This window comes from Oncorhynchus mykiss, chromosome 21, assembly GCF_057628025.1.
Source record: "Oncorhynchus mykiss isolate SJ-2025 chromosome 21, ASM5762802v1, whole genome shotgun sequence".
Lineage (NCBI taxonomy): Eukaryota > Metazoa > Chordata > Actinopteri > Salmoniformes > Salmonidae > Oncorhynchus > Oncorhynchus mykiss.
In genome coordinates this window covers 40683908-41260623 of record NC_143042.1, presented here as the reverse complement: position 1 = coordinate 41260623, position 576716 = coordinate 40683908, and the positions used below count along the sequence as shown (strand labels likewise).

At 41.8% G+C, this 576716-nt stretch overlaps 2 protein-coding genes across 18 annotated transcripts in view; both read left to right on the top strand.

The window, feature by feature from the left end:
• Positions 1–163270, top strand: part of LOC110500600 (adhesion G protein-coupled receptor L3) — a 490597-nt gene extending 327327 nt beyond the window's left edge. For 2 of the 17 annotated variants that reach the window (XM_090213301.1, XM_090213300.1), the window contains 21 exons: positions 4423–5223; positions 52639–52989; positions 56660–56763; positions 63589–63774; positions 66307–66345; positions 89070–89253; positions 101907–102029; positions 104288–104493; positions 106667–106843; positions 122143–122352; positions 124722–124942; positions 135986–136052; positions 137169–137260; positions 142480–142521; positions 145566–145592; positions 147013–147181; positions 147514–147639; positions 149116–149212; positions 155636–155764; positions 158936–158953; positions 160791–163270. In XM_090213301.1, coding sequence (XP_090069427.1) covers positions 4423–5223; positions 52639–52989; positions 56660–56763; positions 63589–63774; positions 66307–66345; positions 89070–89253; positions 101907–102029; positions 104288–104493; positions 106667–106843; positions 122143–122352; positions 124722–124942; positions 135986–136052; positions 137169–137260; positions 142480–142521; positions 145566–145592; positions 147013–147181; positions 147514–147639; positions 149116–149212; positions 155636–155764; positions 158936–158953; positions 160791–161779 — 4358 coding nt within the window. In that variant the 3' untranslated portion in view covers positions 161780–163270. Of the gene's footprint in view, positions 1–4422; positions 5224–52638; positions 52990–56659; positions 56764–63588; positions 63775–66306; positions 66346–89069; positions 89254–101906; positions 102030–104287; positions 104494–106666; positions 106844–122142; positions 122353–124721; positions 124943–135985; positions 136053–137168; positions 137261–142479; positions 142522–145565; positions 145593–147012; positions 147182–147513; positions 147640–149115; positions 149213–155635; positions 155765–158935; positions 158988–160790 lie in introns of all 17 variants that reach the window. The other 15 variants (XM_090213311.1, XM_090213303.1, XM_090213307.1 and 12 more) reach the window with 15 other exon arrangements.
• Positions 163271–249478: 86208 nt separating this feature from the next.
• Positions 249479–529224, top strand: LOC110500599 (phospholipid-transporting ATPase ABCA1). Its single transcript, XM_090214665.1, has 49 exons — positions 249479–249671; positions 273005–273098; positions 276984–277125; positions 277398–277525; positions 280616–280743; positions 281655–281852; positions 288831–288911; positions 289161–289362; positions 298550–298689; positions 301197–301313; positions 307589–307786; positions 317301–317506; positions 318492–318668; positions 330974–331196; positions 339077–339298; positions 351515–351716; positions 352385–352501; positions 354284–354455; positions 360529–360660; positions 365062–365201; positions 366608–366745; positions 380418–380632; positions 382257–382335; positions 393066–393268; positions 398513–398561; positions 406069–406182; positions 406324–406359; positions 408260–408399; positions 418420–418547; positions 423795–423896; positions 425593–425782; positions 438952–439046; positions 439340–439445; positions 449698–449772; positions 451073–451242; positions 458901–459078; positions 461115–461230; positions 461844–461988; positions 473476–473599; positions 479707–479836; positions 480237–480357; positions 490028–490090; positions 492302–492408; positions 494532–494673; positions 495586–495720; positions 501683–501786; positions 503095–503187; positions 521352–521595; positions 528000–529224. Exons 1-49 carry the CDS (start codon positions 249606–249608, stop codon positions 528123–528125), a joined length of 6753 nt encoding a protein of 2250 aa, XP_090070791.1. The 5' UTR covers positions 249479–249605; the 3' UTR covers positions 528126–529224.
• Positions 529225–576716: the final 47492 nt, after the last annotated feature.

Below are 576716 nucleotides of genomic sequence, written 5' to 3'. Positions count from 1 at the left end.
TGTTATTTCATAGTTTTGATGTCTTCACTATTATTCTACAATGTAGAAAATAGTAAAAATAAAGAAAAAGATTAGAATGTTTTAACATTTTGGACCGGTAGAGTACGTAAATCCGAGACACTCAATTTAGTATGATATGTTATATTTGGTATGGTTACATAAAACCAATGGTTACTTAAGGCAAAAACTATTGAAAGTAGGCTGGTTGCGAGTTCAAATCTCATCACAGACAACTTTAGCATTTTAGCTAATTAGCAACTGTTAAACTGCTTACTACTTTATATCTGTTTTAAAACAATTTAGCATGTTAGCTAACCCTTCCCCTAACCATAACCCTTTTAACAAACTCTTCCCCTAACCCTAAACGTAACCCTTTAACCGAACTCCTAAACGTAACCCTAACCCCTAGCTTAGCTAACGTTAGCGAGCTAGCTCGATTTCGTAATATATCACACGTTTAGCAAATTCATAACATATTGTGCGTTTTGCAAAAACATCTAAGACTTGTAATTCATAACATATCATATGAAATGGGTTATGGACATTCACAAATTAATACATACCATACGTAACATATCATAGTAAATTGAGTGCCTCGGATTTCCATACAGAATAAAATGAAATGCTCTGAGACCAGGTTATGTTTTAACCATAGACTGAAATAAAATATCCCAGAAGTGTTCCAAACGCACAAAAAGCTTATTTTTCACAAATGTGTTTACATTCCTGTTTGTGAGCATTTCTCTTTTGCCAAGATATTCCATCCACCTAACAAGTGTGGCATACCAAGAAGCTGATTAAACAGCATGGTCATTACAGAGGTGCACCTTGTGCTGGGGACAATTAAACAGCCACTCTAAAATGTGCTGTTTTGTCACACAACACAATGCCACAGATGTCTTAAGTTTTTAGGGAGCGTGCAATTGGCATGCTGACTGCAGGAATGTCCACCAGAGCTGTTGCGAGAAAATGTCATGTTAATTTCTCTACCATATGTTGCCTCCATCATTGATTTAGAGAATTTGGCAGTACGTCCAACCGGACTCACAAACGCAGACCACATGTAACCACGCCAGCCTAGGACCTCCACATCTGTCTCTCAAGTGGTTGGGCCTATGCCCTCCCAAGCCCACCCATGTCTGCACCACTGCCCAGTCATGTGAAATCCATATACAAGGCCCTAATGAATTTATCTCAATTGACGGGTTTCATTATATGAACTGTAACTCAGTAAAATCGTAGAAATTGATGCATGTTGCGTTTATATTTTTGTTCAGTATACATATAGGATCATATAGGCTTCATAAGATCTCTGTGGTTTCAACTGCTGTCTACCAGCTATGCTATGTAGTACCCTAGTTTAACCACTGAATCAGTCATTTGCAGTTGTTCACAGTAGAGTTCCCGCTAAATAGCTAGATGATGCAAATGTCGGTAATTGAAGCAAAGAGGAGCATATCTGACCAATGAACGCTTGTAATTATCACCAATTATTATTGTTAAGTCGTGTTTTCTCTCGCCGCCACTTGTTAATTCCTTGTTTCCTTTCTAATAACCTTCACTGTCACTTACCTCCTTGTCTGGGGTGTTGGGATCCATTTCTAACGGCCTCCTCAAAAGCTCTACGTACGTCCCAAATGACATCCTCCTCCCTATATAGTGCATTACTTTCAACCAGAGCTTACATTTGGATCAGTGTGTGATATGGGATGCAACCAGCCCAGTTTCTGTCCTGTCAGTAGAGGAATACCGACCGGGCACATTAGATTTCGAAAGCCTTCTTAAACCGTAGAGACCCTCTTAGCGTTTTTGTGCTTGTCTAGATGCGTGCCAAGGGAGGCGTGCTGTCGACAGCTGGAACCACCATATATTATTCACATGCAAGTAGATAACATGTTTAATCTTAAGAGGTTACAGAGGAGTAAGGCTTGTTTTTCTTCTCCGAGCCCACTGCTTTCACCTCCGCCCAAATCCCCGGGAAGAACCTGTCACCGACTGTGTCCGCTTCCTCGCCCGTCAGAATCATAGAAGCTTTCGCACACGTTCTGTTTTTGTTATTGTTCGTGTACCGCACCCTGAATCTTAGGCTAACCACTTCCACCCGAGTTGGTTATCTTAATGCTTTGTTGCTTTCGTCTAGCGCTTGACACCAGCGCTGCTCTTTAGAATCAGTATCACATACTATGGTCAAATCCCTCTTTTTAAAAGTATAGACCTATTTCAAACCTTATCTCTACTTTTAACAGTATCTGTGTTTTTGTTGCATGTTAAATGGAATACGATTATATATGTTATCATATAAATGGTATTAGAGGGTTTTAGAGAGAATAAGTAAATCTTCAACACTCTAAAAAATATAAATTCAAGAGACACTGTCATTGCTCCCCTTTAGATAAACCTGTGTTTTGTTGTAGTCCGAATAAATTACGTGCTCCGTGTATTACATTCGTATGAGTAGGATTTAAATCTAAATGTAATCTTTTTATCAAGATGGCCAAGATGGCGGTCCAGGATTAATCGATCTTGAAACAGAATCACCTTCGGCAAGGGATGCACACTATCGACTCATACGCTGCATCGCTTCATAAGATTTGAGTACAAACCAGTTAGGGTATAATTAGTTTAGAACGCAGATGCATTTTAAATCATAATGTCACAGATCGAAGATATCTCCAGCGTCCGAAGTAATGAAAAAAATATTCTCATGTATTAATATTGATAGTCATGGTTGTGTTCCCGGGCCCCAGCTGCCAATAATTATGCTTGCACTATTTATCAAAATCTTTTACTGTTTTGTTGTTGTATTAGACGTCCATATTAATGTTATTCCTTAACCACTGATAGCTCGGAGGAGATGGGATGGATGCAATAAGTGGATGGAATGTATTGCTTTTTTGTACTACATTGATTTTGGCACTAATTACATGCCTTTTGTAATTATGTGGATAGCTGGTGTAATGAGAAATCATTGTGTGTGTATGTACATGTACATGTGTCTGTGTATGTTGCAAAATTATATTAGCCTCAAACTTAGTTTTTTATGTATTTAATCAACATTGACAGCTACAGTGAGCTCCATGTATTGGGATAGTGCCAAAATGATGTTGTTTTGGCTCTGGACTTTGGCTGTGATTTTAAATGATAAAATGACTGAGGTTAAAGTGAAGCTTTAATTTGAGGATTTTACAGCACTTTTTTTTACATAATCACCCCAATTTTAGGGGACTAAAGGCATTGGGAAACATTAACTTGTGTATTAAAGTTGTAAAACTGAAGTAATTGGTCCCATATTCATAGCATGCATGACTACATCAAGCTTGTGACTTCACAATCTTGTTGGATGGATTTTCTGTTTTGGTTGTGTTTCAGATCATTTTGTGCCCAATAGAAATGAATGGTAAATAATGTAGTGTGAATAAGAATAGAATGTGTTTCTACTTATGTCTACATTAATGTGGATGCTACCATGAGTGCGGATAATCCTGAATGAATCGTGAATTTGAATCAGTGGCATAAGTATCATTCACCATTCATTCATATCCGTAACCATGGTAGCATCCACATTAATGTAGTAGTGTTTAGAAAACAGTCTTATTTACAAGACAAGTGACTCCAAAATGACACAATACATTATTTAGCATTTGCTTCTAATGGGCACAAAATGATATGAAACGCAACCAAAACAAACAGCAAATGCATCCAACAAGTTTGTAGAGTCACAAGCTTGATGTAATTATTGCGTACTAGGAACATAGAACCAAATACTAAACTTTTGACTAATAAATAAATACATTTGTCCCAAGACTTTTGGTCCCCTAAAATGAAGGGACTATGTACAAGAGTTGCTGTAATGGTTCACCCGATATGGATGAATCCCTCAAATGTTATTTTATTAAGAAAATATATATATTTAACCTTAATTTAACTAGGCAAGTCAGTTAAGAACAAATTCTTATTTACAATGACGGCCTAGGAACAGTGGGTTAACTGCCTTGTTCAGGCGCTGAACGACAGATTCTTACCTTGTTAGCTCAGGGATTCGATTTAGCAAACTTTCGATTACTCGCCCAAAGCTCTAACCACTAGGCTACCTGCCGATGACAGTCTGCACTTTAACCTCATAGTCATTGTATCATTTCAAATCCAAAGTGCTGAAGTACATAGTCAAAACCAACAACAAATGTGTCACTGCCCCAATACTTTTGGAGCTCACTGTATTTTGTCTGTTCTATTTGTTATTGAACATTCATAAAGCAATACAAGGTATTGAAGCTAACGCATTGTAAACTTTGTTAATGTCTTGATCATTTAAGTCGAGGTGATTTCCTTCTTTGTCCTTCTAGTTGCAGTAGTCCAATACTGATGTCCCATTCATGCCAAAGTAACTCTCTGCATTGTCTTTCCTCCATTTTGGCTCCTCAGTATTCCTGTGCCCCGGCTTGCTGCGAGGGGTGTACCAGAGCGAACACCTCTTTGAGTCGGACCACCAATCCGGTGCCTGGTGTAAAGACCCCCTCCAGGCCTCCGACAAGATCTACTACATGCCCTGGACGCCATACCGCACAGACACGCTGACCGAGTACTCCTCCAAAGAGGACTTCATCGCCGGGCGACCCACGACCACATACAAACTACCGCACCGTGTCGACGGCACAGGCTTTGTAGTATACGACGGCGCTCTGTTCTTCAACAAGGAGCGCACGCGCAACATCGTCAAGTTTGACCTGCGCACGCGCATCAAGAGCGGCGAGGCCATCATCGCCAACGCCAACTACCACGACACCTCGCCGTACCGCTGGGGCGGCAAGTCGGACATCGATCTCGCTGTAGACGAGAACGGCCTGTGGGTCATCTACGCCACGGAGCAAAACAACGGGCGCATCGTCATCAGCCAGCTCAACCCCTATACCCTCCGCGTGGAAGGAACCTGGGACACCGCCTATGACAAGCGCTCAGCCTCCAACTCCTTCATGATCTGCGGGATTCTCTACGTGGTGAAGTCGGTATATGAAGACGACGACAACGAGGCAACAGGGAACAAGATTGACTATATCTACAACACGGAGCTGAGTAAAGATGGCTTCCTGGACATCCCCTTCCCCAACTCATACCAGTACATTGCCGCCGTGGATTACAACCCGCGGGACAACCTCCTGTATGTGTGGAACAATTACCACGTGGTCAAGTACTCGCTGGACTTTGGTGCCTTGGACGGTAGACCAGGTAGGCCCACATATTCTTATTTTTTCGCTTTTCTGTTTCATGTCTTTCACTAGCTTGTTGGTAATTCAGAGAGATGTTGGTATCTTTGGTAGACGTTATTAGTGCTTGCAGTCATTTTGATGTCAGGAGAAGAGAAAAGGAGGTTGTTGAGGCTACACTGTTCAGAATGTGTCCATTTTAGCACATTTCAGTGTTGCGATAAGTGTAATTGAATACAAATGGCTTCACTTTCATACTCATGGCATATGAGTGTCAGTTGTCATGTTCCTAGCTTGTTTGACATTATGATTGGTGGGCTTTATTCATTGGAGAGTAAAGAGCAGAGTAAATGAAGTGGAAGTATGTGTATTGTTACACGTTAGCACTATTGCAAGTTTATGGGTTGGTGATAATTAGCTATGGAATATGACACCTCAATGTGTCGTCCTCCTTTTGCCATTTAATTAAACCCCTCGAATGAGAGAAAAAAACGAGCAAAACACATACCAGCTGTGGGAAAATGTAATAACTGCAGTCACATTGTTGTTTTACAAGACATTTGAACTGTCTGAGAAAAATAGGATTTGCAAAATAATTTGTTCGCGGTCACGTGATTGGTTAGTTATTTTTTTCTCACAGGGATTGTATTTCTGGGTAGTTGTTATCCCTAGTTTCTGCTGTTTATTAGATATGACATTACTTTCTATATAATTCTGACAGAAGGTTAATAGAACTACAAGAGTTGTTTGTTTACCTTTTTAGTCTGTTCTCAATGTTTGTCTGTCTCTCTCTCTTACGGTACCTGTCACCTTTGTAAAGACAGATGACTGCTCTCATTAAACTTGCCATAACTCTTTTTAAGAAAAAGTCTAAATTCTTCTCTCCGATGCTCCTTCTTTAAAAGTAGTCATCAAGCCTACCCAAAATTGTTTTGACATGCCAAGGTAATTCTTTGCGCTGGCTCATTAACAGCCTGGTCTGAAGTGTCACATGTTATTTGGCTGTGATGTCTTTACCATCCTCACTGGTGGAAATCAAATCAAATAACATTTTATTTGTCACGTGTCGAATACAACAGGTGTAGTAGACCTTACAGTGAAATGCTGAATACAACAGGTGTAGTAGACCTTACAGTGAAATGCTGAATACAACAGGTGTAGTAGACCTTACAGTGAAATGCTGAATACAACAGGTGTAGTAGACCTTACAGTGAAATGCTGAATACAACAGGTGTAGTAGACTTTACAGTGAAATGCTTACTTACAAGCCCTTAACCAACAATGCAGTTTTAAGAAAAATAAGTGTTTCAAGTTAAAAAAAATCTATATATACATAATAATTAAAGAGCAGCAGTAAAATAGCATTTAGTCTATATACAGGGGGTACCGGTGCGGGGGCACAGGTTAATTGAGGTAATATGTACATGTAGGTCACCTGCACTTTTTAAATTAAATTACTTTTTTTCCCAGAATCTCAGCTGAAATGCATATCGGCAATTCCACAGTCTGTTGCTGAGACTCAGATGTTTCACTTTAAAATATATGTCAAACAAAAACCAATGATTGACGTGTTTGCATGCACAACATTGTCAAGTTTGACCTGCACGTCAAGAGTGGGGAGACCACGTACAAACTACCTCACCGCGTTGTAGTATACGATGACGCACTGTTCTTCAACAAGGAGCGCAAGCGCAACGTCGTCAAGTTCGACCTGCGCACGTGCATCAAGAGCGGACGAGGCCATCAACGCCAACTACCACAACACCTCTCCGCACCGCTGGGGCGGCAAGTCGGACATCGATCTCAGATCTCAACGTAGACGAGCACGGCCTGTGGGTCAACTACGCAACGGAGCCAAACAATGGGCGCATCGTCAGCCAGCTCCACCCCTACACCCTCCGCGTAGAAGGAACCTGGGACACCACTTATGACAAGCCCTCGGCGTCCAACTCCTTCATGATCTGCGGGGAAACTCAAACACGCAACATTTGCACGAATGTGAAACTATTAAAACATTTTTTATTTTTATTTTTACAAAACGTTTCCAAGATGTGAGATATTCAACTTGCTATCTAATATCGTATAGCTTTGGAATCGTGACGTTACATACTTACAAGGAAAATGGGCACGTTTCTTAACATATACACTGAACTGCATTGTTGGTTAAGGGCTTGTAAGTAAGTATTTCACGGCAAGGCGTTGTATTCGGCGCATGTGACACATACAATTTGATTTGAACGATTTGACTTTGAGAAGGGATTGCGTGACGATTAGCTTAGCAACCGCGTGACGTAGCATGACAACGCGATTGGTCTACAGTCTCCTGGGTGGGGCATTATATGTTACTTCATTCATTGGATTGTGTAACAGTATAACTTTAAACCGTCCCCTCGCCCATAACCGGGCTCGAACCAGGGACCCTCTGCACACATCAACAAGTCACCCACGAAGCATCGTTACCCATCGCTCCACAAAAGCCGCGGCCCTTGCAGAGCAAGGGGAACTACTACTTCAAGGGCAAGTGACGTCACCGATTGAAACGCTATTTCGCGCGCACCGCTAACTAAGCTAGCCGTTTCACATCCGTTACAATTGCTTAATGCTACTTCATTCATTGGATTGCTATCTCCTTTCTATAATATATCTTGCAACGGCACCATGCGATGCACCCTGGACTAAAGAGGCAGACAAATAAGAAAAATGTGCTAGACCCTCCGTTAAATTACACATTTCTCGAGGTAGGAATATTGCAAAAATATGATTAATGGCTCATTCGAGAGGAGACAACCTCCCGAGTTATGACATTAGCCAGTATTGAAATCTGATATGTATGATAAACGTTTTTGCCACCTAGAAGACGTATTTCTATTAACTTCCAGTGTAGTGAGAACGACTTTATCACTGTACTATGTCATACTGCCCGGATTTCTGCCTGCGTGAACGTCAATAACTCCGATACACATGAAAACAAGTAATGACCCAGGGAATCGATAGAACATCACTCAGAGTTGCACAAAAATGAAATACAATTCAAAATGGGGGAACCTTTCCTTTTAAGCAAAAACAACACTTGTTAGCCGCTTGCCTTATTAAATGACAGTGTATCAAGCAATGCTTTTACATGCATTTGGGAGGCAAGCTGCATAACATTACCTAGTGACGCTCTGCCAACTTTGGTTTCACTCCTCCCCACACATACACAAACACCCCCCCTCCCCCCCCTCTCTCTCACATAGAGTAATGAACCTTTCAGTCTCCAGGGAGTATCAGTTCAGTATCCCAAGGTGCGGAATGGGCTGACCTCCAAACGAGCGAGCAAGGAGGCTGCTGACAGAGGATAGGAAGGTAGAGGGGGGGGAAAGAGAGCGACGGACACAGTTGATAAATCCAGTTAACTGATAGATAAAGTAGATGGATGAAGTGTCCGAGACAAACGGCGCCAGATAAACAGACTGATCTGGAGTGAGTGACGCGCGATAGATGGGTCAATATGTAAATTGACGTGCATTATTTGGTTCCGGGATGGGATTTTTGATGTATTTGGTGCAAGGAGTGTGGTCATCATCAAATTGATCCGTATGGATTCATGTTATGAGTTGATATTATGCGTTAGCCATCATCACACTTCAGGTACTGCATCTCAAATGGATTCAGTTAATTTGCGGTAAAAACTACAGGACTGGGACTTTCCATGAAATGCCTTACTACAGCTGTTGCGCAACACAATTGACCAGTCAACCTCACCTGTACCTTACTGCAGTGAATACATACACATGAGGGTGACATACATACGCACAGGATATGCTCTCTCCCTGACCAGAACACTGATGACGTAATCACAGGGAGCTAACACCACAGGCGAGGTGATGTTGCGTAAGATTCCCACCACACAGGCTCTGTACCACCTCTACCCCGCCTCCCAAACCCCCATAGGCACGCGACGCATGAGCTGCTGTGGCGATGGAGCATGGGAAATGGAGCAGGGGAGTCATGTCAATGCCCACAGCTGGGTCTTAGCTCAGCACGCCATGCCACGCGGCAATGGGCACAGGTGTTTTGCATGGGATTCTGGGAATACATTTTTGGAATGCTCTTTGGTTTTCCCTTTTGTAGTGGATTTGATTTGCGGAGGTGGTTGGGTGCATAGTCTTATATGATGAATTGTGATGCATGCAGTAGGTGTGCATTGTTTCTGATTGGTTGGTGGATGAAACTAAATAAGATGGGGCGGCAGGTAGCCTAGTGGTTAGAGCGTTGGACTAGTAACCGAAAGGTTGCAAGATTGAATCCCTGAGCTGACGAGGTGAAAATCTGTCGTTCTGCCCTAGGACAAGGCAGTTAATCCACTGTCCCTAGGCCATCATTGAAAATAAGAATGTGTACTTAACTGACTTGCCTAGTTAATTAAAGGTAAAAAAACAACAACGAAATAAGATGACGAGAACAGCTCTGGCTACTGTATATATGCTGTATGACTGATGTTTATTCCATCAAATGTTGTGGAAATAGTACAAATATATTGCAGAAATGTTGCTGCTAGACATCTCATCGTATTCCATGTTACATACTTAAGAATGAAACTTTGGCTCAGCTTTCTAAGTGTGTGGCTAGAGATTCTGGGTTCGAGTCCAGGCTGTGTCGCGACCGGGAGACCCATGGGGCGGCGCACAATTGGCCCAGCGTTGTCTGGGGTTAGGGGAGGGTTTGGCCGGCAGGAATGTCCATGCCCCATCGCGCTCTAGCAACTCCTGTGGCGGGCCACGCACACTGACGTGGTCGCCAGGTGTACAGTGTTTCCTCTGACACATTGGTGCGGCTGGCTTCCGGGTTAAGTGGGCATTGTGTCAAGAAGCAGTGCGGCTTGGTTGGGTTGTGTTTCGGAGAACACACGGCTCTCGACCTTCGCCTCTCCCGAGTCCGTACAGGATTTACAGTCTTATCCCATCACTGCAACTACCAATTGGATAACACAAAATTGGGGAGAAGGGGTTAAAAAAAGAAGAAGAATAAAATTGTACAAATTGAAAATAATCCAAATGCTTAGGGGACATAATTTGTATGTCTGTATTGCAAGGCAGTGGTATGATGATCAACAATTAGTTATAAGAGCATCATTTAGCAATAAGGCACGAGGGGGTGTGGTATATGGCCAATATACAACGGCTATGAGCTGTTCTTATGCGCAACGCGGAGTGCCTGGATTCAGCCTTTAGGTGTGGTATATTGGCCATATTCCACAAACCCCTGAGGTGCCTTATTGCTATAATAAACTGGTTACCAATGTAATTAGAACAGTAAAAATGTTTTGTCATACCTGTGGTATATGGTCTGATATACCATGGCTTTCAGCCAATCAGCATTCAGGGTTCGAACCACCCAGTTTATAATTGCTCTTGGAGAACCAATACCTCAATCTATCCAGAGAACAGATCGAGGATAGATGACACATCCAAAACTACTCCATTCAAACCATGTGTTTTACTGAATTTGATTGAAAAATGAAATGCAAACCCTCCCAACATTAAAAGCCCACATCTCCTTGCCCTCACCTGGCATTGTCTTTCAATAAAATTTGAGAACGAGCGAGCGCAAATAAAATGAATCAAAACAGTCTTCTTTACAAAGGGGCATGCCATTTTTGGGGGGGAAAATTGCCAATAAATAAGGAAATATGAAAGTGGAAGAAAGAGGAAAGCCTGTTTTTATTTCTCTGACAATTTTATTTTATAAGCCCACTCCTCCAAGCAAAATACAAATCTGAGGGAGAAGAGTTGGGGGGGGGGGGGCAGACAAGAATGACCAATATACTGTAATATGGGAACACTTAAATGTTCATGTGAATCTATTTCTCATGGATACGTGTAGGTTTGAAATAGCAGACTTGCCATTAATAGTAAACATACAGATTGAACGATCTAAAGATAATGAAAGAGGAAAACAAGAGTCCGTATGAATTCAGCTGGACGTTCAGGCTGTCTCACCAATACTAATCTGCCACAGTGAGCAGAGGAGGAGAAAGTCCACAAGCCTACTTAGTGCAGGCAGTCACTTGAGATAATTTACCCTGCCTTAGGCTCAGACACCTGCTACTGATGCCTGCTTGGTGTGTGTGGGTGTGTGTGGGTGGGTGGCATGGGGAGGTGTATGTGTGTGCGAGCGAGCGAGCGAGAGCACATACAGTGCCTTCAGAAAGTACTCACACTCCTTTACTTTTTCCTCATTTTGTTGTTTTACAGCCTGAATTTAAAATAGATTAAATTGATGTTTTTGTGTCACTGGCTCACACACAACGCCCCATATAATGTCAAAGTGGAATTATGTTTTTAGAAATGTTTACTAATTAATAAAGCATGAAAAGCTGAAATGTCTTGAGTCAATAAGTATTCAACCCCTTTGTAATGGCAAGCCTAAATATGTTTAGGTGTAAAAGTGTGCTCAACAGTTGCATGGACTCACTCTGTGTAAAATAATAGTATTGTCTGTAAGGTCGAGCAGTGAATTTCAAACACAGATTCAACCACAAAGACCAGGTAGGTTTTTCAATGCCTCGCAAAGAATGGCAGCTATTGGTAGATGGGTAAATATAAAAAACAGACATTGAGTAATATCCCTTTAAGCATGGTGAAGTTATTAATTACACTTTGGATGGTGTATCAATACACCCAGTCACTACAAAGATACAGTTGTCCTTCCTAACTCAGTTGCCGGAGAGGAAGGAAACTGCTCATGGATTTCACCATGAGGCCAATGGTAACTTTAAAACAGTTACTGCAGCACAGCTGGCATGGTGCCGCAGAATTCTATGGCACGTTATTTAAGTGTCAACCACTTGTACCGTTAGTGCTAGTTTGACCACCAGAGGGCATCTTTGAGAAGCATTTGATAGCCTTCAATTGTGGCTGTACTAGATAAATTATAACCCTTTTTTGTAAGAACAGTATATGGGACTGATTTCAAGAAATGTTGCTTAATTAATTTGATTAATATCATTGTGTTTCTATTCCAAGAAAAACGAAAAACCCTCGTCCCGTTAGGATGGAACGGAAAATATGTCTCTGTACAATGTGACGGTCGGGAGTAAGCTACAGTACTGGGCTATTTAGCTAAATAATCCCTGTGTCGTGCGGGCACGCAGGAGACCGGGGTTCAATTCCCCAACTGGAAGGAAGGAGTAGGCTGTCCTTGTAAATGTGTTCTTAACTGACTTGCCAAGTTAAATAAAGGTTACACTAACAGCATAAAATTTCTACATCCTAATTGTATAACTGTAGTATAACCGATACCCAAACGGAGATTCAGTGAAAATAAAAATCTAATGGGCCAGTCCCCATGCTTGTATCAGAGCAGTGCGAAACGGTGCTAAAATAGTTGTAGGCTATTGCTTCAAATCCTATTGCTTCTAACTTCAATACACTCTTTAAATAAATAAGACCTACACCATCATGCCGCCTATGGTAGGCCTACAGTATATAGAAAAATATTACGTGACTTTCCGCCAATAATTACATATAGAGGATTGGAGGATTCTGGTCCCTGTGGCGGCCAGAACGGGTATCGAACCTGAATCTGTAGCAACGCATTTTGCACTGCGGGAGCCCCCATCCACAAAGTGTCAAAACACAGAGAGGTGTTGGTAAAGGTATATTGTCCTGCTAATATCCCATAGTGTCCAGGTCAGGATAACCAACATATTTCTTTATTAAATACTATCAGAAAGAATGTTGGTACTTATTTATTTTGATCCAAAGCCATGAATGAGTCACTCAACTTTATGTACAGTTGAAGTCGGAAGTTTACATACACCTTAGCCAAATACATTTAAACTCAGTTTTTCACAATTCCTGATATTTAATCCTAGTAAACATTCCCTGTCTTAGGTCGGTTAGGATCACCACTTTATTTTAAGAATGTGAAATGTCAGAATTATAGTAGTAGATTTATAGTAGATTTATTTCAGCTTTTATTTATTTCATCACATTCCCAGTGGGTCAGAAGTTTACATACACTCAATTAGTATTTGGTAGTATTGCCTTTAAATTGTTTAACTTGGGTCATATGTTTCGGGTAGCCTTTCATAAGCTTTCCACAATAAGTTGGGTGAATTTTGGCCCATTCCTCCTGACAGAGCTGGTGTAACTGATTCAGGTTTGTAGGCCTCCTTGCTTGCTCACGCTTTTTCAATTCAGTCCACCAATTTTCTATAGAATTGAGATCAAGGCTTTGTGATGGCCACTCCAATACTTTGACTTTGTTGTCCTTAAGCCATTTTGCCACAACTTTGGAAGTATGCTTGGGTTTTTTGTCCATTTGGAAGACCATTTGTGACCAAGCTTTAACTTCCAGACTGATGTCTTGAGATGTTGCTTCAATATATCCACATAATTGTCCTCCCTCATGATGTCATCTATTTTGTGAAGTGAACCAGTCCCTCCTGCAGCAAGGCACCCCCACAACATGATGCTGTCACCCCCGTGCTTCACGGTTGGGATGGTGTTCTTCGTCTTGCAAGCATCCCCCTTTTTCCTCCAAACATAACAATGGCCATTATGGCCTAACAGTTCTATTTATTTTTCATCAGACCAGAGGACATTTCTCCAAAAGTACGATCTTTGTCCCCATGTGCAGTTGCAAACCGTAGTCTGGTTTTTTTATGGCGGTTTTGGAGTAGTGGCTTCTTCCTTGCTAAGCGGCCTTTCAGGTTATGTTGATATTGGACTCGTTTTACTGTGGATATACAGTGCCTTGCGAAAATATTCGGCCCCCTTGAACTTTGCGACCTTTTGCCACATTTCAGGCTTCAAACATAAAGATATAAAACTGTATTTTTTTGTGAAGAATCAACAACAAGTGGGACACAATCATGAAGTGGAACGACATTTATTGGATATTTCAAACTTTTTTAACAAATCAAAAACTGAAAAATTGGGCGTGCAAAATTATTCAGCCCCTTTACTTTCAGTGCAGCAAACTCTCTCCAGAAGTTCAGTGAGGATCTCTGAATGATCCAATGTTGACCTAAATGACTAATGATGATAAATACAATCCACCTGTTTGTAATCAAGTCTCCGTATAAATGCACCTGCACTGTGATAGTCTCAGAGGTCCGTCAAAAGTGCAGAGAGCATCATGAAGAACAAGGAACACACCAGGCAGGTCCGAGATACTGTTGTGAAGAAGTTTAAAGCCGGATTTGGATACAAAAAGATTTCCCAAGCTTTAAACATCCCAAGGAGCACTGTGCAAGCGATAATATTGAAAGGGAAGGAGTATCAGACCACTGCAAATCTACCAAGACCTGGCCGTCCCTCTAAACTTTCAGCTCATACAAGGAGAAGACTGATCAGAGATGCAGCCAAGAGGCCCATGATCACTCTGGATGAACTGCAGAGATCTACAGCTGAGGTGGGAGACTCTGTCCATAGGACAACAATCAGTTGTATATTGCACAAATCTGTACTTTATGGAAGAGTGGCAAGAAGAAAGCCATTTCTTAAAGATATCCATAAAAAGTGTTGTTTAAAGTTTGCCACAAGCCACCTGGGAGACACACCAAACATGTGGAAGAAGGTGCTCTGGTCAGATGAAACCAAAATTGAACTTTTTGGCAACAATGCAAAACGTTATGTTTGGCGTAAAAGCAACACAGCTGAACACACCATCCCCACTGTCAAACATGGGGGTGGCAGCATCATGTTTTGGGCCTGCTTTTCTTCAGCAGGGACAGGGAAGATGGTTAAAATTGATGGGAAGATGGATGGAGCCAAATACAGGACCATTCTGGAAGAAAACCTGATGGAGTCTGCAAAAGACCTGAGACTGGGACGGAGATTTGTCTTCCAACAAGACAATGATCCAAAACATAAAGCAAAATCTACAATGGAATGGTTAAAAAATAAACATATCCAGGTGTTAGAATGGCCAAGTCAAAGTCCAGACCTGAATCCAATCCAAAAAATTTCAGTCTCTCGATGTGCAAAACTGATATAGACATACCCCAAGCGACTTACAGCTGTAATCGCAGCAAAAGGTGGCGCTACAAAGTATTAACTTAAGGGGGCTGAATAATTTTGCACGCCCAATTTTTCAGTTTTTGATTAGTTAAAAAAGTTTGAAATATCCAATAAAAGTCGTTCCACTTTATGATTGTGTCCCACTTGTTGTTGATTCTTCACAAAAAAATACAGTTTTATATCTTTATGTTTGAAGCCTGAAATGTGGCAAAAGGTCGCAAAGTTCAAGGGGGGCGAATACTTTCGCAAGGCACTGTAGATACTTTTGTACCTGTTTCCTCCAGCATCTTCACAAGGTCCTTTGCTGTTGTTGTGGGATTGATTTGCACTTTTCGCACCAAAGTACGTTCATCTCTAAAAGACAGAATGCGTCTCCTTCCTGAGCGTTATGACGGCTGCCTGGCCTCATGGTGTTTATACTTGCGTACTATTGTTTGTACAGATGAGCGTGGTACCTTCAGGTGTTTGGAAATTGCTCCCAAGGATGAACAAGAATTGTGGAGGTTCACAGGTTTTTTTGTATTTTTTTTTACTGAGGCCTTGAAATACATCCACAGGTACAACTCCAATTGACTCAAATGATGTCAATTAGCCTATCAGAAGCTTCGAAAGCCATGACATCATTTTCTGGAATTTTACAATCTGTTTAAATGCACAGTCAACTTAGTATATGTAAACTTCTGACCCACTGGAATTGTGATACAGTGAATTATAAGTGAAATAATCTGTCACAAAATTTCTTGTCATGCACAAAGTAGATTTTCCAACATGCTTAAACTATGGTTTGTTAACAAGATATTTGTGGAGTGTTTGGAAAACGAGTTTTTATGACTCCAACCTAAGTTTACATAAACTTCCGACTTCAACTGTAGGTGCCGGGCTATATGACTGCCATCAACTTGATAATATATGACGATATTTTGGAGGTATTTAGTTAAATAGAAAATGAAAGTGAGTGACTGTAATCTGAATATAGGCCAAAATAATACTTGTAAAGGACAAAACATTTATTTCTGTTTTTAGAGGGAGAGAAATGCTGGGCCAGTTGTGTTCCGCCCATAAGGCCAAAATAAAGCCCAGCCAATAGCCATAATGGCGCTGTACAACGTGTCCGTGTGTGTTTGAAAGAGTATTTTCTAGTAAGCAACCATTTGTTTACCTTCATTACACAACTTTTTTACAATATTTCTGTAATTCAGTGATATTTATTCCCATAGTAATTTGTTATGGAGCAATAACTAAATAAACATCGGCATTTGAAAGAGTATTTTTATCATTATTTTATTAACGAAAGCATAAAGAGGCTTATGAAGAAATACAGTACTGTACAGTAAATGCTTTCACATTTGGATAATAAAGAATGTAAAGCATTTTGAAGACATAAGCCACCTGCATTTGTTTTTTAAGCTATAGCAGAGCAGCATAAAGGTCCGGATGGCCCTTGCTGTGCCTGGTGAGCAGTTGGTCAAGTGCTGTTGTCAGAAGACGAATGGAAATGTCGGGGTGAACCGACAACCTGATGAACCCGCCAAGTATGTTGACACTGCCTGTCGGAGGTGGAGTTCCACAGCTCACAGGTGTGCCTGGCATGGATTGTGACACCGTCTCGTTCCTCGCCCTTTTCAATTCGTCATTCTCCGCCTGTCTCTCCGCCAATGCCGTCTATCTCTGGACCAATGCGTCAGCTGTCGCCCGTATCTCTGCCCTCTGATAATGTTTCTCTTTCTGCTGGTCTGCCTTCAATGACTCAATCTCGGTCTTCAAAGTTTGAATCTGATCAATGTGCACCTTCATCAGATGAGCAGAATGGTACAGCCCTGAGCATCGATTACAGTGGCCTATGATAGAAACGGTAGATCAATGAATACTTAAAAGTGACTCCAACACACACATACTGCGTACACATTTTAAGAATCTAGCAAAACTAACCACTTTCTTGGCAACCATAGGTGTGTAAGGTGCGACCTGTTGTCCAGCCCTTTGTCCACTAATCTCCACGGATGGTTGTTGGCATAGTTGTATGCTCTGCAAAAACACATTCACGTTTTTAGTACACAGTCATTTTAATTTAATTTGTATTTAACCTTTATTTAATTATCAATGTTATTACACAGTATGCCTACACATTGATAGGCTTTATAATTATTTCTTTAATTTAAATTAGATCTAGAAATCCAAAATGGCGTAGCAGTCTTTTGTCTTCGTCTTGTCGTGTCCCGTGTATACGTCTTTTTATATATTTTTTTCTAAGCACATATTTTTTTATATTTTTCTTAACCCCAACTCCAACATACTCTCCTGCAACCCGCCTCACCCAGTGTGGTATGGATCTGCTGTTTTCTTTACTTTAGAACCGGAAGCCCCAACAGAGGCTAGCCAGCTAACTAGCTACTGCTAGCGGTCATCAGCTAACCTTTAGCCCAGACAACTCCTGCCATACTTTTTTTTCTCCATATCTCTGGATTCCTACCTCAAGCTCTGAACCTCTTCACCTGGATCATCGCAGCTAGCTAGCTGCTATCCGATTGGCTTCTCCTGGCTAACGCCTCTGTCCCAAAGCAAGCATCAATTAGCCTGGAGTTAGGCTATGCTAGGCCCATGTCTCGGCTAGCTGAAGAGGTCCATCAGCCACTCCTTAGGCTACAATACCTATTTTGCCAATTGGCCTGGACCCCTTTTATTGCCGATACGGAGCCCCGCCGATCCATGATTGGACTACCAATGTTATCCCCCCAAGGTTTTTTTTCTACAGGCTCCTCTGTCGCGACGTCCCCTGAATGCCCATCTGCTAGCCTGCTATCCGCGGCCCGCTATCTGTCTAGAGCATACCGAACTGATAGCTGAAGAGGTACATCAGACAATTTCTTGGGCTACTATACCTATTTTGCCAATTGGCCAGGACCCTTTTACTACACGGGCCCCTGCTGAGCCATCACAATGGGTCTGCCAACGTAACTGCACGAGGGGGCTACAACAGACTTCTTCCGTCGCAACGTCCCTCTAAGGCCCTTCTGCCTGCCTACTAGCCCCGGCCCGCTAGCTGTCTAAATCGCTGTGTTTCCAGCCCGCCCAGCTACTCACTGTACCCAATGATCACTCGGCTACGCATGCCTCTCCCTAATGTCAATATGCCTTGTCCATTGTTGTTTTGGTTAGTGATTATTGTCTTATTTCACCGTAGAGCCTCCAGCCCTGCTCAGTATGCCTCAGCCAACCCTCTTGTCCCACCTCGCACACATGTGGTGACTTCACCTGGTTTAATAGATGTCTCTAGAAACAATACCTCTCTCATCACTCAATGCCTAGGTTTAGCTCCACTGTATTCACATCCTACCATACCTTTGTCTGTACATTATGCATTGAATCTATTCTACCGCGCCCAGAAACCTGCTCCTTTTACTCTCTGTTCCGAACGTACTAGACAACCAGTTCTTATAGCCTTTAGCCATACCCTTATCCTACTCTTCCTCTGGTGATGAAGAGGTTAATCCAGGCCCTGCAGTGCCTAGCTCCACTCCCATTCCCCAGGTGCTCTCATTTGTTGACTTCTGTAACCATAAAAGCCTTGGTTTCATGCATTTTAACATTAGAAGCCTCCTCTCTCAGTTTGTTTTATTCACTGCTTTAGCACACTCTGCCAACCCGGATGTCCTAGCCGTGTCGGAATCCTGGCTTAGGAAGGCCACCAAAAACCCTGAAATGTAATTCCCTAACTATAACATTTTCTGACGAGATAGAACTGCCAAAGGGGGCGGAGTTGCTATCTACTACGGAGATAGCCTGCAGAGTTCTGTCTTACTATCCAGGTCTGTGCCCAAACAATTTGAGCTTCTACTTTTAAAAATCCACCTTTCCAGAAACAAGTCTCTCACCATTGTCGCTTGCTATAGACCACCTTCTGCCCCCAGCTGTGCCCTGGACACCATATGTGAATTAATTGCCCCCATCTATCTTCAGTGCTCATGCTGTTCGGTGACCTAAACTGGGACATGCTTAACACCCCGGCCTTCCTACAATCTAAGCTTGATGCCCTCAATCTCACACAAATAATCAATGAACCTACCAGGTACAACCCCAAATCCGTAAACACAGGCACCCTCATAGATATCATTCTAACCAACCTGCCCCCCAAATTCACCTCTGCTGTCTTCAACCAGGATCTCAGCGATCATTGCCTCATTGCTTGGAACTGTAATTGGTCTATGGTCAAACGACCACCCCTGATCACTGTCAAACTCTCCCTAAAACACTTCAGCAAGCAGGCCTTTCTAATCAACCTGGCCCGGGTATCCTGGAAGGATATTGACCTCCTTCCGTCAGTCGAAGTTGCCTGGTTATTATTTTACCTTTCTAGCGCAGGCGTTCCGCTAGCGACCCACCTCGACAACATCCGGTGAAATTGCAGAGCGCGAAATTCAAACTACAGAAATATAAATATTTAACTTTCATGAAAATACATGGGTAATGCATCAAAATAAAACTTAACTTCTTGTTAATTCAGCCGCTGTGTCAGATTTTAAAAAGTCTTTACGGCAAAAGCACAACATATTATCTGAGGACAGCGCCCCGCATACAAAACCATGAAAAACATTTTTCAACCAGGCAGGTGCGACACAAAAGTCAGAAATAGTGATATAATAAATGCCTTACCTTTGAAGATCTTCTTCTGTTGGCACAAATGGTCCTTTTGTTCGATAAAGTGCTTCTTTATATCCATAAAAACTCAGTTACCTGGCTCGCTTCAGTCAATAATCCACCTGTTTCCCTCCTTCAAAATGAATCCCAAACGTACCAATAAACTTATCTAAACAAGTCAAACAACGTTTATAATCAAACCTTAGGTACCCTAATACGTAAATAAATGATCAAATTTAAGACGGAGAATAGTATGTTCATTACCGGAGATAAATAACAAAGAACGCGCTTTCCTCCACGCGCATGGAAACACTACAGCCAAAATGGTAGTCACTTAGAAAAACTTCAACTTCTAGCTATTTTTCCAAAAACCAGCCTGAAACTCTTTCTAAAGACTCTTGACATCTAGTGGAAGCCCTAGGAACTGCATTCTGGGAGGTTTTCACATTATAATAAAAGTGACAGCCATTGAAAACAGTGGTAGGTAGATAGTTTTTTTGGGGGGGGGGGTTGTACTCTGGGTTTCGTCTGCCATATCAGTTCTGTTATACTCACAGATATAATTTTAACAGTTAGAAACTTTTGTGTTTTCTATCCAAGTCTACCAATTATATACATATCTTAGCTTCTGGGCCTGAGTAACAGGCAGTTTACTTTGGGGACGCTTTTCATCCGGACGTCAAAATGCTGCCCCCTAGCCCAAAGAGGTTAAAAGTGCTTTCCTCACAATATTAAATAAGCATGCCCCATTCAAAAAATGTAGGACCAGGAACAGATATAGGCCCTGGTTCACTCCAGACCTGACTGCCCTTGATCAGCACAAAAACATCCTGTGGCGTACTGCATTAGCATCGAATAGCCCCCACAAACTTTTTAGGGAAATTAAGAACCAATATACACAGGCAGTTAGGAAAACAAAGGCTAGCTTTTTCAAACAAAAATTTGCATCATGCAGCACAAACTCCAAAAAGTTCTGGGTCACTGTAAAGTCCATGGAGAATAAGAGCACCTCCTCCCAGCTGCCCATTGCACTGAGGCTAGGAAACACTGTCACTACCGATAAATCCACGATAATTGAGAATTTCAATAAGCATTTTTCTTCCACCTGGCTAGCCCTACCCTGGTCAACAGCCCTGCACCCACAGCAACTTGCCCAAGGCTCCCCCATTTCTCCTTCACCCAAATCCAGATAGCTAATGTACTGAAAGAGCTGCAAAAGCTGGACACCTGCAAATTGGCTGGGCTAGACAATCTGGACCCTCTCTTTCTAAAATTATCACCCAAAATTGTTGCAACCCCTATTACTAGCCTGTTCAACATCTTTTGTATCGTCTGAGATCCCCAAAGATTAGAAAGCTGCCGCGGTCATCCCCTCTTCAAAGGGGAGACACTCTAGACCCAAACTGCTACAGACCTATATCTATCCTACCCTGCTTTTCCAAGGTCTTCGAAAGCCAAGTCAACAAACAGATCACCGACCATTTCGAATCCCACCACACCTTCTCCACTATGCAATCTGGTTTTCAAGCTGGTCATGGGTGCACCTCAGCCACACTCAAGGTCCTAAACGATATCATAACCTCCATCAATAAGAGACAATACTGTGCAGCTGTATTCATAGACCTGGCCAAGGCTTTCGACTCTGTCAATCACCACATTCTTATCGGCAGACTCAACAGCCTTGGTTTCTCAAATGACTGGTTCACCAACTACTTCTCAGAGTTCAGTGTCTCAATTTGGAGGGCCTGTTGTTCAGACCTCTGGCAGTCTCTCTGGGGGTACCACATGGTGTAATTCTTGGGCCGACTCTTTTCTCTATGTACATCAATTATGTCACTCTTGCTGCTGGTGATTCTCTGATCCACCTCTACGCAGACGATACCATTCTGTATACTTCTGGCCCTTCTTTGGACACTGTGTTAACAAACCTCCAGAGAAGCTTCAACGCCATACAACTCTCCTTCCGTGGCCTCCAACTGCTCTTAAATGCAAGTAAAACTAAATGCATGCTCTTCAACAGAGCGCTACCAGCACCTGCCTGCCTGTCCAGCATCACTACTCTGGACGGTTCTGACTTAGACTATGTGGACATCTACAAATACCTTGGTGTCTGGCTAGACTGTAAACTCTCCTTCCAGACTCACATTAACCTTTCTAGCGCAGGCGGAACCCCTCGACAACATTCCGCTGAAAAGGCAGAGCGCAAAATTAAAAAATATTATTTTGAAATATGTAACTTTCACACATTAACAAGTCCAATACAGCAAATGAAAGATAAACATCTTGTTAATCTACCCATATGTTAGATCACCGCCAAGTCGGAAAAAACGCAGGTATTTTTCCAGCCAAAGATAGGAGTCACAAAAAGCAGAAATATAGATAAAATTAATCACTGACCTTTGATGATCTTCATCAGATGACACTCATAGGACATCATGTTACACAATACATGTATGTTTTGTTCGATAATGTGCATATTTCTATCCAAAAATCTCAGTTTACATTGGCGCTTTACGTGCAGTATTGTTTTGATTCTCAAACATCTGGTGATTTTGCAGAAATACTCATAGTAAACATTGATAAAAGATACTAGTGTTATTCACAGAATTAAAGATAGACTTCTCCTTAATGCAACCGCTGTGTCAGATTTTTAAAAAACTTTATGAAAAAAACATAATCTGAGAACGGCGCTCAGAACCCAAAACTGCCAGAGGAATATCCGCCATTTTGGAATCAACAAAGTTAGAAACAGCACCATAAATATTAACTTACCTTTGATAATCTTCATCAGAAGGAACTCTCAGGAATCCCAGTTCGACAATAAATGACAGATTATTTCCATAAAGTTCCATCATTTATGTCCAAATAACCACTTGTTGTTAGCGTGTTCAGCCCAGTAATCCATCTTCATGAGGCGCAGGCACTTCATCCAGACAAAAACTCGAAAATTTCCATTACAGTCCTTTAGAAACAAGTCAAACGATGTATGGAATCAATCATGTTTTTAACATAAAACATAAAAAATGTTCCAACCTGAGAATTCCTTTGTCATCAGAAAAGCACTGGAACGCAAAGTAACTCTAACCAAGAGCTCTCATGAGCCCCTCCTTTATAGTAGAATCCTTATTCAAGTTTCAAAAGACGGTTGACATCTAGTGGAAGCCCTAGGAAGTGCAACCTCATCCATATCTCAATTTGTAATCGGTAGGCCAAGCTTTGAAAAACTACAAACCTCAGATGTCTCAGTTTTAGAAACGTCATAGTGTTTTCTATCCAATACTAATAATAATATGTATATATTAGCATCTGGGACAGAGTAGGAGGCAGTTCACTCTGGGCACGCTATTCATCCAAAAGTGAAAATGCTGCCCCCTATCCCAAAAAGGTTAAGCATCTCCAATCGAATGTTAAATCCTATTTCACAACAAAACATTCTTCACTCAAGCTGCCAAACATACCCTCGTTAAACTGACTATCCTACCGATCCTTGACTTCAGGCGATGTAATTTACAAATAGCCTGACTCAGCAAATTGGATGCCGTCTATCACAGTGCCATCCATTTTGTGTCACCAACGTCCCATATACTAGCCACCACTGCGACCTGTATGCTCTCATTGTCTGGCCCTCGCTTTATATTCGTCACCAAAACCACTGGCTCCAAGTCATCTGTAAGTCTTTGCTAGGTAAAGCCACGCCTTATCTCAGCTCACTGGTCACCATAGCAGCACCCACCTGTAGCACGCGCTCCAGCAGGTATATTTCACCCCCAAAGCCAATTCCTACTTTGGCCGCCTTTCCTTCCAGTTCTCTGCTGCCAATGACTGGAACGAATTGCAAAAATCACTTAAGCTGGAGACTCATATCTCCCTTACTAACTTTAAGCACCAGCTGTCAGAGCAGCTCACAGATCACAGCACCTGTACATAGCCCATCTGTAATTATCCCATCCAACTACCTCATCCCCATACTGTTCTTTTTTTCTCCTTTGCACCCCAGTATCTCTACCTGCACATTCATCTTCCACCACTATGGCCTGCTTATTGCCTTACCTCCCTTATCTTACCTCATTTGCATACACTGTATATAGACTTTTTTGTTTATTCCATGTATAACTCTGTGTTTGTGTCGCGCTGCTTTGCTTTATCTTGAACAGGTCGCAGTTGTAAATGAGAACTTGTTCTCAACTAGCCTACCTGGTTAAAAAAAAAGAAGTAAAATAAAGATGGTCACACCTATAGTAGCCGGGCTATAAGGAGTCTATTGTCCTGCTAATCTGCTACAAGTATTTGAAAACCTATTTTCAAAATTCCACCAGCTGTCCATTCCTCCTCCTCCTCCCTCCCCCATGGGCTAGGTCGGTCTTCTGTGCGCTGCAGATCCCATCCCGTACCCCCTTCTCTGATGCCTTGAAACTCCCGCACCCAGGGCTGTTTCAGCAGATACAGCTGGAGAACTGCAAGGCAATCCCATTGTGCGCCACTTGGAAGCCATAACAGGTTAATAATATATCTGAGAATATCCAAGGGGCTTTTATATAATTCTAAATTAATAATGAAAGTAATAATAATTGTAATCATGGCTTTATTTAAAAAATAACAATATTTTGGAGATTTTGTTTTCAAATAATGTAAAATGTGCATGGAAAAAGGCCATTCTTGAACATGGGGTGAGACATTGTTACTAATTTGTAAATAAAGCCAGTTTGTTATTTAGAATTATTTATTTCTGTTTTTAGAGGGAGAGAAACCAAAAACCTACAGTCATCTCATGGGTCTCCCAATCGAGGCCGGCACAGGTATTGAACCAGCATCTGTAGCAACGCAGTTTGCACTGCTATGCAGTGTCTTAGACAGTTGCGCCACTCAGGCACTGTACAACGTGACTGGTCGGGAGTGGGCTACAGTACTACAGTAAGAGCAAAATAATTCTAATTAAAGCCTTAGTGTAATGACAGTTTTAGTAAGTAATACTGAATTCGTGTACAATTATCAGTTTCTATTTAGGTGTATGTCGCCCATTCATTGTCAATCAGAGACACAGTAGGACCCAAAAGCATAATCAGTGCTCTAACTCCTCCTTGCGCTGGTCTGGAGCAATGAAGTAGTGACGCAAGGTACTGTACTAAACCACAAATTACCTCTAAGTCCCGCAGCATAATCACAAAAATTTGTGGCGCCACCGCTGTAATACTGCATAAAAAATGTGGCAATGCAATTAACTTTTTGTCCTGAATACAAAGTGTTATGTTTGGGGCATACCCAATACAACACATTACTGAGTACCACACTCCATATACTGTAATGTGCAAATATTGTAAAATCCAGGTGTGCAATGCTCCTAGAGACTTACCCAGAAAGACTCACAGCTTTAATCTCTGCCAAAGATGATTATAACATGTAAGGGCTAAGGGCTGTGAATACTTATGTGAATTAGATATTTCTATATTTCATTTTTAATAAATGTACAATCATTTCTAAAAACATGTTTTCACTTTGTCATTACGGGGTATTGTGTGTGTGTGTGTGTATATGGCTAAGAAAAAAGGCTGTAACACAACAAAATGTGGAATAAGTCAAGGGGTTATGAATTCTTTCTTATAGCCGTGTGCTAACGTTTCCCATTTTTGCATGTGCATGTGCAGATATGGGTAACGTAATGCAACAACGCATAATAATTGTCCTTGTGCCTCTTGAAGATTTTGACAGCCCATCATCACATTTATTATCCCTGTGACCCATTTTGCAGCGTAGATGGAAATTGGTGCAGAGATGAAAATATGCCAGCATTCATTCCCAGGGGGATCCACATTATGCTATACCATGTTATAGGGTTATAACAGGTCTACTGTAGATGTAACGTATTCATTAACACAGACCACTAACTTACTGGATTCTACAAAATAATTACATTAGCTACAGTAAGACACATTAGTTCTGAATGTATAAAATGCCCATTTCAAATGACTTACAGATCAGACATTTATCAAGGTGTTTTAAAAAGGACATGTTTAGTTAGGACATTGACATTTTTGGTAATTTAGCAGACGCTTTTAGTTGATGGTTGGCTGGAATTATATCTCTAAATTAATATGTATCTCTATAGTCGGTGACAATCAGTCGCATTTGACTGGTTTGTTGGTACACTGCAACAACATTTGATCTCTGGATATGTCCGTGTTGCCAACCTCAGTCATTCGTCTGTCAACTCAGGCCATCTGCGGAGGATGGGCACGGGAGGCGGCACAGAAGGCGTTGTCCCTCCACTGTCTGGCGTGCCTGCTGTAATCTTGCCACCTGTTGCCATCTGGCCAGGGCAGAGAAGCAGCGTGTGCCAGAGGGTGCCTAAGACATGGGCATCGACCTTCATACTGAGGCTGGCATGTTTTGGGCAAGGCCTGCCAGTCTTGGCCTTGTCAATAGTAACAGAGAGCTTCTTAATTGAATAAGAATGGCTAACTGGTAGATGCAGACTGACAGAGCTGCTGTTACTGGGGTTTGGAAGCTGCTGTTACTAGACTATAGCACTCCTGATGAAGTATGCTAATGTTTTCCCTATGCCTGATTTATTGGAATGCATTCATGGATGCATTGCCTTATCTACTTCCAATGCTCAGCTGCTGTTTCAGAAGCATTTTATTGGAAACATTTGCGTGCTGTATAATACCCCTCTGATGTTGGCGGCTTGGCAACATTTCTTACCTGCTTATTACAGCCTACATGCTTATTACAGCCTGCATGCTTATTACAGCCTACATGCATATTACAGCCTAGATGCTTATTACAGCCTACATGCTTATTACAGCCTACATGCTTATTACAGCCTACATGCTTATTACAGCCTACATGCATATTACAGCCTACATGCATATTACAGCCTACATAAATATTACAGCCTACATGCATATTACAGCCTACATGCATATTACAGCCTACATAAATATTACAGCCTACATGCATATTACAGCCTACATGCATATTACAGCCTACATAAATATTACAGCCTACATGCATTTTACAGCCTACATAAATATTACAGCCTACATGCATATTACAGCCTACATGCATTTTACAGCCTACATGCATATTACAGCCTACATGCATATTACAGCCTACATGCTTATTACAGCCTAGATGCTTATTACAGCCTAGATGCTTATTACAGCCTAGGTGCTTATTACAGCCTAGGTGCTTATTACAGCCTACATGCTTATTACAGCCTACATGCATATTACAGCCCACATGCATATTACAGCCTACATGCTTATTACAGCCTACATGCTTATTACAGCCTACATGCATATTACAGCCTACATGCATATTACAGCCTACATGCATATTACAGCCTACATGCTTATTACAGCCTACATGCTTATTACAGCCTACATGCTTATTACAGCCTACATGCATATTACAGCCTACATGCATATTACAGCCTACATGCATATTACAGCCTACATGCATATTACAGCCTACATGCATATTACAGCCTAGATGCTTATTACAGCCTACATGCATATTACAGCCTACATGCATATTACAGCCTACATGCTTATTACAGCCTACATGCTTATTACAGCCTACATGCATATTACAGCCTACATGCATATTACAGCCTACATGCATATTACAGCCTACATGCTTATTACAGCCTACATGCTTATTACAGCCTGCATGCTTATTACAGCCTACATGCATATTACAGCCTAGATGCTTATTACAGCCTACATGCTTATTACAGCCTACATGCTTATTACAGCCTACATGCATATTGCAGCCTACATGCATATTACAGCCTACATGCATATTACAGCCTACATAAATATTACAGCCTACATGCATATTACAGCCTACATGCATATTACAGCCTACATAAATATTACAGCCTACATGCATATTACAGCCTACATGCATATTACAGCCTACATAAATATTACAGCCTACATGCATTTTACAGCCTACATAAATATTACAGCCTACATGCATATTACAGCCTACATGCATTTTACAGCCTACATGCATATTACAGCCTACATGCATATTACAGCCTACATGCTTATTACAGCCTAGATGCTTATTACAGCCTAGATGCTTATTACAGCCTAGGTGCTTATTACAGCCTACATGCTTATTACAGCCTACATGCTTATTACAGCCTACATGCTTATTACAGCCTACATGCATATTACAGCCTACATGCTTATTACAGCCTACATGCTTATTACAGCCTACATGCATATTACAGCCTACATGCATATTACAGCCTACATGCATATTACAGCCTACATGCTTATTACAGCCTACATGCTTATTACAGCCTACATGCTTATTACAGCCTACATGCATATTACAGCCTACATGCATATTACAGCCTACATGCATATTACAGCCTACATGCATATTACAGCCTACATGCATATTACAGCCTACATGCATATTACAGCCTACATGCATATTACAGCCTACATGCATATTACAGCCTACATGCTTATTACAGCCTAGATGCTTATTACAGCCTACATGCATATTACAGCCTACATGCATATTACAGCCTACATGCTTATTACAACCTAGATGTTTATTACAGCCTACATGCTTATTACTGCCTACATGCTTATTACAGCCTACATGCTTATTACAGCCTACATGCTTATTACAGCCTACATGCTTATTTGAGCCTACATGCATATTACAGCCTACATGCTTATTACAGCCTACATGCATATTACAGCCTACATGCATATTACAGCCTACATGCATATTACAGCCTACATGCATATTACAGCCTACATGCTTATTACAGCCTACATGCTTATTACAGCCTAGATGCCTGTTACACATCTGATGGACTCCCTACAAAGGGCAATCATTTCCATGGTGAGGCACCGACAAGACTGTGTCTAGGGTTTAGGATTACAATAGTAATGTATTTTTCCTATGGACAAAGGCTTGCTCTGAACCAAGGGAGGGGAAACAATGAAAGCCTGTAAGGAATATAGCTTGAGATTTGCCGCATGCCAGTATCGCTCGTTTTCTAGACTGGGCTTTGAATGCTGGGCTTTGAATGGTGTATTGTGCATGCTGTGCTGTTGTCTTTGTCACATTCAAATACAGTGTGCAACCAACTTCAGATGATCTGGTAGTTCCTTGTTGTTCCCTATCCATTTTGTGTCCTGCACAACTTTCAAATGTAGCCTGAGCTTTGCCTCACGGCTAGTAAACATGGTGTTTACATCTATTTGAAGGGCAAACCTGCTTAGTTCTCACAGCGGCCAGCGGGCTGACTTGATATATCAGCCGTTCCAAACGTGACATATAGACATTCAATTCATGTGGTGGAATTTATGAATCACGCGGCGTATGTTTTCTGTTCTCAACCAGAGGAGCCATTCATCATCTACATCAGTCTGTATCATGATCCAGAAATCATACACAGCTCACCTGTGTGGTTCCAGAGAATGACAGGTGATTCTTCACTTAAGCCTAACACCACCCCATCCATCACCCCTGATACACGCACAAAAAAACGTCCAAATATTCTGCCTAGAAAAGACGCAGAGACCGACCATCTCAGCTCTCCCTTTGTTGTTTTAGCATTTTCTTCCCCCGATGTCGTGCTTGCAACTTAAGCTAACTCTTCGTCTGGCACCGAGAATTGCCCTGAATGAACTATAACAGTCCCGACCCGAAACTGAGTTATCAGTAGAGTTGATCTGGGCCACTGTGGTTTCCTTTGAAGAGTCTGAATCAGCCTGTTATCAGCAGTGTTGGAGTTCTAGCTGAGAGGCTTTTTATTTTCCAATCGGCCCCAGCTCTGTCGGTTGACAATGTTCAAATCCAAACCTTAGGCTTTTTGCCCGGGAGCGAGACAATGTGTCCTTCTTGTGAATCTCTTCTTCCTCCTTCACTCCCCTCCTTCTCTCCCTCCTTTCAACCGCTCAATGGTCATTTTGACAGTGCAGTGCAACAGAAGCCTGACTGTCTCTGGCCCTGAGAAGGAGCTGTTAGGCTCTCAGCACCCCTCATTTCAGGCTTGACAGGAAACTGTTGTTTGTTGTACCACTGTGTGTGTGTGTGTGCATGTGCACACTAGGTGTGTGCACCCAGGTGTGCTTGAGAATACCATTGTAGCTTAATTTGTATGTATGGAAGAAGCTGAGTGGGCGAGCAGGGATGTGTGTGCAAGCGTGTGCAACCACGTACCAGTGCACATGGCCTTCTCCCAGTGACATGTGACCTCTACAGCTGACCTCTCTAGTCTCGGGGAGCCGGGATGAGGAATTAATTACCCAACAATACCCAGCCTCGATCCATTATGACCTCATCATGTCGGATGATATCAGGGTTTTACCGAATGTGTCGATGCAAAATATACCACGGAGACCCACTGACCGATTTGTGGGCCTGCCACAAAAGGCTCATTAAACAACATCATTTACCTTCCCGCTCCACTACATGCACAGCATTCTGGGTAGGGATCGTGTGACCAAAACACATCGGAGGGTGTGTATGGCACAGCGCTGCAAGAACTGTGTCATTATAGAGAGAGGATAAATTGAGACAGCAAAAATAGTTTGGTGTATCGTTGAGCGCCGTTCGATTGGTATGGACGGGTGTTGTGATGCATATACCTGGCTTAGTTTGCTTATAAGTATGTCGTAGGCTTTGCTTTTGACCTGATGTTTTGAGGATCTAACGTTTACTTAGGTACTGTGATATTCATGTATAACAATATGTAATATGCCGTTAATGACAAACGAATTCAACAAATCCTATAACGATAAACGCTTCAACATACTGTACGTCAATCAATGAATCACCACGTGGAGCCATTCTCAGTCAAAGTGCCTGTTATGTAAGTGGTAGCTTCAGTGAAGCTTCAGTACTTTAAAGGGCATCTGTACTTTACTATTTAGATTTTTTCCAACTTTTACTTTTACTCCACTACATTCCTGAAGAAAATAATGTTATTTTTACTCACATACATTTTCCCTGATACCCAAAAGTACTCGCTATTTCGATTGCGCAGGCAGGACAGCGATATGGTCCAATTTATACACCGACAGTACCAGTCAAAAGTTTGGACACACCTATTCCTTGAAGTGTTTTTCTTAATTTTTACTATTTTCTACATTGTACAATAATAGTGAAGACATCAAAACGATGAAATAACAGATATGGAATCATGTAGTAACCAAAAAATTGTTAAACAAATCAAAATATATTTTTATACTGTTGGAAAATCATTCCTCATCAAGCTGGTTGACAGAATGACAGCTTTGCACGGTCTTGGAATCAAAGCAAAGGGTGGCTACTTTGAAGCATCTCAAATATAAAATGTATTTGATTTGTTTAACACTTTTTTTTAGTTGCAACATGATTCCATGATTCCTATATGATATCTGTTATTTCATAGTTGTGATGTCTTCACTATTATTATACAATGTAGACAATAGTCAAAATAAAGAAAAACCCTTGAATGAGTAGGTTTGTCCAAATTTTTGACTGGTTGTTTGCTGCTATAACAGCCTCCACTTTTCTGGGAAGGTTTTCCACTAGCAGGCCAGTCAAGTTCTTCCACACCGATCTCGACAAACCAGTTCTCTATGGACCTCGTTATGTGCACAGGGGCGTTGCCATGCTGGAACAGGAAGGGCTTTCCCCAAACTGTTGCCACAAAGTTGGAAGCACAGAATTGTCTGGAATGTCATTGTTTGCTGTAGCATTAAGATTTATCTTTACTGGAATTAAGCTCCTCCTCCACCAAACTTTACAGTTGGCACTATGCATTTGGCAGGTAGCATTCTCCTGGCACCCGCCAAACCCAGATTTGTACGCTGCATTGTCAGATGGTGAAGCGTGATTCTTTTGTCATCTATGCATAGTCACTTTAATAACTCTACCTACATGTACATATTACCTCAACTGACCTGTGCCCCCGCACATTGACTCTGTATCGGTATATAGTCTCGCTATTGTTATTTCACTGCTGCTCTTTAATTACTTGTGACTACTAAAATTTGATTTGGTTTGATCACTCGAGAGAACACGTTTCCACTGCTCCAGAGTCCAATGGCGGCGAGCTTTACACCACTCCAGCCAACACTTGGCATTGCGCTTGGTGATCTTAGGCTTGTGTGTGGCTGCTCGGCCATGGAAACCCATTTCATGAAGCTCCCGACGAACAGTTATTTTGCTGACGTTGCATCCAGAGGCAGTTTGGAACTCGGTAGTGAGTGTTGCAACTGAGGACAGACAATTTTTATTTGCTTCAGCACTCGGCGGTCCCGTTTTGTGAGCTTGTGTGGCCTACCACTTTTCCTCCCAGACGTTTCCACGTCACAATAACAGCACTTGCAGTTGACCGGGGCAGGGCAGATATTTGACGAATTGACATAGAAAGGTGACATCCTATGAAGGTGCCATGCTGAGGTCTTCAATAAGGCCATTCTACTGCCAATGTTAGTCTTTGGAGATTACATGACTGATTTTATACACCTGTCAGCAATGGGTGTGGCTGAAATAGCTAAATCCACTATTTTGAAGGTGTGTCCACATACTTTTGTATGAATAGTGTGTATACTTATAAAAAAAAACTAATTTCTTTAGGATTTCTTGATTCTGATGTACAGTACCTTGTCTATTGATTGAAGTGAACCCCGGTGGAAGTTTGAACTTCACGACCTCTAGACCACGTAGCCAAGCAGAAAGGTGTGAACACAGTTTAAATATTAACAATGAAGGATTATTGAGTTTAGCCGTTCACTGACCAAGTCCCTATCTAGTAATGCTCACTCTCCTTCCAACCCCAAAGCCTACATCTCTTCTTTTGATCTCACCGATATGTAAAGTCTTCTAGGCGGCTAGACCGCTGTTATTCAAATGGAAAGGATCGGTCATAAAAAGTGGATTCATTTCAAAATAATGGGTCCATTCCTGAAACCGAGTGTCTAGCTTATCTAATTGTAACTGCCGTAAAGCCCCGAGAAACAAAGGAAAATACTAATTAGCCAGGAAGGACTGGTTTGAAATGAAGCACATAACTCTGTCTGAGGTGGAAACATCTGCAGGCGTCATGGCGTGTTGCAAGGGAATGGTGTTTTCTAAGACGTCTGCAGCATGTAAAGAAGTCTGCAGGATGAGGAAGGTATTGGGGTTAGTTTTTATATGAATTAAATCATTTGGGGGGGGGGGTCTTCAAGTTCTGAGAGAGTGTGTGGCTGAAGTTAACAATTGATCTCTGACATTTGAAACAATCACTTTTTCTTGGTCTGGATGGAGAGGGTTTCCATTTTTAACTGCATTTCTTAAATTGGACTAAAGATGGTGGTTTAGCGATGGTCATAGGTGCATCTTTAATAAGAAAAGGAAGAACAGCTGCACTCCATTTGATGACTGCTGAAGAATGTTGGCAAAAATGATGCCATTAAACACCAACATGTCAGAAAGTATTTGGAATTGTTCTTATTTTCGTGTTTTCTCCTTCCTCTGACATAATTTGTACTCTGCACCTTTGGAAGTTTGCTGGTTGTTCTTTGTACCATATTTTACAATTTAGTCATTTAGCAGAGGCTCTTAATCCAGTGAGACTTACGTTCTTTTACATTTTTTAAAATTTAACTAGGCAAGTCAGTTAAGAACAAATTCTTATTTATAATGACGGCCTACCCCGGCCAAACTCCAATCCGGACGATGCTGGGCCAATTGTGCTCTGCCCTATGGGACTCCCAATCACGGCCGGTTGTGAAACTGCCTGGAATCTAACCAGTGTCTGTAGTGGCGCCTCTAGCACTGAGATGCAGTGCCTTAGACCGCTGCGCCACTCAGGGGCAAGATGGGTCAACCACACATCACAGGCATAGACTTTTCCTCAAAATGATTATCAGCAAAGTGAGAGCTAAAAAAAGAAACGTCTGTCACGTTCTGACCTTAGTTCCTTTGTGATGTCTTTGTTTTAGGATGGTCAGGGTGTGAGTTGGGTGGGCAGTCTATGTTATTTTTTCTATGAGTTGGTGTTTCAGTGTTTGGCCTGGTATGGTTCTCAATCAGAGGCAGCTGTCAATCGTTGTCCCTGATTGAGAACCATACTTAGGCAGCCTGTTTTCACCCTTGAGTTGTGGGTGATTATACTTTCTGTTTAGTGTGGTTTGCACATAACAGAGCTGTTTCGGTTGTGCTTTTTGTTTCTTTGTTTGATGTTATTCTGTTTAAATTAATAACATGAACAAGTACAACGCTGCGCTTTGGTCCTCACCTTCTTCCATCGACGACCGTTACAACGTCCCCTTTTCAGGACCCTGTCTTTCAAAGATAATTAGTCAAAATCCAAGTAACTTCACAGATCTTCATTGCAAATGGTTTAAACACTGTTTCCCATGATTGTTCAATGAACCATAAACAATTAATGAACATGCACCTGTGGAACGGACGTTAAGACACTAACAGCTTGCAGACGGTAGGCAATTCAGGTCACAGTTATGAAAACTTAGGACACTGAAGAGGCTTTTCTACTGACTCTGAAAAACACCAAAAGAAAGATGCCCAGGATCCCTTCTCATCTGCGTGAATGTGCCTTAGGCATGCTGCAAGGAGGCGTGAGGACTGCAGATGTGGCCAGGGCAATAAATTGCAATGTCCGTACTGTGAGATGCCTAAGACAGAGCTACAGGGAGACAGGATGGACAGCTGATCGTCCTCGCAGTGCCAGACCACATGTAACACCTGCACAGGATCAGTACATCCGAACATCACACCTGCGGGACAGGTACAGGATGGCATCAACAAAAGCCCGAGTTACACCAGGAACGCACAATCGCTCCATCTGTGCTCAGACTGTCCGCAATATGCTGAGAGAGACTGGACTGGGGGCTTGTAGACCTGTTGTAAGGCAGGTCCTCAACAGACATCACTGGCAACGTCATCTATGGGCATAAACCCACCGTCGCTGGACCAGACAGGACTGGCAAAAAGTGGTCTTCACTGTCGAGTCGCGGTTTTGTCTCACCAGGGGTGATGGTCGGATTTGTGTTTATCGTATAAGGAATGAGCGTTACACTGAGGCCTGTACTCTGGAGCGGGATTGATTGGGAGGTGGAGGGTCCGTCATGGTCTGGGGCGGTGTGTCCCACCATCATCGGACTGAGCTTGTTGTCATTGCAGGCAATCTCAACGCTTTGCATTACAGGGGAGACATCCTCCTCCCACATGTGGTACCTTTCATGCAGGCTCATCCTGACATGACCATCCAGCATGACAATGCCACCAGCCATGCTGCACGTTTTGTGCATGATTTCCTTCAAGACCGCAATGTCAGTGTTCTGCCATGGCCAGCGAAGAGCCCAGATCTCAATCCTATTGAGCACGTCTGGGAGCTGTTGGATCGGAGGGCGAGGGCTAGGGCCATTCCCCTCAGCAATGTCTGTGAACTTCCAAGGTGCCTTGGTGGAAGAGTGGGGTAACATCTCACATCAAGAAGTGGCAAATCTGGTGTCGTCCTTGAGGATGAGATGCACTGCAATACTTAGTATCTGGTGTGGCCACCAGCTTTATTAACTGTTACTTTTGATCCCCCCTTTGGGGTGTCCTTTTCAGGGACACATTATTCCATTTCTGTTTGTCACATGTCTGTGGAACTTGTTCAGGTTATGTCTCGGTTGTTGAATCTTATGTTCATACAAATATTTACACATATACACATTTGACAGTGTGAGGACATTTCTTTTTTCTGAGTTTAGAAGGGGGTGAGGGGGAGTCAAGTACAAGTGTTGATTCATGAAAGTTTGAGAAGGGTGATTATTTAAGATAATATTTGAAGTATCCTATTTATTGTAGGGTTTCAATAGATGGGCAGGGACTCTGCTGTCCTAGCATTAGGGGGAAGCTGGTTTCACCATTGGGGTGCCAGGACAGAGAAGATCTTGGACACGGCTGAGCTGGAGCTGCCCTCCTGTAGGGGTGGGAGGGTCAAGAGCCCGGAGGTGGCAGAATGTACTGCACAGGTTGGGGTGTAGGGTTTAGCATAACCTGAAGGCAGGGAGGGGCAGTGCCTCTTGCTGCTCCATTTGTCCATGGTCTTGTAGTGGATGCGAACTTCGTCGAAGCCAGTGGAATGTCCAGAGGAGTGGGGTGACATGGGAGATCTTGGGAAGGTTGAAAACCAGGTGGGCTGCACCATTCTGGATAAGTTGCAGGGGATTGATGGCACAAGCGGGAGCCCAGCCAACAGCCAGTTGTATTAGTCCAGACGGGATATGACACGTGCCTGGATTAGGACCTGCTTCACTTCCTGTGTTAGGTAGGGTCGTACTCTATGGATGTTGTAGAGCTTAAACCTGCAGGAGCGAGTCACTGATTTGATGTTTGCAGAGAACGACAGGGTGTTGTCCAGGGTCACGCCAAAGTTCTTTGCACTCTGGGAGGGCAACACTGTGGAGTTATCAACCATGATTGAGATTTCTTTGAGTGGGCAGGCCTTCCCCGGGAGGAAGAACAGCTCCGTCTTGTTGAGCTTGAGGTGGTGGGTCGACATCCAAGTTGATATATCAGCCTGGCACGTAGAAATACTTGGGTGTCAGAAGGGGGGAAGGAGTGTATTGGAGTGTTGTCCTCATAGCAATGATAGGAGAGACCATGTGAGGATATAACAGAGTTGAGTGACTTGGTGTATAGAGAGAAGAGGAAAGGGCCTAGGACTGAGCCCAGGGGGACACCAGTAGTGAGAGTATGTAGTGCAGACACAGATCCTTTCCACTTGGGGACGTGGTGATGATCAAACCTACTTTTTATCCTACATTACTTTTGAAACAAAAATCTCTCAAAATATTTTTCTCCTCTCCAACTTGTCTTTTGGCCAATTGAATCATAACATTCTGAGGTTTTACTGACCTAGTGAAGCTTGAAATAGGAACACTAAACCGACATAGCAAAAGTAAATAGGTCACTGAAGCCCTGCACCACACTCATATCTCCCAGGCCATTCTTTGGTTTCTTTGTTCTGAGCAGAACGTTTTAGACATTCAAGGCAACCATGTATAAGGTTAAGGATGACTCCCTCTAAGAATAAAAAGTGAAGACAACAGTTCTATTCACATAGCCGCTGAACTTGAACCCTGATCTTAATTTTTTTGCTCCTAGATAAAATGAGCAACCAACAGAGCACAACAAAATGTCCTTGTAAAGGTGGTGAGACGAGACTTTTCCCAAAACATGAGTGTCTACTGACCCGTTTGTCCTTCTGTAATTGCTTCATGCAAAATACACAACTTTGCTCAAGGACATAGTCGAGCTTTCTTTATTTCTCTGCCCTCCTCTGCCTCTTATAGCGGACTGTGGGAACAGGTTTTAGAATAAGCGTATCCCTAACAACATTACTTAGAATAGCCAAGCAGTTTATTAGCCAATAGCCAAGCAGTTTGTTAGCCAATAGCCAAGCAGTTTGCTGGTCATCATGTAACCATTATTTTATTTCATGACTCACTAGGTGTTGTGCTGGCTTTTATAAATGTGTGTATATATATATATATAAATAAATAAAATATGTTTTATTGTCACAGTGAAATGTTGTTTTACGGGTTCAGCCATAGTAGTACGGTGCACCTTGAGCAAATGTAGGGTTAACTGCCTTGTTCAGGGGCAGAACGACAGATTTTTACATTGGCAGCTCGGGTCTGGCTCAACGCTCTAACTACTAGGCTACCTGCCGCCTGTGATGTCAGTATTGCCCTATTACTAGGGGAAAGAGCACAACTAAATCTTTCATAATTTTGTGAATAGCTGATAGATTTTCAGCCATTTCATTTCATCCTTTTCCCGTAAAGGGGTTTTATAATTCAACGCTCTTATACAAGAATCGGCAACTTGGAGCATTGCATGACATTAAAAGAGCATTAGGCCTACTTCTTATTCGAAATGTAGATGTAGATCTGCTATTGGAGCCTTGTTAGTATGCTATGTGGTGAACTCATCTTTGTATGGTCATGGTAGCAATAGTCTCATTGTGCAATTTGAAAACGCTAATATTTGAGGGTCTGTTCATTAGTCAACATTAACCTGGGTTGGGGTCATGGTTTTAGGTCATGGTTGGTATGTGCTGCCTGCTTCCTCTTTGAAAATATCTCTGAAATATTAAAGGTGCAATCTGTAGTTGCTACATCCATTTTTGGACTTATAAATTAATGATTTGCCCATGGATTCTTGAATAATATAACTTAATTCCTCATGAGCTAACTGTGACACCCTGTCAGAACCCAGAAGATAAGCTTGTTTTACTCCAATGTTTGTAAACATTGTACATATAAAGAAACACTAAACATGGTTAAAACGATAATTTTGATATCATGGATGGTCAGTCATTGCATCCATAGCTCTGTCTATGAAATTGAGGTGATACATTTCTCCAGGCCCACCCCTCCGCTTTTTTTTACCAAAACCAAGATGGGGTGTCTACTTTCTTTCCACTGCAGATTGGCCCTTTAAGTATTTGACCTGTAAATAAAAAATGGGAAAGGGAAAGTGTAATACGGTATCACAAATACTGACTTTTTTATTTTTTATATATTTTTTATTTTACCCCTTTTTCTCCCCAATTTCGTGGTATCCAATTGTTAGTAGCTACTATCTTGTCTCATCTCTACATCTCCCGTACGGGCTCAGGAGAGACGAAGGTTGAAAGTCATGCGTCCTCCGATACAAAACCCAACAAAGCTGCACTCCTTCTTAACACAGCGCGCATCCAACCAGGAAGCCAGCCCCACCAATGTGTCGGAGGAAACACCGTGCACCTGGCAACCTTGGTTAGCGTGCACTGCGCCCGGTCCGCCACAGGAGTCGCTGGTGCGCGATGAGACAAGGATATCCCTACCGGCCAAACCCTCCCTAACCCGGACGACGCTAGGCCAATTGTGCGTCGCCCCATGGACCTCCCGGTCGCGGCCAGTTACGACAGAGCATGGGCGCGAACCCAGAGTCTCTGGTGGAACAGCTGGCGCTGCAGTACAGCACCACTGCGCCACCCGGGAGGCCCACAAATACTGACTTAACAAGGTCCCAGGGAATTTAAAATGGCCGTCCTGAATGCTGCCAATCATTTAAATGTTTACATTTTAGTCATTTATAAGACATTCTTAACCCTAATTGCTCTTTGTAAGTCGCTCTGGAAAAGTGCCTTGCTCAAGGGCACATCGTGTGCCTATTTTTCTCCAGACATAGTGCTTTGCATTCAGGCCAAAGAGTTCCATTTTTGTCTCATGAAACCACATAATCTATTGCCTAATGCTCTCAAGTCTTTCACGTTCCTTTTTGCAAACTCCAGGCATGCTGTCATGTGCCTTTTTTCTCAGGAGTGGCTTCCATCTGTCCACTACCCCATAAAGCCAAGATTGGTAAACTGCTGAGACTGTTGTCCTTCTGGCAGGTTCTCCCATCTCAGCCAAGGAACTCTGTAGTTCTGTCAAAGTGGTCATTGGGTTCTTGGTCACATCCCTGACCAATGTAATTTTGTTATTGTTTATTGGGGGGTAGATCAGCTTTAATATTGCAGATAGATTGTACTGTAGCCTCCATCAATATAATTGCCTGCATCATTTCCAATCCCCTATATCGCTTTGTTGCTCTCTCTCTTTTATATATATATATATATATATATATATCTCTCTGCTCAAAAAAATTAAGGGAACACTCAGATAACACATCCTAGATCTGAATGAATGAAATATTCTTATTAAATACTTTTTTCTTTACATAGTTGAATGTGCTGACAACCAAATCACACAAAAATGATCAATGGAAATCAAATGTATTAACCCATGGAGGTCTGTATTTGGAGTCACACTCAAAATTAAAGTGGAAAACCACACTACAGGCTGATCCAACTTTGATGTAATGTCCTTCAAACAAGTCAAAATGAGGCTCAGAAGTGTGTGTGGCCTCCACGTGCCTGTGTGACCTCCCTACAACGCCTGGGCATGCTCCTGGTGAGGTGGCGGATGGTCTCCTGAGGGATCTCCTCCCATACCTGGACTAAAGCATACGCCAACTCCTGGACAGTCTGTGGTGCAACGTGGCGTTGGTGGATGGAGCGAGACATGATGTCCCAGATGTGCTCAATTGGATTCAGGTCTGGGAAACGGGCCGGCCAGTCCATAGCATCAATGCCTTCCTCTTGCAGGAACTGCTGACACACTCCAGCCACATGAGGTCTAGCATTGTCTTGCATTAGGAGGAACCCAGGGCCAACCGCACCAGCATATGGTATCACAAGGGGTCTGAGGATCTCATCTCGGTACCTAATGGCAGTCGGCTACCTCTGGCGAGCACATGGAGGGCTGTGTGGCCCCCCAAAGAAATGCCACCCCACACCATGACTGACCCCCCGCCAAACCGGTCTTGCTGGAGGATGTTGCAGGCAGCAGAACGTTCTCCACGGCGTCTCCAGACTCTGTCACATGTGCTCAGTGTGAACCTGCTTTCATCTGTGAAGAGCACAGTGGTGAATTTGCCAATCTTGGTGTTCTCTGGCAAATGCCAAACGTCCTGCACGGTGTTGGGCTGTAAGCTCAACCCCCACCTGTGAAGGTTGGGCCCTCATACCACCCTCATGTAGTCTGTTTCTGACCGTTTGAGCAGACACATGCACATTTGTGGCCTGCTGGAGGTCATTTTGCAGGGCTCTGGCACTGCTCCTCCTGCTCCTCCTTGCACAAAGGCGGAGGTAGCGGTCCTGCTGCTGGGCTGTTGCCCTCCTACGGCCTCCTTCACGTCTCCTGATGTACTGGCCTGTCTCCTGGTAGCGCCTCCATGCTCTGGACACTACGCTGACAGACACAGCAAACCTTCTTGCCACAGCTCGCATTGATGTGCCATCCTGGATGAGCTGTACTACCTGAGCCACTTGTGTGGGTTGTAGACTCATGCTACCACTAGAGTGAAAGCACTGCCAGCATTCAAAAGTGACCAAAACATCAGCCAGGAAGCATAGGAACTGAGAAGTGGTCTGTGGTCACCACCACCTGCAGAACCACTCAATTATTGGGGGTGTCTTGCTAATTGCCTATAATTTCCACCTGTTGTCTATTCCATTTGCACAACAGCATGTGAAATGTATTGTCAATCAGTGTTGCTTCCTAAGTGGACAGTTTTCACAGAAGTGTGATTGACTTGGAGTTACATTGTGTTGTTTAAGTGTTCCCTTTATTTTTTTGAGCAGTGTGTATATATATCTCAGCAAAAAAAGAAACTTCCGGACCCTGTCTTTCAAAGATAATTCGTAAAAATCCAAATAACTTCACAGATCTAAATTGTAAAGGGTTTAACCTCTCTGGTGTCCCACCTCGACAACAGCCAGTGAAATTGCAGGGCGCCACATTAAAAACAACAGAAATCCCATAATTAAAATTCCTCAAACGTATTATACACCATTTTTAAGATAAACATCTTGTAAATCCAGCCACAGTGTCCGATTTCAAATAGGCTTTACGGCAAAAGCACACCAAACGATTATGTTAGGTCAGCGCCTAAACACAGAAAATCATACAGCCATTTTCCAGCCAAGGAGAGGGCTCACAAAAGTCAGAAATAGCTATTTAAATGAATCACTAACCTTTGATGATCTTCATCAGAGGGCACTCACGGGACTTCATGTGACACAATAAATGTGTGTTTTGTTCAATAAAGTTCATCTTTATGTCCAAAAACCTCATTTGAAATTGGTGTGTTATGGTCAGAAATTCATTGTCTCAAACAAACATCCTGTGAAAGTGCAGAGAGCCACATGAAATTACAGAAATACTCACTCATAAACTTCTCCTTAATGCAACCGCTGTGTCAGATTTCAAAAAGGCTTTACGTCGAAAGCACACTGCGATTATGTTAGATCAGCGCCAAGCCACAGATAAACATACAGCCATTTTCCAATCAAGAAGAGGTGTCACAAAAGTCAGAAATACCATTAAAATGAATCACTTACCTTTGATGATCTTCATCTGGTGGCACTCCCAGGTCTCCATGTTAGACAATAAATGTTAGTTTTGTTCGATAATGTCCCTCTTTATGACCAAAAACCTCCTTTTTGTTTGCGCGTTTAGTCCAGTAATCCGAATGCGCAAGGTGCGGGCACTAAGTCCAGACGAAAAGTTTAAAAAATAGTACTATTTAAACATGTCAAACGATGTTTAAAATCAATCCTCAGGTTGTTTTTGTCATAAATAATCAATAATATTTCAACCGGACAAAAGCTTTGTCAATAGAAAAGGAGAAACAAGAAAGGCTCGCTCCCGATCACACGCTTGTCTCATGTCTGGAAATGTCCACTGTCCACTCATTGAAAGTAGCGTATCTCCCTCATTTTTCAGAGTAAAAGCCTGAAACAATGCCTAAAGACTGGCCTAAAGACTGGGTCCTAAGTCTTTGTATGGTGGATAGGCTTTCAATGGAAAAACAGCCTTTCAAAATAATTGTACTTCCTGATTGGATTTTCCTCGGGTTTTCACCTGCCATATCAGTTCTGTTATACTCAGACATTATTTTAACGGTTTTGGAATCTTTAGAGTGTTTTCTATCCAAATCTACTAATTATATGCATATCCTAGCTTATGGGCCTGAGTAGCAGGCAGTTTAATTAGGCCACACTTTTCATCCGGAGGTGAAAATACTGCCCCCTGCCCAAGACAGGTTAAACACTGTTTCCCATGCTTGTTCAGTGAACCATAAACAATTAATGAACATGCACCTGTGGAACGGTCGTTAAGACACTAACAGCTTACAGACGGTAGGCAATTAAGGTCACAGTTATGAAAACTTAGGACACTAAAGAGGCCTTTCTACTGACTCTGAAAAACACCAAAAGAAAGATGCCCAGGGTCCCTGCTCATCTGCGTGAATGTGACTTAGGCATGCTGCAAGGAGGCGTGAGGACTGCAGATGTGGCTAGGGCAATAAATTGCAATGTCCGTACTGTGAGATGCCTAAGACAGAGCTACAGGGAGACAGGACGGACAGCTGATCGTCCTCGCAGTGCCAGACCACATGTAACACCTGCACAGGATCAGTACATCCGAACATCACACCTGCGGGACTGGTACAGGATGGCATCAACAACAGCCCGAGTTACACCAGGAACGCACAATCCCTCCATCAGTGCTCAGACTATCCACAATAGGCTGAGAGGGGCTGGCCTGAGAGCTTGTAGGCCTGTTGTAAGGCAGGTCCTCACCAGAGGCAACAATATCGTCTGTGGGCACAAACCCACCGTCGCTGGACCAGACAGGACTGGCAAAAAGTGTTCTTCACTGACGAGTCGCGGTTTTGTCTCGCCAGGGGTGATGGTCGGATTCGTGTTTATCGTCTAAGGAATGAGCGTTACACTGAGGCCTGTACTCTTGTGCGGGATTGATTGGGAGGTGGAGGGTCCGTCATGGTCTGGGGCGGTGTGTCCCACCATCATCAGACTGAGCTTATTGTCATTGCAGGCCATCTCAACGCTTTGCGTTACAGGGGAGACATCCTCCTCATGTGGTACCCTTTATGCAGGCTCATCCTGACATGACCCTCCAGCATGACAATGCCACCAGCCATACTGCTATTTTTGTGTGTGATTTCCTGCAAGACAGGAATGTCAGTGTCCTGCCATGGCCAGCGAAGAGCCCGGACCACAATCCTATTGAGCACGTCTGGGACCTGTTGGATCAGAGGGTGAGGGCTTGGGCCATTCCCCTCAGAAATGTCTGTGAACTTGCAGGTGCCTTGGTGGAAGAGTAGGGTAACATCTCACAACAAGAACTGGCAAATCTGGTGCAGTCTATGAGAAGGAGATGCACTGCAGTACTTAATGCAGCTGATGGCCACAACAGATACTGACGGTTACTTTTGATTTTGACCCCGCCTTTGTTCAGGGACACATTATTCCATTTCTGTTTGTCACATGTCTGTTGAATTTGTTCAGTTTATGTCTCAATTTTTGAATCGTGTTCACACAAATATTTACACATGTTAAGTTTGCTGAAAATAAACACAGTTGAAAATGAGAGGACGTTTCTTTTTTTGCTGAGTTTATTTATACACACACACACACAGTACCAGTCCAAAGTTTGGACACATCTACTCATTCAAGGGTTTTTCTTTATTTTTTACGATTTTCTACATTGTAGAATAATAGTGAAGACGTCAAAACTATGGAATGACACATATGGAAACATGTACTAACCAAAAAAGTGTTAAACAAATCAAAATACATTTTATATTTGAGATTCTTCAAAATAGCCACCCTTTGCCTTGATGACAGCTTTGCACACTCTTGGCCTTCACTCAACCAGCTTCATAAGGTAGTTCCTGGAATACATTTCAATTCACAGGTGTGCCTTCTTAAAGGTACATTTGTGCAATTTCTTTCCTTCTTAATGCGTTTGAGCCAATCGGTTGTGTTGTGACAAGGTAGTGGTGGTATACAGAAGATAGCCCTATTTGGAAAAAGACCAAGTTCATATTATGTCAAGTACAACTCAAATTAGTAAAAATAAATGACAGTCCATTACTTTAAGATATGAAGGTCAGTCAATAAGGAACATTTCAAGAATTTTGAACGTTTCTTCAAGTGTAGTCGCAAAAACATCTAGCGCTATGATGAAACTAGCTCTCATGAGGACCGCCACAGGAATGGAAGACCCAGAGTTACCTCCGCTCCAGAGGATAAGTTCATTAGTTACCATCCTCAGAAATTACAGCCCAAATAAATGCTTCACAGAGTTCAAGTAACAGACACATCTCAACATCAACTGTTCAGAGGAGACTGAATCGGGCCTTCATGGTCGAATTGAAGACGAGACATGCTTGGGCCAAGAAACATTAGCAATGGACATTAGACCGATGGAATTTTTGGTTCCAACTGCCATGTCTTTGTGAGATGCAGAATAGGTGAATGGATGATCTCTGCATGTGTGGTTCCCTCCGTGAGTCATGGAGGAGGAGGAGTGATGGTGTTGGGATGCTTCGCTGGTGACACTGTCTGTGATTTATTTAGAATTCAAGGCATACTTAACCAGCATGGCTACCACAGAATTCTGCAGCGATACGCCTTCCCATCTGGTTTGCGCTTAATGGGACTATCATTTGTTTTTCAACACGACAATAACCCAAACACTTCCAGGCTGTGTATGGGCTGTTTGATCAAGAAGGAGAGTGATGTAGTCCTGCATCAGATGACCTGGCCTCCACAATCCCCCAATCTCAACCCAATCAAGAAGGTCTGAGAAGAGTTGGACGGCAGATTGAAGGAAAAGCAGCCAACAAGCGCTCAGTATATGTAGGAACTCCTTCAAAACTGTTGGAAAATCATTCCACATTAAGTTTTTTAACACATTTTTGGTTACTACGTGAGTCCATATATGTAGTTTTTATGAATCCACTGTTAATGTATAATGTAGAAAATAGTAAAAATTAAGAAAAGACCTTGACTGAGTATGTGTGTCCAAACCTTCGACTGGTACTGTACATATATTTTTATAATATATTTTCCTTTATTATTTTTCATTAACCCTACCACTCCTCCCCTAATTGGAGTAAACTAATGAACAACAACACGTAGGCTTCTTCTTCCAGCTGTTACATGATATATACATTGTTTTTAGTGCTGCCCTTCCTCTACCTTCAACCTCTCCCATCTATTTCTGATGTTCATCCAGTTCTATTTGCCATATATTTTTAACTGTGCTGTTTCACAAATGTTCTGAACCTATATACATTTTACAGACTCAGTATATTTTACTTTTGTTCTCTTGTTGTTATTAGTCCCAACCTTCAGCTCCATTCAATCCCTCCCATCTCCCTTAACACCATCCATATTGGATTTCTGTTTGCCATTTTTTTTTCAACTGTGCTGTGATGCTTCATAAAATTTCAGAACCTTTCTATTCTCATAGTTTCTTCAGATTGTAAATTAAATACATTTTTTGGCTATAACTATTATATTATTGAGGGATTTGACTACGACTTTTCAAATCACCAAGTTATTGCTAATTCTTCAGCCATTCCTGGACATGTGACCAATACAAGATCCACAGACAGTTCCTTAGACTTCATGGTATAGTTTCTGCTCTGACATGCACTGTCGACTGTATACCTTAACATGTCCAAACTATTGAATTGGCCGGAAGTGCACTCCAGTCAAGTTGTAGTGACATCTCAAGGATGATCAAAGGAAATTGGATGCACCTGAGCTCAATTTGGAGTTTCATAGCAAAGGTGTGTAAATACTTATGTAAATGAGCTGTTTCGGAATTTCACTCTCAAAGAATTTGCTAACATATTGTCAAATTGGGCTATTGTGTGTAGATGGGTGATTTTAATATTTGAATTACATTTTCTAATGTAGAATAAGTCAAGGGGTATGGATGCTTTCTGAAGTCACTGTAGGCCTATAGGGCTCTGGTTAAAAGTTGTGCACTATATAGGGAATAGAATGCAATTTGGGACATAACCATAGAGAGATGCTCATCGCTATCCCTTTATAAATGGATGAATAAATAGAAAGCATCATGAACAAGTGAGGTAGATGTAACGTTGTGCTCTGGGATATGTTCCCCTCCATCACTCCATGTGATGATTTCTGCGGAAGGAGGCAAGGAGCCGTTGTGCATTGTAGCACAGATTAACGTTCATGCGTTACTGTCATTGCTGATGGCGATGCTAAAGTCTTTGACGAACGGAGACACGTTAGACCTATTTCTGCGTTCGTTCTCTTTTGATTGGCGGGTAGAAGAAGAGCGTTATATGACACATTAGGGTGGGTGTGTGGGCGGGTGCACATGTACACAATGTGTGTTATTAACAGTGGCTGTATACGTTTAAGTAGGATGTGCACGTATGTTTTGTGAGCAGGCAAAAGTGCTATAGGGCGTCATTAAATGTTCATTACGATTAGGGAAAACGATGCCTCTGTGCCTCCTGTTAGTTTGATTAAATAGGATGCTTGTCAAGATAGTCTTTATTGATGGAGTAGCCCCACAGCAGTCGACGGATACCTAGGGATGTTAAAAACACTCCAACACACTGTTTGTTGGAGAGAATAAAGCCTTGAAACAGTTTTTTTTTTACCACTAGAAAGAAAAAAAAGATATTTTCTCAGATAGCGGGATACTTTTGTTTGTTGTTGAATGCCACTGAATGTGTTTCACTGCTGATGTGTAATTCTTACCCTTTAATCAAGGACTTATTTAGACCCGGGACACCAGGTGGGTGTTAATTATCAGGTAGAACAGAAAAGCAGCAGTAGTCCAGACCTCTGGACCTCCAGGCTGGATAAAAATACCCCTACCATAGGCTTACACATTGTCAAAGTAACATGCTTCACACTTACACAAAAGCCCCTGTACTACTTCATTTACTTTTTAAGGTATTTTCTAACTTTATGGAACAGCTAGAGAGAGAGAGAGGATGGCAGTGGGAAACGATGCAGAGAGATTGTGTCAAATGGTAGTAGGTTGTCACTGTAGACAGTTGTGCCAGAGGCTGCAGCATTACCGCTAGACCAGCCAGGCCACACAAAGGACCCTGTTTTCATCCTGTATTATCCCCCTTTATTGTAGGATGGTATCAGCATCGTCGATCATGCTTGTCACTTTTGCTGCACTTAACTATTTGTAGAAGAGCAAACGCCTGCTTCATGATTGCATTTGGAATGGATTGCCGCATCAGAGTGGATATGGGAACTAACCTCTATTCTCCAGAGAGCTAGGTTTCCCTAGGGTTCTACCTCCTATATCCTGGGGCCCACTAAGACACAAGATAATGGCCACAGAGGTGAGAGTTAAAGGGACAGCTCCCTTTATAAGAGGAAGTGTGTGTTATTGTTGTCTTCCTTGTGTGTGTGTGTGTGTGTGTGTGTGTGGGGGGGGGGGGGGGGGGGGGGGGGTGGTGTCATTGATTTGCCTGCCCGCTCCCACTGTTTGCTGGAGTGTTATGAGGCCTAACCTTTCCATCCTGGCCCTAACCATTTACAGCTAAGCTTAGACCACACAGTCATAAGATGCTTGTTTATAAATGCAATCAGGGAGAGCAGGGGAGGGAGGAGAGTGGAGGTAGAGGTGGGCTTTAGCTGAAATGATTGATGAGCATATCATGGGGGATTGTAATGATGCAGGGGGGTGTGTTTGTTTGTGTGTGTGTGGTGGGGGTAGGGGTGTGTGTTTGTAGATCTGCCTACGGTGTGTTTGCCTTTGTGATAGCTAAGGTGTAAGTGGGGGGGAGGGGGCTGTGTGTAGAATCAAACCCTTAACCCAAGACCTCAGGGAAACAAGATCATAAAAGAATCCTTAATGTGTATCTGCGCTTGTGGTGTACAGGTCAGCTGTTTGGTCACCCACCCCTGCAATTGCTAATAACCCATCCATAACTGCCCGACTTTGTGATGATTTGTTGTCGGGGTGCAGGATTTTCTTTTGCCTAAATGTTTCTGCTTATAATTTCCGCCATTTTGGTAGACTATTTGTTAGTCAACTTGTCTATAATTAGATACATGCAGCATATCTTCTGTGATTATGTTGCCCTAGAAGATTAAATAAAGCCTTGCTCACCAGAATGTCATAAATCGACAATATTCAACAAAATCGACAAAAGCTTTGACAAAGGCCTTGAGGACAATACGTAAAGCTTAATAAAGAACAGTAAAACTGGTAAGAGCAGTGTGGGTTTGTCTTTCCTAAATCGATAGAATGAAATTAATGCTTCAATCTTCACAGAACAAAAATATAAACGCAACATGTAAAGTGTTGGTCCCATGTTTCTTGAACTGAAATAAAAGATCCCAGAAACTTTCCAGACGCACAAATATTTCTTTCAAATGTTGTGTACAAATGTGTTTTTATCCCTGACAGGTGTGGCATATCAAGCTAATTAAACAACATGATAATTACACAGGTGCACCTTGTGCTGGAGACAGTAAAATGTCAATCTAAAATGTGCAGTTTTGTCCCTCAACACATTTCCACAGATGTCTCAAGTTTTGAGGGAGTGCACAATTGGCATGCTGACTGCCGGGAATGTCCACCAGAGCTGTTGCCAGAATGTTCATTTTTCTACCATAAGCCAAGCATCGTTTTAGAAAATGTGGCAGGACAACCAACCGGTCTCAAATGCAGACCATGTGTATTGGGTCGTGTTGGCAACGGGTTGGCTGATGTCAACGTTGTGAACAGAGTGCCCCATGGTGGCAGTGTGGTTATGGTATCGGCAGGCAAAAGCTACGGACAACAAACACAATTGCATTTTATCGATGGCGATTTGAATGCACAGAAATACCGTGAGGAGATCCTGAGGCCCATTGTAAGGCCTTTTTTTTAAAGTCTCTGTGACCAACAAATGCATATCTGCTTTCCCAGTCATGTGACATTTTTATGTATTTTTTATTTATCTGTTATTTTACTAGGTAAGTTGACTGAGAACACATTCTCTTTTACAGCAATGACCTGGGGAATAGTTACAGGGGAGAGGAGGGGGATGATTGAGCCAATTGTAAACTGGGGATTAATTAGGTGACCGTGATGGTTTGAGGGCCAGATTGGGAATTTAGCCAGGTCACTGGGGTTAACACCCCTACTCTTATGATAAGTGCCATGGGATCTTTAATGACCTCAGAGAGTCAGGACACCCGTTTAATATCCCATCCGAAAGACGGCACCCTACACAGGGCAGTGTCCCCAATCACTGCCCTGGGGCATTGGGATATTTTTTAGACCAGAGGAAAGAGTGCCTCCTACTGGCCCTCCAACACCACTTCCAGCAGCATCTGGTCTCCTATCCAGGGACTGACTACGACCAACCAAATCCATAGATTAGGGTTTTTTTTGTTTGGACAGATTTCGTCATATGAACTGTAACTCAGTCAAATCTTTGATATTTTAGCATGTTGCGTTTTATATTTTTGTTCAGTATAGTTCAGTAAAGTTTTCTGTCATCTCTGCTTCTTTTGCGGAGCAAACATTACTGGCCCTCCCTTATCTTTATTTTAGTCTCTCCATTTCGCAGCTTTTCTTTTATTGAAAAACACCGACATTGTCCTTTTTTCCTCTGTAGATTGACATGTACTTTTTCTGCCCATTCCCAAAAGCATCTGGCGATTAGCGTGTAGGCTGTTTGGCACGCGTACACTTAGGCCCTAAAGCTTATAGGCTTACACACTAATGCCAGATAGCCTAAAAATAATTGAAAAAACATAAATGTAGCCTATAAATAAATAAGTTGTACACGAACTATACATTTATACATTTTTTTATGTATTGTTTTCTCTTTATTCAACCCACCTGGCACCCATCTGACCTTCATCCACACAATATTTCATGACTCTAAAACCGCCCGCACCACAGCTATAACCACGGGGACTGCGGGTTGAACCCACACATCACTAATCCGCTTCGCGGGGAGACAAAGAAAAACAATGTCATATTTACGACACCATTGTCTTCCTCCTCCCCCCTCTGGAATCACACAGCTACAATTATGTTATTGACTTGTTATGCAGAAATGCTTGGTATGTACACAAACACATTTTAAATACTTTTTTTGAATCCACAAATCACAATACATCATAAATGATTTTTAAAGGTTGTTGATGCAAGGACACTTAATGAAACAAAAAGCACCTTCTCTACCACACAGCTAGGCTTCCCCATAACGGCTGAAACACAGCAGTACCTTCTCCTCCACACAGCTAGGCGCCCCCATAACGGCTGAAACAAAGCAGTACCTTCTCCTCCACACAGCTAGTCTCCTCCATAACGGCTGAAACACCTTCTCCTCCACACAGCTAGCCTCCTGCATTAGGCTACCTAGTCAGTTGTTATGCACCACTCTTAGGCTGGCATGCAATCTGAAGGCCATGTACCCTAGGTCTTTGTATGAACTGCAACCATTAACAACATGTCAAACAGACTCCATTACATTTAACTCAGGGTGTAAAATACAGAAGGGATCATGGTTTTCAGGGTACCAGAGTATAAGGTTGTATTTTGTTGGTAGAACTTGCAGCCTCACCTTAACAGTAAAGGTGAGCATGTCCTCACCAGTGGCAACATTCTGGTACATGGAATGGGAGACAAAGTGGTCAGCCCAGTGCAGAGCACCAAGTTTCCTCTGCAGCCTCAGGCCAGTCCAATGCTGCTCTAGCTACATCCATCTGATACCGAGGAGTGTAGTCCTCGATTTAGGATGAGATGGTCCATCATGGATGACAGAAGCCTCCACAACAACACAAGGGGTCTGCAACAACTGCATCAGAGGCAGTCGCGCACATACAGTCACACACACAGCTAGAAATGGATGCCTGTGTACTTAGCTGTGGGAGTTCCTAGCTGTGGGAGTTCCTAGCTGTGGGAGTCTGCCAGCTCCTCAGTAGAAACTGAGCCTGCACAACCAAGCCACACCTGCCACCTTCATCCACACAATATTTCATGACTCTAAAACCGCCCGCACCACAGCTATAACCACGGGGACTGCGGGTTGAACCCACACATCACTAATCCGCTTCGCGGGGAGACAAAGAAAAACAATGTCATATTTACGACACCATTGTCTTCCTCCTCCCCCCTCTGGAATCACACAGCTACAATTATGTTATTGACTTGTTATGCAGAAATGCTTGGTATGTACACAAACACATTTTAAATACTTTTTTTGAATCCACAAATCACAATACATCATAAATGATTTTTAAAGGTTGTTGATGCAAGGACACTTAATGAAACAAAAAGCACCTTCTCTACCACACAGCTAGGCTTCCCCATAACGGCTGAAACACAGCAGTACCTTCTCCTCCACACAGCTAGGCTCCCCCATAACGGCTGAAACAAAGCAGTACCTTCTCCTCCACACAGCTAGTCTCCTCCATAACGGCTGAAACACCTTCTCCTCCACACAGCTAGCCTCCTGCATTAGGCTACCTAGTCAGTTGTTATGCACCACTCTTAGGCTGGCATGCAATCTGAAGGCCATGTACCCTAGGTCTTTGTATGAACTGCAACCATTAACAACATGTCAAACAGACTCCATTACATTTAACTCAGGGTGTAAAATACAGAAGGGATCATGGTTTTCAGGGTACCAGAGTATAAGGTTGTATTTTGTTGGTAGAACTTGCAGCCTCACCTTAACAGTAAAGGTGAGCATGTCCTCACCAGTGGCAACATTCTGGTACATGGAATGGGAGACAAAGTGGTCAGCCCAGTGCAGAGCACCAAGTTTCCTCTGCAGCCTCAGGCCAGTCCAATGCTGCTCTAGCTACATCCATCTGATACCGAGGAGTGTAGTCCTCGATTTAGGATGAGATGGTCCATCATGGATGACAGAAGCCTCCACAACAACACAAGGGGTCTGCAACAACTGCATCAGAGGCAGTCGCGCACATACAGTCACACACACAGCTAGAAATGGATGCCTGTGTACTTAGCTGTGGGAGTTCCTAGCTGTGGGAGTTCCTAGCTGTGGGAGTCTGCCAGCTCCTCAGTAGAAACTGAGCCTGCACAACCAAGCCACACCTGCCAGATCCAATTGATCCAGTTTGAACTATCTCCTCCTAAACTGACACTGGAGATAGGAACGATTGAACCCCTCTGAGTGTTTTTTTGCTGACCCTGAAATAAATTAGCCTCTCAGACATAAATGTAGTGTGACTGAATAAACAAAGAAAATACATTGCTCAGAATCTATTTTTTCTCTCTTTCTCTATCCCTATTCCAATTTGAAGGTTGTTATTTCTCCCGCAACACTTTTTTTTTCTTGATTTACTGATTCTCTTTCTTTCATCTCTCTTGCTATAGAATCGTCATCGTCTGTGATCGTTTTTATGGATACCACGACAACGCGGACTACAACGCGCCCGGCGACGGTTTCCATGACGACCACGCCAACAACCAGCTCCACCACAACCACCAGGGCCTCTGCGACGACCCCCGTTGCCCAGCGACCGCGCACCATCTCGACTACTCTGCCGCCACCATTGCCGCCAGCAGAGGGCAATATCCCAGAGGGCAACACAAGGTCATCCCCGTCCTCCAAGCTCCCCAACGTCGGCATTGAGTACTGTAACCCCATGATCATGTCAGACGTGTCCTGGCCCAAGACCAGACAGGGACTGGTGACCAGGCAACCATGCCCAACTGGAACAATAGGTAATGGGTTTGTTCTACTTAATACTGTGGTTAGCCTGCAGCAGGATGGCATTTATTGTCATGAATCTTGACCTGGAGGCGTCTCTGCAGAATGGTGACTAGCTAGCACACCACAAAGTTATACAATCAATCTAACCTTAACCAGACTGCAAGCCCTAATGCTTAACTCTAACCTTAAGTTAAGACCAAAATGTCATTTTTTGTTTTCATTCATTTTTATGATATAGCCAATTTTGACTTTGCAGCTTGCCCATCTAGCGGAAATCGCTCAGTTCTGCCTCCAGGACAAGATTCATGACAATAAACGTCAACCTGCTACTGCATCGCTGTGCCATCAGAGTCCCTGGGTTCGCGCCCAGGCTCTGTCGTAACCGGCCGTGACCGGGAGGTCCGTGGGGCGACGCTCAATTGGCCTAGCGTCGTCCGGGTTAGGGAGGGATTGGTCGGTAGGGATCTCCTTGTCTCATCACGCACCAGCGACTCCTGTGGCTGGCCGGGCGCGCGCTAGCCAAGGTTGCCAGGTGCACGGTGTAGCCTCCGACACATTAGTGCGGCTGGCTTCCCGGGTTGGATGCGCTCTGTGTTAAGAAGCAGTGCGGCTGGTTGGGTTGTGTATCGGAGGATGCATGACATTCAGCCTTCGTCTCTCCCGAGCCCGTACGGGAGTTGTAGCAATGAGACAAGATAGTAGCTACTACAACAATTGGATACCACAAAATTGGGGAGAAAAAGGGGTAAAATTCAACAACAAGGGGTAAAATTCAACAACAAAAAAAGTACATAGACCACTATGTACAGTTGGTAGTTGTCAAATATAGCAACTCACTATCCGGGGTTGAATTATCTGACCGTGCAACATTGTCTGTGTTGCATATGTTTACGTGAATTATGGCATCAAACAACTGGCATAAAGCACTGTGTAGTACAGGCAACGTAGGGAATGTCTGAAGTATCGCCAAAATTGATTAGTGATCCCTGCGGGAATCAAACCCACAACCTTTCTATCGCCATGCTTTTACCAACTAAACCCACTGTATTGAACATTGAACATTATGCAATGGCCACGAGTCTGGCCCTCAGAGACAAACAAGAATCCTCTGCGAGCTCCTGAATTGGCCCCCCAGGAATGAAGCTGATGATAAAAGACCGAGCTTTCCCCTTAAATCTGATCTTTCTCACTGGGGGTGAATTTCTAAACGTAGTCATGCAGTTAACTGCATGCCCCCCCCCCCCCCCCCTTCCCTTCAGTTTCCCCATAATTTGTCGTCAAACACATTCTGCCGTTGATTTTCTCAACTCTGTACGGCTACCAATATTCAACTCATTATGAAAGCATATTGAAGTGTGACGTTTGGCTCGCCTGAATGTTTCCCTGAATGTTTTCCTGAAGGTTATTTGCAGAAATGTTCTGTTGTTTGCATGTATCCTCCCATGCCTTATGTTCGACTCGCTGAGAGTAGAGAAGCTAAAGATGGCAACGGTACAGGACGTATGGAACCAAGACGTGGAATCCTCCCCTACGCTTCTGCAATCCCAGGAAACAATTAGCCAAATTAATTAACACTAAAGTGTTGTTGTGTGTGTGCTCTTTAACGAGGACCAGGCGCTTACTGTAGTTCGTAAGGCGCCACGTCACTCGTTTCTTCGTCTCCTCCAGTTGGCTCAGGTCAAAATGAATGGATACCAACATATTAAGATCCAAGAAGGTCAAGCGCCTCTGATATTAAGTGAAATACTATTGACTTCAAAACTAAGCATTGATCTACATGGAGAGAGTGATATCAAAGAGAGATGGAAGAAATGCATTGCCATTAGAATCCGTATCAATGTATTAGAAGATTTGTGTTGTAACATGGCGCCCACGTTGGCAAGGGTGTCAGTGGTTGTGTCCCAGTGCTGCTCAGGGCCCGTATTCACAAAGTATCAACATTGAATTGCTGAAATAGGGTCAGTTTTGCTGTTTAGATCATAATGAATAAGATTACATGGAAAGGAGTGGGTCCTGATCCTAGATCAGCGCTACTATTTTTAAGATACGTTTTGATCACAAGCCCAGAAGTATTGCAACCAGGTTTGGGGACGGTCTTGTCTCTCGCCGCCTTTTCATCATTACCTGGCGACACCAGTCCCCGCGGCGTGGCCTCTCGAACGCCTCTGGCGTACGGCACAACAAGAAGGACCCAAAACCACCGAAGTAGAGGATGGCTTTGAGTTTCCTCACAGGCTGTCTTTGAAAGTTCCTTGAATCCCTACCATATCTCTTTCTCTCCAACATTCTCTCCCTCTCTCCATCTTTTCTGTCTTTCTCTCCCTCTGTTTTTCTCTATCATTCTCTATCCATCTTTTTCTCCCTCTGTCTCTCTCACTCTATTGTTGTCTCTCCATCTTTATCTCTCACTCTGTCAGGTTGAGGCCTATCTGATAAACCCATCAAACGTTAGGAAGTCCAAGGAGGACTGGGAAGGAAATTGTGTGTCAGTCAAAGTTGATATCAGTTAATGTTAGCAGTCTGTCTCCCCCTCCTCTCTATATCCCATGGACATGTACCAATTGGAGACTAGTGTTTTTCTTCCCCAGTCATGGAGTTGATAGTTTAAAAAAAATACCCAATTGCAGTTTATACACAGATTGAATATAAACACTATCAATGGCATAGCCCACATGGACTTGTCCTGTTTTCCTCTATCTGTACCCCTTTAAAATGCAGTGCATCCCAAATGGCACCCTATTCCCTTCATAGTGCACTACTTTTGACTAGGGCCCATAGGGGAGTGTGAGTTTATATAGACGCAATCACTGCTTATACGCAGAGTTAGTAAAAGCACTGATAGGGGCGTAGTCCCATTTTTAACGGACCCTTTTTCAGAAGCCCTGTGTGACCCAAAGGCCACACACACACGTCGCTCCACATCCTCGTCAGTACCAGTCGTCTCCCTCAGGCAGCATTAATTGACCTTTCGTAACGAACTCCAGGATTTCCGACTTAATTGGAACACAGTTTGGTGTATTTTTGCCAGGGGTTCAACTGTCGCACCCGTTTAACACATGCGGAGGTGCGCTGACTCTTAATTACTAGATTCACACACTATCCAATATACCTCTGTAGGCCCTGAAGTGCTACCACAAAAAGAAATGACTTAATTTAACACGTAGATGACTTAATTTAACATGTAGATGATTTAATTGAACGTGTTGATGATAAAACCAGTCGATTACATTCATTTGTAACATCCCCAAATATATTTATTTTAACATTAAGTTGAATTGGGTTTTAAGGACATGGTAGTTTGACTGGGAAATTGATATTTCGGGGGCAAAGTCGTGGCATGCACATTCATACAGACAAACACCAACAGATTGTATGAGGATGAACAATGAAAATACAGACAAAGCAGTTGTGAGAAACAGTCGTTTCGAAGCACGTGTCTCACAGTGGAATAGTTTTTTTTACCCTGGGGGACTGTTGGGTAACTGAAGCATGGTCTTCAGATTAGTGTTGAACCCCAATTCTGCCCTCCACTCTCCCCCTCCAGACATACGTTCAGGGGACCAACCTTTTTGTTTTCTTACCAACATGGTAATTGTCATTGGTAGCATAGCGTTAATCTCCAGGGATAGCTTTGATATATTCTCTATTGCTTCTAACTCTGAGTGTTGTTTTCTTCCACAGGCGTGGCCATGTATCTGTGTATGGGGCCCGAAGGATACTGGGACCCCCAAGGGCCCGACCTCAGCAACTGTACGTCCCCGTGGGTCAATGTCATCACCCAGAAGGTAATGAGTCCCTACTTACAGACGCACGCACACTCGCGCATGGACACACACTTCGCGCTTGGCAATTCACACTTGTTCACTTGGCAACAATGGAAACTTCTTCGACCAAGGGGATACAACGCCCATCCTCCCATCCTCTAGGACAGGGCCACTGTGTTCCACTGGTTTTCTTTGTCACTGCTGAGAAGAACATAGTCAATTAATGTCCACTCACTATAGACCCAGTTGAAAGCAGCTGTCTTAAAACGCTTTCCTCCCTACTGCATTGAGTTCACAATGTTGGCCAATACACCCACTACCCAATTGTGCCATTTTCTTTAGGCCCAGAGGGTTCTATCTCATTCCCCGGACAAGAGTTACTCGAAGATCTCCACGCATTCTGTGTTTAAATCTATAATGGAATGGCACTCACAGAATATGTGGTTATTGCGGCTACAGCAGTAGCACTAGTAGTACTAGTAGCATCACTATCCCTGTTTATGAAATGCATCGGATCTCAAAAAACTCGCAGGAGCCCGAGGCATGCGGGCAATAACACTTATAATCCACTCCAGAGCGGCAAATCGCAGCCCCTTAACCAAACAGTGCTTTGTGGATATGGATTCACAGGTGGCTGAGGTAAAGAGAGAGAGGGAGGTAAAGAGAGAGAGGGAGGTAAAGAGAGAGAGGGAGGTAAAGAGAGAGAGGGAGGTAAAGAGAGAGAGGGAGGTAAAGAGAGAGAGGTAAAGAGAAAGAGAGGGAGGTAAAGAGAGTGAGGGAGAGAGGGAGGTAAAGAGGGAGCGAGAGAGAGTTAGGTATAAAGAGGGAGAGAGAGAGAGAGAGGTAAAGCGAGAGAGAGAGAGAGATAAAGCGAGAGAGAGAGGTAAAGAGGTAGAGAGAGAGAGGGAGGTAAAGAGAGAGAGAGAGGGTAAAGAGAGAGAGAGGGAGGTAAAGAGAGAGAGAGGGTAAAGAGAGAGCGAGGGAGGTAAAGAGAGAGAGGTAGAGAGAGGTAAAGAGAAAGATAGGGAGGTAAAGAGAGTGAGGGAGAGAGGGAGGTAAAGAGGGAGCGAGAGAGAGTTAGGTATAAAGAGGGAGAGAGAGAGAGGGGGGTAAAGAGGGAGTGAGAGAGGGGGAGGGAGAGAGAGGGAGGTAAAGAGGGAGAGAGCAAGGTTGGTAAAGAGAGAGAGCGAGAGGTAAGGAGAGAGAGCGAGAGGTAGAGAGGTAGAGCGAGAGGTAGAGAGGGAGGTAGGTAAAGAGAGGGAGAGAGGTAAATAGAGAGGGAGGTAAAGAGAGGGAGAGAGGGAGGTAAATAGAGAGGGAGGTAGGTAAAGAGAGAGGGAGGGAGGGAGGTAAAAGAGAGAGGGAGGTAAAGCTAGAGAGAGGGAGGTAGAGAGTGAGGTAAAGAGAGATTGAGGAAAAGAGGTGGATAAAGAGAGTAGGAGGGAGGTTGAGAGAGAGGGAGGAAAAGAGAGAGAGGGAGGTAGGGAGGTAAAAAGAGACAGAGAGGGAGGTAAAGAGAGGGAGAGAGGGAGGTAAAGAGAGGTAGGTAAAGAGAGAGAAATAAAGAGGGAGAGAGAGAGGGAGGAAAAGTGGGAGCGAGAGAGGGAGGTAGAGGGAGCGAGAGAGAAGTAAAGAGGGAGGGAGCGAGAGAGAGGGAGGTAAAGAGGGAGAGGGAGAGAGGGAGGTAAAGATAAGGAGAGGGAGGTAGAGCGAGAGAGGTAGGGAGAGGGAGGTAGAGAGGTAAAGAGAGAGAGAGGTAAAGAGAGAGGGTGGTAGAGAGGGGGAGAGGTAAAGAGAGGGAGGTATAGAAAGAGGGAGATGGAGGTAAAGAGAGGGAGAGGGATGTAGAGAGAGAGAGAGAGATGTAAAGAGAGAGAGAGGTAGGGAGGTAAAGGGAGAGAGAGGGAGGTAGAGAGAGGGAGGGAGAGAGAGAGGGGGAGAGGCAGGGAGAGAGAGCGAGAGGGAGGGAGGTAAGACAGAGGGATGTAAAATAGAGAGAGAGGTAAAGCGAGATTGAGAGGGGGGTAGAGAGTGCGAGAGGGGGTAGAGAGAGCGAGGTAAAGAGAGAGAGCGAGGTAAAGAGAGAGAGCGAGGTAAAGAGAGAGAGCGAGGTAAAGAGAGAGTGAGAGGTAAAGAGAGAGTGAGAGGTAGGGAGAGAGCGAGAGGGAGGTAGGGAGAGAGCGAGAGGGAGGTAGAGAGAGAGCGAGTGAGAGAGATGGGGGTAGAGAGAGGGGGAGGTAGAGAGAGAGGGGGGGAGGTATAGAGAGTTAGAGGGGGGTAGAGGGGGAGGGAGGGGGAGGGAGGGGGAGGTAGAACGAGAGGGGTAGAGAGAGGGAGAAGTAGAGAGAGGGGTAGGGAGAGAGGGAGAGAGGGCGAGGTAAAGAGCGAGAGAGAGGGGGAGGTAAAGAGTGAGAGAGGGGGAGGTAAAGAGCAAGAGAGGGGGAGGTAAAGAGAGGGAGGGAGAGGTAAAAAGAGAGAGGGAGGTAAGGGGGAGAGGGAGGTGATGAGAGAGAGAGGGGGAGGTAAAGAGAGAGAGGGAGGGAGGTAAAGAGGGAATGTTGATATCGATATGGAGATGATTCCACTCTTCTGTTCTATCCTCTACCATAATGTTGCTCTCTGTTTCCTGACTCAAATTCTTAGTCTATTATAGAATGCATCTCGCACGCAAAGCAGCACAAAACTTGACACCTATACACCTTTCCCCTATGTACATACTTGGTGGGAGTGACTATCGGAATATGGATACATTTTTAACAAAAGTGTTATTAATCTTTATTACGCAAATTAGGCATGAGCGATGTGCCTGTCATCCCTCGTTGTCGCTGTGGCGACAGGGAATTTAAATGAAGATCAACCTGTCAGGCGTCCCAGAATTCCGTCTGGCGCTTATTTTCACACCACTGTCCCTGGTTCTTCTCATTAACAGAAAGACGCAGAGAGATGAACTCGGAGAGAAAGAGACTGGAATGGAGGGAGAGAGGCTGAGAGAGAAGGAGTGATTGGGATAGAGATGGGGAGGCTGAGATAGCGGTGACAGACCTCACTTTTTCTTACTTTGGCCATAGCTGTTCTTATTAAGATGGAGAGAGAAACGGAGAGGAAGAGAAGGGGGAGAGAAGAAGAAGAGTGCTTCTCTACACTCCACACACTGTCCACACAGGGTCGGGGTTCTCGAAGAAAGGCAAATTAAGCCGGTGTAATTGGATCTGCAAATAAACACAGAGGCAATGATTGCAAGGGATGGCCAAGTAAATCATGTGAGACCCTTTGCCTTGTACACCGCAGTCTCTCCATAATGCTTCTATTAATTCCTTTTATAGTACACTACTTTTAACCAGAGCCCTACGAAATCTGTTCAAAAGTTGTACACTACATAGGGAATAGGGTGTAATTTGGGACATAGTCCCAGACTTTGACTCCTACAGTGCATTTGGAAAGTATTCAGACACTCAGCCTTATTCTGAAATTGATTTAAATGTATTTTTATGTCATCAATACACACACAATACCCCATAATGAGAAAGAAAAAACAGGTTTAAGAAATGTTAGAAAATGTATATAAAAAAAAAAAACTGAAATATCACATTTACATAAGTATTCAGACCCTTTACTCAGTACTTTGTTGAATCACCTTTGGCAGCGATTATGGTCTTGAGTCTTCTTGGGTATGATGCTACAAGCTTGGTACACGTGTATTTTGGGAGTTTCTCCCATTGTTCTCTGCAGATCCTCTCAAGCTCTGTCAGGTTGGATGGGGAGCGTTGCTGCACAGTTATTTTCAGGTCTCTCCAGAGATGTTTGATTGGGTTCAAGTCCGGGCCCTGGCTGGGCCACTCAAGGACATTCAGAGACTTGTCCCGAAGCCACTTCTGCGTTGTCTTGGCTGTGTGCTTAGGGTTGTTGCCTTGTTAGAAGGTGAACTTTTGCCCCAGTCTGAGGTCATGAGTGCTCTGGAGCAGGTTTTCATCAAGAATTCTGTACTTTGCTCCGTTCATATTTCCCTCGATCCTGACTAGTCTCCCAGTCCCTGCCACTGAAAAACATCCCCACAGCATAATACCTCCATCACTGTGCATCACCCTAGAGATGGTCTAAGTTTCCTCCATACGTGACACTTGGCATTCAGGCCAAAGAGTTCAATCTTGGTTTCATCAGACCTGAAAATCTTGTTTCTCATGGTCTGAGAGTCTTCAGGTGCCTTTTGGCAAACTCCAAGTGGGATGTCATGTGCCTTTTACTGAGGAGTGGCTTCCGTCTGGCTTCTACCATAAAGGCATGATTGGTGGAGTGCTGCAGAGATGGTTGTCCTTCTGGAAGGTTCTCCCGTCTCCACAGAGGAACTCTGGAGATCTGTAAGTGTGACTCGGGTTCTTGTTCACCTCCCTGACCAAGGCCCTTCTCCCCTGATTGCTCAGTTTGGTCGGGAGGCCAGCTCTAGGAAGAGTCTTGGTGGTTCCAAACTTCTTTCATTTAAGAATGATGGATGCCACTGTGTTCTTGGACTTTCAATGCTGCAGACATTTTTTGGTACCCTTCCCCAGATCTGTGCCTCGACACAATCCTGTCTCGGAACTCTACGGACAATTCCTTTGACCTCATGGCTTGATTTTTGCTCTGACATGCACTGTCAACTGTGGGAAGTTATATAGAAAGGTGTGTGCCTTTTTCAAAATAATGTCCAATCAATTGAGTTTACAACAGGTGTAGTCCAATAAAGTTGTAGAAACAGCTCAAGGATGATCAATGGAAACAGGATGCACCTGAGCTGAATTTAGTCTCATAGCAATGTGTGTGAATACTTATGTAAATAAGGTATTTATTTTAAAATTTATACATTTGCAAAAAAAATAATTGCTTTGTCATTATGGGGTATTGTTTGTAGATTGAGGTTTAAAAAAAATTGAATCCATTTTAGAATAAGGCTGTAACACAACAAAATGGCGAAAAAGCCAATGGGTGTGAATACTTTCCGAATGCACTGTACTGTATGTATGAAATATCAGAGGAAAGAAGTGCATCATCCGTGAACACAGCCGACTAAACACAGATGTCTGACTTGGTTAGACTCCTAAACATGGCCCAAAATATATGTAGCCCAAATGCTCTCTCTTGGTCTTCACTAAACCCGAGGCTAATCGAATGCAGGAAGCTATAAGCGTTCTAAAAATAGAGGGACCTTAGGAAAAATAGCAGACCTTCGGAACCGTGCTCCAAATCAGATCCAACCTCACCTCTTCAATGTCCCTGTTGAATTTACTGTATATCCAGATTTTAAATGTCTTCAAACTGTGTTTAGCACTCTAATTTTGACCAGATTAAATGTTCATTCTGAACGGTAGTCAAATCTCCTGCAAATGAAAACATTTCCCATTTGAATGGAACAGGTGTTATTCAATTAAATGTCTGGGTAGTAGAAACAAAAAAAGCGAAACACAAAGTTATTTTTTTCGTAATCTAATTCAAGATAAATTAAAAGCACAGAAACACATTGCACTATGAAATGAGACTCCTCTAGACATCATTAGGCCTCTCTGCTTGGTAGATTTATATGTTGTAATTTAAAAACCAAGAGACACGACGACTACAAAGCGGTTGCTAGTTTGTGGGCAAATGGAGACTCTTCGGAGACAGTCTCATCCATGGCTTGAGGAGATGTTTTATTAAATTGTTTCCCTCAGAAAATGTAAATAGGTACTCTCTCCAACCAAGTGGCGTACATAGGGAATGATTCGTGGTTGTGCTTTGAAAACATTTGTTTCTCTTCCTCCGGAGTCTAAATAAAGAGCTGCGACATGCAATACAACAATAGACTGAGAGAGAAAGAGAAGGGGGGGGTAAGTTGATTGGTATAAGCAATATGGTGTAACTTCCACCTAGTGAGGCAAGGTCGAGCTATTATCAGATTGATTACAAATGTCAAATCATCTCTGATCTCCACAGGTGCATAAGGGCGTGGGGTTTAGGGGATGATTTGGGATTGGGCCAGACAATCGGAGCTCGAGAGGGGGGATTATTGAGGATAGATGGAAAGCAGAAAAAAAAACGTATTTCATACCTAAAGACCGCCAAAGTGAAAGACTGGAATGATCAATGTTGTTTTTTTTTTTGCCAAGACTTTTAGGGGAGACTTGTCTCGATAGTTGACTTCACAATTGTTTCCTGATAGTCTATTAGCCCCTGTGTGCATTCAATTAAACATTTCCTCATTTCCTCACTATTCAATTGGAGGCGATAGTGATATAATCAGGAAATCTGTACATGCTAAACATTATTTTCTAACTTCAAACATTTTGTATAATGCCGTTTGTCATGTTTGAAATGTGTATATTGAAAATAATAAGTTGAATGCAGAGTATGTGTTTAGATACAGGGAGACGGATGACTGTAGGATTGTATTTATTTATGATGTAATAGTGTTTGACTTTGTCACAAATTTGAGACTGGAATGGATTTGGTTTCAAGCCACTTTAAATCAAATCAAATAGCATAAAATAGTATATGGTCATTGGTGGTCATTCAGCAACATTGAATGAAATATTGAATCCTCATATTATAGATTTGAACCAATCATATTATACACCGGCCTATTTTCTTCCCCTCGAGGACCCCGTTATTAAGCCAAATAGTGATAATTCTGCGCCAAACCTCCAATTTAGACCGGGACAACTGGGTTCATGTTTGGGCAGCCCATCTGCATTTGCCCAAACTGCCCTATGGCCAGTCCGTTGGTACTATAGCTACATAGCATGATAGTCAGTGGTTAATTGCATACTGTGTATGTGTTCAATGTGAATATGTGTCTGCCATCATGATTGGTTAAATATGTGTATGTTGTTTTTCCAGCTCAAAGCAGGAGAGACTGCAGCCATCATTGCCAGGGAGCTGTCGGAGCAAACTAAGAGTAACCTTCAGGCAGGGGACATCACCTACACAGTCAAGGCCATGGGTCAGCTTGTGGACCTACTTGACGTGCAGCTGAGGAACCTTACCCCTGGAGGCAAAGATAGTGCAGCCCGCAGCCTCAACAAGGTAGGTTTCTACCTCCAGTCTGGGAAAAGCAATGGCTGTGTCATTTCCTTTCCTCGTCTCCTTCCCTTCGGGACTCGTTGATTTGACAGATTGTGACAGGCGGGAGCAACATAAACAGTAGGGTTTCCAACCTTTCGCTTCGCCTATCCAGATTGTTCAGCTCAATGGTCCACCAAGGACACAGGATGAAGAAAGGAGGAGATATATGAGAATTGATTCATAGCCGAAGGAAGAACTGACTTTATTCACCTTTCTTTGTTTCCTTCAATCTCTGAAACTTTCTTTTTCACCGGTGGAGGCCAGACAAGGATTTCAAGCCAGTCAAACCTGAACAGTGGGCATTGTTTTAATGATCTGTACTCCGGCCACAGCACTGTCATACCAAATTATCTCCTGCATTATTTCTCGCATCTAGCGATCTTCCCGGGCCTCAAAAAAATAAATAATCTACAAGCAGCCAAACGCAGGGGGATATCTTAAAGCCTCACCGCATAGGCTGTTCTGCTTTATATTACCAAAAGTCAGTTGGGGTTATAACTAATTATAACAGCAAACGCGTGGGTAGGATTATTCCAAAGTAGGTAGACTTTTTAAAGAGGTCATACGGATATTCCAGGCACGTCTGAAGCGGTTCTCATGCCATGCTCGTTTCTTTCTAATGACAGAGGAAATGTATTAAACATAGCTGTTTTCTAAACCCAAGAGTGCCTGAGTTTTTTTGTAGCTCCAACCTAATGCAATTATTCCCAAATTCACAGTTGGGTACACATAGGGGCACTCAGGCAATGTGACGCAACCAATGGAAAAGCAAACATCAGTGAAATTCAAAATGTCAGCCGTTAATTTGTTTTAGCGGCTTCACTTGTAGTGGAACAATAACACCTGTTTCCCAATAGCTTTTTTTCACAGACTTTATTTAATTGCCGCATGCAGCCAGATGCCTCCATTGAGATTTAAGTGTCATTCCCTCCTTGGAGAGCGAGGCGATGGTGATAGCCAACGGGCTGAGGAGAAATCTGACGGCTTGCACTTCTGATCTCTTTATCTATGGCTTTTACGAGGTAGCCATCTTGAAAATTAAAAGTTAAGAACAGTTACAATTCAAACTACGTTTTATGGGAGAGGATCCTTGATTTTTATTGTTATAATCTTGTCGTAAAACTGGAGCCAATGTTCTATGAATATACAGTATGTAAAAAATAAACATTAGCCTAGACTACAGGGGCAGCCTAGTGGTTAAGATCGTTGGGCAGGTAACCGAAAGGTTGTTGGTTTGAATCTCTGAGCCGACTAGGTAAAAACAAAATGCCAATGTGCCCTTGAGCATGGCACTTAACCCTAATTTCCTCTGTAAATTGCTCTGGATAAGAGTGTCTGCTAAATGACAAAACATTTTCATGTATTTTTTTTTATGATGATGCCAAAAAAGATAATGTCTAGAACAAGGAAAGCTACTACTGGGAGAATATTATTATATCATTATCTCTTAGATAAATACACTAACTACCTAGTACACCAAGGATTTATGACAAATCTCCCCTAACACTCTCTCTCTATACTATTCAAGGTTATCCTCTCCGCTCTGTCCTACATCCTTTCCCCTTTAATCCCGGCTGGCATAGCAGACCCTAGCACTGGTGCTCCACCTCTCTCTCTCTCGCACGTGTGTTTACCTCTGAGTTCAATCATTTTGACACAATCTGCTAAGAGCTAACAGAATTAAAGATCCCTTTGATAGTGAGCACAATGCTTCTCCGCCGGCAGACAAGGAGCCGATTGAGTTGGCAAACACCAAGATCTGTGGCACTTTTATGATCAAAGTGTCATGCGAAAGGCACTAACGGGACCATTTCCAGGAAAATGGGCTGACTGATGTGACGGAGTGAGAGCTTTCCTTTATGAGGAGGACGCCACCCATCACAGAAAACCAGGAGCGCATCAGCATTCCCTCTATGCTACGCGCTACAGCTAGGCTAGGCTAACAAAGTAGGCTTCTGTTTATTTAGTCTGTTCCCAGCCCAATGCTACGTGCTAGTCTAGCTAGCTGTCAGTACTCCAGTGCTAATTCGAAATCTCTACATTCTGTATTGACCTGCTAACATCAGTCCCAGGTATGCGAAACTCCTTCAGGTTTAGCTTTACTCCTGCTGGGACAAGGTTTCCAAGTTAAATAGTTCTTCTTTAGTTCCTTTTTTCCCCTCCACTTACCCACAGGTACAAGCGGTAACCTTGAAACTCCAACTTGAAAGCTGAACAATGTCTCAGCCACAATCCCCACTTGGGCTGTGTGGCTTGTTTCTGCTCTAATTGACTAAGATTCTTTGTGATGTTTTCTATGAGAGGGAATAATTAATGTGCATGCCGTTTTTCACACAGTTTATGTAAAATGAGAAAGTCTTAATTAGCCAAAGTCAAGAGGTGACTTTTTGTTATATATTTATTTTCTCTCTTTTCACACTTTATTTCATACTAATGGAACTTGTATGTCGTGTCAACCCTTTGCTAATGGTTATTTTTTCTGGTGGTTTGCAGCTGCAGAAAAGAGAGCGCTCTTGCCGGTTTTACGTGCAGGTATTTTGACTCTTATCTTTCACCCAGCTGCCTACCCTTCCCATTCGCCATGGTGCTGTGTTTTGGTGTAACCATGATTTGTGACTTGTTGCCCCGCCATAATGTCATGCTTTGTGCTAATGATAGTCCTGGCTGTGAAGGCATTTGTTGCTCAATGTTGGGCCTGCCAAGTAAACTTTGATCTTGTAAAATTGTGTCTGAAAACTTGGATCTAAACATACCACTCGGGGCAGCAGGTAGCCTAGTGGTTAAAGCGTTGGGCCAGTAACCGAAAGGTTGTGAGATCGAATCCCCGAGCTGACAAGGTAAAAATATGTCGTTCTGCCCCTGAACAAGGCAGTTAACCGACTGTTCCTAGACCGGCATTGTAAATAAGAATGTGTTCTTAACTTGCCTTGATAAATAATAAAAAAGAAAAAAATGTATTGGTGTAGATGCAACTATTGCTAGTTGCCATTTTTTTTATCCAAGTTGTTGCTCATCTCACTTTGTCTTAACCACATCCCAATGTCCTAATTCTCCCGCCAACCCCCACCCCTGCAACCGATTCACATAGCCACCGTTTCCCAGCATGTTTTGCTTGTTAATGCTGTCTTCATGCCTCTGTGTTTGTGTCGTGATAGTTTTTGATGGTAAAACAACACTCCAAAGAAGAAACTGTATAAATACTGTATGTAATGCATACTATATTATAAGATCCTCGGTTGGTCATGGTTGAATAGGTAATGGTCTACATATAAATGTCAAACAAGATATCAGGTTTTTTGCTTGAAGGAAATGTCACGTATGTTTTCACTACTGGAGACGCCAACAAGACGACCGACTATACAATACGTTTAAGTTGTTTTCTTAGATGAAATAAAGGGAGCCATATATAATCATCTATAGCAATATACTTGTTCACAACACCACAATAACCTGATTATGTCATTCTAGCATATACTCACAGCTTTCGCGGTGTTATAACTGTCAGTGGCTATGCACTCGCTCAAAGCCACCATCAAGTAATTTCCTCTCAATGCCCCAAAGATTTTTTTTCCCCCCAGAAATGTAAATCCGACTTCCACATTTTTGTGTAATAAGTAGATATGGTTAAGAGCCAAAAGTGATCTCATTTTAACCAAAGCAAGTCAAAACCCGCCGTCCACCAGTACTCCCCTGACAGGCAAGACTCACAGGGGGGGGGGGTGTTATGACTCTTCATGATGCATAAAGCATGTGTGTCCCAATTTGTAGGGCCTCCACAACTATTTCTTGAGCTCCAGTGTGGATTTGATGTCCCGGCTCGTCGGTAAAATGTCATCAGAATCTGTTCTACCTTAAGAGCTACCGGATGAGTTGACATGCGTGCTTCCCACCGCAGAAGGTTCCTACAGCTTACAGATGCTGTCCTACATTGTCTGTGGTAGTATCACATCTGTCAGGCAACATGAATTTGATTGTTTCAAATATTTTGCGGCATGTCTGAACTCACTTCAATACATATGGGTTGTTTGATTGAGCATTTTCCAGTGGATGAAAGTGACTATGGAGCATGTATAAGTGTGCACAGCATTTGAATATCAGTTGGCGTTTAGCAAATTCTATATTTGAGTCATTTAGAGGATGCGCTTATCAAATCAAAAATCAAATCAAATGTATTTATATAGCCCTTCGTAGATCAGCTGATATCTCAAAGTGCTGTACAGAAACCCAGCCTAAAACCCCAAACAGAGCGACTTACAGTAGTGAGTGCATACATTTTTGTACTGGTCACCCCCCCCGTGGGAATCAAACCCACAACCCTGACGTTGCAAGCGCCATGCTCTACCTACAGAGCCACATGGGCCACTTATTGTTTTATATGCACTGACTAAGAAATCAATGAATTATAGATGCCTGTGGGTTTGTGTGTGTATGCACACTGTGCACACATGTTTATATGCACACAAGTGTCTACATGATTGTATGTGTGTGCAGTACCAGTCAAAAGTTTGGACACACCTACAACATTGTACATTGTACAATACTGGTGAATACATCAAAACTATGAAATAACACATATGTAATCATGTCTTCACTATTATTCTACAATGTATGGAATGAGTAGGTGTGTCCAAACTTTTGACTGGTAATTTACATGGGCAACTGTTGAACCGTGCACTGGCGTCGACTCGATACCTTCCCTGAGCCTGACAGTGTCAAACAAACGGGGATGGAATCTCATTCGACGAACCAGAATAATGGAACAACATCTGCTGGTCTTCTGTAAACGCAGACATCGATTGTGCTGTGTCATGGCTTTGAGGGACTTTCATTGATTAGGGAAATTGAGCAGTGTTTTCTCCAACTAGGCCCCTGGTGGTTCACGTAAGTGAGATTAGTGGAAGCATACAAAACAAACCAGGGCAGATGGTTTTCTGCCGCACCTGCCTGCACAGACCTAGATGCACGCACTTGAATGCATGCACACAAATAGACAGTCACACACACATCCTCTGTTTTGGTACCGGGCTGAGCACGCCATGCACAATCATTGCTGGCAATGAGGTAGAGGCATTATGTTAAACACAGTCTTCTCAGGGTCAAAAATACCTTGAAAAATCAAACAGATTATAGCAGTGCGAGGATGGGCTTGGGTGAATTAACTGCCAGTGCACGTCGGAGGGCGTGGATGTTATTAAGATTGGTGATCAGGTATGCAGTCCCAACCGCTCGTTAGCCCCCTAATTGCTGGTTAGGAGGATGGAGCAGGTGTTTGCTCTCTAATGGAGATGAGAGGAGCCTGGTTCACCATCTTGATTTAGGGAATCCATCTTGTTTTATGTGGGGTGCTTGACAAAGCCATTTGCATGCCACCGGATCTACCCGAGACCATTATGGAATAACATCTTAGGAAGAGATTTGAGGTTGTCAGTAGTAGGCCAATATTTATAGATAATTCAACATGTCATGTTCTAGAGACACCTTAGTTGAAAGTGTTGAGAATATTGGGTCCCACATTAAGCTAAACATGTATTTTTAAAGCTTAATGAAGCCCTCCATAAGGTCTATGTGGATGCGTGAGGAATTGTAGTATTCAGTGACTATATATACTGTAAATAGCCTAGAGCATCATGGGAATTGTCGGTAGCTTTTCTTTGCTCCCTTTTTTTAAAATAATATCTAACCTTCATTTACTACTGTAACGGTTTTCTTTATGAGAAGGAGAGTCGGACCAAAATGCGGCGTGTAGATTACGATCCATGTTTATTGTGACTATAGCAACACGAATCTAAATACAAACAGTGCAAAATAATAAATGTAATGAAAACCGAAACAGCCTAAACTGGTGCAAACTAACACTAAGGACAGGAACAATCACCCACAAACACACAGTGAAACCCAGGCTACCTAAATATGGTTCCCAATCAGAGACAATGACGAACACCTGCCTCTGATTGAGAACCATATCAGGCCGAACATAGAACTAGACAAACTAGACATGTAACATAGAATGCCCACTCAGATCACACCCTGACCAATCAAAACATAGAAAATACAAAGTAAACTATGGTCAGGGCGTGACAGTACCCCCCCCCCCAAGGTGCGGACTCCGGCCGCAAAACCTGAACCTATAGGGGAGGGTCTGGGTGGGCATCTGTCCGCGGTGGCGGCTCTGGCGCTGGACGTGGACCCCACTCCATGACAGTTTTAATCCCCCTCCTAAACGTCCCTAAATAGGTTACCCACCACAATGATAACATGGGACAGAGGGACAGCTCGGGACAGAGGTAACTCGGGACAGATGGGTAGCTCAGCACTGAGAGGAAGCTCAGCACTGAGAAGAAGCTCAGCACTGAGAAGAAGCCCAGGCAGGTAGTAGAAACTACCAGAACCTGGCTGGCTGGCGGTTTCAGCAGATCCTGGTCGACTAGCAGATCTGGAAGAATCTGGTCGACTGGCGGATCTGGGAGAATCTGGTCGACTGGCGGATCTGGGAGAATCTGGTCGACTGGCGGATCTGGGAGAATCTGGTCGACTGGCAGATCTGGGAGAATCTGGTCGACTGGCAGATCTGGGAGAATCTGGTCGACTGGCGGATCTGGGAGAATCTGGTCGACTGGCGGATCTGGGAGAATCTGGACGACTGGCGGATCTGGGAGAATCTGGACGACTGGCAGATCTGGAAGAGTCTGGTCGACTGGCAGATCTGGAAGAGTCTGGTCGACTGGCAGATCTGGAAGAGTCTGGTCGACTGGCAGATCTGGAAGAGTCTGGTCGACTGGCAGATCTGGAAGAGTCTGGTCGACTGGCAGATCTGGAAGAGTCTGGTCGACTGGCAGATCTGGAAGAGTCTGGTCGACTGGCAGATCTGGAAGAGTCTGGTCGACTGGCAGATCTGGAAGAGTCTGGACGACTGGCAGATCTGGAAGAGTCTGGTCAACTGGCAGATCTGGAAGAGTCTGGTCAACTGGCAGATCTGGAAGAGTCTGGTCAACTGGCAGATCTGGAAGAGTCTGGTCGACTGGCAGATCTGGGAGAGTCTGGTCGACTGGCAGCTCTGGCTGCTCCATGCTGACTGGCTGCTCCATGATGACTGGCAGCTCTGGCTGCTCCATGCTGACTGGCTGCTCCATGCTGACTGGCAGCTCTGGCTGCTCCATGCTGACTGGCTGCTCCATGCTGACTGGCAGCTCTGGCTGCTCCATGCTGACTGGCTGCTCTGGCTGCTCCATGCTGACTGGCTGCTCCATGCTGACTGGCTGCTCCATGCTGACTGGCTGCTCCATGCTGACTGGCGGCCCTGGCTGCTCCATGCTGACTGGCGGCCCTGGCTGCTCCATGCTGACTGGCGGCCCTGGCTGCTCCATGCTGACTGGCTGCTCCATGCTGACTGGCAGCTCTGGCTGCTCCATGCTGACTGGCTGCTCCATGCTGACTGGCTGCTCCATGCTGACTGGCGGCCCTGGCTGCTCCATGCTGACTGGCGGCCCTGGCTGCTCCATACTGACTGGCGGCTCTGGCGGCTCCTTGCAGACTGGCAGCTCCTTGCAGACTGGCAGCTCTGGCGGCTCCTTGCAGACTGGCAGCTCCTTGCAGACTGGCAGCTCTATGCAGACTGGCAGCTCCTTGCAGACTGGCAGCTCCTTGCAGACTGGCAGCTCTATGCTAACTGGCAGCTCTATGCTAACTGGCAGCTCTATGCTAACTGGCAGCTCTATGCTAACTGGCAGCTCTATGCTAACTGGCAGCTCTTTGCAAACTGGCAGTTCTGAACAGGCGGGAGACTCCGGCAGCGCTGTAGAGAAGGAAGGCTCTAACAGCGCTAGACTCCGACAACGCTGGAGAGGAGGAGGGCTCCGACAGCGCTGGACAGGCGAGGCGCACTGTAGGCCTGATGCGTGGTGCTGGCACTGGTGGTACTGGGCCGAGGACACGCACAGGAAGCCTAGTGCGGGGAGCTGCTACCGGAGGGCTGGGGTGTGGAGGTGGTACTGGAAAAACCGGACCGTGCAGGCGCACTGGAGCTCTTGAGCACCGAGCCTGCCCAACCTTACCTGGTTGAATGCTCACGGTCGCCCTGCCAGTGCGGCGAGGTGGAATAGCCCGCACTGGACTATGCAGGCGAACCGGAGAAACCGAGCGCAAGGCTGGTGCCATGTAAACCGGCCCAAGGAGACGCACTGGGGACCAGCTGCGTAGAGCCGGCTTCATGGCATTAGGCTCGACGCTCAATCTAGCCCGGCCGACACGCGGAGCTGGAATATACCGCACCGGGCTATGCACCCGCACTGGAGACACCGTGCGCACCACTGCATAACACGGTGCCTGTCCGGTCTCTCTAGCCCCCCGGTAAGCACAGGGAGTCTGCCCAGGTCTCCTACCTGGCGTAGCCATACTCCCTGTTAGCCCCCCCCCAATAAATTTTTGGGGCTGCCTCTCGGGCTTCCTTGCCAGCCGTGTTCCCTCATATCGCCGGCTCCTCTCTCCGGCTGCCTCTGCTCTCCTAAGTACCTCCACCTGTTCCCATGGGAGGCGATCTCTTCCAGCCAGTATCTCCTCCCAAGTGTAACAGCCCTTGCCATCTAAAACGTCCTCCCATGTCCATTCCTCTTTAAGCTGCTGTTGCTGCCTGTTGACACGCTGCTTGGTCCGTTGGTGGTGGGTGATTCTGTAACGGTTTTCTTTATGAGAAGGAGAGTCGGACCAAAATGCGGCGTGTAGATTACGATCCATGTTTATTGTGACTATAGCAACACGAATCTAAATACAAACAGTGCAAAATAATAAATGTAATGAAAACCAAAACAGCCTAAACTGGTGCAAACTAACACTAAGGACAGGAACAATCACCCACAAACACACAGTGAAACCCAGGCTACCTAAATATGGTTCCCAATCAGAGACAATGACGAACACCTGCCTCTGATTGAGAACCATATCAGGCCGAACATAGAACTAGACAAACTAGACATGTAACATAGAATGCCCACTCAGATCACACCCTGACCAATCAAAACATAGAAAATACAAAGTAAACTATGGTCAGGGCGTGACAACTACAAACATTCAGTACAAACCAGCCTCTCTATGTTCACCCTAAAGGATTATGTCCCTATCAGATACATAAAAGGCCTGTGGTCTGTGATTTCGAACAAACATAATCAAAATGGCACCCAGCTTTCTATCCTCTTTGGTGTATTAACTACTATCTTGTTTAGGTGCTTTGACACCATGGTTGGCCAATTACAGTGATTACATCCCCTTTGCGTCAAACTAAGGTCAAACGCCCTTGTTTAAAATGGCTGCGACACACAATATTTCCAAAGGGATACGATTTTCAGCCAAGTGTATGTGGAGTTAAGGGATTTATCACATGGTATGACTTTCCTAGCTCCAGTAACTCCGAGTTGAGTATTAAAAATGGGAATTGTATCTCCTGGCGCGAGTGAAGGTCGTAAACCAATAAAATCTGGGATATAGAGAGGATATTGGGTACTGATCCCTTGTTCACCGCAACTCCCTCTCCCCTTCTTCCTCGTATATTGTGGTAACTAGTGATTGTGTCACAGTAGAAGGCGACCTCAGAAAGGCCGGAATGGAAGGGGGGGGGGGGGCCTTGTCCAAGAGCGTAATGAGATTATAACATTTTATCGGCGGCCAATTTGTTAAAAGATGAGGTTTGTTAAAATGACCACATACTCATAAAGACTTCCCCGTCTAGCTACCCCCGACAACCATTCTGTCCTGCGGTTTACTGTCTACAGACTCCACCCTCGCTATGTTATATGGACCGTGTCTGTTCACGGTCAGAGTTCGACAGCAGTAAAATAAGGTAATTCAATGAAAAAGTAACTCCGCCTCAGAACTGTACATTATTTTGTAATCTACTAATAGACACCATTGAACTTCTCATGAAGTGTCTTCCTATTGAGTTCATTTCTTGGAATTTGCATGGTGAATAGACTTGATTTTGGGTTGTAGTTGACTTTGCGACAAGGTGGTGTCTGTTTTTACTCTCCCTTGTTAAATAATGAGCAATGTTCATATTGACACACCTTTGCATTAGCTTTCTTGAGTGTACCTGCTTCTTTTTATGTTGTATGCCCCGCACATTCCTCAACAGAACTATCGATGGCGGATATATTAGTAGTAATTGCGTTTATTGGTAGTGTGCAGCCGTAGATTGAATTGGTCACCAATTTACAATTGGATCATGTAACGTAGCTGTGGAAATTTCTGGAGCATTTTTTAAACGTCACAGTCCACTTTATTGATAACCAGGAAGCATTGGAGTGACTTGTTGAGATTGGTCATGCATATGCTGGCAGTCGCGTATTGAGGACCATTGAGTGAGCAGGGTTGAAGGGTCAAGCACACTGAGAATACTCTACTGATATTGTGGCATGACCACATTATATTGCAGAGTATATTGTAGAGAGTGAGAGCAAAAGAGGGGGAATAGAAAGGAAGATGGTAAAAGACCCATAGGCACCAGCAGTGTGAGGCAGAATTGGAGTGAAGGAGCAGATAATATTTTCCAAACGAACATGTTCCAGAAAAATGAGTGGGGATGAGTGGAAAAGGGAAGTGGAAAGTGAGGAAGTGCGAGTCGGACTTGCGCTCCATCCCTCTTCCGTTCCGCTAAGCCGTTGACGGGAGTTCAGGCTCAGCCAGAATCAATTTCCCCGACCTGGAGTTCATTTCATCAATCAGCGCGCACACACACACACACACACACACACACACACCACACAGGCTGACTTGGACCAGTTCCAGGCACCAGTCTAATATCCCACCCCTTCCATCCCCTTCATTGGTGTATAGCAATCAGAGCGTGCAACAGAACCGTGTACTGTCTACATTCGGTTTGTTGTTTTTCTGAAATTGTTTTCATTAAATAGTTTTTAATCATAGCTAAAGTTTGTATTGCTATGGATTCCTCGATGCGGTCAGCCTTTACGGCTGTGACCGTAAGTTTGTCCCAGATTCCTGTTAAGTAGCAGTTAGCTGCTAGCCATCATGAAAATAGAGCAAGCTAACGCTAGCAGTGCTAGCCCACCAGTGTTTCTATCAACAGCTGGGCACAAATGCTTCAGGTGTGGGATTATTTTCACACAATCACAAGATGAAGATAAGGTCTAACTGCAAAATGGACGAGGATTTGTCTGCCCTAAATTCACCACCATCAAGCATTTAAGGGAAGAGATCCTCCTGCTGTTAGCTCGGCTGCGAGAAAAGGAAAATCTGTTTTCTAAGTACACCGACCTTGCTGTAACCCAGGCAAACCAAATCTGTTTTAAATGCCTCCTATAGCAAAGCTGTCGATGACTCGGGCGGTCTGATCTGTCCCAATCCAACTGACAGATGTTCAGCTCAACTCCGCGACCTGTGGGAGACTGGGCACTCGCAAGGCGCAGGAGATCGTGAGGCAGTGTGGCCACCCATCTAGCCAAGAAAATCCGATCCAGCTATCAAACAGCTTTGCCCCGCATGAGACGGACCTACCATCCCCGGGAGTCAACACGGATCCTTGGTGTATACCAACAGCTGGCGGCCGCCCAGTGGCACCCTCCCCCACGGCCACCACAGTTCACCAGGTCGATTCCATCACTATCAGTGTGGGCAGCTAGATGGTGAGAGATTTTGACCTGCCTACGGTCTGTGGACTGACCACAGTATTGACACCATCACTCACGTAGGTTATAACAACCCTGGTTTTAGGCGATCTGAGGGAGGACTAAAATCAATTTTATTAAAGACCCTCACTAGCACAGGGAAGAATAATGAATTATCTCCCATGCTACAAAAGGGGTTCGGAACATTTCAGCTGACATTTTGCCCTAAATGAGTACCTATAGAAACTTTGCAACAACAGGGATGTCTCTTTTTGTGACAACTTTGATTTGCTGTGGGAGCAACCAACACTTTTTTTTAAAAGAGACTGGATTCACACTAACCGCAGGGGTTCCAGGATTATTTCCAGCAACATCGCAAACTGTTTTAGAGACTGACGGACAGGGTCTGGTAGTGCTCCAGGTGATTTTAATCTTTTGAGTTCTATGGACTTTATACAACATGTTATTGGGCCCACCCTAACCTGCAGGTATACTCTGGACCTGGTTATTACCAAGGGGCTTTCTATTGACATATCCTCAATTGTTGATGTTGCTTTGTCTGATCACCACTGTGTATTTTTTGCTGCCTTGTTGCCCATACCACAGGGTAATACTGAATGAATTATTAAGAAACGCTAAATTACCTCTGAAGTTGCTGCAGATTTTATTGAGCGTATGAACAATACTCCACCACCTATTCTGCCTTTCTCTTGTGATGATTTAGTTGATAACTTAAGTAGCAAATTAAGGGAAACCATTGATGCCATAGCTCCAATAGAGTTGAGAAAGGCCACATCCAAACTGAGAGCCCCTTGGATGAGTGAGGAAACTAATAAATGGACGAGAAATTGCAGGTCCATTATGATTTTCCGAGAAAGCAACTTGGCATATATAAGAATTAGAAATGCCAGACGGGCTCATTTTCCTAAGTTGATCACTAATAATCAGAATAATTTGAGAGTGCTCTTCTCGACCATTGATGGTGTGATAAATCCTACCCCCGCAAACCTATGTGCACTTTCCCCCACATCTAAAAGTGATGAGTTTATGGTGTATTTCAGAGATAAGATAACAAACATTAGGCTGGGTATCAGTCAAGCAAGACCTGATGAGAAGTTTGATACTGTATGTACGCTAGCCCAGTGTTTCCCAACCAGGGGTGCTAAGATTGGGGGTACTTGGCCTATCCACAGGGGGTACTTCAGAAAACTCATGAGACCATAGGCTCACTGGTAAAATGCATATGAAGGGGTACTTCAAGGGTAATCTGGGCAGAGCAAAATGTACTTAGCGGTACAGTAACCGAAAATGGTTGGGAACCACTGCCCTAGACTACTACGCAAAGGCACTATGGATTTATTTTCCCTGGTTGACATACATGCTCAGATAAGTGATATCACAACTTAAGCCTCCTACCTGCCTTCTCGATCCTATGCCCACCGCCTTCTTCAAAAAAAGAAAAGAAAATCTGAATAAGTGCAAGCTATTGTTAATCACTCTCTGTTCACAGACACTTTCTCCACTGCACTAAAAACTGCTATGGTAAAACCCCTTCTGAAGAAATGTAATTTAGATTCTTCAATTATTAGCAATTTTCGGCCAATCTCCAACCTGCCATTCTTCAGCAAAATTCTGGAGAAATTGGTGTTCAAACAGCTAAATAACAAATGTGCCAACTGTATTTTTGAAAAATTCCAATCTGGTTTTCGTGGCCAGCCTTAGGCCACATCCAAAGTGCTAAATTATCTTAGAGCCACCACAGATGCCAAACAGCTCTCTGTCCTTGTACTCTTGGATTTAAGTTCTGCGTTCAACACTGTTGACCATTATGTCCTTCTGGACAGGCTGGAGATGTGGGTTGGCCTCTATGGCCCAGTTCAAATTGGTTTAGGACGTATTCAAGTTTTTTGTCATCATTTGTGAACATAACTCTGAGAAAATTCAAATCTCATGTGGTGTTCCAGAAGGTTTGATTTTTGGGCCTAGTACTAATCAGTTTATATACTGTATGTTACCCCTTGGCAGCGTTATCAGAAAGCACAGCATTAATTTTCACTACGACGCAGACAATACACAACTTAACATAGGATTTTAGAGCCACGGATAAATTATTAGACTTAATTAGTGATTTAAATACTTGGATGGCTCACAACTTCCTCCAGCTAAATCAAGAAAAGACAGAGGTAATTATTGTTGGAGCCAAAGCACAGCTAGAGAATATGGCCACACATTTTAATTTACAGGCAATAAGGATAAAACAGCAGGTAAGAATCCTAGGTGTTATTTTAGATTCTAAACTCAATTTCGAATCACTCATTAGGATTGTGACCAAAATAGCTTTTTACCACCAGATGAACGTTGCCAAGGTGTGGTCGTTTTGCTCTAAGGCTGATACAGAGAGACTCATCCATGCTTTTATTACAAGCAGGCTTGACTACTGTAATGCTCTCCTGTCTGATCTACCCAAGAAAGCCGTTGGTCAACTGCAAAACATACAGAATGCTGCAACATGGGTACTGACCAAGACCAGACGGAGAGCACACATCACACTAGTTGTAAGGTCTCTGCACTGGTTGCCTGTGAGTTTTAGAATACATTTTAAGATTATTCTATTGGTTTTTAAATCAATCCATGATTGTGCACCCCAATACATGTCAGACATGCTTTTACGTTATGAACCCAGTAGGTCCCTCAGGTCCTCTGGCACTGGCCTTTTAACTATCCCAAAGCCAAGGACCAAGAGGCATGGAGAGGCAGCCATTAGTTACTGTGCCCCCTTCCTCTCGAATAGTCTGCCAGAGAACCTGAGGGGAACCGAAACTGTGGACATTTTTAAAAGAGATCGTAAAACACACCTTTTTAGCTTTGCTTTTCCTTGGGGTGCTTTTTAGTCGTTCAGTTTTTATTGTTATTCTTTTGTTTTTTTTTATCCTCTTGTTGTGTAGTAAATGTTTCAGTTGTTATTTTCATAGTTTTTATTTGTTTTTTTTTCCTGTGAATCACATTGTGTTGCATTCCATGTCTGAAATGTGCTGTATAAATAAAGCTTGATTTCATTTGAAATGACTGCAGCAAGATAAGTTGGCCCTGTTCGGATTCTTCTAGATTGCATCCTTTCTTTACCCCTTATTTGGAATGATCACTGATCTGATATCAATCTGGATTGATTAAACCAAAGTATTGGAACCTGTGCTTTAACCAGGTAAAAATCAAATCAGTAAGTACTCAAAGAAGGGAGAGAGTACAGAAGGATGTAATTCACAAATATTAGAACAGCGTATTTTTCTTGCCCAGTCATCAGCTTGTTACAACCATAGCATTCGGGGGTGTAGGCTAGCTAGTTGATGATTAACATTTCCAGACCAGCCAAGAACCAAGAAGTGCTGGTTTCCCTGGGTGTCTTGGATCTTTCAAGAGAGCAGAGGAAACTAAGTGGGGGGGGGGGGGGGGACAGAAACATAACAGTGGTTGAAAGTTTGGAGCTCTCTGAGCCGAACCACTGCTTCTGACAGATGGAGAAGCAGTCTGTCTGCAGTAAGGCATCCACACTCCTCTACTCCGCTACACTGAGTGTGTTGTGCTGCTTGAGTACATCCCTCTCGGCTCTCTCTATCCCTCTCTCGCTCCCTCGCTCTCTCTCCCCCTTTGGAAATAAGAGGCTCTTGTGAAAAGAGTTTGTTGTCCCCAGGGGTAAACCGTGGATCTCATTTGTCTGTGAAGGTTGCCTGCTAGACTTGTAGACTCGGTGCTAAGCTTAATTACTCCGACTTATATATTTCTTGCCCAGAATCCTTAAACGTGCTTGCCACAGTCTTCAGAAAGTACACAGGGGCCTCCCAGGTGGCGCAGTGGTCTAGGGCACTGCATCGCAGTGCTAGCTGTGCCACCAGAGACCCTGTGTTTGCGCCCAGGCTCTGTCGCAGCCAGCCGTGACTGGGTGGTCTGTGGGGCGACACACAATTGGCCTAGCGTCGTCCAGGTTAGGGAGGGCTTGGCCAGTAGGAATATCCTTGTCTCATCATGCACCAGCGACTCCTGTTCCGGGCCGGGCGCAGTGCGCGCTAACCAAGGTCGCCAGGTGCACGGTGTTTCCTCCGACACATTAGATCTGGAATAGATAATACAAAGTAAAAAACATGTGTTTTTTTGTACCATCTCTGAAACACAAGAGAAAGCCCATAATGTATTATTCCAGCCCAGGTGTAATTTAGATTTTGGACACCAGATGGCAGCAGTGTATGTGCAAAGTGTTAGACTGTTCCAATGAACCATTGCATTTCTGTTCAAAATTGTGTATCAAGACTGCCCAAATGTGCCTAATTGGTTTATTAATACATTTTCAAGTTCATAACTGTGCACTCTCCTCAAACAATAGCATGGTATTATTTCACTGTAATAGCTACTGTAAATTGGAGAGTGCAGTTAGATTAACAAGAATGTAAGCTTTCTGCCAATTTCAGAAATGTCTATGTCCTGGGAAATGTTCTTGTTACATAAACCTCATGCTAATCGCATTAGCCTACGTTAGCTCAACCGTCCCGCTGGGGTCCCACCGATCCTGTGAAGGTTAACTAATTAAGGAGCAACAAAGAAATAACAGTAGCGAGCTATATACAGCAGGGGTACTGGTACAGAGTCAATGTGCGGGGGCACCGGTTAGTCGAGGTAACTGAGGTAATATGTACATGTATGTAGAGGTAAAGTGACTATGCATGGTTCATAAACAGAGAATAGCATAAAAATGGGAGTGGGGGGCAATACAAATAGTCTGGGTAGCCATTTGATTAGCTGTTCAGGAGTCTTATGGCTTGGGGGTAGAAGCTGTTAAGATGCCTTTTGGACCTACACTTTGCGCTCCGGTACCGCTTGCCTTGCGGTAGCAGAGAGAACAGTCTATGACTTGGGTGACTAGAGTCCTTGGCAATTGTTTGGGCCTTCCTCTGTCACCACCTGGTTTAAAGGTCTTGGATGGCAGGAAGCTTGGCCCCAGTGATGTACTGGGTTGTACGCACTACCCTTTGTAGTGCCTTGTAGTTGGAGGCCGAGCAGTTGCCATACCAGGCAGTGATGCAACCAGTCAGGATTCCCCTCAATGGTGCAGCTGTAGAACTTTTGGGGATCTGAAAACCCATGCCAAATCTTTTCAGTCTCCTGAGGGGGAATAGGTGTTGTCGTGCCCTCTTCATGACTGTCTTGGTGTGTTTGTACCATAATAGTTTGTTGACGATGTAGACATCAAGGAACTTGAAGCTCTCAACCTGCTCCACTAGAACCCTGTCGATGAGAATGAGGTCATGCTCGGCTGGCCTTTTCCTGTAGTCCGTAATCATCTCCTATGTCTTGATCACATTGAGGGAGAGGTTGTCATCCTGGCACCATACTGCCAGGTGACAGCCTACAGGGAGGAGGTCAGTCTCGTCGTTGTCGGTGATCATGCCTACCACTGTAGTGTTGTCGGCAAACTTAATGATGGTGTTGGAGTCATGCTTGGCCATGCAGTCATGGGTGAACAGGGAGTACAGGAGGGGACTGAGCACGCACCCCTGAGGGGCCCCTGTGCTGAAGTCCAGGATCCAGTTACAAAGGGAGGTGTTTAGTTCCAGATTTGATAGCTTAGCGATGAGCTTTGATGGCACTATGGTGTTGAACGCTGATAGCATCCTCACATAGGTGTTCCTTTTGTCCAGGTGGGAAAGGGCAGTGTGGAGTGCAATAGAGATTGCATAATCTGTGGATCTGTTTGGGCGGTATGCAAATTGGAAGGTCAACATTCACAAGGCCTGCTTCAGTGTTGTTTGACTCGAGGTGAGCATACAGTTATTTAGCTCGTCTGGTGGGCTCGTGTCACTGGGCAGCTCGCAGCTGTGCTTCCCTTTCTTGTCTGTAATAGTTTGCAAGCCCTGCCATATCCGACATGTCTCAGAGACTGGTTTGTACTATGTATTGACGCTTTGCCTGTTTGATGGTTCATCGGAGGGAATAGCGGGATTTCTTATAAGCGACCTGGTTAGAGTCCCGCTCCTTGAAAGTGGCAGAGCGGGTCACTCTGGAGATGACATCATCAATGTACTTATTGATGAAGCCTGTGACTGATGTGGTGTGCTCTTCGATGCCATTGGAAGAATCCCGGAACATATTCCAATCTGTGCTAGCAAAACGGTCCTTTAGCTTAGCATCTACGTCACCTGACCACTTCCTTATTGAGCGAGTCACTGGTACTTCCTGATTTAGTTTTTGATTGTAAGCAGGAAGTAGGAGGATAGAGTTATGGTCAGATTTACCAAATGGAGGGTGAGGGAGGGCTTTGTACGCATCTCTGTGTGTGGAGTAAAGGTGGTCTACAGTTTTATGTAAAACAAATGGTTTTCTCTCTGATTGCACATTTAACATGCTGGTAGAAATGAGGTAAAAGAGATTAACGTTTCCCTGCATTAAAGTCACCGGCCACTAGGAGAGCCGCCCCTGGATGAGAATTTTCTTGTTTGCTTAGGCCTTGAAATACATCCACATATCTTCAAACTCAGTGCCTCTTTGCTTGACATCATGGGGAAATCAAAATAAACCAGTCAAGACCTCAGGAAAAACAATTGTAGACCTCCACAAGTCTGGTTCACCTTGGGAGCAATTTCCAAACGCCTGAAGGTACACCATGTACACCAGGTACAAACAATAGTGCGCAAGTATAAACACCATGGGACCACACAGCCATCATACCGCTCAGGAAGGAGACGCGTTCTGTCTCCTAGAGATGAACGCACTTTGGTGCGAAAAGTCCAAATCAATCCCAGAAAAACAGCAAAGCACCTTGTGAAGATGCTGGAGGAAACAGGTACAAAAGTATCTATATCCACAGTGAAACGAGCCCTATATCGACATAACCTGAAAGGCAACTCAGCCAATGCTCCAAAACCGCCATAAAAAAGCCAGACTATGGTTTGCCTATGGGGACAAAGATCGTACTTTTTGGAGAAATGTCCTCTGGTCTGATGAAACAGAAATATTACTGTTTGGCCATATTGACCATCTTTATGTTTGGAGGAAAAAGGGGGAGGCTTGCAAGCCTAAGAACACCATCCCAACCGTGAAGCACAGGGGTGGAAGCATCATGTTGTGGTGGTGCTTTGCTGCAGGAGAGACTGGTGCACTTCACAAAATAGATGGCATCATGAGGCGGGGAAATTATGTGGAAATATTGAAGCAACATCTCAAGACATCAGTCAGAAATGGGTCTTCCAAGTGGACAATGACCCCAAGCATCCTTCCAAAGTTGTGGCAAAATGGCTTAAGGACAACAAAGTCAAGGTATTGCCCTGACCTCAATCCTATAGCACATTTGTGGGCAGAACTGAAAAAGTATGTGCGTGCAAGGAGGCCTACAAACCTGACTCAGTTACACCATGTCTGTCAGGAGGAATGAGGCAAAATTCACCCACCTTATTGTGGTAATCTTGTGGAAGGCTACCCGAAACGTTTGACCCAAGTTAAACAATTTAAAGGCAATGCTACCAAATACTAATTGAGTGTACAGTGCCTGCGAAAGTATTCGGCCCCCTTGAACTTTGCGACCTTTTGCCACATTTCAGGCTTCAAACATAACGATATAAAACTGTATTTTTTTGTGAAGAATCAACAACAAGTGGGACACAATCATGAAGTGAAACGACATTTATTGGATATTTCAAACTTTTTTAACAAATCAAAAACTGAAAATTTGGGCGTGCAAAATTATTTAGCCCCCTTAAGTCAATACTTTGTAGCGCCACCTTTTGCTGCGATTACAGCTGTAAGTCGCTTAGGGTATGTCTATCAGTTTTGCACATCGAGAGACTGAAATTTTTTCCCATTCCTCCTTGCAAAACAGCTCGAGCTCAGTGAGGTTGGATGGAGAGCATTTGTGAACAGCAGTTTTCAGTTCTTTCCACAGATTCTCGATTGGATTCAGGTCTGGACTTTGACTTGGCTATTCTAACACCTGGATATGTTTATTTTTGAACCATTCCATTGTAGATTTTGCTTTATGTTTTGGATCATTGTCTTGTTGGAAGACAAATCTCCGTCCCAGTCTCAGGTCTTTTGCAGACTCCATCAGGTTTTCTTCCAGAATGGTCCTGTATTTGGCTCCATCCATCTTCCCATCAATTTTAACCATCTTCCCTGACCCTGCTGAAGAAAAGCAGGCCCAAACCATGATGCTGCCACCACCATGTTTGACAGTGGGTATGGTGTGTTCAGCTGTGTTGCTTTTACGCCAAACATAACGTTTTACATTGTTGCCAAAAAGTTCAATTTTGGTTTCATCTGACCAGAGCACCTTCTTCCACATGTTTGGTGTGTCTCCCAGGTGGCTTGTGGCAAACTTTAAACAACACTTTTTATGGATATCTTTAAGAAATGGTTTTCTTCTTGCCACTCTTCCATAAAGGCCAGATTTGTGCAATATACGACTGATTGTTGTCCTATGGACAGCGTCTCCCACCTCAGCTGTAGATCTCTGCAGTTCATCCAGAGTCGTCATGGGCCTCTTGGCTGCATCTCTGATCAGTCTTCTCCTTGTATGAGATGAAAGTTTAGAGGGACGGCCAGGTCTTGGTAGATTTGCAGTGGTCTGATACTCCTTCCATTTCAATATTATCGCTTGCACAGTGCTCCTTGGGATGTTTAAAGCTTGGGAAATCATTTTGTATCCAAATCCGGCTTTAAACTTCTTCACAACAGTATCTCGGACCTGCCTGGTGTGTTCCTTGTTCTTCATGATGCTCTCTGCGCTTTTAACGGACCTCTGAGACTATCACAGTGAAGGTGCATTTATACGGAGACTTGATTACACACAGGTGGATTGTATTTATCATCATTAGTCATTTAGGTCAACATTGGATCATTCAGAGATCCTCACTGAACTTCTGGAGAGAGTTTGCTGCACTGAAAGTAAAGGGGCTGAATAATTTTGCACGCCCAATTTTTCAGTTTTTGATTAGTTAAAAAATGTTTGAAATATCCAATAAATGTCGTTACACTTCATGATTGTGTCCCACTTGTTGTTGATTCTTCACAAAAAAATACAGTTTTATATCTTTATGTTTGAAGCCTGAAATGTGGCAAAAGGTCGCAAAGTTCAAGGGGGCCGAATACTTTCGCAAGGCACTGTAATTAATTGAATTTGGCCTTACTCCGTTTACCCCATAGAAACGCATTGCATAATACATTTATACATGGCAGAAGAGATGGGTTTATACAGCTTTCTCATATTGTTTTCCCATTTGCTTGATTATGCTGGCAATTGACATTCAACAAACCATACAACAATATAGCTCTTTCCTGTATACACATTTTAATGTCCATTTATATCCTTATTTACGCCCTTTATACATTTGCTGTAAGTCCATGAAGATGATTGACACAGATGTCATGTCACTCAATAATGCTTCCGGTAATGGTTCTGTTTTATTTCCATGGTTTGTAGCTCGGTCAAAGCACATGTAACAGAGATGATCCATATCCTCAAACCAGCATTTTGAAGCCAAAAATACATCCAGATTTATATTCATAATTGATTTGTTCTCTGTTAGGTCCACAGATAAGCATCATAACCCCATATTAAGCAGCTAAACCCATCATCATTTGACTTCCTGATTCAAAATGAGGGGCTTTATACTTGAATCCGCACACTAATCAATGCCCTATCATTTCCGAGCACCGCTATCCAAAATACGGCTTTATGTCGCATTGATTTGCAAATTTAACCCTAATAGGTACCATACCCAAAGACTGCACTTTACTCAAAATTGAGTTTATCACATTTTTGATGGCTCCAGCATGTACTCTCTGGAAGGACAGATTGCTTAGTAGATTGCAGTTTCAGACTTCATCATATTTAAACTGGCGAAGGGGAAAATATTCCAGTGCTGCAGAGAAACAGCTCCTTAATTGAGAGCCAATCAACCTCGGCATCGCTGTTAATGTCAAAAGGTACGATTTGAGTTTGGCTGAAGATAATGAATAATTGCATCAAAGTTGGGCGCTTGCCTGGCTTAAAGACAGTGTTTGTGCGCCGGGAAGTGTGGAATAGCCAGCTGGTGCTATTTAATGTTCCCTTCATCTCATCGCACTAGTGAGTTGAATACAACCACCTCTTTTCCTCATGCTCTTGTCTATTCTGTACCAGATATAGTCTAGATTAGCTGCCGCTGTGTCCACAACAAAGACACTCGTCTTAAGGATCTACATAATTAATTGGAAGCTGATAACCCATACACACAAGAGTTATGTCGTTTATAATGTTTTTAGTATCAGGCTTATTTTTTTTATATATATCTCAATCAGTTTGATTCATGTAGGGCAGCTCCAATGGGCTGTTTTGTCATTGCATTGCCTGAGGTTTCGTACCCCCGCGGTTTTGGATCCCGCTGTTCTGGAATCAACTCTGAAACTCCTATTCTCTTTCATAGTCTATTGATCAAAACGGAACCAACTGTAGCCATCGGGATAACACCAAGGTATTGCCCTGTGCAATGTTGGAGGAGCTTTCTTCCCCCCTCTTAAAAAGCTTGATGTTTCTCCCTTAGATTCTCGCCAATGAGCATTTACGATCAAGCGCAGCGTCCGTCTTTGCAAACGCAGAGGCGTAAATTGGCCTTTGAAGCTGTGGGATATCAGAGAGGCTGTGATGATTTCTTTCAAATGATTCATTATTATTTTTCTCAGTCTGTTTTGTGAAACCCTTTGTTCAATGGTACTCATGTTTGATTATTCGATTTTAAAAACGAAAAAGCACCTGTGAATTCTGTGCGAACACCTATTCATGTACAGAATTTTCAGATTTGATAATGCATTTTCTTCTGTTGCATCAGAGGGATGGAATAGTTTAGATTGACCAATTAGTTTTTTATTCAAATGTCTTGCCCTCAGTTGCTCACAATTTCTCCTCTTGTCTGGAGATTGCTCCCTTTTCCTATTTCCCTGGTTTATTGGTTTCAGACTATTGTGTTAAATTATTGTGGGATTAGGGAAAATATAATTGAGGTTAAACAATATTAATAGACAGTGTTCCTCAACGAGTGGTCGTTCTGAGTAGCCGACAACAAAAATTGTGTACCACCATTCGCTTCTGTACTAAATTATATTATATTATGATTAATAAATGGTATTCTGTTTCAGTGTGTTTACATGCATGTGTTAATGTAGCATGGAGTATAGGGATTTTTGGGGGTGCATGAGCATGGCCTACATGCATCAGCTTGGCCTACACCTGTTCTGTGATGTACAGTGCATTCAGAAGTTATTCAGATCCCTTGTCTTTTTCCACATTTTGTTACGTTATAGTTTTGTTCTAAAATATATATATATTTAAATCCTTATCAATCGACACACAATACCCCATAATGACAAAGCGAAAAGAAATGTTTGTTTTTTTGCTAATTTATTCAAAATAAAACAGAAATGCCCTTATTTACATAAGTATTCAGACCCTTTGCAATGAGACACGAAATTGAGCTCAGGTGCATCCTGCTTCCATTGATTATCCTTGAGATGTTCCTACTACTTGATTGGTGTTCACCTGTGGTAAATTCAATTGATTGGACATGATTTGGAAAGGCACACACCTGTCTATATAAGTTCCCACAGTTGATAGTGCATGTCAAAGCTAAAGTTATTGTCTGTAGAGCGCCGAGACAGGATTGTGTCGAGGCACAGATCTGGAGAAGGGTAGCAAAACATTTCTGTAGCATTGAAGGTCCCCAAGAACACAGTGGCCTCCATCATTCTTAAATGGAAGAAGTTTGGAACCAGCAAGACTCTTCCTAGAGCTGGCCAGGGGAGAAGGGCCTTTGTCAGGGAGGTGACCAAGAACCCAATGGTCACTCTGACAGAGCTCCAGAGTTCCTCTGTGGAGATGGTTGTCCTTCTGGAAGGTTCTCCCATCTCTGCTGCAGTCCACAAACCAGGCCTTTATGGTAGAGAGGGCAGGCGGAAGCCACTCCTCAGTAAAAGGCATATGACAGCCTACTTGGAGTTGCCAAAAGGCACCTAAAGGACTGACCATGAGAAACAAGATTCTCTGGTCTGTTGAAGCCAAGATTGAACTCTTTGGCCTGAATACCAAGTGTCGCGTCTGGAGGAAACCTGCCACCATCCCCAGCAGTATCATGTTGTGGGGATGTTTTTCTGCGGCAGGGACTGGGAGACTAGTCAGGATCGAGGGAAAGATGAACGTAGCAAAGTACAGAGAGATCCTTGATGATAATCAGGACAATGACCCTAAGCACACAGCCAAGACAACGCAGGAGTGGCTTCGGTCAAGTCTCAATATCATTTCGCTTCACTCACAATAACATCTGCTAACCATGTTGTATGTGACCAATACAATTGGATTTGATGTCCTTGAGTTGCCCAGCCAGAGCCCGGACTTTAATCTATCGACCATTTCTAGAGACCTGAAAATAGCTATGCAGCGTCTCTCCCCATCCAACCTGGCCGAGCTTGAGACGATCTGCAGAAAATAATGGGAGAACCTCCCCAAATAGGTTCAAGCATCATACCCAAGAAAACTCGAGGCTACAATCGCTGCCAAAGGTGCTTCAACAAAGTACTGAGTAAAGGGTCTGAATACTTATGTAAATGTGATATTTCTGTTTTTGCTTTGTCATTATGGGGTATTGTCTGTAGATGGAGGGGGAAAAACAATTTAATCAATTTTAGAATAAGGCTGTGATGAACAAAATGTGGAAAAAGTAAAGGGGTCTAAATACTTTCCGAATGCACTGTATATAATGTCATTGTTTCTCTTGGTACGATTTACCATTGACTGTTTGACATGAATAATGGGTATTTTAAAAGGGCTAGTTAATAATGTTATGCCATGGCTTTTCAGAGGGAGAAGTCACAAATGTATGCATGTTGTAACGTGGGCGACATTCGATGTGAGCAGACCCCTTCAAGAAAAACATCTGGCATAATTCATAGCAACATTGAGCCGTGGTGAATGTGTGGAGACAGTCAGTGGTAAATCGTACCAATATATACATCACAGGACAGGTGTAGGCCAGGCATTTCCATGAATGTTCCATGAATGTATTCACCCCCAATAATCCTCCATGCTACATTAACACACTGAAACAGAATACCATTAATTAATCATAATATAACATTATTTAGTTCAGAAGCCAGTGGTGGAACACAATTTTTGTTGTCGGCTATTCAGGACAACCACTCGTTGAGGAACACTGTATGTTAACATAGTTTAACCTCAATTATGTTTCCCCTAATCCCACAAATGAACAATCCGAAACCAATAAACCAGGGAGAAAGAAAAGAGAGCAATCTCCAGACGAGGAGAAATTGTGCAAGGGGTCATGCTCTACCAACTGAGCTACACAGGACCAAGCTTGTATATTCCAGAAGTATAAATATACATTTGACTAACCTTACTTGATATTTCTCCCTCTGGAAAGTCCTGGCATAACCTTGTTAACGAACCCTTTCAAATGATACATTATTCAAGTCAATTGGTGATTTTAAAGTCTAAAGTCCTTCCTTAACCCATACTGATGCCATTGTTATCTTCCCTTTGCTAACTCCCTACTGATGCTCTGTTTGGTTATCCCCATCCACTATCATGTCGCTAACTCTCCTTGTTGTCTGGTGCAGGCCATGGTGGAGACTGTGAACAACCTGCTTCAGCCCCAGGCCCAGTCGGCGTGGAGGGACCTGAGCACCGGGGAGCAGCTGAGAGCAGCCACCATGCTACTGGACACGGTGGAGCAAGGAGCCTTCGTCCTGGCCGACAACCTGCTCAAGACGGACATCGTGCAGGAGAACACCGACAACATTCGTGAGTACAGACCGAGACCCATGTACACACACAGAGGCATAAGACCCACTCACAAGCACAAACATTAAATGAGATCTGATCACACACATGCATGAAGGCAGGCGGTCGTGTACACACGCGCACACACACACACACACACACACACACACAGTGTTAGAACTTATTGATGTGGCAAAAATAACTCTTCAGACACTGTTTTGTACACTGGTGAACACAAGAGGAGCTGTCAACCTGCCAGCACATGATTTCTGAAATGTGTAAGAGACACGATTGACTGAATGTTTTACAAACCTTTTCATAGTCGTCATAGGACAGTGTGATCGCAAACACTGTCATCTCTTGACGTACTGTATATTTATACTTCTGGAATATACAAGCTTCGTCCTGTGTGGCTCAGTTGGTAGAGCATGACCCCCATTTTACCTGGCGAAACGAGCAGGGAAAGTGTCTCGTCTGAAAGAGCAGTGGCTGTTGTCCAATCACGTCTGATTAAACAGATTACTACGTTTGCCAGTAATATGAGCGTTAAGCCATCCTAATGTGATTTGTTTTGGTCGTCGAAGGAAATCAATTTGGACAAACTAAGTTCCTGCACAGTCGTGCAGCCTCTGCGTTCCACATGGAACCTTATTACCGATATAGTGCACTACTTGTGACCCGAGCCCTATGGGCACCACATAAGGAATAGGATGCCATTTGAGACGCATTCAGAGTCTTAGTCATTGTTTGAGTTTAGTTTCAAGTTTCACGTTTTATTAGTTGCATGGACACCATCAAACGAAACTTGCATAATAAATATTTTGAATACCAACATAAAGTGAATGGCTCAGTAGAATAGAATAAACATTTTAGCATAAGTAAGGCACAATTTATAGTCCAGTGTTTATACATGTATTGGGGATGAGGGGCAGTTTTCAACTGAGCAGTATAATAAGAGTCTGGGAGCAGCAGTTGTGATATGTGTGTGTGTAGCATTAATGTATATATGTGTGTGTGTGTGTGTGTCTGTGTGGTTGGGTGCATGAGTGAGTGCATGTGTGCTAATTTGTGGAGAATCAGAGCAGGTGGTCAGTCCAGTTCCAGTGTTCAGCAGTCTGATGGCTTGTAGATGGAATCTGTCTCTGAGCCTGTTAGTATCAGACCTCATGCTCTGATACCGTCTGCCCGACAGTAAGGGAGAGAACAGCTCGTGGCTGGGGTGTTTGAGTTTAGGCCAAATCTAAGCTAGTGTATTCAAGTTTTTTCAGAACCTGAATGTGATAATTTAGATATTGGGATATATTATAAAACGAGTTATCCAATGATTGTTCCATGGAGGCAAGATGGTTTTCACTTGGGAGCCAGGCCCAGCCAATCAGAATGAGTTTTTCCCCACCAAAGGGCTTTATTCCAAAGAAAGACTCCTCCATTTCATCAGCTGTCCAGGTGGCTGGTCTCAGAGGATCCCGTAGGTAAAGAAGCCGGATGTGGAGGTATTGGGCTGGCTTGGTTACATGTGGTTTGCGGCTGTGAGGTCAGTTGGACATACTGCCAAATTCTCAAAAATAACTTTAGGAGGCGGCTTATTGTAGAGAAATGAACATTACATTTCCTGGTAACAGTTCTGGTAGGCATTCCTGCAGTCAGGATACCAATTGCATGCTCCCACAAAACTTGAAACATCTGTGGCATTGTGTTGTGACAAAACTGCACTTTTAAGTGGCCCAGCACAAAGTGCACGTGTGTAATAATCATGTTGTTTAATCATCTTATTTATATGCCACACCTGTCAAGTGGATGGATTATCTTGGCAGAGGATAAATACTCACTAAGTGATGTAAACAAATTTGTGTACAAAATTTGAGAGAAATAAGCTTTTTCTGCATATGGAACATTTCTGGGATCTTTTATTTCAGCTCATGAAACATGGGACCAACACTTTACATGTTACATTTATATTTTTGTTCAGTCTACATTGCATAGCTATTTAGATTACCAAAATGGTATGATGCATCATGTTTGGACCAGAACCCTATGGGCCCTGGTCATTTTTATTGCACTATATTTGGAATAGGATGCAATTTGTGACACATCCATAGTTCAGATTACACAGAGAACCTTCTGGCTATTGATCCTGTGTGCTCTAATATTCACCAATGGGCTCTTGAAGATTCCAAATGAGAGGTCAAAGGTGAACCAGTAAACATGGAGATCAAGTTCAGCCCGGTTAGGAATGGGAGACCTTTCCGTCGGTGGTCACCTATAAATTGACCTAATTATCTTAAATCACTGTCTTTATATCCATATGAATACCGTAACTTGATTTAAGCCCCAGTTCTGTGCATAATGAATCAATGGTCAAGGCCTGAGGGTCTTCTGGGGATATGTATTGATATATATATATTAAAAGCAGTGGGGTGATAGTGGATTTGTTGACACTCTCCCCTGATTGCCCTTAGCTGTCAGTTTTTGCAGAAAACGTCCATGTACACAGAAATTAAATGCTTAAAACATATCAATGTTCTGGCCTATGCCCCTGCGGGATGAAACGGGAAGATACAGTGAGGCTTTGAACAACTGTTGTTGAATTGTGGACTTAACAAATCAACAGTTTACATTTCAAACGGTTGTTGAACACAGTTGTAAGGAAGAGGGAAAGACGAGGGGAAGGAGGCGAGTGAATGAAACGTGTTTGTGAGCGGAAGAAACGACCAGCGTGTATCGAGCATTAGGGAAAGATAATGTTATTATATAGCGCCCTTAGCATAAAGGGGATTTCTTTAGGCTCCAGCTGCCATGGCAACCTTAACATGTAGGTCTGACAAGTCGAATGAAGCAGCCTACGTTGGGGAATAAATAAAATGGGAATTTATTGTCTATGGTACTCAATTTATCTGGGTATTAAGGGATCCTAGCCCTGTTTGGAAGGAAACTAAACAATCCCCTCATGGCGAACTACCAGTGTTTTTTTTTCCTTCATGGAGGTAGTCTGGTTAATCGTGCACAGTGACATGTTTACTAGGCCTTCACTTTCAGTTTGCTCTGTTGAGTTTGCCAGCCAATGAGGTTTGTTTGTCCCCCGCGGTCCCAAGTGCCCACACCGTCATGTACATACATAAGTATTTAGACACCACAAAATAACCATGTCAAATCAAATTGTATTTGTTACATGCGCCGAATACAGCAGGTGTAGACTTTACCTTAAAATGCTTACTTACAAGCCCTTTCTCAACAATGCATATTTACATTTGCTCAATAAAAAAAGGAAATATTAACAATAATGATGCTATATGCAAGGAGTACCGGTACCGAGGCAATGTGCAGAGGTACGAGGTAGGTGAGGTAATATGTACATGTAGGTAGGGGTAAAAGTGACTAGGCAATCAGGATAGATAATTAACAAGAGTAGTAGCGGTGTGAGTGTGTCTGGCATCAATTTGCATGTGTGTATGAGTGTGTATATATACAGTTGAAGTCGGAAGTTTACATACACCTTAGCCAAATACATTTAAACTCAGTTTTTCAAAATTCCAGACATTTAATCCTAGTAAAGATTCCCTCCCTGTCTTAGGTCAGTTAGGATCATCACTTTATTTTAAGAATGTGAAATGTCAGAATAATGGCAGAGGGAGTGATTTATTTCAGCATTTTTTTACCTACACTCAGTTAGTATTTGGGAGCATTGCCTAACTTGGGTCAAACATTTTGTGGAGCCTTCCACTAGCTTCCCACAATAATTTGGGTGAATTTTGGCCCATTCCTTCTGACAGAGCTGGTGTAACTGAGTCAGGTTTGTAGGCCTCCTTGCTCTCACACGCTTTTCCATTTCTGCGAACAAATTGTCTATGGGATTGAGGTCAGGGCTTTGTAATGGCCACTCCAATACCTTGACTTTGTTTTACTTAAGCCATTTTGCCACAACTTTGAAAGTATGCTTGGGGTAATTGTCCATTTGGAAGACCCATTTGCGACGAAGCTTTAACTTCCTGACTGATGTCTTGAGATGTTGCTTCAAAATATCCACACAATTTTCCCGCCTCATGATGCCATCTATTTTGTGAAGTGCACCAGTCCATCCTGCAGCTAACCACCCGCACAACATGATGTTGTGTTACATGAATTAAATTCCTACATGTTTTAATACCAAATTAAATTAAACACTCTGTCCACTTCTAAGAACTTGTAAGACTCTTATTTGCATAAAATGGACAGAGACCAGTCTCAAAATCAATCAGCAGCGTTTATTCTCGAGAGTACCGAACATGATACAGTTTACCACAGGTTATAAACTGAAAATGACGTCATGAGTTTTTGAACTGTCCCGTCTCTTCTTCAACCTGGTACAAAGGCAATATCGCAAGCCTTCCCACATCGTCCCACACCAATTTAATATAATTTATGACTGAGCCAAGGTCTTCCTGTGTAGATAAGCATTCTAGCCAGTCTGACGATATGTTCATTCATTTCTACCAAGGAACAGACAGTCATTGTTCTAATTTTTTATTATATTTACACACATTATATTTAGTACTAGGATTAAAAGAAAATTCATACATCTATACAGTAACATAATAGTATTCTGATTAGTCAGTCCTGATTGAAATGTATACATAAGTAGTCATTATTGATAAAAAAAATCCCTTAACATGTTGCCACCCCCGTGCTTCACGGTTCGGCTTGCAAGCCTCCCGCTTTTTCCTCCAAACATAACGATGGTCATTGTGGCCAAACAGTTCTTATTTTGTTTCATCAGACCAGAAGACATTTCTCCAAAAGGTACGATCTTTGTCCCCATGTGCAGTTGCAAACCGTAGTCTGGCTTTTTTTTATGGCGGTTCTGGAGCAGTGACTTCTTTCTTCACAAGGTCCTTTGCTGTTGTTCTGGGATTGATTTTCACTTTACGCGCCAAAGTGCGTTCATCTCTAGGAGACAGAACGCGTCTCCATCCTGAGCGGTATGACGGCTGCCTGGTCCCATGGTATTTATACTAGCGTACTATTGTTTGTACAGATGAACATGGTACCTTCAGGCATTTGGAAAGTGCTCCCAAGGATGAACCAGACTTGTGGAGGTCTACAATTTATTTTCTGAGGTCTTGGCTTATTTTCCCATGATGTCAAGCAAAGAGGCACTGAGTTTGAAGGTAGGCCTTGAAATACATCCACATGTACACCTCCAATTGACTCAAATTATGTCAATTAATACATTACATAATTTTCTGGAATTTTCCAAGCTGTTTAAAGGCACTGAGTGTATGTAAAATTCTGACCCACTGGAATTGTGATACAGTGACTTATAAGTGAAATAATCTGTCTGTAAACAATTGTGAAATAATTACTTGTGTCATGCACAAAGTAGATGTCCTAACCGACTTGCCAAAACTATAGTTTGTTAACAAGAAATTTGTGGAGTGGTTGAAAAATGAGTTTTAATGACTCCAACCTAAGTATGTAAACTTCCGACTTCAACTGTATACACATACACACACACACACACACACACACACACTACGGTTCAAACGTTTGGTGTCACTTAGAAATGTCCTTGTTTTCCATGAAAACATACATGAAAGGAGTTGCATAATTAATTGGAAATATAGTCAAGATGTTGACAAGGTTATATATAATGATTTTTAATTGAAATAATAATTGTGTCCTTCAAACTTTGCTTTCATCAAAGAATCCTCAATTTGCAGCAATTACAGCCTCGCAGACCTTTGGCGTTCTAGTTGTCAATTTGTTGAGGTAATCTGAAGAGATTTCACCCCATGCTTCCTGGTGCACCACAAGTTGGATTGGCTCGATGGGCAATTCTTACGTACGATACGGTCAAGCTGCTCCCACAACAGCTCAATAGGGTTGGGATCCGGTGAGAGTGCTGGCCACTCCATTATAGAGCTGACTGCTTCTTCCCTCAATAGTTGCATAGTTTAAGAGCTGTGCTTTGGGTCATTGTCCTGTTGTAGGAGGCAATTAAGTGCCGTCCACAGGGTATTGCATCTCATTTACCCTGTACTTTTTTCCCTTTTTTCCAATCTTCCTCTGTCTGTGTCTGTGCTCTTTTTATTGGCCAGTCTGAGAGATGGCTTTTTTTTTAAACTCTGCCTAGAAGGCCAGCATCCCGGAATCCCCTCTTCTAGTTGAGACTGTTGTTTTGCGGGTACTATTTAATGAAGCTGCCAGTTGAGGGGTCTGTATTTCAAACTAGACACTAATGTACTTGTCCTCTGTCTCAATTGTGCACTGGGGCCTCCCACTCCTCTTTCTATTCTGGTTAGAGCCAGTTTGCGCTGTTCTGTGAAAGTAGTAGTACACAGCATTGTATGAGATCTTCAGTTTCTTGGCAGCCTTCATTTCTCAGAACAAGAATAGAAGAAAGTGTCTGTGTGTGTTTATTTTACCTTTATTTAACTAGGCAAGTCAGTTAAGAACAAATTCTTATTTTCAATGACGGCCTAGGAACAGTGGGTTAACTGTCTTGTTCAGGGGCAGAACAACAGATTTTTACCTGGTCAGCTCTGGGATTCGATCTTGCAACCTTTCGGTTACAAGTCCAACGTTCTAACCACTAGGCTACCTGCCACCCCTGTCGTATGTAGAGTCCAGTGAGTGCGCATAGAGCCAGTGCGACAAACAAAAGGGGGTCAATGCATGTGGTCCAAGTAGCCATTTGGTTAAATGTTCAGTAGTCTTATGGTTTGGAGTAGTAGCTGTTCAGGAGCCTTTGCTGTGCTGCACCGCTTGCCAGTCTATGACTTGTGTGGCTGGAGTCTTTGACAGTTTATAGGGCCTTCCTCTGACACCGCCTCGTATAGACGTCCTAGGTGTAGAGAGCTCGGCCCCAGTGATGTACTGGGCCTACCCTCTGTAGCGCCTTATGGTCAGATGCCAAGCAGTTGCCATACCAAGCAGTGATGCAGCCAGTCAAGATGCTCTCAATGGTGTAGCTTTGTAACTTTTTTAGGATCTGAGGTCCCATGCCAAATCTTTCTAGCCTCCTGAAGGGGAAGAGGCATTGTCATGCCCTTTTCACGACTGTCTTGGTGTGTTTGTACCATGCTGGGGTCCACATCACTAAGGGTCTGAGGAACTTTTAAGCTCTGGATGTGCTCGGCCCTTCCTTTCCTGTAGTCCACAATCAGCTCCTTTGTCTTGCTGACGTTAAGGGAGAGGTTGTTGTCCTTGCACTACGCTGCCAAGTTTCTGACGACCACTCTCTCATCATTGTTGGTGATCAGTTCTACCACCATTGTGTCGTCAGCAAACTTGATGATGATGATGATGATGATGATGTTGGAGTCATGCACAGTCGAGGGAGAACAGGTAGAAAAGGAGGGGACTAAGCATGCAGCCCTGAGGGGCTCCCATGTTGAGGGTCACCTTGGCAGATTTGTTGCTTACCCATGTCGCCATGTCTGGAAGTCCCTTATCTAGTTGCAGAGTGTTCAGTCTTTAGTGATGAGCTTTGAGGGCATTATGGTATTGAACGCCCAGCTGTAGTCAATGAACAGTATTCTCACATACAGTAGACTTTTATTTTGTCCAGGTAGGAAAGGGCAGTCTGGAGTGCAATAGAGATTGCATCATCTGCGGATCTGTTGGGGAGGTATGCAAATTAGTGTGTGTCCACAGTGTCTGAAATTATGCTGATGATGTGAGCCATTACCAGCCTTTCAAAGGATTCTTTGGCTACAGATGTTCTACAGGGCGATAGTCATTTAGACAGGTTACCTTGGCGTTCTTGGGCACAGGGATTATGGGGGTCTGCTTGAAACATGTTGGTGTTACAGCCTGGGTTAGGGAGAGTGAAGAGGGAGATTGAATACACTTTCTAGTTGGTCAGCGCATGCACCGAGTACGCATCCTGGTAATCCGTCTGGCCCTGCGACCTTCTTAATGTTAACCTGTTTAAAGGACTTACTTACATTTGGCTACAAAGAGCAGGACCATATAGTTGTCCAGAACAGCTGGTGCTCTCATGTCCACTGCTCCAATGATTGCTCTCTCCTAGGCAATGGCTGAATAAAGAATGCACCTGTAGTCTTTGTTTGTGAAACATTTACATTTTTACGTGCAGTACTCACAAGCACTACAAAAGCTTACCCAGGATATATTATTCCTGTTTTCATGCTCTTGTTGCCAGAAATACATGGCCAGTTTATTAGGTGTACCGGGTAAGACCCTCTTTTGCCTCCAGAACTGCCGGAATTATTTTGGGCATGGACACGTTGCTCAATTGGTTTCAAGGGCCCTAACGTGTGCCAGGAAAACATTCCCCACACCATTACACCACTGCCACCAGCTTGTACCGTTGACAACCGGCAGGATGGGACCATGGACTCATGCTGCTTTATCAAATCCTGACTCTGCCATCAGCATGATGCCACAGGAACTGGGATTCGTTGGACCAGGCAATGTTTTTTTGCACCTCAATTGTCCAGTGTGGTGATCATGTACCCACTGGAGTCACTTTTTCTTGTTTTTAGCTGATAGGAGTGGAACCCGGTGTGGTCGTCTGCTGCAATAGCCTATCCAGACAAGGACCGACAAGTTGTGCATTCCGAGATGTCGTTCTGCACACCTCTGTTGTACTGCACCATTATTTTTCTGTATGTGGTCTGCCTGTTAGCTTTCACGATTCTTGCCATTCTCCTTCGACCTTTTCTCGAAGAGCTGTTTTTGCCCACAAGACTGCCGCTGACTGAATGTTTTCAGTAAACCCTAGACACTGTCGTGCGTGAAAACCCCAGGATGCCAGATGTTTCTGAGATACTGGAACCGGCGCTCCTAGCACAGATGATACCACGCTTAAAGTAGCTTAGGTCACTCATGTTGCCCATTCTAACGTTCAATCGAACAGTAACTGAAGGTCTTGATGCCTGTCTGCCTGCTTTATTTAGCAAGCCATGGCCACGTGACTCACTGTCTGTAGGAGTGAACCGTTTTCTTGAAAGGGGTGGTGTGCCTAATAAACTGACTGAGTGTATGGACTCTTCACTAAACAATATCCTAATAACATTAGTTAGTCTGTGTGTGTGTGTGTGTACCTACAGATGTATTATCTTCATTTGATCACCCTGTTGCTGGATAACTTTCTTTATTGAGTGAGGAGTAGTTCAGGTGTAACAGGGGGAGCCTTGATGTACATTTTCTCGCTTTGTGCGGTTAAAGAATGGTTGAAGCTGACGAACAATTTTGCCCTCTGAGATTGGCCCTCGCTTTAAGGAAGTGATCATTTTTGGGTGTGAGCTAAGAGGAAAGCGATGGGTAGACGAGATTGAGATGAATGGTGAACACAGCCACGTTTTGGAGTGCCGGCACAACAGCTGTTGTGTCTGAGGGGAGATCATCATTTGTGGTTCAAAGACTGCGGCATCGGAAAATGAGGCATTGAAATAAGATCATTTCATAAGGTACAGATTTGATCACTCTGTTGCAGGAAAACGTTCCTACAATGCACAAAATATACAAGTTGTAGTGTATCTGAGGATAAAAAGTCATTTTCACTTTGAAATTTCATACTTGATTTTCCATTATGAAAAATGTATCAACCCCTACAAAATTATAAATTCCTTATAATCCACATAATTTTCTGTGCTGCAGGATTATTTTTCTGCTGTTGCAAACTGGCTCAAATTAAGATCCTAAATATGCATGCCAGCATATGCTCGTGCGTGTGTATACAGTACTTTCGGAAAGTATTCAGACCCCTTGACTTTTTCCACATTTTGTTACGTTACAGCCTTATTATAAAATGTATTAAATCATTTGTTTCCTCATCAATCTACACACAATACCCCATAATGACAAAGCAAAAAAAAAATGTTAAAAAACTAAAAGACTGAAATAGGACATTTACATAGGTATTCAGACCTTTTACGTAGTACTTTGTTGAAGCACCTTTAGCAGCGATTACAGCCTCACGTCTTCTTGGGTAGGACACTACAAGCTTGGCACACCTGTATTTGGGGAGTATCTCCCGTTCTTCTCTGCAGATCCTCTCAAGCTCTGTCAGGATGGATGGGGAGCATCGCTGCACAGGTATTTTCAGGTCTCTCCAGAGATGTTCGAACGGGTTCAAGTCCAGTCTCTTGCTGGGCCACTCAAGAATATTGAGACTTATCCTGAAGCCACTCCTGCGTTGTCTTGGCTATATGCTTAGGGTCCTTGTCCTGTTGGAAGATTAACCTTCGCCTGTCTGAGGTCCTAACCTGCTCCTGAGAGCTTTTCATCAAGAATCTCTATGTACTTTGCTATGTTTATCTTTCCCTCGATCCTGACTAGTCTTCCAGTCCCTGCCACTGATAAGAGTTCAATCTTGGTTTCATTAGACCAGGGAATCTTGTTTCTCATGGGCTGAGAGTCCTTTAAGTGCCTTTTGGCAACTCCAAGCGGGCTGTCATGTGCCATTTACTGAGGTGTGGCTTCCGTCTGGCCACTCCACTATAAAGGCCTGATTGGTGGATTGCTGAAGTGATGGTTGTCCTTCTGGAAGGTTCTCCCATCTCCACAGAGGAACTCTGGAGCTCTGTCAGAGTGACCATCTGGTTCTTGGTCACCTCCCTGACCAAAGCCCTCTTCCCACGATGGCTCAGTTTAGCCATGTGGCCAGCTCTAGGAAGTGCCCTGGTGGTTCCGAACTCCTTCCATATAAGAATGATGGAGGCCACTGTGTTCTTGGTTACCTTCAATGCTGCAATAATTGTTTTGGAACCCTTCCCCAGATCTGTGTCTCAACAGGTGTGTGCCTTTCCAAATCATGCCCAATAAATTGAATTTACCACAGGTGGACTCCAATCAAGTTGTAGAAACATCACAGGGACAATCAATGGAAACAGGATGCACCGGAGCTCAATTTCGAGTCTCATAGCAAAGTGTCTGAATACTTATGTAAATATGGTATTGTTATTTTATTTTAGAAAATTGCAAGAATGTAAGAAAATAACTCATCTGTTTTGTCATTATGGGGTATTGTGTGGGAATTGATGAGGAAAATGCGGAAAAAGTCAAGGGGTTGAAATACTTTCCGAATGCACTGTATGTGTTAATCTCCTCTCCACCTTTTGTTTCTTTGCATGCGTGTCTGTGTACCACTCCCGCTCATCGCTGATCTTATGAACAGATTTCTGCCGTCTTATTTCAACCGGCATACACATCAACGCCTATTGTGGGTGTGTGTGATGCCTAAAGCCAGTCTTAAGCCTTTTTTTTCATGGCTCATCCAGCGGGATGAAAAACATTGCAACTGACTCAGTTAGCTCTGATCTGGGATTGTTCCGCATATCGGCCATTGTCGCTTTCCAGTTGAATAGGAATAGATCTCGCCATCTCCAAAAGAATCCCTTGCACCATTGTGTAGCAGTTGCGAGGGTGCCTCGGAATGTTAATACCAAGGTTCTCTTTCTTAAAGTGAGAGCATGGCATGGCATGAAAACAACTTTTTTTTTCAAGGGTAGCCACAATAAGATGTTGCCTTCCCTCTGTGGGTGTTTTGTGCGAGCATTCGAGAGGTGGCCTTGAAGCCAGAAGTTGAAAGAAGTTTGAAATCGTTGATGCCATCTCTCCCAATTAACAGAGTACTGTCCAGGCCTGTGTTCAAATAGTATTGGTTTTCCTTAAAATACTTATCATGTTTGATTGGGCCTGTCTGGAGTGACAGGTGGGCAGGGTTTGCACTTTGGGGACTATTCCATTAGTTCCATTGCACTAGACAAGCTCAAATGAAGAATTTAAAAGACAACATACTCTTTTAAGATGGGTCTTGTTCTGTATTCTCAAACTAAATTCAAGCACATGAAAAGTACACTATCTCTTAGAAACTGATTTTTTCTGGCAATCTCCTATTGACTCCTCATTTTCCTCTGCTGTACAATGCAGCAGTCTTTAAACCACAAATGATGATCTCCCCTAAGATACAACAGCTGTTGTGCCAGTTCTCCAAAACCTGGCTGTCTTCACCATTTGTCTCTATCTCATCTACCCATCGCTTTCCTCTCAGCTCACCCCCAACATTGATAGCTTCCTTGAAGTGAGGGCCAATTTTCTCAGTTGGCAAAAGTTAGTGGACTTCAACACGAATCAAGGTAGTATGCAACCAGGCTCCCTCAGTTACTCCTAACTCGGCGAAGAAAGTGTTGTGAGACGTGTATAGCCCAGTGTTGATCGGAAGGCTTCAGTGGGACTCTACTCTTCAAAGCCTGCCGAATTCAGAGGATGATGTACTTCATTCAACACACCCTGAAACCACTGATGAATGGAATCAATTATATCAGAGTAAAAGGCTTCTGAGAAAAAAATCTGACAAGGTATCTCCTTGAAAATCCATTTGAAGTTTGTGAAATGCATCAAGTAATGCATAATAGCTGATGTTGGGGAAGGGAGCATCTTTTGATCAAGTGTTTCTTAAACTTTGTTGTTACCCCTTTGTCTGCTTTGTCTCTGATCTGAAACAAACTCCAGTGCTGTGATGCATACAGTCAGAGCAGAACTGAGTTTCGTATTACAATGTAAAGCTATCGTTCAATGCTAACACGTTTCGACAGGGGCATGGGTTTCCTTTCATATACTGCAAATGTTATCCCAGATGGAATTCTCTTGCATCACTGTCGACACTTTCACCCCTCATAATAATGTTCTTGAAATGGTCCTTTTTCTTCTCATTTGCTTCTGTCCAGAGCTGGAGGTGGCCCGGATGAGTACGGAAGGAAATCTGCCCGACCTGAAATTCCCACAAAGTGGCGGCCATGGTAACTCCATCTCCCTGTCATCAAGCACCTTGAAACAACATGGGAGAAACGGTAAATGGCTTTGCCTTTTAATTAAAAAAAATATATATATCAGGGCTCTCCAACTCCAGTACTGAACAGCTATTAGTTGTGCAGGCTTTTGTTCCATTCCATCAGTTAGTGCCTGCATACCCAGTAGCTCTTCTGGACTGAACATCCCTGTCTGAGATAAGTCTGCCATTGATAATTCCATGCATAGTTAGTTTTTTTTTTCTGATGCCATAAGATTATAAGAAATGTAAAGGAGAGAAAGGCTCTAATATCTTAAAAGGGCAAACCGTGTCTCAAACAACAAAAAAGGTGGCACCCTGTTTTTGCTCACCGTTAGCTAATATTTTGAAAAAGTAGGTCAATTCAATAGGAACAAAAGTGTAAGCTGCTTTGAAATGCGATGACGGTTACGAGGAGGGGCTTGGGAGTTTAAAACGTGTCCCTTTGCAGGGCTTGGTGCGAATGAGAAATATAACTTCCCTGCAGCTAATTATACTTGCTTACCACCTGCTTCGAACAGGCTGTTAAGAGCATGGGTTGCTTACCAGTAACATGTTTTTTTGTGTGTGCAGAGTTAGGGTGCCTTCAAACCAAAACGCAGGTTCGACGCGGCAAATTATTCTGTAAAAAAGCTACGTTTTCAATTGGTTGACAGATACGTTGTTGTACCACTTGTACTTACAGACCCGTTACACAGTAATTTAATAGTTTCCCTGGAATAACATCAATATAATTCCAAGTGTGCCAAAATGTTAGACTTACACTTGGTTTCAGGCAGAGGTGACCAACCCTCTTCCAGGAAAGAGATACTGGATCTACCAGGGTTTTCTTACAACCTTGTTATAACACAGTTGATTCTGCATAGTATCAAGGTCATGGAAAACAGCTAATTAGTAGAATGAGGTGTGCTAGATAAGAGCTGGAGAGAAAGCCTAGCAGAAGGGAAGTTGTCCAGGAGGAGGGTTGGCCACCCCTGATACAACCTCTGATTAAGTAAAGCGCCTTTTTTACTCGACTTCAATGGACAAAAGAGGCTCCCTGGTTGCGGAATTAGTTGTGTTCAAGAGCTGCTTCAAACTTTAATGAGGCTATTATACACAATGCGGGGCTACCTACGGGAGCTCCGCCGCCCGTTTTTGGACTTGATTACTTGTTCATGCAAATGAGTTAGGCTGTTAGCACGTGCTCACCGCTCTTGGCTCTCGATGAATGTCCAGCGGTGCCCGATGCTTTATTATATCTTCATTTGCTTTTATTTCCCGTTCCTTGAGAGGTAACACGCAAGAGTGATCCAAGTCGCTGAGGGAGGGGTGTGCTTTCACATCCACCGTCCAAAGAAAGACGCCGGGAGAGGGATACGGTAGTGCGATGGGAGTGGGGAAAGAAACTAGGAGGAGTATCTGTTGCCTTTGTCAGTGCAATAAAGCAATAATGACATTTCATTGAAGTTGAATTAAATGGACCTATCATACCTACAGAGGTATTTTTTTCCAGCCTCGACACAGTTGTTGCTCTTGATAACATGCTCGGAGCAGCGAAAGTGTTTGAAGAATTTTCCCTATATTTTGTCCAAAATAGTTTCAACTCTAATCCTTGGGAATCTAAAAAGAATGAATGCAGTTTTTACCGTACCCCAGAATGCATCCTTATTTTTAAGTCTTGTGAATTTTAATAGGTTAGGTTATTGTGTGCTCCAAGACTTTGTGGAACTGTAACGTTTGACATCTGTAGATTGAGCTGTGGTGGTCCAACGCCGTTATGCCCTGGAGCAGGCACTTAGCCCCAAAAATGGTTCCAAAGGCCAGCTGCACTCCGGCTGACTCTGTGCTCTTCAATGTGTGTGTGGTTTTCTCGTAGGCATATAAAACCTTGGCACACCTAGTCTAGGTTTACAAACCTTTTTAATTTATGGACAGAAACATATGTTGACCAGATAGTAATTTTTCACTTTTGGATTTTGTTTGGTTTTCTGGCGCTAATGTCTCTGCTACTTTAACATTTATTTGCGCTGTTAATAACATTATACTGTTTGGTAAAGCATTTTAACCACACACTTTCAATTCGTCAGTGGTGGCTCTGTCTCAAGTCTCAATTGCCTTTCCTTCATTCTACTTTCCTTCATCACTCTGATCTGAAAGAACTGACCTGGTGAAAGCCAGCCTAATGATGAGCTTCCGCCATATTATTTTCACCTGTCACTACAGACAAAGGGGAGGAGATGAGCAGAGGATGGATTTTCAAGAAATTGAGACTAAGCCATGATGTGTTATTTTTCCTAGGAGAGATCCGGATGGCCTTCGTCCTGTACAAACACATCGGAGCCTATCTGTCTACAGAGAATGCCAGCATGAAGCTCGGCAGGGAAGCCATGGCCACCAACTACTCTGTCATTGTCAACTCTCCCGTCATCACCGCAGCCATCAACAAAGAGAACAACAAAGTCTACCTGTCTGAACCGGTCATATTTACCTTGAAACACCTGCAGGTAGAACGTGTACACACACACGCACGCGCGCGCACACACACACACACACACACACACACACATTGGGACTATCATGAAATTCACTGAGTTTCTTCAAGGGGCAATTTGGGATTGGTACATCCATTTTGGACTTTTTAAATGAATGGAGTCACCCCATAGCCCCCCATTTTAAAGTTTTACCCCAATCTAGCATAACATATTGACGATGCAAAACGTTGTTTTCATTCATTTTATCCCTATTATTTTTTAGAACAGAACAGTCTAACCTGGAAGGCTGAGCTAATATGAGGGTTCTATTGTTCATCCTTGAAGGCTGGTTACTCAAAGGCAGAGCATTATCTTCCTCCCCGACTGCATTATCTTCCTCCCCGGCTGCATTATCTTCCCCTCGCACGACTCCATCGAAACAGCCCCGGTTTGTCTCCCAACGGCGCCCAAAGCTGTTATTCAGCAGGGAGAGAGAGGGGGGGGGAGTGTAACACTTGGGGCCAATGCAGTTATTATGGGGACCAACTGGAGTCCGCCGCCGCTTCCCTACGTTTTTCTTGCCCCACTGGTCTAATCTCAATAAAACAGTGCTCTTCTATAAAGTACGTTTGTGCTTCCCTCCACCGCACTTCTGTCAGTGAGGACATGCCTTTTTTTCTGAACGGCTGTTTGCTCTGTCTTCTGAAAAGTTGGTTATTTTAAAGAGTATTCTAAGATTCGTCTAGAGACTATTCAAAAAAGATGAACTGAGTCTGTATGGATGGTTATATAACTGCAGGTACACTAGAGTATGAATGGATAGGAGGATGTACTTCTCATAGCCTGGTTCCAGATCTGTTTCTGCTGTCTTGCCAACTACTATGGTCATTGTCATGCCAATCGTGGCAAAAACTGAATTATCCTAGGATAAGGATAGCCTGGTTCAGATCTATTTGTGTCATCTTGGCAACTACTATGTTAATTGTCATCAGTAATGTAGTGGTAAAGAAACTAGGTGGTTAAACTTGGTTGCAGTGAATAAAGTAGCGCTCCTTATACGTAACGCTCCTTATACTTTCAATGCGTTCTTCCGCAAAAGGTGGGTATACTGCGTTTACTTGTGTTTACCCTCCACTACACCACTGACTGTCATACCAAACACCACCATAGTACTTGGCTATACACCATAAACAGATCTAGGATCAGGATCATTTGTTCCATTGCTCTACAATGAAAAGCCTTTAGATCAGATGGTGTTGGACTACTGGTCCCAGGGGACTGTGGTCGTCCTCTAGTTATTGTTTCACTTCCTTGCCTCAGCACTTAATGGATTAATTAAAGTTGTGAATGGGACAGAAGGTCACCTGGCCTGGTTATTCCACGGCCGTGCTGCACTGTATCCAACTAGCCATTGATTGGCTGTGTGGAGGATAACTCAATAAGGTGGGACGTTTATCTCTGAGAGGATCTGCTGATTATGAATGTGTCACAAATGGAATCCTATTCCCTATACAGTGCACTACTTTTGACCAGAGCCGCTTATGGTGCAGTTTGGGACGCAGCCCCATGTTCCACAGTCACAGTTTTGATTGCATTGTCAGTAGCAGCCAGATTGTCTTCTGCTGTGGGCAATTCCTTTAAGGTGCAGTTGAAGTGGCCCGGCAATATCTAGCTGCAAGAGATGGCGGTTCCCCACATCAAGGAAACTTTACCTGTTGAAAACTATTTGAGGCATTCCTATGCATTGTCACGTCTCTCCTCTCGCACTTTATCTGCATTAAGCTCTTAAGTGACTGTTTTGAAACGGGCCAGCGAGATGGCAGGCGACGCTAGCCGTTAAGGCCCGCCACCTTGCAGAGAGCAGCGGGGCAGTCTATTGTCGCACAGTGAAGGTTAAAGTGAAAGGTTGAAAAGCACAATGAAAGGCTGCTCGCCGCCGCCATTAAACTAAACCTGCACTGCCACCGGAAAAGGGAATTAAGGTTTTTTTTTCTGAAATATTTTGTCCGGATCTGGAGTTATGGCATTGTGTCGAGGTTATGGGAGCTTACCTGGAATTAGCCCCATGCGTTTCCATTTAACCCAGCCAGAGCCGTTTAGAAAAGAAACATGACTCAACCTGCAATCAATGTGTGTGTTTTTCCTCCCATTAGCTCCATTGTGCAGGGGCCCATAGGCTAATTGTTATGTGGTTTGTCCCCCACAGCAATCCAAGGAAAGCTTTAACCCCAACTGTTCTTTCTGGAGTTATTCCAAGAGGACCATGACGGGGTACTGGTCGACGCAGGATTGCCGGTTGCTAGGCACCAACAGGACTCACACCACGTGCTCTTGTACCCACCTGACTAACTTTGCCGTCCTCATGGCTCACGTGGAGGTCAAGGTAAGGCCTGTTCCACCGGCTCCTCATTCCGTTTGCTTTCAGCTCAGATCCCGTAGAAGCAATACACATTCCACAAGTAGTAGACGATGGAGAGCTCTGTTTTGCAACCTTCATAGCACATTCTACAAAATGGCAGTTAAGATAGAAATCTAAGAGCATTTTTTTTTTTTTTTTTTTGCCGAAAGCATCTTTAGTGTTGTGTGTATTAATTGTCCCCTTGCCTTGTGTAAATAGTTGGAGAGAGTGGCCGGAAAATGGAGGGAAAAAAAGGAAAATGCATTTGGACCTTCAAGAGTTCTAGCTAAGAGGCTGTCGTTCAGTCGTCTGGATACATACTATGTTTGAAAGCATTTAGAACACCTGAACGCACGATTCAAAGTTTCGAACGTTCCGATAGTCGCGTGTTGATGAATTGAAGGAGAATCAGCATCTGTTTAAGTTGTGTTGGAGCCTGGTACTGGGAAAGCATAAATTAACACATTTACATTTTCTGTGTATAATAGACCAATAACGATAAAGATTGTATTTATGCGCCTCCTAAAATATTTGGGGTTGCTGGTGTTTGTTATTGTGCTTTTAAGTGTCTCATTGCGATGCTTAAATCCAAGATTACTTTTCAATTGATGTTATTTCGTTACATTGAAGCAAATATATTGCAACTCTATTTTTTTTGTTTTACCTTGACTTTTATTTGTTGCTGTCTGATACAAAGATTCATATGAAAGAGATTTAGCGAAAGGGTGCATTTTATTTTAAAAGCATGAATTGATATGTTGTGTGTGTGTGCTCTTTTACCTGGGAGAAAAGATCTGTGTGTTCTTTCTTTGCACTGTTGGATGCTTCATTGTCCGCTTTCGTCTTCTGGGAAAACAACAGAAAGTGAAGAGAAATACAGAGCTGTTTGACAGACACAGGAAAAGCGAGGAGGGAGAGGAGGGATAAAGAGAGGAAACATATAATAGGAGAGATCTCCTCTTTTTTCTCTCTCCCTCTTTCTCCCTCCTCTCGCTCTCTCCCTCTCTCTCGCGCTCTCTCTCCCCTCTTTCTCTCTCTCTCTCCCTCCGCCCTCTCACTCTCTCTCCCCTCTTTCTCTGTCTCACTCCCTCCCTCTCACTCTCTCTCTCCCATCTTTCTTGCACGTTCTCTTTCTCTCTCTCCCCCAAGGCAGTGAACCTTAATCAGCAGGGAAGGATGACTCTATAATGTCTCTCCCAGTTTGCCCAAGGCCATGTAACCACAGACCTCCCCTCTACCCCAGCTCCCACCCCGCTCCAGCCAACCAGCCCCTTTGGTCCAAAGGGGGTCACCCCCAGTGAGGAGGAGTTACTGTTTGTCACTAAGCCGCTTGGCTTGGGGGAGCCAGTGTGCTCAAGCCTTGGTGTCAAACCGGGCCATGAATGCAGAGGGAAGCTGTGAATAATCTAGGGGCCTTAACAGAATAAAAGAAAACTGGTGAAAAATAGGGCAAAATGGGAGTGAAAGAAGCACTTTGTCATGTGATTCACTCACCTTTTGGAAACTCCAGGATGCTGGTGTTCATTCAGGGGGAAAGTGGAAAGTCGTTACACCCCAATTCCAAAATTGCAGCATTTTTCTACTCGAAAGACATTTTGGTTCTGAGGAAACGCAGGCATCCATTGACACACTGCCAAGGCATTCCAATCCGGAAGCACGAATGAATGGTGAAGAAAGAGCACAAAAATGCCGTAAATTGGAGTGACCATATTTTGTCTCCATGGTAACTAAACATATCGCTGTTCTGTCTAGGCATTGTTATTACACATTACCCTCTGAGTGAGAGATTGCAGATTGGCATGCCGCAATTACCATCTTCACTTTGAGCGGGCAGAGGCCCGCTGTCACTGTCATCTTTCGTTTTGCTGTATTCCGGCAGATAGACAGGGTGTTCCAGTTGTAAATGACAATAATACTACTCTACTTTAAAGTTCGGGAAGTGTTTGGGCTTTCATGATAAGACGTTGTTTGATACGTTCAGTTCATGAACAGCTTATTATTGTAGATATTACTTAGTCCTAGATAGAGATATTACTAAGTTGAGGTATCGTTAAAAGGCTGTAGTAGTTGGTTGAAGTGATGTCTCTACAACCCGTTTTCAACCAGAATGGATGGACGTTTTAGAAAGCCGACCAAATGCGTGTACATAACCTGTATTAGAAGCATGAACTTGGTTATTTAATGATGTGAGCTTTTTCTTAATTCTATTAAGACAACATAGAACAGCTAATGTGGTGCCTTTCATCAATAACGGCCCTCATCTCGTTCTTGAATGCACCACGCTGCCCAGTCTTAACTTTCATGTTTGTATTTTACCTTTGAACTTAAAGCAGATGGGTGATTATTGCGCTAGCTCAGTATTGTAGATATGTGTATCTTGAATCCACGGACTCTGACTCTCTGAGGAATTAATTATGTAACTTTGATCTCTGCCAAAGGAGGTGAAAAAAGATCCATCTTTGTCTATTGAAAATGGTTATGTACTTTTTTGATTATCTTTGGACTTGCACTTATTATTTGAGCTTCTACTTCTAAAAATTCACCTTTCCAGAAACAAGTCTCTCACTGTTGCCGCTTGCTATAGACCTCCCTCTGCCCCCAGCTGTGCCCTCGATACCATATGTGAATGATTGCCCCCCATCTATCTTCTTAGCTCGTGCTACTAGGTGACCTAAACTGGGACATGCTTAACACCCCGGCCATCCTACAATCCAAGCTTGATGCCCTCAATCTCACACAAATGATCAATGAACCTACCAGGTACAACTCCAAATCCGTAAACATGGGCACCCTCATAGATGTCATCCTAACTAACTCGCCCTCCAAATACACCTCTGCTGTTTTCAATCAAGATCTCAGCGATCACTGCCTCATTGCCTGCATCCGTAATGGGTCTGCGACCAAACGACCACCCCTCATCACTGTCAAACGCTCCCTAAAACACTTCTGCGAGCAGGCTTTTCTAATTGACATGGCTGGGGTATAATGACATTGACCTCATCCCGTCAGTAGATGATGCCTGGCTATTCTTTAAAAGTGCCTTCCTCACCATCTTAAATAAGCATGCCCCATTCAAAAAATGTAGAACTAGGAATAGATTTAGTCCTTGGTTCACTCCAGACCTGTCTGCCCTTGACCAGCACAAAAACACCCTGTGGCGTTCTGCATTAACATCGAATAGCCCCCGTGATATGCAACTTTTCAGGGAAGTTATCAACAAATATACACAGGCAGTTAGGAAAGCTAAGGCTAGGTTTTTCAAACAGAAATTTACATCCTGTAGTACGAACTCAAAAAAGTTCTGGGACACTGTAAAGTCCATGGAGAATAAGAGCACCTGCTCCCAGTTGCCCACTGCTCTGAGGCTGGGAAACACTGTCACCACCGATAAATCCACTATAATTGAGAATTCCAATAAGCATTTCTCTACGGCTGGCCATGCTTTCCACCTGGCTACCCCTACCCCGGTCAACTGCCCGGCACCTTCCACAGCAACCCGCCATTGCCCCCACTATTTCTCCTTTACCCAAATCCAGATAGCTGATGCAAAATCTGGACCCATACAAATCAGCCAGGCTAGACAATCTGGACCCTCTCTTTCTAAAAATTATCTGCAAGAATTGTTGCAACCCCTATTACTAGCCTGTTCAAACTCTCTTTCGTATCGTCTGAGATTCCCAAAGAAAGGAAAGCTGCCGCGGTCATCCCCCTCTTCAAAGACCCAAACTGCTACAGACCTATATCTATCCTACCCTGTCTTTCTAAGGTCTTCGAAAGCCAAGTTAACAAACAGAATACCCACCGTTTAGAATCCCACCGTACCTTTTCCGCTATACAATCTGGTTTCAGAGCTGGTCATCGGTGCACCTTAGCCACGCTCAAGGTCCTAAACGACGACATAACCGCCATCGATAAGAGACATTACTGTGCAGCCGTATTCATCGACCTGGCCAAGGCTTTCGACTCTGTCAATCACCACATTCTTGTTGGCAAACTCGACAGCCTTGGTTTCTCAAATGATTGCCTTGCCTGGTTTACCAACTACTTCTCTGATAGAGTTCAGTTTGTCAAATCGGAGGGCCTGTTGTCTGGACCTCTGGCAGTCTCTATGGGGGTGCCACAGGGTTCAATCCTCGGGCCGACTCTCTTCTCTGTATACATCAATGATGTTGCTCTTGCTGCTGGTGACTCTGGTACACCTCTACGCAGACGACACCATTCTGTATACTTCTGGCCCCTCTTTGGACACTGTGTTAACTAACCTCCAGACGAGCTTCAATGCCATACAACTCTCCTTCCGGTGCCTCCAACTGCTCTTAAGCGCAAGTAAAACTAAACGCATGCTATTCAACCGATCACTGCCCGCACCTGCTCGCCCGTCCAGCATCACTACTCTGACTTATAATACGTGGACAACTACAAATACCTAGGTGTCTGGTTAGACTGTAAACTCTCCTCCCAGACTCACATTAAACATCTCCAATCCAAAATTAAATCTAGAATTGGCTTCCTATATCGCAACAAAGCATCCTTCACTCATGCTGCCAAACATGCCCTCGTAAAACTGACCATTCTACTGTTTCTCGACTTCGGTGATGTCATCTATAAAATAGCCTCCAACACTCTACTCAACAAACTGGATGCAGTCTATCTCAGTGCCATCCGTATTGTCACCAAAGCCCCATACACTACCCACCATTGCGACCTGTACGCTCTCATTGGTTGGCCCTCGCTTCATACTCGTAGCCAAACGCACTAGATACAGGTTATCTACAAGTCTCTGCTAGGTAAAGCCCCGCCTTATCTCAGCTCACTGGCCACCATAGCAGCACCCACTCGTAGCACGCGCTCCAGCAGGTATATCTCACTGGTCACCCCCAAAATCAATTTGTCCTTTGGTCGTCTTTCCTTCCAGTTCTCTGCTGCCAATGACTAGAACAAACTGCAAAAATCTCTGATGCTGGAGACTCATATCTCCCTCACTAGCTTTAAGCACCAGCTGTCAGAGCAGCTCACAGATCACTGTGCCTGTACATAGCCCATCTGTAAACAGCCCATCTATCTACCTACCTCATCCCCATACAGTATTTATTTATTTATCCTGCTCCTTTGCACCCCAGTATCTCTACTTTCACATTCCTCTTCTAATTACTTTGCCACCATGGCCTATTTATTGCCTTAACTCCCTTATCTTACCTCATTTGCACTCACTGTATATAGACTTTTTGTTTTCTTTTGTTTTACTGTATTATTGACTATGTTTTGTTTATTCTATGTGTAACTCTGTGTTGTTGTATGTGTCGAATTGCTATACTTTATCTTGGCCAGGTTGCAGTTTCAAATGAGAACTTGTTCTCAACTAGCCTACCTGGTTTAATAAAGGTGAAATAAAAAATAAATGCAAATTGAAGTGTTGTACTGACTGAAGCATTGTCAACTTTAAAAAGTCAACACAGTCCTGAAGGCCATCGACAGTTTGACTCATTATCATATCCCAATAGGCAAAGGCACATATACTCACACCGTGTCTGTCAACGACAGGGAATGAGGTAGCTGCCATCCAAAACAATCGGGAAGGGATTAAGTGACGTCACTTTCGTCTGTCTCACCTCTCAGGCCTTTTGTGCACCAACATGAGCTGTTCCTGCTGACGCAAACGACAGGGAATGAGGTAGCTGCCATCCAAAACAATCGGGAAGGGATTAAGTGACGTCACTTTCGTCTGTCTCACCTCTCAGGCCTTTTGTGCACCAACATGAGCTGTTCCTGCTGACGCAAACGACAGGGAATGAGGTAGCTGCCATCCAAAACAATCGGGAAGGGATTAAGTGACGTCACTTTCGTCTGTCTCACCTCTCAGGCCTTTTGTGCACCAACATGAGCTGTTCCTGCTGACGCAAACGACAGGGAATGAGGTAGCTGCCATCCAAACAATCGGGAAGGGATTAAGTGCCGTCACTTTCGTCTGTCTCACCTCTCAGGCCTTTTGTGCACCAACATGAGCTGTTCCTGCCGACGCAAACGACAGGGAATGTGGTAGCTGTCATCCAAACAATCGGGAAGGGATTAAGTGCCGTCAATTTCGTCTGTCTCACCTCTCAGGCCTTTTGTGCACCAACATGAGCTGTTCCTGCCGACGCACTGAAGTACACCCGTCGGGCGCGTAAACAAATGAAACTAAATGGCCCATCACCAGCTGTGTGTTAGTCAGAGATTATGTCGCTTTTGTGTCTCCAGGAAGGGAAGTGATTGCGAGGGAGTTTCGAGTGAGGAGGAGAGGGTTTGCTTAAGCGGTCTGTCAAAGTACAGTATGATATCTCCTCTAATCAGTCAACTCCAATTGCTCTCTCATCAAACATAGAAATAGTATGATAATAATAACGAATATTTTAAAGGGTTGTTTAAGTCTATTGATAAGCTCCTCTATCCAGCTGGAAGTTACACAAAGATAAAAAATGGTTGTTGTTTGAATTAAGGTTTCCAACGGCTGTTGGGAATTGCTTCAACTTGTCCCAGCAGGTCGTCATTCCTGTCAATATCCAACATGATCTCTTTTAACCCTAAAAGTGCCAACGGGTCAATTTTGGCCTCAAGGGGTGATACAGTACATGTCATTATTTCGATATCCTGTTTTTGATCCTGAAATCTTGGACTTTTTCAAGCAACTACTTACTGACAATACCCCCCAACATTTACCATGTTTTTTGTGTTTATATGGAAGAATAAAAAATCATCTCTTTTGTATACTAGTGGTGTGCGGCAAACATGACGACCTAACCGGCCTCTCAATGCCATCATGCACATGTTGAGTTTGTCTATCCCCACCAGACGGACACGCAGGTTGAAATATCAAAACTAACTCTAAGCCAACTGTCACGTTCTGACCTTAGGTCCTTTGTTATGTCTTTGTTTTAGTTTGGTCAGGGCGTGAGTTGGGGTGGGTAGTCTATGTTCGTTTTTCTATGTTGCGTTTATGTGTTTGGCCTGGTATGGTTCTCAATCAGAGGCAGGTGTTGTTCGTTGTCTCTGATTGAGTATCATACTTAGGTAGCCTTTTCCCACCTGTGTTTTGTGGGTGATTATTTTCTGTTCAGTGTTTTTCCATTCACCGTACAGGACTGTTCGTTTGTTGTATTTTTGTTCAGTGTTCAGTTATTTTATTAAAAACATGGACACTTACCACGCCGCGCATTGTTCCTCCTCTTCTTCCACCTACGACGATCGTTAGACCAACTATATTCATTTGGGGAAAGGTTGAATCATTCATGGACATTTAGCTAACTAGCTTGCTGTTGCTAACTAATTTGTCCTGGGATATAAACATTGGGTTCTTATTTTACCTGAAGTGCACAAGGTCAATGTTTTATGCTGGATCTTTGTAGAATTTTGACCCACCAAATTTTTTACACACTCCACAGATAAAAGGGGAAACCTAATTAGTTTCTTGTAATCTCTCCGTGTTCTTCTTCCTCCTTCTTCCTCCTCTTCTTCTTCTTTGTCTCCTCCTCCTTTTCCCTTCTACTCCATAGCGGTTGGCAACCAAGTGTGGACCTCATTCATCTTTCAATCACCCACGTGGGTATGTGCTCGTAAAAACCAATGAGGAGATGGGAGAGGTGTGACTTGCAGCGCATCATGCTTCACAAATAGAACCAAGGTCTATTTTAGCGCCTGGCTACCCCAGATTCAAAGGCCCCTTTGATTTCTACAGAGTGATGTCATATTCATTCCAGTAATGCCATTTAAGCAGTTGATCAAACATAACACCAGTGTTACTAAAGGACCAACATTTGGAAAAGCCTGCTTTAGACTTACTGGTTCAGTACCTTAATAGTCCAGACCCACCACCCAGCCAGCTACTCAATCCATCAACAGTCTACTCTTCATCGAACCACCCTCCTTTTGAATTTAAGCTTCTATTTCCAAGACAGCCCCGGGGTTGTGGAGGCACTGTTTAAATAGCAGCTACAACCCCCCCCAGCCGAGACTTAGAAAGATAGACCTGTTGTCCCTCCACATACAGGCCATTACTTAGGTAGTGAGTGTGTATGCCGGGATTGGGCTGGAGGTAATATCGAGCCACCTGTAAGTAGCACCATTCCCTAGGGACCACCGGGGTATAAATCAATGGTTCCTCTCAATAGGATGATGGTGGTGGTGGTGGTAAACCCATATATCAGTGTCCTGGTGGGGTGTCTGAATTGGAAATGATGAAGATACCGTGATACATTCTAGGCTTTGGACAGTATAGATGGCACAGTCAATGTGTGCACGGTTCCCACGATGTTAACTTAGAACCTATTATAACTTGTAACTTCCATCCACCTATGTAGAGTAGCTTTCGAACCATCTAAATCTTAATGTGGCATGATAACCTGTTGTGGTCTCAGTGTCTTGATTTTCATAAAAAGAGGTCATCCATGTGCTTTTCTGTCTGTTTATTTAGTATAGGATGAACTTTAATGTTCCATGGGGGAAGTTGTCTCAGACACGTACCCTGGTTCAATCCTGGGCTGTATCCCAACCGGCGCACAATTGGCCCAGCGTCATCCGGTTTAGGGTTTGGCTGGGGTAGGCCTACATTGTAAATAAGAATTTATTCTTAACTGACTTCCCTGGTTAACTAAAGGTTAAATACTGCTGTATACAAAATTGAGACTGTACGTTACACTCTCAACTTAATACATACATTACCCATATCACCATACACTTCTCATACAGCCACATACATAATCCTTAGCATATTCCCTCAGCTTTACTTGTTGCTGTTCAGGTATTTGATGGCCATGGGAGTAAAGGAGTGCTTATACCTGTTCAGCTTACATCTGGGGACCCTATAGAGTCTGCCTGAGTCAGAGGAGGGACCCTATAGCGTCTGCCTGAGTCGGAGGAGGAGGGACCCTATAGCGTCTGTCTGAGTCGGAGGAGGGACCCTATAGCGTCTGCCTGAGTCAGAGGAGGGACATGGGAGGGGTCTGAAATAATAATCTGATAAAGATCTGTTAACTATATCTCAGGATACTCTCTATGACCGCATAGTAGAACAGGAGCTTTCGTTTCTGGTCAACTCCAATTACCCTCAACTCCAATTACCCTGAGTCTACGTAGGAAATAGAGGCGTTGTAGTCTGCAGCAGACACTCTCCACTTCGATCTTCCAGCTCACCACATTGTCCATATTTACACCCAGGTAATTATACGAACTAAACTGTGCTATGTTGGGATTGTGGACAAGCACATGGTCACCGGCAGATTTGGGGTCAAACGCCATCTCATCCTATAAGGAAAAAATGACGTTGGATAGATCGTTGAATGCTATCTGAACGCATTCCACTTTAGGAGGCCGCATACATAGTCTACTGCCGGCATTATATCACGGTTATTGTCGCTGAGGACATTGTACGTTTCTATTAGGCACATGCACTGAATGGAAACGTCAAGGTCTCCTCCTGGCCCTTTAAACCTGATGAATGGTTTGAGATCCCTGATTCATGTGCCCTCTTTGCTACCCTCTCTTCGTCCCATACAGATCGTAAATCCTTGCCCATACGCGAAAGCGTCGCTCGACACCCCTCAGTAGGACTACTGATACCCTTACTACAACATTTGCCCTGCCCCACCATATTTTATGACTGAAGCATGCTCTCTCTCTCTCTCTCTGTGTCATCCAGGTAGATTTATGCATTTTAATTGGATTGGCATCATGCTGTGAGCTGTTCTTTGAGGAATATCAAGGAAGGAAGCTTATCTTCTCTCTCCCATTGGCCCACATGATCTTGACACGTCCAGAGCCCAGTGGAGGCACCCCTTTTAGGATGAAGGGTCTCAACGGCAATTCATTTGCTATAGTTTGATATCTGATTGGATGGACTTGATTGGAGGTGTCAGGGCATAGGGCAACAGGGAATGCAGTTGACATGTACACTGAGTGTACACCTGCTCTTTCCATGACATTATTGATGTCACTTGTCAAATCCACTTAAAATCTGTGTAGATTAGGGGAGGAGACGGGTTAAAGAAGGATTTGTTTTATCCTTGAGACGTTTGGGTATGTGTGCCATTCCTGGTTTGAGTGTGTCAAGAACTGCAACGCTGCTTGGTTTTGCATGCTCAACAGTTTCCCATGTGTATCAAGAATGGTCCACCACCCAAAGGACATCCAGCTAATTTGACAACAACTGTGGGAAGCATTGGAGTCAACATGTGCCAACATCCCTGTGGAACGCTTTCGACAACTTGTAGAGTCCACGCCCCGCCGAATTGAGGCTGTTCTGAGGGCAAAAAGGGGGTACAACTCAATAATAAGGAAGGTGTTCTTAGTGTTTTGTCCACTGTCTGATTTCCTGGTAACAGCAGGCCATATGTTGTGCCTCGCGGTAGCAGATCAGGGACAAACCCAATCTCCCCAGGCATCTGTCTGGAATGAAAAATATGTGTGTTCAAGAAATAAAAAAATGTGATTGGAAGAGAAATCGAATGTGCACAAGGCCCTAGTAAGTAACATATCCACTGGTATGACTCGGTGGCCACCCACGACACAGAGTGAATTTTGGAGCGAGTTAGTCCGCTGCTTTGGGGATCCCGTGCCCCTTCCCGCCACGGGCGCCTGTTAAAGGAGAGGAGCGTTGAGGTTGAGCCACCGTGGCTCTGTGGCGGTAGTGTGCGACAGCCAGCTGCCATCCCGGGCGAGACCCCAGAAAAGGGCCTTCATCGTAGGGATACATTTGTGGCCGCTGTCGCCTTAGCGATCATCCACCCTTCCAGAACAAAGAGATGTCACTGCAGTAGATCCATCATATAGGTGTGGATGCATCCTAGACCTCCCTCTCCTTTTTACCCAGCACCCCCTCTCCATATCGAGGAAGAGATTGTGATGGATAGAGACTGAAGCCATGGCACAACTCGCTAGCTCAACCTACCCTAGGCCCCCTTTTCCAAACAATCTGCATCTGCCACCACCCAGCGCATGAGATGCCTTTGTAGCAAAGGGGGACCAGAGACCGACAGAGACACACACACACACACACACACACACATACACCGCTCACCCCCCCCTGATGTATACACTACGGCTCATCAGGCATGAGAATCAAGAGGCTCAGGGTAGCGGGTCGACTGTTATTGTACAGCAGCCCCTTAATGATCAGCATCTGTTCTCTTCTCTCTCCCCGCTAGCGTTAGCCCGTCCTCCGTGCACCCGTTAAACAGGCCTTTTGTGTGTCGTTTCCTACCAAGATCCCCTTGCTGCAAAAAAATCCCCCCTGGTTGCTCTAGCCTTTCACCCCGCCCCCTGTGGAGAATCATACTGCTGACTCGGGTGGAAGTTTGATTTAAAGGCTGTGCTCGTTTGGGTGAAAATATATACTGTGTGTTTTCTGTAAGGAAACAGTGATGAGCGCATCCTCTATTTGCGACTCACTGATATTGTCCTTGAGGAATATTGTGTAAGCCTTTAGAATTGCACATACACACACACACACACACAAACACACACGTTTCTAGTGATTGAATACCTGCTCTGCAAAACGTACATCCTCAGGAAACACTGCAAGTAAATCAAATGTGCAATCATGTTCATCACAGCTAAAGGCTATGGAGAAGAAAAGCTTTTTCTATTCCTATTGTGTTACCTCTGTGATCCTCATTACTACTCATGCGTAGTCGAGTCCGGAAACGTCGAGCCCAGCAGGGACAGCAGTCAGTTGGACGGCGGATACCACGGATACCAGTTTTCTTTGGAGTATTTTTGAACAAAGCCTTGAAGTGAATGCTTACTGGTGGGAGAATGAAGATAATTATGTGGGGGAATGAGGAGTGTCTGAAGCTGACCAGTGTTTGGTTGGCAGTAAATATGTTATGTTAATAAATGACGATGTCTCGGATGTTTAATTGCCTGGTTTTCTAGACATAAGAGACTTAGTTTCTTGGGAAGGCATCACGTTTTCACATTTATCTTGAATATATTTTAGGTGTGTGTCCTGGAGAGTTATGATGACTTTAGTGACAAATGATGATGTTAGAGCCAAATGGTGAAGGGTGAAGTTTCCCCTAGATGCTGATCTTGGGTGAGTTTTGCATTTCCACCAACTAATGGTTAGGATTGAGGGAGAGGAAGTTGATCCTAGATCAGTTTTCACCCCCCCCCCCCCCCCCAGAGCAGGTGGTTTTCAAGATCTATGTGTGTATTTGGTTGGTACTTGAGTTGCCAACTATCCACAGCATTCCTTAAAAACTAATAACCAATATAATTTGGATGAGGTCCTCATCTAAACGTGCTGACTAAGCAGAACGTGGGCATTGCATCTTAATGAAACTATGGTCTGCGTGGTATTGATTAGGCCATAATTGATTGATGAGGGCAAAAACGGTGCCAGAAGGGAATTTCATGGTAATCAAGAAGCACTGCATGCTTTTGGACAGTGTGTTTAAATCAATTGGTGTGTCTTCTGTGTGTGGATGTTATCCTTATGAGGTTGTAAGCACAAATCTCTACGCACATGATTTTTTTTTTTTTTTTGTCTCTTTCTGGAAATGTGTCTTGCATATCATCTCAAATAGCACAGCATCACTATATACAGTATACAGTGCATTCTGAAAGTATTCAGACCCCTTGACTTTTTCCTCATTTTGTGTTACGTTACAGCCTTATTCGAAAATGTCTGAAATCTTTTTTTTTTCCCCTCATCAATCTACACACAATACCCCATAATGACATTGTTTTTCAAATGTATAAAAATAAATAAATAAAAAACAGAAATATGACATTTACATAGGTATTCAGACCTTTTACTCAGTACTTTGTTGAAGCACCTTTGGCAACGAATACATCCTCAAGTCTTGAGTGACGCTACAAGCTTGGCACACCTGTATTTGGGGAGTTTCCCCCATTCTTCTCTGCAGATCCTCTCAAGCTCTGTCAGGTTGGATGGGGAGTATCACTGCACAGCTATTTTCAGGTCTCTCCAGAGATGTTCGATCGGGATCAGGTCTGGGCTCTTCAGAGACTTGTCCCGAAGCCAAGACAAGGCAGGAGTGGCTATGTGCTTAGGATTGTTGTCCTGTTGGAAGGTGAACCTTCGCCACAGGCTGAGGTCCTGAGTGCTCTGGAGCAAGTTTCTATCAAGGATCTCTCTGTACTTTGCTCCGATCATCTTTCCCTCAATCCTGAATGGTCTCCCAGTTCCTGCCACTGAAAAACATCCCCACAGCATGATGCTGCCACCACCATCGTAGGGATGGTGCAAGTTTTCCTCCAGATCTGACGCTTGGCATTCAGGCCAAAGAGTTCAATCTTGGTTTCGTCAAACCAGAGAATCTTGTTTCTGATGGTGTGAGTTCTTTAAATGGCTTTTGGCAAACTCCAAGTGGGCTGTTATGTGCCTTTTACTGAGGAGTGGCTTCCATCTGGCCACTCTACCATAAAGGCCTGATTGGTGGAGTGCTGCAGAGATGGGAGAACCTTCCATAAGGACAACCATCTCCACAGAGGAACTCTGGAGCTCTGGCAGAGTGACCATCGGGTTCTTGGTCACCTCGCTGACCAAGGCCCTTCTCCCCCAATTGCTCAGTTTGGCAGGACGGACAGCTCTAGGAAGAGTTTTTGTTGTTCCAAACATCTTCCATTTAAGAATGATGGAGGCCACTGTGTTCTTGGGGACCTTCAATGCTGCAGACATGTTTTGGTACCCTTCCCCAGATCTGTGCCTCGACAGAATCCTGTCTCTGAGCTCTACGGACAATAACTTCGAATTGACTTGGTTTTTGCTCAGTCATGCACTGCGGGACCTTATATAGACAGGTGTGTGCCTTTCCAAATCATGTCCAATCAATTGAATTTACCACAGGTGGACTCCAATCAAGTTGTAGAAACATCTCCAGGATGATCAATGGAAACAGGATACACCTGAGCTCAAATTCGAGTCTCATAGTAAAGTGTGAATAGATGTAAATAAGGTATTTCTGTTTTTTTTTTTTTTTGTAATACATCTGCAAAAATGTCTAAACCTGTTTTCTCTTTGCAATTTTGGGGTATTGTGTGTCGATTGATGCGAAAAACAATGTAATCTGTAACGGAACAAAATGTGGAAAATGTCAAGGGGTCTGAATACTTTCCGAATGCACTATATGTAGTACAATATACATAGTCAGATCACATATGGTCTAGGCAGGTGTACAGTTGTGATCGTGCACCAATATGAATGTATTTGAGAGGGCATGATACATGGAAAATGGAACATGTCACACTGAAAGAATTGCCATTGAAAGAATTGTCACACTGAAAGAATTGCCATTTCAGAATGTGTTACTTTTTTTGGTGGTTCATTTAAGTAGTCCTTTAGTGCACTGACTTATGGTTTACTGTAAATTCCCTTTGATTGTTGCTGTTGCCGCATAGTGCCTGCTTATTTCCTGTACCTGTATTTATACAGGTATCTGCCATCAGAAGGGTGCTTTTTTTATTGCTAGGGAATTTATCCTTTAAAAAAACCATTGACTAAAAGCAGTGATGACATTGATTGACTGTAGTGTGGTTGAATAAATTACCTATAGTGCCTTTCACAGCCACCTGTGACCCTTTCTATGACGTGGCTCATTTAGTTACCTTGCCAAAAAACCTTGGTGACACATTTTCATGCCATTTCCACATCACCATCTGTGGTCCTGTCTGTGACAGCTAGGTCATTTCCTGAAGAGGTTGAGGGGTGGCCCTACCGAACGGCAGTTTCATCTAGTTTTGAGTGTATTACTGAATATAACATATCAACTCAAATGTTATTTGTCACATGCACCCAATACAACACGTGTTTACCTTACTGTGAAATGCTTACTTACAAGCCCTTAACCAATAATGCAGTTCAAGAAATAGAGTTAGTCAAATGTTTTCTAAATATACTAAAGTAATGAACAAATTAAAGTTATACAATAAAAAAAACTAAAAAAACGAGGCTATAGCCAGTACTAACTAAAACAGATTGGAATCATATTGTCATCTGAACAGTCATTTTGGCCAGGGATATCTTGATTCAATACAGTGTCGTTAGAATGTTGCAACACAAATACCCTAAAGAATTGTGAGAAATTACAGTAATCTCATCTAATGCATTTCCTCGATAATAACGAGTACCACAATGGAAATAAATCTGTGGATTTGATTGTGCCTTGGTCATTTTAATGCATCTATTGTGGTACTTAAGTGGTTGAGGCAACTCCTATATGTATTTTACATATGTCTAATAAAATACTTAAAATCTTTCTTTCTTCTTTTTTTTTTTTACACTTTCCCAGAATACTGACCCGGTCCATGACCTGCTGTTGGATGTGATCACATGGGTTGGCATTCTGCTCTCCCTGGTCTGCCTGCTCATCAGCCTGTTCACCTTCTGCTTCTTCCGGGGCCTCCAGAGCGACCGCAACACCATCCACAAGAATCTCTGCATCAGCCTCTTCATTGCAGAGTCCCTCTTCCTGGTGGGGATCAACCGAGCTGACCAACCGGTAAGAACACTCCTAAGCCGGACAGATGATGCTCAACAAACACAGCCGACTCAATCTGTTTTCAATGGCAGCTGTGTGTTAGTGGCGGGTCTAGGGTGGTGTTGCTCTGTTTGTCTGACCATTTGGGGAGGTTTCTACTTGTGATAGACTCCACCACACACCTGCATCAAGCATGTCTCATGCATTTTGGTATTTAAGCCCCCGGAGGTCCCAGTGGTTGACAGAGGGAGGCGTGTCAGGGGGCTTCATCTCAGTAGTCTAAAGTTTCTCCCTTTTCTTGCCATCTTTATATGCTCTATTCTGAACATGCAGGATAGGTGAAGGCAACAAAGTCTATTTGGGATCTGTCACCTGTCTCCCAAATCAGTTCTGATCCGGGAAAGGAGGCGAGGAGAGGGAGCCACGTTAGACTATTGAAATGCATCCAGGGTGTCAGCTCTCTAGTGCTTGAATGGCCAAAGTGCCCACATGTTTTCATTTCAACCTGGCGTTTGATTCATTAGTGTTACTGATTGGCCAGAAAGCTTGCACACCTGGTTCCTCAGGTCTAAATTAGACATGGTTCTGTGCCCAATTGCCTATTATACAACGAGTGAGTCCCACTATGGTAACCAGGGCTTCAATAGAGTTGGCCCACTGGTAATGGCTAGATAGTTAACCATATAACCAGTTTCATTCCTTATGTTTAACTTTTGCTTCCAAGTTATTCTGTTCACCCAACAACCCTAGTAAGACGCTAGAAATTATAGTAGAAAACCAGCATAAGCTGAGACAGGAATTTAGGAAATCCATCAGCTTTTGACCTTAACCCTTATGAACTGTTTTGCTCACATCTTCCTATTGCAGTTAAATATTTCAAAAGCATGTCGGATACTTAAGCATTCAGCGTGCGCTTCACCGTGGCTCTCTCGTCTCTTGAGGGCCAGCTCCACTCGAGAAAGCAATTCAGTAGTCTGAGCAGAACATTAAGGTTTGAGTGTACCTCGATGCACTTCCTAGGGCATCTGTGTATTTGAAGGGTGAACCGCTCAAGTACAATGGATCTGTAGATGCTATATCATATTTGTGCTAGTCAACATTAGCAAGGATTCCAGGTTCATGGGAAAATGGTCTGCTATCATAATTTAAAGAAGTGAAGGTTGCAGGTAGTTGAATGTATCTGTTTCCTCTACAGTTTAAAACCAATATAATTACCCCGATTCGAATGCCTCATCTGAACATGAGAACATGAGTGCATTGAAGCTTTAAGTATCCACGGTTATGTGTGTGTGCCACTCATAACAATGTTGTTCATCAATTTATTGGAATGTAATGTATAGAATGTATTGATGGTATAGGTCAATCACGTGTATAAAGGAGAGAAATATAAAATGTGCTCAGCGAACAAACATCTTTCATGTATCCTTTCAACTAGCAATGATAATCAACACCATGGGATACCTTTGCTAGTCAACCCTGACCTTTGCCCTCATCTAGCCTCTCACCTCAGTCCCCCTGGTTCTCCCCCTGATTCTCTCGGTCCCCCTGGTTCTCTCAGTTCTCCCCCTGGTTCTCTTGGTTCTCCCCAGTCCCCCTGGTTCTCCCCAGTTCTACCCTGTTACTTCACCTGACACAGCTCAAGCTCCAATGTTTCTATTAAAGAACCACATACACCCTCACCCCAGCCTCCCCTTTCCACCCCCCACTGCAATAGCCCTCCCGTCGTGGAGCAGTAGACTGATCTCTAAATGCTGTGGGTAATCTGGATTAGGCGATCAATATGTCAACCCCCAACAGGGTGCAGGAGGGGGGGTGAGAGAAGTAGTTTGAGGTTCTCACTTTGTGTTAATGAATGAAAGTGTGTGTGTGTGTGTGTGTGTGTGTGAGAGAGAGAGAGAGCTGTAGTTTCCAAGGTAAGGAATTTTGCACAATTAGAACAGTGGCAGACACACACACACACTTGTTGTCATAAATGTGAACCCTAGAGTATGGATGACTAAGCAACATGTATATTATCTTAGAGTTTTCACACTGCTTTTGCCCTCTACTCATTAGATGTGATGGTTTTGATTCAGTGGGCAGTTTTAAAGATCACTCTCTCCTGAATTGCATTGATGGCCACTGGTCCTGACAGTCGTTTAATTGAACCAATTTCAATGACCGCTGAACAAAGTACCCTGGGTATGACCAATTGCTTCAATAATCTGATCAATTACAGTCGTTACAAGTATGAATGAAAGTGTGTGTGTGTGTGTGTGTGTGTGTGTGTGTGTGTGTGTGTGTGTGTGTGTGTGTTCTGCATATGGTTTTTGCCCCACTGTGTCTAAGCCAAACCCATTCAAGTTTTGAACTTGACCTTTGACCTTGTACCGTGTCACCTTTCCCCTCAGATTGCCTGTGCTGTGTTCGCTGCCCTGCTCCACTTCTTCTTCCTGGCGGCCTTCACCTGGATGTTCTTGGAGGGCGTGCAGCTCTACATTATGCTGGTGGAGGTGTTCGAGAGCGAGCACTCGCGCAAACGCTACTTTTACCTGGTGGGTTACGGTGTGCCAGCGCTCATCGTGGCCGTGTCTGCCGCCGTGGACTACCGCAGCTATGGCACGGACCGAGTGTGAGTATTTACCGGAAATGGAACCACGGCTTTAGAACCATACCATTATAACGTTGACCGTAAGAACCCCGTTATTTAAACCATGCCCACCATTAACCCATTCCTAAGGTGTACATTCTAAAGCAGTGTTGCTCAAATCTCTCCTCAAGCACTGCGTGTTCCTTTATTTGATATTTTCCAGTACTGGCACACCGGATTCAAATGAGGTTGCAATTGAACAAATGTGTGAAACGTCAGGGTGGTCCTAAGGACGAATTTGGGAAGCAATTCTCGAGAATCGGTAACTGGGGAACTTATTGTAGTCAACGTTTTGAAATAATGGCTCGTTCAAACATGTTGTCGTCCATACGACCAGCACCTTCTGATGGCACACAATACCAGGCTGACGGCCATATCTGAACTATTCCAATATGGTTGTGATATGTTCACTATGGCTGTTGTGTAGGCAGGGTGGTCCACTGCTGTTAGTGTTTATTTGTTTACCGGCTGTCTAGACGTAGTGACGTTCTGCTGTGCCGTTCTGTTTGGTTTTTGAGAGCCTGGTGGAAGTTCTTCAGCCGTTCTTCTGCCGTTCTGCTGTGCCGTTCTAAATCAGGGTCTGTATTCATCTCAGCATCTCAGATTAGGAGTTCTGATCTAGGATCAGGTGCCCTCCCTCTCCATGCAAAACTGATCCTAGATCAGCACTCTGGCCCAGATGACCCCATGATAGAGGGGTTTCCTGAACACCTGACCTGAACGAGAAACATCTGGTAGACTAAAACAAGGGCACGTAGGAGTTTTTCTTCTGACCAGGAACAACTATCTTGACACTAAATTTGGTTTATTTCCAAATGTATTTGTTCAGGTTAATTCACACAACCGCACTGAATCAGCTGACTAATTTCATTGAATAAAAACAGTGTGCGGTGGTCGTTATAATTGCAATAACTGCTGCAACAACTAATGCTCCTCGTCACTCCCGAACGGTTATTCTAACGCAGAACTTCTGCTGATCTGAACAAAATGTCTAACGGTGGCAAATGCAAGCCATAGCTGTGTGAATGTCAAGCCATTGTGGTTAGCGTCTTCAGCATTTACGTAACTCCTGTACAACTGAGCATGAGAGCAATAGATGGAGAGATGAGGCACTAGACGGAGCCGGAGCGAGAAAGGGAGCCGTCGGGAATGTAATTGTCATAGGTTCTTATGTTTCCCCGCTGAAGACACTGGAGAAATGATTTGATTTGCTCTCGCACTTCTCTCTGAAATATAAACCAGCGGTCCTAACAATGACACAGAGCAGAAGTAGAGAGAAACGGTTCCTCTCTCACTAAATATGTAGCCAATCTGGAGGGAAAAAAAATACAAAAAAAAACAGCATCAGAGGTTTTCACAAAATGTTTATCGTACATGTCACTGTAGGAACTTTAGTGGTCTAATAATTGGTGATAATTGGTGACTTCATTAAATCATTAATTTGCCTACTGTTTCAAATTAATAATGTGGGATACGGGTGCCATTAATCGTTTTAATTCAAAGGGAACAATTAACTTGAAACTCTGATTAGTAGTTTAGCCTTCGTTCATCAAGTCTCATATCAACAATCTTAAAGGATACATAAGGTCTTTAATTGTATTAGAGCCAGCATTTGGCAAAGCAAGAGAGAACCACATTTAATAAATATTGGATTTATTGTTACACCAGAGAAACAAACACACAGTGACAAGAAACAAAGACCATGATTCATCTATTAAGATTATAATTTTGCAATGACGAATATTCAAGAAGGAAACACAGAGAATGTAATTTACTGAGTCAATGGTCAGATTCCTCTCTCTGTCTTTCTCATCGACCTGCGTCGGTACCGTCTGTTGGTGCAGTCAGCTTTGTGTTGCACACAAGCTATGAAGATGTCCAAGAACCCACTCTTGTGGGCCATTCGTTCTTCAGCAAAGTCTGTCCATTGTTCTTAATTCCTGGAAAGTGTTCCTTCTCCGATTCTTCGTGAGGAAGACGTGCCTCTGAGTTCAGAGGCCGTTTCCTAGAGTTCTGTATCAGTCCAAGACTGACTATTCTTTGTCATGCCTACTTTCCTCTCTCCCTCCTGCAAGACAAGTCTCTTTCTCCTCCAAATCGATTAAATTCTCCTTTCGTCTTTTGGCTGAGTTTTCCACTGAATTTCCAACTGCCAGAGAGCGGTTTTTATTAGGGTGGGTGTGACTCTTTATCCGATGGCCTCAGACATCAAGGGAGATGGGGAGTTCCCCATCCCGCTTTGTGTCAGAGTGACTTGTAAATAAGACATAAAAAAAAGTCTATTAGGCCCTTATTGTACATATAAAATTGTTTCCAAAGTGTTTGTCTTACATTCTAGAACGCAATGATACCAGATATGTAATATGTACTAATGTGTATTTAGAAAAGTAGATATATAAAAGTACACATTTTACAGAGTAGATATATAAAAGTACCCATTTATTAACAATACCTTCACGTAATATGTTGTCATTTCAAATGTATTTAAGAGTAGGGATGAAAGTCTATACTTTATCGTTTGCCTGTGTTACAGAAGAGTTGGGCGTTTTCCCGCCCAACATCATGGGGAAACTTTTGATAGACACACCACATGACCTTGGTTGTGTCTCCTGAGAGGTCAGAGTTCAACCTTTTCCTTTGAGCTGTTGTGACTGGTCAGCTATCTCCTTAGAGCAGGAAGAAATACTATAAGTCAGTTCCTAAAGGTTTTACCTGTTGGGCGAAGATTGTCCATTTAAAATAACATAAAATTGATCAGAAATACAGTGTAGACATTGTTAATGTTGTAAATGACTATTGTAGGTGGAAATAGGGAATATCTACATAGGTGTTCAGAGGCCCATTATCAGCAACCATCACTCCTGTGTTCCAATGGCACTTTGTTTTAGCTAATCCAAGGTTATAATTTTAAAAGGCTAATTGGTCATTAGAAAACCATTTTGCAATTAAGTTAGCACAGCTGAAAACAGTTCTGATTAAAGAAGCAATAAAACTGGCATTCTTTAAACTAGTTGAGTATCTGGAGCATCAGCGTTTGTGGGTTCGATTACAGGCTCAAAATGGCCAGAAGCAATGGACTTTCTTCTGAAACTCGTCAGTCTATTCTGAGAAATGAAGGCTATTGCATGCAAGAAATTGCAAAGAAACTGAAGATCTCACAACGCTGTGTACTACTCCCTTCACAGAACAGCGCAAACTGTCCCTAACCAGAATAGAAAGAGGAGTGGGAGGCCCTGGTGAACAACTGAGCAAGAGCACATTAGTGTGTCTAGTTTGAGAAACAGACGCCTCACAAGTCCTCAACCGACAGCTTCATTAAATAGTACCCGCAAAACATCAGTCTCAATGTCAACAATGAAGAGTCGACACCAGGATGCTAGAGCGTTGGACTAGTAACCGAAAGGTTGCAAGATCGAATCCCTGAGCTGACAAGGTAAAAAAAAATCTGTCGTTCTGCACCTGAACAAGGCAGTTAACCCACTGTTCCTAGGCCGTCATTGAAAAGAAGAATTTGTTCTTAACTGACTTGCCTAGTTAAATAAAGGTCAAATTAAAACATTAAAGCCAATCCAACTTGCTTCAGGAAGCACGGGGTGAAATCTCAAAAAGTTACCTCAACAAATTGACAAACTAGAATGCCAATGTTCTGCAAGGCTGTAATTTCTTCAAATGGAGGATTTGTAGACACAATTATTATTTCAATTAAGAATCATTATTTCTAACTTTGTCAACATCTTGACTATATTTCCTATTCATTTTGCAACTCATTTCATGTATGTTTTCATGGAAAACAATGACATTTCTAAGTGACCCCAAACTTTTGGATGGTAGTGTATACTTACATACACACACTAGACATTTGTGTGTAGCAGGAGCCACATTTCTTGGTGATGGATTGAGACGATAGCTGCCACTGCCTGTCGCCACAGCACCATGTGAATAATAAAATTCTAGCCACCGGTGGAACAATTATACGCAACTGTGAGAGATGGGGGGGACGGACAGGGCGTGACATGCTCAGCTAGAGATGGAGGGGTTTGGGCATCACACAGCTCAATATTCCACCTAGAATCGGAATAGAATCATTTGAGCAATAAAAACATGACCATGTTAACTGAGGAGAAAGTGTCACACTTTACAAATTCAAAATGGCCACTGAGATTTTGCTTAGTCACATCTCTAAGTGAGTCCAGTGACAGAGAACATAATGAAAAGCATTGTTTTGTGTTACATGCCCTCGCGTAGTTCCATTTAGGCTGTTATGGGGCTAATTCGCTCAGGAGTTAAACAGTAAGTGTGTTATAAGTGTTTCTGTTCCTTGTATAGCAGCATGTTCCAATTGATTCCACAATATGTTATTTTCAACGGTTTACCGAAATTAGTCTAGTCTACGTTGCCAGAGTATTCTTAGACTAATGTTAGATTGTGTTAGCTGTTGGGGACAATATCTCTGTATGAACAGTGAATTTATTCATTTTTTTAAAAGCCCTAGGTTTGGGGTATATACTATTCTACTGTAAATTATATACCATGAGGTGAACTCATATAATGCCTTACCAAAAAGCCACATATCTCACATTTCACCCTAAATAATTCACTTGATCATTTAGCTGACATTTAATAATGTTTTTATTTTGCAACAGATAAACTGCGTTTAGACACCTTGGCATACGTGGAGCCCCTCATGTCCTCACACGTGACTTTAAGTCTCTTTAGGTTCTCTTGTCTCGAGAGAACCTAAACGTCTCTCCCCCTCTCTCCAAAGTGTCTCTGAGCTAAACTAATGTGCCAAGTTGCAGTGTATCAGTGTCACCGATGCGGGTATGCAACACTAGACGTTGGGAGACAAAACGCTACCTGGGTTTCTATTCTCTTTGCGTCGTAACCAAGAAGATCAGAGGAGGCTGCCGCCAACTCAGTGTCGGGCCGGCACATGGGAAAATTGGATACGCTCAAAAATCAAAACAGAACCCTGACATGACTGGAGAGGAGAACATGCAGATAGTTGGAGGATTGCTGGCTTGAGTATTCTCCAGAAATGACAGCCCTTTCCCTTTTAAAAAAAATCAGCTTTCAGCATATTTTATAATGACTACTTAGGAAGATTTTGGTATGCGCATGCGTTTACATCGTCTCCTCTTATCCCTTGATAAGAGCCACGGGGAGAATTTTCAAGTCTCAGTAACACCAAAGTAACACTCACTGGTTGTTTCCCAAATGGCACTCTATTCCCTATATGGTGCACTTCTTTTGACCAAAGCCTATAGAGCGGTGCCATTTGTAGGGCTCTATAAAATCGGGATTATTTTGTTGCCTTATTCAGTCATTTTATTCTCCCAAATTACGTAATTTTTGTGAGCTTTCCATTTTTTTCCTACCATTTTTTTTCTTTTTTTTCCCAGTCTTAAAAATCACACTTTTTTTAATAGAAAAATAACACAATTGGATGGTTTAACTCCACACCAATGCTTAAACCAGGAGACCACTTTTGAGGTCTGAACAAAAATGCTTATGTTGATTTTATTTGTCAAACGTCAGTCAAGCATCGATCATCATGTCACCAGAATTACACCCTCCAATTTTTTGGGAAAGGAGCATCAAGCTCACACCGTGCACTTTCACCACCCTGTGAAGTTCTTCATAACTTATCATTTGTAGCCATTAATAGCTAGAAGGGATCAAGCTTTTGTCAAATTAACATCAGATTTTACGTTTCATAGCAGGTTAGGAGAATTAGGTTAATGTTAGGAAAAGGGTTAGGTTTAGCTCAAATGCAAAATTGGACCAAACCATCCTGTTTCCATCACAATAGTCTGGATTTTCTTCAACTATACAGTATGACTTTACTCGCATAAAAACTGTGAATGGAAAGTAGTGTTGTTAGCTATCTGGCCATCCAGAATCAAAACAACTCATGGACTTCTGCATCGTTTCCGTGACAACGTCAGCTAACCCATCTGTATTTATTTTCTTTCAAAGCCTCTTTTGGCACCATAACTGTGCTAGAGCGTGTTGGTGTGTGATGTAATTGCACATACTCGGCCAAGGCATTTGAGCTTGTAGCTGCGACTGTAGTCTAATAACGCTACTGACACCTAATATGGTTGAAACACGAGCGAATATTGCACTAGGGCCATTTCATGTAAGAAAATAAATATATTTTTTCAGGACTCAGTATGTATTTCTGAACACTCACTATTGTAGTCCGTGTTCGAGGTGACACAGAATGTTCGGCACTGAGCAGATTTCAAGTCTTGTGAGTGGAAACGTACATTTTGCAAGCATTTTGTGCAACATCTGGCGTGCGTTACCTGTGAATGCTGAGCTGTACCCACTTTAACATGAGAACCGCAATAGGCCAACGGCCACTGACATAGTCATTTTGTCAATTTAAAAAATCGCCCACCCCCCAAGAAAAGCAACTTCCTGTCTCTTCCCTGACTTTTCCTAAATGTTTGTATTTTACATTGCTCATTTGTCAGACTTGTAAAATCACAAACAGACAGGTATTTAGAGCCTTTTTACCAGTTTTATTTTCTCACACCTATTCCCAACTTAACCAGCCAAGACAATGTGCTGTAGGACGTTGGTACCCGGCCAGGTGCTAATGCGTCTCTCTCCCCTCTCTCGCTGAATGAATGATAAATAGTTGAATAGGAAATAATTGTGCACTTAACTTCACAATTGAAATTAAATTAGGCCTTACTGAATGGCAAAGAGAGTGAAGAGGTTGATTTTTAATTTAGAACAACAATAGTGTAATGATGAGTGTGTGTTAAGCCTATTTATCAGAGTTGGCGCCCATGTTTCTAGCAAATCATTTCACCGTGCACTTTGTGGGTTGATATTTCCTTTTACGTTTTACTTTGTAAATAGATGCTGTTAAGGGACTGTTTTATTTACTATAACTCTATTACTTATCATATTTATTGTAAGGCAAACGAAAATTGCAAAACATGTATTTTACTCTATCCATGTTGATGAGCTAGCGGAAGCAAACGATGCCAGTCAGCCTGCACAGCCGGCCCATCGAAACTACTCCTAAACAACACAGAAACGAAACAACACCAAAACTAATTTCACACATAATAACAGTTAGCCTAGAGACCCAATTAGATTTTACTGATGAGTCTGATGAGTGAAAATATTATGTTGTCAAATTGTACGTGAAGAAATGGCCACAGCTTGGAATTGACATATGCAGGGGAAGGAGCATCACTTGATCAAATCCTCCTTCAGTCACATGCAGGTAAAAATGTACTATATAGTACCAGAAAGAGCATATTCTGCATTCTATGACACTTAATAACTCAAATTCAAAAGGTGCGGCCCTACTTTTAAATATCACTTTTTCGAAGAATATCTGCGCTTACCATTCAGCACTTGCACGACAGCATTGCTCTGGCTACTAAGCAAACATTGGTAACATAATATGCTATCCGGATTTTTCAAATACATTTTCTTATTTCCACAATGTTTCTTTAGACCTTCCAAAACAAAATTATAAGGATTTCTTTGTGGTTTGATTTTCGTTTTTTACTTATAGGCTAGAGCAGGTATATTCCGCTCTTACCAGCAGTCCGGAGCCTGCAGGTGTTCTACCTGATCATTCATTTCACCCACCTGGTATCCCAGATTTAAATCATCCTTGATTAGAAGGGTACAAGGGAAAAAATGCAGTGAGACTGACTTCAATGTCCCGAGTTGAGTTTGAGGGGCCTAGAGTAACCTAAACTAATGAAAATGCAATGATGTTCTTTTAAATAATATTTTTTTAGTATTCTAATGTTACCCAAGACATTCTTAAACACAACCTAATGATTATTGTTCCAATAGCATATATCAAATGTGTTGATTAAACTGTTAGAATGTTAATGCGTCATAGTCTGGAAGTGGTGTCGAAAATAGGCTATAGACTTTTTCAGTAGGACTTTCTCAACCTTCTCTATAAGGTACTTATAGGCTGTAGGGCCAGGTGGTTCTAGTGTTAAGTTACAGTTTCAGACAGTGGCCATAGGCTATTGCGGCTATTTGAGAATAATGTAGACCTATCATAGTGGCCTATCAACAAAACATTTCCACCTATAGCTGTTGTCTTCTATGATATCGTCTACAATAGCCAATATGTGGTGTTCAATGTAGGCCTACATTTCATGAGGCTTTTTAAAAACATTATGCATGGCTTGACATTAACCATTTTAGGGCTGATGTTTTAGTCTAAAAGCTCAAATCACTTCATAACATTTAAGAAATGATCTGTAACACAATTGGCCAAGTAGGTGACTGAAAATTATATTGTATTGTGTTATATGATGCAAGAAACCACTTTACCAAATTAAATTCATACTCCCTTGCTTTTGGCTTATTTGCATATTCAAGCCTGTCTCAAAACAGGACACTGCCCCTTTTAAGACACAAAAAAAAGCGCTTTATCTGACTCGCTTGTTAAAGACTGTTATATATCTACACGTTCCGTGCTCTTGCAGGAAGCAATCACTCCCTCATTGCTGACCCAAATGAGCTATAACCGGGCTAGAAACTCAGTAACTAATGTGCACACGCAGCTACACACGGCTCTGCTCTGTGATCTCAAATGTGCATCTAGGCTAGCTACACTGACAGAGGGTGATGGAAAAACCGCTTATGCCCATGAAATAGATCAAGGGTATGCCACTGGGCTCCTCAGCAGGCTCAGCCTAAATCAAAACCACCAACTTAGTCTTGAAGTTAGATTTGGTTTGTTGCATTAAAAGGGAGCGTTATTAAGTTGATTCAATCCCAGTTTCCACAGTAGATGTGAAAATGTATCTGTTTAAAACCAGGAAAGATGGTGTACATTTTAGTAAAGTTCAATCTCGTGCCGGCTGGCAGTTATTGAGCAGCTTAGAGGGAACACTGGTGACACATTACAGTATTATTAAACCTCCAGTTGCATTGCTGCGTTTCCTTCCAGTGTTCGAGTATGGCCCGCACTGTCCGAAGCCAAGTGCTGTCCTCTCAAACTGCCTTGAAATGCTGTTGAATTACAGAAAGTGTTGCCCCTTCCATTTTGCCTATTTGTCAGTCTGAATGACGACAGAGTAAGAAGCTGTCATTTCAGATGGCCAAAAATGGAGGTCTACCTAGCAGCGACGGAGATGAAACGATTAATAATTTAGCTAGCAGGTCATGTATCAGCTTCATTTTCGTCGTCCCAGTATTGCCTTCATCCGGCATCCAGCCCTGTGTGATCATATCTGGGCCCATTCAAGTTCATCCAGCCCTGTGTGATCATATCTGGGCCCATTCAAGTTCAATCAGCCAAATAGTGTACTGTAACTGCCATGTCTTGTATTGGTGTGATGGGAAAGGGGATACATAGTCAGTTGCACAAATGAATGCATTCAACCAAAATGTGTCTTCCCCATTTAACCCAATACCCTCTTCACCTTTTGCAAGCTCAGGGATTTGAACCAGCAACCTTTCAGTTACTGGCCCAACGCTCTTAACCTCTAGACTACCTGTCGGAGAAGTGAAGCAAGCGCATGTGTTGATGTGGTAATGGACTGTAAGAGGGGTTCATTGGTTAAAGGTGGACTCCGCGATATGACGTAGATCCATAAAGTAAACCGCATAGTGGGTAAATATCCTCAACAACTAAGAGCATTGAAGCGCGAGGCTCAACTTCTCTGCTGTTTTGGGGCCCTGGCTACCATGCTCTGAACAGCATGAAGTGAACACGTGCACACGCGCCGATACGGTGTGTGACTGTTTGGGCGAAGTGCTGCATCTCGCTCATCTCAATATCTCCAGTGCTGCTCGTTGCAACGTCATTTCGCTGAGTCTAGCTTTAGCATGATGAGGTTGAACAGTTCTTCTAGGTCTCTATAGGCCTTTTCACACTAGTTGAGCTGAGCCATACTGCACTGGCCTGCTGACACATCCCCTATAGTTGCTGGAAAGGACAACGTGAAAGGAAATGCACCCGAAAGCCAGCATAGTATGGTTTGGGTCGGCACAATAGTGTAAAAAAGGTCAAAGTGTGAATATGGTTAATGGTTTCGATAGTTGAATTTCATTTTACTTAATGAGTTAATGAGTGGGAAATTGAATTCAATTAAGGGAATGGAATTCAGTTGAGGGCATGGAATTTATTCCATTGTTTTCTGTGCAAACTTTTCCAAGCATGAACTGTATTTCTGTGTTCCTATTCAACTCCTGATATGGAATGGACCTCAAGCCTAATAAGCATGTTAACATACCAGCCTGGAGGTGCTGCAGACAGGATCATATCAGAGACGTAGAGTGAAGGACTGACCATCCATGGTATCAAATGTATAGTTTGAACCATGTTTTGAGGCTGTACAGTGTTTGTTTACATTTACGCTGTTTACAAACAAAAAAAGTAAAAAAGTGAAATAAAAGTAAATAGTGTATATTTTGGTTTGAGCTAAGCTCAAGTTTATTAGGTCAAAAATGGATGTAGCAATTTAAGGATTCTAGCTTTAAATTTAGGATTGGGGAGGGGACCTGTACCTAGGGGAAACGTCACCCCCCCGAGCCACCTTTACAGTTTTGTTACTCTGTCCTTTGATAACTCTGTTGTGACCATCACACCCTTTAAGCAGTTATGGCACTGAAACTCCAAAATCCCACCCTCCAAACCCTCATGCAATGGCCATAACTCTCCTACCCCCTTGCGGCACTGTGTTTTTGAAGTGCTCATTTCTCTTTGTCATTCCAGCCTCCATGTTGATGTATGTCCTGTGTGCTGGCCTCACCTTATACCGCTCGCTCTCTCTCTCTCGCCCTCTCTCTACCCCGCCCCACCCCCTTCTCTCTCTCTCTTTCCCTCCCTCTTCCCCACCCCCTTCTCTCTCTCTCCATTTCTCCCTCCCTCCCCCTCCCCCCTCTTTCTCCACTGTACTATCCTCTCACACATTCTCCGTATTCATGTAGCAGAGATGGTCAAACAAGACAAGGAGATGATGATGATGATAATATTCCATAAATGATGTACTCTCTCTCTTTTCTCCTCCCCTCCAGGTGCTGGCTTCGTCTGGACACTTACTTCATTTGGAGTTTCATAGGACCGGCAACCTTGATAATAATGGTAAGCGTCCCTACTTCCCCACTCCCGTACAATCTCATTAACCCTATTTAGCCCCCCAGGTCACTGCTTCAATGGTCCAGAGAGAACATCCACTTTCCTCTGTAACACCGTTGGGTATGAGCCACTGCTGGTCATGTGTCATGGTGGGAAATGGATGAGGAGGTGAACTGTGAAGTATTGCGGTTAGTCGCTTTGCCGCACAACTGACAGAGATGTCTTTGCTGAGGGAGAGAGGACCTCCACTTAGAATTCAGTCACCAAGTGATGCCTCTCTACGATTTATGATTGATTTTCACCCAGAACATCCACCTAGAATCGTACACTAGGTTTACTATTACTTTGTACCTTGAGGCACAGAGAGAGGACACACAATCCGACACAGGCACACAAGCAGGCACTCCGAAGCCACATAGGCTGAGGTAAAATACACACACACACACACACACTCACGGGTTAATTCCTAACTTAGATATTTTCAAAACCCGAAATGCATGTCTAATGCTCTTTCTACACGCTCCAATGTTCTGAAATCACAAAACACTATTATTTCCACTTCATGACTCATGCTTTTTCTCTGTAACAGCCAGAATACTTCCACTAAGAAAGGCTGACTCCTTCTGGAATCGTAGTCCCTCTAGGACGGGGGGGACGGGGGATGGGGAATAAGTAGAAGAGATGTAGAAAAGGGCTAGTCACTTCCCCAGCACAGTGTGTTATGAGTTACAATTCAATTGGTGTCATTTCGAGGGGGCCATACTATTTTGAGATGGCGCTACCGCTGGTCTATTACTATTTAATCTAAACTGATTTAAGTGGATTTAACAAGTGACATCAGTAAGGGATCATATATTTCACCTGGATTCACCTGGCCAGTCTCTCATGGAAAGAGCTCAGTGCACCACTCAGTGCATACGTGGTAGCGATACTGTATACAACGTTCATATAATGTTGTGCTCTATTTGGCAAAGTGGGAAAACCGCATCTTGTTCCTACACTACATACTCAACTAGCTCTAACAATGTCTCCCCGGCTTAAAAATAAATGAAAACATCATCTACGACACACAAACTCCATCTCAAGCTATGCTCTCTCCTTTCTTTCACTCCATTTTCCCAGCTCAACGTGATTTTCCTAGGCATCGCGCTGTACAAGATGTTCCACCACACCGCCATCCTCAAACCCGACTCGGGTTGCCTCGACAACATCAAGTAAGTCACGCGTCCTTCCAGGCATTGGGACCTTCCACACACGACGCTTGGACTGTACATGCCAGTGGTAACCTAATATGGCAAACCAGGTTCCGATGGCTCAGTGGTGCTTGTGGGTTCAATTCCCACCCGGGCCACATATACTGAACATATGTTAACTGTAAGTCACATTTGCATTTAAGTTAACAAAAACAAAGATATTATAAGGAACGATTGATCTCATGTACATCACAATAAGCCGAGACTTTGAGATGGAAGCTGTATAGTTATGAGAAAAACTGCTTAGAAAAACTCCTGTGTTATTTGTGAACTTCTCAAAACACATAAAGATGGGTGAGAATGGCCATGCAGGATGCGCAGCACTCCAGGTTCATAACTCTCAGTTTCACTAAAGGCTGTGTCGTGGTTGGGGAGGCAAGGGTTCAAATGAGACAAGTCTTACGGCAGGCGTCCTTCATTATCTGAAGTGCACGCTTGACGGGGGCAGAAGAGGCCAAGAGACAATCGGGTGGAATTAACCTGACCTGTCGTCATCGGTTACCACGCAGATGAATATTCATAAAAGGAAGTGTTTGTTTGTGTGCACGCCTGCATGCGTGCTGTACATGTGCGCTCACGTGAACGCTCGCACCCTGCCACTCAGGATATGAAAATATGAATGACATTAGAAATCCCACTGGTAGCCCTTCCCTGCAGTCAATTGACCAAATTCACCCTCTCTTGGCCTCAAGGGTGGAATGTTTTTCATATTTTTTTCATAATTAATCCTTTTTTTCAAACCCTGAAAATGTGGTGTTTCTATGTCAAAATATTTTGTTATATTTCAGTCTGTGATGCATAGAAAGTGTAATATTGGGATGCAAACTCAATGTAATAGATTTCAACTCTATATCTGACATGATACAGGTGTCTCCTTATTAAGCCCATAACCATGTGTGTGAGGTGTATACTTTTGTTTCAAAGTAGATTTGTGTAAGAACACCAAGAAACACTCTGTGTGACCCTGATTGAGCGCACCGCAGTAAAAGTTTAACTGGCGTTGCAATTTATGAGTGACAATTAATAAGTATAAATAAATGTGTTTTAATATCAAATGTTATTTGTAACATAACAGGTAGACCTTACAGTGAAATGCTTACTTACAAGCCCTTAAACAACAATGCAGTTCAATAAATAGTTAAGAAAATATTTACTAAATTAACTAAAGTAACACAATACAATAACGAGGCTATATACAGGGGGTACCAATAGAGTCAATGTGCGGGGGCACAGGTTAATCAAGGTAATTTGTACATGTAGGTAGGGCTAAAGTGACTACGTCTAGATAATAAACAGTGAGTAGCAGCAGTGTAAAAACAAGGGGGATGTCAATGCAAATAGTCCAGGTGGCCATTTGATTAATTGTTCAGCAGGCTTATGGCTTGGGGGTAGAAGCTGTTAGGGAGCTTTTTGGACCTAGACTTGGCGCTCCGGTACCGCTTACCATGCAGTAGCAGAGAGAACAGCCTATGACTTGTGACTCACTGTGCTTTGGCAAACAAAATAAGCATCTATTGTGATATCACCACAATAACAATTGGATAGCATGTTGAAGGTTAGGTCATTCCTAGACTTAGTTCATTTAAATTTGAATCATATCTGTGTTTTATGCCCATCTTTGCTGGTGTTATGTGTTCATTATGTGGTGTAATTCAAGGTAATTTGTTGGTCGTGTCTTTTAACATTAGTGCATAATGACAGTGGGGCCTTTTCTCCTCTAGGAGCCGTGTCAATACAATGACACAGCATTTTTGTGGTGTTGACTTGGTGTAATTACAACCAGCTGTCAGGGTAGACTTATTTTGTGGCTAGGCTAAAGTCATTTCTCTGCCTCTACCAGTCCTAAATCCTCCAGTTGTTTTCTATGTTTTACCTGTCCTCCTGTTTGAAGACACTGGTGGCATCGGTGTGTTTTAAGGCGGTGATACTAGTGGCACCATCTCGAGCGTCTTGTCACTGCTTTTGTCAGAGTGGAGTGAGCCTCTGCTGGCCTTGTACTCTCAGAAAGTGTGCACATACACACCCACACACACATACTTTACACAACCCACCTCACACTCTTTCTCGCTTTATTCCTATGCGCACACACACACACACACACACATTATATAGTTCGCATTCTAGCAGGTGTTGAGGTCAGTTTTCCAGAGGATGCCTGCTCTGTGAACTCCAAGTGACATCCCTGTCTAAATTGTAATCCCGAGCTGATGGGAGAGCTGGGTAAACACTCGACTGGACAGGACCGTCTGTATCAGAATCAATAGTAATCTGTTGGATACCATTGATAGCAGTCTGAGACATGTTGGTGTGACAGAGTTTAAAGCCCAGAGCTGTGCATACATCCGCGACTCAATAACAACCAGTTAAAACCAGGTTAGTAAATATGATTATATGTAATAATGGGCCATGAATACTGTCGTGCCTCTGCGACTATGGACTCTTATTACAGCAAGAATGACCATCAGTTTAGCTTGCTTTTGTTTCATTCTAGGATCTTAATGTGAGCGCCCTGTTGCAGGAGAACTTTCCTTTTTACACTTATAGTGTGTTTGAGATTTAAAAAGGCTTCTGAAGTTTGTAATTTCCACTTCCACTGATTTTTCCTTGCAAAAAAAGTAGCACCCCTACAAAAATCCAATATTATAATCTGCATAATAATTCACATTTCCTCTTGTTGCAGGATTATTGAGAGCCTATGTTACAGCCGGATTATAAAATTAATTGTTTTTTTTACCTCATCAATTTACACACAATACCCCATAATGACAAAGCAAAAACGGGTTTCTAGAAAAACGGAAATATCACATTTACATAAGTATTCAGACCCTTTACTTAGACACAATCCTGTCTCGGAGCTCTACGGACAATTCCTTCGACCTCATGGGTTGGTTTTTTTCTCTGACATGCACTGTCAACTGTGGAAACTTATATAGAAAGGTGTGTGTCTTTCCAAATCATGTCCAATCAATTAAATTTACCACTGGTTGACTCCAATCAAGTTGTAGGAACATCTCAAGGATGATCAATGGAAACAGGATTCAACTGAGTCTCATAGCAAAGGGTCTGAATACTTATGTAAGAAACTGAATTAAAATATTTGCAAAAACTTTAATAAACAACTGTTTTCGCTTTGACAATATGGCGTATTATGTGTAGATTGATACAAAAATGTAAATATTTAATCAATTATAGAATAAGGCTGTAACAAAATGTGGAAAAAGGCAAGAGGTTTGAATACTTTCTGAATGCACTGTTTTCCTGTACAGTAGGTCAACCATCTTAGTGCTAACACGTTTGACAACAGCTGTTGATACTGTGACCTGATTTTGAACCTAACGGGTTATTGAGTAGATAATCATCACCAACTGAGTGTTTTTAAAGGCGACTGGAGAAATTTAAGCAAACCATTTTTTTTTTTATGTTTACATTTTAAAGTTTAGTAAAGACAAGATTTTTGAACTCCCCCTAGCCGTTTATCAAGCAAGTGTTACGATTTCGTCTAAGAATACTGTGAATGAGTTATAGATGGTTCCTTTTAGATGCATTGCCTTGTTTGTCTGTGGAGAGAATATTGACTTGCGTTCGTTCTCTGCATCATAGGATTTATCACACTAGTCTACCTTGGCCAATCAGAAACCTCACCTGCGGACTGTCTCTCAGACCACACCATAAATGTCACGACCCCTTCTCTCCCAGCTCTGGCGTCTGATAGACCTACCTCTAGATTTATGTATCTCATTCACCAGGACTACGTCCCAAATAGCACCCTATTATTGTGCAGAGCCTTATGAGCCCTGGGCAAAAGTAGTGCACTATAAAGGGAATTTGGGATGCAGACATGGTCAGTGTGTCCAATGCTTCCCCTCTGCCCTGACAGTTTGTCAAAATATGGCTACACTCTTCGTTACTTTTGAATGGACTGTAGCACATCAGTTCCAAATCATCAGGTTCGATACGATTTAGGCTGCTACTAACAACGTGGGCTGCTACTAACAATGTGGGCTGCTACTAACAACGTGAGCTGCTACTAACAACGTGGGCTGCTACTAACAACGTGAGCTGCTACTAACAATATGGGCTGCTACTAACAACGTGGGCTGCTACTAACAACGTGGGCTGCTACTAACAACGTGAGCTACTACTAACAACATGGGCTGCTACTAACAACGTGGGCTGCTACTAACAACGTGAGCTGCTACTAACAACGTGGGCTGCTACTAACAACGTGGGCTGCTACTAACAACGTGAGCTGCTACTAACAACGTGGGCTGCTACTAACAACGTGAGCTGCTACTAACAACGTGGGCTGCTACTAACAACGTGAGCTGCTACTAACAACGTGGGCTGCTACTAACAACGTGAGCTGCTACTAACAACGTGGGCTGCTACTAACAACGTGAGCTGCTACTAACAACGTGGGCTGCTACTAACAACGTGGGCTGCTACTAACAACGTGAGCTGCTACTAACAACGTGGGCTGCTACTAACAACGTGGGCTGCTACTAACAATGTGGGCTGCTACTAACAATGTGGGCTGCTACTAACAATGTGGGCTGCTACTAACAATGTGGGCTGCTACTAACAATGTGGGCTGCTACTAACAATGTGGGCTGCTACTAACAATGTGGGCTGCTACTAACAATGTGGGCTGCTACTAACAATGTGGGCTGCTACTAACAACGTGAGCTACTACTAACAACGTGGGCTGCTACTAACAACGTGAGCTGCTACTAACAACATGGGCTGCTACTAACAATGTGGGCTGCTACTAACAACGTGAGCTGCTACTAACAACGTGGGCTGCTACTAACAATGTGGGCTGCTACTAACAACGTGGGCTGCTACTAACAACGTGGGCTGCTACTAACAATGTAAAATTGATAGAGATATTTTAGTATTTTTAAGTCTCGACTCCTGCTAGTTGGTAATTAAGTAGGATCTTTCTCTTATATTTTGTGCTCTTTATATTTTGACGTCAAACTTCATTCATTTCATCACGTTGCTTTGTTTTGTAATGAATGTTCCATGCTCACTCACTCACTCACTCACACTCTCTCACTCTCTCACTTTCTTTTCTTTAGATTACTACTGCATGGTACCCTTTCTGTCTTTTTGAATCATTTTTGTTTTTGTTTTTAACCCCTTATTCTTTTTCTTTCATATTTTCTTCCTCGTGGTAGCTATCGTTATTATGATGGAATCATTATTGTGGAATGGCACTGGTAAGATGTAACGTATTTCTACAGAGGACTGCACTATTATGTCTTCACATATACTGTATTGCGTGTGGACCCCATTACCCTTCCCTTTAAACATAGTACTCTTTCCCATGTGGCAGTAGTTTAGCAATTCCTCATCTGTTTGTGGTGTGCTGTGTTGGCGTAACCCGTTGTATTTTCGCCCCCACTGGTATTGGTACTCTAAGATTTAGCTTCGTTGTTCCTTTTGGCACAAATTGGATGCCGTTCTTCTCTCTGACTCAAACTTTTACTAAACTTTGTCGAGCCCTATGTCTGGGAAATGGCTGAGCGTTCATGACTGCAGTCCACAAGATGCTGAGAAATGTGCGCTTTTTCATGACACGACTCTTTCGTGACTGTTTAAAGCACATGCAGTAGATGTACTGTATATGCCTCATGGCAAATAAATTGAGGAGTTCGTTACATGTTGAGGAATCCCCTTACAATAGACCCTGAAAGAATATGCAAATTAAGATGGTTTCGTTGCTTTTAAAACGATCCTGTTCCTGCATCAAATGCTCTAAATTTATATCTGAAGTAAACAATTTCAGGTAATTAACATTTTTCAGATGCATGGCTTTAGTTAAACAATTAGCATCCCGCTGAGTAGATCACAGCATTTCTTCTTTCCTTTCAACTCGCCAATGAGACTCTTTTATGCCGAGGTGAAAGGCGACTCAATTGACCAATTGCGATCAGCTTTGAAATGCATATCACCTCTCAGAATTGTCTCTTTTGTCTCTTTTCTAAAAAGGAAATTGGTGCCAATTTAATGTGGTTGTTGTATTAGAACACTTTACTCCTCAGCTTCTTTTCATTTTTGATATTTATACCAGACTATTAACACAATGAACGCTTTTCCCTCGTTTTCCGGTGAATGCGCACAAGTGCTCTTTTTGCGGCGGTGGAACCATTGAGCGTGTCACTCGAGTGGCATCATTGCGAGGGTATTCACTGGCTCAGCGGGAGCTACTTAAGCTATTTTGGCAATGGGCCCAGGTCTGTAGGACTGAAAGTGGTACGGGATTAATTAGGAGAGTTTCTCAACTTAAATAAATAAATAATCAAATGCAGGAATAAATGATGCACTTTTGAAATACGTTTTTAAATAACAATGCAGAAAGGCTTCATATAAAGTACATATTTTGAACTTTTCCAGATTGAAAGCAGGAGGACATTGTTGGGGATATCTACTTCCTTGAACCATGTTCTTCCAAGATAGCCCTCACGGGAAAATTACAATCATCATCAATTCTTAGTTGCAGATGTGAAAAGCAACGGTGTCCAGATCCAGTACTCATTACGTTGAAATATACAAACCAGGAAAGATATGATAAATATTCTATTTATGTCCTGTTCATGTCCTCCCTACTACTTTTATTATGTCCTCTGGCATCTCTATCCAATTTCCACAGTTCGAGTCGTCCATCCCTTTTCAAAATGTCCATAGTTCCAGGTCAATATTTCCCTCTTTTTTTTCTCTTTTTTTTCTGCACCCTCGTCTCTCTGACCGTCTAGGGGGAAACCAGCTTGATGAAGTGCCTCCCCCAACAGGTCATTAAGATAGAACTGGGAAAATGATGTTTAATGGTTGGCCCCAGTAATTTCATACATTTATTTTTGCCATCGCACCTGGACCATTTATTACGATTGAGGCCGACACCCACCTGTATTTATTGAGGATTGGAAACGCCCGAGATAATTAGGTTTAGCACTTGCAACTCACTCACAAAATACGAGTGAAAGCAAGAGGATTCTGGCTGGAGATACGTCGGATGTAATCAGTATAGTGTTTTATTTGATCAGCCATTTTTTAAATATTTCCTGTTTGTCTTTGTTTGTGTCTGTGGTAGTCCCCCTGAGCTCTCTCCTTTAACTACACTATATATGCAAAAGTATGTGGACACCCCTTCAAATTAGTGGATTTGGCTATTTCAGCCACACCTGTTGCTGACAGGTGTATAAAATTGAGCACACAGCCATGCGTTCTCCATAGACAAGAGCTAGAGCTGGTGGGCCACTCAAGCTCACAGAATGGGACCGCTGAAGCTCGTAGCGCGTAAAAATCGTCTGTCCTCGGTTGCAACACTCACTACCGAGTTCCAAACTGCCTCTGGAAGCGACGTCAGCGCTATAACTGTTCGCTGGGAATTTCATGAAATATCACACAATATCAATTTCACACAATATCACCATGCGCAATGCCAAGCATCGGCTGAAGTGGTGTAAAGCTCGCTGCCATTGGACTCTGGAGCAGTGGAAATGCATGCTCTGGAGTGAAGAATCACTCTTCACTATCTGGCAGTCCGACGGACCTATCTGGGTTTGGCGGATGCCAGGAAGAATGCTACCTGCCTGAATGCACAGTGCCAACTGTAAAGTTTGATGGAGGGGGAATAATGGTCTGGGGTTGTTTTTCATGGTTCGGGCTAGAACCCTTAGTTTCAGTGAAGGGAAATGTTAACGCTACAGCATACAACAAGATTCTAGACGATTATGTGCTTCCAACTTTGTGGCAACAGTTTGGGGATGGCCCTTTCCTGTTTCAGGATGACAATGCTCCCGTGCACAAAGCGAGGTCCATACAGAATTGGTTGTTGAGATCGGTGTGGAAGAACTTGACTGGCCTGCGCAGAGCCTTGACCTCAACCCCACCTAACACCTTTGGGATGAATTGGAACGCCGACTGCGAGCCAGGCCTAATCGCCCAACATCAGTGCCTGACCGCACTAATGCTCTTGTGGCTGAATGGAAGCAAGTCCCCGCAGCAATGTTCCAACATCTAGTGGAATGCCTTACCAGAAGAGTGGAGGTTGTTATAGCAGCAAAGGGGGAACAACTCCATATTAATGTCCATAATTTTGAATAAGATGTTCGACAACCAGGTGTCCACATACTTTTGGCAACGTGTGTAAATGTAAGCATGTAGCTTTCAAAATCATTTTTCTTTTAATGTTTGCTTTGGTGTTTTGTTTGATTATTGATTTAATTGGATGTTTTTCATTTATTTTGATTATTCCGGTCAGCTATGAGGATTACGAACCTGAGATCAAGTAAGTAAAATGGACCATCATATTTATGACACACCGTTCATTAGCCATTCATTTTCTCACAACAAAGTAATGAGTAATGTTGATATCGCCTCCTGCCTTTACTAAATGTTAAGTGACGCTCTCGGTCAAGTCGTAGGGAATGCATACAGACATAGTACCACACATCAATATTCTCTACAGTAGGTGCCCTTCTCTTGGAAGTCATCTCCGAACCCAGAACCAAATCTCCCGGTTTGTCACGAGGGACGCAGTCATGTACTGTGCAATTTAAGCTTTGAAGAAAGTAATTATGTTTTCATAAATTCCTTGATTTTGAATGCACAGGTATTTCTGATTATACTAACACAAGTATTCAGAGCTTAATTATCTGTCAAGGCCTTTGGCACAACCCTCGGGCACCACATTCAAAATACTGTGTTCACATGCAATTTGCCTTCCAGTGATTATGCCTTATATGCTAGCCCTGAGGTCATACAGGCTGTATCGCCTATTATTTACACATTCATTATACACCAAGTACTCATTTGATATTGGAGAGTTACCTTGACTTTTCACTAGTTTTCTACTGCTACTACTCCTGAGATGATAATAATAGTGTGTCTCCCATTTTCAAGTTTTTTAAAGACTATTTCTATGGTCTATTGGTCTGTTACTTTTCAAACACGTAATGGATGCAACACATGAAAGAAGGCGAGCGAGAGAAAAATCCTAGGTGTCCCCTAGGAGCAGACGATAACAAAAGACAAAAACAAGATTAAATTCAATTTCACTCCTTTTTTATTTTATCTCGAGTCGATTTGTTTCCTCTGTCGATTTTCCACTTCATTTCTCTCCTCCCTCCCGCCTTCCCTTCGTCCAGAACTTTTGTCTGTCTGGTGGGCATTTTATTTCCACCTGTGTTTGTCTTTATTATTCATCACTATGTTCACAGACCAAGGTTGCAAATAGATTGGGGGAGGTCTGTAAACTAATTCTTGCAATATGTACTTTTTCAACCTGAAAGTTTGCTTTGAAATCTTTCTTTGCGTTGTGCTTCAGTGAACACCTAGTCACGATGTTCCTTCTGAGTTGTGTACTACTGACAGAATGCTAAGTGGGAAGTCTAAGAACAGTCACCACTTCCTGCATCTGGTCTCGAAATGTAGAACCAGACGAAGACCTTCATTACACTTTGTGCATTTCCACCTTTAGCTTCATGGGACAATGACATATTTACGTCGTTTCAGACTGTACTGTCAATTCATAGTTTAACCAGCTGTAAGTATGGTGATGAGCATAATTCATGTTCATTTCTTTAGGAAATGACAGCCACCAAAAGGTGAGGGCACGCAACTTAAAAGTAATTGAGTTCATTTGGTACTCCTGTGTCAGTTCTGAGGACGTCCAGAATGTTGACATTGTCTCGACGTTGTGTTTCCAGGTCGTGGGTGATTGGGGCCATCGCTTTGCTCTGTCTGCTGGGCTTGACCTGGGCCTTCGGCCTGATGTACGTCAACGAGAGCACGGTCATCATGGCCTACCTCTTCACCATCTTTAACTCCCTGCAGGGCATGTTCATCTTCATCTTCCATTGTGTCCTCCAGAAGAAGGTACGCTTTTCCTTCTAACCTTGTGGTCCAGTGCCCGTATTCAGAAAGTATCTCAGAGAAGGAGTGCTGATCTGATTATTTGGGATCTCAAGGCAAAAACCGATCCTAAATCAGCACTCTTACTCTGAGAAGCTTGATACAAGTTAGCTCCTCTTACTAAGAAGAGTTGGTCAAAGCACTTTCAGATGGGGAGCAGGCTAATTTCACTGCCCGTACCATCATAAAAAAGTGAAGTTGTTAACTCACAATCAAAAGTATTGTAGTTATTTAACTACATCTGAATTGGAATGTGTGTGTTTGTGTGCATGCGTGTATGTGTGTGTGGTTCACAGGTGCGTAAGGAGTACGGAAAGTGTCTGCGTACCCACTGCTGCAGTGGCAAGAGTGTAGAGAGTTCCATTGGCTCTGGGAAGAGCTCAGCCTCCCGCCCACCAGGGCGCTATTCCACAGGGTCACAGGTAGGAGGCGCCTTTCTTCTCAACTCTTTCAGCTGTCAGTGTATTCTGTTGATTACAAGCATATCTGATATTTATTTGTTTCTTGATTCTACCTCCTGGTGTAGAACAGAGAATTTATTTTATAATGTTTATTGTATTTACTTGATCAAATAGTACATTGTTAATTAATAGTTAACAGTACACAGTACAAATAGTCAACAGTATACCATCAGCCCCTGTCACGATGAAAACTGATTTCAGCATCCATAACCCTTGAATTACATACAGCAGCACATTGACAACCTACCACTACCCCTATTTTTTTCCCCGTGAACCGCATGTGAACGGAAGCGCTCGTAAACACGCTGTAATTTATCGGCAACTCTGAGACTTTTAAATTAACGTGTAATTAGCAAAGTACATCGTAAACAGGTGTGCTCTGGGTGGTTACAATGGTAGGGTTCTCTCACTCTCTAAATAAAAGTTGGAAGGCGTGAAAGTGAGATTTGGATAGAGTGTCGTGTGTGTTTATATGGCCAGTGAACAATGCTTCGCCCACCCGAAACAGTGCCTATAGAAAGTGTACACGTTCAACTTCTTTCACATTTTGTTCCGTTTTTAAAGTTGAAATAGATATCGTTGTAGCTTTTTGTCATTGATCTACACAAAATACTCCATAATGTCAGTATTTTTTTGTTGTTGTACAAATGAATAATAATTGAATAACTACAATTTAGTTGTTGCATAAGTATTCACCCCCTTGGTTTAGGCAAGCCTAAATTAGTTCAGAAGTAACATCTGGCTTAGCAAATCACATAATAAGTTACATGGACTCACTGAAATAATAGGGGTTGAAATATTTTTTTTCCTCTGTCCCCCATCAGTCAATAATTGAATTTCAAGCACAGATTCAACTACAAAGACCAGGGAGCTTTTCGTAAGCCTCACAAATAAGGGCAGTGATTGGTAGATGGGTAACAATAACACATCTGACATCGACTATATCTTTAAGCATGGTCTAGTTAATAATTATGCTATGGATGATGTATTAAACCACCCAGACACATCAAATATGGAGTCATCCTTCTGAACTGAGCAGGAAGGAAACTGTTCAGGGATTTTACCATGAGACCATTGGGGATTTTAAAACAGCTATAGAGTTCAATGGCTGTGATGGGAAAAAACTGAGGATGGATCAACAACATTGTATTGACTCTACAATAATGACCTAAATGACACATTGCAAAGAAGAATAATGTTTTATTTTTCATTCATCTTTTTTTTTATAAAGAGAGCATTTTTCTTCCACTTGGCCGTTACTTTGAGTATGTTGTGTAGACCGTTGACATAAAATGACAATGAAATCCACGACACAAAATGTGACTTTCTAAAGGCGCTGTACTTTCTAACTGGAGGCCACCTAGTCTTTGAGCGCTGATTCACATTACCGTTACAAAACCCCACTGATGTGTTAGTTGTAATGTTCCCCCTCTGCAGAGCCGGATCCGTCGGATGTGGAACGACACAGTCAGGAAACAGTCGGAGTCATCTTTCATAACCGGCGACATCAACAGCTCAGCGTCGTTGAACCGAGGTAATAATAATTAGTCAGTTAGTCACCACGCATGCTTGAAGGCCCTGCAACCCACCAGCCTCACTTTTAGGTTTTCAGGGTTGTGTGATGTCAAGGAAGAAGGGAGGAATTGCATGTGCCGGCTTTTGTTCCGCCAAAGCACAAAGACACCGTTTTATTTTGTCTGGATTGAAGAATAATGGTCTTCTGTCTGGACCTTGATTGTCTGAATCAGGTGTGTTAGTGCTGGGACAAAAATGCTCATCCAGTGTCCTGACAGTGAAATATGCTATCCATCAAGTCAGCATAGTGTGGGTGGTTTTCACACTTGATCGTGACATGGTTGCTGGACGACGAAAGGTGGTCCACTTTGTGTTTTGTGCACAGAACAAAAGTATTTGTCTCCAACTCACCTTCTCATATTTATATGTACAGTACCAGTCAAAAGTTTGGACACACCTACCCATTCCAGGGTTTTTCTTTATTTTGACTCTTTTCTACATTGTAAAATAATACTGAAGACATCAAAACTATGAAATAACATATGGAAGCATGTAGTAACCAAAAAAGTGTTAAACAAATCAAAATATATTTTAGATTTTGGATTCTTCAAATAGCCATCCTTTGCCTTGATGACAGCTTTGTGCACTCTTGGTGTTCTCTCAACCAGCTTTATGAGGTAATCACCTGGATAGTCCCACTAAGCACAAACCAGTTGGTGTGTCCAAACCTTTGACCTGTACTATATATATAAGGGGTGCTGTTGTTTCTAAAATAATTATGAATCACTTTATTAAATTAGTAGCTGGGTCATTCCACCAATTAGGTACCTTTTTGAGGAGTGTAACTACACACATTTTTTACATTATGTCATAGACATGTTCAACTTAATAAAATACACCATCTCAAGAAGTTAAATAAAAAAAGGACTATAGTAAGTGCCTATTCAATTCCAAATAAAGTAACAGGATTGACCGTAACAGGACTGACCGTGTTGACGATTTCATTTTAAATCAGTCATAAATCCCCTTGTGACATGGGCAATGGACGCTGCTTGTGTGCAACAGGTAGGGACAATTGTGTGCAAGCTTCATCCCCCCAAAAAATATTTCTGAAAACATTTCTAGCCTGTCTACCTATGGATAACAGGGTTAACGTGTTATGCTCGACCCGCTCAGTTTTCCTTCACAAAACACCAGAAAATGTCAGAAAAGAGTCAAACCAACTCACCTGGTTTTACGCTGATTTGACTGGTTTTTGTGTGTGTTTTTTTAAGAGTAGTCTCACCATATTAAAATAAGTTCAATTCACGTAACCTTCAAATGAGGGACAGGTTGTTGTTGTTTTTTTTTCCTTAAAATGAATAAATAATAACATTAAATAAATGATACTCTTCAGAAATGACTTTACAATGATGGTGAAAACTTGGAGACATTTTGAGGTTAAGTTGGTTAAAATCTTTCTAGAAGTCACAGAAGATGCTGCATTTTGGCTCTTTAGTATGTTTTCATTCATTATTTTTATTTATTTATTTGATTTATAGAATAGTCCATGTGGTCTACAGTGCCTTACAGAAGTATTCACACCCTTTGGTGTTTTTCCTGTAATTTAAAATAATTTTTATTTGGATTTCATGTTATGGACATACACAATTATGGACATACACAATTCCAAATTGCTGAAGTGAAATGGAAAAAGATTTTAAAAATGATAAAAAACTGAAAAGTGGTGCGTGCATATGTATTCACCCCCTTTGCTATGAAGCCCCTAAATAAAATCTGGTGCCACCAATTACCTTCAGAAGTCACATAATTACTTTACATAAATAAGGTCCTCCTGTGTGCAATCTAAGTGTCACATGATCTGCCACATGATCTCAGTATATGTTCTGAAAGGCCCCAGAGTCTGCCACACCACTAAGCAAGGGGCACCACCAAGCAAGCGGCACAATGAAGACCAAGGAACTCTCCAAACAGGTCAGGGACAAAGTTTTGGAGAAGTACAAATCAGGGCTGGGTTATAAAACAATATCCAAAACTTTGAACATCCCACAGAGCACCATTAAATCCATTATTAAAAAATATAAAGAATATGGTACCACAAGAAACCTGCCAAGAGAGGGCCGCCCACCAAAACTCACAGACCAGGTAAGGAGGGCATTAATCAGAAAGGCAACAAAGAGACCAAAGATAACCCTGAAGGAGCTGTAAAGCTCCACAGCGGTGATTGGAGTATCTGCCCATAGGACCACTTTAAGCTGTACACTCCACAGAGCTGGGCTTTACGGAAAAGTGGCCAGAAAAAAAACAGTGCTTAAAGAAAAAATAAGCAAACACGTTTGGTGTTCGCCAAAAGGCGAACATTTGGAAGAAGGTACTCACTCTGGTCAGACTAAAATTGAGCTTTTATGCCATCAAGGAAAATGCTATGTCTGGCACAAACCCAACACCTCTCATCACCCCGAGAACATCTTCACCACAGTGAAGCATGGTGGTGGCAGCATCATGCTGTGGGAATGTTTTTTTATCGGCAGGGACTGGGAAACTGGTCTGAATTGAAGGGATCCTGGATGGTGCTTAATACAGGGAAATTCTTGAGGGAAACCTGTTTGTCTTCCAGAGATTTGAGCCTGGGACGGAGGTTCACCTGTTTTTTTGTCTTTTATCTTGTTTGTTTCACAATAAAACATATTTTCCATCTTCAAAGTGGTAGTCATGTTGTGTAAATCAAAAGATACAAACCCCCCAAAAATCTATTTGAATTCCAGGTTGTAAGGCAACAAAATAGGAAAAATGCCAAGGGGGGTGAATACTTTCGCAAGCCACTGTATATTAAAGGGCTTTTAAAGTCCAATATTTTTGCACAATTTCTACTTGAAATATAAAAGGGCCTCAAAAGACACTCAACACCTTCCTAAATTACCTTGACTTTTGTAAAACAGCTAAGCTTTTAAATATGACAATGCAGTCAACGTTTTTGTTAATTAAAAGTGTTGTCTTAATTTAATAAATTAATTTGAAAAGGGTCACCTGATGGAACCAAGAACCAAAGTACATGTCAATATGAAATACTTAAAGCATAATGTAATTTGAGAAGCATCTATCATAGGTTCCTAGATCATATCTGCACTAGATGATGATGCCACCACCCTGACATTTCTCAGGGATAACTCCTCTCCAGTCCCTTGATGGAGGGGTTGAGTCCATGGCGCTACCTCACTCTCTAAATCTGCTCGTCGCTCCCTTGCCCTCAGACACTAATGCCCAGTTATGATGACGGATTGATGTTAGACGGCGAAAGGAAGTGTGGCCGTCTCAATAATTAGGCACTCCGCAACGAGCGCCATCCCAAGACATTCGCTTTTAGCAGAGGGAGGGAGGGGTAGAGAGCGAGAGAGAGAGAGAGAGAGAGAGAGAGAGAAAGAAAGGGTTGGGGCGCGGTAGGGTGGACAGGCCCAGAAGACACTGCCATAGATCTATCATGAAGACCAGGAAGAGAGGAGTAAATTAATTAACACGTTTTCGCTCGAGGCGTTGAAACGCATCGGGTCTGATGTATGAAGTGTTCGAATAAACACAAAGTCTGCCCGGATGCATTTTCCGTCTGGCACAGGATAACGCATCATGTTCTGAAGCGTCAAAAGCATCACAAACAGATGGGAATAGAATCCCACCTCCCCCTTGCTCTTCTCAGCAATGTTATTATGGAATGATGTGTATGAGCATGCCTCTCTCCCTGCTAGTCCTTTTTGAATCGGTATTCAGTACCCCGCCTCATAGTCTCTACATAACTGCAGCTGACTCCATACTTCTCTCCTCTCGAGAGGGAAGCGTGCAATCATCTTGATAGCCTCACATGTTTAATTTATCCCCACATTCACGATTATTGCTACACAATCGGTACGGTTTGGAAATGGTCCAATTTATCAAACACAGACACAAGTGGGCGAGCAGCCTGGGGGTGGGGAGGAGCTGTTTATCATATCAAAAGAGGCTGGTATTTTTGGAAGGCTTCGTAATTAGAGAACCAACAGCAACAAGAAAGGAGCACATAGTCATTATATCAAACAGAAGCAATAACCTAATGGAAACGTCCATGTTAATTGACACATCAAACAACATATGTAAATTATGTCTTAAAAAGGAATTTGCTTGAGTAAATCATGATTTTGCTCCGGTGCATCAACATGGTCGCCAACCTTTTCTCTGCCGAGATCACAGTCAAAATGCAGGCCAAGCTCTACCACTCAGAATAAAAATCAAAATTGTGAAATTGTGAAAATGATGATCATGCCCTTTTTTGTCTAAGACCGTCTGAAATTTTAGCCTGATTTGGTGGGATGCACCAGGCGGTAAATTAGTTACAGATCAATAAGAAAGACAGCTCCAAACCGCCAATAACAGCTAGTTTTTAGTGTTCCCCTCCCTACTCAGACCACTCCCAGACAGGCCAGGAAAAATTCTTGCTTGAGAAATTGCTCTTTGCTAAGAAGATTTTTGTTTGTTTCATGTTTACCATTTTAATTGAAATGACCACTGGGATAGATAGTGTTGGAGTTGAAGATACTCTGGCAATGATGCATTCATAGAAAGATTGCCTGTTGAAACTATCTTCGTGACGTTATTCAACTGGATAACTGATATTCAACTGGACTTAAAGATGTGTTTTAAGCTTAAGGTTGTCTTTCAGGCAATTATGATGTCGGCTCTTTTGTTCCCTGTACGCTCAGAGGAGTAGAAAAACCCAGCAGGAACCTGATGTAGATTATAGTTCTAGTCATTAATAAATGTGGTAAGACAATAGCACCGATATATCTCCTCCGTATCATTCCCATCATGCCCTTGCTGGCCAATTAGCATACAACACATAACACATACTGTAAGTGTTAGCCCATTCCCAACATGTCATCATTAGCGCAGTGCGTGATGCACTTAGTACAGGATGCGTAACAGAGCTGTGCTCAATCCTCAACGTTAGCTATCATAATTAGTCATACATCATCCCAATTCCTGCCATTTCCTTAAGTCCTACGTATACCTCTCCATTCAGAGTTGGTTGCGGTTCGTTTTCAGATGTGTAATTGAGACAGTCATTCCTCGAAACTGTTTGTCAAAGAACGAGAGTCATATGTCGTTAGAGAAGTGGTTTATCTCCCCCTGCTTTCTTTCTTTCCCTCTCTCTCTCTTCCTCACTCTGACAGATTCAGAGCACTGCAAGAGAACAGTGTAGGATACTGCGTCGGCAGAACTAATTGGCGTGCATTTCCACCTCAGATGAAAGATGTTTTTCCGAAGATATTTACGCACTCTGGTATTGGTACACTGCACAGTCGAATCGGGCATGTCATAGAGCACATGTTAGGATCTTGATATGTGCTCTGAATCTGAAGAGAGAAATCTCTTAGGCGTTTGCGAACATAACATATAAACAGTAGCTTATTGCAGATATGTTCGCAACTGGATACCGTAACTCTCAATATTTCACAAAATGAAGCAATTCCCCCCCCCCCCCAAAAAGTCAGTCAGTTGTTCCTCACTAACGGCTGTGCAGAATCCAACCTACATCCAAACTACAGTACCTCCTGCTCCTTCATATCAATATTCTTATTGTCTAGCTACAGTTAGTCACATTGCTCAAAGTCAAAAAGTTTATTTAGAATTGATCTGGGAGCAGATTAGTCACACAGACCAAGACATCAGTCACTGCCACATAGTCCAGGGGTGACATTTGGACAAATAGAATCAGAAACCTCTGCTTATGTTCAAAGGCAGTCAAGCATAAAGAGCCGGTATAGTGCGAAGGGACTACAATGAGCGCTGTAACTGGGCCTACCATCCATGAGGATGTTTCATTTAAGGGTGTTTCTTTGCGGGAAAGTTGAATGCAAAGAATTTCACGATCTAGAACATTTACACAACGTAATACAGTAACCTTGAAATGGTACCTGCCAAAAGCTTATTCAAATCAAATTAGAGTAAAGCAGAAAAACCTGGTCTACTTTGGTATTAACATGTCTTAATCTGTCAACAGTGGGGATTTGATCATGTTGTGTTCAGGTCCGTTACTGAAGTGTCATGTCTTTGAATGGGTCTATGCTTAAACGTACTGTACTGTTGCACACTCAGCTGATCCTGTCTTGAATGTGAGCACACCAAAGCTAACAATGCTAAATGTCCATTTATCCCATTGAGAAAAAAGAAAAAAAAAACATTAATGACCTACCTCACTGCTGCCGTCTTGATAAACCATGGTCATGTCAGCCTGTTTCAAGCTTTGCTACGTCTGTAGCCCAACTGTTTATCAACTCGCCCTAATGATCGTGTGAATGTTTATTGCTGCCATTGCCTCGGCTGCATCTGCCTGACTGACATGTCTCTCTTTTTTCTTTCTCCCTCTATGTCTCATCTCTCTCTCCCTCCCTCTGTCTCTATCTGGCTGCTCCAGGGGCTATGGCTAACCATCTTATAACTAACGCTCTCCTCCGTCCCCATGGCACTAACAATCCCTATAACACATTGCTCGGGGATTCGGCCGTCTATAACAACCCGTCAGTGGGCATGTACAACACGCAAGGTGTGCTAGCCTTCTTTTCATTCCTTCAAAAAATGTCGCTAGAATGTCGCTAGAGCTTACTTGTTTGCTACAACAACAAAAATGCTTTATCACCTTTTCTTGTTTTTTTTCCCCCGCTGGATGCTTTTGGTGGGAGGGGGTGTATGGTGGCTTCCCATTTGGGGATCATTTTGTCACACTCCAAACTTATTCATGTGCCTGCATGCATAATTCAGTGTGGGGAAATGGTGCGACAAACACAAAACAATTGGGAAGGGACGCTGGTGCGCCTATTGGGAGCCGAACACACCACCAGTCACTTGTTAAGGTTTTGCTGCACTGTTGTCCTGTGCATCTACATTCCTATGTCTGTTAACTTCTAAGTGTTGCTGGTAGTTGGTTAAATGAGCATCTTTCTGTTGGTCCTCCCAATCTATGATTCTAATATGAAAAATACAAAGTTGAGCTACTGATGAACTAGTATAAACAACATAACTGTTCTGCCTCTGGGCCCCGTTCCAATAAGACAACATGATGTTATAATGTTGGAATGTTTATGACTCTATATAATCCGACTGTACATTCTCAATGATGTAAATGGCCAGTATTGCATTGGTACTTATGTGCCTCAAACTCTGTAAAGAAGTCTGTTTGTACAACCAACAAAAAAACAACATCAGGGCGCTACGACACGACAATGCATTCTTCTACCAAAGCTGCCCATTATATTAAAAGTACTTGTGTCGGGCAAAATGTGTCACATCTGAAAATGGGACTCAATTTTAATTTAATCAGATCGGTAACTCCAGCAGAGACTATACTGTATGAATGAGTTTAACCAATCCAAAATAGTACTCAATAGTACTACATACAGTAGTACTCAATAGTACTACGTACCGTGGTACTCACATAGTACTCACTGGATTATTATGACAATATCAATAAAGTGATGCATGTGAACTAATCCATTTTTTAAAATCTTGCTCATATCTTACACATTCTACAAGTCTATCGTGACTTGGTGCATGTCAGTTGAATATAACGGTTTTACCCAAATGTTACCACAGGAAATACATGTAGGTTTCTGTAGGTGTGATTTTTTTTTTTAACACCTGAGCTGTAAAGTTAAAGGGGACGTTTAGGATTTTACAACTTGTGGTCAGGTGGTTGCTCACCTGGGAAGTAGTCTATGGGCCACGAGAACAGAAACTGTAACCCATGGTTTGGTTTGATCTTAACAGCCAGTACAATGTCTATGCAAACGTCTATGCAAAACACATCTACGAGTGATAGGGGCATGTGCTCAAGTGTTTGTTGGCAATGGAGATCACTAACATGTTTTAGCAAGATTAATACAGTGCCTTGCGAAAGTATTCGGCCCCCTTGAACTTTGCGACCTTTTGCCACATTTCAGGCTTAAAACATAAAGATATAAAACTGTATTTTTTTGTGAAGAATCAACAACAAGTGGGACACAATCATGAAGTGGAACGACATTTATTGGATATTTCAAACTTTTTTAACGAATCAAAAACTGAAAAATTGGGCGTGCAAAATTATTCAGCCCCCTTAAGTTAATACTTTGTAGCGCCACCTTTTGCTGCGATTACAGCTGTAATTCGCTTGGGGTATGTCTCTATCAGTTTTGCACATCGAGAGACTGAATTTTTTTACCATTCCTCCTTGCAAAACAGCTCGAGCTCAGTGAGGTTGGATGGAGAGCATTTGTGAACTGCAGTTTTCAGTTCTTTCCACAGATTCTCGATTGGATTCAGGTCTGGACTTTGACTTGGCCATTCTAACACCTGGATATGTTTATTTTTGAACCATTCCATTGTAGATTTTGCTTTATGTTTTGGATCATTGTCTTGTTGGAAGACAAATCTCCGTCCCAGTCTCAGGTCTTTTGCAGACTCCATCAGGTTTTCTTCCAGAATGGTCCTTGTATTTGGCTCCATCCATCTTCCCATCAATTTTAACCATCTTCCCTGTCCCTGCTGAAGAAAAGCAGGCCCAAACCATGATGCTGCCACCACCATGTTTGACAGTGGGGATGGTGTGTTCAGCTGTGTTGCTTTTACGCCAAACACAACATTTTGCATTGTTGCCAAAAAGTTCAATTTTGGTTTCATCTGACCAGAGCACCTTCTTCCACATGTTTGGTGTGTCTCCCAGGTGGCTTGTGGCAAACTTTAAACAACACTTTTTACGGATATCTTTAAGAAATGGCTTTCTTCTTGCCACTCTTCCATAAAGGCCAGATTTGTGCAATATACGACTGATTGTTGTCCTATGGACAGAGTCTCCCACCTCAGCTGTAGATCTCTGCAGTTCATCCAGAGTGATCATGGGCCTCTTGGCTGCATCTCTGATCAGTCTTCTCCTTGTATGAGCTGAAAGTTTAGAGGGACGGCCAGGTCTTGGTAGATTTGCAGTGGTCTGATACTCCTTCCATTTCAATATTATCGCTTGCACAGTGCTCCTTGGGATGTTTAAAGCTTGGGAAATCTTTTTGTATCCAAATCCGGCTTTAAACTTCTTCACAACAGTATCTCGGACCTGCCTGGTGTGTTCCTTGTTCTTCATGATGCTCTCTGCGCTTTTAACGGACCTCTGAGACTATCACAGTGCAGGTGCATTTATACGGAGACTTGATTACACACAGGTGGATTGTATTTATCATCATTAGTCATTTAGGTCAACATTGGATCATTCAGAGATCCTCACTGAACTTCTGGAGAGAGTTTGCTGCACTGAAAGTAAAGGGGCTGAATAATTTTGCACGCCCAATTTTTCAGTTTTTGATTTGTTAAAAAGGTTTGAAATATCCAATAAATGTCGTTCCACTTCATGATTGTGTCCCACTTGTTGTTGATTCTTCACAAAAAAATACAGTTTTATATCTTTATGTTTGAAGCCTGAAATGTGGCAAAAGGTCGCAAAGTTCAAGGGGGCCGAATACTTTCGCAAGGCACTGTACATCATATATGTAAACTCATTTCCCCCCCTTTGAATATACTGTGATCATAGTTTCTTAGAAAGGTTTACCAAGTATCCATGGTGACATGACGCACGGGAGGTCATTTCTGGAAGCATCATCAACCCTGTGTGCACGTCTCTTCTACCTGTCACTGTTATGCTTACTTGTGTTTTTTTCTTTGTCTTTCCTTTTCCTCATGCTGTCCCTAAAAGTGCCCTACAGAGAGACAAGTATGGGAGTCAAACTAAACATTGCTTACCAAATGTAATTGACCTTAGCTTTACTTTCTTTTCACTCTATGCTGACGAAGGGGAATGAGAATACAGTCATCTTATTTGGAAGTAGAAATCCAATTTCAAAAACACAGGTCTTCCTCTGACAAAATAGGAATGTGAGAGTCAATCTAAATTCATGTGTGAATACTATTGTTCATTGAACAATGTTCAATGAACTGTTGAAAATGTCAGACGTTCCTCCGAAATGATTAACCTCTTCTGGAGAATATCCGTCAACTATATTCACAAAGGAGATGCTTTGAAAGATCTTAATATGTTCTTCAAAATGACCAGCCCGAGGTGCATCCATTTGATATCATAAGATGTCATTGTCACTTATGGTTGACATAATTGTAATCCCATAATTTAAGATTAAATTGGCCAAAGTAGCCGACGTGCTCATGGTCGTCAGATATCGGATTCATCTCAGATGTCGGCCAATCTTGGAACTCGGTCATCACCAGCATAGTTTTACGTTGTACATGAATATTTTAACTGCAAAAACAAAAAGGTAGAGGAAGAGGCTTCACTTCAGACACGTTTAAACTAGCCTGATGACCTTGTGTGAGGCTGGCTGAATGTTGACATCTCCGTAAACATTTTTACAATCGGGAATCCATAACTTTCTCTGCATGAGAGAACAGAAAGTCCTTTCCTAATGTATAATTGTCAAGTTTACCCTCATCGCCGTACCCTCTATGGCAGCGTTTCCCAAACGCGGTCCTGGGGACGCCTGAGGGGAGCACGTTTAGTTTTTTTTGCCCTAGCACTCCACAGCTGGTTGAAACAATCAAAGCTTGGTGATGAGTTGTTATTTGCTGTGTAGTGCTAGGGGGCAAAAAGCTCAAATGTACACCCATTTGGGTCCCCAGGACCGCGTTTGGGAAACCCTGCTCTATGGTCTACAGTATATTTATCATTGCAAAGTCTGTAAGTTTACCATGAACTTTCTTTCTGTGTCTTTCTATGTTATTCCATAGCCAACTCAATTTAAGATGACGCTTTCTGAAAGGTAGACTCAGCAGTATGACATCATGCTTACAGATCTCAACAACCGCATTCAAATCGATCAAGACTGCTACTATTGGCTCTTCCCAATTTGCACCATCTCCATTGCCCACATTGTGGCGGATGTAAATGACGTTTTTGTTGATTTGCTGTAGGCAGGAAGTTGCCCCGCACTAGATGATTATGGCATATTGCTGAGTGAACCTTTTAAATCGGGGCCTATATGACTGGGGTCCAGAGATGTAGGTTGTGTATCTCGCTCTTAAAATGAAATGCATGGCTGTGGTTTGTTGTCGTTGAGTGGATGTGCATAAAGCTTTACATGTTGTCGATTGTCACACATGTATAAGTGTTCTCATCTTTGGACAAAGTTATTCCCAACTACAACACAAGCCGAACATATAGAATTATGACAGAAATATAATTGCATTACAAGTACGATTTGAATATATCATTTTACTCTGAATTTGTGTTTTGTGTGTGTGTAAAAAGGTAAGTATATCTAGAATCAACTGACTATGATAAATCATTTAGAGATCCTGCCATTTGAAGACATACCATATATACCCAACACAAAATTATAGTGAAAAGGTTCAACTAAGTAGCACAATCTGTGTGCCACCCTGAAGGTTGCGCCTCACATTTAAAAGAAAGCAGAGTTTTGCCGGGCTTAATGTGTGCGTGAACACGTCCAAGCGGATGACATTTAGCCATTCTAATGAGCGACCGCTACTTCCATCCCTCTCATATGAGCTTCTCCCCTCTATCCCTCTCTTCTCTCCAGAGGGAATCCTGAACAATGCCCGGGATACAAGTGTCATGGATACTCTACCACTGAATGGTAACCACGGCTACAGCATTGCCAGCGCCGACTACATGAGCGACTGCGTCCAGATCATCGACCGGGGCTACAACCACAAGGAGACTACGCTGGAGAAGAAGATCCTGAAAGAGCTGACGTCTAACTACATCCCCTCCTACCTGAACAACCACGACCGTTCTGCCGAGCAAAACCGCAACCTCATGAACAAGCTGGTGAACAACATGAGCAACGGAGGCAAGGATGTTGGCCTGGGGGGGATGGGGATGAATGTGGCGTTGGACTTGGATGAGCATTCTTCCTTCCCTCCGCACCTCCATGATGAGGGTCTGGGCCTGGAGTTGATTCGGGAAGAGTCCAACGCCCCCCTTCTGCCCCAGAGACCCCCATTGCTGCCACCCGTAGACAACCTCCACCATAACCACCTCCACAACCAGGGCCCGCCGCATCAGCCTCCGCTCCCCCACCACCACCACCCAGCCTTCTCCTCGGCCACCACCACCTCATCCTCGTCCCGCCGGCGGATCCCGCAGGAGAACAGCGAGAGTTTCTTCCCCCTGCTCACCAACGAGCATACCCTGGATGTGGAGCCCACTTCCCCCAGCCACCACCCCCACCACCTGCACCATCCCAGGGACTCCCTCTACACCAGCATGCCCGTGCTGGCAGGTCTACCGGATACCACAGACACCGGTACCACCACCACCACTACCGCCATCCTCGCCGATAAAGATGCCGGAGAGGGCCACCCGGAAGGTGGCAAGAGCCCCGAGGCCAGCCAGGACGATGTCTACTACAAGAGCATGCCTAACCTGGGCTCACGCAACCAGCTGCACTCCTACTACCAACTAGGGAGGGGCAGCAGTGATGGGTTCATCGTGCCCCCCAATAAGGAGGATCTGTCCCCTGAAGAGTCCCCCCAGGAGCCCTCGCACCTGGTCACCAGCCTATAGGCCTACAAAACCAACTCCCCTGACCCATCCGCCCCAATCCCTTCTCGCCGTGGTTCCCCTTCTTTTCTGACCCACCCCCCACTTTGCCCTACGCGTTCCCTTTGTGCTGATCAATTGTCGGCAGTGGTAGCCTTTTTTTTTTACTCTGTGTCCCGAAGACTGTAATTGAAACTGATGCCAGTCCCAGTACTGACCACAGATAGAATATTGAAACTGTTATGTTTTGTGGATAATACATCTAGTCAGGGTTGGATGTTGGAGAAGTCTATTGATGTGCATTTCACTTTTTTTTTTTTGGTTGAGATGCCCGAACCCTGTGTGGATTGATGTTTTCCCCTTAGTGTGAGGGGAGATGAGCACTCGGGACGGTGGGATCTCGTGCTCTGAAATGCGATTTGACAGTCCAAAGGAACTACAAACAGCCACAAAAAACATTCTGCTACTAGTAGATGTGTAGAGTTCAAATCAGAACAAATCAAGAAAGACTATTTTATTATACTTCTGTATCCATAATGGCTTTTTAAGGGGTTTTCTTCCTCTCTAGTGATATTGCAGCACACTTTTTGCTGGAGTGTTCCTGCAAGTTCGACTAAACTGATTTTGAACAGTATCATGAAGGACCTCTTTAAATCCCATGTGCTTTACAGCATTTTTTTTCTTTACTTGTTTTCCCTTCTTTTGCTGTAACAATAACAATTGTCGAGAAAGAGGGAGAGAAAAAAAAACAAATAACAGAATTATGAGATATTTCTATGTAAATGTACAGATACTAGCGTTGCACATAGTAGTATGATTTTTGTTCCACCCAACCCTTTGTCTCTGTAAATGTAGTTGGTTAGGAGCATTTCCTTTCTGTTGTGCTGGTCTTGACACCAGTATGAGCCTTTTTTTTTTCAAGAAACGACAAAACAAAGCAACAAAACGAAATAACACCCCCCCCCAAAAAAATCACAGAACAAAACACTTACCATACATGATTTTTCTCTCTCCAGCAATGTAACCACCAATGTTTTCCAAGCCATGTTTAGTTCACAGTTTGATTATTTCTTCACTGTGTAGATACAAAGAGAGTGATGGTTCACACACCATAGAAGGAACACAATTACAAGTGTCTGAAAAGTTAGCCATGAGTTGGCCTGCATCAGTTATAAGAGACTGGAGAGAAAGAGCACGTTGAATATCAATAAGCACTCGGCAAATTTACTTTTTTGAAGAGTGAACGTTTCTAGTGAGAAAAACAACTGGAAATGTATTTTCTTTTCTTCCTCAAGGGAAAAAGATTATTTATTTATTAGTTCAAACTACAAAATAAAGTGAAAAATGGAGGTAAAGAATTCAGTAGCACAGATTCATTTTTATTGTGAGTATGGTTATGGCTTTTTTTTATTTATTCATTTTTGTATTGGTTTCCAAGTTGAATGACCTCATAACTAATATTTGTTGTAAAAGTGAAACTTGTTTGCCAACAAATAAATGACTGATTAAGATTTACCACATAGTTATCACAAAGGTTGTGTTTTTCTCTGGGTTTTACATTGCTATCACTCCAAAAGGCAAAGCAAGGCCTTGCATATAAAGGTGTTGTATGAGCTCTGTTTCAATAGCTATTTTGTGAACACAATACATGGAAATGTGTCACTGCTGGTATAATATTTACTCTGAACATGGAGGATAACAAGTGGGTGAACAAGAGAGTGCACATCCATCAGTTTACCCTGACATGAGCTATGAAGACAGGTGGGTAAGCAATCATTCATTTTGTATTAATTTGTATTAATATTTGCTTTGATTATTACTTGAGTATCTGTCATGACCATGTTTTTTTTTTTTTTCAAATGATTGACTTTCTCAACTGAGTGGGTATGGAGACTGCTGCAGTTATAGTGGCCATGGAAAAATAATAATAATATCAGCATAGATGTCTTACCTTGTCCATAGACTTCTTATAGGCTAAGGAAACCAATGTCATTTTCAAATTTGGGTGAACTGTCCCTTGAACATTTTGCCCTTTCCAGATGTTTTAACTTTTCCCATGCTTGATGACAGGACCAAGGTCAGCTATGTGATGGTGGTAATGACCCAATATGACATGACATGCGTCATATAATGTTGTGCAAGCTTTAGCTACATGTACTGTGTGTCAAGATGCTTATAGTGAAGAGCCATTGGATTGGACAGTGAATGTCATGCCAGTGTTGTACTGTACATAAAATATGGTCCATGCTGTGTAGGCTGTTGCATTTGACAGTTCATATGAAGCAGTAACATATCCCCCAATCAAATATATTGTTTCTGAAACTCGGCACTTCTCTCCTTATTACTTTGCTTTATTGGGTTTTGCATGTTATGCATTCAAAGCAGTAGGACAAAAAAGAAAATGTCCGCCTCCAATCCTGTATTCATGGAGTCGCAGATGTGATTGATGGCCGAGTCCTAGTGAAAAATGACAAGGGGGTGTGAGGCTCGTCTCATCACCGCTCGCAGCCCGCCGCCACTAAAGGGACACTTCCTTCCTCCCCATGGATATGCATGAGGCTGGATCCCCTCTTAGATCTCTCTCGGGTAGCAGTGAAGAGCTATGGCCCTCGCCGCGTGTCAGTTTGACTGGCGTTTTACAAAGTGGGGGAGTTAATGAAACGTGCTGAAAAAAGGGACTCTGGCCTCCATTCACTTTATTAATGAGTCATTACACTGGCTCATAAGTGGGCCCCGGGCCCTCGCCGCCTCTGCCAGGCTGCACAAAACGACCCCGTCATGAGTAAACAGGTCTGGAATCGACACAACTACTCAACCGCTGAGCCTTGTGTGTGTTGATGGCTATGATCTAATGCTGATGCATGTTAGCTCGTGTGGAGGATGCTTTAATTAACTTTTTTGGGGTCGGCAGATCAATCACATTCACTGGAAATGTGAGAAAATGTCAAATTAGTCTTCATCTGTAGATGAGCGTTAGTTCTGTGAGGGGGAAGGCTCTAAATATTTTGAGACTGCAGTGAGTGTGTGGCATCTCACTAAGGGCCTTAAATAATTGAATCAGTATTCATACTGTTGGTCCCAGGGGAAAAGACAAAATAACTTTCCTTTTATTCGTTTCAAGAAAGAGCATTCGAATGAATAGTCCCTTTTAGGTAGTGTAACTTGGTGGAAACAAAACACTTTTTATTTCACAATTTTTACATTCTGTCATGAAGAGCACGTTCAACATAATAAAAATATATGTTTTCCCATGTCAAGAGTTTAAATAAAATGACTAGAGTAATGCTATTGAGTGCCAAATAAAGTAACAGGGTTGACTGTGTTGACAATTTACATTTTAAATCAGCCATAAATCCCTTTGTGACGGGGAATGGAAGCACGTGTGCAAATGGGGCAATTGAATGCAAGTTTCACTAAAAATGAAAATTGTTAAAACATTTCTGGCCTCTCTATCTATGGGTAACAGGGTTGACGTGTTATGCCTGACCCACTCGGTTTTCCGCCACAAAAAAAATCTGAAAATGTCGCAAAAGTATAGAACCTGCTTTCACACTATGATCTGATTATTAGATGTTCAGTTGTTTCTTTTTTTAAAAAACAACTTAAAATCGAGTAGTCTCACCATATTAAAACGAGAGTTCAGTTCACGTAACAGGGTGACCTTAAAATGAGGGACAGGTTGTTGTTTTTTTCTCCCTAAAATGAATCACTAATCACATGAAATAGATAATAATCTTCAGAAATGACTTTGTCAAAGCAACAAAATAACGAGGGCTTTACAACGATGGTATAACTTGAGGTTAAGTGGGTTAAATCCTCCTGGAATTTAGAGTGTGCACAGAGGGATGTGTCAAAATACAGAATTTTGGCACTTTAGTAGTGAGTCTTTATTCATATTAAATGGCATATGTATTGAATGTTCCATGTGGTCTATATTAAAGGGGACTTCATTTAATATGACAGGATTTTAAAATTCAATATTGGTGCACAATTTCTAATTAAAATATTAAAGAAATGCAAAGGAACTGCTTCACTTATTATGCAATCAATAAATCATACATTCACTTGTTTTAAATGGTTTCCTAGTATAAAACCAACTTCATACAGGCAACACAACTCTCCTTATGTATTCAATTAAAGCTTTTTTTTTGTCCCCCACTGGTAGAGGGCAAAAGTACACAATTATTCATTTCAAACTTTAAAATCCCCCTTGGAAAATCCTTTCAGACAACACATCCCCAAGACAGTCCATGTAACTGTAGATATCCTTGGTCCTGACAAGGAAGGACGTTGTCTATCCCCTCATCCCTCCTTCCTCTCCATCGCCTGTCCATGCCACCCATCCTGTCGGCCATTAGAAAAAAACAACCTCGCTCTCCTTTAAAATTAAGAACAAGAACTCAAAATCCTTCCATATCGAAACAAACAAGATTTGACTTTCTAATTTTGTAATGTCATATTGCATGTTTGGTTGTGAATGTTCACAAAGCATCCCGCGACTAAATGAACAACAAGGTTGTCTGTAGAAAAAGAAAAAAAAGTGATCAATGCTCGGTCTGACAGCTAAATTACATATCTGTCAGTAATTGAGACACATTCTATAGGGAGTGGGACCACTCTTTGTTATTGTGCATGTTATTACAATATGCAGCTTGAAAGGATGCCCACTGTCCTATGTTGGTTTGAGGGAACATATACAGAAAATCAAGAAAAAGGCACGTAAGAGTATCACTGTTTGGAACCGAATTTTATTTGCATTATCTTCTAAGTACAGTAAGACAGTGGTGGTGTTATGATGGTCACATAAGTATGTTTTTGCCAAATACCATTTGAACTTTCTGGTTGGTCTTGTCGTTAATATATGGCTGATATGATATAAAGTTGTTTATAGTGAATAGTGAGAAACAGATATGACATTGGTTAAGTACTTAAGGAGGACAATAACTGGCGGCACATGGACCAACTTCAGCCCGCGGGTGATTTTATTTGAGCAAAATGTTTTTATTTTTTTTATTTTTTTTACATAAGACTGTAAAAACACCAGCAAATCAGTTCCAAGGGATTTTAATTTTGGAAATCTGTTTCAAACTATTCCCACGCATAATGGAGAGCGATATGTGATCGTATACAAATATAAGCAAGGATTGAAATGATTGTTTTAGTCAAATATTATATCTGTTTGGGCTTCTTGCGATCAATTTGCAGTCTACAAATGATTGTTAATTATGTTCCTGACCATCCATTCAAGAAAAACTTGGCCTGCGGCCCAATCTAGTTGATGATCCCTGGCTTATAGGGCTGGGCGGCTTCAATGTAGATGTGTTGAAGTGTTCAACTTGAACAGATTGTTTTGGGAAAACCATTGTGTGCGTGTGTGTTCGGGAACACTTGTATGTCGTGTATGAATACGAGTGAATGAGTAGGTCAGCTGTGACATATATATCAAATGGCACATTTTCGTATCTGACCCTCCCTGTAAAATCAATGGGCGAATGCTCTGCAGAATTCCAAATGAAAGGTGAATCAATGTCATCTCTTGGTTTTGTGTATTGGTACGACCTGACAGTCCTTGCAAATAAAAGAAACTGCCTCCCTACCCTTTTCTGTTGAGATAACATTGATTTAAGGGGATTTTGTCAATGTTTGCTACCCTCTGGTCCATCTTGTAAAAGGAGACATGACCAAGGCTACAGTTTATCTTGGAGAGCTTTTAAAAAGTTGGGGTAAACAACTGCAGGTCAACAATGTTGTGAGGTTGATTTAGGAGAACACATTTCTAAATTGACGATGAAACATCACTTCACTTGGCTACACCAAGTGATCAGTGGTCCTCTCACTGAAAGTTCATTTCTGTTTTAGAGGCCGAGGGCTTACTTGTAAATGTCTTCAGTTCAGTGCAAGGAGTTATGTTACACTAAACTGTTTTTGACTTATGCAAGTCATTCAAACAGCTACTATGTAGTTTTACATCAATCATCCAGAATATATCTTGTGGATTTCATTCGCAAAGTCTCTCTACTCCTGGCATCATCCTGTATCTTTAACTGGACTTGCCTAGGTAAATTTTTAAAAAAATGTGTTTTTAACTGTACACCAAGGCACCTCTATCAACATATTTCACCCATAAATATGCCTTAGGATACCATTGCGTCGCCCCTGTTTATGACTGTTGAGGGTGGCGAACACAGTCCTGTTGCGACCCTTAAATGTTTGCCGTGTTGAAGAACGACGTCATCTGGGAGTTGGCTTGATTCCGATGCCATGGGCAAACAGGTCGTCTGATGTTCCCTTGAAGCCCACAACCAGTTAATTTGGAAGATCATTCTTACTGTGTACAGGCCACAATAGATGCAGACCAGCAGGCCAGCAGCCCGGTAATGACTGTTCAGGGACCTGCAGAATGTACTGTAGTTTACAACATGGGGGTGAACAGCATATAACAGGATCCCACTTGTGCAATGACAAACTTGCTGCCCTGTATATGAAATCAGACCGGACATTGATTCGAGGCACTTACAAATCTGTGCTATTTGGTAAAATCTTGTTTGTAGCAGCGTGTATTAGCTCTTTTGGTAGAAAGTGACTGGTTAACTTCCAGAGAAAATATAGCATGAATTAATCATCAAAGATATTAATGGTGGTGATTATGGTGTTCATTGCAGACGTCACATCTGTTGGCAATATCAATATGGTTACAATAAGCAGTGTTTCCCAATGCCAGTCCTCCAGTACCCCCAACAGCACACATGTTTGTTGTAGCCCCAGACAAACTCACCTGATTCAACTCATTAAGGGATTGATGATTAGTTGATAAGTTGAATCAGGTGTGCTTGTCCATGGCTACAACAAAAATGTTTGTGGTTGGGGGTACTGGTGGACTGGAATAGAGTGTATATAATGAGCACCACTTTACAATAAGGGAAACTTACCCATTTGTTATATTGTCTAGTCCAGTTAAATGAAAAGAAGAATAGAGGTATATGGCCAGACATTTTTAGCTGGAAGCCTAATGGTATTCACCCGGTGTCTGGCCTTAAGTCAAGGTAATAGGAAGAAATCTGACCCGAAACACCTGAGCTTTGACAAGTGGATGGATTCTTGACATTGTCACTGGCCCATTTTTTTTGTGTGGGGGGGGGGGGGTATTCCACCTCTGTTTCAAGTGCCAATCAACACTGATAATCTTTGAATTAAAGATGACGAGATAACTAGCCTTTATTGGGGCTGGGGCCGGGCAATTGTATTTTTATTAAATATGTGAACACAAGGCCCTGCCCTAGATGCTGAAGTCTAAACAAAGATAGCATCATCTAATCAAAAGACGGCCCTGAGTGTTTCAAGGGCAGAATTATTTTCTGTTAAAGCCCCCCCCCCCCCCCCCCAAGGATTTAGACAATTTTCTTCAGCATATTGTAGATTGAATCGGTAGATAGTGTCACAGTGGGCTAGGTGCGATGGGTCCAGAAACCCCGCCAGCACTCTAAAACCTTGAAACCTGGAGCAGCAGTCTCTCATCTGTGTCCTCTAAGTCTTCCTAATGTCCAGCCTGCAGACATTGGCCACATTTTCTTGATGATCTGCCAGATATTTGGAAAAGGTTGTGTTCTTTCTGTGTTCTTTAAGAAAGCACAAACAATAGCCTATGCAATGGAAGTGCACACAGTTTAATAAGAACATTGTAAAAAAGACTATATTAACTGATAAATGAATCAGCTGATAATGATCAGTGTTCCTGTAAATTAAAGTAAAGTTTAGGGTTAGGATTAGCTGACTGAATTAACCACAAATTGCAGGGTAGCTAGCATTTTAATACTGTTGAACTGAACTTTATTCCACAGCTGAATTGTGTTGAACGCCACTTCTGTCAAAAAATCTCTGTCTCTGTCCACTCAAACAACAGGTTGTAAATTAGGAAGAACCAGAGAGGTCACCGAAGAGACAGTCCCTATTTTACATGCTTACAAATCCACCATATTGTCTTTGACATGCCATAGAGTTGCTTTTAACCTTCAAGATCTCTTTCCTCTTCCAGTCCAATCAAGGTGTCTGGTAAGTAATTCTTGAATCAACTGTGCTAAGCTTGCCAAGTAAGCTACCACCTACCCCAACAGCAACCAATTACCCCTGTCATAAACAAAATGGATGCCATGCATGTTTCACCACACATTTCAACTAATGTGAATATTCACTCCAAGCAGACCATCTTAATCTATAAAGAAATATATTGCACCCAAACAGCACACACAAACAGACCGATAACAAAATTGGTACATCTCATGGAACTCTCCAAGGAGCTCTGTTGATTGGTTACCACTGCGAAGGGATCATCATTGCTATCGCTAATGTGTGTACATCTGGCTTTGTGACGGGGACTGGAGATGTACGGATGCCAATGTTAGCATGCTGCAGAGTCCATTGCAGAGGATGAAGTCATACTGTGCCATGTTTGTAATTGGATCACTCGGCAGCCTGCTTAAATCTGGATTTGATTTTCCTCTCGGAGAGTTGCAATGGGAAATCTGAGGAGGAAGTTGCATAATATCACCCAGGACCGCAACCTCTCATTTCCTCCTGTCAAAATATTTGACATCTCAATGCCTTCTCATTAATGTTTGATCATTTCCTTTAATAAACAGGGCAGACTGTTGTGGACAGTGCTAGGAAGTTGGCTGTCAGAAGTAAAACAATGTAAACTAACTTTTAGTCCATCCGTCTGCATATTTCAAGACATGGCATATGGGGGTGTAGTTAGATACCCAATAGGCTGGACGATTCTCTTCTCATCACTCATCTTGACAAAAATATTTACTAAAAACCCGCAAAACAATCAATCTGCCATCATTAACACAATGGAATAACCCAATTATTAATTTAAATATTGAAATAGCGTAGGCGATTACAATTGATACAATTTAAGACCAAGTGGCAAACAAGAATGCAGACACTAGGAATGGGGGTGTGAGCATGCGTGTCTGGGCAGATGAGATGTCATTGTTTGTGTGTGTCTAAGATGCTGTTCATATTTACAAGGATGTATATGGAGTAAAAAAAAAAACATAATATGCGATCGTATGATTATGATTGGTCTGCCATTTTGTTCTTTTTCATATTCATCTAATCATCAATAAGTCAGTGGGGGATTTGTTTCTGAATCCACAATGTCTGGCAAACAATGTGGCATTTTGATCAAAGGTTCAATGCCATTCAAAGTTCAACGAAGGGCATTCAAATGAGATGTGCGTGTTAGAATATGAATTGTACCATATCTTTCAGTTCAGAGCTTTTCTGGAATGATTCATCTGCACGTAGGCTGAATATCAACGTTTGAACAATGCCGTTAAATTATTAATTGGTTGCATGTCCTTGTGTAATTTTCACTTTGATTGTGTTAATTTCAATTGGAAATCCTTTGCAGTGTAGTAGAAACTGTTGCAAATGTAGCCACGAATAGACAGACCTATATTGGACTAGTGTGAATTATTAATTAATGAATGTGTAAATTATATTAGATTGTGTAAAATATGAGACAGTAGGTTTGCTTAGAAAGAAAGAAAGAAAGAAAGAAAGCGAGAGAGTGAGAAAGAAAGGGAAAGCCTACTCTTTCTAGTCGTTCTTAGCCTCTCTACCTTACACTCTGGGTTAGGTTTAGGTTAATTACTTTTCTGTAAGATTATATAGCCTCGTACTATTTAAATTGTTTTAGGCAGGTTGTGTTATTTGGACCCGTGACATATTGAAGACAATTCATCAGAACAAAAAAATCTCTTTCTGTCTCTTTAATTTCATCAAATTACTGCCTCGCCTATCTTGGAATACAAAATGAAAAACATGCAGAATGCCAACGTGACAAAGCTAGACAAAGCTCTGTTACTTTGCATGATACATTAAGTCATCACACATTTAACTCCATACGGTGCTGTCCTTCAAGCCAACAGGACTTGTTGGCTTGAAGTCAATGATCTGAGTGCATCCTTGAAGATATTCAGATGTTGACAATGTAGGTAGTTTGTGTTTTTTGTGGTTTTTTGGAGCAGAAAAATTCACGAGGTCAAAACTGTGCAAAACGCTGTGTGTGGAGTGTATAGTGTTAACGGGATATCCAGTTATTGAAGGATTCCCATTCAGTAGCTCTTTAGTCATTTGATCTTTTTTTAACATTTATTATGCAACTACTTATGCTTGGCATCTGTGACTAGATGTGATAATGTGGTGAAATCCATCATATATATTAACCTTACAGGTTAACCATAAACTGAGGCAAGAACTGGTGTAACAAGACAGTTTGTCCATTCTCTGACTTATATGCATGCATTATGCAACATGTCAACGTGCATATGCCTAATTAACAAATGCGCACACACACCAGCCACCTGTTTGAACTTCAAAGGAATTCTTAAGGGAACACTGCAACGTTCATGGATGGTCTGGAAACCATACTTTGTAGCGTTTTTCCATTTATCTAAAAGCTAAGCTTACTGTGACACAGTCTTGCCCCTTGCATACTGAAAATAAAAGGGGAATTTAACATAATGGCATAGGCTGGAAAAGCAAGCGGTTTCTTTTGCATTCTTGTCGAATGAAAAGCCTCTGGGTTTGCACTCGACAACCAGTTGAAGCGCCACACATTCCGGCACAAAGGAGACACACTTCCTGCACCTAATCAGTAGTCACCTCACAGAGTCAGTGAGCTGGTGCACAGAAGAGGGCTTTGGCCCTCCCTGACAACCGGGATCTGTTCAATAACAAGAGCTCTCTGTGTGAAAGAGGCAGGCCATGTCGCCAATAAGTAAGAAGCCATTATTCTCTCCTCAACTCTGGAGAAAGTAGAACTAAAGCTAAAACACACAGACAGAGAAATGAACTGATGCTCCTCATGCTTGTGTGCTGCCACTGCCACACATTTCTGTGCGGTGGTATTGCACCTTGAGGTAATGCATTGTGGGTAGTCTAAAATGAAAGGCTATGCAAAATGTGTTTATTTCATTTAAGGTATACTATGGAAGTTTAGTTGTTAATTGTTTAAATCAAATGTTGGCTTGAATGTTGGCTCTATGGTTCCCACATTATATAATATGAATGAATTTCTTAACCCTCAAGCTACCCTCATTTTGACCCTAGAGACATATTTTTGATCATTATTAAATGATTCTAATGTTTTCATTACTTTGTCAATCAACTTGTTCTTAATAAATCTAAATAATTGTTTAGTGGTTCTGTACCGATATGGACTTAAAAAATGTGTGTAAGTAACTTGGGGTCATTTTGACCGCAACCAAAAACACCCAATTCCGCCTATAGTCATTTGATAAATAGGACCTTTATTTGACCTTTATTTCTTTGGATACATAATAACAAGTTATCCATACCACCAGAGGGTGGAAGGGAATCTGTATCAGTGATTTTGACCAGACCAACAAATCTGCATAAATACAGCTCCCCATGTACTCACCTAAGACTGTGCTTTTCTACACCACGTATTGTATGGCTGTGTACCAAACCAAAATGACCTTATTTTTGTGCATATAAAAATCTGCCAATGGAATACAAGAAGTAGAAATACTTGATAGAACTGCAAAACAGAACTCCGATACACTCTGAATCTACACAGAACACTGCATTGGTGTGTATTATCCAAAAGTAGTTATTCTAGGGCAAATGTAAAAAATCTAAAAAGTATCTTTTGAATCCATGTTTTTCTGCAGACATATTACGTTATACATACAGTATCATCAGAGGGTGGAAGGGTACCTGTTGCAGTGATCTTGGCCTGATAAACAGATTACCTGCAGAGATGGACCACCTTATGTCAGGGATGGTCAAACGTTTAGGCTCAAGTACCACATCAGGATAAAAAATTCTACAGATTTGGATTTGTTCAGAAAAATTTATTTGCGGGCCATAAAAATGGCAGTTTGAAAATATAAGTCCATGATCATTTCTGCATAGTTTTAGACATTCAAGTATGGCCTGGACGTTTTTATCATTTATAATAAAAAATTATCATTATCTCTCCCGGGACGAATTTAACCGTAGTTGGCCCACCTCTGCCTTATGTACTCGCATATGGGTATAACTGACTATAACTAGGAATGACTGTGTACAAAATCTAAATGATTTTAAATAGATGCTTAGTTGCAGTCCTAAAAGTATGTCAGTGGTATAAATACTTGGTAGAAGTGTAATACAGAAACCAGCTACCCTCTGAATGTACACAGTGCTGTACTTGTGTCTATTCCCCCCCCCCCCCCACCAAAAAAAAAATGATGGATGTTGAACCACCAGAGAGAGAGATTTGAAAATAAAACATCAGACAACAGATTGTCTTCAAGCTAGACATTTGTTATGGAAAAGGACAACAGATAGATAATGTTTATCTGTAACTGCCCTAGTTCTCCTCCTTGTGCATCAAAATGTCATCTGGGAGTCATTCATTCAAGCCGAAAGCAGTCAATCTCTACTTCAACAGCAACAAAAACAGTTTATTCAGGAAGATGAACTGCCCTCTGGCATTTATGATCACTTGATCATTGCTGACTATTTGATCAATGGACAACATTGAGGTAATTTAGTCTCCCAATTGCTAAGCATCCATTTTCCTTTTGATGTCGATATTTTTCACCTTTTATATAACACTCCACAAACAATGTCTGTGAGACGCTTTTTTGGGAACACACCACTGACCAAGATGTCTAGGCATCTGAACACTGACAAAGAGCTTTATCATAGCAACACAAAATAACAATTCCGAAAAGCACCCTGTAATAGTCCGCCCCTATTGTCAATGTCCTCTCTGCAGATCCATGCAGTAGCAGCAGCTGTCAACAAAATACCAGTTATGGCAGTTTAAACAACAATACTGCTGTTGAAGGGGTGTAGCAAGCAGGCTTCGGCCTTGACTGCTTCAGTGAAATAGTTGTAGTGTACACAGTCTTTGTGTGTGTTTACCTGTGCTACTCTCCAGGCATCCAGTCAATACCAGCTGCTCAATGGGCTCTTTAAGAAAATACAGACAATAGTAAGACTGCTAACGTGCGTTGGTCTAGTGCCTCGTAACAGGTCTGCGGAGGTAAAAGAATCAAATAAGACTTACATTGCAGATTAATATCTAGCAGGGTGGCCCTTTCTTCCGTGCACCGCCAGTGACTTTGCAAGATCTAAATGCTTGATATAGTGAAAGGTCCAAATTACAGATTCAGGAAAATGAATGGTCCAATGACTGGAGAAGAGGGGAGGCCAGTTTGTAGTATAGTTGATTTTATTCAAATCATTGTTGTGATCAACTCTCTACGTCAGGCTTTAAAACTGATTGATTACAATATATCCTTTGGTTTGTCAAAGACAAACTACAATACGCTCTGAAGTAGGCCTACACACAGTGATTGGCCCAATGATTCAGTATTATGTATTTCAAACAGGAAATCCCTCAACGAGTTCCCCCAGAAATTAAACCTGGCAGCAATACAGTCTGAAGAAGTTGCACTGTGCATTCGGAAAGTATTCAGACCCCCGTTGTCACGCCCTGATCTGTTTCACCTTTTTTTGTTTTTGTCTCCATCCACCTCCAGGTGTCACCTGTTTTCCACATTAGTCCCTGGGTATTTATTCCTGTCTTCCCTGTTTGTCTGTTGCCAGTTCGTCTTGTCAACCAGCGTGTTTTTCCCTTTTCTCTGTTTTTGCTAGTCCTCCCGGTTTTGACCCCTGCCTGCCTCTACTCTGAACCCGCCTGACTGACCATACTGCCTGTCCTGACCTCGAGCCTGCCTGCCATCCTGTACCTCCTGGACTCTGACCTTGTTATGATCATTTGCCTGTCCACGACCATTCTCTTGCCTGCCCCTTGGATTATAATAAATATCAGAGACTCGAACCATCTACCTCCCGTGTCTGCATCTGAGTCTCGCCCTGTGCCCTTATACCCGGAAAGTATTCAGAACCCATTTTGTTACATTACAGACATATTCTAAAATTGATTGAATTAAAAACAATTCCTCAACAACCTACACACAGCACCCCATAATGACAAAGCGAAAACAGTTATTTATTTGACTTATTTATTAAAAATAACTGAAATACCTTATTTACAGAAGTATTCAGACCCTTTGCTTTGACACTCAATTGAGCTCAGGTGCATCCTGTTTCCGTTGATCTTCCTTGAAATATTTCTACAACTTGATTGGAGTCCACCTGTGGTAAATTCAAATGATTTGGAAAGGCAAACACCTGTCCATATATGGTCCTACAGTTTATAGTGCATGTCATAGCAAAAACGAAGTCATGATGTCGAAGCATTTGTCCGTAGAGCTCCGAGACAGGATTGTGTCGATGTACAGATCCGGGGAAGGGTACTTAAAAATGTCTGCAGCATTGAAAGTCACCAAGAACACAGTGGCCTCCATCATTCTTAAATGGAAGAAGTTTGGAGACTGCCCGGCCAAACAGAGTAAATGGGGGAGAAGGGCCTTGATCACGGAGGTGACCAAGAACCCGATGGTCACTCTGACAGAACTTCAGAGTTTCTCTGTGAAGATGGGAGCACCTTCCAGTAGGAAAACCATCTCTACAGCACCAATCAGGCCTTTACGGTAGAGACGGAAGCACATGACAGCCCACTTGGAGTTTCCCAAAATGCCCCTAAAGGACTCTCAGACCATGAAAAACAAGATTATCTGGTCTGAGGAAACCGAGATTGAACTCTTGGCCTGAATGCCAAGTGTCAGGTCTGGAGGAAACCTGGCCCAATCCCTACAGTGAAGCATGATGGTGGCAGCATCATGCTGAGGGGATGTTTTTCAGCAGCAGGGACTGAGAGACTAGTCAGGATTGAGGGAAATATGAACAGAGCAGAGTACAGAGAGATCCTTGATGAAAACCTGCTCCAGAGCGCTCAGGAACTCAGACTGGGTGGAAGGTGCCCTTGTTGATTACGGGTCTCGTTCTGTGTGTTAATCATTGTGAGCGTGTGTACTTATTTGAGGTACTCCTCACTCTTTTGTTTGGGTTTCTAACCTGTGTATTGTATACGTGTTTGTTTGGTCTTCATCCACGTGTCTTTACATGGCACGCTGTAATTTGGGGTAATAACAAACCCTATTACGCATTCCTGCGCCTGTCTCCCGAATCATTCATACCGACGTGACATTGTCTGGTAATGTGTGTGTCTTTCAAATCTTGGAATGTTCTCGAACCATTACTGTCCATGATATCGTCAAGGGTAGGGCTTCCAGATTTGGACCATTGGGGGAATGCAAAAGGCTGCCCTCCAGATCGCAAGGCATTACTGTGAAATATTGGAGTGTGGGCATGCCATTTTGAGTACCAGTTACTTTGTTTTTCAATTGTATGCCAAATAGAAATTGTGAGCAAGAATAGGACCAAAGCATAGTTCCCCTTGTTTAAGAGTTATATCAGTAAAGACCACCTCTTTCAGGGCAATAGGAGACACCATATTTATCTCTATACTCAGTTAGGGGGTGGAAGAATCATGGGATGAGATGCTAGTGACTGGAATTACAATTTAAAGTTTGGTGTGGATAGTCCTCCTACATATTTCCCTTTTTGCAAGTTTGTTAATTTTATCTGGGCTTGCTTACCTTGCCATATACATTTTGAAACCGCACTATGGATTTTATCCCAATAACTACAAGGGAAGTATTGAAGTACAGAAATTCAGCAGTGGAAAAATATAAATTTAGACAATAGTTATTCTGCCGGTTAAAGCAACTGGGATATTAATCCATCTACTAAGGTCGGATTGAATTGATCTGAGCGTTCTGTTAAAGTTTCTGCAAATGGTTTTATCTATGGAAGGAAATACATCTATTCCCAAATAGTTTTTGTGGGAAACGATTGAGATTACATGTTATTTTATCATTTGAGATGGAGCTGAATTTGTGTATGATCTTCAAAGCTTTTTGGAGGTATTGAGATACATTGTCAAGATAAAGTAAGACATGGTATAATGAGATTACGTAATCCATAGAATTGAGAGATATTGGTGAATTTCTTTCGATTGTCAAATTGCCTGGGCCAGGGGCTCCATAGACAATAAACATAGCAGTGATGAGATGGGATCACCTTGCCTACTACTTATAGTTATTCTGAATGGAACATAACAGGTATTGACTGTTATTACTATGGCTGAGGTATTGGAACATAGTCGAGGAGGAGCTTTGTTTTCTGATGCATGTAAGATATGTAATAGATGACAGAGGTTGTCTGTGGATAATTGTTTTTTAACAACCCTGCTTTGTTCCAACATTTTTAATAGACCTCAGGAGGAATGTCACAACCAGGTGATTTGCCTTTATTCATGTTATCCAATCCGTTTTGAGTTCATGGAGAGAGATTTGGGCTCCTAGCATGCCCGCTTCTTCAGTTGAGAGAAGAGGAGTTCTTATGTATTTATAAAATGACTCGATCTGGCTTGGTGTGGATTTACAATCAGAGGTGTACAATTCTTTATAGAGACTGGAGACTCGTTGGGTGATTAATTTGTGTTCTGATAGTAATTCACCTGATTCAGATTCAATAATTTCAATATCCTCTACTTGATCATTACTGTGAAGCTTGTTAGCCAGTAGATGACTGGGTTGATTAACTTGGAATTAATTGTTGAGTCTAACTTGATGGATGGCAAATTCTGCTCTATGTCTTATCAATAGATTTAGTTCTGTCTTGACTTTGAAGAGAGTTGTCACTACCTGGTCTGAAAAAATAGTTTGTTGAGAACTTTTCCAATTCTAAAATCTTCTTTAAATGTGATTTATTCAGCCTAGATGCAAATGCAGTTGCATTGTTTTTTATAAAACCTTTGATGGTGACCCATAAAATCTGAGGATCACAGACTGAATTTTTCTTTATCATTATGAATTAATTCAATTAAATTTCAAATTGTTTACAGAAAGTAGGGTTTTGTAGTAAGGAAACATTAAAGCACCATCTTATGGCTCTTTTAAGAAATTCCGAAATGTGAGTCTGGCCGTTAAAAACATTATGATCAGATAGGCTCATATATCGATATTTCTATTTTCTATTTAAGGAAAATGGAGGATTAGATAATAGTTTGAAATCAATTTCAGGAGAATGTTTTGTGTCTTTTTGTGTCACACCCTGACCTGTTTCACCTGTCTTTGTGATTTTCTCCACCCCCCTCCAGGTGTCGCCCGTCTTCCCCATTATCCCCGGGGTATTTATACCTGTGTTCTCTGTTTGTCTGTTGCCAGCTCATCTTGCTTGTCAAGTCAACCAGCGTTTTTGTATCTCAGCTCCTGCTTTTCCCAGTCTTTCTATTTCTCACCTTCTTGTTTTGACCCTTGCCTGTCCTGACTCTGAGCCCGCCTACTTGACCACCCTGCCCGTCTCTGACCCTGCCGACCTGTACCTTTGCCCCACCTCTGGATTATCGACCTCTGCCTACCCTGAGCCAGCCTGCCGTCTGGTACCGTTGCCCCTCCTCTGGTTCACTGACCCCTGCCTGCCTTGACCTGTCTATTGCCTGCCCCTGTTGGATTATTTAACCGTTGTTAATTCGACGTTGTCTGAATCTGGGTCTTACCTTCAGACCTGATAGTTTGAATAGAAAGTGTACTCTTTTGCATTAGGGTTATGAGCTCACCAGACATCAAGTATGTTGGAGAGCCTTGGTAGCCTGTGGATTGTAGTTGGTCTTATTAGATTTGTATCGCATGTCCAGAATGACATTCATGTCTGTCCCAATAACCAGTTAATTCTAACAATATACCATTCAGAATAAAAAACATAAGGATTATATCAATTCGGAGCACACGTTAATAAAGGCAATTTTCTTTCCATTAAGGATAGTGATTCTGCCTTCTTGGACTTCGCCTTTACCAAGGATGGTGATTGAGTTTCATAATTTTGTTTCGGACTGATGAAAAGGCCGCCAGTTTGGACAAATGGTTCTCTATTCTATCTGTGTCCTTTTGAAGCTGGTGTGTTTCTTGGAACATTGCTATATCAATATGGTTTCTTGCTAGAACATCAAGACAGCTGTAACTCTTGATAGAAATATTAAGGCCTTTCAAATTCCATGAGAGCATTTCTCGTGTTGCCATTGTTTTTCTAAAATGTAATTGTCATCTTTAGTGTTGTAAGCCCATGGATGAAAAATAAAAAGTAGGACCCACAGGGAAACCCACCCGTTGGTCGCTCTCCACCCAGAGGACCCTCTCTCTCCCTGCCTCCCACCTCCCTAGCCCCCAGCCCCCTTCCCGGTTCCCTCTACCCTGCACTATAATTACAGGGTTGTAGCATAAAGGCCAGTGGCAGCCTTACATTTGAAATCTCTTGAGCATCATATCTTTGGTACTAATAAAAATCAATAAATAATAATAAAATATAACAAAATGAGTAACCAATTCAGACCTTTAAAATTAAGTTAGCAGACTTGATGAGTAAGGGTGGATAACATCTTCCATTTTGCTTTCATTTTAGTTATATTTTTCTAGTACCAAGTTATCTACGAAGTTTTCTGTGAACCTGTTCAGTTTGTTTCAAACTATAAACGTGTCTTGTTGAGTATGTGGATCCAAACATGCGTTTGTGCAGTGCAGGAAGATAGATGTTTTGGTTTATCATCGACACTGTGTTTCTGAATTTGATTTTATAGGTATCTAGGGTGTATTAGTACACAGGCTATCAAAACCACACTGACCCTCTGTCATTGAGTGCAATACCTTTTGCTCTTCTCAACATTATTGGTGTCGTAATTCCGTCAGTGTTGTCTGAAAGTGTTCACATGAGGTAGGGTTCCCAGTCAAAGTCTTTCTCTTCTCTAACCTGAAGTAATGGCAGTGAAGCTCACAGGGAGCCATTTCTTCAATTCAAATGCCTTGTATTCATTTATAATCGATTTCCTGGATGGACATGCTCTTCTCTTTCCAGACGATACTAACCGAGACAAGTTTTTGAGCCTTTGACAACATCCCACTTCTGTGAGTTCATACGTGGCTTAACCAAAATGGCCTGTCATGGTACTAATTCAATGCAACAAATTGTCCAACAGGCGGGAAGTCAATGTCTCTCGGAGAGGTAACCTTGCAAAACATAGACAGAGCACAGACATCAGAGGAAATGTTAGACTTAATCCGATGACCTTCGAGTTTAGGAGACTCATTTAGAAAATATCTTCACATCAAGAACATTACTTATGCCCTCCGTCCATTTTGAAGGAAATTGAATCTGATGTTTTCGACCTAAAGCAGCCTTTTGAACCACTTCCGCAGTCAGATTCTGTGATGCAGGGCCTTTAATCTGTCTGATGGCAGAAATTAGTCTCCATAAACCCTACATGTACTGTACAAACCCCAGAGGAGGGACGATCTGTGACTGTGCTAAATCAACTGAGTCCTCTGCTGCCATCATATCATCTACAGCATCTGTCTAATTTTGTTTTAATGGCAATTTATGCCACTACTTATTTAGTATTCATACTCTAATATCTTCAATTAAATGGCGCTCCCCATAGGCCAACTAGAAGGTAATTAAATCATTGTGGACATGCTTTAATGTGGGATTTCTTTCATAAACTGCCAACTAAAAATATAACCTAGTTTTGTGCTTTGGCATCCAGCTCTGTTGCATATTAGTGCAGTCGATGCAGACTGAGGAAGCTGAGAAAAGTATAACTCCAGAATATTAGTTTGTTTACTTATTAATTTAGACTTTCAAATGCTGTGGAGCGAGTTTGTCAATATTGTGATAATTTAGGATCTTAATTTGGTCACTCTTTTGTTGCTGAGAATTTTCCTGCATAGCAACTTACTGTGTACTTGAGGTTTAGAAAGGTTTCTAAAGTTTTTAATTTCCACTTTGATATTTCAGACTTGACGTGCACTAACGAAAAATGTATCAACTCCACATACTAGTTCACATTTCCTGTAGCTGCAGGATTATCTTCCTGCTGTCGCAAACTGGCTCAAATTAAAATCCTACATATGTACTTAGTGGTTAGAATTATGAAAATACACTTAATTGACTTTGCAGGGACAGAGACCCACTACCACCATGATTTCAAATTGAAATTAGTAATTTTGTCCATTTGGGGGATCCAAAAGAATATACTTCGCCTTTAGTGCCCATTGGAAAAATATTTGGTGCATCACTGCTTCCGCTTCACTAGACAAATAACGGCAAAATATACAAAATAACCAAAAGTATGTGGACACCTGCTCGTCTAATTCCAATATCCTGGGCATTAATATGGAGTTGGTCCCCCCTTTGCTGCTATAAAAGCCTCCACTCTTTTGGGAAGGCTACTAGATGTTGGAACATTGCTGCGGGGACTTGCTTCCATTTAGCCACAAGAATATTAGTGAGGTCGGGCACTGATGTTGGGTGATAAGGCCTGGCTCGCAGTTGGCATTCTAATTCATCCCAAATATGTTCAATGGGGTTGAGGTCAGGGCTCTGTGCAGGCCTCTCAAGTACTTCCATATCAATCTTGACAAGTTGGAAGCACAGAATAGCCTACAATGTATGCTGTAGTGTTAAGATTTCCATTCACTGGAACTAAGGGGCCTAGCCTGAACCATGAAAAATAGCCCCAGACGATTATACATCCTGCACCAAACTTTACAGTTGGCACTATGCATTGGGACAGGTAGTGTTCTCCTGGCATGTGCCAAACCCAGATTTGTCTGTCAGACTGACAGATGGTGAAGTGTGGTCCATCACTCCAGGGAACGCATTACCACTGCTCCAGAGTCCAATGGCGGCAAGCTTTACACCACTCCAGCTGACACTTGGCATTGAGCTTGGTGATCTTAGGCTTGTGTGTGGCTGCTCGGCCATGGAAACCCATTTCATGAACCTCCCAAGGAAGAGTTATTGTGCTGACGTTGCTTCCAGAGGCAGTTTGGAACTTGGTAGTGAGTGTTGCAACAGAGGACAGATGATTTTTGCTTGCATCTGTTTCAGCACTCAGCGGTTCTGTGAGTTTGTGTGGCCTAACACTTTGCGGCAGAGTCATGGTAGACATTTCCATGTCACAATAACAGCACTTAGAGTTGACCGGGGCTGCTTTAGCAGGGCAGCCATTTTACTAACTGACTTGATGGAAAGGTGGCATCCTATGAGAGTGCCATGTTGAAAGTCACTGAGCTCTTCAGTAATGCCATTCTACTGCCAATGTTTGTCTATGGAGATTGCATGGTTGTGTGCTTGATTTTATACACCTGTCAGCAAAGGGTGTGGATGAAATAGCAGAATCCACTACTTTGAAGGGGTACACCTACTTTTGTGTATTTAGTGTAGCTTTGACCTTGATTCACCTGGACAGTTTGTGTCATGGAAAGAGCAGGTGTTCTTAATGTTTTGTATACTCAGTAAATACACATTTAAAAAATACACAAAAAAGATTCACACTACCGTTCAATAGTTTGGGGTCACTTAGAAATGTCCTTTTTGTCCATTAAAATAACATATAATTGATCAGAAAACAGTGTGACTAGCTGGAAACGGCATATTTTTTATGGAATATCTACATAGGCGTACAGAGGCCCCTTATCAGCAACCATTACTCCTGTGTTACAATGGCACGTTGTGTTAGCTAATCCAAGTTTATCATTTTAAAAGGCAAATTGCAATTCTGTTAGCACAGCTGAAAACTGTTGTTCTGATTAAAGAAGCAAGAAAACTGGCCTTCTTTAGACTAGTTGAGTATCTGGAGCATCACCATTTGTGGGTTCGATCACAGACTGAGTCATTGTAGACAAAAAAAATACACAAAATGGCCAGAAACAAAGCACTTTCTTCTGAAACCTTACAGTCTATTCTTGTTCTGAGAAATGGAGGCCATTCCATGCAAGAAACAGACACATCTCAAAATCAATTGTTCAGAGGAGACTGTGTGAATCAGGCCTTCGTGGTAGAATTGCTGCACAGAAACTACTACTAAAGGACACCAATAAGAAGAAGAGACTTGCTTGGGCCAAGAAACACGAGCAATGGGCATTAGACTGGTGGAAATCTGTACATTGGTCTGATGAATCCAAGTTTAAGATTTTTAGTTCCAACCGCCGTGTCTTTGTGAGATGCAGAGTAGGTGATTGGAGGATCTCCGCATGTGTGGTTCCCACCGTGAAGCATGGAGGAGGTGGTGTGATGGTGTAGGGGTGCTTTGCTGGTGACACTGTTGGTGATTTATTTAGAATTCAATGCACACTTAACCAGCATGACTGCAGCGATACGCCATCCCATTTGGTTTGCGCTTAGTGGGACTTTCATATGTTTTCAAAAGGAAAATGACCCAATACACCTCCAGCCTGTGTAAGGGCTATTTGACCAAGACGGAGAGTGACGGAGAGCAGCATCAGATGACCTAGCCTCCACAGTCACCCGACCTCAACCTAATTGAGTTGGTTTGGAATGAATTGACCGCAGAGTGAAGGAAAAGCAGCCAACAAGTGCTCAGCATATGTGGCAACTCCTTCAAGACTTTTGGAAAAGCATTCCAGGTGAAGCTGGTTGAGAGAATGCCAAACGTGTGCAAAGCTGTCATCAAGGCAAAGGGTGGCTACTTTAAAGATTCTAAAATATAAAATATATTTTGATTTGTTTAACACTTTTTTGGTTACTACATGATTCCATATGTGTTATTTCATAGTTTTGATGTAGAAAATAGTAAAATTAAAGAAAAATCATTGAATGAGTAGGTGTGTCCAAGCTTTTGACTGATACTGTATATATATATATCAAAGCTGGTTAATGCAGAGTTGAGGCGTGAGGAAAATAATGAATCCTTCGGGCATTAGATGGAAATGATTCCTTTTTTAATGAATTGTTTTGCTCGTGGGCAGCTTGAAGTGAGTGCTATGATAGCAATATGTGTACTTAAACTGCAATGTTTTGAAATTGATATATAATTGTCCATATACTTGTTTTGCCATAATGGATCTATGCTAATAGTGGTTTTATGCAAATAGGCTAACACTGAATTAAAGGCAGGCATACTTGACCTTCATTAGTAGCTGGTGATCATGCTCAAAGGTAGCTTTCCACACCTCCATGACCAATTGTTATTTAGACAGTTTCACATGTGATGCGTTTTTGCTCTCCCTTTTTTTGGGACGTTGGCAAAAACACGAATCCTTTCTTACTTATGTAATTTAACAGGGTCTCATTTATATCAATTTCAGTTTCACACTCCATTGAAACACACATTAGAAACAGGAAACACATTAGGGAGGAATACTTACATCTTACAGCTGTCTAGTTTAGATGCTGTAACAAGAACTATTACAAACTCTCTCTGTGACACTGGGCTGAGCCAGACATCAGAGTGATGTTCATTAGGCACCAAACGGAAGAAACGTGAGTGAAACAAGGAGTGACTACCTGGACTTGTCCAATAAGAAACTCTCATGTTGTGTTGCAAAATATTTTCAACTTGTTTTTGTTGTGTGTCCTAATGAAGACCACCCAGTTCAAGACACTCATAGATTAATTTCAGAGATTTATATTTCTGAAATGCTGGTTGAGAGAAGATAGCGGAACCATGATGGGGAATAATGTGAGAGATAGGATGGGGATTAGCACTGATTTAAATCTTGGATATGATTTTCTCTCCTTAAAGATTCTGGCAACATAATTATGCAATGGTATACCCATACACGTGACTACTATGGACATAATAGTTGGTTTTTAATACAACGTGACAGTACATGGTTGTTATAATTTCCAAGCAGATTAATCTAATCCCTTTCCTCTGAATTGCCAGATAGCACCTATCCACGTGATCCCTTACCATCCTCACAGTACAGTTGTTTGTCCAGCCAGCTTCAGAATAAGGTTAAAGGTGGCAGGTAGCCTATAGAAGTCAGGTGCTCCAACCTCTGTCTGTGTGTTTTTTTGCGTGTGTGTGTCTGTGTCCTGGTGGTACAGAAAAATACAAATCTATGTCGATAGTATCCCAGTACAAAAAAAATCTAACTAGTAATACAATTTTGTCTAACATTACCACATATAGTTTCAATCTCTGCATGTATATTATATAATTAGTAAATACGATTAGAAAAACTGTGTCCAAAATAGAAATAGAGCTAAAATAGCATCGCTGTGGTGCAAAACAAAAACCACTGACAACCAATTTGGCGAAACAACAGCCACTGTGCCCGTCGCAATACGATATTTCACAAGGGAGGACAACTTTACATGAAATGTCATAACCAAACATTGACCGTGACAGGTTGTTGAGGTGATCCACTACTGGCTCAGATAATGGTCCCATATTGGGCTTTCCTTCCTGAGGCATTGCTCTCTGTCCATTTCTGAAACCCCTGGGAAGACTCAGAGTGATAAGGGAAGATGAATGGCTGGTAGTCTAGCCAAGTCTCAGCCGCCACAGCTGCCTTGCTCAGAGACTAATACTGAATGTTCAAATATGTCTCGCACCTACCCCTCTCATGTACATCCACTAATATGCCAAGAAGGCTCAGTATTATTGCAAATCCTTGAAGCCGAAATCTGTGTTGTGCTTATTACTGTGTTGTGCATGTGTAATCATTGTGGTATCAAATATAATTCACATGCTTCGTAAACAACAGGTGCAGACTAGCTTACTCATGGCTAATGTTACAACAAGACAGTGTTAAAGATGAAGATAAAAAAATGTAATAAATGAAATATAAATTATCAGGTTTCAGGTATGATCCAGATGTAGACAGGGGCGAAGAAACAAACATTTATTTATAGTCCAGGGCCAGGCAAACGACAGGTCAAAGGCAGGCAGAGGTCAGTAATCCAGAGAGGGTGCAATAGGTCCTGGACGGCACGCAGTCTCAGGGTCAGGGCAGGAAGGGGTCAATAAACCAGTGAGGTGGGGCAAGGGATAGAACAGCAGGAAGGTTCAGGGTCAGGGCAGGCAGAATGGTCAAAACCGGGAAGGACTAGAAAACAGGAGCAAGAACAGACAGGAGCAGGGGAACAACGGGCAGGTTTCACGAAACAAAACGAACTAGCAACAGACAAACAGAGAACACAGGTATAAATACACAGGGGATAATGGGGAAGATGGGTGACACCTGGAGGGGGGTGGAGATGAGCACAAAGGCAGGTGAAACAGACCAGGGTATGACAATAAATAGTGACATGAGAACTAAATACACAGTGAATAACGAATGGTATGAAGAACCAGTGAGATTCAATGTGAAGAGGAGTATGGATGAAAACCCCACTTAGATAGTAAACTCATACTGTGTTTCACTTAAAAATCCTCAAATTTCAGAACTGAAAATAGAAAGAACTTGATCCATCCAGACAGTATTGATATGGCTGACATCTCACTGGGAGCAAGCTACTGTACATGCTCACTTTCCCAGCCTCATCTGTCGTCATTGATTTTAGTGGATGACCAACGTGGACATGTGTAAAATACAGTGGGGTCCCAAAATGTTTCACGCCCTTGATAAAGATGAGCAACAATGACTGTATAAAATAAATAATGAATTATACCCTTTCACCATGACCGATAGCAGGGCAGGTTAGCATGTCTTGGGGGTATGAACCTCTGTAACTTTCTCACTCGTCATTATTCGTGATTCATTCAGGATTTTCCGTAATCATGGTAGCATCCACATGAATGTAGAATTGTTTCGAAACACATTATATTCTTATTTACAACAAAAGTGACTCCAAAATGACACAATACATTATTTACCATTCATTACTATTGTGCACAAAACAATCTAATACAAAAGCAAAAGAATCTGCAAATGCATCCAACAAGTTTGTAGAGTCAGAAGCTTGATGTAGTTATTGCGTGCTATGAGTATGGGACCAAATACTACACTTTTGACTACTTTACTTAAAACTATTTTTAGGGGTGTCAATCATTTTGATCCCTACCTTAAAAAAATATATATACTACTTGTTAAACAACATCTCTTTATTATAAAATAAAATAATTTCCCTTTTTTTGGCATACAATATAGCACAGTGTTTGAATTCTTTATTTTATACAGTCATTATTGCTCTTTATCAAGGGCGTCAATAATTTCGGATCCCGCTGTGTGTATGGGTTGGGAGTCCAACTGCCTTCAACACTAGCGAATTGCTGTACATACTGACAGTTGAGAACGTCACTGAAAGATGGAAGATGTCTCCATAGCCTCTTGCTGAAAACAATGTTGACAACAATTCTACATCGTAAGGGTGGGCACTCATATGTTTCAGTGTAGCCATGTTTCAGGATAAGGAAAGGATCCATTGCGTTGAAAAGGAAAGCTAGCAAGTTAAGTGTTCGAACCATGTATGGCTTTGTATATTATAGCATCAAAGAAAGGCAAACTTGAAAAACCTGAGCAGTCCTATCACAATGAAGAACTTAATATGCATTCTCCTTTGAATTTATTCAAGGGCTAATTGGTAAAACCTCCATGATTCCATGCCTTTCATAGGATGAAAAATCCACACATTTCCCTCATTCATTCCACCGACCCACAGTGCAGAAACACAGACGACCATATGTCAGGCAGAGACAATCACTGCGGTGAAACAGCGAAGGATTCTTAAAGGTCAAGAGACCACGGTGTACAATTTATGGTTGAGATGCCACTCGTAGAGTATAATGACAATTATACCCACAGGTATCTCCATTAGCAACGGGGAGGGATATACCGGCATCAATGATTTATCTGGGACTGAAGGTTTTATCTAAAGTAGCAGGCAATTTTTATATTTTCACCAAGATTGGCCAAGCTTCTGGCAGTAAAAGCAGAGGTGGAAATGCTAAGTTTTTACTCTGTAGTGTGTACTGTAAACCAGGGTATGAATCTGGGAAAAGGTTTGAAGGTTTACGTGAGAGTAATACGTGGGTAACACCCAGCTAGAAACAAAAGAATAAAACATACAGTACATTCAAAGTGATACTTGAAACACTGACTGCATGACATTGCAAGTGCAACAGTGTGGTCAAAGCGTAGGTTGATGTAGCATCTGCTTAGATTCCACCTCTGAAATATACGTAGTTTGCCCTCAGCAAAGCTGTGGGATCAGGGTGTTAAAAACAAACTAAGTATCATGATAGTAACACATTTCATCAGGAAACTATCCAAATGCGACCCACAGTTAAGTGAAATTTGTGAGCAATTGCCTTACAATTAAAAAAAAATTGGTATCCATTTGAGTTAATTCATTTTAATTGACTTTTCGGATTAAAAATATATTTCAAGGATCACATTGAACTGATTTTATTTCTACTGGTTTTATGCATCTTTTTGTGTGTTTTCCGAGCAGAAAGATAGTATGCTATTTTGCTCCGAGGCCAAGTGAAGTCAACTCCTCATTTGATATAGATGATCATTAAAATTGTATGAATTCTAGTAGAATGAGCACATCATGAGCAGTCAACATCAAGAATACCCGATTGAGGTTTGTTTGCAGCAAAACAAAATACATAATTGCTGATTAGCTGTAAGCAAACCGCCAGACGTCCTGTGCCTCAGGCAACTGAAAGACAACAGTGTTACTCAACAACAGCCCGTTATCTTCCAGCGAAGTAACAACTTATGAATATCTCTTCTTAGTCACCGAGGTGCTAATGGTCTCGATCTGGCGATGATAACAATAAAGGTTGTCATGGGCAACCATAGATTGCAGGGGTTGGCAGTGATGGCCTTCAGGAGAACTTAGGAAATGGGGAGTTGTGCTCGAAGCACTCTCTGGAGGTGCCTACAGTAGGGCTGCGCCATGACAGGTGAAGGGACTGGAGTTCAAGTCCTTTTGTTTAACCAATTGCTCATGAGAAAAGGGCCTTGAGGGGGGGGGGGGTGAAAGAGAGAGAGATAGGTGGGAAAGAAATAGAGCGTAGGTGTGTGTGTGTGTGTGTGTGTGAGAGAGAGAGAGAGAGAGAGAGAGAGAGAGAGATGTAGAGTTGCCCACTGCTGTAGCTCCTATGCACTGTCTTCATTGTCACTCCTAGATATTTATTTAATTCTCACTTCCATTCAAAAGAGCTGAGCTTTTCATACAGTATCTAGCCATGTGATGGAATGCGCCATTGTCCCCTAGGAGATTAAAGTCTATGAAATGTCAATTTGAAATAAACTGTGAATAAAGTAACAGGTTCAGGCTATAGGAAATAGTTGCATTGAGGTGTTGTATAAAAGAGAGGGGATAGGTATGAGAGGACGAGGGGATGGGGGGAGGAGAGAAAGAAGAGGGTGTTCACACATGTCTGCAGATGTGCTCGTTGGGCAGCCTGGGCAGGGGCAGAGGCAAAGGCAAGCTAAAGTATTTAGGGATTCCAAGACTTTAGCTGGTAAAGCAGTCATTCCACTTCTTTTGTCTTTTTTTGTGGGGGGGAGGGGGGGGGGGTTAAACTATTCCCCCTGGCGAAGCAATCATCTCAAAGGAAACCATTTCACTCCTGTGCATATTCTGCGGTTGAGGGGCCATCTACCATTACACCGTAAAGTGCCCTGAAAGCCTGGGCTAGAGGGTTAATGAACCTACCTATTCCATCACGCCGGATAACGGTTTTTATGTATAAAAATTCATTACTTGTGACAAATACAATGGAGCTTGGACGGGAAGCCATTTCTGCAGTATGGCCTATGAACAAAAACATTTTTCTAATGTGGGTGTGTTACCCATGACCTCACCTGATCAACACTCTAGATGTACACACACCACACAAAGGGAATAAACACATGCTCAAACACACAATAAACATGCATAGGCCTTGACCCCAACTCTGTGTTGAATCTACGGTATAACATAAAATCATTCTGTCCATTTCCCATCTAATCTCTCCTGAACACACCTCTGTGATGACGGATATTATGTTATTCGAGCTCTCTCTCTCTGGGGTTTTGTCTCTCTCTCTCTCCTTTTCATTCCCTTTTTCTTTCTCTCTCTCTCTTTCTCTGTCTCTCTCCCACTGGGCAAAAATGGGTTGAATCAACATTGTTTCCACGTCATTTCAACCCCCAAAATGTTTGTGATGACGTTGAATCAATGTGGAAAACTGAATGGATTTGAAAAAAGTAAATCAACGAAAGGGATTTTATATATTTTTCACACCATTTTTTTAACCAAAATCCAATGACATGGTGAATTATTTTGTTGAATTAGCGTATAATTCATGTTAGCTGACAACTCAGCCAAATGTAAACCAAAAGTAGACAGTGTTCCCAGTGTGCTCTCCCTCAACACATTCTCTCCTTTGTCTGTGGCATCTATGCACTGGGATGTCTGTCTGCATAGCATAGCTGTATGGCTCAAGGGGTTTTACGCAGTGTGGCTAGATTGTTCGAATGGTAATGAAATCATTTCCACCATCTCTCCCACAAGCGGTTGCCATGATTAAAATGACATGTTTTAGCACCCCCCGTTAGCACCATATCGACCCCATTAATCAAGCCAGTAAATGCCATTTTCTTGTCCAGATTGGGCCGCATGATGAACTGCTCATTGGTTCCATGTGTTGGGGAGAGAACCACCCTGTGAGGGTGTATAGCGGCGAGAATAATTGGGGCTAATAAAGAATGTGTGCCTTTTAATAATTAAGAGCATGCTGGTTCGTCATGATTGCATTCACAGCTCCACAAAGACATGATATCTACATGGTAGAGCATATCAATGAGATATTACTGTATATTCAATACAACGTTTAATGGATAGAACATTACAATATTTGCTCAAAGGCAAAGTGATGCATAGATTACATGTTTGACAGGCCTCGCCTGAAGATCATTACCTTTACAAACTTCAAATGAATACAGAAATGGCAAAAAAAATGTATGTCTCAAGCAGTTTGATTCAAAATTCTGACGTTAGGATACTTCAGTGTCCTTATAGTTTTGTTCTTACAACATCACACATGAGACTTGTGCGATAGCCATTCACTCAGTCATTGTCTGTTTTTATTCATGCAATTTACATGAATAAAATATGTAAATAGATGGGTAAAGTGCACATTATCCGACATGCCAATTTACACGACACAATTGTGAGGTAGCTATTTACATCTGTGGTCCCTGGGCGGGTTAAAACCGCCGAGATGCCGTAGCATCGTCAATACATGATTATACATGACATACTTCTCTGCGTTCCCCATTTGAATATTTGATTGGCAGTTGGAGTCCTTAATAAAGAAATAGGGACCTTTAAACATGTCCATGAAAGAGAAGAAAAACAAACTGGTTAAAGTACTGTACCTTTTAGATGGCCAGAGAGACAGGTGTCAGGCTACACTATTATGCTACTCACATGATTCATAGCTTTCTAAATATAATCCAAAGTGAGAGACAGAGTTTGGAAAACCTGAGGAATTACATTTAGTGTCAAACCAAAATAACCTAGAGAGGAGACAATCCAACAAGGCTTCAGCTGATACTGACACTCCTGTCAGCTGGCTCAGTGAAGAATAGCCACAGCCAGACAATTAAATAGCTATCCATTTCTTCTAATGGTCACATTAGCGGAGAAATGACAAATTAGGGTTCAATATGGCTTCGCTTTTAATGGCTGGATGCTTGCCTTTCAGTCCCTCTCTTTCGTCAGAACTCCCTGACGAACTTACTGACAAATTATCCAGAACACAGCACCAGTGAATTAATTATATTTAGATACTAGATGACAGGGACCTCGGATTGGAACTTCTACCTTAAAGACCTAAAAATGTATAAGTATATTGGTTATATCGCAATAGGGGGTTCTCACCAGTTTTCACCAGGTTTGTAAATCAATAGGTGCCCGAAACAAAAAGTGAGTGCTAGAGGGAGATGACCTGGGGAGCTCTGCGGATGAAAAGAAATCACCTTCATAATAAAGCATTGCATGCATATAATCACATTTGTGTAGTGGCAAAGGGCAGTAGAGTAGAGACACTTACAGAAGTTGCACACATGGGAATCAAAGAATGTGTTGTCTAGGGTCAGCAATTATTTAATTTACATTGTTAATAGTTATTAATTAAAATGATTTATTTTTATACCCCATTTTTCTCCCCAATTGGTAGTTACAGTCTTGTCCCATCGCTGCAACTCCTGTATGGACTCAGGAGAGGTGAAGGGTTGAGAGCCGTGTGTCCAACGAAACACAACCCAGCCAAGCTACACGGCTTCTTGACACAATGCCCGCTTAACCCGGAAGCCAGCCACACCAACAGTGTAGGAGGAAACATCGTACACCGTGTCAACGTGCATTGAGCCCGGCCCGCCACAGGGGTAGAGCGTGATGGGACAAGAGCATGATGGGACAAGAACATCCCTGCCGTCAAACTGGATGACGCTGGGCCAATTGTGCGTCGCCCCATGGGTGTCCTGTTCGAGGCCAGCTGCAACAGAGCCTGGACTCAAACCAGGATCTCTAGTGGCACAACTAGCACTGTGGTGCAGTGCCTTAGACCATTGCGCCACTCGGGAGGCCCCTCCAATAATATTTTGGCCTTTTATAAATGCATTTCATGCAATTATTCATCATTTTACATATTGACATAATTTGTTTTAATCTTGCGTTCAAAACAACTGGGAACTTGGAGCTATGAAATCTTTGACTTCAGTGCTTTCAAAAACAAGCTCCGATTGGGAAAATTAGTTTTGAACTGTCATCCATCTCAGAATTTCAAGTGGGGAACTCTGGCCTCTTTCTAGAACTCCGATTTTCCGATCTGAAGATCACTGATGTCATGTTTCGACCTCCTTTTTTTCCCTTAGTTCCCAATTGTCTTGAAAGCACCATAATACCTCACAAATTATCAAAATGACAGGCTACTTTGACACTAACAAACTGAGAAACTGAGATCAATGAAACTGACCTTGTCTTAAATCTATCAAAAGCCTAGGTGTGTGGAGACACATTGTATGCTACACTATGAGGAGGAAATTATAGTCCTAAAAATGCCTTCCAGTTTCACTTACTCACCCAATGATGCGCAACTCACTTGCTGGTGATGGCATATGCTCGTGGCAAAAGCCTCTCTCTCTTGTTTTACTTTGTAAAACAACATCTGGAAGTTGATGAAATATTTTGGTAGCCTACAGCTGACAGATTAGTCTTCTCTTTTCAGCAGGAGCCATTTGCGTTCCAAACTGTGTGTTCCCTGTGATTGTAGACAGCCTTTTGAAATACTGCAAAAGGCTGGTTTTGTCTGCATGCTGTTTGTTCACTGACAGATTTTCAGCGAGTTCACGACTGTATGTTATGCCTTGTTATTGGGCTACACTCCACAGCTAGGCAATTTTAAAAATAAGCTATTTATTCTCTGTGGCTACATTTTAGGCTTTCTTGTGGTATAGTAGGGTATTCTGAATTATTTCACTTATTTCTGAACAGACAGCAGTAACTCTATAACTTTGGCAAATTTATTTCAATTTAACAGGCGTGCCACGGCTCCTCCAGAACCCTTTGCGCGGCTCTATAAGGAAATAAATTATGAAGTGCAATGCTGGAGAGATGAAGGTTGCAGGCTCATGTCTATCAGAGCAGAGAGAGGGAGAGGGAGAGAGATCATAGAAACTTAATCTCGTTCTAGTTCTGTGTGAGACACGTTCGGGGGGGGGGGGGGGGGGGTGTAAGAAAGAGGCAACTCGAATGAACTTTGATCACATTTAATTATAATTTTTACATTGGAAAAAGTGACAATTATTTTTCATGCCACGAGATGTACCGGATCTGGCCAACTAGGTTCCGGAATGAAAAAGTCAAAAACTGAGAGGCGCCAGATCCTGTTCCGGCACTAGTTTTCACTGTATGGTAGTATTTCTGGCCCAGCACTAAAAACACCAGATTCCACTCATTAGGGGATTGGATATCTATTTATCAGTTGAATAAGGTGTTAATGCTGGGCTAGAGGAAATCTGTTCCCATCTTAGATAGGCCAGCTGAAAAGTCAAAATTGGCTATATTGTAAAAGTTTATGAAAACATGACTTCTTGGTCTTAATTCAAGGTTAGGGTTAGACATTATGGTTAGCAGTGTGGTTAGGGTTATATTGAGGGTTTGAAATATATCAAATATAATGCTGAGGGTCATGTGCTCCTGGAATTATCTGAATTATTAAAAACCCAATACTGAGAATAGGCATAAATACTTTTCTGGGGTTCAGAAGTAAAAAAAAAAAAAACATTTATTTTAAATTAGTGGTTTCCAGATACACAGAATCTTCACATATTGTCAGAGTTATTGGCCTCCCGGGTGGCGCAGTGGTCTAAGGTTCTGTGCAGGCTCTGTCGCAGCCAGCCTGCATGTTTCCTTAGCCAGGTATTTAACTAGGTTATCTAACATTTGCTAGCTAGCGAGCTCAAGTTGACAAAAGCCATTTCGGTCTGGTCTAAATTGCTCGTAGATAACTAGCTGTGCGACCTAGAAAACATCACTGAGAGACTATTGTGATTATAGGCTGTATCACAGATTCGTGACCGTTATGGCGCATATTTTTTCGGATTGGCGGGCCGCATTTAACACATAAATCACATTGTGGGCTGTACTCGCAAATAGTCTGGGTAGCCATTTGATTTGCTGTGCGGTAGCAGAGAGAACAGTCTGTGACTAGGGTGGCTGGAGTATTTGACAATTTGTAGGGCCTTCCTCTGATGCCGCCTGGTATAGAGGTCCTGGATGGCAGGAAGCTTGGCCCCGGTGATGTGCTGGGCCATACGCACTACCCTCTGTAGTGCCTTGCGGTCAGAGGCCGAGCAGTTGCCATACCAGACAGTGATGCAACCCATCAGGATGCTGTCGATGGTGCAGCTGTAAAAAGTTTTGAGGATCTGAGGACCCATAACAAATCTTTTCAGTCTCCAGAAGGGGAATAGGTTTTGTCGTGCCCTCTTCACGACTGTCTTGGTGTGCTTGGGCCATGTCAGTTTGTTGGTGATGTGGACGCCAAGGAACTTGACGCTCTCAACCTGCTCCACTACAGCCTCGTCGATGAGAATGGGGGAGTGCTCGGTCCTTTTCCTGTAGCCTCTCCCACTAACCATTTGTTTAATTAAAATAAAAAAAATCCATAATGTTACAGTATTAGCTTAACCCGTTCACTTTACCAGTAGTTTGCAAACATTTGGTGGCATAGCTAGAAAGGAAAATGTTGTGAGTCCGGTAAAATAATATGTGATATTGTGTAGACCATAGCAATGTTGTATTTTTTTGCTCTGGTTTGAAGAAGGTGTATCTAGCTGTCTTATTGGTATTTGTTCAATGCCTCAATTAATTTCATAAACTATATTGGATATATGCTCTAGGTTCGAATCAACCCAAGATGATGAATCCTGAAGATGGTAGAAAGTGCATGACAAGGCGCCCCAGAGGAAGCCAGCTGTTTGTTCTCAATCCCTACCTTGCCCCATTCTTCCAAGAGCTCACTGAGTTTGACCTCTAGTGAGGTATGTAAACATACACACAACACCAGTTTGATATGTCCCTTGTCCCCTGTAACAGCCCTGGTCCTCTCTGTCTCTCATTCTATTCTTTCTCTTTCTATGCTTATCCTAGGAGTGAGAAGAGCTGACAAATCAGAATTGAGGAGGTTTGTTACGGAGCCCCACAAGGAACACCTGATGCTGCGATGACTTCTCTCTCCTGGATGCTCTCCAGCCCAAACTGGCCTGTTGTGTGTTTCACCTCCTCTGGACCACCTTACCCCAAACAAAGTTGCCCCTGATCATAGATCAGGCTGCTGAATTGTTATGTATATAGTACTATTTCTATGTTTCTTATTACAATGTTCATTGTTTTATTTCACTTAAGTCTTCTTGCATGTTGGAGCTCTGAATCGGAAGATTTAGGATTGTATCCAGTCCCAATTTAAACTCTCTTTGTCTCTCTCTCCCCCACAACCCACACGCACAGGCATACAATATAGTTTTTACATTAGTGTTGTAATGATTATGTTATTTGGTTACATATGTGTTAACTTTTTGTTACTTCTGTTGTCAATTCTGTTGTTAATTAGTTTTTTAATGTTACCAATTTGAATAAATGTATTTTATGTACACATTTATTGTTTTTCTTACATTTCGATTTCAGGTAGAATTTCACTGTACATTTACAGCATTATCCTGGCACCAGAGTTGCCTGGTTAATACTTGTAAGTTTGCTTTACAGTACAATTTTCCTTACTGTAAAACATTATAGTGTCCCTGTAAATGTAAAGAAAGGATGCTGTAATTTGTCTTCACAGTAAGGAAAATAATACTATAAAACAAACAAACTTACAGTATTAAGCAGGCAACTCTGGTGCCAGGATAATGCTGTACATTTGCAGGGGAAAGTAGTGTGATTCATGATTTAGACTGGATGAGAAACGCTGCCTGCCTGTCTGCCTCGTCCTGACTCCAGACACTTTCATTACTATGGGACAGCAGGGGGTCAAATTTGAATATTGAAACAATGTCGGAGAGACAAACAGCAAGGTTTATACAAATCTCTACTGTTGAAAACTAAATGTTAGTCTAAACGAAATGTGAGAAAATGTCTAGATGGTTTTTACAGGTGAGATAAAGTTTAAAAATTGCCTGGCTGGGCTGATGAGACAGTGGATTATGCAGTCAGGCGGAACAGAGTAAATAGCCATTTTAACGTCATAGATTTAGCCAGTGGTAACTTGTGGAATAGATACCAGCTGGAATGTGGTTTAAACCAATCAGCATTCAGGATAAGACCCACCCGTTGTATAAAGTACTCTAAATACCTGTCATGTTATTAAATTCAAAAGAATACAAGATTCTGAACTGTGTAGCCAATTATCTCAGAATCATCTTTTTTGCAGATAGAACCATATAGTCCCAAGCACTCAAAATATAGTGCACTGTGAAAAAGTCACAAAACAATTAATTGCATTGTTTCTACTTTACTATTGGTTTACTCTACTATGTCCCGTCTCCAAAGATGAATAAACATTGCAGAGTCAGTTTGGTAAACTGTATGTTATAAGAAATTCGAAATGCCATAAAGAAAAACAAAGAAGTAAAAATAAATGTATTAAATTACATTCAAACAACTTTGCCCTCTTGGGGAAATCGTAATAAAGTTATGTACGTGCTTCAGACATATAACAAACAGGCAAAGAGACAAGAATGAAACAAGAACGTGAGAGACAATGTGCAAGAAGTAGGATAGCCGACATAAAATATTCTGGTCTAAATTTAAGGTTAGGGTTAAGGTTAGGGTCAGCAGCAAGGTTAGGTTTAGCTTTAAAATCAGATGTTATAACTTTGTAGCTGTGCCAGGTAATGACCACTCTGCAGAGCTGCCTCCAGAACAAGATTCATGATAAAAAATGCTAACCTGCTTTACAGAAGATGAACATAGTGACTCTCATTCTCGGTGGCCCAGATGGACTTTTCTTCATTTGAAACACAGGCCTTTGAGGCCACTGCATATGGACTCCTCTCAGTATTCCTCTCATGAAAAGCATCATCCATTGCAAAGCCATTGTGTGGCTCGCTGTACTGAAAATAACCATGGGCAAAATGAGTTTGACATTGGTCCACGGCACAGGCAATGGAGGGTGACATATCCAATATCTGGAGAGTGGCAGTGCTAAATATTTTTGTCAGGCCAGCGGCTTTACTGTGAAGTGAGGTGGATAAAGGGTTCATTTGAGGCAGGATTTGAACACAGCTAATTTTGAAACCCGAATACAGGTAAAATTGAGGAAGAGGGGTTGGGGGCATTCCCTCTTGTGGAATTAAATATAGTGGTACATCTTAGAGGGGAAGGACAAACTAAGAGACCTTGAGTGGCGCAGTGGTCTAAGACACTGCATCTCAGTGTACCTGGTTCAAATCCAGGCTGCGTCACATCTGGCTGTGATTGGGAGTCCCATAGGGTGGCGTCCGGCTTTAGCCTGGGGTAGGCCTTGCCTGGTTAAATAAAAAGGTAATTGAACAATAGAAGATAACACCAATGGACTGTATTTTGAAGCATTTAAAAATGGGCTTATAAGCGACTGCCCTCAAACTCAACTCTGGACCTCGAAGCCAGCTCCACCGTCTTTTTACATTGTTCCCTTCTAATCAGGGACTGATTTAGACCTAGGACATCAGGTGTGTGCAATTTATTATCAGGTACAACAGAAAACAATCAGGCTCTGGACATCGTAGTGTATGAGTTGAGTACCCCTGGGCTAGTGTATGGAAATCCATCCTGACGTTCACCTGTATAGCATTGTTTGATAACACATAACATTTAATATAAACCTGAAGAGTTAAATGTTCATAAATGTATCACATAAAATATGTCACAAAAAAATTTATGCAGAAGACCTTGCCGGTGGCAAGGTGTTGCCCTAATACTTGACCAATTTTAGCTTGATATTTATTTTTAAAATATAACCTTTATTTAACTAGGCAAGTCAGTTAAGAACAAATTCTTATTTACAATGATGGCCTACACCGGCCAAACCCAGACGGCACTGGGCCAATTGTGTGCCACCCTATGGGACTCCCAATCACGGCCAGTTGTGATACAGCCTGGATATAGGGATGCGACACATTCTAACAAAAGCCTAGTAGGCCTGAAAGCATATTCCACCACTGTGTTCATGAGGATGCTTAATGCTTACATAACCTTTTCTACATCTCTCTGTTTGATCGTGACAGGGTACTGGGACTGCTCAGACTACAGAACTCAGACATTTTGGCTAAAGCAGAGCTGGAATTCTCTGGTATGGGAAGATATCGCACTGTCATTACTCACTGTGGGATGCTCCTGTGTATAATACGGCACAAACAGAGACACTATCAATCAAGGATTCTATTTAACCTCCTATAAGACAAAAAAACTAGACAACAGACAGCCAGCTTGTGAAGGTGGTAGACGTGAGAATCCTAGGCACACAGAAATGTATTGTAAGACATTCATGCTAATCAAATATTTAAATGAAGGATATAATGTGCCTTAGTGTACGTTTTGTATCCTTGATCTTTTGGTGTTAAAGGAATTGTTTGGGTTTTAAAAATGAAGCCCTTTATCTACTTCCCCAGAGTCAGATTAACTCGTGAATACCATTTGTATGTCTCTACTTGCTGTTTGAAGGAAGTTGCTAACTAGTGCAACTGCTAACTAGTGTTGGTGCAATGACTGGAAGTCTACGGGAACGGCTAACAATCATTGTGCTAACGCTAGTTAGCATTGGCTCGCAAAACTACCTCGACCTTCCTTCATACTCGACGCAAAGAGAAAAAATGGTATCCATGAGTTCATCTGACTCTGGGTTAAGTGGATAAAGAGCTTTATTGTCAAAATCCCGAACTATCCCTTTAAGAGTTAATAATCAAATACTACTAATAATAATAATGCATGGGGCTTACTTTCAAGGATCCAAAGTTGCTTTACAATTATAGAAATGAAAAAGAAAAACAACAAAACAGGAGTAAAAACTAAACATCAGACCAAACAAGACATGACAAAGAGAGGGGTGGGCTCAATGAAGGGAATAACTGTGATGTATCAGTGTATGGGGAGGGTTGGGATTTAGATATGAACTCGGTTAAGGGTAGGGTAAGAGTTAAGTGCTGCTCAGTATGGTGAAGAGGGGAGTGTCTTAGTAGTATTTCTTTGCTCGAGTGTGTGTGTGTGTGTGTGGGGGGGGGGGGGGGGCTTAAGGGTAGGTCTTGTCAAAGACATGGGGCTGGAGGGAGTTCCAGAGCCTAGGAGCAACACTGGGGAAGGCCCTGTCACTGAAGCTCTGGAGGATGACAAGGTAGACCGCTGTGGCGGAACAGAGTGGGCGTGTGGGTTGGTGGGGGAGAAGAATGTCTGAGAGGTATGGGGGGCAAGGTGGTGAAGGGCTTTGTAGGTCAGAAGGAGGATCTTGTAAGCAGTACGTTGGGAGTCAGGGGCAAGGTGGTGAAGGGCTTTGTAGGTCAGAAGGAGGATCTTGTAAGCAGTACGTCGGGAGTCAGGGAGCCAGTGGAGTTCACAGAGGACAGGGTTGATGTGCTGCCAGGACAGTGTGGGTGAGAAGTTGGGCTACAGAAATTTGAACCATTTGGAGCTTATGGAGGGAGCGTGAGTTGATGCCGGAGAGTAGTGAGTTGCAGTAGTCAAGACCGGAGGAGATTAATGCATGTCTGAAGGTTTCAGCGGCAGAATGGGAGAGGGAGGACCTGACTTTGCAATGTTGCGGAGGTGGAAGATTTAGGATTTGACAGTCTTGTCTTATGTGGTGGAAAATGAGAGGGTTGAGTCCAGGATGACGCCAAGGTTCCGTGCATGGAGGGAGACACAATGGTGTGAGTTGTAATTGTAAATGGATGTATGCATATCCCAGGACACAAGGTAAACAAATACTGGCCTTTCAGTATGAACAACAAGTCAGTACTTACATCCTGTTCCCTCTGTATCTCCTAGGTTCTGTTGGTGTTGGCAAAATGTTATGAGACTTTCAGATGTGCAGTGTGTATGTTGTTATTCTTTGATCATGGCAATAAGCAATTATGCTGTAGCATGGGTCAACTACCTGCTGGGACAAACAGGACCGACAGCGTGTCATGCCAGAGGAAATAGCCTGGGCAAATCGATAGACTGTTTTTGAAATGTCAATCACACTTTAAATCTCGAGCAATTTGGATCAGCCTGTGTCGTCTCTAAAGAGATATCTGAATGCACGGGTACCTTTCAAAATACATTGACAAGGGTATGAAAGTGAAACGCTTGAGACATTGTTGAGACATTGTTGAGACATTGTAGCAAAAGATTATCCCACATTTTTTATGTAGAATACAAATCACATTGAATAATGAAACATACTAATGCATGATATTTACTTACATATCAATAAACAAATAATTATTGTGTAATTAGCACATGCTGTATAACTTTCTTATGCCCTGGGGAGTTAACCAAGTATGTATTGAAATAAAAAGTAGCTTGAAATTAAACAACAAATACTATCTGTGTATTTTATATTTTATAGAAGAAAACATCCCTCACAAAAGTGCTGAATCTCACTCAGTTGTGAGTTTTTGTTTTCTCTGTGGCTGAAGAAAGACAGTGATGGTCTCCGGGGTGACGATCTCCATGGCTTGTGGCTCCGATGTCGTCCGGGTGATGGTAATGAGCATGAGCAGCCCAGTCCAGCGTCCCCACAATGTCACGCTTGGGAAGTAACAGGGACCAGGACTTGAAGCCAGCCCCAGGCCGATAAACAAGTCCCCCCGGAGAGAGACAAAGAGATTTTATACTCAGAGTTGTTCGACTACCCTTGTCCTGTTGGTATAGTCACTCCGTGTGCCACTGAGGCTGTGTTAATATGGACACCATACTCTCAAAGTACTCTGATTTGGATTGAAGTTTGACTGCCAGAGTCCCCAAACGTCATACTTGAGTAAAAGTAAAGATACCTTAATAGTAAATGACTTAAGTAAAAGTGAAAGTCACCCAGTGAAATATTACTTGAGTAAAAGTATTTGGTTTAAATATACTTAAGTATCAAATGTAAATGTAATTGCTAAAATATACTTAAGTATCAAAAGTAACAGTATAAAACATTTCAAATTCCTTATATCAAGCAAACCAGACAGCATGATCTTCTTGTTTTTTTAAATATACAGATAGCTAGGGGCACACTCCAACAGTCAGACATAATATACAAATGATCAGAGGCAATAGGGACGACCAGGGATGTTCTCTTGATAAGTGTGTGAACTACACAAAAAAAAGTGAAAGTTGCCCAGTACAATCCTACTTGAGTAAAAGTTCAGAAGCATTTGGTTTTAAATCTACTTCAAAATAAAAAGTAAATAATTGCTAAAATATTTTTAAGTGTAACGGCATTCCTCCTCCTTCTGAGTGTCATTAATGTTTTATTTTAAGATATAAACTGAACACTATGAAAATACAGAACAATAAACGTGAATATGAACGAAACCGAAACAGTACCGTGTGGCAACAAACACACACACGGAAAACAAACACCCACAAACCAAAAGTGAAACCCAGGCTACCTAAGTATGATTCTCAATCAGAGACACCTAACGACACCTGCCTCTGATAGAGAACCATACTAGACTGAACTCAAAACCCCAACATAGAAAAACACACATAGACTGTCCACCCCAACTCATGCCCTGACCATACTAAATAGAGACAAAACAAAGGAAATAAAGGTCAGAACGTGACACTTAAGTATAAAAAGTTGAAGTGAAAGTATAAATCATTTCAAATTCCTTATATTATTCAAAACATACGGCCCCATTTTCAATTTTTTTAAATTTGCGGATAGCCAGTGGCATGCCCCAACACTCAGACATCTTACAAATGATGCAAGTGTTTAGTGAGCCTGCCAGATCAGAGGCAGTAGGGATGACCAGGGATGTTCTCTTGATAAGATGGCGCCGAAGAACATGGCTGACGTTTTACATTCTCCCAACCGATTTTGCTATTTTGTTAGTTAATTTGTTTAAATTATTTTTAAACGTATTTTGTATATAATGTTGCTGCTAGCGTCTCCTATGACCGAAAAAAAACTTCTGGACATCAGAACAGCGATTACTCACCGCGGACTGGAACAAACTTTTTCCTTTAACGAGTCTGACTAGAAGGATATCCTGCTTCCACTGGAACAGGCCCAGATCCCCGTAATTTGCTTGAAGAAAAGATTGGGTTGCCTTCTGAGAATCTGTAGCAGAGCGAGTAAACTCCCACTGCCATCCGATCTTCTTGCTAACATGCAATCGTTGGAAAATAACATTGATGACCTACGATTAAGATTATCCTACCAAAGGGACATTAAAAACTGTAATATCTTATGTTTCACCGAGATGTGGCTGAACGACGATACGGATAATATAGAGCTGGCGTGATTTTCCATGCACCGGCAGAACAGAGAAGATACATCTGTTAAGACGAGGGGTGGGAGGTGTGTTTCTATTTGTCAATAACAGCTGGTGTGCAATGTCTAATATTAAAGAAGTCTCGAGGTATTGCTCGCCTGAGGCGGAGTACCTTATGAAACGCTGTAGACCACACTATCTACCAAGAGAGTTCTCATCTATATTATTCGTAGCCGTCGATTTACCACCACAGAAGGAAGCTGGCACTAAGACCACTCTCAACCAACTCTATAAGGCCATAAGCAAAGAAGAAAATGCTCACCCAGAAGCGGTGCTCCTAGTGGCCGGGGACGTTAATGCAGGCAAGCTTAAATCAGTTTTACCAAATCTTTACCAGCATGTAACATGTGCAACCAGAGGAAAAACAATCCTGGACCACCTTTACTCCACACACAGAGATGCATACAAAGCTCTCCCCTGCCCTCCATTTGGCAAATCTGAAAGGAATTCTATCCTCCTGGTTCCTGCTTACAAGATTCCTGCTTACAAAAACTAATGCAGGAAGTACCAGTGACTCGCTCAGTACGGAAGTGGTCAGATGACGCGGATGCCACACTAAAGGACTGTTTTGCTAGCACAGACTAGCATCCAATGGCATTGAGGAGTACACCACCTCAGTCATCGGCTTCATCAATAAGTGCATCAACGATGTTGTCCCCACAGTGACCCTACGTACATTTCCCAACAAGAAGCCATCGATTACAGGCAACATCCGCATCGAGTTAAAGGTTAGAGCGGTCGCTTTCAAGGAGCGGGAGACTAATCCGGATGCTTTTAAGAAACCCTGCTATGCCCTCAGACGAACCATCAAACAAGCAAAACATCAATACAGGATTAAGATTGAATCCTACTACACATGTCAGATGTGGCAGGACTTGAAAACTATTTTGGACTACAAAGTGAAACCCAGACACGAGCTGCCCAGTGACCCGTGCCTACCAGACGAGCTAAATGCCTTTTATGCTCGCTTCGGGGCAAGCAACACTGAAGAATTCACGAGAGCACCAGCTGTTCTGGATGACTGAGTTATAATGCTCTCGGTAGCTGATTCATGAAGCCGCTGGGCCAGACGGATTTCCAGAACGTGTACTCAAAGCATGCGTGGACCAACTGTCAAGTGTCTTCACTGACATTTTCAACCTCTCCCTGACCGAGTCTGGAATACCTACATGTTTCAAGCAGACCACCATACAGTGCCTTGCGAAAGTATTCGGCCCCCTTGAACTTTGCGACATTTTGCCACATTTCACGCTTCAAACATAAAGATATAAAACTGTATTTTTTTGTGAAGAATCAACAACAAGTGGGACACAATCATGAAGTGGAACGACATTTATTGGATATTTTAAACTTTTTTAACAAATCAAAAACTGAAAAATTGGGCGTGCAAAATTATTCAGCCCCCTTAAGTTAATACTTTGTAGCGCCACCTTTTGCTGCGATTACAGCTGTAAGTCACTTGGGGTATGTCTCTATCAGTTTTGCACATCGAGAGACTGAAATTTTTTCCCATTCCTCCTTGCAAAACAGCTCGAGCTCAGTGAGGTTGGATGGAGAGCATTTGTGAACAGCAGTTTTCATTTCTTTCCACAGATTCTCGATTGGATTCAGGTCTGGACTTTGACTTGGCCATTCTAACACCTGGATATGTTTATTTTTGAACCATTCCATTGTAGATTTTGCTTTATGTTTTGGATCATTGTCTTGTTGGAAGACAAATCTCCGTCCCAGTCTCAGGTCTTTTGCAGACTCCATCAGGTTTTCTTCCAGAATGGTCCTGTATTTGGCTCCATCCATCTTCCCATCAATTTTAACCATCTTCCCTGTCCCTGCTGAAGAAAAGCAGGCCCAAACCATGATGCTGCCACCACCATGTTTGACAGTGGGGATGGTGTGTTCAGCTGTGTTGCTTTTACGCCAAACATAACGTTTTGCATTGTTGCCAAAAAGTTCAATTTTGGTTTCATCTGACCAGAGCACCTTCTTCCACATGTTTGGTGTGTCTCCCAGGTGGCTTGTGGCAAACTTTAAACGACACTTTTTATGGATATCTTTAAGAAATGGCTTTCTTCTTGCCACTCTTCCATAAAGGCCAGATTTGTGCAATATACGACTGATTGTTGTCCTATGGACAGAGTCTCCCACCTCAGCTGTAGATCTCTGCAGTTCATCCAGAGAGATCATGGGCCTCTTGGCTGCATCTCTGATCAGTCTTCTCCTTGTATGAGCTGAAAGTTTAGAGGGACGGCCAGGTCTTGGTAGATTTGCAGTGGTCTGATACTCCTTCTATTTCAATATTATCGCTTGCACAGTGCTCCTTGGGATGTTTAAAGCTTGGGAAATCTTTTTGTATCCAAATCCGGCTTTAAACTTCTTCACAACAGTATCTCGGACCTGCCTGGTGTGTTCCTTGTTCTTCATGATGCTCTCTGCGCTTTTAACGGACCTCTGAGACTATCACAGTGCAGGTGCATTTATACGGAGACTTGATTACACACAGGTGGATTGTATTTATCATCATTAGTCATTTAGGTCAACATTGGATCATTCAGAGATCCTCACTGAACTTCTGGAGAGAGTTTGCTGCACTGAAAGTAAAGGGGCTGAATAATTTTGCACGCCCAATTTTTCAGTTTTTGATTTGTTAAAAAAGTTTGAAATATCCAATAAATGTCGTTCCACTTCATGATTGTGTACCACTTGTTGTTGATTCTTCACAAAAAAATACAGTTTTATATATTTATGTTTGAAGCCTGAAATGTTGCAAAAGGTCGCAAAGTTCAAGGGGGCCGAATACTTTCGCAAGGCACTGTAGTCTCTGTGCCCAAGAAAGTGAAGGTAACCTGCCTAAATGATTACCGCCCTGTAGCACTCAGTCTAGGACCAAAAGGCTCCTCAACAGCTTCTACCCCCAAGCCATAAGACTGTTTCTATCCCTTTTGTACACTGCTGCTACTCGCTGTTTATTATCTATGAATAGTCACTTCACCCCTACCTACATGTACAAATGACCTCAACTAACCTGTACCCCCTTACACTGACTCAGTACCAGTACCCCCTGTATATAGCCTCGTTATTCTTATTGTGTACGTTTTATTATAATTTTTTACTTTAGTCTATTTGGTAAATATTTTCTTAACTCTTCTTGAACTGCACTGTTGGTTATGGGCTTGTAAGTAAGCATTTCACGATAAGGTCTACTTGTTGTATTCCGCGCATGTGACAAATAAAGTTTGATTCGATTTGAATTAGACAATTTTCCTGTCCTGCTAAGCATTCAAAATGTAAAGTGTACTTTTGGGTGCCAGGGAAAATGTATGGAGTAAAAAGTACATTATTTTCATTAGGAATGTATGGCAGTAAAAATAAAAGTTGTCAAAAATAGAAATAGTAAAGTACAGATACTAAAAAAAACTAGTGAAGTAGTACTTTAAAGTATTTTTACTTAAGTACTTTACACCACTGGCTATTATTGAGTGTTCTAATACGCAGAAAGGTGTCATTCTAACTGTATGTTGGCCTAAGAAGTGTACAAGACATTGACCGTACAAAACATCTTCAAAAGTATGGTTGTTGTCTTTTCTTGTTCCAAACCTCTTTGACATCAATGTGGTAATTTGCTGCTACCAACCTGCATGAATTTATAGACATCCAAATGCAACTCGTGTGTGTGGTGTTAGGAAAACATTTAGTGAGTGCGCAACAGTAGAACAAAGCATGGATTATTTTAGCATTGCGGTGCTAAGTGATGTAATATTAGCCTGCAGCCATATTAACTTGAGAGAGGCAGGTAGATGCTGGAGCTCTCTTGTCAAGAGAACAAGGAATGGGCTTTGATGGAAGGCCACTGGTGGAAATCAAAGTGTTTGTCAGTCTGGTATCAATCAGTGGTGGGAAAAGTAAGCAATTGTCATAAGTAAAAGTAAAGATAACTTAATAGAAAATGACTGAAGTAAAAGTGAAAGTCACCCAGTAAAATCCTACTTGAGTAAAAGTCTAGAAGTATTTGGTTTTAAATATACTTATATACTTAAATATCAAGAGTAAATATAATTGCTAAAATATACTTAAGTATCAAAATAAAAAGTAAAAGTACAAATCATTTCAAATTCCTTATTTTAAGCAAACCAGATGGCACCATTTCCTTGTTTTATTTATTTATTTATGGATAGCCAGGTGCACAGTCCAACACGTATACATCATACAAACTAAGCATGTGTTTTAGTGTTTTAGTGAGTCTGCCAGATCAGAGGCTGTAGGAATGGCCAGGGATTTTCTCTTGATAAGTGTCTAAATTACACAATTGTCCTGTCCTGCTAAGCATTCAAAATGTAATGAGTACTTTTGGGTGTCAGGGAAAATGTATGGAGTTAAAAGTACATTATTTTCTTTAGCAATGTAGTGAAGTAAAAGTTAAAGTAAAAAAAAAATCAATAGTAAAGTACAGATACCCCAGAAAAGGACGTAAATAGTACTTTCAAGTATTTCTACTTAAGTATTTTACACCACTGCCGTATAGTACATCTGGTTCTTATGGGTCCTTCCTTATACCTTACTGGTGAATCAATAGCATTCTATTATTCAATAAAATCCCCCATTGGGATATACTACCTCTACACCACCCCACTGTTATAGCTGATTTCTGTGAAGCTCTATCGGATATGGTTATCATTCATATATGGAAGAGGCAAGTGATCTCTGTCCAATGCTTTTCCATTACAGGCCAATGTGGAGAGAGCAAGAACGGGGGCTTAATTCATGATTCCTGCAGTGCAGAGGTGAGAGTAGTACTACTCGCAACACAAAAGCCTGGGCCCTTGGGCAGAGGCAGTAGTACTCTCACATATACTACATACACTGCAATATACCCCTTTCTCTGGAATAATCCTTGTGGTGTGTTTTTTTGCAGACTGACAGCTTTAATTTGAGGGTATTTTCCTCCATATCGGGTGAACTGTTCAGAAAACACTTTTTGTACATAGTCCCCCACATTTTAGGGGACCAAAGGTATCAGGACAAATGTCCTTATACTATATCTGTATTAAAGTTGTAAAAAGTTAAGTAATTGGTTCCGTATTCCTTGCACGTAATGACTACAACAAGCTTGTGACTCTACAGACTTGTTGGATGCATTTGCTGTTTGTTTTGGTTGGGGCAGGTCTTGGGGGTATGATATTTCTGTGTATGTAACGTTCTCACTCATCGTTATTCACGATTCATTCAGGACTACTTTTTAACATGGCATTGTTGAATACTTGTTTCTGATTGACTTGAAGGGGCATTCTAGAGCGTGCATTATTTCCCTATAACGCACAGTATATTTGCATGGTAGAATTTAGTCCCTATAGTTCATTCTCACACGTTCTATGTTTGAGCTGCTTTTTAAAGCAAAAGTCAAATTGAAAACATTATTGGCATTGTTCGATTATTGGCATTGTTCGATTATTGGCATTGAATTCGATTTTTATAATGGCAACCTAGGACTGATGGTTTGATTAGCTAAACTAGCAAGTCTTGTCTAGTTACTTCCGTGGATGTTGAACAAATTGCTACCTGCAAATGTGTTAAATTATAGCCATGGTATAAAATACATAATCAACTCCACTAGCGTGTCGTGGAACACACCTTCTACGTTGTTCATTTATCTTCCATAGAATACATAGCCCCTCGTTGTCACGTTCGTTATCATGAATGTCGGACCAAGGCGCAGCGTGCATAGAGTTCCACATGTTTAATAAATGAAACTCACAAAACAATAAATAGCAAACAAAACGTTACTACAGAGATGCTATGTGCAATAACTCAAAACATAAACAATATCCCATAACACACAGGTGGAAAAATGCTACTTAAGTATGATCCCCAATTAGAGACAACGACAGCCAGCTGCCTCTAATTGGGAATCATACTAAAACACCAACATAGAAAAAAACAAACTAGAACCACACATAGAAAATATAAACTAGACTAAACCCCTAGTCACGCCCTGACCTACTTTACCATAGAAAATAAAGGCTTTCTATGGTCAGGAGGTGACACTCGTTGATTATCACTTACTTATGCACACCTCATTAGGCATTCAGAATGTACTTATATGACATTATAATGCATTATTAAGAGGCATTCATGGGAAGTGTTACAGTGCACCCTATATATTTCATTCCCGGTTGAGGTTTGCTTTTGATTTTGCCTGAGGAAAACTGATTGGACAAAATGTGTAGCATGTTCTCTGAGTGTTTGTTCAGCTTTTGTTTGATTTATTTCCTGTTATTTTGAAGATGTATCATAGTTAAAACATTTTGTTACATGAGTAGCTTACTTTACTTCACTAATCCTTATATTAACTTAAACTATTTTATTTTACTTTCCTATTTTGTCTTTAAAATAGGAGTTGGAAAGTTAATAACATATTCTCATCACATTTCTTTCATAAGGCTCATTACATGCAACACACCTGCGTTGATCTTTCATCAACTTTTCAGACACATTCACTCTTATTAATGATATTTGACCATTTCTCTAAAACATTAAAAGTTCTTTAATAAAACAAAACTGAGAAGGTCAAGCGATTGAATTAATCAAAGGCACCATCTAATCACCATCTATGCACTGGCCTTGGAAAAGTGTGAAGACGTGGGCAAACAATTGTAAGCATCCCTGTGTGTGTGTGTGTATGTGCCCACACACATTTCTGCATGTGTGTGTGTTGCCTTGAAAGAGGAGAAAAACTATTGTAGCTGACAGTCGATCCAATTGCCATGCTGTCACTGAGACATGTATCAAACTGACACAAATTTCTCTTTTTAAAGGACCCCTATCACATACAGAAGTGTTATTTTGGGCCCCCTGTAACATGAGTGTGACAGTGTGACAATCCTCAGTGGTCTAAACTCACTATACTTCTATATTGAAATGTAGTGCTATATTCAGAGGTTGGGTGTGTGTTGAGTGTAGACAGTCAAGGTCAGGGGTCTTCAACTGGAGGAATGCGTGCCAAATCCGGTCCACAAGCTGATTTATTGTTTCCCGCAAAGGTTGTTTTCGGTCATGTGTAGAGCAATCTGTACGTGGATTAGTCATTGTAAAACTTTAACTGTTTATTCACCTTTTAAACTTTGTTGTTAAAAACAAACAACTGTCAGCCTAAAAAGTAAAACAGCAGGATGTCCGTGTGTTTTCACCTCTCCTTTACCTCTGTGTGCCCTCTTAGGCCTCAAAACACCTGCTGGCAGAGTTGCACCAGTAACACTAATTATGAATAATCTCTTCATGGTGCATAATGCATTATAACGCTTCGCTTCATAAGAAATTATACTGCCTGATCATAATGTTTCATTAATATAGAATATAGCTATTCAAATTCACTGTTCATGATATTTGACCATTTCTCTGAAACATTAACAGTTCCCTTTTAAATAAAACAAAACTTAGAAGGTCAAACAATTTAATTAATCAAAGGCACCATCTAATCACCATCTAACCACTCGCCTTGGAAAAGTGTGAAGACGTGGGCAAACAATTGATTAAACAATTATTCTAATGGACATTAATACACGTCCATTTGTGTCTGGGTTCGCTGAGTGCTTACGCTGAGAACAGGCCCCTTCATTAACACACTGCTATTTCCTTTGATGTGTACCCAAAACAAAGGACACAGTACAGTACGGTACCAAGTTAAGTCACTAACTCAACCTGAAAGCTTTGCTCAAATATAAAGCCAGATGTATATCGAGGGAATACATACAGAAAATGAAGCTAAGCCACTTGATGGATTTTCTAATCTAATGCACTCAAATATAACGACATCAAAGTAGCGTTTGCAAGGAACATTGCTAGATGTACAACATGTTTAAAGGAGAAAAAAAAATGGGGGGGCAATCCATTTCAAGGTTCCCTTCTAGAAGGTCTGCGATTTCAAATGGAATCATTTTGGATAATTTGTAAAGGGTCTAGAGATTTCTCTCAAATACAACAATTTCTTAACTAAGAAAGTGCAATGCTTTTGTTTCAAAACTTCAATAATGACAATCATACCTCGTGTTCCTCTCTTTCAACTCTTCAATGCAAAGTGCACTTCCCTCTTTTATCAGTTTAGGTACCATAATTAGATATTGAGCCATGGCACTCACACCAAAATAGAAGGGCGAAAATAAGATAAAGAATTGAAAGAGAAAAAAACCTAAATGACTGGATTCGTGGCATGTCCCTCACCAACAGAAGAGTGAGATTCCATTATCTGATTCCGTCTCCTAATGTGAACACTAGATATGGATTTTCAATTTCGAGGGTGACATTTTGCTCCTTCAGCCAGCACCCATCTCCGCAAACTTACCTTGGGTGACCCATGACAATGTGTTTGGCCAGTTTCCTTGTGATGGGATTTATTTGGGAGATATGTCCGTTGATCAGAGTGAGACACATGGTCTGGTTATCACTCAAGGCTTTCTTTCTTCTTTCAGCGAGGCTCATATATATGGGGCTATTAGTAACAAATTATTGTTCCCTGCCCCAGGTGCAGTTTTGTGGCAAAGCAGTGTTGCAAATGTTAGCCATTTGATAGCTTGCCACCCTTTGAGGTTCATAACACCTACAGTATGTGTTTATAATACATGGGATTACATCCATGATTTTACAAACAGATTGAAGATAAAATTGATGGTTCTAATGATTTTGGTTGTTTTTCAAAAACATGTTACAATCCTATACAATTCTATTCTGATAAACATGCACGACACACAATAAAATAAAACAAATACATTTTGTGAAATTTGTGAAATTTTATCAGGTAACAATAATGTAAATGCCTGCGCCAAAGCCTGTCACTTAATCCTCCAATGGAGATGTTTCTTTATAAGTGCCTAACTGTCTTTCTATCCTCTGTACTCTGATTTGTTTATGCATACATGTGTATAGATGATGTAATTCCAGCACTGTGTTTGATTGTTTTTAGAGTCTCAAAAGTCAATTTGAGGGGGCCACAATGTGTTTCTTTTAATCTGTATGTTCTATTATTGTGTCATTATGGAGTGACACTTAAACACTTTGAACTCTCCACGCACGCACGCACGCACGCACGCAGGCACACACGCACGCACACACACACACACACACACACACACACACACACACACAGCATCCAATAGGATGTGAATTTGACATCATAAGCACTCAGTGACGAATACATAAACATAAAACATGCTTGTAACATGATAAATGAATCAATTTCAACTTACATTCACAACCCTGCTGCTTGTTTTCTAATTGGTAGCCATCAAAGTGTGGTCATCACTTGACGGATTAGGCAACTCAATTCAAGTGAGCTAGGTTGCATGACAACCAGGTGGTTGTTAAATGAAATCTTTAAAACTGTTTTAAGCAAACCCAGATATATTTGGTACATTTTCTTTTAGTTGTCTTGCAGAGGCCTATTAGATTTCACCTGCTGTGTGCACTGTAGACATCCCACTGGGGGAGAGTGGATATGATTAGCCAAGAGAAATCAGAACCTTGGACAGCGCCTCCCAGAAACAGTTTTTTTTTTTTTTGCTTTTAAAGAAAGTACATTAAGCTTCTGTATATCGTCCAGTAAATAAACTCCCCCAAAATACCATATTGTTTGATTTGGTATAGAAACGTGAAAATTGGCATAGTTGTGTAATTATTCACGCTGAACAAAACCTGACAAAACCTTGGGTCGGCCTGTAGCATCCCCCTAGTGCCCCCTATAGAACAATGATGAAAATGTATTTACCTGCTTCCCCTGTGTTGGTTCTACATTTCCCCAAAATAGCTTAACATGTTTGTATTGGTTTGGGGGAACACAAGCAATCACCAAACAACACCATAAATGCATTTTGTTCAAATGGGTTACCTCTCTCCCTGTTGGACGCATTCCTATGGGATTTTACCTGGAGTGGTATGTACAGGGCAGGTTTCCTGTCACATTCCTTAAACATTACACAGTATATAATCATTGTAACCAGTAGACTTAAGGGATGACTTATATCCTACTGGACAACTTTTGTTTGTATTTCTTTTAATCTTTTTAATGAATTTATCTAATTAACACTTTGTTCTAGCAAGCTATTTGTGTAGGTAGCAATTAAGTAAACACAATGATATGAATTTATCTAATTAACACTTTGTTCTAGCTAGCTATTTGTGTAGGTAGCTATCAAGTAAACACAATGATATTTTTAGAATGTTAAAGGTAACTTTGCATTTAATAGCCCACTTTGAAAATATTAAAATGTTACTGCGATTTCTTATGGGTTTTCATCATTGTTGCAATCGTAAAGAAAAAAACAAAGGCCATATGGTTTTGGTTGTTGATTGACTGTGTTCCCCAAATCAACACAAACATTTTAAGCTATTTTGGGGGTATGACAAATAAAAATGTGATTCACATTTGAAAAAAAAACAGAACATTTCAAACAATACATTTTTATTTTCCAACTGGGCTATACAGTTGAAGTCGGAAGTTTACATACACCTTAGCCAAATACATTTAAACTCAGTTTTTCACAATTACTGGCATTTAATCGTAGTAAAAATTCCCTGTCTTAGGTCAGTTAGGATCAACACTTTATTTTAAGAATGTGAAATGTCAGAATAATAGTAGAAAGAACAATTTATTTCAGCTTTTATTTCTTTCATCACATTCCAAGTGGGTCAGAAGTTTACATACACTCAATTAGTATTTGTTAGCATTGCCTTTAAATTGTTTAAATTGGTAACATTGCCTTTAAATTGTTTAAATTGGGTCAAATGTTTCGGTAGCCTTCCACAACCTTCCCACAATAAGTTGGGTGAATTTTGGCCCATTCCTCCAGACAGAGCTGGTGTAACTGAGTCAGGATGGAATGCCTCCTTGCTCACACAAGCTTATCAATTCTGAGGTCAGGGCTTTATGATGGCAACTCCAATAACTTGACTTTGTTGTCCATAAGCTATTTTGCCACAACTTTGGAAGTATGCTTGCAGTCATTGTCCATTTGGAAGACCCATTTGCGACCAAGCGTTAACTTCCTGATGTATGTCTTGAGATGTTGCTTCAATATATCCACATATCCACAGAGATCATCCGTTTACCTACTCTGCGTCTCACAAAGACACGGCGGTTGGCCTCATCAGACCAAAGTCCAGATTTCCACCGGTCTGATTTTGATATGTGCCTGTTACTTGAACTCTGCAAAGCATTTATTTGGGCTGCAATCTGATGTGCAGTTAACTCTAATGAACTTATCTTCTGCAGCGGATGTAACTCTGGGTCTTCCTTTCCTGTGGCGATCCTCATGAGGTTTTTGTGGCTTAATTGAAATGCATTCCAGGTGACTACCTCATGAAGCTGGTTGAGAGAATGCCAAGAGTGTGCAAAGCTGTCATCAAGGCAAAGGGTGGCTACTTTGAAGAATCTCAAATATATATGTGTTATTTTATAATGTTGATGTCTTCACTATTATTCTACAATGTAGAAAATAGTAAAAATTAAGAAAAACCCTTGAATGAGGGGGCGTGTCCAAACTTTTGACTATTACTGTATATGCATCTCCCCACTTCACTTTGCTCTTGTTAAAGCTTTTAGAATAAAAAGTATGTTTCTTTGTGGGAAGTCAGGTCTGTACACTGTTCAAACAGACATTTTAAACAGACTTTCTACTGTTTTTAAAACAGGTTTGTCATCAAATATTGTCAAATTGGTATATGTAGTTATGTTAACCTTGTTTTAGCTATTGACCAAGACAAAATATATGAGAAAAATGGACTCTCATTAAATAATTGATAGACCAATCTAAACTCATTTCAGGTCCTCAGTATAGAATAGGGGTTTGAATGAAGACATAGCACAGAAATAAGGTCTGTATGGCACATATGGTGAAAAACCAATACTGCTCTCAATAATTCATCCAGATGTACTCACACTATAGCATGTGTCTATCCCAGGAGACTTGTTAACACCATCTCTTTCAAACATGGGCCCTCTCATATCAAAGAGGGTATTTTCTGTACAGCCAAGCTCTTGGAGCTGCTCCACACACTACAGATGGAAGCAATGCTAACATTGGCCCCGTCGGTATCCTGGACAATGCTGCACTTGGCTTCCATGTTCCGGGTGCTGCCCACGACCAGCCTATCAGCAGCTGTCAGTCCCTTGTGTACAGTTATCCACCTGGACAATACATCAAGTGTGTGTAGTTGTGTGTGTGCTTGTGTGTGTGTGTACAGCATGTGTGTTTCAGAGTATACTCATACTTGTTGGTTTGTTGAAGGGACAGTGTGCATTTCTGGTATTGGTATACATTCTTTCTATACACTCTAATATACACAATATACATACACACTAATATTTAGGCGATCAACAAGGGTTCTTCTAAGAACCGTAGGGTTCTTTGCACTAAACATTTCCCCCAAAAGATCCTTCCAAGAACCCCATAAGAGGTGGGGTTCATCGAGGAACCTCCTTAGTTGGGGGTTCTTGCAGGAACCTAACTACCCAACTGAAACATTTTGATTTTAATTTGAAAGGACAGCAGGTGCAGGCACTTCACTGAAAAATGTTGAAGGTAAGGTTTGTCCCTTGTATGAGCTAAATTGATATTGTTTTATGATGATACCATCTATCTTTTCATATTTGTGCAAATCATTCTAGATAAGAAAATGGACACAATTGAATGGATATCAATCAACAAAGACGTAGGAATATGTATGCTATAAGAATATGTATGCTATAAGAATATGTATGCTATAAGAATATGTATGCTATAAGAATATGTATGCTATAAGAATATGTATGCTATAAGAATATGTATGCTATAAGAATATGTATGCTATAAGAATATGTATGCTATAAGAATATGTATGCTATAAGAATATGTATGCTATAAGAATATGTATGCTATAAGAATATGTAGGCTATAAGAATATGTAGGCTATAAGAATATGTATGCTATAAGAATATGTATGCTATAAGAATATGTATGCTATAAGAATATGTATGCTATAAGAATATGTATGCTATAAGAATATGTAGGCTATAAGAATATGTATGCTATAAGAATATGTAGGCTATAAGAATATGTATGCTATAAGAATATGTAGGCTATAAGAATATGTAGGCTATAAGAATATGTATGCTATAAGAATATGTAGGCTATAAGAATATGTATGCTATAAGAATATGTATGCTATAAGAATATGTAGGCTATAAGAATATGTATGCTATAAGAATATGTATGCTATAAGAATATGTAGGCTATAAGAATATGTATGCTATAAGAATATGTAGGCTATACGAATATGTATGCTATAAGAATATGTAGGCTATAAGAATATGTATGCTATAAGAATATGTAGGCTATAAGAATATGTATGCTATAAGAATATGTATGCTATAAGAATATGTATGCTATAAGAATATGTATGCTATAAGAATATGTAGGCTATAAGAATATGTAGGCTATAAGAATATGTATGCTATAAGAATATGTATGCTATAAGAATATGTATGCTATAAGAATATGTAGGCTATAAGAATATGTATGCTATAAGAATATGTATGCTATAAGAATATGTATGCTATAAGAATATGTAGGCTATAAGAATATGTATGCTATAAGAATATGTATGCTATAAGAATATGTATGCTATAAGAATATGTAGGCTATAAGAATATGTATGCTATAAGAATATGTAGGCTATAAGAATATGTAGGCTATAAGAATATGTATGCTATAAGAATATGTATGCTATAAGAATATGTATGCTATAAGAATATGTAGGCTATAAGAATATGTATGCTATAAGAATATGTATGCTATAAGAATATGTATGCTATAAGAATATGTAGGCTATAAGAATATGTATGCTATAAGAATATGTAGGCTATAAGAATATGTAGGCTATAAGAATATGTATGCTATAAGAATATGTATGCTATAAGAATATGTATGCTATAAGAATATGTATGCTATAAGAATATGTATGCTATAAGAATATGTATGCTATAAGAATATGTAGGCTATAAGAATATGTATGCTATAAGAATATGTATGCTATAAGAATATGTATGCTATAAGAATATGTATGCTATAAGAATATGTATGCTATAAGAATATGTATGCTATAAGAATATGTATGCTATAAGAATATGTATGCTATAAGAATATGTATGCTATAAGAATATGTAGGCTATAAGAATATGTAGGCTATAAGAATATGTATGCTATAAGAATATGTATGCTATAAGAATATGTAGGCTATAAGAATATGTATGCTATAAGAATATGTATGCTATAAGAATATGTAGGCTATAAGAATATGTATGCTATAAGAATATGTATGCTATAAGAATATGTATGCTATAAGAATATGTATGCTATAAGAATATGTATGCTATAAGAATATGTATGCTATAAGAATATGTATGCTATAAGAATATGTATGCTATAAGAATATGTATGCTATAAGAATATGTATGCTATAAGAATATGTATGCTATAAGAATATGTATGCTATAAGAATATGTATGCTATAAGAATATGTATGCTATAAGAATATGTAGGCTATAAGAATATGTAGGCTATAAGAATATGTATGCTATAAGAATATGTATGCTATAAGAATATGTATGCTATAAGAATATGTAGGCTATAAGAATATGTATGCTATAAGAATATGTATGCTATAAGAATATGTATGCTATAAGAATATGTATGCTATAAGAATATGTATGCTATAAGAATATGTATGCTATAAGAATATGTATGCTATAAGAATATGTATGCTATAAGAATATGTATGCTATAAGAATATGTAGGCTATAAGAATATGTTGAAGGCAAGCTGTATTGGATGCAGATGACTGAACTGCTCTCTTGTGTGTATGTCTGCAGGTATACAGATGAGGAGGCGTACAAAGGAATGTCAATTGGTATTGTTATGTTATACAGAGCACATTTAGCATCCTCCTCCCTTTCCTCTTCAAAGAATGTCCCACAGGCCTCTACGTTATGCAGAAGTTATGTGTATGAAAACCATTATCAAAACAGCTTTTTTCATTCACATTTACCACAAAAACCAAGGTATGAATACTGTCGTGTGCATGTTTTTTTTTAATCATCTGTTTAGTGGATTCACAGACTTCACCCTCCCTACACCTCTGATGAATTTAACAGGAAACCTGTTCAATGACCATGCACTGCAAAATCATTCTGGGCTGTGGATATGGAGAACAGCAACACTAACATCAACACGCCAGAGGATATATCCATTATACTTGGGGCTCTGCTGGGAGTTTTTTTATTGTGCCTTGCCCGCAAAAATATAATTTTTTTGATAATGCGTATTATTATTAAATAATAATAGGAGGGATGGTAGTTCAAAAATGAACCCCAAAAGGATATTCGAGGAACCATTAAAAGGGGTTCTTAAAAGGGGTTCTTTGAAAAACCCTTTTAAAAGGTTCCTCTAAGAACTTATAGGGGTTCCCCCACAGATACAAATGTTAAGAACCATTGAAGGATACTCCAAGAACCTTTTCTTTTTAGAGTGTAGAATATCCACAGACATTCCTATAATTTATAGATCACTGCCTGACTATTCCCTGGAAAGCATCACTGGCTTTCTTACCTTTCTTACCTTTTGTTATGAATACAATACCATTTTCTCCCATAGTGTACAGCCGTGCTGAAGAGAAATACAATACAATATCAACTAAGAAAAAGTCTGCTCTCTCCCTCACACAGTATCAGGTTCACCACTGCCGTGGCAGAGTACATCTTCCAGAGACAGACCAATGATGTTGTATCGCCATTCAGCAGTCAAGAATAGCACTGCAACTATTGGAAAGCTTTTGTTTGTTTTCTTCAACTTCTGTCCTGTCTTTCTTTTTTTCCATCCGGAGAGAAAGACAGAACAGAAACTGAAAGGCGTAAACCGGAGCCAACTGCACTCCCGATTTATGTCCTTCAGAGTGTCCATCAACTGTCCACACTCCTCTCGTGGATGAGTGCTGCTAACAAGCACCTGTGTGCAAGCGCCTTACTTCATCACCACAGAAAGAGAAGGAAACATGGAGATATATTTGGAGAGGGGGGGGGGGGGGGGGGCAACAGCATTGCTTTAAATCTCAAGGTCAGGTCCTTCAGGCTTTTCATTCTAGCTTCCATATCCTGATTGGTGGCTATGTCTTCTGACATTTTGACAATACTCACTCTTCACTCCTGCATTTGAGCTAATTCCAGGCTCCTCTCTCTCCTCGCATATACTGTAGGAGGTCCTGCCTAGAGCTAGAATTTGTTCTTAACCGACTTGCCAAGTTAAATAAAGGTTAAAAGAAAATGTGGACTTGAGTTTTGACCTTTGAGGGTGAGGGGGAATGCAGTGTGCATGGCCTAATAGTGTGGACACTGCTGGACACCATTATGGCCCAGTTGGACAGTGTGTTGCTGCCAAGGTGATGTTGTCACAACGCAACTGTAAGAGCATGGAACAGGGAGGTCGAACAACAGTAAATCAACTGCTGTTTGTATACTGTGACCTTAGTGAGTAGGGTGTTTTCATGAGCTGAGTTTGCTATGACCTTGACTAACCTGGGTGTGTAGTGTCTGTCTTCACCGATAGGCTTGGACTCCCGACCATTGGGTTTTGCAGTTTGATTATAAAGACACTCAGCTTAGTGTTCATCTAGTAGCAGATTAAGCATAGAGCTCCCATACATTTGTACATACTGTATAAATAAGAAAGCATACCAGTTTAATTTGAGGACCAGGATGTTGACAGCTGTGCCATACAGATTGCAAAATAGCTGGGAAGAGATTTTTGATGTACCTATTCCATGGTAAAGTTTTTTTTTATTACATTCTTTATTTAACCTAAATTTAACTAAGTTAGTTAAGATATAATTCTTATTTACAATGACGGCCTACCAGAAGGAAAAATGCCTCCTGCGGGGACAGGGGCGGAAGGAAAAAATATGTATAAACAGTTGAAGTCGGAAGTTCACATTTTTCAACAACTCCACAAATTTCTTGTTAACAGACTATAGTTTTGGCAAGTCGGTTAGGACATCTACTGTGTGCAAGACACAAGTAATTTTTCCAACAATTGTTTACAGACATATTATTTCACTTAAAAATCACTGTATCACAATTACAGTGGGTCAAAAGTTTACATACACTAAGTTGACTGTGCCTTTAAATAGCTTGGAAAATTCCAGAAAATTATGTGATGCTTTAGCAGCTTCTGATAGTCTATTTGACATAATTTGAGTCAATTGGGGGTGTACCGGTGGATGTATTTCAAGGCCTACCTTCAAACACAGTGCCTCTTTGCTTGACATCATGGGAAAGTCAAAAGAAATCAGACAAAGGCCTCCCGGGTGGCGCAGTGGTTAAGGGCGCTGTACTGCAGCGCCAGCTGTGCCACCAGAGACTCTGGGTTCGAGCCCAGGCTATGTCGCAACCGGCCACGACCGGGAGGTCCGTGGGGCGACGCACAATTGGCCCAGCGTCGTCCGGGTTAGGGAGGGCTTGGCCAGTAAGGATATCCTTGACTCATCGCGCACCAGCGACTCCTGTGGCGGGCTGGGCGCAGTGCATGCCAACCAGGTGCACGGTTGCCAGGGGCACGGTGTTTCCTCCGACACATTGGTGCGGCTGGGTTGGATGCGCGCTGTGTTAAGAAGCAGTGCGGCTTGGTTGGGTTGTGTATCGGAGGACGCATGACTTTCAACCTTCATCTCTCCCGAGCCCATACGGGAGTTGTAGCGATGAGACAAGATAGTAGCTACTAAACAATTGGTATGATGAAACAAAAATAGAACTGTTTGGAGGACAAAGGTTTGTAGGAGGTTTGTAAGCTGAAGAACACCATCCCAACCGTGAAGCACGGGGCCGGCAGCATCATGTTGTGGGGGTGCTTTGCTGCAGGAGGGACTGGTGCACTTCACAAAATAGATGGCTTCATGAGGAAAGAAAATTATGTGGATATATTGAAGCAACATATCAAGCCATCAGTCAGGAAGTTAATGCTTGGTCGCAAATGAGTCTTCCAAATGGACAGTGACCCTAAGCATACTTCAAAAGTTGTGGCAAAATGGCTTAAGGACAACAAAGTCAAGGTATTGGAGTGGCCATCACAAAGCTCTGACCTCAATCCTATAGAAAATTTGAGGTCAGAACTGAAAAAGCGTGTGCGAGCAAGGAGGCCTACAAACCTGACTCAGTTACACCAGCTCTGTCAGCAGGAATGGGCCAAAATTCACCCAACTTATTGTGGGAAGGTTGTGGAAGGCTACCCGAAACGTTTGAAACAAGTTATAGGCAAAGCTACCAAATGCTAATTGAATGTACTGTATGTAAACTTCTGATCCACTGGTAATGTGATGAAAGGAATAAAAGCTGAAATAAATCATTCTCTCTGCTATTATTCTGACATTTCACATTCTTAAAATAAAGTGGTGATCCTAACTGACCTAAGACAGGGAATTGTTACTTGGATTAAATATCAGGAATTGTGAAAAACTAAGTTTAAATGTATTTGGCTAAGGTGTATATAAACTTCCGACTTCAACTGTATGTGTATATATATATATATATATATATATATATATATATATATATATATAAAGGACAAACACACATCACGACAATAGAGACACCACAACACTACATAAAGAAGGACCTAAGACAACAACATAGCATGGCAGTGACATATGACAACACAGCATGGTAGCAACTCAACATGGTAGCAGCACAACATGGTAGCAGCACAAAACATGGTACAAACATTATTGGGCACAGACAACAGCACAAAGGGCAAGAAGGTAGAGACAACAATACATCATTTGAAGCAGCCACAACTGTCAGTAAGCGTGTCCATGATTGAGTCTTTGAATGAAGACATGGAGATAAAACTGTCCAGTTTGAGTGTTTTTTGCAGCTCGTTCCAGTCGCTAGCTGCAGCGAACTGAAAAGAGGAGCGACCCAGGGATATGTGTGCTTTGGGGACCTTTAACAGAATGTGACTGGCAGAACGAGTGTTATATGTGGAGGATGAGGGCTGCAGTAGGTATCTCTGATAGATGGGACTGAGGCCTAAATAAGCATCAACCGGTGGGTCTTGCGATGGGTAAACCGAGATGACCAGTTTACAGAGTAGAATAGAGTGCAGTAATGTGTCCTATAGGAACATTGGTGGCAAATCTGATGGCCGAATGGTAAAGAATATCTAGCCTCTTGAGAGCACCCTTACCTGCCAATTTATAAATTACGTCTCCATAATCTAGCATTGGTAGGATGGTCATCTGAATCAGGGTTAGTTTGGCAGCTGTGGTGAAAGAGGAGTGATTACGATAGAGGAAACCAAGTCTAGATTTAGCCTTAGCCTGCAGCTTTGATATGTGCTGTGTAATGACTGCCCTGTGAGGATCAGATTGGGTCAGATCAGACTGGCAAGATTGTGACAATAACCAGGCCTCTCGCTCTCCCACAGAGGGGAGAGGGGGAGCTGCTGGATGGTTGACCGTTCACACTTGGTCGTAAATTACAAGAGAGGGAGACTCTCTCTCTTGCTCTTTAGTATCAACCAAAGGAATGTCTTTGTTCACAGACACTTTTGCCTGCCCAAAACTCTAATGTTCAAAAAGTTATAATGGAACAATATTTCTAAAATAATGTCGGAAGTGGTCAGTGGGGAACTATGGAAAACTAATGTCATATTGTGATGTTATTAAAAACTGTGTGGACCACATACTGTAACTTGGAAAGGATACCCCCTTATCTGTCAAGTTTTTATCCAGTATGTTGTGAATACAATATGAAAAGTGATGAAGGAATTTATGTTAAGATAGGCATGTGATTTTAGTTTTTTAAAGAGATAATAGTTTTTGATATCCTTTGCACATTAAGAAGCCCCGCCCTGAGTGAGGTCAGAAGGAAGGAACCACCTTTTTGACCAAGAGTGCATAAAGGCTAAAGGATCGGTGCAAAACTGATAGAGACATACCCCAAGTGACTTACAGCTGTAATCGCAGCAAAAGGTGGCGCTACAAAGTATTAACTTAAGGGGGCTGAATAATTTTGCACGCCCAATTTTTCAGTTTTTGATTTGTTAAAAAAGTTTTAAATATCCAATAAATGTCGTTCCACTTCATGATTGTGTCCCACTTGTTGTTGATTCTTCACAAGAAAATACAGTTTTATATCTTTATGTTTGAAGCCTGAAATGTGGCAAAAGGTCGCAAAGTTCAAGGGGGCCGAATACTTTCGCAAGGCACTGTATGAACTTGAAAATGTATTAATAAACCAATTAGGCACATCTGGGCTGTATTGATACAACATTTTGAACAAATATCAAATGGTTCATTGGATCAGTCTAAAACGTTGCACATCCACTGCTGCCATCTAGTTGCCAAAATCTAAATTGCGCCTGGGCTGGAATAATACATTATGGCCTTTTTCTTGAATTTCAAAGATGATGGTACAAACAAAAACCAAAAAAACATGTTTATTTTTCTTTGTATTATCTTTTACCAGATCTAATGTGTTATATTCTCCTACATTAATTTCACATATCCACAAACTTCAAAGTATTCCTTTCAAATGGTATCAAGAATATGTATATCCTTGCTTCAGGTACTGAGCCAATGGCAGTTAGATTTGGGTATGTCATCTTAGGCGAAAATTGAAGAAAAGTGTCTGATCCTTAAGAGGTTTTTGTGAATATAGTTACAGAATGTGTCCCCTTTTCTCTGTCTCTCTCTTCTTCCCTCTCTCCAGCTCTGTGTAATAAGCCATCATATTGTGTCAGTCCACTAGGGACCCTTGTCTCATGTAAAGGGTGTATGTTTTGTGTTATTATTTAGTTAGTTAATAAATAAATCATTTATCAAATTTGTGAAGTTCTGAATAATGAGCTAGGTTGGGGTTTTTGCAGATCCAAGAAGGTTACGACTGGTCAGAATGATGATGTGATAAGAGGTAATGATTAATAAGATTACTGTTTATCGATGAAATAGGTAAAGACCTTATAGAGTTTAATTCGGGAGATAGTAAACAATTTCTTCCATGGTGCCCCAAATCCTAATGAGTTCATTGTTGCATGATAAATTTAATCGGGTAAGAATTAAACGTAGTTAGTGGATTAAATAAATTACAGTCATCCGATTAATGAAAGTAAAGTCACGACAACTGAGAGAAGGACAGTGTACCGTCTAGCCATTCTCTGAAGTACTTGTATGAGGTGACTACCTCAAGCTCTAAACCCTCAGAGGTAGTAATCACACCGGTGGGGTGAGGGGCATTCTTCCAACCAAAACACATGACCATTGTTATGACAGTGTTCAGAAGAAGGGTAAGGGCAGAGAATGCTTGTTGGACACTAAGAAAGCTTTGTTGTAGGATGTACGAGTTAATATATAAAATGACTTAAGATTCAAGACTTCGTGCTTTTTAGCTAAAATTATTGTACAGAATTCTTGCCACCAAAAATCTTTTGAATATTTGGGGCATGCAATCATTACAGCTCTGAAGATTTTGTTGTGCGGATACAGAATCAATAGACCATTTGTTTTGGTACTGCCTGTTTCTGGTGTCACGAGCGTCATAAGAAGTGGACCAAGGTGCAGCGTGGTGAGCGTACATATACCTTTTAATTAGAATGTCGCCAACAAAAACAATAAACAATACAAAACGACCGTGACGCTTAACAGGGCTATGATGCCTCTAACGAAGGGAACTACCCACAACGAAAGGAGGGAAAAAGGGCTACCTAAGTATGGTTCCCAATCAGAGACAACGATAGACAGCTGTCCCTGATTGAGAACCATACCCGGCCAAAACATAGAAATAAAGAAACATAGAAAACAAAACATAGAATGCCCACCCAAATCACACCCTGACCAAACCAAAATAGAGACATAAAAAGGCTCTCTCAGGTCAGGGCGTGACAACCCCCCCCCCCAAAGGTGCGAACTCCAGCCACAAAATCGGAACCTATAGGGGAGGGTCCAGGTTGGCATCTATCTGCGGTGGCGGCTCTGGTGCGGGACGTTGACCCCGCTCCACCTCTGGCTCACCCCACTTTGGTAGTGGTGTGGTGTGGGGACCCTCGCCGCTGACCCCGGACTGGGGACCCTCTCTGCGGGCCACGGACTGGGCACCCTCGCTGCAGGCCCCGGACTGGACACCCTCGTTGCGGGCCCCAGACTGGGCAACCACATTGCGGGGGGCCCCGAACTGGGCACCCTCGTTGCGGGAGGCTTCGTGCCATGGATCATCACTGGAGGCTTCTTGCCATGAATCATCACTGGAGGCTTCTTTCCATGGATCATCATTAGAGGCTTCGTGCCATGGATCATCACTGGAGGCTTCTTGCCATGGATCATCACTGGAGGCTTCGTGCCATGGATCATCACTGGAGGCTTCTTGCCATGGATCATCAACGGAGGCTTCTTCCTGGGCGCAGGCACAGGACTCACCAGGCTGGGGAGACACACATGTTGGTCTGGTCCTTGAAGCAAGCACAGGACTCACCGGGCTGGAGAGACACACAGGAGGCCTGGTGAGGCCGTGAAGGTTCACTGGCGATCTCGAGCGCAGAGCTGGCACAACCAGTTCTGGCTGGATGCCCAATTCCACCCGGCAAATGCGGGACGCTGGCACAGAGCACACCGGCCTGTGAATGCTCACTCGAGACACCGTGCGCATCACCCCATAACACGGTGCCTGACCAGTCACATGCTCCCCACGGTAAGCACGGGGAGTTGGCTCAGGTCTAAACTCTGACTCCGCCAATCTCCCCGTGCCTATCGTGCCTGCTTCGCTGACTTGCCTCCTCATATCGCCACCGCTCCGCCTTAGCTGACTCCATCTCCTTCCTCGGACGGCGATACTCCCCGGCCTGCGTCCAGGGTCCCTTTCCGTCCAGGATCTCCTCCCATGTCCAGGAGTCCTCTTTACCACGCTGCTTGGTCCTTTGGTGGTGGGTAGTTCTGTCACGGCCGTCGAAAGGAAGTAGATCAAAGCGCAGCGTGGCGAGCGTACATTTTCCTCTTTAATGTGGCACTAAAGCCCTGTAAGCTTCACAGTTGTTCATTTTGTTTCTTGTTTTGTTGGCGCTATTCCAAAATAAAAATGTATGCTCACCACGCTGCGCTTTGGTCTACTTCTTTCGACGGCCGTGACATCTGGTCTCAGGTTCAGGAATGGTTGAAAAGGCTAACATTCATCTAACATTGACCCTAGAAAAAGCAATGTTGGGAAATCTGGAGAGACCTGGTCAGTCAATTACTAATATACTAATAATCTTGGTAAAAGTATGGATCTATTTATTCTATTCCACTAGATAGATTCAAATTGTGTGTTAAACATCACAGCATAGTTGAAAGATAAATGGCGCGTAGAAATCCGAAGAGGATGGCCAGCAGAGATAGGTGTGATAGGCTGAGGGGTTGGAATGTAGAATTGGAGAAAAGTGGGAGTGGAGTTAGTGGGCGGGGGATAGAATGATGGTCAAAGATAAAAGTTTTAAAAAAGAGGGGGGAAAAAAGGAAGTTTGAATGACACTGACAGGCAACATTGTTACATCTAATGCCTGTTTGCCTGAGGCTGATGCTGCACAGGTGTTTGTATTTTTTAAATGTATTTAACTAGGCAAGTCAGTTAAGAAGAAATTCGTATTTATAATGAAGGGCTACCTTGGCCAAACCTGGATGACGCTGGGCCAATTGTGCGCCACCCATTGGACTCCCAATCACAGCCAGATGTGATTCAGCCTGGATTCAAACCAGGGACTGTAGTGTCACCTCTTGTACTGAGATGCAGTGCCTTAGACCGCTGCCCCACTCGGGAGCCCACAACGCAGGGTTGACCTGTCATGATATAATGCTTGTTTGTTTTTTTTGCACTTGATGCGCTTTGAGATTCTATGAAAATCACTCTAGAAATGTAATACATTCTTATAATGAAGCTTAATTTACACCTTCCGCTTCCACACCATCTGTGAGGTCCGCAAAACAAATGTGGCAATATTGAAACCTTATGCAGACGAGAGTAGATGCAGAAGGTCCAAATTAGGCATTAGACTGCACTGTTTTACCACTGTAGTGTTATTAGAGTAATGGCGGTCGCATGGAAGGTGTGAGGATGAATTCTAACAAACATTTTTATTAAACAAGAGAAAGAATATTAGATGTTACGTTACCAATTCTGTCCCAAATGTTCCACCTTTTTGACTAATTCAGAATAATTTTCTGTGATTGGCGTAGAGAGAGAACCAAACTTGCTGTCTGGATCTCCAGTTAATTGTGTGTTCTATAGGTGTAGCAGTGCAGCAGGGGAGACTTCATTACCTTGTTAGTCAGGTGGTTTATAGGACTCTGCTTGTGTGCTAAGCAATTCTTACTCACTCTCATAGTCTCTTAAGGATGAGAGAACAAGTGCCAGTTGTCCTGTACCAGTGTCCCGAGGAAAGTAAATCATTTATTTGTTAGAACTAATCAACTGGGTAAAGAGAGCAGTCATAAATTATGCACTTGGAATTTTTTCTTGACTTTTGAATGCTTCTTGCTCATTAATAAGCAACTCAGTCCTCAGGCATCTTAGCTAATTCTTGATGCCGCATCAGTTTCATCCAGCACTGCTCTTTTTTGGGGAGGTTGCCTGTTTTGCATGTTATGTTGGCATTAATACGTGTCACATGTCAATTTGCAAACAATATATTTTTTTTACAACAATTGAGTTAATAAAGCCGCATACAAACATGGCCTCTTTTTTGCTTTCTTGAGTAAGGCAGCTCTAAAATGCAGGTGTTTCAGCCTAGCTCAGTGCTTTCTGTGGTGATGGGGCAGCCAGAGGAAAATACGTAGCGTAGGGGTTGGTAATGTTCTCTAGTTGCACCGTGATTGGCTCAGTGTGCTGACACTCATTGGGACACAAGAGAAATTATAGATTAAACGTAATGGTGCTCATCGGCCATTGGACATATACATTACACAAATTCAACAATGAGTGGTTTGGAAGGAATCAGTGGCTGACTGCAAACATTGTAAAGCAATCACTAGTCTGCTATTCAGTGGAGTGGCTGTAGGGTCCCAAGTCTGTGTTTAAGGGTTACTTTTCCAAGCTTAACATTATAAACATTCAACCATGTCAATCCAGCATGATTTTTGCCGTGCTCAAAAAAACTTAACTCGGAACTGGGAAATCTGACTTCAGTGAGTTCAAGACAACTGGGAACTCGGTAAAAAAAAAAGCTTAGACTGGGAAATACGTTTTGAAAGGTCATCCAACTCGGAAATGTAAGTCAGGAACTTGGGCCTCTTTCTTGAGCTACGACCTGAAGATCACTGACGTTATCATGATTCAACCTTGTTTTTTTCAGTTCTCAGTTGTCTGGAAAGCACCATAGATCCAGAGAATGCCTGACTTTGATGACAAAGTTTGATGACAAAATTTGCTCACGAAGGCCCGCATCGCCACCTTCCTGTTCAAGTGAGCACAGCACAACGAGGTCCAAAAATGCCTTGTACAGTATGCTGCTGCATAAATGATGTAATATGCCAGGGAGATACAGTTGAAGTCAGAAGTTTACATACACCTCAGCCAAATAAACTCAGTTTTTCACAATTCCTGACATTTAATCCTAGTAATAATGTTCTGTCTTAGGTCAGTTAGAATCACCACTTTATTGTAAGAATGGGAAATGTCAGAATAATCGAATGGGTCAAACTTGGGTCAAACGTTTTGGGAAGCCTTCCACAACCTTCCCACAAAAAGTTGAGTGAATTTTGGCCCATTCCTCCTGACAGAACTGGTGTAACTGAGTCAGGTTTGTAGGCCTCCTTTCTCACACACGCTTTTTCAGTTCTGCCCACAAATTTTCTATAGGCTTGAGGTCAGGACTTTGTGATGGCCACTCCAATACCTTGACTTTGTTGTCCTTAAGCCATTTTGCCACAACTTTTAAAGTATGCTTGGGGTCATTGTCCATTTGGAAGACCCATTTGCGACGAAGCTTTAACTTCTTGACTGATGTCTTGAGATGTTGCTTCAATATATCCACATAATTTTCTTTCCTCATGAAGCCATCTATTTTGTGAAGTGCACCAGTCCCTCCTGCAGCAAAGCACCCCCACAGCATGATGTTGCCAGCCCTGTGCTTCATGGTTGGGATGGTGCTCTTCGGCTTGCAAGCATCCCCCTTTTTCCTCCAAACATAACAATGATCATTATGGGCAAACAGTTCTATTTTTGTTTCATCAGACCAGAGTACATTTCTCCAAAAAGCACGATCTTTGTCCCCATGTGCAGTTGCAAACCATAATCTGGCTTTTTTATAGTGGTTTTGGAGCAGTGGCTTCTTCCTTGCTGAGTGGCCTTTCAGGTTATGTCGATATAGGACTTGTTTTACTGTGGATATAGATACTTTTGTACCTGTTTCCTCTAGCATCTTCACAAGGTCCTTTTGCTGTTGTTCTGGGATCAATTTGCACTTTTTGCACCAAAGTATGTTCATCTGTAGGAGACAGGACATATCTCCTTCCTGAGCAGTATGACAGCTGCGTGGTCCCATGGTGTTTATACTTGCGTACTATTGTTTGTACAGATGAATGTGGTACTTTCAGGCATTTGCAAATTGGCTGATTTCTTTTGATTTTCCCATGATGTCAAGCAAAGAGGCACTGAGTTTGAAGGTAGGCCTTGAAATACATCAACAGGTACACCTCCAATTGACTCAAATTATGTCAATTAGCCTATCAGAAGCTTCTAAAGCATCACATAATTTTCTGGAATTTTCCAAGCTATTTAAAGGCACATTCAACTTAGTGTATGTAAACTTCTGACCCACTGGAATTGTGATACAGTGAGTTATAAGTAATAATCTGCCTGTTAACAATTGTTGGAAAAATGACTTGTATTATGCACACAGTAGATGTTCGTTAACAAGAATTTTGTGGAGTTGTTGAAAAACGGGTTTTAAGGACTCCAACTTAAATGTATGTAAACTTCCAACTTCAACTGTATACTTTAGGTAAGAAAGTAATACTAGGTGTATGTTGTGTAGTAAGCTGCTAGTAGCCCATGTGCCTCACCCTAATCATTTGGTCCCTTTTCCGCTCTTAATTTCACTTACTGTTCTGACTTGGTGGTGCACATGTAGCCTATAACCTGTTTTAGAGAAATGTAATCAATGAATATTGTAAGAACTTAAATTTTCTGCTAAAATGCCTATTTTATTTATCCTACTGTTCTGACTTTGTGTACAGGGAGAACACTGTAAGAGTGGCCCATGTTCTGAATTCTGTCGCTGTACATTTGCTGAACAAATAGTTATATTGACTATATCCATCCTAGCTTGCTCATTAATGTCTTAATCAAAATCACCGATAGCGTCTTATATTGTCATCCCCTTATTATGCCATAGTTTGTACATGTCAGTTGTTAGTAGAAACCACAGTTGTTTAAGCAAGTCAGCCTTATCATCTATGTTTTTTTAAAGGCAGTAAATGAGGCTAAATGAACTGTTTCGCTGCCAGACAAGGCTCCGGTGATAGCCAGGTGTAGCAGTGGTAAGGTGTTGGGACTGCTGTTGGGACAGCTTTATGTAGGTCCTAACGGTTTGTGGGCACCGTTTGTCACCGTTATAGTGCAATTCATGTATTGTTTAGTGTGGTGTTGTGTAGTGGCTTTGCAGGCATGCATCCAATGTTTTATTTTTTTATTTGCCCCACCAAGATTCACATGCTAAAATTTCCACTGGGTAACTTACAAGGTCAAAGTGCAACGAATATGAACAAATTAAGATCCTACAGCTGTATAAACAGTGCAACTGGTCGGAGTCCAATGTGAACTAGATTCATTAGCATTTTCACTAATATCCTGGCTGTTTTCAAATATCACCCTATTTGCTTTATAGTGTGCTAATTTTCACCAGAGCCCTATGGTTCCTGGTCAAAAGTACTGCACTAAAAAGGGAACAGGGTGCCTTTTGGGACTCGCTCCAAGTCTAACACTGAGTTAATGGCTTGGGATTGAGCCCCAACACTTAATTGATTGAAGCAATTTTCTGGGCAGCAGAGGTCTCACCTAGGCGGTATAGGTGAGAATACACATGTTTTATACTGCACTCCAACACTGCTAGGACTAGCCTCTGCAACCCCCTGAGCTTGCATATGGAATAAAACGTTTTAGGCAATGCTTACCAAATACTAAACACTCTCATATGGCTGCAATGATGCAATTCCTGTTTGTTTCCTGGCTGCTCAGTAAACATCCCGCTGATATACATAATTATGTTCCTCCAATGCACCACCGGTATTATAATTTATCGCTGAATGCAGTAAACCCTTAGTCCCGTTGTTACCAAATTATATAGTCGCCATAAAACTCAACAGAAAATACACTTATCCGGCCCTCCTGTGATGCAGCCACAAGTTGATAATCAACAGCATCATCAATATCAACAACTTGGCTGTTACAAAATATGCTTTAGGGTTCCCACCTGTTCCCTTCATTTTCTAATACATATTATTTGAATAATAAATAAAATAGACATATTTTTAGGTTGAATGTTCTCATGATTTATTGAAGATCTGTCAACTGGTGAGCACAGGATGTCATTCAGTATACAGCTAGTCTCGTAAGAGAATACTTTTGAAGTCCAGGGGCCAAATGTATCAAGCGTCTCAAAGTAGGAATGCTGATACCGGATCAGTTTAATGAATCAGATTATGGACAGGGAGGTCCTTGTCATGGATCCCTCCGGAACTTTCATCACGCACACCTGTCCCCTATTCCCAATGATTAGTATTTGTATATATGCACCCTTTGGTTTCCATTGGGGGGGGGGTCGATTATTTTTCCAATGTCCGTTGGTGCGTGTGAGTACCTGTGCTGTGTGTTTTGGGCTTTCGTGCCCTTGTGGATTGCGCAGATGATTACGGGTCTCGTCCCGTGTGACAATCATTGTACGCGGGTGTTATTTATTCGATGTACTCCTTGCTCTTTTGTTTGGGATTCAACCCTGTGTTTTTGTTACATGTTTGTTTGGTCTTTGTCCCCGTGCCTTTACACGGTACTCCATAATTTGGGGCTTAATAAAAAATTATATTACGCATTCCTGCGTCTGTCTCCCGATCTTTCATGCCAACGTGACAGCCCCGATCCTAAAAATTCAAGACCAGGACCATTCTGTAATGAAAGACCTGACACATCATTGAACTTTATTTCCACACCTAGTCATCAATCCTCAGAAATATATTCAAATGAGTCGTATCTCTGTTTAGCTTAGATCGAATGATGACCTAAAGCCCACAGGTATAATGTATTCTGATGCAGTTAAAATGTATTTTAAGACTTGAGTCATGAGAATGTTTCAGTTTCTCAAGGCCATGGAATACAGTGCCTTGCGAAAGTATTCGGCCCCCTTGAACTTTGCGACCTTTTGCCACATTTCAGGCTTCAAACATAAAGATATAAAACTGTATTTTTTTGTGAAGAATCAACAACAAGTGGGACACAATCATGAAGTGGAACGACATTTATTGGATATTTCAAACTTTTTTAACAAATCAAAAACTGAAAAATTGGGCGTGCAAAATTATTCAGCCCCCTTAAGTTAATACTTTGTAGCGCCACCTTTTGCTGCGATTACAGCTGTAAGTCGCTTGGGGTACGTCTCTATCAGTTTTGCACATCGAGAGACTGGAATTTTTTCCCATTCCTCCTTGCAAAACAGCTTGAGCTCAGTGAGGTTGGATGGAGAGCATTTGTGAACAGCAGTTTTCAGGTCTTTCCACAGATTCTCAATTGGATTCAGGTCTGGACTTTGACTTGGCCATTCTAACACCTGGATATGTTTATTTTTGAACCATTCCATTGTAGATTTTGCTTTATGTTTTGGATCACTGTCTTGTTGGAAGACAAATCTCCGTCCCAGTCTCAGGTCTTTTGCAGACTCCATCAGGTTTTCTTCCAGAATGGTCCTGTATTTGGCTCCATCCATCTTCCCATCAATTTTAACCATCTTCCCTGTCCCTGCTGAAGAAAAGCAGGCCCAAACCATGATGCTGCCACCACCATGTTTGACAGTGGGGATGGTGTGTTCAGCTGTGTTGCTTTTACGCCAAACATAACGTTTTGCATTGTTGCCAAAAAGTTCAATTTTGGTTTCATCTGACCAGAGCACCTTCTTCCACATGTTTGGTGTGTCTCCCAGGTGGCTTGTGGCAAACTTTAAACGACACTTTTTATGGATATCTTTAAGAAATGGCTTTCATCTTGCCACTCTTCCATAAAGGCCAGATTTGTGAAATATATGACTGATTGTTGTCCTATGGACAGAGTCTCCCACCTCAGCTGTAGATCTCTGCAGTTCATCCAGAGTGATCATGGGCCTCTTGGCTGCATCTCTGATCAGTCTTCTCCTTGTATGAGCTGAAAGTTTAGAGGGACGGCCAGGTCTTGGTAGATTTGCAGTGGTCTGATACTCCTTCCATTTCAATATTATCGCTTGCACAGTGCTCCTTGGGATGTTTAAAGCTTGGGAAATCTTTTTCTATCCAAATCCGGCTTTAAACTTCTTCACAACAGTATCTCGGACCTGCCTGGTGTGTTCCTTGTTCTTCATGATGCTCTCTGCGCTTTTAACAGACCTCTGAGACTATCACAGAGCAGGTGCATTCATACGGAGACTTGATTACACACAGGTGGATTGTATTTATCATCATTAGTCATTTAGGTCAACATTGGATCATTCAGAGATCCTCACTGACATTCTGGAGAGAGTTTGCTGCACTGAAAGTAAAGGGGCTGAATAATTTTGCACGCCCAATTTTTAAGTTTTGGATTTGTTAAAAAAGTTTGAAATATATAATAAATGTTGTTCCACTTCATGATTGTGTCCCACTTGTTGGTGATTCTTCACAAAAAAATACAGTTTTATATCTTTATGTTTGAAGCCTGAAATGTGGCAAAAGGTCGCAAAGTTCAAGGGGGCCGAATACTTTCGCAAGGCACTGTATATGCAAAGTGTCTCCCTCACCTTGATTTTTAACTCAGCCAATTGAAGCTAGAATTAAAGCTTTGTCTATGAATTTGAGAGTGGTTACATTTCTCAAGCCCCATCCCTAAGGTTTTTTACACTAGTCAACATGTGCCCCCGGATTGAGCTTAAGGGAGTAAGGTACACTTGCACACTATCTCGTCACCTGGGTCTATTACCTCAGTGCTGTGGCCATGGTAGTCCCTGTAGAGGTCATTTGCATACTTTATAGCTCTGGGTAAAAGGGGATGGAGACAGGGAAGGAGGAAGGAAAGTAGAAAAGGGATAGAGAGAGATAGTGTGCTCAGAGGAAAGAGGGTGATGATAAGAGTCACAGGAACTTGTTTGGAGTTTGCACTGGGTCATTGTCATCTGGGGACTCCTAAATATGTGCAGAGAATAATTATATTCTAAAGATCTAGGAGGTAAGTTGCTCATAAATATATTTTGTTGGTAACACTTGACGGTACAGAAATTAATAGGTAGCCTATTTACATAGAAAGTACATGATAAGTGTGTAGTTACACAGTAATAACCTATAACATACTTGTGTGTCTTTGGGATTTATCAAAAACTACTACCTCTAAGCATCATTGGTAGCCGTTACCAATTGTGTGTTTTTAACTACATGTTACATAGCAAGGCCTCATGTGATGCCCTGGGCTGTTATTGTTGCTAGCTAGTTTCCTCCTGGGGCTATTTGCATTTTAGCAGTCGCTCTTATCCAGAGAGACTTACAGGAGCAATTAGTGTTAAGTGCACAGACAGATTTGTGTACCTAATTAGCTTGGGGATTTGAACCAGCAACCTTTCAGGCTACTGGCCCAATGCTCTTAAACTCTAGGCTACCTGTAGCCCATGGCTGGTCAGTACTGCTGGTTTATGAAATTCAGTGCACAAGGTTGAGAGCACAGGAGGTTGGTGGCACCTTAATTGGGAAGGACAGTCTCGTGGTAATGGCTGGAGCGGAATGAGTGGAATGGTATCAAATACATCAATGTGTTTGATGTATTCAATATCATTCCACTCTTTCCGCTCCAGCCATTAAGCCCGTCCTCCTCAATTAAGTTTTCCATGGTTTCCATGTGTTTGATGCGATTCCATTTGCTCCATTCCAGACATTATTATGAGCCGCCATCCCCTCAGAAGCCTACACTGGTTCCGAGTTAGTTTACACTGTGTAGTTATTATATTACCACGAGTGGTACAATTATTTCATAAGTTCTGTCTAATGACTTGGTTTACAATGTAAATGAAATTTTTTTGATACATGCTTCCGTAATTTTGTGTATAATGAATTATAACTGGAAATCGTTTTGAATTAATCAGATAAAGCACAAGATATACAGTACAACATACTGTATGAACAAGATACAATATTTACATTAAAATACACAGCATGACCAATATATAAAATATATAGCACAAGATATGACCAAGATAAAATATATACTGTACAACATACTTATGAACAAGATATAAGATTAACATTAAAATACACAGTATGACCAATATATAAAATATATAGCACAAGATATGACCAAGATAAAAGTACAAGATACTGTATGAACAAGATATACAGTACAAGATATTATATGAACAAGAGACAAGATATACAGTACAAGAGATGAACAAGACAGTAGAGGGCTTCACTGGCCCAAAAAGTTGGATGCTACCATGATTACGGATAGTTTTGAATGAATTGTGAATAAGGATGTGTGAGAAAGTTACAGACACACAAATGTCACTCCCCCAAGACATGATAACCTCTCGTCATTACAATAACAGGGGAGGTTAGTATTTTTTGGGGGGTATGATATTTGTGCGTATGCAAATTTCTCACTCATCATCACGATTCATTCAGAACTATCCGTAACCATGATAGCATCCACATTAATGTATTAGAGTTTAGAAACATTCTATTCTCATTTACAATAAATGTGATTCCAAAATGACACAATACATTATTTACCATTAATTTCTATTGGGCACAAACCAATCTGAAACACAACCAAAATAAACAGCAAACGCATCCAAGTTTGTAGGTTCACTGCATGCTAGGAATATGGGACCAAATATTTTTTTGTGACTACATTAATACACCTATAAGTGAATTTGTCCCAATACTTTTGGTCCCCTAAAATGGGGGGGGGGGGGGGGGGGAGTGCTGTAATTTGTAGACGGTTCACCCGATATGAATGAAAATACCTTCCAATGAAAGATGACAGTCTGGAATTGTATCATTTCACATCCAATGTGCTGGATTACAGGGCAAAAACAACAACAAAAGTGTCACCTTCATAAATACTTTTGGAGTTCCCTGTCTTTGCTTTTGGACAAGCTGGTTGTCTCCATAATGCTTACCTTCAGCAATAGCTGTAACAAGTGAAAAACAAACATTGATTGACATGTATTAGCTTAATGTCTTTACTAATGTGTGTTAAACATCAGTGGAGGCTGCTGAGGGGAGGACGGCTCATAATAATGGCTGGAACAGAGTACAAGATTTATTTGATACCATTCCACCAACTCCAATTCCACTCCATTACCACGAGCCTATCCTCCCCAATTAAGGTGCCTCCAACCTCCTGTGCTAAACATGCAGTAAGCTGGTGCTAATATGGCTAATTAGCAACTAACAATTGAGTAATAGGCACCAAATTATCATGAACTTACTGTTGTTTATGGATGCTAATATCATGCTGCTTTAAACATCTGAATAGCTTTAGTTCATGCATCGTTGCGTTCTGTACAGTGACCCATTTTCAACATTTCACAAACAGTTTTGTTGTCAAGTTTTCAAACTTAAAAGGGGCAATCTGGAACAAAGCCATCACTGACACACTACATGTTATAGACAGCGCGGGATGGCTATGGATGCAAGGGCTGACCATCCATGACATTATGTACATAATGTTCGTTTCATTCATATTTGAAGCTGTACAGTCTTTGTTTAAAATTACATTGTGTACAAAAAATGAAGTATTCTTCCAGAATCAATGTCTATATATAATTAAATTAAAAGACTGCCCCTTTAACACATAGACAACACAATAGCTTTGATGCAGAAGATTCAACATTTCAGAACATTTTGAGTTAAAGCCAATGTACAGCATCAGTAGAGGAAGTATACAATTGGTTGCAGTGACATCATTATGACACATTTTATGACTTCAAGGTCATACTATTTGAATAAAGAAGTTGTGCTAACGTTAACTAATTCCAGACCAAAAAGTGACATGCCAAATTTGGACCTGCTGGGTCAGGGAAGGAAGGATGTAGTGTACAGTTGTGGCCAAATGTTTTGAGAATGACACAAAAATTAATTTTCCAAAAGTCTGCAGCTTCAGTTTGTATGATGGCAATTTGCATATACTCCAGAATGTTATGACGAGTGATCAGATGAATTGCAATTAATTGCAAAGTCCCTCTTTGCCATGCAAATGAACTGAATCCCCCAAAAACATTTCCACTGCATTTCAGCCCTGCCACAAAAGGACCAGCTAACATCATGTCAGTGATTCTCTCGTTAACACAGCTGTGAGTGTTGACGAGGACAAGGCTGGAGATCACTCTGTCATGCTGATTGAGTTCGAATAACATACTGGAAGCTTCAAAAGGTTGATAGTGCTTGGAATCATTGTTCTTCCTCTGTCAACCACGGCAAACTGCAAGGAAACACGTTCCGTCATCATTGCTCTGCACAAAGAGGGCTTCACAGGCAAGGATATTGCTGCCAGTAAGATTGCACCTAAATCAACCATTTATCAGATCATCAAGAACTTCAAGGAGAGCGGTTCAATTGTTGTGAAGAAGGCTTCAGGGCGCCCAAGAAAGTCCAGCAAGCACCAGGACCGTCTCCTAAAGTTGATTCAGCTGTGGGATCAGGGCACCACCAGTACAGAGCTTGCTCAGGAATGGCAGCAGGCAGGTGTGAGTGCATCTGCATGCACAGTGAAGCCAAGACTTTTGGAGGATGGCCTGGTGTCAAGAAGGGCAGCAAAGATGCCATTTCTCTCCAGGAAAAACATCAGGGACAGACTGATATTCTGCAAAAGGTACAGGGATTGGACTGCTGAGGACTGGGGTAAAGTAATTTTCTCTGATGAATCCCCTTTCCGATTGTTTGGGGCATCCGGAAAAAAGTTTGTCTGGAGAAGACAAGGTGAGCTCTATCATCAGTCCTGTGTCATGCCAACAGTAAAGTATCCTGAGACCATTCATGTGTGGGGTTGCTTCTCAGCCAAGGGAGTGGGCTCACTCACAATTTTGCCTAAGAACACCACCATGAATAAAGAATGGTATCAACACATCCTCCGAGAACAACTTCTCCCAACCATCCAGGAACAGTTTGGTGACGAACAATGCCTTTTCCAGCATGATGGAGCACCTTGCCATAAGGCAAAAGTGATAACTAAGTGGCTCGGGGAACAAAACATCGACATTTTGGGTCCATGGCCAGGAAACTCCCCAGACCTTAATCCCATTGTGAACTTGTGGTCAATCTTCAAGAGGCGGGTAGACAAACAAAACCCCACAAATTCTGACAAACTCCAAGCATTTATTACGCAAGAATGGGCCGCCATCAGTCAGGATGTGGCCCAGAAGTTATTTGACAGCATGCCAGGGCGGATTGCAGAGGTCTTGAAAAAGAAGGGTCAACACTGCAAATATTGAGTCTTTGCATCAACTTCATGTAATTGTCAATAAAAGCCTTTGACACTTATGAAATGCTTGTAATTATACTTCAGTATTCCATAGTAACATCTGACAAAAATATCTGAAGACACTGAAGCAGCAAACTTTGTGGAAAATAATATAGCTGGAGTTTACACAAAGTGGGTTGAGCATCCCTTAATGGGATAATTCACTCAAATTACAAAATGGTATATTGGTTTCCTTAACCTGAAATAAATCTATGTACAAAGTTAGACATCAAGCCATATCTAGTTTTGTTAACCTGGTCACTGTCTCCAAATGGAAGGAAACCATTATGTGTCATTTGGGTGAACGATCCATTTAATGTTTTGTGAGTGCCGACTGAACTTTTTCAGGTGAAGGTCAAGGCAATCGTTTTAACCACATACATTTTCTCCTATACAATTTAGCTGTATACTTACTGTAAAACACTACAATTTACAGGGTCAAGCCTCTTGAGATGTGAGCAAAAATACCTTTGTGCCAAATTGCATGTAATTGTTTCTACATAAAGATATCAGAAGGGGCTGAACCTCTCAAGACTACCATTTGAGGCCCCATCTTGAGCATGCATTTTATAAATAGTAAATTACCTTCTGCATTTTTTATAACATAGGTTTCTGGTAATGGCAGGGCTTTTTTTTACCCAATGATGTCTGTGTAGAGCGTAATGAAATATTCAAGTAAAGCAGAGGCAATTACATGACCTAGTGTATACCGTTTCTGAAGGCTTCGCAGAAGAAACTGACTGGTCATAGGGCAGTTCAGAAAAATGCCTGATGGACTGGTCCATCTTTAGCCAAGTAGGCCTATCTAAATTGTCCTAAAGGCCTCAAGGAAAATAAAAAATGTCCCGGTGCGTTAAAAATGCCTGAGCCAGGCCTTCCCGAGTGGCGCAGTGGTCTAAATAAAACACTGCATCGCTGAGCTAGCTGTGCCACTAGAGATCTATATATATATACCTCTGGCCCTTCTTTGGACACTGTGTTAACTAACCTCCAGACGAGCTTCAATGCCATACAACTGAAATGACATCATTTGAGTCAATTGGAGTTGTACCTGTGGATGTATTTCAAGGCCTACCTTCAATCTCAGAGCCTCTTTCCTTGACATCATAGGAAAATCAAAAGAAATCAGCCAAGACCTCAGAAAATGAATTGTAAACCTCCACAAGTCTGGTTTATCCTTGGGAGCAATTTCCAAACACCTGAAGGTACCATATTCATCTGTACAAACAACAGTATGGAAGTATAAACACCATGGGACCATGCAGCCGTTATACCGCTCAGGAAGGAGACACGTTCTGTCTCCTAGAGATGAATGTACTTTGGTGCGAGTAGTGCAAATCAATCCCAGAATAACAGCAAATGACCTTGTGAAGATGCTGGAGGAAACAGGTACAAAAGTATCTATATCCACAGTAAAACAAGTCCTATATCGGCATAACCTGAAAGGTCGCTCAGCAAGAAAGAAACCACTGCTCCAAAACCGCCATAAAAAAAGCCAGACTATGGTTTGCAACTGCACATGGGTAAAAAGTTCGTACTTTTTGGAGAAATGTCCTCTGGTCTGATGAAACAAAATAGAACTGTTTGGCCATAATGACCATCATTATGTTTGGAGGAAATAGGGGGAGTCTTGTAAGCCGAAGAGCACCATCCCAATCGTGAAGCACGGGGCCGGCAGCATCATGTTGTGGAGGTGTGTTGCCCCAGGAGGGACTGGTACACTTCACAAAATAGACAGCAACATGAGGAAGGAAAATGTGTATATATATGTGTATATATATGTGGATATATTGAAGCAACATCTCAAGACATCAGTCTGGAAGTTAAAGCTTGGTTGCAAATGGGTCTTCCAAATGGACAATGACCCCAAGCATACTTTAAAAGTTGTGGCAAAATGGCTTAAGGACAACAAAGTCAAGGTATTGGAGTGGCCATCACAAAGCCCTGACCTCAATCCTATAGAACATTTGTGGGCAGAACTGAAAAAGCATGTGCGAGCAACAAGGCCTTCAAACCTGACTCAGTTACATCAGCTCTGTCAGCAGGAATGGGCCACAATTCACCCAACTTATTGTGGGAAGCTTGTGGAAGGCTACCCGAAACGTTTGACCCAAGTTAAGCAATTTAAAGGCAATGCTACCAAATGCTAATTGAGTGTATGTAAACCTCTGACCCACTGGGAATGTGATGAAAGAAATCAAAGCTGAAATAAATCATTCTCTATACTATTATTCTGACATTTCACATTCTTAAAATAAAGTGGTGATACTAACTGACCTAAGAGAGGGAATTTTAAATGGGATTAAATGTCAGGAATTGTGAAAAACTGAGTTTAAATGTATTTGGTGTGTGTGTAAGGTGTGTGTGTATAAGGTGTATGTAATCTTCTGACTTCAACTGTACATTGGCCATATAGCACACACCCTCATGCCTTACTTATCCAAAGTACATGCATAGTACTTTGTGAGGGGCACACAATATGCAGCATTTGGTATACAGTAGCTACAGCCTTTCAATAATAAACAGATGTTGAACAGTATTTAAGTTGCTGTAATTAAGAATGTTTTCAGTCAACTCACCTGGTAATGCAAGGGTTAAATGAACCACAAAACAACTTACACTCACACTGAGGAACCCCAGTGTTCTCACTGAAAAAAACAGAGCGGTGCTTGGTTATTCATGTTGTAAATAAAGTCTGGAAATGTCTCAACATGTTCCTGAATAAACCTTACCAGCTGTTCAAAAATAGCTTGGTAGAAATAAGGGTGACAATACCTTGAAGGGACAATTCCATGGCCACATTTTTATTAAAGCACAGATGTTCTGGGGAATTTGTTTTGGATGTTTAAGAACTATTCTTGAAGGAAGTAGTATCAGGAAAAGAGCAGAAGGCCCTTGGCCCTCCTACATTGCACAGTTGGTGGTATAATCTGCTCTGACTTTGGAAAGCTTTAGTTACCAAACGGTCATTGACAATGCAGGTTAGGTTCCCTTTTAGGTTTTGATTATGTAGTCGAATGTCAAAAAACTGTTATTTTAATCCCAATTCCACAAACACAAGGAGGAGGCAGACAGTCAGGCTCTACAGTCCTTTAAGATCTTTATTTTCTTAGTATTAAAAAGTGGTTTACAGGATAGAAGTAACACAGAACAAAAACACAAGGTCGTTCGGCTTTTCATCCCGAGCAGGGTCGATCCTTTCGGCTCTTTCCGGTCAGACACGGCAGTAGTGATGCGTGTTTCAATCAGTGTAGATGAAGTGGAGAAGACAAGTCAAAAAGAAATGTCTGAAGCTTTGACACATGGATTGTGTAGGTGTGCCATTCAGTGGGTGAATGGGTAAGACAAAAGATTTAAGTGCGTTTGAACAGGGAATTAGTAGTAGGTTCCGGGTGCACCAGTTTGTGCCAAGAACGGCAACCCTGCCGGGTTTTTCAAGCTCAACAGTTTCCTGTGTGTATAAAGAATGGTCCACCACCCAAAGTACATCCAGCCAACTTGACACAACTGTGGGAAGTATTGGAGTCAACATTGGCCAGCATCCCTGTGGAACACGCGCGACACCTTGTAGAGTCCGTTCCTCGACTAATTGAGACTGTTCTGATGGCAAATGGGGGGTGCAACTCAATATTTAGGAAGATGTTCCTCATGTTTTGTACTCCCAGTGCATTTTATTCATTATAAATGAGGCAAAGTGTACAAATGTATTCAGCAGGAGGTCCTGTTTCTATCACAATAATGATCATTGATAACGCAGTACTGTATTTGCCACCGACGGGAAATGAAGGTGAAGTTGGCTGAAAATACCTTTGACCGTGGTTAATTCATCTGCGCTATAACGAAGACCCCATCTATGTCATCTCAAATACAACGATATTCAGAGAGGAAAGTGTTGGTCAAGAATACTGACGTGTCAACCAGAGAATGATTTCTTGGTAAAAGCGGACTGTTTATTTGCGTGACCCAGCAATTCACCTTTCCCCTCAGGTACTAATTAAAACGAGCTGTGCCATCAGCCATCCCTATTGAACCGGCCTCAGAGACTTTTAAGATTCCCACATGTAAAGAGAGCGTGTGAGCTATAGAGAGAGAGATGGAGGGCGAAGAGGGAGCGGAGAGAGAGTCATAACAAAAATAGGGGGGGGGGGGCAGAAAGAACATTAGCTCTTTGGGAGAGGGCTTTTGTAAACGGATGTTAAAAACATTCTCTGCCTTACTCCGTTTGGATGACAAAATATCTGTTCACACGTTCTGTCATTGCAGTGGTTGGAATGATGCATTCTGATGTAGCAAGTCCCCAAAAACCAGGCTTGTACTTTTATCTCATACTACATGCTTTAATTTACTTTCTTTCTTTCTTTTTTCCTTCTCTCCTCTTTTTTCGCTCCGTTTCTTTTTCTATTTCCTCTGCCTCGACTGTGCTCTGTTCTCGGATCCTCTTTGGTACTAATGACACCATTGAGACGGCTTGAGTGTAAAAAGTGGCACAGCAACATATTTAAATTATTCAGTAGTGTTTCCTCTGTCACTGAGACAGAAAACAATTATGGAAAACCAGGGAGACTGTACTGTATGGCTATGAACTCACAAGGGCTTGTGTTGTGTTTGTCTAACTCTGACTTAGATGCAAATCTCCATCATCAATTCCCATTTCCTGTTGACTGAATATTTCCCTATTAAGCAGGCCTCTATGTAGCTTGATCCTGCGACATTCACGCTTCTCAAGGTATAGACGATGTGCTGGGAGAGTGTTATTTACCCTTCATGGTTGACGTGACTTCCAACACAGAAGGCTATTACGAGCTGTCCTTCCCTATGTGCAATGCTTGTTTCTAAAGAAGGGGGTTGAAAGCTTTGCAAGCGAATGTGGTACATACTCAATTATACAAGCACTTGAGGGAGACAAGTGTTCATGCATATACAAGGGGGGCTGCTATATAAAGGAAACATGCTGTTTTATCCTGGTGACATTTGTCTGCTCCTTAATGTCAACTCACCTCAAAGACATGGGAAGTATGGGAAGACTTTTTGGAGCCATCTGCTTACAGGGTCATACAGAGAGTGAATACATGTATATCTGCAATATCCAACTTTTTGTTTTGTTTCATGTGTGTTGACATTTTTCTTTGGGTATGAAACAATATGCGTTATGGTAATATTTCAAAAGATTTATTCACTTCAATGAGAAAATTCCATTGATGCCCCACCTATTCCTATATTTCAATAATTCCTCATATCAGATGTTTGTATATAGTATGATAATAGTTGTATATACACTGTTGTACCTGGACCCAAAATGTTTCTACCTGGAACCTAAAATTGTTATTCAGCTGTCCCCATAGGAGAACCCGTTAAGTTAAAGAACCCTTTTTGGTTCCAGGTAGAAACCTTTTGGGTCCAGGCACAACCCTTTTGGGTGTCATGTAAAACCCTTTCCACAGAGGGTTCTACATGGAATTTACATGGAATTTAGTCCAGTTGGAGTCTCAGGAGTTTCCAGGTTTGGTTTTGTCTATGTTTTGTCTGTTAGCCTTTACAGCAGCTTAACGCCTAATAGAAATGGAACTTTAATTATTCAAGGTTTTCCGGAAACAGCGTCTGGGGACCTAATTCTCTTTTGCACCATTAGAGTATCTTTCTGGCCACCTGGATGTACAGCTTTCATGACAGTAAATAAAACATCTACGGAGTGATGGTAAATAATGGAATAATACAGGGTGGAAATGGAAGGGAAGGAAATGGAGCGTTAAAAGGGGCACATTTGTATGTGGCTTCGACTCGGGCTAAAACTTGCATCCTCTATTTTTTTTGCTACCAAAGTCCTACTGTTGTTTATGCAGGAAATGAAGCTTCAAAGTAGCCTTAGAATAGCACACTATATACCATGTCTTCAGAAAGTATTTATACCCCTTGACTTATTACACATTTTGTAGTGTTAGAGCCTGAATTATATATTTTGTCTCACCCTTCTACACAAAATACCCATAATGACAAAGTGAAAACATGTATTTATTATACATTTTTGCAAATATCTAATTTACATAAGTATTCACACCCCTGAGTCAATACTTTGTAGAAGCACCTTTTCTGGGTATGTTTCGAAGAGCTTCCAACACATGGATTGTGCAAGATTGCCCATTATTCTTTTCAAAATTCTTCAAGCTCTGTCAAATTGGTTGTTGATCAATTCTAGATAAACATTTTCAGATCTTGCCATACATTTTAAGGAACATTCACTGTCTTCTTGGTAAGCAACTTGTCACGCCCTGGTCTTAGTATTTTGTGTTTTCTTTATTATTTTGGTCAGGCCGGGGTGTGACATGGGTTAATTATGTGGTGTGTTTTGTCTTGTTTTTTTGTGTGTAGGTATTGGGATTGTGGTATAGTGGGATTGTGGTATAGTGGGGTTATCTAGAAAAGTCTATGGTTGCCTGAAGTGGTTCTCAATCAGAGGCAGGTGTTTATCGTTGTCTCTGATTGGGAACCATATTTAGGCAGCCATATTCTTTTGAGTGTTTTGTGGGTGATTGTTCCTGTCTCTGTGTTAGTTTGCACCAGTAGAGGCTGTTTAGGTTTTCACGGTACATTTATTGGTTTGTATTTGTTCGTGTTTATCTTTTATTAAACATGTATCAGAATAACCACGCTGCATTTTGGTCCTCCTCTCCTTTGTCGAAAGACAACCGTAACACAACTCCAGTGTAGATTTGGCCTTGTGTTGTAGGTTATTGTCTCGCTGAAAGGTGAATTAATCACCCAGTGTCTGGTGGAAAGCAGACTGAACCAGGTTTCCCTCTAGGATTTTTCTTGTGCTTATCTCCATCCCATAAATGTTTTTATCCTGAAAAACTCCCCAGTCCTTAACGTTTACAAGCATACCCATTATATGATGCAGCAACCACTATGCTTGAAAGATATGGAAAGTAGTATTCAGTAATGTGTTGTATAGGATTAGCCCCAAACATAACACTTTGTATTCAGGACAAAAAGTTAATTGCTTTGCCACATGTTTTGCAGTATTAATTTAGTGCTTTGTAGCAAACAGGATGCATGTTTTGGAATATTTTTTTATTCTGTACAGGCTTCCTTCTTTTCACTCTGTCAATTAGGTTAGTATTGGGGAGTAACGAAAATGTTGTTGATCCATCCTCAGTTTTCTCCTATCACAGCCATTAAACTCTAACTGTTTTAAAGTCACCGTTGACCTCATGGTGAAATCCCTGAGCGGATACCTCCGGCAACTGTTAGGAAGAATGCCTGTATCTATGTAGTGACTGTGTATATTCATACACCATCCAAAGTCTAATTAATAACTTCACCATGCTCATAGGGATATTACCCATCTACCAATAGGTGCGCTTCTTTGGCATTGGAAAACCTCCCTGGTCTTTGTGCATAAATCTGTGTTTGAAATTCACTGCTCGAATGAGGGACCTTACAGATAATTATATGTGTGGGGTACAGAGATGAGGTAGTCATTCAACAACCATGCAACTTATTATATGAATTGTTAAGCAAATGTTTACTCCTGAACGTATTTAGGCTTGCCATAACAAAGGGGTTTAATACTTATTGATTCAAGACATTTCATCTTTTCCTTTTTAATGAATTTTTGAACATTTTGAAAAATACTTCCACTTTGACATGATGGGGTATATTATGTAGGCCAGTGACAAATAATCTCAATGTAATCCATTTTAAATTCATTCAGGCTGTAACACAACAACATTTGAAAAAAAGTCAAGGGGTGTGAATACTTTCTGAAGTACAAGTAGCTTTTCTAGCTTAACGTTCACCTATAAGGTCCATGACATTGTCCATTTGGGTGATACAATTAACAAATACTGCATATGGTAAATGGTGTAGTGATAGCTCTGGTCCAGGGCTTTAGTGTGCGTTCCTTCACGCGCTCACCCACGTCCTGGACCATAGCTAGTGTAGATGTAGTACTACCAAACAAAGAGAAACTGAGTTGAAACCGAAACCGAAGTGTGTTGATTACAGTAGGCACTTGTTATTATAATGGTAAATCAGCAGGTTAAATGTATTATTTGGTTTAGAAAAGCTTTGGTGATGTCTAATGTAACGTAATAGAATGCAGGTAAAGGTTACAGTATGTCAGTGATGGATTCATAATCTAATAAGGCCCTGCCTGTTGTGCAATTATTGAGTTTTTAATAAAGGTCACGGTGAGAGTGTAAAATGCCATCGTATATCAATCTGTGTTTATTATCTGATTAATCAGTGTGCCAAAGCCACTAAAATCTTTCGTAAATCCTTTTATTATTATCTGAAATATAAATAAAATCTACATTGACTTGTTAGTCATAAATGAGTTGTAAATACACAGTACAACTAGTTTTTGAATTGACATTTCATTCAATTAATTCCATTCCAAGGAGTAAGACCGATTAAGGTCCACAATGGGTGTATGCATATTTTGTTTTTCATCACAAGTGACCTTTTCCTTTGCACAAATCTGGTATTGAATTCAACTGTGATTTATGTTGCTTAGCTACTGTATGCAGACATAGAACATTGAAATACTCAGAACCAGAACCAGAACCAGTTATTGCAGAATATTGAATACAGCGAGGAGTAAAAATAAATCATGTGCAATGTCCCTGTCAAAACCTTGTTGAGTAAAGTCAAGTAAATACATGTATAGAGTATAGGTTTTCTAGCACACAGCTTTGACCTACTACTGTCACTATGTTGGTATTGTACAAACTATGTGTAGGCAGGTTGCTTGGAAGTCAAACCTTCTCAAACAGCCTAATGTATACTCTTCAGAGGTACTGTATAATGGACTTAACAGTGTCCTGCTATTAAAATGATGTATACTGGTATATATACAGTATATATCACTTGGCTGTATGTATTTTTAGATATAGGCCTATTTTAAAAGTGTATTATTGTTGCGTCACCAACATTATTGCAACAAGAAATACAAGTACAAACATAGCTTTAATCTACACTGAACAAAAATATAAACGCAACATGTAAAGTGTTGGTCACATGTTTCATCAGCTGAAATAAAAGAGCCCAGGAATTTTCCATCTGCACAATGTGCACAAAATAGTTTACATCCCTGTTAGTGACCATTTTTCCTTTGCCAAGATAATCCATTCACATGACATGTGTGGCATGTCAAGAAACTGATTAAACAGCATGATCATTACACGGGTGCACATTGTGCTGAGGACCAGAAAAGGCCACTCTAAAATGTGCAGTTTTGTCACACAACACAATGCCACAGATGTCTCAAGTTTTGAGGGAGCGTGCAATTGGCATGCTGACTGCAGGAGTGTCCACCAGAGCTATTACCAGAGAATTGAATGTTCATTCCTCAACCATTAGCCGCCTCCAACATCATTTTAGAGAATTTGGCAGTATGTACAACTGGCCTCACAACAGCAGACCATGTGCATGGTGTCGTGTGGGCGAGCGGTTTGCTGATGTCAACGTTGTGAACAGAGTGCCCCATGGTGGCAGTGGGGGCAGGCATAAGCTACAGACAGTGAACACTATTGCATTTTATCGATGGCAATTTGAATGCACAGAGATAACGTAATGAGAACCTGAGGACCATTGTTGTGCCATTCTTCAGCTGCCATCACCAGCTTGATAATGTATGGCCTCATGTCGCAAGGAAAATGTCCCAGTTCTTCCATGGCCTGCATACTCACCAGACAAGTCATCTATTGAGCATGTTTGGGATGCTCTGGATCAACTTGTACGACAGCGTGTTCCAGTTCCCGCCAATATCCAGAAATTTTGCACTGCCATTGAAGAGGAGTGGGACAACAGTACACAGGCCACAATCAACCGCCTAATCAACTGTAGGCGAAGGAGATGTGTTGCACTGTATGAGGCAAATTGTGGTTACACCAGATGCTGACTGGTTTTCTGATCCATGCCATTAGCTTTTTTAAAAAGTTGTCTATGACCAACAGATGCTTATCTGTATTCCCAGTCATGTGAAATCTATAGATTAGGGCTTAATGAATTCCTTTCAATTAACTGATTTCCTTACGTGAACTGTAACGCAGTAAATTCTTTGAAATTGTTGCGTTTATATGTTTTTTCAGTATATGATAATGCATCACTGGGTTGTCCCGAACCAGGTACTTTGCTATGAGACCAAGGCCTTGGGAAGTGGGTGATTAGTGGCATTCCCTCCGGCATGATGCACTTGTTCTCTGTATTAAAACCAAAACCCTGCTTTTATTCCCTTTAGGGTCTATTAAGTGGGGGGTTGCCATAACAACGCGTTGGCAGGATATTGCCTAGATACGGCATAATGGGTCTCCTGACACAACTTGGTCTGCTCCTGTGGAAGAACTTCACTCTCCGGAAGAGACAAAAGGTAACTAACTACACACCCTCAAAATAAATCAACCTACATCTGCTAAAATCATGGACACAGGGCCGTAACTAGGGTTAGAGTTTTAGTGAGGTCTGGAAAAAGATTTTACTGCATTTCTATCAAATTAAAAAACTTTAAAATTCTATTTGAAGAACAGCAAAGACAAGGAAAAATTACCTGAGCCATTATCACATTGGCTGCTATAGGTTCATTCATCTCACGCGAAGAGTCGGTCTTTGTTTGTTTGGTGGATGTCTGTAGACATGGCAGCCGCAAAACTTTTTTACTCCTGTTTTAAAATTGCATTTTATCCGGTATCTCGCAAACACACTCATCAACTTCTCTAGACTAGTTGCCTATAAGGCCGGCTGCAAGCGTGATTTGTTTCACGTCACCCTCAGTCTGTGCCACGAGAGGGCGGAGTTAGCCGTTTGAGAGAGTGGCGAATTTGACGCTAAAAAGTTATGGGAGGAAAATCCAGGGGATGCAGGCAAACATAACGAACAAACCACTGTTCATGATTTCACTAGTTGCAAAGATGCAGGCGCAATTAGAACTCGGTCAGATCAATAATATCAGCTTTCTGAGCTTTGATCAACTCTGGAAGCAATATTTATATTATATATAGATATATACAGTGGGGAGAACAAGTATTTGATACACTGCCGATTTTGCAGGTTTTCCTACTTACAAAGCATGTAGAGGTCTGTAATTTTTATCATAGGTACACTTCAACTGTGAGAGACGGAATCTAAAACAAAAATCCAGAAAATCACATTGTATGATTTTTAAGTAATTAATTAGCATTTTATTGCATGACATAAGTATTTGATACATCAGAAAAGCAGAACTTAATATTTGGTACAGAAACCTTTGTTTGCAATTACAGAGATCATACGTTTCCTGTAGTTCTTGACCAGGTTTGCACACACTGCAGCAGGGATTTTGGCCCACTCCTCCATACAGACCTTCTCCAGATCCTTCAGGTTCCGGGGCTGTCGCTGGGCAATACGGACTTTCAGCTCCCTCCAAAGATTTTCTATTGGGTTCAGGTCTGGAGACTGGCTAGGCCACTCCAGGACCTTGAGATGCTTCTTACGGAGCCACTCCTTAGTTGCCCTGGCTGTGTGTTTAGAGTTTAGACCAAAAAGCTCTATTTTTGTCTCATCAGACCACATGACCTTCTCCCAATCCTGCTCTGGATCATCCAGATGGTCATTGGCAAACTTCAGACGGGCCTGGACATGCGCTGGCTTGAGCAGGGGGACCTTGCGTGCGCTGCAGGATTTTAATCCATGACGGCGTAGTGTGTTACAAATGGTTTTCTTTGAGACTGTGGTCCCAGCTCTCTTTGGGTCATTGACCAGGTCCTGCCGTGTAGTTCTGGGCTGATCCCTCACCTTCCTCATGATCATTGATGCCCCACGAGGTGAGATTTGCATGGAGCCCCAGACCGAGGGTGATTGACCGTCATCTTGAACTTCTTCCATGTTCTAATAATTGGGCCAACAGTTGCTGCCTTCTCACCAAGCTGCTTGCCTATTGTCCTGTAGCCCATCCCAGCCTTGTGCAGGTCTACAATTTTATCCCTGATGTCCTTACACCCTCTCTGGTCTTGGCCGTTGTGGAGAGGTTGGAGTCTGTTTGATTGAGTGTGTGGACAGCTGTCTTTTATACAGGTAAGGAGTTCAAACAGGTGCAGTTAATACAGGTAATGAGTGGAGAACAGGAGGGATCTGTGAGAGCCGGAATTCTTACTGGTTGGTAGGTGATCAAATACTTATGTCATGCAATAAAATGCAAATTAATTACTTAAAAATCATGCAATGTGATTTTCTGGATTTTTGTTTTAGATTCCGTCTCTCACAGTTGAAGTATACGTATGATAAAAATGACAGACCTCTACATGCTTTGTAAGTAGGAAAACCTGCAAAATCGGCAGTGTATCAAATACTTGTTCTCCCCACTGTATATACAGTACCAGTCAAAAGTTTGGACAGACCTAATTATGCAAGGGTTTTTCTTAATTTGTACTATTTTCTATGAAATAACACATATAGTTACTACATATCATGTAGTAAACAAAAAAGTGTTAAACAAATCAAAATATATTTTATATTTGAGATTCTTCAAAGTAGCCAACCTTTGCCTTGGTGACAGCTTTGCACACTCAGCTTTGGACATTCTCTCAACCAGCTTCACATGGAATTCTTTTAGAACTGTCTTGAAGGAATTCCCACATATGTAAAAATTAAGAAAAACCCTTGAATGAGTAGGTGTGTCCAAACCTTTGACTGGTACTGTATATATATTACAAAAACGAATTAGAAAACACTACCGCGGTGTACTCATATGTAGTTGGCCATAAGTGAGTAAGAACCTCTAAGGTATTGTGTTAGGGCAAAAATAGAGGGATTTGTCTTAAAAACTAGTACATATCTATGTGAGCTGCTGCCCGAATTCTCTCGCTGGATAAAGGTTTTTACCCTGACACACACAAGCTGGAAGTGTCACATTCAATTTGCAGAGATTCATCCCTTCTAAATGTTATGTCACTTGCCCCCTGTGTTTAATCTGTAACAAAGTCAGCCTGATGGGAATGGATGGGGCTTTGGGAATGAGTGGTCAAAAGTTTGTTTAAAAGCTAGACTATACCTTTACCCACCAAAACATCCACCTACAGTATTACGTTAAATTCGATAACATAGGGGTATGTGAATATGACACACATACAATTGTCTCTGTCCTTGCAACTGCTTTAATAGTGGAGCATAAAGACTGTTTTTTGAAAAATAAAGAAATCCCCCTTGAACCTTCTTCAATGAGATTCAAAAATGGGCTCTTCATGCTCTTTCGTGATTTTATGGTCAGAGAGTCCAAGGACATTTACAACGCCCACTCGTTATTCTGGTCTCTGTCAATTCTTGCTGACTCCTCATCCTAGCCAAGGTTGGAGTGTGACATCCCAAGTTTGTTACCAGCTGAATTTCACTACACAGCTTTGACTGTAATGTCAACTTTTAGTAATTTAGCAGACACTCTTATCCAGATGTCAACTTTTAGTAATTTAGCAGACACTCTTGCTCCAAGGGAGCAAATAAGGTTAAGTGCCTTGCTCAAGTATCAGCAGATTTCTCACCTTACCGGCCCAATGCTCTTAACCGCTAGGCTACCTGACACCCTTGTTGACAACTATGTAACATTGAAGATCCATCCTCATCTTCTCATCTAATACAAAACTACATACAGATGTAGGATTATAATTGGATCACCCTGTTGCAGGAGAACTTTCAAGAAATGTCGAACTTGTAGTGTATTTGAGGTTTAAAAAAGCTTTGGGATTTTGTCATTTCCACTTTTACATTTCAGACTTGATTTCCCATTATGAAAAATGTATCCCCCCTTAAAAATGTCTATTGATTGTAATCCACACAATAATTCACATTTCCTGTTGCTGCAGGATTATTTTCCTACTGTAGAAAACTGTCTCAAATTAATTTCATCACCCTGTTGCAGGAGAAATGTCCTGTGATGCAGGAAATGTAAAACTTGTTGTGTATTTGAGGTTTAAAAAGGCTTCTGAAGTGTGTAATGAATGTCAGGACTCTGTGTCGAGCTCAGGTTAAAGGTTCAACTCCCATTATCCCTGGCAAATTCCCCCAACCCTAGTCGTTAGCTCCTCACCTCACTCTCATTACACACACAACCCTCTCTTTCACACAAGCCTAATGTAGCAGCTAATGATGTATAGGCCATATAATAGTCTGTGATATCACCAACCAGCCATAAGTGAACAGACTATACTGACTAAAGAGAGAGACCCATTATGGCCAATGCTATCCGGGATCCCTGGGATGTCCCTAACCCCATTGAAGATGACATTTAAAATGGTTAAGGTAAGGGGTTATGGTTAGGGTAAGGGTAGGGGTTAAGACAGGATTGGATTGGTGTTTAGGGTAGGGACATCCCAAGAATCCCAGATTGCACCAATCAGAGCCATGTACTTAGGGAGTTGGGATAATGCATTATGATGGATTTACATGACCCGTCAACTTTCTATGGCAGCCATGTTAGCTTCCCATTAACATTACATGGGGAATATTTAAACAACACTTCATAACTGAACATCTCAAATTTGAACAATATTAACAGTTCTAAAAGTTGGCCTAACTCTCAAAATATCTAGGAACATACAGAGAAGAAACTGTCAGATGCATCACAATACCCCCGGAATTAGCCGCATTGGGAGCCATATTTAAAATGGTATACATTAAATACATGGAGCGGGTGGAAAAAAGTCCCGGAAGTGACCCAGTGGTCTCCTTTGTTTGTGCGGTTGTGATGGTGGGAGAGTGTCCACTTCACAGGAGGTTGGTGGCACCTTAATTGGGGAGGCATGAAAGACATGGGCCACTGGAGAGCAGACTGGCCAGTCCTTACAGTGAAGTGTTTGATGGACTCCACTACAGCGAGGAGCTCTCACCGGGTGACACGGTAGCGGTGCTTGTGCTTTTTGAATGTCTTGCTGAAGTACGCCACTACTGTCTCCCCTTCTGGCCCTGGGCCAGCACCCCACCCATGCCCACATTGCTCGCATCTGTGTCCAGGATACAGGTCACAGTGGGGTCAGGGGGGATGAGCACAGGGGCCTCGTCAGTGCATGCTTGAGGGTTTTCAAGGCCTCCTGGCACTCTGCTGACCGTGAGAAGGACTGGTCCTTCCGTAGCAGGCGGCTTAGGGGAGCGACAACGCTGAAGAAGCCCCATACAATCCTCCAGTAGTACGAGGCCAGGCCCAGGCTGCTCTTCAGCTGCTGCTGGTTGGTGGGGATGGGCCAGTCTTCGACAGCCCACAATTTGTCCTCCATAATGCTGATTCCCTCCTCCCCCACTTGGTGTACTTCCCAGGATTGAGCTTCAGGCCTGCAGCAGCCAACCTCTCCAACACAAGCCGTAGAGCCCCCAGGGCAGACTGGAAAGAGCTGCCATGGGCCAGGATGTCGTCGAGGAAGAACAGCACCTTATCCATCAACCGCTCAAAAGTAGATGCTGGAGCATTGCACAGACCGAAGCACAGGACGTTGAACCACCAGTTCCCAGTCTTGGATCTGGGTAGAGGGGAACCTGGCAGTAGCCACTGCGGAGGTCAAGTGAGGAGAACCAGGAGCACCTCCTAACCATAATGAATCCTTCCTGGTTACCGCATTTAGCCGAATGTTGTCCGCACAGAACCTCAGCTTGTCCCCCTTCTTAGGAACCATGACTACTGCTGCCTCCTTCTGGCATGCCAGCAGGATTTGGTGGAGACGCATCTTGATGGTGTCGATCTCGTGCTGCACCAGATGAGTATGACCCACTTCCTCTTCACTCAGAGCAAAGCTGTCTCTGAACTCCAACAGCAACTGCCACAGCTGTTCCTGCTGCTCAGGGTCAAGACCATCACAGTTCCTCCCCCATATCTCTCTCACTTTGGACAGTGTCCTCTCCTCTCCCTTCTGGGGTTGCTGGGGTAGCTCCAGGCTCACAGAGGGAAGTGTCATGGAGGTAGCTGGAGAATGTAACACACAGCTGTCACACACAGATGTTGGGGCCGCCATGGGTCTCTGCTGCCTTGACAGCCTGAGTAAGGGGGTCGTTGGGCTGCTTGAATGTGACATTAGGGTAGGCCATGGTGACTGCAGGCCTTCGCTGGAAGCTCAGTGTGCCCCCGTCTAGGACTAGCTGGCAGACTGTGCTCCTAAGAAAGTCCAATCCCAGGATACAAGAGTCCTGCACTGCCAACCATACAGGAAGACACATACCATAGTCCTGCCCCCTACTGTAAAAGTAATCATCCCCTTCCCTTTCATGGATGCCAGCTCACCTGTGACTGTGCAAATCTAAACAGTAAGGATTAGTAAGGATAGTAAGGATTCTGACCAGAGTGACGGAACTGACACACCTCAGTCTCCTGACATACCTCAGGCTCCTGAGCGACCTCAGTCTCCTGGCAGTCCTCAGTCTCCTACGTCAGACCTACCTCAATCTACCTCCAGATTTTAGATTACAGAGACGTCTCACTCCAGACAGACCTCAGTCTACTTCCAACCCATATCTACCCCTGTCTACCTCAAGACATCACATCCAGGACAGAAGCCAGACTCTGGACCTACTGAGTACTTCCAGACATCAGACTCAGGACAGACGTCAGACTTCGCACCCATCTCCATCTACCTCCATACATTAGATTCTGGTCAGTCCTCTTCTCAAGACTTACTACAGTCATCTGATGATGATGTGATGTTTTCCAGTTATGACACCAATATGTAATTTGACGATCTCTGTGACACATTAATATACTCACCATTACATGATGATTGTATAACGATTGAAGCAGCAGTGGTGACAATACTGGAAAAAGGTCCACCTCAGTCAGATCCAACCTTCAATGTACCAGGCGCATTCTGTCAAAACCAAGCTGATATTGAAGTAACTGAGGGAACACCGCCAGTGACGGAAGGTCCATCCTAGTCATTTGACTCTCAGGATCCAACCCGCAACGAAACAATTATGTTTTTTGAAAACCCAACAAATATAGTTGAAAAGCAAACCATTGTAATTCACAGAGTTAATTGCGTGACTGATATGATTCAAGCCTTCTCAGACAAGAACATACTACATGCCAACATAGAATTCAAACGCCTGGTTGAAAATGGTGAGGATGAAGCAGTGATTGGAAATGGAGTGTTCAAGGACTGTCTCACTGATTTCTGGGAAATTTTTTATGCAACAAAAACTTGTGGAACAATGTACAAGATACCCACTCTCCATCACACCTACCAGAAAGAGAGTGGGAGGCTGTCTCACGGATTGGGGCCACTGGATAGCAGCGCATTGGGTATTTGACAATCCAGCTGGCACCTCCTTTTCTGACAGAGGCACTATCCCTTCCTTTATATCCCTTCCTTAAAAAAAAGCTGTCAGATGGAGGTGTTTTTCAATTACATCAGGTGTTTTTCAATTACATCAGCCCTACAGAAAAGGACGTGTTAACCAAAGCACTCACTGACTTGGTGAGTAGACATGGATGAGATCCTCAGTGTCCTCAGCGGCCACAACTGCTCTGTGCTCCCAAATAAAATAACCTCCCAAATATACTGGAATAAATTGCACATAAGGAGAGGGTGTAACAAACAGCCTTCATAATAAAGTCCTGGCATCCCATTCTGAGATCTATTGGGGAATCCATGAGTGCAGACAGGCTGGAAAAGAATATTGAAGATCTCCAACTAAAGGCAAGAAGTGTGGCAAAATTCATCAAGTTCCCACAATCAATGTGACCATCTAAAACTGTTTACATTTGACATTTTAGTCATTTAGCAGACGCTCTTATCCAGAGCAGTAGTAAGTGCATTCATTTTCGTACTTTTTTCATACTGTTTTCAAACCATCACATCCAATCACCTCCTGTGATTCATTGAGGAGAGAGACCAGATGGAGCTTGGTCTCTTCCTCAGATATTGCAAAGGTTCCCATTTATTTATATCCATGATATCGTTCACAGAATGACTGAATTTGCAAGACAGTCAGTTGTTCACACTTGTACTTATCGCCTAGAGTTGGCATGTGACTACAGCACTTATGCAGAATTTAGGGCAGAGTTTTGCTCTATGCTGAACAGTGGAGTGTGGGTAATGGACATGTTATAGATGTATCTGTACTCAGGTAACAATTCCTGGGTCTAACTTTCTTAGAAAGTTGTGGTTTACTGTTCCCCCTAAAGAAACAATGTCCCGTTTGGGCTTAATAGCAGCAAAAACAAACAAGAAGTAGTTTTGTAAAATGAAACACATACTCCAACATTTCATGTAGTGTCACGGCTTCAATAAGTAGTGAGTGCAGGAGTCAGGCGCAGAGAGCAGGGTAGTTCAAAAGATGTGGATCTTTAATATTCCAACAAAACCAGAGAGACGGTCACGCCACACACACAAGGGCGCGTAAAGTCCCAGTCCAACCAAACAGGACGAAACTGATCGGAAAAAGAAACCACAAGAATAATCAAACACCATCAACAGAAAAACAAGCCCGCACAAAATCCGGCGGGCCTACTGGGTTTAAATCAAATCAAATCAAAATTATTTATATAGCCCTTCGTACACCCGCCAACCCAGAATAGCCCACAACCAAACCTAAACATGAAACAGGTGCAACAAATCAGACACAACTAAATGAAACAGAAAAGGGAATCGGTGGCAGCTAGTCGGCCGGCGACGACGACCGCCGAGTGCCGCCCGAACAGGAAGAGGCACCATCTTCGGCGGGATTCGTGACATGTAGACCACAGACTGTTTGTTATTTCCGCCGCAAATGGTGGGCAAAATGTTGTGGTGCTGAAAGACAGCTCCGCCATTAATCCAGGTATCCTAAAAACATGTCTAAATGACTAGAAATATACTGTAACACATGCAGTATGTTTGGAATTTGTAATTCCTCGGCTTGCCATTGTTTGTATTTTCTTGCTGGAGGCCTCAGCCTGTACACTACAGTACCACATGGCTACTTACAGCAGATGTGCTCCAATCAACGGTCTTAGATATTTGTAGAGTCTTACCGCTCTGGTGCACTATGCCACTGCTCTAGATCATTTTCCTCCATCACTAGCATACAAAAGTCAAATACAGTAGATCACGTACAAAAGGAATGTCAGATATTCAAAGGCATACATCCTCTTGGAAAATCACTTTGAGTCTGTCAGGATCCACTGGATGCAAAGAGTCCAGTGCACAATGCCATTCTAGTAAGTTAAACACAAGGAAGGTTTTCCATGGTTGAAATCCTGTCCATTGCTAACAGGTCTAATAGAATGGTTGTTCCACATGTTCATAACCGTGTCCAGTTCATCCTATGGCATAAACAATAATTTAATCATAATGATTGCAGAAATAAACAAGAATAGCCTAGAATAGGTCAGGGACACTAAATTACAATCAAATAGCCTACCCTGCTCTACATGCCCATTACTGTTTTAAGATTTGATTGAATATAAGTGTACCTGAATTGGTGGAAGGGTACATAATTTAACGAGACCCTTGTCAATATCATCGCCAGTGAAACCCCCTTGGACTAACATTCGTGAAACACGTCCCTCTAGTAGTCAGCATTCTGTCTTCAATAGATCCCCCACCAACTTTCAATCTGTTGATTTGCTATACTTGTTCCTTGCAACACACATGGTCTATGCACTGTACCCATGTTGTCTTCGTGGAGAAATTGCTGTAGTCTGTTCACATTGACATTTTCATTCCCCAAATCAGACCTTACTATGTGTGTGCAACTGCCTCTTTCACTAACTGCATGGAAGAAGGACACAGCAATAACTCTTGGGTTATTGTTTGTGAAGTTTGCCTGCATACAAATTACTGTATGTGACATGAAAACCTGTCGATACAGCCGTTAATACTAATTCCAGGCTTAAATATATCATACGAGTCCAAATGCCATACTGTGGCTTGTGAAAGTATTCACCCCCTTGGCATTTTTCATATTGTGTTGCCATACAACCTGGAATTAAAATATATTTTGGGGGTGTTTGTTTAAAATTTGATTTACACAACAGGCCTACCACTTTGAAGATGCTAAATGTTTTTTATTGAGAAACAAACAAGAAATAAGACAAAAAAACTGAAAACTTGAGCTTATATAACTATTCACCCCCCAAAGTCAATACTTTGTAGAGCCACCTTTCGCAGCAATTACAGCTGCAAGTCTCTTGAGGTATGTCTCTATAAGCATCTAGCACATCTAGCCACATGTTTTTGGCCCATTCTTCAAGGCAAAACTGCTCCGGCTCCTTCAAGTTAGATGGGTTTTGCTAGTGTACAGCAATCTTTAAGTCATACCACAGATTCTCAATTGGATTGAGGTTTGGGCCTAGACTAGGCCATTCCATAAAATGTAAATGTTTCCCCTTAAACCACTCGAGTGTTGCTTTAGCGGTATGCTTAGGGTCATTGTCCTGCTGGAAGGTGAACCTCCGTCCCAGTCTCAAATCTCTGGAAGACTGAAACAGGTTTCCCTCATGAATTTCCCTGTATTTAGCACCATCCTTAAATTCTGACCAGTTTCCCAGTCCCTGCCAATGAAAAACATCTCCACAGCACGATGCTGACACCACCAAGCTTCATTGTGGGGATGGTGTTCTCGGAGTGATGAGAGATGTTGGGTTTGCTCCAGATAAAACGTTTTACGTCATGGCCAAAACGCTAAATTTTAGTCTCATCTGACCAGATAACCTTCTTCCACATGTTTGGGGAGTCTGTCACATGCTTTTGGGGAACAACAAACGTGTTTGCTTATTTTTTCTTTAAGCAATGGCTTTTTTTCTGGCCACTCTTCCGTAAAGCCAAACTCTGTGGAGTGTATGGCTTAAAGTGGTCCTATGGACAGATACTCCAATCTCCGCTGTGTAGCTTTGCAGCTCCTTCAGGGTTATCTTTGGTCTCTTTGATGCCTCTCTGATTAATGCCCTCCTTGCCTGGTCCGTGAGTTTTGGTGGGCAGCCGTCTCATGACAGGTTTGCCATATTTTTTCTATTTTTTTTATAATGGATTTAATGGTGCTCCATGGGACGTTCAAAGTTTCTGATATTTTTTTATAACCCAACCATGATCTGTACCTCTCCACAACTTTGTCCCTGACCTGTTTGGTGAGCTTTTTGGTCTTCATGGTGCCCCTTGCTTAGTGATGTTGCAGACTCTGTGGCCTTTCAGAACAGGTGTATACAGTATATACTGAGATCATGTGACAGATCATGTGACACTTAGATTTCACACAGTTTGACTTTATTTAACTAATTATGTGACTTCTGAAGGTAATTGGTTGCACCAGATCTTATTTAGGTGCTTCATAGCACAGGGGTGAATACATATGCACACACCACTTTTCGTTTTTTTTTTTTTTATAATTTTTTAAATCAACTTATTTTTTTAATTTCACTTCACCAATTTGGACTATTTTGTGTATGTCCATTACATAAAATCCAAATAAAAATCATTTTAGATTACATGTTGTAATGCAACAAAATAGGAAAAATGCCAAAGGGGAAGAATACTTTTGCAAAGCACTGTAAGTAATTAGGCCCCGGGACACTATAGTGATGTCTCCTTGTCCTTTGATGCACTCCCTCTGGATGGAGATATGATTGTACTTCTCACACTATGGCTCTGGTAAGCCGTAACCCGGCCAATCCTTATCTATAATGCACAAAAAATAAATGGATGCGCTGATACACCATGGGCTCTGCTGCCTCAGCCATACTGTCAATCTGTCATCAATATTGTCCACTCCTGTTTACAGAGTTTATCTCGTGATCTCAACAAAACAACTCTTGTTATGTGGTGATCACAAGAAAATGATCTTGTCATCTCATTAAAACCAGGGAATAATTGTTTATTTCATATATCCTTTCTAGATTTCTGTACTAATCAACTGTATGGCAAGAACATAATCATTTAGATGTGATTACATTGGTAAAATCACTGCTCTATTAAAATATATGAATCTTATGGTATTTCTCCAATGCCGAACCTGTGTGTCTTGTTTGCAGTGAAACTGTCGCTGTATGCAAAGAATTCAATCGGAGATTCAATCGTTTCTATTTACACTTTTATCCAACTGTTGGTACTTGCTTCTGTTTACAGTTCCTTCGGAAAGTATTCAGACCCCTTGACTTATTCCACATTTTGTTAGGTTACAGCCTTATTCTAAAATTGATTTAAAAAAATCTAAATCAATCCACCTACACATAATACCCAATAATGACAATGAAGATAATGGCAAAACAGTATTCAGACCCTTTTCTCAGTACTTTGTTGAAGCACCTTTGGTAACAACTACAACCTCCAGTCTTCTTGGGGATGATGCTACAAGCTTGGTACACCAGTATTTGGGGAGTTTCTCCCATTATTCCCTGCAGATCCTCTCAAGCTCTGTCAGGTTGGATGGGAAGCATTGCTGCACAGATATTTTCAGGTCTCTCTAATGATGTTAGATCGGTCTTAAGTCTGGATTCTGACTGGGCCACTCAAGGACATTCAGAGACTTGTCCCAAAGCCACTCCTGCATTGTCTTGGCTGTGTGCTTAATGTCATTGTCCTGTTGGAAGGTGAACATTCGCCCCAGTCTGAGGTCCTGAGGGCTCTGGAGCAGGTTTTCATCAAGGATCTCTCTGTACTTTGCTCCGTTGATCTTTGCCTTGATCCTGACTAGTCTCCCAGTTCCTGCCGCTGAAAAACATCCCCACAGCATGATGCTGCCACCACCATGCTTCACCGTAGGGATGGTGCCAGGTTTCCTCCAGACATAAAGCTTGGCTTTCAGGCCAGAGAGTTCAATATTGGTTTCATCAGACCAGAGAATCTTGTTTGTCATGGTCTGAGAGTCCTTTAGGGGCCTTTTGGCAAACTCCAAGCGGGCTGTCAAGTGCCTTTTACTGAGGAGTAGCTTCCGTCTGGCCACTCTACAAAAATGTCTGTTTGGTGAAGTGCAGCCGAGATGGTTGTCCTTCTGGAAGGTTCTCCCATCTCCACCGAGAAACTCTAGAGCTCTGTCAGAGTGATCATCGGGTTCTTGGTCACCTCCCTGACCAAGGCCCTTTTCCCCCGATTGTTCAGTTTGGATGGGTGGCCAGCTCTAGGAAGAGTCTTGGTGGTTCCAAACTTCTTCCATTTAAGAGTGATGGAGGTCACTGTGTTATTGTGGACTTTCAATGCTGCAGACATGTTTTGGTACTCTTCCCCAGACCTGTGCCTCAACACAATCCTATCTGGGAGCTCTACGGACAATTCCTTTGACCTCATGCCTTGGTTTTTTGCTCTGTCATGCCCTGTTAACTGTGGGACCTTGTGCCTTTCCAAATCATGACCAATCAATTGAATTTAACACAGGTGGCCTCCAATGAAGTTGTCATAACATTCCAAGGATCATCAATGAAACAGGATGTACCTGAGCTCAATTTCCAATCTCATAGCAAAGGGTCTGAATACTTGTGTAATTAAGGTTGATCTGTTTTTATTTTGTAATAAATTTGCACCAAAAAATAAATGATCTGTTTTCACTTTGTCATTATTGGGTATTGTGTGTAGATAGCTGAGGAGTCTTTATTTACTTAATCAATTTAAGAATAAGGCTGTAACTTAACAAAATGTGGAAAAAGTCAAGGGGTCTGAGTACTTTACGAAGGCACTGTATGCATCCTTTAACCACTGTAGTATGAGATTCTTGTTTCCTAATTTCCTAACGTTATGCCTTTACAATTTTCTGAGTCCCCGGGTGTGTAACTCAAATGTGTATTTGACTCTGGAATGGGAAGGTGTGAAACATATCAACGAGAGAAAGAATCCAATCAATGTTATCTTATAGCCTAAGTTCTCTTCATTATATGTGCTATCACTCCTCATGCCATGAAGGAGAAAACAATACCAGCATTAAACTTTGATTGAATGAAACTATATCAATGAATTTGAATCATATAGAAAAGTGAAAACAACTGTGATTCTGATTCTGATGTTTGTCCGGCAAGAGGAAATCTTAGCACTTCTCACACATAACATAGGCCTGAACAAAACATAGAAAACACAGCAGGAAAGAAACAACAGGAACAGTCAGACAAATAACTGCCCATATGGGGATGAAACTCCCCCCAAAGCATGTGCGCAACATTTAATTGGCTGATTTCTCTGAGCTGATGGGAGATCAGAGCAGTGGTAGAGTGGGTTGTCTGGGCTGGAGATCATGTGGCGGGCTTTGCGCTGTATAGGGCGTTCGTTCAGTAGGTGAGGAGGATCCAATCCGTTTAGATGCAGTGAAAAAAATGAAACAGTAGGCCACTCCAGTGACATTTTTTTATTTAAATAGGCAAGTTAGTTAAGAACACATTTTTATCTACAACGACAGCCTAGGAACAATGGGTTAACTGCCTTGTTCAGATGAAGAACGACAGATTTTTACCTTGTCAGCTAGGGGATTTGTTCTAGCAACCTTTCAGATGCTGGCCCAACACTTTAACCACTAGGCTACATGCCACCTAAACAAATCTTCAAGACATACAGTGCGAAACTTGAAAGTAGTTGTGGTTCTCACAATCAAGCGAAATGATACAATGTGCACCAGTGATCTGTGGAAAGGAAACAACTCGATATACAGTGTAACAACTTCACGCACAGATGTGAGATTTTTTTCCTGCTAGAGAAGCAATTGTGCTCTTAAATTGTAATTCAAAGTTGCACATGAAAATATTTAGCATCATATGACGGTCTGCTCTGCCATTCCTCCCCTTTACACCGAGGCTTCCAAAAATATAGGGCTGCTATAAGACCTAAATGGGAAAATAATGGACCAATGAAATAACTATAAAATAGCTCACCACTACCATGAGCGGTATATGTTTAAGGTATTAGTTGAATGGGGACAACAGCCTTTCTGAAAATACATTTAAATCATGTTTTAATTCATTTTTTTCCCACCCTACTCAATGTATTCATTGTATTCCATTTCAAATTTGGCTCTCAGTGTGACTTTAGTTCCGGGCTATTATGACGCATCTGGCAGTTCTTTCTCTGTATGTTACTAGCTAAATATATGGACCTGGTACTAAACAAGAGAGATGTTGCCATAAACAGAGCTTGTTGTCATAGAAACTAAACTGTCTCCAGGGCAGTTTCATTGTTTGGTGTAGATACAGTATGGCCCTTATTCTTTTCAGTCAATGTCAATCACATGGTTGTTTTGACTTTACCATGGGGACGGTGTTGAGAAAATCCATCCACCAGTACACCAGGCTCCCTGTGGATAAAGCACAGTAGGGTGGGCCTCATTCCAGCAGAGAACAAAAGACTACATAGAAAGTTTTTAAATCAGCTTTTTTATTAAAGTTTTGACTTTATAATCGATACTGACAACATGTAATTTGAGGCTTGACAAATCTTGTTTTGTAGCTGAAGCATTCTCTTATTAATCGTGTTAAGAAGATGACAAAGATGTTATTTCATGGCAATCATGAAGGGCTCTGTGTGCGGCTTGTTCCGTGGAATGTCGTCGAAGACAACATAGATATTGTGCACAGATTATATGTCAGGGGAAAGAAACAAAAGGGATATTGGCTAGCAGAAACTGGATGGGAGGAGAAAGGGTATTTTAGAGGTTAATGTCCAATTAAATTAATCTCTCACCAAGCATTTGGGGATTTTATAACAGGCATTAAACTGATTTTATTGTACATTATTTCACATAATTTCATAGTGAGAGGTTATCTATTCACAAATAAGCAAGTTTAAAGTGGCAGGTAGTCTATAGTGGTTATAGTGTTGGGACAGTAATCGAAAGGTTGCTGGCTCGAATCGCCAAGCAACCTCTTACGCACGGATCCTGTTATAGGGATCAAAATCGACAACATCCGGTGAAGCTGGAGCGCTCCAAATTCAGATGACAAAATCGTAATATTAAACATTCATGAACATACAAGTGTCCTACATAATTTAAAAGCTTAACTTCTTGTTTATCCAGCCGCTTTGTCAGATTTCAAAAAGGCGTCAAGGCGAAAGCATACCATGCGATTATCTGAGGACAGCGTCCCACACACAAAAGCATTAAAAACATTTTCCAAACCAGCACAGGCATCACAAAAGTCAGAAATAGCAATAAAATAAATCACTTACCTTAGAAGATCTTCCTCTGTTTGCAATCCCAAGAGTCCCGGCTACACATCAAATGGTCGTTTTGTTCTTTATATCCCAAAATTATCACTTTAGTTGCAGCAATGATTCAGTAATCAACCGGTTCCACTAGTTGAACATGCATACAAAGGAGTCCCAGAAGTTACCAGTAAACTTCATCCAAACAAGTCAAACAACGATTCTAATCAATCCTCAGGTACCCTAATATGTAAATAAACAATAAAACTTAAGATGGAGAATAGTGTGTTCATTACCGGAGATAAATAACGAAGTGCGCGCCCTCATCCACGCGCTCCATAAGACTACAATCCAAATGAGAGCCACTTTGAAAAACTACAAATTCTAGCTCATATTTCAAAAAACAAGCCTGAAGCCCTTTCTAAAGACTGTTGACATCTAGTGGAAGCCATAGGAACTGCAATCTGGGAGCCAGTCACCTCAAAACATGCAACCAATTACATGCATATCCTAGCTTCTGGGCCTGAGAAACAGGCAGTTTACTTTGGGCACGTCAGTCATCCGAATTCCCGAACACCCAAACAATATGCCCTGACTCTCTTGAAGCACTCATTAGACTATATACAGTTGAAGTCGGAAGTTTACATACACATTAGCCAAATACATTTGAACTCAGTTTTTCACAATTCCTGACATTTAATCCTAGTAAAAATTCCCTATCTTAGGTCAGTTAGGATCACTACTTTATTGCAAGAATGTGAAATGTCAGAATAACCGGAGAGAATGATTTATTTCAGCTTTTATTTCTTTCACCACATTACCAGTGGGTCAGAAGTTTACATACTGAATTAGTATTTGGTCACATTGCCTTTAAATTGTTTAATTTGGGTTAAACGTTTCGGGTAGCCTTCCACAACCTTCCCACAATAAGTTGGGTGAATTTTGGCCCATTCCTCCTGACAGAGCTCATGTGACTGAGTCAGGTTTGTAGGCCTCCTTGCTCGACTACGCTTCTTCAGTTCTGCCCACACATTTTCTATAGGATTGAGGTGAGGAGTTTGTGATGGCCACTCCAATACCTTGACTTTATTATCCTTAAGCCATTTTGCCACAACTTCGAAAGTATGCTTGGGGTCATTGTCCATTTGGAAGACCCATTTGCGACCAAGCTTAACTTCCAGACTGATGTCTTGAGATGTTGCCTCAATATATCCACATAATTTTCCCTCCTCATGATGATGTATATTTTGTGAAGTGCACCAGTACCTCCTGCAGCAAAGCACCCCCACAACATGATGCTGCCAGCCCTGTGCTTCACGGTTGGGATGGTGCTCTTCGGCATGCAATTCTCCCCCTATTTCCTCCAAACATAACGATGGTCATTATTGCGAAGCAGTTCTATTTTTATTTCAAAAGACCAGAGGACATTTCTCCAAAAAGCACAATCTTTGTCCCCATGTGCAGTTGCAAACCATAGTCTGGCTTTTTTATGGCGGTATTGGAGCAGTGGCTTCTTCCTTGCTGAGCGGCCTTTCAGGTTATGTCGATATAGGACTCGTTTTACTGTGGATATTGATACTTTTGTACCTGTTTCCTCCAGCATCTTTGCTGTTAGTCCTTTGCTGTTGTATGCTGTTGTTCTGGGATTGATTTGCACTTTTCGCACCAAAGTATTTTCATCCCTAGGAGACAGAACACATCTCCTTCCTGAGCGGTATGACGGCTGCGTTGTCCCACGGTGTTTATACTTGCGTAATATTGTTTGTACAGATGAACATGGTACCTTCAGGCGTTTGGAAAGTGCTCCCAAGGATGAACCAGACTTGTGGAGGTCTACACATTTTTTCTGATGTCTTGGCTGATTTATTTTGATTTTCCCATGATGTCAAGCAAAGAGGCACTGAGTTTGAAGGTCGGCCTTGAAATACATCCACAGGTACATCTCCAATTGACTCAAATGATGTGAATTAGCCTATCAGAAGCTTCTAAAGCCAGGACATCATTTTCTGGAATTTTCCAATCTGTTTAAAAGCACAGTCAACTTATTGTATATAAACTTCTGACCCACTGGAATTGTGATATAGTGAATTATATGTGAAATAATCTGTCCATAAACAATTGTTGGAACATTTACTTGTGTCATGCACACAGTAGATGTCCTAACTGACTTGCCAAAACTATAGTATGTTAACAAGAACTTTGTGGAGTTGTTGAAAAAATAGTTTTAGTAACTCCAATCTAAGTGTATGTAAACTTAGAAATGTCCTTGTTTTTGAAAGAAAGCAGATTTTTTTGTCCATTAAAATTGATCACAAATACAGTGTAGACATTGTTAATATTGTAAATGACTATTGTAGCTGATTTAAAAAAAATGGAATATCTACATAGGCGTACAGAGACCCATTATTAGCAACCATCATTCCTATGTTCCAATGGCACGTTGTGTAGCCAATCCAAGTTTATAATTTTAAAAGGCTAATTGATCATTTGGAAACCCTTTTGCAATTATGTTAGCACAGCTGAAAACTGTTGCCCTGATTAAAGAAACAATAAAACTGGCCTTCTTTAGTCTAGTTGAGTATCTGGAGCATCAGCGTTTGTGGGTCGATTACAGGTTCAAAATGACCAGAAACAAAGAGCTTTCTTCTGAAACTCGTCAGTCTATTCTTCATTAAATAGTACCCACAAAACACCAGTCTCAATGTCAAGAGTGAAGAGGTGACTCTGGGATGCTGGCCTTCCAGGTAGAGTTGCAAAGAAAAGCCATGTCTCAGACTGGTCAATAAAAATAAAATATTATAATTGGCAAAAGAACACAGACACTGGACAGAGGAACTCTGCCTAGAAGGCCAGCATCCCGGATTCACCTCTTCACTGTTGACATTGAGACTGGTGTTTTGCGGGTACAATTTGATGAAGCTGCCAGTGGAGGACTTGTGAGGTGTCTGTTTCTCAAACTAGACACTCTAATGTACTTGTCCTCTTGCTCTGTATTGCACCGGGGCCTCCCACTCCTCTTTCTATTCTGGTTAGAGCCAGTTCGCGCTGTTCTGTGAAGGGAGTTGTACACAGCATTGTACAAGATCTTCAGTTTCTTGGCAATTTCCCACATGGAATAGCCTTCATTTCTCAGAAAAAGAATAGACTGACGAGTCTGGGCATTCTCCAGGCATGGTTGGATCAGAGTGGTGTAGATCGACAAGATCATCAGCGGGAAGGCCGTTTCTTTCCATCACAGTCAGGAAATGGAGATAATAACGTGAAGCCTCTTTCAATGTCTGGTCAGTATGTTGTTCCCCAATGAGTTGGTTGTCCTATTGGAAGCCTTGTTATTATGTGCTTTTCCAACTGGAACAGCCTGTCCACCTATTATTAGTGGAGCTGTTTGGGGAGGATTTTGGGAGAAGCAGATTCTTAGTTTGACAGACTTCTTTCCATTAAGAAGCATGTGGTTCTCTATCGTCCAATCCTCCAGTTGCTTTTCCTCCTCTTCCGTTGAGGTAACATTTTCAATGTTGACTAGCCTTAAATCACAGGACAGCCCAATGTCATCGGCGTAGCAGGTGTCCAGTGTATCCTCAAATATGACTCTCTGAGTGGACATGTGAAGCAGGAAGACGAGACGACCACACCCTGTGGGACCCCAGATGTTACATCTGTCCATGAGCTGTAAATTCCATTTTCCATCACCCTCTGTGTTCTCCCTGTTATATAGCTGTGAAGCCAGGTGAGTTGCCTTGGACACAGACCCAGACTGGCCAGATGCAGGAGGAGTTTAGCATGGTTACCACGATCAAAAGCCTTTGACATGTCCGCCAGCAGAACCCAGACCATTATCGGCTGCTTTGAGTCTGTCTCCATAAGCCAGGTGTGTCCGGTTCTGATCAGCGCATTTGTTGTGCTGTGTTCAGGCAAGTATGCATACTGGTTTTTGCATTCTTCAAGTGCAAATGGTATGAGCTTCTTGGCAACGAGAATTTCCTGGAATTCACCCAGACAAAATGTCAGAGAGATTGGTCTCCAATCACTTTTCTATCCAGGGCTGGGGACCTTAGGAATGGGGCAGATGTTGACAGTCTTCCACACTGTAGAAATGGAGCCCTATTGTAAGTGAGTGAGTGACCACTGATGATAGATCCTCAGAAAATTCCTTCAGTAACCAGGGGGATACCATCTGGACCCCTTGCTTTCTTTAGACGGAGTCTTGAAAGACCTTGATTCATTTGTCCAATGTTGCGTAGTTCTCCTTCCCCAACAGGCCTCGGAAGAGGAAAAACAGTGAGGGTTGTATTTCCCAGTCATGCTTCAGCAAAGAACTTGTTCAAGACCTCAGTAACGTCGTCATTTTCCACACAGTCAATCTGTATCGTCTCTCCAGATGATTTTGACCTACAAAGCACTTGGTTGATGAAGTCCCGCACTTTTTGGGGGTTCTTATTTTTGAGCGCTTGAATTTAATTTGTGTAGTAGTTTTTCTTTTCTTTGCCCATCGGATGAGCTTTTGAACAGGGTTTCTCGGTTTTTTTTTTCAATTTCTCCGTTTTCCCTTTTCTGTCAAATATTTGTTGCATTTTCTTGGTGGCCGTTTTTAGTTGTTCCGTCATCCATGGCTGATGTTTTTTTCTTTTGTAAGGGCATACAATATTGTCAGTCCCACAGGAAACCCCACACACATTCATATACACTACATACGCACATATGCACACACTTTTGCACTCATCATATGCTGCTGCTACTCTGTTCTTTATTTTACTCTTATTACTATCTATCCTGATGCCTAGTCACTTTACTCTGCCTTCATGTACATATCTACCTCAAATATCTCATACCTCTGCACTGGTACTCCCTGTACGGGGTGGCAGGGTAGCCTAGAGGTTAGAGCGTTGGACTAGTAGCCGGAAGGTTGCAAGTTCAAACCCCCGAGCTGACAAGCTCACTCGGACGTGTGGAGTTTGTCTAGATTCTGAAATACTAATTTTCACATTCATATCTCAAAACTACCCTTTGATTTAGCTTTCTTTCTGTTTTTTATAATCTGTCGTTCTGCCCCTGTACAGGCAGCACTGTTCCTAGGCCGTCATTGAAAATAAGAATTTGTTCTTAACTGACTTGCCTAGTTAAATAAATAAATAAAGCTCCATTCTTGTGTATTTTATTTTATTCCTCTTGTGTTACTATTTATTTTTTAAACTCTGCATTGTTAGGAAGGGCTCGTAAGCAAGCATTTCACGATAAAGTCTACACCAGTTGTATTCGGCACATGTGACAAATACATTGTATTTGATCCTTCTGTCTTTCCTCTGATACTGTGGAATATATTATGATAATTCACATTCTCAGTGGTACCACAATTTCCCTGACACATGTAAAGCTGAGGAAAATGGAAGAGATGTGAAATTACCTAAGACATCCCTCAATAAATTGTGGTTTCATATTGATATTCAGCTTTGACTTTGGTTACATACCGTATTACATTGTTGAGCAACAGATAAATATTATGTACTGTAGTAACCATATTCAATTGGTGTGGCTCATTTAAGTTCTCTTTAAATCTAGGGACTGTAAGTCCATGTCACAGCATCGGAGAAGCTACAACACTCAGTAACAACAAATAAAACAACTAAATAACAACTACTGTATTGGCCGAGTACCATCTCACAACGCCGTTGGGCTGAATTCAGAAACCTAAAAGAGTTAGTATGTGTGCATATATTTTAGCAACAAGAAATAATAATCACATGCCATAGAGTGGTGTTTTGCGGGTACAAATAAGTTATTCATATTTGAGAGGATTGACAACAACAGACATCCAGTCAGTCGAACAGCAATGGAGATTTTTAAGGCCATGGACTCTATTGAAAGCCGCAGCACAATTGAGGCTAGGGCTGGCTTTGATTCCTCTAAGCAGCTAGGTTATTCCACAGCAGAGAAGAGGGAGATGAACACACCGGCAGAAGAGATTGGCGGAGGTGGAGGGAGGGAGAGGGAAAACGCTGAGGGACACATACATTTCTAGGTGAGGAGGTGAGGTGGAAAGTTGAGGCCGGATGTAGCGTTTTAATACCGTTCTCCCTAGTTGGCTCTTTGCGAAGCCTGTAGACAGCTCACGCTGTGAGAGCACTTTGACTGTTGTTCTAAATTGCCCTCCTACCTTGTCTCTGAGCTACTCAGGTTGCTATGGTATACATATAGTCAAGCTGCATATAGGTGTTGGTTCAACATTAGCTAGCTTGCAGAATCGGTGGCCAGTCTATAGGCATTAGAATGAGATAGCATAGGGCAAGAGTCCCATTGAACTTCTGATTAGCTAGGAGGGTTTCAAAAGGCTCCAATCTCCCATGCCACGGTGAGATTGTGCTCACAGTGTCACTAGCCATCTCTACAAAGGGCAAATGAAGAGATAGAGTAAGAGAAAAACTCAAAGGGAACACATCAAGCCTCCATTGTGTGACTTGTTTTTTCTCCCCTTTTCATTCCCTGGGGTTATTTGGAATAAAAGGCTGATATCTTTGATGTGGTAGGGAGAGATGCAGGAGGGTGGTGAACTGGACACATTAACGAAGAGAAGGGACCCAGGGGTCCAGACACTCAGGTTTAAATTCCATTTATAGCAGGATAGACTGTGTAACTGCGTCCCAAATTATACCCAATTCCCTCAGTAGTGCACTACTTTTGACCAGAGCCTTATGGGGAAGCCCTAAATAGGGAATATGGTGCCATTAAATTGCACATTTTGGGATGCAGCCAGTGTATGAGAAGACGATGTGAGTAAGCTCTGGCCAGGCGAAGTAGTAGAGGAGTCATTGGAGCTTGCAGTCTCATCCTCGGTAAAAGCTCAAAGCTATGGTGATGTAGAAGCCGACTCCACCGCAATGACTATGCTTTGACACACACACACACACACACACACACACACACAGAGGCACCAATACGCACGCACACACACACACACTGGCGCTTATACGCATGCACACACACGCACACACACGCTCCAGTGAACCCTCATTAACTTCACTGAACCATACCTAATGATTTAAAAAGCACATTCATACATAACAGGTGATTTTGCAGAGGTGCTGCAATTTACTGAAACAGGTGATTTTGCAGAGGTGCTGCAATTTACTGAAACCTCGACTCTGTGATTTGTCACTGTACTTTGAGTTCTGTTATTTCAGAGATGCGTGTTTCGTAATCATAGATGGATGGCTATAGTATTTGTTTCAAATGCCCTTTAATCATCTTTAAATATCGTGGACAGTAAGTGTCATAACCACAGGAGGATGACGGCACCTTAATAGAGGAGGTCGGGCTTGTGGTAATGGCTGGAGTGGAATCAGCGGAATGGTATCAAATACATCAAACACATGGTTCTCTGCTCAGCAGCCTCTACTGGTCATAACATAAAATGCATGACACGTCATTCATATTAGATTATATGTAATTTGTTGTCAAAGTCTATGCACTTGGCATGCCAATTTCAATATACAGGGTATTTTATTGCAATGACAAACAAGGTGACCCTAACTCTTCTTCAATAACACTGACTATATCTTTCAGAAAAGTGTCAGAATGACTAGAATGGGATTCACAAGGTAATATACTTCAATATGATATAATATGATATGATGTAACATGAGGCAATCTCTCTTCTTTAACTTCAATGCAGGTGCGTCTGGTGGTGGAGTTGTTGTGGCCTCTCTTCCTGTTCTTAATCCTCGTCAGGGTGAGATCAACCAATCAACCCATTTATCAGGGCGGATGTAAGTAGAACAGTCCCACTCTAAGCAAATGACAACTTAGAAAGGCTTTATAAAGCATGTGAACTCTCACTGTCAACTGCATTTATTTTCAGAAGACTTGTAAATATTTGTATGAACACAACAAGATTCAACAACTGAGACAAAAACTGAACAAGCTCCACAGACATGTGACTAACAGAAATGGAATAATGTGTCCCTGAACAAAGGGGGGTAAACATCAACAGTTAGAGTCAGTATCTGGTGTGGCCAACAGCTGCATTAAGTACTGCAGTGCATCTCCTCCTCACGGACTGCACCAGACTTGCCAGTTCTTGCTGTGAGATGTTACCCCACTATTCCACCAAGGCACCTGCAAGTTCCTAAACATTTCTGGGGGGAATGGCCATAGCCCTTACCCTCCGATCCAACAGATCCCAGACGTCCTCAATGGGATTGAGATCCGGGCTCTTCGCTGGCCATGGCAGAACACTGACATTCCTGTCTTGCAAGAAATCACGCACAGAACAAGCAGTATGGCTGGTGGCATTGTCATGCTGGAGCATCATGTCAGGATGAGCCTGCAGGAAGGGTACCACATGAGGGAGGAGGATGTCTTCCCCTTGTTGCCATCCTGTACCTGTCCCGCAGGTGTGATGTTCGGATGTACCGATCCTGTGCAGGTGTTGTTACATGTGGTCTGCCACTACGAGGACGATCAGTTGTCCGTCCTGTCTCCCTGTAGTGCTGTCTTAGGCGTTTCACAGTACGGACATTGCAATTTATTTCACTGGCCACATCTGCAGTCCTCATGCCTCCTTGCAGCATGCCTAAGGCACGTGAGCAGGGATGAGCAGGGACCCTGGGCATCTTTCTATTGGTGTTTTTCAGAGTCAGTAGAAAGGCTGCTTTAGTGTCCTAAGTTTTCATAACTGTGACCTTAATTGCCTACCGTATGTAAGCTGTTAGTGTCTTTAAGACCGTTCCACAGGTGCATGTTCATTAATTGTTTATAGTTCATTGAACAAGCATGGGAAACAGTGTTTAAACCCTTTACAATGAAGATCTGCAAAGTTATTTGGATTTTTACGAATTATCTTTGAAAGACAAGGTCCTGAAAAAGGGACGTTTCTTTTTTTGCTGAGTTTATAAAGTATTTCCAAAATATATAGATATATATATAGAGATTTCATCATAGGTACACTTCAACTATGACAGACAACATGAGGGAAAAAAAATCGGGAAAATTACATTGTAGGTTTTTTGCCCCATTGTAGGTAGCCTGGGTTTCACTTTTTGTTTGTGGGTGTTTGTTTCCGTGTGAGTGTTTGTCGCCACACGGTACTGTTTCGGTTTTCGTCTTCATCACATCGTTTATTGTTTTGTATTTCAGTGTTCAGTTAGTTTTTAATAAATCGTCATGAACACTTACCACGCTGCATCTTGGTCCGATCCTTACCCCTCTTCAGACGAAGAGGAAATCTGCCGTTACAGATTTAATTCAACCCCTGCTATCATCTGAACACACATAAAACATGGCAAAATGTGTAGAATTTCAGGAAATTAGCATTAAAACTGCTAAATATTCTCTCTGCCAACAAGAAGGGTGTGAACTGTTTGGGGTCACATGGGTTGTGAGTTGGAGGTTTGTTAATACGCTGATAAATTATGATATCCATTCGAACCGACATTTGTGTGACTGGACCTTCTCAAATAGTACACCTGCTATAAAGGGTGCATAAAGGGTGACATACTAGCTCCATTTGTATGCCAAAATGGGAAATAATTCACTGTGACATAGTCCCCCAAAAATGTCATCCAATGCACTCCAATCACAACATTTCTAATCATGAAATGCAAACTTGTCACTTCCTTTCTGCATCTTCTTCTGTAACTTGGTCACCTGAAAAAAGTAGCAATGTCACCATGGACCAGCAAATGTCCTACTGTCCACTGTGACACACACTGTTCAGTATCAATCCCCTTACAAACTCTCATTAGTATGATGTCAATTTTAAGACACCGCTACTCCCTAGATACATACAGTGCATTCAGAAATTATTCAGACCCCTTGACTTTTTCCACATTCCGTTACGTTACAGTCTTATTCTAAAATTGATTAAATACACATTGTTGCTCATCAATCTACGCAGAATACTCCATAACGACAAAGCAAAAACAGTTGTTTATAAATGTTTGCTAAATTATACAAATAAATATACAGAAATACCTTATTTACATAAGTATTCAGACCCTTTGCTATGAGACTTGAAATTGAGCTCAGGTGCATCCTGTTGAAAAGGCACACTCCTGTCTATATAAGGTCCCACAGTTGGCAGTGCATGTCAGAGAAAAAAACAAGTCTGTAGAGCTCCGAGACAGGATTGTGTCGAGGCACAGATCTGGGGAAGTGTACCAAAGCATTTATGCAGAGTTGAAGGTCCCCAAGAACACATTGGCTTCCTCCTAAATGGTCTTCCAGTTTGGAACCACCAAGGCTCTTCCTAGAGCTGGCCACCTGGCCAAACCAAGCAATTGGGGGAAAAGGGCCTTGGTCAGGGAGGCAACCAAGAACTCGATGGTCACTCTGACAGAGCTTCAGAGTTCCTCTGTGGAGATGGGAGAACCTTACAGAAGGACAACCGTCTCTGCAGCACTCCACCAATCAAGCCTTTATGGTAGAGTGGCTAGACGTAAGCCACTTCTCAGTAAATGGAACATGACAACCAGCTTGGAGTTTGCTAAAATCCACCTAAAGGACTCTCAGACCATGAGAAGCAAGATTCTCCGGGCTAATGAAACCAAGATTGAACTCTTTGTCCTGAATATCAAGCGTCACTTCTGGAGAAATCCTGGCACCATCCCTACGGTGAAACATGGTGGTGGCAGCATCATGCTGTGGGGATGTTTTTCAGCGGCAGGGACTGGGAGACTAGTCAGGATCGAGGGAAAGATGAACAGAGGAAAGTACAGAGAGATCCTTGATGAAAACCTGCTCCAGAGTGCTCAGGACCTCAGACTGGGGAGAAAGTTCACCTTCTAACAGGACAATGACCCTAAGACCTGAAAATAGCTGCGCAGCAACACCCTCATCCAACCTGACAGAGCTTGAGAGGAGCTTCAGAGAAGAATGGGAGAAACTCCCCAAATACCGGTGTGCCAAGCTTGTACCCAAGAAATCTCTAGGCTGTAATCGCTGCCAAAGGTGCTTCAACAAAGTACTGAGTAAAGGGTCTGAATACTTATGTAAATGTGATATTTCTGTTTTTAGAAATGCACATTTGTCTAAAAACATGTTTTTTGCATAGTGATTATGGGGCATTGTGTGTAGATTGATGAGGAGAAAAATAATTTCATCCATTTTAGAATAAGGCTGTAACGAATCAAAATGTGAAGGGGTCTGCATCCTTTCCAAATGCACTGTAAGTAGGGACATTTAGCATGGTGAGTAGGGATGTCCTAAAATGTATACCAAACTGGTTATGAGCTCCCCAATGAAATGTCAAATTCAACTATCAATGTGGCCAATTGCCTATTTAAGATGACTGCTGAGCCAGCTGATGGGTTAGGTGGTCATCAGCTGACCATATTAAGATGGTTGAGACAGAACACACAGACACACACCAATCAATTCACTAAATGGAAGCCAGCTGAGGACATTGCAGCAAATAGGGTGGATAAATTAAGATGGCCGTTTACCAATGAAAAAAATGGTCAGGTCCGCAATGCAATAGCAGCTGGGTCTCGTCTACTTTGTTCCTTGACTTCCATTGAAACAAAAACAATTAGGGAGCGGGAGGACTCACTTCCTCTTCTATCTCTGACTGCAGTATGTATCTTTGAAGGAAAGTGGAGGATGAGGACTTTTTGGTGGCCATGTATGAAAGGAAATCATTTTTCTGGTTCCAGGTCATTATCCAAATAAAGCCATGCCGTCCTCCGGGTTGCTGCCTTGGCTTCAAGGCATGATGTGTAACATAGGCAACCCCTGTGTAAACCATCCCACGCCAGGAGAAGCACCAGGACAAGTCAACAACTTCAACAATTCCATGTATGTAGAAGGGCAACCATTTCAAACAATTTCCATACAGTGACAATTTCCAAATGTACTTCAATATATCCTAGTTTGACTTACATTATTTCACCTTGACAATGGTAGGTTGTGATGCTCATTTGGCCATTGATATTGTTTTAGGATGTGAGTTATAACATATGTGAAAAATGTTATAGCTATCTTTATTTAGCCATGAAGTTTGTTTGTTTGTTTATTTAAGATTTTTCTTGAATAATGTTACTTTTTTCAACCTTCCTCTGTCTAACCAGAATTGCTGGGATGTTGATCGAGCTGCAGTCACTTCTGGCAAACAGATCCATCCTAACCAAATTCCAGAGGCTTTCAGAGGATGTGGACCATTGGGCTTTGATTATACAGACATCTAACCCTGCAAACGGTACAGTATTTCAACATTTCAACTCAAATTGTTCAAACTGTTTTTAGGGCCCTGGAAAATCATGAGCCCTTTGGAGTGGTGATCTACTTTGGCACACAAACTCAACCGATCCAGTACCCACTGTTCAAAACTAAGTCTTAAACCAAACCCTGAAAATCTCATGAATAATAAAGCTTTTACAGCTTGTCCAATTACTGGTTCAGCAGTAATTGGAACAGTATAATACTTTACCAGACTGACAATCACTTCGCCATGGATTTGACCAAGGTCCTCTATCAACGAGAGTAGCCCATTCACAATTTGTTATTCTCCAACATCCCTTGAAAAACAATGACAACTGATTATTTATGATCCAATTTTCTGTGTGAAGTGGCAGATCGTTTATCTTTATAAGTTGTTACTTTGCATTTGGCTCATTTAGCCTGATGATATTCAGATTTTCATAAGGCACCTAATTTGCAAATAGGCAAAAGGGGGCTTGGCCATTGTTGAGCCTCGCACAAACACCACACTGAAAACCACATTTGCATTTTGGGGTCGCGGGCTTGTAATATACAAGATTAAATCCATCAGAGATCTGTGCCACAGCTTAATTAATGGGATACGCTGTCTGAGGCGAGATGGCGAAAGGTCATTAACACAAGCAAGAAGCAGAGGAATATCAAAGGGATAGGGATGGCAAAGGTGACTGTATTGTGCTTCTCACCGGAGATGATTAAATGTGCTAGGGTGGGGACGCCAATCTCGCAACCAAGTTCAGTCGGAGGCGAGAGCATGTTTTTGGTTTTGACATGTTAGCGTAATGTTGTCCTACCTGATTGGTGGTGTTACAATGATAATGACAGAGGTAGTAATAAGTGTATACTATTGGTAAGTGTATAGTATTTGTAAGAGCATAGTGGTAGTATGAGTATAGTATTAGCAAGAGTATAGTGGCAGCATGGTTATAGTATTAGCAAGTGTATAGCATTAGTATGAGAATAGTGGCAGCATGAGTATAGTGTTAGCAAGAGTATAGTGGTAATATGAGTATAGTATTAGCAGGTGTATAAGATTAGTATATGTATAGTATTAGTAAGCGAATAGTACAAGTAAGAGTATAGTATTGGTAAGAGCACATTGATAGTCAGAGTATAGTATTAGTAAGAGTATAGCATTAGTAAGAGTATAGTATTGGTAAGAGTATATAATTGGTATGAGTATAGTACTAGTAAGAGTATAGTGATATTAAGAGTATAGTAATAGTACTAGTATAGTATTAGTAAGAGTACAGTATTGGTAAGAGTATAGTATTGGTAAGAGTATAGTATTAATATGAGTATAGTGATATTAAGAGTATAGTGATAGTGAGAGTATGGTATTAGTACGATTATAGTACTAGTAAGAGTATAGTGATAGTAATAGTATAGTATTAGTACGAGTATTAGTAAGCGTATCAGTAAGGGTATAGTACCAGTAATATTATAGCATTGGTAAGAGTATAGTGAGAGCAATAGTGTAGTATTGGTAAGAGTGTAGTATTAATAAGAGTGTAGTGATAGTAAGAGTGTAGTATTAGTAACAGTGTATTATTAGTTAGATCATAGTGATTGCAAGAGTGTGGTGATAGTAAGAGTGTAGTGCTAGTAAGCATGTAGTTATAGTAAGGGTGTAGTATTAGAAGAGTGTAGTACTAGTACAAGTGTAGTGATGGTAATAGTGTAGTGATAGTAAGAGTTAAGTGATAGTAAGAGTATAATGGTAGTAATAGTATAGTGATAGTAAGAGTAAAGTATTAGTAAGGTCATAGTGTTAGTAAAAGGATATTATTCGTAAGAGTATAGTATTATTACGAGTATTTTGATAGTATTGTATGGTTTAAGTGAAAAAGTCCTTAGCATATCCACCAATATTGAAATTAGTTCCATAACAGATTTCATTATGTTCTATTTATTTACTCTAGAATTCTTAACCGAACCATGTAGCCTAGTAGCTAACCACTGCACAGGAAACTAGTACTGGGATGTATTTCGCTTGTGAGCTGCACCCTGACATTCTCATTCAAAGCGGGGAGGTTTGCATTCAACAGTCGATTGGTTTTGATTTTGTCACTGCGATCATGACTATCAGTGGGAATATATAGCTAGCTGGCTAATTGTTTTTGTTTGAATGATGCATCTGGTTACTGTACCAGCTTTTTTGTATCACCTGGTTGCTGGTTCCTGGTCTTTTGAAAATATAAATTGAAGAGTCGTTTGAAGCTGGCTCCTACTCTGAACTGTGTGTGGTGAGCTTTCTGGCTCCCAGAGCTGCTGAGACATCACCCAAGTGGGTACCATACATTCTGGAGGAGGAGAAGTCCAGTTGCTACACGACTCAGGCTGGTTCCCAGAGTAGCCCTCTACATGATCGTCACCAGACTCTATCTTTATCAACCATCTCCCTGACCCCCTTCCTCTGAACTGTCCCTCTCCATCTTTGGAGGATGCATGCACTCAAAGACTTGGCCTCTATTGGTTGACCTTACTAAAGCTAGGCTACTCATGATGATGTATCGGTTGACCTAACTATAGGTAGGCTACTCATGATAATGTACTGCTTGTACTGTTTTGCTTTTGAAGCACTTTGAGATTGTTATGAAAGGTGCTATAGAAATGTCATTTATTATTATCATCAGCACAAAATGGCTACTTAACTGACTGATACACGTTTAGCAATGATGTGCGAGCTCTCACTAAAACAATTAAACTGTTCGACCCTCCCTCGCTCTTATCCACATTTTATTGCAACATTCACTTGGAGAATACAATACAATTTCAATTCTGATTCATCAGTAGTTTATGACCCAATGCCCTCCAAAGTGATGAGTAAACAAATCAAAGCAAAGCACTCTGGGGAATTCTACACCTAATGCTGTCAACAACAACATGAGAAAGGAACATCACCTCTTTCAGAAATATCTCCCAATCTTTGATGTTTGACACTTTTAGGGAGTATATTGCATTCCATCTTCCCAAAAGAATGACACAGCTCCCTCAAAAATAGTTTTCACCCCAGATCCATTCTAACACGAAAGCACAACTTGTTCTCTTCTCTCCCTTCCTGTTTAAGGTCAGCCCATTCCTCTGAGAAGTATCCTAAATGACAATGAAATGTTCACTGCATATCTGAAGAAGAACTTGTCCATGCCATTGACAGTAGTCAACAGTCTGATGAACTCAAATATTCACCGGAATGAGGTGAGTCAGCAAAACGCCACACACACATTTATTTCACGTCATAGTACTGCATGCAAAATATGTGCAGAAAGGTCCGGAAACAACATTGCACTCTTAACAAACACAACACAAATGTATTTGCCTGCTTTTCTCTTAAACACTTTGCCCACACAACACATGAACACAGACTTTTCAGCAAGGGTGCAGTGGCCCTAGAGACAGTTTTGAAATGTCTTGTTCAAGAGCAAAATGGTTGGAGATTGTAGTTGGGATAGTAGGCGAGCAGTCTTGCACTTCTTTTAGTACCCAGCTATTGATTCAAACCAGGGACCTCTCCAACCTCTAGGCTACTACCTACCTCCCAAAATGATTGAACATATCACTGAATGTATTGCAAGGACATCATTTTCATCTTTGTTCAAGCCCAGCACTAACACACCTGGTTCAACTCATTTTACTAATCCCCAAGTCCCTGATTAGTAAAATCAGGTGTGTTAGCCTTGGGGGTTCCCAAGTGTGAATACTTGGGGGTCCCCCAGTAGTTGATTGAGGAACACTGCTTTACCTGGCTGGGACCTCTGTCTTTGTGTTTGGGTGAAATAAAGCTATACTGTAAGTGTGATCTATGAGCGACCCATTCAGATGTTCCCAATTGATACGCTGCTCCAACTGATATCAGAAGATGTGGAGGAAGACAATTATGTGTGCCAGGCAGTACACAATTCCCTGACAAGGGTGTTCAGATAGAATGCACAAGGATTAGGAGATCACCATCTCCTCCACTCACTGTCTAATGTGTGCGTGGGCCGGGGGTAGTGTGTGTGTGTTGTCTGTGTCTGTCTGCTCATGTGCATATGTGCAAAGTACAAAAACTGAAAACTGAATCAGATAGGTTTCTTTCACTTCTGACACTCATCATATCCTTAAACAAGATGATGGGCATTTCAAGGCAAGACGACCTGAGAACCAACCTCTGCAATGGAACAGCACTTGATAGATATGTGGAATTCACCAGCGCGTCTGACAAGGAGGCCTTTCAGAATGTCAGCTGCTCCCTCCCAGCACAACAGATGAGACGAGCCAAGGAAGTTTTCCTACAAAACCTGAATACAAGCAAGATACTCACCAACGTAAGTAATTGGAATTAGGCTTACAACTGAATGCTATAAAATGTACCTTACGCCTGGAATCCTTAATGGTGAAACGGCCACGTCCGTTTGGGATATTACAACAACAAAGATGTTACAGCAAACAATTGACACTGTTCCCCCCCCCCCCCCCCCCCCCCGACATCATTGCACATGCGATAGAACAGCAGAATACCCACACTGCTCGATGCAATAACGAAGATGCTGGGTCGGACAGTGGCGCTGTTTCCCCTAATGCAGATTCCATCTTCAATTGTGTTGTTTGTTTCACTGTGACACACAGTGCATGTAATGAAGCAGCATCGTATTTCACTGACCTTTTCTCTCTTTTGGATCTTAATTGTTTGAAATCTATGGTAGTCACTGGCTGATGGTTGTGGCATGTGGCATATTGGTGATTTGCAATTAATGGCTATTTTCAGTCCAAGACATCCACATGTCACCAAGTAGGGAACAAATATTAAGGCTAAATAAGGAGTTCTTCGACTGTAGTCAATTGGAGCTTGTTACTGTCAAATTGCAGGCACATCCTGTGCAGCTGTAACACTCAACTTAATACTGCTGTATAATAATACATATTTTAGTTCTATTGAGCTGCATAGTTTCTAAGAAGCAAAGAAAACATTAAATTGGACTTACTTACTTATTCCTTTTAGCTCGCAGTAAACCAAAGGGCCTCAACAGTGCATTGAATTGGATATATACAATATTATACAATATTGTGTAGTCGGCAATCATTTAGGTTAATATTCTAGATCATTTTCTCTGGAGTATTTTCATTACTGAATCTCACTGTCTCCATGAGTTCACTTTTTCAATCTTGCATCGAACAGAGCATCCTAAGGTCAAAACTGTCCAAGACAATCACCATCTTAACCTGCGTTGTTTATTGCACATTTGAAATATGTGAGAGTGTATCTGTCTCAATATGTTGGCATGGTGGTATAACAGTTTGGACGGCTGTAGGGGGAAAGTATGTTTGAATAAACCCAAGGTGAGAGATTTTCCCTAAGCCTGAGAAGCTGAGCTTTTTGCTCTGTTAAAGAGGCTGTATGGAAGTTAAGTTACTAAACTCATGGAACCACACAATACCTAGTTTTCGGCTAACAAAATGCTTTTGCTCATGGGCGTTGGGAGTTGTATCCCTTTTAGTCAAATGAGGTCAATTCTGGGCAAAATACAGTGTATTCGGAAAGCCCTTGACTTTTTCCACATTTTGTTGTTATAGCCTTATTAAAAAATGTATTATATCGTTTTTTTGCCTCATCAATCTACACACAAAACCCCATAATGACAAAGCAATAACAGGTTTTTAAACATTTTTGCCAATGTATTACAAATATAAAACTGAAATTTACATAAGTATTCAGACCCTTTATTCAGTACTTTGTTGAAGCATCTTTTGCAGCGATTACAGCCTTGAGTCTTCTTGGGTATGGCGCTACAAGCTTGGTACACATGTATTTGGGGAGTTTCTCCCATTCTTCTCTGCAGATCCTCTAAAGCTCTGTCAGGTTGGATGGGGAGCATCACTACACAGCTATTTTCAGATCTCTCCAGAGATGTTCGATCGGGTTCAAGTCCGGGCTCTGGCTGGGCCACTCAAGAACATTCAGAGACTTGTCCCGAAGCCACTCATGCGTTATCTTGGCTGTGTGCTTAGGGTTGTTGGCCTGTTGGAAGGGGAACCTTCGCCCCAGTCTGAGTTCCTTAGCGCTCTGGAGAGGTTTTTATGAAGGATCTCTTTGTACTTTGTTCAGTAGATCTTTCCCTCAATCCTGACTAGTCTCCCAGTCCCTGCCGCTGAAAAATATCCCCACAGCATGATGCTGCCACCACCATGCTTCACCATAGGGATGGTGCCAGGTTTCGTCCGGACGTGACTCTTGGCAATCAGGCCAAAGAGTTCAATCTTGGTTTCATCACACCAAAGAATCTTGTTTTTCATGGTCTGAGAGTCCTTTAGGTGGCTTTTAGAAAACTCTAAGCGGTCTGTCATGTGCCATTTACCGATGAGTGGCTTCCATCTGGCCACTCTACCATAAAGGCCTGATTGGTGGAGTGCTGCATAGTGCTGGTTGTCCTTCTGGAAGGTCCTCCCATCTCCACAGAGGATCTCTGGAGCTCTGTCAGAGTGACCATTGGGTTCTTGGTCACCTCCCTGACCAAAGTCCTTGTCCCCCAATTGCACAGTTTGGCTGGGAGGCCAGCTCTAGGAAGAGTCTTGGTGGTGCCAAACTTCTTTCATTTAAGAATGATGGAGGCCAATGTGTTCTTGGGGATCTTCAATGCTGCAGACATTTTTTGGTACCCTTTCCCAGATCTGTGCCTCGACACAATCCTGTCTTGGAGCTCTACAGACAATTCCTTCAAACTCATGGCTTGGTTTTTTTCTCTGACATGCACTGTCAACTGTGGGACCTTATATAGACAGGTGTGTGCCTTTCCAAAACATGTCCAATCAATTTAAGGTGGACTCCATTCAAGTTTTAGAAACATCTCAAGGATGTTCAATGGAAACAGTATGCACCTGAGCTCAATTTCATGTCTCATAGCAAAGGGTCTGAATACTTATGTAAATAATATATCTCAGTTTACTTTAATGAATATGTAAAAATGTCTAGAAACCTGTTTTCGTTTTGTCATTATGGGGTATTGTGTTTAGATTGACAATGATTTTTTTCATGTAATCCATTTTAGAATAAGGCTGTAACAAAATGTGGAAAAAGGACAGGGTCCGGAAAACTTTCCGAATGCACTGTATCTGTCCATTTAGGGGAACCTTTTTGGCTCTAGAGCATCAAAGCCTAAATGTTTGCATTACCTCTTTAATTTAAGTTTGTTCTCTATACTTCTCCTATCATGGTCTCCAGTGGTCGTAGTAAAGTAAAAGCAATTCAATTTGTTTGAATAAAAATTGATATTTTCTTGATTTCATTTAAACATTATTTCCAGTAGAGGCTACAAAAGAGTGCACAAGTTTATCTTTGAGAGAAAGTGTATGGGACAGCAAAAGCAATAAATAAATGATAAGGCAAGAAGTACACAGGCGGAAAAAAAAGCCATTTGAGCAACTTAAGCCCGGAGGCATTTTCAGTCATAGACAAGAAAGCCAGACAAGCTCCGAGCAAAATGGAGCTGGAAAAACATCCTTTCACACTCAGAGAGATGGGAGTTGCGGAAAAGTGTTGATAACAAAAATATAAAGAAAGGGACTTAAGAAAGAAAGAAAGAAAAAAGAGACAGGGTTTATCGAGACAGAGTTGAGTGGTAGTGGGTGATTTGGACATTTGTTGCAGCTTAGCACAGTGCACGATAGATAGTAAGGTCATAGGAGGTGTTGGACAGTAAGTAACTGGTGCTCTCTACTTCTATCATACAATGGTCAAGGTGCACAGTAGGCTAGAGATGTATGAAAATAAGATGTTTTGACCTTAAATTAATTTAATTCAAAAAACGTTATTGATCCCCATAGGGCAAATAGGATTGGTCACCGGTGTAGAATGCATACAGTGATTAAAACTCATACAACAGATAGGTGACGTTTTTACAGGATCAGCCATAGCAGTACAGTGCCCATGGAGCAAATTAAGTTTAAGTGCTTTGCTCAAGGGCACATTGACAGATTTTCTTGGGTATTCGAACAAGCAACCTTTTGGTTAATGGCCCAAAGCTCTAACTGCTAGACTACCTGTTGCCTGAGCACTGATGGCTGTTGGAACAAGTACAATACATTGCGTCAATGGCATCAACAGAATAAATATAATTTAACATCTTACAAACTAGTAGTGTTGTTATGAGAACAGATGTTTTACCTCAAAACCAATTCCAGGTTTAGTATCATGATACCGAAACGATACTCAATACCAAAATGATATTTGATAACAAAACGATACCACAGCAAAATAAAAACATGTATTAGGTAAGGACACAGAATAACCACTGGGCCTATTTATTTATTTTTTACATTTAACAATATGTTGATAACTGGTAGAACAAATACAAATAAATGGAATATCTTCTATTCTATATTAAATTTCTTGCAAAAATAAAACACGTATTAAATAACAGAAGAATACCTTACATTTTCCAGATGAGAAACCATATCGGATACTTTTTTTTTTTACAATTACATCTAAGCCTTTTGAAAATGTAATTTAATACATATCAGGGTTAATTTGCTCATCCAAGATTCATAAAAGTAGCAGCTTTTTTGTCTTAAATTAAGGTTAGGATTAGGTATAAGGTTAGCGGTGTGGTTAAGGTTAGGTTTAAAATCACAATTTAAGAAAATAAATTATAGAAATAGACGGGGTTTGTGACTTTGTGGCTGTGGTAACTAGTGACAACCCTGCTGGCTGGCTAGTGGCTACTGCTAGCAAGCCTAGACAAATAGTCTAAATACTGTATATTGCTGTCAAGTTATCAGTGCATTTCACATTACTTTGGGTTGTGTAATCATATTATAATGCTAATATGAATGTCATGCTGAATATATGTTGATGTCTTGGTCACTCAAAAATAATAAACATTTAGTCTAATAATTATAGCGTTACAATGAAAATCTAACGTGTAAAATGTGTCATTTATGTCATTTTGGAACTAAATCTCCCTTGCGCTGCACTGCTTTGGTCACATTTTGCTTAATAGTTTATGTGGGCTGGTCCTCATCTCCTCTGTAATCAAAGTATTCCCATAGTTCGCTTCTGCAGACAGTGTTGTCAAATAGCTGCAGGGGTAAAGGTATGATGTTTTCATTAGAAGAAGCCATGCTGCCGGCTATGCATATTCATGGCGTGAGGCTAGTATCATAGCATCTCTCTCCATTTAATACCAGTAGTTGACGTCAACAACCTTTACCAATTTTTCAAAAATGGATTACCATAACGAAATGTATCCACCAATCCAAAGAAAGGATAGGCGGAAGCTAGAAAGTCTGCCATGCCGCTTTGTGGACAACGGCTCCTATTGTTAGGGCGGAGAGACATGTATCTTGTCAGTATATCCATAAACTTTGTTACTACTGCTCACTGAGAAGATTCAGACCAAATACTAGACAGACTCAATGCTCTCAATCCATACATGACGTGAGACACACGGAAGTACCGAAAGTAAAAACAATTCTAGTACCGAACTATGTTCTAGTATCGAAAAAGTACAGACGTTTCGGTGTACTGTGTAAACACTTATCCCAGGATAAATATATAATAATAACCAGTGTTATTATTTTTTTATATGATTTGAAAGTACATGGAATTACACAGGAACAATAGTTTTTGTGCCTGACTCATTTTGTGACAATAATATAACTATATATATATATATAAATAATGCCAAGAGTGTGCAAATCTGTCATCAAGGCAAAGGGTTTGAAGAATCTCAAATATAAAATATATTTTGATTTGTTTAACACCTTTTTTGGTTACTACATGATTCCATATGTGTTGTTTCGTAGTTGTGATGTCTTCACTATTATTCTACAATGTCGAAAATAGCAACAACTAAGAAAACCCTGGAATGAGTAGGTGTGTCCAAACTTTTGACTGGTACTGTATATATTTTCAGTAACATAATGTGCTGCTTGGGTGTTATGGACTCTGAAACAACACAAACCTGAGGGGTCATTTTTGGGCATTCCTTAATTAAGAAGTTACAGTACCCATTCAATCTAGTAAGGTCACTGTCTTACTAACCTTTGTAGTTTCTTTAGTCAACAAGGAAATTCGTTTTCTATTTTTGTAACCCCATTCCATGCTCTTGCCTTCTTTGGAAACACAGCTGAGAAATGACACATAATGCGTAAAATAAAGACTGTAACATCATACAGTTTATCAAATGGCTCTGAGATAGTGCCTTGGGTCTACTTTTAAAGCCTTTAATACGATACAGCCCAAGACCTCTCTCTCTGCCCGTTGACTACTTCGCTGTGATGTCAAGCTGTTTCACCCAAAATGTCCTGAGTGAGATGCCCATGCTTTTCCAATCAGCTTGTCTTAGCTTCCTTGTGTGTTGCTGCCGAGGTTAAAATTGAACCAAAATTAATGTACTCTTGAGTAGGGCTGCCTCAATTGCCGGGATAAACGGGGATTCGAGTGACACTTCCTTGAATTCGTAAACACTTTGTGGCTTATACTTTTCATAAACTCAACAGGGGGATTAAGATTCTCTCTCTCTCGATTTGAGATATATTTTTCTCAGTGAAGGTCACCAGGGACTCATGTCAACATACTCCGGACACATGGAAATGATAGTGTTTAAGGACATGTACAGTGGCTGGGCTCCCTTGGGCCAGTGTGCTCTAGCCATCAGATACATGGTATGGATATGAATCATATTCCTACCATTTCAGTAAAAACACATCCACTTAAAACGATCACTGCACTGTTGGGGAAGATATTGTTCTTGGCCATGTTTGAACTAAGTTAACACATTTTGATGGAGAGCACTATTGGAAAAATGCCTTGTCTAGGTTTTTTTTCTTCCAATGTAACAGTTACTATACTTAATATGGTGTTGTTTGTCCTCAAGCAACCATTGTTTTAAACTGAGAGGACATGCACCTGAACAAGGAAATACAGAAATACTCTCTGTCGGCCACTTTTATTGCAAACACCTGAGGTGTTTGATGTAACATTTGAGGTGTTAGCTAAAAGGGGAAGTTCAGTATTTTACAACTTTATGTTAAATGGTTCCTCACTCTGAAAGTAGTCTATTGGCTACAATAGACTACACCATGGTTTTAAACACCCACTACAAACATTAGCTAACTTGTAAGCTAAAAGCAATGGGAGTTATGGGCAACAGTTTAATTCAGATTGAGGAACCATGCATCTTACATTAAGTTGTGAAATACTGAACTTCCCCTTTAATACCCTTAAGCCTGTTACAAACAAATACGCATTATGTATTGGATATTACTCAACAACATTTGCTAAATCAACTTCTTATTCCCTCATTTAGTTACCTTTGGATGTGAATCCGGCAGAGACATTTGGATTAGTGGGGAGAACTACAGAAGATGCATTACATGTGATTGATGAGGTTGGTGTGGTAGTTATTTACCATCTGAAAGGATAGTAGGCCTACATGGAAATCTAGTAACATTCAGTATGTGTCACCCAGTAACCCCTATATGTCTCACTGTATGGAAATATCAAGACAAGTATATTGAGCAATTGCATGATAATGGATAGAATCCTATCAATTTGTTGTCTTCAAGTCAATAAATGAAGTACTACACTGCCATTTTCTGATCATTTGTTGTTGTAATAACACCCTTCACCAATACAGGTGAACAAGTTGCAGAACTCAATGCTGTTCAAGTCCGCTAACACGCTGGATTTCAGAGCGGATGCGTTAGGTAGTCTGAACATGCTACTATGTGGCAAAGCTCCAGACTCCAACTCCACAAATACCACCATGAATTTCTCTGCTTCTGGACTGACGAGGAATTACACAGAAAACAGTGAATTATCTGATTCCAGGAACCGCAGTTCCAGTAAGTATTGTTAATAGTTCACAATACCTTCTTGACCTATGAAAATATTTTAGAAAACAAGTACTGTCAAACTGTCATAACAGTTTTGGTGTTGTTCTCTACCAGATGATACACTATGAAGCAGACACAAAATTGTATATATTTGTGACACTAAATGGTTCTTCTATTTTTATTTGATACAGTGTATTGTATTGTCGTATAGTCACCTCCCAGTAAGCCGAAATTGGTTCTGTGAAAGTTCCCAGAACATTTAATTGTGGTAAAGGCGTAAGAAACATTCCCTCCAAAAGATATAATAACACAACATCTGTCCAGTTGTATAGAAAATTATACAATGTTTGTATTAGGGTGCAAAAAACATTCCTCTGATGTTAAACAGAACATATTTCTTTGTGGGGACAATACAAAAAATAGGTTCCCGAAACACAAAATAGTTGATGACCTTCATACAATGTTTGTATCAGAGGTCACAAAACTTTCCCTCAATGTTCCTTAACAATGTTAGTCCTTAACAGTAAATTATATTTTACTGTAAAGGAATTTTGTTGTTCAACAGTCCATGTGGAAACGCATATGGCAATTGTGATATTTATAGACATTTTTGAATTTTTTTTGAACAAATAATTATATGTCGATCCATTGATTCTTAAACAATATCAAGCCTTAAAATAGCGTATTATTATTGTGAAAAGGGTTCTTCGATCAGTTGTTCTGTCAAACAGCTGGCCATGTTGTGTAATGTACAGTACGTATACACAGCACAGACATGGTACTGAACCATGTTCAGAAATGACATTCATGAATGCTTCAAAGGTCACATTTGTCAAGTGGAATGTGTATAATTCCTCTGAACACTGATGATTTGTTTAAAAAAAAATTGGCTGCAATAGGCTTCCTCCAATGACAGCAAATCCATTTAGTTGTTACGGTTTTCTTCCTCCTCTTCCTCTGAAGAGGTAAAACAGGGATCGGACCAAAACGCAGCGTGGTTATTCATAAACATCTTTAATGAAAGATGAAAATACGAACAGTATACAAAAACAATAAACGTGAAAAACCGAAACAGCCCTATCTGGTGCAACAAACACAGAGACAGGAACAAGAAACAATCACCCACGAAATACTCAAAGAATATGGCTGCCTAAATATGGTTCCCAATCAGAGACAACGATAAACACCTGCCTCTGATTGAGAACCACTCTAGGCAACCATAGACTTACCTAGACTACTCTACTAAACACAACCCCATCAATCTACAAAAACCCCTAGACAAGACAAACACATAATTCACCCATGTCACACCCTGGCCTGACCAAAATAATAAAGAAAACACAAAATACTAAGGCCAGGGCGTGACATTAGTACAACAGTTACCTGCTAGGCATACACATGTGGTTGCTAATCCCAACAACATGAAATAAATATGTAGCCCGTTTCTTGGGTTTCTGTTTTCCCGACAAACGGGTGCTTTAAAATGCAGAGCCCTTGACTGTTCTGTTTATTGATTTATTCAGAGAGTTAAAGTTTTTTAAGGTCAGAAGATGCCAAACTAAAAACCCAGTGAGTCAGAGGTCATTCAATTCATCAATAATAAAAAAGCAGTTTCTGTCTAAAGAGAAAAGACGAACAAAGGAAATACATAAACTAATTGTACAGGTAGTTAGCAATAACAACGATACTACTGTCACGTATACAGCGCTTGAGGTCACCAGACTGATCATTATTACACACACCTGTCTACATTGTTATGCGCACCAGCGCCTCATCAGATTCACCTGGACTCCATCACCTGCCTCAGCTGGCTCGTCGGGCTCCCATGCCTCAGCTGGCTCAACGGGTTCCCACGTCTCAGCAGAGGCGACTGGCCCGCTCCTGGTCCCTGGGATCGTCCCTCTGGTCGGTGTCCTGCGGCCGGAGCCACGCATCAGTGAGGGGATACTGTCACGTATACTCCCTCTCTGTGCGCTATTACGCACACCTGTCACAATCGTTACTTGCACCAGTGCCTCATCAGACTCTCCTTGACTCCATCACCTGCCAGATTACCTTCCCTATATACACCGCTCAAAAAAATAAAGGGAACACTAAAATAACACATCCTAGATCTGAATGAATGAAATATTCTTATTAAATACTTTTTTCATTACATAGTTGAATGTGCTGACAACAAAATCACACAAAAATTATCAATGGAAATCAAATTTATCAACCCATGGAGGTCTGAATTTGGAGTCACACTCAAAATTAAAGTGGAAAACCACATTACAGGCTGATCCAACTTTGATGTAATGTCCTTAAAACAAGTCAAAATGAGGCTCAGTAGTGTGTGTGGCCTCCACGTGCCTGTATGACCTCCCTACAACGCCTGGGCAAGCTCCTGATGAGGTGGCGGATGGTCTCCTGAGGGATCTCCTCCCAGACCTGGACTAAAACATCCGCCAACTCCTGGACTCCTCGTCTGTGGCGCAACGTGGCGTTGGTGGATGGAGCGAGACATGATGTCCCAGATGTGCTCAATTGGATTCAGGTTTGGGGAACGGGCGGGCCAGTCCATAGCATCAATGCCTTCCTCTTGCAGGAACTGCTGACACACTCCAGCCACATGAGGTCTAGCATTGTCTTGCATTAGGAGGAACCCAGGGCTAACCGCACCAGCATATGGTCTCACAAGGGGTCTGAGGATCTCATCTCGGTACCTAATGGCAGTCAGGCTACCTCAGGCGAGCACATGGAGGGCTGTGCGGCCCCCCAAAGAAATGCCACCCCACACCATGACTGACCCACCGCCAAACCGGTCATGCTGGAGGATGTTGCAGGCAGCAGAACGTTCTCCATGGTGTCTCCAGACTCTGTCACGTCTGTCACATGTGCTCAGTGTGAACCTGCTTTCAGCTGTGAAGAGCACAGGGCGCCAGTGGCAAATTTGCCAATCTTGGTGTTCTCTGGCAAATGCCAAACGTCCTGCACAGTGTTGGGCTGTAAGCACAACCCCCACCTGTGGACGCCGGGCCCTCATACCACCCTCATGGAGTCTGTTTCTGACCGTTTGAGCAGACACATGCACATTTGTGGCCTGCTGGAGGTCATTTTGCAGGGCTCTGGCAGTGCTCCTCCTGCTCCTCCTTGCACAAAGGCGGAGGTAGCGGTCCTGCTGCTGGGTTGTTGCCCTCCTACGGCCTCCTCCACGTCTCCTGATGTACTGGCCTGTCTCCTGGTAGCGCCTCCATGCTCTGGACACTTCGCCGACAGACACAGCAAACCTTCTTGCCACAGCTCGCATTGATGTGCCATCCTGGATGAGCTGCACTACCTGAGCCACTTGTGTGGGTTGTAGACTCCGTCTCATGCTACCACTAGAGTGAAAGCACCGCCAGCATTCAAAAGTAACCAAAACATCAGCCAGGAAGCATAGGAACTGAGAAGTGGTCTGTGGTCACCACCTGCAGAACCACTCCTTTATTGGGTCTTGCTAATTGCCTATAATTTCCACCTGTTGTCTATTCCATTTGCACAACAGCATGTGAAATTTATTGTCAATCAGTGTTGCTTCCTAAGTGGACAGTTTGATTTCACAGAAGTGTGATTGACTTGGAGTTAAATTGTGTTGTTTAAGTGTTCCCTTTCTTTTTTTGAGCAGTGTATGTCACTCCCTTTGGTTCTTTCCCTAGTCGTTATTGTTTCTGTTTCAGTGTTTCATGTCTATACGCTACTCATGTTTCTAGTTTTTTTCCTTGTGTTATTTATTATTAAAGCCACTCCCTGTACTTGCTTCCCAATTCCCAGCGTACACGTAACAACTACAGCTAAGCTAAAGGAAAACAAAAAGAAGTGATTCAAGATTCAAGAACGGTCTAATGTAGTCTATTACAAACTGGATGGAATATGGAGAAAAATTATTCAACACAAGAACACTACCAAAAATAATTTGAAGACACTCGTTACTAAAGATGTCATCTATGATTCTCTAAATTATATTTTAAAGAGGAAGCTAAATATTTTAAGCAGATGCTCTCTTTTCCGTCTCATTCTCACCCTCTGAATGACAATTACTGAAAGGAATTCTTTCAACAAAAAAAATTAAAATGAACAAGTGTACAGAAAGATTAGTGCAAATGCCAAATTACAGAGGAATAACTTTTTGAGGCTATTAAATCCTTTTGGTCTGGAAAAACCCCAGGGCTTGATGGCATACCCGTAGAGATACAGTATATCAAGCCTTTTTTGATATAATCAAAGCTCCATTGTTAACTTGTTTTAACTACTCTACTATTATAGAAATGGTAGTCTGCCAGTCTGGCAGGAATGTCTGATTTCACTATTATTCACAAGATCCAAATGGCAAATATAAAGATCCAGTCTATCTAAAAAACTGGAGGCCTCTTATACTTCAATGCTGTAATGCAGAATTTAAAAGGTTTTACAAGGTATTGTTCATCCTGATCAGACAGGTTTTTTACATAGACGATACATTGGAGAGAATATACGACAACCACTATGAATAATAGAACAACATGAAACATCTAAGAAGCCAGACCTGGTATTTATAGCGGAAAATGAAAAGGCCTTTGATAAAGTAAGGTTAGATTTTATTTATAATGATTTTTATAGTGATTTTTAAAATTTCTGTGATTCTCTTATAAAATGGGTAAAAGTAACTTATCTCAACCCCAAGTGTAAAATAGTAAATAGCGGCTACTCCTCAGAGAGTTTTGAAATGTCAAGAGGAGTTTAACAAGGTTGTCCGCTGTCACCATATCTATTCGTCATGGCCATCAAAATGCTAGCTATTAAAATCAGATCAAATAACATTAGAGGATTAGAAATCCAAGGCTTAAAAACAAAGGTGTCCATGTATGCCGATGACTCAAGTTTTATATTAAGTCCACAAGATAGATCCCTGCAATGTCTCATTGAAGGTGTACATAACTTTGCTGGACTCTCTGGACTAAAACTTAATTAACATAAGTGTACAATATTATGTATTAGATCTTAAAAAATACAGCTTTTACATTACCCTGCAGTTTACCTATAAAATAGGCTGATGGTGAAGTAGATATACTTGGTATTCATATCACATAATATAAAAATGAGCTCTCCACAATGAATTTCATTAGAAAACTTGCAAAAATAAACAAGATCCTGCAACCTTGGAGAGGTAAATACCTGTCCTTTTATGGAACAATTACACTAATTAACTCCTTAGTCATATCTCAGTTTACTCACTTACTTATGGCGCTGCCGACTACTGATTATTCATTTTTCAAATCATATGAGCAAAAAATATTTAGCTTTTTCTGGGATGCTAAACAAGACAAATAAAGCGTGCCTATCTATATCATGAATATGAACTGGGTGGGTTTCAGTTATAAAATATAAATGCTCTAAACCTCTCTCTAAAAGCTTCACTTATCCAAATGGTTCTCAAATAGATTACTAAGAAAAACTCATCCATTGTTTAAAAATTGCCATTTTGCCTTTGTGCAGATTGCCATGTCTCTTTTTCGATGAATAGAAAATAAAACTTTTTTCAAAGTATCTCTCTTTTACAAACAAGCATTGCAGAGCTAGCTAAATTTTCAATTTCACCCCCCTGAAAAGAGAACAAATAGTAGAACAAATATTATGGCTGAACTTAAATGTGCTGGTTGATAAAATAACTGTATTTATGGAAAAGCTGTTTGAAAAGGGTGTTTTGTTTGTAAATTATATTGTAAATTGGAATGGTAGAGTTATGTCTTTCATGGAGTTATCATAATTGTAAGGGAAGGTCTGCTCAATCCAAGATTACAACCAATTGATTACAGCATTACCCCAAAAATGGAGGAGGCCGGTGGTCAGCGGGAGGAGGTAGGGAAGATGTCTGTCTTCCCAACATAAAGGATCAAAACTGGCGGAGGAATAAAAATAGCATAAATAGGAAAGTTTACCAGTTTCATTTGAGGACGCGGATGTTGACAGCTGTGCCGTACAGAATACAAACAAGTTGGGAAGTGATTTTTGATGTAACGATTCCATGCTACAGGGAGTATGAGTTGTATGAGGGGTATTGGGGGTGCGGAATGGAATTATTAAAATATATATATATTTGGGGGTGGGGGGGTGGTTTTGGATGGTTGAGGAGCAACTCTTGGAGAACTGTTGGGAGGGGGATCTTGGAAGGCTGGTGGCCTGGCGGTTGTGAGCTTGGGCCGGTGGCTGATGGGTCGCTGGTTCGGGACCCCGTTTTTGACCTTGTGGGAGATCTGCCGATTTGCCCTTGTGCAGGACGTTGACCTTAGTTGCTTCTGTGGGTCACTCTGGGTGGGAGTCTGTTAGATGACTAATGTGATGTAGATGTTGAGCGGCTTCACTGCAAGTAGATCATATGTTTTCAATATTCAACAGAACCCCCCCCCCCCCCCCCCCCCCCCCAAAAAAAAAAGAAAAAAAGTCTAGAACCTTATCAGGGGTCTGACCCATCAAATCAAGCTATTTATTTACATTGCTGAGTTCCTCATTACACAATTGTTTGTCCCTCTGCTTACCACAGATCGCAATTTCTCAAGTGTGATGTCTTTGGAGTTATACTAATTAGGGGCTGCACAATCCAATTCCATTAATTGCCTATTCGTTTGAGGATCCACAGGAAAGAAAATGAACGATTTTAATAAGCTTGACTCTTCCCAGGAATAAAGTTACACTCTAAAGTGGATTTGTGTGCTGGTGCCACTACAAATTAGTAAAACAATGCAGCAACCATTTGAAATGAGCGCAAACACCTCTGCCGGCATGCTAATAGCTTTTCTTGCCTCTTTTTATTGTTATGTAAAGTAAATGGGTATGGAATAAACATTTGCAAGGCTCCAAGTGCACTCTGAGGAATATTAAAATAGAAACAATAAAGGCTAGAAAAGACATTTGGTAAATACTCAATTTTGTTATCCCTCCCAAATTAATTCATGATGGCATTCGGCACCATCCAATAGCATCATTAAGGAAAATAACAGTGTGATACATTTCTTTCCTTGGCAGTAAACAGTATTTTTGTTTAAAAGATTCTCCCACAATGAGATTAGCCCTTTCGATCGATCGTTTACAACCACCAATGTACTGGAGAATCACATATCTATTCATTCGTAGAAGAAAATGTGTGTAGGCCATTGACATTTTTGATTTTGAAAGCCAATATAATACAGAATGACACATTAATTTAGCTGTTGTATTTTTATTGGTGTAGTTTTGTACAGGGAGGCTCTTTCTGTGAACTGGCATGATTGTAAAATATTGATTAGATTGATATTGTAGTTGCAGTACAGTGGCAGTGGAGCATTGTGTGTGTGTGTGTGTGTGTGCATGTGTGTTATGTCTGAGTGACAAAAGGAATTGTCTGTCTTTCACGTAAGAGAAATTCCTGCTTGAATGACACATATTCTAGAGAGTTCTATTTCAATGTTGGACGCAAGAGATGTTTGTTGCGGGCAAGAGAAGCAGTGAAGTCTGAGTGAGTGATGTGTGTGTTAGCCCAGTTAGGTAGGTGTGTGACTGACTGTGTGTGTGTGAGTTGTCTTGTTTCTGCGCTGTGCCGAGTTGATCCACTCTCCAGGGTACAACTCAAATTGATTAAATTTGCTAGGTAAGATGAGGGGCTGCCTAAACGCTCTAAGCAATTACTTGGCTGCAGCTCCCTGTGTAAAATATGGATTCAGTTCCTCACCGTTGTGTGATAAATCGGAACCTTTGGTCAGAATACGATGGTGAGTCACAGTTTTGGGGGAGATAAATATTCGTACGGATAAGAATGGGCGGAAGAGATTCATCCTGATGTCAATATTTATTGGACGGAAAGCTACAAGCCATGTGTCCCTGTGTACTTCCTGTCTAAGCAATGTGATTTTAGGAAATGACATCTGTGTGGTCGGGGGAAACAGCTGGCTGCAGTGAGGGCGGCCATTAGCTCTTGACAGAGTCTCCCCGGAGCACCTGAGTAGGGATTGCCGCAAGGCAAAAGGCAAACGTTTATCGCACATCCTGCACTGCAAATGGCCACTAAAATCTTTGACGGCATGATAGGTAGCCAGCTGTGAAGAGAGCACTGTGGTAGAGGAGGTGGAACAGTCTTTTGGGTCGAGCTGACGAGCCAAGTGTAGACATACGCACCTGAGCCCAGACAGACGGACGGACAGAAACACAGAGCAGGACAGACCGTTAGACAAAGACGCAGTTACACATAGGACAGATGGACGGACAGACCACCATCAGAGAAGGACAGCCAGGCTGGCAGACAGACAGGCAGATACACAGAGATGCTGAGCAAGACAGACAGACACATCCGCACACCCCTAGAGAAACACACACAAATGAAGGTTGCAGCACCTGTCACTGTGCTGTTCCCTTAGATCTATGTCTCTGCATAACCTACAAAGCACTCCAACCGACCTAGCAGTATTCACATTGGCAGATTGGATAAATTAATAATGATCCCGCTGCAGCTGAGCATATTGACTTGTTTTCTCCCTCCGTGTTGAGCACTCCCCACCTCCTATGTATTCAGCTAGACTACCGTACAAATGTCTTGCTCCATTCCTCTCTCCCCAGACATTGTGTTATTAGGTACACATTAATGGAGTCATTTGGGGTCTTTGAAGTGTGGTAATTACATTAAATCTTCTGCATAGTGAAAAGTTAAAACTTGACCGATTGTGTCATATCGCCTGCTACTTCTGTTATTAAGATGACTGTTTATTATCTCAGCAGTGACGTGCTGGTTTGCTGTGATTGCCAGGAGATTTCTGGCGATCTTTGTAATTGTGGCTCATCCATTATATTCAGCATTCAGATTGTCCTTTCTCTAAACTAAGTCCCAAATGGCACGCTATTCCCTATATAGTGCAATACTTTTCAATAGGGCTTTGGTCAGAAGTAGTCCACTATAGGGAATAGGGTGCCATTTGGGATGGATATTTAATTTTAGGCTTCTAACCCTGAAACACAACAGATGAACAAACTTGCATTTTGATGGTAATTTTGATGGTAACAGATGGATAAAATGTGATGCCAATATAAAATGTTTTTGATGTTTGTTATTATCAAGATATCATTAATTTATCTTGTGTTGTATTGAGTTGTTTGGCCCATGTACTCGTTCAGACAGATTGCATTTTTCCATTTTGAAGTTATTAACAGGTGTATTATCTCTCACCAGGTGCCTTCTGCAAAACATTGATTGATACTCTTGAGGGAACTCCTGGCCTATATGTTGTCTGGAGTACGTTTCGGCCCCTAATCCAAGGGAAGGTCCTCTACACCCCTGACACACCTGCCACTCGACTAATGGTGAAAGAGGTAAGTAAAAGAGAAACTCATATTGTATGCACATTGGTTCAGGCGCTGGACCAGCAAAAAAAACATAAAAGTGAATATATATCTGCTAGGGTCAATTTGAATAGAAGTCAGTGAAGAGAACTGAAAGTAAACTGATGTCTGCAACACTCATATCAGTGTCATGGACGTTTACACTCGTATCAGTGTCATGGACATTTACACTCCATGACACTGATACGAGTGTAAACGTCCATGACACTGATACAAGAGTAAACGCCCATGATACTGATACGAGTGTAAACGTCCATGACACTGAAATGAGAGTAAACGTCCATGCCACTGAAATTAGTGTAATCATCCATGACACTGATACAAGAGTAAACATCCATGATACTGATACGAGTGTAAACGTCAATGACACTGAAATGAGAGTAAACGTCCATGACACAGACATGAATGTAAACGTTCATGACACTGACATGAATGTAAACGTCCATGACACTGAAATTAGTGTAAACGTCCATGACACTGATACAAGAGTAAACGTCCATGATACTGATATGTGTGTACACGTCCATGACACAGAAATGAGAGTAAACGTCCATGACACTGACACGAATGTAAACGTTATGTACGTTTACACTCGTATCAGTGTCATGTACGTTTACACTTGTATCAGTGTCATGGACGTTTACACTCGTATCAGTGTCATGGATGATTACACTCATTTCAGTGGCATGGACGTTTACACTCATACTGTATCAGTGTCATGGATGTTTACATTCATATCAGTGTCATGGATGTTTACACTCGTATCAGTGTCATGGATGTTTACAATCTTATCAGTGGCATGGACGTTTACACTCGCATCAGTGGCATGGATGTTTACAATCTTATCAGTGGCATGGACGTTTACACTCGTATCAGTGTCATGGATGTTTACAATCTTATCAGTGGCATGGACGTTTACACTCGTATCAGTGTCATGGATGTTTACAATCTTATCAGTGGCATGGACGTTTACACTCGTATCAGTGGCATGGATGTTTACAATCTTATCAGTGGCATGGACGTTTACACTCATATCAGTGTCATGGACGTTTACACTCACACTATCAGTGTCATGGACGTTTACAATCATGTCGGTGTCATGGATGTTTACACTCATATCAGTGTCATGGATGTTTACACTCGTATCAGTGTCATGGACATTTATACTTATTTCAGTGGCATGGACGTTTGCACTCATATCAGTGTCATGGACATTTACACTCATATCAGTGTCATGGATGTGTACACTCATATCAGTGTCATGGACGTTTACACTCATATCAGTGTCATGGACATATATAGTAATTTCTGTGGCATGGACATTTACACTCATTTCAGTGTCATAGATGTTTACAATCTTATCAGTGGCATGGACGTTTACACTCGTATCAGTGGCATGGACGTTTACACTCATATCAGTGTCATGGAAGTTTACACTCACACTGTATCAGTGTCATGGACGCTTACAATCATGTCGGTGTCATGGATGTTTACACTCATATCAGTGTCATGGATGTTTACACTCATACCATATCAGTGTCATGGACATATATACTAATTTCTGTGACATGGACGTTTACACTCATATCAGTGTCATGGACGTTTACACTCATACCATATCAGTGTCATGGACATTTACACTCATTTCAGTGTCATAGATGTTTACATTCGCATCAATGTCATGGATGTTTACACTCGTATCAGTGTCATGGACGTTTACACTCATATCAGTGTCATGGACGTTTATTCTTTACACTTTATCAGTGTCATTTACTTTCATGTAGTACACTTACTCACTAATATTTCCTAAAATGTACAAACCTGTTATGTGACATTACTTGGGTGTCTATGTAAGTAGCTTGTACCATTAAAACTTTTGCAATTGTATCTATTTGCATATTTTCACTCCACAAATCAGTTGGCATTTACATTAGCTGGTAAATAAAAACGTGATGATATACGCCATGAACCCGTCTCCAAAAAAACAGCTAGGAAGAGGAGATGGAGAACACACTCGGGGGAGATGGAAAATGTAATGTATTTTTCATGAAGTTTCTTCCGATATTAACATCATTTTGACAACGGCATAAACAAAACAAACAAATGTCGAGAAGCTGTAGGGAATTGGATGTGGAGAATATCCAGTGAGATGATGACTTCTAGCGGATCCACCAACTTCACAGTGACCGGCTCGGTCTTGGCATAGGGGCCCGTCTTTACACTCGGCACAGGCCGATTGTTTACATCTCAGTGCTCGGGATTAAATAACCCTGTTTACATTAGTCACAACGGGGGGAATATGAATCAGATGGGTCTCTTGGGGGTTAGGTGAAAGTACGAAGAAGCAGTATGTTCTCAAGGTCGGACTGGCTACAAAATAAATTAGATAGCACAGTGGGAATTCCATCAATTGGAGGACAAACAGATATGGCATTTTCCATTTTTTAATCACCATACATCTCTCTATCTTGTTTCAGGCAAATAGCACATTCAATGCATTGGCCATGATAAAAGAGCTGGCGGAAGCTTGGGAGGATTTCGGACATCTTGTTTGGGACTACTTTCAAAATGGCCGCCAAGTCAATGCACTGCGGGTAAGATTTATGACTCCTTCAATAGAAACACGGATATTTGATGTACTGTACTGCACCGGAGAGCTGGTTTACATGTATCCGATGTTAGACAAGGCTGAGTGACTTGTCATACATGCATCAGTGTCACAGTGTCTTATTATGTCTAATGTTAAAGTAACTAATGTTAAAGTAACTGTCCAGTGTTTCCAGATTTCTATGAAATATGAACTGTAATTAATTACAATATGAGTTAAATAGTTTTCCTTCCCCAAAAATGTTAATTAAGTATGTTAAAAATCAGTTTTTCTGTGTTGGGATGGTGTGGACATAGCCCAACAACAGAATGGTGTGGGCGTATACTAGGGTTGAAGGGTGGGAACCACCGAGATTTCCCGGGATTTACAGCCTAAAACCACTCCCCTTTCCCGGGATAAATAACTGCGAGAAACCAGTAAATTCTAATAAATCATTTATATAAACAGCATGGCGTGAAATGGAACTGTTAAATTACATGCAATGTCTAAATCTCGCTTCTCGTTGGCCTCTGAATGATGAATCAACACTCAGGGTGGGGACAGACAGTCTATCTCAGTATGGAGAACAGTTCACAATGCATGTAAACCTATCATCTCATTATGGTAACTTTTTTTCTTGTGACAAGGAGGCCTACATTTGCTGCAGCATAGCCTATGCTACAGTAATATAAAGACTGAATGTTCGTCTAATTTACCCATCTCCATCTGGCTTTCGGGGGTCACCTTGTTTTTAATTTTACAGATGATCATTTTTTTAACTGCAGCTGCAGTTTTAAAACAGCTATCAAGCACTCTCCTGCCGTCTTTCTCTCTTTCCATCAACTCTAATCAAATTGCATCCAAAATAGATAATCCTGTTCTAAATTGATATATAGCCCTATATATAGGCATCTTAGCCTACCTCTTTCACATAATACATCCAATGCAGTATTAGCCTTATATTTAGCTAATTAATGATGGCTTATGCATAATATGCTTCTAACTTATAGTTTTGTCTCTTGCGCAATACGCACACACCTGTGCTCTGCTGGCCTCTCAACCTCTTAAGGATCGGACCCTTTATTTCAATTTTCTCCTAAAATGACATACCCAAATCTAACTGCCTGTAGCTCAGGACCTGGAGCAAGGATATGCATATTCTTGTTACCATTTGAAAGGAAACACTTTGAAGTTTGTGGAAATGTGAAATTAATGTAGGATAATATAACACATTAGATCTGGTAAAAGGTAATACAAAGAAAAAAACATGTTTTTTGTATTTTTTGTACCATCATCTTTGAAACGCAAGAGAATGTAATATTCCAAATGTAATATTCCAGGTTAGGCACAATTTTGATTTTGGCCACTAGATGGCAGCAGTGTATGTGCAACGTTTTAGACTGATTCAATGAACCATTGCATTTCTGGTCAAAATGCTGTATCAAGACTGCCCCAATGTGCCTAATTGGTTAATTCATACATTTTAAAGTTCATAACTGTGCACTGTCCTCAAACAATAGCATGGTATTCTGTCACTGTAATAGCTACTGTAAATTGTACAGTGCAGTAAGATTAATAAGAATTTAAGCTTTCTGCCCATATCAGATATGGCTATGTCCTGGGAAATGTTCTTGTTATTTACAACCTCATGCTAATAACGTTAGCCTATGTTAGCTCAACCGTCCCACGGGGGGGGGGGGGGGGGGGGGGGGGGGACTCCTTAGCTCTTGGAGTCCCATGCAGGAAAAGCTAGACTAGAATAGCTTGCTGGACATTATATTTTTAGCATTTCTTATACCAATATACTATTCAAAGAGGGACACAAGCTCTTTTTTGCTAAATGTTAAATACAGAAGCCAATTGAACTCATGGGTAGTTTGAAAGAAGAGCGAATGCACGATGGCTATAACAGATATTTATTCATACCCACAACCATTCAATCTCCCTGAAGAGAAGTAAAAGCCTTCTGCATCTAATTTTATTCCTATATTATTCAAGGATGTCATTATAATGATGAAGATAAGGACAACAAAATGTATTTAATTGAACTGGTAAAAGGAAGGAAGGAATGAAGCAACAATAGAGAGAGAAAGAGGAGGTAGGCTAATAACATTAGAGGAAATATTGTGAAAGGTATAGATGCGTCAGCCTGCTAATTATATAAACAGGCACTATTGTTTTCAAATATTTTATCAAACTCTCTAGCCTGTACATGTAACTTTGTAGACCGCATGTGCGGCACCAGAATCGCAGGTTCTCTTCTGCTTTATCATGGTTTGAACGATGTGCGTAATTCCAGTCCTTATAATACAGTATAATACAATACAGTAATACAGTTCACACTCAAAAAGATTAGCCTAAAGGAGCTAGTTTAATTTATTTACCCAAGAGAGCACATCGCTAGCTATATATATATATATATATATATATATATATATATATATATATATATATGGGATTTTATGTTTTTATGCCTTATAATGCTTTTGAATGACACTTCTGGTTTTGGCAGGAAATACCGGTTTACCCGGGAGAAAAGGGATTTATTCTCAGGATGGAACATTTGTAAAATACTGTGTTTTTCAAGTGTTGTTTCTCCAATTAATGCTTTGTCCACAAATATGAGTACAGGATGAGTCAACAACATTATTTGGGTATTAGTTAACAGAATAGGAACGTTTAATGTAAGTGATAAATTAATCAAGTTGAAAAGAGCTTTAATATCCTTATCAATTCGTTGTAATAATCCTTGTCCACTTTCATTTTGAATGACGTACTGTACACAAGCCTGTCTGATGTTGAAAATACCCTCCTGCAGCAAGAAAGAAAGAGTATACTGTTTCCACTAGGAATATTTATCAACCTTTGTATTTATCAACCTTTGTAGGAGTCTACGACTCCTACATTTCCCACCATAAAATGTTTTTAACACTAATTCAGCTGAAAATATATACATTTATTGTAGCATATGGAAATGGTGAAAAAGAAAGTAATTATGGGTAAGTGCTGCGTAACTTTCACCTCGGCAGTCAGGGAAGAGGATTAGCTTCCCTGTTCCCTTGAAGCTGACATTACTCCCGTGTCACCTGAAATGAGCTTATGGGCAGCTAGGGGAGAACGTAGCCGAGCGCTCCATATAGCCAGGGTATTCATTACCCTAGCCCTAACCTTTGCACAAATGGACCCGGCAATTCTCCTTTGTCTTCATTTTCTCCCTCCGAGTGGCGGCCGACCGGACTCCCCTCAGAACGGGTAGCTCTGCTGGTATGTCATCTTCTCCAGAGGTCTCTCAAGGTTTTGGCAACTTTCTACATTGATGGCAATCATGGCACAGCTGAGTTATCAGCCGAGCTGAAGAAAGAGAATTTCTTAAATCCCAAATGAACCCCTTGCCCCTAGACACAGAAAGGATCTAGGAGGATTGAATAGGTCTAAGCAATATGGTGAAAATGTCACCTTGTGTCACGCTCTGACCTTAGATATCTCTGTTTTCTTTATATTTTGGTTAGGTCAGGGTGTGACGAGGGTGGGTATGCTAGTTTTTGTATTGTCTAGGGGTTTTGTATGTCTAGGGGCTTTGTAGGTCTAGGTATTTGTATGTCTATGGTGGCCTGATATGGTTCCCAATCAGAGGCAGCTGTTTATCGTTGTCTCTGATTGGGGATCAAATTTAGGTAGCCATTTTCCCTTTTGTGTTTGTGGGTTCTTTTCTACAGTAAGTTGTCTTTGTGCACTCATTTGTATAGCTTCACGTGTCTTTTTGTTATTTTGGTTAGTTTGTTCAGTGTTCATTCTTATAAGGCTGTGCCTTGGTCTGATTCATACGACGAACGTGACACCTTGACTGTCAAAGGGCAAGATGTTAGTTCAAGACGTTAGTTCTTCACGTTTGGCTGAGAATTCGACTGGAAATTGCGGTCACGACCACTTCGAAAAATATTCAAAATTAGCTCCACAATATCGACAGAAATATGGCAAACGTTGTTTATAATCAACCCTCAGGGTGTTTTTCAAATATCTATTCGATAATATATCAACCGGGACAGATAGCTTCTTAGTAGGAAAGAGAGAAACAATGGCCCCATTTGTCCTTTACGCACAAAACACTGAGAGACTTCAGCTGACCACTGACGCAATGTTGACTTTCAGGCTCATTTTTCAAAATAAAAGCCTGAAACTATGTATTGTGACACTAGACACATTAGGGAAGCCATAGAAAAATGAATCTGGTTGATATCTCATTCCCTGCTCAATAGGGACGCATAGGCACACAGAGGTTTCTAAATAAGAGTCACTTCCTGATTGGATTTTTCTCAGGCTTTCGCCTGCAATATCAGTTCTGTTATACTCACAGACAATATTTTTTACAGTTTTGGAAACTTTAGAGTGTTTTCTATCGTAAGATGTTAATTATATGCATATTCTAGTATCTTGTCCTGACAAAATAGCCCATTTACTTAGGGAACGTTATTTTTCCAAAAATGAAAATAGTGCCCCCTAGATTCAATATAACTAGTTCAAATCTTGCCAACAGGTAAAACTATAGGTTTTACAACATCAATTCAACATTACATTACTGTAAAATAGAAACTGATTATTAACAGTTGCCATTTAGTAGACGCCAAACCAGTGACCATCTTGCAAAATGTCAAGCAGAAATTATTATTATTAGAAAATGCTAAGGAGGGCTGGTTTGAGTTTTCTTTGGCTGTTGGTAGTCTGTTTTCGTTCGAAGACCTCATGTCGGATAATGACATTTGACACGTGGACGCCAAGGTTAAATGGCATATATGCAACAATCTGGCCCAAATGCCACTGAACGTTAAGAGTAGTAGAACAGGGGCGGCAGGGTAGCCTAGTGGTTAGAGCGTTGGACTAGTAACCGGAAGGTTGCAAGTTCAAACCCCCGAGCTGACAAGGTACAAATCTGTCGTTTTGCCCCTGAACAGGCAGTTAACCCTCCTAGGCCGTCATTGAAAATAAGAATTCGTTCTTAACTGACTTGCCTAGTTAAATAAAGGTAAAATAAAAAAATATATGCCATGTTTAAACAATTAAATTTCAGTGACCTCTTACAAATACTATTTACTCTAAAATAAAGACACTGCATTGTTTATAATACAACTCTCTGCAACTCTCTTCAAACCTAAATTAAGTATTCCATTCTCACTGACACAGAATGGTTGAACTGATTTTTCGAAAAGGTCAGGAGAAACATGGAGATGACATCATTTGACACTTTGACCCCATGCTAAACGGAATGTCATTCCCGAAGTGTTGACTTAGAAATGCCACTGAACACATTGCTCAGAATATGTTTGAGGCGTGTGTATGTGTGCGTTTCCAGCATGTTTTGACTTCAAATTATGCACACTACATTATGAGCAGACCATGTTCAATTTATGAAGTTATACAATACAACACTGCAATTATCGTGTTATTACACTGTTGCAATTTCATGGTTGCCAGCATACTGTATGTACCGTACAAAGCACACTGAGTGGAGCAGTCCCAGACAGACGGAAAGTCTGCATCCAATCCCCTTTATAGTGCACAACTTTAATCTGGGCCCATAGGGATCTAATCAAAATAAGTGCCCTATATAAGGAATAGGGTGCAATTTGGGACGCAGACCAAAGTGTTTTAACCAAACCTGTACCAGGGAACGTACAGTACCTGCGTAGGAAGCTTTTATGTAAGGACGCCCCAGTGTTCTACACCAGAGGAATAGGCGTCCGTTAGCTTTTTTTAAACAGCACAAATAGGGCTGTAACAGCAAGGTCGTTTGCATCTAGATTAGCACATCTCTTCGTTAACTCTTTGAGTGCCGAGCGAAATCATGGCACGAGGCTCAAGCCGAGCTGACAGTGAAGAGTTAACGCACAGCTGGTTCTTACCACACTGGGGTGAGGGCTGGGGGAAGAGGGGAGGATGGGGAGAAGGGAGACAGTCACATGAATCGCAGTGTGGGTGTGAGTGTGTGTGTGTAAACAAGTGCATCTGCGTATGTGCAGTTGTGTGTGCCTGCATCATGGACCTCCATGGTCATGAAAAAAGTGGTTGTAAATTCCCAAGCCTGCAGTACAACAGTGCCATCTAGCTTAATGTTTCTAATTAATTCTCTCCTAGAGAAAAAAGCAAAGTCCTGCAGGTGGGATGTCCTGGGATTGTGCAGGTCCACAATTAGCTTCCACTGCATTCATTTCTCAGTGCATTAATTGTTTTATAATCTGATGAGTGTAAATTACCCACACAAACCCTCTCCTCTTGTTGCCAAACCAGGCCCTGCTGGATAACCCTGTGTTTGTAGCCTTGCTCAACCAACGGCTCAAAGGCACAAGATGGACGGCAGAACTGCTCGCCAACTTCCTGTACAATGGGCCCCCTGAGGGTCGCCCCACGGGCATGCCGCCGTATGACTGGCGCAACGCGTTCAACACCACAAGCCAAATCCTGGACCTCCTGAAGAAGTTCATTGGGGTATGTTCATTATTTTGCTTCACATTGTCAAAAAAGTGATTTGATACCTTTCCCCCCACTACAAAGTACACTGACATTTTGTAATGTGTTTGTCTATGCACCCTAGCTCCATGATATGGGCTACAACTTTCAACACTGTGTACTTTCACAATATGTAATTTGATTGGGTGAATACGAAGCAAGGTTGCCAATTGTTTCAGTATATACAAAAGTCCATATCAATTGACCTTGACAGCATTCAGAAAAACGCCTTACAACAGCCAACTGCTGTGGTAATAAAAAAGAAAGATCGTTATAAGCATCCAAGGACACACATTTCTGCTACCGTTACAGCAGAAAACAAACGGCGCACATCTCCACACATGAGGACGTGCAGGCAGTTGGGCGGACATTGACATATTGATCTGTAAGTTGGTTTGCAGCGATACACTACATTCTCCGCTGCTATGTGGCCCCACGAGTAGACTACAGACATACCTCAAATACCCTTATCCTCTTCCTTATTGCTAATACCTGGGAGATGACATCTTAGCCTCCTGGGGTTTAGCCACATGTGACAAATGAATTCCAAAGTAATGCAATCCATTTTTAGTCCTGATGGCATTCCATATCTCAAAATGGATGCCGGAATGAAGATGTTTACTCGCACCATTTACCTGTTCCCTGTCACATAGACTCAATGCATGCTGAGCGTAGACGGGGGGAGAACATTTTAAATGTGCTCTCTTTCTCTCTCTCTCTCTCTCTCTCTCTCTCTCTCTCTCTTTCTTCCATTCTCTCTCTCTCTCTCTTTCTTCCATTCTCTCTCTCTCTCTCTCTCTCTCTCTCTCTTTCCTCCATTCTCTCTCTCTCTCTCTCTCTCTTTCTTTCTTCCATTCTCTCTCTCTTTCTCTCTCTCTTTCTTCCATTCTCTCTCTCTCTTTCTTCCATTCTCTCTCTCTCTCTTTCTTCCACTCTCTCTCTCTCTCTCTCTCTCTCTTTCTTCCATTCTCTCTCTCTCTCTCTCTCTCTTTCTTCCATTCTCTCTCTCTCTCTTTCTTCCATTCTCTCTCTCTCTCTTTATCTCTTCCATTCTCTCTCTCTCTCTCTCTCTCTATTCAAGGAGCTTTATTGGCATGGGAAACATATGTTGACATTGCCAAAGCAAGTGAAATAGATAATAAACAAAAGTGGAATAAACAATCAGAAGCTAAAAGTAAACATTACACTCAAAACATTTCCAATAGAAGAAAGACATTTAAAATGTCATATTATGTCTATGTACAGTGTTGTAAAGATGTGCAAATAGTTAAGGTACAAAAAGGATTTGCAATGGTGTTTGTTCTTCATTGTTTGCTCTTTTCTTGCGGCAACAGGTCACAAATCTTGCTGCTGTGATTGCACACTGTATTTCACCCAATAGATATGGGAGTTGGATTTGTTTTCAAATTATTTGTGGGTCTGTGTAATCTGAAGGAAATATGTGTCTCTAATATGGTCATACATTTGGCAGGAGGTTAGGAAGTATAGCTCAGTTTCCATTTTGTGGGCAGTGTGACACAACAGGGGAATTAAGATTCTCTCTCTCGTTCTTTCTCTCTCTCTCTCTCGTTCTTCCTCTCTCTCATTCTTCCTCTCTCTCTCGTTCTTCCTCTCTCTCTCTCTCTCATTCTTCCTTCCTCTCTCTCTCTCTCTCTCTCTCTCTTCCATTCTCTCTCTCTTTTTTCCATTCTCTCTCCCGTTCTTCCTCTTTCTCTCTCTCTCTCATTCTTCCTCTCTCCCTTTCATCTCACTCTCCCATTTGCACAACTAAAGAATGTTTGAATTTCTCTCGTGCTTTAACATTTTTTTTATCAGTGTATTAATCAAGAGTTCATGTAGTCAATACATGTCAAGTTGAGGAAACATGGCAAGATTGAACTTTATCTTTCAGGTCCTTTAAACCTAATAAGTCATGTTACTAGTAATACAACATTGATGCTTTTTACATTTGTTGAATACATTTTACACTTTTTGAAAACAAAACACCAAATTGGATCCACGCATTACATCCACAAAATTGATTATTCCACTATTAATTGTGTTAATAAACTTGAAACAACAATGTAGCTAATCATTGATGATATCGTCATTGATGATGGTCGTTAAAGATGTTGACTGGGTGCCTACAAGCTACTTCCTAAAGTGAGCCATAGATGAATTTAACTGATTTATACTCTGCGTTATCACCAAGGAAGCAGGCAGCTAGTCCTACCCAGCAAAATATGCTGGCATCTGGGGGAAAACACACACACAGTATAAAGTATAAACACATGATTATTATATGATGGTGGGCCATATGAGAGGCATGCTCATCTCATCCCGCAGCTGTCAGTTAGCAGTCCTCGTGTGGCCTCTACATCCTCTACAATCACTGTATTTGCTGCTACTCCCTACCCAATGTCCTTCCATATCTGGAAGTGGTTCTACACCCCAAATGGCACCCTATTCCCTTCATAGTGCACTACTTTTGACCAGAGCCCATAAGGTGCCTTCAGGGACGCATCCTGGGTCTAATGTAGGACAGCGAGAGCTTGATGGTGGTAGCACTGTCAGTAGGTTAGTTCCTTAATTGGGATCTAAGTCCAAACATGGCAACGACTCAGGCTTGGCACCATCATGTCAAGTGGTTGGGTAAAAGGATGACGTCTTTAACATACTTCCTGTTTCTCGTAATAGGATGGAGTAGTGTGAAGTTGCCTCTAGACAGTGATTTTGGATCAGTTTTGCATTTTCCACGCTAATGGTTAAAGTTAGGATTGGGGCAGTTTTAAGCTGATCTGATGCCTGTACCACTTAGCTAATAGAATTTCGATGGGTCGACTTAGGACAGTGGGCTTGTGCTGAATGACTGCTTAGCCTTTCCTCACTGGACCACTACAGATTAAAAAGTTTTTAATGCAGTTGGTGTTTTTGTGATATGTTGTCATGGAGATGATGAAGTAATTGAAATATGGGAAGAGTTTTAAAAATATGTATTTGTTTAAGAGATGCTGCCACGTGGTTTGTCATAGTATGTAAACCAGTGGTGGTCATGATGAGGAGGACAATTTTTTTTTTCATGAGCATGGACTTATTTCTATTACAGCTGTCATGACGTTGGCCGGGGGGGGGGGTAGGTTTATGACAGTCAGAAATACCTCTTCCCCCTTTTTCCTCTCTCTAACCTACTGAGGTTACATTTGCAAAACCCTTGGTTAACATAGAGATTCTGGGAACATCAGAAGGTGGGGGGAAATGAACTATATTCTGGCAATCCGATCAATTGAACATATGCAGTGGTACTTAATGAATATAACGTCAGCTCGGTTGTCATCTGAGACATTGTCATCAATGATAAGATGCCATAAACTCTACAGTGGAAAGTCTACACATCAGAGTTATCAGATTCATATGGAATTGTTGTTCAATTTAAATGTTTGAATATGAAATTATTTGTGATGGGATGAAATGTGATTTTAGGTTCTAAAATGTGAGATTTGGGTTTTCATAAGATAGGGCTCTGCTCAATCAGTGGCCCGCCCCTGTGAAGGGACATGGGCTATAAAACTTTTCAAACACGCCCTCCTCTCCCTTCCTATATAAGCCCTTGACGACAATATAACTTCCTGTTCCGAGGATGTAGGACGACGGTCTGATGTCAGAATGGTTCAGATAATAACTACAGAATGAAGCCAACATCAGCGTGAGCTTTGGTTGCGAATGGTATGAACTTTGAACTCTTATTCACTACAGAAGTGATACCTCCTAGCCGTTGAGTTAGCAACAGCAGCAACAAACGCAGGTTAGGACGGAACAGACAGAGTATCCCGTCTACCACACAACAACGTTACTACAACGTATCCAATTGACGACCAGAGACATTCTTCAAAGGACTCGGTTTGGCAACACGGCCTTCCATCTACCACCAACCTACCGGAGCGCAGCTCAGAGTAAATATTTATTGCATTTTCCTTTTCCAAATGGGCGGTAATTTAGAATGCATAAGATACTGTATTTACGATAGCACAGCTTCGCCCTTTGTTTCTCAGTCTTCCCGCTCCTTCACTCAAACCCAGCCCTTTTCTTTTGTGTAACAGGCTGTCATATCTGTTCCGCCCGCTAGGGACGTTTTCCTTCATGACGTAATTTGTAATCAAGTTATGATTTAATTACGTGTATGTGTAATTCTGTGTGATTTTGTAAATAAATTATTAAACCCAATTTTGTATTGCTGATTCAAATTGTTAGCCAGGGTTCGTGCAGATAACCAAGAATTTACAACTTTCAGATGAGACTGAATTAAGATGACGATTAATATTGACTGCTATTGATGTAAAATATTACTAGGTCTTTAAGAGTTTATTCGGAAGATAATAGCTCTATAAATATTATTTTGTGGTGCCCGACTAGTTAATTACATTTACATGATTAGCTCAATCAGGTAATTTTAATTACGGATACATTATTTTATAGAATAATAATATGTCATATCCCTTAATTCGTCATAGCCAAAGACACGACACAACACAACATATTGGATGACTGTCAATCATATTCCATTCCATTCATCCAGTTCAATGTAAGCTACTACAAGATACTCGAATTGACCCTATAGCTTTTCATGAGGTTGCTACAACCTAGCCTATGAATGACAGTTTACAACGTAGGTGCACACAGGTAGAGAGAAAAAATTGATGACAGACAGAGACACATGAACAGACAGTCCATGTCTCACTGTCTGGGGATGAGAACCAATAGCCTCCCAGTTTTTGTATTGAAGTCAGTGTACCAAGAGGAGGACGGAAGCTAGCTGTCCTCCAGCTACACCATGGTGCTACCCTACAGAGTGCTGTTGAGGCTACTGTAGACCTTCATTGCAAAACAGTGTGTTTTTTTTGCCCTCTCTTCTCCCCAATTTTGTGGTATCCAATTGGTAGTTACAGTCTTGTCCCATTGCCGCAACTCCCATACGGACTCGGGAGAGGTGAAGGTCAAGAGCCGTGCGTCCTCCAAAACACAACCCAGCCAAGCCGCACTGTTTCTTGACATAATTCCCACTTAACCCGAAAGCTAGCCGCACCAATGTGTCGGAGGAAACACTGTGCACCTGGTGACTGTGTCAGCGTGCATTGCGCCCGGCCCGCCACAGGAGTTGCTAGTGTGCGATGGGACAAGAACATCCCTCCCGGCCAAACCCTCCCCTAACCCAGATGACACTGGGCCAATTGTGCGCCGCTCCATGGGTCTCCCACTCACGGCCCGGCTGCGACAGAGCCTGGACTCGGACCAGGATCTCTAGTGGCACAGCCAGCACCGCGATGCAGTGCCTTAGACCACTGTGCCACTCGGGAGGCAGAACAGTGTGTTTTAATCAATTATTTGGTGACATGGAAATATATGTAGTATAGTTTTATCTAAAAAGGAAAACTGTTTTCAATGTTTTAACATTTTTATTTTTATGAAATTCACTGAGGAGGATGGTCCTCCCCTTGCTCTTCTGAGGAGCCTCCAAGTATGTAAACTGGCTCATGGTAAATACATTTCAGGTATGCCACAATATATAGCCCTTTATAATGCATTGTGAGTATACAAATGCATTAAACAATTGTAAACTTTCCATACATTCAGGACAAACTGCCCAAGAACCATATAATGTACTCTATAACTAACAGCCAAAAATGTGACATGCTGAATTTGGCCGTTCTGTTAACTCAATAAAAACATGTACATCGTATGCTGTCTGTGAATATAATATAGCATTGTATAGGACCTTCTTTACTGAGAGAGAGTGTCACAAGGGTGGAGGAGATGTGTGCGTGTGGGGACAGCTGTCAAGACAGACTCACTCCCCTGATGGCTATAGCTCATTAAAGAAGGACATGGTGAGTTCCAGCTAACTACCAAGCCTGTACCTCATGAGTATGTCTCAGCCGTAGCCCAAAACATATCCCTTGGCACCTCCACATCATTTGTAACTCCGCTGTTGTCCAGTGTATTGTTTTCAGTGTCAGTACCCAAACATGTTATTTCTCAGGCAGGTCTTATAGTTTCTGCCCATCGCTTATTTTTGGAGAGTGGTAATTGTAGAAAGGCTACACTATAAATGTTGAAAACAAATTGTGAGGAGCATTTATGCCAATATGATACGATCATGTTTAAATCTAAATCTTACTGTCTGTGTAGGATACAAAATATTGTGTATGATAGTGCAGAAGAGCCAACCTTTATATGCAGAGGCTCGAACTTGAGATCTACACACTCAAATCAGGTTTACAATAAGTTAGCAGTCTACCCTGAGAGCATTGATCAGAATTACAAATCATGTCATTTTAAACATTATGTACAACAATCTACCCAAGGTACTCTGATGTTGGATGTAGTTGAGTATTGTTGCTCTGAAAGCAGATACATATTGGTGAGTTGAAGTGAGGTGAGTACCAATTGCAGTGTTGGGGAAGCTACTCTGAAATTATAGTTTACCAAACTACCAATTACATCACAGAAGTTAAGCTACTCTTAATAAAATAATAGTTTACTTAACTGAAGCTACTTTGAAAAAGTAGTTCACTACATCCAAGATACTGAAAATGATCATATCTGAATCTGAAATGTCAGACTACAAATTGCAAGAACACATCACACTAGAGTCAGATGTTAACAGGAGGCAGATGTTAACAGGAGTCAGATGTCAGATGTTAACAGGAATCAGATGTTAACAAAGTCAGATGTTAACAGGAATCAGATGTTAACAAAGTCAGATGTTAACAGGAGTCAGATGTCAGATGTTAACAGGAGTCAGATGTTAACAGGAATCAGATGTTAACAAAGTCAGATGTTAACAGGAGTCAGGTGTCAGATGTTAACAGGAATCAGATGTTAACAAAGTCAGATGTTAACAGGAGTCAGATGTCAGATGTTAACAGGAGTCAGATGTTAACAGGAGTCAGATGTCAGATGTTAACAGGAATCAGATGTTAACAAAGTCAGATGTTAACAGGAGTCAGATTTCAGATGTTAACAGGAGTCAGATGTTAACAGAATGTGTCATTTAGCCTATTAAATACAAAAAACATGTTTCAAGTGAGAATTTGGTGTGATACCGAAAAAGAAAGGGAATTCTTGCATACTTCACCCGTATTTTATTTTATTTTAGCCAAAAAATGAGTGTGTAGTTCCAGTAGTTAGCTACACCGCTATATGGCAAAAAAACAACGTTTTTAACTACAGTGGGGCAAAAAAGTATTTAGTCAGTCACCAATTGTGCAAGTTCTCCCACTTAAAAAGATGAGAGGCCTGTAATTTTCATCATAGGTACACTTCAACTATGACAAAAAAAATCCAGAAAATCACATTGTAGGATTTTTTATGAATTTATTTGCAAATGATGGTGGAAAATAAGTATTTGGTCACCTACAAAAGGTTATCTCAATACTTTGTTATATACCCTTTGTTGTCAATGACAGAGGTCAAACGTTTTCTGTAAGTCTTCACAAGGTTTTCACACACTGTTGCTGGTATTTTGGCCCATTCCTCCATGCAGATCTCCTCTAGAGCAGTGATGTTTTGGGGCTGTTGCTGGGCAACACGGACTTTCAACTCCCTCCAAGGATTTTCTATGGGGTTGAGATCAGGAGACTGGCTAAGCCACTCCAGGACCTTGAAATGCTTCTTACGAAGCCACTCCTTCGTTGCCCGGGCGGTGTGTTTGGGATCATTGTCATGCTGAAAGACCCAGCCACGTTTCATCTTCAATGCCCTTGCTGATAGAAGGATTTCACTCAAAATCTCACGATACATGGCCCCATTCATTATTTCCTTTACACGGATCAGTCATCCTGGTCCCTTTGCAGAAAAACAGCCCCAAAGCATGATGTTTCCACCCCCATGCTTCACAGTAGGTATGATGTTCTTTGGATGCAACTCAGCATTCTTTGTCCTCCATATGACATTCTCCCAATCTTCTTCTGGATCATCCAAATGCTCTCTAGCAAACTTCAGACGGGCCTGGACATCTACTGGCTTAAGCAGGGGGACAAGTCTGGCACTGCAGGATTTGAGTCCCTGGCGGTGTAGTGGGTTACTGATGGTAGGCTTTGTTACTTTGGTCCCAGCTCTCTGCAGGTCATTCACTAGGTCCCTCCGTGTGGTTCTGGGATTTTTGCTCACCGTTCTTGTGATCGTTTTGACCCCACGGGGTGAGATCTTGCGTGGAGCCCCAGATCGAGGGAGATTATCAGTGGTCTTGTATGTCTTCCATTTCCTAATAATTGCTCCCACAGTTGATTTATTCAAACCAAGCTGCTTACCTATTGCAGATTCAGTCTTCCCAGCCTGGTGCAGGTCTACAATTTTGTTTCTGGTGTCCTTTGACAGCTCTTTGGTCTTGGCCATAGTGGAGTTTGGAGTGTGACTGTTTGAGGTTGTGTACAGGTGTCTTTTATACTGATAACAAGTTCAAACAGGTGCCATTAATACAGGTAACGAGTGGAGGACAGAGGAGCCTCTTAAAGAAGAAGTTACAGGTCTGTGAGAGCCAGAAATCTTGCTTGTTTGTAGGTGACCAAATACTTATTTTCCACCATAATTTGCAAATAAATTCCTTAAAAATCCTACAATGTGATTTTCTAGATTTTTCTTCTCATTTTGTCTGTCATAATTGAAGTGTACCTATGATGAAAAGTACAGGCCTCTCGCATCTTTTTAAGTGGGAGAACTTGCACAATTGGTGGCTGACTAAATACTTTTTTGCCCCACTGTACTGAAAACACTACCAAGATATTAATTTAGTTCAACTACCAGCAACCTACTGGAAAATGTAGTTGAATTACTTGTTGAATTACAAGCATTCACTACTCCCCAACAGCGGTCGATTTGAGATTCCTTTCTAAAGGTAATGGGACTCCATTGAGTGCAAAGAAGTTTCATCATGTCTTTGACATTACAACTGGCATCAATGGCCTTGAAGTCTCCAGCATTCAGTGTTGTTGGCAAGATGGTAGATGCCGAGAGTGGGTATAGTGGTTTTGGACATGTTCTTTCTGTGTAATATCTACGAAACATGCAGGGCTGGAATGGCCATAGTGGATAAAGATGCCTGTTTGTTCAGTTCGCTGTATCTTACATTTGCTTTCCGTTACTCTTTTTTTTTGTATCGGCATTAGGACAGTATACATGATCACCACCCCAAAAAAAATAAAAACGAAAAAGTAGATTGTGCTGATTTACTGGCACATTGAACAATGGTGCGTGCTGTAGTTTAAGAACAACGGTGAGCTCTAAAAACAATGATGTGATATCTGAATTCCTCCATCTTTATGCACCTTCGCCATTGGTTGGGAACTTTTAAGAAATGGTGTTTCCAAAGTGAAATTCCCAGTATCCTGATATATATTTTTTTTAAACAACTCTCATCTCTAATCTTATATTAACATCATATTCTTGTTTTAGTAAGACCCCTAGCAGTTTGTAAAGAATTACACTAATTTTCTCTCTTTCTTGTCTTTTCATGTTACAGTGCTTGAACCTGGATAAGTTTGAGGCTGCCGACAGCGAGAGACATCTCATGACTAGAGCGTTGGAGCTACTAGAGAGCAATAGGTACTGGGCTGGTATCGTTTTCGAAGACCTCAACCCTGCCGCCAGCCACCCCCCTCCTTACGTCAAGTACAAGATCCGCATGGACATTGATAAGGGGGAGCGTACGAATAAGATCAAAGAAAGGTAGGCCCAGTGCACAGCCTTTGCGCCCTCACCATGTTTTAGTGCAATGAAAAAACATTGGACAACATGGCCCGTATTCATAAAGCATCTTAGAGGAGAGCTGATCCAGGATCAGGTCCCCCATGTCCCTAGAATGTAATTCAATGGGATCTAAAGGCTAAAGTGATGCTACACTCTTTGAAAAAAGGTGCTATCTAGAACCTAAAAGGGTTCTTCAACTGTCTCCATAGGAGAACCCTTTGAATAACCCTTGTTAGTTCCAAGTAGAACCCTTTTGGGTTTCATATAAAACCCTTTCCACAGAGGATTCTACATGGAACCAAAAACGGTTATACCTGGAAACAAAAATGGGTTTTTACCTAGAACCAAAACGGGTTCTCCTATGGGGACAGCCGAATAACCCTTTTGAAACCCTTTTTTCTAAGAGTGTAGAGCAGCGCTCCTACTCTGAGTCACATTTTGAATACAGGCCCTGATGTTGCTAAAACACATTATGAATACAGGCTGTGATGTTGCTGAGACACATTATGGATACAGGCCCTCATGTTGCTTAGCCAATTTTTTCAACTGACATGTCAACTTTTACCAGACAATTGTAGTAGTATCTGAAGCAAAACAGACATTTTATTGCATAGTTTCTGTCCTATGTCTCAGGCGATTTATAATAAGCATGCAGTGCCAAAAAATATATGATTCCATGTTACTCATGGGACAAATGTCATGACCCATGACATAAATATTAGTGTAACGTTTGACTGTTTCATCCATGATGTTTTCAAACCCAGCTTTCTCTTAGGCTACATTTACACGGAAGCCCAATTCTGATAATTTTTCCACTAATTGGTCTTTTGACCAATCACAGATATTTTCACATCAGCTCTTGTTCAGAGCTGATTTGATTGGTCAAAAATATCAAAATTGGGTTCCCTGTGTAAACAGCCTTCGACAATGATCGTTGTGTTATGTGTGTCCTTTCAATTTAAAGGGGATGGTCTCCTGGGGCCCGTAGCAACTCCTTTAACGACCTGCGCTATATATGGGGAGGCTTCGCTTATCTGCAGGACATGATGGACCATGGCATAATACGGGCACACACAAACAAATCCCAGCCGCTCGGCGTGTTTGCCCAGCAAATGCCATATCCCTGCTATGTGGACGATGTGTGAGTACAAAAGCTGTTATCTGTCTGTCCCGTGATTAGAGAGGGAAGAAGGCATTACCGCAATAAAAATCTACTCACTTGGGGACTTGCCACTCACCGCTACCACAGGCTAGAGTAATGGGCTTATCTGTCACTTAGCCCGCACAAATTTCCCTGTGGAAACTCTTCCAAAGCTATCTCTCATGTTGTCTTCCGTCCCTGGATACTGCTGTCTGCTGCATCCACAACTCTGGGAGGTAGAGAGAGAGGAGAGAAGTGTTAATATTCAAATTCAAACTTGAAAGTTTGATGCCCTTCATGAGTTTTTTAATTATGAATTGTGTCAAAGCTGGGGGAAAACAAACTTGTTGCAAGATGGAGATACAACAAGACAGAGCTAAAGAAATCTCAGCTATTGATTTAGTCCAACCACATGCAGACCATGTCCTGAGCATTGGAGACCTGAATGCTTGATGTATCTTTAAATTATTCAGGCTACATTCTTATGTTCCCTCCCTTTCATTCAATATCACATTTCCTCCTTAAGAAACTACCCAATTCCCTCATGAAACCACACACAAAGTCCATCATATGTAGAGATTGATAGGGACCATTGTATTCTGTGTGAATCAGGTATTCATCAGCGTTACTGTTCTAAAGCACAATGGATAGGTGTATTCCGCCAAGGGAGATAGACTGCACTATAGCGCTCAATCTTAGGCAGTTAAGATTTCCTCAGAGGCAGGGAAATTACTCCAATCTACACGGCTTTATCATTTCCAATAATATACTCAGAGCTCAATGATGTCATCGGGGGACAGATCATTTCAAAGGAGATCAAAGTCCACTAGTGCAACAAAGTAGGTCCCAAATGCCACCCTATTCCCTATATAGTGCACTACTTTTGACCGGAGACATATGGGCCATTTGCAACAAAGCCATAATGTTTCAGGAGACAGACACATATTTCCCCCGTTGGAAGTCACTGTCCCTGATTAATTTTTATTTTAAATACTCTATACGGCATCAGAGCATATTGCATAACAACCTTCATTGGAATGTACAGTAGCCTTACTATGATACAGACATGCAGTATTAGGACCAGGGCTAGAGGGAGTGGTGACAAGAGTCAAGAGGTCAAAAATCGAATCAAATTGTATTTGTCACACGCGACGAATACAGCAGCTATAGACCTTACCGTGAAATTCTTACTTACAAGTCCTTAACCAACAGTGCAGTTCAAGAAATATAGTTAATAAAATATTAATAAAATAAACGAAAGTAAAAAAATATCTAATCAATCAAAAAGTAACACAAGAAATGTACATAACAATAACGAGGCAATATACAGGGGGTACCGGTACTGACTCAGTGTGCTGGGGTACAAGTTAAACTAGGTGATTTGTAAAGTGACTTTGCACAGATAATAAACAGCGAGTAGCAGGAGTGTAAAACAAGCAGGGTGGGCATTTGATTAGTTTTTCAGCAGTTTAATGGCTTGGGAGTAGAAGCTGTTAAGGAGCCTTTTGGTCCTAGATTTGGCAAAAGGGTACTGCTTGCAGTGCGGTAGCAGAGAGAACCATCTATGACTTGGATGACGAGTCTTTGACAATTTTGGGGGGCTTCCTCTGACACCGCCTGGTATAGAGGTCCTGGATGTCAGGAAGCTTGGCCCCAGTGATGTACTGGTCGTACGCACTACTCTGTGTAGCACCATACGGTCAGATGCCGAACAGTTGCCATACCAGGCGGTGAAGCAACCGGTCAGGATGCTCTCTACGGTGCAGCTTTTAGAGGATTTGGGGACCCATGCCAAATCTTTCAGTCTCCTGCGGGGGAATAGGCTTTGTCGTGCCCTCTTCACAACTGTCTTGGTGTGTTTGGGCCATGATAATTCGTTGGTGATGTGGGGCTGATCCCCAACCCTGAGGGGTTGGGGATCAGCGTTGCAGATGTGCTGTTGCCTACCCTTACCACCTGGGGGCGGCACGTCAGGTGGTAAGGATCCAGTTGCAGAGGGAGGTGTTTAGTCCCAGGGTCCTTAGCTTAATGATGAGCTTTGTGGACACTATGGTGTTGAACGCTGTGCTTTAGTCATTGAACAGAATTCTCACATAGGTGTTCCTTTTGTCCACGTGGGAAAGAGCAGGGTGGAGTGCGATTAAGATTGCATCATCTGTGTATCTGTTGGGGTGGTATGCGAATTGGAGAGGGTCTAGGGTTTCTGGCATGATGGTGTTGATGTGAGCCATGACCAGCCTTTCAAAGTACTTCATGGCTACGGGGCGTGAGTGGTGAGTGCTACGGGCGGTAATCATTTAGGCAGGTTACCTTCGCTTTCTTGGGCACAGGAACTATGTTGTTCTGTTTGAAATGTGAGGGTGTAACAGACTCGGCCAGGGAGAGGTTGAAAATGTCGGTGAAGACACTTGTCAGTTAGTCTGCGCATGCTTTGAGGGCACGTCCTGGTAATCCATCTGGCCCCGCGGCTTGTTGACCTGTTTAAAGGTCTTGCTCACATCGGCTACGGAAAGCATGAGTATGGTACAGTTGTATATCAGACCTGGGTACCAAATAGTATTCACTTTCTGTTAAATACTTTATCTGTGCTTTATCGACCTAGCCCGATGCAAAGCAACCCCTGAATTAGTTGCATAAGTCCCAACCCTTCCCACCTGGCACTCAATCAAGCTCAAAGTATTCATATCCAATCCTTTTTGAACCCAGGTCTGGTTAGAAATGTGGTGTTCTTTTTAATTATGGCGAGTTACTCGATATGGTTGCCTTGGAAACATAAAGACAAGATCAGTGCTAGTCTTTCTGCACATTGGCATAGTTGGTAATGTCTTTATTGATTTGGCATCAACATCTGGACTAGCAATTGGATCTTCATGAAAAACATGTATTTTCTTAGCCGATAATCAGCTTGTTTCATTGTATAGCTGATGTCTCTTCCACAAATGAAATATATAGCCTACTAAGCCTTTACTATGAACAAGGTATTATATAGCTAACACGATCAAAGAAAATAGAACATGTATTAGTTATTTGCAGTTGTTGTGCACATTATAAAAAAGGAGAGGAGCTTCCTTTATCCTGTGATGATTATGGGAGAGAGGGCGACTCACACATACAGTATCCATTGTGCTTTGCTGTAGGCCTGTATTTTTAAGAATGGTCCCCTCACGGCACAGTGAAAAGCATCCATTTCCTGTTCATTATTTTCCAGCGAATGTTGCAAACGAGCTCAAATGAGACAATCAAAGCACTTATATCCTAATGCCTCCGTGAAACATAGGACTAATAATCACTGAAAATGAATGGGGCCCATAAAACACTGCAATACCCCCCGGTCCCTCCGCCATTTACTCTTTCGCTTGCTTAGCCATTTGGGCATTTCCGTAAATTATTAACCCTTGAAAACTGTTATTTCATTCATGAATAATTGAGAGAGGAATTGCAGAAAAAGGGAAGATGCAGGGAAGCATGACAGACAGGACCTTTCAGGGTAATTATTGTGATCTGGAAATGGGGAAAAGTGGGAAGAGCTGCATTGTGCATCCAGATGTTCCTGTTTGTAATCTGCTGTAAACACTTTTTAGTTTAGAAAAATACCAAAAAGCCTAATCTGACTTTAAAATGTAATTTAAAAAGCAGAGAATTCTCCAATAATTTTTAGACAACCCATTAACAATTTAATGTTGTGCACTTCACCTAGGCAGAGCGAAGCAAATGCAATATATGGATTAATGTTATAAATTGTATATGTCTGAAGTTCAATGTAACCTCTGGCAGTTTCTCATAGCTGTATGTAAAGTCCCTTATCAAATCTGTATTTTGTGTAATGCCCTTTAAATTGATAATAACACACTTTCACTTTACCTGCATATTTTAGATACAAATGGCAGCCCAAAAATGCTTTTATGAACAGTACTTGCAATATTTCTTTGATTTACAATGTATTGTTCCATTTGCCGTGTTATAAAAGACCAGCCTTGCACTTTCCTTTTAACATCAAGCTTGGCACTTCAATCATTGCAACTCTTTCTCAAGGATACTCTTATTCAGGAAATAATACATTCCCACTGGGCACACCACGCCAATTGGGTAATATTTGGTTGAGACGTTGATCAATAACATTGCAACCTATTTTCACCCACAAAAAGCTAAATTCCCTATGTGTTATCACTATGCCTTCAGCCATCTAAAAGCAGAATCAACATGAGGACTTAATCCTGTGGTTGAAATTTCACCCTCCAAACAACAGTCTACATTAAAGATGTTTTTACAAATTTAGTGTATTTCAAACGTAAATTCCTCTTCACAATACGTTGACAAATTATGTTGAGGTTTCTTTCTCTTACGGATTCCTATAGTATATTATCTGACAGGGAATGACCTATTGACCCTGTGAGACCCATGGATACCACTGTTTCCAGGTTTACCCTCAAGCCTTCCTCATTGTCTCTCTCTCCCACTTCAGTACCTATTTACAGTACAAGGTAAAGTTAGTCCTTCAACAAGAGCGGGCTCTTTTACATTTTGAATTGGAGATAAACAAACTGCATTAGCTCAATGCTTTTGTCGCATTCACACGCCAACCATGAGATGAAGGCTGAGGATAAGAACTCGTGCTACTCGGTCTTTAGGGGCGAGATAAAATGGCAGTTCGAATCAGAGAATCTGTTTGTAACTCAATCCTGTTCCATATCAATAGTTGTATAACAATGCCAACTTGATAGTATTGAATCAGAACTTAATTACAATAGCATGTACATTTGTTGGTATTGCACAGGACAGGTTCCCATGAGGCTTTTGAAATTAGTGTATACAAAACAGGCATAGGAAATAAGTATTGTGACTCCATGCAAACATGAAAATGTATGTATTATCTGCAATGCAAGTGACAGATCAACATAAATGTTTCCTTTATTTAACTAGGCAAGTCAGTTAAGAACAATGATATTGCCCTTTTGTGCCTACATGCAAAATAACAAAAATACAACATTTTGTTTTATATAGAAGATACTTTGAATAAATGTTTGAGAATCACCACCATAAATGTTTGCAGCGGCAGTCTAAATTATCTCTGAAACATTCCCACTAATTATGGGCAGATTTGACCACCCCCAACCTAGTAAATTTGCTAGAAATATGGTGAGGACATATTTAACATAATTACTCAATTCTCTGGGGCTTCTCTGCTCCCCATATCACTTGATTTACTAAAACCCCAAGTCTCTTGACTCTCCTTAAATTAGGTCACGGCTGCGATGTAACTCGAGCCCTGTAACATGCACCTAGTAGGACTTGTATTACTTAAGCACCCTCAAATCGATCAGCAATGTATTATTCAGGAGCATCTGGTGGTAAGGTTGTCAATGTCAAACGTGGTATGCATGACTGATCTACTCTAGAGTGACTAGTCTGTGACGAGTCGACAAGGAGTTAATGGTCGCAGACTGGACGCCATTAAAGGGGCAATCTGGGATTGGTACATCCATTTTTTTAACACTTTGGTGTTGTTTCAATTCCAGATTGCCCCATTAAAGAAATATTACGATAGAACCAGGACTATGTAATAAAATTATTACTATTCAATCTGATGCAACTGTTAGCTGAGGCAAGATGACATTGTATGAAATCTTTTAGGTTCTTAAAACTTACTTAAGCTCGTAAGCAGACCTGAGAAAGTGATGACATTAATATTTTTATTCAAATTGGTGTCGTCGCATCTTGTGGATTACAAAGCTTCCTGTGAAAGTGATATATTCCACAAGAGAACAGGCAGTGACCTCAAAGAACAGGCTCTCCCATTCAAGCACTCGCATTACTGCATTTTCTCTCAGTCCCATTGGGCACAACAGCTGTCTCTACATTGGGAGGTAGAGGACATGGTACACCATAACTCATTTGGCCTTTAACAAACTTCAAAATCCATTTAACAAATCACTCACTCAAAAGTTTGCAGAGAAATTAGCCCAATGTAAATGCCCTGGAAATGTACTTTGATTAACTATTCATGTTCAATGGCTTGAAAGTGGGATATCGTTTTGCCTATTATGGCATAGTCCCTTTGTTCTGTCTGCCTAACAGTGATAAACTGCTGCTTCATTGGCGTTCTAAGGATTGTATTTATGGTCGGTAAGCATTATTGATATGTGAAATCTACACATTTTCAAATGCTCAGTTCATTTGATATATCTTCTTCACTGAGAAACAGAAGCACTATTATATTGGTGGCGTACAATATATTGACATGGCATTTTGGTGACATTATGAAGCTTGTTTAATATCATCTTGTTGTATTGTAACATCAAATGATCCATCATCCTGAGCATGACGGACGGTTCTAACTGGTTGGATAGAGCTGACGCTCAAGGTTTATGAAGGTTAGCCCAATGTAAAAAATATAGCTGGACCTATAAACCCGTTGGACCCTTGATTAAAAAAACCCTAGAGTGTGTCTATTCTAATGGATCATCCATTGGGACAATGACATTTACCACATAGACAACTTATTTTCTCTCTCCTTCTTCTAAGGGGCAACGGTCAGTTCAACGGATGAAAAAGGAGGAGTGTTCAGACAAAGTGTTATCAAAAACTGTGTTGAATTTATTAAAATTACTAAAAAGGACATTTTAACAATATAATAATGGTTGCCAAGGCTCCCTGTTCAGTACATTATCATGCTTAGCTATGAAAGTAAGACGAGCTAACAACGTGTGAAATACTAGAACATTCAATCAAGCTGATTTCTAGATACGCATGGATTTGAAGACAAAGGATGAGATTGCGCTAGAAGATTGATTTTGTTTTTGTTAATGGTGCAAAATGCCCCGTTCAACCCATCTCTGAAAGCCTGATTGTGAGAGTTCTGTCTTTACATAAGGAATGGGGCTTATACAACAGATTATCAATAAATAATGCATTAGCTCCCATCTGGCTGCATTCATTGCCTTCCCTTATCAAAGCCTGGGTTTGTCGATATTCCCAGCTTCGCTGTTTCCTGACCTCTTTGATTGCCTCCCTTGCCTTCCCTTTGCACCCACCAGCTTCATCCAGAGTAATGGAAACATGTTTCCCATGTTCCTAGTGCTGCCGTTCATGTACACCGTCTGCATGACCATCAAGGGCCTCATCCTGGAGAAGGCTCAAGGAGCTCATAATGGTACCTTTTGGGTTGCCTGGTTCACCAAGAACTTTGTCCTGCTCTTGGTCCCATGCGCAATCATAAGTGTCATGGTTAAGGTCAGTTCTGAAAATGTAGACAACAAAGAAGCAAGGTTTCAAATGTCAAAGCACAATATCACTTCATTACTAAACTAAACTGGTGTGGGGTAACAGAGACCAGTTGTTAGCTAACATTGATTGTCCTTGAGCTTTTATACAGTATATTGTTTTCTGATAGTCATAGTTAGTGTGCACAGTAATAAACTAGAAGATTACTTGGCAAATTAGAGAAACTTTTATGTTTTTTATTTTTACCCTCTTTTCTCTCCAATTTCGTGGTATCCAATTGTAGTTACGATCTTGTCTCATCGCTACAACCCCCGTATGGGCTCGGGAGAGACGAAGGTCGAAAGCCATGCGTCCTCCAACCCAACCAAGCCGCACTGCTTCTTAACACAGCACGCATCCAACCCGGAAGCCATGGACCTCCCGGTCGCGGCCGGCTGCGACAGAGCCTGGGCGCGAACCCAGAGTCTCTGGTGGCACAGCCCTACACCACTGTGCCACCCGGGAGGCCCAAATTAGAGAAACTTTGCCTGAAGATTGATCAACACACATCCGTGTTGGTGTAAACGCATTACAGGAAATGTACACTCCTGGTCAAAAGTTTTAGAACACCTACTCATTCAAGGGTTTTTCTTAATTTTTAAAATATATTTAGATTTGTTCAACACTTTTTTGGTAACTACATGATTCCATATGTCAAAATAAAGAAACCCTTGAAATAGTTATTTTGACCGGTAGTGTATAGTAATGTAATTTGTTTAAGGAGAAGTACACATTACAGGAACAGAGCCGTTTAAATATATAATAACGCAATATTGTTTAAGGAGAAGTACAGAGAAAACAAATATTATTTTAAAGAGGTGCACAATCGTTTTTTTTTATACTAGATCTTAAAGATACTTGATTTGTAAAGTGATTGTGTTTTGTTCTTTGGAACACCAATAACAAATCGAATCAGGCATGATGTTGATTATCTCAATTTACACTATCATGCTAATTTATTGAGCATGGCACTGCAATTGTAATTTCCCTCCATTAAAATCAAGTTTGGATGTGTGTAAAAACCTTCCATAGTCTGCGTTGTTTTAATGTTATATGCCCATGGGGAGAAATTATGGTGCTTGTAAATGTATTTAAAACAAGTTTTTGTTTTGTTAAAATTTGATTAGAATTATTTGTTCTCTTTTTAGGCCTTATCAATAATGAATTTAATATTGCTTATTGACAATGTTTGGCATGTCCATGCCCAGCCATAATGTAATTTACAGAAAGCCTAACCTCTATATCAGTGTGAATGCTATTGAAACCATGAAATTACTTATAGCAATGTGGACTGCAAATGGGTTCAAATTAATGTATTTAGCAAAGATAGGTCTACAGTTTGTTATTTTGTGTCTGCCATTTAACAAACTTACATTGGAATTGGAGTTGATTCCAAGCTATTCAATAAAATACGGTAAATACACAACTTGAAGAAACCACATATTTCGCCACGGAGCATGTTCTGATTCGCCAGTAAGAGGCTCCGCCTCGACCCACCCACAGCTTTTTCCTTCATCAAAACCCAGGCTGTCGTGCTAACGACAGCAAGTGGGACGATAATTGTGCTGTGAAAATAGCTAAATATTTCTGACACCCCTGAACCTACAGCGCTACTGACCTGCATTTAGGCTTAGATTTACCATTGTGTTAGGCTGTTGCTCGGTAGCTTAAATGTACTTTATGTCACTCTTCTGTGTTATCGAACTTGCCACGTGCAATTTAATGGCGTATCTGTTCAATTGATCCCCTGTCTGTGGACTAATGTGCGTCTAAGCTAAATTGAAGAATATTTATTCCAATGAGATGGGCATTTTGTTTGCTCATCATCACCACACATTTTTATGCATCGTTATCTGCCTCTTAAAGGTATGGTGTCCTTTTCAGGCTCCTAATTCATATTCACGGTTACATGACAAAGAAAATGATTATTCTTAATTTAGATCAGCTAATCAATTTTTTGCAGTTTAATTGGAAAATTCTCATAGTAAATAAAACAGCTCTGGGCTAAATGTAATTTCGCCGTCACCCTAATGTGTTATCCAGCCAACAGCAATTTGTAACATTAATAACAATAAATTGAGTTAGTTGGGTGCCTTGGAGGAACAACTGGGCATGATGTGTATTCAAATCATAGAGCCCTATTCTAAATGTCATGGCCATTTGCAGCATGTTAGTATAACAGGGAATTAGAAGGCAATTATTTGACTGCTGTGTCTGGATTAGGTGTGACTGCCATAAGATTTGTCATCCACACCTGAGTCCCCCTGTTCTTTTCCACTTGCCATTTCACTCCAGGCGGATGTCAAAACACTAATGTCCCTCCTATCTAGACCGATTAATTGGAGTTTATTAATATTGTTGGCCCAAACACTGTGGCCCTTTTCTGCTTCCCACTCAAGGCAACAGTAGAGTATAGGGGGCATGTTGATCACCACTAAAGTCATACAGTAAATCACGATTGGTGTATCTCTAATGGAAATACTGTATGACTTTAGTGGTGATCAACATGCCCCCTATACTCTAAATGTAATATGTCCTCATAATGTCCCCTCCCCATTTCACTGAGTCATTTTAGCATCTGTGAACAAAATTCACATTTTCTTTGAGTGTACCTGTCTGTGGTTACCAAAGATCCCATAGCACTTATCGTAAGAGTAGGGTGTCCTGGCTAAATTCCAAATCCCGGCACAAGAGGACTGGCCACCCCTCATAGCCTGGTTCCTCTAGGTTTCTTCCAAGGTTCCGGCCTTTCTATGGAGTTTTCCTAGCCACCATGCTTCTACACCCACCTGCATTGCTTGCTGTTTGGAGTTTTAGGTTGGGTTTCTGTACAGCACTTTGTGACACCAGCTGATGTAAGATCAATTTGATTTATTGATTGATTGATCATGGCCACCTTATTATATTATTTATTTTTATTTTACCTTTAATTAACTAGGCAAGTCAGTTAAGAATGAATTCTTATATTCAATGATGGCCTAGGAACTGCCTGTTCAGGGGTAGAACGACAGATTTGTACCTTGTCAGCTTGGGGGTTTGAACTTGCAACCTTCCGGTTACTAGTCCAACGCTCTAACCACTAGGCTACCCTGCCGCCCCAAGTGATAATGGTCACTTATTAATCATTATCTCATATCATTCTCATTTTGAACGTCGCAGACTTCTTGAATCTGCACAACCCGAGTCTTACGGATCATTCCATACTACACAATTGTCTCCCCTGTAACTATTCCCAAGGTTGTTGATATTGTCGTGACGTGACTCTCATTAATGTGATGTAATTTATCGAATAATTACCTACTATGCTTAATTGTTACTAGATTAAATTAATAATGTAACAATTAACTCATTAGGATGTTGGGGCACCACGGGAGAAGTTGTTTAACGAGTTACCATCTCCAGAATTAAACTAAAGAATATATATAGTGATAACGGTCACTTATTAATCATTACCTCGTATCAGTCTCATTCTGAACGTCGCAGACCTCTTGAATCTGCACAACCCGAGTCTTACTGATCATTCCGTACTACACAAATGTATTTGATTATTTATTTACTAGCAAACTAAATGATAACATAAGATAGACACACACGGTATAGGTTATTGATTAGAAACTAAATACGATGAAAACAGGTCCCTAGCGGACTAACACAATATGACTTAAAGAGTTAAAGAGAGAGAGAGAAAGCGAGAGAGAAAGAGAGACAACACCTGTACACATTTGGGAACTACGCTCACAGTAATCCTAATACCTTGCCCCGAACTGACACCCTTTTGGAAAATAAGTAATGCATCTATTTTTGTGTTGATGGTCTTCGTCGTGTATCTCTGTTGGACCTAGGCCTTCGTGAAAGGGTTCGATTGGGCCTTCTCCTTCGGATGGGCCTTCTCCTTCATTCTCAGGTGTAAGGCTCTGATTGTCCACAGTTGTCTGTGTTTACTTTCACTCGTTCTGGAAGAGCGGTCTTCTGAGGACAGCTAATCAGCTGTGTCAATGATCCCCAGAGCGGTGATGAGAGCAGTGTAGGTGACCATGATTTGAAGAGAATAACCAGATGGTCCTACTTAAATTAACTTTCTTAGATACAGTACTTAGAACAGCTACTCAACTGTAGCATTGATTGTTAGAGGCTCCTTTGTCTTCTTCAACCTTGTGTTAATTTTCAGGGTTGTGACCAATCTAGACCCAGCTGCAGTGGTCTAGTCTGGTATGTTAATTCTTAACCCAATCTTTTATACCCTCGGCTATAAAGGAGCGTTTCCGTCATACTGACACGTTGTCTGAGCTCCCTCGGGCGTGGTTAGTTACGAGGCAAGGTATCATCACTACTATGATCTTGTTAGATAACTAAAATCACAATCCTATCATCACAAAAATATTGTCTTCATCCTTGATATTTTCCCAATTCGGATTATGAAATATATTGTCCCAGTGTTCATTGATGGATGTTGAAGTTTTGGGGCAGCAAAACCTTCCGTAAAAAAGGGATAGTTACTTCCCAATACTGAGGAGGAAGGGGTGAGAATCCCCTCCTGCCTAATTTACGACCGAGGGTTAATGTGTCAAAACTGGCCCACGCCCCATTTCCCTCTTTTGTGGGTAAGAGAGTTTGGTAGTTGTCAGCTATTTACCAAGCTGATGTGAGGCCTTTGATCCTCACCCATGAGAGTCATGACAATGTAAATACGAATGTGTTTTCAGACAACTTACCTGGTAAAATAAGGGTTAAAAAACAATGAATAAATAACTGCTGCCAAGGTAACAGAGTTACTTTGCAGAAAATTAATGCGATCAAAAAGTTGGAAATCCATATCTCAGGCCACTTGAATACGCCATATCAAGTAAATTTGCTGTAAATCTAATTGTATCTATCAAGTTTGTTGCTAGAAATCAAGTTACGACTGTAGGTACATCATACACTCATTGGGATTTTGCCACAACCATAGCTCAGTAGAAAATGTCAATCAGCATCCGGATGTGACTGGGCCATGTACCCTCTGCCCCCACCTTCTTCCTCTCCCATCTGACCCCTCCCCCTATTAGGTTCCTCCGCTCGCTGGCACGCTCTCTGCCCCTGTACATGACCCTGGCCTGGATCTACTCGGTGGCAATGATCGTGAAGGGCATCGTTATGGAGAAAGAGGCGCGTCTGAAGGAGACAGTGAGGATGATGGGGCTGAGGAGCTCCACCTACTGGCTGAGCTGGGCCGTGTCCAGCATGCTGCCGCTGGCTGTCAGTGCTCTCCTCCTCACCCTCATCCTCAAGGTGATTCACCACTAATTCCAGACATTCACCAGTTCTTGGAGGGCTGTGGGCATCAACTGTGGGCTTAGGCTGTCAATGACTTGACGAGAGGAAAGTGATACTTGTATTATAATAAGCATGTAATAAGCCTGTAATAAACTATAATTAGAAGTAATACCAAACAGCAGACCTGGGCCTAGTGTTGTAACATTTTAGATACATTTGGATGAGTCTATCAGCTTGCATACCACTGCTTGTAATAAAAAAAAGTGGTGTAGCATTACTCCTAATGACAGTATTCAGTGGGTTTGGGTTTGTTCAATCAAAATGGTAGCGAGGAGGAGAGTTTAATCAAAGACTTGAGTTGCCCTGGAGCACAAACCTCCAAGACTGGGAAATTATTTCCTTGTAATGCAGATATGCAGTGTTACGCCACTATAGGGATTATATTACAAATAACCATAGACTAACAAATAAAGGCTCACTCCTACAGAAAAACAACAAAATGGCAGCTCCACCAAATGGATTGCTGTTGAGATCGGGCAGGGGTGTAAGCACTTGCATAGACAGATTTATGGATGCAAGGACTGACCATCCTTTTGTCGTGTCTTTGGCTATGCCGGATAATACTAATCATGTAAATATAATTAACTAGAAAGTCGGGGCACCACAAAATAATATTTATAGAGCTGTTATCTTCCGAATAAACTCTTAAAGAACTAGTAATATTTTACATCAATAGCAGTCAATATTAATCATCAGCTTAATTCAGTCTCATCTGAAAATTGTAAATTCTTGGTTATCTTCACGAACCCTGGCTAACAAGTTGAATCAGCAATACAAAATTGGGTTTAATTATTTATTTACTAAATACCTAACTAATCACACAGAATTACATGTACAAATAATGAATTATACCTTGATTACAAATTACGTCATAAAGGAAAACGTCCACAAAAGAAAAGGGCTTGAGGGTTTGTGTTACGGTGCGTGAATGAGGACCCAAAAGCGAATTAACTTAAACAGAGCTTCTTTAATTACCAAACATAGGTAGGCTCAGACGGACCGGCAGATTCCGACAGGACAAGACATGGTTACAGCAAACATGACGACAGTCTGGTTCAGGCATGAAACACAACAAACAAGAATCCGACAAGGACAGGAACAAAAACAGAGAGAGATATAGGGACCTAATCAGAGGGAAAAGGGGAACAGGTGGGAGAAGGGGTGACGAGGTAGTCAAGAGGAGACAAGGAACAGCTGGGGGAAAGCGGGGGAGAAAAGGTAACCTAACAACGACCAGCAGAGGGAGACAGGGTGAAGGGAAAGGACAGAGACAAGACACAACATGACAGTACATGACAGTACCCCCCCACTCACCGAGCGCCTCCTGGCGCACTCGAGGAGGAAACCTGGCGGCAACGGAGGAAATCCTCGATCAGCGCACGGTCCAGCACGTCCCGAGAGGGAACCCAACTCCTCTCCTCAGGACCGTACCCCTCCCAATCAACGAGGTACTGGTGACCACGGCCCCGAGGACGCATGTCCAAAATTCTACGGACCCTGTAGATGGGTGCGCCCTCGACAAGGATGGGGGGGGGGGGGGAAGACGAGCGGGGGCGCGAAGGACGGGCTTGATGCAGGAGACATGGAAGACCGGGTGGACGCGACGAAGGTATCGCGGAAGAAGAAGTCGAACTGCGACAGGATTAATGACCCGAGAAATACGGAACGGACCAATGAACCGCGGGGTCAACTTGCGAGAAGCCGTCTTAAGGGGAAGGTTCTGAGTGGAGAGCCAAACTCTCTGACCGCGACAATATCTAGGACTCTTAGTTCTACGCTTATTAGCAGCCCTCACAGTCTGCGTCCTATAACGGCAAAGTGCAGACCTGACCCTCTTCCAGGTGCGCTCGCAACGTTGGACAAAAGCCTGAGCGGAGGGGACGCTGGACTCGGCGAACTGAGATGAGAACAGCGGAGGCTGGTACCCGAGGCTACTCTGAAAAGGAGATAGCCCGGTCGCAGACGAAGGAAGCGAGTTGTGGGCGTATTCTGCCCAGGGGAGCTGTTCTGACCAAGACGCAGGGTTGCGAAAAGAAAGACTGCGTAAGATGCGACCAATAGTCTGATTGGCCCGTTCTGCTTGACCGTTAGACTGGGGGTGAAAGCCGGAAGAGAGACTGACTGAAGCCCCAATCAAACGGCAAAACTCCCTCCAAAATTGAGACGTGAATTGCGGACCTCTGTCCGAAACGACGTCTGACGGAAGGCCATGAATTCTGAAAACATTCTCGATGATGATTTGTGCCGTCTCTTTAGCAGAAGGAAGCTTAGCAAGGGGAATGAAATGAGCCGCCTTAGAGAACCTATCGACAACCGTAAGAATAACAGTCTTCCCCGCTGACGAAGGCAGTCCGGTGACAAAATCTAAGGCGATGTGAGACCACGGTCGAGAGGGAATAGGAAGCGGCCTGAGACGGCCGGCAGGAGGAGAGTTACCGGACTTAGTCTGCGCGCAGACCGAACAAGCAGCCACGAAACGACGCGTGTCATGCTCCCGGGTGGGCCACCAAAAACGCTGGCGAATGGAAGCAAGCGTACCCCGAACGCCAGGGTGGCCGGCTAACTTGGCAGAGTGAGCCCACTGAAGAACGGCCAGACGAGTAGGAACGGGAACGAAAAGAAGGTTCCTAGGACAAGCGCGCGGCGACGGAGTGTGAGTGAGCGCTTGTTTTACCTGCCTCTCAATTCCCCAGACAGTCAACCCGACAACACGCCCCTCAGGGAGAATCCCCTCGGGGTCAGTGGAGGCTACTGAAGAACTGAAGAGACGAGACAAAGCATCAGGCTTGGTGTTCTTAGAGCCCGGACGATAAGAAATCACGAACTCGAAACGAGCGAAAAACAGCGCCCAACGCGCCTGACGCGCATTAAGTCGTTTGGCAGAACGGATGTACTCAAGGTTCCTATGGTCAGTCCAAACGACAAAAGGAACGGTCGCCCCCTCCAACCACTGTCGCCATTCGCCTAGGGCTAACCGGATGGCGAGCAGTTCGCGGTTACCCACATCATAGTTACGTTCCGACGGCGACAGGCGATGAGAAAAATACGCGCATGGGTGGACCTTGTCGTCAGAGAGGGAGCGCTGAGAAAGAATGGCTCCCACGCCCACCTCTGACGCGTCAACCTCGACAACGAACTGTCTAGAGACGTCAGGTGTAACAAGGATAGGAGCGGATGTAAAACGATTCTTGAGGAGATCAAAAGCTCCCTGGGCGGAAACGGACCACTTAAAGCACGTCTTGACAGAAGTAAGGGCTGTGAGAGGAGCTGCCACCTGACCGAAATTACGGATGAAACGACGATAGAAGTTCGCGAAGCCGAGAAAGCGCTGCAGCTCGACGCGTGACTTAGGGACGGGCCAATCAATGACAGCTTGGACCTTAGCGGGATCCATCTTAATGCCTTCAGCGGAAATAACAGAACCGAGAAATGTGACGGAGGAGGCATGAAAAGTGCACTTCTCAGCCTTCACAAAAAGACAATTCTCTAAAAGGCGCTGGAGGACACGTCGAACGTGCTGAACATGAATCTGGAGTGACGGTGAAAAAATCAGGATATCGTCAAGGTAAACGAAAACAAAGATGTTCAGCATGTCTCTCAGGACATCATTGACTAATGCCTGAAAGACAGCTGGAGCGTTAGCGAGGCCGAAAGGAAGAACCCGGTATTCAAAGTGCCCTAACGGAGTGTTAAACGCCGTCTTCCACTCGTCCCCCTCCCTGATGCGCACGAGATGGTAAGCGTTACGAAGGTCCAACTTAGTGAAAAACCTGGCTCCCTGCAGGATCTCGAAGGCTGAAGACATAAGAGGAAGCGGATAACGATTCTTCACTGTTATGTCATTCAGCCCTCGATAATCTATGCAGGGGCGCAGAGACCCATCCTTCTTCTTGACAAAAAAAAACCCCGCTCCGGCGGGAGAGGAGGAGGGGACTATGGTACCGGCGTCAAGAGCTACAGACAAATAATCTTCGAGAGCCTTACGTTCGGGAGCCGACAGAGAGTATAGTCTACCCCGGGGGGGGGTGGTTCCCGGAAGGAGATCAATACTACAATCATACGACCGGTGTGGAGGAAGAGAGGTGGCCCTGGACCGACTGAACACCGTGCGCAGATCGTGATATTCCTCCGGCACCCCTGTCAAATCACCAGGCTCCTCCTGTGAAGAAGAGACAGAGGAAACAGGAGGGATAGCAGACATTAAACATTTCACATGACAAGAGACGTTCCAGGAGAGGATAGAATTACTAGACCAATTAATGGAAGGATTATGACAAACTAGCCAGGGATGGCCCAAAACAACAGGTGTAAAAGGTGAACGAAAAATTAAAAAAGAAATGGTTTCACTATGATTACCAGAAACAGTGAGGGTTAAAGGTAGCGTCTCACGCTGAATCCTGGGGAGAGGACTACCATCCAGGGCGAACAAGGCCGTGGGCTCCTTTAACTGTCTGAGAGGAATGTCATGTTCCCGAGCCCAGGTCTCGTCCATAAAACAGCCCTCCGCCCCAGAGTCTATTAAGGCACTGCAGGAAGCTGACGAACCAGTCCAGCGTAGATGGACCGACAAGGTAGTGCAGGATCTTGAAGGAGAGACAGGAGTAGTAGCGCTCACCAGTAGCCCTCCGCTTACTGACGAGCTCTGGCCTTTTACTGGACATGAAGTGACAAAATGACCAGCGGAACCGCAATAGAGACAGAGGCGGTTGGTGATTCTCCGTTCCCTCTCCTTAGTCGAGATGCGGATACCGCCCAGCTGCATGGGCTCAGCACCCGAGCCGGCAGAGGAAGATGGTAGTGATGCGGAGAGGGGGGCGACGGAGAGCGCGAGCTCCTTTCCACGAGCTCGGTGACGAAGATCAACCCGTCGCTCAATGCGAATAGCGAGTTCAATCAAGGAATCCACGCTGGAAGGAACCTCCCGGGAGAGAATCTCATCCTTTACCTCTGCGCGGAGACCCTCCAGAAGACGAGCGAGCAAGGCCGGCTCGTTCCAGCCACTGGAGACAGCAAGAGTGCGAAACTCAATAGAGTAGTCTGTTATGGATCGATTGCCTTGACATAGGGAAGACAGGGCCCTGGAAGCCTCCTCCCCAAAAACAGATCGATCAAAAACCCGTATCATCTCCTCCTTAAAGTCCTGATACTGGTTAGTACACTCAGCCCTTGCCTCCCAGATTGCCGTGCCCCACTCACGAGCCCGTCCAATAAGGAGAGATATGACGTAGGCGACACGAGCAGTGCTCCTGGAGTAAGTGTTGGGCTGGAGAGAAAACACAATATCACACTGGGTGAGGAACGAGCGGCATTCAGTGGGCTCCCCAGAGTAACACGGCGGGTTATTGATTCTGGGCTCCGGAGATTCGAAAGCCCTGGAAGTGGCCGGTGGATCGAGGCGGAGATGGTGAACCTGTTCTGTAAGGTTGGAGACTTGGGTGGCCAGGGTCTCAACGGCATGTCGAGCAGCAGACACTTCCTGCTCGTGTCTGCCTAGCATCGCTCCCTGGATCCCGACGGCTGAGTGGAGAGGATCCGAAGTCGCTGGGTCCATTCTTGGTCGGATTCTTCTGTTACGGTGCGTGAATGAGGACCCAAAAGCGAATTAACTTAAACAGAGCTTCTTTAATTACCAAACATAGGTAGGCTCAGACGGACCGGCAGATTCCGACAGGACAAGACATGGTTACAGCAAACATGACGACAGTCTGGTTCAGGCATGAAACACAACAAACAAGAATCCGACAAGGACAGGAACAAAAACAGAGAGAGATATAGGGACCTAATCAGAGGGAAAAGGGGAACAGGTGGGAGAAGGGGTGACGAGGTAGTCAAGAGGAGACAAGGAACAGCTGGGGGAAAGCGGGGGAGAAAAGGTAACCTAACAACGACCAGCAGAGGGAGACAGGGTGAAGGGAAAGGACAGAGACAAGACACAACATGACAGTACATGACAGTTTGAGTGAAAGAGCGGGAAGACTGAGGGACAAAGTTAGAAGCTGTGCTATCGTAAATACAGTATCTTATGCATTCTAAATTACCGCCCATTTGGAAAAGGAAAATGCAATAAATATTTACTCTGAGCTGCGCTTCGGTAGGTTGGTTTAGATGGAAGGCCGTGTTGCCAAACCGAGTCCTTTGTCCTTTGAAGAATGTCTCTGGTTGTCAATTGGATACGTTATAGTAACGTCGTTGTGTGATAGACGGGATACTTTGTCTGTTCCTTCCTAACCTTCTTTTGCAGCTGCGGTTGCCAACTCAATGGCTAGGTATCCCTTCTGTAGTGGATAAGAGGTCAAAGTTTATACTATTCGCAACCAAAGCTCACGCAGATGTTGGCTTCGTTCTGTAGTTATTATCTGAGCCATTCTGACATCAGACCGTCGTCCTCACATCCTCGGAACAGGAGGTTATATTGTCATCAAGGCTTTATATAGGAAGGGAGAGGAGGGCGTGTTTGAAAAGTTTTATAACCCATGTCCCTTCACAGGGGCGGGCCACTGATTGAGCAGAGCCCTAACCTTATGAAAACCCAAATCTCTCATTTGGAAGCTAAAATTACATTTCATCTCCTCACCAATAATTTTATATTCAAACATTTAAATTGAACAATTCCATGTGAATCCGATAACTCTGATGTGTAGACTTTCCACTGTAGAGGTTATTTCAAATTATCATTGATGAGAATGTCTCAGACGACAACCGAACTGACATCATATTCATTAAGTACCACCGCATATGTTCAATTGGTCGGATTACCAGAATATAGTTCATTTCCCCCCACATTCTGATGTTCCCAAAATATCTATGTTAACCAAGGGGTTTGCAAATGTAACATCAGTAGGTTAGAGAGAGGAAAAAGGGGGAAGAGGTATTTATGACTGTCATAAACCTACCCCCAGGCCAACGTCATGACACTTTACATCAACATGATGATAAATCATATTTTGAAGCTGTGTTAGAAGTACAATAAGTGATACATTTTTAGGAGTAGTCTTGATAAGACGCTATCAACACCTGGTGAGTAACTCTGCCTACAGCTTGTCAAATCATTAACAATGAGTCATTTTAATCAAAAGCTTTATTTCTGTGCCGCTTTGTGCTGTCTTCACAAATAATAAGTTAATCACCACAATCAGTCGCAATCAATCTGCTTTTGTCTGTGAAGCTTGTTCATTGTAAGATAGCCTTCTCTTGCCTGAGCTGCTAGACGCAAGAAATGGTTATGCCTCGAACATCCCTCGGCAATCAATACTCCCAAAGTGCTAACTTGGGTAGTTTAGCGGCTACCACTGGAATACTTAAAGAAATACATCCTTCCTTTCTTCCTTGAAGTAATCAAATATGTAATATGTTTGTATTAGTGAAAGTAAATCCATGATAATGTAGGATTATTTTATAGGATATATTATTGTTTTCTAAATCATGGTTGTGTAGTTCAAAAAATATGGTGAATCAGCTGTTTGGAATTGTAATGGTAATTGCTTATCTACCTAACAACTGCTTTGATTTATGCTGATTGGTCAGATGTTTGTTAATTGTTGGAACAGGAAGTAGTTTAGTTTACGCATGGCTGTAAATATGGTAAATTTGTCATTAAACCTGCAAAATAGTAATCTGTATATATCCATTGTTTATTCGTAGTCATCTATCCACTATTTAAAGAACCCTCAAACTACAACAGCCTTGCTTTCACCTATCACCCATCACTTGCAGATCTGTGATTAACTAATGAAAACGAGGAAGGAAGATGTATTTCGAACAAGATCACAGTGTTGTATCTTCCCCCTTCTTTCCCCTTTTATTATCACTTTCATCCTGACCCTTTCCCGGTGCAGTATGGGAAGGTGCTGCAGTACAGCGACCCCTCTGTGATCTTCGTTTTCATGCTGGTCTTCTGCGTGGCCACCATCATGGAGTGTTTCTTTATCAGCGTGTTCTTCTCCAAGGCCAACCTGGCGGCGGCGTGCGGGGGCCTCATCTACTTCGTCCTCTACCTTCCACACCTCCTCTGCTATGCCTGGAGGGACGTCTTGGGGTTCCAGGTCAAAATCGCTGTGGTGAGTGGACCTATGGAACTACTCTTGTGTACTGTTACTTCCAGCACAAGTCCATAATGGACAGCAGAGACCCAGTGGGTGTTTATTAGGGTTTGGATTTGGAACTGTATTGAAGACTAAGTAAGTGATTTTGTAATGGTGTTGAAGAGAGAGGAAGGTTGTACTTTGACCAAGAGAATTGGATTGAGGTCTGGGCTTTGACTAGGCCATTCCAAGACATTTAAATGTTTCCCCTTAAACCACTCAAGTGTTGCTTTAGCAGTATGCTTAGGGTCATTGACCTGCTGGAAGGCGAACCTCCGTCCCTGTCTCAAAACTCTGGAAGACTGAAACAGGTTTCCCTCAAGAATTTCCCTGTATTTAGCGCCATCCATCATTCAGACTAAAATTGAGCTTTTTGGCCATCAAGGAAAACACTATGTCTGGCGCAAACCCACCCACACTTAAATTCTGAACAGTTTCCCAGTCCCTGCTAATGAAAAACATCCCCACAGCATGATGCAGTCACCACTATGCTTCACTGGTACCACTTGCTTGGTGGTGCCCCTTGCTTAGATTGCACACAGGCACTTAGATTGCACACAGGTGGACTTTATAGAACTACTTATTGTCTTCTGAAGGTAATTGGTTCCACCAAATCTTATTTAGTGGCTTCATAGCAAAGGGTGTGAATACATATGCACGCACCACTTTTCTGTTTTTATTTCACTGAATACTTTTACAAGGCAGTGTAATACCCATAAAATCTAGCTGGAAAACAGGGAAATTTTTCCAATCGTTTTTTACATTTACCCATAGGGGATTTGAGAAACACTTAAAATGAGGGCTGTGTTTCGTGTAGGCTTACCCTGGCATGACGTAATGATAACCGTGTAAATCTCTCTAGGACAAGGTGACTTTTAGCAATATATTCACCTGTATTTACCCCGCCAAAATGAAATGCTAATTATGCCATGATGATCTTGATGAGATTGCTGAATTTAGGCAAAGGTAATAATCTCTGGACTAACTATCTATTATTAGCTAAATGTAGTAATTAATAAATTGGCAACATTTCTTTAAATAGACAATTCTGTGAACTGTCTTGTGCAAGTTTTTTAAATTGACACAATACCTGTTAGCAAAGGTGTCAGCTAGAGATGACGTGCAGGAGCTTGCAGGGATTTGTAGTCTTGCATGATGTCTACTTTGATTCCAATAAACCTTTTTGAATTTGAGAGTAAATTGAGCCAAATATATTGATAAAAGCCAGGGTAAGCTTATACGAAACAGCCCTTATTTTAAGTGTTTATAAAATCCCCTATTGGAAAATGAATGGTGGAGAAACGATTGGAACTTTTTCCCTGTTTGACCGCTAGGTTTTATGGGTATATGACACCACTGTGGTGCTCTATTAATGATATTCCTATGTGCCTTGTAACCATTCTTCTCTCAACCTTTTAACTCTGCCAATGTATCACCAGAACTATATTGTTAACTTCAATAACCCCCTGTTGTTATTGTATTTGCCATTTGATCCAATTATTTATTGATCTCTCCCAACTTTCCCCATTAAGTTTGCGTGTTTTGCGGTGTAGCACATTGCCCTTAGCCCTTACTGTATACAAAATCAATTTGCGATACTTTTTTCTGTGATCTGAAAGTCGGAGATTTCCTCTGACAACAATAATAATAATAATAATAACATTGAGTCATGTTGTTTCATTTCCTATATGGTGCAGTTATTGAGCTTTTAAGGTTTAGTTCACACGGTGATATTACTTTTCATTTTCTGACTGCTCTCTGTCAGAAGTAGGGGAGACCGGGGTTGGTTGTTACACGTTTTACTCTTGTGTGTTATTTCTCAGCACCAGTATATCTCACAAGACTCCTTTCAACATTAATAGAAAGACCAAGGTCTTGGGTTGAAATAGGGACCCTTTTTATCGTCATATCTTCGTCCACTCTGTGCACCTGTGACAACCAGCCCCATCACAGGGTTGGTTGTGTCACACAGTATGGGGTTGGTTGTCACAATGTTTGCTGGCAGCTTATTCCTTTTGTAACAGGAAATTAAGCAATATAGCACACAGTCTTAGAAATAGCATTTATTTGATCGAACAATGTCTAAACTTTAGCATTTTATGCATGTGTATGCATGTGTTTGCACATTCATATGTACACGTGTGGGTGTGGGACAGAAACATGTGTGTGAGAGAGGGAGGCAACAAACCCACATAGCACAGATACCACTGCCCATTGGATATATACAGTACATGATGCGGTTTAGACTTTGGACCAACGTCTCCACACTACATATTCCCAACACACTACATATTCCCAAAGGAGTTTGTGTTTACTGGGAAGGGAGGTCTCTATAGCAACAACAGCACAAAAGAGCTTGAGATGTATTGTATTCTGGCTCTGATCAATGTGGTTATAATGGAGTTGATAGTGACAACCAACCCCACATTCCATGTGATAACCATCCCCAACCAACCCCCAATGCTAATTGCCTCCCAATTTTACTTACAACATGGCTTGACTTAGCAAATCAGAAATAGGTTTGGGATGCAGCTCCCCATTTCCTCTATTCAACAAACCACATTTTTCATGTACACTCCCATAATTCAAACATTTAAATAAAGAAAACACATTCCCCTCACCTCAATGTGTTGCATTGCTGACATGAATTGACCAGGTGGATGAGTAATTTTCAAAGAATTCACACATTTTAATCTTAAAATTTTCACACAGCACCCTCTAGATTGGAAGTGATAAGCAGAGGTGGGACCAAGTCACTATTATTTGAGTCACAAGCAAGTCTCAAGTCACAAAAGTCCAAGTCCCAAGTAGAATGGGTTGAGTCCAGTGGTGTAAGCAGGAATATGTTTATGGCATGGCCAGCAAAAATGTATACCTACACATAATAAACTAGAGGCCTATAATTAATTGACTATGAGACTGGAACATAATGTGCTGATATAATAGTAATAATGACAATAGGCTTGGCAACCTCTCACTGATAGTAGGCTAGCCTAGGCGACCAGGAGATAGTAGGCTAGGATAGGATAGACTCAGTGACCAGGAGATAGTAGGCTATGCTAGGCTAGGCAGCCACAAATGTAATCATTTAACACTAGAAGAGCCGAGAGCGTCATATTGACTCAAAACGAATGTATTTTTTTGAATGACTTTGCCATTTTTAAAGTTATAAAGTTAGTCTAAAGACAAGATTAAATTGACAATAGTCTGAAGGGAGAGAATATTATCAATTGTTACATTGTATATGAAGAAAAGCAGAGGCTGGAATATATACAGAGGCAGGGATACGAAACTCAGTGACAAAAAGTGACTTTTGCAAATTCTCCTCCAGAGCCACCAGAGGGTGATCTGTTTTGAGATCTATATAGTATCAGAAATAACAGATTATGTCGTTTCCAAATCACATACAGTGCCTTGCAAGAGTATTCACCCCCCTTGATGTTTTTCCTATTTTGTTGAATTACAACCTGTAATTTAAACTGATTTTTATTTGGATTTCATGTAATGGACATACACAAAATAGTCTAAATATGTGAAGTGAAATGAAAAAAATTACTTGTTTCAAAAACATTTAAACGGAAAAGTGATGCGAGCATATGTATTCACCTCCTTTGCTATGAAGCCCCTAAATAAGATCTGGTGCAAACAATTACCTTCAGAAGTCACATAATTAATTAAAGTCCACCTGTGTGCAATCTAAGTGTCACATGATCTGTCACATGATCTCAGTATATATACACACCTGTTCTGAAAGGCCCTAGAGTCTTCAACACCATAAAGCAAGGGGCACCACCAAGCAAGCTGCACCATGAAGAGCAAGGAGCTCTCCAAACAGGTCAGGGACAAAGTTGTGGAGAAGTACAGATCAGGTTTGGGTTATAAAAAGTATCAGAAACTTTGAACAACCCACGGAGCACCATTAAATCCATTATTAAAAAATGGAAAGAATATGGAGAGCGAGCGCCGCCCACCAAAACTCACGGATCAGGAAAGGAGGGCTTTACGGAAGAGTGGCCAGAAAAAAAGCCATTGCTTAAAGAAAAAAATAAGCAAACACGTTTGGTGTTCACCTAAAGGCATGTGGGAGACTACCCAGACATATGGAAGAAGGTAATCTGGTCAGATGAGACAAAAATGTAGCATTTTGGCCATCAAGGAAAACACTATGTCTGGCACAAACCCAACACTTCTCATCACCCAGAGCACATCATCCCCAAAGTGAACCATGGTGGTGGCAGCATCATGCTGTGGGGATGTTTTTCATCAGCAGGGACTGGAAAACTGGTCAGAATTTAAGGAATGATCGATGGCGCTAAATACAGGGACATTTTTGGGGGAAACCTATTTCAGTCTTCCAGAGATTTGAGACTGGGACGGAGGTTCACCTTCCAGCAGGACAACGATCCTAAGCACACCGTTAAAGCAACACTCGAGTGGTTTAAGGGGAAACATTTAAATGTCTTGGAATGGCATAGTCAAAGCCCAGACCTCAATCCAATTGAGAATCTGTGGTATGACTTAAAGATTGATGTACACCAGTAGGAACCCATCCAACTTGAAGGAGCTGGAGCAGTTTTGCCTTGAAGAATGGGCAAACATCCCAGTGGGTAGATATGCCACGCAAAAGAAGGCTCTAGAAAGTATTGACTTTGGGGGGTGAATAGTTATGCACGCTCAAGTTTTCTGTTTTTTTGTCTTATTTCGTGTTTGTTTCACAATTAAACATATTTTGTATTTAGTAGGCATGTTGTGTAAATCAAATGATACAACCCTCCCAAAAAATCTATTTTAATTCCAGGTTGTAAGGCAACAAAATAGGAAAAATGCCAAGGGGATGAATACTTTTGCAAGGCACTGTATCCTTGCCAAACAACTCTTAAAAATGATCCCTTGAGCTGTATTTATTTTTTGGGGGGCAGAATTACTGCTATTACATGTGCTTCCCGCATGAACTCGCAACATTCAAAGCAGACGGCTTCCGGTCTATTGATGGAGGGGGCGAGATCTGAAAATAAATGTAGTGCTGCTTTGTTGCATTTTCCAAAGGCTCGATGTGATACTCATTGCACTATACATTTTTGTGCGTTTAGATATAGTTGTCCTTGTTTGATAGAGCCATTGGATGTCTTCAGCGATGTACCTATCAGTGGATTCATTGCTAAATATACAAGTTGACACATTTTTCCAGTCTCTGAAAGACTACAACTCTGGGGTGGTGCGAACTCTGGCCGTGTTCCTCCCTCAAGGCAGACTTTTTTGAAAGGGAGGCGGATACTAAAAACACAATCCTTTGGGAAAAACTGAAAGAACTGCCCAGACCAGAATGGCGTGATTCAAAGATGGAGCATTTTTCTTAGCTACATGGTGACATTCAACCATATATTATTCAACTGAAATATAGCGAAGAGGATTCTAAACAAAGAGTTGGATTTAGCTAGAAACTCAGCTAAAGCACCATATGACAAATATGGTGGCTAGCTAAGTTCGTTATTTTTCATGCAAGCCACCTAGCTAGCTACCTAACTTTAGTTGATCTACTGAGACCCATTTTATGTATTGCTGGCGATTATACTACAGTGTTACAGTAGGGGGAAATCTAATTATTTTTCTGTTTGCTAACTTAGGTAGCTAGCTAAGTTAGCTAAACAATTACAGGTAGCCATATCTATGACTAAAAATAGAAGAGGTTTTACAATCGGAGATCAATTGTATCTCGATTGTAAAATCTCTTCTCTTTTTATTTATTATCCCCTTTTCATGGTATCCAATTGGTAGTTACAGTCCTGTCCCATTGCTGCAACTCCCGTACAGACTCGGGAGAGGCGAAGGTCGACAGTAGTGTGTCCTCGTAAACATAACCCAGCCAAGCTGCACTGCTTCTTGACACAACGCTTGCTTCACCCAGATGCCAGCCGCACTAATGTGTTGGAGGAAACATAGTACACCTGGCGACCGTGTCAGCGTGCATTGTGCCCGGCCCGCCACAGGAGTCACAAGTGCGTGATGGGACAGGAACATCCCTGCCGGCCAAACCCTCCCCTAACCCAGACGACACTGTGCAAATTGTGTGCCGCCCCATAGGCCTCCCGGCCCATGTGGCACACGGCCTCTAGTGGACATCCATAGCCCATCCAACTACCTCATCAACATATATATATATATTTTTTTTTTGCTCCTTTGCACCCTAGTATCGTTACTTGCACACTCATCTTATGCACATCTATCACCCCAGTGTTTAATTTGCCATACTGTAATAATTTCGCTACTATGGCCTATTTATTGCCTCACCCCCCTTATCCTACCTCATTTGCACACACTGTATATAGATTTTCTCATTTGTATTATTGACAGTATGTTTGTTTATTCCATGTGTAACTCTGTGTTGTTGTTTGTGTCGCACTGCTTTGCTTTATCTTGGCCAAGTCACAGTTGTAAATGAGAATTTGTTCTCAACTAGCCTACCTGGTTAAATAAAGGTGATGCAGTGCCTTAGATCACTACACCACTCGGGAGGCCCTACCTCTTCTCTTTTTAGTCGTAGATATGGCTACTAAACAGCAAGCTGTAATGTTACAACCAGCCACCTAAAGCTAGGTTTACCAGCAAATGTTAGCACATAACTGGAATTGGCTAGCTAGTTAGCCTGGCACATGCTAAATTGTTATGTAACTTTTTGGCAAAAGTGTAACAACAGCAAATGTAAATACTTCTACTAGCTTGCTATGTAACACAATTGACGAAAGTTGACATTGGTTATGATTATGACTGTGGATGCATTTCAAATTTTTATTATTGGCCATCCAGCATGTTAGCTGCTAGCTAAGTTTACTAACTAACAACGAGGAGAAACAAGAATACAACAATTTAACTGTTATAAATCTCTAAAACTGCCTCCCGAGTAGCGCTGTGTTCTAAGGCACTGCATCACCGTGCTTGAGGCGTCACGTGTCATAGCCGGCCGCGACCGGGACACCAATTTAGTGGTTTTTCTTTCGTACATATAGCCTACAAATCAAATCAAATTGTATTTGTCACATGCATTGAATACAACGCGTGTAGACCTTACAGTGAAATGCTTACTTACAAGCCCTTAACCAACAGTTCAAGAATGCAGTAAAATAAATATTTACTGAATAAACGAAAGTTTAAAAAAATTATATATCAAAAAAGTAACACAGGAAAATTACTTAAGAAGAATGAGGCTATATACAGGGGACACCAGTACCAAGTCAATGTGCGGGGGTACAGGTTAGTCGAGATAATTGGTAAAGTGACTATGCATAGATAATAAACAGCGAGTAGCAGCAGTGTAAAAACAAAGCAGGATGGCGGTCAATGTAAATAGTTTGAGAGGCCATTTGATTAATTGTTCAGCAATCATATGGCTTGGGGGTAGAAGCTGTTAAGGAGCCTTTTGGTCCTAGATTTGGCACTCCGGTACCGATTGCTGTGAGGTAGGCGAGAGAACAATCTATGACTTGGGTGACTGGAGTCTTTGACAATTTTTTGGGCCTTCCTCTAATACCGCCTAGTATATAGGTCCTGGATGTCAGGAAGCTTGTCCCCAGTGATGTATTGGGTGTACGCATTACCCTCTGTAGCGCCTTTTTGGACAGATGCCGAGCAGTTGCCATACCATACCACTCGCTCCACTTCAGCCCTTACAATGTTAATGGAGGCCTGTTCGGCCCTCCTTTTCCTATAGTCCACAAGCTCCTTTGTCTTGCTCACATTGAGCGAGAGGTTGTTGTCCTGGCACCACACTGCCAGGTCTCTGACCTCCTCCCTATAGACTGTCTCATCGTTGTCGGTGATCAGGCCTACCACTGTCGTCAGCCAACTTAATGATGGTGTTGGAGTCATGCTTGGCCACGCAGTCGTGGGTGAACAGGGAGTACAGGAGGGGACTAAGCACGCACCCATGAGGGGCCCCAGTGTTGAGGATCAGTGTGGCAGATGTGTTCTTGCCTACCCTTACCACCTGGGGGTGGCCCATCAGGAAGTCCATGATTCAGTTGCAGAGGGAGATGCCCAGTCCCAGGGTCCTTAGCTTTGTGATGAGCTTTGTGGGCACTATGGTGTTGAATGCTGAGCTGTTGTCAATAAACAGCATTTTCACATAGGTGTTCCTTTTGTTCAGGAGGGAAAGGGCCGTGTGGAGTGTGATTGAGATTGCGTCATCTGTGGATCTGGTGGGGCAGTATGCGAATTGGAGTGGGTCTAGGGTATCCGGGAGGATTCTATTGATGTGAGCCATGACCAGCCTTTCAAAGCACTTCATGGCTACCGATGAGTGCTATGGGGCAGTAATCATTTAGGGAGGTTACCTTCGCTTTCCTGGGCACAAGGACTATGGTGGTCTGTTTGAAACGTGGTTATTACAGACTCGGTCACGGAGAGGTTAAAAATGTAATTGAAGACACTTGCCAGTTGGTCCACGCATGCTTTGAGTACACATCCTGGTAATCTGTCTGGCCCCGCGGCTTTGTGAATGTTGACTTGTTTAAAGGTCTTGCTCACATCGGCTATGGCGAGCATGATCAGACAGTCGTCTGGAACAGCTGGTGCTCTCATGCATGCTTCAGTGTTGCTTTCCTCGAAGCGCTTATAGAAGTCATTTAGCTCGTCTGGTAGGCTTGTGTCACTGGGCAGCCCACGGTTGAGCTTCCCTTTTGTAGCCCGTAATAGTTTGCAAGCCCTGCCACATGCTCCTGCTCCATGAAAGTGGCAGCTCTTCCTTTTAGCTCAGTGTGGATGTTGCCTGTAATCCATGACTTCTGGTTAGGATATGTACATACGGTCACTGTGGGGACTACACCATCGATGCACTTGATTGATGAAGCCGGTGACTGATATCAAGTCCAATCTCAAGTCTGGAGTTAGACTCAAGTCCAAGACATGTGACTCATGTCCACACCACTGGTAATAAGCACTGTTACAACAAACCCCAGTCACCCCTACGAGCACTCACTCATACTGTGTAACTCAAGTCTTTATAATGCACATACTTGAGAAAGAGGATAACTGAGACCGAATAAACCCATGGGGAAGTTTTGTAATGAAAAGATAAATAACACATACATGCTCAACTTTTATTGTAGCCTTTCTGAGTGACCTTTCTGCTCTGTGTAGGATCATTTGTCATGGAACTGTCTGTTCTGCAGAGACAAAGACACAGCCGTTCGTAATCTTCATTGCCGCGGAGACACATCTTTCGAGACTTTAAAGTAGAACCGTGATTCCTTGTTTCTGAAAATTGAAATATTTAGCCGCGGCCTCAAAAAATAGCCTACCCTGGCACCTGACAATGTTCTGTGTTTATCTTTTCACACCAGTATACACGCCAGTATACATTTCCTTTAAACACATTCAAACAAGTAATGCCAACTCAACGACACTGATCTTCTCTCTGAAAAGTGTTTTCAGGGTTTTTTATTATGTTCACTTTCAAGTTTTAATGTTTTGTGCACAATTACAGTGAAATGCCTTTCTTGCAAGCTCCAACCCAGCAATGCAGTAATCAATATAAATGTACAGTAGCACTAAAAAGAACATAAGGGAGAACAAAAACAAGAAAAAACAAGAAAGTAAGAAGCTTTTTACAGGGTCAGTTCCAGTGCAGTATTTACAATGTGCAGTCATACTGGAGTGATGGAGGTAGGCATGTATAGAGGTAATGTGACTAAGCATCAGGATATACGATAAACAGAGTAGCAGCAGTGTAAATTATGATTGTATGTGTGTGTGTAGAGTGACTATAAATGTGTGTGCATGTTATGTGTGTGTTGGAGTGTCAGTGTGCGTGAGTGTGTAGAGTCCTGTGAGTGTGCGTAGAGAACGTGGAACACTATAACACAAAGGTCACCTCAGATAGTTCATGTAGCCATTCTGTTGGCTATTTAGCTGTCTTATGGCTTGGGGATAGAAGCTGTTCAGGAGCCTGTTGGTGTCAGACTTGATGCACCAATACTGATAGCCGTGCGGAAGCATAAAGAACAGTCTATGGCTTGGGTGGCTGTAGTCTAATAATTTTCCGGCCCTTCCTTTCACACCGCCTGATAAAGAGGTCCTGGATGGCAGGCACCAGTGATGTACTGGGCTGATGATACTGGGTGATGCTGCCAGTCAAGATGCTCTCAATGTTGCAGCTGTATTTGAGGGCCCATGCCAAACCTTTTCAACTTCCTGTGTTTGTGTGGAAAAGTTGCCAATAATCCTTGTGGCATCTCCCTTATTTCTTCCTAGGTGTGTGTCATATCTTGTGTATGTAGAGGGGCGGAAAAAACACGACTTTTAATGTATTCCGTGCACAAAGTAACTTTGTGCAGTTTTGCCCTTGGCATTGAGATTTCATTCCTCCACTCCCCCTGTTGAGACGGATGGGCTACTCCTCTCATTTGCATGAACAATGTTCCTCTGACCGTGTTGACTTCCAGTCCATCCCTGTAGTTTATTTATTAGAGGGATGTATTTTCATCAGCCAACAAAGAATAAAGTACACCGTTTCCAGGCACACACACACACTCACAGAGAGAAACACACACAACTCCCACTATTGTCTTTGATATCATATTCATACAATGCATTTTAATAATGGCAAATCATTTGCATTCATATTAATGACTGTTGTGATTTGAGGATTTAGCCTACGCAGAGATATTAGCCTATGCAGAGATATTAGCTGTGTGTGTGATATCACAAGGACAGTAATAATGTGTGGCCTCTGTATTTTCGTGTTGATGTGTTTCATAGCGGGTGGTCTGTTTATTTCTGGGGCTTTTGCCCTTCTCAAAGTCAGATTAGCTGCACCGTCACTCTGTCAGCCTGTCACTGAAAGGTCAGGGAGGGGTCACTTGCTCCCCTGCATCACCCTTTGTACCATGATTGGCTGCCAATTGTTTGGCAGTCGAACGTGTCCGAGCTCGGACTCAGGGGGACAGTTGAATGGGTGCCAGTGGCTTTGCATGTAGAGACTGCGGACAGCGTTCAGGTCAGACCTCGGGTGTTGCAGTAGGGTCATAACTTCCCCTATTGTCACTCATTCAGAATGTCATTCAATTACAGACATTGGCAGTTGGCGGGTGTTCGATGCGACAGAAGAGGGCCAACATTTACAATGTTTTTTTTGGTGCTGTTGTACATCATGTGTTGGTCTACAAGGCTTTATTAAGTGTTTGTGGCATCTGCCTGGGCTTAAACACTTGGGGTAAATGAAGCATGCCCAAACAGCTGGCAGGCAATATGGCAGAAGAGAGTGATCAGCTGTACCAGAGGATGTGTCATGGGCAAAGCACCATTTGTCATTTCCCTAGCAATATCCTACTGTATCAAAGATGGTTTTGAAGCATTTTAAAATAGGATGGAATGTTTCCAATTAGAATACAGATACTGTTGCAAAAGGTTTTTCTACAATTGGCCCTATTGAACACGACCATGGTTTCCCATAGCTAGGGTAGGCACTGATCCTAGTCAAAGGCTCAATTGAAAAATCACACGATACACTGAGGGTACAAAACATTAAGAACACCTTCCTAATATTGAGTTTCACCCCCCTTTGCCCTCAGAACAGCCTCAATTCGTTGGGGCATGGATTCTACAAGTTGTCGGAAGCGTTCCACAGGGATGCTGGTCCATGTTGACATCAATGCTTCCAAAATGACTGTTGTGTCAAGTTGGCTGGATGTCCTTTGGGTGGCGGACCATTCTTGATGCACACAGGAAACGGTTGAGCGTGAAAAACCCAGCAGCGTTGCAGTTCTTCACACTCAGACCAGTGTGCCTGGCACCTACTACCATACCCCGTTCAAAGGCACTTAAATATTTTGTCTTGCCCATTCACCCTCTGAATGGCACACATATACAATCCATGTCTCAATGCTTAAACACCATTCTTTAACCTGTCTCCTCCCCTTCATCTACACTGATTTGAAGTGGATTTAACAAATGACCTCAATAAGGGATGTTAGCTTTCACCTGGATTCACCTGGTCAGTCTAAAAGAGCACGTGCTCCTAAATGTTGTGTATAATTCAATGACAGTGTTGCATATCTGGTACAAGTCCTTTTTTTTGCCTTGAGGTTCCTCACATGCTCTGCCTCACGAATGTTGAAGGTGATAATGATGATCTGACATGAAGCCCGACATCCACTCTTGGATAATAACCAATCAGATCTAAACTGTATCCATTTCCAGAGTTTGCTGTCGTGTGTGGCCTTCGGGTATGGCTGTGAGAACTTCGCCAAGTATGAGGAGCAGGGCATCGGTATCCAGTGGAGTAACATTGCCCAAAATCCTGAGGGAGATCGGTACAGTTTCATCGTGTCCATCATCATGATGCTCATCGACGCCCTCATCTACTGGCTGCTCACGTGGTACATTGAGAACGTCTTCCCAGGTAACTCATTCATGAGAAAGCCATCAATAATGCACACTCCGGAGTGAAGTTTCCCCTAGGTACAGATCTAGGATCGGCTTCCCCTCCCCCAATCGTAACCGTCTTTGGGGAAAAACTGACCCTGTATCCGCGTCTCCCAGGATTCACGTCACCCTATAACGTAATGCTCACAGTACGGTGTCCATATTAGGACTCTCCAACTCCAAGTGACTGTGACACAACTTCCATTAAGGTGTGAATGTCCTAATATGGAAACCATGCTCTGCAAGTGCTGTTCATAATGACATCAGTTAGTGGATAAAGTGCAGTCGATAAGTAACGTATGTCCCACTGACATGAACATAATGTACATAAATGGAACACATTCCACCCGTGTGATGCTGGGGGTTAAACTGTTTTATAGACCAAATGTACGTTATATTGTAATTACGGAATCCACAGAGTACACAGAATTGATACACTCTTCGTGTATGTGTTGTTGTTGGTCAATAACCAGAAAACAAATCGAATATCCCAGCAGACTGCCATAATATATTCATCTCATCTTCTCTAATTAAAATAAGAGGGGGATTTGTGCCAGTCTAGCTGGATGGAAACATGCACTGCAAAGTGTCATCCCTCAAGCTGTTAATAAAATGTGAATGATGTTCCTCCACTCTTGATAACAGGCCAGTATGGAATAGCCAAGCCGTGGTCCTTCCCTTTCATGGCCTCCTATTGGTGCGGGATGTCTGCGGTGCCCAACGCTGACCCTAGTCAGTTCAAGGATCCCATGGAATACAATGGTATAGTAGCCAGTGGTATTCACACAAACACACCCACACTCAGGCATTACGCAACAGTTATTTATTTGTCTGGTTTAACACAGGTCATTCCCATCACAGACTGAATGCAACCTCAATAAGCCTAGTTCATTATAACTTTAGACTCCTGATTGTTGGCACCTTGATTTTGTGTTAGATAATAATAGACAGATAATGCAGGGGGAAAAACAAGGTTGAGCTCGGAAAGTCAAAGCCTCGTTAGTAAATGACTGCTAATTAACATTTGGTCGAGGGAGGTGCAATGTAGTTTTATTGGCCGTGTCTAGGCCGTTTCGTATTCTGATCATGGAGTGGAATTCCGGAGTCATCATGCGTTTACACTGAAATTTGAACGTGCCCACCATGTCCACATTGTGTCCAGATTCCCTTTTCTCATGCTATATTCAAATACCAGTATGCGTTCTGGAATAGGCTAAATGTGACTCAACACCTGGATTTGGTCTTATGCAGCAACAACATTTTTTACATTGGATAAAAGTAGAGACTCAACTAACATTAGCTAATGAGCCAGCCAGCTAACGTTAGCTAGTTAAACAACAATGAACATAGTGCCAAATTTGGTGTTTTTTAGGCAAAAATAAGAGCAGATTCATGCAGGGTAGTAATGACATGTCATTACGAGCCAGGCCTAAACGCCCAACATCAGTGCCGAACCTCACTAATGCTCTTGAGGCTGAATGGAAGAAGGTCCCCGCAGCAATGTTCCAACATCTAGTGGAAAAGCTTCCCAAAAGAGTGAAGGCTGGTATAGCAGCAAAGGGGGAACAACTCCATATTAATTACCATGATTTGGAAATTATGCTTACGTCCCATGTTTCATGAGCTAAAATAAAAGATCCCCAAATTGTTCCATATGCACAAACAGCTTATCTCTCTCAAATGTCATGCACACATTTGTTTACATCCCTGTTAGTGAACATTTATCCTTTGCCAAGATAATCCATACACCTGACAGATGTGGCATATCAAGTAGCTGATTGAACATTATGATCATTACACAGGTGCACATTGTGCTTGGGACAATTAAAGGCCACTCTAAAATGTGCAGTTTTGTCACACAACACAAAGCTACAGTTGTCTCAAATTTTAAGGGAGTATGCAATTGTCATGCTGACTGCAGGAATGTCCAACAGAGCTGTTGCCAAAGTATTGAATGTTCATTTCTCTACCATAATCCGTCGCCACCGTTGTTTTAGAGAATTTGGCAGTACGTCCAACCGGCCTCACAACCGCAGACCACGTGTAACCATGACAGCCTAGGACCTCATATGGATTCTTCACCTGCAGGATTGTCTGAGACCAGCCACTTGGACAGCAGTTGAAACTGAGGAGAATTTCTGTCTGTAATAAAGCCCTTTTATGGGGAAAAAACAAATTCTGATTGGCTGGGCCTGGCTTCCCAATGGGTGGTGCGGTCCTGCCCAGTCATGTGAAATCCATATAGGTCCTAATGAATTTATTTCAATTGACTGATTTCCTTAAACATGCTGTAGCTCAGTAAAATCGTTTGAATCATTGCATTTTGCATTTATATTTTTGTTCAGTATATTTATATACTGTGTGTGTGTGTGTGTGTATATATATATATATATATATATATATATATATATATATATATATGTATATATAAACATCTAATTTCATGTATGCAATGTATTATTTACCATCTATACATGCATTTAAAGACACGTGACATTTGTCTAAAGCAGGATCATCTCTTTTTTTGTGTGTTTTATTTTAAAGATTATTTGGAAAAGCCACCACCCAATATGAAGGTAGGGGTCTCAATCAGGAACCTTGTGAAGATCTATAAAACGGGAAAAAAGCTTGCTGTGGATGGACTTAGTGTGGACTTCTATGAGAATCACATCACCTCTTTCCTTGGTCACAATGGCGCAGGAAAAACAACCACTATGTAAGTAAAATAATAATACAAATTGATTGAATTGATGTAGTACTTTCCCAGGTGCTCAAAGATTTAACACTTGACATATGGAGGCAACTCACCTCATCCACTGCCAATGTGTAACCTGGTTGATGCCATGGCCCAGGAGCCATTTTGCCCCAGAAAGGTCAGCACACATCAGCTATAACAGTGGAGAGGTGAGAAGAGGTCATACAAACTATCAGCTCTCCATGGTTACCACATTACATAGTGCTTTTCAGGGCCATAACACTGCTTACACAAAGTTGATTGTGTGTGTTGGTTTGTGCTGCAATCTGCCTGTCTACAACAGAGCCAATAGCAATATTAAACTCTTAGCTCTGCTGCATTAATCCTTTCATCAAAGAACTTTGGCATCGCTCTATTCTCATGGTGTTAGAAGTATGGCCACAGCTCAGGTTGAGGCAAGTCTTCTGAGAGTACAATAAAGTAAGTTAGCAGCAGTGCCGGGGTGTAAGGGGGAGTCATTTAATTGCTGGTCGAAAAACGAGTGCAAGAGGTTAGGTAAGGTTAAGATGGCACACAATGAAGACAGTCAACAAGGCCAGAGAGTGAGTGAGGGAGAGGGAAAGAGAGAAAACAGGTGGGGAGATGAAGAGGATGAAGAGAGTGGGTGGGGACAGTGAGAACGAGGGAGAGAAAAAGAGAGAGAAAGATATAGATAGACAATGTGTGGGTAGAGGGAGAGAGAGAGAGAGAGAGAGAGAGAGAGAGAGAGAGAACTGAAGAAGACAACAGGTCTCAGCTGAGCAAGCGGAATGAAAGCCAGAACTGAAGCGAGGGAACAAAGCATGACAAGTAAAGGGAAGGACGAGCAAGTGCTTAGTCACCATCAAATACCAGTTGAATGTTGTGTCCACAAAGCTCTTTGTGACTTTAAGTGTTGCAATACAATATCAAAGTCCACATAAAACTTTATTGCACATAAATGAAATGAAAGATTTCTCAATGCATTGTTGATTTGACCAACTTTTCAACCAAATGGCGCCGGAGGAGATGGCCGCCGTTTTACGGTCTCCTAACCAATTGTGCTATTATGTGGGTTTTTTTGCGATATTTGTAAATTATTTTGTACATAATTTTTCTGCAACCGTATCTTACGGCAGAAAAGAGCTTCTGAATATCAGGACAGCGATCACTCACCTCGGATTAGACAAATATTTTTTCAACAACAACAACAACAGCAAGCAGAACTCACAAAATATTATCCAAACACCCCACAGGTCAGACATCCCAATTATTCGCAAAAGGAAGAGATGCAGAGGAAGAAGAGCCGGATACTTCGTCCGGACCCGCAGAAGGCAACTAGGAAAGCTGCCATTACCATCAATATTACTCGCCAACGTGCAATCATTGGACAATAAACTAGACGAGGTACGATCACGAATATCCTACCAACGGGACATCAAAAACTGTAATATCCTATGCTTCATGGAATTGTGGCTGAAAGACGACATGGATATTCAGCTTACGGGATACACTCTGCACCGGCAGGATAGAACAGCGCCCTCCGGTAAGACGAGGGGGGTATGTGCATATTTGTAAACAACAGCTGGTGCACAAAATCTAAGAAAGTCTCTAGATTTTGCTCGCCTGAAGTAGAGTATATTGTGATAAATTGCAGGCCACACTACTTGCCTAGAGATCTCAGCTATACTTTTCATGGCTGTTAATTTACCACCACAAACAGATGCTGGCACTAAGATCGTAGTCAGTCAGCTGTATAAGGAAATAAGCAAACAGGAAACCACTCACCCAGAGGCGGCACTCCTAGTGGCCGGAGACTTTAATGCAGGGAAACTTAAATCAGTTCCACCAAATCTCTATCAACATGTTAAATGTGCAACCAGAGGGAAAAAAATTCTAGATCACCTGTACTCCACACACGGAGACGCGTACAAAGCTCTCCCTCGCCCTCCATTTGGTAAATCCAACCACAACTCTATCCTCCTGATTCCGGCTTACAAGCTAAAATTAAAGCAGGAAGCACCAGTGACTCGGTCTATAAAAAAAATGGTCAGGTGAGGCAGATGCTAAACTACAGGACTGTTGCTATCACAGACTGGAACATGTTCTGAGATTCTTCCGATGACATTGAGGAATACACCACATCAGTCACTGGCTTTATCAATAAGTGCATTGAGGACGTCGTTCCCACAGTGACTGTACATACATACCCCAACCAGAAGCCATGGATTACAGGCAACATTTGCACTGTGCTACAGGGTAGAGCTGACGCTTTCAAGGTGCGGGACTCTAACCCGGAAGCTTACAAGAAATTCAGCTATGCCCTGCGACAAACCATCAAACAGGCAAAGTGTCAATACAGGGCTAAGATTGAATCATACTTCACCGGCTCCGACGCTCGTCAGATATGGCAGGGCTTGCAAACTATTACAGACTACAAAGGGAAGCACATCCGCGAGCTGCCCAGTGACACGAGTCTACCAGACGAGCTAAATCACTTCTATGCTCGCTTCGAGGCAAGCAACACTGAGGCATGCATGAGAGCATCAGCTGTTCCGGACAATAGTGTGATTACGCTCTTCGTAGACGACGCGAGTAAGACCTTTAAACAGGTCAACATTCACAAGGCTGCGGGGCCAGATGGATTACCAGGACGTGTGTTCCGGGCATGTGCTGACCAACTTGCAGGTGTCTTCACTGACATTTTCAACATGTCCCTGATTGAGTCTGTAATACCAACATGCTTAAAGCAGAACACCATAGTCCCTGCGCAGAAGAACACAAAGGCAACCTGAGTAATGACTACAGACCTCATACACCTCGTAGCCATGAAGTGCTTTGAAAGGTTGTTCATGGCTCACATCAACACCATTATCCCAGAAACCCACTCCAATTTGCATACTGCCCAGACAGATCCACAGATGATGCATCTCGTTTGCACTCCACATGGCCCTTTCCTACCTGGACACCTATGTGAGAATGCTGTTCATTGACTACAGCTCAGTTTTCAACACCATAGTACCCTCAAAGCTCATCACTAAGCTAAGGAACCTGGAACTAAACACCTCCCTCTGCAACTGGATCATGGACTTCCTGATGGGCCGCCCCCAGGTGGTGATAGTAGGTAGCAACACATCTGCCATGCTGATCCTCAACACTGGAGCTCCCCAGGGGTGCGTGCTCTGTCCCCTCCTGTACTCCCTGTTCACCCACGACTGCATGGCCAGGCACGACTCCAACACCATCATTAAGTTTGCAGACGACACAACAGTGGTAGGCCTGATCACCGACAACGACGAGACAGCCTATAGGGAGGAGGTCAGAGACCTGGCCGGGTGGTGCCAGAATAACAACCTATCCCTCAACGTAACCAAGACTAAGGGGATGATTGTGGACTACAGGAAAAGGAGCGGTGTCCACATCACCAACAAACTAGAATGGTCAAAACACACCAAGACAAAGAGGGCACGACAAAGCCTCTTCCCCCTCAGGAAACTAAAAAGATTTTGCATGGGTCCTGAGATTATCAAAAGGTTTTACAGCTGCAACATCGAGAGCATCCTGACCGGTTGCATCACTGCCTGGTACGGCAATTGCTCGGCCTCCGACCGGAAGAGCAAACGATGCCTGGTTGAATTGAAATTTGTTTTGTGTGTTAAAAACATCATAAAGCTTGCTTCTGCACTTAGTTTGACCAGTTTAGTCGACATATAATATGTAATTTTGAAGTTTTGATGCGCAACGTTTCCGGACCAGAGGACGTTTTGGGTGCATTTCAGCTGATGTTATTAGCTGTAGCTAATACAAAGACGCAAGACTTGAAACCAAACGATGTATTGGGTAAGTATGAACCCTTCCAGAACATTCTGAACGAAGACCATCGAAGGTAAGGGAATATTTATGCTTAAATCTGTGTTTCTGTTGACTCCAACATTACGTGGAAATGTAGCTTGGAACTGAGCGCTGTCTCAGCATATGGAATAGTGTGCGATTTCTGTAACGTTAAAAATAAATCTAACACAGCGGTTGCATAAAGAAGCAGTGTATCTTTCTAACTATATGTAGAACATGTATATTTAGCCAAAGTTTATGATGTCTATTTACGTTATCTTGCCGAGCTACCTAGATTTCCTGCGGGCATTTTTGAGTAATTTCTGAACATGAGCACATTGTAAATGGACATTTATGGATATATATGGCATATTATTGAAAAAAAAAAATGTACTGTGTAACATGTCCTATCACTGTCATCTGATGAAGATTTTCAAAAGGTTAGTGAGCGATTTATTTTTTAATCCTGCTTTTATAATTTTATATTTTCTGGGACAAAATGGCTGCCGCTTGTCTTGGTTTCGGTGGTGGTCTAATATAAATGTGTGGTGTGTTTTCGCCGTAAAACATTTAAAAAATCTGACATGCTGGGTAGATGAACAAGGTGTTTATCTTTCATTTGAGCTATTGGACTTGTTAATGTGTGGAGGTTAAATATTTCTAAGAATATTTTTGCGTTCCATGCGCCACGGTTTGAGCTGAACGGGGGGGGGGGGGGGGGGGGGTGTTCCTCTAGAGGAACTCCTGGCATCAACAGGTCATACCCACATGTACATACTACCTCAATAAGCCTGACTAACCGGTGTCTGTATATAGCTTTGCTACTGTTATTTTCAAATGTCTTTTTACTGTTGTTTTATTTCTTTACTTACCTACACACACATACACACACACATTTTTCTTTCACACTATTGGTTAGAGCCTGTAAGTAAGCATTTCACTGTTGTATTCGGTGCACGTGACAAATAAACTTTGATTTGCACATTTGCGCTCTATACTAAACAAATAATTGCACGCAACATGTCAATTTTGGTCCCATGTTTTTATTTCTCTCAAACTTTGTGCACAAATTTGATTACACCCCTATTAATGAGCATTTCTCATTTTCCAATGTAATCCATCCACCTGACAGATTTGGCATATCAAGAAGCGGATTAAAACAGCATGATCATTACACAAGTGCACCTTGTGCTGAGGACAATAAAAGTAGACCTTAAAATGTGCAGTTTTGTCACACAACACAATACCAGAGATGTCTCAAGTTTTGAGGGAGTGTGCAATTGGCATGCTGACTGCAGGAATGTCCACCAGAGCTGTTGCCAGATCATTTCATGTAAATTTCTCTACCATAAGCTGCCTCCAACATCATTTTAGAGAATTTGGCAGTATGTCCAACTGGCCTCACAACCGCAGATCAAATCAGCCCAGGACCTCCACTTCCTACTTCTTCACCTGCGGAATCTTTTGAGGAGGAGGAGGGGGGTTGCTGAGGAGTTTTCATGTCTGTAATATAGCCCCTTTGTGGGTGAAAACATTTCTGATTGGCTGGACCTGGCTGCCAAGTGGGTGGGGCTATGCCCTCCCAGGCCCACCCATGGCTGCACCCCTGACCAGGCATGTGAAATCCATAGATTATGGCCTAATTTATTTCAATTGACTGATTTCCTTATATGAACAATAACTCAGTAAAATCTTTGAAATTGTTGCCTATTGTGTTTATTTTTGTTCAGTATAGTTAATTTCACTCCAATTTCTTCTATAAATAATGATGTAGAAAGTTTACACATCTTGCTATTACTTCATGATGAGTTTGAAAGAAGACTAACTGCTAGTGGAAAGTGAGTGGGAATTGACGGGGTATAATGTTTTCAAAAGCTGATTTAGATTTCATTCACTTTTTAAAGATGCTACTTCATTACCACTGCAATGATGTAGCATGTCTAGCTTCACAATTGTATAGTCAGTGTGAATGTTATTGATTGATTAACCAACCATGATACAGGTTGTTGATTGGTTGTTTTCTACTGGGAAATTGACGTCTGTTCCTGCCACCACTTATTACAGAATTTTATAATCCAAATGATGAAAATATGGTTATGTAAGATACATAAAATTATATTCTTGTTTGTAGATTAATTTACTTCCACCCAATGTGTTTTATGAAGGGTTTCAATTTGGTATCCAGGGATACGGAAGTAAAAATGACTTTCCCAGCACATTTTCTTGTTCTCCGCTTATCCTATAGGTCGATCTTGACGGGACTGTTCGCTCCAACTTCGGGGACCGCTCTCATAAATGGTTACGATATCCGCACGGACATGGACACCATTAGGAAGCATCTGGGAATGTGCCCTCAGCACAATGTCTTGTTCAATGAGTAAGTTGCATTCAACAGGTAAATCAATGTTGTTCAATCGCCTCTTCCATCACCTCTCAATATCGCAGTGGGCAAAACTGGTTGCAATGACGTCACTATGTCACGGTCAGGTTGTATACTGGTCATATAAGGGATAGTTCTAAATGTACTGGGGGTGGGGTCAGGTCCAACTCAAGGTGTCATGAAAGAAAATGCATCCCCCTCCCCAATGTAAAAAGTATTTTCACATGACCCTCCCCTACTGTAAAAAAAGAATCACACCACCCCCCTCATACTCATATACTTAACTCAAAATAATGTTTACAACCACAAATAACAATAACTGCAGCCATCCTCTGTTTATAAACGTGGATATTGTCTTTGGCACAGTCGATGCCATGCAGGGCTACTGACCAGAAGGTTGAGGGTTTGCTGTCCTGCTACTGTGCCTTTCTAGAACATTTTAATTTTTTATTTAACCTTTATTTAACCAGGTAAGCTAGTTGAGAACAAGTTCTCATTTACAACTGCGACCTGGCCAAGAAAAAGCAAAGCATTGCGACACACAACAACACAGAGTTACACATGGAATAAACAAGCGTACAGTCAATAACGCAATAGAAAAAAAGTCTATATACATTGTGTGCAAATGGCATGAGGAGGTAAGGCAATAAATAGGCCATAGTAGCGAAGTAATTACAAGCAAATTACAAGAAAATTAACACTGGAGTGATAGATGAGCAGATGGTGATGTGCAAGTAGAAATACTGGTGTGCAAAAGAGCAGAAAAGTAAATAAAAACAATATCTGGATGAGGTAGGTAGATTGGGTGTGTTATTTACAGATGGGCTATGTACAGCTGCAGCGATCATTTAGTTTCTAAGATAGCTGATGTTTAAAGTTAGTGAGGGAAATATAAGTCTCCATCTTCAGCGATTTTTGCAATTCGTTCCAGTCATTGGCAGCAGAGAACTGGAAGGAAAGGCGGCCAAAGCAGGTGTTGGCTTTGGGGATGACCTGTGAGATATACCTGCTGGAGTGTTGTTGTCATGACCAGCGAGCTGAGATAAGGCGGAGCTTTACCTAGCATATACTTTTTGATGACCTGGAGCCAGTGGGTCTGGCGACGAATATGTAGCGAGGGTCAGCCGACAAGAGCATACAGGTCGCAGTGGTGGGTGGTATAAGGGGCTTTGGTGACAAAACGGATTGCACTGTGATAGACTGCATCCAGTTTGCTGAGTAGAGTGTTGGAAGCTATTTGGTGCTATTTGGTAAATGACATCGCTGAAGTCGAGGATCGGTAGGATAGTCAGTTTTACAAGGGTATGTTTGACGGCGTGAGTGAACGAGGCTTTGTTGCGAAATAGGAAGCCGATTCTAGATTTAATTTTGGATTGTAGATGTTTAATATGAGTCTGGAAGGAGAGTTTACAGTCTAGCCAGACACCTAGGTATTTGTAGTTGTCCACATATTCTAAGTCAGAACCATCCAGAGTAGTGATGCTAGTCGGTCGGGCGGGTGCGGGCGAATGCGGGCAGCGAACGGTTGAAAAAGATTTACGTGGTTTTACTAGCATTTAAGAGCAGTTGGAGGCCACGGAAGGAGTGTTGTATGGCATTGAAGCTCGTTTAGAGGTTAGTTAACACAGTGTCCAAAGAAGGGCCAGATGAATACAGAATGGTGTTGTCTGCGTAGAGGTGGATCAGGGAATCATTTGAGAAACCAAGGCTGTTGAGTCTGCTGATAAGAATACGGTGATTGACAGAGTCGAAAGCCTTGGCCAGGTCGATGAAGACGGCTGCACAGTACTGTCTTTTATCGATGGCGGTTATGATATCGTGTAGTACCTTGAGCGTGGCTGAGGTGCACCTGTGAGCAGCTCGAAAACCGGATTGCACAGTGGAGAAGGCACGGTGGGATTTAAAATGGTCAGTGATCTGTTTATTAACTTGGCTTTCAAAGACTTTAGAAAGGCAGGGCAGGATGGATATAGGTCTATAACAGTTTGGGTCTAGAGTGTCACCCCCTTTGAAGAGAGGGATGACCACGGCAGCTTTCCAATCTTTAGGGATCTCGGACGATAAGAAAGAGAGGTTGAACAGATTGATAATAGGGGTTGCAACAATGGCAGCGGATAATCTTAGAAAGAGAGGGTCCAGATTGCCTAGCCCAGCTGATTTGTACGGGTCCAGGTTTTGCAGCTCTTTCAGAACATCTGCTATCTGGATTTGGGTGAAGGAGAAGCTGGGGAGGCTTGGGCTTGGGGTAGCCAGGAGGAAAGCATGGCCAGTCGTAGAGAAATGCTTTTTGAAATTCTCAATTATCGTGGATTTATCGGTGTTGACAGTGTTACCTAGCCTCAGTGCAGTGGGTTATATAAACTGTCGAGAGTAGACCCACAACAGATCCAAATGGAATTAAATATTCTATTCACAGGGCTTTTGCGGCATTATTCAAATGAAATGTTCACTGCAGTTTACAGCCTAGAGTAGAATGTTGTACTCGCTTGAAAACAATAATGCAATTATTCATTGCATTGTGGTGTTGTAGGCTAGTCTATGTAGGATAATTGTATTGTCCCTAAAACAAGAACAATATTGGAGCTGCATATCTTCACCGTTCTTTCTTGTGCAATGGCCTCCATGATTATATAGAAAATTGGTGTAACTTTGAATGATTTTATGTGTGGTATGATGCTAGTTAGATATTGCAGATCTGGACAAAAGACGCACCTACCACCTTTGTCACTATGAATGATGGATAGACCGTTAGACTGGTAGACTATATTGACCTGTGGTATAGTTATCGTGTGGAAAAGCACAGTGCATAAGGGAAGTACCAGCAGACCTTGACATAGGGGAGACCCATGCAAGCAGGTGAGGAAATTTTGAAACAATATAGTAAAACCTTCAAAAAGGTGAATGTAAACATGGAAAAAATTCTCTACCCTCCTCTGTTCCCAATCAAAAACACAACCCTCCCCATAGCAACAAAAACGGTTAGACAACCCCCCCCCCCCCCCCCCCTAGTTTGTTAATTGTTTACTAATAAACTAGTGAATGTACTAGAAAGATCAACAGCCACCTATCTAGCTAGTTGACTGCTGTGGCTAGACAAAAATGACTTGTTTTGAAAGTTAATTTTGAACATTCAATGAAACTGGTAAACATCCATGGCCGGCATTGTTGTCACCTTAACTGCTACATAACTTCTGAGTGATAGGAAGCAAGATTCCCATCACCAATCAGTCTACATCACTGCACACACACCCATCATTACCACGACAACTAGCTTAGCCATGTCAGCAAATGACTGCTGTCTGAATATACAGTACATATCTGATTTGGTCACTTGTAACTTGCTGTTTGGACAGACAGTAGTCCAAAATGGATTTGAAAAGCAAAACTGATTTGAGCATTAAGGCCTGCAGTGTGAACAAGGCTTTAGAGACCATCTGGTTGTAATCTGCTTACATGACCTCTTCTCAACAGGATAAACATGTTAACATTTTCATTAAATGTGTCAAATTTTGCCCTGTGGGAGAGCCCACAGTTAATGTTGGACATATTCCAAATTCAATATCTACAGTAACTTGCATCTCAAATCCTTGCAATATTCTCTTCCTCCATCGTCTCCATTTTCAAAAATTAAACTAAGCTTCATTCTTTCCATCCACTTTCTTCCCTCTAATAGTGTCATTATTAACCATGATCCAGACTCACTGGCTGCCATTGTTAGATATGCCCTCTCATAACCGGGTTCTCTTCCATTTTCCCCTCTGCTGAGTGATCACCTGTGACCTCCGATGCCTCACGTCTCTTACATCATGATTATGACTGAGTACTAGCGAATTATGGCCATTAATATTTATCCCAACAGAACTGAAGTGTCTATATTTAAACTGGGGCTCTCAATATTAATGCGCACGGGAGGTAGACGCTAAAACGTACGCACAAATATGCCCGCCGGCGTTGCAGTCAAGATGATTCCACAGGAGTTTGTGACATCATGCTACGAATGGAGTCGGCTCGCTGGAGTGGAAACTGTGGTGTCAGAGTTGTGTGGATTGTATTAACGTGACAGATTGAGAGTTGATGATGAAGGTGCTTAGTAGGAACTAATAAGTCATCTTTGAATCATGAAGGACCATATACAATTGGGTAATTCATATCTTGTTAGAGGAGTCAAGTTAATTTGAAGCCTAGTTCAGGAGGGACTATCCCATGTAACTTGAAGTACACTGAAACAACATATAGAATCAAACTTTTTTCAATTATTATTGTCTCTGGAAATGCAGAAAATATTGGACAAAAAATGTGTACTTAGTGTTGATTTTGGCCTAATTTCACACACTTGCATTTTGGTATTCATTCTGTTGTTGATAAGTCAAATAATTGTTTCTTAATTGTATTTCTTAGCCTTACAGTAGAGGAGCACATATACTTCTATGCCAGATTAAAGGGTCGAAGCCGTGATGAAGTGAAAACGGAGATGGACCAAATGATCAAGGATGTAGGGCTACCGCACAAACGCAAGGAACTTGCCAAGAACCTGTCAGGTGTGTGTGTGTGCCCGTGCAAATATTTGTGTCCTTGGGATCTATATGTATCGAGGGATTACAATCATGCACAAATGTTGTAGTAGCTCTCTACCCCAGCCACCACTTGTCAAACCGAGTGTATGTACATACGTGCCTGTGTGTGCCTGTGGAAATGCACCTATGAATGTGTGTTAGGTGTATAATCCATTGTCTGGGGAGCAATAAATATCCTTGATAAATTGGCAACAGTCATGGGTTGCATGTGAACAAAATCCCTGAAATAGAACTTTCAAGGTACGTCTAGTCTGATACTTCCACAACACATGACACATTCACAACAGCTCCCAGTGTCATCATCTTATGTAGCTGTCTGTCATATATCAATTTCACGCTGGACAAAAGACAATAAAACATGTTCACACACTCTGTCTGACACATGCACACATACATGACCAGTCTTACATCAAAACATATGGATTCCTCATAACCATGTACAGACCTGTTGCATTGCACAATGTCTCATATCTACTGCTGAGATGTCTATGATGTCTACGGTAAAGTTTTTACACTGATGCACAATCAGGTTTCTTCACCATTTGTGTACCTGCTTGTTATAAAGGCTCAATAATGGTATGAGCAATACATGGAAGGTGTGATATTCACACTGGCAATAACACTGTAGCCATCAAAAGTAGAAATGTTACACGTATCTGTTTCATGTACTTGTTGTTCTATCTGCGACAAAATGTCAAACGGACCATTAGCTACATACCTTGCCAATTCTATGACACAGTATTTTCCCATCCTTATTGAGAAAGAGCCCTGGTGGTTTTGATTTCAACCAAAAACTTAACCTTTATGAAAAGAAAAAGCTGATAAACTGTAAGTGTTATCCTGAACACTCAAACACAGTAAAGGAAGAAATTGATCAGAATGAACAGCGATATACGCTTTTGAAATGTCAAAATCGATCAGCCCTATTCTTTGGTAAATTCTAGTTTTAATTTCATTCTGTGGGTTCTCATTCCTTCCCTGTATTGATCAATAAGGTCATTGATTAGCTAGGAAGTCGACACACCTGGTTTTCAGACTCTCATTTAAAGGAAAGAAAAGAAAACCTGCAGAGGTTGATTTGGAATTGGGCCTGTATGTTCTCTGAAGGGCACATGAAGTCCTATCCTATTGGTACTTATTTCCCTATACCTATCCATTTTTTTACGGTCCACACAAGTGCTAGGGTGTATGGGTCAGAGGTCATTTTGGAATTGGGATGTGTTTCCTTTGAAGGGGGCAGGAAGTGTGTCCTTTGAAGGGGGCAGGAAGTGTGTCCTTTGAAGGGAGCAGGAAGTGTGTCCTTTGAAGGGAGCAGGAAGTGTGTCCTTTGAAAGGGGTAGAAAGTGACCAAACGTAAACTGTATCCTCAGGGGGAATGCAAAGGAAACTGTCGGTGGCCATCGCATTCGTGGGAGGATCCAACATCGTCATCCTGGATGAACCCACAGCAGGGGTGGATCCGTATGCCCGGAGAGGGATATGGGAACTTCTGTTGAAGTACAAAAAAGGTATGGGATCTGTCGGTCGAATTACAAATCCAATACCAAACCACTGTTGAGCTCCTGACTATAGACTATGTATGATGTTGTTTGGCGTGTTGACTTGAAGTATATTTATTATGGGTCTTATCTCTGAACACATTTCTAAGGTTACAGGAATACCCAGAGTTAAATACAACTAAAACATCCCGAGTGACAAAAAACAAATCAAGGTTGATAATTTGGCTGTAGGAGGGCCCTATGATGCTTACAGTTGAAAAAATGTAACATTTACTAAATTGCATCCTGTACAGATCCTAAACAAAAGTAAAATAATGATCTTACATGGTGCATCTCCTTAGACCCAGATGTATATCTTAGTAGTATTGTTGTGTGTCAGTATGATTATTGTGGCATCAGTAGCCTCTGAAACACTAGAAACATGTCCAGTCATCTGAGACCACACTGGTCCCCTACACAAGCATGCTGTAAGCCATCCATGCAAGTACATAACTTGAAATATTTTTGGGGCATATTCTGTAAGATGTAGTGATTATGTAGACAATAAGGAACTGAGAAACAACATCTAGCCTGACATAGAGGTAGTTTTGTAAGTGTTGCAAAAAAGGCAGTGATGGGATTAAAGGGTTGCTAAACTGAGACATAGCACCACATTCATCTATTGATAGACAAGTTAGATTGTTTCCCTTCCAAATTCAAAAGTATGTGGACACCTGCTTGTCAAACATCTCCTTCCAAAATCAGGGGCATTAATATGGAGTTGGTCCTCCTCTGGTGCTATAACAGCCTCCACTCTTCTGGGAAGGCTTTCCACTAGAAAGCATTGCTGCAGGGACTTGCTTCCATTCAGCCACAAGAGCTCAGGGTCAGGGCTCTAAGCAGACCAAGTTTTTCCACATTGATCTCCACAAACCATTTCTATATGTACCTCGCTTCGTGAGCGGGGCATTGTCATGCTGAAACAGGAAAGTGCCTTCTCCAAACTGTTGCCACAAAGTTGGAAGCACAGAATGGTCTAGAAAGTCATTGTATGCTGAAGCGTTAAGATTTCCCTTCACTGGATCTAAGGGGCCTAGCCCGAACCATGACAAACAGCCCCAGACCATTATTTGTCCTCCACCAAACTTTATAGTTGGCACTATGCATTCGGGCAGGTGGTGTTCTCCTGGCATCCGCCAAACCCAGATTTGTCAGTTGGACTGCCAAATTGTGAAGCATGATTCATCACTCCTGAGAATGCGTTTCCACTGCTCCAGAGTGCAATGGCAGCGAGCTTTACTCCACTCCAGCTGACGCTTGGCATTGCGCATGGTGATCTTAGGCTTGTGTGTGGCTGTTCGGCCATGGAAACCAATTTCATGAAGATCCCAACGAACAGTTATTGTGCCGACGTTGGTTCCAGAGGCAGTTTGGAACTTGGTAGTGGGTGTTGCAACCAAGGACAGATAAAAAAATGTCGCACTACCTGCTTCAGCACTCAGCGGCCCTGTTCTGTAAGCTTGTGTGGCCTACCACTTCATGGCTGAGCCATTGTTGCTCCTAGACGTGCCTGAAATAACTCAAATTACAGAAGTGGCTTTCTTACCATAACATGTTCATACCATTGAAGCCCATAAGATTGTTCTACAAACGGATTAATTTCATGATCAGGGACATATTACAAGTATTTCTGAGGGTAATAAAAAAAAAATTACATTTGGATCTAACACTTGGGTCTCAAATGGTTTTAATGAACACTCTAGTTCAATTAGCACTTCATTTATTTGGTTTTAAAGACCCTTTTTTCACCCTTTGGGCGGCAATGATGCAACTGTCTTCCCAGTCTACGGTTTTGTCATGTAGACCAATAGTGATGACTAGATGACAGCGACAATAAGGCATCTGAGACGCATCCAATTCGATAACACAGTTAACACACTCATTAATTGTTGACATTCAACTGCTTGTCACATTGTAGCCTGCAATTTTGCTGTTTGCCAAGGCTAGACAATGACTGAAAGGCAAGATATGGACATTATAATAACACATTTCCTACAGATGTCAAAGTGTTTAATGTGCATCGAGTGGCATTTCGTCCTCGCTATGTCATTAGCAGTGTTCTTTCTAATCAAGTCCGATTCAGAGCTTGAGATAACTCTCGTTTAATGAGAACATTCACATCCATAATAGTTAAGTGAGTCATACTGTATCAGGTCTTATTGGCACCACAATGTTGATAATGGTGCTAAAGTTGATCACTGGAACAAATTGCATTGAGAGTGTATTTGTTTGAAACAAAAACCAAGGTTATATATTGCATTTTTTATTTCCTTCGCTAATTGTTTTGCTGTTTCTAGACTAAGTGTGCAGAGAATGTCCATGTTTCGGGTTGTTTGAACAGCTATTGGTTCTGTTGTTATACTTTTGTTGTTTGTCTTTCTGACAGGATAAAACCATTAAACAGTTTACATTATCGTCTGAAAAAGGGAAGTGCTTTAAGGCTGAAACTTAAGATAAGCTTGAGTAACTCAGACTTTTGGTTAAGTTACAGGTTTCAGCCCTTAAATCTTGATTGTTCAAAGTATTTCATTGATAAGGATGTATATCATATCGTTATGCTAATTGTTTTACTAGGAAATTGTATCTTATTCTCAAAGGTTCCCATTGGTCAGTCTCAGTGATATTGACAGCGAGTAATTGACGACTTTCACACAGTTCTTTTGAAGTAGCCTTACTTGTAACTGTAGATAGTTAATTAGAAAGTACATTCTATTTTCTATGTTCAATAGGCACTAATGTTGTCAATAGGCACTAATGTTGTCCTTATGGGCCTCTTTCTCATGTAGACATTTGGGTCCTCAGAATACATACCATGTTCGCTTTTAGTTATTCCTCAGAAGATCTCTTACACTCTGTAGAAGATCTTTGCTGATCTATGAGCTTCTTTGTTTTCTTCAAAAAACATATGGGGGATTTAATGCATTCCAGTTAAACTTGTGCTGAGAGCACTTGACATTCCCCTATATGAATTGTAGATGTGTTAAAGAGTGACTGCCTTTAAAAAGCAACAAATCCCTTTGAAAACGGCTTATGTGGCAGCAATATGAGTCAGAAACAGTTATTCTAGTGTCAAAATTGACTACAAAGTGTTAAGAGGATAATGTTGGTCATAAAGTCAGTCTTGTCTTAAACAGAGTTTGGAACATCTGTCCGTCACAACGGGGGGGGGGGGGGGGGGGGGGTGGTATGATATTTATGCCTCTGTAACTTTCTCGCTCATTATTATCATTATTCACGATTATCTGTAATCATGTTAGCATCCACATTAATGTAGTAGTAGTAAAAGTGACTCCAAAATGACACAATACATTATGTACCATTCAATTCTATTGATCACAACATAATCCAAAACCAAAACAAATTGCAAATGCACAAGCGGGATGTAGTCACAAGAGTGATGTAGTCATTATGTGATGTAGTCACAAGCGGGATGTAGTCACAAGAGTGATGTAGTCATTATGTGATGTAGTCACAAGCGGGATGTAGTCATTGTGTGATAGGAATATGGGTACAAATAATACACTTTTGACTACTTTAATGAACTATAAGTGAATTTCTCCAAATACATATGAAGCCTTCAAACTAGATACATAAAGTGATTCAATTTCTAAACAGTAAATAATATACTGTATGTATGAAAATACCCTCAAATAAAAGGTGTACTGTCACCTCATATGAAACATTTGATCTCAAATCCAACATTTTGGAGTATAGAGCCAAATAAAAAAATATATATTTCCAAATAAATACGGAGGGGAGTGTAAATATGGGTATACATACAGCAGGGGTTCTTAGACTCCTGGGATCCAAGCTTAGGAAAATATGCAACTATACGTAAATATCGGTACATTTCATTGCCCTTATGCCAAAAAATGCAATATAGACAAAACCAAATAACAATGAAATACCCAGAAATATATTTTCATGTTTATTTTTCCCCATTAAAAACACTCTTACACACCTGTCTAGGTTGGAACTGTTGCTGTTAAAATACAATAAATGATTTAATTCTGCACTGGAATAAACAGATTAATCACATCACACAGATGTATAACAGAACACACACACACACAGGCTTTTTGATCGTGCAACCCTAAGTAACAGTACAGATAAAAAATCTGGCCTACTGTACATCTTACTGTATAAATTATTCTTGATAGAAAGTCTAGGTTGGAACTGTTGCTCTTAAAATACATATTTTTTATTCTGAACTGGAATAAACTGATTGATCACATCACACAGATGTAGACCAGAAAACACACACATACACACAGTCCTAATGAGAGGTGTGTGGCTGGTTGAAGTTTTCAACAAGCGGGTCTATTCTGGGCTGTTTTTTACAGTGTAGCACTGAGGTCATGCTCAGCATTGACACTGTTTCTGTACTTGTTCTTTAAGTATGTCAGAGTTAAGAACCCTGACTCGCATGGGTACAGTGGGGCAAAAAAGTATTTAGTCAGCCACCAATTGTGCAAGTTCTCCCACTTAAAAAGATGAGAGAGGCCTGTAATTTTCATCATAGGTACACTTCAACTATAACAGACAAAATGTTAAGAAACAATCCAGAAAATCACATTGTAGGATTTTTTATGAATTTATTTGCAAATTATGGTGGAAAATAAGTATTTGGTCACCTAAAAACAAGCAAGATTTCTGGCTCTCACAGACCTGTAACTTCTTCTTTAAGAGGCTCCTCCGTCCTCCACTTGTTACCTGTATTAATGGCACCTGTTTGAACTTGTTATCAGTATAAAAGACACCTGTCCACAACCTCAAACAGTCATTCTCCAAACTCCACTATGGCCAAGACCAAAGAGCTGTCAAAGGACACAAGAAACAAAATTGTAGTGAAAACCTCCTTCCATCAGCAAGGGCATTGAAGATGAAACGTGGCTGGGTCTTTCAGCATGACAATGATCCCAAACACAACAGCCCCAAAACATCACTGCTCTAGAGGAGATCTGCATGGAGGAATGGGCCAAAATACCAGCAACAGTGTGTGAAAACCTTGTGAAGACTTACAGAAAACGTTTGACCTCTGTCATTGCCAACAAAGGGTATATAACAAAGTATTGAGATAAACTTTTGTTATTGACAAAATACTTATTTTCCACCATAATTTGCAAATAAATTCATTAAAAATCCTACAATGTGATTTAAAAAAAAAAAATTATCTCATTTTGTCTGTCATAGTTGAAGTGTACCTATGATGAAAATTACAGGCCTCTCTCATCTTTTTAAGTGGGAGAACTTGCACAATTGGTGGCTGACTAAATACTTTTTTCCCCCACTGTATATATATTTTAGTTTTTTTTTGTTTTGTTTACTTGTTTGACATTTTACTGCATTGTTAGGAGCTAGTAACAAACATTTTGCTGCACCTGCTATAACATCTACCACATCTGTGTACACAACCAATAAACCTTGATTGGACTTGATTTTAACCTTAACTACCATGGCCAAGATGACGATTGAGTATCTCACTAAAATTTTATGGGACTCTGAAAATAATATTCAAACAAGCAGATCAATACACATGGAAAGAGGAAGAAAGATGGTCAAAATGTAAACATTAGTGGAGCCACATTATTAGGTTTGGAGGTAGCAGTGTGTTTGCTTGCAAAGAGCGATGCAGTAGCTAACTAACTGTAAATAAGTGACTTGTTCCTCACCACAGTTAACCAGCTAAAGTTATTCACAGTTAGTCAGCAACTGCTCAAACACAATTTTCCTATCTAGTGTAATGCTAGTGTAATGCTGTCCCAAACCAATGCCCCCTGATGATGATGTGAGGTGGCTCCAATTGTGACGGAATTCGCTTTCCATGTGAATTAAATGTATGGAAAAGTGCTGATCTTTGAAGGGGGAGATGAGGAGACTGGGAGGAGTGTGGCAGAAACCCAAATAAAAAATACTATATACTATGGATTGCTATAGTATTCACTGTAGTGTTTTTGCAGACTTTCTTTAGTATTCACTTGTGTCTTTGCAAACAAAAGGTAGCAAAGCACGAGTGAATACTGCAGGATTTACTTTAGTATACTGTAGTATGCTGTAGTATTTACTGTTAACTATAGAATAAATACTACAGTAAAAGAAAACTGTAGTATATACTTGAGTAATTACTGCAGTGTTTTTGCCAACATTACTGATATATTTACAATAGTGTTTTTGTTTTATTATCTTTGACATAGAAGTGGAGGCTTTTTTTGTTGCTCTTTTAGAAATGCTAAAAGAGCAAAATGTTCAACAACCTGTAGGTAGGTTGCACTGGAGTCAGAACGGATTGTTCAGAGCTTCTGCTCTTTTCTGTAACCTATAGGGCACACAATATATGGTCTATACTTGGCATGTACAGTTAGTTTCTCACTTCTTGGTGGAACAAATTGGGATATAGGGAAGGGGAATGGGCAGGTTATATGCAAATAAAATACTGTACTATTTAGTAAAAAAAAGTAGTGTTTTGCAGACATTACTGTAGTATTTACTGCAGAGTTTTTTTGCAGTTAATACTGCATTTTTTCTATAGTACTCTACAGTATTCTACAACATTCTATAGTACAGTATGTACTACATATGATCGAGGTATATTACAGTGTGTAGCATAGTATTCTACAGTATACTACAGAATTATATAGTAAGTACTGTAGTATTTTTTTCCTGTGGGCAGTCCCATGTGATTCGTTACTACTGACGTGGCTAATTTTGCATGGCTGTTCGTGCTCACTGTTGATTTCAAGGGATTGCATTGGTTTACAGGGAGAAATAATAAAAACACACTGCATGATGGAAGTTGGGAGTAAAATAAATGTGTTTGTTTGGTGTGCAGTCCACAAAGGTATACTGATTGATGGTGTGTTGTGGTGCATTACAACACAAAGTGATAGATCAAAGTAGTGGATTATGCAGGTAAATCTCCTGTGCTGTGACTGCATACAACATGGTGCCGGAGATCTGAAATCCTGCTTTTCTTGTAGGCCTACATCAAATGGAGGGATTTAGACTTTCATACACTTTAACAGCAGCAAGATATTGTTCATTGACAAGCAAATCGAGGTGTGTATACTTAGGCTGAAGGAAGCTCATACTGCCTTGCTAAGGCTGGACCCTAATTTACAGAATTCATATTCTGAACATTTTCACTCCTCTTCAGACCTCACCTATCACCTAAACTCTAAACCAGTCCATCGTCACCCATCCTCCTCAACCCTATACCCTTGTCTAGTCAAGCATCAAACTTGACAAGGTGAGGTCTGGGAGAGGTCTGAGGAGAAGGAATGACAATGTTTTTAATATGTATTCCATCCTAACTAGATCAATAATGTGGGCACTTTCTATACCTGAACTTTACCTGTTTCATTAAATGAGAAACGGATAACCTGCCTGAAGTGTTGCATGTTAATACAGCTATTTTTATTACTAAGCCACTAACTAAGACTGACATTCAACACACTCCTCAGCAGCTCTTCACTAATTGATGCCCATTAAAGGGTCTATGTTTAGAAACATTACTTGAACATAGTTTTGAGGTTGTCTAATTATTTTACTTCAAACAGGCTGTACATAAAGAGAATGCTCAGTAAACGTTCTGTTTATCCCATCTAGATAGAACATTTTAATTGATATAAGATGGAAGTTAAAGATGAGTTGGAAGGATAGGGGTTCTTAGTGTTTTGAGAGTGTTGAGTTAGAGCACAATAGTGTGGAGTCTCTCTTGCCACACCTCCACTACAGTCAAACTCTAATCTCTCTCAGTTCAAGGCACCTATGTGTACATAACTAATATACTTACTGTTTATACTGTATACAAGCATTTCTTAAAGTATGGGTCGCGACCCAAAGGATCTGTTAATGGTGTGTCGCAACGTAAATGTATAATTATATAATGAATTACTGGAATTGATTTGGCCAAGTGCAACTGCGCTCTCGGTTCAGTGCGCTCTCTGCTTATCAGCAGTCTGCTCAGTTTGGCAGCTGCGCGAGTGTGAGAGGGAGATGTCCGCGTTCTTCGCGGTTTACCGGATCTCTTCTGCAGTTTTCTTGAAGATCACTCCGCGACACACGCTGCGACGCGCTGTTAGCCACTGACTTGTCATTCCCACTCGCCGGTCACTCACCGCTGTCAAGAAATGGCCTCATGCTAGCTACGTGTTCTGACTGAGCTCAAGCGCAAATACAGTGATGACTTTTTGTCTCTTTCATATAAACTTTGAGAAATAACGAGGAGCGCCCACACTCTGTTTTGTGTGTGGAAGTGCTTAGTAATGAGTCTCTCAAAACGAACAAATTAATAAATCGACACATCCTGACCAAACATCCTTGCGCAACATGACTGTAAACCCAGGGAGTTCTTTCAGAATGGGGCCGAATGTTTCAGGAAACAGTGCTTCGAAAGTGTAAAAGTAAGTCAACTAGCATGGCATTGTTGTCATTTTATAACAGGTGAAATAAGCAGAAATAACGGAGTACTAACTCTCATAGTAGTAGATGTGAGTTTCTCTTTTAAACCATCCCCTGGCCTTGTAACGTTACAGAGGCAATAGCTAACGTTAGCCAAAGCAAGCTAACTAGCTACTGATAGTGCAACCCCAAGAAACAGTACAGATGTTGAAGAAATATCAGGCCTACTGTACATTTTACTGTAGATATTATTGTTGAAAACAAGTGTAGGTTGGATCTGTTGCTGTTACAAGTAATAATTTTCATTCTGAACTGGAATAAACTGATTGAAGCAAGATGCTTTTTGAGATAAACACTCACACAGTTCTGGGTTGCTCATCTGCAGCAGGAAACAGTCTCCTGCCTGACTGAGAAGTAGTAGATGTTCCCATCCAGTTTGACACCACACACAGTGGGGCAAAAAAGTATTTAGTCAGCCACCAATTGTGCAAGTTCTCCCACTTAAAAAGATGAGAGAGGCCTGCAATTTTCATCATAGGTACACTTCAACTATGACAGACAAAATGAGAAAAAGAAATCCAGAAAATCACATTGTATGATTTTTAATGAATTTATTTGCAAATGATGGTGGAAAATAAGTATTTGGTCAATAACAAAAGTGCATCTCAATACTTTGTTATATACCCTTTGTTGGCAATGACAGAGGTCAAACGTTTTCTGTAAGTCTTCACAAGGTTTTCACACACTGTTGCTGGTATTTTGGCCCATTCCTCCATGCAGATCTCCTCTAGAGCAGTGATGTTTTGGGGCTGTTGCTGATCAACACGGACTTTCAACTCCCTCCAAAGATTTTCTATGGGGTTGAGATCTGGAGACTGGCTAGGCCACTCCAGGACCATGAAATGCTTCTTACGAAGCCACTCCTTCGTTGCCCGGGCGGTGTGTTTGGGATCATTGTCATGCTGAAAGACCCAGCCACGTTTCATCTTCAATGCCCTTGCTGATGGAAGGAGGTTTTCACTCAAAATCTCACGATACATGGCCCCATTCATTCTTTCCTTTACACGGATCAGTCGTCCTGGTCCCTTTGCAGAAAAACAGTCCCAAAGCATGATGTTTCCACCCCCATGCTTCACAGTAGGTATGGTGTTCTTTGGATGCAACTCAGCATTCTTTGTCCTCCAAACACGACGAGTTGAGTTTTTACCAAAAAGTTATATTTTGGTTTCATATGACATTCTCCCAATCTTCTTCTGGATCATCCAAATGCTCTCTAGCAAACTTCAGACGGGCCTGGACATGTACTGCTAAAGTAGGGCGACACGTCTGGCACTGCAGGATTTGAGTCCCTGGCGGCGTAGTGTGTTACTGATGGTAGGCTTTGTTACTTTGGTCCCAGCTCTCTGCAGGTCATTCACTAGGTCTCACCGTGTGGTTCTGGGATTTTTGCTCACCTTTCTTGTGATCATTTTGACCCAACGGGGTGAGATCTTGCGTGGAGCCCCAGATCGAGGGAGATTATCAGTGGTCTTGTATGTCTTCCATTTCCTAATAATTGCTCCCACAGTTGATTTCTTCAAACCAAGCTGCTTACCTATTGCAGATTCAGTTTTCCCAGCCTGGTGCAGGTCTACAATTTTGTTTCTGGTGTCCTTTGACAGCTCGTTGGTCTTGGCCATAGTGGAGTTTGGAGTGTGACTGTTTGAGGTTGTGGACAGGTGTCTTTTATACTGATAACAAGTTCAAACAGGTGCCATTAATACAGGTAACGAGTGGAGGACAGAGGAGCCTCTTAAAGAAGAAGTTACAGGTCTGTGAGAGACAGAAATCTTGCTTGTTTTATAGGTGACTTATTTTCCACCATAATTTGCAAATAAATCCTACAATGTGATTTTCTGTATTTTTTTATCTTGTTTTGTCTGTCATAGTTGAAGTGTACCTATGATGAACAGGCCTCTCTCATGTTTTTAAGTGGGAGAACTTGCACAATTGGTGGCTGACTAAATACTTTTTTGCCCCACTGTATATATATTATCAAGAAACCTCAAAACGAATCCAATTAACAACCCAAATGGTACTGTGAAAGTAATCCAAATGCAATCTATATGTACTTTGAATGAATTTACAGAAGATATACTAAGAATGATATGTAGAACAGTAGATATATTAGATATACACTAGAATTCAGTGCATTAGGAAATTATACCGACCACTTGACTTTTTCCACATTTTGTTACTTTACAGTCTTATTCTAAAATTGATTTTTTTTCAAATCCCCCTCATCAATCTACACACCAATACCCCATTATGACGAAGCATAATACCCCATTATCCATCTTGACGAAGCATAAACCGTAATTTGGATTTTTTTGCAAAGTTATTAAAAATAAAACGTTGAAATATCACATTTAAGTATTCAGTATTCAGTATCACATTTAAGTATTCAGTACTTTTTTGAAGCACCTTACAGCGATTACAGCCTCAAGTCTTCTCGGGTATGACGCTACAAGCTTGACACACCAGTGTTTGGGGAGTTTCTCCCATTCTTCTCTGAAAATCCTATCAAGCTCTTTCAGGTTGGATAGAGAGCATCGCTGCACAGCTATTTTCAGGTCCCTCCAGAGATTTTCGATCGTGTTCAAGTCCGGGCTCTGGCTGGACCTCTCAAGGACATTCAGAGATGTCTCAATCCTGACTAGTCTCCCAGTCCCTGCAGCTGAAAAACATCCCCACAGCATGATACTGCCACCACCATGGTTCACCGTAGGGATGCTGCTAGGTTTCCTCCAGACATGGCGCATTCAGGCCAAAGAGTTCAATCTTGGTTTCATCAGACCAGAGAATCTTGTTTCTCATGGTCTGAGGGTCTTTAGATGCTTTTGGCAAATTCCAAGCGGGCTGTCATATGCCTTTTACTGAGGAGTGGCTTCCGGCTGGCCGCTCTTCCATAAAGGCCTGATTGGTGGAGTGCTGCAGAGATGGTAGTCCTTCTGGAAGATTCTCCCATCTACACGGATGAACTCTAGAGCTCTTTCAGAGGGACCATCGGTTTTTTAGTCACCTCCATGATCAAGGCCCTTCTCCCCCGATTGCTCAGTTTGGTCGGGCGGCCAGCTCTAGGAAGAGTCTTGGTGGTTCCAAACTTCTTCCATTTAAGAATGATGGCTGCCACTGCTCTTGGGGATCTTCAATGGTGCAGATTTTTTTGGGTACCCTTCCCCAGATCTGTGCCTCAACACAATCCTTCGACCTCATGGCTTGGTTTTTGCTCTGACATGCACTGTCCACTGTGGGACCTTATATAGACAAGTTGGTTTATTTCCAAATCATGTCCAATCAATTTAATTTACCACCGGTGGACTCCAATCAAGTTGTAGAAACATCTCAAGGATGATCAATGGAAACAGGATGCACCTGAGCTCAATTTCATAGCAAAGGGTCTGAATACTTATACAGGAAATACGTTTTTGTGTTTTTATAAATTTGCAAACATTTCTAAAAACCTTTTTTCGCTTTGCGGTTAGGGGGTATTGTGTGTAGATTGATGAGGGGGGGGGAAATAATAAGAATAAGGCTGCAATGTGACAAAATGCGGAAAAAATCAAGGGGTGTGAATACTTTCCGAAGGCACTGTAGGTTCAAACAAGAGCTTAGCATAACACAGTGATAATTCTGTGGCAGAACTCTGCGGCAGAGAAAAATTTAGAAGCCCAGAGGGTGAGAGGGCATAAGAGATGGGAGGAAAAACAGTTTGGTTCTCGATTTCTCCGAAAGAAAGAGCATAGTGTTACGTGAGGCTATGGTTAAGACTTCTGTGTGTGTCCTTATCCCAGGGATAATGCGACCTGTGGGGATACAAATTGAACTAGCTCGGAAGGAGAAAATGCCACGCTCAGCAGATAACCCTGACCTTTTGTAATAATGACAGCAAATCTTACCCTCCAAAATGCTCTAAAAATCCAGCCGGTCAGCTAATCAAGAGAGAATGTGTATCATATCATGGAACTGTATGTCCGAGTGTACAATGCGCTTCTTCTACTTGTGGCTGTTACTGTTTCAACTGAGATAGAATGAATTCTCCTGGTGAAGGACTTCATTGCCAATATTATGCAGATAAAATGCTCAATACCACAAGACACCACGTTGTACATCTTACTTTTACTCTTGTCGTTATCTTGTAACATAGGGGTTACTGGTTTTCCCACTGTTGTTTTACACAATGGTTGCATGCAGTGTTCTCTTCTAATTTCACGTCAGTTTAGCAGTATTAATGTATGTAGCCTGTAACTTCAATATTTCTTCTTAAAATGAAAATATCCTGGTACCCTTAAATCAAGCCACTTCAAAGCAAATCTTTAAGTCCTAATCTTCCTTGCATTTCAGGGTTTTGATAATGTTCTGAAATGTGGCAAAATCAACAATAACCGAGACACATTTTAATGCTGCCACCATTCACACTGTGACCTAACGACATCCAGCTAGATGACCATTCTGTGACTTCATCACATATCTCATGTCTACTTCCTGATTGACTGGGAATGTGCTGATTAGTATGTGTTAGTTCAGGGTGCATGATATGACCCTCCACTCCCCCTGTGAATAAGCAGGCTCCGGTGTCATATAGATTCTCTGTGGTTGTGATTTGGTTTCTCTCAAATAACTTCTGCTGACAAAAATTGAAACTTAAAAAATGTTAGGAAACACAGCAAAGGAATGGTCTATGCGACATTTTATGTTGGGTCTATGCATAATTTTATGTTGGTTACTTTGTATTATATTCAGGTATGTATGTATGTGTATGTAGTTGTTGTTGTTTCTTACTTGATTTGGAAGGAAGACTGGTATTGCAGAATTTGTCCTTTGTTCCAGATTCCATCCCACACACAATCTCGTTGCTTCGAATACAACTACAGTAGGCTATGACTTGCAAACCCAGAGGGGTGTACAATGAGGAAATAAGCACAACACCACAATATGGAAACAGATTGCAGACTTGGCTCTGTTCAAAGACTTTACATTTATTATAATTTTTTGGTCCAATTTATGTATTTCTCAAGATGGTTGACAGAACAAACAAACTAGTTCCAGAGCACTGACTCACACACATGTACACAAACTCACTCTTACTTTCTCTTTATTTTTGTCTGTCTCACACACATACACAAACACAGTCCACCTACACTCCAAATTGGGCCCATTGAGTGAAATCAATAGTTTTGTTGGCTCCATCTTTCCCCCGCAGGTCGCACAATCATCCTCTCCACTCATCACATGGATGAGGCCGACATCTTGGGAGACCGCATTGCCATTATCTCTCACGGCAAGATGTGTTGTTACGGCTCCTCCCTGTTCCTGAAAAAATACTTTGGCAGTGGCTACTACCTCACTCTGGTCAAGGCCGGAAATGAGCAAATTACCAACGAGCGCAGCGGAGTCAAGCAGGGCCAGGAGAAAGAGGTAAATGGAGTAGGGTGAAGATGGCCCTAGACACTGATCTTGGGTCAGTTTTGCATTTTAACATAGGTTAAAGGTTTGGAATAGGTGAGGGGAATCTGATCCTCAATCTGTACCTAGGGGAAACATCAGGAAACATCACACCAGACCAAGGTAAATACTAAAAAAACTGCTGCATTTTGCTGTCTGTTTTGGGACTATGACATTTTGTTCTCGTGTTGTATTGATAACAAATCAATATGATTGCTAATAACAGTTGAAATAACAAAATGAAAAATGGTTCTCTATTTAGGAAATGATGGAGCTGGGTGAACTCCACACATGACACTTTGGTATCGAAAATGACAGATAAGCAAGTGTTACCCAGCAAAAAAAATCCCAACTTTTGTTTCATTTTGATTGGCTATGAGTTTTCACCATAGTTTCATTTGGCCAATGTGAGCTAAACATGTAACTCTGGTGCATATTGATGTCTGATCCCACATTGGAAAACATCATGACACCAATCTATAATTCACCGATAATGATCATTTGTTTGACTTTTTGCATCTGGCGGGAAGCACTCCAATAGTAAGCTCTAAGACACATCAGCAACATTTGCCACACACTCCATTATCGACAAGATTCCTGTGACTTTCCAGAGTGAAAGTTGCCCTCCCCTGTAATGATCTGTGTTTAGTCTCCCCCAGCATGACAATTGGCAGACACCTCCGCACTGGATGATACTAATTGTCATGAGGGAGGGGGGGAACGAGTTTCTTGATCTAGCTCCTTGCAGTGCCTTGCACACGGTTTTAATCAATAGGAGCAAATTAACTAGATGCACCGATGCAAGCAGGGTTACAGCAATTACCATTAGTCTACAGGGCCTTTGTGGAGAGTGGAGTAATTTGTAAAAAAAAAGAAAAAAAAATCATAGTAAGAACAAACAAACACATTTTGCAAAGAGAGCCTTCATGCTCCCCCAAAATGACTTGCTACATCAGCCCACTGGTGCAGACAGCAGCTAAGCATAAGCCTTAGGACTTGGCCTGTAGTTCTCATAAAAACCTAATTTAATGCTGCCCATTCTGTCCGTTGACTGGAAAGTTGTGCCAATGCTACCATCCAGGTTTTCAAACTTGGGTCGCCTGCACCACTGTGTTATCACATTGAGCTAAATCTTAGGCTTTAGCTTGGGGTAGATAACACACGTCTTCAGGTCTCTGGCCAGGTTACTCATTATATATGGGATTTTGTATTTGCTAAATTAAATGAGTTCATATCATGAACTCATGATACGATGGTTGAGTGAATAATATGATACATGTGCGGTGTCCATATTAGGATAGCCTCAGTCTTAGTATGACTTCTTCCAATCTCAGCAGGCCTGCTGAGGCTGCCCTAATATGGGCAACTTATACAGTTTATGATGGTTTGTAGTGGATCCCCCTTACAACTTCTCGGTATATGGTAAGTACAGCATCTGTTGGTGCTGACAGCCAAACTTAGCTCTAATGAAACACTAACGAGTTGGATCACTGTGGTAATTCCATTAATATGAGATATGAGGGGAGAATTGTGGAGGTGATAATCAGTCTGAGAGCTCTACCGTAATGATGAATACTTTAACATTTCTCTCTAATAGGAGACGGATGAGCCCTTGAGGAGAACCAGTCTGGATGAAGGGATTGCAAGCCAGAACTGGAGCAACTCTGACCCCACAGGTAGAACCAGCAATAACACCACCTAATTTATCCATATTATATTTGGCTATATCCAAACTAATAATGTAATTGAATAAATGACTAGAAGTCCTACTGAGACTGAGGCTGTCCTAATATGAACACCATACATACATCATATTATTTGCTCAGCCAACATATCATGAGTTCATAATAGTGCTTTTTCAAGTACTCAAAGCACTTAAAGTGGAACTGAGAGAGTTTGAGCTTCTTTACAGATACAAAACAGACAATCATAATATCATTCAAAAATATCAAATTTGTATTTTATCCTACATAACCAATTATATAAGAGGTTTTAAAAATAGGTTATATTTGACTAAGCGTTTCATGACGTACACTAAGGCATTGTTGTCAGAGTAGATGGATGCAGTTCAATGCATGATATAATTCACCAATGCATTTCTTGGTAGTCCAAGAAATGGTACATTGTTTGCTGCCTCCATTCAGGATGCACTGTTTCAGTTTCATTGACTCAATATTTTGGACAAAAACAGACTAATTTAACTAAGGCTGGGAATGTCAATACAATCAAACTAGCAAAGGCAATGACTATAAGGCAGTCATAACGTGGCTCATGTCATTGGAGGAGTGGGTGCGTGACTGACTTTTCCCCTCATATCGTTCTTCGGTGTCTATACACAGCTAGAGATGCAGGTGTCATTTGGTTAGCTAGCAAGAACCTGAACGACTGTGTTATACAGTTAACATATCTCTTGCATTCGCAAATTCACTCTGGCTATCTACTCCGATATCAGAGCACTCTTGTCTGTGTGCCAGAGTGCAGAATAACTGATGAAATTATGAATGCGCAACAGCCACTGAATATGACCGGTGTCAGTAAACATAGGCAAAAAAGTAGTCACGAACGCTCTAGATAACATGTAAACAGTCTAACCAGCTCTGCTAGGGTGAGTAAAATGGTCAGTGAGATGTTCTCTCATTTGTGTCTGGAATTAGCAAGCTAGCCAACTTTAGCCAGTTAGCTTGGGTGCTTGGTTGGGACTAGGCAAGCTGCAGAAGGATGAGTAGGCTACAATTCCCCATCGTTTCAGTGTAATTTTTGACGGCCAACAAGAGGAAAAAGTTTGAGAGGGTTTATCTAATGTTCCTTACTGAGATTTTAGCTCATCTTGCTCAGGCTAGCATCAGTTGTTGATATTGTTGTTGTTGATGTGCATAACTGAGGGAGAGAGAGCCTACCTTTCATGGTTGTTTGATCAATAGGATTGTAAAGTTACCAAATGTAAGAGGACTCCCGGGGTGTTTACATATTTGCAGAAATCCATTCAGGTGTATTTTGTGGCTTTTGGCGAATGCGTTGTAATGATCTAAAGTCAAGCTGTTGCAACTGCCTGTAAACAAACAGTCCAGTTCTAAGTGAATGATGGCTTGCCCGTGTGGCAAATGGCTTGTTTGCATAAAGGCCTACTGTAGCTCTGATTGGCTATGGCGTATCGGTCTGCATGGACTCCAGTCCTGGACGGGACAAATGTTTTTTTTTTAGGTTTTATTTACTGCAGGATCTATTAATTGTCCAAACGCATGGCCGCTTTCCAACTCTATATTGCTAAAGAATTTTCAGAAAATGCCTTAGTATAAGTAATTCCCAAATTTTTTAAGAATTTATGAAAATGTGAAAATGACCATATCTAAGTGCTGGCTTGTCAGATATATATTTTTTAAGTGCCATATTCTTCCTGGGGTGAATATAAACATATTTTAATCAAATCTAATCTTGCTAAATGCTGTCAGTTCCACTTTAAAATTGGACGTTGTGGATCTCACCACCACACATCAGCTATCACAGGAAAGAGAGAAGAAGGAGGGGCTAAAAGTCTGACTGGCTGTAGAATGTCATGTCAGCAGTTGATTGTCTGCTCCTTTTCAGGTGACAGTGACATCTCTAAGTACTCTAGTCCTCTCTCTCCTCTCTCTCTCTCTCTCTCTCTCTCTCTCTCTCTCTCTCTCGCTCTCTCTCTCTCTCTCTGAGATCTGTGACACTAGCTAGTGGGTCTGATTTCCCAACCAGTCAGTTCTCTCTCTCTCTCTCTCTCTCTCTCTCTCTCTCTCTCGCTCTCTCGCTCTCTCTCTCTCTCTCTCTCTGATATCTGTGACACTAGCTAGTGGGTCTGATTTCCCAACCAGAGTCAGTTCTCTCTCTCTCGCTCGCTCTCTCTCTCTCTCTCTCTCTCTCTCTCTCTCTCTCAGAGATCTGTGACACTAGCTAGTCGGTCTGATTTCCCAACCAGAGTCAGTACTGACCAGAGGCCTAATCAGTAGTAGAGCAGCCTTGGTCTTTTAAATTCAATTTTTGACTTGGAATCATGATCAAGGATCAAAGCGATTGGATGTGGGACTGGATTGTACATATCATGTGGGAAAAAAGACTGGATTTCTATTGATGATGAGCGTAAGGGTGAGAGTGAGTGTGACGGTGGGAGTGAGGGTGAGTATGTATGAATATAATGACATGGCTTCATTTTAATCCATAACCAAACTACCTAAAACAACACAGCGTAACTTAAAAACACAGCGACCTTCCAAAGATATATTAAATCACATTCCCTCTATAGAATTGTCTGTGTATGTCATTTTTAGACTTAAACACAACACAGTTGTACATGACAAATATACAGTACAGCATGTGACAAATAAACTCAGCAAAAAAAGAAACATCCCCTTTTCAGGACCCTGTCTTTCAAAGATAATTCGTAAAAATCCAAATAACTTCACAGATCTTCATTGTAAAGGGTTTAAACACTGTCTCCCATGGTTGTTCAATGAACCATAAACAATTAATGAACATGCACCAGTCGAACGGTCGAAAAAAGAGCTTGCAGACGGTAGGCAATTAAGGTCACAGTTATGAAAACTTAGGATACTAAAGAGGTCTTTCTACTGAGTCTGAAAAACCCCACAAGAAAGATGCCCAGGGTCCCTGCTCATCTGCGTGAACGTGCCTTAGGCATGCTGCAAGGAGGCATGAGGACTGCAGATGTGACCAGGGCAATAAATTGCTGTGAGATGCCTAAGACAGTGCTACAGGGAGACAGGACGGACAGCTGATCGTCCTCGCAGTGGCAGACCACATGTAACAACACCTGCACAGAATCGGTATATACCTGAACATCACGCCTTCGGGACAGGTACAGGATGGCAACAAGGGGAAGACATTCTCCTCCCTCATGTGGTACCCTTCCTGCAGGCTCATCCTGACATGAGGCTCCAGCATGAAAATGCCACCAGCCATACTGCTTGTTCTGTGCGTGATTTCCTGCAAGACAGGAATGTCAGTGTTCTGCCATGGCCAGCGAAGAGCCCGGATCTCAATCCCATTGAGCACATCTTGGACCTGTTGGATCTGAGGGTGAGGGCTAGGGCCATTGCCCCCAGAAATGTCTGTGAACTTGCAGGTGCCTTGGTGGAAGAGAGGGGTAACATCTCAAAGCAAGAACTGGCAAATCTGGTGCAGTCCATGAGGAGGAGATGCACTGCAGTACTTAATGCAACTGTTGGCCACACCAGATTTATCACCACATCAAATGTATTTATATAGCCCTTCGTACATCAGCTGATATCTCAAAGTGCTGTACAGAAACCCAGCCTAAAACCCCAAACAGCAAGCAATGCAGGTGTAGAAGCACGGTGGCTAGGAAAAACTCCCTAGAAAGGCCAAAACCTAGGAAGAAACCTAGAGAGGAACCAGGCTATGTGGGGGGGCAGTCCTCTTCTGGCTGTGCCGGGTGGAGATTATAACAGAACATGGCCAAGATGTTCAAATGTTCATAAATGACCAGCATGGTCGAATAATAATAAGGCAGAACAGTTGAAACTGGAGCAGCAGCACGGCCAGGTGGACTGGGAATAGCAAGGAGTCATCATGTTAGGTAGTCCTGGGGCATGGTCCTAGGGCTCAGGTCCTCCGAGAGAGAGAAAGAAAGAGAGAAGGAGATAATTAGAGAATGCACACTTAGATCCACACAGGACACCGATTTAGGACAGGAGAAGTACTCCAGATATAACAAACTGACCCTAGCCCCCCGACACATAAACTACTGCAGCATAAATACTGGAGGCTGAGACAGGAGGGGTCAGGAGACACTGTGGCCCCATCCGAGGACACCCCCGGACAGGGCCAAACAGGAAGGATATAACCCCACCCACTTTGCCAAAGCACAGCCCCCACACCACTAGAGGGATATCTTCAACCACCAACTTACCATCCTGAGACAAGGCTGAGTATAGCCCACAAAGATCTCCGCCATGGCACAACCCAAGGGGGGGTGCCAACCCAGACAGGATGACTACATCAGTGAATCAACCCACTCAGGTGACGCACCCCTTCCAGGGACGGCATGAGAGAGCCCCAGTAAGCCAGTGACTCAGCCCCTGTAATAGGGTTAGAGGCAGAGAATCCCAGTGGAAAGAGGGGAACCATCCCAGGCAGAGACAGCAAGGGCGGTTTGTTGCTCCAGAGCCTTTCCGTTCACCTTTCCACTCCTGTGCCAGACTACACTCAATCATATGACCCACTGAAGAGATGAGTCTTCAGTAAAGACTTAAAGGTTGAGACCGAGTTTCGGTCTCTGACATGGGTAGGCAGACCGTTCCATAAAAATTGAGCTCTATAGGAGAAAGCCCTGCCTCCAGCTGTTTGCTTAGAAATTCTAGGGACAATTAGGAGGCCTGCGTCTTGTGACCGTAGCGTACGCGTAGGTATGTACGGCAGGACCAAATCAGAGAGATAGGTAGGAGCAAGCCCATGTAATGCTTTGTAGGTTAGCAGTAAAACCTTGAAATCAGCCCTTGCTTTTACAGGAAGCAAGTGTAGGGAGGCTAGCACTGGAGTAATATGATCAAATTTTTTGGTTCTAGTCAGGATTCTAGCAGCCGTATTTAGCACTAACTGAAGTTTATTTAGTGCTTTATCCGGGTAGCCGGAAAGTAGAGCATTGCAGTAGTCTAACCTAGAAGTGACAAAAGCATGGATTAATTGTTCTGCATCATTTTTGGACAGAAAGTTTCACATTTTTGCAATGTTACGTAGATGGAAAAAAGCTGTCCTTGAAATGGTCTTGATATGTTCTTCAAAAGAGAGATCAGGGTCCAGAGTAACGCCGAGGTCCTTCACAGTTTTATTTGAGACGACTGTACAACCATTAAGATTAATTGTCAGATTCAACAGAAGATCTCTTTGTTTCTTGGGACCTAGGACAAGCATCTCTGTTTTGTCCAAGTTTAAAAGTAGAACGTTTGCAGCCATCCACTTCCTTTTGTCTGAAACACATGCTTCTAGCAAGGGCAATTTCGGGGCTTCACCATGTTTCATTGAAATGTACAGCTGTGTGTTATCCGCATAGCAGTGAAAGTTAACATTATGTTTTCGAATAACATTCCCAAGAGGTAAAATATATAGTGAAAACAATAGTGGTCCTAAAACGGAACCTTGAGGAACACCGAAATTTACAGTTGATTTGTCAGAGGACAAACCATTCACAGAGACAAACTGATATCTTTCCGACAGATAAGATCTAAACCAGGCCAGAACTTGTCCGTGTAGACCAATTTGGGTTTCCAATCTCTCCAAAAGAATGTGGTGATCGATGGTATCAAAAGCAGCACTAAGGTCTAGGAGCACGAGGACAGATGCAGAGCCTCGGTCCGATGCCATTAAAATGTAATTTACCACCTTCACAAGTGCCGTCTCAGTGCTATGATGGGGTCTAAAACCAGACTGAAGCATTTCGTATACATTGTTTGTCTTCAGGAAGGCAGTGAGTTGCTGCGCAACAGCCTTTTTTTAAATTTTTGAGAGGAATGGAAGATTCGATATAGGCCGATAGTTTTTTATATTTTCTGGGTCAAGGTCTGGCTTTTTTAAGAGAGGCTTTATTACTGCCACTATTAGTGAGTTTGGTACACATCCGGTGGATAGAGAGCCGTTTATTATGTTCAACATAGGAGGGCCAAGCACACAGGAAGCAGCTCTTTCAGTAGTTTAGTTGGAATAGCTGTAGCTTGCAGCTTGAAGGTTTAGAGGCCATGATTATTTTCATCATTGTGTCAAGAGATATAGTACTAAAACACTTGAGCGTCTCTCTTGATCCTAGGTCCTGGCAGAGTTGTGCAGTCTCAGGACAACCGAGCTTTGAAGGAATACGCATATTTAAAGAGGAGTCCATAATTTGCTTTCTAATAATCATAATTTTTTCCTCAAAGAAGTTCATGAATTTATCACTGCTAAAGTGAAAGTCATCCTCTCTTGGGGAATGCTGCTTTTTAGTTAGCTTTCCGACAGTATCAAAAAGGAATTTCAGATTGATCTTATTTTCCTCAATTAAGTTAGAAAAATAGGATGATCGAGCAGCAGTAAGGGCTCTTCGGTACTGTCTTTCCAAGCTAGTCGGAAGACTTCCAGTTTGGTGTGGCGCCATTTCCGTTCCAATTTTCTGGAAGCTTGCTTCAGAGCTCGGGTATTTTCTGTGTACCAGGGAGCTAGTTTCTTATGAGAAATGTTTTTCGTTTTTAGGTGTGCAACTGCATCTAGGGTATTGTGCAAGGTTAAATTGAGTTCCTCAGTTAAGTGGTTAACTGATTTTTGTCCTCTGGCGTCCTTGGGTAGACAGAGGGAATCTGGAAGGACATCAAGGAATCTTTGTGTTGTCTGTGAATTTATAGCACGACTTTTGATGGTCCTTGGTTGGGTTCTGAGCAGATTATTTGTTGCAATTGCAAACGTAATAAAATGGTGGTCCGATAGTCCAGGATTATGAGGAAAAACATTAAGATCCACAACATTTATTCCATGGGACAAAACTAGGTCCAGAGTGTGACAGTGGGTCCAGAGACATGTTGGACAAAACCCACTGAGTCGATGATGGCTCCGAAAGCCTTTTGGAGTGGGTCTGTGGACTTTTCCATGTGAATATTAAAGTCACCAAAGATTAGAATATTATCTGCTATGACTACAAGGTCCGATAGAAATTCAGGGAACTCAGTGAAGAACGCTGTATATGGCCCAGGAGGCCTGTAAACAGTAGCTATAAAAAGTGATTGAGTAGGTTGCACAGATTTCATGACTAGAAGCTCAAAAGAAGAAAACGCCATATTTTTTTTTGTAAATTGAAATTTGCTATCGTAAATGTTAGCAACACCTCCGCCTTTGCGGGATGCACGGGGGATATGGTCACTAGTGTAGCCAGGAGGTGAGGCCTCATTTAACACAGTAAATTCATCAGGCTTAAGCCATGTTTCAGTCAGGTCAATCACATCAAGATTATGATCAGTGATTAGTTAATTGACTATAATTGCCTTTGAAGTAAGGGATCTAACATTAAGTAGCCCTATTGTGAGATGTGAGGTATCATGATCTCTTTCAATAATGACAGGAATGGAGGTGGTCTTTATCCTAGTGAGATTACTAAGGCGAACACCGCCATGTTTAGTTTTGCCCAACCTAGGTCGAGGCACAGACACGGTCTCAATGGTGATAGCTGAGCTGACTACACTGACTGTGCTAGTGGCAGACTCCACTATGCTGGCAGGCTGGCTAACAGCCTGCTGCCTGGCCTGCACCCTCAGATACTGACTGTTACTTTTGATTTTGACCCCCCTTTGTTCAGGGACACATTATTCCATTTATGTTAGTCACATGTCAGTGGAACTTGTTCAGTTTATGTCTAAGTTGTTGAATCTTATGTTCATACAAATATTTACACATGTTAAGTTTGCTGAAAATATTTGCAGTTGACAGTGAGAGGACGTTTATTTATTTGCTGAGTTTATATCATAATTCAAACAATGACAACCCCTTTGTATTACAACTAAACTACACACAAGTAGTTAAGCCAAATGTGTGAAGACGATCCGGTTTCTGACCTCCTCATAAAGCCAAGGTCTCACTTGGTTAAGCAGCTGTAGTTATATATGCCAGCAGCATACCACCCTGCATCCCACTGCTGGCTTGACTCTGATGCTTAGCAGGGTTGGTCGCTGGATGGGAGACCAGATGCTGCTATAAGTAGTGTTGGAGGGGCAGTAGGAGGCACTCTTTCCTCTGGTCTAATAAAGTATCACAATGCTCCAGGGCAGAGATGGGGGACATTGCAGGGTGCCGTCTTTCGGATGTGATGTTAAACGGGTGTCATGACTCTCTGTGTTCACTAAAGATCCCATGACACTTATTGTAAGAGTAGGAGTTTTAACCCTGGTGTCCTGGCTAAATTCACAATTTTTTCACCTTATTTAACTTGGTAGGCCAGTTGAGAACAAGATCTCATTTACAACTGCGACCTGGCCAAGATAAAGCAAAGCAGTGCGAGAAAAACAACAACACAGAGTTGCACATGAGATAAACAAACATACTGTCAATAACACAATAATCATAATCACCTAATCATCCACAGCCTCCAATTGGCTCATTCATCCCCTGTAACTATTCCCCTGGCTGTTGCTGTAAGTGAGAACGTATTCTCAGTCAACTTACCTGGCAAAATATATATATATATAAAAATCAATTGGAGGTGGTGATGTTTTCTTGGGCTGCATCCCAAATGAAACCTTGTTCCTTATGTACTTATGATCATTTGAGATTTGCTCTTTAGATATCGTGATGATGATAATAATGAATTACACTTTTATAGTGCTTTTCATTACAATCTCAAAGCGCTTATGATGAGGAACTAACAAGATACAGCAATTTTGGTCTCTCTTTGGAGATTTTGAAATCTTCCATAGCTATGTTTTGCCGGTTTATGCAAAACTCAAAAAACCCAGTGTCCCTTAACTCTGATGATGACCCTTGATGAGAAACAGATTCACCACTTTTGAAAAACTATTTGTTGTTGTCCTCAATGATTCTAAATGCAGTGTATTCACTTTTAAAAGCTGTTGGGGCTAGGGGGCAGCATATACACTTTTGGATGAAATGCGTGCCCAGAGTAAACTGCCTCCTACTCTTTCCCAGATGGGAATATATGCATATTATTACTGGTGGATAGAAAACACTCTGAAGTTTCTAAAACGGTTTGAATTATGTCTGTGAGTATAACAGAACTCATATGGCAGACAAAATTCTGAGAAGAAATCCAAACAGGAAGTGAGAACTCAATTTTGAAAAACAGTGCCATTTGATGTCCATCTTAGATATGGATGAGCATGCACTTCCTAGGGCTTCCACAAGATGTCACCGTCTTTAGATTCTGGTTGTATGATTCTATTAGAAAGGAGGGGCTCATAATAGCTCTTTGAGTAGGTGATCTGGAAGAAAGCCTCAGTCTCATTGCAGGCGGTCACAAGAGTGTTCTTGAGTTCCAATACGTTTCTTCAGACAATGAAATTCTCCAGTTGGAACCTTATTGCTGATTAATGTTTAAAACATCCTAAATATGGATTGCATACATCATTTGACTTGTTTCTACGACCTGTAACGGAACTTTTTGAGTTTTTGTCTGGAGGAATTGCTCGTGCTTTTTGAGGCTTGAATGCTGGGCTGAACAAGCTAACAACAAGTGGCTAAATGATGGGCTTTTTGGAACTTTATGGAACAAATCAGTCATTTATTGTCGAACTGGGATTCCTGGAACTGCCTTCTGATGAAGATATTCAAAGGTAAGTGAATATTTAGTGTTTTTTGTAGCTTCTGTTGACGCCAAAATGGCGGCTATTTCTTTGGGTTCTGAGCGCCGTTCTCAGATTATTATTTTTCTGTAAAGTTTAAAAAAAAATCTGACACAGCGGTTGCATAGAGGATACGTTTGTCTTTAATTCTGTGAATAACACTTGCATCTTTTATCAATGTTTATTGTGAGTATTTCTGCAAAATCACCGGATGTTTTGGAATCAAAACATTACTGCACGTAACGCGCTAATGTAAACAGAGATTTTTATATATATATATATATATATATATATATATAAAAATCTCAGTTTACATATATGCACATTATCGAACAAAACACACAATACATGTATAACATGATGTCCTATGAGTGTCATCTGATGGAGATAATCAAAGGTTAGTGATTCATTTTATCTATATTTATGCTTTTGTGACTGTGAAAAATTGCTGTGTATGTTTTTGAATTTGGTGGTCATCTAACATAAATATATGTTGTGTTTTCGCTGTAAAACATTTTAAAAATCGGACACGATGGGTAGATTAACAAGATGTTTGTCTTTCATTTGCTCTATTGGACTTGTTAATGTGTGAAAGTTAAATATGTCTAAAGAATATTTTTTTCAGCTGAATGGGAGGGGGTGTTCCCTTTAGGGAACTCCTTGTGCCCCAACAGGTTTTAAATATGTGAATTGAAATACAGGTAACTGCCAAAATAAAGGAAACACCAACATAAGGTGTCTTAAAAGGACTTTGGGCCACCACGAGCTGCAGAACAGCTACAATGCACCTTAGCATAGATTCTACAAGTGTCTGGAACTCTACTGGAGGGATGTGACACCATGGTAGCCAAAATATTGGGCAACTGGGCATTTTTTTACATGACCCTAAGCATGATGGGAGTAACTCAGAAACCACACCTGTGTGGAAGCACCGGCTTTCAATATACTTTGAATCCCTAATTTAAGCATTTATTTTATTTTGGCAGTTACCATACATGAAGCACAACAATATGACATAACAATAAGATATTGTTGTTTCTGTATTTCCTTTTCATACATCCATGTCGTCCTTCCTGTTTCACTTCATGTAGAGCTTACAGCTGTCAGTAAGCTGGTGCGTCGGCATGTTCCCGAGGCAGTGTTCCTGGAGAGCATCGGCCAGGAGATCACCTACATCCTGCCTTACAGCGGGGCCAAGGATGGCACCTTCGCCCTCCTTTTCAAAGAGCTGGACCTGGAGATGGCTGACATTGGCTTCACCAACTACGGCATCTCGGATACCACACTAGAGGAGGTATGAGGCGGACGAAACACACACGCATGTACGCAGGCATCACATACACAGACTCGCACACAAGCTTCACATGCAAGTGCATACACACGCACACGTATACACACTGCATTGTTGGGTTTAGAGCTTGCAAGAAAGGAATTTCACTGTACAGTCGTGGCCGAAAGTTTTGAGAATGACACAAATATTCATTTTCACAGTCTGCTGCCTGAGTTTGTATGATGGCAATTTGCATATACTCCAAAATGTTATGAAGAGTGATTAGATGAATTGCAATTAATTGCAAAGTCCCTCTTTGACATGCAAATTAACTGAATCCCCAAAAAACATGTCCACTGCATTTCAACCCTGCCACAAAAGGACCAGCTGACATTATGTCAGTGATTCTCTCTTTAACACAGGTGTGAGTGTTGATGAGGACAAGGCTGGAGATCACTCTGTCATGCTGATTGAGTTCGAATAACAGACTGGAAGCTTCAAAAGGAGGGTGGTGCTTGGAATCACTGTTCTTCCTCTGTCAACCATGGTTACCTGGAAGGAAACACGTGCCGTCATCATTGCATTGCACAAAAAGGGCTTCACAGGCAAGGATATTGTTGCCAGTAAGATTGCACCTAATTCAACCATTTATCGGATCATCAAGAACTTCAAGGAGAGCAGTTCAATTGTTGTGAAGAAGGCTTCAGGGTGCCCAAGAAAGTCCAGCAGGCGCAAGGACCGTCTCCTAAAGTAGTACCTTCTCTGCTATGCAATCTGGTTTCAGAGCTGGTCATGGGTGCACAACTCAGCCACGATCAAGGTCCTAAACGATAATATAACCGCCATCGATAAGAGTACTTACCGTGCAGCCGTATTCATCGACCTGGCCAAGGCTTTTGACTGTCAATCACCACATTCTTATCGGCAGCCTCAACAGACTCAACGGCAGACTCCAGCATCACTACTATGGACGGTTCTGACTTAGAATATGTGGACAACTACAAATACCTAGGTGTCTGGTTAGACTGTAAACTCTCCTTTCAGACTCACATTAAGCCTCTCCAATCCAAAATTAAATCTAGAATAGGCTTTCTATTTCACAACAAAGAATCCTTCACTCATGCTGCCAAACATACCCTCGTAAAAATGACCATCCTACTGATCCTCGACTTCTGCAATGTAATTTATAAAATAGGGTGGGTAGCCTCCAACACTCTACTCAACAAATTGGGTGCAGTCTATCACAGTGCCATCCGTTTTGTCACCAAATCCACTGCGACCTGTACGCACTCGTTGGCTGGCCATCGCTTCATACTTGTCGCCAAACCCACTGGCTACAGGTCATCTACAAATGTCTGCTAGGTAAAGCCCCACCTTATCTCAGCTCACTGGTCACCATAGCAGCACCCACTCGTAGCACGCGCTACAGCAGGGATATCTCACTGGTCACCCCCAAAGCCAATTCCTTATTTGGCCGCTTTCCTTCCAGTTCTCTGCTGCCAATGACTGGAACGAACTGCAAAAATCACTGAAGCTGGAGACATATCTCCTTCACTAGCTTTAAGCACCAGCAGTCAGAGCAGCTCACAGATCACTGCACCTGTACATAGCCCAACTGTTAACAGCCAACTACCTCATCACCGTAGTCTATTTATTTATTTATCTTGCTCTTTTGCACCCCATCTCTACTTGCACATTCATCTTCTGCACATCTACCACTCCAGTGTTTAATTGCTCTATTGTAATTACTTCGCCACCATGGCCTATTTATTGCCGTACCTCCCTTATCTTACCTCATTTGCACTCACTGTATATAGACTTTTCTTTTTTATACTGTATTATTGACTGTATGTTTGTTTATTCCATGTGTAACTCTGTGTTGTTGTATGTGTCGAACTACTGTGCTTTATCTTGGCCAGGTCACAGTTGTAAATAAGAACTTGTTCTCAAATAGCCTACCTGGTTAAATAAAGGTGAAATAAAACAATTCAGCTGCAGGATCGGGGCACCACCAGTACAGAACTTGCTCAGGAATGGCAGCAGGCAGGTGTGAGTGCATCTGCATGCACAGTGAGGCGAAGACTTTTGGAATATGGCCTGGTGTCAAGAAGGGCAGCAAAGAAGCCACTTCTCTCCAGGAAAAACATCAAGGACAGACTGATATTCTGCAAAAGGTACAGGGATTGGACTGCTGAGGACTGGTGTAAAGTCATTTTCTCTGTTGAATCCCCTTTCCGAGTGTTTGTGGCATCCGGAAAAAAGCTTGTCCGGAGAAGACAAGGTGAGCTCTACCATCAGTTCTGTGTCATGCCAACAGTAAAGCATCCTGAGACCATTCATTTGTGGGGTCGCTTCTCAGCCAAGGGAGTGGGCTCACTCACAATTTTGCCTAAGAACACAGCCATGGATAAAGAATGGTACCAACACATCCTCCGAGAGCAACTTCCCCCAACCATCCAGGAACAGTTTGGTGAGAAATAATGCCTTTTCCAGCATGATGGAGCACCTTGCCATAAGGCAAAAGTGATAACTAAGTGGCTTGGGGTACAAAACATCGATATTTTGGGTCCATGGCCAGGAAACTCCCCAGACCTTAATCCCATTGAGAACTTGTGGTCAACCCTCAAGAGGCGGGTGGACAAACAAAAAAACACAAATTATGACAAACTCCAAGCATTGATTATGCAAGAATGGGCTCCCATCAGTCAGGATGTGGCCCAGAAGTTAATTGACAGCATGCCAGGGCAGATTGCAGAGGTCTTGAAAAAGAAGGGTCAACATTGCAAATATTGACTCTTTGCATCAACTTCATGTAGTTGTCAATAAAAGCCTTTGACACTTATGAAATGCTTGTAATTATACTTCAGTATTCCATAGTAATATCTGACAAAAATATCTAAAGACACTGAAGCAGCAAACTTTGTGAAAATTTATATTTGTGTCATTCTCAAAACCTTTGGCCACGACTGTACTTTAAAACTTTAAAAACTTGAAACACACACACACACACACACACACACACACACACACACACACACACACACACACACACACACACACACACACTGCTCTCTCCTGAACAAACCAAATGCTTAGTATGCCAAGGATAGTGTTGGATTATGTCTGTAGGCAGGCACATACCACTAAGTTACTGTTGTCAAACACAACTAATATGTCTCAGAAATTTTTGTCAGATGAAGATGCCCTGCGGGCATTGTGAATAATTCCTTTTCAACGTATCACATTCAGACACAAGGTTATGCTGGTGGAGTCTACTGCATATATCTACTTAGAGAAGGGAGATTAGATGTCAGTTGGTGGTATTTCTAGTGTGTGTGTGTGTGTGTGTGTGTCCGTGTGTGTGTGTGTGCATGTGGTACTAGTGCGCGGGTCCAGTGGTGGAGAAAGTACTCATTTGTCATATTTGAGTAATACATTTGAGTAATAAATAATAAATAAATACCTTATTTTGTTTTAAATATACTTAAGTATCAAAAGTAAATGGAATTGCTAAAATATACTTAAGTTTTAACAGTAAAAGTATTAATAATTTTTAATTCCTTACATTATGCAAACCAGACTGCACAATTTCCAGTTTTTTATTCATTTACAGATAGCCAGGGGCACTCTACAACACTCAGACATGAATTTATAAACAAAGCATTTGTGTTTAGTGAGTCCGCTAGATCAGAGGCATTGGGATGACCAGGGATGTTCTCTTGATAAGTGTGTGAATTGGACCATTTTCCTGTCAAAATGTAACGACTACTTTTTGGTGTCAGTAAAAAGTACATTATTGGAGTAAAAAGTACATTATTCTTTTTAGGAATGTAGTGAAGTGAAAGTGAAACCTGGCAAAAAATGTAAATAGTGAAGTCCGTATTTTTACTTAAGTACTTTACACCACTGCGCGTGTCAGCTGTTTATTCACCCGCACCTGCCCGCAATTGCTAATAACCCAGCCGCAACCGCAGATTATATGTGATAAAGTGAAAATCTGAGGCCGCCACCCGACCCTAACCATGTAAAATATGTTATAAGCCACAATCAAAGACAGTCTAATAATTTTTTTGACAGGGTTGCAGGATTATTTGGTTGTTGCCTGATTTAGATATGCTTCTACTCATAATTTAAGTCATTTTGATAGGCTGTTTGTTAGTCAACTTGTCTACTTTGATGCAGATTTTATGTGGTTGAAATACTATCTGCTTTTATAATCCTTTTATGATGAAGACAGCACCTTCCATTTAACACATCTGAACAGTAGGCTAAAGTTCCCTTGACGTGGCATAGGCCTATTTGAAGTGCCTTGTTGTGACTGTCGAATTTGTATAGTGCCTCACAATCATCACACATAACACTGCTATCATCCTCTTTTACCTCTTCACCAAATATTTTCCAAACATGACTTGTCTAGCCCCCCCTTCTCTTTATTTTAAACTCTCCTTTTGCAGCTTTTGTGTTATTGAATTAAACTTGAATGTCCTTCTTGGCTCCGTGGATATTTGGCGCAAACAGTTAAGCCCTAAAGTTTATGCACTTATACCAGATAGCCTAAAATAATGAAAGAAAAACCTCAATGTAGCCTATATTAATTGCACAAGAATTATACATTTATAGATTTTTTAAAGCTGTTGTTTCTCTTTTTATTCAACCCGCCACCCACCCACCCTTCAGCCACACAATATATAATGACCCTAAACCCATACGCCTCCCGGATATAACCGCAGGGACTGCGGGTCATGAGTCAACCAGCGGATCACTAGTGTTCGCGCATCTGTAATACAAGAGCATGGAGAAAGAAAGGACTGCTTGACAAAGGTTGACGTTTGTCATGAGGCTTGTCCTGGAGGCAGAAATGAGCGATTTACACTAGATAGGCCTGCTGCAAAGACAAAATAGCCTGTATTGTAAAAATTCATTCAAACAGTCATTTGCTTTTTCGTCTTAATTTTAAGGTTAGGGTTAGGCATAAGGGTTAGCGGTGAGGTTAAGTTTAGGGGTAAGTTTCAAATCTGATTTTATGACATTGTGGCTGTTCCAGCTAGTGACCACTCTGCAGAGCTACCTCCAGAACAAGATTAATGATGAAAAACGCTAACCTACCAATTTGTCATTGTAATGAATATAGAGCCCTTGTTTTTGTCATTACAGGAGTGCTGTCGATCATTTGTCTAATAACACACACAGAGGTCAAGTAATTTCACTGGAGATGATGATACTAAGCAATTTCATATCATGCTAATTATGCTGCGTTCCATCTCACAGATTTTCCTCAAAGTGGCGGAGGACACAGGTGTGGATGTGGAAATTCCAGGTAAATTGCAAGTTTTGCCGGTTGAGTGGAATTTGGGGGGGTTACAATGTAAATTGTAGTAGAATAGTTTAATCGTGGACTGATGATATGCAGTATAGACACAAACACTACCGTGTGTGTGTGCACATATACAGTTTACACACACACACACACACACACACACACCATTGAGAGTCTTCAAATCAGATCAAATCTAATTTTATTGGTCACATACACATGATTAGAAGATGTTAATGTTATGTTAATAAAGTGTAGCGAAATGCTTGTGCTTCTAGTTCCAACAGTGCAGTAATATCTAACAATTAATCTAACAATTACCCAACAACTACCTAATACACACAAATCTAAAGGGGTGAATGAGAATATGTACATATAAATAAACTCAGCAAAAAATAAAACGTCCTCTCACTGTCAACTGTTTATTTTCAGCAAACTTAACATGTGTAAATATTTGTATGAGCATAACAAGACTCAACAACTGAGACATAACCTGAACAAATTCCACAGACAGGTGACTAGCCGAAATGTAATAATGTGACCCTGAACAAAGGGGGGGTCAAAATCAAAAGTAACAGTCAGTATCTGGTGTGGACACAAGCTGCAAAAAGTATTGCAGAGCATCTCCTCCTCATGCACTCCACCAGATTTTCCAGTTCTTGCTGTGAGATGTTACCCCTTCTTCCACCAAGGTACCTGCAAGTTCACAGACATTTCTTGGGGGGGATGGCCCTAGCACTCACCCTCCGATCCAACAGATCTCAGACATGCTCATTGGGATTGAAGAACACTTTTTGCCAGTCCTGTCTGGTCCAGCAAAGGTGGGTTTGTGCACAAAGACGACGTTGTTGCCTGTGATGTCTGGTGAGGACCTGCCTTACAACAGGCCTACAATCCCTCAGTCCATCTCTCAGCCTATTGGGGACAGTCTGAGCACTGATGGAGGGATTGTGCGTTCCTGGTGTAGTTCCTGGGCAGTTGTTGCCATCCTGTACCTGTCCCGCAGGTGTCCCGCAGGTGTGATGCAGGTGTGATGTTCGGATGTACCGATCCTGTGCAGGTGTTGTTACACGTGGTCTGCCACTGCAAGGACGATCAGCTGCCATCCTGTCTCCCTGTAGCACTGTCTTAGGCATCTCACAGTAAGGACATCGCAATTTGTTGCCCTGGCCACATCTGCAGTCCTCATGCCTCCTTGAGCAGGGACCCTGGGCATCTTTCTTGTCGTGTTTTTCAGAGTCAGTAGAAAGGCCTCTTTAGTGTCCTAAGTTTTCAGAACTGTGACCTTAATTGCCTACCATCTGTAAGCTGTTAGTGTCTTAATGGCCGTTCCACAGGTGCTCATTAATTGTTTATGGTTCATTGAAGAACCATGGGAAACAGTGTTTAAACCCTTTACAATGAAGATCTGTGACATTATTTGGATTTTTACAAATTATCTTTGAAAGACAGGGTCCTGAAAAAGGGACGTTTTTTTTTTGCTGAGTTTATAGGGATGAGTAATGGCCGAGCGGCATATAGATGATATAAAATACAGTATATACATATGATATGAGTAATATAAGATATGTAAACATTATTAAAGTGGTATTATTTAAAGTGGCATTGTTTAAAGTGACTAGTGTTTTTTATTGAAGTGGCCAGTGATTGGGTCTCAATGTAGGCAGCAGCCTCTCTGAGTTGGTGATTGCTGTTTAGCAATCTGATGGCCTTGAGATAAAATCTGTTTTCAGCCTCTCGGTCCCAGCTTTGATGCACCTGTACTGACCTCGCCTTTCTTGATGGTAGCAGTGTGAACAGGCAGTGGCTCGGGTGGTTGTTGTCCATGATGATAATTTTGGCCTTCCTGTGACATCGGGTGCTGTAAGTGTCACGGAGGGCAGTTAGTTTGCCTCCGTGATGCGTTGTGCAGACCGCTCCACCCTCTGGAGAGCCTTGCGGTTGAGGGCGGAGCAGTTGCCGTACCAGCCTATGATACAGCCCGACAGCATGCTCTCGATTGTGCATATGTGAAAGTTTGTCAGGGTTTTGGGTGACAAGCCACATTTCTCCTGTCCCCCTGTCTGTGTGGGTGGAGCATTTCAGTTTGTCTGTGATGTGTACGCCGAGGAACTTAAAACGTTCTACCTTCTCCACTGCTGTCCCTTCGAAGTGGATAGAGGGGTGCTCCCTCTGCTGTTTCCTGAAGTCCACGATCATCTCCTTTGTTTTGTTGACGTTGAGTGAGGGGTTGTTTTCCTGACACCACACTCCGAGTGCCCTCATCTCCTCTCTCTGTAGCCTGTCTCGTCGTCATTCGTGATCAAGCCCACTACTGTCGTCTGCAAACTTGATGTTTGAGTTGGAGGCGTGCATGGCCACGCAGTCGTGGGTGAACAGGGAGTATAGGAGGGGGCTAAGCACGCAATCTTGTGGGGCCCCAGTGTTGAGGGTCAGCGAAGTGGAGATGTTGTTTCCTGCCTTCACCATCTGTGGGCAGCCCGTCAGAAAGTCCAGGACCCAATTGAATGTGTACTGCTTGATGATGAGCTTGGAGGGTACTATGGTGTTGAATGTTGAGCTGTAGTCATTGAACAGCATTTTTACATGCAGTGGGGCAAAAAGGTATTTAGTCAGCCACCAATTGTGTAAGTTCTCCCACTTAAAAAGATGAGAGGCCTGTAATTTTCATCATAGGTACACTTCAACTATGACAGACAAAATTAGAAAAAAATCCATAAAGTCACATTGTAGTATTTTTTATGAATTTATTTGCAAATTATGGTGGAAAATAAGTATTTGGTCAATAACAAAAGTTTATCTCAATACTTTGTCATTGCCAACAAAGGGTATATAACAGAGGTCAAACGTTTTCTGTAAGTCTTAACAAGGTTTTCACACACTGTTGCTGGGATTTTGGCCCATTCCTCCATGCAGATCTCCTCTAGAGCAGTGATGTTTTGGGGCTGTTGCTGGGAAACACGGACTTTCAACTCCCTCCAAAGATTTTCTATGGGGTTGAGATCTGGAGACTGGCTAGGCCACTCCAGGACCTTGAAATGCTTCTTACGAAGCCACTCCTTCGTTGCCCGGGCGGTGTGTTTGGGATCATTGTCATGCTGAAAGACCCAGCCACGTTTCATCTTCAATGCCCTTGCTGATGGAAGGAGGTTTTCACTCAAAATCTCACAATACATGGCCCCATTCATTCTTTTCTTTACACGGATCAGTCGTCCTGGTCCCTTTGCAGAAAAACAGCCCCAAAGCATGATGTTTCCACCCCCATGCTTCACAGTAGGTATGGTGTTCTTTGGATGCAACTCAGCATTCTTTGTCCTCTAAACACGACGAGTTGCGTTTTTACCAAAAAGTTATATTTTGGTTTCATCTGACCATATGACATTCTCCCAATCTTCTTCTGGATCATCCAAATGCTCTCTAGCAAACTTCAGACGGACCTGGACATGTACTGGCTTAAGCAGGGGGACACGTCTGGCACTGCAGGATTTGAATCCCTGGCAGCGTAGTGTGTAGGCTTTGTTACTTTGTTATAATTTTGACCCCACGGGGTGAGATCTTGCGTGGAGCCCCAGATCGAGGGAGATTATCAGTGGTCTTGTATGTCTTCTATTTCCTAATATTTGCTCCCACAGTTGATTTCTTCAAACCAAGCTGCTTACCTATTGCAGATTCAGTCTTCCCAGGCTGGTACAGGTCTACAATTTTGTTTCTGGTGTCCTTTGACAGCTCTTTGGTCTTGGAAATAGTGGAGTTTGGAGTGTGACTGTGAGGTTGTGGACAGGTGTCTTTTATACTGATAACAAGTTCAAACAGGTGCCATTAATACAGGTAACCTGTGGAGGACAGAGGAGCCTCTTAAAGAAGACGTTACAGGTCTGTGAGAGCCAGAAATCTTGCTTGTTTGTTGGTGACCAAATACTTATTTTCCAAATAAATTCATAAAAAATCCTACAATGTGATTTTATGGATTTTTTTCTCTCATTTTGTCTGTCATAGTTGAAGTGTACCTATGATGAAAATTACAGGCCTCTCTCATCTTTTTAAGTGGGAGAACATGCACAATTGATGGCTGACTAAATACTTCTTTGCCCCACTGTAGGTATTCCTCTTGTTCAGATGGGATAGGGCAGTGTGCAGATTGATAGCGAGGGTGGCCGGTAAGGTGGAGGTAATTTGATCCTTGACAAGTTTTTCAAATCACTTCATGATGACAGAAGTGAGTGCTACGGGGCAGTAGTCATTTAGTTTTTTTCGCCTTCTTGGGTATAGGAACAATGGTGGCCATCTTGAAGCATGTGGGGACAGCAGGCTGGGATAGGGAGTGATTGAATATGTCCGTAAACACACCAGCCAGCTGGTCTGCACATGCTCTGAGGATGTCGTCTGGGCACATTTAAATGTAGTCCTGCGAGGATCAACACGTTTAAATGTTTTACATACCTCGGCCACGGAGAAGGAGGGGCGCAGTCCTTGTTAGCTGGCTTCCAGAGTTTCAGTTTCTCATATTTCCTGACATTTAATCCTAGTAACAATTCCCTGTCTTAGGTCAGTTAGGATCACCACTTTATTTGAAGAATGTGAAATGTCAGAATTATAGTAAAGAGAATGATTTATTTCAGCTTTTATTTCTTTCATCACATTTCCAGTCGGTCAGAAGTTTACATATACTCAATTAGTATTTGGTAGCATTGCTTTTAAATTGTTTAACTTGGGTCAAATGTTTCGGGTTGACTTCCACAAGCTTCCCACAATAAGTTGGGTGAATGTTGGCCCATTCCTCCTGACAGAGCTGGTGTAACTGAATCAGGTTTGTAGGCCTCCTTGCTCGCACATGTTTTTTCAATTCTGCCCAAAAATGTTCAATGGGATTGAGGTCAGAGCTTTGTGATGGCCACCTCAATACCTTGACTTTGTTGTACTTAAGCCATTTTGCCGCAACTTTGGAAGTATGCTTGGGGTCATTGTCCATTTGGAAGACCCATTTGCGACCAAGCTTTAACTTCCTGACTGATGTCTTGAGATGTTGCTTCATTATATTGACATAATTGTCCTCCCTCATGATGCCATCTATTTTGTGAAGTGCACCAACAAAGCACCCCCACAACATGATGCTGCCACCCCTGTTCTTCACAGTTGGGATGGTGTTCTTCGACTTGCAAGCGTCCCCCTTTTTCCTCTAAACATAACGATGGTCATTATGGCCAAATAGTTCTATTTTTGTTTCATCAGACCAGAGGACATTTCTTCAAAAAGTATGATCTTTATATCCATGTGCAGTTGCAAACTGTAGTCTGGCTTTTTTATGGCAGTTTTGGAGCAGTGGCTTCTTCCTTGCTGAGTGTCGATATAGGACTCGTTTTATGATATAGATCATTTCCTATTTCCTATTTCCTCCAGCGTCTTCACAAGGTCCTTTGCTGTTGTTCTGGGATTGATTTGCACTTTTTGCACCAAAGTATGTTCATCTCTAGGAGACAGAACGCATCTCCTTCCTGAGCGGTATGATGGCTGCGTGGTCCCATGAGGTTTATATTTGCGTACTATTGTTTGTACAGATGAACGTGGTATTTTAAGGTATTTGGAAATTGCTCCCAAAAATGAACCAGACTTTTGGAGGTCTATAATATTTTTTCTGAGGTCTTGGCTTATTTTCCCATGATGTCAAGCAAAGAGGCACTGAGTTTGAAGTTAGGCAGTGAAATACATCCACATGTACACCTCCAATTGACTCAAATAATGTCAATTAGCCTATCAGAAGCTTCTAAAGCCATTACATAATTTTCTGGAATTTTCCAAGCTGTATCAAGGCACAGTCAACTTATTGTATGTTAACATCTGACCCACTGGATTTGTGATGCAGTGACTTATAAGTGAAATAATCTGTCTGTAAACAATTGTTGGAAAATGTATTATTGAAAATTGTCATGCACAAAGTAGATGTCCTAACCAACTTGCCAAAACTATAGTTGTTAACAAGAAGTGTGTGAATGCTTGCTTTTCCTTTCACTTTTACGGCTCTCTAGAGACAAGACTGCTTGCTGATTATGGTGCCGGAAGAAATGGCTGCAGTTTTATGGGCACCCAACCAATTGTGCTATTATGTGGTTTTTTTTGGCATTATTTGTAACTTATTTTGTACATAATGTTTCTGCAACCGTATCTTACGGCAGAAAAGAGTGTCACGATTGTCGATGTAATCATACTCAGACCAAAGTGCAGCGTGGAATCGGTTCAACATTATCAATAAAATTTCAAAATGTCAGCCTATAGGGAGGAAGTCAGAGACCTGGCTGGGTGGTGCCAGAATAACAACCTATCCCTCAACGTAACCAAGACTAAGGAGGACTACAGGAAAAGGAGCACCGAGCACGCCCATTCTCATCGACTGGGCTGTAGTGGTGCAGGTTGAGAGCTTCAAGTTCCTTGGTGTCCACAACAACAACAAACTAGAATGGTCCAAACACACCAAGGCAGTCGTGAAGAGGGCACGACGACAAAGCCACTTCCCCCTCAGGAAACTAAAAAGATTTGGCATGGGTCCTGAGATCCTCAAAAGGTTTTACAGCTGCAACATCGAGAGCATCCTGACCGGTTGCATCACTGCCTGGTACGACAATTGCTCTGCCTCCAACCGCAAGGCACTTCAGAGGGTATGGCAAGCGGTACATGTAGTGCCAAGTCTAGGACAAAAAGGCTTCTCAACAGTTTTTATCACCACGCCATAAGACTCCTGAACAGGTAACCAAATGGTTACCCGGACTATTTGCATTGTGTGCCACCCCCCAACCCCTCTTTTACACTGCTGCTACTCTCTGTTTTATCATATATGCATAGTCAATTTAACTATACATTCATGTGCATAATACCTCAAATGATCCGACCAACCAGTGCTGCTGCACATTGGCTAACCGGGCTATCTGCATTGTGTACCATCACCTGCCAACCCCTCTTTTTACGCTACTGCTACTCTCTGTTCATCATATATGCATAGTCACTTTAATCATACTTACTTGTACATACTACCTCAATAAGCCTGACTAACCGGTGTCTGTACATAGCCTTGCTACTGTTATTTTCACATTTATTTTTACTGTTGTTTTATTTCTTTACTTACCTACACACACACACACACACACCCGTACACACACTTTTTTTTCGCACTATTGGTTAGAGCCTGTAAGTAAGCATTTCACTGTATGGTGTTGTATTTGGTGCATGTGACAGATCAACTTTGATTTGATTTGATTGCCCATTGGGCCAGGTGTGAATGTTCTGGGACCCTAAACCTACCAAGCCAATTTTAATACATTTGGAAGCCCGTCCACCGTTGAAGGCCCAGGAAGAACAAATTAATATCACGATATACCTTTATCATGTTGATGTGTGATATTACCCTCAGCAAGTAATATGACACTGTATAGGCCACAAGCGGTTGCTATTATTTCTGTATGGTATTCAAAACGGTAAATGGGTTATGCCAATACAGCTGACCTTCTGTGTGTTATTTTAGATAACAAAGCACCTTTGGTAAGAGACAAGACAAGAAGTTCAAGGGAATCCAAGCGGCAACGGCAAAGCCTGACCAATGTAGGGAACACTTCAGACAAAGTGACTGGGAAAAGGGGTATGTGCTTATCTTTCAATAATATAAAAAAATAAAAAATAGGCCTATTCTGAGGTAGAGACATAATGTCTTATTGCAAATGAATGGTAATGTTCTGTCTTCTTTCTGTCCTCCCTGTCTATTGTTATGATCCAACTGAAGCTGAAGTGAAAGCCAAGTTCACAAGCAGAGTGGAGGGTACGTATACCGAGTTAAAATTTTAATAGGGATAGCCCCCTTTTTTTTCAATTTTTTTCCTAAAATGACATACCCAAATCTAACTGCCTGTAGCTCAGGCCCTGAGGAAAGGATATGCATATTCTTGGTACCATTTGAAAGGAAACACTTTGAAGTTTGTGGAAATGTGAATTGACTATAGGAGAATATAACACATTAGATCTGGTAGATGAAAATACAAAGAAAAAAAACACTACCACTATCTTTGAAATGCAACAAAGGTCCCAAATCCAGCCATCACTCTGGTTGTTATTCAGTGTATGTGCAAAGTTTCAGACTGATAACTTGAAGTATGAGCAAGCTACATGACATTTAGTGTGAAATCACCCAGGTACATTTGGGAAAATCGTGAAGGAGACATTTACATTTACATGACATTTTTCTGTATACTTGGACTTTGATTTTACCTTCCCAGTATTAGTAGCCATATTGTAAGTTCAACATTTGAAAAACACACAGTTTTCAAAACTTCATAAATCTCCATATTCTTGTAACTTTGTCCAAAAGGAAAAGGCTTGCTGCCGCACAAGGTTCGCAGCAACATTTTGCGACAGATACGGGGTTTCCGCATACTCCCAAAAAGCCCAGCTCATTGGCTATCTAGCTTTGTTTGACTGGTGCTTATTTGACAAAGTTACAGTCAATCAAGTGAAGACCGCCCGTGTCATTGGCGCGCCATGAATGCGATGCTCTCTGACCAAATTTGGTGTCCTATAGGATATAGTACAGTACACACCTAATGATATAGTGAAGTCTGGTTACGTTCTAGGATCTCTGAGGAATAAATACGAACGTGAGTTGACTGGTTGAAACAACTTTTAGGGTTAGATTTGAATGAGTGGAAATACAAAATCGATCGTGCATGCTATATGGACCTTTTTAGGATATGAATAAGGATTTTATCTAACAAAACAACACTTCATGTTATCTCTGAGACCCTTTCGATGATAAATCAGAGCAAGATTTCAGAATGTAAGTACACATTTCACCTTCAGAGGTGAATTTATCAAACCTATCGCTGTGAACATAGTGTTTTGTTGTTAGGAGCTCTCCTTAAACAATAGCATGGCATTTTTTTTCGCAGTAATAGCTACTGTAAATTGGACAGTGCGGTTATATTAACAATAATTTAATCTTTCTGATATAAGACACTTATATGAACCAACATTTGTTGTTTCTCTAAAACCTGCGATCGTGACACACAGCGCTGCATGATTTACAACTGTCCCGTTCACCGGACGCCTATCCCTAAGAAGTTGGTACACACATTCATATGTTTTCACGAAGCCTCATTATTTGCTGCTCTATGACAATTAACACTGGAGAAGACGCAAAAGGTCAGTCATTGTGACAGTTCTTGCTCCAGTTCTTGCTCTCCTTGGTTGGCAACAGAGTCAATTTGTCACACAGGTGCAGCTTTTCCACAAACTGGTGGCCATTTTGGAAAGCCAAACAAAATCCCATAGCCCTTTCAATTCATATTCCACGCAGGGGATTTTCATTTTACACGATGCAATAGTATCAGAAAATGCCCACCTCCTTTACAATTTCTTCCTGAGCAAGCCCACTTATGAAACACATTTTATTTCACAATTTACATATGCTTTGTTTCAAAAATACTTTTCTTGGACTTTTTAGACAGATAAGAGGCCACATTGCTTATTTTGTGGGCTTTGTTTAACTCATTAAGATAGTGTTATTGAGGTGTTATTTTCTACACTGTGAGAGAGGCTAAAACATTTTCATTCACTTTCTACAAACCTAAGAGCCTAACAGATTGTCAGATGGTTTTCATTCACTTCATGAACACTGTATTGTACCTAAAAATTATTGTAGACATTTTGTATGCCCTCCATTTTAGCTGTGGAGAGAGTTGCCAATGTGAATGGGAAGGGCTCCAGTGTGATAATGGGATGGGAACTAATCCGGAGACAATTCCTGGCCCTCTTCATCAAACGTTTCCACCACGCACGCAGGAGCCGCAAAGGCATCATTGCTCAGGTAATGACCACACACAAACCTCACAGTTCTCTATGCCTCTGTTTTCTATACCCTTAAGTGTAGTAGTGTCATGAAAAAAATCCATTCTATTGTAAAAAGAGGTGGCTACGTACCGTAGGGGGAAGTAGTTTGACAAATAGATATGAAAGTACTACCAACTCTTCAATCTGTGGAGGAGAAAAATGGACGCTCAGTCCCTATGTATGCAACAAACCTAGAATGTATAATACGTTTCTTAAGGAAAGTGGATGTTTTATTTTATCTGAAGGGCTTATCTGTCTTATCTGCCAAGGAGACAGAGCCGATCACAACTTTAAGAGAGGCTCTGTAATGTAAACTAAAATCTGTTTAGAACACACACAAACACACATACACACACACACACACCAGCTATGAGAACTTCCTGTCTCCTCTCATAATGGTTTCCACTTTAAATTAATAGGAACCTCAAAGGCAAAGAGATGTCTACAATTTTTTTTTCTAATTTGTTAGTATGCTAATAATGTGGTTTCATTAGTTATGTATCAAATAAGATTATCATAACAATTAGCTCTCTGGCAGGTTGCTATTAGCCTGTAAAGTGTGTGTCCGTATCGTTTTGTGAGTTATTTTAATTTAGAGTCAGAACCAATAGATGGTTATCTATTTACATGACACCTTACATTTACTTTTTGTCAGAGATGATGCACAATTGTTGACGTACAAACTCAGATTTTCTGTTTCTTTGTCATTTATTTTGAGCTCTGTTCCACTAATAATCATATTGATGCAAATCTTTATTCATAACACGTGTGTAGACATGGTGCAACCCCATCAGCGATGAATGATACCACGACATTGAATTAATTACACTCCAAAGGCACCATCATCATGAAGTACTCCACTCCACTTCTCCTATTCGCCCGTGTGTAAACCTACCACCTGCTGAATTCTAGAACACACTTCCCCCTGTAACTCGCTGCAATACCGATCATACCATTAGTCACTGTCAATACCGGACGTGACTATGTTTTGTTAGCGAGGGGAGGTGTGTGTGGAGTGAAAGTGAGTCCCAAATGGCATCCTATTTCCTATACAGTGCACTACTTTGGACTATGAGCCCTCATCCAAAGTGGTCCACTCTAAAGGGAACAGGATTCCAATTGGGACGCAACCTTTGTTTCATGGCTCCTCTCCTCCCTCCTTCTTCCTCTCATTCCACCTCTCTTCCTGCCCATTCATGTCACTTGCGGGCCTGACAAAGGGCCTGAGCGTCATGTAAACAGCTCCCATTGTTAGCTTATATGAATGTGGCGTGAGGCAATCTCTTTAAACAGAGCCGGTGGGGAATTCAAAAGATGAGACTCAAAATGAAGTGATTTATGGGGACGAAAGTTAGGAGATGGACGGTTAAGTATGTGGACTTGAGGAAGTGGTAGGGAGGCAAGCTCTTCTGTCATGTGAGCCCAGGTGACTGAATCGGAACTCGACGTACGTACCTGAGACTGATTGCGATGTCTTTCCGATAGGTTATCCCAGAGCTGTGTGTAGAAGCATTGTGCTTGATTCAAAATGGATGTCCTCTGCCTTCACTGCTGATGACCCTCCTTCCAATGGAGGCACATAGATGTCATTCAGGGCCAGGCCTCTGTTTCCCAGAATGTTCATAGTGTTAAACTTTAGATTCTGTTGTTGGCATCAAAGCTGTTTCCTTAAAACCATTGTTGCACCCAAAGGGATGAATACAATATTCATGGTTCAAGTGACAGGGGGGGGCAAATCAAAGAATTTCAACATTGGGCACCCCCAGACACGTTTGGTACACTAAATAGTTAATGTATAAATTGAACACTGACGGTAGTTTGTGGCAAAGTGTACAGATATTTAGTCACACTTTTGTGTGCTATGCCAAACAATTGGTATTAACTTTACACTTCAGTCATCGTAAAAACAAATAAAAATTGAAGGCGGGAAACCAGGCCCATGACACGGCAACTTTTACCCACAAAGAAAGGAGTCTCTACTTCCTTATATAATTGTAAACTCATATTACATCGACAATTTCATTGAAAAGTGAATTCTGTCAATTTACAAGGTAGCATACAGGGAATTGAAAGAAAATAGTCTGTGTTTTATAATCTCCTACGACATTGACCTTCCAGTCGCTTTGTTCTACAGTTTCTCTATTTTCCTGTGATTCACTAGTCGGTTAATTGATGAGCTGAGCTGCACTCGGTGACTTCCTCCCAGATATGTAACCAATGGTAACAAGGTTACATCTACTTAAGTTGATACATAAAATAGCTTTCTGTGGTGTTCTGAAATGTTCCATCAATTGCTAACTAACTCTTATTAGTGATCAAATTAGCCTGTGTTTTGCAGTGAGTCTTTGTTATTAGCTGAATTAGTCTAATTTATTATCGTTGTTGCTATTTCCGGTCAATTAACCTTGTTTATAATTTAAAGGCCAACATTGTATATTGTATAATGTGGAAGATTCAGAATTTAGCAGACATTCTTATCCAGAGCAACTTACGGTTAGTGAATCCATCTTAACATAGCTAGGTGAGACAACGACCTTGTCCGAAATCTGTCTTGCCTACTACTTACTTAAACGACATACTGTGTACTAATCGCACTACGTACTGTTTAGTAAAAATGAATACAGCAAGCTACAAGTATCAGCATACTAGTCTCATCCTACTGAGAATGTGTCATCTAATACACAGTTGTGTTGATTCCCTCCATACCTTCATTTTGGTACAGCGCTCCTCTCAGCTGATTATCAGCTGTGGTCAGATACACGTGGCTCTCAAAAGACAACTCTCTTCCTCAATAGTGTGCAACAAATTCTACTAGATGAAAATTAGAAATGACTATGGCATCCTGGCATTTAAAGCATAATACATTTTCGAAATTTCACATACTATAAAACAATTTTTTTAACATGCCCAAAATGCCTACTATTTAGAACGCTAGTACGGGTATTTGGACACGACCAATGACATATCACAGTCATAGTAAGTAAAAAATGTTCTTGATAAAAGTAGTTATAAGCCAAGTCAGTGTTGGCAAGAAAGACAAGTGTGAGTGGTAGGGTGGATTGAGAACATGTTGGCATGAATATGATGCATATCAAAATCCCTGTTGATGGCATAGAATGAAATATTACACAGTTAATAGTGTATCATATACCTCTATGGTTGATGGTCTGTTTTATGTGTAGGTCGGTGTACATATTAGGACATATGCTACATCAGATATTTTAAGATTAGCATTTAGCATGTTGGATGCAGTTTTCTTTTGGATATCTGATGCAGCATGTGCAACCTAATATGTGCACCGCACAGGCCCTGTGCTTTTCTCACGCAATTGGATAGGCAAGCTAGTTGATTCACAAAAACAAATGTTTGACCAAATACAATGCTATTTCTCTTTAAACAAATTAACAACAGACTTTCAGCATGCTCATAGAGAAGGGCACTCAACATGTACTGCACTGACACAAATGACTGATGATTGGTTGAAAGAAATTGCTAATAAGAAGATTGTGGGAGCTGTACTGTTTGATTTCAATGCAGCCTTTGCTATTATTGACCCTAACCTATTGTTGAAAATTTTTTGGTGCTATGACTTTTCAACCTCTGTCATATCGTGGATTCAGAGCTATCTATCTAATAGAACTCAAAGGGTTTTCTTTAATGGAAGTGTTTCTAATGTCAAACATGTAAAGTGTGGTGTACCGCAGGGAAGCTCTCTAGGGCCTCTACTCTTTTCTATTTTTACCAATGACCTGACACTGACATTAAACAAAGCATGTGTGTTCATGTATGCTGATGAGTCAACCATATACACAGCTAATGAAGTCACTGAAACCCTTAACAAAGAGTTGCAGTCTATTTTGGAATGGGTGGCCAGTAACAAACTGGTCCTGAACATCTTTAAAACTAAGAGCATTGTATCTGGTACAAATTATTCCTTAAGTGCTAGACCTCAGCTGAATCTGGTAATGAATGGAGTGGCTGTTGAACAAGTTGAGGCGACTAAATTACTTGGTGTTACCTTAGATTGTAAACTGTCATTGTCAAAACATATAGATTCAGTGGTTGCAAAGATGGGGAGAGGTATAGCCATAATAAAGAGAGGCTCTGCTTTTTTGAAACCACACTCCTAAAAGCAAGTTCTGCAGGCTCTAGTTTTGTCTAATCTTGATTATTGTCCAGTCGTATGATCCAGTGCTGCAAGGAAAGACCTAGTTAAGCTTAATTGTAATCAGAGGGCTGATATAAATACTATGCATGTCTCTCTTGGCAAAGAGTTGAGGAGAGACTGACAGCAACACTTCTTCTATTTATAAGAAATATTAATGTGTTGAAAATCCCAAATTGTTTACAAAGTCAACTTACACACACACTTATCCCACCAGACATGCCACCAGGGGTCTTTTCATAGTCCCAAAATCCAGAACAAATTCAAGAAAATGGACAGTAATATATAGAGCCCTTATTGCATGGAACTTCCTTCCATCTCATATTGCTCAAATAAACAGCAAACCTGGTTTCAAAAGACGGATAAAGAAACACCTCGTGGCACAATGCTGCTCCCCTATTTGACATAGATAGTTTGTGTGTATGCATTGATATGTAGGCTACGTGTGCCTTTTGAAAATGTAATGTGTGTAGTTCTGTCCTTGAGTTGTTCTTGTCTAATGCTGTTCTGTATTATGTCATTCTCTATTATGTTTCATGTTTTGTGTGAACCCTAGGAAGAGTAGCTTCTGCTTTTGCAACAGCTAATGGGGATCTTAATAAAATACCAAATACCAAATATGCTAACTAGCCAGTCTGCCCTCAAATTAAATGTAATAAAATTAATCTGTTATTTTTTTACAGTGAATCTGAAAACACTATAATTTCGTTTTGGTGTTTGTACCCATTTAATATTATTATCTTCCTTGTTTCACCAAATTTGAGAGTGTGGTAAACTCGTAGTCTGTGGAGCACATTGTGAACTTAATGACTTTTCTCTATTGTTTGGCGTGTGTTCACAGAAAAAATACTACCAGATGCCACACACCATTACAGTCTGAGAGAAAGTGTGTGTGTTCGGGATTATCTCATTTAGAGGCTTTTCAGTTGTCGCAGACTATTATTTTAGCGGCGCCCGCATTTACATAGAACACTGAGGTAAATATAGCATTTTTCATTTGTATTGTATGAATGGGCTCCGGAAATTGCAGCATGTAATTAATTAAGTTCAGCAAACCTCCCTCTTCAGTGGAGTATCCAGCAGTACAAGTGTTTAAAGATGAAAGATATTGTCCATTCTGTCTATGACCTTTTTGTCAGCTCCAAGAATGGAAATGAAAAGGGAACATTTTACATGGAGAAGAGAAAAGGGGGGATGTCGTGGTGGCAGGAAAAGAGAACAGCGCAAAATGAATTATGCCTAAGTAGGCGGCAGTTGACAAAGCAAGTGTTTGAAAGTGTTTAATCAAACTCTTTAGAACATGCAAGGCAGCCAAAACAAGTAAACGGCAAGCATTATAATTGACGAGGGTATAAAAGCGTTTGGTCTCATGTCTGATTGTGTGCATCACTTTCATTGTGGATTGTAACGGAGAGGGTGGGGGTGATGATGGGGGTAGGGGTGGAGTGATGTTACTACAGTAGCGTTGGATGTTATGATTTCACCTCTCCGTGTCTTCCACACCTACGCAAGCACACGTGCACATGCAAATGCACGACACAAGACAGACAGATGTATGCATGCACACACAATTTATATGCAGCGTGGTCCAAAATGATTGGATCCCTTGGTAAAGATGAGTTAAAAAGACATAAAAATGAATATGCTGAGCGATAAAAACATGGGAAAATTATATTATTCTAAAACATTTTATGGGATTGGAGAACACATTGGGAGAGATCTTACACCACATATGTCAGAGTCAAGGCCCGCGGGCCACATCCGGCCCGCAAGAAGGTTTTTTACGGCCCCTGGGATGATCTTGATTTATTATTAGAACCGGCCCGCAGCAAGCCGGCAGCCCGCAGATCTTTTACACGCACCAATACTACATTTCCCACAATGCAAAGGTGACGCACCGAGCAGTAGGCTGCTTCATTTCAATATTTATTGGCACAGCAGTCGTCAGCATCACAGTAAAATTAACTTTCAGATACCCATCAAAAATGGCAAAACGGAAGGTGGATACTGAGAACCGGGGGTTTCAAACAAGGTGGGAGTCGGAGTATATGTTCACGAAGGTAGCTGGAAAACCTGTGTGTCTTCTGTGTGGAGAAAGTGTGGCGGTACTGAAAGAGTATAATCTGAGACGACATTATGAAACGAAACACGCGGACAAAAACAAGAATATGGACATGGAACAAAGGCTACAAAAGGCAGAGGAATTAAAACGAGGCCTCAAATCTCGACAGGCTCTGTTCAAAAAAGCCAAATCACAAGGCCAGGCTGCTGTCAAGGCCAGTTTTATTTTGGCAGAAGAGATCGCTAAATCAGCCCGGCCATTTACGGAGGGGGATTTCATCAAAAACTGCATGATTAAAGTTTGTGACGAAGTTTGCCCAGAAAAAAGGCAACTCTTTTTAAATGTGAGTCTGAGCAGAAACACCATTGCCGAGAGAGTAGACCAGTTGTCCATCAATCTAAAAGAGCAGCTTGTGAAAAAGGGAAAAGATTTTATTGCATATTCCTTGGCTGTGGATGAGAGCACCGACATTTCTGACATTGCCCAGTTGTCAATTTTCATCCGCGGAGTGGACTCCAACCTAAGCGTGACAGAGGAGTTTTTGGCTTTACGTCCTATGCATGGCACAACTACGGGGCATGATTTGTATGAAGAGGTGTCAAGATGTGTAAATGAGATGGAGCTGCCTTGGGAAAAACTCGTGGGTTTGACAACCGACGGAGCACCTGCGATGTGTGGACACAGGAGCGGACTGGTGGCGAAGATACGGGAAAAGATGCAAGAGGAAAACGCGACAGGTGAGCTGACAGCTTATCATTGTATCATACACCAGGAAGCGTTGTGCGGTAAAGCCTTGAAAATGGAGCATGTAATGAGCATCATCACGCGCACAGTTAACTTTATCAGAGCCAAAGGTTTGAATCACCGCCAGTTCAAGGCATTTCTGACGGAGTTAGAAACGGAGCATGGTGATTTGCCTTATCACACAGAGGTGCGATGGCTAAGCCAGGGAAAGGTGCTTCAAAGATGTTTCGAGCTTCGTGAGGAGATTTGTCTGTTCTTGGACAGCAAAGGGAAAGACACAACACAACTCCGAGACGAAATGTTTCTGTGTGAAATGGCTTTTCTGTGTGACATTACGAGTCATCTGAATGCAATAAACTTGCAGCTGCAGGGTCGGGATCGTGTCATCTCTGATATGTACAGTACAGTGAAGGCATTTAAAACCAAACTGACTCTGTGGGAGACGCAGATGCGGAAAGAAAATTTGAGCCACTTTCCCAGCTGCCAGACCATGAAAGAGAAGCTCTCTACCAGTGCGTTCCCGAGCACACAGTTGGCTGATAAAATAGGTATGCTTGCCGCTGACTTTCGACGCCGATTTGCTGACTTTGAAGCACAAAAAAGCAGGTTGGAACTGCTCGGTAACCCATTTGCTGTTGACGTGGAAAGCTCACCACCAAACCTCCAAATGGAGTTGATTGACCTCCAATGCAATGATGCACTGAGGGCAAAATATGCGGCAGTGGGTGCTGCGGAGTTCGCCCGTTTCCTCCCCGGCACAATGCCCCAGCTGCGCATCCAGGCTGCTCAAACGTTGTCTATGTTTGGCAGCACATACCTGTGTGAACAACTGTTTTCTTTGATGAACCTGAACAAAACATCACACAGAAGTCGACTTACTGCTGAACACCTCCACTCAATTCTGAGGATTTCTTCAGCTCAGAGCCTTACCCCGAACATTGATGAACTTGTGGAAAAGATGGGACACCACCAAGTATCACCCTCAACCTCAAACAAGTGAACATTACTGTGCAATCACATATTTAGAGTTTTTACTCAGTTCAAGTTTAAAAGTTAAAATTTAATATTTGTTTTCACTGCATGTTACTTCTCCTTAAACAAAGTGTTGTTTTTGATTAATAGATTTTTGCACTTTATTTTTTTGTATTTCAATCCAATTATATTTTAAAAATATTTCAGTTGAGTGGATGATAGAAAATTGCTATTATTGTTTTTTCTTTGAAGTAAATTTAGCCCACTTTTGCTAAAATAGAAAATATAGTCTACTGATGGTGCCTTGAATACCGGTTTCTTTCATTTAATGTTCATGTTATGGGGATATTTATATAAAGGAAATTTGTCTTTTGTGTCTGTTGAAAATTAAAGATTACTGACAGAGCCATAAGAAAATATTGCTTTATTTATCTGATCATATTGTAATATATTTGTTAGGTTTTCAGTAGGTTCAATTAGGTTCACTAGACTATATGCGTCATTTAAAAATTTTTCAATGAACATTCGAACAGTCCGGCCCTCGTCTTGTAGCTGATTTTTTTATTTGGCCCTCCGTCCATTTGACTTTGACACCCCTGTCTTACACCATTCCTCCACACATAATCTTTCTAGATTCTTGATATCCTTTGCCTGCGCTTATGGACTGCGCTCTTCAATTCAAACCACAGGTTTTCAATGGGGTTCAAGTCCGGAAGGCGAGATAGCCATTGCAAAATGTTGATTTTATGTTCAAGCAATTTATGGGGTGAATTTAGATGTGTGCTTGGGGTTATCTCGTACCCGCCAGCCGATTAGTATACTGTATACAAGATATGCATGTGACAGGGCGGCAGTTAGCCTAGTAGTTAGAGCGTTGGGCCAGTAACTGAAAGGTTGCTGGAAGATTCACTTGCGGCCAAGTTTCATCCTCCTGGCAGAGGCAGCCAGGTTTTTGGCAAAATACTTGGTAAAGTTCATGATGCCGTTGACCTTAACAAGTGTCCCAGGACCAGTGGAAGCCAAATAGCCCCATACCATCAAAGATCCACCACCATACTGTATAGTAGTGATGAGGTATTTTCTGCTTATGCATTGTTCTTTCCAAGGCCAAACCCACCATAGCAGATTTGTGGTAATGATACTTAGTTTGAATTGAATTGTAAGTATGTAGTCCAGTACAGCACGTTCCACTCTGGATGAAAGCACATGACAAGTGAAAAGACATATTATTATCTTTATCCCCGATCGCTCCCAGCGTTTGCTAATTGGATTGCGCAATAACATTTCAATGCTCCCTCAAGGGAGCCTCAGTCGGACACATGAAACTACACCCCTTTTCTGATTCTGCGGGGAAAATGCTTCATTTGGTTGGCTGGTGAAAGTAGTATTGTAACACATATGACTTTAGATATCCCACTACAAGAAAAAGGGGGATACCTAGTCAATTGTTTAACTGAATGCTTTCAACTGAACTGTGTCTTCCGCAGTTAACCCAACCCCTCTGAATCAGAGAGGTGCAGGGGGCTGCCTTAATTAACATACTGTACACATCATTAGCGCCCAGGGAACAGTGGATTAATTACCTTGTTCAGGGGCAAAACAACAGATTTTTAACTTGTCAGCTCGGGGATTCGATCCAGCAACCTTTCGGTTACTGGTCCAACGCTCGTACCCGCCAGCCGATTAGTATACTGTATATAAGATATGCATGTAACAGGGCGGCAGGTAGTCTAGTAGTTAGAGCGTTGGGCCAGTAACTGAAAGGTTGCTGGATCGAATCCCAGAGCTGACAAGGTAAAAATCTGTCATCCTGCCCCTGAACAACCCACTGTTCCCCGGTAGTCCGTCATTGTAAATAAGAATTTGTTCTTAACTGACTTGCCTAGTTAAATAAGAAAGTTATGTGGATAGTCAGTAATTGTCATTAAATGATATTAAACGCATTGTATCGGCCTTCTGTAACAGTGTTTTCACAGGATAGGATACCTAAAAAAGGCATTGCCAAAGAAGTGTAATTTTGCAGCAGATTCTAATATCATGTCAATGTCACACAGGTGATTCTGCCAGCTGTCTTCGTCTGCCTGTCTCTCATCTTTTCCGTCATCATTCCCCCTTTTGCTGAGTACCCTAATCTGGAGCTGCAGCCATGGATGTACGGGCTGCCCCAAACGACATTCTACAGGTGAGCCATTGAAACATCATGCTCTCTGACTTTATAATCACACCTTTATCAGTACAGGTGAATATGCTGAGATTTGTATTGCATTTGTGTAAACGTAGCAAACTCAGCAGGGTAACCTGAGCAGGACAGATAGAAAGAATTATAAAAAATATAAAGTCATTCTACTATGATGTTAAGAATAATGGGCATACTGTTTATCTGAATGCAGAAACCACATAGGCGATGGAGGTGGATCGCTCCTAGTGCCAATGTTTGGAGGGAATTTTGTTTTGAAGACTTTGGCATATTGGAATGAATTTGACTGTGTCCCCAATGCCACCCTATTCTGTATATAGTGCACCAATATGGTGATATTTGGCACTGAGATTTACTGTCTTTCTGGGGGAGAGTAGAGAGCAGTGTAGATGCCTCACAAATTCCAATGTGTTCAAACTGACTGGGTAATAATCTGGCTTCGGCCTTGACATGGCAGTGCATGTCAGGATCCAATGTTTGAGCTCTGACTCGCATAATCTGTCAAAGAAATAAAGTTACATTTTTATGAATCTCATGAGGAGACGTATAGCTGCCCATTTGATGGACAGAAGATATACCTTCACTCACAGTAACACTGAGTTGAATCCCAGATGTCAAGGCATAATTAATTGTACACACTTTTAAGGATGCCATCTGAGCACTGGTGTAGATGGATGGAAAATGGTGGAATCAGTTGCATAGCTGGTTTAACAATGTTTTTTTTCATCCTTGTTTAAGTGTCACAGAAAAACACTTATATTTACAGTGTCTATACAAGGACACCCTCAATCTCAGCTGGATTTTTTTTCTGCTGAGATTGAGGCTGTTCTAATATGGACACCATATATATTCTATACATACTGTAACATATCGGCAAGTTGGTTTTTATACTTACAGTAACACAGATTTTTTTTTTGAATTTCTTGCATTGCATTTTGGGGTTTGCTTATAAAATACATTAAAATAAATAGAAGTAATGTGAAAAACATGTTGAATATTTCATAGAGTTCCCTCCTCCTGCCCATTGATATTCTACGGAGGTTTGCTTATTTTATTCAGGGGAGAGCATTGTAATAGATTGATCCAGTTGGACGGTTTAAACAGAACTATCAGGCATGTTGCTATGGAAATCACAGGTATGCTTTTTTTTTACTGTCTAGAGATTCACCTTCTTAGCATTGTCTTATGTCTGATACCGCAATGATTCCGCCTGCACTGTCAGTTGAGGGACGAGCGACTCATAGCAGTGACTCCACCTAACTATTTAAATGGTTGCTATGGAAATTGCGGGTATATGCCTTTTTCACTGGCTAGAGTTTCACCATCTTAGTTGAAGTTAGACTAAAGGCAGTGAGTCTTAACTGCAATTGTTACACCGCATTAAATATGCAGTATTCATCAGAACAACCAAAAACTAGCCTTGGTATGTGTCACCATTAGCAAGCTGAAGTTTTTTCACTTCTCTGACATTGTCTGTGGTCAATTACTGCACATAGTCTTCCCCTTAATTATTTTAAGACACTTCCCTATGTGATCTCTGGAAAAGCCACAACAGGCTCGATCCTGTTCTACACAGACAGAGAGAGTATATAGTACATGCTCCAGCTGAAATAGTCAATGTCAACTAAACGTGCCCTGGGAATTTGGCAAATTCAGGTTAAAACGGCTGGTTTAAAAAGAAATTGTTATGCTCCTAATGTTTAAAATGAACATGAATAACATCATGTCTATGCCGTGCAATTTAATGCAACTTCATATCCCTTAAATAATGGAGTATTTGAACAGTATGGTCGAACATTGATGACACTTTTCGATTCAAACATAAACATGATTAGGCTTGTCCCATGAACAAAATATTCTTAAGACTTAATTTCTTTAAAAATGTGATATCCATACAATGCGTCTCTCAGATGAGAGGGGAGTTGAAAGGAGTGAGTTGAATGTGCAATCTGATCCCTACTCCATGATATTTAAGTTAAAGTTAATCCATCTGACATGGAGTGGAGGTTATACAACCAAAGTAATGATGAGAAATCATTCTTTCTTCCAAGGCAGTCTTACGAGAAAGCAACCACTTTATTTTACACTAAGGGAAACACATATTTCCTGCCAGAGCATTATGCCTCTTCAATAAATAGCCATATTTTATTTCAGAGAGTAGGCGTCGGCTACATAAGTATTACAACACTCAGATCTGCATTATTTGTTCTAATTCATTGCATCTAAATTGACTATTACTACTACTGTAAGATTTTCTCTTTCAGTACATAAACCAAGATTAGTTCTAGTGTGTCTCTGTGTTCATTTTGTCCCCCCAATAGTCTTGTTACCTTGAATAATTGTTCATCCCAGTTTGTGTCCCAAATCACACCCTATTCCAAATATAGTGTACTGCCCTGGTCAAAAATAGATCACTGTAAGGGAATAGGGTGCTATTTGGGACATATTCCCAACTATCATTAATGGTAAAACAGATGGCTGAGCATAATCCATTTTTGCAATCAACCACTTCGATTTCTCTCCTCGCTTATGGCGGAGGAAATTATATACTTTAGACTGACCTTCATGAGAGATAAATGAGCCTATAAACGTTGTACTAATCCCATTGGCCAGCAGTGACCACGCTGGACCCTAGTTATGATCTTTATGAAATGCTGTGTTTTTAGAGCCAAGATAAAGAGCAGAGTTTGTGTATACATTGATTTGTAAACTGTCTGTTTTCCCTCCAGGCACATAAGTACCGTAGAGTGCTCTGATGTAAACAAACAGATGGAGCATACTGTATGCACATGTGCACACACACCCCACACATATATACACACACACACACACACACGCACGCGCGCACACGCACGCACGCACGCACGCACACACACACACACACACACACACATACACAGAGTTTATGTTGTGTTGACATCTGCTCCATTCAGAATGCCAAGAGCTTTTCTCATCCATACCTGCTAAGTGGTATGTTTTCATTTGGAAATGTAATGTTCTCAACAAAATGCCAGTGCCGTAAAATTATTACTCTGTCATCCTTCATTACACTAATCACGGTTGCATGTTAGCTGGGTATCTTGCACTACTTTAAATAAAAACAATGAAATATACACTCCTTTTGATCTAATTTCCTTTTGGCCAATTTCTCTATCTAGTGATGGAAATACTGTAAATATACCCATCCTCCTAATCTTGGTTGATTCAGTGAGCCAAGCCCTTAGTGACCTAATCAAATCCTGATTACAGTATCTAGTCCAGTAACTTAAACCCCCAAAGTTCCACCAGGATAGAACTAATGATGCCAAAGGAGATGGCTGCCGTTTTACGCTCCCGTAACCAATTGTGCTATTGTGTATGTTTTTTCGCGTTATTTGTAACTTATTTTGTACATAATGTTTCTGCCACCGTGTCTTATGACCGAAAAGAGCTTCTTGATATCAGAGCAGCGATTACTCACCACGTACTGGAGGAATTCTTCTTCTTTGACGAGTTGGATGGGAAGGATTTACTTCGGACGCCCGACATGGCCCTCATCCCTGTCATTTGCAGGAGGAAAAGACAGAGATATTGTGGACGTAAGGATCCGTTGCCGAAAGGGTAATCTACCTTTACCATCGGTCCTGTTAGCCAACGTACAATCAATCGATAATAAAATAGACGAACTACGAGCACGTATATACCCTACCAACGGGACATTAAAAACTGTAATATATTATGTTTCACCGAGTTGTGGCTGAACAACGACATGATTAACATATAGCTGGCGGGTGTTAAGCTTTTTCGTCAGGATAGAACAGCAGCCTCTGGTAAGACAAGGGGCAATGGCCTGTGTATATTTGTAAACAACAACTGGTGCATGAAATCTAAGGAAGTCCGAAGGTTTTGCTCGTCTGAGCAAGAGTATCTCATCATAAGCTGTAGACTACACTATCTACCAAGAGAATTTACATCTATATTTTTCGTAGCTGTCTATATACCACCGCAGGCCGATGCTGGCACTAAAACCGCACTCAATGAGCTGTATACGGCCATAAGCAAACAGGAAAATGCTCCTAGTGGCTGGGGACTTTAATGCAGGGAAACTCAAATCCGTTTTACCTAATCTCTACCAGCATGTTAAATGTACAACCAGAGGGGAAAAAACTCTAGACCACCTTTACTCCACACACAGAGATGCATACAAAGCTCTCTCTCACCCTCCATTTGACAAATATGACCATAATGCTATCCCCCTGATTCCTGCTTACAAGCAAAAACTTAAGCAGGAAGCACCAGTGACTCGGTCAATAAGAAAGTGGTCAGATGAAGGAGATGCTAAGCTACAGGACTGTTTTGCTAGCACAGACTGGAATATGTTCTGGGATTCATCCAATGGCATTGAGGAGTATACCACCTCAGTCATCGGCTTCATCAATAGGTGCATTGACGACGTTGTCCCCACAGTGACAGTACGTACATATCCCAATCAGAAGCCATGGATTACAGGCAACATCTGCACTGAGCTAAAGGGTAGAGATGCCGCTTTCAAGGAGCGGGACTCTAACCCGGAAGCTTATAATAAATCCTGCTATACCCTCCGACGAACCATCAAACAGGCAAAGCGTCAATACAGGACTAAGATTGAATTGTACCACACCAGCCTCGACGCTCATCGGATGTGGCAGGGCTTGCAAACTATTAAAGATTACAAAGGGAAGGACAGCCGCGAGCTGCCCAGTGACACAAACCTACCTGCACATTGACTCTTTACCACTACCCCCTGTATATAGCCTCGCTTGTTATTTCACTGCTGCTGTTTAATTATTTGTTTCTTTAATTTTCTATTTTTCACTAATCATTTTTTTTACTTCACACTCATTGTTGGTTAAGGGCTTGTAAACATTTCACGGTAAAGTCTACACCTATTGTAATCGGCGCATGTGACAAATACATTTTGATTTGACTTGGTCAGGGCATGATCCAACTGCTTTGAGCATGGACTGCCTGACGTTCAGCTCTTACAGCCACAATGCTTCATTTTGCTTTTCAGTCAACGGCAGACCCACCACTTGGTTCCTTATCAAGCTGAGACGTGGGATCGGAGAAATGTTTGTTATTGTGGGGACTGGAGATGTTTTATTTGTCCAAGCAATTAAAAGATTAGATGATTGCTTTGGATTATGTTGATAATTAGCCCTCCTGTAAGGCATAGTGTTAGAGTCTAACTAACAAGGTCCAATTTCATTGCAGCAATGATGGACCGCCAAATAATACAGAGGTTGCTCATGTGGTGGACTCTTTGGTGAATAATCCTGGGTTTGGGACTCGCTGCATGGCTAATAACCCTATACCGTGAGTATGACCAGCGGCCATTTTGACACACCTCTCCCTCCCTCCATGTTATTACTGCATATGTTTTGTTTGCAGTGTTTCTCCTGCTAGATTGTCCATAAAGTTCTCCAAGTGAAGCAAGCCGCCCAATATCTGTTCATTTTGAACAGTGGAGAAGGGTGCAAAGCACATAATCAAATTTGATAAAGTGTTGTTCAAGTGTTTATTAGTTGTATGCCATATAGGCCCAAATCGTCCTCTAGCTAGCCCAGACCCCCCCTTGCATTTGTGGAGATGGAAATGGAAAGGGAGATTCAATTGGATATGGTTACCCTCTGATATGCTTGGTGCAAATGTTCCCACATTGTCTACTTTACTTTATTACATTTATTTTTGCAGGGACAATGCACATGAATCCAAATTTCAGTAGTGAATGTTTTAGCCATCTGGAAAATGTTCTAACATAGTCCCTGGGCAGGTTATTATTAAAAACACTTAAAAAGATAAATGCAGACAGACAATAAGTGCATACAGAGCAACATGTGACAAGCAACACTTAGCACGTGGACAGATACTCATATCCGATGATTTCAGATCTCAAAAGTGCATACAGGGTAGGGGGTAGGTGTCAATATGGAATTGGGCAAACATCTCCCCCATTGGCACATTTTTTTTACCTCAATAAATCAATTCAAATTTTGTTTTCACCAAATCTGATGCTGAACCTGGTCGATTTGGATTTTTTTTTGTTTTGATAAAATCTGAAGTTGCGTATCTCATGCAGGATAATTCCTCGAGAGACTACATTCCGTTTTATTCTTACATGTTCTGACACAATATCCATGCAGTGAAGAAAACCATCGAATAAATCCTAAATATTGATTGCGTACAACCGAAGGCATATACACGGTATCGTACGGTATATGGTTGAGATGAAATAATACACGTTTACGGCATCAATCTAAGTTATTTAGCACCATTTATTTGATATATTCATTCGTTCGTTCTGGGGTTCTCGGAGGTGAGTGTTTTTTGGGATTGTGCAGATGTGCCTTGTTTTACGGTTAGGGGGTTGGAATTATATTGTCAATAGTTAAGTGAACCTGATCTCTCATAACTGCTCCATCTCCTCTCTGTCAAGCCCGATCATGTTCAACTTGCTTTATCAAGCTGTTCTGCTTCCCCAACTCTTCAGCTGGCGCACTAACAACACTTACCGTGCCTCCCTGTTTTAGATAAGGAGACTTCTATGCTGTAGTTGTGTTGACAACGTCATTTGTCATCTACCGTTGCTGACTAATGAAAACCTCTCATCTCCAAAACAGAAATGTTTCAGTAAATTGAAAAAAAAAAATAATCCATATTTTCCCATTAACGAGCATACAGTGAAACTTTTATGGACCTTCAGGAGCTATTTTCCTAGAGTCATGGAATGTTCAGAGTACATTGAGTGGAGTGACTGCTTTCAATACAAAATAAAAAGGTTTTCATTAGAGAGCGACGCTATGTTTAAAAAGAGCTAGACCTAAACAGGTATCCTAAAACTGTGTAAGTAAGTGTACTGTTTACATGCTTGAATTTGAATGTTATGTCTTTCTGATGATAACTGTTGAGAAATCCCCTGCCAAGGCATGATATTTCCTATTTTGATTCTCATGGTTAGTCATCTTCATCATCATCTTCATTACCATCATCACCCCCACCCCCCTTTCTCCAGGAATCTCCCGTGTGTCCCCATTGATTCTAAATGGACTACTCCCTCAGTGGAACCCTCTATCAACAACATCTTAATCAACGGGACCTGGAGCATGGCCAACCCTTCCCCTAACTGCCAGTGCAGCACTCCTCAAAAGACTATCATGCTGCCAGATTGCCCACCTGGAGCCGGGGGGCTGCCTCCCCCTCAGGTTAGTCCACAATCTGTCAACCCCAGGTCTGCTTGTAACATAATGGTTTCCAATAGAAATACTTGACCTCTGGCCTGAAATGTGTGTTTAACATGGCAACCTGTGTTGGACCTGAAGACTTGTGTTAGCGCCCCGAACTAATGCTTAAGCTTTTAGCTCTGCCAGCTAAAAGAGCAGGCTTCGAACCCCAGATGGTCAAATTGGTGCAGTGACCCAGGTGCAGTGAGGGGGAGGTCAAAGGAGTGTGAAGTGTAACATAGTTGATTCAGTGTGCGCTGTGTCTACAGTCCTGCAATGGCAATGTAGGTGTCTAAAACTGAAGTTATCATCTTCGCCTCCAAAGTTTTTATTGTGAAAGCATGTTTACCAAAGTATCCCCTTACAATGGGTAATACTTATTGCATGCTATACTTTACTCTATATCCCCTCCATGATGGATCCACCTTACAAATTAATCCATCCAATTTAACTAATGGATCCAGAAGCAGGATATTACATGACCATTAACCACATTAACTACTTTACCAGGGTCAGCTAGAGTGTATATATCCAGCTAAACATGGATGTCCAGCTGGGACAATGTAACCATTGAAGTTAGACAGCTTTATTGTATCCATGTTACTATTGTCTCATGTCTTCCTCAATAGCCTTAGGGCTGGTCTTAAGAAAAAAATGTATGTTGAGATAATGTGTCGCACTACTCTTTTTCTGGCATCCTTTGAACTCTGACCTCTCTCAGATCATCCCTTTTAGCCAACCCCTCTCGGAGAGTGGGTGCAGGTTAGCGCTGAGCTTGCAGATGTCCGACCCCTCCCCTATAACTTCCAAGGCCTGGGTTTTCCCTGTGTGTCTCTTGGAAATCAAAGGCAATGTTTTATAAGCCATTACCCTAACAACATACATGGCCAAATGCAGGACCCCATTGAGTCTTAAACCTGACTGTGATCAATGAGGTGGGTGGCCCCGCTGGTCACTGGGCATGCTGAGAGGAATGAGTGGGCTCCTTTGGCCTAAATGGATTTCTCCAATCATAGAAATAAAATTACTAGAATTGACAAAGCTAATCGTGCATGTTTCACCAGTACACTCAATATGGCTGCTGGTCCACATCCAGCGTTTGAATGAGTGTGTGTGTATATGCATGTGTACATGCATACAAACACCTGTATGGCATCAGCCTCAGGCAAACAAGCATTAGATGTAACAACGTTGCCACTCAGTTTTATTCAAATGTACTTTTTGTATTGTTTTATTTTGACTTCATTTTTTGACCATCATTCTATGCCCCGCCCAGCAGCTCCACTCCCACTTGTCTCCAATTCCACATCCCAACCCTCAGCTCCCCTCAGCCCATTCCACCTATCCCTGCTGGCCACCCTCTTTGAATTTCTACACACCATATATCTTTCAATTGTGCTATGACGTTTAACATACAACTTGAATCTTTCTAATCGAACAGAATCCACATCAACAAACATTGACTTGAATAGGAAATACCATTCTAATACTCCAATACCTTGAATGATATTGAAAACGATACAAAATTGATGGACGGGAACTGGTGCATTCTAGCTTTTAGTGGAAATGGCTTTTGGTGTTTACACAAGGTGTGTTCTCAGTGAGTGAATTCTGGATTCTTTTTTAAGGTATGTGAGATGAAAGAGAGAGATGAGAGTCTGAGTGAGCCAAGTGATCTTGGTAATGTACCCACCATAGACTGATAGATAAAAGTCCATTATAGAGGGAAATAGGTAGACAGACGTAATGCTTTTTGTTACTTTCTAGAGTGGTTCATGCTTGGTTTGTTAACAATCATTCATGTCTTGAGATGAGCATTTTCTGTTCTATTGGGTTTCAGGAAATAAACAATGTTACAAGAAAATATGTTGCACTCTAGCAACAGGTTGAATTGAAATGACAAACACCAGTTAATTAAATGAGGCTTGATTAAAGAAGTTAATGAAATCACTCCTGGTTATACTTACGCACACAAGTTATAATAACCTATAAAGCTTTGCCGCAAACGATCAAAACCACTAAAAGCAACATTTTGTTATACTGTGATTTATTTGACTGATTATTTGACTTTTTTCCCTGGTGGCTTAGGAACATGTGACTCGAAAGTCAATATCCCACATTTGCAAACAAAAACTAAAACCAATTCTTTCAGTCATGCTTTTCAAGACACAATCATCGACAGATAAACACTCTGGATGTGACAGACATGACCTTCACGTGATTCTGGGACTTTGTATTGCTACATCATGTGCCTGTCCATATACCAGCTGGGAGAGATACTATGTACTCCTTTAGAGGGAGCATCAACACCGTACTGGTGAGGAGGTTCTGGTGGTTGATTTGATGTGAGGTTACAGCCGGTGTTGAGTGGTCGACATAGTTCATCACCCACCTGGATGGTCAATTCAGTTGATCAAAACAGAAAATAGGGGTGAGAAATCAAATACGGTAGATGTATGAATTGACATCAACCGTGACAGAGGTGTAAGGAGTGACACTTTAAGCCAGCAGCGCTAAGCGAAGGTGTGGTGCCAACGCGTTGGCTTTTCGACAGCGACTGTTCCTCAGTTTATTCCCCTTTTTTCCCCCCTCAGTGGAAGTTAAATGTCAGAGAGACGGATGTAGTACTTACCCAGTTTGCAAACAAGTATCCAAAAGCACAGTCTGAGAAATATGAGATCATTTGGTTCTCTGTAGCTGGTGTGGGAGGTGAGTTTTTATTCTGCTTGGCATCTTGTTCTGAAGTACCGCATCATCTTGGAATGAAAATTGAGATGTTTGACTGCAAAGGCCTCATTCTTGTAAGATGGCTAATTGGAATGTTTGACAAAGTCTTGGCAAAGAGGAACTGTTGGCTTTTCAGGAGAAAAAACAAGAAACTATTTCATGTATATTTTCTTAAACAGATATTTTATTGTCCTTGCTTCATTATAATCTACTGCCGGACACCACACACACATCTATGTGGTGGAAGAGTGACAGGTTCTTTTGGATCTGGGCTGAGCAGGCAGAGTGAAGTAGAGACTAAACAACAGTTTTAAACTAAACAACATATTTAAGAGGACATGTGGCTCAGGTTGGGTACATCTCACATGTTCTATTCCACAGTTTGCTTTTAGCCAATGCATAGTTTAAAATACCAACATCAACAAACCAGACAGAAAGGGGCACAGGAAGTGGCCCTGGAGACATGTGTCTATTTTCTCAGGTTCTCCACAGCTTAAACAACTACATTATCCACGTGCTCTCAACAAACAATGCCATTAGCTTACTGCACACAATGTTCCACCATGCCTCCGGACTGCATTCACTTCCTGTGGGCGGACGCCTAGAACATAAAAAAGAGGGAGGTTTAAACACACACATTGAAATTTCATAATCAGTTCAATTGTACAATGAAAATGCTTGATGCATTAACTGAATGGATGGGAAATTAGTCACACCTGTGACACACACACACGCACATATTCTTACACACACAAACACAAACACACATACACCAAAAAGCTGGAAACGGCACATGGCAAGCGGCACAGAGCAGGCCCTTGAAGCAGGTTAGGGGTTAAATGCCTTGCTCAAAGTGTGCATTATGTATGCATACAGTACCTGTGTGTGTGTGTGTGTGTGTGTGTGTGTGTGTGTGAGCACTGTATGTGTATACATACACATGTGTGCTGAGCCCTCTCAGACAGACAGTAAGAGGCCTTTGAAAGCCAATGACTTCCCCTACCCGGAGCCCATGCTGTTTTGCGAAACGACTCCTTGAGATGATGCTCTGCTCATCCCCAGACCTCATTTCTCCCCCCTCCTTCCAAAAGCTCCTTTATAGTGATGGACTGGACTATCACATGACGTCTGCCCTTGCCGGATATGTAATGCCTCGTTGAGCTTGTGCGCAAGCCTCGCTGTGCCCCCCCCTCTTGTGACAAGCCAGACAAGATGGGTCCGTTTTGAAGTGAGGGTTGGAGAACAGGTATTATGGGATGGGGATGCTTGCCGAGACAGTCGGACAAAAAGAGTACAATTTCCGTGACCTGTCTTATTCTGACACCTGGATGTTCCGGATCTCGACAAGGCTGTCAAGGTGTCCCATTAAAAGGTGCTGTTGGATACATGAGGTTTTTTTTCACGGCAGTCAGTGTCTCTCTCTCTCTCCATTGTCTATTATTTCCCTCCCTTCTTTAAAATCACAGTATTTTTATTTGAATGTCTCTTTGTGCCACCCAACCCTACACACATTCAAACTGACGCACCCTATGCACACACACAGACCACACACGGACAGACACTGCACACACACGAACGGACACACTGCGCACGCACCCACATAGACACACACACACACACACACACACACACACACACACACACACACACACACACACACTTAATTTATTAAACAATGAGTGCTATAGATTGCTTACCTGTGCTCCATGGTCCTGTAAAGGGGGGGCTTGAATTGATGTGGCTCTTTGGCCGAACCACCAACAGAAACCCAGAACATTGGGAGAATATATTCCCTTTGACCTAAAAAAAAAAAAAAAGAAAAAAAAAAAGAAGCTAGTATTGAATTAACCATGACATGACGTACAGGCTTTGGAGTAGATTTCTTTTATCTTTTATCCTTGCTATCCTCCCAATATGTCCTTGAAAAACACACACACACACACACACAGAGAGAGAGAGAGAGATTTACGTTTCCATGGAAATGACATACAATTTACAATTCTCATGTATTGGCACTCGTTGGCTGGCGATATTTAACTGTAACAAATTAAAAGGCCTTCATGCGTGCAAAGGAATTGATAAAGCCACAGCTCTCTGAGTATTACGTTTGATGTCTTTATCATCAGGAAACTCTACTCAGCTACTGTTGCATAGCCTTGCCACCCTTATCTATCAAATAAATATTTTAAGTTGTGCATATTTTCTTCATTCACTACTTATGTGAGTAGAGTTCTTGAAAATGCTTAAATCCAAATTCATTGAGATATGCTTTAGCAAGCCTTCAAAATGAAGCTAAACAACCCTTGAACAAAGCATTGCACAAACTATTCTGACCTGGTCAATAACAAATGTTTATCTCAATACTTTGTTATATACCCTTTGTTGGCAATGACAGAGCTCAAACGTTTTCTGTAAGTCTTCACGAGGTTTTCACACACTGTTGCTGGTATTTTGGCCCGTTCCTCCTTGCAGATCTCCTCTAGAGCAGTGATGTTTTGGGGCTGTTGCTGGGCAAGACGGACTTTCAACTCCCTCCAAAGATTTTCTATGGGGTTGAGATCTGGAGACTGGCTAGGCCACACCAGGACCTTGAAATGCTTCTTACGAAGCCACTCCTTCGTTGCCCGGGCGGTGTGTTTGGGATCATTGTCATGCTGAAAGACCCAGCCACGTTTCATCTTCAATGCCCTTGCTGATGAAAGGAGGTTTTCACTCAAAATCTCACGATACATGGCCCCATTCATTCTTTCCCTTACACGGATCAGTCGTCCTGGTCCCTTTGCAGAAAAACAGCCCCAAAGCATGATGTTTCCACCCCCATGCTTCACAGTAGGTATGGTGTTCTTTGGATGCAACTCAGCATTCTTTGTCCTCCAAACACGACGAGTTGAGTTTTTACCAAAAAGTTATATTTTGGTTTCATCTGACCATATGACATTCTCCCAATCTTCTTCTGGATCATCCAAATGCTCTAGCAAACTTCAGACGTGCCTGGACATGTACTGGCTTAAGCAGGGTGACACATCTGGCACTCCAGGATTTGAGTCCCTGGTGGTATAGTGTGTTACTGATGGTAGGCTTTGTTACTTTGGTCCCAGCTCTCTGCAGGTCATTCACTAGGTCCCCCCGTGTGGTTCTGGGATTTTTGCTCACCGTTCTTGTGATCATTTTGACCCCACGGGGTGAGATCTTGCGTGGAGCCCCAGATCGAGGGAGATTATCAGTGGTCTTGTATGTCTTCCATTTCCTAAATATTGCTCCCACAGTTGATTTCTTCAAACCAAGCTACTTACCTATTGCAGATTCAGTCTTCCCAGCCTGGTGCAGGTCTACAATTTTGTTTCTGGTGTCCTTTGACAGCTCTTTGGTCTTGGGCATAGTGGAGTTTGGAGTGTGACTGTTTGAGGTTGTGGACAGGTTTCTTTCATACTGATAACAAGTTCAAACAGGTGCCATTAATACAGGTAACGAGTGGAGGACAGAGGAGCCTCTTAAAGACGAAGTTACAGGTCTGTGATAGCCAGAAATCTTGCTTGTTTGTAGGTTACCAAATACTTATTTTCCACCATAATTTGCATTCATTAAAAATCCTACAATGTGATTTTCTGGATTTTTTTTCTCATTTTGTCTGTCATAGTTGAAGTGTACCTATGATGAAAATTACAGGCCTCATCTTTTTAAGTTGGAGAACTTGCACAATTGGTGGCTGACTAAATACTTTTTTGCCCCACAGTATGCAGTCACTTTAACAATACCTATATGTACATACTACCTCAATAAGCCGGACTAACAGGTGTCTGTATATAGCCTTGCTACTCTTTTTTCAAATGTCTTTTTACTGTTGTTTTATTTCTTTATTTACCTACCTACACACACACACACACACACACACACACACACACACACACACACATATACCTTGTTTTCCACACCATTGGTTAGAGCCTGTAAGTAAGCACTGTAAGTAACCACCTGTTGTATTCGGCGCACATGACAAATAAACTTTGATTTGATGTGTGCTCAGCCCCCTCCTGTACTCCCAATTACCCATGACTGCGTGGCCATGCAAGCCTCCAACTCAATCATCAATTTTGCCACAACAGTAGTAAACTTGATTACCAACAATGACAAGACAGCCTACAGGGAGGAGGTGAGGGCTCTGGGAGAGCAGTGCCAGGAAAATAACCTCTCAACCAACGTCAACAAAACAAAGTAGCTGATCATGGAATTCAGGAAACAACCGAGGGAGAACCCCCCTATCCACATCGACGGGACCGCAGTGGAAAAGGAGGAAAGCCTGAAGTTCCTCGGTGTACACATCACTGATAAACTGTAATGGTCCACCCACACAGGCAGTGTGGTGAACATGGCACAACAGAGCCTCTTCAACCTAAGGAGGCTGAAGAAATTTGGCTTGGCACCTAAAACCATCACAAACCTTTACAGATGCACAATTGAAAGCATCCTGTCAGGTCGTATCACCGCCTGGTACAGCAACTGCACTGCCCACAACCGCAGGGCTCTCCAGAGGGTGGTGCCGCCCAACGCATCATCGGGGGCAAACTACCTGTCCTCCAGTACACCGACAGCCCCCGATGTCACAGGAAGGCCAAAAAGATCATCAAGCACAACAACTAACTGAGCCAATGCCTGTCACCCCGCTATCATCCAGAAGGCGAGGTCGGTACAGGTGCATCAAAGCTGGGGCCAAGAGACTGAAAAACAGCATCTATCTCAAGGCAGTCGTTAGGATCATCTATCTTAAATAACCATCGTTAGGATCATCACTTTATTTTAAGAATGTGATATGTCAGAATAATAGTAGAGAAAATTATTTATTTCAGCTTTTATTTCTTTCATCACATTCCCAGTGGGTTAGAAGTTTACATACACTCAATTAGTATTTGGTAGCATTGCTTTTAAAATTATTTAACTTGGGTCAAACATTTTGGGTAGCCTTCCACAAGCTTCCCACAGTAAGGTGGGTGAATTTTGGACAATTCCTCCTGACAGAGCTGGTGTAACTGATTCAGCTTTGTAGGCATCCTTGCTCGCACACGCTTTTTCAGTTCTGCACACACATCTACTATGGGATTGAGGTAAGGGCTTTGTGATGGCCACTAAAATACCTTGACTTTGTTGTCCTTAAGCCATTTTGCCACAACTTTGGAAGTATGCTTGGGGTCATTGTTCATTTGGAAGACCCATTTGCGACCAAGCTTTAACTTCCTGACTGATGTCTTGAGATGTTGCTTCAATATATCCACATAATTTTCCTTCCTCATGATGCCATCTATTTTGTGAAGCGCACCAGTCCCTCATGCAGCAAAGCACCCCCACAAAATGATGCTGTCACCCCCGTGCTTCACGTTGGGATGGTGTTCTTTGGCTTGCAAGCCTCCCCCTTTTTCCTCCAAACATAACAATGGTCATTTTGGCCAAACAGCTCTATTTTTGTTTTATCAGACCAGAGGATATTTCTCCCAAAAGTACAATCTTTGTCCCCATGTGCAGTTGCAAACCATAGTCTGGCTTTTTTTTATGGCAGTTTCGGAGCAGTGGCTTCTTCATTGCTGAGCGGCCTTTTAGGTTAGGTCGATATAGGACTCGTTTTACTGTGGATATAGATACTTTTGTGCCTGTTTCCTCCAGCATCCTCACAAGGTCATTTGCTGTTGTTCTGGGATTGATTTGCACTTTTCGGACCAAGGTACGTTTATCTCTAGGAGACAGAACGCGTCTCTTCCCTGAGTGGTATGACGGCTGCGTGGTCCCATGGTTTTTATACTTGCATATTGTTGTCTGTACGGATGAATGTGGTACCTTCAGGCATTTGGAAATTGCTCCCAAGGATGAACCAGACTTGTGGAGATCTACAATTGTTTTATGAGGTCTTGGCTGATTTCTTTTGATTTTCCCATGATCAAGCAAAGAGGCACTGAGTTTGAAGGTAGGCCTTGAAATACATCCACAGGTACACCTCCAATTGACTCAAATGATGTCAATTAGCCTATCAGAAGCTTCTAAAGCCATGGCATCATTTTCTGGAATATTCCAAGCTGTTTAAAGGCACAGTCAATTTAGTGTATGTAAACTTTTGACCCACTGGAATTGTGATACAGTGAAATAATCTGTCTGTAAACAATTGTTGAAAAAATTACTTGTGTCATACACAAAGTAGATGTCCTAACCGACTTGCCAAAACTATAGTTTGTTAACAAGTCATTTGTGGAGTGGTTGAAAAACGAGTTCTAATGACTCCAACCTAAGTGTATGTAAACTTCCGACTTCAACTGTATATATACTGTATTCTGTCCTATTCCACTGTATTTTAGGATATACCGCTCTGACATTGCTTGTCCTAATATTTATATATACTTAATTCCATTCATGTAAATTGAAATTTGTTAGATGTTACTTGTTAGACATTACTGCACTGTTTGAACTAGAAACATATGCATTTCGCTACACCCGCAGTAACATTCCAGTTTATGCTGGTGATGCTGGTGACCAAGCTGGTCTATGCTTGTCCAGCATAGTTTAGCTGCTGGTCTGACCACTCTCATTGATCATATTTCCCAGCATGCTCTTTTGTAGTTTGTTTTAATGTCATTTTTGTTTGTTGTGTTTTTGCAGGTACATTGATTGATTAATTAATCATATGCTAAACAAAGATAAATAACATACATTTTTCTAAACTAATCCATTCTGCTAGTTTGATTTATTGCACCCGTTATTGAAATGTTTGTTCCATTTTACATGGTTTGGGTAGTCTAAGTGATTCTATGTTGGTCACCAGGGTGGGTGGTAACCAAGAAGAAACACTGTAGTCTCGTTACCACCAAACACAAAAAAGTATTGTCGCTATGGTAACACAGCAAAGGCTGGTCACTATGAAAACATAATGACGGTTGCTTACCAGCAGAAACACAGCGAAGGCCAGTCACCAGCAAAAACACAGTGAAGGCTGGTCCACAGCAAAACACAATGCCATGAAAGCACAGCGAAGGTATCACCAGCAAATATGCTGGGCCAGCCTATGTTGGTCTACTGTATGCTGGCTTTTTCAGCAGGGATGTTCTAAAATAGGCCTTGATATTTGATACTAATTGACTTCTCTTTTTTAATTGGCAGTGCTGCACACTTGACCAGGATGGTTTTAATAACTTGCACTTTGCTTTGGGGGAGTTGTCCTGGCATGGCGTTGTTATTCTATTGTGCATGACCAATTACATTGTATTATCTTCGTAACAATATGAATCAGAGTTCAGTTTATTGGGAACGGATCTCCCTATTGGCCAGCCTAGGCCTCTCTTTGAGGTAGATAATCAGATAATGAACCACACTATGTACTGGCAAGTCCTGCAACCTGAATTCAAGCAGACAGAACCCACGATATGGGTCGGTCACATCTTTGCTCTAAGAGGCTACTGTTGATTTGTCATTTTGGCTTCTACCCCCTAGATCCATTCTAGTGTTAAATGACCTGTCCGAAGCGAAGCGTTCAGCAAGGAAGGGCACATTGGAAGACAAAAAGGAAAAGGTTGTGAGGTTGCAAGATGAGCCAGATGGTGGAATGAGGCCCTGTAAATGTATTTATTTATTTTAGTAAAACTGCAGCTAGGCATTGTTGACTTGTAAAGATGGCAATGTCTCTGGCTTATGTTTGTATTATTATTATTATTTTGAACACAGCCTTACGTTGGAGGTTGATCCACTCAGTGATATATTAGCAAATGTATTCAAAACATGCACGTAGGCACACAAATGCACGTATCCACTTGCTGCTGCCAACATATACAGAAATTCCTTGTAATTTCCTGCCAACAAGATACGATTTGAGTCACAATCCATCACTTTAGTTCCTAGTATTTACAAATAACTTACTAGCAGTTACTTTGCCAAGATCCACCTCCACCAACAAGACAGGTGCAGCACTTTTGACAGGAAATAAGAATTACAAGTCATGCATTTCTGAAAATGGCAATTAAATGTTGTCTTTTAAAAACATAAGAAAACAAAATTGACTTGATCATAATTCAGCATTTCTGACAAATCAACAAACTAGATGAGTTAACCTCAGCCTAGGCCTGCATAGCTACGTACAGCAGGTGGTTCACATCGCTTCAAGCAGAACTCTACATCCCAAAGATTGCATTTGTTTGTGCCAGGTAGAATTGGAAGTTGGTTATTGAGGTTTCCCAAGATACAGAGACTGTGTGCAGAGATTAATAAGAAGCCTATTCTCTTATCGTCTCTCCAACACCGCGGCGTGCCAGCTTATTCCCCAGATTTGATTACTCTGAGTTTACATTTGCCTCTCTCCTGTTTGCCTCTCCTGTGTGTCATCAACCTGCCGTCATGTGGTCTAGAGTGGCATACGTGTGTGGAATGAGTGATGTGAAGTATAGAATGCCAAGTGAAGAGAGAGAACGTTCCAGGTAAATAACTGGGATCAGAAGTGGCAAGGTGGGAGGAGATATCCGAGGACAGGTTCATTGTAATGGCCGAAATGGAATAAAAGAAAGGTATCAAACACATGCATTGATACTATTTCATTCATTTTTTTTTTGCCATTACAACAAACTTTTCCTCTATCTTTCTATGACCTATATAAATATGTACGGTGTCCATATTAGTACACATGCCCATTGAGTGTTGGAAGCAATGGCAACTTATCTGTGGTTTCTATTGGAGGAGGTGAAATGCAGCCAATGCAATTCGACTCTCATGCTGGCTGTCTGAGCTGTGAGCTCAGGCTCATTGTGCACAGTACAGTCAACACTCTAACCATCTGTTTGTTTATTTTGAAGCTCTTGCTGCTCGTAACGGAGACCCAGATTGTTCAACGGTAAACAGTGTGTAGGGTCTCATCTTCTTCCTCTTACAAAACTTCCGAGCTGTTTCACTATTACAGTAACCACATTTTTAACTACATTCAAAATCACATTGTTCATTTTGCAGATAACTAATGGTATGCAGTGGGTATAGAGTCCAAAGCTACATCAATGTACTGTATTTATCTCATTTGGAATTGAGTTCTGCTATTACAGACTGCATTTTTTTGCAGCTGGCCTGTATCTACAGTTCGACTAGGGGTGGACCTGGAAAGTCGAACTCTATAACCAAATACATCCTGTTTGGATTATTTAGATTACTGGGCACTCATCTGTAAAAACAATAACATAAAACCATTTCAATATGTATCAGGGGGACAGGTAAGCTTTTGGAATGGAACCCCCCTTTCCCCTCTCCCCTCCTAATCAGGCCCCTCGCCCCAACCAAGCTATGAATTAATTAACGAACCAGCGCCTGTTTGCATACAGATCCATGTCATTACCGAACAACAAATAGAAAAGAGGCGTACAAACACTGCTAATCGGTGTGGGGGCGTTTATTTAAACAGTAGTCTCTCTCCGAGTGCAGTGTTTACCCTCGGTTAGCGCGCTAAGCTAGGAACCCAGAGAAGGGTGGATAGAACACAATTTGTTAAAGGGAGTCAGGTTGGGGGGGGGGGGGCTCGATGCTCGGCTTGGGGAGAGTGTGAGGGAATATGGGAGGGAGGGTCGGGGAGTGGGATTCTGGATCCTAATTAGCAGTCTCCATGTGCCTTGCCAAGGAATCATCCTAATCAGTTTTGTATCCCGCTGCCCTGAAATGAACTGGGCCAGACAGGGAGGTGCTAGTTGTTGGATGTGGCTATGGAGGATATGTGGAGTGGAAACGCACCACTGTGTCGTGTCTTCCCTAATTGTCTGAATGTGCCAATGTATGCAGAGTACGTGCTAATTAGAGCCCTTTGACATTAGCCACAGCTTTGGATGCATCACGGGGACGGGGAAGGTTCCAACAGGCTCATTAATTGACTATTATGATCGGGTTCAGAGTGCTTGGTTGGGTTCCACAGCGCCATGCATATATGAGTTGTTTATGGTTCGAAATGTGGCCGGTGCCACTATCATGCAATGATGCTTGCATTGATGGAAGTGTTTCCAACTCTGTTGTGTTAGAATGGTGGCCATTGTTAAGGCTGAACTTCCGTCAGATTAAGATCATGAAGCCTGGATTTCCAAACGTTTGCACAATACACTATTTGGAACCTGCTGTGTCGGTCAGTTCGTAGAGCAAGGCACTTGCAACGCTGGGGGTCATGGGTTTGATTCCCGTTGGGGCCACCTATACGTAAATTGTATTGATGTATGACTGTGTCGCTTTGGATACTGTCTGCTAAATGGCATATGCATGGCACTGCTATTATATCCATTGCTTTGAATGTCAGTTGTTCCACCTTTTTCTCAGAGCCAATGATTGCCTTAGAAGTCTGTATACTGTAGTGAAATGCATGTCACATGTTGATGAGTTCTGGGCTAAAGAAAACCTATATATGTTAGAAGTAATAACATTTCATTGTCATGTATTTCCAGAGGATCCAGAATACTACGGACACACTACAGGACCTGACAGGGAGGAACATGACAGACTTCCTCTTGAAGACGTATGAGAAAGCAGGCAAAAAAAGGTACCTTCACTCTGTGCTCGGTAGCACTTACATAACTTTGAATGTTCAGACATGATGCCAACAACGTGACCGAAGTTATCTGAGATGGCGTGTAATGTCAAGTTCAATGTCCCACTAATTATAACTCATGAGTCAAGAGTCAAATTAAATGGCACTGTGTGTTGTTTCTGTATGTGTGTGTCTGCATGTGTGTGAATTTATTTGTGTGTTTGTGTGTCCATGCTTGTTCATATCTTATTCATTTGCACTCTGATCTTCGCCCGCACCCCTGCCACCACTACCCACCACTCAAGGTACGGAGGGATTTCCGTTGGAGGAGTTAACTCCCAGGTCAGGATGACTGAACCGGAAATTGAAGCTGTAATCAGGGATTTGAAAAGCCTATTCAATTCCCCCCAGGTATGCTATGGATATTGGGATAGTGGTGGCCTTACTGCCAGCTGTGGAACAGCTTGACTTCTGAGGGAAAACGCATTGATTTAATATCTTCCTGTGTGGGAGGATAAAGGTACATTTGCTGTGGTTGAAAGCCAGAAGGGATCTACGGAGATCTCAATTCACAGAGGTGCTTGGAATGTTGTTTATCTACATTCAATTATGCATGGACGTAAGAAACCAATCACTAACGCTAAGCTTGTGCTCTTTTTGAAACACGAGATCGAATCTGCTTGAGTGACTCTTGAATTTCAGACTCTTGAATTTCAACACATTACCTTCAAATCAAACTGGAAGGAAAGTTAAAACCCAGATAGACTTTGGGTGTCCATGGAAACTGGGTATGATTGTCTCAGATGCATCTAATATATTTACTTCTTCCTCTTTTTCTCCTCAACACATTCAAACAAGTGTACACACACCCCTCCCTCTATCTATCTATCCATCTATCCACCCACCCACCCACCCACCCACCCACTCACTCACTCACTCACTCACTCACTCACTCACTCACTCACATTAAATGTTCAAACCTGTAGGAGGTATACATTTAAAAAAGGCAAATGAAGTCATACAATCAAGATCAGTGTTACTCTCCCTTGGGTGTATTAACCATCCTTCTCTAGGCTCCGGATTCTCCACACTAACACGACTTTGATTCACAGCCGCAGTGATGATGTAACTCTAATGGCTGAACATCAGCTGTTCCCAGCTCTGTGCCTTTCCCTTTATAAAGCGGGATATGTCTGGCTCGCTGACTGTGGTTGCGTCACCAATTGTACCCCTTGGGCCCTGGTCAAAATAAGTGCACTACAAAGTGAATAGAGTGCCATTTGGGACACATCCTGTGTCTGCTGGGGTTGCAGACAGAGAAAGAACAGTAGACAGTGTACTTTAGCAGTTGAATCTCCTCAGAGGAGGAAGGGGAGGACCTTTCTTCTCAGTGAAGTTCTTAAAAATAGTGAAACATTAAAGTTATCCTTTTTAGATAAAACTATACTAAATATATTCACGTCACCAAATAATTGATTCAATCACACTGTTTTTCCATGAAGGTCTACAGTAGCCTCAACAGCACTCTGTAGAGGGGCACCATGATGAGTTCAGCTAGGTTCCGTCCTCCTCTTGGTACATTGACTATAATACAAATCCTAGGAGGCTTGTGGTTCTCACCCCCTTCCATAAATATTCACAATAATTATGACAACCTCTGGAGGAGGTTTTCCAACCTATCAGAGCTCTTACAGCATGAACTGATATGTTGCCCACCCAATCAAAATATCAGAGAATTAATCTAGTACTGAAAGCATAAGCTACAGCTAGCTAGCATTGCAGTGCATAAAATGTGGTGAGTGGTTGACTCAAAAAGGGAAAGACAATAGTTGAACAGTTTTGAATAAATTAGAAGCAAGAGAGGAAGAGAGATTTTGTTGTATTTTTTTTCATTTCCACTTTTTCTTATTTAGCTATCACATGCATCTAAAGTTCAAGTTCAACAGTGTTGCTACTCTCCCTAGGAGTGGCCATCCAGCAAAGATGACTGCCCAGAGCACAGAGCAGCATGCTCAATGAGGTTAAGAAGAATCCTCGAGTTTCAGCTAAAGACTTACAGAAATCTCTGGAACATGCTAACATCTCAGCTGACAATTCTACCATACGTAAAACACTTAACAAGAATGGTGTTCATGGGAGGACACCATGGAAGAAGCCACTGCACTCCAAAAAAAACATTGCTTCACGTCTGAAGTTCGCAAAAGAGCACCTGGATATTCTGTAGACAGATGAAACTAAAGTTGAGTTGTTTGGAAGGGAGACAATAAAAAGCCATAGCACACCAACATCAAATCCTCATCCCAGCTCTAAAGTATGGTGGAAGGAGCATTATGGTTTGGGGCTGCTTTGCTACCTCAGGGCCTGAACAGCTTGCTATCATCGACGGAAAAATGAATTCCCAAATTTATCAAGACATTTTTCAGAAAAATGTAAAGCTATCTGTCTGCCAATTGAAGCTCAACAAAAGTTGGGTGATGCAACAGGACAATAATCCAAAACACAGAAGTAAATCAACAACAGAATGGCTTCAACAGACGAAAATATGCCTTCTGGAGTGGCCCACTCAGAGTCCTGACCTCAACCTGATTGAGATGCTGTGGCATGACCTCAAGAGTACGGTTCACCCCAGACATCCCAAGAATATTGCAGAACTGAAACAGTTTTGTAAAGAGGAATGGTCCAAAATTCCTCCTGACCGATGCACAGGTCTGATCCGCAACTACAGAAAACGTTTGGTTGAGGTTATTACTGCCAAATGAGGTTCAACCAATTTGTAATGTTCTGGGTGTCGGGAGTGTGAAGTCAGGCACAGGAAAACAGAGAGTTCAATATAGTGCTCTTTTAATGCACACACGGTGAACAACGGCCACCCCACGAAACACTGGGTGCTCAAGACAAATGCCCCAGACACGGGGGACGAAAACAGTCCAGCAAACTCCACAAACATAAACCAACACATTGGTCTACACCAAACACAAAGGTTACAATAATTAATCCCGCACAAAGAAACGGGCCGGCTGGCTGACTAATAAAGCCCAACTAATTACAACAAACTCAAAACAGGTGTAATCAATAAACACATAAGGAGGGGGAGAAAATAATCAGTGGCAGCTAGTAGGCCGGCGACAACGACCGCCGAGCGCCACCCGAACGGGAAGGGGAGCCACCTTCGGTTGGAGTCGTGACACAATTATTAAATTCAAGGGTTCACATACATTTCCTACCCTGCACTGTGAATGTTTACACTGTGTGTTCAATAAAGACATGAACACATATAATTGTTTGTGTGTTATTAGTTTAAGCAGACTGTGTTTGTCTATTGTTGTAACTTAGATGAAGATCAGATCAAATTTTATTACCAATTTATGCAGAAATCCAGGTAATTCCAAAGGGTTCACATACTTTTTCTTGCCACTGTACAGGGGGAACCGGTACAGAGTCAATGTGCGTGGCTCAGGTTAGTTGAGGTAATTGAGGTAATATGTACATGTAGGTAGAGTTAAAGTGACTGCATAGATAATAAACAGACAGTAGCAGTAGAACTTTTTGAGGATCTGAGGACCCATGCCAAATCTTTTCAGTCTCCTGAGGGAGAATAGAATTTGTCATGCCTTCTTCACGACTATCTTGGTGTGTTTGGACCATGATAGTTTGTTGGTGATGTGGACACCAAGGATCTTGAAGCTCTCAACCTGCTCCACTATATTCCCGTTTATGAGATTGGGGGCGTGCTCGGTCCTCCTTTTCCTGTAGCCCACAATCAGTCCTCCATGACTAGTGGTCCTCCATGAGTAGTGCTGCTAATAAGTCCTTCGTTTTGGGATCACGCTCAGGTAAAACAATTTGGCTGATCTCTATTTCCATATTTTCCAAGTCCTATTCTTGAAGATTAAGGGTTATAACATTTATTGGAATGACTGTAATTCTGATACTTTGGTTTTTAATGTAAAAATATAATTTAATTGTATTATTATACGTTGTAGAAAGCGACGGGTTAGATGAAGTGTACATAAGCAACCCATAAAGTAAAATTAACATCCATAAATGGGCATCTTTATAAACTGTAACATTGCTTTATCCTGCAATATATGTAGTTCAAATGGTAACATACATTTTTGTCTTCTTCTAATACCTCTTAAGCGGATTATGTTACTGAGTTTGGGTATCCCAAAAGTTACGTTACTGATTACAATTTTGGACAGGTAGCTAGTAACTGTAACTGATTACATTTAGAAAGTAACCAGGGCTCCCGAGTGACCGCGATTGGGAGTGCCATAGGGTGGCGCACAATTGGCCCAGTGTTGTCCGGGTTTGGACAGTTTAGGCCGCCATTGTAAATAAGAATTTGGTCTTGACTGAATTGCATATGACGTTAATATGGCGTCAATGATGTAGGTAGGCTGTGTGTAGTGGTTAGAGGTTATGATATAAAGGTTTGGCTTGGATAGGTTTTTTAGTCTGGTCACAGACAACTGATGTGTTTTGCACATCAGCTACAAGTGAAGGAAAAGGGGGGAGGAGGAGAGCACATAGATGCGAGAAGTAATTATACAACGATCAAAGGGATCATGCTGTTTGTATGTGGCTGCTTGGAAAGTGAACTGTGTTTTCATGGGATCAGGAGTGTATTAATTCCACCAATTATGTTGAAAACAGAAGCAAACGGAACGAGGGAAATAGGTAAAACATATCTGAATTTGTCCAATAGAATCTCTCATTTGCAACTGTTGGACTAATGATTACACCCTAGATCAGATAGATGCAGACAGGTATTGAATGTGTCAATGACTCTCACCTTGATTACAAAAATGTATCTCGACCTGTGCTCCTACCTTGTAAACTTTCATTCGTAGGCTAGGTTGTAGCATCTTCATGATGGGTATCGGGAAAATTGGAGTATCATGTAGTAGCCTAAACCTATCAAAGTTACATTGAGCTGGGTGAATGGAATATGAATGACAGTCATCCAATATTCTTTTATTCTTTTCACCTTTATTTAACTAGGTAGGCCAATTGAGAAAATATTCTCATTTACAACTGCGACCTGGCCAAGATAAAGCAAAGCAGTGCGACAAAAACAACAACACAGAGTTACACATGGGATAAACAAACGTACAGTCAATAACACACTAGAAAAATCTGTATACAGTGTGTGCAAATGAAATTAGGAGGTAAGGCAATAAATAGGCCAATAGTGGCAAAGTAATTACAATTTAGAAATTTACACTGGAGTGATATATGTGCAGATGAGGATGTGCAAGCAGAAATAGTGGTGTGCAAAAGAGCATAAAAAAATATGGGGATGAGGTAGGTAGTTGGATGGATGGGCTATTTACAGATGGGCCATTTACAGTTGGGCTGTGTACAGCTGCAGCGATCAGTAAGCTGCTCTGACAGCTGATGCTTAAAGTTAGTGAGGGAGATATAATTCTCCAGCTTCAGTGATTTTTGCGATTCATTCCAATCATTGGCAGCAGAGAACTGGAAGGAAAGGCGGCCAAATGAGGTGTTGGCTTTGGGGATGACCAGTGAAATATACCTGCTGGAGCGCGTTCTACGGGTGGGTGTTGCTATGGTGACCAGTGAGCTGAGATAAGGCTAGCAAAGACTTATAGATGACTTGGAGCCAGTGGGTTTGGCGATGAATATGAAACGAGGACCAGCCAACGAGAGCATACAAGTAGCAGTGGTGGGTAGTATATGGGGCTTTGGTGACAAAACAGATGGCACTGTGATAGACTGCATCCAATTTGCTGAGTAGAGTGTTGGAGGCTGTTTTGTAAATTACATCGTCGAAGTCAAGGATCGGTAGGATAGTCCGTTTTACGAGGGTATGTTTGGCAGCATGGGTGAAGAAGACTTTGTTGCGAAATAGGAAGCCGATTCTAGATTTAACTTTGGATTGGAGATGCTTAATGTGAGTCTAGAAGGAGAGTTTACAGTTTAACCAGACACCTAGGTAGTTGTAGTTGTCAACATAAGTCAGAACCGTCCAGAGTAGTGATGGTAGTCAGGCGGGTGGGTGCGGGCAGCGATTGGTTGAAGAGCATGCATTTCATTTTACTAGCATTTAAAAGCAGTTGTAGGCCACGGAAGGAGTGTTGTGTGGCGTTGAAGCTCATTTGGATGTTTGTTAACACAGTGTCCAAAGAATGGCCAGATGTATACAGAATGCTGTCGTCTGCGTGGAGGTGGATCAGAGAATCACCCACAGCAAGAGCGACAACATTGATATATACAGAGAAAAGAGTCCTCCCGAGAATTAAACCCTGTGGCACCCCCATAGAGACTGCCAGAGGTCCAGACAACAGGCCCTCCGATTTGACACACTGAACTCTATCTGAGAAGTAGTGAACCAGGCCAGCCAGTCAGAAACCAAGGCTGTTGAGTCTGCCAATAAGAATACGGTCATTGACAGAGTCGGAAGCCTTGGCCAGGTTGATGAAGACGGCTGCACAGTACTGTCTTTTATCGATGGCGGTTATGATATCATTTAGGACCTTGAGCATGGCTGAGGTGCACCTGTGACCAGCTAGGAAACCAGATTGCATAGCGGAGAAGGTACGGTGGGATTCGAAATGGTCGGTGATCTGTTTGTTCACTTGGCTTTCAAAGACTTTAGAAAGGCAGGATGGATATAGGTCTGTAACAGTTTGGGTCTAGAGTGTCTCCCCCTTTGAAGAGGGGGGTGACCACGGCCACTTTCCAATCTTTAGGAATCTCAGACGATAGGAAAGGGAGGTGGAACAGGCTAGTAATAGGGGTTGCAACAATGGTGGCAGATCATTTTATGAAGAGAGGTTCCAGATTATCTAGCCCAGCTGATTTGTAGGGATCCAGATTTTGCAGCTCTTTCCGTACATCAGCTGTCTGGATTTGGGTGAAGATAAAGCAGGCGGGGGCTTGGGCCAGTTGCTGCGGGGGGGGGGGTGCAGAGCTGTTGGCCAGAGTTGGGGTAGCCAGGTGGAAAGCATGGCCAGCCGTAGAGAATTGGTTATTTAAATTCTCAATTATCGTGGATTTATCAGTGGTGACAGTGTTTCCTAGTCTCAGTGCAGTGGGCAGCTGGGAGGAGGTATTCTTATTCTCCATGGACTTTACAGTGTCCCTAAACTTTTTGGAATTAGTGCTGCAGGATGCAAATTTCTGTTTGAAAAAGCTAGCCTTTGCTTTCCTAACTGACTGTGTGTATTGGTTACTGACTTCCTTGAAAAGTTGCATATCATGGGGACTATTTGATGCTAGTGCAGTGCGCCACAGGGTGTAATAGAAATACGGTCATGCTCCTAAAAAAAAGAATCATCCGCCCTCAGTGGCAATCTTTACCAAGGATCACCTTCAGTGCTCGGTTGTCTCCAGCAAGTCTGTCCCCAAAGAATTTGATTTGCTGGTTTTAAGCATTAAACTTTCAAATAGCTCTTTGTTGACAGTTGCTGGGTGTTTTCGTCCTCCATCCGCACCGGCCTGTACCTTACCTGTCCTAAGCTCTCTCCTGGCCCCTTATACTAAGTCTGAATTTGTCCTGCTAGGTGACCTAAACTGGGACATGCTTAAACCACCTGATCAAGTCCTAAAGCAATGGGACTCCCTAAATCTTCCTCAGATTATCACCAATCCCACAAGGTATGACTCCAAACACCCAGAAAACGTTATCCTCAGAAATAATCCTGCTAGGTATCAGTCTGGTGTTTTCTGTAATGACCTTAGTGATCACTGTTTTACAGCGTGTGTTCGTAATGGCTGCTCAGTGAAAAAACCTGTCCGGATTTGTCATAGACGCTTGCTAAAGAACTAATGAGCAATCCTTCCTTCATGAACTGGCCTCTGTAAAATGGTATAGAATCAGTTTGATCCCCTCTGTCAAAGACGCTTGGACCTTCTTTTTTGATATTTTCAGTGGTATTGTTAACAAACACGCCCCCATGAAGGAAATGAGAATTAAAAACAGGTTTAGCCCCTTGTTCGACCGTGATCTTGCGGAGTTACTCCACCCCAAGAATTGCATTTGGCGAAAGGCTCTCCACACACGTACTCAGGCTGACTGGCTATCGTTCAGGCAAATGAGAAATAAGTGCACTCAGGCTATCCGGAAAGCCAAAGTTAGTTACTTTAAGGAGCAGTTCTCTCTCTGTGGGTCTAACCCCAAGAAGTTCTGGAAAACTGTTAAAGACCTGGAGAATAAACCCTCCTCCTCACAGCTGCCCATGTCCCTTAATGTTGATGATGTGGTTGTTACTGACAAGAAGCACATGGCTGAACTCTTTAATCACCACTTCATTAAGTCAGGACTCCTATTTGACTCAGCCATGCCTCCTTGCCCGTCCAACATTTCCTCATCTCCCACTCCTTCTAATATGACTATCCCGATGCTTCTCCCTCTTTTTACCCTGCCCCACTACAAAGTTTCTCCATGTAGGCAGTCACTGAGTCCGAGGTGCTAAAGGAGCTCCTTAAACTTGACCCCAAAGTTGGGGGTCAAGTTTGGGTCAGATGGTTTAGACCCTTTCTTCTTTAAGGTTCCTGACCCTATCATCGCCAAGCCTATCTCCACCTTTTTTAACCTGCTTCTCCTTTCTGAGGAGGTTCCCATTGCTTGGAAGGCAAGCTGATCCTAACTGACTGTTATAGGCCTATTTCTATTTTGCCCTGTTTATCAAAAGTGTTGGAAAAACTTGTCAACTATCAATGTCTATAGTATTCTCTCTGGTATGCAGTCTGGTTTCTGCGCAGGTTATGGAAGTGTCACTGCAACTTTAAAGGTCCTCAATGATGTCACCATTGCCCTTGATTCTAAGCAATATTGTGCTACTATTTTTATTGACTTGGCCAAAGCTTTTGATAAGGTAGACCATTCCGTTCTTGTGGGCCGGCTAAGGAGTATTGGTGTCTCTGGAGGGCCTTTGGCCTGGTTTGCTAACTACCTCTCTCAAAGAGTGCAGTGTATAAAGTCAGAAAATCTGCAAAGTTGAAATTGAAATGAGACTCATGTGGCAAAACATTTTGGGATCGAATAGGATGAGGAAGGAAGATATTACGACATGGCAAAAACAAAACACACCATGCTTGAAGACAATTAGGAAAGACTAGTCAATAAAGTAATCAAATACAGTGTTTTGAGTGCCAAAACAGCTTTCTCATCACGCACTTGACAGAACGCATCGTGCCACCATTGTATCGCTGGCTGTGGCTGTGTGGGTGTCCGGGTCATTGGCCATACGAGCACCATCGCCCTTGAGGAGGAAGTCGTTTCATAAGGGATAAGCATCAGTAAACGTTTGCCGTAATTCCCTAACCCCCCTCTGTGTCTCCCGCCATGTGTCTTCCCGTCTGCAACAGAAACAATGCCAGTGGAATGAGGAGCTAATCCTCAGGAAGAACCCATTCCAATGTCGTGCCCACTATGGTGCCATCCTGCGCCAGCACCTTTACTCCCTCCATCTCACCCCACTCCGGTTTCCTCCTCCCTCACTCCCCATTCTTCAAAAGGGAGAAGTTTAATTTTAATTTTTTTTATTTTTTTTACTTCAGTTCATTTTGTAAATACTTTATCACTTATTTTTCTTAAAACTGCATTGTTGGTTTAGGCCTTGTAAGTAAGCATTTCACTGTAAGGTCTTTCTACACCTGTTGTATTCGGTGATTGTGACAAATACAATTTGATTTGAAAAGCAAATTATGTTAAAAATCTTGGAGAAAGGCAGAATTACAGACATAAAAAGGGCTTGTAGTTCCTGAGTTCATTACTAATAAATTAGATGGTCGGTGTTCTGTGTGATTCTCCTAAATAGAGAGACGATGAGTAGAGTGTGCAAACACTCCCTCCTCCTTTCTCTTGCTCCCTGTTTTTCTCCCTCTCTCTCTACCCTCTCCCTCCCTCCTTTTCTCCTTCCCCTGTCCCTCTCTTCCTACCTCTCGTATTGTAGGCTTTTGATTTGAGTCGCCTGCAGACCGAAGGAACCATTTGCATTTATATGACACGTGTAATGCGTGCAGTGTGCACCGGGCCAGGCTGAACTGGACCTGGGCACAGGCGTGACGACGGGCCATCACAAATCACACGGTTCTCAGCAGCACTCATCCCAAGGCCCATTTCACATGAAACATGACCATAGTGTGTTGTTTTTTTACGCAACCCATGTGGCCAATCCACACCTGGTCCTGCAACTCCACTGTGTTATATGTTAGAACACCATGTGGAGGAATTTCCATAGTGAGAAAAAATATTGTAAAAAGAGAAAGGAGAGAGGTGCAAGTGGAAGGCAGTGCTGGGTTGGCGAAATAATTTGGCTCCAACGTTGACCCATTCGGTTCCCACTCCCACCTGCCCTCTATAGCGCTAATACCCAGGGGTCATATGTATCAAGCATCTCATATGTAGGAATACCCTACCTCCCCTCTAGAACTTTTCTAAACCATGGCAGTGGAGAGGGAGGGAGGGGGGGCGGGGCAGCTGAAGTCAGTGCTGCAGGTTTGCTGAAATAACAAGCCTAATAATGTTACTTCTCCAGCCTATATAAAATACATAAATAAGTGGGCCTCAGCAACATAGAGAGAATGCTGTTCCATGATGTTTTGCATTTCAAAGAGGATATGTATTTTCCCAAGTGTGTCCAATTAAGCCTTGTTCTCTTGTTATTATTATTATTATTCTCTCCTTCATTAGGATAACACGACTGAGCAGATCCTTCTGAACGCCGAGACGCTCCTGAAAGAGCTTGGGACCAGGGATAACGTCAAGGTATTATATCATTGTTCATCTTCAGGCTTCGAGACTCAGAGGCTCCTCACCATTTTTGCTTGGTCATCATCATGAGTGCTTTGTGAGAGGATACAGTATCAGGTATAGTCCAACGCTGGTACACAGATAGTTCTCTGCCTTTGTAGAGCGATGCTAATCACAAATCATACAAGACAAGCCCATCTCCTGGGTTTTACATGCAATCTGAGCTGCATCTGAATCACTTAATTCCCATCACAGACACCTAAACTGCATAGGGAGTGGTTGAGTGGTTCAAATGACTTCATAAATGTATTATTCAGACGGAGATCCTCCATTGAGACAAGATAAAGCAGCGAAAAGAAGAATTGCACAGTGCAAAATGGATCCTGTTAGCATTATGAAGTTATACATTTCCAATGGATTCAACAGCAGCCTTTATGGTTGATGGTTGATGCTTGATGCAATTAGACCGCTTGAATTCTGTGGTAGCAGTGTTAACTTAGCCAGCCTCATACTGTTCTTTATAGCATTAACTTCCACTCTCTTCCACTCTTTTGATGTCCACCATGTTTGATGTATCTAATGGGAGTCTAGCAACAGGTCTCCCCGGGGTTGAGGAAAAAGGAATCCAGTGCATTGTGGAATTTATTAAAAGAAACTGCCGTCAAAATAACTTAAGCACTTGCGTTGTATAAACCAAAATGGCATTTTTTCTGTGCAATTGTTTAAGTCGCTAATACTGTAGTCAACCACAAATATCTTCGGGGAGTGTATGTGGAGATTGTGAGAGACACGAAAAGTGTGAGTGTGCACATGAATGTGCTTGTGTGTGTGTGCGTGCACTTTGAGTATGTGAGTGTGTGTGTGCTTTACTGTGTGTATGTTTGATACAGTGTTACGGTAGGCCCAAACTCCATCTAATCTTAATTAGACCAGCACTATCAGCGGGGGTGCTCTCTTTCTAGAATATTCTTCTCCTGCACAACGGGAGATACAGGCACCGGGAGCATCTTAAAGAGAAAAGTACTCAATCGTTTGTTATAACTTTGTGTTCAACTTGTGAGCGTTGATAGTTATTGCTTCCTTTGTTGTAGTTGCTGTTACTGTATCTAAATCAATTATTATTTTGTATGTATTATCAAGAAGCTAATTTAATACAAGGGCCATGTTTTACAACTGCATTGAACTGGAGTAACTACCAGGAATAACCTGTATAATTTCCATAAATGTACAGTTTATTCTTTTTAGCCCAGGACTAGCCTTAACCTTGGTCTGTATTTGAACTGTAACAGCTATGAACCATCTGCCATGTCTCCAGGTGTGGTTCTACAACCAAGCGTGGCACGGGATCGTTTCGTTCCTCAACGTGGCCAACAACGCCATCCTGAGGGGCAACCTGCCTACGGGCCGTGACCCCAGGGAGTACGGCATCTCCTCCTCCAGCCACCCTCTCAACCTCACCAAGGTGCAGCTCTCCTACCAGGCACTGTGAGTAGGAATGTGTCAGCTCCGGGGGAAAGCTTCCGTTACGTAAAGATCTAAGATCAGCTTCCCCTCCCCCAATCCTAACCTTAACTTTTAGTTGGTGAAATAAAAAAATGACCAAGATCAGTGTCTAGGGGAAACTCACCTGTATACAGTGCCTTGCGAAAGTATTCGGCCCCCTTGAACTTTGCGACCTTTTGCCACATTTCAGGCTTCAAACATAAAGATATAAAACTGTATTTTTTTGTGAAGAATCAACAACAAGTGGGACACAATCATGAAGTGGAACGTCATTTATTGGATATTTCAAACTTTTTTAACAAATCAAAAACGGAAAAATTGGGCGTGCAAAATTATTCAGCCCCCTTTCTTCGACGATAAACACAAATCCGACCATCACCCCTGGTGAGACAAAACCGCGACTCGTCAGTGACAAGTACTTTTTGCTAGTCCTGTCTGGTCCAGCAACGGTGGGTTTTTGCCCATAGGCAACATTGTTACCGGTGAGGACCTGCCTTACAACAGGCCTACAAGCCCTCAGTCCAGCCTTTTGCAAGGAGGAATGGGAAAAAATGTCAGTCTCTCGATGTGCAAAACTGATAGAGACATACCCCAAGCGACTTACAGCTGTAATCGCAGCAAAAGGTGGCGCTACAAAGTATTAACTTAAGGGGGCTGAATAATTTTGCACGCCCAATTTTTCCGTTTTTGATATGTTAAAAAAGTTTGAAATATCCAATAAATGTAGTTCCACTTCATGATTGTGTCCCACTTGTTGTTGATTCTTCACAAACAAATACAGTTTTATATCTTTATGTTTGAAGCCTGAAATGTGGCAAAAGGTCGCAAAGTTCAAGGGGGCCGAATACTTTCGCAAGGCACTGTATATTATATTAGATGAGGGAGGGAGGGAGGGAGATGGAGGAAGAGATTAATTCATGTGAGTAGCCCATGGGAAACACACACTTTCAGATACTGTCGCTTTATAACCCAAGAGATCAGCCAGGAGCCCTGAAGCAGCTACCCCATGAGATGTCTTTGATTAATGAGGGCGTTATTGAAGTACAAAACCACCAGACTTCACTGTCTAATGCAGTCAATCATCTATCTAATCTCCATAATCGAGGAAAAGCCTTGCATAATATAAGCTAAAATAACATAATACAATGTAACATTACATAATATAACATGACTTGCAGTATTATAGCAGAATATAATTACATAACATATCCTAGCATAAAATAAACAGTAGCATAACATAGCATCATATCATACAGTGACATATCACATCATAACATAACCTAAAGCCCTACTGCACATCTAACTTAGATTTGTGTGTATTGGTTATATGTTGTGAAATTGTTAGATATTACTTGTTAGATATAACTGCACTGTCGGAGCTAGAAATACAAGCATTTCGCTACACCCGCAATAACATCTGCTAAACACATGTATGCGACCATTACAATTTGATTTGATTTGAACTATGTAGATGTCAATTTAGGCCTATGCTCAGTTTTCACACTTTGTTTGCTGAAATGTCAGTTTCGACTTTGACACCTGATGCGATCCTCATGCCACAGATACCATTTAGTTCCTTGTTCCGTTCTTGTGTTACCTCTATCTAAGTAAGGTATTGATGTAGTAGCGACAGTGTTGAGTTAGAGAGAAAAGACATAGAAATGGTGCTAGAAGATAATTGCAATGCCTTACCTTCCATACAATAGATTCAACTGTCTAATTCAAGACTCTCTTTCTCTCCGTCTGTTTCTCTCTCTCTCTCTCTCTCTCTCTCTCTCTCTCTCTCTCTGCCTTTCTCTTTGTATCTGTCTTTTCTCTCACTCTCTCTGTTTCTTCCTATGTTGGTCTCATTTCTCTCTTTCTCTCTCGCCCTCTCTCTCGCTCTCTCTCCATGTGGTCCCTGCGGGGGAATTTATTACCCATGATCTAAAGATGAACTTTGGATCATGGATTACCAGAGTTAAAAAGTAAGGGAAGCATAGAAGTAAAAACCGCGTGGGTGTTCGTGTCCTATGCGATCGTGCATTGTGTCCCTGCGTCATTACCCTAATTCAAGAGTTGTTCTCCACTAAGTGTGCTTTTAAACGGAGCAGACAGGAACATGTGATGTGGTGGTGGTAGAACATGTATGGGGTAGCTGCTTCCGTCTAGGCATTTTGTCTAGCCTCACTGCAATGCTCTCCTAGCATAAGCAAAATAATCATCATGGTGGGTCTCTGTGACCTGGAGCTTGCTAGGTCTTCAGTATATCAGAGACCTGTTCAGTCACCAAATCTCCCATGTCCATTAATAAAACAGCTTGACATTAAAGGACTCATGTGCCGTGTTCAGTGCAGGTATTTGGTTTTCCTGCGAGTTGAAAAGAAGAATCCTTTGTATACGTCTCAATTTCTGCATTATGGCTACACACACTGGCTGGAAAATGATTTACTCAAACAATTTAAAGGTTGACTATTATTTGACTACTTCATTATGGTTTTCTAACCCCCCTCCACACCTCCATGTTTGAAGCCGCACCTCACTCTAGACCTTAGGCAAAAACACCTGGAACGACCAGGAACATTAAATGCTCTCCCCTACTATACTGTTTATTACTTTATTAGCAGGGTGCATGTCTCCTCACAGTGATTAGCCGCTAGTCCTTGTTCAGGGTTACCTCATTAGCCAATCACTTGCCTCAAACATTCCTCGGCCCCGGCGAGCGAGGTCTAGGTAAACCTGTTGAAAACTGCTGAAAGTGGGGCGGCACCCACTGCGTAAATGATTTCATGTTTACGCATCCTAATTGTGTCCAGCCCGCACTGATGAATGTTGAGGTGGCGCGGCGCGACTTATTTAATATGTTAATTACCTGGCAGGTAGTCTGGCGAGAGATTGTGTGGTAGGGCGGAAGGGAGGAGGTGTGTGTGTGTGTGTTGTTGATCAAATGATTTACACTGTAGTGTTTTTTTGCAAGGGAAACAAATATAGGCTTTAGGCCTACGTGTTTCTAGGACTGTAGAATTATACAAAACATGCCATTGACTCTCTAAACAAATAACTATTGTTTTTTTTACTGATATCTTCCCATTATTTATTCTTGCAATTAATAATTTACATTAGTTTATGCACTATTTATAAAGCATTTCTTTATCAAGCATGTTTGAACACCTTGCAGGTTGATATGCATCTGATGCATATGCAAAAGGGAACACCCCGCTGCATTCTCTAGTGGGTACTGATATGCTGAACAGCTAGCAATTCAAACTTATCTAGATTAGAATCCATCCTCTTGTGCAATAAACAATAGCCTACACTATTGTCCCCAGATGGTGCTAGTTGGTCGGAACTTGGTCCCCAGATGGGTCTTCCTGTTGACACCAAATAAGGAGTTTCCTCTTGGGTCCCCACATTGTTCACCTTCCCAGTCCCCACAATGTCATCTACCCTAATTTCAATGGATCAATTACATTTGAAGGGGTGTATTCATTATAGATTTTTTTTCTTCAAATTTTAATGTTTTCGTGGTCACCCCAGAATGTGGTGTGAGAACAGGTGTCCACAGTAGGTGATATAAACGTGTGTGTGTGTGTTATTAACTATTCTTGTGGGGACTTGGAAACAAACAGAAATTTGACCAACTGGGGAAATTTTGTTGGTCCCTACAAAGTCAGATGCTATTTCTAGGGGATTTAGTGTTAGGGTTAGAATTATGTTAAGGGTTAGGAGCAAGGGTTAGTTTTAGGGTTAGGTTTAAGTAGTCTTTAGCTGGGTGAATCATATTCCAACCGCATGGAGGATCAAGAATTTCCAAGATGTGGCCTCCCGAGTGGCGCAAAGGTCTAGCACTGCATCGCAGTGCTTGAGGCGTCACTACAGACCCGGGTTTGATCCCAGGTTGTGTCGCAGCCGGCCGTGACCGGGAGACCCATGAGGCGGCACACAATTGGCCCAGCATTGTCCGATTTAGGGAAGGGTTTGGCCGGCCGGGATGTCATTGTCCCATCACGCTCTAGTGACTCCCTGTGGCGGGCCAGGCACATGTACGCTGGCACTGTCTCCAGTTCTACAGTGTTTCCTCCGACACATTGGTGTGGCTGACTTCCGGTTTAAGCAAGCAGTGTGTCATGAAGCAATGCGGCTTGGCAGGGACGTGTTTCGGAGGACACATGGCTCTCGACATTCGCCTCTCCCGAGTCCATACAGAGTTGCAGGGATGGGACCAGACTGTAACTACCAATTGGATATCACAAGGTATGGGGAGTGAGCATTGCTTTTCTGAAAAGTTTTTAGTAGTTTTGCCTGATTGCGTTTCAAACAGAAATTTCAGTCCAATTGAGTAATCCTACTGGTAATGTAACGGCTTTCTTCCTGGGAAGGAGAGGCGGACCAAAACGCAGCGTGGTTATAGTTCATGGTTCTTTAATAAGAGACACTTAACATGAACTAACTACCAAACAATAAACGTGAAAACCGAAACAGTCCTAACTGGTGCAGAAAACACAAAGACAGGAAACAACCACCCACAAAACCCAACACAAAACAGGCTACCTAAACATGGTTCCCAATCAGAGACAATGACTAACACCTGCCTCTGATTGAGAACCATATCAGGCCAAACATAGAAATAGACAAACTAGACACACAACATAGAATGCCCACCCAGCTCACGTCCTGACCAACACTAAAACAAGGAAAACACACAAGAACTATGGTCAGAACGTGACAGGTAACAAGCACATAGCTAATACATCAGACATCATACAATACTTATAATTTACAGAAGATCATACATACCATTTCCCCAACTGGACATATTTTTATTATAAATTAAACCATGCAAGTCTTGTCTATTAATACTTAGACATTATAGGACATTTTAGTAATACAGTGGAAGTTGGAAGTTTACATACACTTAGGTTGGAGTCATTAAAACTCATTTTTCAACCACTCCACAAATTTCTTGTTAACAAACTATAGTTTTGGCAAGTCGGTTAGGACATCTACTTTGTCCATGACACAAGTAATTGTTTACAGACAGACTATTTCACTTATAATTCACTATATCACAATTCCAGTGGGTCAGAAGTGAACATACACTAAGTTGACTGCCTTTAAACAGCTTGGAAAATTCCAGAAAATTATGTCATGGCTTTAGAAGCTTCTGATAGGCTAATTGACATAATTTGAGTCAATTGGAGGTGTACCTGTGGATGTATTTCAAGGCCTACCTTCAAACTCAGTGGCTCTTTGCTTGACGTCATGGGAAAATCTAAAGAAATCAGCCAAGACCTCTGAAAATAAATTGTAGACCTCCATAAGTCTGGTTCATCCTTGGGAGCAATTTCCAAGCGCCTGAAGGTACCACGTTCATCTGTACAAACAATAGTACGCAAGTATAAACACCATGGGACCACGCAGCCGTCATATCACTCAGGAAGGAGACGCGTTCTGTCTCCTAGAGATGAACGTACTTTGGTGCAAATCAATCACAGAACAACAGCAAAGGACCTTGTGGAGATGCTGAAGGAAAAGAGTCCTATATCAACCTAACCTGAAAGGCTGCTCAGCATGGAAGATGCCACTGCTCCAAAACCGCCATAAAAAAGCCAGATACAGTTTGCAACTGCACATGGGGACAAAGATTGTACATTTTGGAGAAATGTCCTCTGGTCTGATGAAACAAAAATAGAACTGTTTGGCCATAACGACCATTGTTATGTTTGGAGAAAAAAAGAGGGAGGCTTGCCAGCCGAAGAACACCATCCCAACCGTGAAACACGGGGGTGGTAGCATCATGTTGTGGGGGTGCTTTGCTGCAGGAGGGACTGGTGCACTTCACAAAATAGATGGCATCATGAGGATGAAAAACCTCTTACCCACTGGGAAAGTGATGAAAGAAATAAAAGCTGAAATAAATCATTCTCTCTACTATTATTCTGACATTTCACATTCTTAAAATAAAGTGGTGATCCTAACTGACCTAAAGACAGGGACTTTTTATTAGGATTAAATGTCATGAATTGTGAAAAACTGAATTTAAATGTATTTGGCTAAGGTGTATGTAAACTTCTGACTTCAACTGTAAGTACTCTTATCCAGAGCAATTAAAGTATAGGTCAAATATTTCAGTAGCTTTCAATCCATGTCAAAGGCAAGACTAATCCCACTGGGCACAGGTGTAAATTCAACGTCTTTCCCACGTTGGTTCAATGTCATTCCATTGAAATTATATGGAAACAACGTTGATTCAAACAGTGTGTGCCCAGTGGGATGACACGACTGGTGCAGAAAGTATGAGATTTCACTCAGAATGCAACTCAACACCTGGAGAAGTTGTGAGGCTTACTTCCACCCTTGACCAATCCTCCATCTGTAGCCCCTCAGTGCTATGCAGACATAGGCCTCAGATCCATGGACAAAGTCTGTGTCCCAAATGGCACCCTATTCCCTATATATTGCACTACGTTTGACATGGGCCCATAGGGCCAGTCAAAAGTAGTTCACTAAATAGAGAATAGCGTGCGATTTGGAATGTATCCAATGTTCTTAATAACATTGCTCTAGAACTGGATTTTTTTTGTTCCACTTTCCAGCTGTGACCCTATCTGGCTCCACCCATGTTAGGACTAATTGTCAGCGGTAAAGGTCTGGGTGGCCTCTGGTTCTGGTTTGTTAGTAAAGGAAGTATATGGGTTTCAAGTGTGTCCTCGGTTTTTCTCTGATGTTGGCTTATCGAGTCATTCATCTATCATGGACATCACAAGAGGCTGCTGGGCAGAGAACGGGCTCATGATAATATCTGAAATGTAGTAAATGTAACGGTATCAAACACATGGAAACCATGTTTTCTGATGTTTGATAACATTCCATTTATTCCATTCCAGCCATTACTATGAGACTGTACTCCCCAATTACGGTGCCACCGGCCGGCCGCCTGTGATGGGAATGGAGAAAATAAAGTGAAATCCAATTTTGTATGTGGTGACTGCATCATGGGAACACATGGAAAAGAATGACTTATAAAGGATTTTAGGATAAAAACAAGCTGCTCACACACCAGGTGCATCAGTACACTGAATCTTTTTTGGTAGTTTTCGACTGCTCTGTTAGGTTACTGTAGTGTACATGACTGAAGATGTAAAAGGGTAATGAATACATTTAATTGACGGATCGATAGTAGAAAAATCAATCACTCTCAAAGGGGAGGTTCAGTATTTTATAACTTTGTGTTAAATTGTTAAATGGGTCCTCACACTGAAAGTAGTCTTTGGGCCAGGAGAAACTGTAATTCAAACAGCCTCTTGAAAACTTTACTTTCCATTAGCTACCAGTAGCTAATAATTTATGGAAAGGGAGGGAGCATAAAAATCTACTGAAATTAGCTTTTTTTTTTGGTTTGACCTTACTTATAGGTGATTTGTCAATTTTTTTGGCCATGATCACTTAAATAAATGTTTTGCTAGCGTTTGCTAAAGTTAGCCGATGTTTAAAGAAAAAACATAATCTGTGATTTGGTTATCATCTAACATTGAGTTGTAAAATACTAACCTTTCCCTTTAAAGCAAACGACCCTTCTCCAGTCAGTTATCAACCAAACCTATTGATCATGCTAGAATCAAACCTGTACTCAACTTTCTGCTTTCTTTCTCCTTCTTCAGTGCTGCCACCTCCACCGATTTGGTGGTGTCCATCTGTGTCATCTTCGCCATGTCCTTTATCCCAGCGAGCTTTGTCCTCTTCCTCATCCAGGAGCGTGTCAACAAAGCCAAGCACTTGCAGTTTGTCAGCGGCGTCAACCCGGCCGTCTATTGGGTCGCCAACTTCGCCTGGGACATAGTAGGTTATTTTCATGAAATAAAATAATTACAAAATTCAACTGTATTTCCAATGATAATCGGAAATGTGTATTTCTGCTGTTTTATGTAATTCCCAGCCCCCGGACACCACTCATACACAAACGAAAGGCTGGAAGCAGCACAGAGTCAGCCTCTGAGCAGTGCCCCTGGAACACATTTGGTATTAAGTACCTTGCTGTAGGGCATAATGGCAGTAGGTGGCACCTGAGATTGTGATGTCAGCAACCCCCTGGTTTCCTGCCATTTTGCACCTAATGAATGATCAATACTTAATGAGACTGTGAGGAAGGGATGGACAAGCACAAACCCCAAATAAAAGTATTGAAACCCCAACCAAATTCTTTCTGGAAGTTGTAATTGGTAGAGTGGTGATTTCACTTGAATTCAGAGGGATAGACGTAAGGTCACAAGTGAGGCGTGTGTCAAATTATACACCAAACTTTCTGTCAGTGCCACATGATGCATTTTAAATAGCCATTTAAGGTGTCCATATTAAGACATCCTCAGTAAGTAGGTTTGGATAAGGATACATAATCCTAGTGTACCTAGGAATAGATCATCCAATGGCTGACTCAAACAAATACTCATCAGCAGCAATAATGGTAAATATACTTTTGATCGCAATGGCTGTTAAAAAGCCCAGGCCTGAGTAACTGTTATTGACTAGCGCTTAATTATTGACACTGGCAAACAGTGATGCAAAGTGGTACAACGTTGATACTTTCCCTCAGGCTTAATAGCGGTAAACAGTCTATCAGGTAACTTAGAGGAAAAAAATAAGGTGGGAGGCAATAGCTCAGCACTGCTAGCCGTGCGAACAAATTATCTGTTGACGAAAGTGGAGGAGAAATGTTATTATGCAGGCAGCCAAAAGGTTTTGGCTAGGAGCAGTTAGCATTGCCATTTCCATTGACCATTTTCCCAACAATTGTAATATTATATGGCGCCAAAAAATCTTTAAAGGTATGGTATTGCAGAGTTTTGCTATTAAGGATTTATTTTAATCGGGCTCATGGATTTCAATGTTTTATATGACTGTGTAAAGTGCCTCCTAAGTAGTGTTGAAGCCTTAGGGCACAGAGTGGGAAATGTGGAGTAGAAGTTTAAAAATCACATAGGTTTCTGTTATTTTTGTCTTCACACAGATTCATCATGCCAATTGCAGTATTTAGCCATTCTTCATCCAATATCATGATTGTAAGCCTTCAGATGGAATATTTAGATTATTTTATACTACGCTTTGGTAAATTGTGAGAGTTTTCTTTCGATTTTTCCAGTCAGGCCAGCCACAGACTCATGTCCTCCTATGAAGGGGAATAGATTGCTCTCGTGTTAATTAGCAAATGAAAGAGGGGAAGCTTGGAAAGCTAATTAAAACCTAATCTATAGATTTCAAAATCGTGTGGAATTCTCATTTTCTTGAGTTCAACATCTTCATCATTATCATCATCTTCTTTCTTTCAGAGAGAGGGACCTTAGCCTGATATGTCTGGGCGTCATTATAAATATGTAGTAATGACATTATACGCTTAGATGTTACCTTCCCAGAACTCCCCACGAAGTGATAAAATGCTTAATACGGGGTTATGTGTGCTTTTTTCTTTTACAGTGTAACTACATAGTCTAAGAAGTGGTTATGTTCTTTATTACAGTGTTATTACAGTGTAATTATATGGTCTAATAAGTGGTTATGTTTTTTATTAGTGTTATTACCCTGTAATTATATGGTCTAACAAGTGGTTATGTTCTTTATTACAGTGTAATTATATGGTCTAACAAGTAGTTATGTTCTTTATTACAGTGTAATTATATGGTCTAACAAGTAGTTATGTTCTTTATTACAGTGTAATTATATGGTCTAACAAGTAGTTATGTTCTTTATTACAGTGTAATTATATGGTCTAACAAGTAGTTATGTTCTTTATTACAGTGTAATTATATGGTCTAACAAGTAGTTATGTTCTTCATTACAGTGTAATTATATGGTCTAACAAGTAGTTATGTTCTTTATTACAGTGTAACTACATAGTCCCGTGTCTAATAGTCATCATCATCTTCCTGTGCTTCCAACAAAAAGCCTATGTGTCCCCTCCTAACCTACCAGCTTTGATTTGGCTACTTGTAATGTATGGGTAAGTAGCACCAGAATGATATCCATATTTTTATGTGCTGACTTACCCAGTTCAAAGACGTTTTTAGAAAAAAAAGAAAATTGTGATTGGACTATGCATGTAATGTTTATATGGAGCAATGTAGATTCATGTTCAAATCCACCCTCTGAATGGCACACATACACAATCCATGTCTCGATTGTCTCAAGGATTAGAAATCCTTCTTTATCCTGTCTCCTCCCCTTCCTCTACACTGAAGAGAATTTAACAAGTGACATCAATAAGGGATCATAGACTGTCCAGGTGAATCCAGGTGAAAGCTATGTCATAAAAAGAGCAGGTGTGCTTAATGTTTTGTATACTCAGTGTAGTGTGTAGTCAGCAAACATCTCATGCAACCTACAAATAATATTTGAGCCCTGTTCAATTTCAATTCACCCATTTTCCACATAGTATGCCACAGTCAATGCATTTTAATGGTGAAGTGAAGCCTCTTCCCGGAGTTTGTTCTGAAACCTTCATGTCTGTATACCCCTCTTCATATATCTCCCCCTATCTCCTTTCCTATTGTACTATTTAAATAGTAAAATATGAAAAATTAAGCTTCTGTTAATGTAAACGTCTGTATTTTCAGGTGGTCTATCACACCCATGATGTACCCAGCCTCGTTTATCTTCAGTGTCCCCAGCACGGCCTACGTGGTGCTGACCTGCGTCAACCTCTTCATCGGCATCAATGGCAGCTTGGCCACATTTGTCATGGAGCTGTTCGATGATGATGTAGGTGGTGCGGGTTGCTGCTTTCCTAAATCGTCAAATGTACCGTGTCCATATTAGGAGCTTCAGTGTTACAAGGTGTCGGTGTCCTTTTGACTGTGAGGCTGTCCTAATTTTATTTTATTTAACTAGGCAAGTCAGTCAATAACAAATTATTATTTACAATGACGGCCTACACCAGCCAAACCCAGACAACGCTGGGCCACATATGCGCCGCCCTATTGGACTCCCAATTACGGCCGGTTGTGATACAGCCTGGTTTCGAACTAGGGTTCGAGCGCCAGCCAGGAGCCCAGGGAGCCTAATATGCACACCGTACATACTGGGCGAAAAGTACACATGTTTTATCAAAGAAATGACTGCTCAATCGACTAATATATCAGGAAGATTACATTTTTTGACTGGCTAACTGATCCCTGTCCTCGATATACTGCAGTGTATTCTTGGATAGGCTTTCAGCGCATGCAAGGAAGGAGCTTTTCCTCCAGGAATGACTTTTTAACTTTTTACCCACTCAATGAGTTTCAAAGGTGGTATTTTTCAATGATCTTTTATGTTTAATTGTGAAGTTAGGATTGTGTCTTCAGCGAATGTGCTTCATGCATCTTTCAATGAGCGTCAATGTATACCAAAAGCTTCCCTTTCTCCCGGGAGAATCAAAATACAAAGACGGAGAAAAAATCATTAAAGAAAGCAAGCAAGAGAAAAAGACAGAACTTGAGAGAGTGTTAAAAGGATAGATGGAAACACTGAGGGAAGTAGAGAGAGAGAGATGCCACTTCTCAGTCTGTGGAAGTCAACGTTTTTGACATGTTTACTTGTGTTTAGACTGAATTACAATCATTTCTTCTAAGGAGGCAATTTACTTAGTTTAGCTGTTCTTTATAAGCTGGAACTCAAATTTACCTAAATGTGTTAACACACACAATCATACAAGTATAGTTTCTAAGTTGTCCTCACCTTTTTATATAATGAATGAACCACATTATATATAAAAGTAAAAATAAGAAACAGTTTGAATTAATGTGGGCTGCTACATAATGGGTAAAAGTGAGTAAAGAACAGTTAAGTCTTGACTAACATTGGTATTCAATGTCTTATTTTTTTGTTAACATCATACTTTGCTGCCTTTATATGCTAAATTAAGATGCAATTTGTGACTTTGAACCTGGCAATTGATTTAATTATAATACCTTCCACTTTAAATCACAATTGTAGATTTTCATGCGAGTGTCTTTTTCATGTTCAGGTAAATGAAATGTGCTAATTATTTTCCTTTGCCACAGTCTGTGTGTGTGTGTGTGTGTGTGTGTGTGTGTGTGTGTGTGTGTGTGTGTGTGTGTGTGTGTGTGAGAGAGTTTGTGTGTGCACGCATGTGGGCAATGCGTGAGTGAGTGTGAGAGAGAGTGCATGCGTGCTTGTCCGTGTGTGTGTGTGCATGAGAGAGTGTACATGCATGCTTGCGTGTGTGTGCGCATGAGAGAGTGTACATGCGTGCTTGTCCGTGTGTGTGTGCATGAGAGAGTGTACATGCGTGCTTGTGCGTGTGTGTGCGACTTCACTCTGACAAATTGCAATATCAGGTTCCCCCATCTGAGTTTCTGCTTCAAACGTCAGCTAACTCTAATCTCCACTCCAAACGGAGCACATTTTAGCATCACTATCCATGTTTCCATACACAGTTTTTATGCAGGTAAAGTCATACGGTATATAAACATTTTTTTATGACAGCTCTGATGGAAACAGGAAGTTTCTGAGATTTTATAAATACCAACAGATAATGGTGGGATCTTTTTGTGTCTGTAAAATTAATTATGTGAGAAATGGTGGTGGAAATGCCTTTATGCGCAAATATTGACATAATAACCATCATATCGAAGTAATATATCTTGACGATATGGTGTGTGCTCCTCCCACTACGACAAGGGAAAGCATGCAGTTTATTAGGCTACAGATAACCTGATGAACTTCACAGTGTGGTGAAAGTGCACAGTGATCATGATGCTCCTTTCCAATAAATATTGAGGGTCTGATTCTGATGACATGATCGAAAAGTTTACTTATTTATTTTTTATGGATGCTTTACTGCCGATTGACCCAAAATATTCTCGCTCTAATCCATAATAATCACATCAGTGGAGGCTGCTCAGGGGAGGATGACTCATAATAATGACTGGAACAGAGCGAATAGAATGGCATCAAACACACGGAAAACAAAAATATAAACGCAACATGTTTTTTATTTATTTGATTTATTTCACCTTTATTTAACCAGGTAGGCTAGTTGAGAACAAGTTCTCATTTACAACTGCGACTTGGCCAAGATAAAGCAAAGCAGTTCAACACATACAACAACACAGAGTTACACATGGAATAAACAAACTTACAGTAAATAATACAGTAGAAAAAGTCTATATACAGTGTGTGCAAATGAGGTAAGATAAGGGAGGTAAGGCAATAAATAGGCACTGGGAGGTGAAGTAATTATAATATACCAATTAAACACTGGAGTGATAGATGTGCAGAAGATGAAAGTGCAAGTACAGTCGTGGCCAAAAGTTTTGAGAATGATAAATATACATTTTCACAAAGTCTGCTGCCTGAGTTTGTATGATGGCAATTTGCTTATACTCCAGAATGTTATGAAGAGTGATCCGATGAATTGCAATTAATTGCAAAGTCCCTATTTGCCATGCAAATTAACTGAATCACACAAAAAAACATGTCCACTGCATTTCAGCCCTGCCACAAAAGGACCAGCTGACATCATGTCAGTGATTCTCTTGTTAACACAGTGAACACAGTGTGAGTGTTGACGAAGACAGGCTGGAGATCCCTCTGTCATGCTGATTGAGTTTGAATAACAGACTGGAAGCTTCAAAAGGAGGGAGGTGCTTGGAATCATTGTTCTTCCTCTGTCAACCATGGTTACCTGCAAGGAAACATGTGCCGTCATCATTGCTTTGCACAAAAAGCGCTTCACAGGCAAGGATATTGTTGCCAGTAAGATTGTACCTAAATCAACCATTAATCGGATCATCAAGAACTTCAAGGAGAGCAGTTCAAATGTTGTGAAGAAGGCTTCAGGGCGCCCAAGAAAGTCTAGCAAGTGCCAGGACCATCTCCTAAAGTTGATTCCGCTGCGGGTTCGGGGCACCACCAGTACAGAACTTGCTCAGGAATGGCAGCAGGCAGGTGTGAGTGCATCTGCACACACAGTGAGGCAAATACTTTTGGAGGATGGCCTGGAGTCAAGAAGGGCAGCAAAGAAGCGACTTCTCTCCAGGAAAAACATCAGGGACAGACTGATATTCTGCAAAAGGTACAGGGATTGGACTGCTGAGGACTGGGGTAAAGTCCTTTTCTCTGATGAATCCCCTTTCCGATTGTTTGGGGCATCCGGAAAAAAGCTTGTCCGGAAAAGACAAGGTGAGCGCTACCATCAGTCCTGTGTCATGCCAACAGTAAAGAATCCTGAGACCATTCATGTGTGGGGTCGCTTCTCAGCCAAGGAAGTGGGCTCACTCACAATTTTGCCTAAGAACACAGCCATGAATAAAGAATGATACCAACACATCCTCCGAGTTCAACTTCTCCCAACCATCCAGGAACAATTTGGTGACGAATAATGCCTTTTCCAGCAAGATGGAGCACCTTGCCATAAGGCAAAAGTGATAACTAAGTAGCTCGGGGAACAAAACATCAATATTTTGGGTCCATGGCCAGGAAACTCCCCAGACCTTAATCCAATTGAGAACTTGTGGTCAATCCTCAAGAGGCGGGTGGACAAACAAACCCCCACAAATTCTGACAAACTCCAAGCATTGATTATGCAAGAATGGGCTGCCATCAGTCAGGATGTGGCCCAGAAGTTAATTGACAGCATGCCAGGGCGGATTGCAGAGGTCTTGAAAAAGAAGGGTCAACATTGCAAATACTTTGTGGAAATTAATATTCTCAAATCTTTTGGCCTTGACTCTAGAGATACTGGGGTGCAAAAGAGCAAGATAAATAAATAAATAAATACAGTATGGGGATGAGGTAGTTGGATGGGCTATTTACAGATTGGCTAACATGTTGGTCCCATGTTTCATGAGCTGGAATAAATGATCCCAAAAAAGTTCCATACACACAAAAAGCTTATTTCTCTAAAATGTTGTGTGCAAATGTGTTTATGTCCCTGTTAGTGAGCATTTCTTCTTTGCCAAGAAAATCCATCTACCTGACAGGTGTGGGATATCAAGAAGCTGATTAAACAGCATGATCATTACACAGATACACTTTGTGCTGGGGACAATAAAAGGCCACTCCAAAATGTGCAGTTTTGTCACACATCACAATGCCACAGATGTTTCAAGTTTTGAGGGGGTGTGCAATTGGCATTCTAACTGCAGGAATGTCCACCAGAGCTTTTGCCAGAGAATTGAATCTTCATTTCTCTCTTTTAGAGAATTTGGCAGTACATCCGACCGGCCTCACAACCGCAGACCATTTGTATGGCATCGTGTGGATGAGCGATTTGCTGATGTCAAAGTGAACAGAGTGCCCCATGGTGGTGGTGGGGTTATGGTGTGGGCAGGCATAAGCTACGGACAACGAACACAATTGCAATTTTTTATCGATGGCATTTTGAATGCACAGAGATGCCGTGACGAGATCCTTTGTTGTCCATTCACCCGCCGCCATCTCCTCAGGATTTAGCATGATAATGCACGGACCCCTTTCTCAGGGATCTGTAAACAATTCCTGGAATCTGAAAATTCTATGGCCTGCATACTCACCAGACATGTCAGCCATTGAGCATGTTTGGGATGCTCTGGATCGACGTCTATGCAGCATATTCCAGTTCCTGCTTATACCCAGCAACTTCGCACAGCTATTGAAGAGTGGGACACCATTCCAGAGACTACAATCGACAGCCTGATCAGCTCTATGCCAAGGAGATGTGTCGCGCTGCATGAGGCAAATGGTGGTCACACCAGATATTGACTGGTTTTCTGATCCATGCCCCTACTTTTTTTATACACTGCTCAAAAAAATAAAGGGAACACTTAAACAACACAATGTAACTCCAAGTCAATCACACTTCTGTGAAATCAAACTGTCCACTTAGGAAGCAACACTGATTGACAATAAATTTCACATGCTGTTGTGCAAATGGAATAGACAACAGGTGGAAATGATAGGCAATTAGCAAGACACCCCCAATAAAGGAGTGGTTCTGCAGGTGGTAACCACAGACCACTTCTCAGTTCCTATGCTTCCTGGCTGATGTTTTGGTCACTTTTGAATGCTGGCGGTGCTTTCACTCTAGTGGTAGCATGAGACGGAGTCTAAAACCCACACAAGTGGCTCAGGTAGTGCAGCTCATCCAGGATAGAACATCAATGCGAGCTGTGGCAAGAAGGCTTGCTGTGTCTGTCAGCGTAGTGTCCAGAGCATGGAGGCGCTACCAAGAGACAGGCCAGTACATCAGGAGACGTGGAGGAGGCTGTCGGAGGGCAACAACCCAGCAGCAGGACCGCTACCTCCACCTTTGTGCAAGGAGGAGCACTGCCAGAGCCCTGCAAAATGACCTCCAGCAGGCCACAAATGTGCATTGGTCTGCTCAAACGGTCAGAAACAGACTCCACGAGGGTGGTATGAGGGCCCGACGTCCACAGATGGGGGTTGTGCTTACAGCCCAACACCGTGAAGGACGTTTGGCATTTGCCAGAGAACACCAAGATTGGCAAATTCGCCACTGGCGCCCTGTGCTCTTCACAGATGAAACCAGGTTCACACTGAGCACATGTGACAGACGTGACAGAGTCTGGAGACGCCGTGGAGAACGTTCTGCTGCCTGCAACATCCTCCAGCATGACCGGTTTGGCGGTGGGTCAGTCATAGTGTGGGGTGGCATTTCTTTGGGCGGCCGCACAGCCCTCCATGTGCTCGCCAGAGGTAGCCTGACTGCCATTAGGTACCAAGATGAGATCCTCAGACCCCTTGTGAGACCATATGCTGGTGCGGTTGGCCCTGGGTTCCTCCTAATGCAAGACAATGCTAGACCTCATGTGGCTGGAGTGTCAGCAGTTCCTGCAAGAGGAAGGCATTGATGCTATGGACTGGCCCGCCCGTTCCCCAGACCTGAATCCAATTGAGCACATCTGGGACATCATGTCTCGCTCCATCCACCAACGCCACGTTGCACCACAGACTGTCCAGGAGTTGGCGGATGCTTTAGTCCAGGTCTGGGAGGAGATCCCTCAGGAGACCATCCGCCACCTCATCAGGAGCATGCCCAGGCGTTGTAGGGAGGTCATAAAGGCACGTTTAGGCCACACACACTACTGAGCCTCATTTTGACTTGTTTTAAGGACATTACATCAAAGTTGGATCAGCCTGTAGTGTGGTTTTCCACTTTAACTTTGAGTGTGACTCCAAATCCAAACCTCCATGGGTTGATAAATTTGATTTCCATTGATAATTTTTGTGTGATTTTGTTGTCAGCACATTCAACTATGTAGAGAAAAAACGATTTAATAAGAATATTTCATTCATTCAGATCTAGGATGTCTTATTTTAGTGTTCCCTTTTATTTTTTTGAGCAGTGTGTATATCTGTGAACAACAGATGCATATTTATATTCCCAGTCATGTGAAATCCATAGATTAGGGCCTAATGAATTTCCTTCAATTGATTTCCTTATACGAATTGTAAATCTTTGAAATTGTTGCATGTTGCATTGATATTTTTGTTCAGTATATTTGATACCATTGCACTTATTTCGCTCCAGCCTTTAACACGAGCCCGTCCTCCATCAACCACCTGTGAATCTCATCATGTAGACTAGCCTACACGCACAGCCTACCTGCACTTTATCTGTGAGCTGTTGGCTAGAGGATACATGCCAAGACCAGAATAGGGGAATTTGCTATTTAATGCGATGGAAACACATTGAACTTTAGATTTTTATTCAGTACATAAAAACTTAAGCAAAAAAGTAAATTTTATGTGCACTACGTCATCACGCACTGGTTTTTATCTGCAACAAGTCAATTTGGTGGAAACACATCACTGGTGGGATGATCTGTCACCAATTGGATGGAAACCTAGCTTTGTCATACGCTCATGTCCTTTGAACATTCATCTTCTTTCCACTCTCTCTGGTGTCTCAGACACAGCTTAATGTTGGCTGTCTTCCTTTTTACATAATGAGACAAACTCATTTGCATGGCGATTTCATTATCGTCATTGCCGTCGTTCATCATCGGTTTGTTTTTTGTTTGTCTGTTCGCTGGCAACCTCCCCATCAAACAGTCATCTTTTTGTTGTGACTTGTTTTCCCATATATTTATCGGTGTTGTTCTGGCAAATCATTTTCCTAAGGGGCTCTGGCAATATAATAATGGAATGCATGCCGGTCGCTGCCAATCTGGCAAGTGACCTACCGCGCACTTCCTTGTCAAGGGCATTTGCCTAGTGTATTAGAAAGCCTGCTGGGTAGTGTAGCTCTCCGGGTCAATTGAGACATTGCCGATGGGGGACAATGACAGCCCAGCTATCACTCCTGGGGATGTAAAAGCAGATAAGAGCCCTGTAGGTGGCCACGAGCCGGGGCTGATGCATCACTTATCCTACCAGTTAACTGTCACTGTTGAATCACCTGGAAAAAATGGGCTGTGACATGCTGGGATGTTGGTGGTTTCCACATTTCCTCTGTTCCTCTGTTCTGTTCTGATAAACTGGATGAACAGAGGAGCCAAAATGGCTGCCGTAGATAAGAACGCTCAAGACCACGCCCCAGTTCACCGCGGCAGGTTGTAGAGAGATATCTGACAGCTCCATCTTTCTCCGTCGTCTCTATTTCCACACCTTCATTCTATATCGTTCACCCTGCGCTGCGACGATAGCCAAAACGGGAACAGCAAAGTTGAAGTTCTCTTCATTCTTTGTTGTATTTCTCCACTGAAGGTCAAAGTTAATACACCTAGCTCCCCGCTATGGGAAGATGTCTAGTAGTCTAGAGGGAAGGAGTAAAAATAGCCAAAACTGGAGGGAAAAGCAAAGCATGGCTGCAGCAGCACATATATTACATTACGTCCCAGTTTTATCTGGAGACTGAGCGAGGGAGCATGGGAGTTTTCTCAGCTCCCTGTGGATCGCATCTATCGCACACTGCCTTGTATGCATGAGACAGTGTTTGAGTCAATAGCCCAGCCGTTAGCCACTCAGACAAGCCGGTTGGGCACCTAAATGGATCTGGCCTGGTTGGGGGCCTGAGTGATTCAGGAGGGGGGCAGTCGATGGGGCTGTATTAGTTCTGCCATGTCATGACCCTCTGTACTGTGTTTTGGAATTGCTATGCTGGGCATTATGTCTGGAACTTGTCTACTCTCCCAGGGAATTGCCGTTTAATTGTACCGTGTGTGTGGGTGGGGTGGGTGAGTGGGTGGTTGGGGGGTATTACATACATGAATGTGTATTCCTAACAGCATGTACTGCTGTCTACCTCTTTGAGATTAGTATAGTGTTTTGTGTATACAATGTTACATTCTATTTTGGATGTGCATTACTGATTATGACGTTTCCCTTTAACATTAACACATCTAGTTTGAGAAATTGGCTAATGGTCGCCCTCCCCAAAACTCTTTCAGACATATATATATATTCCTTTTTGTAAGTCCCTCCGGTCAAGATGAAGGCGACGCTAGGGGAATATGAACACTAAAGCAATATGGGTCAGACTAGAGCCTTGGAGATTTTTTTCACTTCAGAACCCATTTGGAGATGATTTATGGGCATATAGCACAAACTTTGAAGAAAATTGTCACGCGTTTCATCATCGCCTAAGAGCTTCTTAGATCTCCTTGATGAACACCCAGTCGAGAGAAGATCTGTTATTTCACGTATTGATCTCGAATTAGGTCTCTATTCCTTCACATTCTTCTTGATGACAAATGGGCCCCGGCTGTACAAGGTCATTGGTTTGCTTTTATTATTTCAGTTTTTCCAATTCACTTATGTTTCTAACTTTAGGCTCTTTTAGCCTTTTGCCAGCTTCTTGCCAGCTCCTTTGCTTGATTCCAGCTTTAAATTCTAAGACTTTACTCAAGGGATTGTAGTTTAACTATGATTAATAACTTTTTCAAATGTAGTTGAGTGGGAGTGCGTCCAGTATGTGTTGATATGACCAGATATATTCAAATTGAGCTTCTTAGCATTGACAATAAAAGGTAGCTAAGTAATACATTATATGGATGGCCAGGATCTCATGCTTGACGTTTTGTTGGCCAGCGTGACCTTAAGTCCTTGAGAGAAACGTGTAAAAGTTGAAAAAGGCAAAGATGAATTGGCAGACCTATTGCTGGACATTTGAGAGTCAGCGTTGACACCATGATCAATTAGGTATTTTCGTTATGCATACTTCCCTGCAGGGAATTTAGGCCAGTGCTCGGACAGCCCAACTACTCACAGGCAGAAATGCTCCATTTACTGCTGCATGTAGACTACTATTGACATTCCAACTCTAACCTTTGATCTGTAGCTTAAGTTTGGCCATTAGCAGAGAAAATATTTACTTGAAGTTGAGCTACATCATTACTGCTGTATACCAAGAAGTCATACATGAAGACCTAAATAAACTTTATTTTAATGATGACGGTAGTGAGTTATTTACCCCCAATGACCAAAGGCCCCAATTCAATCCATAACAGATAAAGGAAAACTTTACCTCTAAATGAATTGTGAATGTTTGCACTATATCGAATGTGTTAACTCAGAGTTAGCTGCAAACACTCTGTGTGGACAACGTCATTGGATAATGCCTCTGGACCACACCTGTGCTTGAAAAATATAGCAGAAACGTGTGTGAATCGCAACGCGGTTTACCTTTATCTACAGTTGATTGAATTGCGGGCCAAGTTAGGCCTTTTCATGACGCCATTCCTCAAACTAAAGTAACAAATTGCAGAGCAAGTACAAATCCCGATGATGAAATCTGACAACATAAGGTGTCATGCGTGATTCTCATCTGCCGCTCCACATTGCACTGTGTTAAGCAACGCATACCACTTTTCGCCCTGGGTCTACCGAAGGAGGAAACGGTGAATTTACGGTTTTCACAAGGTACGCTAGCGTCTTTGAAGACTACCCTGAGACCAAACAGATGCATTTTGCATAAGCTGGCTTTAGAACGGCATGTAAATAGAGAAGTGGCAATATCTACTGTATCTCTTTCTTTCTCTCTCTTTTTCTCTTTCGCACTTCATCTCTATCATTCACTCTCCCCCCATCTCTCTCTCTCTCTCTCTCTCATTCCCTCAATCTTCGGTAATGAAAGCAATGTGGAGAACCGACGCTGGCGGTGTTGTAGAATCAGTGCAGACTGGCTATCTTTCATTCTGTCTTCATTTAATTAATTAGGGCTTGTGTGTTTTAAAAGGCACCATCGTTCAGCAATATAGCTACAGGGAGAAGGGATTTCAGGAGGGGTGGCCTAATCAGGAAGGGAGGAAAAAGGAAATGTCCGCAACTCTGGTATCCCATGGTGATTTAACCACACCCACAAAAAATACAACGTTTTGATCCGAGTTGGATCTTCGTCAGGTCATATATCACTGTGAAACACCTATTTAAATCAACTCTAGAGGGCTTGTACATCCGGTCAATTCAATACATCCATTACATTGAATACATTAACATCACAATAAGTATTACACAGTAGACATATGGAAAAACATGAATACATCTAAGTTTGTATCTACTTTTTTCTTTGATATGTTCATCTGTCCTGCACCTAATTAATTGGATTTGCATATATTTCTATAATTTGTATTTAAATCAGGAAGGGCCCTAACCTGGGTAATGAAAAGCCAATAAGATGGTGTGTGTGTGTGTGTGTGTGTGTGTGTGTGTGTGTGTGTGTGTGTGTGTGTGTGTGTGTGTGTGTGTGTGTGTGTGTGTGTGTGTGTGTGTGTGTGTGTGTGTGTGTGTGTGTGTGTGTGTGTGTGTGTGCGCAAGTCCATTACTGTGAATGTGTCTGTTATAGCAAGTGGGAAGGTATATCTTTCAAAGTCTCAGTGCTTGGGATGAGAATGTTTGTATCTGTATGTATGAGCAGCTGCTCCTGCCCTCACGTAACGCGGGTGAGGGAGACATCACCGAGTGAGCGTGCCCTAAATGACAAGTCAAGGCTAATTTCCATGTCATTTAGCAAGCAGTGTGCCTCCACTGATGAGCGCACACAGAGGATGCGCTTTAATTATCTGGGGAGTGTCGAAACACTCTTAATGCCAAGAGCACTCTTTTCCAGCCACCGCAAGCTCCAAATCCGCTGCTTCCCTCAGGTCACTCGACAGACTCGTGCCTCCGCATGTGCAACACAGACAGCGGGTTCCCTGTAATGTGATGTCATGCCATAATGTGCCCTCATGTTTTGCCGTGTTTCTTGTCTTTTATGAGTCGCTAATACGTTGTTGTTGTTTTTCTTTTTCTTTTCCCTCACAGAAAATCTCGCACATCAATGACATTGTGAAGCAGGTGCTGCTGATTTTCCCGCACTTCTGTCTGGGTCGAGGGCTCATCGACATGGGCAAGAATCAGGCCATGGCCACTTTATTTGAACGCTTCGGTGAGCATCCTCCACACCACCTTTGCGCTTAAATACCACACTATAGGGAATAAATTGTTGGGGGGAAGAAAATGTGAAAAAATAATGATGACAAAACTGTAAAAGTGTAAATAATGCCACACTATTTCTGAAGTGATCACATAGGCTTCATCCTAATATATACTCTCACTGTACTGTAAACTGATTTGGATAAAAGTGGCATTTTAATATTATATTACTAAGAGTCATCAGTGAATCATCAGATTCATCAGTGCAAAGCTTTTCCCTCCTAGCAAGATGGAATAACATTTAAGTGGTAGGATGAAAGGTCAAATGAGGCTGAGTAATTTAAGGAAAAGAAAGTACAGTACAGTGTAAAGAAAGACAATGTCATGGCTTTAGCTTTGGTTTTGTCTTTCAAGACTCAATAGAGAATAACAGGTGCAAACTTTCCACTGCTGCACATTGTTTGTCTAAATAGCCTTGAAAAGAAATGGAGGGAATTGGCAGATTCATTTAACTCGACAGTTGATTGTTGTAGGTGACAATTAAACAGGTGGGAGGAAGGGTCTGACTATTCTCCAGTAAGAATATTTGGTACCAAACATTTTGGGGTTTAAGATTTACCAAAGGCCAATAGCTTAGCTACTTTGTTTAATTTAGTCCTCTACTTATACAATGCCTTTACAGCATCTTCATAGTTTCACACATAGGGCCCATGGATGTTACCATTACCCTTTACAGGACGAAACACATCTCCTCTTAGTTGTTGCTGCATCATTACCAAATAGGATAATATTTGACCAATAACGTGACCGTAGCCCTCGGCCTCCATTCTCAACGCTACATCTAGAGAGCGAAAGGGGATAGGTACACGGGGGAGATTGAGAGGCAGAGAGACCCATGAAAGGCGGGAGCAAAGGCTTTATCTGAGGAATAGATCTGGCAGGAAATAACCGTTTGAGGAATCATTTGCGGCGGCGAGTGTAAAGAGGAAAGCAATCACCGCTTTAAAAAGCTTGTCTGGAGAGGGCCTATTTGCGAGAAAATGAGACTGAAAACGCTTCCGTTTCTGTCTTTCATCCCTCCAGAACATAGAGGCTGTTGAGACTGCGAGAGAGATGGATAGGGAGGGAGGCAGAGAGAGGTGGGGGGGTACTGAGCTAACATATGGAAGTGTTTTAAGGTCATACCATGTATCATTTAGCTATTTGATTTGGAAATTTAGGACCCCTTTAGGTATCCCCAGAAAATATAGAATTGGGCCTGTACTACTATAGCCCATAGGGTCCTGTTTTAAATGACGTTCAGCTTATAAAGGCTTCATAATGACTTCATAAGCACTGCATAAATGTGTTACAAAGCATCTATAACCATATTTCATGCTTTATAAGGGGTTTATAAATGTGGCTGTGACATAATCACCAATGTCAACCGTGACATAACACACTATGTCGAATATAATATAAACATGTGCTTTATAAAGGGTGACACGTTGTGTTGAAGGATGGCATAGTCTGAAGTCATGTTACTCACATTATACCTAATCTCATTCCCAGACACTTTCGCCCAAATAGGTGGAAACACTGGTGGACCAACGCATCAAATTTGGCCTTCAGTAGTTAGGATTAGATTTAAAATCAACGTTTAAGAAATGTATTGTGGGAATGGGCATGGTTTAGCCATAATTATGACCTTTTGACTGGGTTAACTAGTGACAATGACAAATACCTTACTCCGGTCACTCCCATAGAATTATATGGTCACTCCCACTAAGGCCAACTTTGAATGGTTGATATCCCAGGCTTATATGTGCTGTGTGCGCAATAGCCTGGGTATGACGTTACACCAAGAAACACTTACCTTGATGAAAGCCAACATAAAGAAATTAAAAGTGGCTTTCTTCTGGAACCAAGATGCATGTACAAAAACATGTACACAACAAAAACTAGCCATACAGTGCAGTGCTGGGCCTAGTCACGTCTTTGACACATTCACCTACTCTCTCGCTTAATGATCAGCCACAAAATGTTGGCACCACTAATAGGTTGCAAGGCCCTCTTCTCCAGCATGGGAAGAGAAGAGGAATACCCGGTGAGGTAGCTTCAGGTTGGACTACTCCAAATCATCTTGCATCTGACACACACACACACAAACACAGACACACATACACACACACACACACACGCACACACACACACACACACAGTAGCTTTGCAGGTCCATCAACCCATTTAAATACCTCAATCACCCTTCAAAAAACTGTGACTCACGAGAGAACCTTAAATCAGCAGAACGTTAATAACCTATTTATTTACACTTTATGTAGTATCCTGTATTACTTAGAGTCTTTATGGCTGTGTTATGAACTATGTTGCATGATGCCGTACTTAATTTAAAGTCAGACACCTTTGGTCATTCATAACATAAAGGCTTAATGATGTAAACACAAATGTAGTAACAATTAGGAAATTATCACTAACAGCTTAAACAAATAAACATTAAAGATTCAATTACATTGAATCTTACACAGGGCTGTGAATAGTGTAGTTTGACCTTGAGTTGTCGGACATATGGTTCTTGCCTCTCTGCCTGCTGGAGGTACTGCATGTTGGTTCCCACTTTAAAAGTAACAACAAAGAAATTTAGCAAGTCTGTTAGGAAATGCCTTTGTCACATAATCTGGATAAGGCATTTCTGTGCTGCGCCAGAAACTCTAAATGGGAAGATGGGGAAACTAAATTTGATTCATATTATTATATTCCTCTTTCGTTTACAAATCTCATGATGTGACTATGAGACGTGGCTGTACTACTACAAACAAATTTAAATGACAATAAAGGTTAAGTTACTTGTTTTTCACTGTCCAGTGGCACCACAAGTGGGCATTTGATTTGCGAACTCTTCACATGATAAGCATCTCATCAGCAACACAAAAAAAGTACTTCCAGGTCACGGAATTTCGAGAAATTCCCTAGTAATAGTAGAAAAGTGTCAATACCCTGTAGTTTTTGATGATATATGAAAAATAATTGTTTAAACATTAACAATGATTCATATTTGTTCATATTTAATTGACATTTGCGTTACATTTGGGTTGTAAAACATGTTCCAAGATCAAGTAAATGCCCCCAATGCGAATCACTGTATATGGAATACTTATTGGCTTAGAGCAAGAACAATTCTGGGTGCCACAGTAAAAGTATTGTAGGAAATACTCCGTAGGGTCTGTGGAATGTATATATGGTGTGTTGCTGGGCTTTTACTCCAGCCATTCCATTGGCGGCCACAATGCAAATCACTTTAAATGGAATACATAATCATCACGTGCGCTTACTGCGCTACAGAAAACCTGCTAACCAAACAACATTGCAGGGCATGCTTACTGAATTCAAGGGCAACTACAATCAAAAATCTAAGTTTCTTAGAGAGATGCAGCCCATGCAAGAAACTGATATTTCTAGCTTAAACTGACAGATTTTGATCTGGATTTAAAAAATATATGTTGCTTAGATTGGCGCATGGGAGCGTCTATGGACGCAGGATTAAAGTCAGGATTAAAGTCTGTTGCTGTCAACTTTAAAGAGACATCTAGATTTAGATCCAATCCTATTGAGTTCCAGGGGCAGCCATCTGACATGATTATTATACATCGTAGTTGCAAAGAACAGAAAGGCCAGCAAGCTGGCTCCCAATTGCAAACCTCTTACAGCTACCCCCCTACTTTTTTCAATTTCCACCTGAAGACATACCCAAATCTAACTGCCTGTAGCTCAAGTCCAGGACCAAGGATATACATATTCTTGGTATCATTTGAAAGAAAACGCTCTGAAGTTTGTGTAAATGTGAATTGAATGTAGGAGAATGTAACACAATATATCTGGTTTAGATAATACAATGAAAAAAACATAATTTTTTTTTTATTGTTGTATCATCATCTTTAAAATGAACATGACAAAACAAACATTCAGATAGGATGATGGGGACAATTTCAGTGAAAAACATAAGAGGACAGCAGTACTTGTGCAAAGTTTCAGAATGATAACTTCCAAAATGAGTGTGCTACATAACATTTATCATGAAGTCACCCAGGTGTCCCACACAAGTAGCCCAAATGTGGCCAAATTGGTGAAGTTATACATTTTTAATGGAATAACTATATTCTAAATACCAAAATGGTATTCTAACACACACCCCCAAAAAATGGAGAATAAACATGAAAAAAAATATTTACAAAATAACACTTTCAATATTTGGAAGACCCTCCTCTTCACAATATTGTGCTGCTGAGGCCAGGTGCCATAGCAGTCTCTTTCTGCTGTAAAGCAGAGGGTCACCAAGCATGTGGTGCAGGTGAAGGGGGACTTCATTTTGCAAAGAACACAGCGACGCCTCCATGCTGTGCCCTTTTGCCCTGAGGCACATCCATGCCTGCAGAAATAAATTTGGGCAGATGAACACCACTTGTGGCAGGAGCTGGATGAGCCAGCTTCAGTGGGGGATGGACACCTTGACACTGGGGCCTGCAATTCGGAGTCAGTGTTACTGTGAAAGAAATTGTTCAGTTAGAATAGTTTCACATATGAGCCCTGTATCAACCGGTATAATAAACAGATATATATAGAGTACAGGGAACATAAGGTTGAATATATTATTATAGACCTGCTAGATCTACTGTCTCATTTATATTATGACAGACCAGCTAGATCTACTGTCTATGTTATATTATGACATTTCAGCTAGGTCTACTGTCTCTATTATATTATGATAGACCAGCTAGATCTACTGTCTTTATTATATTACAACAGACCAGCTGTATCTACTGTCTCCATTTCACTTTGGCCATTATTGTGGGCCTGCCCTCCCCTCAACAGCCTCAAATAGGCTATTTCATGTGGGGGTGGAGTGGGGCGGCAGACACACGCATCTCACATTTCATTACATTACATTTTTATATATTGCTACTAAAAAAAAATTTAATCACAAATAATATTTTATATTATTAATTTCAAACAACGGCATTTGCATGAAAATAACTTACCAGTCCAAAATTATGTCCTCTCCATTAAAAAAATATTCCTCCATTTGGGAATCGCTAAATTAATCGTTCTCCAACAATCTCTGTCTCACTTTCCCTATCAATTTCTTCAAAAATTGTGTGTACATCTGTATATCTAGACTTAAATGTAGCTTTCCCTGACTTAGTCGCCATACTGATTGATATATAAACAGCTGAAGATGCGCTTTACCAAAACAATGCTGTGCGTAACATGCGTGGCTCCTTCCGGTATGAAACTTCAATGGCGAATGACCCTCTTTACGCCGGAGTTTACTACATGGGTTGGTCTTCCAATACATAAACATTACGTATTGCCGTTTACCTCAGCTCATTGGCTATCTACCTAGCTAGATTTTGGGTTAAAATACAGTCAATCAACAAAACAGCGGTCATATCATTGGTGCACAATGATGTCATTACTTGTTGTCTTCAAATCGGTTTCTTTCAGTCAATACGTCCCCGCGAAATGACCCATCAGTTGATTGCAATGAAACCAAACATGACTGGAAAAGTCACGTTCTGTGTGTGTATTTACATCGAATGTGTCGTCGAAAATGCAATGAGACGGAATTCACGACACAAGCGGTTCACAAAATGTTTTGTGTTAGGCTATAAAAACTGATTTTATCAAACAAAAGACCATTCATTGTGTAACAATGAGCATTGGGATTGCAAACAGAGGAAGAACGTCAAAGGTAAACAATTTATTTTATTGCAATTTGTGATGTTGTTACGCTTGTGCTGGTTGAAATAAAATTAAAATATGGGGCTTTGTTCTTAGATAATCGCATCGTAATCTTTCGCAGTAAATCCTTTTTTCAATCTGACAACACAGTTGGATTAGCAAAATTCTAGGCTTTTGACCCATGTGAGACACTTGTATACCTGAATGTTTAATATGACTATTTATGTAGCGATCACCGTATGTTGTCAAATATAATCCCGCTAACGGTTTCGGTGCGCAGAGAGGTTAACAAAGTTTTGATCCACAAAGATCTTCATTAGGTCGTTAGCAGTTTAAAACAATATTTTTCCCTTGATGAAGAACAGTGTGTTTTCTCTCTCCCAGGGGAAGACCGTTTCCAGGACCCCCTCAGCTGGGACATGGTGGGGAAGAACCTGTGTGCCATGGCCATCCAAGGGGCAGTCATGTTCACCATCACTCTCCTTATCCAGTATAAATTCTGCTACAAACCCAGGCAAGAATAGAGGAAGAATATATTTAAGGAAAGATGCTTCCATACAGTATCAGAGATGATTTCTCAAAAATGTTTAGACCCAGTCCTTGTTTACCATTTACATATTTTATGCATTTATCTTTTTATTAGCCCAATAATGAATATTCGTCATTCGACATCTTGTTAACATTGTTAGTGAAATATCTTTGTGTCCATCCTTTTTGCTTCACCTAATTATGAACCGAAGTTGTCATAGTAACTTATCTCCATTACCTAAATTGCATTTTGTGAGAAATTGAAACAAATTCTCCCATTAGAGAAAAACATTAGCATATATTACTAGGTTGTCATCATTTGGGATTTATAATGTTGGCTCTATAGGGATTGTGAGAATGTGGGGTTTAAGCATTTTCTTCTTCAGACTGATTTCTGGAAAGTCATTCTCCAAGGAGGACGAAGATGTGGATGTCGCTCGGGAACGTGCACGCGTCCATGAAGGCGGTGCCGAGAATGACCTGTTGAGAATCTGCGATCTCTCTAAGGTACATTACCACCGTTTATTACCACACTCATGGTAGCAACATCACCTTACAAGATTATATTCATTAATGCATGCAGCAGCAAAACATTGCGCAACGGAAACAAGCGTTTCTTATTGGACAAGATCAGGTAGTCCCTCTGGGTTTCAGCCTGTGTGCTTCTGTTTCATTCCTAGTGAATATAACCCAGGTCCTCAATCCTCAAGGGCTAGGGTCTGTTGAACTTTACAAACCTTCAGGTAGAAATCTATAGAACAAATATGATTTCCCTTCACGTAGCATTGGACATCATGGCAGCTCTATTCATTACATTTCTATTTGCAACAATCTGAAGTTCTTAACGTTTCACCTCACTGAATGCGCCCCAGCTGTTTCTATTGGATTCCTCCTCCCTCAACGTTGATACTGTGATGTCACTTATCGGTCACAGTATGCCTCTTGCCTGGTTCCCCATATTGAAATAAATCTAGTCGTTCCACAAAAAGAGTGCATTTTGCGTCCCTTTTGGTATTTTAGGTAGAAATTGTGCACTAATATTTAAATTTAAAAGCATGTTATATTAAATTAAGTGCCCTATAATATAGACCACATGGAGAATTCAATCAAAATATTTTTTTATATGAATAAAGGCTTGCTAAAGTTTCTAAATTCTTAATTTTGCCATGTCCCTTCGTCAACCCTGTGTCACTTCTAGGAAGAGTTCAACCCACTAAACCAAAAAAATTTCACCACCATTGTAAAGCCCTAGTTATTTTGTTGCTTTGACAAAGTCATTTCTGAAGACTATTATGGCTCTACTCTTTTTGGCTGTTTTCTGGTGTTTTGTGGTGGATGACTGAGCTGGTTGAGTAAATTACGTCAAACCTGTTACCCATATATAGACAGCCTAGAAATGGTTAGCAAGTTTTTTTTTGTGAAGCTTGCATTCGCTTGCACATCCCTATTGCACACGATAAGCTTCCATTCCCTCTGTCACGAGGGGATGTATGCCAGATTTAAGATGTTACTTTATTTGGCACTTACTGTAGTCATTTACCATAATATTTTTCAAATGTAACTTTTTGAGATGGGAAAATCAGGTTACACTACTCAACAGGCAACAAATTGGTGGAAAGACCCATTTGCTGATTAGATTACAAGGCAAGGATGAAAGTGAGCGGACATACGCTGTGTCACAAATAGCACCCTATTCCCTAGGTAGTGCACTACATTTTATCAAATCGCTTTTGACCAAATCGTCTCAGATCTGCTAATAAGTCTTTAATTGAATGTTACTGAATCTTTTGACAGGATGGGCTCCTTCCATCTAGGTTGTTAAAGAGAGAGATTTCTGAAAATGTGCCACTGTCCATATGTGTGGGATTTGAACATGACTCCTCTTCAAATCAGGGCTGAGTTAAGAACACACCAGCTGTTAGTCCCTGGTGACTTCTTAAATATGTCATCCAGGTCTCAGAGAGTCGGAAGGCTGGGGAAGGCTGGCGAGGTGTCACTCCACAATGTATTTAGTATTTATTAGGACTCCTGATTAGCTTCTGCCGAGAAAGCAGCAAATCTTCCTGGCGTGCAAACAGGAAACAGCACAACAAATAAAATGCATAATATACATAAATATACATACATAGCACTACATTTACATTACAATTGATCCATCCAGAGCGACCAACAGCTAGTGCATTCGTCTTAAGTTAGCCAGGCGAGACAACCATATATCACTGTCATATCCCACCCACGTATCACATACATAACACACTGTAAAATACAGTACAAAATACTGAAAATGGTCTGTGTCTCTCTCGCTGTAGGGAGAAGTGTGCAAAAAAGGGAAGGGTTTGATTTTCTGCGAGGCAACACCAATGAGGTCTCTCTCGTCGGGCTTAGCGGCACAGCTCAACACACTTCCCCCTCCCCCCCGCCTCGCAGGTTTGGGAAGTGAGTATGCGAGTGGTGCTTGGTATGCTACAGTAGGTAATGGGCACCGCTTAATCACCGCCCAGATTAACACCCTGGCTAAGACCAGATGTTTCTTCCACGAGCCCGTAATGGCAGGAAGCATGGCCAAGGCAACAGCCCTTCGTCGACATCTGTTCAAACTTGACGTCTCTTCAAACCCTCCCCCGCCATCTCTCGCAATCGCTCGCGCACTCCATCTTTCCCCCTCTCAATCTATCACGGACACACTCACCTACACTCACAAGGTAATTAACGCTCAAGCTTTGAATAAAACAGTTGGGACGGATAATGCATTGCCGCCCACAGCACACAAGGTGGGAACAGGAGTTACTTTATAAGGTCTTCTTGACTCACACTTTGCTCGTCTTCTCTGACGTTTCATAGCTGACTTTCACATTCTGTAACCTGTGATAAATTATCTTAGATCGATGTATGGTAACCTTCCTTTATTTCGTCCCTTGTCAGCCAAGAAGTGATGAGCATCACAAGAGCACAGTGCAGTAATCTTTCTATCATGTTTCAATTATAGACACATCTGTTTTGTTGTCATGCATCTCTTCGCTACTGTAGTACAGACAGTGACACTGAAACATGCAGAGAAAGACATACACAACAACAAGACTCTTCAAGGTGCCTCAACATTTGATTTGATTTACGTTGGAGGGGATACATGGCGCCCAAAAGCATTGGCACAGAAGGCATCGAAGCGCTTCCAGTGGGCTCCCATCACCTCCCATCACAGCTGGTGCAATCCGGCCGTAGAGCAGAGATAACGAATTGATCAATGAGCGCGCCACCTCGACCGCTGCACCGCCTCGGTCTCGCCATAAATCTGAACATGTCTCTCTCGCGATTGACAGCCCATCAATCATCTGTCAGCTGCCTCCTCCTCCTCTTCCTTCACTCAGGAAGAAGCATTTACCACCCAAGAACGACTGTTGAGGCCTCATAGGTTAGCATTTAACCTCAGGGTTAGCGGTTACCGTGGCGGCATTATTGATGGGGTCCGTTTTGACGGCGCGTCCGCCAGTTAGCATTTGTACGCCCGAGCTGTCACTGTGACCTTCCAGTCACTCAGAAACGCAGAAAGAAACTTTTTTATGACAGCTGTTTGATGTTATAGGAGTCATGTGAGTACGGTGTCCATACAAATGTAGGATCTTAATTTGTGGGTTATTTTGCTGCTTATTTTGCTGAAAATTTGCAGTGTATTTGAGATTTTAAAATGCTTCTAAATTTTGTTATTTCCAATTTGAAATTTCAGACTTGATTTGCCCTAACACATTTATCAACCCCTCCAAATATGCTCATTTATTATAATCCACATAATAATTCACACTTCCTGTTGCGGCAGGATTATTTTCCTGCTGTAGAAAACTGGCTCAAATTATGATCCTACATCTGTATTAGGACGTGTGAGTTCTGAGCGGTGAGGCTCAATGCTTGGGAGATACATACTGTAAGACCCTAGCATCATTTTGATTTTACCGCTGATAGAATACTGATTGTGAAAGGGATATTTCATCCAAATTACACAATTATATAATGGTTTCCTTATCCTGATAGCAGTAAATGGACAAGAATTAGAGCTTTGGACTAGTAACCGAAAGGTTGCAAGATCAAATCCCCGAGCTGACAAGGAAAAAATCTGTTGTTCTGCCCTTGAACAAGGCAGTTAACCCACTGTTCCTAGGCTGTCATTGAAAATAAGAATTTGTTATTAACTGACTTGCCTAGTTAAATAAAGGTAAAAAAAAATAAGTAAATAAATTGACAATCCATGCTTTTGGTTTCAGTTCCCTGGCACTGTTTTCAAATGCTTACATTTGACCATTTGTGGCTCAAATCCCATCCAAGTCATGGTACTGATATTGTCATTTTTCATGCATCATATCCAAATCTTTCACAAAGTCACTGAAAGATGATTGGAACTTCTGTACTGTCATGACGTTGGCCTGGGGGATAGATTTATGACAGTCATAAATACCTCTTCCCCCCTTTTTCCTCTCTCTAACCTACTGATGTTATATTTTAAAAAAAACTTGGTTAACATAGAGATTCTGGGAACATCAGTAGGTGGGGGGAAAAACTATATTCTGGTAATCCGAACAATTGAACATATGCGGTGGTACTTAATGAATATGATGTTAGTTCGGTTGTCATCTGAGACATTCTCATCAATGATAAGATGACATAAACTCTACAGTGTAAAGTCTACACAGAGTTATAGGATTCACATGGAATTGTTGTTCAATTTAAATGTTTGAATATAAAATTATTTGTGATGGGATGAAATGTGAATTTAGCTTCTAAAATGTAAGATGTGGGATTTCATAAGATATTGCTGCTCACTCAGCCCGCCCACGTGAAGAGACAGAGGTTGTAAACTATGAAACACACCCCTTTTCTTCCTTCCTATATAAAGCCTTGACGACAACACAACTTCCTGTTCCGAGGATATGAGGATGACGGTCCTATGTCAGAATGGTTCAGATAATAACTACAGAACGAAGCCAACATCAGCATGAGCTTTGGTTGCGAATGGTATGAACTTTTGAACTCTTATTCACTACAGAAGTGATACCTCCTAGCCGTTGAGTTAGCAACAGCAGCTGCAAACAAAGGTTAGGAAGGAACAGAGAGAGTATCCCGTCTATCACACAACAATGTTACTACAACGTATCCAATTGACAACCTGAGACATTCTTCAAAGGACAACACGGCCTTCCAGCTACCACCAACCTACTGAAACACAGCTCAGAATAAATCTTTATTGCATTTTCCTTTTCCAAATGGCCGGTAATTTAAAATGCATAAGATACTGTATTTACGATAGCACAGCTTTTTCCCTTTGTTCCTCAGTCGCCGCTCTTTCACTCAACCCAGCCCCCTTTCCTATGTGTTACAAGCTTTCATATCTGTTCCGCCTGCTAGAGCCGTTTTCCTTTATGACGTAATTTGTAATCAAGTTATGATTAATTGTGTGTATGTGTGATTAGTTAGGTATTTAGTAAATAAATAATTAAACCCAATTTTGTATTGCTGATTCAAATTGTTAGCCAGGGTTCTTACAGATAAAAGAATTTACAACTTTCAGATGAGACTGAATTAAGACGGTAATTGATATTGACAACTATTGATGTAAAATATTCCTAGGTCTTTAAGAGTTTATTCGGAAGATAATAGCTCTATAAATATTATTTTGTGGTGCCCGACTCTCTAGTTAATTACATTTACATGATTACCTTAATCAGGGGATATTAATTACAGAGAAATTATTTTATAGAATAGCAAGTCATATCACATAATCCGGCATAGCCAAAGACACGACAGTACCATGACATAGATTTCTGTCATTTTGTCATTTGGGTTAACTATCGCTTTAATAAAATATTGATGTGATTGTTGTTTCTGTAAATGTTGTCATTTGTTTGACATTTTCTGTGTTTACTGTAAAGTACTATGGATCTGAAGTACTATGGAACAGCATGTTAATACAAGAGCAGCCCAAAGGAACCATTTCACAAATCAAAGTTTGTCAGATGTTTTCAGGTCTCAAAAGTAGACTAGTGTTGATCAGTGGGATGTGGTTTCATTTTTGTGATTCCAGCTGTTTGGGGCAGTAGAGACAGATGCCTTGCTCTCTCTCTCTCTAAACCGTGTGTATGTGTGTGTGTGTGCACGCAAAAGTGTGTGTGCGCGTTTGTGTATGAGAAGGTGTGTGTGGGTCATCGACCGTTGTCTCCTCCGGTTAACCGCCACCCCCTTGCCGCCACCATGACAGACATTATAGCTTTCGGGGCACGAGGGAATTATCCGCTAATTGCCTCTGTTAGGATAGGAACTTTACTTCTTCCGCCCGTCTCTACTAGCGTTGTAGAAGAGCTGTGGCGCAGCATGCTATCACCAAAGTAACTTGCAAATCTTGGGGAGTAGCATGTCCAAGTCCCAAGTCCCCAATAATAGCGGATGCCCCCCAGGCTTTTAAGCAAACATGCTTCACATTTGACACACTATCGTGGCAATAAGACATTGTTTTTTTGTCAAGGTTGAACTGGCATCACTGGGGCTCTCTTGTTCTCAAGGTTGCATTGTTTGCGTCTCAAATGGCACACTATTCCCTGTAGTGCCGGTCAAAGGTAGTGCACTATAAAGGGAATAGGGTGCCATTTTGGACGTATCTTTAGAAATGAGTGGGAAGGGTCGGCTACTACAGTACAATTAAAACGGATGCCTAATCATTTCTTAATGATTAATCATTTACCAAGTGTTTCACTGCACCAAAAGGTTGTAACTTAATTTCTGCTCTATTAGTACTGCTCCGAATAGACAAGCTGACCAGGAAGAGAAAACATTGCTGTAAGTAGGTATTTCATGGCCTAATATTCATTCACCTTCATGAGACTTGAAGTACCTTCTCACAAACATAAATGGAATTGTGTCTCATGACTTCAGAGAGAAGGCTTCTACATGCGTTGAACATACCGTGGCCTGCACTCAGTCGTATGCTAATTTCAATGCAGTAATGACCTGGAAGTGAACATTAAACTTACATTTACTCATCATGTCCATTTTACTACTAACTCATAGCAAATGCATTACATGGATAGGAAACGGCTGGCCAGGGAAAATCTAGAGACACACAGATACAGTAGATGGATGGACAGACAGGCAAGCAGGCAGACAGACATACAGATAAACAGACCATAGTGATGTCATTACAGTATGCCCCATGGCGCTCTCCCCAAGGATTGTATGATTCAGACCTGAGAACAGGTGGGCAGAAATACAACTGGCACAATTATCCTGAAATATTCCCCAAAGGAGAGGAGGGATGTGTCAGTCCTTCCTGTCAAGGTCTGAATGAGATCTAAATTGCCAGACCTGACAAGAACCTTGTTGAGACTTGTTTATTTTTTCCTACAAGTTGCCTTTGAAACCACTTCAAACTCTGTCTTTGTGGTTGCGCGGTGGAACTTCTGCTCGATGAGCTAAGTGCTTAATTTAGTCAACCATTTGTTATTTGTGTACTCCCGGAACCCATTTTGCTTCTCTAAGTGTCGGTTTGTTTTGCCGCTACTCGCAACAGCAGCGCCGATGATGCCGACTTGAGAATTTATACTTGCCGGAGGAAGGTGATTAGCCTGCTTGGGCCTCACCTCTGGCAGGTGATATTTGATATTTGCTCGGGAAGAAGATGAAAAAACTGTGTTAAATGCAAATTCAAATATCACACGGAGAGTTAATTTGCAGGCTAGGAGCGGTGAGACTCCAGACACCTTCTTATCTGCAGTTTGCTACAAGATCTAGGCGGGAGCCGAATCCTACACAGAATACCAAACTGTTTTACTCTCTGTACAAACTGTCGATTGATTACTGAGCCCCAGCCTCAGTCTCAGACATGCCTATATGCCCAACAATTAAGTATAGTGCTGTTATTTCACCCCTTTGTCCATTGTCTTATGTTATGTGCATTAAAGAGACATCCCACCCCTTTCAACATCAAATTCGTCATCTCCAGCACCACCCCAACATCGACATACAGTATGTGAAATCAACGGTTTTCTATGTTTTGTAAAAGATAAAAGACGATAAGTGCATCTGACCCTGCTGGTCATCTATGAACATTTGAACACCTTGGCCATGTTCTGTCTCCAATTGGCACAGCCAGAAGAGGACTGGCCGGCCCTCATAGCCTGGTTCCTCTCTAGGTTTCTTCCTAGGTTTCCGGCCTTTCTATGGAGTTTTTCCTAGCCACCGTGCTTCTAGACCTGCATTTGCTTGCTGTTTGGGGTTTTAGGCTGGGTTTCTGTACAGCACTTTGTGACATCAGCTGATGTAAGAAGGGCTTTATAAATGCATTTGATTGATTGATTGTTTCTTATGACATCATCCTGAGACACTGATGGCATCATCTGGTGTGCATGACCTGGTTGCGTTCGGGGCGAGAGCATGTTGAAATAAAATGGACTGGATGACATGATAGGTGGTGCTCAGGAAATACTACGCTGATCAAAAATATAAACGCAACGTGCATCAATTTAAAATATTTTACAGTTCATAAGAAAATAAGTCAATTAAAATCCATTCATTAGGCCCTAATCTATGGATTTCACATGACTGGGATTACAGATATGCATCTGTGGAAGAATGGCACGACAATGGGCCTCAAGATCTCGTCACGGTATCTCAGTGCATTCAAATTGTCATTGATAAAAATGCAATTGTGTTCGTTGTCCGTAGCTTATAACTGCCCATACCATAACCCCACCACCACGGGGAACTCTGTTCACAATTTTCACATCAGCAAACTGCTCGCCCACACGATGCCATACACACAGTCTGCCATCTTCCCAGCACAGTTGAAACCGGGATTTGTGAAATAGGTTACGAACTGTAGTCAGGTCAAGGCCTTAGTGAGGACGACGAGCACGCAGATGAGCTTCCCTCAGAAGGTTTCTGACAGTTTCTGCAGAAATTCTTTAGGTTGTGCAAACTCACAGTGTCATCAGCTGTCCCGTTGGCTGGTCTCAGACATTCCCACAGGTGAAGAAGCTAGATGTGGAGATCCTTGGCTGGTATGGTTACACGTGGTCTACGGTTGTGAGGCTGGTTGGACGGTTGGAGGTACTGCCCAATTCATTACAATGATGTTAGAGGAGGCTAATGGTAGAGAAATTAACATTCAATTCTCTGGCAATAGCTCTTGTGGACATTCCTCCAGTCAGCAGGCCTGTGCACGCTCCCTCAAGACGTGAGACATCTGTGGCATTGTGTTGTGTAACAAAACTGCACATTTTAGAGTGGCCTTTTATTGTCCCCAGCACAAGGTGCACCTGTGTAATGATCATGATGTTTAATCAGCTTCTTGATATGCCACACATGTCAGGTGGAAGGATAATCTTGGCAAAGGAGAAATGCTCACTAACAAGGATGTAATCAAATTTGTGTACAACTGTAACGAATTTCCTCCTCTTCATCTGAGGAGGAGTAAGGATCAGACCAAAGCGCGGCGTGGTAAGTGTTCATGATGATTTTAATTAAAGAAAGCACTGAACACTGAATCAAAACAATGACGTGAATTTACAAAACCGAAACAGTACTGTGTGGCCCAAACACTCACACGGAAACAAACACCCACAAACCAAAAGTGAAACCCAGGCTACCTAAGTATGATTCTCAATCAGAGACAACTAACGACACCTGCCTCTGATTGAGAACCATACTAGGCCGAACACAAAAACCAACCTAGAAAAACAAACAGACTGCCCACCCCAACTCACGCGCTGACCATACTAAAACAAAGAATAAAATAACAGAACTATGGTCAGAACGTGACAACAACATTTGCGAGAAATAAGCTTTTTCTGCATGTGGAACATTTATGGGATTTTTTATTTCAGCTCATGAAACATGGGACCAACACTTTGCATGTTGCGTTTATATTTTTGTTCATTATAGTTGATGAGCGTTGCATGTGTTCTGTATTAATATATTTGTATATACAGTATGATGTAATATACTGAACTCCACAAACTGACTGAACAGCAGACATACTATAGTAGTGCATTGCTTGGGCTCTGGTCAAAAGTATAGTGCACTGCTAAGGGTGCCATTTGGAACGCACACCAGTTTATATAACATTATTGCATCCGTGTCGAGAGTTCCTTGTATCCCTCCCTCCCTCCCTCTGATTAATTATCATGTCTGTTCCTTGCAGGTGTACTCAGGGAAGAACATTCCTGCTGTGGACAGGGTGTGTTTGGGTGTTCCAGCCGCAGAGGTGAGCCACACGCAAAAACACACACTCTCTCAAAAAACAAAACAAGGAAACACATGCACTCAAACAAAAAATAATATCCATGTCTATGTACACAGGGCAGCAGCCTCTGAGTTGCAGGGATGAGTAACCGGGTGGAAGCCGGCTAGTGACAGTGACTAAGTTTAGGACAGGGTACTGTGTGGAGTTCGGCTAGTGATGGCTATTTAACAGTCTGATGGCCTTGAGATAGAAGCTGTTTTTTAGTCTCTCGGTCCCATCTTTGATGCACCTGTACTGACCTCGCCTTCTGGATGGTAGCGGGTTGAACAGGCAGTGGCTCGCTCGGGTGGTTGATGTCCTTGATGATCTTTTTGGCCTTCCTGTGACATCGGGTGCTGTAGGTGTCCTAGAGAGCAGGCAGTGTGCCCCTGGTGATGCGTTGGGCAGACCGCACCACCCTCTGTAGAGCCCTGTGGTTGTGGGCGGTGCAGTTGCCGTACCAGGCGGTGATGCAGCGTGACAGGATGCTCTCAATGGTGCTTCTGAAAATTTTGGGGCCAAGCCAAATTTCTTCTGCCTCCTGAGGTTGAAAAGGCGCTGTTTCTCCTTCACCATACTGTTTGTGTGGGTGGACCATTTCAGATTGTCAGTGATGTACATTACCAGTCAAAAGTTTGGACACACCTACTCATTTCAGGGTTTTTCTTTATTTTTACTATTTTCTACATTTTAGAATAATGAACAATGGTGGACATCTTGAAGCAAGAGGGGACAGCAGACTGGGATAGTAAGAGATGGAATATGTCCGTAACACTCCAGTCAGCTGGTCTGCACATGCTCTAAGGACGCGGCTAGGGATGCCGTCTGGTCCGGCAGCCTTGCGAGGGTGAACACACTTAAATTTTTTACTCACATCGGCCACAAAGAACGAGAGCCAGTCCTCAGGAGCGGGCCGCGTCGGTGGCAATGTGTTATCTTAAAAACAGGCAAAGAAGATGTTTAGCTTGTCCGGGAGCAAGACGTCAGTGTCCGGCAAAAAACATTATGGGCTAATAATGTAAGAAATAACACAAAATATATATATATACTGCAAAGTTGCTTAGGAGCTAGAATTTGAAATTCCATGTCTGTCTGCGCCATCTTCCCATCTATCTCTACTCTCTCTCTCTACCATCTCTCGCTCACACACACAGTCATACACACACAAACACACACACACAAACACACACACACACACCATCACACTCACATCCCAGAACTCTTTGATTTCAACACAATTTCCATCGCTGACACGTACACGCATGGCGTGGTGTTCCATATTCTCCTCACCCTGTTTACCCAAAAACGTAATGTAAATGCCAGCAGAGTATAGTGAGTCAGACCAGAGCGCACCGCGGACCCCACACTGTGTTTCATGCATTATTTACAACCGAGCTTAGCCTTACCGCCGCACATTCACAAGACGGGGTCGCAAACAAGAATGGATCAATGAATGACAAAAATCTAATATTTGCTCCGTGGGTTGCTTGGATAGGTGACCTGACCAGCAGGTCTGTTGTCTGACCAAGTGCCCTGAAGGAGGAAGTGGAGGAAGTGGAAGTATCAGCTCTGTCAGATCGGAGGAGGAGGAGTAGTACATCGGTGGTTAGGGAATAGTGTTCAGAATGCTGTGGGGTGGGAGGGAGGTTCAGGGGAGGGAGGTTCAGGGGAGAAGGGTGTGTGTGTTTGCGTATTTAGAATTTTGTGTGTTTCATGTGTGGACAGTTTGAGTTGTGTTTCTAATGTAAGACACTAAATGTTGCCACTGTGTTATTATGTACATAGATGCCTGTCAATTAGTTGTGCTTCTATGTGTGGATAGCTAAGATAATATTGACACAGTGACGCAAAGTATACTTCTAACAACACACAGTTCCTACAACACAAACAATAACATTTTCTCAATTAAGTCAACAGTTTCAAAAGGTCTGTACCAATCATGCATGTTGAATGACCCAGTCCATTTATTGAGTCGAATAAGTATGCTGTACTTGGCCATCAATTACTCCCACAGAGTCAGGAAAATGTTTCCCACTCCATTATCTACAACCAATGGCTTCACCTCAACAAAGTGTCAAGGCAGAGTAGAGCATCTTGATCTTGGCAATCTTTGTCTAATTGTCTACGGTATGTTAATGGTGTTCCACCTGTGTGTGTGTGTGTGTGTGTGTGTGTGTGTGTGTGTGTCAATAGTGCTTTGGACTGCTAGGGATTAACGGGGCAGGAAAAACAACCACCTTCAAGATGCTGACGGGGGACATCGCCGTCTCCGGAGGAGAGGCCTTCCTAAACAGATACAGGTGAGGAGGAGCTAACTGGCTGTTAGCACGCACATGGACACATGCACACACACATACTTGCCACCGGCTGCTACCCCAAGCTAGTCATCATAATTACCCACCCACGATGCTCCCTATAAGGGATAGAGCTCAGGGAGTTTTCTTCGCCTTCTTCTTTTTCGAAACCTATCCCAAATGGCACCCTATTTCCTGTATAGTGCACTACTTTTGACCAGAGCCCCATGGACCCTGTTTATGTCCTATGAGCCCTGTTCACTATGTAGGAAATAGGCTGCCACTTGGGATGAAGTCCTACTCGCTTTCTCAGCAACTTTTGCTCTCACTCACTTTGGGTTTTGCCATCCCCCTCTCTCGCTCTCTCCCTCTCTTTCTCTCTCTCTCTCCCTCCCTCTCTCTCTCGCTCTCTTGTACATTCTGTTTTCTTGTCCGTTTGAACTCGTGTTCTCTCATGTCCCTTGTTCATTCTTTCAACGTGCTGTCTTGCACATTCCCCATTCTCTCTCTTCCACTCTCCATCTCCCACATATTTCATTCTGTTGCACACCCCCTCTCTTTCCCGCTCCGGCTCCCGCTCCCTCTCCCTCAATCCCACTTCTGTTTTCTTTCCCCTCCTGCCACACACACATTTTGAGAGAAACAACGTCTCCCTTTCCTCAGCTCCGAATCTAGAACTCATCTCTATGGAAACGATGTGAGGCAAACGGTGGATGAATACTAGTTTCTTGCAGTCTCCACTAGTTTGCATCGCCATAGTTGTGTTGACATACAGTAGTTATTCATTTATTAAAACTGGTAATTGACTTTGTGGTGAAGCAAAACACAGAGGGGCCTTGCCTTAACAAGACAATGTTAATGTTGATGAGTGTTGCCGGCAGTGATCAAAGGCAGTCTCTTGAACCTTCAAGGATAGAAAAACTGACAGAACGGGGAATAAATGACAGACGTATGCCCGCCCTCTGTTTGGATGAGAGAAGACTGAGAGGAGGATGAGAGAATGATTATCGGAGCCGCGGGAACAACAACTAGGAGGAAAATATAATTTCTCTCCAAATAAAAGAGTTTGTGTCGAACCCCCAAATCTCAAATTTGTTGATTGTCTGTTTACATTCCTAAAGCCTGCCACAAATAACCTCCATCCCGCAAGCGATTATTTCCTGCCAGCCCACTGCTGGGTAGAGCTTGGTAGAGCTCGTTTTTCCATTTCCCCTCACAACATCAATATTGTCACGCAGTATATTGTGTAAGGCAGATTAACGAAAACCGTCTGTAGACAGCGGGAAGCAGTTTAGATGTTTTTCCACTACCTTCAGACTGCAGATGACATGCAAAGATATGCCCCAAAGCGCCGTTCATTTTGCATGACAGATATTGTTTGTGAAAAAGTCACCTGGGACTAAGACTACGTAATGCAAATTGAACTGCTATGTTGTTCCTCATGTTTGGCTCCATGTAGAAAGCGGAGAGTTTTTCTTTTTCTTAACCAAGTTGTAATATTTATTCTGGTAATAGAACAACTTGCTTCATGAGGGCCTTTCGCCATGAGGACATTTTCTTTTCACCCAGCCTTTGTGAGATACAATACATGGAGTTATACTTATTGTACTTCCCGAGTGGCACAGCAGTCTAAGGCTAGAGGCGTCATTACAGACCATGGTTCGATTCCAGGATGTATCTCAACCGGCCGTGATTGGGAGTCCCATAGGGCAACACACAATTGCCGCAGCGTCGTCCGGGTTAGGGTTTGGCCGGGGTAGGTCACCATTGTAAATTATAATTTGTTCTTAACTGACTTTCCTAGTTAAATAAAGGTTAAATAAAATAACAAATAAATAAAAAGAATGTTCTCTCTTTTAAATGAAGGTATCGCCCAGGTGCTGAGTTTTTGAATAGTTTAACTGTTTGAAACAGTTAGTAGATGTAATACTGTGCTGCACATACCAACTGTATAGGGATGGTGATGTTGATGATGATGAAGATGCCACATGATTTGGATCGCTTATTATCATCATCATCAACATAATGAAGATCATGATGCTGTTTTTGTTGTTGTTGATGATGTTGACGATCTTGATTATGTGGCATTATGTGTCTTCATACAAGTTCTGTGGTGATGTTCCTCCCAGCGTACGGACAGAGATGAGGGACGTTCACCAGAACATGGGCTACTGCCCGCAGTTTGACGCCCTCAACGACCTTCTCACCGGACGAGAGCATCTGGAGTTCTACGCCAGACTACGAGGCGTACCGGAGAAGGAAGTCACCATGGTAACATTTCCCCTTGTCTGACCTAAATAATGTCATTTCCTGTTCCTGTATGACGCAACACCATTTGATTCCTAAGGTTATACCGTTGCCGTTATAGATGTTTCTTCCCCCCCATACAATACATGCACTTCCTTCCATAAAAGAGACATAGACAGCACACTGCACTTGGTCAAAGTAATAAATAACCTCTGAAGTGGAAGACATGTATAATACATAAGGTTCTGGTTTGAGAGGCTGGCCACGGCTAATGCCTTTACATTATTCACCAGCATGCCTAGCAGTGTGGCCGCCCCGCCACCCCCAGTTTCTCAATGGCCCCCTCAGCAACAACAACATAAAAAACCTCAGCTGGTCAGTTGCCTCAAACTCAGGCCCAGGCGCAGGCCTTTGATCTCACAGCAGCCCCACTTGGCCAAGGGACCCCGTTTCTCTGGTCTCTAGTTCGTCAGGTCCACTGAGCTGTGCTTTGTGGCAGCCATTTTGGCTCTAGGGAGAGCCCCGGGGAGCTGGTGTCATTTCCGCATCATTAGTCCACCAACATGTCAATATAGGGTAAATGAATGTCTGGATGGTTGAACTGGAAACCTGCCTGCACATTGGGGATACCTGGACAGGACAGGGATTGGGAAATCGCTAGGGGGATGAATACTGGATAAGTTCCTGCTGGTTAGTACAATTTTTGGGGTTGTGATGTGGCCCAGAAACCCTCAGTGCAGCATATCAGCCTTAAAAAGGGTCCTGTGGCGATGCCAACCACCATGCATGTCTCATTCCAGGGGAATGGAAGGGATGGGAGGGTGTGAGAGCAGAATGGCAGCACAAGACACCCCACACCAACATGGATTATTGGGTTACTGTCATAGAAATATATAATTAGTAATTATATTTATATGGTTTCTGTGTTGTTATTAGGTGGCAGAGTGGGGCATCCAGAAGCTTGGCCTGGTCAAATATTCCAACAAGGCAGCCGGTACCTACAGCGGAGGGAACAAACGCAAGCTCTCCACTGCCATGGCTCTGATTGGTTGTCCTCCTGTGGTATTCCTGGTAAAATAATAGCTGATTGGCTGAAAGGCCAAAAAACAGCCTTGTTATTGCCTTATGACAATGTTATTAACACCTACCAATGTATAGTGCATAGAGTTTGATGGAGGAGGAATAATGGTCTGGGGTTGCTTTTCATGGTTATTTAGTTCCAGTGAAGGGAAATCTTAACATTACAGCATAAATTACATTCTTGACAACTTTGTGGCAACAGTTTGGGGAAGGCCCTTTCCTGTTTCAGCATGACAATTTCCCTGTGCACACAGCAAGGTCCATACAGAAATGGTTTGTCGAAATTGGTGCGGAAGAACTAGACTGGCCTGCACAGAGCCCTGACCTCAACCCAATCGAATACCTTTGGGATGAATTGGAAGGCCAACAGTGAGCCAGGCCTAATCGCCAAACATCAGTGCCCAACCTTACTAATATTCTTGTGGCTGAAAGGAAGCAAGTCCCCACAGCAATGTTCCAACATCTAGTGGAAAGACTTCCCAGAAGAGTAAAGGCTGTTATAGCACCAACTCCATATTCATGCCTATGATTTTGGAATGAGATGTTCGACAAGCAGGTGTCCACATGCTTTTGGTCATGCAGTGTATATTAGTTTATTTTAAGCAGTGATTAAATGTTCAGTGTGAGCAGAATATCACCTTTTCAACTCCATATTGCTTTTGCCAATTTGCCAAGACTAGAATTCCACTTTGTTTTAATTTTACAGCAAAGAGGAGATATAACAAATTAAAGGATGTAGGCTGTATTGGTATGCATGCATGACAAAAAAAAAGAAATCCTGCCTCAAACTTACAAATGCTTATTGAATTTCCCTGAGGATTATATGTCAATTACTAGTAGATGAAAAAGGGGGCTATATTTCAGTCGGGTCGCCATCCGGTCACGTTTTAAATTAGTTTTTCAGAGTCCATCCGATCTCGTTTTAAAATGTAAAGCTAACATAACACTGTTTGCAGGATTAAAGCCTTATACTGGGATTTCTCGCGGAAAGAAAATGGCATAGAGAGGGTTGAACAAGTTTTATAATGGCATAGCCTCAATGGGAGGAACCAACTTGGGGACCTGACGAATCCTTTTAAAATCTTACTGATTTCATGAAAATAGAATCTCTCAAATATTGTACACACACACCTGATGAGGTGAATTAACATTTACTATTATTAGACTGAAGTATTAATTCATTCATTAATTCATTCAACCTGTCAGTCAGTCAGTTAGTCATTCAAGACATAGGAAATCATTCTGATCCCCTCACTAGCTGTAGTGTGCGTAGTGTTATATGCATGTACTCTGCATCATATAGCCTGCCTACCTACACAATATCCCCTATTATAACACTGTGCCGATGCTAGTGTTCATTCAGTCAGATAGTTCACTTGCAGTTGTTTGGTGGGCCTGTCTCCTAACTTTGAGACTGAGGGATAATATAGTGTTAGAGTGAATTTCCATTTGTGTGGTAGGTAGTCTTGCTCGGATGCCTTAAAGCAACTTTGCACAGCGACAGAGTCGGCTTGGTGATGGAGATCCCTGGTGGGATTTCGGGGATTCTGGTGGTGAAGGGAGAGGGGTTGGAGCACAGGCAATGGGCTGCGTCCTGTCTCTCTCTAATCGTCCATGGACACACACGCCTGGGGAGAGAGAAATGGAATGGGGAATGTGTGTGTGTGTGTGTGTGCCGTGCAAGCGTGTGTCTGTGTGCACGCGTGCAAGCAAGTGCAAGCGTGTGTGTTGCATGACTGTGTGGGCATGTGTTTGTGGGGATTTACATGGCGTGTGTGTGTGATTATGTCTGTGTCTGTCAGAGAGATGTCCCCTGTGAATTTGTTTGGCCTGCTCTAAAAGTCCCTGATGCCATCGGCTCTCCTCATTTAGCTTCCTCAAATCCAAAGCTTCTTTATACTGTTTTGATTCCACTGGTTAGTGTTGGCAGCAGAAGCCTTTAAAACATTACGCTTTTATGTCTAAATGTAGACCTCTTCCAACTGGAAGGGACATGTCAGTGTAGTGTTAGGAGCATGATGCTGTGTGATGTCAAGGTTCGGGACAAAAAAAAGGATATGAGACCTTTGCTGGGCATATTCTGAGGGTATAAGGCCCAATCTGTAATTTTGACAGACTGACCATTCCATGACGAATCAATCGATAGCCTGACTTGTGAAATTGTTTTAAGATGGTCATACTATGGATCATTTGGCAATTTGATTTTGCATTTTTGGTCCCCTTTAGGTATGCCCCTAAAATATTGACAAAATGATTTGATAAAGTATTTAATTTTGCCTGTAGTCCAGAGAAACGCATTGAAAAAGAGTTTGTCCTATATCTTGGATAAATAAGAAAGCTCAGTAAATGTATATACATTTGAAGTCATAGGTTTACATACACCTTAGCCAAATACATTTAAACTCAGTTTTTCACAATTCCTGACATTAATCCTAGTAATAAAATCCCTGTCTTAGGTCAGTTAGGATCACCACTTTATTTTAAGAATGTGAAATGTCAGAATAATAGAAGAGAGAATGATTTATTTCAGTTTTTATTACTTCCATCACATTCCCAGTGGGTCAGAAGTTTACATACACTCAATTAGTATTTGGTACCATTGCCTTTATATTGTTTAACTTGGGTCAAACATTTAGGGTTGTCTTCCACAAGCTTCCCACAATAAGTTGGGTGAATTTTGGCCGATTCCTCCTGACAGAGCTGGTGAAACTGAGTCAGGTTTGAAGGCCTCCTTGTTCGCATGCTTTTTCAGTTCTGCCCACAAATGTTCTATAGGATTGAGGTCAGGGCTTTGTGATGGCCACTCCAATACCTTAACTTTGTTGTCCTTATGCCATTTTGCTACAGCTTTGGAAGTATGCTTGGGGTCATTGTCCATTTGGAAGACCCATTTGCGACCAAGCTGTAACTTCCTGACTGATGTCTTGAGATGTTGCTTCAATATATCCACATAATTGTCCTCCCTTATGATGCCATCTGTTTTGTGAAGTGCACCAGTCCCTCCTGCAGCAAAGCACCCCCACAACATGATGCTGCCACCCCCGTGCTTCACGGTTTGGGATGGTGTTCTTTGGCTTGCAAGCCTACCAAATTTTTCCTCCACACATAACAATGGTCATTATTGGCAAACAGTTATATTTTTCATTCATCCGACCAGAGGATATTTCTCCAAAAAGTACGATCTTGGTCCCCATGTGCAGTTGCAAACCGTAGTCTGGCTTTTTTATGGCGGTTTTGGAGCAGTGGCTTCTTCCTTGCTCAGCGGCCTTTCAGGTTATGTCGATATAGGACTCGTTTTACTGTGGATATACAGTGCCTTGCGAAAGTATTCGGCCCCCTTGAACTTTGCGACCTTTTGCCACATTTCAGGCTTCAAACAAAAAGATATAAAACTGTATTTTTTTGTGAAGAATCAACAACAAGTGGGACACAATCATGAAGTGGAACGACAGTTATTGGATATTTCAAACTTTTTTAACAAATCAAAAACTGAAAAATTGGGCGTGCAAAATTATTCAGCCCCTTTACTTTCAGTGCAGCAAACTCTCTCCAGAAGTTCAGTGAGGATCTCTGAATTATCCAATGTTGACCTAAATGACTAATGATGATAAATACAATCCACCTGTGTGTAATCAAGTCTCCGTATAAATGCACCTGCACTCTGATAGTCTCAGAGATCCGTTAAAAGCGCAGAGAGCATCATGAAGAACAAGGAACACACCAGGGAGGTCCGAGATACTGTTGTGAAGAAGTTTAAAGCCGGATTTGGATACAAAAATATTTCCCAAGCTTTAAACATCCCAAGGAGCACTGTGCAAGCGATAATATTGAAATGGAAGGAGTATCAGACCACTGCAAATCTACCTAGACCTGGCCGTCCCTCTAAACTTTCAGCTCATACAAGGAGAAGACTGATCAGAGATGCAGCCAAGAGGCCCATGATCACTCTGGATGAACTGCAGAGATCTACAGCTGAGGTGGGAGACTCTGTCCATAGGACAACAATCAGTTGTATATTGCACAAATCTGGCCTTTATGGAAGAGTGGCAAGAAGAAAGCCATTTCTCAAAGATATCCATAAAAAAGTGTTGTTTAAAGTTTGCCACAAGCCACCTGGGAGACACACCAAACATGTGGAAGAAGGTGCTCTGGTCAGATGAAACCAAAATTGAACTTTTTGGCAACAATGCAAAACGTTATGTTTGGCGTAAAAGCAACACAGCTCATCACCCTGAACACACCATCCCCACTGTCAAACATGGTGGTGGCAGCATCATGGTTTGGGCCTGCTTTTCTTCAGCAGGGACAGGGAAGATGGTTAAAATTGATGGGAATATGGATGGAGCCAAATACAGGACCATTCTGGAAGAAAACCTGATGGAGTCTGCAAAAGACCTGAGACTGGGACGGAGATTTGTCTTCCAACAAGACAATGATCCAAAACATAAAGCAAAATCTACAATGGAAACGGTTCAAAAATAAACATATCCAGGTGTTAGAATGGCCAAGTCAAAGTCCAGACCTGAATCCAATCGAGAATCTGTGGAAAGATCTGAAAACTGCTGTTCACAAATGCTCTCCATCCAACCTCACTGAGCTCGAGCTGTTTTGCAAGGAGGAATGGGAAAGAATTTCAGTCTCTCGATGTGCAAAACTGATAGAGACATACCCCAAGCGACTTACAGCTGTAATCGCAGCAAAAGGTGGCGCTACAAAGTATTAACTTAAGGGGGCTGAATAATTTTGCACGCCCAATTTTTCAGTTTTTGATTTGTTAAAAAAGTTTGAAATATCCAATAAATGTCGTTCCACTTCATGATTGTGTGCCACTTGTTGTTGATTTTTCATAAAAAAATACAGTTTTATATCTTTATGTTTGAAGCCTGAAATGTGGCAAAAGGTCGCAAAGTTCAAGGGGGCCGAATACTTTCGCAAGGCACTGTAGATACTTTTGTACCTGTTTCCTCCAGCATTTTCACAAGGTCCTTTGCTGTTGTTCTGGGATTGATTTGCACTTTTCGCACCAAAGTAAGTAAATCTCTAGGAGACAGAACGCGTCGCCTTCCTGAGCGGTATAACGGCTGCATTGTCCCATGGTGTTTATACTTGCGTACTATTGTTTGTACAGATGACCGTGGTACCTTCAGGCATTGGAAATTGCTCCCAAGGATGAACCAGACTTGTGGAGGTTTGCAATTATTTTTCTGAGGTCTTAGCTGATTTATTTTGATTTTCCCATGATGTCAAGCAAAGAGGCACTGAGTTTGAATGTACATTTACCTTTTTTTAAAAACTGGTACCGGTTACCTTCACATGAGTCCTTGGACACTTCTGGGGGTCGTAGAGCACCATCGTGTTCGTGAGAATCTCCCCTCACATTAGTTTGTAGCCCAAATGGTTTATATGCTACAAACAGAAGTTGGCACATCGATGGTACCGACAAATCCCCTAACACTTGTGGGGGTCATAAAGCAATCATGCTAGTGAGAATCTCCCCTTTCCATAGAGTTGTCTTAATAGTTAGGTCAAACCGTTTGGATGCTACAGATGTTTTCGTGAGAAGACAGATTTTTGGTATGTCTCATGGTCTGACAAACACCGCTCTAGCTCTTCCACCTTTCACCGCAGATGCTGAAGTGCTACATCTGCCGATGCGGTATCTCTACCTTAATCGGACAGATTTTAATGGAGATGTTCTTATTATGTAACTTAGATTTAATTTAGTGTGTTAATCGACTCTAGGGGCTTTGAAAAGGACAGATAGATTGAATAAAATACCCCAAAATATATTATTTTTATGGACAATCATTTTAAGCTTAGAATGTTTGTCTACGGATGTGGAACATGAAGTAAGATTGAGAGAATTTTAAGGGAGAATAGGAGTAGAGATGGGATAACATCGAACTTAATGGAGGTCAAATGTTGAGGGAACGTTTTTTTCCCATTACTCTAGGACGAGCCAACGACAGGGATGGACCCCAAAGCCAGACGCTTCCTGTGGGACTGTATCCTGAGTGTCATCAAAGAGGAACGCTCGGTCATCCTAACATCACACAGGTACGTATTCTTACAGTTTTAAGGCCCAATTCTAACTTGAGATTTGTGAGTGTGGCTCTGAATGGCATTTTCCTGTTTTACTATTGGGTTCTCGTTCGCAAGGTTGAAAACATTAGCAATACAACACTTCTTCACGTCCTTGCAACATATGTTTTGGGGATTATGCTAAGGTAATAAAGCAATGCTAAACTAATTAAGGCATTTCTGAGCTGTGTCCTTCAAAAACCATGAGGAAATGAAAATTCCTTGAAAGTTACTGTTGGTCCTTTAAAGCTATTAGATCTGATTTTCAGAGTTAGACTTTACTGTCTTCATACACAATTAGTGAATGGGCCAGGAGGAGTAGACAATGGTGCAATAACCAATACGACACACCGGAACTCAAACTGAGAAATCCACGAAGTACAAACAACGAGATGGATAGTACTTCACTACATTCATGTTTATTCGTGACTCCAATGTTTTCTCTCTCCAACCTGCAATATTGTTTTCAAATCTTAACTTCTGTTTTAAGCGGGTGGTGCAAAACCCTTTTGTACAGTTTAGTTTGTGAATCCATTAACACCACTCCATATTGTGTTGTTTTTCTGAGAAACAAAGTACATTTGTTATATTAGCAATAGCGGGAACACGGCTCAGTTGCGTTCAATCGTCCATATCCCAACCAGGTGCTTTAGTTTGTCGAGTGGCGCATTCGGCAGGTTTTTACATCGTCATAATCCTAATTGCTCCATCCCTCAGCAAAGCAATACAAAGCCTCCACCTCAGCAAGAAATGAATCTGTCTGCATCCAAAATGGCTGCTGAAACTCAAAGAAACATAAAATAATACAAAAATGTACAGATGTTCTCCTCCCTTGTCTCACGCCCACTCTGTCGCGCCCTTTCAACGAACAGCGTGAAGCGAATCCCGGGGAAAATAATTGTTCAGCTAAAAGTTACCCATTGTCTGCAGTATTAACCACAGAGCAGGCGAAATGTGGATGCGGCAGGCATATTTCAAAGACGGACCAAATGTTTCTTGTTTTATTTCTTCAAATAAGGAAAAAGGCTGAGCTTGAACATTGATCATTAGTCAGCCCTCTGGGTGCAGAGAGGACATTGTAGACAACAAAACCCCAAAAATGCTTATCTTACTGACTCTTGATTCAGGTCTGCAAATCTTTTGACTAATGTTTACATAGAGTCAACACCTTTTCACATAAACTTAATTATATAGTCCTATAGTACACAATTGAACCTCTCTCTCTCTCTCTGTCTCTGTTTCTCTGTCTCTCTCTCGCTCTCTCTGTCTCTCTGTCTCTTACAGCATGGAGGAGTGTGAGGCCCTGTGCACACGCATGGCCATCATGGTGAATGGACAGTTCAAGTGTCTGGGCAGCATCCAGCATCTCAAGAGCAGGTGAGGCCTCAACAGTGTCACTAAACACTAGGCCATAGGCCACAGCTTTAATGCTGCTCTCAATGTGAAATTCCAAAAGCAATGTATAGCAACCGATACGCCACACCTGCAAAATGAGTGACATACAAAAACAAGATTACATTTAGCATTTACAGGATCAGTTAGGGTTAAATGCATAGCCACAGTAGGGGTGCTGCAGCTCCCTTGAAAAATAAATCATAAATAAATAATGAATACATAATTTGTATTTTTTTATTCTCACAAAAGTAGTGCACTGGGACTGTATATAGCAGACTGATATAGCTGTAGCATGGGCAACCCACCCCCCTTTCCCCCAAACATCCTGCGGTTATGGTTAAGTGCCTTGCTCAAGGGCACATCGACAGATTCTTCACATAGTCAGCTCAGGGATTTGAACCAGAGATCTTTCGGTTAATGGCCAAACACATTTAACTGCTAGGATACTTACCTACCTCTAAGGCATGATGCCATCTAAGGTTTGTCTCTATTCTATGAAAACCAGCACACTTATAAAGGGAATTTATTAACACTCATACATCATCAGAGGTGATTCTGTCTTGGCGGTTCTCAAGAACATTATGCTCTAACTATCCCCCATGCTATTTTATGTAGGTGGCCTTGCCATAATAGATCAACCCATCCTAGCCCTCTCTTGACATGATAGTTGGCCTTGCCTTAAAGCTGTGATCCACGATAGGCGAAAAAAGGCATTTGCTATTATTTAGTTTTGAGGAAATGAGCATCTCATGCAGCATCGTGGTAAAAGCAATTGTAGTACATAATCTGCTGTGCTATCACACGTGCCATGACAACAAAAATAACGTGCTGGATGTTTTAAGTAACGTCTTTGTTGTTGTAATATAGCAAACTGACGTGGCCGTTTCACTGCTATCGATTCCAGTCTTTGATTAAAGAGGAAATGTAGTACTACTCTATAGAGTAGTGTGTTATTATGTAGTATTATGTGAATAGCTCATGTTGGTTTTTCCCCTATTTCATGATGAAGTGAAAAAAAATTCAAGTCAGAGCGGGAGGAGTGGAAAGTGGGAGGTGGGAGGGGAGAGAATGTATGTTAGGTCTGAGCAACGATGTCAAGGGTATTTCCCATCAAGAGGTTTGATGTCATATAATCTCTGTGGCTGTTAAATCAGAGGAGAGAGAGCGAGAGGGTGTGGGGGGGGGGAGTGAGTGGAGAGAGAAAAAGAGAAGGAGACAGAGAAAAAGAGAAGGAGAGAGAGAAAAAGAGAAGGAGAGAGTAGGGAAGAGAGAGAAAAAGAGAAGGAGAGAGTAGGGAAGAGAGATGTGCTTACCTGTCCTTCCCAGCTGTAGCCGTAATTAACAGATCCTCTTTGTCAATTACTTCCTGTCCTCATGGAGAACAAGACCGTCTTCAATATGAACAACACTGTATGGATAGGGGATGTGGAAAGAGGGAGGTGCTGAAAGGGTTAACCCCTGATTAAGTATTGTGTAATCACTCACTCCACAGATTAAAGCAGTTAGGGGGAACAAGTAAACGTTACAGGTACATTTAAATGTTTCTGTTTTGTTTGGTAATTGTGGGTCGCGAGAGTTTTTGTAGTGAATTGCTATCGGTCAGTTCTTGGGACACAGTGAATACTATTAAATTAATAAGCATCACTATCTCTTTTGTGTAATTAATGTTTCATGAGGTGTGGGGCCGTTAATGACTGAAAAGGCAATTAAAGGTCCAATGCAGCCGTTTTGATCTCCATATCAAATCATTTCTGTGTAAAAACTTTACTGCTCTAAAAAAAAATACAAAATTGCTTCTCAGCAAAGTGCAATTTCTCAAGCAAGAATTTTACTTGGACTGTCAGGTAGTGAGTGACCTGAGAGGGGAGGGGAAAACTGAAAACCAGCAGTTATTGGCAGAGAGGTTTGGAACTCTTATTGGTCTATTAACTAATTTACCGCCTGGTGATGTCACCAGGCAGACCAAAACTCCATTCCACCAAAAACAGGCTGAAATTTCAGGTGGTCTTTTCAAACAGCTCTTATACTAAAAGGCCATTATCATCATTTTCACAATTTCACAGCATTATTCGAACCTCAGTGTGGAAATATATATATAAAGCACAAGAAAATCGAGTTGTTGACTACACTGGGCCTTTAAGGACTGTCTCTTTCCTTTCCACTCTCTCCCCCTGCCACGTGCGCCTATGAAATGACAGAGAAACGGGACAGACGGACGGACGGGGGACGGGGGGCGAGTGTTTGATCAACCATTTTTAAAGTCAAGCTGCGCAAACCACTATGCAACGTAATCTATTCACATTGGAAGCATGCTTTTCTCCTGCTTGTTTATGTAAATGCTCCCCGCCATGTGGCGAGGGAGGTGTGTGTGTACGCAACGTCTCCCTAATACCCAAGCTGTTGCAGATTTGGAGTGGAAACTTCCATCAGCGTGTCACTGGCGGGGGGGCGAGGCAGGTGGTGTACTGCTGTCGCATTAGTGACTGACCTGCATGGTGGGCAGTGCGACTTGTTCTCTCCTCCACCCTCTCCTTCTCCCATTGCTGAGAGAGAGTGTGGAATCTCGCCACAGGTGCCTCTCACATTTTGACCCCCTATAGCGAATGTGTAATACACGCTAGCCCACCTCACCCCCACTGATCCTCCTCTCCTCCAAACATCTCGCTACATTACCCGTGTTTATTTATCCTCCTGCTGCCTCTCTCTCTCTCTCCTCCCATCTCTTTCTCTCTTCCCAGCTCTCTCTACCTCCTCATCTGTCTCTCTCTCTCTCTCTCCCCTCATCTCTCTCCCCCATCTCTCTCTCTCCCCTCATCTCTCTTTCCATCTCTCTCCATCTCTCTCCGTCTCTTTCTTTCTCCCCATCTCTCTCTCTCATCTTCCCTTCTCCCATCTCTCTCTCTCCCCATCTCTTTCTCCTCATCTCCCCCCTGTTGCCTCTCATCGCTCTCTCTCTCGCTCTCTTCCCATCTCTCTCTCTTCCCATCTCTCTCTCTCTCCCCATCTCTCTCTCTATCTCCCCATCTCTCTCCCTCTCCCCATCTCTCTCTCTCTTCCCATCTCTCTCTCTCTCCCCATCTCTCTCTCTCTCCCCATCTCTCTCTCTCTCCCCATCTCTCTCTCTATCTCCCCATCTCTCTCCCTCTCCCCATCTCTCTCTCTCTCCCATCTCTCTCTCATCATCTCTCTCTCTCCATATCTCTCTCTCCCCTCATCTCTCCCCTCTCCCATCTCTCTCCTTTTCTCTCTCTACCTCCTCATCTGTCTCTCTCTCTCTCTCTCCCCTCATCTCTCTCCCCCATCTCTCTCTCTCCCCTCATCTCTCTTTCCATCTCTCTCTCCGTCTCTCTACTCATCTCTTTCTTTCTCCCCATCTATCTCTCCTCTTTCTCCCCATCTCTCTCTCATCTTCCCTTCTCCCATCTCTCTCTCTCCCCATCTTCCCTTCTCCCATCTCTCTCTCTCCCCATCTCTCTCCCCATCTCTCTCTCTCTCTCTCCCCATCTCTCTCTCCCCATCTCTCTCTCCTCATCTCTCTCTCCCCTCTCATCTTTCTCTCCCCTCATCTCTCTCTCCCCTCATCTCTCTCTCCTCTCATCTCTCTCTCCTCTCATCTCTCTCTCCCCTCATCTCTCTCTCCATCTCTGTCTCCCTCTCCGTCTCTCTCTCCATCTGTCTCCCTCTCCGTCTCTCTCTCCATCTCTGTCTCCCTCTCCTCAACTCCACACTGCTGCCTCTCATCTCTCTCCTCATCTCTTTCTCTCTCCCCATCTCCCCACCACCCCCCCTTGCTCTCAGGTGGTGGTGGAACCAAACAACTGGCTCAAGCCTTTGTTTGTGCTGCCCTCTTTAGGCCACACCAATGACCTGTCTTCCCACCTTCTCATTGGAGCAGCCTGGCCAACAGCCGCATTGTTTTAACAACCCAACCCTGTCTATAAATCTGTCCCCAAATTAGCCAAAATAGCCCCATTCAAATCAGAGAGAGCCCACTTAACGCAGATAGGGGACGGACAACGTTTTAAGAGGGTGACATTTTTCAAGGCCTCATGATTGTTTTGCATTTAAGAGTTCCTTAACCTGATCCATGACCAGGTTGCATTTCAAATTAATCATTCGTCTGAAGGGGGGAGTTATGAAAGCCCAGCACAAAAAGAGAACCCGGGAGATGAATAAGTGGTAGTAAATACATGTTTTACAATCCAGAGGGATCCCAGGTGTTAAATAAACTGAAATGAAGTGCAGGGCAATGAAAGAGCTTCTACATCTCCTCTATTAGCTTGTCAGGGAAAGCGAGAAGGACGCGGGAAACGGGACCCTAACCTTTTCTTTTCCTGTGAGTTACATCATTCATCTGTCTGCAGATTGAGGGGTTATATGTTTTTTTTTTTGTCCTTACTTAAGGGGAAGCAGTGAAATAAAATATAAAAGAAAGCTGCAAAGTGCCTTTAATGCATTAAGGTAATTCGGCGTGCGCAGCAGGAGAGTTTTATAAGAGTGTCTAAAAGTTGGGATCAATCTAAGGATGTTGGCTTTGAAAAGTCTAATAAATCTGCTCTCGCTCTCTGTGCGGATTGACTCGGGTGCACTGTAGCTAAGTAGTACACTATCTAACTGACTGTCAGTGTCTGAGATGGATGGGAAAATAATACCCCTCACGGTTTATAATGCATTGGCGCATAGCTGTAATTAATAGTGTTTGCACACGGACAGATATCTAAAATCCTCTACGGCCAGAGAAAGCATGTGTGTTCATGAATGCAGTTTATGTATGCAGAATGTGTGTGTGTGCGGGCGCGCGCGCGTGTGTCTATTCCAGACCTCATGTGAACAGTGCGTTTTGAATTAAACATGCCTGTGCTGTGTGCATATCCATCGCCTGTGGGTTCTCTGTGCCGAGGATGCTTCAATGATGACCCCTATGGGCGACCTCTGTGTGTGACCCCCTCAAGGACTTCCTACCCGATTAAAGCACGGCAACTCAGGCCCTTGGTGTGACCCCCCCCCCCCTCCGGACACAAGTATGGCTGAAGTTGGTGACCCTTTACCTCTATTCTGCCCTCTCTTTTCACACTCTCCCTCGCTCCACACTACACAGCACTCCAGCAGGTCTCTGCCCCTCTTTCTGAAGCTGGATGTTATTTGTTTAAAATTACACGGTTTGGGACTCTCCAACTGAGTCGGGAGAGGGGAGAGGGGAGCGGAGAGAGGGGAGAGAGGGAGAGAAGGGATAGAAGTGAGGAGAGAGGAGAGCGGATCCAGTATAATCAGAGAAGTTAGACATAGAGGCTCTGTAAAAAGCTGTGGAGCTTCACTTGTAACAGCCCTCGTAGGGACCGAGTCTGAATAATGAATGAATAATGAACTGTTGGATGAGATTTAAACCTCTGCCAACTAGACAGACAGGCAGGCAGACAGGCAGGCAGGTAGGCAGGCACCCAATCGGCAAATCAACCCCTAGCTCCCACTCTTGTGTATTTGTGGATATCTGAATGAAGTAGATAAGTTTGGCAAAAATTCACCTAGCATATCAGTGAGCAAAATAGTTATGTCAATGTTACTTATACCTTCCTCATCTTCTCAGATCTCCACAAGTGCATAACGTGTAGGGGAATATAGGGACAAGTGGTCCATTTGGGATTGGGCAAACAATTGACGAGTGAAGATGCTAGCATTTTCTATCGTGTTGAGATGATCTTATTGTGGTGAGAACAGAAGGGTATAAAGGGGGAAAATGAATATATAGCCCACCATTCTTCCTATAGCCACAGTGTAGCAGAGAGAGAGAGAGAGAGAGAGAGAGAAAATTGATCAGCCGCTTTTTACCACCGCTAACAAGAAGCATTTGATTACACATGCAAGCCTGAAACCCTTTCTCGCGACGCTACCGACCATTATTGCATTGTTTAAATGTTTTCGTCTTCGCTGAGCTCGGGACTTCTGAAGCTCGGCTGCTCCTCGCCGGCTTCAGACAGGCAGACTTCCTGTCTGGCCCAAGCCCATCACTAAGTGGAGGGGATTTTGTCAGACTCTTGACTGGATGATGAATCGGGCTTGATGAAAGCAGGCTTGATGAGAGCTAAGTCTCAAAACGGGTGAGATGTCAGAAGACTCCTGCTCAGACTGGCATCTCTATTAACTTAGTCTTTTGTTCATTCAAACTTTGTACTGATGGCCTATTTCAAAATACTATGGAAGGAAGTCCACTCTACTTTGTAATCACAGGGAATTGGACATTGCCTACTACTTACTAAAACTCCATACTAGGTACTACATACTATTTAGAACGTACTGTTTAGTAAAAAGGTATGCTGGTATGAGTACGAAACAAATATAAGCAGCAACAATAGACTCACCCTCATTATTTCAATTTGATACAGTGCCTTATTTCATTATCGGCTGATTATCAGCTTTTGTCAAACACAGGTGGGTCTGAAAAGATGACTCTCTTCCTCAATAGCATGCAAATAATTATACTAGATGAAAAGCCAAAATGAGTATGACATCCTGGCATTTAAAGCATCCTCAATTTTCAACATTTCACATTCTATAAAATGTTCTATTATCGCATATTCAGACACGACCATGGCTTGTTATTCGGTATAATGATGTATTGGCATTGAAAGGCTCTAGGGGTCGACAGACATTTTAAAATATGCGCTGTGAGGCTCTGTTCAAATACCTACACTAGCATACAGCTTATAATGAAGCAATGTACTGGCCGTGGATTCTAAGTTGTATGCTAGTACGAACATTGAAACATAGCCTTAGTGTGGTACTTCGAACACTTCCGACCTCGAGTAGCCATCTTTGTATTGGAGGACTCGCCACCCGGGGGAACCATTCGCCTTTTCACCACCACCGAGCTTCACAGCTCTCTCCCACAGCCCCCTGAGATAGTGGAGGCTGAGGCTTGCACACCATATCTCTAATTACTATTAAGGGATTGCTGCCTTTCCTTGCATGTAGCACTTAACAGCCCACAATGGACATTTCCACAAGTAAATATAACATTAGGAGATTAATTAAGCAGAAAACAACGGGTCATAGAGCACTAACGACAAAATAACAAGGTAAAGTGTCTTATTTTGTGCTTACTAGACACAGCGTCAAAGCCCAGCAAAATGCCAAATTGTAATTAGCGGATATAAGGCTGTGGCGGTCATGAAATTTTGTCAGCCGGTAATTGTCATGCAAATGACTGCCGGTCTCACGGTAATTGACCGCTAATTAGCATAAACACATTTAGCAACTCCCGACCTCCACAAGTACAAGCCTTTGGAACATATGCATTTTAAAAAGTCTAAGAAATCTATTTAATATACACCATCACAATAAATCCATTGTTTATTTTAGGCAGGTGTAAATAAATATTATGATATGAAGAAAATGTATTTCAGAAGAACATAATACAGTGCCTTCAGAAAGTATTCACACCCCTTGACTTTTTCCACATTTTGTTGTGTTACAGCCTGAATGTTATATTGATTAGATTTTGTTTAACTGGCCTACACACAATACCCCATACTGTACATGTTGAATTATATTTCTTGACATTTTTTACCAATGAATTAAAAACCTCATCTCTGTACCCCACACATACAATTATCTGTAAGATCCCTCAGTAGTTTAGCAGTGAATTTCAAACACAAAGAAGGGCACCTATTTGTAGATGGGTAAAAATTGAAAAAAGCAGACATTGAATATCCTGTTGAAGTTATTGATTACACTTTTAATGGGTGTATTGATACACCCATTAAGTCTGTAAAGGTCTGGGTGTAGCGTGTGCAGAGGAGTCAGGAGCAGGACAGCAGAGATGAGCAATAAAAGTAACTTTACTCAAAATCAAAATACATTTGAAATACCAAGCCCACAAAATCGGACCGAACAATACAAAAACAATCACGCATAAAAACCATGGGGAAAACAGAGGGTTAAAAAATGAACATGTAATTGGGGATTTCAAACCAGGTGTGTAAAACAAAGACAAAACAAATGGAAAATTAAAAGTGGATCAGCGATGACTAGAAGGCCGGTGACGTCGACCGCCAAATGCGCCCGAACAAGGAGAGGGACCGACTTCGGCGAAAGTCGTGACACAGTCACGACAAAGATACAGACATTCTTCCTAACTCAGTTGCTCAATGGCTGAGATAGGAGAAAATTGAGGACGAATCTACAACATTGTTGTTACTCCACAATACTATCCTGAATGATAGAGTGAAATGAAAGAAGCATGTACAGAATAAAAAAAATCCAAAACATGCATCCTGTAAGACACTAAAGGCACTAAAGTAAAACTGCAAAATAAATTAACTTTATGTCCTCAATACAAAGTGTTATGTTTGGGGCAAATCCAACACAACACTGAGTATCACTCTTCATATTTTCAAGCATGGTGATGGCTGCATCATGTTATGGGTATGCTTGTCATAGGCAAGAACTAGGGAGTTTTGGGGGATAAAAATAAACAGAATTGAGCTAAGTACATGCAAAATCCTAGAGGAAGGCCTGTTTCAGCCTGCTTTCCAACAGACAATGGGAGACAGTACTATAACCTAAAACACAAGGCCAAATATACACTGGAGTTGCTTACAAATATGACATTGAATGATCCTGCGTGGCTTAGTTACAGTTTTGACTTAAATCGATGGCAAGATTTGAAAATGGCTATCTAGCAATGATCAACAACCAATTTGAAAGAGCTTTAATTCATTAGAGACTTACCCAGAAAGACTCACGGCTGTAATCGCTATTCTAACATGATTCTAACATGTATTGACATATGGGATGTGAATACTTATGTAAATTAATTATATTTCTGTCTTTAATCTTCATAAAATTTCTTAAAACATGTTTTCGCTTTGTCACGATGAGATATTGTGTGTAGATGGGTGAGGAAATAGATAATGTTAATCCATTTTGAATTCAGGCTGTAACACAACAAAATGTGGAATAAGTCAAGGAGTATGAATACTTTCTGAAGGAACTGTAGCCACTTCAATGCGCACTCGCTTCATCTTGGGAAAAATATCCTTTATATTTTATTCAGCTAAGTTCAATTATATTGCTCTTACTATAAATTCATATAATATAAAATAATGGCACAGGACTTACTCTTGTCTTCTAAATGAACTAGCTTACAGCATATGGTATGGCGCTTAGTCAGACAACATACAGTACAGTAGGCCGACTCATACAGTATGTTGTACTTAAAAGTGGTCATTTGAAACAGGTCTTGTACGGTAGATTAAGAGTTATTTGCCATCTTTAGTTGTGAATGATACAAACCTGATACAACAAAATGTCTGAGAAATCAAAACATATATGGGCTGCATAATAGGCTATTTATGATTCAAAATAAATAAAGCTTGCGCTCTGTTCCTGCACACGCTGACCTCTCAAGCGATCATATTTTCACCCATCAGACTATTCTTAATTTTACCTTGTTTATACTAATATGTAAAATTGGTTTCAATTTAGAGTGGCCCATTGCGAAATGGGCAGGAACAGAAACAGGGGGAATAGCGAATAGCAAAAGGATGCCGCTTTCTCTGCCTCGTTTTTCAATCCGGCTCCTCCGGTTTTATAGTGGAAGCATGTGAGGACAGCACACTGGGATAGGGATTGATTGAATATGTCCGTAAACACACTAGCCAGCTGGTCTGTGCACGCTCTGAGAACGCGGATAGGGATGCCGTCTGGGCCGGCAGCCTTGCGAGGGTTATCACGCTTAAATGTTTTACTCACGTCGGCCACGTTGAAGGAGAGCACATAGTCTTTGGTAGCGGGCTGTGTAGGGCGCACTGTATTGTCCTCAAAGCGTGCCAAGAAGTTGTTTAATTTGTCTGGGAGTGAGACGTCGATGTCCGCGACGGGGCTGGTTTTCTTTTTGTATTCCGTGATTATGTGTAGACCCTGCCACATACGTCTCATGTTTGAGCTGTTGAATTTCGACTTTCCATCGTCTCTATACTGAAGTTTTGCTTGTTTGATTGCCTTGCGGAGGGAATAGCTACACTCTTTGTATTCAATCATGTTTCCAGTCACCTTGCCATGATTAAACTTGGTGTTTTGCGCTTTCAGTTTTGCATGAATGCTGCCATCAATCCACGGTTTCTGGTTAGGAGGGAAGGTTTTAAAAGTCACAGAGAGAACAAAACATCTCCAATGCACTTCCTAATAAACTCACTCACCAAGTCAGCGTATACGTTGATGTTATTGTCTGAGGCTACCCAGAAGATATCCCAGTTCACGTGATCGACGCAATCTTGAAGCGTGGAATCCAATTTGTCAGACAAGCGTTGGATAGACCTAAGCACGGGCGCGACCTGTTTTAGTTTCTGCCTATACGAGGGGAGCAACAAGATGGAGTCATGGTCAGATTTGCCAAATAGAGGGTGGGGGAGGGCCTTGTATGCATTGCGGAAGTTTGAGTAGCAGTGGTCCAAAGTTTTGCTCGAAAGGGTGCAACAATCAATGTTCTGAAATTAGCTTTGTTAAAATCCCCAGCTACAATAAATGCAGACTCAGGATATATGGTTTCCAATTTACATAGAGTCCAGTGAAGTTCTTTCAGGGTCGTCGAGGTATCTGCTTGGGGGGGATATACACGGCTGTGACTATAATCGAAGAGAATTCTCTTGGAAGATAATGCGGTCGGCATTTGATTGTAAGGAATTCTAGGTCAAGTGAACAAAAGGACTTGAGTTCCTGTATGTTGTTATGATTACACCATGAGACGTTAAACATGAGGCATAAACCCACGCCCTTCTTCTTACCAGAGATGTTTGTTTCTGTCGGCACAACGCATGAAGAAACTCGGTGTCTGTACCGACTCCGACAACATGTCCCGAGTGAGCCATGTTTCTGTGAAACAGAGAATGTTAAAATCTTTGTCTCTCTGGAAGGCAACTCGTGCCCTAATTTAGTCCACCTTGTTGTCTAGAGAATGTACATTGGCGAGTAATATACTCGGAAGCGGTGGATGGTGTGCTCGCCTTCTAAGTCTGACCATGAGGCCGCTCCGTCTGCCTTTCCTGCGGCGACCACGTTGTTTTGAGACGGCCTCTGGGATTAGAACCAATGTCCAGGGTGGAGCTCCGAACAAAGGATCTGCTTTGGGAAGGTTGTGATGTTGGGAAGTTAATGTTGCTCTTATATCCAATAGTTCTTCCCGGCTGTATGTAATAACAGTTAAGATTTTCTGGGCTAACAATGTAAGAAATAATACATAAAAAAACGAATTACTGCATAGTTTCCTAAGGACGTGAAGCGAGCTGACCATCTCTGTGGGCGCCATCTTGCTCTTTTCGACTCTCCAACCCTGTTCCAGCAGCTACCCAGTGCTTAATTTGGGAAATGTGAAGTATGTTCGGAAACATCCATAGTAACATGTTTTCACAACAAAACATATTTCATTACACTGTTGACAGCCCCTCTCTCTGCGCTCGAGAAAGGAATAGAAGCACACGGTGGTGAGATATTCTGTTGCTAAAGGTAATGTCAGCTTATTGATTATGAAAATATAAAAAATGCCCTATTACTATGCTATTCAAAATCAAATACAAATTCACTGTAATTGTAGGCTAACTCTGTAAGCCGCCCTGCACAATCAATGAACCAACAGCATCGCCTATGTTCTCTCCCAGACTCATTGATAGAAATGTTGGAGCGAAGCATTAGGTAACCAGTCCATCCAGTATGCATAAAACAGTCCACACTCAAAGGCGATGACTAGAATTTGTAGAATTTTGGAGTATAGGCTAGACCAATTACCAAGTACCAAAGAAATCTTAAATCTGTGTTTCTTTCTGCCGTGCATAATATGCGGTAGGCTATTCGGCTATGTATTGTGTAATGGCAAAATCATTATTAAAAAAAAATATTGGGCTGAGATCCCACTAATGGGATCGATATGACAACAGCCAGTGAAAGTGCAGGGCGCCAAATTCAAAACAACAGAAATCTCATAATTAAAATTCCTCAAACATAGAAGTATTTCACACCATTTTAAAGATACACTTCTTGTTAATCCCACCACAGTGTCCGATTTCAAATAGGCTTTATGGCGAAAGCACCACAAATGATTATGTTAGGTCAGAGCCAAGTCACAGAAAAACACAGCCATTTTTCCAGCCAAAGAGAGTCACAAAAATCAGAAATAGAGATAAAATGAATCACTAACCTTTGATGATCTTCATCAGATGACACTCATAGGACTTCATGTTACACAATACATGTATGTTTTGTTTGATAAAGTTCATATTTATATCAAAAAATCTCAGTATACATTGGCGCGTTATGTTCAGTAGTTCCAAAAACATGCAGTGATTTTGCAGAGAGCCACATCAATTTACAGAAATTCTCATAATAAATGTTGATGAAAATACAAGTGTTAATGCATGGAACTTTAGATACACTTCTCCTTAATGCAACCGCTGTGTCAGATTTCAAAAAAGCTTTACGGAAAAAGCAAACCATGCAATAAACTGAGTACCAAACAAGCCAAAAGATATCGGCCATACTGTGCAGTCAACAGAAGTCAGAAATAACATTATAAATATTCACTTACAGTGGGGAGAACAAGTATTTGATACACTGCCTATTTTGCAGGTTTTCCTACTTACAAAGCATGTAGAGGTCTGTAATTTTTATCATAGGTACACTTCAACTGTGAGAGACGGAATCTAAAACAAAAATCCAGAAAATCACATTGTATGATTTTTAAGTAATTAATTTGCATTTTATTGCATGACATAAGTATTTGATCACCTACCAACCAGTACAAATTCCGGCTCTCACAGACCTGTTACTTTTTCTTTAAGAATCCCTCCTGTTCTCCACTCATTACCTGTATTAACTGCACCTGTTTGAACTCGTTACCTGTTTAAAATACACCTGTCCACACACTAAATCAAACAGACTCCAACCTCTCCACAATGGCCAAGACCAGAGAGCTGTGTAAGGACATCAGGGATAGAATTGTAGACCTGCACAAGGCTGGGATGGGCTACAGGACAAAAGGCAAGCAGCTTGGTGAGAAGGCAACAACTGTTGGCGCAATTATTAGAAAATGGAAGAAGTTCAAGATGATGGTCATTCACCCTCGGTCTGGGGTTCCATGCAGGATCTCACCTCGTGGGGCATCAATGATCATGGGGAAGGTGAGGGATCAGCCCAGAACTACACGGCAGGACCTGGTCAATGACCTGAAGAGAGTTGGGACCATAGTCTCAAAGAAAACCATTAGTAACACACTACGCCGTCATGGATTAAAATCCTGCAGCGCATACAAGGTCCCCCTGCTCAAGCCAGGATGGAAGAATGGGAGAAGTTCATGTGGTCTGATTAGACCAAAAAGCTCTATTTTTGTCTCAACTCCACTGGCCGTGTTTGGAGGAAGAAGAAGGATGAGTACAACCCCAAGAACACCATCCCAACCGTGAAGCATGTAGGTGGAAACATCATTCTTTGGGGAAGCTTTTCTGCAAATGGGACAGGACGACTGCACCATATTGAGAGGAGGATGGAGGGGGCCATGTATCGCGAGATCCTGGCCAACAACCTCCTTCCCTCAGTAAGAGCATTGAAGATGGGTCGTGGCTGGGTCTTCCAGCATGACAACGATCCGAAACACACAGCCAGGGCAACTAAGGAGTGGCTCCGTAAGAAGCATCTCAAGGTCCTGGAGTGGCCTAGCCATTCTCCAGACCTGAACCCAATAGAAAATCTTTGGAGGGAGCTGAAAGTCCGTATTGCCCAGCGACAGCCCCGAAACATGAAGGATCCAGAGAAGGTCTGTATGGAGGAGTGGGCCAAAATCCCTGCTGCAGTGTGTGCAAACCTGGTCAAGAACTACAGGAAACGTATGATCTCTATAATTGCAAACAAAGGTTTCTGTACCAAATATTAAGTTCTGCTTTTCTGATGTATCAAATACTTATGTCATGCAATAAAATGCAAATTAATTACTTAAAAATCATACAATGTGATTTTCTGAAATTTTGTTTTAGATTCACAGTTGAAGTGTACCTATGATAAAAATTACAGACCTCTACATGCTTTGTAAGTGGGAATACCTGCAAAATCGGCAGTGTATCAAATACTTGTTCTCCCCACTGTACCTTTGATGATCTTCATCAGAATGCACTCCCAGGAATCCCAGTTCCACAATTAATGTTTGTTTTGTTCGATAATGTCCATGATTTAAGTCCAAATAGCTACTTTTGTTAGCGCATTTTGTAAACAAATCCAAAGTCACGAAGCGCGTTCACTAGGAGCAGACGAAATGTCAAAAAGTTCTGTTACAGTCCGTTGAAACATGTCAAATTATGTATAGAATCACTCTTTAGGATGTTTTTAACATAAATCTTCAATAATGTTCCAGAATTACTTTGTCTGTAGAAAAGCAATGGAACGCGAGATACCTCTCACGTGAACGAGCGTCTGACTCAAAGAGCCCTTATGAGCCCCTCCTATACAATAGAAGCCTCAAACAAGTTTCTAAAGACTGTTGACATCTCGTGGAAGCCTTAGGAAGTGCAACATAACCAATTTCCCACTGTATCTTCAATAGGGAATGAGTTGAAAAACGACCAACCTCAGATTTCCCACTTCCTGGTTGGATTTTTTTCTCAGGTTTTTGCCTGCCATATGAGGTCTGTTATACTCACAGACATCATTCAAACATTCTTAGAAACTTCAGAGTGTTTTCTATCCAAATATACTAATAATATGCATACAGTGCCTTGCGAAAGTATTCGGCCCCCTTGAACTTTGCGACCTTTTTCCACATTTCAGGCTTCAAACATAAAGATATAAAACTGTATTTTTTTGTGAAGAATCAACAACAAGTGGACACAATCATGAAGTGGAACGACATTTATTGGATATTTAAAACTTTTTTAACAAATCAAAAACTGAAAAATTGGGCGTGCAAAATTATTCAGCCCCTTTACTTTCAGTGCAGCAAACTCTCTCCAGAAGTTCAGTGAGGATCTCTGAATGATCCAATGTTGACCTAAATGACTAATGATGATAAATACAATCCACCTGTGTGTAATCAAGTCTCCGTATAAATGCACCTGCACTGTGAGTGTCTCAGAGGTCCGTCAAAAGCGCAGAGAGCATCATGATGAACAAGGAACACACCAGGCAGGTCCGAGATACTGTTGTGAAGAAGTTTAAAGTCGGATTTGGATACAAAAAGATTTCCCAAGCTTTAAACATCCCAAGGAGCACTGTGCAAGCGATAATATTGAAATGGAAGGAGTATCAGACCACTGCAAATCTACCAAGACCTGGCCGTCCCTCTAAACTTTCAGCTCATACAAGGAGAAGACTGATCAGAGATGCAGCCAAGAGGCCCATGATCATTCTGGATGAACTGCAGAGATCTACAGCTGAATTGGGAGACTCTGTCCATAGGACAACAATCAGTCGTATATTGCACAAATCTGGCCTTTATGGAAGAGTGGCAAGAAGAAAGCCATTTCTTAAAGATATCCATAAAAAGTGTTGTTTAAAGTGTGCCACAAGCCACCTGGGAGACACACCAAACATGTGGAAGAAGGTGCTCTGGTCAGATGAAACCAAAACTGAACTTTTTGGCAACAATGCAAAACGTTATGTTTGGCGTAAAAGCAACACAGCTGAACACACCATCCCCACTGTCAAACATGGTAGTGGCAGCATCATGGTTTGGGCCTGCTTTTCTTCAGCAGGGACAGGGAAGATGGTTAAAATTGATGGGAAGATGGATGGAGCCAAATACAGGACCATTCTGGAAGAAAACCTGATGGAGTCTGCAAAAGACCTGAGACTGGGACGGAAATTTGTCTTCCAACAAGAAATGATCCAAAACATAAAGCAAAATCTACAATGGAATGGTTCAAAAATAAACATATCCAGGTGTTAGAATGGCCAAGTCAAAGTCCAGACCTGAATCCAATCGAGAATCTGTGGAAAGAACTGAAAACTGCTGTTCACAAATGCTCTCCATCCAACCTCACTGAGCTCGAGCTGTTTTGCAAGGAGGAATGGGAAAAAAATTCAGTCTCTCGATGTGCAAAACTGATAGAGACATACCCCAAGCGACTTACAGCTGTAATCGCAGCAAAAGGTGGCGCTACAAAGTATTAACTTTTAAGGGGGCTGAATAATTTTGCACGCCCAATTTTTCAGTTTTTGATTTGTTAAAAAAGTTTTAAATATCCAATAAATGTCGTTCCACTTCATGATTGTGTCCCACTCTTGTTGACTCTTCACAAAAAAATACAGTTTTATATCTTTATGTTTGAAGCCTGAAATGTGGCAAAAGGTCTCAAAGTTCAAGGGGGCCGAATACTTTCGCAAGGCACTGTATATTAGCAACTGGGACTGAGTAGCAAGCAAAAACCTCTGGGCAACTTATTCATCCAAGCTACTCAATACTGCCCCCAGCCATAAGAAGTTAATTCCGTTTTTTGTGAGGGCTTGGGGTCAAATATGGGCGTATGGATAAGCTGTATTATGCGTATGGGTGTTTCGAATTAATCTTCACCTTAGAAAGCGCTGTCCATTTTGTTGCGTTTGGATTTTAACAACATCCACAACGACCATGTTTTCCATTCAGTTTCAACCTGTTGTTAAACTTGTTTCTTCAAATTGATCATCACAGTGAAGTGAGTTTTTAAATCATTATACTGTTTTGATGAAGTGTTTGATGTGATCTTCGGTTGTTTTTCCATTGATGTCAGAGTGGTTAGAGGGACAATAGAGCCCTGAGTACCAGGCCATTAGCGAGCTGGCGATTGTTAGTGAGTTGGGTACTACCAACGCATGTCCAGAGTAGCCTATTCCAACTGTGAGGGAGCATTTAATGAGAATCGGGAAATATTTTTTATTCATGTCAGAATGCACCATGTTACTGAATTGGAAAGGGAATGAATGAGCAACGCTCAATACGAGCGAACCTCATCACGTGTGCCACAATGTCTTTGTTTGTACATTCTTAAGAGACCCCGAAATAATGAGTCAGAAAAATCTGATTTTGGATTCACAATAACCTCCAAACAACTAATTACTACTCCTACCTAATTATTTTGAGGCATTCAGTTTTTTCTATTTTTATTTTTTAGTAAACATATAAATAAATACTGGGACTGAGACATTAGACTTGGCAGAGGTATACATACCCTGAAAATATATGTCCTTAGATTGGGATCGGCTTTAAGATGGCCAAGATGGCTCATATCAAGGTGTTTCAAGTCTGATGACAGAGAAGACACTATACCCCCCAACCTCGTCCATAGCACAAGGTGTGTTCCACATATGCACAGTCTGTACAGAGTGTTACATAATGTTAATGTGATTGCTGAGATATTAAACACTTAAATAGTCCAGATATTAAACACTACCGTTGAGTCCCAAATGGCACCCTATTCCCTATACGGAACCATTTGGGACACAGATGATATTCAACTCCCCAGGTATTGCAAAGATTTGATCATTTTTACAGACCTGTGTAGGAACTGTGTGTCTGGATGCACCCCACATGTCACACCATGATCCACTACTTATAGGTACACCCAAAGCACCATGGGTAAATCTACATGCCAACTCATGGCTTTGTGCAAACTCAGGACTTAGACAGTGCTCCTAGCGTCAGCACCTTATTAACAAACACAAACAAGGGAGGGAGGGATAGATAAGGATGGGAGGAAAGGAGGTGGAAGGAAAATTCCTTCAGGAGACAAACAACTCACAAGTTTCTCGGTTGTGCCGACTCACACCGCTCTTGCCTGCTTGTGACGCACCTGCTCCTCGACTTGCAGCATGCACCGGGAGCTTTCAACCAGCTGGGGAAATTAAGATAAATTATACGTCCCCCTCCCTCGCTCACTCTCTCTTACATTCCATCCCTCTATCCCTCCTTCTTTTATCACATGTTTATGTTAACACTAGGGCACCGCCACTAGGGCACCGCCACTAGGGCGTGTGTGTGTGTGTGTGTGTGTGTGTGTGTGACTGTGTGTGTCTGCTTGCACATTTGCCTTTGTGCGTTGCTTGATGTGTGTACTTGTAGCTATGTGTTTGTGCCTTTGTCTGTCCATATGCTTTGATTGATGTGTATGTGTTTATTCATTAGTGTATGTTTTCTCCAGGTTCGGGGACGGCTACACTGTGATCGTGAGGGTGGGCGGCTCGCCCCCCGCTCTGGGCCCCGTGGAGGAGTTTGTTCACGAGACCTTTCCGGGTAGCATACTGAAGGAGAAGCACCACAACACTCTGCAGTACCAGCTCCCCCTCAGCAAGGGCGCTCTGGTCAGCATCTTCAGCCAGTTCACCACTCATCAGCAGAGGCTGGGTGTGGAGGACTACTCTGTCTCCCAGACCACTTTGGATCAGGTAACCCTTCATTCAGTAGTTTTTCAGTAGTTTTTCAGGTTGGATCAGGTTAACCCTTCATTCAGTAGTTTTTCTGGGTGAGGACCATAGAGATACTACAGTGTTTCTATGGTATTTTATTTAACTATGTTGTGGGGACACACAGGGCATTTTCTTCCTTCCTTGCACTAACATTGCTGAGTCAACAAATCAAGTTGTAAGGCTGGTGAGGGCAAATCTGATCCTGGAGGGCAAGAGGGTGTTTCTTTTTTTGGCACGTGTGTTAAAGCTGGGTGAACATCTGCCGGCACTCCAGGAGTGGAGTTGCCCATCCCTGTTATGGCAATGAAGGCATATATTATCTATACAACACATTTCCTTTAAGACTTGTACACTGAATGCTGTTAGTCTTGCTGTTGAATGTCAACTGCCTCACCTCACGTTTCCAATTGGATGTGTGAAGCTTGAGATCTGATGTAATCAAGCCTCTGAGAGGAGAGTGTGCCTCGCCCTCAATGATGAACATTAGCACAGCAGTGGAGAGGTCTGGGTAGACTAGAGCACCTTAAGAGGGCCCAGCAAAGGTCACCTGTCCACTCATCCTTTGGGAGAAAAGGAGGGGAAAGAAGGCCTGCCTAGATAAAAACAACCCTCAGTCTGAGAGCCTCTCGAAAGCACCTGCCAGGAGAGGAAAGAAAAAATAAAGAAAATAATGAAAGAAAGAGATAAAATAATAAAGAAAATAAAAATGAAAGAAAGAAAGAGAGAAAGAAAGAAAGAAAACAAGAGAAATGTTCGCCAATGCAGCTATGGAGCATATTTACCAGATCACAGCGTAAGTAAAAAATCACACGCAGGCTATAAGGTCATTGCACTAAAACACAAAGGGGGTAAAACAAAAAACACCTATGGGGACGGAGACCAGACAGTCACCTTTCAGCTGGTGATTTATTGAGGAGAGCTCTGACCTACAGGGTTCTATTTTCGGCTGGTGTTACGACGGCACTAGTATCAAACGCACGTTAGTTTGCAACTTCGTCATGTAAAAACTGACGCACTGGCATTTTACAGCCCTAATGCCAGGTTTTTAATTTACCTGTCTTATCAGCTCGCTGGCGCACAGATGGGCGGGTGGAAATATTTGAGGAGTGTCATTAAAAACATGATCCAAAGTGCTAATTTCAGGAAGCGCTGATGGGGATATTTAAGACCAACCAAAAGCTGATTTTAACAGTAACGCAGTTGGTTATGGAATGAATTTTGACAGCGGAAACTCAGCCTATACAGCTGTGATGCACACTGCCCATATGCGCATGGAAGAATATTTGCTAAATGTGCTTTGGGTGCCTGTATACTTTGTGTTTATAAACATAAAAAACTTTTTCCCCCCATTTAATTGTATTTGGTTAGACACCAAGCATAGCCTCCCCTCTCAATTAAGTTATATATATTTTTTCTGACCAATGCAATCGCGAAGTAGTCAAGACTGTCGATAAAGGGTTTGGCTCCTAAGACTGCTTGGAAATAAATCTTAATCACCAAAGCTTTATTAAAATATCCAGTTTGAAAGGAGTAAAACAGCTGATATACCCTTTTTATCTATGCATTGTAGGCAAGCACACATGATTTTTAGCCATGCTGGTCCTGTATTGGATATGCGTAAAACCCCCTCCATGATTTAGGCTAAGTGCCCATGCCCATCATGAAACGAGAGATGAGAACCTTTGTGAATACCGGTGAACCTCATATTTAGAGGTTATCTGTAACCTGTAAAAAATAGCTTGTTTTCCGTTTCATATTTTCAAAACCCGAGCCGAGCCCACCCTTAGGCCTGCTATATCGAAGGCTGGTTCAACAGCAATGCGTGTCTTTTTATTATTAGAATGATTCACCTTCCTGGTTTTATAGTGACAACGTCCGTGGCGTGCTTGCAATGGAACTTCTGGAGATGTGTGAATGCGATCTGTTAGATCTGATCTGTAAGATGTTTCCGATTAGGTTCATAAAACATAGGCCTATTTAGGAGCAGTATAACGGTGAGTGGACATTCTCCCTTTCTATTTATATTGGATCTTTGTCCAGCTACTGTGAAATGTTAGGATGTGCGTAAAACCCTCCATAGTCTGCGTTGTTTTAGTATTATATGACCGCAGGGAGAAATTAAGGTGCCTGTAAGTGTGACAGCCTATTTTAAAACAAGTTTTGTTTAGTTTAGAATAATTTGTTCTTTTTTTAGACCTTATCAATAATTAAGTTAATCTTGCTTATTGACAATTTTTGGCTTGTCCACGCTCAGCCATACTACAATTTACAGTAGGCCTTGCCCTTATATCATTGTGAATGCTATTGAAGCAATGCAATTACTTAGACCAATGTGGACTGCAAATGGGTTCAAATGAACGTATTTAGCAAAGATGGGTCTACATTTTGTTATTTTGTTCCTGTAAGCCATTTAACAAACTATAACAGACTAACAATGGGATTTGAGTTGATTCCATGGAAATACATAGAAGACGTAAATACAGAATTTGAAGCATCCACATATTTCGCCATGGAGCAAGTTCTGATTGGCCAGTGAGGGGCCATGCCTCGACACACCCACATCTTGTTTATTCATCAAATCCCAGCCCTTATGCACCAACTCCAGCAAGTTCCCGGATAATTGTAAAAATAACAGAAAATTGTTCTGATACATGCCTGAACCTACAGCGCTACCGCCTGCGCTAAGATTTACCATTGCTGTAGGTTTGTTAAAATAGACCCCAACATGTAAGATCTGGCTCACACTACAATTCATATTGATCCGGCAATAAGGCTGAGGAATTAATGACTTTATTGAAAGAAAGGTTCCGTGTCCGAAATGTGTCTTGCCTACAACTTACTTAAACAACCTAGTGGTCTTGTCTGAAATCTGTCTCACTTACTACTTACTAAAACTACACACTAATCGTACTACATACTATTTAGAATGTACTGTTTAGTAAAAGCGAATACTATAAGCTACACATTTCAGCATACTAGTCTCATCCGACTGAGAATGTGTCATCTAATACACAGTTGTGTTGATTCCCTCCGTTCATTCATTTTGGTACAGAGCATTCCCTCAGCTGATTATCAGCTGTTGTCATGACGACTCTTCCTCAATATTGTGCAGTGAATTCTACTAGAAGAAAAGCAGAAATTAGTATAACATCCTGGCTTTTAAAGCATACAACGTTTTTTGGACCGAGTTTGGGAAACCCTGATCAAATGCACATTTGCGTTGTTTTCCGCCATCTGTTCATTGTTTCTCTATAACTAAAATACACAATTAACTTGAGCACTTGACATTTTCAAAGATACAGTATCTTCCCCTTTATGGAAAACAAAGGGTTACCTAGTGTCTGAGAATGAGTAGTAAACACTGATGCAGCTTCTATGTCCCTTATACATGGAAAGCTAAGTGTCACCTCAATCTACTGTGTCACCACTTCTACTGTTCGTCCCTGAAGAAACGTTTTTTGTTTTTTTGCACCACACACTACAGAGAGCATTTCAAAGAACAACGGAACAAACTAGCATATAGCTGACGTGGACTGGGGTGGCCTGTATTTAAAACATGCATTGTGGCGCATGTGGCGCACTGGGACTCCACCGCCACGGCAGCGAGGTTAATTGAGCGCCTCTGAGTCCTTCTCCTTGCCACGCGTCGGCGGCCATCTAATAAACACCCAAATGCCATAGTTAATACCCATACCCATCTGTTATTAACTAAATGTCAGTCACAAGCGCCGGAGCGTGAAGTCTAAGTTATAATAAACTAATGCTTAGAAGATTAGAGGTGATTGGAGAAACATGTTTGTGGTGAGTACAGTGGGAGAAGAGATGTTAATACTGCATGTGGCGTATGAAATGCTAGTATTTGAAAACATTACAAGCACAGCTGCACACATCCAATGCCTTTTTGAGCAGATTGCGGGATATCAAATATATTCACTAAAGGATAAAACTATGTTGCATAGTGCAATCTCTGCTCCCATGTGGGTTATTGGTGACAACATTTTGACCACTTACGTAGCTCTGCTATATAGAATTCTCTATTGTTCAGAATGGGTGTTGGAATGCGTTCACAAACAATACATTATTTCCAACCTTGACAAATACACAGTAGTCAACCTAGAATTGTGTTCCAGTATGTGTTCTGGGTATTATATAGTTTGCGCAGAGAACATTATAGTATATTTAAGTAATACTGCCTGAAAACCCAGAAATGATTGCGTGACAACTCCCAACAAGGGCTGTTCTGAGGCCTGAAGCGAATCCAAGGCCTGTGGTTGGTGGCAACCAGTGCTTCCTCTTCTTTGGCAGAGAATGGTACGTCCCACTCACGTTGTAGCCAGATAAAATGGTACTCCGGCGTTTTCTGTTCTCCATGTTAGGCTGCCAATAACTTTTTAGTGAGCTGTCACACCGATGGCCACTCACAGCCATTATTTCCCTTGCCTCCAGGTCTGCATCGGATAACTTTTGCATTCTGAAGTTCTTTTACATGTTTTGACCAAGTCGTTAATTCTAATCATTCTATTCATTAGACGTTGCTATGCTAAACAAATCATTGGCATGTCGGTAGCTCGCAGAGATTCAAAGATGATGAGAGACAAGAACTTCATAAAATTATGATTTAATAAATATCCAATAGGCCTACATATGCTGCACTGCGCTGAAAATGAATGAATGGAATTCCGAGTGTTTATGGTTTCCATGGTGAATTATTAGTTCCACATTCATTCTTGGGCTAGCTAGCCTGCTGGCATGGGAGAGATCCCATTTGTAAAATGAAACATTGTTGCACAGGTCATAGAGGCAGACAAGTAGGTTTAAACAACCCCAGAATGTTGCAAACCAAATAGTAGCGAGATTAAAACAATGGAGGACAATGGAATTGTGACATTAACACGTCATGGTATTTTGTTGGCCCACCACTCCCGCATATCAACCAATCAACACCCAGGATCCATACAACCCGTTTTATAAAGCGCTGTCAAACTCTGATATGGAAAGCTAAAGGCATAAATGTTTTAAGTCTCTCAGCATACTGTATTCAACCAATGGCATCTGGGGTTAAGATTCAAATAATCCCCTGATAGGTGGAATTGAAGATAGGCATGGAGAAATGCATTGATGTTGTTTTTACACTTCCTCATTCCCTCCTTAATAAGATGTAATAATGGTGAAGTTATAGAAAGAAGTTTTGTCAGCCATTCTTTTGTAAGGAAGCCTGTTGCATTTGCTAAACTTTAGTCTGTCAATCTCAAAATCCCAAAGAGCCCAGCAGTACGGTTCTTCACAGCACTAGTCCTCCTCAATTTAACAGGAAGTGTGTTTCAACGGGATCTAACGCCCAGGATCCTCCTCCATCAAAGGTATCACATACCTACCGTACCGTCTGACGTTTCTCTTGAGTCTCAAACGAAGACTTTCTAGTTCCAATTAAGATGGCCGACATTATCTGAAACCGGAACGGATCACGAAAATTGGTGGAACCTTCCCCTTTCATCTCAAATGAAACATGCCAGGCTGATTTAAAACAGAGTCCGGGCTTTATCTTTGACGCTGAAGTTAGAAGAGTGAACTTGATTCCACAAGGGATTCAGAAGATGACTGTGTTAGGAGGAAGAGCTGAGGAGGGGTGGTGGAAGTTTTTGGTTTTTGTTTTCATCGTTCCTCCTTTTGTCTGTCTTTGCTGCCCAAAGAAAATAAAAGGGCACTTGTTTTATGCCTCAAAGGTGATCGTAGGCATATTGTGTGGCATTATTTTATAGGCTGTAACTGTTGAGAAAGATGTACTTCATAGGCAGCGCCTAATGGACTAGGCGGAGAAGAATAAACATCCCCTGTAAACTGTTGTTTCACTGCAGAAACAATCTCCGCTTAAGTGGCTACACTCGTTCCCTGAGATAGCATGGCATAATATTAGTTGTGTTGATCCGAGACATGGGATTTGTTATACAATCTGGCCATCCCCCATTTCCTCTTAGGCCTATACATATAAAGTCACTTCATATCTTAAAATATATGGTGGCTTTCACAGGCCTTTTTTGCTTTATTTCGCTTTCTTCTTTTCTTCATACTTTACCGTTGTTTCCTCACCCCGTTACACAGACCAAGGTTAATAAAGAAAGTGTTGTAAATATTGTTGTGGGGGGGAGGGATCATTATCATGATGCCTTCGGTCTCGTTTCACAGTGTGTTTTGTTGAAATGTCATTAGGATGAACAGATCGGATACGTTGAATGACTTTCGGTTGAAATTCTTCAATAATTCTGAAAACCTAACCAACTTCAAACTAACTAAACTGAGACCCATTCATATGAGCAGATGTGTGTGTGCATGTGACATGCAAGGCCCTCCTGCATCTACTCTTACCACCCTGTCTTCATCCACAGGTCTTTGTCAACTTTGCCAGGTACCAACATGAGGAGGACAACCATGCTACTTATGACAACAAAGTGGACGTGTCCGGCGAAATGCCTATGAAAACTCAGAACTCACCTGTCCCAGAGAGCGCCTGAGTCCCAACGTTCACCACATATCACTGAACAGCACCTAGCGCTGTATATCTCAGGTCTAAGCTTGTAGATAGATTTAGTTTGTTTTACTTCTGCCAGTTGGCACAATAATGTTATAGTATGTTATTATGCAAATGTTAACCGTAAATAACACATATAATGCAATTGCAGAGTGAAATAAGGGCAAGTAAATGATTGGTAAGTGATTGGTCTACCTGCTTCATCAATGTATACATTTTGTCCATGAAGTTATTTTTGGGGATTTCTTAATTATGATGAAAAACAGACACACTTAATCGTGGTGTGGTGAAACACAGATTTTCCTCAGACCTTGTCATGCCAAATGACATGGCTAGGAAACAGCTCTTCCTCAAAGGTCAACACATGCTACTATGTTGCCCCTTGACATTCTCTTACGACTGTTGTTGCAATTGTTTCACTAGCTACTGATGAAACATTTAATACTTCCCAAATCGCACCCTATTCCCTATATAGTGCACTACCTTCTTTTTTTTTACCAGATCCCTATCAGTCTTCCAGGGCCATACTGTGGATATTTTCATATTATCCTCTCCTTCATTCCAAAATTAGAATGGCGTGCCCCACTTCGCAAAATATGCATTGAGTGCGAGACAGAGTCGAGAGCCTTACACTGTGTACTTGCAGGATAAAGTGTGCCTTCAATATAGCCTATCCTCTGTCTCAGGATCTCTCTGTAGAGCTGTAAAGATATATTTGTTCGCATTTGTACTGTTTACGTTTGATAAAACCCATGTAGATCTGCGTATAATGCAACTATGTTGGGAGAAAATGCAGGTAGATATTTTTTAACAATGGTGAAACCACACCAAGCACTTTGTCAGTTTGCCTGCATTACTTTTGCAGGTGCACTTAGCACTTTCTACCTAAAGCGAATAACTTCTCTGTATGTGTGTGTTTCCCTCATGAGCACTAGGGTTCACTTTGAGAGCTCAATGTAATTTGTATGCCGTTCAATGTCCCCCCACATTACTATCTTGTTCATTGCAAAGAATAAGAAATCCTATTTGTACTGAATATTGCTTTGTGCCAGAACAGATTATTAAACATTTGCACAAATTGTCATGCGACTAGGAGTAGAATTTGTAACTCCTTTAACTTGATATGCTCCGGGATTCATTAGGCCGTGTTCAAAAGTCGATTTGAGCTATGTGGCAGCCACTTTCAATATCTCACTCTGCTGCTTCAATAAGTGCACCGTTCTTTCCTTCTTTGTTGTCACCCTCCCCTTCGTTCTTTTAGAAGCCTTCAATTGTAGTCTATCTTTGTTGTCACTCGCGTGTGCAGCACTTCAGCTTTGACATAGAACTCTGCAAATTGTATGACGTTCGGTCATTTATTTACAGCCAACTGAACAGTGGTGGACCATAATACACAGACAGGATGTGTCGCACTTTTTATCATCCCCCTGTCGATCATTGTTTTCTATCATTCAAACACACCCGTTGACTTCAATACTTTTTCTTCAGTTTACATTTTTGCAAATTTTACATTTGAAAGAGTGAACAGTATTCAGATGGGTAAGTCAAAAGCACATCAAAACACGATCTTCCTTTCTCAATGGGCCTGAAAACAATGAAAACCTCTCAGAAAACCATGAATAAACAATGTCAATTTTTACAGTGTTGTTATTGCGATATCAACACTCTTATCCCCCTAATCACCCTGCCACTCCTGACCATCGTACCCAGAGGTCTTTGCTCTCTCTGCTACCAGCCCCATGAATCCTCCAGGTCCAAAGCACCTCTTACCTCCACCTCAAAAAGACCCCTCCTCCACTATGTATGCATTTAAAAAATAGCACCCTCGGCACCCCTACTTCCTGTGGCTATATATATAGAGAGGGTTCTACCCCTACTCCAGAGTGTAATGGAGATTTTCTTTAAAAAAACAGGTATCAAAAGCGAACCCAGTCACATCAAACTCTGGAATGACTTCTAGGATTCCCTTTTTAATTTGTTTCAGCTTTTTTGCAATGACATTTATATCCCTATAAATGCTCCTGGTGCATGATCTCGCCTGTTCAGAAAAATGGCTAGCTGACGTCTGACACCGTTAGCTCGCTATGGCAGGGGGAGATCAAATTCATATTTAGTAACATTGTTGCCGAAGTCTAAGTGGCAAACAGCTAGGCACATACAAACCTGTGCTGTTACAAACTACAGTGCCTTCAGAAAGTATTCAGACCCCTTAAATTATTCCACATTTTGTTGTTACAGCCTGAATTCTAAATTGATTAAATATATGTTTATTCTCACCCATCTACAGTCGTGGCCAAAAGTTTTGAGAATGACACAAACATTAATTTCCACAAAGTTAGCTGCTTCAGTGTCTTTAGACAATGGTAGCCTAGTGGTTAGAGCGTTGGACTAGTAACCGGAAGGTTGCAAGTTCAAACCCCCGAGCTGACAAGGTACAAATCTGTCGTTCTGCCCCTGAACAGGCAGTTAGCCTACTAGGCCGTCATTGAAAATAAGAATTTGTTGTTAACTGACTTGCCTAGTTACATAAAGGTCAAAATAAAAAAATCTTTGTCATGTTACTATGGAATACGGAAGTATAATTACATGCATTTCATTAGTGTCAAAGGCAGTTATTGACAATTACATGAAGTTGATGCAAAGAGTCTATATTTGCACTGTTGACCCTTCTTTTTCAAGACCTATGCAATCCACCCTGGCAAGCTGTCAATTAACTTCTGGGCCACATCCTGACTGATGGCAGCCCATTCTTGCATAATCAATGCTTGGAGTTTGTCAGAATATATGGGTTTTTGTTTGTCCACCTCTTAAGGATTGACCACACGTTCTCAATGGGATTAAGGTCTGGGGAGTTTCCTGGCCATGGACCCAAAATATCGATGCTTTGTGCACCGAGCCACTTAGTTATCACTTTTGCCTTATGGCAAGGTGCTCCATCATGCTGGAAAAGGCATTGTTCTTCACCAAACTGTTCCTGGATGGTTGGGAGAAGTTGCTCTCGGAGGATGTGTTGGTACCATTCTTTATTCATGGCTGTGTTCTTAGGCAACATTGTGAGTTTTTGATAATTTCAATGAAGGATATATACCTATCTACTTTCGAAGAATATCACTCCGAAATGCCACAAAAGCTTAGTTCAAATCACAACCCACGTTATATGGTTATTTTAATCCATTGGTTGTACTGCATGCTGAAATTTTGTGCAATTCACTTACCAGGAAGTTTGTATCATGATGGATAAACTAAGCCAAGCACCAATCTGAATGGAAAAAAGTGGGGCTTAGAGTCATTGATATTAAGAGGACAAATTGCCAATTTTCCGTTAGCTGTGTACCAAATGTGAAATTTGGTGTTAACAAAACTACTACATGCAATCATGTTATCTGCAGGTAATGCATCTGTCACTGCGCCTGACTCCACACCCACCTCTCCTTGGGGAGAACCTGACAGAATCCTGCACCGAATATCATGGAGTCAGCAGGAGCGGACGTGCCCTCCCTGTCCATGGAGGAGCGTGTCCTCCAGCATACAGCCGTGCTACACCGTCTGGGGACGGCTATGGATCAAGTGAGAGAGAGATGGGAGAGATGGGAGAGGGGCGGCCTCCCTACCCTGTCTTCAGCCACTTTCCAGCCTGCACCACCACCTTCTCCGGCGGCGGCCAGCCCTAGCGGGATTCGGCTCGCGCTCCCGAGGGATTACGATGGGACGGCTGCCGGGTGCAAGGTGTTCCTGCTCCAGATGGAACTTTACCTGGTGACCGTTCACCCGAATCCCTCGATAGAGAGAGAGAGAGAGAGAGAGAGAGAGAGAGAGAGAGAGGAGAATGTCAACGTCCTTGTCTCCTACCTTTCGGGCAAAGCCCTGGAGTGGGCCAACGTGGTCTGGGAGGGTCCAGACTCGGTGAGGGACCATTACCCAGAGTTCACTCCCCGCTTCTGGGCTTTGTTCGATCACCCACCGGTGGGCAGCGCGGCGGGTGAGCGGCTGTTTCATCTAAGGAAGGAGACGAGGAGCGCTCAGGATTTCGCGCTGGAGTTCCGGACACTGGCCGCTGGCGCGGGGTGGTATGACAGGGCCCTGATGGACCTTTATACAGTGGGGCAAAAAAGTATTTAGTCAGCCACCAATTGTGCAAATTCTCCCACTTAAAAATATGAGAGAGGCCTGCAATTTTCATCATAGGTACACTTCAACTATGACAGCCAAAATGAGGAAAAACATCCAGAAAATCACATTGTAGGATTTTTTATGAATTTATTTGCAAATTATGGTGGAAGACTGCGGAGGCCCTGTTTACACACGTCTTCTGGCACTACGGGGTGCCTGAGGGTCCCCAGTTCACTTCCCGGGTTTGGAGGATGTTCATGGAGCATCTGGGGGTCTCGTTCAGCCTGACCTCTGGTTTTCACCCCAAAAGTAATGGGCAGGTGGAGAGAGTGAACCAGGATGTGGGCAGGTTTCTGCGGTCGTATTGCCAGGACCGGCCAGGAGAGTGTGCAAGGTTCGTCCCATGGGCCGAGATGGCTCAAAATTCACTTCTCCACACCTCCACGGACCTGTCGCCGTTTCAGCACGTGTTGGGCTATCAGCCGGTCCTGGTACCATGGCATCAGAGCCAGACCGAGGCTCCTGCGGTGGAGGATTGGGTGCAGCGCTCAAAGGAGGCCTGGAGAGCCATCCAGGACACCCTGAAATGGGCCGGTGGGCGACAGAAGGTGAGTGCTGACCGCCACCGCAGTGAGGCCCCCGTGTTCGCACCGGGGGACCGGGTCTGGCTCTCAACCCAAAACCTGACCCTCTGCCTCACCTGCCGGAAGCTGGGCCCGTGGTTTGTGGGGCCATTTAAAGTCCTGAGGAGAATAAACGAGGTGTGTTATAGGTTACAGCTCCCCCTTACTATCATATTAACTCATCGTTTCATGTGTCTCTCCTCGGGCTGGTGGTAGCTGGTCCACTGCAGGACGTTCAGGTGCGGGAGGTCCCTCCACCCCCCCTGGACATCGAGGGGGGTCCGGCGTACAGTGTGCATTCCATCCTGGACTCTAGGTGTCGGGTGGGTGGCCTGCAGTACCTCGTGGATTGGGAGGGGTACGGTCCGGGGGAGAGGTGCTGGGTGCTGGTGGGGGACATCTTGGACCCATCTCTGCTGGGTGAGTTATACTGCCTCCATCCAGATCGCCCTGCGCCTCGCCCTCCGGGTTGTCCTCGAGGCCGGCGTCGGCGCGCTACGAGAGCCGCACGTCGGGGGGGGGGGGGGGGGGGGTACTGTCACGACTTCCGAAGGTGGCTCCTCTCCCTGTTTGGGCGGCGCTCGGCGGTCGCGGCCACAGATCCTTTTTTCTTTTCATTTGGTTTTGTCTGTCTTGTCGTTCACCTGTGTCCCATTTTGGTTAATTAGTGGGGTACTCTAATCTCGCCCTACCCTCTTGGTTTTGTGTGGGATTGTTTCGATTACTGTCATTTGTTTGGGTTGCGTTTTCGTGTGTTCTGTTGAACAGGTGTTTTTCTGGACTGCATTCTGGTTGTTTTGAGGCTACTGTTGTGGTCCTGTTCCTGGGATGTAAAATAAACACTATTTTCTTTACATTAGCTCTCTGCTGCGCCTGACTCCACACCCACCTCTCATTGAGGAGAACCTGACAGCATCTTGGTATTTTTACCATGTTGGTGTATTGTGGACAATGGACAAGCTTTTACTGTAGAGCCAGGTGGAGGGAGTACAGGTGAGTTCAGGATAAATAACTCCATTACCTGTAGATAGAGGTAGAAGGCGATTGTCCATAGCAAATAGAAATGTGTCTTCTGGTTTATCCCCTCATTCATCTATGATTCCAGGATACAATTCTGGCCTGGTATTTGGAACGGTGATTGCTGGTCCACCTCTTTAACCATTGGACTACATATTAGTAATAAACTCCCTTCATTAATCCATCAGATCATATGCCGTTTTAAAAGCAAAAATGTTTTGTGAAATATTTTGCACTGGGAAATCTTTTCTGCCTTTGTTGTCGGGTTGCCATTCATTCTGTGCTCATTAGAAAGGATTGCCTCTGGCAACCTTCCTGGAAGCACAGCTTCTGAGGTGCGTGGGAACCTCACTCTATACCTCCATTATTGAGGTACAGTATGATATTTTCTCTCTTAATCCTGCTCCTCCTTTTTTTGTTGATTAATAGTTAGGATGGTGCAGCTTGAGGGCATAGCTCAGTTCGGAGAAGGTGGGTGAGGAGGTGAGCAAATGTATGCAGGCAAGTGAGTTTGTTAGTGAGCCAACAATTTATCTCCATACTGTAGATTTACTTAATCTCTCTTATATTACATTACATTACATCTTTTGACACACTAAGAGGCCCTTCATACAAGCTTTATCCCATCAAGGTAAAATATATGTCTTTCCAGTTGTTGCAATCGTCGACAGGTTCACAGATCATATGCATATTTCAGACATACTTACCTGTCTCGTTGTATCTGGCCGGAGAGATGTTGATGCAGAGGTTTCCAAACTCACACAGCTGTGGTAATGGCAATGATGTGTACCAATTAGTAGGTTTCTTGTCTTTTTTCTACTTGCAACATACATATGGTAATCAACTAGAACAGTATTAAGGTTAATACTAAATGGGAATTAAGTAACCATATTTGAACAACATTTGATTGGAACAAGGTTAATTCAAACAGCAATGGAATTGACATTTTCCAGCAACTATTGTAAGTAGTTAAGTAAAAGTTTCAGAGTTTGGTGTCTGAATTTTGTGATAAAGTATTTGTCAATATTTTCAGTAGAAGACAGCATTTGGGAATGAATTACCATATAGATTTAAATAGACATCTCTCCTATAAAAATAGCCAGGCCCAGATTGTCATGTATCAGATTATTCCCTTTCTATTCAATCCAGAAAAACATCCTTTGAAATTTTGTTTGCACGACAAACAAAACAATTTATATCCAGGACTGGATGCTTCCATGATGATGAATGATTAATGAATTACCGAAAGATGTGTGAGATGTGTTCTATTCAAGATGCCCCCCCCCCCCCCCCCCCACACACACACACACACACTGTACATGCTCCTGATTTGTTCCCTGACTGGAGTACTGGCATGTCCTTGTCTTTGACACCTTGCACGTACCACGTTCACTGTTAATGAGAATGTGGCTTATAACCCCTAGGAAGCTAATGCTGAGCTCCTGCAGTGAGCTCGGATGTTCTTTCCTCTCCTCAACCTGCTCAGACATGAGCCCATCTTAATCATAACCCCCTGGTGTCTCTTTCACAGTGGAGAGATTGAGAAATATATACCTATGATGAAAAGGCATTCTTTTGCGCTTTGAGGAAAAAGGACTATTCGAATTCTGCCGAATCTCTTTCGGGCTTTAATGAAAAAATGGCGCTCCTGTTTCTGAGGGGTGGGGTAACGTCCAGCTGTGGCTTGATGAGACTTTAAACTCGCCATGCAGCCGTGTTTTTTGTTTGATTCAAGTTCATTTAGAATCTCCTGCAGGGACGAGCGTCGCCTTGCCGCTGAGATGTCAGGGATACATTTTTCAGCGTCGCCCAGAAGTTTCTAGTGCGCTCGTGGCCCTGCCTGCTGCCGAAGTAGCCACGCTGCTTTGCTTTATTGAAGGATGTGGGTGTCCTCTATGGGTTCACGTTCATGGTGTGATGTGGCCGAGAGCTGACTGATTATGTACATTTTAATAATTTAGCACGCTTTATGTCACCTTAGCAATCACTCTCCGATTAGTTTTCCTCCAAATGTATTACTTCACCTCTCCTTTGCTCAACTCATACAAAAGATAATTGTCTTTTCTGAACATTTCAGAAATGATTATCATAACTTTAATTAGAAAGGTGAGGGGATTATTTTCATATTGATGGAAAGGAAATGTTATCACGTACGTCTGCCAGAGGACAGGCTTAATCGACAGTAGAATCAGGCCTACTTTATCTCGCACTACTGTCCATCGTCTATATTTTTCCACTGGACATTAAATTGTTGATTTCCTAGGCTTTTCTTTTAATTCGTTTGGCCTTTGATGATCCCATGTTCAATTAAAAATGAATTATCTGAGTACTTGTCTGTCTCACAAGACTATCAGTCTAGGCAGTTGTTTGTCAGAATGTTGTAAAAACATCAAGCCATGATAACTTCACTATTCACAGAACTTCACAGAAGCTCTCAGCAAATATGAGTACAACTGCCTTTGTTCATACAGCCACTGCTATTTCAATTTTTTATTCAAATATTAACTTATTGCCGGAGTTACACTATATAGGGATAATGGAACTATTTTTGCTATGCTATAACTTTTATAGCATGGATTAAAGTGGCAATTCAATTTAGTTTGAGGACATTCAGGTTCAAATCTTTGTGTCATGTAGATTCTGTTCATCAAAATGATGTGTACTAGTTGTTGGTCCCATACTTTAGTTTTAAGTTTTGTGTAGTTTTTAGTATTTGTCGTCTTCCTTATTTTCTTTATGTAGTACTAGGCCACTAGCTTAATTCTAGCTTTAAATCTCGCCTAACGTTTTTAGCTATATTATTAAAGCCTTTTTCTTTTAACATAGTAGTTGCTCGCTATGTAAAGAGCTGTGCGATTTATGTCTGTAAGTGAAAGCACTGTACAAATGCAATTTATAATAAAAATAATCATATTATTAATAATAAAATGTAAGCTTCGATTCAATCCATTCAGGCTTTGTCGGCTGCAAACCTTTTAAAGGCAATGTTCCCGTATTCGCGGAGACTGCACTGCTACGACTACTACGACTACTACTGCTATTACTGCTACTAATGCTACAAAAACGGCAAGAACAATGCAATTTACAAAAACCCAAACCAGAGATGGAATCACCTATTTACTTTTGTAAATAAAAGAAAGAAAACACAATACAAAGAACAGACAGTATAAATGTACATTGTAATAAAGGCATAATCATAAGTCACCAAACTAAATGTAACTCATTCCTACCAACTGTTTGCTATTTCCTGACAATATTTTCAATGACAGCCTTATTCCTTCTCAGTGGGTACATGATCCCCAATATTGAGAGAGAGCGAGAGAGAGAGAGAGAGATTAAATGCTATTGCAGATGATTAGATGCTTAATCTATACATACTTTTCAAGCTAGTCCCGTAATTAATTTCAGGCTCGTTTGAAGTGTAGAATTTGCGGATCTGGAATGTGATCATATCCAAGATGTATTTCCTGTGAAATAGTTTTTTTTATAGAAATGTCATCTTACATTACTTTACATGTACAAAAAAATTATGTAACCTCAACAAAAAAATACACTCAGATTCTATGATCTGTATCAGAAGAGTTCAAGCTTTGGCAATTTGTGAGGGATATGAGAGGATTGACAGAGATAGAGACTGCCACGGTTGAGTTACTTTTCATAATATATTTCTTTCAGCATACCGAAGATCTATCTTGGTTTCTTCTTATCTCCCAATTTTACCCCAAAAATGTATTATTTTATATCTGATTCCTTTTGGCTCATTTCTCGTGTTTCGCCCATTAAGGTGAGCCTTGAAGTCTCAACAGCGCTTGTGACCTTGTATGTAATTTTGTCTAAAAAGCTACTACTCTCAAAAGAGCACCAATGAATCTCGCTGAAAATGGAAGCGAAATAACGAGTGGTTGACGCCGCCACCGCTCGCCCCTTCAAAAACCACAACATCTAAGTAAAAGATGAGCATGGAGTATGCCAACAAGGTTGATGGAAAGGGGAAGAATGAATTAGGGAGAAATGGAATGAGGTAGGGGAAAGAAACTGAAGGAGAGTTCAAGGCTCAGGCTCTCTTTTGTCTGACTGTGTCTCTTTTCTCCCCTCTCCCGCCTCCCGGCGCTTTCCAATCTGTTTGGCGGCCGGGCGTGCCACTCTCTCCCAGTGTTGATTTGACACCCTGAAGGGTCTCAGCTACCCCATCCACTGACAGGCAAACCTGTCAGAGGGCGCCATGCCAACTTGGCAGATGAGAGAGCCGCTGAGCCTTTTGGGGCGCGATCCATAGAGGTCCTCGCCCGTCTCCCAGCAGGCCTTCCCCACGGCACGTCAGCTCCTCAGCCCAGCAGTGCATCGCCACCGGGACCTCTCTATTTATTAACTTTGACGGGGCCGCATGGCTCTGGCGGTGGGGCCAGGGCTTGTTTGCGGGCCTGAGCAGGTGTTAGAAACCATGTTATGGTAATGCTAGCTGAGGAGAAGGAAGAGGCTACTGCTGCTGGCTATGGTTGAAAAACCAGTTCACTGCTGGTATAGTCACATTTATTTTTAATTTTATTTAACTAGGCAAGTCAGTAAAGAACATATTCTTATTTACAGTGACGGCCTAGGAACAGTGGGTTAACTGCCTGGGTACAGGGGCAGAACGACATATTTCTAACTTGTCAGCTCGGGGATTCGATCCAGCAACCTTTCGGTTAATCGCCCAACGCTCTAACCACTAGTGTGAAAGATTCAGCAGACTGCAGTCACTTTTATTAATAACTTTGACACCTTCTGGAAACAGAAGATACTCTACAGGAATGAAAAAAATCTGCAAAATCCAAATCACCACGCATTTCAAGGCTGCGTTGAAACAATGGCTGGTAAATGATCCAAGACCAGCTCAGTTAATCTCTACCATTGTGACAATGAGTCGTTATAATGCTGCATCAAATATACACTGCTCAAAAAAATAAAGGGAACACTTAAACAACACAATGTAACTCCAAGTCAATCACACTTCTGTGAAATCAAACTGTCCACTTAGGAAGCAACACTGATTGACAATACATTTCACATGCTGTTGTGCAAATGGAATAGACAACAGGTGGAAATTATAGGCAATTAGCAAGACACCCCCAATAAAGGAGTGGTTCTGCAGGTGGTGACCACAGACCACTTCTCAGTTCCAATGCCATGGAGAACGTTCTGCTGCCTGCAACATCCTCCAGGATGACCGGTTTGGCGGTGGGTCAGTCATGGTGTGGGGTGGCATTTCTTTGGGGGGCCTCCATGTGCTTGCCAGAGGTAGCCTGACTGCCATTAGGTACCGAGATGAGATCCTCAGACCCCTTGTGAGACCATATGCTGTTGCGGTTGGCCCTGGGTTCCTCCTAATGCAAGACAATGCTAGACCTCATGTGGCTGGAGTGTGTCAGCAGTTCCTGCAAGAGGAAGGCATTGATGCTATGGACTGGCCCACCCGTTCCCCAGACTTGAATCCAATTGAGCACATCTGGGACATCATGTCTCGCTCCCATCCACCAACGCCACGTTGCACCACAGACTGTCCAGGAGTTGGCGGATGCTTTAGTCCAGGTCTGGGAGGAGATCCCTCAGGAGACCATCCGCCACCTCATCAGGAGCATGCCCAGGCGTTGTAGGGAGGTCATACAGGCATGTGGAGGCCACACACACTACTGGGCCTCAGTTTGACTTGTTTTAAGGACATTACATCAAAGTTGGATCAGCCTGTAGTATGGTTTTCCACTTTAATTTTGAGTGTGACTCCAAATCCAGACCTCCATGGGTTGATAAATTTGATTTCCATTGATAATGTTTGTGATTTTGTTGTCAGCACATTCAACTATGTAAATAAAAAAGTATTTAATAAGAATATTTCATTCATTCAGATTTAGGATGTGTTATTTTAGTGTTCCCTTTATTTTTTTGAGCAGTGTACATGATCTTAGTGGCATTGGCAAACACTATAAGTAATTTAATGTATGCACCCCAAATTGCACCGAATACATCAGTTTATCCTACCGCTATTGTAAGCAGTAATCATGAGCCTATGAACCAGAGTTACACTGTTAGCACTGAGGCAGTGTGCAATAGTAGGAAGACCACTTGATGCAGCTCACCCTGCAATATCAGCTCCAATGTAAATAACATGAGTAAGTTTACCTCTGATAAGCTTCCCAGTAAAGCATTACAAACAATCAAGCAACCCAGAATAGTGCTAAAAAATAGCCCATATTAACATATGTATGAAGTCGTATCAAATCAAATGTAATTTGTCACATACACGTGGTTAGCAGATGTTAATGTGAGTGTAGCGAAATGATTGTGCTTCTAGTTCCGACAATGCAGTTGCGCCGCCTTCACAAAGCTGTCTGTGTGGGTGGACCAATTCAGTTTGTCTGTGATGTGTACGCCGAGGAACTTGAAACGTACTACCTTACTACAATAACTTGCTTGTAACAGATTACATTCATATTCTCTGAAACTCACTTAGATAATACCTTTGATGATACAGTGGTAGCATTACATGGTTATAACATCTACCGAAAAGACAGAAATGCCAACGGAGGCGGTGTTGCGGTCTATATTCAGAACCGCATTCCTGTAGACGATCTAATGTTAAATACTGTTGAAGTAATATGGCTACAGGTTAATCTGCCTCGCCTAAAGCCCATTCTTGTGGGAAGCTGCTATAGGCCACCAAGTGCTAACAGTCAGTATCTGGATAATATGTGTGAAATGCTTGATATTGTATGTGATATCAACAGAGAACTATATTTTCTAGGTGATTTAAATATTGACTGGCTATCATCAAGCTGCCCACTCAGGAAAAAACTTCAAACTGTAACCAGTGCCTGCAACCTGGATCGGGTTGTCAGTCAACCTACCAGTGTCATTACAAACAGCACAGGAATTAAATCATCAACATGTATTCATCACATCTTTACTAATGCTGCAGAAATTTGCTTTAAAGCAGTATTCAAATCCATAGGATGTAGTGATCACAATATAATAGCCTTATCTAGGAAAACCAAAGTTCCAAAGGCTGGGCCTAATATAGTGTATAAGAGGTCATATGTTTATGATGTAAATCATATTTGCTGGCCTGTAGTGTGTAATGAGGAGCAACCAGATGCTGCAATTGACACATTTATGAAACAATTTATTCCAGTTACTGTTAAATCCCCTTGGATTGATGAGGAATTGAAAAATTGTATGGTTGAGAGAGATGAGGAAAAAGGTATGGCAATTAAGTCTGTCAGCCCAACTGATTGGCAAATGTACTGCAAATTTAGAAATCATGTCACTAAACTAAATAAAAAATAAACTACCCTATGAAACAAAGATAAATCATATAAAGAATGATAGTAAAAAGCTTTGGGGCACCTTAAATGACATTTTGGGGAAAAAAAGCCAACTCGGCTACTTCATTCATTGAATCAGATGGCTCATTCATCACAAAGCCCACTGATATTGCAAACTACTTTAATTACTTTTTCATTGGCAAGATGAGCAAACTTAGGGATGACATGCCAGCAACAAACGCTGACACACACATCCAAGTATATCGAACAAAATTATGAAAGACAAGAATTGTACTTTTGAATTCCGTAAAGTCAGTGTGGAAAAATGTGAAAAAATGATTGCTATCTATCAACAATGACAAGCCAACGGGATCTGACAATCTGGATGGAAAATTGCCGAGGATAAAAGCAGATGATATTGCCACTCCTATTTGCCACATCTTCAATTTAAGCCTGCTAGAAAGCGTGTGCCCTCAGGCCTGGAGGGAAGCTAAAGTCATTCCACTACCCAAGAATAGTAAACCCCCCATTACTGGCACAAATGGCCGACCACTCAGCCTGTTACCAACCCTTAATAAACTTCTGGCCATTTGTGTTTGACCAGATACAGTGCTATTTCACAGTAAACAAATTAACAACAGAATTTCAGCATGCTTATAGGGAAGGACAATCAACAAGCACAGCACTTACACAAATGACTGATGATTAGCTGAAAGAAATTGATAATAAAATGATTGTGGGGGCTGTCTTGTTAGACTTCTGTGCAGCTTTTGACATTATCGATCGTAGTCTGCTGCTGGAAAAACGTATGTTATGGCTTTACACACCCTGCCATAATGTGGATAAAGAGTTACTTGTCCAACAGAACACAGAGGGTGTTCTTTAATGGAAGCCTTTCAAATATAATACAGTTATAATCAGGAATTCCCCAGGGTAGCTGTGTAGGCCCCTTGCTTTTTTCAAATTTTTACTAACGATATGCCACTGACTTTGAGTAAAGCCAGGGTGTCTTATGTATGCGGATGACTCCACACTATACACCTCAGCTACTACAGCGACTGAAATGACTGCAACACTCAACAAAGAGATGTAGTTAGTTTCAGAGTGGGTGGCAAGGAATAAGTTAGCCCTAAATATATCTAAAACTAAAAGCATTGTATTTGGAACAAAACACTTACTAAACCCTAAACCTCAACTAAATATTGTAATAAATACTGTGTAAATTGAGCAAGTTGAGATGACTAAACTGCTTGGAGTAACCCTAGATTGTATACTGTCATGGTCAAAACAAATTGATGCAGTAGCAGCTAAGATGGGGAGAAGTCTGTCTATAATAAAGCAAAGCTCTACCTTCTTAACCTTTCTAGGGCAGGCGTTCCGCTAGCCGAACCCCTCGACAACATTCCGCTGAAAAGGCAGCGTGCGAAATTAAAAAATATTATTTCGAAATATATAACTTTAACACATTAACAAGTCCAATACAGTGAATGGAAGAAACTTCTTGTTAATCTCCCCATCGTGTCCGATTTCAAAAAGGCTTTACAGTGAAAGCACAACATATGATTATGTTAGGTTAGAGCCAAGTCAAAAAAACACAGCCATTTTTCCAGCCAAAGATAGGAGTCACAAAAAGCAGAAATGTAGATAAAATTAATCACCAACCTTTGATGATCTTCATCAGATGACACTGATAGGACATCATGTTACACAATACATGCATGTTTTGTTCGATAATGTGCATATTTATATCCAAAAATCCCCAAAATTATCTGATTTTGCAGATAGCCACATCAAATCCCAGAAATACTCATAATAAACATTGATTAAAGATACATGTGTTATTAACGTTAGAAATATTCACTTACCTTTGATGATCTTCATCAGAATGCACTCCCAGGAATCCCAGTTTGACAATAAATGACTGATTTGTTCCATAAAGTTCCATAAAGTCCATCATTTATGTCCAAATAGCCACTTGTTGTTAGCGTGTTCAGCCCAGTAATCCATCTTCATGAGGCGCGAGCACTACGTCCAGACTATGTTCCGTTACAGGTCGTAGAAACATGTCAAACGATGTATGAAATCAATCTTTAGGATGTTTTTAACATAAAGTTTCAATCATGTTCCAATCAGAGAATTCCGACTCTGTCGGGACCACGAGCCTGAGACACTCTGCCAGACCCATGACTCATTCAGCTCCCATTCCCACCTTTATAGCAGAAACCTGAAACAAGTTTCTGAAGACGGTGGACATCTAGTGGAAGCCTTGGGAAGTGTAAGCTTTGAAAAACTACAACCTCAGATTTCCCACTTCCTGGTTGGATTTTTCTCAGGTTTTCGCCTGCCATATGAGTTCTGTTATACTCACAGGCATCATTCAAAACAGTTTTAGAATCTTCAGAGTGTTTTCTATCCAATACTAATAATAATATGCATATTTTAGCATCTGGGACAGAGTAGGAGGCAGTTCATTTGGGGTACGCTATTCACCCAAAAGTGAAAATGCTGCCCCTATCCCAAACAGGTTTTAACAACACTATCAGCAAGGCAGATCCTACAGGCCCTTTTGTCGCACCTTGACTACTGTTGAGTCGTGTGGTAAGGTGCCACAAAAAAAGGACTTGCAATTGGCTCAGAACAGGGCAGCACGGCTGGCCCTCGGATGTACACTGAGAGCTAATATTAATAATATGCATGTAAATCTCTCCTGGCTGAAAGTGGTGAGAGACTGACTGTCTGCCTAAACTACTGGCACACAGCTCGGACACCCACAAGAGGTCTCTTCACATTCCCAAGTGCAGAACAGACTATGGGAGGTATACAGTACTACATAGAGCCATGACGACATGGAACTCTATTCCACATTAAGTAACTGACGCAAGCGGTAAAATTAGATTTAAAAACATATTAAAAAACACCTTATGGAATAGCGGGGACTGTGAAGCAACACAAACATTGGCACAGACACATGCATACACACACACACACACACACACACGATAACATACGCACTATACATACACATGGATTCAGTACTGTAGATATGTGGTAGTGGTGGAGTAGGGTCCTAAGGGCACACAGTGTGTTGTGAAATCTGTGAATGCATTGTAATGTTTTTAAAATTGTATGAACTGCCTTAATTTTGCTGGACCCCAGGAAGAGTAGCTGCCAAAGCTAATGGGGATCCATAATAAATACAAAAATACAAATACAGCGGTTCAAATTATCTAGGAATCACAGTTGATTATGACTTAAGAAACGTGTACAAGCTTAACTGCTCTGTCTTCTTGCAGAAGGTGGTTAACTTGAATAGATGGAAAGATCTGCCTCTTACATTATTTGGGAGAATTAGCTGTATTAAGATGAACGTTCTGCCTAACATGATGTACCTATTTCAATCTTGATCCATATCTCTACCCGAGAGTTTCTTTAAGTCTGTAATGTTTTTCGTTGGTGGAAGAAGGAGTAGACCAAAGCGGAGCGTGTTCATGATGCCTTTAATAAACTGAACACTGAATACAAATGAACCTGAGAATAAAAGAAACCCGAAACAGTCCCGTATGGTGAAAACACTGAAATGGAAAATAATCACCCACAACTCAAAATGGGAAAACAGGCTACCTAAGTCTGGCTCTCAATCAGAGACAACGATATACAGCTGCCTCTGATTGAGAACCATACCAGGACAAATACATAGAAAAAGAAAACCTAGACCTACAACGTAGAATACCCACTCACATCACACCCTGACCAAACTAAAAATAGAAACATACAAAGCGATCTACCGTCAGGGCGTGACAAAGTCCCTTAACAAGACCATAAGACAATTTCTATGGAACAGTAAAACTCCAAAGGTGGGCCTGGACAAATTAACATGTGATTATAGTCAAGGAGGTCTCTGCCTACAAAATTTCAAGATGTATTACTGGGCAGTGCAAATTATATTAATTTGATTCTTATTTGAAACTGAACCAGCCCCTTCTTGGACTCAGACGGAAATGTTTGCTCTTAAAGAAGAGGTTGGGAGTAATATTATCTACAAATGGAACTCCAAGACTATATCAACAAAAAACAAGCAATCCCTGTACCATCAATTTAGTAAGATCTTGCTATGAAATGTGTACATTATTTGGTCTGAAACAAGACTTGTCACCCAAAACAGCCCTGTGGCAAAACAGACTCCTGCCAATGATCTTGGATAGCAACATTTTTCCACATTGGCATGAGAAGGGAATAACGCATTTAGAAAATTGTTATATAGATGGGGTACTTATGTCATTTGAGCAACAAAAAAATAAATACCAGTTATCCAATAACCATTTATTCTGTCATTTACAGTTAAGAAACGTTCTCAGAAGCACTCTTGAAGATATGATTTTACCAAATCTGTCAAGTATTAAACTACTCCACGACAACCATGACTCGTATAGATTTATATCCACAGTGTACTCATTGCTAATACAATAATCCCCAAACCAGATATACATAAGTCAATAGAGCGATGGGAATTTGATTTGAATAATACAATTGATGGGGGGCTATGGTCGGACCTATGCCAAGCAACCATCCACCCTAGATAGATACTTCTACATTAGAACTTCCTCCACCAACTCTACCTGACACCTCAGAGGTTACATAGATGGCGTGGCAGTTGGTCGTGTGTTGTGTTTGTCTTATCCCGTGTAAATATCTGTTTTTTTCTTTTTCTCATATACATGTTAATCTCAAATTCTGTCTACGAATTAAATATACTTTCCTGCAACCCGCCTCACGCAATGTGATACGGATCTGCTATTTTCATTCCTCATAACTGGAACCTCCACCAGGAGCTAGCCAGCTAACTAGCTTGGTTAGCCACAGCTAGCAGTTTTCACCTTTTAGCTCGGACACCGCCAGCTTTAGCTCAGACAATACATGCCAGTCAGCACAGAGCGATATCAACCCAGAGCATATCGGACTGCTTCTCCCTACCACATTACAGGATTCCTGTGCGCCTGGATCATTACACCGGATCATCGCAGCTAGCTAGCTGCTACCAAGTGGCTACTGTTAGCTAGTGCCTCTGTCCCGAAGCAAGCACCAGTTTGCCTTGAGCTATCCACGAGCTAGGCCCATATACCAGCTAATTCTAGGGCTACAATACCTATTTTGCCAATTGGCCTGGATCCTTTGTTGTCGACGTGGAGCCCCACCGATCCATCACGACTGGTCTCCTGACGTGGTCGCCCGATGAGGTCTCAACGGGCTTTTCTTTTGCGATGTTGACAAAGACCCATCTTCTTGCCCCGGCCCGCTAGCTTTCTAAGCGCCGTGTCTCCCACTCGCCTAGTGTAGTACTGACTACTGAACGGCTCCCTGACTCACCTATTGCTGTTCTTTGGACCCTATGATCACTTGGCTACACAGCTGATGCCCCCTGGACTGTTTCAATAACACGGTACCTCATTTTGTTTATCTGTCAGCCCCAGCCTCAAACTCAGGTCCTGTATGTACCTAACTGACCAGCTCTGCCCATTCATTGCCATTTACCCGTTGTTGACTTAGCTCTCCCGATCAACATCTGTGACTGCTTTATGCCTCTCTCTAATGTCAATATGCCTCTCTCTGTTAATATGCCTTGTCTACTGCTGTCTAGGCTAGTCCTTATTGTTTTATTTCACTGTAAAGCCCTCAGTCCCGCTCACCTTGCCTTAGATAGCTCTTTTGTCCCACTCCCCACACATGCGGAGACCTCACCTGGCCTAACTGGTCTCACTAAAGACAAAACCTCTCATCGTCACTCAACGCCTAGGTTCACCTCCACTGTACTCACATCCTACCATACCCTTGTCTGTACATTATGCCCTGAATTTATTATACCACGCCCAGAAATCTGTCCCTTTTATTCTCTGCTCCCAACGCACTGGGCTACCAGTTCTTATAGCCTTTAGCCATACCCTTATCCTACTCCTCCTCTGTTCCTCTGGTGATTTAGAGGTTAACCCAAGCACTGTAGACCCCAGTACCACACCTATTCCCCAGGCGTAATCATTTGCTGACTGGACCCGTAAAAGCCTTGGTTTCATGCATGTTAACATCAGAAGCCTACTCCCTAAGTTTGTTTTATTCACTGCTTTAGCACACTCTGCCAACCCTGTTGTCCTAGCCGTGTCTGAATCCTGGCTTAGGAAGGCCACCAAAAATTCTGACATTTCCATCCCCAACTACAACATTTTCCAACAAGATAGAACTTCCAAAGCGGGTGGTCTCCATATACTGCAGAGATATTCTGCAGAGTTCTGTCATGCTATCCAGGTCTGTGCCCAAACAGTTCGAGCTTCTACTTTTAAAAATCCACCTTTCCAGAAATAAGTCTCTCACCGTTGCCGCTTGCTATAGACCCCCCTCAGCCCCGAGTTGTGCCCTGGACTCCATATGCAAATTCATTGCCCCCCATTTATCTTCAGAGTTTGTACTGTTAGGTGACCTAAACTGGGATATGCTTAACACCCCGGCCGTCCTACAATCTAAGCTAGATGCCCTCAATCTCACAGAATTTATCAAGGAACCTACCAGGTACAACCCCAAATAGACCACCCAACTACCTCATCCCCATATTGTTATTCATTTTTGCTCTTTGCACCCCAGTATCTCTACTTGCACATCATCATCTGCACATCAATCACTCCAGTGTTAATGCTAAATTGCAATTATTTCGCCACTATGGCCTATTTATTGCCTCACCTCCCTATTCTTACTACATTCACACACACTGTTTATACATTTTTCTATTGTGTTATTGACTGTACGTTTGTTTATCCCATGTGTAACTCTGTGTTGTTGTTTTTGTCTCACTGCTTTGCTTTATCTTGGCCAGGTCGCAGTTGTAAATGAGAACTTGTTCTCAACTGGCCTACCTGGTTAAATAAAGGTGAAAAAAAATCTAAATTAAACAAGGAACATAGATATCATCCTGAAATATCAGAAGTGTGTTTTAGATATAGAACAGCAGAAGGCACTTTTTTTTAAATTCTACTTGGCAGTGTACCAAATTACAAGCCTTTTGTTATGATGTTTGTGATACTCTGACCTTTATTATAGAGGTCCCTTTCCTACTTGACACTGAAATATGCATTCTGGGTAACTTCCCAAATGTGAATTTGAGGAATAACTTCAACATCAAATTTACTGGAATTTCCCTTGCTACTTCAATAAGATTTGTTGCATTGACATGGAAATCAGATTCCACTCTCACAATTACAAAAGGTCTCTCTGAAATTAATAAGTGCATTCCTATGGATAAGATTACCTACACTTTAAGAAATCAATTCAACTACTTTGTAAAAAATATGGCAACCCTTCCTGGACTGTATGGAAACACTTCCATTGGGGTTTGTGGACGTGAGCTTGTAGATCGATGTAGCTATTGTCTCACTGTAATGTACTGTTTCTATTACGGACTCCTCTTTGAATCTCCATATTTTTCCAAAACTCAGTTGTCCTGAGTCAGCACAGAACTCACAGGACCTAGGATTCATGGAGACACTCAAGTTGTTTAATCCTATATCTCTCAACACATTTATGAAAATAGTAATGGCCTCTAAACCTTCCAGCTGCCTACTGGACACTATTCCAACTAAACTACTGAAAGAGCTAAATTATTTCCTGTGCTTGGCACTCCTCTGTTGAACATAATACATGTCTCCCTATCCTCCGGATGTGTACCAAACTTACTAAAAGTTTGCAGTAATATAGCCTTTCCTGAAAAGGCCAAAACTTGACCCGGAAATGTTTTACGTTATCGGCCTACATTGAATCTCTGACAACTGTCAAACATTTTAGAAAAGTGTTTGCGCAGCAACTCACTGCCTTCCTGAATACAAAATAATGTATACAAAACGCTCAAGTCTGGATTTAGACCCCATCATAGCACTGAGACTGCACTCGTGAAGGTGGTAAATTACCTTTTAATGGTGTCAGACCAAGGCTCTGCATCTGTCCTCGTGCTCCTAGACCTGAGTACCGCTTTTGACACCATCAATCACCACATTCTTTCGGAGACATTGGAAACCCTAATTAGATCATTTGTTTTGGTACCGTCCGTACAGTATGTAGCTTGTTTTTGGTCGAAGGTCCTAGAACGGTTGAAGAACTGCAACATTTACCTGGAGTTAACTCTGTAGATAGCACATCTGGATGATTTGAAAAGTCATAGTCAATCGATCAATAATATAATACTTTTAGTAAAAATGTTTATCTTTAATTTACAATCTGTAGAAACTATGAGAATAGAAAGGTTCAGAAATGTTGTGAAACATCACAGCACAGTTGAAAAATGGATGGTGTTAAGAGATAGATGGGAGGGGTTGAGTGGAGCTAAAGGGGGTTATTAAAAACAACAAGATACCTAATGTAAAATATACTGTGTCCCTAAAATGTATATAGGTTCAGAACTTTTGTGAAACAGCACAGTTAAAAATGTATGGCAAATAGAAATCAAACTGGATGGTCTTCAGAGATAGATGGGAGGGGTGGATGGTAGCTGAAGGATGGGATTAAAAAACAAACAACAAGATAACTATTGTAAAATACATTGTGTCTGTAAAATGTGCATGGTATGTAAAAGCTAGAATGTAGAAGCCTAAGTGTTGTCCAATAGGGGAAAACAATAATACAATATACAGTGCCTTGCGAAAGTATTCGGCCCCCTTGAACTTTGCGACCTTGTGCCACATTTCAGGCTTCAAACATAAAGATATAAAACTGTATTTTTTTGTGAAGAATCAACAACAAGTGGGACACAATCATGAAGTGGAACGACATTTATTGGATATTTCAAACTTTTTTAACAAATCAAAAACTGAAAAATTGGGCGTGCAAAATTATTTAGCCCCCTTAAGTTAATACTTTGTAGCGCCACCTTTTGCTGCGATTACAGCCGTAAGTCGCTTGGGGTATGTCTCTATCAGTTTTGCACATCGAGAGACTGAAATTTTTTCCCATTCCTCCTTGCAAAACAGCTCGAGCTCAGTGAGGTTGGATGGAGAGCATTTGTGAACAGCAGTTCTCAGTTCTTTCCACAGATTCTCGATTGGATTCAGGTCTGGACTTTGACTTGGCCATTCTAACACCTGGATATGTTTATTTTTGAACCATTCCATTGTAGATTTTGCTTTATGTTTTGGATCATTGTCTTGTTGGAAGACAAATCTCAGTCCCAGTCTCAGGTCTTTTGCAGACTCCATCATGTTTTCTTCCAGAATGGTCCTGTATTTGTCTCCATCCATCTTCCCATCAATTTTAACCATCTTCCCTGTCCCTGCTGAAGAAAAGCAGGCCCAAACCATGATGCTGCCACCACCATGTTTGACAGTGGGGATGGTGTGTTCAGGGTGATGAGCTGTGTTGCTTTTACGCCAAACATAACGTTTTGCATTGTTGCCAAAAAGTTCAATTTTGGTTTCATCTGACCAGAGCACCTTCTTCCACATGTTTGGTGTGTCTCCCAGGTGGCTTGTGGCAAACTTTAAACAACCCTTTTTATGGATATCTTTAAGAAATGGCTTTCTTCTTGCCACTCTTCCATAAAGGCCAGATTTGTGCAATATACGACTGATTGTTGTCCTATGGACAGAGTCTCCCACCTCAGCTGTAGATCTCTGCAGTTCATCCAGAGTGATCATGGGCCTCTTGGCTGCATCTCTGATCAGTCTTCTCCTTGTATGAGCTGAAAGTTTAAAGGGACGGCCAGGTCTTGGTAGATTTGCAGTGGTCTGATACTCCTTCCATTTCAATATTATCGCTTGCACAGTGCTCCTTGGGATGTTTAAAGCTTGGGAAATCTTTTTGTATCCAAATCCGGCTTTAAACTTCTTCACAACAGTATCTCGGACCTGCCTGGTGTGTTCCTTGTTCTTCATGATGCTCTCTGCGCTTTTAACGGACCTCTGAGACTATCACAGTGCAGGTGCATTTATACGGAGACCTGATTACACACAGGTGGATTGTATTTATCATCATTAGTCATTTAGGTCAACATTGGATCATTCAGAGATCCTCACTGAACTTCTGGAGAGAGTTTGCTGCACTGAAAGGAAAGGGGCTGAATAATTTTGCACGCCCAATTTTTCAGTTTTTGATTTGTTAAAAAAGTTTGAAATATCCAATAAATGTCGTTCCACTTCATGATTGTGTCCCACTTCTTGTTGATTCTTCACAAAAAAATACAGTTTTATTTCTTTATGTTTGAAGCCTGAAATGTGGCAAAAGGTCGCAAAGTTCAAGGGGACCAAATACTTTCGCAAGGCACTGTATATATATATATATGGCACTGTATGTATATATATATATATATAGTGCCCGTCAACAGTTTGGACACACCTACTCATTCAAGGGTTTTTCTTTATTTTTACCACATTGTAGAATAATAGTGAAGACATCAAAAATATGAAATAACACATATGGAATCATGTAGTAATGAAAAAAGTGTTAAACAAATCAAAATATATTCATATATTTTAGTTTCTTCAAAGTAGCCATCCTTTGCCTTGATAGCAGCTTTGCACACTCTTGGCATTCTCTCAGCCAGCTTCACCTGGAATACTATTCCAACACTCTTGAAGGAGTTCCCACATATGCTGAGCACTTGGTTGATGCTGTTCCTTCATTCTGCAGTCGAACTCATCCCAAACCATCTCAATTGGGTTGAGGTTGGGTGATTGTGGAGGCCAGGTCATCTGATGCATCACTCTCCTTCTTGGTCAAAAAGCCTTACACAGCCTAGAGGTGTGTTGGGTCATTGTCCTTTGAAAACAAATGATAGTCCCACTAAGCGCGAACCAGATGGGATGGCGTATTGCTCCAGAATGCTGTGGTAGCCATGCTGCTTAAGTGTGCCTTGAATTCTAAATAAATCACTGAGAATGTCACCAGCAAAACACCCTACACCATCACACCACCTCCTCCATGCTTCACTGTGGGAACTACACATGCAGAGATCATCTGTTCACCTACTCTGTGTCTCACAAAGACGCAGCTTTTGGAATCTAATATCTCAAATTTGGACTCATCAGAGCAAAGGACAGATCTCCACCGGTCTGATGTCCATTTCTCGTGTTTCTTGGCCCAAGCAAGTCTCTTCTTATTATTGGTGTCCTTTAGTTGTGGTTTCTTTGCAACAATTTTACCATGAAGGGCTGATTCACACAGTCGCCTCGAAACAGTTGATTGTGAGATGTGTCTGTTACTTGAACTCTGTGATACATTTATTTGGGCTGCAATTTCTGAGTCTGGTAAATCTAATGAACTGCAGCAGAGGTAACCCTGGGTCTTCCTTTCCTGTGTCATCCTCATGAGAGCCAGTTTCATTACAGCGCTTGATGGTTTTTGCGACTGTACTTGAAGAAACTTTCAAAGTTCTTGAAATGTTCCGTATTGACTGACCTACATGTCTTAAAATAATGGACTTCTGTTTCTCTTTGCTTATTTGAGCTGTTCTTGCCATAATATGGACATGGTCTTTTACCAAATAGGGCTATCTTCTGTGTACCACCCCTACCTTGTCACAACACAACTGACTGGCTCAAATGTATTAAGAAAGAAAGAAATTCCACAAATGTACTTTTAACAAGGCACAGCTGTTAATTGAAATGCATTCCAAGTGACTGCCGCATGAAGCTGGTTGATAGAATGTCAAGAGTGTGCAAAGCTGTCATCAAGGCAAAGGGTGGCTACTTTGAAGAATCTCAAATCTCAAATATATTTTGATTTGATTTAACTGTTTTGGTTACTACTTGTTTTTACTATATATTCTACCTCTTGGTGATGTCATTCGGAAACACATTGTCAACTTTCACTGCTATGCAGATGACACACAGCTGTACATTTCAATGAAATATGGTAAAGCCCCAAAATTGCCTACCACAGAGATGCTAGTTCTAGGTCCCAAGAAACAAAGAGATCTGCTGTTTGATCAGACAATTAATCTTGATGGTTGTACAGTTATCTCAAATAAAACTGTGAAGGACCTCGGCGTTACTCTGTACCCTGATTTCTCTTTTGATGAACATATACATAACATTCTAAGGGCAGCTTTTTTCCATCTTCGTAACATTGCAAAAATCTGAAACTTTATGTCCAAAAATTATGCAGAAAAGCTAATCAATGCTTTTGTCAGTTCTAGATTAGACTACTGCAATGCTCTACTCTCTGGCTCCCCGGATAAAGCACTAAATAAACTTCAGTTAGTGCTAAATCTGGCTGCTAGTATCCTCACAACCAAACAATTTGATAATGTTAATCCTGTGCTAGACTCGCTACACTAGCTTTCTGTTAAGGCTAGAGCTGATTTCTTTCAGGTTTCAGGTATAACCCAGATACAGAGACAAACAAAAGTTTATTTCTAGTACAGGGGCAGGCAAACGACAGGGTCAGGGCAGGCAGGGGTCAGTAATCCAGAGGATGCAAAAGGTCCAGAATGGCAGGAAGTCTCAGGGTCAGGGCAGGCAGGGGTCAATAATCCAGTGAGGTGGTGCAAGGTATAGAACGGCAGGCAGGGTCAGGGCAGGCAGAAAGGTCAAAAGCGGGAAAGACTAGAAAACAGAAACAGGAACAAACAGGAGCAGGGGAAACACGAAACAAAATGAACTGACAACAAACAAACAGAGAACACAGGTATAAATACACACGGGATAATGGGGAAGATGGGCGACACATGGAGGGGAGGGGAGACAAGCACAAAGACAGGTGAAACAGATAAGGGTGTTACAGATTAAGGTTTTACTGCTAACCTACAAAGCATTTCATGGACTTGCTCCTACCTATCTCTCCGATTTGGTCCTGCCGTACATACCTACACGTACGCTACACTCACAAGACTCAGGCCTCCTTATTATCCCTTGAATTTCTAAGCGAACAGCTGGAGGCAGGGCTTTCTACTACAGAGTTACATTTTTATGTAATGGTCTGCCTATCCATGTGATTGACGCAGACTCTGTCTCGACATTTAAGTCTTTACTGAAGACTGTTCAGTAGGTCCAATGATTGAGTGTAGTCTGGCCCAGAGGTGCGAAGGTGAACGGCAAGGCACTGGAGTTACGAACCACCCTTGCTATCTCTGCCTGGCCTGCTCCCCTCTCTCAAATGTGATTCTCTGCCTCTGACTCTATTACGGAGGCTGAGTAACAGGCTTACTCGTGCTCTTCCATGCCATCCCTAGAAGGGGTGTGTCACGTCGTGCCAGGCTTTTTTGCACTGTAGTCAGCTTGAGTGGGTTAAGTCACTGACGTGATTTTCCTGTCCGTTATTGCGCCCCCTCGGGCTCGTGTGGTGGAGGAGATCTTTGTGGGCTATACTCAGCTTTGTCTCAGGGTAGTAATTTGGTGGTCTGTTGATATCCCTCTTGTGGTGTGGGGGCTGTGCTTTGGCAAAGTGGGTGGGGTTGTATCCTGCCTGGTTGGCCCTGTCCGGGGGTATCATTGGACAGGGCCACAGTGAACCCCCCCGTCTCAGCCTCCAGTATCTATGCTACAATAGTCTTTGTGCCGGGGAGCTAGGGTCAGTCTGTCCTATCTGGTGAATTTCTCCTGTCTTATCTGGTGTCCAGTGGGAACTTAAGTATGGTCCCTCTAATTCTTTCACTCTGGCTCTCTCCTTCTCCTCCCGGAGGACCTGATCCCTAGGACCATGCCTCAGGACTACCTAACCTGATGACTCCTGGCTGTCCCCAGTCCACCTGGTTGTCCTACTGCTCCAGTTTAAACTGTTCTTCCAGAGCTATGGAACCCTGATCTGTTCATCGGACATAATACCCTGTCCCGGACTTGCTGTTTTCGACTCTCTCTCACTCTCTCTCTCCATCCCTCTCTCTAGCACCTGCTGTCTGGTCCTCTGGATGCTTGGCTATGAAAAGCCAACTGACATTTACTTCTGAGGTGCTGACCTGTTGCACCCTCTACAACCACTGTGGTTATTATTTGGCCCTGCTGATCATCTATGAACATTTAAACATCTAGAAGAACAATCTGGCCTTAATGGCCATGTAATCTTAAAATCTCCACCCGACACAGCCAGAAGAGGACAGGGCAGAAGAGGACTGACTCAGAGCCTGGTTCCTCTCTAGGGATCTTTCTAATTTCCTGCCTTTCTAGGGAGTTTTTCCAAGACACAGTGCTTCTACATCTGCATTGCATGCTGTTTAGGGTTTTAGGCTGGGTTTATATATAAGCACTTTGTGACATCTATATAAGCACTTTGTGACATCTGCTTTTATAAATACATTTGATTGATTGATTGCTAGAGGGGGATAGAGGGAGGGGAGGGGGCGAGAGAGAGAAAGGGGAGAGAGCGAGAAAAAAGAGAGAAAGAGGTTGTTTTGTCTATGACTATGCATAGATAATAAACAGCGAGTAGCAGCAGTGTAAAAACAAAGTGTGTGGGGGGTGTCAATGTAAATAGTGCGGGTGGCCATTTGATTAGTTGTTCAGCAGTCTTATGGCTTGTGGGTAGAAGCTATGTGGGTGTAGAAGCTGTTATGGAGCCTTTTGGTCCTAGACTTGGTGCCTCGGTAACGCTTGCCATGCGGTAGCAGAGACAACAGGCTATGACTTGGGTGACTGGAGTCTTGGACAATTTTTTTGCCCTTCCTATGACACCACCTAGTATATAGGTCCTGAATGTCAGGAAGTTTGGCCCCAGTGATGTACTGGGACGTATGCACTAACCCCTGTAGTGCCTTACGGTCGGATGCCGAGCAGTTGCCATACCAGGCGTGGATGCAACTGGTCAGGATACTCTCAGTGGTGCAGCTGTAGAACTTTTTGAGGATCTGGGGACACATGCCAAATCTTTTCAGTCTCCTGAGGGGGAAAAGGTGTTGTCGTGCCCTCTTCACAACTGTCTTGGTGTGTTTGGACCATGATCGGTTGTTGGTGATGTGGACACAAAGGAACGTGAAACTCTCGAACCGCTCCACTTCAGTCCCGTCGATGTTAATGGGGGCCTGTTCGGCCTTCCCTTTCCTATAGTCCATGATCAGCTCCTTTGTCTTGCTCATATTGAGAGAGAGGTTGTTGCCCTGTCACCACACTGCCAGGTTATTCTCTTTGCTGCCCCCCCCCCCCCCCCCCCCCCGAGCCCGAATAACAATAATGGAGAAGGGCCTATTAGAGCACCTGACACATCAGCCTGGGTCAGCACACTGATGTGCAAAGCTTGATGAGCACAGGTTGATTCACCCGTGCTTCCTTTTTGATTGAATTATATGGGGCCCGTACATGAAGGACTACCATGCTCTCCCTTGGATCCTGGGACTCCTCATGAAGAGTGCATGATAAGGCTTGTTGCCCTAGCAGCAATAAGCTCCTTAAAGTTCTCCACTTTTTTCTTCCTCTAATCAAATGAGGTTTGACCTTACGATCTGCAGAATACAAAGTAGGCTCAGCAGAGTCACTCATTTAGCACGATTTGAGTCCTTCCTGCGAATCTACCAGTGGAGTCGGGGAAAGCAACAGTATCAGAACACTCGCAGTGCAGTCGGCAATAAAAGACAGGAAATGCACTGTATACCACCATCAATGTTCTTCGAAACATCAGGGGAAAAAACATCAGGACACAAATATGGATGACCTGCAAGATTCTACAGCTGCTGTGTGAGCTGTACAGTAGAGAAATTGTATTTTTTATTACACATCAGACTGAATAGCATCAACCTCAGGCAGGCAACACTGATGAAGACAATAGTGACAGGACAATAGTTCTTCCTAGACTAGTTCAGTGTTCAAAGAGAGACATAATATTGTTGAAAATTACTTATATTGCTCCAGCAAAGTAACAGCCTTTCTTTTGTCAAATCAAGAGCTCATTAAGTGAAAAATAATGTTTTCTTTGTTAATAGCTCGGTTTTAAGACACTCAATTCATTTATCTTTCAAAAAAATAATGGCCGCTCTCTAACAATGGCTCTCATTTCCGTGAAGTTAATCTCCCCTATGTTACAACCGTAACCATTTTTATTTTGTGCTTTATTGTTTTGTATGAAACACTGTTCCAGATTACTTCTCCTTTATCAGTGACTATTCATTTTTGAAGGTAAGTCAAAAGATGTTATGTCGCTTTTCAAAATGCTAATGTGGCCTTTTGGCAGTCAGCAGAACTCTGGAGAATACTTCGGAGGCTTGCAGACACAGCCCGTCATTAGCACTCGCCGTCATTAGCGTGCTCGCGCCTTTCGGCACGCCTCGTGGTCTTGGCAACCAAGGATCAAATTATAGCCCATGCAAATGGACCTCCTGGTGAAAGGGTCGGTCTCCCACAGTAGCAGACCATTCTCTCTCGCTCTCTCGCTCTCTCTCTCTCCCCCCCAAAAGCTTGTGGTCGAAGGAGGACTAACAAAATACATATAACTATGAGATGAAGAAGAATTTTTATTTTTTATTTTTTTTATTTTACCTTTATTTAACCAGGTAGGCAAGTTGAGAACAAGTTCTCATTTACAATTGCGACCTGGCCAAGATAAAGCAAAGCAGTTCGACAGATACAACAACACAGAGTTACACATGGAGTAAAACAAACATACAGTCAATAATAAAGTATAAACAAGTCTATATACAATGTGAGCAAATGAGGTGAGAAGGGAGGTAAAGGCAAAAAAAGGCCTTGGTGGCAAGGTAAATACAATATAGCAAGTAAAACACTGGAATGGTAGTTTTGCAATGGAAGAATGTGCAAAGTAGAAATAAAAATAATGGGGTGCAAAGGAGCAAAATAAATAAATAAATTAAATACAGTTGGGAAAGAGGTAGTTGATAGGGCTAAATTATATGTGGGCTATGTACAGGTGCAGTAATCTGTGAGCTGCTCTGACAGTTGGTGCTTAAAGCTAGTGAGGGAGATAAGTGTTTCCAGTTTCAGAGATTTTTGTAGTTCGTTCCAGTCATTGGCAGCAGAGAACTGGAAATAAGAATACAGTACTGTATGTTCAGCCCTTGAGAAAATTAAACATACAGTACACTTCAATCTCTGTAAGCACTGTAGCTAGATCTAACTGGCAGACTGGTGTTCAAAAAGGTGTGCTGGAGTGCCAGAGGGGTGGTAATTTTCACTTTGGGAGCTATTCCATTGGTTCTATTGTGCCAGACAAGCTCAATCAAGTATTTAAAATAAAACTATTTGAACCTCAAAAACATGTATGTTTTTTTCTATTACTTATTGGAACATAAGTGGTGAATGTGTATGTCTGTGAATCAGTGGAGGCACTCAGAGGAGGAAGGGGAGGACCATTCTTCTCAGTGAAGTTCATACAAATAGTGAAACATTTAAAAATGTATCCTTTTTAGATAAAACTATACAAAATATAGTATCACATGGGACCGAATAATTGATTAGAACACTGTTTTGCAATGAAGCTCTACAGTAGCCTCAACAGCACTCTGTAGGGTAGCACCATGATGTAGCCGGAGGACAGCTAGATTCCGTCCTCCTCTGGGTACATTGACTTCAGAACAAAACCTAGGAGGCTCATGGTTCTCACCCCCATCCATAGACTTACACAGTAATTATGACAATTTCCGTAGAATGTCCACCAACCTTTCGGAGCTCTTGTAGCATGAACTGACATGTTGTCCTACCAATCAAAGTATTAGAGAAGGAATCTAGTACTGAATGCATAAGCTACAGCTAGCTAGCACTGCAGTGCATAACATGCTGTGAGTAGTTGACTCAAAGAGAGAGAAAGACAATAGTTGAACAGTTTTGAACAAATTAATTTATTCAAAAATGGAGGAGTGAGAGAGAAAGAGAGCGAACGAGAGGGAGATGTTTGGCTTGGAAACATTTTTTCTTCTGGTCACAGACAGCTGATGTGTTGTGCATTGAAGTCCACAAGCAAAGGGAAAAGATGAGAGGAGGAGAGCGCCTAGATGCGAGAAGGAATACAACAATACAACAACTGTTTGTATGTGGCTTTGAAAGTGAACTGTTTGTGTGTGATCAGGGATGTATTCAGTCTGACAATTCTGTTGAAAAACGTTTCTTAAATGGAAGCAAACGGAACAAAACGGGGATAAACATACCTGAATATGTCCAATAGAAACTCTCATTTGTAACTGTTGGATTAATGATTACCCCCTACGTCAGCTAGATGCAGGCAAGAGTGTGCAAGGCGGTATTGAATGTGTCGCTGTCTGTCACCTCAAATCTTTCTCTTGACCTGTGTGCAGGTCACATACGTTGTAAACTTTCATTCATAGGCTAGGTTGTAGCAACCTCATGAGGGTCATAGGGAAAATTAGAGTATCATGTAGTAGCCTAAACCTATGGGTGAATGGAATATGAATGACAGTCATCCAATGTGCTGCAATAGAAATAAGGCCATGCTCATAAAAATGGCACCGACCACCACTGCTTTGGATATATCTATTGGTGGTTAATGGATGACTATTGCGGAGTGTGCCTTGTGTGTGTATGAGCAAATATGGTGTGTGTGTTTGTTGGTGGGGTAAGCACGGCCGAGTGCCCCTGTGTGCCCACTGTCAATGGAAGGCCACTCCAATCTATTGGCAGGGCTTAAGGGCCTTGGCGAAAGGGCACGTTTGGGTTCTCTTTCTAAGCTCCATGGGCACACTGTGCCGAGCACACTGTCGCTTGCTCTCTGTACCCCCTCCAGCGGGCTGATCCAAATGCACAGCGATGCCAATACACCATGCCAAAGGGCAGCGAACGGCTGGAGTGCATGGGGACAGTAGCTCGTCTCCGAAAAGAGGATTTAACTTTAAACCCGTTCCCCCGAGCCTACTTTAATCCTGGGTCTATTTTGGTATCCCCAAAAAAAGGCTTTGTGTATAGGTGCATTGTGTCTCTGTTTGAAAGACTCATTCACTGCAGTTAGCATTTAGCCATCAAAAACTATTACAGGCTCTCGCAGTTAACAAAAACAACTTTTGTTGCCGTTTGTTAGAGTTGGAGTCTTTAATGACAGGATGTTAATAATAGATGAAGGCTCTATTCAATCCGTGTCGCTGAAGCTTTACACATTGCGATAGAAATGTAAAGGTAATTTCCAATTGAACCGAGAAATGCAGGGTTTACCGTGAATGCGCTGATACGGGAACATTGAGAACCCGTACTGTATATCCTTTTGACTTGCCTCAATTACTTCTCTGACCAGTCTACCTCTGTGTGCCAGTCGTCAATTTGCATAATCTCACAAAATATATTTTTTTCAAACAACATTTTCTCGTATTCGAAATATACTATTAAGACTATTTATCAGAGAAACTATGATGTTTAATCCTCTCTTACTTTAATTAGAAACACATAATTTAATCAATCTCTTTATACCAGCAGAGATATTTAATACTCATGATACTACCAGATGGCGATGGCTTTTGATAGCGTCGTCATGTACACATGCCAGTCGGATATAAAACACAAGGTTTATTAGGAGAGGTCCAACATTCTGGGTCAGAAATACCCGAAGAGATAGAAAATGGAAGCACAGACATTTCTAATGATGTGACATGAACATTTGTACATCTCGGATGAGGAAATACTCTAAGTAAAGAGAAAATACATACTAGGGCCAAGTTCAGAAGGCAAACATTGTGGAGCTTCGCAGATATAAATGTCATGAATAGAGCTGAAGGGATTCCTTATTCTACATGGCAGACATGTTTTACATATTTACATCTGAATGCTGTACAATGTTGTGGCGTTCTGAATCTGCCCCTGGTCTTTCCTGTGGTACTTTGTGAGAGCAGCAATAAGTAGACTAACTACCTGCAGTTCTGTTCCTTTGCGAGAGCCACAATAACTTGTTCCTGTTGTGCTGGTATTTATCATGCTCCAGCCAACCTGTCGGACCGGGTCAGTTGAATACATGAAGAGTACAGAGGATGAGAAAATGGTCCTCAGTACAAATCAAATCAAATTTTACTAGTTACATATCAGATATTATTGCGAGTGTAGTGAAATGCTTATGCTTCTATTTCCAACAGTGCAGAAATATCTAACATGTAATCTAACAGTTCCAAAACAACTACCTAATACACACAAATCTAAGTAAAGGAATGGAATAAGAATATATACATATAAATATATGGATGCGCAATGACAGAGCGGCATAGGAAAGATACAATAGATGGTATAAAATACAGTTAATACATATAAGATATGTAAAAAACATTTAAAGTGGCATTTAAAGTGACTGGTGATCCATTTATTAAAGTGGCCAATGATTTCAAGTCTGTATGTAGGCAGCAGCTTATTTGTGTTAGTGATGGCTGTTTAACAGTCTGATGGCCTTGAAATATAAGCTGTTTTTCAGTCTCTCGGTCCCAGCTTTGATGCACCTGTTCTGACCTCGTCTTCTGCATAGTAGTGGGGTGAACAGGCAGTGGCTCGGATGGTAGCTGTCCTTGATGATCTTTTTGGCCTTCCTGTGACATCGGGTGCAGTAGGTGTCCTGGAGGGCAGGTAGTTTGCCACCGGTGATGCGTTGTGCAGACCGCACCACCCTCTGGAGAGCCCTGCGGTTGTGGACGGTGCAGTTGACGTACCAGGCGGTGATGCAGACTGACAGGAGGCTCTCAATTGTGCATCTGTAATAGTTTGTGAGGGTTTTAGGTGACAAGACACATTTCTTCTGCCTCCTGAGGTTGAAGAGGCGCTGTTGCGTCTTCTTCACCACACTGTCTGTGTGGGTGGACCATTTTAGTTTGTCCGTGATGTGTAAGCCAAGGAACTTAAAACTTTCCACCTTCTCCACTGCTATCCCGTCTATGTGGATAGGGGGGTGCTCCCTCTGCTGTTTCCTGAAGTCCACAATCATCTCCTTTGTTTTGTTGACGTTGAGTGAGAGGTTGTTTTGCTGATACCACACTCCAAGTGCCCTCACCTCCTCCCTGTAGGTTGTCTCGTCGTTGTTGGTAATCAAGCCTACTACTGTTGTGTCGTCTACACAGTCATCTCTAAGGAAAGGACCATCTGGAGAACGAGAGAGAGCTATAAAAATATATAAAGAAAACAGAGAGAGAGCAGGGATGGGGGGGGGTAAAGAAAAAGGCGAAGGGACAATGAAACCACAATACATGCTGATCGAAGCCAGGGGAAATGCACAATCGCAAGCACTTTAGCCTGTCGTCCTTCATAAGACAAAAGTTTGCATCACCATTTTGGACATACAGTACAGCAAGCAACACTAACTCCCAGTAGCACTGTGATGCATTTTATTGCCTTCATGTGGGGGATTTGGAATTGTTACGTATTTTTGAGCGAAACTCTTTCTGACTAAAGAGAAAGTGTTTTTAGGATCATTCTGAACTGAATCAACCACAGCTCTGAAAGCGATTTTGATTAGATCCTGACAGTGGGGTACTGGTACCTGGAAAAGTAGGTACAGTGCATTCGGAAAGTATTCAGACCCCTCCATTTTTTCACATTTTGTTACCTTACAGCCTTATTGTAAAATTTATTAAATAGTGTTTTCAACCTCATCGATCTACACACAATACCCCATAATGAAGAAGCAAAAAGAGGTTTTTAGAAACTGTTGCGAATTTGTAAAAAAATATATACAATTGAAATATCACATTTACAAAAGTATTCTGACCCTTTACTCAGTACTTTGTTGAAGCACCTTTGGCAGCGATTACAGCCTTGAGTCTTCCTGGGCAACAAACTTCGCACACCTGTATTTGGGGTGTTTCTCCCATTCTTCTCTGCAGATCCTCTCAAGCTCTGTCAGTTTGGGTGGGGAGTGTCGCTGCATAGCTATTTTCAGGTTCTCCAGAGATGTTCGATCCGGGTTCGTGTCCGGGCTCTGGCTGGGCCACTCAAGGACACCCAGAGACTTTGTATTACATTTTTTTTTTAATTCAACCTGTATTTAACTAGGCAAGTCAGTTAAGAACAAAATCTTATTTACAATGACGGCCTACACAGGCCAAACCCGGACGAAGCTCGGCCAATTGTGTTCAGCCCTATGGGACTCCCAATCATGGCCAGTTGTGATACAGCCTGGATTCGAACCAGGGTGTCTGTAGTGATTCCTCTAGCACTGAGATGAAGTGCCTTAGATTGCTGCTTCCCGAAACCATTCCTGTGTTGTCTTGGCTGTGTGCTTACGGTCGTTGTCCTGTTGGAAGGTGAACCTTCTGAGGTCCTGAGCACTCTGGAGCAGGTTTTCATAAAGCATCTCTCTGCAATTTGCTCCATTCATCTTTCCCTGTATCCTGACTAGTCTCCCAGTCCCAGCCGCTGAAAAACATCCCCACAGCGTGATGGTGCCACCCCCATACTTCACTGTAGGAATGGTGCCAGGTTTCCTCCAGACATAAAGCTTGGCATTCAGGCCAAAGAGTTCAATCTTGGTTTCATCAGACCAGAGAATCTTGTTTATCATGGTCTGGGTCATTTATGTGCCTTTTGGCAAACTCCAAGGGGGCTGTTATGTGCCTTTTACTGAGGAGTGTCTTCCGTCTGGCCACTCTACCATAAAGACCTGATTGGTGGAGTGCTGCAGAGATGGTTGTCCTTCTGGAAGGTTCTCCCATCTCGACAGAGGAACTCTGGAGCTCTGTGAGAGTCAACATCAGGTTCTTGGTCACCTCCCTGACCAAGGCCCTTCTCCTCCAATTGCTCAGATTGGCCGGGCGGCCAACTATAGGAAAAGTCTTGGTAGTTCAAAACATTTAAGAATGATGGAGGCCACTGTGTTCTTGGGGATCTTCAATGCTGCAGACATTTTGTGGTATCCTTCCCCAGATCTGTGCCTCGACACAATCCTGTCTCGGAGCTCTCCGGATAATTCTTTCGACCTCCTGGCTTGGTTTTTGCTCTGACATGTACTTTCAACTGTGGGACTTTATATAGACAGGTGTGTGCCTTCCAAATAATGACCAATCAATTGAATTTACCACAGGTGGACTCCAATCAAGTTGTAGAAACATCTCGAGGATGATCATTGGAAACATGATATCAATTTAGAGTCTCATTTCAAAGGGTCTGAATACTTATGTAAATGTTTTTTTAAATTAATTTACTAACATATCTAAAAACCTGTTTTTGCTTTGTCATTGTGGGGTATTGTGTGTAGATTGCTCAGGATTTTTTATTTATTTAATTCATTTTAGAATAAGGCTGTAACGTAACCAAATGTGGAAAAAAGGACAACCCAGCTGGCCAAACCCTCCCCTAACCCGGCTGATGCTGGGCTAATTGTGCGCTGCCTCATAGGTCTCCCGGTCGCGGCCGGCGGGCTGTAGTGATGCCTCAAGCACTTAGACCGCTGCAGCACACCGGAGGCACTGGACACGCAATTTTAACATGGACATTTGGGTAATATTTGTTTGAGACGTTGATCAATGCGATATCAATCTATTTTTACCCACTTAAAAAGACAACCAGAAGTTTTGTTGAATTCCCAAAAGTGTTATCACTATGCACGACCAAAATCCAATGGAAAAAACAATGTCTGATTTTTGGTTTAGTTGTCATCTAAATGTGTTATCACTGTGCTTTCAACAATTTAAAAACGCAACCAAGTTCAAATGGGAATACAATGTCAGATATTTTGTATTTATGTAACAAATTAATGTGTTGTCACTGTGCTTCATCTAATAGCAGAACCAAATGACGTGGATTCCAGTTGAGATTACATTAAAAGTACATAGTGCAAGTGATCAATGCTGTTCAAGATTCTGCCAGATTATTACAGCAATTATAGTCCATAGGCCTGCAACCTTTGCATGCTATCTTGAACATGCATATTTTCTATAATTACATAAGAAGACATCTATAGTTACAGTAACCTCCAAATATAGCCATGGATGTGTTACTCATTTTAAGGTTAAGTAAATACCGTTACATTAGTTTGTCAAATACTGTAGCCTTAACTTTAGGCTATTTATTGTATTTAAAAAGTAATATTGAATTGTGTTTAGATGTTAACGCAACCAAATATCAACATTTGAAGGAGATGTTATTTTTTGTGCCACTGACTTAGTCAGGCTTTAATTCCAGTTTGTCTACATATTAATACATGATATGTTGGATTCACGTCTCTATCTCAACCAAAACATCTAAGTTAAAATCTCTTATAGATCCGCTCCTTTAAAAAAAATGTTTTGCCTAAGACGACATACCCAAATCTAACTGCCTGTAGCTCAGGACATGAAGCAAGGATGTGCATACTCTTGATACCTTTTGAAAGGAAACACTTTTAAGTTTGTGGAAATGTGAAATGAATGTAGGAGAATATAACACATTAGATATGGTAAAAGGAAAAAAAATGTTGTACCATCTTTGAAATGCAAAAGACCATAATGTATTATTCCAGCCCAAGCGCAATTTAGGTTTTGACCACCAGATGGCAGCAGTGTATGTACAAAGTTTTAGACTGATCCAATGAATCATTTTATTTTTGTTCAACATTTTGTATCAAGACTGCCCAAATGTGCCTAATCGGTTTAGTAATAACTTTTCAAGTTCATAACTGTGCATTCTCCTCAAACAATAGCATGGTATTCTTTCACTGTAATAGCTACTGTAAATTGGACATTGCAATGAGAATAACAAGAATTTAAGCTTCTGCAATGTCTATGTCCTGGGAAATGTTCTTATTACTTACAACCTCATGCTAATCGCATTAGCCTATGTTAGCTCCACCGTCTCCTGGAGGACCACCGATCCTGTAGTTAAAGATTCAAGATTAGGACAAAATAAAATAACATCTAACTTTAATTGCATTTTAAATCAAGTTTGATTTGATTTAATTCTATTCCTTAACTTAGATTTTTGGTTGAGAAAGAGATGTGAATCCAACATAATAATTATTAACTTGAAGTTTACATTTGAAATCAACCAAAGCTTGAAACTCAGTGCCAGTGCCAGTCAAAGTTTGGACATACCTACTCGTGGTTTTTCTTAAATTTTACTATTTTCTACATTGTAGAATAATTGTGAAGACATCAAAACAATGAAATAACACATTTGGAACCATTTAGTAACCAAAAAGTGTTAAACAAACAATATTTTATATTTGAGATTCTTCAAAGTAGCCACACTTTGCCTTGATGACAGCTTTGCACACTCTTGGCATTCTCTCAACCAGCTTCATGAATGCTTCTCCAGCAGTCTTGAAGGAGTTCCCAAGTGCTGAGCACTTGTTGGCTGTTTTTCATTCACTCTGCGGTCCAACTCATCCCACATTCCAGGTGACTACCTCATCAAGCTGGTTGAGAGAATGCCAAGAGTGTTCAAAGCTGTCATCAAGGCAAAGGGTGGCTACTTTTAAGAATCTAAAATGTAACATTTATTCAGATTTTTTAAACACTTTTTGGGTTACTACATGATTACGTATGTGTTATTTCATAGTTTTGATGTCTTCACTATAATTGTACAATGTAGGAAATAGTAAAAATAAAGAAAACCCCTGGAATGACTAGGTTTGTCCAAACTTTTTACTGGTAATGTGTATGTATTGTTTATTTTTATGGCTGATTCAATCAGATTTGCTTTAGCCGACATCCGCATACAGTAGCTGATGTTTTGACGGTGTTGGAGGTGGAACTGCATTAGAGCTGTCAAATCCACAAGTGGCTCCCGGTATTATACCTAAAGCGAACATTGCAATTGGCTGCATGGAGTCGCATTAAAACCTCTCTGGGATATTCAGAATGGTAGCGTCCCACCCCGCCAACAGCCATTGAAAGTGCATTGCACCAAATTCAAAACAACAAAAATCTCATAATTAAAATTCATCAAGCATACAGGTATTCAACACTATTTTAAAGATAAAATTCTTGTTAATCCAGCCACAGTGTCTGATTTCAAAAAGGCTTTACAGCGAAAGCACCACAAACGATTATGTTAGGTCACTTCCAAGTCACAGAAAAACACAGCCATTTTTCCAGCCAAAGAGAGGTGTCACAAAAAGCAGAAATATAGATAAAATTAATCACTGACCTTTGATGATCTTCATCAGATGACAATCATAGGACTTCATGTTACACAATACATGTATGTTTCGTTCGATAAAGTACATCTTTATATCCAAAAATCTCATTTATAATTGGTGTGTTATGTTCAGTAGTTCCAAACCATGCAGTGATTTTGCAGAGAGCCACATCAATTTACAGAAATACTCATAATAAACATTGATAAAAGATACAACTATCAAACATGGAACTTTAGATAAACTTCTCCTTATTGCAACCGCTGAGTCAGATTTCAAAAAAACTTTACGGAAAAGGCAAACCATGCAATAATCTGAGTACGGCGCTCAGAGACCAAACAAGCCAAAAAGATATCTGCCATATTGTGCAGTCAACAGAAGTCAGAAATAACATTATAAATATTGACTTACCTTTGATGATCTTCATCAGAATGCACTCCCAGGAATCCCAGTTCCACAATAAATGTTTGATTTGTTCAATAAAGTTCATAATTTATGTCCAAATAGCTCCTTTTGTTAGGGCGTTTGGTAAACAAATCCAAATGTGCGTGCAAGTCCAGCCGAAAGGTCAGACGAAAAGTCTAAAAAGTTATATTGCAGGTCGTAGAAACATGTCAAACGAAGTATAGAATCAATCTTTAGGATGTTTTTATCATAACTCTTCAATATTGTTCCAATGCAAGAATTCCTTTGTCTGTAGAAAAGCAATGGAACGCAAGCTAACTTTCACATGACCACGCGTCACGAGCTTGTGGCTCTCTGGCAGACCTCTGACTCATTCCCCTCTCATTCGGCCCCACTTCACAGTAGAAGACTCAAACAAGGTTCTAAAGACTGTTGACATCTAGTGGAAGCCTTAGGAAGTGCAACATGACCAATATCCCACTGTGTTTTTGATAGGCTATGAGTTGAAAACGTACAAACCTCAGATTTTCCACTTCCAGGTTGGATTTTTCTCAGGTTTTTGCCTGCCATGTGAGTTCTGTTATACTCACAGACATAATTCAAACAGTTTTAGAAACTTCAGAGTGTTTTCTATATAAATACACTAATTATATGCATATTCTAGCTTTCAAGGCTGAGTAGCAGGCAGTTTACTCTGTGCACCTTATTCATCCAAGCTACTCAATACTGCCCCCCAGTCACCAAGAAGTTAACAGAAATCCCATGTAGCCTTGTTTACAAGTTCAAACACAGTAATGTGAGATGTAATCTACAGAACCATTAGAATGATAGAAATCCTTATATTTTGTTGGATGTTTTTTAAATTTGAGCATAATTATGTCTATTTAGCCTACACTTTTTTGTTCTGAACTATAACAGAAGTGGGGTGGGTGTGGCTTCCTGACACTTACAGTGCATTCGGAAAGTATTCAGACCCCTTCCTTTTTTCTGCATTTTGTTACGTTACAGCCTTATTCTACAATGTATGAACTCATTTCCTCATCAACCTACACATAATACCCCATAATTACAAAGCAAAAAGAGGTTTCTAGACATTTTTGCAAATGTATTAAAAAAGAGAAATACCTTATCTACATCAGTATTCAGACCCTTTGCTATCCTGTTTCCATTGATCATCTTTGAGATGTTCTTACAACTTGGAGCCCACCTGTGGTAAATTTAATTGATTGGACATGATTTGGGAAGGCACACACCTGTCTATATAAGGTCCCACAGTTGACAGAACTTGCGAGAGCAAAAATCAAGCTGTGAGGTCAAACAAATGGTCAGTAGAGCTCCGAGACAGGATTGTGTCGAGGCACAGATCTGGGGAAGGGTACAAAAAATGTCTGCAGCATTGAAGGTCCCCAAGAACACAGTGGCCTCCATCATTCTTAAATGGAAGAACCACCAAGACTCTTACTCGAGCCAGCCGCCCGGCCAAACTGAGCAATCGGGGGAGAAGGGTCTTGGTCAGAGAGGTGACCAAGAACCTGATGGTCACTCTGATAGAGCTCTAGAGATCCTCTGTGGAGATGGGCGAACCTTCCAAAAGGACAACCATCTCTCCAGCACTTCACCACTCAGGCCTTTATGTAAGAGTGGCCAGAAGGAAGCCACTCCTCAGTAAAAGGAACATGACAGCCACATGGAGTTTGCTAAAGGGCACCAAAAGGATTCAGACCATGAGAAACAATATTTTATAGTCTGACGAAACCAAGATTGAACTCTTTGGCCTGTCTGGAGGAAGTGTCCTGTCTGGAGGAAACCTGGCACCATCCCTACGGTGAAGCTTGGTGGTGGCAGCATCATGCTGTGGGGATTTTTTTCAGCGACATGGACTGGGAGAGTAATCAAGATCGACGGAAAGATGAATTTAGCAAATTACAGAGAGATCCTTGATGAAAACCTGTTCCACAGCACTCAGAACCTCAGACTGGGGTTTGCCTTCCAACAGGACAACAACCCTAAGCACACAACCAAGACAAGGCAGGAGTGGCTACTGGACAAGTCTCTGAATATCCTTGAGTGGCCCAGCCAGATCCCGGACCTGAACCCGGTCTAACATATCTAGAGAGACCTAAAAATACAGTGCCTTGCGAAAGTATTCGGCCCCCTTGAACTTTGCGACCTTTTGCCACATTTCAGGCTTTAAACATACAGATATAAAACTGTATTTTTTTGTGAAGAATCAACAACAAGTGGGACACAATCGTGAAGAGGAACGACATTTATTGGATATTTCAAACTTTTTTAACAAATCAAAAACTGAAAAATTGGGCGTGCAAAATTATTCAGCCCCCTTAAGTTAATACTTTGTAGCGCCACCTTTTGCTGCGATTACAGCTGTAAGTCGCTTGGGGTATGTCTCTATCAGTTTTGCACATCGAGAGACTGAAATTCTTTCCCATTCCTCCTTGCAAAACAGCTCGAGCTCAGTGAGGTTGGATGGAGAGCATTTGTGAACAGCAGTTTTCAGTTCTTTCCACAGATTCTCGATTGGATTCAGGTCTGGACTTTGACTTGGCCATTCTAACACCTGGATATGTTTATTTTTGAACCATTCCATTGTAGATTTTGCTTTATGTTTTGGATCATTGTCTTGTTGGAAGACAAATCTCCATCCCAGTCTCAGGTCTTTTGCAGACTCCATCAGGTTTTCTTCCAGAATGGTCCTGTATTTGGCTCCATCCATCTTCCCATCAATTTTAACCATATTCCCTGTCCCTGCTGAAGAAAAGCAGGCCCAAACCATGATGCTGCCACCACCATGTTTGACAGTGGGGATGGTGTGTTCAGGGTGATGAGCTGTGTTGCTTTTACGCCAAACATAACATTTTGCATTGTTGCCAAAAAGTTCAATTTTGGTTTCATCTGACCAGAGCACCTTCTTCCACATGTTTGGTGTGTCTCCCAGGTGGCTTGTGGCAAACTTTTTATGGATATCTTTAAGAAATGGCTTTCTTCTTGCCACTCTTCCATAAAGGCCAGATTTGTGCAATATACGACTGATTGTTGTCCTATGGACAGAGTCTCCCACCTCAGCTGTAGATCTCTGCAGTTCATCCAGAGTGATCATGGGCCTCTTGGCTGCATCTCTGATCAGTCTTCTCCTTGTATGAGCTGAAAGTTTAGAGGGACGGCCAGGTCTTGGTAGATTTGCAGTGGTCTGATACTCCTTCCATTTCAATATTATCGCTTGCACAGTGCTCCTTGGGATGTTTAAAGCTTGGGAAATCTTTTTGTATCCAAATCCGGCTTTAAACTTCTTCACAACAGTATCTCGGACCTGCCTGGTGTGTTCCTTGTTCTTCATGATGCTCTCTGCGCTTTTAACGGACCTCTGAGACTATCACAGTGCAGGTGCATTTATACGGAGACTTGATTACACACAGGTGGATTGTATTCATCATCATTAGTCATTTAGGTCAACATTGGATCATTCAGAGATCCTCACTAATCTTCTGGAGAGAGTTTGCTGCACTGAAAGTAAAAGGGCTGAATAATTTTGCACGCCCAATTTTTCAGTTTTTGATTTGTTAAAAAAGTTTGAAATATCCAATAAATGTCGTTCCACTTCATGATTGTGTCCCACTTGTTGTTGATTCTTCACAAAAAAATAAAGTTTTATATCTTTATGTTTGAAGCCTGAAATGTGGCAAAAGGTCGCAAAGTTCAAGCGGGCCGAATACTTTCGCAAGGCACTGTAGCTGTGCAGCGACGCTCCCCATCCAACCTGTCAGAGCTGAGAGGATCTGCAGAGAAAAATGGGAGAAACTCCCCAAATACAGGTGTGCCAAGCTTGTAGCATCATACCCAAGAAGACTTGAGGCTGAAATTGCTACCAAAGCTGTTTCAACAAAATACTGAGTAAAGGGTCTGAAACCTTATGTAATTGTTATATTTCAGTTTTTATTTTTTATATATTTGAGAAAATTGCTTTGTCATTATGGGGTATCGTGTGTAGATAGATGAGGAAAATAAACAATTTAATAAATTTTAAATAAAGACTGTAACATAACAAAATGTGGAAAAGGTCGAGGGGTCAGAATAATTTCCGAATGCACTGTATGGCAAGTGTAGCTGTTCACCGATTTGACCACTTCAATGCAGTTCCACCTCTCACACCACCAAAACATCCACTATCTGGACGTTTGCTATCGCTGGTAAATTCATGGTTAATACTTGATCTGATTGAATGTAAATAGTCCGAGTGGGCATTTGATTAATTTTTTAGCAGTCTTATGGCTTGGGGGTAGAAGCTGTTATAAGGGGCCTTTTAGACGTAAGCTTGGCGCTGCAGTACCGCTTGCCATGCAGTAGCAAAGAGAACAGTCTATGACTTTGGCGACTGGGGTCTTTGATCATTTTTTGGGCCTTCCTCTGACACCGCTTAGTATAGAGGTCCTGGATGGCAGGAAACGTGGCCCCAGTGATGTACTGGGCCATACAAATTACCCTCTGTAGCACCTTTTGGTCGGATGCCAAGCAGTTGCAATACCAGGCGGTGATGCAACCGGTCAGGATGCTCTCGATGGTGCAGCTGTAGAACCTTTTGAGGATCTGGGAACCCTTTTCAGTCTCCTGGGGGGAAAAGGTGTTGTCATGCCCTCTTCACGACTGTCTTGATGTTTTTGGACCATGAAATGTTGTTGGTGATGTGGACACCAAGGAACTTGAAACACTCAAACCTGCTCCACTACAGCCCCGTCAATGTTAGTGAGGGACCCCATGACGGACAGCGATTGAGATAGCTGACTGTCCTTCCACACAACCATCATGGTCCTTATTGGGGTTTATTAAAGTAAGTGGCTTAATATATCCTTAACATGGTCCTTCATTCTCTCCCTGCAGTAACACAAAAACACTGTCTTCCACCCTCTGTAGAACAGTCAATTCTTAACATAAAGACTTGAAACTCAGGGCATTGTTAAAGAGTACCCCCAGGAGGTCATACATTTAATTTCATGGTTAGGTTTAGGGTTGAGGTTAGAGTCTGTCTGTCCGCCTGTCTGTGAGTGCACATGTCGGTCGGTCTGTCTGTAACCCAAATTTCCAGTTGGAATTATGTGGTGTGCCCAGTGGGCTGTCTGTCTGTCTGCCTTTCTTCCTACCTGCCTGTCTGTAAGTATGTATGTATGTTTGTCTGTCTTTGTCTGTTTTTTCTGTATGTCTGTCTGAGTCTCTGAACAAGTTATCCATTGCAGCTTTATCACCAACCTTTTTGCTTTAAAGGCAATATATTAATGTATTGATTTATGTGTCAATACCCTTGATGCATATCTGTGTTAATTGAATGCAATGTATTGACTGATGCGTAATGACTGGTGACGCGTATCTTGTTGCATTGAATGCAATTTATTGACTTATGCATCAAGACTGGTGATGTGGAAGAAAGGTGTTGCGTCAGGCCAACAGAGTTTCAGACACTTGTAGAATCTTTGCCAGGGCCCATTGAAGCTGTTTTGCAGCTCGTGGTGGCCCTATTAAAACACTATATGTTGAGGTTTCTTTTACATTCGTTTTTTATTGAATTAAAGGGGCTAGCAATAAGTAAAATATAATAAATATCCAAAGGGAAAACACAAGTTTTCAGGTTATTCAAGTGTATTTAATTTATTGGCCGTGTGAATTTGCCTTTTTGAGTACATTATTTCTGCTTTTATCCTAGTCTAAACCATTTGCCATCACATCTGATAACCAAGAGAAACCTGATTTAATAAAAGGCTACTCTCTTCTCTCCTTCTATTCTTGAAGATATACCCATTACTTTGCCACCCTACCCAAACCACACTATTTTTAGTTGTTGCTATATTTTACCCAAGTTTACATCTACAGTAAAATCTATTTAGGCAGGGTCCCACCACCACATTTATTAAATAAGATTTTCAAAAACTCTCATTGAAATGGCCCAACTCTGCATGAAATAAGATCGTTGGAGACACACACATGTAGTTTCTCAACCAAGTCAACCTTGCCTGATACTCCCATAAAAACCAAAGGACCTTGGCAATATCCTGCCCATACAAATCAAAGGACCATGACAATAACTTGCCCATATAAACCAAAGGACTTTGACAATATCCTGCCCACACAACTAAAGGACCTTGGCAAAATCCTGCCCATACAAATCAAAGGAGCTTGACAATATCCTGCCCACACAAATCAAAGGACCGTGACAATATCCTGCCCATATAAACCAAAGTACTTTGACAATATCCTGCCCACACAAACCAAAGGACCATGACAATATCCTGCCCACATAAACCAAATGACTTTGACAATATCCTGCCCACACAACTAAAGGACCTTGGCAAAATCCTGCCCATACAAATCAAAGGAGCTTGACAATATCCTGCCCACACAAACCAAAGGACCTTGACAATATCCTGCCCACATAAACCAAATGACTTTGACAATATCCTGCCCACACAACTAAAGGACCTTGGCAAAATCCTGCCCATACAAATCAAAGGAGCTTGACAATATCTTGCCCACACAACTAAAGGACCTTGGCAAAATCCTGCCCATACAAACCAAAGGACCGTGACAATATCCTGCCCATATAAACCAAAGTACTTTGACAATATCCTGCCCACACAAACCAAAGGTCCTTGACAATATCCTGCCCACATAAACCAAAAGACTTTGACAATATCCTGCCCATACAAACCAAATGACTTTGACAATATCCTGCCCACACTATCGAAAGGACCTTGAAAATGGTATCTAATTTCTAGGAAGATTAGGTGACCCGCAAGCTGTAATCCCAATATTATTTGGAGGGCATGCTTAATAGCGATCCACTCCAATGCCACCCAGACTGCATCAATCGGCTCGCTCATCAATTGGCTCTCTCTCCTTGGTCTCACTGAGATATTACTCCATGTGGCCTGTGATCAACCTCTTTCTGCTATTGTTGGATATAGGGGACATCTGGGATGACATTCGCAAGCAGCTGCGAGGGCGCCATTATGGTTGCCCCCACCTCGTCTGCCATATTTCCCCCATCAGTGTAACCGTGACAATGAGGTTCTCTGTGAGTGATCCGACCCGGAGGTTGGCCTTGTCCTCCAGGCCAATCTGTTTCAGGGTAAACACACTCATATATACACACACCTACGGCACACACACACACATCCAGATGTCAGATCATAATTTGACCCATTTCGTTGCCGGTGGCAAATATTGCCGCAGCAGAAGAATTGGAATATCTGAAGAAATATTTAGAATCGTCGCCAGGGGGCAGATGGACATACATACATTCTATTTAAGTAGCCTTTGTGGTCTACGTGCAGGCTACAGCGCGTCTCGTGTGATTTTGACTGCCCCTCGCCTTCAAAAATACCTTTAAGAAAGTTTAAGTCATTGGGCAAATAATATTCGATTGTGAGTACATATCCAACATAAACCATGATTATAAATAATACAGGTAGGTAGGTTAAATTGATTCATAGATCATGCACAGATCTAGCAAGCAACAATATGTAGATGCTATGCTAAATGATTCCAGTATTGAAGGAGAAAAGAAATAGAAAATGAACTTTATGCTGAGATTCAGGCCTGAGATTTTGAGGTGGAAATTCAAAAAATAAGAAGACGTTTAAGCGTTGAATTACATGGCAAGTTTGCCATTTCACTTTGGATTCATGCACTAAATGAGTGGAGGAGTTCCACCACCAGATCGTTAAAGGTCCAATGCAGCTGTTTTTAGGTCAATATCAAATCCTTTCTGGATAACAATGAAGTACCTTACTGTAATTGTTTATTTTTACTATTTTAACTGAAAACAAAACAATTGCTTCTTAGTAAATGGCAATTTCTCAAGCAAGAATGTTGCTACGACTGTCTGGGAGTGATCTGAGTGGGGAGGGGAAAACGTTATTGGCAGAGAGGTTTGGAACACTCTTTCTTATTGGTCTATTAACTAATTTACCACCTGGTGATGTCACCAAGCAGGCTAAAACTCCATCCCACCAAAACAGGCTGAAATTTCAGGCAGTCTTTTCCAAAACAGCTCTTACACTAAAAGGGCATTATCATAATTTTCACAATTTCACAGTATTATTCCAACCTCATAGTGTGGATATATATAAAACACAGAGAAATCACTTTTTGGACTGCACTGGGCCTTTCATTTTTCTATTAATTTAGAGAGTCTATACTATAGTTTCCATTAGGCTCACAAGTTAATTTATTCCAATGTTTTCAAGAAGCAAAACGAATAGTCTGATCATTTACACATCAAAGAAATGTGTCTCAGCTATCCGTAGTCTCATCAAAATTGTCTTTGGATAGGCTCAAAAGCATAAACAGCTTGACAGCTTTAATAAAATAAATATTAAAGCCACACAATACAGGCTTTCAAGCCACAAGAACGATGACTTCAAATGCCGGCATCAAACTGAAAGTACAGTAGGCCTATGCTACAGTAGCCAGCACATAACAGCTTAGCAATGAAAATATCACCTATTGTAAGGGTAGTCCACACCAAAGACCATAACTATATTGACAAATGATACATAACCTACCTATAAAACGTGGGTGAACGTACACACAGGAGGAATGTTTATCGTTCTATAGTAGTTGTACATCATTCAATCAACTTATGGCCCAAATCAGCTCATCAACTCAGCGAAACACAAACAGTAGCCTATTATCGTTTTTCACACCTTACATTTTGTGATAATGGTAGGCTACAGAATGTATTAGAATATAATCAAATAACAAGGGGTCTACTGCAACCATCGATGGCACTAGATTATCGCCAGCTGATGTCTCCTTAAACCATCGCTACAACGCTAAATTCACCCACGCAGCTGATCTCAAGTGCAACCATTATTGATCACCTCATTACCGCTCCCTAAAATATGATGTGTGTGTTTCCTTAGTCCTGCTTGCAACCAAAGTCTTTCAAGATATACTCACCCTCTGGTTGGTATTATCATCAGAACAACTTAGTCCTTTCTGAGCAGACTAAGGTGTTATTTATCTATTTGACAAGCATTCCGTACAATAGAAATTAACTATTAACTTGTTACCACGGAAAATCTACCATGGTAATTTACGCAGCACTTTGTATGACTTGAAAATAATGTTAGTGTAGCCTGCTGTTATCATTTGTATTTGTTTCCAAATGGTTTTATCCATTAAATA

What these genes read in the sequence shown, in the direction of transcription:
- LOC110500599 (XM_090214665.1), top strand. Translation starts at nt 249,606, where the DNA reads ATGGGTCTCCTGACACAACTTGGTCTGCTCCTGTGGAAGAACTTCACT. An exon ending in CTCTCCGGAAGAGACAAAAG is followed by an intron (nt 249,672 to 273,004) that starts GTAACTAACTAC and finishes ACTTCAATGCAG; the next exon opens with GTGCGTCTGGTGGTGGAGTT. An exon ending in TCCAGGTCAAAATCGCTGTG is followed by an intron (nt 339,299 to 351,514) that starts GTGAGTGGACCT and finishes ATCCATTTCCAG; the next exon opens with AGTTTGCTGTCGTGTGTGGC.